At 44.6% G+C, this 458,403-nt stretch overlaps 2 protein-coding genes and 1 long non-coding RNA gene across 6 annotated transcripts; 2 read left to right on the forward strand and 1 right to left on the reverse strand.

Annotated features, from left to right (window-relative positions):
* Positions 1 to 22,867: 22,867 nt before the first annotated feature.
* On the reverse strand, positions 22,868 to 338,692 carry NDC80 (NDC80 kinetochore complex component). 4 transcript variants are annotated; one of them, XM_033940389.1, is made up of 17 exons: positions 338,674 to 338,692; positions 319,148 to 319,232; positions 312,881 to 312,967; positions 294,718 to 294,841; positions 269,625 to 269,797; positions 258,523 to 258,625; positions 246,295 to 246,381; positions 234,559 to 234,652; positions 220,388 to 220,494; positions 184,629 to 184,773; positions 176,060 to 176,265; positions 148,109 to 148,261; positions 135,921 to 136,010; positions 115,897 to 115,989; positions 55,272 to 55,402; positions 23,565 to 23,667; positions 22,868 to 23,311 (listed from the first exon to the last, which is right to left on the reverse strand). In XM_033940389.1, exons 2-17 carry the CDS (start codon positions 319,228 to 319,230, stop codon positions 23,174 to 23,176), a joined length of 1,917 nt encoding a protein of 638 aa, XP_033796280.1. In that variant the 5' UTR covers positions 319,231 to 319,232; positions 338,674 to 338,692; the 3' UTR covers positions 22,868 to 23,173. The 4 variants fall into 4 exon arrangements, with proteins under 4 accessions (XP_033796280.1, XP_033796278.1, XP_033796277.1 ...); XM_033940387.1 differs by lacking the exon at positions 338,674 to 338,692 and adding an exon at positions 338,162 to 338,392; XM_033940386.1 differs by lacking the exon at positions 338,674 to 338,692 and adding an exon at positions 338,162 to 338,392 and having other exon boundaries at positions 319,148 to 319,253.
* On the forward strand, positions 77,671 to 108,655 carry LOC117358764. Its single transcript, XR_004539085.1, has 2 exons — positions 77,671 to 77,900; positions 106,883 to 108,655. It is a non-coding gene; the product is annotated as an uncharacterized LOC117358764 (long non-coding RNA).
* On the forward strand, positions 338,594 to 417,984 carry TAF13 (TATA-box binding protein associated factor 13). The gene is made up of 4 exons (XM_033940390.1): positions 338,594 to 338,779; positions 367,981 to 368,059; positions 394,630 to 394,727; positions 416,747 to 417,984. The coding sequence occupies exons 1-4, from the start codon at positions 338,753 to 338,755 to the stop codon at positions 416,915 to 416,917; spliced, it is 375 nt and encodes a 124-aa protein (XP_033796281.1). The 5' UTR covers positions 338,594 to 338,752; the 3' UTR covers positions 416,918 to 417,984.
* Positions 417,985 to 458,403: the final 40,419 nt, after the last annotated feature.

Raw genomic sequence — 458,403 nt, forward strand, 5'->3', positions numbered from 1 at the left:
ATGAGTGAAGATTGAGTGAAAACTTCCCCCGATGTAGCATTATTAAAGATACGAAACAGGAGTTTTTTCTGGTGGGAGAAAACCGGAGTGGCAGGCTTATGAAAGAACCAATTGAAATGGACAGCCACAAACAGATAATGTTCCTATAAGTGTTTTTTACGCTTCAATATGTGAAAAAGTTTTTTTTTATATATTTCTGTCTCCTTTTGCTCTGTATTAAACTGTAGCCACTGATATGTTTTTTTTTTGCAATGGAGTTGTAACTTTCATCCTACTTGGAAAAAGCATTTTTTAAAATAAGAGTTCACTGAATGTGTGAGAGACTTACAAAATATTTGTGTGGAGTTTTTTTCAGACCAGTGAAGATACAGATGGCTTAGGGTACAGTGTTGTCCCAGCTGTCTGTGTATGAGGTCAGTTCTTCTCCACATTTTTTGTATGTTTATTATATTCTGTTAATTTTGAATTTTTTGACTGGATGATTGTGAACACCTGCAAAACATAGTTACAATGAATTGGTACCAAACCTCGATGTAAGCAAACAACACAAAGTATAGAAGGATCAGTAATGAGCAGAATTCATAGGAACATAGAACATGACGGCAGAAAAGGGCCACGGCCCATCCAGTCTGCTCACACTAATGGCCCACCCCCTAATTACCTCCATGAAGAGATCCCACATGCCAATCCCATCTTTTCTTAAAATCTGGCACGCTGCTAGCCTCAATTACCTGTTGTGGAAGATTATTCCAGCGATCAACCACCCTTTCGGTGAATAAATATTTTCTGGTGTCGCCATGAAATTTCCCATCCCTGATTTTCAATGGATGCCCTCTTGTTGCCGTGGGTCCTTAAGGAAAAAGAGATCCTCTTCCACCTCGATATAGTCTGTGACATATTTGAACATCTCGATCATGTCTCCCCTCTCTCTACGTTCCTCAAGTGAGTACAGCTGCAACTTACCCAGTCGTTCCTCATACGGGAGATCCTTGAGTCCTGAGACCATCCTGGTGGCCATTCGCTGAACCAACTCAACTCTCCGCCCATCTTTTTGATAATGCGGCCTCCAGAATTGTACACAGTATTCCAGATGGGGTCTCACCATGGATCTGTACAACGGCATTATAACCTCAGGCTTACGGCTGACCAAACTTCTACAGATACAGCCCATGATTTGTCTAGCCCTGGATGAAGCTTTCTCCACTTGATTGGCAGTCTTCATGTCTTCGCTAATGATCACCCCCAAGTCACGTTCTGCTACAATCCTTGCTAGGATCTCACCATTTAGGGTGTAAGTCCTGCATGGATTTTTGCTGCCAAGGTGCATGACCTTGCATTTTTTGGCATTGAAAATTAGTTGCCGAGTCTTTGACCAATGCTCCAGCAGGAGTAGGTCCTGCAAAATACTGTCGGGCATTGAGCTTTTGTCAGGCACTGTGCTTTCATCTGTTGTACGGTTGCCTACTATGTTGCATAGTTTTGGCGTCATCGGCGAATAATGTAATTTTACCTCGAAGCCCCTCAGCCAAGTCTCTTACGAAGATGTTAAATAGGATCGGGCCCAAGACCGAGCCCTGCGGCACTCCGCTGATCACCTCCATCGTATCAGAGAGGGTACCGTTTACCACTACCCTCTGAAGTCTACCTCTAAGCCAGTCCCTAACCCATGCGATTAATGTTTCACCCAGTCCCATCGAACCCATCTTGCTCAATAACCTACGGTGTGGGACGCTATCCAATGTTTTGCTGAAGTCCAAGTACATGACGTCCAGGGACTCACCTATATCCAGCTTTCTTGTTACCCAGTCAAAGAAACTAATCAGATTTGATTGGCAGGACCTTCCCTTCGTAAAACCATGTTGATGGGGATCTTGTAGATTCTCCTCGTTCAGGATCGTATCCAATTAGCGTTTGATTAGTGTTTCCATAAGTTTATTCACTATTGATGTGAGACTCACTGGTCTATAATTCTCAGCCTCCATCCTGCATTCCTTTTTGTGGAGTGGAATGACGTTAGCCATTTTTCAATCCAACGGGACTCTTCTTGTACTTAGGGAAAGATTGAAGAGCGTGGATAACGGTTCCGCCAGGACTTCACTCAACTCCCTGAATACCCTGGGGTGTAGTTTGTCCGGTCCCATAGTTTTGTTCACCTTGAGTCTTGATAGCTCCTCGTAGACTCTGCTGGGCGTAAACTCAAAATTTCAAAAAGGCTCTTCCGAGTTTTCCCTCGTCGGCAGCTGAGGGCCGGATCCCAGCGCCTCGCAAGTGAAGACCGAGCAGAAGTATTCATTTAAAAGTTTGGCTTTGTCGGAGTCCGATTCTACATAGTTCCCATCGGGTTTCCTAAGGCGTACTATCCCATCTGTGTTTCTTTTTCTGTCACTAATATACCGGAAGAAGGATTTGTCGCCCTTCTTTATGTTTTTCGCAAGGTTCTCCTCCATTCGGAGTTTGACCTCCCTGACTGCCGTTTTGATTGCTTTTGACTTGGCCAGATAGACTTCCTTGGATTCTCGCTTCCCTGATTGTATGTAGAGGATGAACGCTCTTTTCTTCTTTTTTATGAGGTCTGAGATCTCCGCAGAGAACCACTGTGGTCTATTGTTTCTTCGCCGTTTACTTACTGATTTGACGTAGCAGTTGGTTGCTTCATGTAAGGTTGATTTCAGTGTTGACCACATTACCTCTACATTATCTGTTTCGGCATGGTTTTGCAGTGCCCGATGGACGAAATCTCCCATGCTTTCGAAGTTTGTGCCCTTAAAGTTTAGGACCTTGGTTGATGTGCTTGACTTAGTGAAACCTTTCCTGAGGTTGAACCATATCATGTTGTGGTCACTGGAGGCCAATGTATCGCGCCTACCGAGACCTCTGTGACACTTTCTCCGTTGGTGAGTATTAGGTCTAGTATCGCCCGATCCCCTGTGTGCTATAGCATGCGGTACACGGTTGCTGATCCAGTGCCAATCCAACACAATCACTGCACATATCCATCAGATTAGGGGCTGGGGAGTCCATCCAAAAAGCACAGTACTTACCGTAACAGTTGTTATCCAGGGACAGCAGGCAGCTATTCTCACATATGGGTGACGTCATCGACGGAGCCCGGATGAGGAAGCCTCACAAGCAGACTTGCTTGTAGAAACTTAGAAGTTTTGAGACAGCCACACCGCACATGCGCTAGTGCCTTTCCGCCAGCGCAGGGCGAGTCTCCTCAGTTCAGATAGCTATCAGAGAAGCCAACCAGGGGAGGTGGATGGGTTGTGAGAATAGCTACCTGCTGTCCCTGGATAACAACTGTTACGGTAAGTAACTGTGATTTATCCCAGGACAAGCAGGCAGCCTATTCTCACATATGGGTGACCTCTAAGCTAACTAGAATGGGATGGTGGGAGCGTTGGCAACTTAGGATAATAAATTTTGTAATACTCTCAGGCCAAAATGGCCATCCCGTCTGGAAAAAACATGCATACAATAGTGAGAAGTGAAAGTATGAACCGAGGACCAAGTAGCAGCTTTGCAAATGTCCTCAATAGGTGTAGATCTGAGGAAAGCTACTGAAGCTGCCATTGCTCTGATTTTATGGGCTGTGACTCGACTCTGTAGTTGTAATCCAGCCTGGGCATAGCAGAAAGAGATATAAGCAGCCATCCAGTTGGAGATGGTACGCTTAGAGATTGGATGTCCCAACTTGCTTGGATCGAAGGAGCAGTTCTGTGTGGGTTGGTGCGTTCCAAGTAGAAGTCCAAAGCACACTTACAGTCCAGAGTATGAAGAGCTGATTCTCCAGGGTGAGAATGACGCCTTGGGAAAAACACTGGAAGAACAATGGATTGGTTGAGATGAAATTCTGAAACTACTTTAGGTAGGAATTAAGGACCACCTTGTCATGATGGAACACAGTGAAAGGTGGATCAGCAACTAAAGCAGATGTGAGGGCAATGAGAAACACCACTTTCCAAGTGAGATACTTCAGATGAGCCGTAGACATTGGTTCAAATGGAGGCTTCATCAATTTAGCAAGAACAACATTGAGATCCAAAACCACTGGAGGTGGTTTGAGAGGAGGTTTGACATTGAAAAGTCCTTTCATGAATCTGGAAACCACTGGATGAGCAGATAAGGGTTTCCCTTTAATAGGCTGATAGAAAGCAGCAATTGCACTGAGGTGGACTCGAATCAATGTAGACTTGAGGCCAGAGGTAGACTTGAGGCCAATGTAGACTTGAGGATTTTAAAGCATTTGAGGCTTGTGCAGACGAGGACGGAGCATGCAGGAATGGGGCAGGGGCAGGAAAAGAAGTCACAAGGCCGGGATGGGAAAATGAGTTAATGTAGACTTGAGGCCAATGTAGACTTGAGGCCAAATGCAAAAGATAATCTAGCACAGAAGATAAGGAGGAATGTTGAGGCTCCTTATCGCGAGAGATGCACCATGTAGAAAATGTAGTCCATTTTTGGTGGTAGCATTGTCTAGTGGTAGGCTTCCTAGAAGCCTCTAAAATGTCTCTTACAGGTTGAGAAAACTGAAGAGGAGTTATGTTGAGGTACCAAGCTGTCAGGTGTAGAGACTGCAGGTTGGGATGAAGCAGAGATCCCTGACTCTGTGTAAGCAGAGACTGAAAGACTGGCAGAAGATATGGCTCCCTGCTCCTGAGTTGAAGAAGAAGGGGCTAGAAGCTGTAGATCGAAGCTCAGAAGGCTTGGTGGAGGAATCTCGAGGCACTCCCAAAGACTCTGCTCCTTGTATGGAGTGTGAGGATTCCTGTTGAGGCACTTGCAAAGAATCTACTCCTTGCTTAGAGTGCATAGATGCCAAACCAGACACTCGCAAAGACTCTGCTCCCTGCATAGAGTGTGCAAGGAAGTTTTTTTTCACCCAAAGGGTCGTGGACACTTGGAATGCGCTACCGGAGGAAGTGATCAGGCAGAGTACGGTACAAGGATTCAAACAGGGATTGGATGGATTCCTGAGAGATAAAGGGATCGTGGGATACTGAGGGAAAAGGAGATAGAGGGGTATAGATAGAGGATTACTGCGCAGGTCCTGGACCTGTTGGGCCGCCGCGTGAGCGGACTGCTGGGCACGATGGACCTCAGGTCTGACCCAGTGGAGGCATTGCTTATGTTCTTATGTTCTTATGTAAATCTCAGCCTGAGGCATAGGAAGAGGCTTGACCTCGCGGGAGTCTGCAGAATTCCCAGGCTGGATTAGAGTAGCTAGCTTCGGTCCCATTTTGGTTAGGAACTGAATAAATTGCTGCTCTAACATGGTCTGGAAGGAAGCTGGCAAGGATGGATCCGCGTCTGAAACCGGACCTCCTGCAATGACTGGAGGTTCCAAAGAAGCAGTGGAAATGTGCTTCAACTTAGAAGTCTTAGCAAGCTTGAGGACCACCGCTGGAACTTTCTGCTGAGCTGTCTGACCTGAGAAACCAGGGGAAGATACAGCTGGTGTACTCGAAACAAGCGCTGCCGCAAATGAGGAATGCTTGATGATGCTCGAGTTCGGAGTCGTGGAGGCAGGAGGACCCACGGTAGAAGGTGAACCCGAGGCCGCTTTAGAAGGCGAGGGTGTGACTGAAGAGTCCATCCCGAAAAACTTCTCCACTAAAATTTGACGACATTTACGGGCACGAGGTTGAAGAGTAGCACAGCGCTCGCACAACTTCGGTTGATGGCCCAGCCCAAGGCAGTTGAGGCACCGACGGTGTGGGTCCATGAGGGAAATCGCACACTGGCACTGGCTACACTTCTTGAAGCCCGTTGCTGGCCGGGACATAGGAAGAAAAATAGCCGCTGCAAAGTCGAAGCCCCTGGGCTGCGGTGAGCGGCCTACTCCTCCAGTCGACTGGAAGAAAATAAATTTTTTTTTTAAACTAGAAATAAAAGAAAGCAGCGATTCGTGAAGAAAATAACACAAACCGCAGTGAGAGAAGGCACGAAGTAACAAAGTTGAATGCAGAGAGTCAAAGACGGACTTCTCGGCTCCACTGAGGAGACTCGTCCTGCGGTGGGCTAGAAGGCACTTGTGCATGCGCAGTGCGGCTGTCTCGAAATTTCTAAGTTTCTGCAAGCAAGTCTGCTTGTGAGGCTTCCGCATCTGGGCTCTGTCGATGATGTCACCTATATGTGAGAATAGGCTGCCTGCTTGTCCTGGAATAATGATTTTTAGGCAAACCGAGAGGTTTTGAGATAGAAATAAAACTTTGAAAAAAAGATCAATAAAAATCCAAGATAGTAACATAGTAAATGACGGCATATAAAAACCTGAATGGTCCATCCAGCCTGCCCAAACATACACTCTCTATATCAGGGGTGCCCAAAAGGTTGATCGCGATCGACCAGTAGATCGCAAAGCATGTCGATCGCAGAGCCCATTCTGAGTTCTGCAATAGACTTGCATTGCCTGTTCTCCCTGCTTCCCCGATGCCAGGCCAGGTGTATATAAGCACCGGGCCTACAGCCTTCCCTTCCCCCCAACGTCAATTCTGGCCGGAACTTCCTCTCTGGGGGGAAAGGCTTGTGGACCTGGTGCTTCTATGCGCCTTGCCTGGTGTCAGGGAAGCAGTGAGAAATCAGCGGTGGTGGCTTGGGGGGGAGGGAGAGAAAAAGAAAAAGTTGGACTCATGGAGGAACAGAGAGAGATGTTGGTTGGGGAATAGAATGAAGTCTGGAGGAGAGGAAGCATGCAGGAGGCAGAAAGAAATATTGGATTTACAGTCAGAAGGAAGTGTAACCAGAGACTCATGAAATCACCAGACAGCAAAGGTAGGAAAAATGATTTTATTTTAAGTTTGTGATCAAAATGTGTCCAAATTTATATCTGTCTATATTTTGCACTATGGCTCCCTTTTACTAAACCGTGATAGAAATTGTAACTGGATATATGTTTACTAGCTCTCAGGCTAAGGGGGTGGTGCATGTGTTCAGAAAGTTGTGGATTTCTGCAACTCTTGGATTGTAGGTTGGGACTGAACACCTAGCATATGGAATCCGGAAGGGACGTAACAGAGAACCTATTATAACCTAACTCCTTAAAAATGTATTTCCTTTTACTAGTATTAATTTTCTTCACATTCTAGACGTCAGTGAATCCAATATTTTTTTTGTCCTCATTCCCCTCCTCTTCCCAACACTAATCAAGTAATTTCTCCTCTATTGCCCCGTTGTATTCTGCCAAATACCCCTCCAGATCCTCATCCAGAGGAATGTTTGCCTGGGAAAAAGCTATTCCTCACCCTACACGCATCCCTGCTTTTAGCCCCACCTATCTCTTATTCCAGGCCCTTAATTATACATCTACCTTTTAGGCTCAGCCCCATCTCACATCACCACACCAACAACCTCCTACCCGGTAAACCTCTTAATCCCATTTTCATTATTCATACAGCCATTCCTATCTTGCAGCCTTCCAACAGCTCTGTTTCCCACTTCCAAAAAATTCTGTATCAGTGTTGTTCTTTACAGGGGCACATGCATGCAAGATTTTTTTTAATGCTTCCAACTCTCTCCATACTTTCTTGTAGTGCCATTAATAATAAAAGCTATCCCAAAAGGGAAGAGTCACCTATATTTTAATGTTTCTCTTCAAAATCTGTCATCCCTCATCTCTTCTTTCCTGCAAAGTGATCTACTACAAGGTATTTGGTGCTCATATTCAAAGAACTTAGACTTAGAAAGTTACATAGTAACATATAAAACTTTGTGCTTTGAAAATGAGCTTCTATTAGAGGATCCTATATACCAGGGTTGTCTTGTGTTCTTGACAAGCACATCTTTCATCCTGATCTATTATTGCTCTGCAAAGTTTTGTATAATCAGAGGCATACTAATGATGGTCCTCTTTCAGGACTACTGTTCCCTGATAAAGAACAGACCACATGAAAAAAAGAGAGGACTTAACGCATAACATTAACAGCTCTTCCACCATATTTTGTGACTGCAGCTCCTTCTTCACTTCTTTCCTGTTCATCTCATCCCCAGCTCCTAAAGTTTCACCCCAATCTCTGCTATATCTTCTCTCAGACTGACCACTGTCAGTTTATTGTCATCCCAGATCAGAGCCTTGCTGGCCACAATGGCTTGTTTTTTTTTGTTTTTTTTTAATAATTCCTCCCCCTCCTGTTCATGACTCTTATTTATCTGTCCTTGCACTCTGAGTCTCAGTCAAATTGCCCAGTTTGCTACACTGCTAGTTGCCACATGGGCTGTTCTTTCAACTTCATCAAAAAAATCTCTAACCTCTTGTACATAATCACTATTACTTAAAAGTTCCAAAAGATACATTTGGGACCTCTCCCTCACAGAATGTTGGGTATGTTTTTTTTAAACATGTCACTCCTGGAGCACTTTTATAGTATTACCATCTTCAACAGTCACTTCTCCTTTCCATATTTTATTTAGGGCCATGCTTTTTACAATGCTCCCATGAATTCACTTATCTTTGCTGAAAGATTGATGCAACAGTGATAAGTCATCTCATGCCCTGGCAGATGAGATTCTTTATTCCAATTCTCAAAAATTACACTACATTAGGGATTTCTATTCCGCCATTACCTTGCGGTTCAAGGCAGATTACAAATGGATTGTCAGGACATTAGTAGTATTTAGGGAGTAGTTTGTACATTTCTTTGAGTTGCTAAGGATTACATCTGAATTATCATGGTATTAGAAGTACATATGGAGTAGTTGCAGGTGATGCTTGGGACATTTCTGATTGAGTTAGTTCGGTTTTATGTGTTTTTTGAATAGAAGGGTTTTTATTTCTTTTTTGAAGGTTTTGTAGTCTGTGGTCGAGGTCAATAGGTTGTAGAGTTGGATGTCGAGTGTTGCAGCTCAAGTGGCTAGGAGGTTGTCGTACAGCTTTTTTCTTTTGATGTTTTTGGTTGGTTGATGTCTGGTTTAGGTGGATTGAATTAGTCAATTGTTCCAATAGGCTGGGCTGTCTCCGTTTATTGCTTTAAATAGTAGGCAGTAAAATTTGAAGTGTACTCTCGCTTGTATTGGGAGCTAATGTGAGTCGTGGTATGCCTGTGATGTGGTTGAATTTCTTCAGTGAATAGACCAGTCTTAGGGCTATGTTTTGTATTGTTTGTAGTTGTTTTATCATGGCTGCTGTGCAGGGGAGATATAGTATGTTGCAGTAGTCTATTAGACCTAGGATTAGGGATTGTACCAAGAGTTGGAATTGTTTTCTGTTGAAGAATTTTCTGACTTGCCTCAGGTTTCTCATGATTGTGAATGATTTTTTTATTGTTTTGTTGATTTATGGCTGCATTGTACACAGGGCAGGATTAATTCATCGAGGGCCCCTAGGCACACAAGTACACTGAGCCCCCTGCCCTGCCCCACGCCCAGGCGTAAACAGGAAGCTGTGTCAGAGGGAAGCTTTGGGCAAGCAGCACCGCTTGCACAATTACAGTTCCCGTTGCCTTTCTTACCAGTGTTGCTTGCTTGTCTTACTTTCCGTTGATGGGGGGGGGTGGGGGGGGTGCAGGGCCCAAGTTGCCAATCGATGCTGGAGGGGCCCATTGCCATTTGGAAAAAACAATTTTGATGCCCTCCTTCATCGGGCTCCCCTGACCATTTCGGGCCCTAGGCTCGTGCCTACTTGGCTTATTGGTTAATCCTGCCCTGATTGTACAGTCTCTGTCTATTAGCACTCCCAGGAGTTTTAAAGTGGGTTGGATGTGGAATATTGTAGAGTTTATGACAAGGCTTGTTACGGTTGGTGTTTTGTATTTTCGAATAGGATGAAGTTTGTTTTGTCCAGATTTAGTTTTAGTTTGTGGTCTTTCATCCATGTTGCTACTGTTTCAAGTGTTCTGTGTATTGTGCCTGCTATGGATGGTGCTGGTTGATTGAAAGGAAGGAGAATGGTAATGTCGTCTGCATAACTGTAGGAGGTTAGACCTTGTTTGTCTAGGAAGGAGCCGAGGGAGGCAATGTATAGGTTGAAGAGTGTGGGAGAAAGAGGTGATCCTTGAGGTACTCCGCAAGGGTTAGACCATGGCTCAGATTTTTCTTTGTTTGGTTTAACTCTGTATGTTATGGATTGTAGGAATCCTTTAAACCATGATAGTACCTTACCACTGATTCCTATTGAGTCCAGTATCTGTAGAAGGATGTTATGATCTACCAGGTCAAAGGCTAAGGAGAGATCTAGTTGGATAATTAGCATTTTTTTGCCTGTGCTGAGGTGTTGTCTGGTGATGTCCATGAGTGAGCCTAGTAGGATTTCAGTGCTTTGGTTGGTTCTGAAGCCTGATTGTGTTGGGTGGAGTAGGTTGTGGTTTTCTAGGTATGAGTTTAGGACTTTGGCTATGAGGCCTTCCATTAGCTTGACATAAAGTGGTATTGAGGCTATGGGTCTGTAGTTGGATGGCTGGTCTATTTCTCCTTTGGGGGTCTTTCAGGATTGGAGTGATAATGATTTCGCTGAGGTCTTGTGGGAAAAGGCCGTCAGTGAGTAGAGTACATCCATTGCAAGAATAGGATGCAAAATAGTGTACTGGAGGCTTTCAATAGGTATGGGGAGGCAGTGGTTGAGGTCGCAAGTTGCATGGCTGTAATTGTTGTAGAGTTTGTTGAAGTCTGACCATTGTATTGGTGAGAAGTGGGATCATGTTTCTTCTTCGATGGAGGGTGTTGTGATCTCTTCTAGGTGTGTAGGTGTTCCATAGAAGGTGGATCTTATAGTTGCGATTTTGTTTTTGAAGAATGTTGTTAAGAGGGTGGCTGTGGGGGCATTGTTGCTTGTCTGGTAGTGTTTGGTGTCTGTGAGTTCTTTTAGTAGTTGGAATAGTTTTTTTTGTGTCTTGGGATTCTTCTCCTATTTGCTTTGTGTAGTATGTTTTTTGTTTTTCATTTGTATTTTTGGTTCAGTCTTGACTGTTTTTCCTCCATTTTCTTTCTAGTTGTTTGCATTGTCTTTTTAGTAGGAGTAGTTAGTTCATTGTCGAACCATTTGTCAGATTTTCTATGGATTCTGGTTTTGGTCTGTTCTGGAGCTAGCTCATCTAGGGTTGCTGCACTTAGCTGGCTTCATTGTGAGATTAAGTTTTGGGGGTTATAATCTTGGATTATGGCACCTGTTTTCATCCAGAATTTGGTGGGGTTGATGTGCTTACGTAAGATGTAGGTTATTTTTTGTGTGTTTGGTTTGCGTCTCTCCCCTTCTGTTCAATGCTCACTGGTTAGCAGTGGAACATAGAATTAGCTATAAAATTCTACTTTTAACATTTACAACAAAAATAAATAATCAACCAGATTTTATTAACAGACTTCTAATTCCACATAATACATCAAGATCTCTCCGTTCAACTTCTCAGAATCTCATACCCTCTTTAAAATTGATAAATACACTGCGTTCCAATAACTTTGTTCCCACTCTATGGAATTCGCTGCCTAACCACCTGCGCTATGAATCCGATATAAAACAATTTAAATCAAAACTAAAGACATTTTTGTTCCAAGACACCTTTGGTTAATAACTGTCCTTTTAAGGGCAAAGTTAAAATTTTTTTAAAAAAAATTTAAATCAATTGTCATTTCTATCCTAACCTATTGTTTTATCCTTTAATGTTTTACCTTTCCTATAACAATTATAGTTCTCCCCTACTATCCTATTGTTTTATTTCGTATGTTTTTGATCAAAGCTGTTTGTATGTTAGGACGTTAGTCTGTAGCCCCCATTTTTGTGCTTAATTGCTATTTTATAACTTGATTTTATGTAATTTTACATTGTCAACCGCTTAGAAACTCGAATAAGTGGTCTAAAATTTTTTTTAATAAACTTGAAACTTTTGTTGTTGGTCCAGTTGATATTGAAGGAGTATGTATAGCGATCTGACCAGAGGGAGCAATACATTTCTTCCATAGTCACATGATAAGAACAGATAAGGACCATGCAGGCCATTTGGTTTGCCAATTTTTATTTATTGTGCATCATCATATATCTCCAGTTGAACTATAGCTTAACTTTCATACCTTTACAACTAGGTGCTACTGCAATAGGTAGAGTAGATAGAACTTATGTGGAACAAAGGATGATTACAAAATGGAGAAAAGCTGTGGATTACTATTATAACAATAACAGCCAGTTCCAGTTGAGCTAGCTGCTAGGAGCTCAAAGGAGCAGGAAAAAACTGCTTGAAGTTAAATATATAAGCACACAAAACAGCAGGGATAGCTTTATTTAGAAAATGTTCAATGTAAGATACAGTATTGTCATACAAGATCTAACAATTTTATTAAACAATCCCTTTTATGGGGAAAAAGTGGTGTCTCATCTGACTATATATGTTTTCACTTAAGTAAAATGGATGAAATCAAATAGGTACTACATATGTACAGTTGGACATTTATATATATTTTTCAACATCTCAAATCTAGATATTAATACTGAACAGAAAATGAAACCAATGTACATATTACAGGATACAGACCAATTCTGAATCATTTTTCTCTTCCCAAAATATTTTACCTTATTCACTACTGCAAGATATTTTTATACTTAATAATTGTAATTAACACTATATTTACAATATATTAATAAGATTAATTAACACTATATTTACAATATAGCAACATGTTGAGACAGAAGTCAGATATAGTACATAGATGAATATTCTGGCCAAGAAACTTCTTTTCTGAGAATTTAAATATTTTACAGGAAATTCTATCACTTAGGTGCCTGCATTTACATGCCCCGTTTACACAAATATATAAAATATTAGTATGTATATAAGTATACACTTACCTGCAAATGTGCCAAATTTACTCACCTATGGCTGGGGTAATTGTGGGTGTGTAAATGTTAGGTGTGTCCTTATTGAGATATACTTTTTTTCAGTAATAGAATTTGGGTATCTAGACACTATTATAGAATATGCTCTGATCGCATGTGTCAGCATAGCTATTGCTAGCAATCAGCAGTTTGGGTTGCCATAACCAATGTCAGCAAAGGCCTATGGGAAATTATATCAATCTGACTCTGGAATGTTGATGCAGAATTCTGTGCTCCTGCACTGAATTCACATACATTAATCATCCAGCCAGACTGGATTGTTTATCAAGAAGATAGGCTGCTTGAATGGGACAAAGAAGCCAGAGACTAATCCCATCTACCATGCCTGCAAGTATCACACCCTCCTTATCAATTAAACTAACCATTGTTTCAAACAGTTGACAAATTATAAATAGAAAGATATTGGGAAATACAACAGTTTCTGTATTCAGAATAAGATTCCAAGCTATAAAAGCCTCCTCTATGCAGCACACTTCTATCTCTTTCTCTGTCTATCCTTCTCTTTATCTATGGAACCCGAAGCTTAGTCTCAGTCTCTCTCTGGATCTCCCTGGAACTTCACGCTTCTATGTCTCTCTTTTCCTCTGAACTAAGGGAGCTCAGAGAGGTTCTGGCGAGTCCTATTAAAGACTTGTTCAACAAATCTCTGGAGACGGGAGTGATTCCTGGGGATTGGAGGAGAGCGGATGTGGTCCCTAGTCATAAAAGTGGTCACAGGGATGAAGCAGGAAACTACAGCCCTGTGAGCCTCACTTCAGTTGTTGGAAAAATAATGGAAGTTTTGCTGAAAGAAAGGATTGTGTACTTCCTTGAATCTAATGGGTTACAGGATCCGAGGCAACATGGCTTTACAAAAGGTAAATCGTGCCAAATGAACCTGATTGAATTTTTTGATTGGGTGACCAGAGAGTTGGATCGAGGACATATGCTAGATGTAATTTACTTGGATTTCAGCAAAGCCTTTGATACAGTTCCTCATAGGAGGCTGTTGAACAAACTTGAAGGACTGAAGTTAGGACCCAAAGTGGTGAACTGGGTCAGAAACTGGCTGTCGGACAGACGTCAAAGGGTAGTGGTTAATGGAAGTCGTTCGAAGGAAGGAAAGGTGAGTAGTGGAGTCCCTCAGGGATCAGTGCTGGGGCCAATCCTGTTCAATATGTTTGTGAGTGACATTGCTGAAGGGATAGAAGGAAAAGTGTGCCTATTTGCAGATGATACCAAGATTTGTAACAGAGTAGACACCGAAGAGGGAGTGGAAAAGATGAAAGAGGATCTGCAAAAGTTAGAGGAATGGTCTAATGTCTGGCAACTAAAATTCAATGCAAAGAAATGCAGAGTAATGCATTTGGGGATTAATAATAGGAAGGAACCGTATATGCTGGGAGGAGAGAAGCTGATATGCACGGACGGGGAGAGGGACCTTGGGGTGATAGTGTCCGAAGATCTAAAGGCGAAAAAACAGTGTGACAAGGCAGTGGCTGCTGCCAGAAGGATGCTGGGCTGTATAAAGAGAGGCATAGTCAGTAGAAGGAAGAAGGTGTTGATGCCCCTGTACAGGTCATTGGTAAGGCCCCACTTGGAATATTGTGTTCAATTTTGGAGACCGTATCTGGCGAAGGACGTAAGAAGACTTGAGGCGGTCCAGAGGAGGGCGACGAAAATGATAGGAGGCTTGCACCAGAAGACGTATGAGGAGAGACTGGAAGCCCTGAATATGTATACCCTAGAGGAAAGGAAAGACAGGGGAGATATGATTCAGACGTTCAAATACTTGAAGGGTATTAACGTAGAACAAAATATTTTTCAGAGAAAGGAAAATGGTAAAACCAGAGGACATAATTTGAGGTTGAGGGGTGGTAGATTCAAGAACAATGTTAGGAAATTCTACTTTACGGAGAGGGTGGTGGATGCCTGGAATGCGCTCCCGAGAGAGGTGGTGGAGAGTAAAACTGTGACTGAGTTCAAAGAAGCGTGGGATAAACACAAAGAGTCTAGAATCAAAAAATAAGATTAAATATTGAACTAAGGCCAGTACTTGGGCAGACTTGAACGGTTTGTGTCTGTATATGGCCGTTTGGTGGAGGATGGGCTGGGGAGGGCTTCAATGGCTGGGAGGGTATAGATGGGCTGGAGTAAGTCTTAACAGAGATTTCGGCAGTTGGAACCCAAGCACAGTACCGGGTAAAGCTTTGGATTCTTGCCCAGAAATAGCTAAGAAGAAAAAATTAAAAAATTTAAATTGAATCAGGTTGGGCAGACTGGATGGACCATTCGGGTCTTTATCTGCCGTCATCTACTATGTTACTATGTAACTCTGTAAGGCAGGGAAACTGCTTTGCTCTCTCATTAATTGTAATGTTTATGAATATTGTTTTTCTGTAAGCCTATTTCTATAATATATTCTTTATGCAATCACCTCTGGCTGAGTTTATTTGATTCTACTCCTGGTGAATCTTCTGTGAGGGAACTGAACTTGGGACCTGGCGTTTGTAAGGGCGCCTCTCACGTAACCCCCTACCACCTCACCTTGTGGGGGACCTGACCTTCAAACCTTACATTTTGGGGGCTCGTCTCGGTCCTTCCTGATGATTTCATTTGGGTAAGTAGAATTCAATTTTTTTCCTTGTATGCACTGTGCAATAGGATTCTTGGCTGCAAAAGACAAGGTGAGAGATGGTATTTTCCACTCAAAAGACCTTGTGCAGAATAGACAGAGTGAGATAGAAATCAAAACCCTTAGAGTGATTGTACTTTAGACTGGATGACACACTGGTGAAAAGTTCCAGTAATATTGTGGGGTTTTATACTTGGTGAGATTTTACTTATCAATAGACTGTATTTTTGATTGAGATAGAAATCAAAAGACCTTCTGGAACTATTAAATTGTTTTAGACTGGATGACACATTTGGGTTTTATATTTATATTTTGGGTTTTATATTTGGTGAGATTTTACTATCGAAAGTCTTTGTAGTTTACCTGTGCCAGTTTGCATTTTATGCTTTGCTATGATAGGCTTGCTAGAGGGTGTTGCATGTAAGAATATTTGAGCTGCTCTGAAGAAAATCATGGTCCAAAATTAAAACAGTCACTCAATTAAGACACGCCACATCTGTATTAATAACTTTTACTTTTTTACCTTGTGCTTTTAATTCTATTTTCTGTCAGTCTCTGCCCTGGTGAAAAGCCCAATGCGGACTGGAGCTGGCATCTCTCCTCTTCTAACAGACTTCTTATATTTTTTTTCTGCTAAACTTCTGCCTGTAAATTTCAGGTAGTAACCTTTGCATTTAAAGTGTGGGCAAGTGTGGGCATAAGTGTATTATTTATGCCAATGACTCTTGCCTAAGACGCTTTACCTCATTTTGTCTACCTATTAACTAAAGTCTCCCTCCTTCATCAGTGGGAGCATTTCAATCTCAAAGGCTACACACAGACAGGGATGAGCAAGGACCATGTACCAAGGCAGACTGCAGCCTCAAATATGAACCCTTTTGATTTTCAAGAACTCACAGATATTGTACACAAATATTTTGACAAGAAAGGGGGTCCATATGAGGGTAATTTTCCAGAACACACATGGCACGATATTCAGAAACAAATGGTTAATCATTCTCAGGAGTTTAGAAAGAAAACAAATAAACAAAAGTGTCTTTTCAGTCAAGGCCTCTGTAGAGGAATTATTAGCATAAGACAAGAAAATACTGACTTGAACACTCAGTGCCATCAGCTGTCCAAAGACTTAGATGAGGCACAAATTAATATATCTATGCTAAGAACTCAAATTGTTCAAGCTACAAATTCCTTTTTAGCTGTAAATGAACAATTAGAAGAGGCCAAGGCAGAATTAAAGTATTTAAAGTCAAAATGTGCCTCACAGGGACAGGTTAATGCTGTCTCCTCACAGATTCTCCCGTCTGCACCAGTGCCACCTTCACCATATAATCCATGTAGTCAGTTTATAGAGAAACAGAACACCGTTTTTGTAGCAGGCCAGTGAAAAGGTAAACTAGCTAAAGATGTAGAACAGGAAGAAGAACCGACAAATGAAGATGAGGAAAATTCATTACCAGGCCAGAGCAACACCAATAGTACCCCTATAAGTGACACAGCTCCAGTAACTGTAGTGCTGCAGGGACATATGAAGGACAGTGACATTGAAAGAATAGTACAAAAAGTGGGACCTATGCCTTTTTACATAAATGAATGGTGCAAATGGGCTACTGACATACTGATTCACTGGGGTCTAGGGAAATACAAAAGGAACACTGCAGATTTTGATAAGTTTATGCACCTAGCCCTGGGTCCACATTATTATAAATTTGGATCTCTTGTTCATCCATACCAATTTGTAAAGATGGGCATCGAACAACTATTTTGCTGCACCTCTTTGCAAGTACTTAGAACTCTTTCACCCCTGCCAACCGATACACTAGAGCAGTTTGCATATAGAGTGTGGGTAATCAACGTGGTACTTAACAAACATGAACATTGGCCCATTTCTTCAGATTATGGTCAGAGAAAACAAAGAATTTCTATTAGAATTATTATCCCCCGAGATTACTAAACACCTTCTGTTGTTTTCGGAGGACCCTAAAACTACCCCTTTTGACACTTTACTGCTCAGGATTGGGTCTGTGTGGAAGACTCAGCCAGCTCAAATTATTTCAGTATCAGAAGCTAGAAGGTGGCATGCTGAGGGAGCACCCCTATACAAGAAAACACTACACACAGGAAATAGAGGGCATGGCAGAGGTAGTTACAGAAACTCCTCCACTTACATTCCTTTCCATGAACTCAAAGACCAAAAGGAAAGATTAGAAAAAGAGAAAATTAAATGGGAACAGGATCGACATACAATGCAGATAGAATTGGACAGAGTAAAAAGTGATTTAGTAGCCAGGAAAAACAGTGTTAGTGCAAGGGCTGTCCTGACTCTCTGTGTCCAAATACCAAGGTGACTCAAACCTTCACAGCCATGCTGGACTCCTATCACTTACCTGTGGACTCACTTCTGGAGACGCAGGATAAGGGAAAGAAGTCAGACTCAGAATTCAGCTTGAGGTATGTGGCACCTTTGATATTGGACACTTGCGGCTGCCCCAATATTAATACTACCATAGAGGGTCAGGATAAATTAACTTTAATTGATACAGGGGCCAGAATCAGTTTTAAAGATAGAGTGCCTCCTACTGGAGATCAGAAAAATGTGGAAATTTGTGAGATTCAGGGTCTAAATGACAAAGCTTCAAAGTGTGTGTTTATCCCACAAAAGGAACAAATGAAAGACATTATAGAAACTACTGCCAGCACGAGTGAGAATACAGGCAAAGAAATAGTTGAGGTGACTGTTCTTGCATTAGGTACAGGAATTCCAAATGCTTCTAAACTTTTGGTTCATGAGGTTATTCCTGTGCAGTTAGCCATACAGTGTTGCCTGCCAGTGCAGCAGCATGATCATAGTGTAACTCACTCAGAGGCTGCAGATCTTTCAGTTTGGGCACAAGATTGTGGGAAAAGGTACACTGAAATTTTGTTTGAGGCCAAAGATCCTCAACCACAAACTTCCTCCAGCAACAGAACTGGTGCCTAAGATGGAGGAGAGGGGTCTGAGTGGACCTATCTCTTTAGCATATGGTTCTCCAGCTTGGTCAGATACTAAACCAGAGGGCTCCGTTAGACTCACTATAGACTCTCGGGCCCTAACTAAGGTTTCAAAGCCTGTAGTACCAGTGGCAGCCTCTTACTCTGACATTACTGTGAAATTTAACCCTAAATGTGCATTTTTCTCTTTCCTAGACATGACTAATGATTTTCAGAATGTGCCCCTTGCCTCTGAATGCCAGGACACGACAGTGCAGACAAAAGACGACAAATCTAGCCTGCACCTGACTTCTGCACCGCAGTGCCCACTCCTCAGAGTGCAGTGGGACCCAGGTGGCAGACATGTGGTCCAGGTCGGCCTGAATGGAACATGGATGAAGTTTGCTTTAAGTGACCTTGCTGCTAATTTAAAATGTTTTTTTTCTTAGCAGCAGTTCGGATATATACATAGCCATCCCAGACCAGTTTTGGCACAAAGAGATTTCTAATGTATTCCAAGGATCTTCTTTATCACTGCAGAGATAGAGACGCTCCAAAGAGACATTAGCTTTATGCCTTTTCTGAATGAGATGGTTATGATATGCATTATTTGTACATATACTTTACTCATGTGTTCATCTTTGCTGTGTTTTTCTATGACAATGTGTTTATTTACAGAGTTAAATTCAGCCCTGCACACTTGACAGATGGAAGAATAGCTTCACGCCTCAAACTTTGTGTTTTATGTTTTGTCTGTGCCCATGTTGTCTGTGTTTTGTCTACTTGTTTTAGTTTAGGGGGTACCCCAGGATACAGAACATTGGCCATTTCTAGAGCTCTTTTCCCATTTTTTTTTTTTTAATTAGCCCAATTTCGCAATGTTCTTTTAAGATATAGTTTTCATACCTTAGGTGTAGCTTAGTTAGAGGTTATATTTTTAAGAAAAGGTTTTACTCTATACAGTGTTTATTCCGTGATGCTCACTAGATATGATACATTCAGTATACATTTCCGAATACATTCAGTACATAATTATGGTCTTTCTGAAGTGCCATATTTGGGTGCAGCACACAAAAACATATATTTTTGGAATGTCCGATTAAGAACCTTAACTAACTGAATATTGTCTCTCTTTTGCCATAACTATACCAAGTAAATGCATTAATATTGTCACATGTTGCCACATTCAGTACAGGCAACCTGGTCTCTCTCTCTCTCTCCATTCAGTACAGGCAACATGGTTTCTCTCTCTTTTTCTATCTTTTTTTTGGATCACACTGGAGTACAGCTGCTGAATGATATCTGGACTCTTTTCAAGTTGGTGTATCCCTCCCTGTATGTACAGACATAATTTCATCCCAAGGGTGAATACCACCAGTTTCAAGTGACTGACAGATCCTGTGCCGACATCATTTCATCCCAAGTGTGCATCTCAACAGTTTAAAGAGACTGTCGGTTCCTGCTGGACTAATCAGCTTCCTGCACCCTGACTACAAAGACTTCTCTACCTTCTCACACATGCTGTACACAATGTTTCCTGTTCGTTGTATCTATGGATTCAGGACAGCCACCTTCCTAAGAACGCTCTGCTGTACAGTTCAACCTATTTACTGAACAATAGAACCTACTGCACATCTCTGGTAACTAACGATTTCATATGCTGTGCATCCACTACCTCTAGACATTTCACAAGCTGCTGAACTCCACATTGAACAACTTAAGAAAACCTCCAAAGAAGTGAATCATACTATCACTTTTGAAAATGGACAGATTGCACAAACTGTAGAAAATTTGCTATGAGACGCTCATGTCTCAGTTTGGGAACTTTTCTTTGAGTATTCGCCCACTGCACACCACGTATTTAATGTTTTAATTCACCCTATCATTATCTTAATTATTCTACAAATTTTGCTATGTATTGTTATGATTCTCCTTTGCTGTAAAGTGAAACACATATACATTTCTTTATCTCACAACCTTACTTCTAGCTTTTAAGGCAGTTATACATGAATTTCCAGTATCTTCTCTGACACTTGCTAATTTGGTTCTAATTTGGTTAATTTGGCATGGCCTATTGCATTGCATACCAGGGTCAGACATAATATTATCTCATATCCCATACTCTATGACATCTTGGTACTTTTATGCCTGAACCTCCTGAGAAAGCTTCCTGCAACCCTTATGCACTGTTCATTCGCTCAACGACGGGTAAGATATAAGCATACTGGGTTCCCCGCCCAGATGACGGACTGTACAACCTAAGACAGAGGTTTGAACTCATAATGGGAACTGTTTATCTTCATAGCTTGGAGATTCTGCAGGACAGGGGACATGCTGATATAATGTTGGAGGTAAGAGAGGCTGGCTGGTTATAGAAGGGCACCGCAAGCTTGCCTTCATTTTAAAGAATAAAAATTAAAATTAAAAAAAAGTATGGGCGATGTCAGCATAGCTATTGCTAGCAATCAGCAGTTTGGGTTGCCATAACCAATGTCAGCAAAGGCCTATGGGAAATTATATCAATCTGATTCTGGAATGTTGATGCAGAATTCTGTGCTCCTGCACAGAATTCACATACATTAACCATCCAGCCAGACTGGATTGTTTATCAAGAAGATAGGCTGCTTGAATGGGACAAAGAAGCCAGAGATTAATCCCATCTACCATGCCTGCAAGTATCACACCCTCCTTATCAATTAAACTAACCATTGTTTCAAACAGTTTACAAATTATAAATGGAAAGATACTGGGAAATACAACAGTTTCTGTATTCAGAATAAGATTCCAAGCTATAAAAGCCTCCTCTCTGCAACACACTTCTATCTCTTTCTGTCTATTGTGACAGGGAAGCTCCTGTCACAGTGAAAACTACTGCTAAAACTCCCCAGAATGCAGCACAGGGCTCTGTAAAACCCGGCCTGGAGCCAGGACAGCTGAAGAGCCAGTTAGGGAAGGCTCTGAAAACCACTAATTTCCCCTATCACTCCTTTCCCCAAGTCAGGGAGAAACCTGAGACCAATTTGGAGAGGGGTGGAGTCAGACCCTGGAGTTTGCCTTATAGGCAAAGTCAGTTGGGGTGGAGAAGGGAAGACACAGATGACTGAGGAGAGAAGCCAAACCACTCACGGAGATTCCAGGTCACAGAGGATGCCTAAACCCCAGCATGATCGTATGGCAGGAAGCCAGCTCCTAAGGAAAGGTGGTACAACACTTGGGAGGTACAGTGACTGGCAGCTTAAACCCCAGAGAGAAGGGCTTGGAAATTATCCCCAGGGAAAGGCTGCAGGCATTTTGGCAGACCTGCAGAAAGGGGGATGGGATGTACAGCCTGGGAGGAATGAGGAAATGCTAAGCCAGAGTTCCCATGAGGGTGAATGGGAAATGTGCAGAGTCCCGAGTGATAATGTAAGTGAAGAGGACATGGACCTGGGAGTATACAGTATGTGAAAGTCCTCAGCTAATCTCATGAAGAAAGTTCTCCAATTGTTTCTTTGTTTCACCCGGAAGCCAGAGCATTGCTGGCAGAGCTAATTAGGTGAGAAAAGCTTGTCTGAAGATAAAGAGAGCTGAGAGGTGAAAAGGGTTGACACAAGCCGTGCTCAGCTATAAATCCAGAAGTTGTTGGGGCCCAGAGAGACCAGTAAATCCCAGTGGGGATATGAGCCGATGAAGGCATTGAACTGATGCAATATTTTGAGTTTATAGTATTTTTCTTTTGATAAAGAGGGGCAATCCAGCTCCTCAGTAAAAACCCCTAAGACTCACCTGGACTGTGATATAGTAGCGTGCAGGATGCACCCAAAGGACTCTTAACAAACCAATGTGAATGTTTTCTTTTGTTTTCTTTTCTTTTTACTTTGGTATCCGGGTCTTCCTTTCACCACCATATAAAAGGCGTCCTAAAATTCTTGCTTGTGGTCCGAGCCTGAGTTTCCCACCTACTCGGGGACGGGCCCGGCCACACTATCCTTCTCTTTATCTATGGAACCCGAAGCTTAGACCATCACCCCATCCCCCTTTCTCAATCTCTCTCTGGATCTCCCTGGAACTTCACGCTTCTATGTCTCTCTTTTCCTCTGAACTCTGTAAGGCAGGAAAACCGCTTTGCTCTCTCATTAATTGTAATGCTTATGAATATTGCTTTTCTGTAAGCTTATTTCTATAATATATTCTTTATGCAATCACCTCTGGCTGTGTTTCTTATTTGATTCTACTCCTGGTGAATCTTCTGTGAGGGAACTGAACCTGGGATCTGGCGTTTGTAAGGGCGCCTCTTACGTAACACCCTACCACCTCACCTTGTGGGGGACCTGACCTTCAAACCTTACAGCATGGTTTTGGGCCATCTAAATTGAGACATTCTGGTTAGGAGGAGCAATGATGGGATGGGAGTTGGTTTGAGATACTAAACAAAGAAACCTAAACTGCTGTTGTGATTTGTGGGTTTATATTTTCAAATAAAGAGAATTTAATATAATTGCTTCCTTTATTTTCATATAAAAACATTATATCTGAAACACATCTTGACCAAAAATTAGATCTTCTGACAACAGAAAATGCTTTCTGTGACCAATCCCAACTGAGTGGTTAATTAAAGTTCTTCAAGTACACGAAGCTCTCCTACAGGACAGTAGGTAGGCAGTCCCACAAAATTTTGCATTCAACCCAATAATGCTACCTTTTGTTAAGTCAACCTTTGTGTACTATAGTTTCTAATCTATAGTGCAGCAATGGATCAGTTTCCAGAAGAAACTCAGCTGTGGTATAAACCTTTTCTTTCATGGCTCCTGAAAATTTAGAGTCTTCTCTTTCTCTCTATATTTCTCCAGAACTTCTCTCAGGGTCACCAATAAATTGTCATTTTTAAGTTCTTCAAAGTCTTTGTTAACCTTGATGCATTGCTGGGTCAGTTGAGCCTAAGAAAAATAAAATGTTTATTTTATAATTATATATATAACCATAAATTATTTTCAGTTTATGGCTTGAAAAAACAAACAAACAAAAAAAAAAACAAAACAATGACTTTCTAAATATAAATAGTAAAGCATGGTCATCAAGAATAGGCAAATATTTTGATCCACATTCCTTAGAATGAGGCAAATTCATTTTCCCGAAAGAAGTGAGGCTCACAGATTTCCAGATCTTCTGTAAGAGGAGATGAAAATTTACCTCTATGGATTCTACATGAAAAGTAGCAGATTCCATGATCTGATTTAACTCCTTTATTAACTGCCTTCCTTCTTCACCTGTTTGCTGTGCAGTTAGTTGGTATCTGCAAAACAGAATTTCTTTATTTAAAAGTAATAACAAAAAGGAAAAACCATAGTTCCTAATACTTTAAAAAAAAAATTATTTATAAGGTTTTCACATTATTATCAAGCATATCATCTTGTACAGAAAGTGTAATCAAGAAAACATAATATTTAAATTACTTTCAATCCTGAAAATAAATTAAACTATAAAAAGAAGCACATCTAACTTAATCACATGCTAGTCCTCAAATTTAGGATCCAAGACTTAAAGATAAGAGTAATTTGAATTAAACATAACAAGCAAACAAAATCACTTAATCTGCTGCTGAGAGCTAATTATTACTTAGGTACAGATGTTTCTTCATTCTCAAGACGTTTCAGAGAAAGGAAAGAAGTCAAATGAGCCAGTTCTACGAACACATATTTTAAGGAATGGTATCTAATGACACATTTGCAAAGGTATCTAAGAAAGAAAAGACCCCCTATCCGAGTCACCCCTGGTTTCAACATTAGACAATTCCCTTCTTCTCTTCTGGGTATCTCTCAAGACATCAGGAAATATCTGAATATGGAAGCCCAGGAAGTCCTTAGATCTAATTTTTTTGTTGTTTAATAAGTTTATTGGATTTTAATAAAAGGAAAATACAAAAATAGAACAGAAAAGTACAAATAACTGAAACATTTTCACAGTCTTGCAGGATAATACAAAAGAAGCATTCAGTATACAAAGTGTTACACATTTATGAGTAAATAAGTAGTGAGCACTAAACAGAAACCATAAGCTAATAGTGTTCAATTGTTAGAGTAGATTTAATTATGAGTACTAATAGCATATGCTAGGACTTTAGACTACAACTTAGTAAAAGGGAATCCAGTAGATTTGTTATTATCTGCAATTGATTTTTCATATCTGGCATATAAACAGTGTTCCACCATTCATTATAACTAAGGGAAGAGAAGTCTTTCCAATGAGACAGTATGATTTTCAGAGCAATCAACAGAAAACAGTTCAGAAGTTTCAAACTATATTTATCAAATGATGATACCAAAACATAGCCACCTGTGATTATTATAGGATAGGTGATATTGTCATTGATAGGTAATATATCACATACTGTAGCCCAAATATCTGACCAAAACGACTTCAATAGAACACAATGAAACAGCATGTGATCTAATGAACCTATTTGAGTATTACAAGACCAACTTAGGTTAGATACTTCTGAAGAGACTTTAGAAAGTTTGTGAGGAGTCCAGTATGCTCTATGGTAGAGGAAGAGTACTAGTTGTTTAATCGCCGCTGCTTGTAGTGAGCCAAAGGCCGAAAGCCATATGCTTTCCCAATTTGTAGAAGTTAGAGATAGTGATAGATCTTGGGCCCAATTGTCGTACAGCGACCCTGGATATTTAAATTTGTGCTTCTTCAGTAATTTATACCATGCCGATGCTTCACCCCTCTTATCACAAAGAACTGTGTACCAATTGAGAATAGTCGGTATTTCATGTGCTATTGATTCTGTTTTCAAGAGTGCTTGGGTACAATGTTGTAGTTGTAACCAGTCGGAGGAAGCTCATACAATACGGATAAAGTAGCAAAATCAATGATCTTCTTATCTCTTAACAGTTGTGAGAACGACCAGATTCCAGCTTTAATCCAAGATTTCCATTCAATGTGTTGCCCTTGAATTTTTACTATACGGTTAAGCCATATAGATGAGTGGGTAGTGGAATTCCACCTGATGTCCGCTAGGGCATCTAGTTCATGGATAGCCGAAGCTGTGGATTTCAGAATTGGATTTCTGGTATAGTATGAGGAGACTGTATGAAGGAGTAAAGTCTCAAACAGTTTTTATTATACAATTTACCTTCCAATTGCAACCATGTAGGAGCATTCCGATGTTCGGTATCTATTAACCACTTGAAACCTTGCCTTTCTAAAAAAGCAATATGATAGTCATACATGCTAGGGAAGTTCACACCTCCGTTATTCTTTGTACATTTCAATTTTTTCAGTGCAATACGTGGTACTTTATGATTCCACAGGAAGTCTGTCATCATTGATTCAATGTTTGCATAAGTGTGGGGAAGTAATAGAAATGGTAGCATGGAAAGAATATATGTAATTTTAGGAGATAAGGCCATTTTGATAGAATCCAATCTACTCCACCATGTAAGGTTCAGGGAAAACCATTGAGCCATAATGTGTTTGACAAAATTTAGGATGTTTTCTTCATTGTAGGATCTAGTTTCTTCAATAGTAGTGCCAAAGTAGACTCCCAGATATTTCAATCTTCATGGTGAATACTAGAGAATGACATGGTGGCGGTTTAGCCGCGGATAACCCGCCAAAAACTGGGAATGAAAATTAGCAGCCTCTGTGGGGACGGGGACAAGGCCATCACCGCCCTGTGGAGCGGTGAATGGTCTTGTCACCGCAGTGAGGCATAAAGGATTGTGCAGTCCCCGCAGCCCCCACCCGCACGTCGGCTCGATCGTTTAACCAGCTTCCTCTCTCCACCTCACCTTAGTTTGCCGGCTTTCTTTTTCGGCGACCGGAACGCTTTCAAAAGAGCCGCGCATGCGCGGCTGCTCAGTATTCAATCTTCTGCTCTGACCCAACCGGAAACAGGAAGTTGCAGCAGAGCAGAAGATTGAACTTTGAGCAGCCGCGTGTGCGCGGCTCTTTGAAAGCGTGCCGGTCGCCGAAAAAGAAAACCAGCAAACTAAGGAAAGCTGGAGAGCAGTAGCGTACCAAGGGGGGGGGGGGGGGGTGGGAGGGGCAAAAAATGTAATGGCGCCAGGCCTTGGAGCACCGAGGCAGACCGCTTCTCCCCCCTCCCAGCTGAACCCCCGCTGACCCTCCTATCTCCCCCCCAAGTGAACCTTTCCGACCCTCCCAGCGGGGGTTCGGCTGGGAGGGGGGAGAAGCGGTCTGCCTCGGTGCTCCATTACCTTCTTCGGGCAGCAGCAGCGTTTACAATTCGCTGCTGTTGCCGGCTTCAGGCCTTGTTCTCTGCCGGGTCCTGCCTACTTCCTGTTTTCATGAAGACAGGACCCGACAGAGAGGAAGGCCTGAAGCGGGCAACAGCAGTGAATTGTGAATGCTGCTGCTGCCCGATGAAGTCCAGGACATCAGGACATCGGGGAAGGAGCAGGGAGAAATCGGCTACTGGCTTAGGGGTGAGGGTAGGGAAAGAATCGTGGAAGTGGAGAAATTGGCACGATGGCTTTGTGGGGGCTAGGGGGAGAGAGAAAGAAAGGAAAAAATAAAGAGGGGGGGCCAAGGGGAGAGAGAAATAAAGGCAGAAAGAAAGAGGGGGTCAAGAGGGAGAGAAAAAGGCAGAAAGAAAGAGGAGGGCCAGGGGGAGAGAGAAATAAAGAGGGAGGCCAGGGGGAGAGAGAAAGAAAGGCAGAAATAAAGAGGGGGGCCATGGGGAGAGAGAAAGAAAGGCAGAAATAAAGAGGGGAGCCAGGGGGAGAGAGAAAGAAAGAGGGGGGGGGGAGGAGAAGAAAGAAGAAGGATCAGAAGGACCAGAGACTCATGAAATCACCAGACAAAAAGGTAGGAAAAATGATTTTATTTTCAACTTGAGAATTTATATCTGCTGTCTATATTTTGCACTATGGCCCCCTTTTACTAAAACGCAATAGCGGTTTTTAGCGCAGGGAGCCTATGAGCGTCGAGAGCAGCGTAGGGCATTCAGCGCAGCTCCCTGCGCTAAAAACCGCTATCGCAGTTTAGTAAAAAGGGAGGGGGAATATTTGTCTATTTTTGTATAGTTGTTACTGAGGTGACATTGCATAACGTCATCTGCCTTGACCTCTTTGAAAACCCGCGGAATATAAATGATAATTAACATTTTCTCTGCGTACAGCGTGCTTTGTATTTTTAAAATTTTATTGTTGGTAGATCATTTTGACTTGGCCACAAAGGTAAGGGGGAGGGAGGGAGGGGAGCTGCTGAAAGACATCTAGGAATCCTTGCAGGCTTGACTGTGCAGGGAATTATTTTTGTAAAATCATGTTTTGTTATGTGACTGGCATTATCTAGACTTTAATTTCTATGAATGAATAGAATGAAAATTATATAAAATTACTTGCTTGTGGGGACCGCGTGTTCCGGCTCACACAAGGAAGGAGGGGGTGAAAGGGAAAAAGTTTTTCTTCCTTGGAAATAGATTCTGAAGTGACCTCATCAAAGAAGACCAGCACCAAATGTACAAGAAATCCCTTAAACAATATCAAAGAGCCCAAAATAGAAAACTGCTACTGCCTTGAGACTTCATTATTGAAGGAATCAACTTGAAATCACAGAAGAGACAGGAAAAGGTTAAATGCCTCATAGAATCCTCAGGTACAAAACACAAACCAAATTGTGAATGAAATCAGAGCAGACAGTAAGAATTATAAAATTGATGTCATTATCCATCTGGAAAAAAAGGCGTACTAGAAATAATGCCTCAGCAATACAATTTTCAGAAGTTCTATTTGCTCATGGTAAGGGAGAAGAGAGACTGCTAGTGATGGTGGGGGGACTGATAGAAGATATGAAAGAAGGGTGGTAGAAAGGAACAGATGGTAAAGGAGGGAGGGAAAGGTGGTGGTGGAAAGGAATAGAACAGACATTGAAAGAGGGTAGAGAGGAACAGACCCTGAAAGGAAATGTGGAAGGCAGAGTGGGGAGAAGACGCTGGAAGGGAAGAAGACAGATGCCAGACTATGGGGGAGCGGAGGGAAGAAGATGGGTGCTAGACGGGGACGGTGACGGGGTGGTGAATGGGATGGCAGTGGCGGTGACGGGGTGGTGAAAGGGATGGCGGTGACGGGGCGGTGAAGGGAACGGCGGTGACAGGGCGGTGCAGAGGATGGTGGGCCGGGGACGGTGCAGTTCAATAATGTCAGGATTGGAACAAATAGCAATTTGTAGCGGTTCCAGTGCTATATTAAATAACAAAGGTGATAACGGACAACCTTGTCTAGTCCCTCTAGTCGGGTGGAAAGTTTCAGATATTGTATCATTGATGCGGAGTTTAGTAGACAGATTGGAATATAAGACGCGCACCATTTTGATAAAATTCTCCGGGAATCCAAACCATTGCATAAAACTTTAAAAAGGAAGGACCGCTGATCCAAGATGGCTGCCGCTATCTGATTGCTGGCAGGACGCTGGAGAGTGTCTCTCTTACCGCTTAGAAATGCCAAAAAGAAGGGGTAAGAGCGTTGGTGGAGCCTCCCAGCGCTCGGGACCCGTGGTTCTTACAGTCGATGACATCTTCCGACGTCTCCAAAGTGAGCAGAGCCGTTCGGGGATTTGCCCGTTGGGAGCGCCGGCTGAGAGGAGTGGTACGGCGGATACCCCCGGACTAGACGTCACACTGAGCACCGACGTCAGGACGCTTCCCCTACAGCCGTTGCCGCTGGAAGCCAGCTCTCCGCAAAAGGAGAGTATGTCCGAAGAGGCAGTATTCTCTTCCCGAGAGGCCAGTGAACTGGAGGGCTCGTTACAGGGAACAACACAAAAGAAATTTTTCCTTTTGAAAGAACCAGCGTCCGGGACAACTGTGCTTAAGGGGCAACAAGGCACAGGGGAGGTAAATCATTCAACTGAGCAAATTAGTATTGCACAAATATCTTCTTTTGCTCCTGTTAAGCCCCCAGAGGTTACACTGGATTCGCTTTGGGATTTAGTTTCTACTTTGGGAAATTCCCTCAACCCTCAAATAAAGAATTTAGAAAAGGAACTAGAAATCCAGAAAGAAGAAATTAAAATTTTGAAACAAGACATTGTAGTAATAAAAACTGAAATTCAGGAAGAAAAGAAGGACTTAAAAATGGTTAAGAGTAACCAAGATTTAATTGTGAAAGATAACCTGACTATGAGAAGAAAATTGGAAGCACTTGAAAATAATAGTCGGTTTAACAATTTGCGTTTGATTAATTTTCCAAAGGTCTTGTCAATTTCTCCAGGAGATATGATAAAACGTTACTTTCTGGATTTCTGGAAATCCTAAAAATTCCTGAGAACTCTTTGCCACCACTGTCAAGAGTGTATTATTTGCCTAAAAAGAATCAGGACTCTCAAAAAAAAAGATGAGGATGGAAAACCACAGGAAAGTTCTTTGGATGTTACAGCTTTATTGGAACAATCTGATAGAGAGGTGGCTAGTCCAGCCACTCTCTTATTGACTGTGACTGTGGCTTTGAATCAAAGACAAAACTACTCTGGCTCGGCCCAAAGTTAGCACACCTGCCCACCCTCTTCACTCTACCCACAGGTCCCGCTCTTCGCCTTGAGTTCTCAAGCAAGGTCCTCGGCATCATTATCGATTCCTCCCTCTCCCTAAACGATCACCTGAACTCCTTGGCAAAATCATGTTTTTTCAGCCTTCACATGCTGAGGAAAGTTAGATCCTATTTCCACCAAAAACACTTTACCGTCCTGGTACAATCCATCATCTTATCCAAACTCGATTACTGTAATGCCATTTACCTGTGCCTAACAAAAAAAAGTCTTCACAGACTCCAGCTCATCCAGAATACTGCGGCCAAATTGATTTTTGCTAAACGCAAATTTGATCACGTCTCCCCCTTACTTACCAATCTTCACTGGCTCCCTGTACTTTCCAGAATTCACTTCAAATGCTCCTGTCTAGCTTTCAAGATAATTCATGGCATCCTTCCGCCACTAATCCCCCTATCCTTCCTCACCCAAACGCCTGCTACAACCAGATCCGCCCACAGACATAAACTATCCTTCCCCTCTCTACGTGGCATCCCCCACGCAGGCAAACTGGGAAGATCCCTCCTCTCCAAAATCACGGGCCTTTGGAACGATCTCACTATCCCGCTGCGGAACCTGGGCTCCCTCCAACTGTTCCGGAAACAACTGAAAACCTGGCTTTTCTCTAATATATAACATCTCCTTCTTACTTCCCCTCTTTTCATATGCCCTTGTAAACTCTCTCTCCCCTCTCTTCTTGTATTTTTAAGCTTTGTAAACCGTGTCGAGCTCCGCTTCCGTGGAGATGATGCGGTATATAAACTTAAGGCTTAGTTTAGTTTAGTTAGTTTGGCTCTAGACAGAGATTGGATCCTTATACTTTTCTTTAAAAAAAGATCTAGAGATTTCCTTGGCTTCCATATCCAAATTTTTCCTGATGTTTCGAGAGAAACCCAAAAGAGAAGGAGGGAATTATTATTATAACCAGGTGTGACCCAGATAGGGGGTTTATTTTTTCTTAGATATCTCTGTAAGTGTGTAATTAGATATAGCACTTTTAAATATATTTTCTTTGAACCGGCTCATTTGATGGCTTTCCTCTCTATGAAGTGCCTTGAAAAAGGAGAAACATCTGTGTCTCAATAATTAATTTAAGCTCTCTTTCAGCAACAGATAATGTGATTTGGTTTAATTGTTATTGTATTGTTCTCACTCCTACTTCTTTAATCTTGGATCTAATTTTGAGGACTAGTGTGGGATTAAGTTGAAGACCTTATTACCTTTTTTAATGTAGTTCTGGTTTATTTTCAAGTTTGGAAATAATTAATGATATGTTTTCTTGATCGCACTTTTCTGTACAAGATTATATGCTTGTTAAATAATTTGAAAAATTTATAAATAAATAAAATAAATAAAAATTAAAAGGAAGGACCATTCTACTCGATCAAATGCCTTTTCGGCATCTAAGGCTATGGCCATTATTGGTTTGGACTCACTCTGAACTTGTGTGAGAACGTGGGCAAATAATCTCGTATTGTCACTTGAAATTCTGTTTTTCATGAAACCATTTTGATCCGCAGGTATGATTTTGGTTAAAACAGGATTCAAACGTGTGGCAAGTAGTTTTGCATATATTTTTGCATCTACGTTTGAGTGACAATGGTCTATAATTTTGTACTTGTAAAGGGTCTTTTTCTGGTTTGGGAAGAACGATGATCAGAGCTTCAGTAAATGTTCCCATTGCTATTACAGAATCCGAGAGATGACAAAAGTATTGTGTTAGAAAAGGGAGAATGCAATCTTGAAATGCTACATAAAATTCTACAGATAATCCATCAGGTCCCGGTGACTTGTTCTTTGCCATAGTATGAAGAGTTAGTTCAACTTGTGTTAGAGAAATCTGATCTGTCATTTTCTCACTGTCCTCATCTGTGAGTACAGGATGGGGAAGGTTCTGTAGAAAAGGTTCAAACAAGCCCAGGAAGTCCTAAGATCTATTTTTAAAGAAAAGTTTAAGGATCCAATCCTTGTCTGGAGCCAAAGCTACAGACAATAAGAGAGTGGCTTAAATAGCCACTTTTCTCTATCTGATTGTTCCAATAAAGCGGAAACATCCAAGAGATCTTCCTGTGGTTTTCCATCATCTTCTTTCTTTTGAACATCCTGAGTTTTTATAGGTAAATAATACGCCCTTGTAAGAGGTGGTAAAGAGTTCTCAGGTATTTTAAGAATTTCCAGAAAGTAACGCTTTATCATATCTCGAAGAGAGATATTGATAAGATTTTAGGAAAGTTAATTAAGTGCAAATTGTTAGCCCAACTATTGTTCTCAAGAGCTTTCAATTTTCTCCTCATGATTAAATTATCTTTGACAAGTAAGTCTTGATTACCTTGACTATTTTTAAGTCCTTATTTTCTTCCTGAATATCAGACTTCAGCAATACAATATCTTGCTTTAAAGATTTAATTTCTTCTTTCTGGTTTTTCGTTTCTTTATCCAAATTTTTTATTCGAGGATTGAGGGAATTTCCCAAATTAGACACTAAATCCCAAAGAGAGTCTAAAGTGATTTCTGGGGGTTTAACAAGAAAAAAAGAAATTGCTTGTGCAATTAGAGATTGTTCAATCGGCTGGTTTACCTCCCTGAAGTCTTGATCCTCTTTAGCTAGAGTTGTCCTAGTCGCTGGTTCTTTCAAGAGGAGTAAATCACTCTGAGCTGTTTCAAGTAGCGAGCCCTCCAATGCACTGGCCTCTTGAGAAGAGAATATTTCCTCCTCGGGCGTGCTCTCCTTTCGCGGTGAGCTGGCTCCCAGCGGCTGAAGGGAAGGCATCCTTACATCAGAGATCAGTGTAACATCTAGCCCAAGGGTATTTGCTGCAGCACTACTCTTCGCCGACGCTCCCAACGGGCGATTCCCTGACGAAACCTGCTCACTTTGAAGGCATCTGAAAAGGTCATCTACTGTAAGCAACGGGGCTCTCGAGCTCCGGAAGGCACCACCAATGCTTCTGCCCCTTCTTTTCGGCATTCCATGAACAGGTAAGAGAGACAATCAAAGACGTCTTCTCAGCAGTCAGATAGTGGCAGCCATCTTGGATCTCCCAGCAGTCCCATAGTTCCTAATACTTATCTCATAGTACTACATTCATAATTCAGAACATTTTCTTTTTGGACTCCTGTTCGTTTACAGAAATTGGATAGTTCTAAGTCTAATAGATGCTGGCACTGTCATCTTGATATAGGGACATTGAATCATCTACTATTCTATTGTCCCTTGATACTTAGATTTTGGAGATCCATTTGGGGGTCAAGTGAATGAAGTATTGGAAAATCCTGTGGCATTGACGTACGATACCGTGCTATTTGGCACATTAATGAGGGCTAAAAGTCAAATATCTTCCCATAATAATAAACTTTTCTTTATTATGATAGGGGTTGTCATACAACTTATTTTGAGGAACTGGAAAAACTGGGATCGGTTAAATTACACTTTCTGGTGGGAATCTCTATGCCACATTTTTAAAATGGAATGTATGATGGCCATACAACAGGGACATTATAGGAAATTTATGGATGTTTGGGAGCCATTGACAAAATTTTGTAAGGAGTGATTGTTGATTTTGCCCTTAGATCATACATGTCTAGGGTGGGTGGGTGGGGAGATACTTTTAATTTGAGTGCAATTGCTGGATATTTAAAAAGGGGGGGATGACATATGTATTTGTCATAAAATATAATTTGATAGAATTTAAGTGCTGTTAAAGTGTAAAATGTATAATATGTTGCACTTATTTTTGGCTTTAAAATGAATAAAGATATTTTAAAAAACAAAAAGAGAACATTTTCAGGTCTCAATGATGCTTCCCTTTGAAGGCATGCAAGAAATCTTCTATACTTCTCTTTGTCAGATGTATTCCAGCTATTTGGCATGTTAAACAACAAAAACAGCATCATTTTGTGAGAGCTATTAGCTCTGTAAATTTTACATAATAAAATGGCTGGAGGAAGTCTGTCAGAGAAATAGGTGTTAACAAGTCTCCTACAAACCACACAGGATGTAATTCTAAATTGGATGCTAACATCTATGCACCAATTACATGCATTAACATTTAGAATCGAAAGATTAGGTTTTACCTTTACTAATCTTCTTTCTTGAAAATTCACATTTTATTCCAGGACCAGTGGGTTATTTCTGTCTACCTGCCAGGATTTTGTAGGAATCTTCAAACTTCAGAGGCTTAAACCCCTCCCCCTCTTACCTCATCACAGTCCCTGTGAACACCAGTTAGTCTTAAAGCAGCTAGGAACTTCTGTAGAGGATAAGAACAAGAGAGAAAGGGAGACGGGGACACTTCCTGACAAATAAGTCAATTCTACTCATATCAACAAATGCAACAATGAAAAAAAAAACCTGAGAGAATAGGTCATAAAACATTAGAAACCTGAAAAACAGTGCTTTAACGAGACACAGCCTGCACTGTCAGAAGGGGGCACCTAAACTAGGGACCCCCAAAACTAAGTGCTAAACCCATTCTGATGGCACTCTTATAAAGGCTGGTCAGAAAATAGAAATTCAGTTTACCAGAATATGTAAAGGCAGACAATTGGCAAGTTAGCAAGGTATAGGGTAGGTTCCCGGAATAAAGTGAGGAGTTACAAAAAAGATTAGCAAAAGTAAGAACCTAATCTTTCTGTCTTGTACAATCCCACTATTCCGGGACCAGTGAGACTTAACAGAGCAGTCCCAAAAATTCAGGATGGAACTGATGAGCCCACTGCCAAAAGAGAGGCACCAAAAGCTGCATCCTGCTTGGCTGCCACATCGATATGGTAAAACTTGGTGAATATATGCAAGAAGGACCAGGTAGAATGAGGCTGCACTTCAAGGGGGGAGCTTCTTTCCAGCCGCCACGTAAATGGTCATATGGATCCACTTGGAAATGGTGGCCTTAGAAACTGGCCTACCCACGCGGGCAGGACAAGCCAGAACAAACACATGGTCAGAGGCGCAAAACTTCTTGATGACCTCCAGGTACTGCAATAATATCCTGCACATGTCCAAGGACCGCAACACCCAGTCCTACTCCCTTGAACTAGAGGAAGCAAAAGCAGAAGGTGGACTTCCTGATTCACATGGAAAGTGGAAACCACACTGGAATCCAAAAATGGATCCCAGCAGGAAAGAGTCTGAAGCTCCGAAACCCTATGGGCTGAGGTAATAGCCACCAAGAAGACCATCTTGATTGTGAGATCCATAAGGGTCGCCTGCTCCAGAGGCTCATACGGTGGATGAGCCAAAGAACAGAGAACCAGATTAAGATTCCAAGTCAGACAGGGAAGTCGCAACGGAAGCCTAAGCCACAGAGCACCCTGCAGAAAAAGAGCCACATCTGGATGAGTTGCCAAGGCACCCCTCGGAGAAGGAGGGCCCATACACAAATGACTGGCAATCTATACCTGGAGCGAAGCTACCACTAGGCCCTTCCTTCAGGCCATCCTGCAGGAATTCCAGGACCTGAGGGACCAACAGAGCAGCCGGGTCCAATTGTTTCAGGCCGCATCAGGCCTGATAACATCTCCAAGCCTTTTGCTGTGTTACAACGTGGCAATCACAGCCGAAGCACAATCATGGCTAGTTAAGGCCGCTCACTCAAGAGCCATGCCATAAGACCAAAGTGGTCCAGATCCTGCATCATGATCGGACCCTGCATGAGGGGGCGAGAATAACAAGGTAGCTGGAGTCCCCGATCCTGCTGAAGCCAAACCAAGTCTACAAACCACAACTGGAACTCTGTGGACTGCTGTCTGTCTCAACAGACACCCTATCATGGGCCACAGAGGGAAGGCACATAGTAGACCTTCTCGTGGCCAGAGCTGCACCAGTGCATCCAGGCCTTCGCTGCTGATCTCATAACGGCAACTTAAAAACCAATCTGCTTTATTGTTGGCCACAGTCGCCATGAGATTGAATGTGGGATGCCCCCACTGATCTACTATGTAATTGAATGCTCTTTGAAAGAGACCACTCTCCAGGATCCAGAGTCTGACGACTGAAAAAATCCGCTTAAACATTGTCCACTCCTGCCATATGCACCACTGACAGCACCATAAGATGTCTCTCTGTTTACCAAAAGAAAAGCTTTGCCTCCACACTCAGAAAGGGACTCCTTGTGTCCCCCCTGTCGATTGACATACGCCAGCGCCATGGCATTGTCTGAGAAGATGCAGACAGCTTGATGACAGAGACAACTCTAGAAGTGGAGAAAAGACAGGTAAATCGCCCGAAGCTCCAAGTGATTGATGGACCACTAGAGCTCTAAAGGCACAGCATGATTTTTTATCAGGCATAATAAATAGCAATTATAGTTAAAATGACGATTGGAATTCTTAATGAGTGCATAGATACATATTTTTTCTGATACAATCAAAGTCAAACATTTTAGTGTCATTTTGAGATATCACTTGTTCTCAACAAGTTATTAAGAAAGTTAAACATTCCAATGTTCCTCCTAGACGTTAAAAAGTTAATATCTAACAATATTACAGTTTTTATATTCATTGTATGGTCATTGATTTACATCTCAGCAGTGTCTGTTCAGGAGATCGCTGCTATCCCTTTAAAGAATTTAATACAAAGAGTGCAGCAGTAAGTTGTCAGGCACGAAATATGGCAGTCTGGCATAAACAAATATATTATTTTTAATCTCATTAACACTAAACATTGCAGTGATTATTTTAGGAGGTATGTACCCTCAATAAGCCATTAAGAGTCTTTCATGTTGTAATTAAAATTAAATTTTATAGTGACGCTAAAAAATGAATATTCAATAGCATTTCAGTTTTTGTAACTACCATGCTGCATTGGCTAAAATAGTGACAGCATTTGTTCAAAAGACTGCAGCCATCTTTTTTAAAATATGAAATGGCGGTGGTGCTGTAGTAAGCAGCCAAACATACAATGCGGTAGTCAGGTAAAATACCCTCTGTTAAGAGTAATTTTGTAGTTTTTAAACCACAGTTTTCGGCTCAGGCAATGTCATTCTTTAATTAACTGCACTTTCAAATTAAAGGAAGATCTTGCTTGACAAACTTGCTGCACTTCGAGGGAGTTAACAGGCAGATAAAGGTGACCCGGTCACCATTGTATATCTGGATATTCAGGAGGCGTTTGACAAGGTCCCGCATGAACGACTACTTTGAAAATTGCGAGCCATGGGATTGAGGGTGAAATACTCACGTGGATCAAAAACTGGTTGGCAGATAGAAAACAGAGAGTGGGGGTAAATGGACAATACTCGAACTGGAAAAGCGTCATCAGTGGAGTGCTGCAGGGTTCGGTGCTTGGGCCTGTGCTCTTCAACATATTTATAAATGACCTGGAAATTGGAACAACGAGCGAGGTGATTAAATTTGCAGATGATACGAAGTTATTCAGAGTAGTGAAGACGCAGGAGGATTGCGAAGACTTGCAACAGGACATAAACACGCTCGCGAAATGGGCCACGACATGGCAAATGAAGTTTAATGTGGATAAGTGTAAGAGTCGGTAACCAAAATCTTGTACACGAATACAGGATGTCTGGTGCAGTACTCGGAGAGACCCCCCAGGAAAGAGACTTGGGAATACTGGTTGACAAGTTGATGAAGCCGTCTGCGCAATGCACGGTGGCGGCGAAAGGGTGAACAGAATGCTTGGAATGATTAAGAAGGGGATCACGAACAGATCGGAGAAGGTTATCATGCTGCTGTACCAGGCTATGGTGCGACCCAACTGGAATACTGCATCCAGCACTGGTCGCCGTACTTGAAGGACATGGTACTACTCGAACGGGTCCAGAAGAGCGACTAAAATGGTTAAGGGGCTGGAGGAGTTGTCGTACAGCGAGAGATAAGAGAAACTGGGCTTCTTCTCCCTTGAAAAGAGGAGGCTGAGAGGGGACATGATTGAAACATTCAAGATAATGAAGGGAATAGACTTAGTAGATAAAGACATCTCCAAGGTAGGGAGAGGGCACTCTCTAAAGTTAAGAGAATACATTCCGTACAAATGTAAGGAAGTTTTTTTCACCCAGAGAATGGTGGAAAACAACTCTTCCAGAGGCTGTCATAGGGGAAAACACCCTCCAGTGATTCAAGACAAAGTTAGACAAGTTCCTGCTAGACCAGAATGTACGCAGGTAAGGCTAGACCCAGTTAGGTCTCAGGTCCTTGACCTAGGGGCCACCGTGGGGAATGAACTGCTGGGCATGATGGACCACTGGTCTGACCCAGCAGTGGCAATTCTTATGTTCCTATATAATATAGTAGCGATCCTTTTGTAACGTTGTGAGATAAATATCTAACACTGCTGTGGTTCTTTCACTCATTCTTTCACATTAGTTCACACAATGCCTGCATTTATCTAGAAGTTTGCTGCCGTTCTTTTCACAACTTTTCAGCAGCAGGCTGTTGGACAGAAAAAATAACAATCAAGCAAACATTGTGAGTAACTCATTTCAGCCCAACAGCTCACACTTTCAAGTCATTATTTTTCTAGCTAGGCATTGTAGTTTTTTATTAGTTTTACATACATAATAAGAAATGTAATTTTATTTCTATTGAATGAAAGAGTGATTTGTCAGGCCGCTAGTAACTATAAACATATCCTTAGTTTTTGGATAGGTATGAATAACATAGTATTAATCACTATTTTATTTTACCACATAAAAAGTGCAAGTTCCTGCAGCATCAGTCCTGTCTTAGAAATTTTCTGTTTTTCACTTTTCTTTTAACAGAGATTTAATAGAAGTCATTCAGAATTTCAAACAAGGGGGAAGTTTTATTAATAGGTGATTTTAACATGCAGGATGTTGCCTGGGGTATCTCTATTGAGGGGTCTTCTAGACGTAGGGATATCCTGGATTCTCTATAAGGAGAACTGTTCCAGCAGTTAGTAATGAAACCTACACAGGATGGGGTCATACTGGATTTATTGCTTACAAACAGGGAAAGAGATTCTGATGTTACAATGAGTGATCATCTGGCATCCAGTGATCACTGCATGGTACGGTTTAATATTAAGATGGTTATAGAGAGGGATCATTCATAAGTGAAGGTTCTAGACTTAAAAAAAACAAACAAAAAAAAAAACCCTAACTTTGTTCGGATGGGGGGTTACGTTAAGGGATTGTTGTCTGGATGGGAACGTCTGGAAGGAGTAGAAATGCAGTGGGCAAAACTGAGAGGAGTTATTATAAGCGCGACAGACATTTTTGTGAGGCAAGTAAGTAAAACTAAGAGAAAAAGGCAGCTGCTTTGGTTCTCAAAAGTAGTAGTAGCCGAGAAAGTAAGGAACATGAGATTAGCTTTCATAAGCTAAGAACATAAGAAATGCCTCTGCTGGGTCAGACCCGAGGTCCATCGTACCCAGCAGTCCGCTCACGCGGTGGCCCAACAGGTCCAGGACCTGTGCAGTAATCTATCTATACCCCTCTATCCCCTTTTCCAGTAGGAAATTGTCTAATCCTTTCTTAAACCCCAGTACCGTACTCTGCCCCATCACGTCCTCTGGAAGCGCATTCCAGGTGTTCACCACACGTTGGGTAAAAAAGAACTTCCTAGTATTCGTTTTGAATCTGTCAGGATCCTATCAACTTTTCCGAGTGCCCTCTTGTTCTTTTATTATTCAAAAGTTTGAAGAATCTGTCCCTCTCTACTCTTTCTATGCCCTTCATGATCTTTCAAGTCTCTATCATATCCCTAAGTCTCCTCTTCTCCAGGGAAAAGAGACCACAGTTTCTCAAATCTCTCACGTATGACAGGTTTTCCATACCTTTTACCAGACGTGTCGCTCTCCTCTGAACCCTTTCGAGTAACGCCTTATCCTTCTTAAGGTACGGCAACCAATATTGAACGCAGTACTCCAAATGCGGGCACACCATTGTCCGATACAATGGCAGGATAACTTCTTTCGTTCTGGCTGTAATACCCTTTTTGATTATACCAAGCATAAAATTCTGTTGGAGAGGGTAGAGGCGAGCCACGAAACTAGTCAAAGGCATGGAGAATTTAAGCTACATGGAACGCCTCGGAAAACTGGGACTGTTCACCCTCGAAAAGAGAAGACTGCTTGGGGATCTAATAGAGACTTTTAAAATATTAAAGGGATTTGATCAAATTGACCAGGAAGCAGCATTACTGACATTTTCAGATGTGACGCGGACAAGAGGTCATAGCCTAAAACTGAATGGCAGCAGGTTCAGGACAAATGTCAGGAAGTTCTGTTTCACACAAAGAGTGGTGGGCGCTTGGAATGCTCTACCAGAGGAGGTGGTGGCAGAAAATACTGTGCTGGGTTTCAAACGCATGTTAGATGCACACCTTCTTGCAGATCATATTGAGGGATACGGGAAAACCAGGTCTCCAAAAAGGAGCACCTAAATGGGCCTCCGCATGTGCGGATCGCCGGACTAGATGGACCTTGGTCTGATCCGGTGAAGGCGTTTCTTATGTTCTTATGTTTTATTCACTCTCTTAGTGTCAATGCACACTGTGCCGTCGGCTTCATTGTCATGTCCACCATTACCCCCAAGTCCCTTTCCTGGGTACTCTTATTCAATAACATCCCTCCCATTGTATAGTTGTACCTTGAGTTTCTGCTCCCCACATGTAATACCTTACATTTCTCAATGTTGAAGACAGGCAAAAATATCTGGAAAAGTTAGGAGAGGCTGATTGAGTACTCAGGAAAGCAAAGACATGGTCAAATGGGAAGACAAAACATTTTTTAGATATAGGAAGTGCAAAAGTGGCACTGTGAAACTCAAAGGTGAAGGGGAGAAATATGTAGAAGCTAATAAAGAAAAGGCCGAATTGCTTAACAAATATTTCTGTTCTGTGTTCATGGCTCAAGCGCTGGGAGTGGGACTGCAGATGACAAATGCGAATAGGGATGGAGGAGTGGTGGACCCTGATCGATTTTCAGATGGTTGTGTTTGTGAGGAGCTAGCTAAATTAAAGGTAGGCAAAGCAATGGAGCTGGATGGTGTACATCTGAGGGTGCTGAAGAAACGTAGGGAAGTTCTGTTGGCTCTGATGACTGACCTTTTCAATGCTTCTCTAGAGTCGGGAGTGGTACCGGAGGACTGGAGAAGGCCAGATGTGTTCCCTCTCCACAAAAGTGGAAGTAAAGAAGAAGTAGGGAATTACAGGCCGGTAAGTCTGACTTCTGTAGTAAACAAATTAATGGAAATGCTTTTAAAACAGAGAATGGTGAAGTTTCTGGAATCCAGTGGATTATAGGAGCGGAGGCAACATGGATTCACTAGAGGAAGGTCTTGCCAGACAAATCTGATCAATTTCTTTGAATGGATGACCAGAAAATTGGATAGAGGGAGTGTATTAGATACGGTGCATTTTGATTTAAGCAAAGCCTTTGACAGTGTTTCACACAGGCATCTAATAAATAAACTGAGTGCCCTCAGGATGGGCTCTAAAGTGATGGGCTGGGTCAGAAACTGGTTGAGTGGAAGGCAACAGAGTGTAGTGGTCAATGAAGACTGCTGAGGAAAGAGGTGTTACCAATGGTGTGCCTCAAGGTTTTGTTCTTGGGCCTGTTCTTTTTAACACTTTTATAAGCAATATTGCTGAAGGGCTGACTGGTAAGATTTGCCTCTTTGTGGATAATACCAAATCTGCAATACAGTAGACACACTGGATGGTGTGAATAATATGAAGAAAGACCTTGTTAATCTTGAAGAATGGTCTGAAATTTGGCAGCTAAAATTTAATGCTAAGAAATGCAAGGCCATGCATTTGGGCTGCAAAAACCCGAGGGATTGGTACAGTTTAGGGGGTGAAGAACTTGTGTGCATGACAAAAGAGTGGGACTTGGGTGTGACTGTATGTGATGATCTTAAACTAGCCAAACAGGTTGAAAAAGTGATGGCGAAAGCTAGAAGGATGCTAGGATGCATAGGGAGAGGTATGGCCAATAGGAAGGAGGTATTAATGCCTCTGGTGAGACCTCATTTAGAAAACTGTGTGCAATTCTGGAGACTGCACTTTCAAAAAGATATAAAATAATATGTAGTTGATCAAGAGGAAGGCTACTAAAATGGTGCGTGGTCTTCGTCATAAGGCATATGGGGACAGACTTAAAAGATCTCAACATGTATACTTTGGAGGAAAGATGGGAAAGGGGAGATATGATAGAGACGTTTAAATACCTACTTGGCGTAAATGCGCATGAGTCGAGTTTCCTTCATTTGAAAGGAATCTCTGGAATGAGAGGGCATAGGATGAAGTTAAGAGGTGATAGGCTCCAGAGTAATCTAAGGAAATACTTTTTTACAGAAAGGATTGTAGATGCATGGAACAGTCTCCCAGAAGAGGTGGTGGAGACAGACTGTGTCTGAATTCAAGAAAGCGTGGGTCAGGCAGTGGGATCTTTTAGAGAGAGGAAGAAATAATGGTTACTGCAGATGGGCAGACTGGATGGGCTATTTGGCCTTTATCTGCCATCATGTCTCTACATTTCTCTGCTTGCTGCTATGACTGATGCCATCAGGTTGAACAATCCTGTTGAATGCTACTTGGGACAAGAACCACTCTCCCAGATCAAAAGTCTTTCATCTGGGAAAGTTGGCCTGAACATTGCTCATTCCTGCTACATACACTGCCCAGATGGCTAGCAGGTGGTTCTCTGCCCAGTGAAACATCAGCTGGGCCTCTAATTTTAATGGCGCACTCTTGATGCTCCCTTGCCTGTTGATATACGCCACTGCTATGGCACTGTCTAAGAAAACTCTGACCACTTTCACTTCCAGGGTCTCCTGGAAGACTCGTTAACACTATTCAATTGGCTTTCAGCTCTGATCTGTTGATGGACCATGTTCTCTACGAAGGCTCCCAGAGTCTCTGAGCTTGCTGAGCTTCGCAATAACCTCCCCAGCCATAAAGGCTAGCATCGTAGTCAGGATCACTCATGTTGCTATGCATAGAGACAATCCTTTGGACAGTGTTTCTGGCCTTAGCCATCATTGCAAACCGTGATGGGCTCCCACTGTCCACTCCAAGGGCATCTGAAGGGAGTCCGTCTGTGGTGATCAGCAGGATAATAATGCACTTGGAAGAGGTCGAAGGTGAACTTTTGGCCACAGTATCACCTCTATTGTCACCACCATCGACAGTCATAGCTTCTTTGCTGGATTTTCTCCTTAGGTTATTTAGTCAGGGGCCAAAATGTTAATGATTTTACAACTTGATTTAAGTAGTGTGTTTGACCTGGTAGATCATGCTATCTTAACTGACTGTTTAGAATCTATAGGAATTTCGGGAAATGTCCTGAACTGGTTAAGAGGTTTTTTGGGTAGTAGATCGTATCAAGTGTTTAAGGAAGATAAATTTTCCTCTCATTGTGTAAACTCATGCAGGGTTCCTCAAGGCTCACCTTTATCTCCAATTCTGTTTAATATTTACCTAGCTTCATTGGGTAACCTTTTGCAAAGCTTAAATCTTAGGTTCTATATATATGCTGATTATATCACTATAGTCGTTCCGTTTACATGTCTGATAGTAGAGTTAACAAATTCTATAGCAACCATCTTAAAAAAAATCGAATTTTGGATGATTGATTTCAAATTTTAGTCCTACTGACAAGATTAAAAAATCAATGATACATTTTAATAGCCTGGACTATCCTATAGAACAGTGCATAAAAATACTAGGAGTGACTTTAGATCGACATCTTATTTTAGAACAGCATACAGATTGTTACTTAGGAAATGTTTCTTAGCTCTCTGGAAACTACGAACAATTGAGAAATATTTTGATACAGTTTCCTTTCGTCTTTTGGTTCAGTCATCGATATTGAGCATTCTTGACTATTGCAATATAATATAATGCCTATAAGAAAATTTTCAAAACACTAAGAGTGGTTCAAAACACTGCTGTTTGATTGATTTTTGGTTTGAAAAAAATGGGAACATGTTACTTCCTATTACCAAAAATTACATTGCTTACCGATAGAGGCCAGAGTTTTATTCACATTTTCATGTATCTGCTTAAAATCAATTTTTGAATAATATAAACCTTAGAAGAAAAATTTAAATTTTAGAGAATATGTCACGCAGTAATAATTTAAGGTTAATAAACTTTCCTAGGGTCACAATGGTGGCCCCCGAGAGAAATGATTAAAAGATATTTTCAAGAGGTTTTGGGTATATCTGAGGAACTTTTACTGCCACTTTCTCATGTTTATTACCTACCTTCAAGAGATCAATCCCAAAACCAAGGACAAACAAATCAAGAAGCTATGGATGTCTCAGCTCTTTTGGAGAAGCCAGATAAAGAAATTGCTACTCCAGCGACTTTGATAATTACTGTAGCTCTTCAAACAGATAAGATGTGGATTTTGAGATTCTTTAAAAATAGACAGAAACAATTCCTGGGTTATAAGATACAGATATATCCAGATTTATCACGCGAGATGCAGAAGCATATGCGTGAATTTCTTCTACTTAAATCAGGAGTCTTAGCTTTGGGGGCTACCTTTTATTTGCGTTATCCCTATAAGTGCATTGTGCATTACCAAACAAATAAGTATGTTTTCTTTGAACCATGGCAATTAACTTTCTTCTTGTCACTCACCCGACTGGGTAAAGAAAAATCTTAAGCTCGTTAAAAGATTTATGTATTACATTTTGCTTCAGTTTCAAGTTCTTGTTTCTTTTAGTAATTTTCTTTACTTCTCGCCGATAGTAAATCTTGGATCAAAGTGGACTTGAGTAAAATTGAACTTTAATGTTAATTGCTTTATTTTTGTTGGCTTGTAGCCATTTGTTTTTTCTCTTTTTGAATATGATCTAAGTTCAATTTCTTTCTGTACAAGTTTTGTATGCTTGATAAATAATTTGAAATTTATAAATAAATAAATAAAAAAAGAAATCAATTTTTGGTATGTCTCCAGGTTACCTTGTTTCCCATTTCTCCTTAAATTATTCAAACAAGCCTACACGTAAAGCCCAGTTATTTACATACCCTCGTGTCAAATTATGTCGTTTTAAGATATTTTTAAAGAGAACTCGCTTTTCAGGCAGCTAAATTGAATACCTGGTTTGGCAAAATTATGCTAGAAGTTCCATCTACTACAATAAAATGCTAAGCACGCATGCACACTCTTACCGCTGGGTTCCCTGATCTGTAGTTCCGTGGTCGGCAGAGTGTGCATGCGCGCTTACCATGCATCTCTCTCTCTCTCTCAGCGGGCTTGCCGGCTCCGGAACACTCCCAATTAACTGACAAAGTTCATTTTTTAGTTCAGAGCTGCCACAGCGTTTCGACTCCGCCATCATCGCCCCCTTCCCCGGCGCACATGAACCCCCATTGACCCTCCCACCGCGAGACGCACAAACCTTCTGGCTCCAGCAGTGGCCGCATCACACTAAAGACGCTGCTTTGCGGCCTTCCCACGCTCTGATTTCCTCTGCCGCGTCTCTGATGACATCATCAGAGACGCCGGCAGAGGAAATGGTAAATGTATGTGGCACTGTTGCTAGTCTAAATGTCTCTCCAGCACAAAGAATCAGAGAAACCTTCTATGAGCCAGAAAAACAGGGATATGCAAGTAAGCCTCTGTCAGATCCAGAAAGGCTAGATATGCTCCCAGAGCAACTAAGGCAATAATTGATCTCACTGTCTCCATATAGAACTTGGGCACTTTTAAGGCTGCATTGACCGACTTGAGATCCAGAATCAGGCTCCAGTCGTCTGAATCTTTCTTTGGCAGGATTCAGCATCCAAGACTTCTTCCACTGCTCAGATCTGTAGCAGCTGTTTCACTGCTGCTCGTACTCTGGCTGCTTTCTCTGGCCTCCCTGCTGGGGAGTCTATGAGTAAATCTCAAAGCAGCTGAAAAAAATTCAAGCTTGTACCCCTCTTGAATTATATTCAGCACCCACTGGTCTGTGTAAATCCATTCCTGGGCCCCATGTTACTCCACCAGCTTCCCCCCCTATACAGGGAAGATTGGCGAGTGATTTGGAGTCATTGGAACATTTTGGAGTTGGATACTAAATGGTTACTTGATGTGGAGTTTTTGCCAGAGGCACCAAACCTTTGCCTAGACCCTTGAAATGACCTCTGCAAAGAGAAGTTTGCCAAAGAAAGTCAATATTGTGTGTAGCCTCAAAAGAAACCACGACTTGCCCCTCAAGGCACACATGGTTTGCTATCCAGGAGAAACTTTGGATGCCTGACCATCAAAAAAGTCATGTGGTCCTCTAGCCCTTTGCCAAAAAGCATCTGCCCCTTAAAGGGAAGTTTGCTCAACATGACTTTAGAAGCCGAATCTCACACCCAGTGTCTGATCCAAAGCATCCTGTGGGAAGAAAGTACACAGACATTTTTCTCATGACTCGAAACACAACATAATCCACCCCCGACAGAATTATCTAGAAATAGGTGCTCACCTCCGTAACTGGAGCCTGGTGAAGCATTTCCTGGCAGGCGATTATCACGATGGAAGCTACTGCCACAAGACCCAAAGCCAAGGCCTCAAACTGCCTTTTGAGAATCAGATCCAGCCTCCGGTCCTAAGCATCCCTTCAGGACACCACTACCTTCACTGGGAAGATAAGTAGGCTTTGTAACCTGTGCCACCAAGGAATCTACCTTAGGTGGTATAAACAGTTGCTGGAAATTGGGAGTCATTGCCTTAGCTCCTCTGGCGTTTCCCAGTGCTCCATTAGAATCATATTGAGCTCAGGATGTGACAGAAAAAATGTTCACTGTTCAGCAGTGAATGCTGTGTTGAGACAGCTTGTGTAACCTCTAAATCTAGTTCCTGTAGAGACTGCAGTGATCTCATTTAAGTTGACTGGCTTAAAGAGCCTGCACAATGTTGAGACCTCTCCCTGGTCCAGGGCTGCTACAGTTTCCTGGCTGTACTCGCCCCCATGAGAACCTGCTTCTCCTACAGAGGAAGTACTTCTGGAGAGAAGGGGCATAGATTCGGATCCCCAATCATCCCAGTCCTTCTCCGACTGGACCTCAGGATCCTATTCTTGTAAAGGAGTCAGACTGCAGAGTTAAACCCTCCTGGGTGCTTACTGGCATAGCCTCAGCTGGACCTGGGAACTGCTTGCACTTCACACAGGCATCAAATATGAGAGCCACCAAATCAACATCAAAAACCTGATCTGATTCCCTGGGGGGTTCCTTTTAGGACTCCTTCAAGGGACTTCCCTGACACAGTGGCATCAGTGCATTTTCTCTTTGCTGGCAATGCCAGATCGCCAGTGGAGAAGAGGAGCGATCTATGTCCCACTTCTTGAGCCTTATGTACCTCTGGAGGATCCTGCGTGGGTGGGTGGGACTAAGCCCAATGTTCCACCCTCCTCTCACGTGCCATGGCACATGGCGCATGGGCGCTCCTCAGACTCCCATCCAGTGCAAAATTGACATGATACAGTAGTTAAACCACTTATGGAGTTCATTCTGACTGTTCAGACACAAATGAGGCAAGAAGAGGCTTTTAAAATAAAATCAGGAAATCTATGATGGCTGCTGCGCCAAGGATTTTGGAGCCAAAAATGGTCCTGGGAGCTACAAAAATGGAGAAAATGTTCAAAAACAGGATTTTAGAGGAGAGGGGACCTTCAAGGAAGCCCCAGAAACTCTTAAAACCCCCAAAATCAACTCCACCCTGATGTCTCTCATAGACTATAATGGGCTATATTCACAGTGCTGACATGTGCTGTGTCTGCATCAGTTCTATCCCACCAGTCTCACATGATTCTTTAGGAGGGGTGGGGTGGAGGTGGAAACACAGTTAGCACCTGGAAGGTCTCCAACCAGTGCAGAGCCCAAATAGCACTTACCGTAACAGGTGTTATCCAGGGACAGCAGGCAGCTATTCTCACATATGGGTGACGTCATCAATGGAGTCCGGATGCGGACGCCTCACAAGCAGACTTGCTTGCAGAAACTCGAAGTTTTGAGTCGCCCGCACTGCGCATGCGCAAGTACCTTCCCGCCCAGCACAGGGCTCATCTCCTCAGTTCAAATAGCTAGCAGAGAAGCCAACCAGGTGAGGTGGGTGGGTTGTGAGAATAGCTGCCTGCTGTCCCTAGATAACACCTGTTACGGTAAGTAACTGTGCTTTATCCCAGGACAAGCAGGCAGGTATTCTCACATATGGGTGACCTCCAAGCTAACCAGAATGGGATGGTGGGAGTGTTGGCAATTTAGGAGAATAAATTTTGTAATGCTGTTTGGCCAAACTGTCCATCCCGTCTGGAGAAAGTATCCAGACAATAGTGAGAAGTGAAGGTATGAACCGAGGACCAAGTAGCAGCTCTGCAAATTTCCTCAATAGGTGTAGATCTGAGGAAAGCTACTGAAGCTGCCATTGCTCTGACTTTATGGGCTGTGACTTTACTGTGAAGGGGTAATCCAGCCTGGGCATTGCAGAATGAGATACAAGCAGCCATCCAGTTGGAGATGGTACGCTTAGAAATAGGATGTCCCAACTTATTTGGATCGAAGGAGACAAAAAGTTGAGGAGCAGTTCTGTGTGGTTTGGTGCGTTCCAAATAAAAGATCAAAGCACGTTTACAGTCCAGAGTATGAAGAGCTGATTCTCTAGGATAAGAATGAGGCTTTGGAAAAAACACTGGAAGAACGATGGATTGGTTGAGATGAAATTCTGAGATCACCTTAGGTGGGAATTTTGGATGAGTACGAAGAAACACCTTGTCATGATGGTGAATGGTGGGTCAGTAACTAAAGCTTGCAGCTCACTGACTCGTTGTGCAGAAGTGAGGGCAATGAGAAACACCACTTTCCAAGTGAGATACTTCAGATGAGCCTTATCAATTGGTTCAAATGGAGGCTTCATGAGTTGAGTAAGGACAACATTGAGGTCCCAAACCACTGGAGGCCTTTTGAGAGGAGGTTTGACATTGAAAAGTCCTTTCATGAATCTGGAAACCACCGGATGAGCAGAGAGGGGTTTCCCTTCAATAGGCTGATGGAAAGCCGCAATTGCATTGAGATGGACTCTGATAGATGTAGACTTGAGGCCAGAATTGGATAAGTGCAAAAAATAGTCCAAAACAGAAGATAAGGAGGAATGCTGAGGCTCCTTATGATGAGAAAAACACCATGTAGAAAATCTAGTCCATTTTTGGTGATAGCATTGTCTAGTTGTAAGCTTTCTAGAAGCTTCTAAAACGTCTCTTACAGATTGAGAAAACTGAAGAGGGGTTATGTTGAGAGGTATCAAGCTGTCAGATGTAGAGACTGCAGGTTGGGATGAAGCAGAGATCCTTGACTCTGTGTAAGCAGAGAAGGAAAAACTGGTAGAAGGTATGGCTCCCTGGAGCTGAGTTGAAATAGAAGGGAGTACCAAGGTTGTCTTGGCCACCGAGGAGTGATTAGAATCATGGTGGCATGATCGTTCTTCAATTTGACCAGAGTCTTGAGATTGAGAGGGAATGGAGGAAATGTGTAGAGGAAAAGATTCGTCCATTCCAGAAGAAAAACATCTGCCTTGAGGCAGTGAGGAGCAGAACTGAGGCAATTTGTAGTTGTGGGGAGCTGCAAAGAGGTCTATCTGTGGCGTTCTACACTGTGAAAAAATGTGGCGAAGAGGCGAGGAATGGAGAGTCCATTCGTGAGGTTGCAGCAGACGACTCAAGTTGTCCGCTAAGCAATTCTTTGTCCCTTGAATGTAGACAGCTTTGAGGAAGGTGGTGTTGTGGTGGATTGCCCAGTCCCAAACCTCCAGAGCTTCTTGACAAAGGGAGGCAGACCCTGTCCCTCCTTCTTTGTTGACATATGATACATGGCGACTTGGTTGTCCGTCCGAATGAGGACTACTGTGTCGTGAAGCAGATGTTGAAAAGCATGGAGAGCTTTGAGGATCGCTCTGAGTTCCAACTGATTGATATGACACTGACGATCCGTACTGGTCCAGAGGCCTTGAGTACGGAGATCATCGAGATGAGCGCCCCAAGTGTAGGTTGAAGAGTCTGTCGTGAGGGCCTTCTGATGAGAGGGCGTTTGAAAAAGCAAGCCTCTGGAAAGATTGGAAGAGAGCATTCACCAACGGAGAGACTTCTTCAAGGAAGGAGTGACTGAAATGTGTCGAGAAGGAGGGTCGCAAACTTGCATCCATTGAGATGCCAGGGTCCACTGAGGAATTCTGAGGTGAAGTCTGGCAAAAGGAGTCACGTGTACTGTGGAGGCTATATGATCCAGAAGTACCATCATGTGTCTCGCTGAGATGGAAGAGCAGGAAGACACTGTGTGACAGAGTTGAAGAGCATCCAGATGTTGTTGTGGAAGGAATGCTCTGAGTTGGACAGTGTCCAGAACAGCTCCAATGAATTGTAGGTTCTGAGAGGGCTGAAGTTGAGATTTGGGAAAGTTGATTTTGAATCCCAAACTTTGTAGGAACCAGGTAGTCCATTGGGTCGCTACAATAACCCCTTAAGATGTGAAATCTTTGATGAGCCAGTCATCCAGGTAGGGAAATTTCTGAAGACCATGGTTCCTTAGAGCTGCTGCTACCACTACCAGGCACTTGGTAAACACTCTGGGAGACGAGGCCAGGCCGAAGGGTAGTACTCTATTGATAATGCAGATTCCCCACCCGAAATCTGAGATATTGACGGGAGGCCGGATGAATGGGGATATGAGTGTAGGCCTCCTTAAGATCTAGAGAGCATAACCAGTCGTTTTGCTCAAGAAGGGGATAAAGGGATGCCAGGGACAACATTCAATACTTTTCTTTGACTAGGAATTTGTTTAGACCACCTCAACTCCTTGGCAACATCATGCTTTCTCAGCCTTCACATGCTGAGGAAAGCTAGATCCTATTTCAGCCAACAACACTTTGCCATCCTTGTCCAATCCATCATCCTCTCCAAACTAGATTACTGCAACGCCATCTACTTAAATCTATCAAAATCTATCAGTATTCTAAGACTCCAGCTAATCCAGAATACTGCAGCCAAACTGATCTTCTCAAAACGCAAGTCTGACCATGCCTCCCCACTCCTTGCCAAACTTCATTGGCTCCCAATAATCTCCAGAATCAATTTCAAATGTTCCTGCCTGGCTTTCAAGATCATTCACAGAATCCTGCCTCCTCTTATCCCACTGTCTTTCAACTCCTCCAGTCCCGACTCCTCCAGAACTGCCCAAAGGCTTAAGCTAGCCTTCCCCTCTCCACGCGGCATCCACTATTCAGGCAAACTGGGAAAATCCCTTCTCTTCAAAATCACAGGTCTTTGGAACGACCTCACCACCCCGCTGCGGAACCTGAGCACCCTTCAGTTATTCCGCAAACAACTGAAAACCTGGCTTTTCAGCAAATTGTAGCTCTATCCTTCCCCCCTTTCTCTTCCCCCTTCTACACATAAGTTCATGTAATCTTTTTTCTTCTCTACCCACTATTTTAAGTTCTTGTAAACTGTGTCGAGCTCCATTCTCATGGAGATGATGCGGTATATAAACTTAAGGTTTAGATTAGATTAGAGCCCTGAGATCCAGAATGGGTCACAGATCGCCCGTCTTCTTCAGAACAAGGAAGTAACGGGAGTAAAACCCTCTGTTCTGCTGTTCCAAGGGAACTGGTTCGATGGCATGGAGACGAAGCAGAGCTTGAGCTTCCTGAAGAAGGACGGTCTGGGATGGACTGGAAGGATACTCTCTTGGAGGAAGCTCTGGTGGAACCTGAGTGAAATGAAGAGAGTATCCTTCCATGATGATGGTAAGCACCCAGAGGTCGGATGTAATTATTGTCCCATCAGTTGTAAAAATGATGGAGACGTCCTCCTATAGGGGGAAAAAGAGTCAGAGACAGAACGGTGGAGGTTATGCTCTGTTGTAAACAGTCAAAAAGGCTGAGAAGCCTTAGGTGCAGCAGAAGGTTGGGGTTTCTGTTGCTTCTGAGGTTGTTGTTTTTTTAAAGGAGGGCGAGTATAAGGAGCTGGCTTTGGAGCAAAACGCCTCTAATAGGTAAGAGGATGGCATGCAGGCTTGGCAGGAGCTGGCTTTGGTTTAGGTCTGACTATAGAAGCAAATGATTTTTCATGGTCAAATAATTTCTTGGTGGCTGCCTCGATGGATTCATCAAAGAGGTCGTTGCCCTCACAAGGACGGTGTTGAAGGTTAGAGTCCATGTCAATGGTACGAAGCCAGGCAAGATGACGCATAGCTACAGAGCAAGCAGCCGCTCGGGCATACAACTCGAAGGCATCGTAAGATGATTGGAGGAGATGCAGACGTAATTGAGAAAAAGAAAGCAATGACTTCCTGAAACTCAAAATGCATTTGGTTATCCAAATAAGCTAAAAACTTTGGTAGAAGAGAAAGAAGAAATTAAAAATAAGTGATGAAATAAAAATTATAATTGAGGACTTTAGAGGACATCATAGCATTCTGGTAGATGCGACATCCAAATTTGTCCATAGTTTTCTCCTCCCTTCCAGGAGGAACTGTGGCATAGACCTTGGAAGGGTGGGATCTCTTCAAGGGGGATTCAACAAGCAGGGATTGATGAGATAACTGTGAGTTGTCAAACCTAGAGTCCAGTTTTCCTGGAACAGCTGGTATGGAAAAAGGTGTCTCCATGCATCTAGCAAAAGTCTGATTCAAAAGCTTATGAAGTGGAAGCTTAAGACACTCTGCCGGAGGTTGAGGAAGATGCATGACTTCTAGATATTCCTTAGAATACTTGGAGCCAATATCCAATTGAACATCCAAATCTACAGCCATCTGTCACAGGAAAGACAAGAAAGATAGCTGATCTGCAAATGCTTTGCCTCGAGAAGGACTCAAGTCGTCGAGGCAGCCTGTGTCGAAGAAGCAGCTTAGACATGGAAAAAGGCATCAAAGGAACCTGGTGACTTGGACGAGGCAATCGAGACCGGAACATCCTCGAGGTCCAGCATCGGAGACCTCGAACGAGGAGTCGGTGGTCTGGTCGAGGTTGGAGTAGATCGAGGCTTCGAGGAAGATGGTCTGTCCTGAGAAGAAGAACGATGCCCGGAAGGATGCCTCAATGAAGGCCTCGAATGTCGGTGAGAACTGTGTCTGGAACCAGATTTCGATGATCAAGGAGATTTCGCCTCGGAGACGTAGGCAGCCGATGCATGAATAGGATTAGAGGCTGTAGATCGAAGCTCCAGAGGCTTGGTGGTGGAACCTTGATGCACACTCAAGGACTCTGCTCCTTGTTTAGAGTGTGAGGATTCTTGCTGAGGCACTCGCAAAGAATCTGCTCCTTGCTTTTCGTGCTTGGATGGCAGACCAGACACTCGCAGAGACTCTGCTCCCTGCAAAGAGTGTGGAAGTTCAGACTGGGGCAAAGGAAGTGAAGTGGCTCGACCTCGTGGGAGTCTGCTGAATGCCCAGCTGGATAAGAGGAAGCAGTTTAGGTCCCATGTTAGTAAAGAACTGAATAAACTGCTTCTCTAACATGGTCTGTAAAGAAGCCGGCAAGGATGGATCCGCATCTGAAACCGGACCACCTGCTTTGGCTGGAAGTTCCTTTGAGATAGGGCGAGTGTGTTTCGACTTAGGAGTCTTGGACACTTTAATCACCACCGGCGGAACCGACTGCTGAGCTATCTGACCATAGGAAACAGGGGAAGATACAGCAGATGACGTCGAACCAAGAGCCGCTGCAAATGACGAAGGTCTGATGAGGCTCGAGGTGGAAGCAGTAGGTGCAGAAGGAGCCTCAATGGAAGTCGAGGCCGAAGATGCCTTCGAAGTCGAGGGTCAGTAGGAGACTCCATCTCGAAAAGCTCGTCCACCAGGATGCAATGACGCTTGAAAGCACGAGGCTAAAGTGTTTGGCAAGGCAGGCACGACCTAGGATGATGTTTCGGCCCAAGGCACTTGAGGCAGCATCCGTGAGGGTCCATAAGAGAGATCTCACGCTGACACTTGCTACACCTCTTAAAGCCTGTAAGCAGGCCGGGACATAGACGGAAAAATAGTCGCCGCAAAGTCGAAGCCCTCGGGCTGTGGCCGAGCGGCCTGTCCCGGAAAACGAACGGAAGAAGAAAATTAAAAAAAAAACAAACTAAAATAAGAGAAAATAAAACAGCGATTCATGAAGAAAAAAAACCCACAAACCATGGTTGAGAGAAGGCACAAAGTGAACGAAGTTAAACACACAGAGAGTCAAAGACAGACTTCTCGGCTCCGCAGAAAACTGAGGAAATGCGCCCTGTGCTGGGCGGGAAGGCACTTGCGCATGCGCGGTGCGGGCGACTTGAAACTTCGAGCTACATCAAGCAAGCCTGCTTGTGAGGCGTCCGCATCCGGGCTCCGTTGATGACGTCACACATATGTGAGAATACCTGCCTGCTTGTCCTGGGATAAACAGCCTATGCTCATGTGCTTTGGTTAAAACCTGGTGAGCAGACTTCCGCGGGCCAAACCCTGAACCGATCCAAGTGTTAGACAGGCTGGCCAGACAGATGCCCTCAAAACACGGAGTCTGCAGCTTCTCCCAGGTAGAGCAGTTCCAGGATTACTGATAACTTCTACAGCAACCAAAGCCTCTAAGAAAAACATTGGATAATATCCAAAAATAAGACATTTATCAGAGTGGACCTTTTCAACTTGCTTGCAAAAGGAAAAAAAAATGAGGAGAGAAGGCAGTACAGGGAGGCGAAGTAGAAAACATAGATGATGCCTTCTGCATACTTTGCAGGTGAAGATGCACTACCTACATGTTCAGAACTCATGTGCTTTTTGCACTGGAAATTTTTATAGAATATGAAAAACTGGACTTTTGCCAGTAATGGCATTTTCTAACAAACACTTATTCAATATATACAGTAGTACTGTTACAATTTAATGGCCCAAAAACTATAACATCTTGGTCATTATTTCCAGGCACAGCTTGTCTTAGATCTTTGAGTCAAACTTTCCCTTGAGACTTTTCAGGGTGTGCTATATTTTAAAGGATCAACATAAAAGATGATACAGCTCCTGAGCTTCTGAAACATCTGTTTTTGTTGGTTTTTTGAAAGAATTATCTCTAGGATCAAGGTAGCTATATTGATCCTAGTAGCTATACTAGTATCTCTACTGAAGATCTTTGCCCACTAACATCCATACTTAAAGGAAGACAGTGATTTGGTAATAATGGTCTCTTATATTCCTTGTCAAATTAATTCACTGTATGACTTTTCTATACCTTTCTATACATAGTCTGCCTTTCAACGACAGTGTCCTGTAAGGAGAATGTGAAATTCTGCTGTCCAAGATGTTACTAGTAAGAAAGGCCAAGTTGATAGTATTGTACACACAATATGTATTTCTGAATATGAAATTAGACAAACTTCACAGCATTTCTAAGTCTATAATCAATAGAAGATAGTAATATGCAACACTCACTGTGCCTGAGCTTCCTGCAACTCTTTCAACACTTCATCAAGGCCTTTATTAACTCCCGACTCAAGTAGATATCTGTGTTTCTCTAGATGTTCAAACTCAGCTTCCCATTTTTTTTCTTCTTCTTCAGCTTCCTGTAAATGGTGCATGCTATTAATGAACACTTTATTCATTTCATCTTAATTTTCCTCTAGATGCTAGTGACCAATTATCACCTGTGACTGTCACCTTCAAGAAATTAACGATACAATTGTTTGTTGATGTTTATATGTAGTATATCACAGGGGAAAACTCAGATGCTGTATTGGGTATTCAGGTAGAGAATGATTGTGTAATGTTTATGTGCTGTCTTGGTTTTATTTTATGAATGTTTGGAAACTGCTGAGATTCTAGGTGGTATATAAATTTTTAAAAATTAATCAATCATATATAGCTTCAGAATTAAGCTTATGTTTATGTAATAATGGCATATAAGTTTTCCATTATACATCTTTGCCTACTTTTATTTTAAGGACTATTGTAGTGGCAATTTGAATAACAAGGACACATTGATTATTTTGTTTCTATAATTTGTTCCTATAATTTGCCTGTAATATTAGATGGTACATTTGATCTATTGTAAAAGTAGTGGCTAATTTAACAATGACGACACACACTGGTTGTTCTATTTCTATATGGTCCATTATCATGATAACTACATACTGGTAACTTTCTAATTGTGCATTGAGATGCAATCAGGATGCTTCTACATATTTAGTCAGTCACCTATTAGGCATTGCTAAATGGTGGAGCAACATTTTTTATTTGCACTTATTTCCTTTGTATGGTAAGTTATCATTCATCCTTGCACTGTGTTGCACTTAGCATGTTTTTTTGTTTAAATTTTATTTTTCTGACATTTCAAATTTACAATCACTTCAATTTATCCATGATAAAGAAATTTCAGTAATATAAGAAAAATAAATCAAAATATCAAGGAAAAAAAAGATCATATACAGTCCACAATTAATTGGAAATAGGATCCAAGATATATAGAAATAATGTATGGGATATCAATTGCTTGGATTCATTTCAATATGGGTTTTGTAAGGCTCATAGTATAGAGCTGCTACTACTTTCAGTGGTGGATACTTTGAAGGAAGGTATGGATAGGCATCACTCTTATTGTGTGGTCTCACTTGATGTATCTGGGGCCTTTGACTTGAATCTTGAAATACTGCTTTCTAAATTGAAGAATTTAGGAATGAAGGAGACTGTTTGATTGGTTTTCATTTTATTTGGTGGGCAGGTCCTTTTGTGTGAGAGAGGAATGGAAGATCTTGGATAGAAAGACAATCAGTAGAGGGGCCCCCCAGGGATCTGCCCTGTCCGCAATGTTAATATTTATGTCATTTCTTGGGTGGGTTTCTAAAAATCTGGGGGCCCAATATAGAATCTATGCAGATATACTCTTCTTTTTTCCAACTGATGGTTATCAGAGAGGCTGAGTTGTGAATGAACCAATACACGACAAAAGTATGTGTATGGATAACCCAGCACGGTCTTAAGCTGAATATGAACAAACAGAGCTGATGATTGTAAGGAGAGACAGTGAGTTGGATGTGATGTTGAGTATGGCTATTATGGGCGAGTTGATACAGGTAAAGAAGAAAATCACTGTTTTGGGAGTTTGCTTAGATATGTCAACAAGTTCTGAATATGGTTCAAAAGGGTTATACCCAACTTCGTCTATTATATAGACTGAAACCTCTATGATTTCAGAACGGTGGTACAATCGCTGTTTGGCTAAATTACTGTAATTCGTTGTACTGGGATTAGCGAAGGCTGAGCTAAAAGCATTACAGATTATGATTAACTCAGCAGCTAGACTGATTAGTGGGATAACAAGAACATCTCATATTACCCCTGTATTGAAAAGTCTTCACTGGTACCAATTGAACAAAGAATTCACTTTAAAGTGCTATCATTGGTGCATCAAATCTTGCATCGATCAGTACCATATTGGTTCTAGAGTCTCTGGGAGGTGTACAGACCTGGTAGAGCTCTACGAACAGTTGGTATTATGAAGGCAGTATGTCAATCAATTATAATTATAAGATATGTGGCTACAAAAAATGAAAATGTTTACGACTGCTGGGATGTTTTTGTGGAATCCCCTCACCTGTCAATTAAGATTATGTGTGGAAGATAGTAGCTTTAAGAAATTGCTTAAAACTAAACTATTCATTGATGCCTACTTGTGATATGTAATGTGAATTACTCCACTGAAATTGCGCTGTTTTTCCCTGTTATGTAGTTGATGAATAATGAACATAAGAACACAAGAATTGCTGCTGCTGGGAAATAAAATCGTGCCCAGCAGTCCGCTCATGCGGTCGCCCTCAGGTCAAAGACCATCGCCCTAACTGAGACTAGCCCTACCTGTGTGCATTCTGGTTCAGCATGGACTTGTCTAACTGTCTTAAATCCCTGGAGGGTGTTTTCCTCTATGACAGACTCCGGAAGTTTTCTACCATTCTCTGGGTGAAGAAGAACTTCCTTATGTTCATACAGAATCTATCCCCTTTCAATTTTAGAGTGCGCCCTCTCGTTCTCCCTACCTTGAAGAGGGCAAACAACCTGTCCTTATCTACTAAGTCTATTCCCTTCAGTACCTTGAATGTTTCGATCATGTCCCCTCTCAATCTCATCTGTTTGAGGGAGAAGAAACCCAGTTTCTCTAATCTTTTGCTGTACGACAACTCCTCCAGCCCCTTAACCATCTTAGTTGCTTTTCTCTGGACCCTTTCGAGTAGTACCGTGATCTTCTTCAAGTATGGTGACCAATGCTGGACGCAGTACTCCAAGTGAGGGCGCACATGATAACCTTCTCCGATCTGTTTGTGATCCTCTTCTTTATCATTCCTAGTATTCTGTTCGCTCTTTTTCCGCTGCCGCACATTGTGCGGACGGCTTCATTGACTTGTTGATCAGAACTCCCAAGTCTCTTTCCTGGGAAGTCTCTCTAAGTACTGCCCAGACATCCTGTATTCTTGCATGAGATTTTTACCTACATGCATCACTTTACACTTCTCCACGTTGAAATTACCTCAAGGTGTACAATTGCTATGTTGTTAAGACATGTGTATGATGATTTTATTGGGTTTTTGTATGTGAATATTTGTGTGTGTTACTTTGGAAACCGCTGAGATTCCTAGCGGTATATAAATTTTTTTAAAATAAATAATAAATCAATAAGGAAAAAAAGAAAACATTCTCTGGAGGCTTCCCCACATCATTGTCTCAGCCCGATCACGGCATTCCCTCCCCATTGGAGAGTCACAGAGACACCTTAATCTCCTCTTTAGCTACAAGAAAATCCAAAAGCTATGTAGGGTCATAGAAGGTAAAAGTTAAACCCTCAAACAAAACAATACAAATACAAGGAAACTTTAGAACAAAATTGTCCCCAAAAACAATCACTCTGTCTATAAGTCAAGAATGACTGGCGCCTCTTTTGTGTGTTTTTAGATAAACCATGAAAATCCGAATGTGTGAATCCATAAACTGCTGATTAATAATACGGAAATACAAACGCAAAACATTATTGCGATCTAGCTGCAACGCAAATGTTACAATTAGGGTCAGTCTCTGGGTTACTATTTCAAGAGATTATTCCAGAAAATCAGTTAAATTCACCATCGGATCTGATCTCTCCAAGGTACCAACACCTCCCATTTCTTTCCCAGAAACATACTGAGCTTTAACAATCAGTGAAAGTGTTTCATCTGGTATCTTAATGACCTCCTTCAAATATCGTCTCACCCTGATATCAAAGGGAACTTGGGAAAATTTAAATCTCTCAGATTATTCCTTTTAGCCGATTTTCCAAACATTCAATCTTTCATTGGGTTAAGGTCTTATCTTTCACCAAAGCTACTCCCAGATTCTGTACCTCCTTCACTTTCTGCTCCAAAGATGTTACTTTCTCCAATTGTTGGACTGAGCCTTGGGACTGAGAGACAATTTGTTCGGAAACATTTTTCCTTTCACCCTCTATTTTGTCCACTCTTCTCAAAAAAGAGGAATTTAAGTCCTTTATAGGTTATAATGGCTGGCTTCTTATCTTTTACACCTTCAGAATTTTCAGAAGGATCTTTCCCCCCACATGTTCCACTCAGTTTCAGCTGGCTCCAAGGTCTGTAGAGTGGATACCCTCACCAACACGCCTTGCTGCAGGAAGGAATACTCTATTGGGGAGAAGTTCTCAAGACAGCAATAGGAAAGTTTGAGTTCCCTCCAAAGTTCCACACTGATACTCTCTATCCAGTAGATTCATTCCAGGGTGCAGAAGGACTGTTCTATTCTCGGGACTCAACAAGATCCCATTGCCGCTAGTGTAACTTTTGTAGTGTGTTTTGTGCGTATTGCTCTTGCTCAGAAGAGACAACCAACATGGGTCCGGTCAGGATTCTGTAATCCTCCAAGGTAGTTTGTTTCCTTGGCTTGTGGCTTTGTTTCCTTGTGGTACTTGGCTAACCGATGGAACTCAGAGTTTTGCAGTTTCCCTTTCTCTTGCCCATTTTCCGGGCAAGAGAACTGACATGCTCACACTACAGAGCTCCAAAAAGCCAACCTCTCCAGCCTCTCAGCAAGATGACATCTTGGATTACCAGCTCACTTAGCTTGTTTCAGTCCTTTTGGGCATTCTTTTCACAAAATACATTTGTTTACATAGCCCCTCACTTGATATATCCGCAATAATGTTTTCCTAGCATATATTCCAAACTTATTGCTTTATAAGTCACTAGACAATTATCTGAATGTTAATCCTTTAATATACTTCTCATAAAATTAGTCTTTTATGTATTTGTTTCTACATATTAGAATGTCACATCATTAATTTTATTTTAAACTAGCTGATGCCCCAGCGTTGCACGGGTATTTAATTATAGCAATAACACTGTAAATGGATTCAAATAAAGATACTTTATAGTGGTGAATGAAATTATTTTTTTACAGCTTAATAAAAAGTACAATATTCAAATTATGTTAAATATTTGACAAAATGAATACAATACAACTAATGCAAAACGTGATTATAAACAACATTTTTAGTTTCACCTCCTGGAGCAAGAACACATAAATTCTTGGGTGAACCCACCCTTGAGCAAGCAACATAGAGTTGTGGGCCGCGAGACCCCCAGAACATATCACCCCAGGTAGTGAGGGATCTGCATACCAAGTTTCGTTCAAATTGGTCAAGCCGTTTTTGAATTACAGTGAGAAAGGCAGCTTTTTACATTTTTTCCATTGACATGAATGGGTGAAATCTGATTTTCTGTTTGTAGCTCCGCCCACGTGTGCATGTGGGCCGCGAGACCCCCAGAACATATCACCCCAGGTAGTGAGGGATCTGCATACCAAGTTTCGTTCAAATCGGTCAAGCCGTTTTTGAATTACTGTGAGAAAGGCAGCTTTTTACATTTTTTCCATTGACATGAATGGGTGAAATCTGATTTTCTGTTTGTAGCTCCGCCCACGTGTGCAGGTGGGCCGCGAGACCCCCAGAACATATCACCCCAGGTAGTGAGGGATCTGCATACCAAGTTTCGTTCAAATCGGTCAAGCCGTTTTTGCGTGATCGCGGCACATACACACACACATATATACCTCCGATTTTATATATATAGTTAGATGTACACAAGGGGTGTTCAATAATTTATCTACCTCAGTACGACAAGAGTTTGCAAAAATATTTTTCAATATAGTCCCCTGATAACTCCATACACTTCATCCACTTTTCCTGCAATGACTTTAACTCCTTTGAAAAGAATTCTTCTGTTTGACTTTCAGACCAGGACATCACAGCTTCTTTAATGTCTTCATCACTTGAAAACTACTGTACACAGAGAGATTTCCTCAAAACTCGGAACAAAGAGCCAAGTCAGAAATGTAGGGTGGATGGTTTAGTTGCTGAAACCCACGTTCTCAGATGGCAGCCTGTGATTGTTGCGCATGTGCACCAGTGCATTGTTGTGAATAAGCAGAACACCTGCTGTGAGTTTTCCTTGTCTTTTCTCCTTGTTTGACTGCTACAAAGCAATCATTGTGATGGTGTAACTCTCCCCAATTATGGTTGTTTTGTGTGGCATGAACTCCAGAAGCAAACATTCTTCATCATCCCAGATGAGTTGCCATGACTTTGCTTGCAGTTTTTCTGTCTTGACATTTTTTGGGGTGGGGGATGACAAGTGCTTCCACTGCATTGACTCAATTTTGGACTCAGGATCTCTGTGATAGACCCAAGCCTCATCTCCAATCACCAAATGATGAAAAAATTTCACTTCACGGAGTATCTCCAAGTTCTCCCACTGGAGTCTCGTGGCCTTCCGACATGGTGTCAACATTCCTGGAACTCTCTTGCACTAACCTTGGACATACCCAACTTTTCTTGAATTATTTTCCAAACTGTACCTGCCGAGATGCCCACTTTTTTTTTTAAAATTTTTTTTATATATTTATTCAATTTATAGATATACAATAATAATATCTATATAAAGGAAAAAAAAAAAGAGAGATTACATATAGTTAAACAGGAAAATAAAATAAAGTATATTCCTTAGGGATTAAACAATCTCTCTAAAAGTAAGTCCACAATTTGGGAGAAGCAAAACACATACCATCATGGGATCTGATAGTTCATCAAAAAAATATAAAAATTAACCATATAATAGTGCAGTGTACATCTTCTAAATTATTAAGGACTAAGTCCGCGTGGAGGTACTGGGAGGGATTACTCCTTTACCCTCAAGGAAAAACCGTAATTAGGAAGGGTCAAAAAAAGTATAAGAATGTTGATTCAAAAGGATCAAACATTTACAAGGGTATTTAAGTTGAAATTTAGCACCCAAAGACAGTACGGATTGTCTCAATTGCAGGAACTCTTTCCTTCTAGTCTTGGTAATCTTTGAAACATCTGGAAACATAAATCTTTGAATTCATAAAGGTTACCTCTTTAAGCCTAAAAAAAGCATAAGAAGTGCCTCTATCTTTTTGGAAAACAAAAGTCACCAGAAGTGTAGAATATGAGATGGCTTCATCCACTGAGGTTTCCAATATTCTTGTTAAGTCCATTGCACTCATCGAATCAGGAAATGCCTCTGGTTGTGAAGCCTTCTTAGATATTGGAAGGAAATATATCTTATGTAGAGGTGGAAGTCCAGACTCAGGATATTTAAACATTTCCTTTAAAAATTTATTAAATAGATCTCTTGGAGACACTGCCAGTACCTTAGGAAAGTTAAGAATTCTTAAATTGAGCATTTTAGTATAATTTTCCATATTTTCAACTTTCTGTACTAGCAATAGTCTGTCCTACATTAAGGTAACTTGATTTTTGTATCCCTTGAACCTGTTGGTCCAAGGAGTCCACTCTTACCCCCTGTGTCTTCATTCCTTCCTGTAGTTCTTCAATCTTTTTTCCATAATCCTTGACTAGGGGTAGAGTTCTTATACAGAGCTGGTACAAGGAGTCTAAAGCCTTCCAGATAGACTCCAACGTGAACACTGCTGTCCTCCCTCTGGGATTGGCTTGTCTGCCCTCTCCTCTATCTCTTCAGCTGCCAGGTGTACATCCAGGGACACCGGTAAGCCCTCCAGCTCAAGAAGGGAAGTAGTTTCCTGTCCCTTCTGAGCCGCCGTAGTTCCCCCTTCTTGTGGCTGCTGGGGAGGGACAGGTCCTGCTGGGCTGAGTGATACCTTGCTCCTGAGTGCCGAGACCTCCCTTCGACTCGGCATAGCCGGTTCGCTCCGGGGCGAAGACGTTAGGAAGCAGTCTATTGTCCCCCGTTGTTGCGAGGAGAGTTCGGGTTGCCGGGCTGTGGCAGCCGCTCTCCCCCTCCTTTTCAGCATCGGGGAAATCCTCGTTCAAAGGTAAAAATAGTTTTCAGCAGGAGGACAGAAAGTCGGTGTCCTCACTTCACCTCCGAGATGGCGATTTCTTCAGCTATTTGGGAAACCTTAATTTGTTTGTCTGACAAAATTAAATCCTTGACTTTCTTACACATTTCTGTGACACTTACTTCCACAGGCCGTCCAGTGTGAAGGTCATCTTCAATGGACTCTCTACTCCATTTAAACTGCCTGTTCCAAAATTTTACTTTGTAGGATGATGGGGCAGACTTACCATAAACTGCAGTCATGCTTTCATGGATCTCCTTCGGCTTTTTCCCTTGTCTTGTGAGAAATTTTATCACTGAACGGTGCTCCAAATCTAGCAGTTTATTACATGAGGACTCTCCTGACATCCTGTCTCTTGGAAAGACTTGCACTGAACCACAACTGTACATGAGTAATCTTGAGACATGTCACAACATGCACGGAATTATTTCAACACATTTGCTACTTTTATTTCATACTCAGGTAGATAAATTAGGAACGCTTCTTGTATTTTATATTATTCTCCCATGTGAGTGATATCATCCATGGAATAATCTGGTATAGATACTGCCAAAGTGCACTGTCACTTTAAATTTTTTTTTACATTGCCCATACTGCACATGTGTGCTGGTACCTTCCTGCCCAACAGTAGCTCATGAGACCATCAGTTCTTAGTTTTCCATGGAGTTGAGAAGCTCTCTCTGGTTTCTCCTCAACATGATATCTTTTTGTACCTTACTGGTTTAATTTTAATGTATTTCTCTTCATAATTCTTCATTTTCTTATTTTTTTAGTTATTCCCTTGAATTTCGTTAAATTTTCTTCATTTTTGATTCTTTGGTCTTCGCATCACTTTGAAATCTTTGTCCCTCCAGGGAGTGTTGACTGTTTTCAGTATACTTTTCACTTGAGCTCCATGGGCCAATGAGCCCCCTTGACTTCGCATTGGCCATTTTTCCCTCTATGTCAAAGGACATGCCTACTGCCATCAAGATATGTACTTGATGTAATCGGGCCATTTCAACTTGCTTTGTACCACATAAATGGTGTGTTCACTGTCTAGTTCCTGACCATTGGGATATTTGCTGTGATATCTGTCTGCATATGCAAAAGAGAACATTTAAATCCTGACAACTTCAGCATGAAAGGCTTTTTGGTTTGGCATTGACATTGAGTGTGGTAGGAGATTTGGGACCCGACACACAGCCTGCATCAACACTGGCATCAGTATCAACATCATGTGCACAAATGCTGTATAAAGAAATGGTCCAGTAAAAAATCGTACATGAAGAGGTCTAACAGAAATGTAGTGACGATTGAAAACAAAATCGTCAACGTACGAACCATGCACAAAGAAATGAGGATCCAGGCAAGACCGGAACAAAGAAAGGCAAGAAAACCATCCTATAAAGGATATAGTGGCCTCATCCTCTCTTACAGCCACTCCCAAACCTCCAAATCCCCTAGATCAGGGGTGTCAAAGTCCCTCCTTGAGGGCCGAAATCCAGTCGGGTTTTCAGGATTTCCCCAATGAATATGCATAAAGCTTAAGCATGTTTTTTTTTCCCCCCAGTTAGTTAAATAGCTGCCTATTGGATAACTCCAAAGACTTCAGCAGATCCAGAACACTGCAGCTAGGTTGATCTTCACAAAAAGCAAATTTAATCATGTTTCCCTGCTTCTGTCAAAATTTCACTAGCTTCCGGTGATTTCTAGGATTCACTTTAAATGTACCTGCCTAATTTTCAAGATCCTACATGGTATTCTTCCTCCCCTAATCCCACTATCCTGGAATTCTTCGAGACCTGACACTACCAGATCCGCCCACATATTTAAACTATCTTTCCCCTCGTTAAAAAGGTAATAATAATAATTTATTGTTTATATACCGCCAAAGCCAAAGTAGTTCGAGGCGGTTTACAATAAAGAAGAGCTGGACATTCAGCGAAAAAACATTGAAGTCTTTGAGTACATGAATATTTGTACAGAGTAAGGTTACATTGTAGGGGCAGGTTTACAATAAGAAATAGGTTGAGGCGGTTTGCAATAAGAAGGGCTGGTCATATAGCGTGGGATAAGTAGTGAATAATTTAGGAATTCTTGGTCACAAATCAGTTGAACAGGTTGGTTTTACCTAGTTTTCTGAAATTAAAGTAGGATGAGGAGAGCTTGATGATGCTGCTTAGCCAGTCGTTCTGTAGACTTGCTTGGAACGCAAGCGTTCTGTCAAGGAATCTTTTGTATCGGCAGGTTTTTATTGTAGGGTGGCTAAACATACGTATTCTGTATGTAGGCCTGGTGGAGCAGTCTAGTTTAAAGTGGGAAACCAGGTATAGAGGGACCAAACTGAGAATGGATTTGAAACAGAGGCAGGCGAATTTGAACAATACTCTTGCCTCCAGGGGCAACCAGTAGAGTTTTTGGTAGTAGGGGGTTATGTGATCCCATTTTTTAATGCCAAAAATCATGTATGCAGGTAAATTAGGGAAATCCCTTTTCTTCATATTCACTGAGCTTTGGAATAACCTCCCTGCCCTGCTGCAGAACCTAGGCTTATTCCAATTATTCCGAAAGCATCTGAAAACCTGGCTTTTCTCCAAAACGTAAAGCTATGTATTTAAAATGTAAAGCTAGCTATCCTCTTCATAACCTCTAATTTCTTATTATGTCCTTCCCTCATTTATTGAATTACCTGTAAACCGTGCCGAGCTCTATCTTTATGGAGATGATGCGGTATACAAACTTAAAGTTTAGTTTAGTAAAGGGAAATAACCCTATGGTCTAGAACAGGGGGTGCCCACATTTTTTGGGCTTGCGAGCCACTTTTAAAATGACCAAGTCAGAATAATCTACCAACAATAAATTTTTTTAAAAAACACAAAGCACATTGTATGCAGGGAAAATGTTAATTATCATTTATATTCAGTGTTCCCTCTAAGCGGGCGGGTGTTGTGAGCAAACTTTTTTCACTGTGAGCTAAAAATATCGGGCGCCAGCAAGTTATGAGCCAAATAAATATGTTGCTTTCTACCACAGAACTTCCTTACGTTTGTATGGAATCTATCCCCTTTCAACTTTAGAGAGTGCCCTCTCGTTCTCCCTGCCTTAGCTACTAAGTCTATTCCCTTCAGTACCTTGAATGTTTCTATCATGTCCCCTCTCAATCTCCTCTGCTCAAGGGAGAAGAGGCCCAGTTTCTCTAATCTTTCGCTGTACGGCAACTCCTCCAGCCCCTTAACCATTTTAGTTGCTCTTCTCTGGATCCTTTCGAGTAGTACCGTGTCCTTCTTAAAGTACCAGTGCTGGACGCAGTACTCCAGGTGAGGGCGTACCATGGCCCGGTACAGCAGCATGATAACCTTCTCTGTCTCTTCAGTCCAGCATCTGCCCCTTCCATTCACTGTCTGTCTTTCCCTGCCATCTCTCCTCCTGCCCCCCCCCACCCCCCAATTTGGTCTAGCATCCATCATCTTCCTTCTGTTCCCCTCATGGTCTGGCATCTCTATCCTTCCCTCCCCCCTGTGGTTTTTAGCATATCTCTCTTCTCATTTCCTCCACTCAGATCTGATCATTCTCTGCTCTCTCTTCCCTTTTCTTCTCTGGTCTTCCTTCTCTATTTTCTGCCTCCATCTAAATTATATTCTTTCTTACTATTTAGTCCCGTTTCCCTCTTTTCACTGTGTCTACACACAGCTTGTCACCCCTTTCCCTCACCCCTCCATTATCTTACTATTTTCTTCCCCCTTTATTTATCTCCTCCTTCCATCCAGTATGTGTTCTTTCCCCACTTCCATTCAGCATCTGCTCTCCCTTCTCAACTGACATCCATCTGCCTTCTGCTCTCTCTCCCTTCTTCTCACTTCCATCATCTGTCCCCTTCTCTCTCTCTCTCATCTCCTCCATTCCATCATCTGCCCCTTCTCTCTCTCTCTCTCTCTCCCCCCCCCAACTTCCATCATCTGCCCCCCTTCCCCTCACCTTTGTGGGTCACTTTCTTTCCCCTGAGGGTGGCTCATGTCACAGGGGAAGCTTTGGCCGAGCAGAACCGCTTGATTGACAGTGGAACTTACTTGATTGATGTCGATGCTGGGGCCCGTTGCCGTTTGAAGGAAAAAAAAAAAGGTGGAAAAAAGGAACCTGTAAAGGCGAGAGGAAGGGAAACCTCCAGGACAGCTGCTTTTTGCCCTCCTTCAGCGGCCCAAGAGTTCAGACCAGCAGCGGCAGCTCTGTATGCTTTTAACTTCGGCACAGAGCTGCCCCTAATCAATAGTTTAGCGCGGTTTCATGAGGCAGCCTCGGGGCCTTTGATAGCCGGCCCGCTTCGATGATGCGATGTGGGCCGGCCTAGCAAAGGCCCCGAGGCTGCCTTATGAAACCGCGCTAAACTATTGATTAGGGGCAGCTCTGTGCCGAAGTTAAAAGCATACACAGCTGCCGCTGCTGGTCTGGAGGTGCGGAGACAAGGCAGGAGGCAAACGCGGTGGAAGGCAGGAGTCCCGGCGAAGGCAGGAGTCCCGGCACAGCGACTGCAACAGGAAGTTGCAAGTCAGCTGACGCCGGCCTTTCGTTGCGGCGGGGACCGAATCCTTCGCGGACCGGCAAGATTTTGTTTGCGGACCGGCGGTTGAAGAACTGTGCTCTACACTGTGTGCGCTGTGACGAGAAACTTGTGCGCTGCGAGGTAATATTTTGTGCGCCAGCGCACCCCAGCGCAGCTTAGCGGGAACACTATATTCCAGGGTTTTTTCAAAGAAGTCAAGGCAGATGACTCTATTCAATGTCACCTCAGTAACAACCATACAAAAATAGACAAATATACCACTTCCCATTTTACTAAACTGCGATAGCAGTTTTTAGTGCCCTTCCCTCATTTATTAAAATTACCTGTAAACCATATTGAGCTCTATCTTTATGGAGATGATACGTATACAAACTTAAGGTTTAGTTTAACTCAAATTCTTAAAACCAGCTATTAAATATTTAATACAAACAAGTATTATCTGAATCATTTAAATTTTAATCTTATCTCCCACAGTTCATTTCATTACAGTACTTTTACAACTTACCAATACTTAATTTATTAATAAATATCAAAATAATTTAGTCAGTGAACCTAATCCCCATCACTCACACTCACTTCCCAATTTTCACACACATACTGCAGTCATTGTGATTACTTTTATCCAAAACTGGATCTTGGTTAGTTCATGAGTTCATTAGTCCATGATCATCTAGTCAGAGAGGCTTCAAACTGAGAGTTGCACAACAGTCTAGCACATCAAAATCACAGTTTCTTAAACACAATTGGCAGGCCTCTTTGTCCTCATGATGGTCCTGTTCTTCAATTCATAAAGCATTCAACTCAACATAGGACTGTGTTTCGCCACCTGGCATCTTCAGGAGCTGTGTTTGCAAGGCTCACCAACATCACAATTTCACCAGTAAACTAAGCATGACTTGAGCAGGGGCAGTTTGATTTCCTGGTAGACAGTGTGTTTCCTGCTTGTCAGCTGATCCCGGCTTGTGCCAAACCCTGGGTCCCAGTTCCTGAAGATGCCAGGTGGCGAAACAGTCTTGTGTTGAGCTGAATGCTTTATGAATTATGATTTATGGATTATACCCAATACCTCCCCTAATGTGACTGGTTCATTGAGCTGTGCTTGGTCATCAGGGGATAGTATAGGTAAAAAGACCTTGTCCAAAAAGCTGTTCACCTCCCCAGCTCCCCCTTCCCCTCCAGCACTGTACAGGTGATGATAGTAATCCAAAAAGGATTTACCAATGTCCATAACCTGCAAAGTCCCGCTCCTATCTCAAACTGCTGTAATAGAATTTCTCACCTGCTTAATTTTGATATAGCGAGCCAGCTGAGCACTACACTTATTACTATGCTCATAAAGACAAGACTGAAACCGCTTGCGCACATGATTGTACTCTTCTATTTTGAGCTGACTTAACCCTCCCTTTACCATGCGTAACTGTGCCATCATCTGAGAGTCCTGGGATCACATAAGAACCAATTCTAGAGAAATCAATCTTTCACGTAGGTGTAACTGAGCTCAAGTTCTACGTTGCTTAAATCTGGCTCCCCACTTAATAAAGACTCCCCGCAGTACTGATTTCAAAACGTCCCATAAATTCCATCGGACACCTCCCCTGTATCATTAAACTTCAAAGGACCTCTGCCTCCACCTCAGGCACATTAAGCAGCGAGTCATTAAGTCTCCAGTAGCGGGTACCTCCTCCCGACACCACTCCTGCACAATCCACCGATACCGGAGCGTTATCTGAGACTTGAATGCCTACAATTTCAGCTTCCCTTATCTTACCCCATTGATTCCTATGAACCCAGAGCCTGTCTATCCTGGTGTAAGTATGTTGACCATGAGAATAATGGGTTTAGTTACGCTGAGTCCCATGCAGAAGGCGCCAGCAGTCTATCAGCCCCAAGGTTTGCATGAATACCCGAAAAGCCCATGTATTCCCCCCGGGAGAGCCCCTACCTCCCTTGGAATGGTCCAGCCACCTGTCTGGGATCACATTAAAATCCCCCCCCCAAAAAAATCCCCTCCCCCCAAATGAACGGCAACAGCTCATCCTGCAATTTACGATAAAACTCTGGCTGATCTACATTGGGACCATATATGTTCACTATCGTCACTATCTGTCCTGTAAATTCCCTCTCAACGCTAGATATCTCCCAAGAGGATCCCTATATACTTGATCAATGGCCAATCCCAGACCCCTTTTCACCAAGACCGAAATCCCACACTTTTTTGGGGTAATGTTTTGTCCCTGATGTACCCAAACATGTTCAAATGCAGGATTCTGCAAGAAAGCAGCATCCCTGGGCCGCAGGTGTGTCTCCTGTAACATGTATATATCCCAACGCATTCTCTTCAATTCCCGGAAAATAATACTCCTCTTTCCCGGACTGTTCAACCCATTGACATTCCATGACCCGATCCTAAGTAAATCCTGTTCTGTCCCTGTCCCTGTTTTCCCCACACCAGAATCCACTTGTTTCCCCGTAACCCCCTCACTCCCCATACGTGCTGATCTAGTAGCTTCCAGACCAACCAATGAGAAAAGATGAAGTCTCCCCCAAAAGGTATCTGACTCCCCCCCACTTCCCAACCATTCAAAAACACGCAACATTTATTCAAGTATCTCCCGAGCAATAGTTCTAGAACACTAACCCATCTTCCACCCCCCTGCACTCTTACATCCCAGCCCCAGCTCAGGCCCCATATATCTCATCATGTCCCCCACGCAATCTGGTTTCAGATCCAACTTCAGCACAGAGACATTACTAGGCTCCCTCATTGACACAGCCAGACAACACCTCAGCACAGGAAAAAAAATGCTTCTCATACAACTAGACCTTACCGCAGCATTTGACCTGGTAGACCATAACATCCTACTGCTAATTTTGGATGCAATAGGCATCTCAGACAAAGTACACTCTTGGTTTGAATCCAGAACATACAGAGTAAAATCCAGAACATACAGAGTAAAATCAGATAAAGAAAAATCTGAACCTTGGTCCAACCCTTGCGGTGTACCACAAGGATCCCCACTATCCCCTACTCTCTTCAACCTATACACTGCATCTCTCAGAACATACCTAGATAATCTAGGCATCACCACCTACAGTTATGCAGATGACATTACCATTCTCATACCTTTTGATCAACCAAAGACCGCCATGACAAACACACTACACCGAACACTAGAAACAGTAGCAACCTGGATGAAAGATCACAAACTGAAACTCAACATAGACAAAACTAAATTTATCCTCCTCGAAAACGTCAAAGTCCCAACCATAACCAATATAGAAATTAACACAATCAACTATCCCATTCAAATTACCATAAAACTACTAGGAATGACTATAGACCGATGCTGCACCATGCAACTGCAAAAAAAATAAAAAAAATACAGAAATCCTTCGCAGTGATGAGAAACCTAATACAAGTCAGGAAATTCTTCAAAAAAACACAATTCCAGCTTATAGTACAATCCCTAATCTTAAATCTACTAGATTACTGCAACATCCTCTACCTCCCCTGCCCTGTTACAATGACTAAACAACTACAAATAATCCAAAATACAGCTCTGAGCCTCATCTACTCATTCAGAAAACACGACCATATTACAGAAGCATACATCAACTCACATTGGCTACCAATTCAAGAAAGAATACTATTTAAATTCTACTGTATGTTATTTAAAGCCTTAAACGGAGACAGCCCAACCTACCTGAACAACCGCCTCTTCCAAACCACCTCAATCAGACATAGAAAAACACACACCCCATTCACACACCCCTCGATCAAAGAAGTAAAATGGAATAAACTATACGATAGCCTCCTGGCCACTCAAGCAGCTAAACTAGACAACCAAATCTCTAATCTACTGATAACGACACCAGACTACATTCAGAAAAGAAATAAAAACTATACTCTTCAAGAAATTCCTGAAACAGCCATAACTTCAGAAAAGAAATAAAAACTACTTTCTTCAAGAAATTCCTGAAAGAGCCCCAACTTCAAACTTACCATCCTTCCCACCTCCCGCCACACAGAAACTACATAACCTACTCTTTACCTCTCTAGAAAGGACAAATGTTCTTCCATTGTAACCCTCCGTTTTTTATCTCTTTTGTAATCCGCCTTGAACTGCAAGGTAATGGAATAGAAATCTCTAATGTAATCTCATCATGTCTTCCAAAATCCCCCATCCCAGGGTATCTTCCTCCAACACAACTCATGCCACACAACCACACATTCACCCTGTCTTCATTCACATACCCCTTATATCATCCCTTATAGATCAGTGAGCCTTCCCCATTAATACTCCCTCCATCACACCAAATACTGCACAACAAAGTCCCCAGGCACAAAAGTCCTCAAGGAGGAATTGAGACATCCCAGTCCTCTCCACCAGGATCTGCAAAGTCTGCCACCCTGGTGTGCCACCACTCAGGTCTCCATTGGGGTCGGCTTTTTAGTAGATCAGGTAACAGTGCGCCAGGCCCCCCTCTGATCTTCCCACATTCGTTGGTGTTGCCACGGCTGAAACAGTAGGTAAATTACTACAAACCAAGTCTTTCAAGGCCATCCAAGCATCTCCCACGGTATCCACTTTGCGCAACTTGCCATTCACAGACATCCATATGCCAAATGGGAACAACCACCGGTAGCGATGTCCCTCTGCACATAACACTTGAGTCACCTCTCAGAAAGCCCGTCGCTTCTGTAGTGTCGCTAGAGCCAAATCTTGAAATACTCCCACTATAATCCCATTCCATTGGAATTATAGTCGTCACCTGGCTGCCTGGAGAATTTTTTCTTTAAACAGTCCCCAAAACATGCTATAATGTTTTTTTGGGGTGCCCGGTCGGCCAGCTCTCAGACTGCGATGGGCCCTCAAGATAATAATAGAAGCAGAGTCTATCTGCTCTACAGGCCCCAGCAGCTGACTACAGAAGGCCTGCACCACTTCCTTGCAATCTTTAAGTCAATCATTCTCTGGGATCCCTTTGAACCGCAGATTACTTCTGCGGGACCTGTTTTCCAGGTGCTCGATTTGTGCCTGTAGATCTGCAAGCTCCTTCACCTGCTGAGCCATTGCCGACTTAGTTTTCTCCACCACCTTGTCCAATCGGGATACATGTTGTTCTGAGGCCTCGACCCGACCACCTAAATCACCAACTTCTGCCTGAAGCTCCGCCAGCGCTGTTTTAACATCCTCCCGGATACCCTTCATCTCAGCTTTTAAATCCTGGAACCAGGCTTCAAAAGTCATGTTCAATGCGGAAGCACTATCCTCGGGCAAGACCCGAGACCAGCGACTGCTGAGACTGTCCCGGTGACTGTGCCATCTTTGATTTCACAGCAGGTGACGCCAGCCCTTTCACTGTCCGTTTTCCACTCGCAGGTTCGCTGAAACAAAACTTCTCCAACTGCCTGCGGCTCGCCATTCACTCAGATTGCCAAGTTACCCTTAATAGGGAGCAATACTGCTCGCGGGGGAAGTTTTTTTAATCGCAAGCCCCATCGGAGCTCAAAAAGTACCCTGCCATTCGGTAGAATGATGTCACTTCCTCTCCGGGAGGATTAATTTTAAGAAAATGTTGAAAACATAACTATTTGTTAACGCCTTTCTCTGGTAATACCTCATTGTAATTGATAATGCTTTCTTGGAATTTATGATTTAATTTTTAAGAAAATTTTGAAAATGGACATGGCTTCTAATGTTTTCCTGCTTTAATCTTGTGGAAACTTGATCTGCTATTGTTTGCTCATGTTTTCCTGGAATTTTAAGATACAGTATGGGGAGGATGAAGTCCAAGAATACGCTAAAAATGTGTCGGTTTATTATTGTCTCCCTGGTTATACTTTTTTTTTTTACTTATTTCTATAGTTTGTACATGGATTTTGTATGTAATTTGTAAAACGCACAGTTTATATGCGATATATAAATTTTTAAATACATAAATAAAGCATTGAGTGAGCCCACCCTTAAATTTGGCAACAGGATCCCAAAACAGCAAGAAACACCACCTAGAGGCCAAACAGCGCAGCAGAATGGTGAAAGAGATGTGGCAAAGGTGAAGCATAAGAAAATGTGCAAAGTGTATCTCAGAGAAGAACACTCATATCAAAGAATCCACACAAAGCTCCAAATATGCCAGTATGAAGAACTGAGACCATAAAAACAGGAAGCAGAGGTGAGATATATAAAAGAAATGTTGTTGTGGCTTTTTTTTATTTTTAACCAGAAACCAAGAAAAATATTCTCTATGTTTTTGCTTTTCTTCTTTTTTTTAATGAATAAAGGAACCCTCCATAAAATTAAAAAGGATCACAGAACACAGGTCCCAAAAAGTCAATCATGATGCAAAAATGGAAGAATCAAGTTGTAAGGAAAGAAGAACAGCAGCTGTACTGTCAAGCCTTATCGGAAGAGGTGACAGAAAAAACTGAAAAACTGCTATGGAGCAGAGAAATAATTCCAGTGTAACCCCTATGGGGTTGGTTGCCGAAGAAGAGGTCCAGTGATGTGAAGAATCTCGTCTAGAAGACCTCTCCTAGGAAGGAAGCTTAGATACTGGTTTGTTTAGAGCAGCCCAAGTCTACGCATGTTGAGCTAATTTCTGTGCAGCCACTTCCACAGCATCCCCAAAAAGCTTGTGTCTCAGACATGGAATTTTGGCCAATCTATTCTGGATGATGACATCCATGTTAGAAAGTCTGAGCCAAGTGAGGTGTCTCATAGCAACAGATAGAGCAGACAGTCTAGATGACAATTGAAAGGCATCAGAGACTAACCTCTGGAGATACCTTGCAGTTTGTGAGAGGTTATGAATAGTTTGTTGATAATCTAGAAGTTGGTGAGGGGGAAGATGTTGTACAAAAGATGACAAGCATTACACATGATGCTGGAGAGGTTAAGGCATATAAAAAGTATAATTAAGGACTCTGTTCAAAAGCATAGGGTTTTTATAAAGGCGACAACCAAAAGTGTCCAAAGTATGGCCTTCATGAATTGGAGATACTGAAGCGTAGACCCTGGAATCTTAAATATTTCTTCAGTGTAGATTCCACCAGCAATGAGTGATGAGGACGCTGAGGGTCAGTAAAGTGTGGTGTAGAAAGAATTTATAAAGAGAGTCCAGATGCTTTGGAGTACTGGTGGTGGACAAAGGCATCTCCCAATTCTGAAAAAGGACCTGTTGGAACAGGTCATGCAAAGGTAGGATAGGAAATTCCTTGGGAGGTTCTTTAAAGTGGAAAATATCTCGAAATGGAGAAGTATCAGTCCCCACAGGAACAGAGAGGTCATTACAAAGTTGAGTAATATTGGATAAGAAAGCAAGATCCTCAGACTGAGATGCAGTGGAAAAAAGTGCTGGATTAAAAGATTCAGGATCAATAAAAGAAAAGACCACAGTCTGAATCTGACCCCCTAAAACAGACATGTCAAACTCTGGCCTGTGGTTTGCTGAAATTTGGCCCGCCAGACAATTTCAAATTTTCCCTAAAGCTGGCCCGCTGGTACAAGCGATGCTCATCTGTAGGTCCCATATGTCAGCGAGACCGCACCAGAGGGAATGTGCAGCTGAGGCTATGGCGGCCTGCTAGGATCGCTACAGCCGACCAGAAATCATCTGCAGGCCGTGTAAACCTACAGATGATGCGGCGTAAGCCTACCTGGAAGAATGTAAAGCCCACAGAACAGGCATGAAATACACTACTCGCTGCCAAATGTAATCTAACAGAATAAATTACATAACACATTTTCAAAAAAATACTTTGTTAAGAACATAAGAAATGGCTTCGCCGGATCAGACTCTAGGTCCATCCAGTCCGGCAACCCGCACCCGCGGAGGCCAAGCTAGGTGTTCTCTGCTGAGAAACCTTGTTTACTCGTATCCCCCAAAGTGATTTGCAAGAAGGTGTGCATCCAACTTGCTCTTGAATCCCAGAATGTTGGTCTCCATCACGACCTCCTCAGGGAGAGCGTTCCAAGCGTCCACCACTCGTTGTGCGAAACAGAACTTCCTAATATTTGTCCTGGGCCTTGTGCCCTTCAGTTTCAGCCCATGACCTCTTGTCCGGGTCACATTTGACAATTTGAATAACGATGTTTCTTGCTCTATTTTGTCAAATCCTTTTATTATTTTAAGTCTCTATCATGTCTCCTCGCAGTGAAACTCAATCAACAAACACTTTAATGAATATCTAATTAGAGGATTGTGCTCAGAGACATGGAGGAAAAAGGGAGTGTGTTCCCACAAAAACATCACCACCCAATCATTGCTATACCCTCAAAATATAATGAAATACTGTTGTGCAAAAGCATCAAAAAATCAAACAAGAACTTATCTGTTGAGCAATGACCATTGACGTCGCTTCGAGGTCTGCATCGAGGAACTCAATGCTGTAGAGACTGTCGATGCTCTCTGGGAAGTAGAAACTAACTTCCCCGAAGAGAAGAGATCCCTCGATTTGATACTGGAGGTATATATGATGCTTGCTCCAACAATTTGTCGATATCCATGCCAAATAACCTCTCCTGCTGAAGGTGACAGGATTTGATGGAGCGCTTCTTCAGAGTGGAACAGCGAAGACAGGATTCAACCCTGTGCTCAGAACCCAGACATTGTCAACACTAGCTTTGTGGGTCTGTGATGGAAATGGGTCACTGGCATCTGCAGCACTTTTTGAAGCCTGTCATGGGTTTTGACATGGGAAAAGTTTTGTCCGCTAAATTAAATTCAATTGTGAAAGAAAATCCAGAAAAGCCGAAAGGCTAAAGACAAAAAAGAACGCGAAATAGGAAGGCAGCGCCGACTGAAAACAAAATTCATCAAAAGAAATAGACTTCTTTGCTTCGTGGAAAACAAAAAACTTAAGTACCACAAGCCTCTTCAGGCGGGAAGGCAGTCGCACATGCGCGGTGCAGGTAGTCGCAAAGCTCTAAAAATTTTAAAGTGATAGTTCACTTTTTATTTATTATTTAAACATTTATATACCGAATATAACTATGTGGTTTGCATATTACGAGTCATACATAATATCCTGAGCTCCCTACGATCACCACACAAGTAACAGACTTAACTGGACAAATGATTTTTTTTCTAACATCCCCCATGGTAGATGTCAAAATACTAAGTCACCCATATATGAGAATATGCTGCCTGCTTGTCCTAGGATAATTGAGTCAATGCAGTGGAAGCACAAGTCATCCTCCACCCCAAAAAAGTTCAAGACAGAAAAATCTGCAGGCAAAGTCATGGCAACTGTTTTCTGGGATGATGGACTTTTGCTTCTGGACTTTTGTCTGCCACACAAGACAACCACAACTGGGGAGAGTTATGCCAACACAATGATCACTTTGCGGGAATTAATTAAGGAGAAAAGACGAGGCAAGCTCACAGCAGGCATGCTGCTTCTTCATATCAGTACACCAGTGCATATATCACAAAAATCACAGGCTGCCATCCAAGAATGTGGGTTTCAGCAGCTGAACCATCCATCCTACATTCCTGACCTGGTTCCCTCAGATTATTTTCTGTTCTGAGTTTTGAAGAAATCTCTCTGTGGACAGTGGTTTTCAAGCTCTCCTAGCTTTGTTGCAGAAGTAACTAGGAAGAGCAGTAAGCCCCTATGCAGGAGAGCTGACCAGGTTGGCTCTGCTGAGTGTGATAGCGCTGACCTCACTTGCACCAACATTGATGAGACAGACACTGACTGCCAGGAAGAGTTCAGTCCAGTTTCAGGTTACTCTCCCAAGCCTGCTATTGGAGCTCAAAGGAACTCAGGAGCTAGGAAACTACAGCTCCCAGAATGCCAGAGAACTAGCAGGAAGCTGTCAGCTAGGCAGGCACAGCTGCAGAGAGAGTTTTCTCCCTTCCCCCTTTTCAGAGCAGGGAGGGGCGAATTGGAGCCGGTTAAAACAGGGCAGCTGAGACCCAGAGAGAGGGAGAAGCCAAGGGGGCTGCAATGTGAGCTTGAGAGACAGCACAACTCAGCTCCCCAGCTGAATGCTGACGAGCTGGCAAGAGACTGCGAGATGGTGGACATTTCAGAGGTATCTGATCCCACCGTTGAGAGGCAGCTGGAAAGCTGGGATCCGATAGATATTGGTGTGCCAAGTATTTCCAGTTAGAGATTGGAAGCAATGGACACAAGCTAAAAGGTTGGAAGTGTTTTGCTAATTTGTGATTCTTACCTGTTTTGCTAATTTGTGATTCTTACCTGTTTCATGAAAGTTTTGGGACTAAGTGTGCTGTGTGTTCAGAAGTGCTTAAACTGCCCAGAGCTAGGCTCTGAAGAATGCTTTCACATAGGTTGTTGCCTTGAACTGCCTAAACATTTGCAAGCTATGCAGCGTTTTGTTTTCCTCCTCTTCACACAGCTGGAGGCTAATTAGCAGCTTCGTTTGTGAGTTCCCTAGCTGCAGGCAGCCTGTGGAAAGATTCCAGGTTTAGCAGTTTACTTTCTTTTGGTTTGGAAAAGTTTTATTTTTTTCATGCAGCAAGTATTTTGTGTGCTTCTCCCTACTGCACCTTCATAGAAGAGAGCATTGCTAAAACTACCTTTACCATTTAAGGCTGGTGAAGAAGACTACGTTAATGAGATAGAAGTCCAGCCATAATTCTGGGTTTTGTGTTTTCCTTTATTGTTTCTGATTTTTGATAGAACATTCATTCTTATACTGGTGAAGCCAGTGTGGCCAGGTTGGCTCGATTTTTGCATCCTTTGTTTCTGAACAAATGTACTGAAAAATGCTATAACCTACTGATAACACCAGATCAGCCTGACCTAGAATCAGAAATAAAAGTATATCCTTATTTTGGACCTTCCAGAATGTGTGTGATGTTCCTTGCCTGTTTTCACTGAGGTCATTTGTCCTATGGCTTTTACCCTAGGCAGTTGCCTATATTGCCTGAAGGATTCCCTAGTTGAAGGGAACATGCTGGGAGCAGTTACGGTCGTGGTGAACCCGGCTCACTGCGATGATCAGGAGCCTGCGGGTTGCGACAGTGGATAACACAGTACAGGCCAGAAAAACATTTTCAAACAGAGGAAAAAGCCTCAGACAGGAGCCCACCCACCTCCACAATGGTGGAATAACGGTGGTGGATCGTTCACTTCACTGGCTAAAAAACTTCCTTTAAATGAACCAAGCATTGTGCTGTGTTAAACTTGACTTGGAAGATATTATAAAATAGATGAAAAAATGAATTCAACTTATCTTCCATTGATCAGTACACCAACAGTGGCCAGCGTTTTGCAATTTGGCTGCCTCAGGGTGTAACATGTCCAATCAAGCTTTAGTTCGGTGCTTCAAGGTAAAATAACACTATTTGCCGACGACGCCAAATTATGTAACGTAGTGAGCAGCTCCAATTTACACGATAGTATGACACAGGACCTGTTTTTGTTGGAACATTGGTCTGCGACCTGGCAGCTAGGCTTCAACGCCAAGAAATGCAAGGTCATGCACCTCGGCAGTAGAAACCCGTGCAGAACTTACACCTTAAATGGTGAGACCTTAGCTAGGACTGTGACAGAATGAGATTTGGGAGTGACTATCAGTGCAGACATGAAAGCTGCCAATCAAATGGAGAAGGCTTCATCTAAGGCAAGACAAATGTTGGGTTGCATCCGCAGAAGTTTCGTCAGCCGAAAGCCTGAGGTCATCATGCAGTTGTACAGAACCATGGTGAGACCACATCTGGAATACTGTGAGCAATTCTGGAGGCCACATTACCGTAAAGATGTGCTAAGAGCAGAGTCGGTTCAGCAGATGGCCACCAGGATGGTCTCGGGGCTCAAGGATCTCTCTTACGAAGAGAGGCTGAACAAATTGCGGCTCTACTCTCTCGAGGAACGCAGAGAGAGGGGAGACATGATTGAGACGTTCAAATATCGAAGTGGAAGAAGATATTTTCCTTCTCCAGGGACCTTCAGCCACAAGAGGGCATCCGCTTAAACTCAGGGGCGGGAAATTTCATGGTGACACCAGAAAGTATTTTTTCACTGAAAGAGTAGTTGAACATTGGAACAAGCTTCCGATGCAGGTGATCGAGGCCAACAGCGTGCCAGATTTTAAGGGTAAATGGGATGCCCATGTAGGATCCCTGAGAGGGTGAATGTAAGGATGGGTCATTTGGAGCAGGGGCTCTAGAGCAGACTTAGGGGGTGGGTCTGTGGAGTGGGCAGACTTGATGGGCTATAGCCCTTATCTGCCGTCATTTTTCTATGTTTCTATGTTGCACCATTATAACATTCTTAGTCTTGTTAACCATCCCATTTCTAATAATTCTTAGAATCATGTTTGCTTTTTTGGCCGCCACCAAACATTGGGCGATAAGTTTCATCATATTGCCTACGATAGCCAGACCTTTTCTGGGGCACTAACCCCCAAGGTGGACTCTAGCATTCGGTAACTGAGATTCAGGTTATTCTTCCCAACGTGCATCACTTTGGGAAGAATATTACATTTAATCTACCACTTGGATGCCGTCTTCCAGTTTCCTAAGGTCTGCCTGCAATTTTTCACAATCTACATGCATTTCAACAACTTTGAACAGTTTAGTGTCAGCTACAAATATAATTACCTCACTTGTGGCACAAATCCCAGTGGCACTCCACTATGCAACCTTCTCCGTTAAGAAAAATGGCCATTTAATCCTACCCTCTGTTTTCTATCCGATAACCAATTCCTAATCCACAACTGAACATTGCCTCCTATCTTTAATTTTCTCTGGAGGCTCTCCTGAAGAATTTTGTCAAAGCTTTCTGAAAATCTAGATACACTACATCAACTGGCTCACCTCTGTCCACATGTTTATTCACACCTTCAAAGAAGGAGGGTCACGAGCGGTGTTCCATAGGGGTCGGTGCTCGGACCGCTGCTGTTCAATGTATTTATAAATGACCTGGAAACGGGGACGAAGTGTGAAGTTAAAAAGTTATAAAATTTGCGGATGACACCAAGCTCTGTAGCAGGGTTAGAACCGTGGAAGAATGTGAAGACCTTCAAAGGGACCTAAACCAACTGGAGGAGTGGGCAAATAAATGGCAAATGAACTTTAATATAGAGAAATGCAAGGTCATGCATATAGGGTAAAAAGAACCTGATGTTCAGCTACAAAATGGGGGGGATCAGTGCTGGGGGAAAGTAACCTTGAAAAAGACTTGGGTGTGCTGGTGGATACAACAATGAAATCAATGGCACAATGTGCAGCAGCCTCAAAGAAAGCAAACCGAATGTTGGGTATTAAGAAGGGTATTACAACAAGGACGAAGGAAGTCATCATGCCGCTGTATCGCGCGATGGTGCGCCCGCATCTGGAGTCCAATATTGGTCACCGTACCTCAAGAAGGACATGGCGATACTTGAGAGGGTTCAGAGAATAGCGACGAAATTGATAAAAGGTATGGAGAACCTTTCATACGCAGACAGGTTAGAAAGGCTGGGGCTCTTCTCCCTGGAAAAGCAGAGACTCAGAGGAGACATGATAGAGACTTTCAAGATTATGAAAGGCATAGAGAAGGTAGAAAGGGACAGATTCTTCAGCCTATTGGGAACCACAAGAACAAGGGGCCACTCAGAGAAATTGAAAGGGGACAGGTTTAGAACCAATGCTAGGAAATTCTTTTTCTCTCAGAGGGTGGTGGATACCTGGATGCGCTTCCGGAGGTTGTGATAGGACAGAGTACACTACCGGGTTTCAAAGAAGGATTGGTTAAATTCCTGAAGGATACGGGGATTGAGGGATATAGATAGGCTATGAAAGGGTACAGATAGAAGGACAAGGGGGATTAAAGGGTTTAGATAGGGATCACCTTACAGGTCATGGACCTGATGGGCCGCTGCGGGAGCAGACTGCTGGGCGCGATGGGCCTCTGGTCTGACCCAGCAGAGGCAACTTCGTATGTTCTTATGTAAGTCAAGCAAATTGGAGAGGCAAGATCTCCCTCGGTTGAACCCATGCTGACTCTGTCCTATTAAATTGTATTTGTCTACGTGTTCCACAATTTTATTTTTTTTTTAAATCAATAAATGTTTATTGAAAAGTTTTGGAAATATACAAACCATACCATGAATATCATGGACAACAGAACATACAGCCATCAGTCAGAGAGCACAGCAATAAATCTACAAATCACAGAAGTACCCCCAACTATACAATCAAGCCCCTGATACCCAGCAGCAACCAGAACTCCACAAATCCCTCCCCCACCCCCAAGCTCCACCTCCAGCAAAGAGGGCCCCCAGTTGGTTCTTCAGGAGAGCCCCCTCAGTCCTCACCCCCCCCCACAGAAATAAGCTCAAGACAAAGATATAATTTTATCAAGGATTCGTGTCCAAGTCCGGGTATAAGTATAATAATAGCCATGACGGTTTGCTATAGACAGTTCCATATTACAAATAAACTGAAGTTTAACAGTCCAGTCCAATGAGCTGCTATCAAGCATTTAGCCGCCGCCAGGCCCCAACGTCGGATCTTAGTTTGCCAGGAATATAAACATACATTGTAAAGGCCTAGCAAGCACCCCTGTGGAGAAAAAGGCAATAATATTTGTAACAATTGTGATAAACACCCCACCACCTGCCTCCAGAAAGGCTGTAGGATGGGGCAGGCCCACCAGATATGCAAAAATGTCCCCAAGGCCATCCCACATCTCCAACACAAAGCTGAAACACCGGGATACATACGGTGCAGACGTTCCGGCGTATAATACCACCTCAGTACCACTTTGTAGGCATTTTCCTTAATGAGTGCACACGAGGTGGCCTTACCGACTTCAGTAGTGATCAGAGCCCACTCCTGAACAGAAAATGTACAGTTTAAATCCATCTCCCAAGCTCGCTGATAAAGAGACGGAAAGGAATATATTGGTAAAGAACAGAGATAGGCTTAGGAAGGCTCTTAAGAGTGAACCACATGTGAGCAAAGGGATCATTAGACTGAAAGGACCCCCGATCCCACTCCCGAGAATGAAGAAAATGACGTATTTGAGAATAGGCTAGAAAATCTCCTCTGGGCAAGGCAGCACTAAGCCGGAAGGTCTCAAAAGACATCAGGACCCCCTTTTGAAGCACATCCCGAAAAGTATGTAACCCTAATTGTACCCACCGCACAAATGCAGAACTCTCCCCTCCAGCGGGGAACAGGGGCTCCTCCCGCACCGCCTCCAAAATCGACGGAACCCCCCCCCCCCCCAACGGCGACGGGTATCACACCACACTTTCAAAAGATGTTCCAGAAACGGATTTCCCGGAACCACGAACCTCCTAGTACCAATGGAAGAAGACCAAAGCAAATACTTCAAACAGGGGCGCCCCACAAAGTGTTGTTCCAGACGGACCACCAACTTATACTCTGCAATCTCCCAATCCAATAAAAGTCGCAATTGAGCTGCTCGAAAATACCAAAATAAATTCGGCACCGCACGCCCCCCACTGGCCCTGGCCGCCCACAGAGCGGCCCTAGAAATACAAGAAGGCCTCCCCTGCCAAATAAAGCGAAAAAACAGAGTATGCAACTGTTTCAAAACTAGAGTAGGGACCGAAATCGGTAATGTTTGGAAAAGAAAAAGCAAGCGGGGTAAAACATTCATTTTAAGAACTGCTATGCGACCCCACCATGACAACCAAAACCCATTCCAGCGTTGAATATCATTCCTGATCTGTTGAATAAGCCGCGCATAGTTAACAGTAAACAATTGGGATAAGTCCGCAGGTAAACGAATCCCCAAGTAACGGATAACCCCAGGCGCCCAACGGAAAGGAAACCGGACAGCCAAACGACGTTGGTCTTCGTCTCCCAAGGTAACACTCAACAGTTCAGATTTATCCATATTCACCGTAAATCCCGAAACCCTCCCATACTCCAAAAAAAGGTCAACAAGAATCGGCAATGAAACCTCCGGGTCCCGAACATACAACAACACATCATCGGCAAACAGTGCTAAACGATGTTCAAAATCTCCCACCTTCACCCCCAATAAATCCCCATGTTCCCGAATACGAATGGCTAAGGGTTCCATAGAGAGAGCAAACAACAAGGGAGATAAAGGACAGCCCTGTCGAGTGCCTCTCCCTATGGAAAAAAATTCGCTATAAATCCCATTAATACGCACAGTAGCCTTAGGAGCCCTATAAAAGGCTTGCACCCAAGCCAAAAAGAAAGAGCCCAGCCCCATCCGATGCAACACCTGCCATAAAAATTCCCATGCCACTTGATCGAAAGCCTTCTCTGCATCAATCGCCAAAAAGGCAACTTTTGCAGAAGTCCGCTGTGCAGCCCACAAGAGATGCAACGTTCGTCTAATATTATCACAAACCTGCCGCTTTTGAATAAAACCAGATTGATCCAAATGTACCAGTGAGGGCAGTACCTTTCCCAAACGAAGAGCCAAAACTTTCGCTAGAATTTTTGCATCAGTATTCAACAACGAAATCGGTCTATACGACCCACACCCAATAGGATCTCTGTCCGGCTTAAGCAAGACCGAAATCCCTGCCTCCCCCATTGAATTGGGCAACGGGGAACCTCCCCGTACTCCATTCGCTACGCGGACCAATAATGGAGCCAGAATCTCACGAAAAAGTTTATAAAATTGATTAGTATACCCATCTAGCCCAGGCGATTTATCCAACTTCAAATTAGCAATGACTTCCAGCACTTCCCCTAATTCAATAGGCTCATTAAGCAAATCTCTATCAGTGTCCGAAAGCTGCGGCAGCCGCAATGCAGAAAGGTACCCCTCAATGGCAGTGGAATCTTGCCCCACCAATGGCCGATACAAGTCTGAATAAAAATCGAGGAAAACGGAGCTAATAGCCGAATCGGTACAATGCACAGTGCCCGCAGTATCCCGAATCTTTGTAATAGTCGCTCTCACCTGCTTCAGCTTTATAAGTCGAGCTAAGCGAGATCCAGGTGTGTTATTATACTCAAACAGTTTGGCGTAGGCGCAACCGCAAGAACTCATACTCCTCCATCTGTAGTAAGGAGAGTTCCGCACGAACCTTAACAAGATGTTCATATACTAAGGGTCCTGATGTCTCTGATGCAACTTCGTCAATCGCTCCAGTTGTTCATGAAGTGCTAAAGAACGCTGTGCCCGCAAACGTTTTTGGCGAGCACCCCATTTAATAAAAACGCCCCATACCACCACCTTCAGTGCATCCCACAGAGTCGCATCAGTGACCGTATTGTTATCATTATGTTGAAGGTACTGAGCCACGGTCGCACCCACCTCTCGAATTACAGCTGGATCTTTTAATAAAGACTCATTAAGTCTCCAAAAACAACGTCCCACCCCCTCCCAATAACCTGCACAGGCTACCCACACTGGCGCGTGGTCAGAAATTTGGATAGCACCAATTTCGGCCTGTCGAATCCCGCCCCAGGAATTACGATGAACCCATACCCCATCAATTCGCGCATACGATCTATGTGCATGAGAGTAGTGAGTGTAAGAGCGCTGCACTGGATGAGACAACCTCCAACTGTCTACCAAGCCCAGAGAAGAAAACAAAGAAAGAAGAGCCTTTCTAGTGGCCCTAGTCGGAGAACGAGTCCCTCCCACAGAGTGATCCAGATGAACATCCGGGGTAACATTAAAATCTCCACCCAGATAAACAGAGCCTTTCACAAAACCCACCAATTCAGTTCTAAGGGACCCAAAATATTTTGCTTGACCAGTGTTGGGACCATACAGATTTATAATAGTGATGGGACGGCCCTGTAAGGTAGACACTATAGCCAAACATCTCCCTGCCCCATCCCGAAAGACTTGTTGAACCACTAGACCCAGTCCTTTTCTAACCAATATGGCCACCCCTCCCACCCTCTTCCCCGGCACCGACTCCTGGTGGGTCCAGATTTGATCAAAATAGGGAGATTGTAGGACTGCTACATCTCGAGGCCTTAAATGTGTTTCCTGGAGTAAACAAACATCCCATTGCAAGCGTACCAACTCTTTAATTACAATACTGCGCTTACCCGGACTATTAAGTCCATTAACATTCCACGAACCTATAATGAAGAGCTTATCCCCCTCCTTCCCTGTCCCGCCCCCCACCCTAACCCCCCCAGATCCCACCCCCCTCCCCCCTCCCCTGCGCTGTTTCAAATCCCGAGCCTCAGGATTCGCCAGCGTGTAGAAAGTGCAATCCTCCCCCAAAGGCAATCATCACTCATCCATAAAGTCAATGAAACTTCCAACAAATGAATTCCCCCACAGTCACAATATGCCACTCCACCCCTCTTTATCCTGCACTCATCTTCCAAGCACTCCCCCAACCCCTCACACCCCATACTTGCAAACACTGAACCTACCAGATCCCAAACCCCAACAACCAGAGAACCATACAACCTCAAACTTACACCATGAGAACAGTATGTAATAAACCAAAAAGCCCCATTCAAAGGGAGCAGTTTCAAACCAATGTCTCCAAGTCTCCCAGGCAGTTCCAAGGGCCTGCGCTCAACAGGCCCAGTCAAAGCCCAGCAGCGAGGCAGATCAAAATAGTTTTACCAGTGTCCAAACACGTTCAGGTCTGGGATTTCGCAGATTTCTTGCCAGAGCGCAACGCTGTACTCCAAGGCTCACTTTGCGCAGAAGTGGATGCTACTGCCGGAGGTCTGTCCCCTTCCATCGGAGTCCCGCAGCCCAGAGCTCTCATCTCCGCCCAAGCTTCCGACACTGTGGTCACTTGCCGAGATGTTCCATTAATGGTCATCCATATGCCAAAGGGGAATAGCCACCGATATTTATGGCCCCCAGAGCGCAGCACTTGCGTGACATCTTTAAACGCTCTGCGCTTCTGCAAAGTAGACCACGCCAAATCCTGGAAAACTCCCACGGCCAGATCTTTCCATCAGAGAGCTGCTTGTGTGCGGCCAGCTAATAAAATACGTTCCTTCAGTGTAAACTCCCCAAAGCAGGCTATTTTATCTCGTGTGCCCTGGGAGCTCCCAGACTGCGGTGGGCCCGCACCAAAACGATAGACTCAGGGACTTCAGCTCCATCAGCCCTCAGTAGATGTGCACAAAAGGCTCTTACCACCTCTTTACTGTCCGGAAAGCTTCCGTTTCAGGGATGCCTTTAAACCGCAGGTTGCATCTCCGAGAGCGGTTCTCCAAGTCTTCAACTTGTGCCTGTAGTTCCCAGAGCTCAGTCGATAGGCGACCCGTAACATCGGAGGTAGTGGATACTGTGGTATTAAGAGCAGCCACGTGGTCCTCAGAAGCTGAAACACGAGCTCCCAGCTCGCTGACCTCTGTACGGAGCTCTACAATCGCCGCCCGCACATCTCCCCTCACTCCAATTATTTCAGCTTTCAGCTCCGTAAACCAGGCAGCCATTGATTTTTTCGGTGCCTCTCCAGCCTCCCCCCGCTGATCGGAGATGCCTTCGTCTTCTGACTCAGACTGAATCGCCGGCCCGGCCGCCATCTTTTTTTTCTCGCCCATGCCACTCACCACCTCCGGGCCTGATTTTTCTGGCGGGTCGCCGAAAAATTTAAATTTGTCCAGTCGTTTACGAGTCGCCATTAGCAGGGGGACCCCGGCAGCCGAAAATAGTGGTAAAGAAACAACGCTGTTGAAGCGCCACTTGCAAATTTTCACAAAAGCCCGACGGAGCTTCTGCTTCACGCTGCCATTCAGCGAGGTGACGTCACTTCCTCTTCCACAATTTTATTTTTTATAATTGTTTCCACTCTTTTGCCTGGCACTGAAATCAGGCTTACTGGTCTGTAATAGTGCTGCCTGATTCAGGAAAAAAAAAATTTGATTCGATTCAGCCTATTGAATTGATTTTCGATTCGATTTTCCTGCCCAATTGGGTGTTTTTTTAAAACATCATGGTGGGTTTATTTTATAACCTCTTCACCCCTTTGCCCTCTCCTACCCACAAATAAACAAAAAAGACTTTTCCTCTCTCTGTTAAATCCTAGCTCACATGCGTGGTCTAACACCAGCTATGGCAGGATACACATTTCAAATCTGACATTGTAATTACAAAACAGAAAATAAAATTATTTTTTCTACCTTTTGTTGTTACTGCTACCGGGAGCTGCCCCAATGAAAGACTGACCTTTCGCTGCAGGGGAAAGAGATCAGGCCAGCGTGGGAGACCAGCTTCGCCTCCCGACCACCCCCTGCGGCTCTACTTTTAACTCTTCAGGGCAGCTCCACTGCTACCGGGAGCTGCCCCAACGAAAGACTGACCTTCCGCTGCAGGGCAAGGAGTCTCTTAAGGGGGTAGGGTTGGTACTAATAGGCCTAAGGGCTATCGACAAAACCTAGAGTAATAATAATAATAATAATAATAGCAATAAAAACCAGAAGGAGCCTTATAAAGCTCAAGCCAAAGTTAAGACTAAGCACAGGACAGCAGAAATTTCTCCCACAGTGCATAATAGTCCTTCCAAGGATCCTGTGGTCTTCGAGAATATGTCTGTAACGCATAATATGCCAGAGTGTTCATGCGAGATTTCCAAACAGGAAAGGAGGGCGCCTCTGTAGATGCTCAGTGTTGCAGCATAAGTTTCTTACCCAGTAAGATAGCATGAAGAACAAATTTCTGTGACGACATGGAGAGGTGTTGTTGAGTTAGTCCTGCACATCTCCCAGCAGAAGAGCAGGAGGGTTCCATTGCAAGGTGCAACCCAGTGTAGAGTCAAGACAGTGGCGCACCAGTTCCCAAAAAGAGAGTGCCGAACACTCAAAGAAGGAATGGAGATAAGTTCCCGGAGAAAGATGACATTTAATGCAGGTATCATCAGGCCACAAACCAATAGTGAAGCCTCTCGACCTAGTTAGGTAAGCACGATGTAACACTTTAAACTGAGTTTCCTGTAGAGAAACAGTCTTAATAAACATATAAATATTTTGAAAGAAAAGTTGCATATCACAGATGGAGACTTCCAATCCCAGTTCCCGCGACTACTCATTCACAGTAATCTGAAGACACTGTTCCCCTTGAAAATCCCTGCCCTCTCTGTACTAAGTAGCAATCTTGTTCAAGTGTGGAGGGGTAGCAAGGGCTTCCTCATCCAAGGTGCCGTATCCCCAGGTGTTAGCATAAGTAGTGGTTAAAGAGTCATAATAACGTTTTATCTGGAGATAAAGATAAGTATGTGTGGAAGGGAGCCCTCAGTGAGTACATAACGATGGAAAGGAGGGAAATTGGCCACCACCCAATTATAACAAATCCCCTATGGTAGCAGCCCGCTCCTCCCTGCCCCACAAACCAGGCAGACCCAGGAGGCCTGGGATGAAACATGGATTTCCAATGAAGGACTAAAAGGGAGACGGGTGCGGCACTTTATGTTGAAGTCCCCTCCACCAAGCCCAAGCCTTGCGAAAGGCAAGAAGGAAAACCAATGTGGGATAAATCAAGGATGCAGTGGTGCCTGGGATCCTATGCACAAATGAAACGAAAGACAAAGGGGTGCAGCAGCTGGAGGAGAATAACGCCGGTGTGATGTCAAACATTTGTGAATCCAGCGGAAGATGGATGCAATATTATAGAGTCGAATGTCCGGAAGGCCAAGGCCTCCCTGTGACTTAGCTTGAAACAGTTTGTGGAGACTAATTCATGCTCTTTTGGCATTCCAGATAAAAGTACGAATAATAAAGTTAAAGTGACGCTTGTCCTCCTGACTGATCAAGAAAGAAATCGACTGGACTGCGTACAAAAGTTTAGGAAAAAGAACCATTTTCATCAATGCCACCCACCCCATCAGAGATAATGGGAGAGAGCGCCATCTACGACAGAGGGATTTAATCCAGCCGATGGCTGCCGAGATATTTGCATCATAAAGCTGTTGCAGGTTATGATGAAGGAAAATCCCCAAATACTTTAGTTTCCCTGGCGCTATCCCCACTCCCAGGCGTTTGAATCAAGGATCTCCTGGCGACTCATGTAACAAAAGGGCCTCAGTCTTATCATAGTTAATTTTAACCCGGAAAATAGGCCAAAGAAATTAATAATATGCATCAAGTGGGGAAGATGGACATCAGCATGCCGAACATAAAGAAGCATATTGTCAGCGAATAGACTAATTTGGAATTCATGTCCACCTATACCCAAGCCCAGTAAGTTTGGGTCCTGGCGGATCCGGATAGCCAAGGGTTCAAGGGAAAGAAGGAAGAGCAGGGGAGATAACGGGCACCCTTGCCGCGGCCAAAAGGAAAGGGCTCAGAGACCCCCTCCCCCGGATGATCAACAACTGGGACGTAGGGCAGTGGTACAGAGCGGACACCCAGGCAACAAAATCCCCCCAAATGCCGTATTGGGCTAGAACCCAAAAAAGATGCTGCCAGGATACCATATCGAATGCCTTTTCTACATCTAGGCTGGTTATCAATGCTCTATCCGAAGCAGTATACGGGAGTTGCAAAACTGTGAGCACTTTGAGTAAGTTCATAGAAGTGTGACGACCAGGGACAAAACCCACCTGGTCCTCATATATCAGACCAGGAAGGAGAGTATTGAGATGGGCCGCCAAAATCCCAGCTAGAAGTTTGATATCTTGATTCAAGAGAGAGATGGGGTGATAAGAGCCCAATTGGTCCTCAGGTCTACCCGGTTTCGGCAAGATGATAACGTGAGCCCGGTTATGAGTGTTTCCCAGATGGAGTTTCTGACCTCAACCCCATAAAGTAAGCCTGTAAGCAGTGCAATGCGATTGGCGGCAAAAGCTTATAAAACTCCGAGCTGAAACCATCAGGCCCGGGCATTTTTGCCAGTTTAAGTTTACGTATGGCCACCTGTAATTCCTCCTCACTTATCGGTTGGTTAAGTATATTCCGTTGAGTTTCAGAGACCTCCGGCAGCTGCAAAGAGTGGAAAAAGTCAGTCCGAGCCAGATCATCGGACGGTTGGTTGTTCAGCATATAAATTTTGGTATAAGTGAATAAATTGTTCCTGTATGGTCTGTTGATGAGTATGAATAAGCCCCCGCCTGTCTTTTATACATGTGATCACATGCTTAACTCTCAGAGGGCGTATTAAATTGGCAAGCAAATGACCTGTTTTGTTCCCCCAGACGTGTAGTTTATATTTATGGTCAAATATATTTTATTGAGCAATCAAAACACAACAGGGTAACACAAAATACAAAACCTGCTCAAAATTTTGAAATATTCCCCAAAAGAACCACCCCCCCCAAATCCCACCCAACCCCCCTTCCCCACCATACCCACCCCTGGGTCCTCCTTCAAAACACAAATCAACAAAATCTGAATAACAAATTATACAAAAGAGACACAAAATGGGAAGTACAAACAAAAGCTTCAATTAAGTATCCGGCTACGAGCCAGAGGGATTAAAGTATTCCAGAAAGGTTCCCAAGTGGTCTGGAAAAGACGACCTGGGCGAGAAGACAAGTCAGTCACATCCCTTCGCTCCCACATCAAAAGAGCGATCATGCGGCTCCTCCAAAGGGAATAGTCCGGAGCCTCAGCCTCAAGCCATTTTAACAGGATACATTTCAATGCAACCAGGATAGACCACTTGAGGAAAGCTGCAACTCCTTTGGAACGAGGAAAGTAGTGAGGAACAGTCCCAAATAAAAGCAAAGGGGAACTGCAAACAGTAACTCGCCAAATAGTCTCCACAAAAGCAAATATAGAAGTCCAAAAAAGTTGTATCTGAGGACAAGTCCAAAACATGTGGCCTAAGCTGGCTTCCGGAGCCTGACAACGAAGGCAGGCTGCATGGGGACGGAAGTGAGCCAAATATGCCCTTTTAGGAGAAATATATAAACGAAAAATCAATTTAAAATGTTGCTCCCAAAAGGTAGTGTATTTACGCAAAGCGGGCAGTCGACGGACAGCCTGAAGGAGGATATCAGAAGGCAAATCAACAGCTAGATCACCGGACCAAGCATCACGCAGCTTAGAATAGTCAAACAAAGGGCATTCATCCTTCAAGTGGCGGTGATGAAACGTGAGAGGGACCGGTTGTTGAGAACCAAGGGTAAAGGCCGTAGACAAAGTCTCATGACAGGCGGCCTGCAAGGAAGTAGAAGGTAAGGAAGAGATGTAATGATGGATTTGCATGTAAGCAAAATAGTCAGTAGGAGGGAGACCAAATTCAACTCGTAACTGAGCAAAAGTTTTAGGGGCGCCTTCATCAGTAACCAAATGAAATAGATAATGAATGCCCTTTGTTTCCCACCGAGCAAAACTCGGCCCATCAATCCCAGGTAAGAAAGAACCATTGAAACGAATAGGAAGGAAGGGAGAGACAGAAGAAGAAAGAGTGTGAAACTTACAGACCCAACGCCAAACCTTCCGTAAGGGTCGATGCAATACTTTCATAGAAAGAGACTCAGGTGCAAAAGAAGGAATAGAATGAAGATAGGCACTGAAATGAGTAGAAGAAAAGCAAGAAAGTTCCAGAGTCGAGTTAGTAAATGCTGAAGTACCCCTAAAGAGATCGTTAATATGCCTCATGCCACAACCAACTGTCAAATAGCGAAGATTCAATAGTTCCAAGCCACCCCTATACCAGGGAGTCGCCGCCCGCTTATAAGGCAAGCGAGGCCTCTTCCCCGCCCAAAGAAATTTCTGGACCAGGCGTTCCAATCGGCGCTCGTCACGAAACGTCAAATAAAGGGGAAGGACCTGAAAAACATAAAGCCAACAGGGGACCAAAAGCATGTTATACAGGTGTACTCGACCCAAAAGTGAGAAAGGAAGAGACTCCCAAAGGTGCAACCTATTCTGTAACGTCTGAAACAACGGGGCTACATTCAACCGGTACAAACTAGACAAGTCTAGCAAAGTACCGCAAAGAAGAATCAGCCCAACGAAGAGGGAAAACACCCCTCCACGAAGTACGTAAATCTGGTGGAAAAGGTAAGGCCAAGGATTTGTCTAAGTTAAGAGACAGCCCTGAATAAAAACCAAATTCAGAGATGAGATCCAGAGCCGCCGGGAGAGAATCTTCAGGTCGGGTAAGAATTAAAAACATATCATCCGCGTACGCCAGAGTCTTAAGCTCGAAGTCACCGACTGAAAGACCTCGGACCTCCGCGAACCCCCGAAGAGTGCACAACAACGGTTCCAAAGAAAGAAGAAACAAAAGAGGGGAGAGAGGGCATCCCTGTCGGGTTCCACGAAGAATAGGGAAAGAGTCAGTACAAGTCCCATTAACAAGCAATGATGCCAAGGGATTGGAATAGAGGGAACGCACAGCGTCTAGAAAGAACCCCCCGAGCCCCACATACTCCAAGGTACGAAACAAGAAGGACCAGTGAATGCTATCAAACGCTTTAGAAGCATCCAAGCTAACAAACAAGGTCGGAATCCGGAAAGATTGACACTGAGCAAGAGCAAGAAGTACCTTGCGGACATTATGGACAGACTGTCGGCCCCGAACAAAACCTACCTGATCCTCATGGATAAGCAGCGGTAAATGAGGAGCAAGACGATCAGCCAACATACGAGCAAAAAGTTTAAGGTCCATATTGATCAAGGAAATGGGACGATAAGATTCCGGCAAATCAGCAGCCCTACCAGGCTTCAAGAGTAAGGTAATAAGGGCCTCATTTGCAAAACGTGGAAAAGAACCACGAACCGTAGCTGCATCAAAATAAGCCAATAAAGGTCCATAAAGTGTCGGAGAAAGGAGCCGATAGAAGTCACCCGAGAACCCATCCGGGCCCGGAGCCCGGTCAGAACGGAGCGATTTAATAGCAGACTCCAATTCAACCGCCCGAAACGGACTATTAAGAGAGGAAATCGCAGCCGCTGACAAACGAGGCAACCCGGAAGAGTGAAGATAGTCCGATATCATGTCCAAAGAAGCATCATCCGGAGCTTCATATAACCGACTAAAGAAATCAAATAAGACCCCAGAGATCTCAGAAGTCCGAGACACCACCCCTCCGCCCCGGGTACGCAGAGATAAAATCGGCTTCCTACCAGTCGTAGCGTTAACCAAACGAGCCATAAGGCGGCCGGGTTTGTTACCGTAACGAAGGAAACGATGATGATAAAAGGCTTTGCATTTTTGGGAACGAGAATGGAGAAGGGAGTTCAAGGCCACCTGAGTAGACAAATAGCAGTCTCGAGTCTCCGGAGAAGGGTGGAGAGAAAAGGACCGCTTTGCCAAACGTAAAGCCCGTTCCAGAGTAACGATCCCCTGATTAATACGCTTATGACGAGCATATAGAAATGAAATGATATGTCCTCTAATCACCGTCTTCCCAGCCTCCCAAAACAAGATAGGATCATCCATGTGGGGAGCATTATTTGTCGAATAATCGTCCCATTGGGTCTGCAAAAAAGCACGAAATTCCTCGTCCTGAGCAAGATAAAAGGGAAACCGCCAAGACGGTGCGCGGAGGTACGTAGGATCCAGGACAACATCAACCCAAATCGGGGCATGATCCGAGATAGACAGAGGTCCAAGCTTCGCCGAGTGAACAGAAGGAAACATAGAGGTAGACAAGAAAATATAATCGAGACGGGACCAAGTACCATGGGCACGAGAGAGATGGGTATAGTCACGAACTTCAGGGTGTAGAAGACGCCACGGGTCTACAACCGAAAGTGAGTCACAGAAGTCGGAAAGGAGATGACTCTTAGAACCCAAAGAAGAGGCAGAAGAGCTAGACTTATCCTGATCGGGATGCATCACCAAGTTAAAATCTCCCAAAAGAAGCAGCGGGTCATCAGGAAAGCGAGAACGAAGATGAAGCAATCGCTGTAAAAAGGCTGATTCTCCAGAATTAGGGCCATATACCACTAGGAAAAGATAAGAAAGACCTCCCAAAGTAAGGCGAAGAAGCAAGAAGCGACCGTCAGACGACTTATCAAGAACCTGGACACCTATTGGCGAAGACTTACGGACCAGCACTGCTATGCCCCCATGACGACCCGAAGAGGAAGCAAAAAACACTTCCCCCACCCAGGATAGACGTAACTTAAGATGTTCTGCATCAGTCAATCTAGTTTCCTGTAGACAAGCAATGTCAGACCGGTAGCGTTGTAGAGCAACAAGTATTTTGGATCTCTTGACAGGCGACGTGATCCCCCCAACATTCCAAGAGGCAATTCTAAAAGGGGTACTCATAGCGGAAAAGCAGGAAGGAAGCAATGCCAGTGAAGGAAAAGCAGGTGAAAACTACCCCAAGGGCCCAGCCTCCCCCAGAGCAGCAGAAATCGCCAAAAGTATAGGGAACAGAGAACAATAATGAAACATTTCAAACTTAAAAAGTAAATATATAGAAGGAGGACCCCCCATCCCCCAAAACCCACCCCACCCATTCCCAATCCGCCCATCCCAACCTCCCTCGTCTACCCCAACCCCCTCCCACCCCCCAGGAACAAACCCTCCAAAAACCCAATCAGAAGGAAAACCCCGTCCCACATCGTGGAACAGAGATGGAGGCACAGAAGATGTAGTCAGGGCCCCAAATCCCTCAGCCCCATACACACCACAAACTCTCAAAATACCTCATCCATACATCACACCCCCCGGGAGAAGTCATAGGGGAGCGAAGCTAATAAGCAAACTAACCCGAAACACAGAAAGTAACATAGCCCAATAGCCAGTGTACCTGAAATAGTCACCAAAGGACCCCGGAAAGGAACATGTAAGTAAAGCATAGATAATATAATCAGTCCCACCAGGACAGAGGAGAGAAACCAACAATCACCCACGCACAACCACACCAGGACTCCCCCTAACACCCACTCCCATCCATACACACCCAGTCCATACCCCAAAGGAGAACTCAACCCCACTAACATACTCTAACCCACCCAAATGAGACAAACCCCAGAACCAGATGGTGACTCGAGCTCGGTCACGATCATCCATACGCCGTCCCAGGCGGTGAGCGCGGTCAAGCTTCAAGGGCCCAACCCCCGCTGGAAGCGGCAACTCCTGCTGAAGCCAAGACTCCGCGAGGGAAAGAAGGCGAGAGTCAGGAACTGATTCAGGCAGGCCAATCAGTCGGATATTATCTCTCCTCGAGCGGTTTTCCAGATCTTCGATCTTTTCCGCTTGTCTTTGGAGCTGTGTGCACAGAGAGGCCAGATCCGCCGCCGAGGAGGAGCACGTGTCTTCAACCCCCGATACGCGGCTCTCTAGCTCTCCCGTCCGCCGAGTCGTTTCCCCCAAAAGAGATTCTAGAGAAGTAAGCTGGCTGGAGAGGAGGTCGAATCGAGAGTCCAGCGCCCGCACCACTGAAGCCGACAATGCCGCAATGTGGGCCTCCGACAGGGGAAGCGCGGAACCCAAGTCTCCCGCCGCCATCTTGGGCTCGGGTCGCGCCGATCTAGTCTCCCTGTCTTTTCCCGCACGGCTCGATTTCGTGCTCATTACCGGGCTGGGCGTCTGTAAGAAACGGTCCATAAACCTCCTCGAAGGTTTAGTGCAGGGCTAGGGCTGGCCAAAAAGGAGCAGAACGGTGCAGAGGGATTCAGGGCCCCGGAGCACGAGTGAAGCACGCCTCACCCCGCTCAACACATCACGTGTCTCCGTAGTTTATATTTATAAAAATAGATATTCCTAGTAGTGTGCTGGGTCAGAATAGAGTTAATTTGACATTTAACGGTTTGAAGCCTATTCCGCAGATCCGTCATTAAGCTAGCGATGTGAGATCTCCGCGGTCAGGGATAACAACTCTTTCACGTTTCTTTTTAGCGGCATCCGAGTACACCAACACATGGCCCTTCATGACCACCTTTGCCACTTCCCAGTAAGTAACTGGGCCTACGTCGTCCACACTGTTAGTTAAGGAGAATTCCATCCACTTCTGCCCCAGACAGTCACGGAATATGGGGTCTAAGTTCAGTTGGGGAGACATTCGCCAGGCCCGACCCCCAGAAGCCGGTGTAAATTGCAGTGTGGTGCCCAGGACAGCGTGATCAGACAAAAGGGGGTAGCCATGGTAGCCTGCGTCAATTTCGGGAACAGCGCCTCAGAGATAAGTATGTAATCGAATCTGGTGTATACATTATGAGGGTGTGAGTAAAAGGAAAAGTCCCAGTCGTCCGGGCAAAGAGTTCTCCAGGTGTCTAACAACCCCAATTCTTGAAGGAGAAATGGAATCCCTCTGTCATAATGACCTCTAGCTGCTGATCTAGCAGATCTACGGTCTATGAGAGGTTCTGCCACTACATTAAAGTCACCCCCGAGGATCAGTTGGTGAGCAGAGTAAGGCATTAAAATCCCCACCAGCGAGGAGAAAAAATCGTGGGAGTAAATGTTCCCAACACCAGATGCTGACCCCACAATTCCCCAATCAAAAATAGATATCTACTCTCTGGATCCTTGATTTCTTTTTGTATACAGAAGGGAATGTTTTTATGGATCAAGATTGCTACCCCCCGCTTCCTAGAAGAGAAAGCAGAGAAACCCACCTGTCCCACCCAATCCCGCTTAAGTTTGAGATGTTTAGTGGTGGACAGGTGGGTCTCCTGAAGAAACGCAATATCACTCCGCTCCCTCTTCAAATAGGCGAGAATTTTGGTATGTTTCACAGGGGAGTGGAAGCCATCAATATTTAATGAGGTGACATTCAAATTAGCCAGGGTAATAGTGGTAATATAGAAGAAACAGAAAAAGTAAGGGGAAGTTCCAGCTAAATTCCCCCCCCCTCCATAGACAGCAAGGCGAAGCTGCCCTCCCAACAGCCACCAGGTCAACACAAAAGTCTCTCTCCAATACAGAAGAAGCCCAAATAACACATACACTCCAGCAAACCACATAGTCATCCCTAACCCTCCCCCTACCTCCATCCCCACCCCAGATTATACAGTCTACCCCATCTCAGTATAACAGCTCAGATACAGCAGCTCCGGGCCACTCCTAACATCCTATCAATCAGAACAGTATCACAGTAATAACCCTCGAAATAAACAAGACAAGCAATGAAAAATGCAAGGTAATGATGAACTGTAACCACAAAAACAATAAGGAAATGCAGCAAAATGAGCAATAGCAGTGCCCCTCAAAAAGAGCACCTGCCAAGCAGCCTCAGCAGGCAACTAGGGGAACAAGGTAGAGGGAACCCCAGACGCTCCACCAGTACTCAGGGACTAACAAAGGTTCCCAAAAAGCCAGCAGGCTCAATCCGGGAAGGTCCGTAGTCTGTGCAAAGACGGCAGAATAGGAAGAAGCAGCTCAAGATCCTCATGTAGATAGCAAGAGCATCCCAAGGCACAGCAGGGCACTAGGCTACATAGTCAACAAAGCCCAAAGCAGAAAACAGCTGGTAAACCAAACAAGATCCGTCTCCTCAATGCTCACTCACCCACCTGATTATGTTCCAGCACGGGGGGGGGGGGGGGGGGAGGGGGTAAGCTTTTGGATGAAATGCTCCAGAGCCTGTGGGGTGTCCAGATAGGAGACTGTATTGTTGTAAAAAACACAAGCAGGATACAGAAGAGTAACACGAATATGCCTCTTGAAGAGCTCGTTGCAGAATGGAGCCATAGCACACCTTTGGTAGGAGACCTGAGGGGAAAAATCTTGAAAAAGGAGAATCTTATGCCTATCAAAATGAAGCTCCTTCCCCTTATGGTACAGAAATAAAATCCACTCCTTCAGTGTAATTGAGGAACTGCGCGATGACAGGGTGCGGGCGCTGTTCGTCTTCTCTGCGGAGCCCTACCCATGTGCCCTCTCAATTAGCACCGGAGACGGAGGGGCCTGAATGTTGAAGACCATAGGAAGCCAGGCCTCGAGTCGAGCGCAGAGATCCACATCCCAAACTGCTGCAGGGATCCCGAGAAATCGCAGGTTGTTTCTCCTACCACGATTTTCCTGATCCTCAGCATGCTCCTTTAGCGTTTTGTTGGAGGATTCTAGGGTTCGAAGTTGCTCTTCAAAATTATCCGTGCGCGCCTCTTGCTGAGCAATACGGTTCGATTGAGATTCCAAACGCTCACTCATTTCTTCCATGAAAGATTGGATTTTAGTAAGTTTGTCTTCCATAACGAGCGTTAAGGAACGCATAAGCTCCTGAACCGCCGCTTCTTGTAAAGTGAACATAGGCACTTTGTGCATTTCCGCCATTTTGAGCTCCGGCGCTTTTGCTTTGTCTTTCACTCCCTGCTGGGATTTAGTTGACATAGCATCAAAGTATCAGTTAGGGGAACGCTGAGTGATGCTCCACACTCGAAGCCACCTATTCGAATAAGCTGGTGGTCACACTGGTGATTATGAGGGTCTAAAACAAAGTTTCAAAACGGAGTGGCCCGGAGCTGTAGAGAGGCACGTCCATTTAGGTCTCCAGCATCACGTGACCCCCACTTATTTTTTTACCTTAATCTGGACTCGTCTAAAATCCAAAACACATCCAAGGATGCAAAAAAAAAAATCATCTCACATATCAACCCAGAAGAATATTGGTCACAATACGAATTACGTTGATTTCTGGGATCACTGGATGAAAACAAGCGAATCCATTTTAGATGAAATTGCCCCCAAATGAGATAGTAAAAGCTGCTCAAATAAATATAATAAATGGTTTGACACTGAACTCTTAAAAATGAAACAAGCAGTAAGACGATTGGAAAGGATCTGGAAAAAAATGGGAAAATTGTCAGACCGGAACAACTGGAGATCCAACATAAAAATCTACAAACAATTGATAAAAGAAAAACGTAAAGCTTTTTACTCATCCAAAGTTGACTCATCCAATACTAGCTCGAAAGGAATCAATACAAAAGAACTGTTCAACCTAGTCACAAACTTATTTGACACCACATGCTACACTCAACCCATGCATAATATTAAGCTACATTCTGCAAATGATCTAGCACAGCATTTTGATTCAAAAATTAAAAACCTAAGAAATAACTGTTCGACAAATGACATACATGATCAAATAGTTAACGTACAAAGAAATAAAATACCAGCTGACATGATTTGGAACTCCTTTCAAGATTTAGAATCGAATAATTATATCAAATTATATAACAAGTACACTAAATTATTCTGCATCTTGGACTCCTGTCCCCCAGAAATTATGAAAACAGCCCCTCTAGACTTTAAACTAACTTTGTTGAATTATTTGTCCAATAATTTAAAAAATAGAAAATTCCTTGCTAATAATGACCACATCATAAAAACCCCAATTCCAAAAAATCGCAAAGAATCACTAGCATCCGTTCCATTTTTTGTAAAAATCATGGAAGGACTGGTACATTCCCAATTGATGGAATATCTTGATCAGTTCTCTTTTTTACATGAAACTCAATCTGGTTTCAGACCTCTATTCAGCACTGAGACAGTAATCGCGGCCATCCTGGATAATTTACATTCATTGTTTAGTAGAGGCCTTAATGCCCTGATTATGCAATTTGATATGAGCTCCGCCTTTGACTTAGTGAACTATGGGAAACTGTTACAATGCTTAGCTGCAATTGGTATCAGAGGCGAGGTGTTAGACTGGTTCCGAGGTTTCCTCACGTCCAGCACCTATCATGTACGCTTTAACCACAATCTCTCTGACACTTGGAGTAATCCATCTGGCGTTCCCATTTGCTTTTCAATGTTTAAATATCATTACTAGGTGCGCAATTGTACCAACTAGGGATAAAATTTTTCAGTTACGCAGACAACTTCATGATCATTATCCCATTCACTACCTCTCTCTCCGAAGTCACTCCTATGGCAACAGAAGTGCTAAATGTGATGGAAGAATGGATGGCTGAATTTAGACTGAAGCTTAACTCAGAAAAAAACCCAAAATTATTCGTAGCCTCGCCACACCCACTTGACACAAAAAACGTCTCTACGCATCAACAAACTTAAGTTACCCTATCCAATCTATTATGAAGGTACTGGGAGTAATACTAGACCAGAGCCTAACCATGAAAGACCAGGTGGACTCTTTGGTCAGAAAGGGTTTTTTTACTCTCTGGAAGCTTCGGTCCATTAAATCATATTTTGATGCTTCATCATTCAGAATTATGGTACAATCCCTTATACTAAGCCAACTTGACTATTGTAATATCGCCTATCTGGCAATTACCCAAAAGAACTTGCAGTGACTACAACTGGTACAAAATGCGGCGGTCAGGCTGATTTTTGGACTGAAGAAGTTCGATCATGTAGCTCCTTCCTACCGACTCCTACATTGGCTGCCGGTGGAGGCACTTCTGAAGTTTAAGTTTAGATGTTTCTGCTTTAAGGTACTCTTCGACCTAGCCCCCAGACTTTTTCTCTTTCTGAACCAATCAACACATGAGATGCTCAAACTTGAATTTTGTTTCCCCACCGGTCAGAGGATGTAAATTTAAAAGATATCTTCAACATCTCTTCTCATATCAGGCAGCATTATGGGGTAAAGATCTGAAACAATTACTCATGCTTGTGAATACTTATGGGGAATTTAGGAAACACCTAAAAACATATCTGTTCCTAAAGTACGTAGGCAGCTGCACTGCACAATCTCTCCCCACAATAACTGACCGCTAAATTTTAGCTCTGTTAGTACTACTAAATCTAATATTTCTTAACCATTGTAAACCGAATAGAACTTCACGGTCCAGGGGAGAGTACAAACTGTTAAAATGATGATTTTACCTGTAGTTTGTTACCAAATGGGTATGATACCTATTTTTTTTCTGGGATCTTTTTATAAAAAAATAAATAGGGTCCTAACCAATTTTATTTGGCTGGGAAAAATTCCTAGAATTGCTTTAGTGTCTTTGCAAAGGCCTATTGTGGAGGGTGGGGTAAATTTTCCAAATTTTTATAGGTACCATCAGGCCTATATTTTGCGACAAGGTATGTATTGGATCCTCCCAGAGCCCATTGACGATATTCCAGATTGGTTCTGGTTAGAGTGGAGACTTATGTTTCCATTGCGTCTTGGTCACGTTGTTAGTATCAAAATGCCAAGGTTATATAAAGATCATAAAATATTTGTTGATACCTGGAAAACTTTAAGGTATATAAGTAGTCTGACTCCTATTCCAATAAATAAATCAACAATTCAAACAATTTGGTTAAACCCCAAGATCAAAATAGGCGGTTTTAAAATCATTTGGAAGCATTGGATGTTGGCAGGGATACGTACTTTAGAGCAGTGTTTTTCAACCGCTGTTCCGCGGCACACTAGTGTGCTGCGAGATGTTGCCTGGTGTGCCGTACGGTCAGGGCCGCCATCAGGGCAGTACCACCATTCAGGGGCCCCGGGCTCCCCCAGGGTCCTAGGCCACAGTCTAGGGAGAGGGGCGATCCGCCCCACGTGGACAGGAGAGAGCTGGACGGGGGACCCGCGGAGTTCAATACATCTCGAGCCGCGAGGCTCGTCTTCTGTTCCTGCCTGCCCTGCAGCTAACATATAGCCGATCGCAAGCGTTCCCCGATGTCAGCGCTGACGTCGGAGGGAGGGCTTAAGCAAAGCCTGCCCTCCGACGTCAGCGCTGACGTCGGAGAATACTTCCGTTCGGCTATTTGTGCGCGGCAGGGCAGGCAGGAAGCAGAAGACAAGCCTCGCGGCTTGAGCTTCGTTTTGCTGAGAAAGTTGCAAACACAAAAGGGGGGAGGGAGTGCGTTTTGGACACAAGGCATGAACTTGGGAGAGAGGAAGGGAGGGAAAGAGATGCTGAGGTGGGGGAGGGAATGGGTTTTTGGACACAGAAGAAATGGACTTGGGAGAGAGGAAGGGAGGGAAAGAGATGCTGAGGTGGGGGAGGGAATGAGTGTTTGGACACAGAAGGCATGGACTTTGGAGAGAGGAAGGGAGGGAAAGAGATGGTTGTGTACACGGGGAATAGAAGAAAGGAGAATTTTTGGTCATAGGGAGGGAGTGAGGTACAGATAGTGGCATACCAGGGTGGGGGGGGCGGTCTGCCCCACCCCGGGTTTACGTCCCAAGGGGGTGCACAGCTGGCCACCCACCAGTGTTGTCCCTAGGCCGGCAAACTGCGGCTCTTTAGCCACTTGAGTGCCACCGCCGCCATCGGGAACAGGCCGGCGCCAAGTTCTCCCTGCTTTTCCCTGTGGGGCCGGCCAACTCTCGCCACTCACGTCAATTCTGACGTCTGAGAAGACGTTCTGGGCCAGCCAATCGCTGCCTGGCTGGCCTAGAACGTCCTCTCCGACGTTAGAATTGACGACGGGTGGCGAGAGTTGGTCGGCCCCGCGGGGAAGAGAAGCAGGGAGAACTTGGCGACGGCCTGTTCCCGATGGCGGTGGTGGCACTCAAGTGAATTACTTTATATATAGTCAATATAGGCACAGAGTTAAATATTTTAACATTTTCTAATGGTGGTGTGCCTCGTGATTTTTTTCATGAAACAAGTGTTCCTTTGCCCAAAAAAGGTTGAAAAACACTGCTTTAGAGGATGTAATAACTAATGGTAAACTGCTTGACTTTTCACAATTGCAACATAAATTTGGTTAAAATAAATCACAATATTTTAGATGGTTGCAATTGAAGCAGGCCATTCAGGCGGGGTTCCCTGAATGGAAAAATCTTAACAATTATCATAGCCTAGAATTCTTATGCTTTCAGGTGGCTTCTACTGGTCACCAGGTCGCAATGTGGTATAAATTAATAGCTGGATTTGTAAATAAAAAACCAAAACATGGTCTTAGAGACATTTGGAGCATTGAGATTAAGCATCAAATTAATGCATCTCAATGGCCACGACTTTGGCCTTGGAGGATAAGATGTACAGTATCAGCATCTATGAGACAAACATGTTTTTTTCTTTTGCATAGAGCTTTTTGGACCCCTGTTCGTTTACAAAAATTAGATAGCTCTAAGTCTAATAAATGTTGGCACTGTCATCTTGAGGCTGGGACATTAGATCATCTTTTATTCTATTGTCCATATATATTATTATTTTGGAAATCAATTTGGCCTCAAATAAATAGGATGATGGACAATCCAGTAGCCTTGACTAATGAAACTATTTTATTTGGTACAACAATGAGAGCAAAAAGTCAAATTTAGTCACATAATAATAAACTTTTATTCATATTAACTGGAGTAGCAATTCAACAAATAACATGTAACTGGAAAAATTATGACAGATTAAGTTATAACTTTTGGTGGAATTCGGTATGCCATATATATAAAATGGAGAGCACAATAGCAACACAGAAAGGTTATTTTGGTAAATTTCTGAAGATTTGGAGACCATTAGCAGATTTTTGTAATGATTAATAACATTTTCCCATAATAAGAGATTTGGTAAGTGGGGATGTGGGTGGGTATTATTTTATTTACCTTACAATATGTATGAATTAATTAATGTATTTTTAAGTAAAGGTTAGAGTTTCTGAAATACGAAGGAAGGGAGGGCTTGGGGGGGGGGTTATTTTATTTATATTTGTCATACATATTAAATGATTTACATATTATCTAAAACATTATAAAATATGAATATAAATATGATATATTGTACTTAAAGTATTCATGAAGGAAAATCAAGTGTGTGTTTATAAGATTACCGTATTTTCGCGGATATAATGCGCGCGTTTATGCGTTTTTACGTACCGCGCATACCCTTCGCGCGTTATATGCCTGAGCGCGGTATACAATTTTTTTTTTACATATTTCACACCCCGCCCGACGCCCGATTCATCATCCGGAAGGTCGCTCGCACCCCCACCGCTCGCACCCCCACCCCGAAGGACCGCCGACTCCCCGACAATATCGGGCCAGGAGGGAGCCCAAACCCTCCTGGCCACGGCGACCCCCTACCCCCACCTCGCACTACATTACGGGCAGGAGGGATCCTAGGCCCTCCTGCCCTCGACGCAAACCCCCCTCCCCCCAACGACCGCCCCCCCCAAGAACCTCCGACCGCCCCCCCCAGCCGACCCGCGATCCCCCTAGCGACCCCCACGACCCCCCCACCCCCCTTCCCCGTACCTTTGGTAGTTGGCCGGACAGACGGGAGCCAAACCCGCCTGTCCGGCAGCCAGCCAGCGAAGGAATGAGGCCGGATTGGCCCATCCATCCTAAAGCTCCGCCTACTGGTGGGGCCTAAGGCGCGTGGGCCAATCAGAATAGGCCCTGGAGCCTTAGGTCCCACCTGGGGGCGCGGCCTGAGGCACATGGGCCCAACCCGACCATGTGCCTCAGGCCACGCCCCCAGGTGAGACCTAAGGCTCCAGGGCCTATTCTGATTGGCCCACGCGCCTTAGGCCCCACCAGTAGGCGGAGCTTTAGGATGGATGGGCCAATCCGGCCTCATTCCTTCGTTGGCTGCCTGCCGGATAGGTGGGTTTGGCTCCCGTCTGTCCGGCCAACTACCAAAGGTACGGGGAAGGGGGGTGGGGGGATCGCGGGTCGGCTGGGGGAGCGGTCGGAGGTTCTTGGGGGGGGCGGTCGTTGGGGGGGAGGGGGGTTTGCGTCGAGGGCAGGAGGGCCTGGGATCCCTCCTGCCCGTAATGTAGTGTCGGGACAGCGCACGGAGAGGCGGGGCAGTGCACGGAAAATCAGGGCAGGTGAACGGAGAGTCGGGACAGCGCACGGAGAGGCAGGGCAGTGCACCGAAAGTCAGGGCGGGTGAACGGTGAGTCGGGGCAACCAGAGGAGAGTCGGGGAGGGCGAAAGGAGAGTCGGGGTGGCCAGAGGAGAGTCGGGCAGCATGCGCGGTATACCCATGAGCGCTGTATACAAAAGTTTCCATACATACAAGTGTGGTTTCTGCGCGCTATACCCGTGTGCGCGTTTTACACGGGTGCGCGTTATATCCGCGAAAATACGGTATATGTATTTTTCTGATACACTTGTTGTAATATGAAAAAATGAATAAAGAAATGAACTTCACGGTCCTGCGGTCTATAAACTGTTATTATTATTATTATAGCAGTGCCAGTCATTGGAGGGAGGTGGGAGACAGCAGTGCCAGTCATCAGAGGGGGAAGACAGTGTTGGTCATCGAAGGGGGTGGAGGATAGTAGTGCCGGACATTGGGGGTGGGGTGCGGTAGAAAATAGCAGTGTTGGTATTCAGGTGGGGAGGGGAAGAAAAAAGCACCATCATCAAATATAAATCGAGGCCCCCATTTTAGGTGTTTATTTTGGTCCAAAAATCTCAGTTTATATTAGAGTATATATGTCATGTATCCTTTATTTATGTGGACACCTTCAAGTTTAAAACAGCAGATATTTGAACATGGATCTTGATTTTTTCAGGTATTCTCAAATCACTCACTTACAAGATTATTATTTTGAAATAGATGAGCTATTTCTGTTAAACATACTAGAGACAAAGATTGTATCTGAATTAAAGACACATGGGATCTTTTAGGGAGAAGAGATAGTGGATGCTGCAGATGGGCCGACTGGATGGGCCATTTGGCCTTTATCTGCCATCATGTTTCTATGTTTTTTCTAAATTGGAAGAACACATCAACTATGCTTCAGTAGAGGAACACTGTCTTTTTAATAAATACAAAAGGTTGTGAGGGTGAAGATACATAGAAGCAATGATTGCAGTAATTGCTGTTCTAAACTGGATTTGAGGAATGTAGAAATAACACAAGAATAGCCATACAAGCTCCTTCTAAGGATTGGCTGGGCGAGTGCAAATGTTTTTCTCATATGAGCGACAAGTTCTAAAAAAATTATTTGTGTGAGCAACAAGTTCTATAAACAACAATTTTCCAGATTTGCAAGTATTTTTGTGAGTGACCACGTAAAATCTGTGAGCGGCACTACTAGAATTTATGAGTGATTGCTCATGTGCTCAGCTTAGAGGGAACATAGCATACAAGATCAGGTCAATCTAGCCCAGTATCCCTTTTCCAACGGTGGCACAAATACCTTGCAAAAACCCACATAGTAGAAACATTCTGTGCCACCAATCCTAGGACAAGCAGTGGCTTCCCCATATCTGTCTCAATAGCAGACTATGGCTTTAACCGCTGTTACCACATCCTTTGGAAACGAGTTCTAGAGCTTAACTATTGGTTGAATGAAAATATATTTCCTCCTATTTGTTGTAAAGGTATTTCCATGTAACTTCATTGAATGTCAGAAAATTTCAGAATGTTTGGGAGCCTTTAACAAAGTATTCTAATGAATACCTTTTTTTTCCCTTTAATTATGCATGTCCAAGGTTGGGGATGGGTACATTTTTGTCTTTGATAATTGTAAGGAATATGGGGATGGAAATTATTATATGTTTTTCTGTGTTCAAAGATTGTTATGGATGGGGCGTGGCTTGGACGCGAATGATGATGGTCGGGTGAAGGCGAAGCTCCGTACAAACAAGCTTATTTTACGAAATTTACTACAAAAAAATTTATTTCCCATGATCTTGATGGTGATATAAATTGAAATCTGCATCCTCAACAGAGACGGAGAGACGTTTGAAGACGAAAAAATCAAAGTGAAAGTGCCGTTTTTAAAGTCTGAGAAGTAAGGAGTAAAAAGCAGGAGACTGACGAAATTTGATACTGCTGGTGAGCTACCTAACAACAAGCTTGAAAATTTCTTCTTTATAAATAATAAATGAGGAGGTTGTGCCTGTCGTGCTGTGGAGATAAGCTGTTTTAAAATAGCTCTCCTCTGCCGGAGATGAAGTAAAGTTAGCTATAAAACTTGACAACGGTTTTTTTTTAAAATCTATTTCCTTGCTGCCAAATTCAAAAAAAATTGTGAATGACTAATATAATATAATGTCATCTCCTCTCCTCTTCTGATATAAAAGATTGTTTGTTTTTTCTTGGGCTGTGAGAAAGATGACAGTATAAAAAACCAACGGTTTTTAACCTAAAAAAAATAATATCGAAGAATGAGAGGCGCTGGAAACTGATAAAAATATATACTTATACATATATTTCAAAAATACTGAAAGGATTACTGCTCTCCTTAGTAAGGGCTGCGATTGGGCTCATAAGAGGAAAGCAAGAAAAAAGGATTACTGAATTTTCAGCGCTGATGCAAAGTGTCAACAAAAAAAAAAGTGACTAACAGATTTAACAAAATAAATCTGTAAAAGATTAAACAGCAATATCTAAAAATTAAGGAAAGAAAGGTTGCTAATTTGAATATTATTGCCTTCATAAAAAGCTGAGACAAGGCTTGAAGGAAGAGAAACAGAGAGAAGAACTACTGACATTTTTTTTTTACTCACAGCAATAGAACTTGAGACAAATAACTGACAGTTGCTCTAAGAATATTGAAATAAAAGTTTTGAGTCTGTTCTAATAAAAGATTGAGACAGATAATTAAGAAAGGAGAAAAGAAGGAAAAAAAAAAAGGAAAAAGGCTGGAAAAAGAAAAATTTTAAAAAATATAGAAACAAATCCTGAAAGAAATCCACTCATCATAAATAGAATACTCAAAACAAAAAAGATAAGAGACAAAATATTGAAACTGATACCAAGAGACAGTGAAGATAAGCTGTAATAAAGAGAAGAAAAGAATAAAAGAAGATGACATCTAAAAAACAAAACAAAAATGATGCAGAAGCAAGTGGTTCCGGTATTGGTAGCAGCAATAAAAGATCAAAACCAGAGCCAAATAACACACCCTCAAAAGTTCCGTTGCCATCAGATGAAAGCCCCGACGTCATGGAAGAATTGAGACAAATTAAAGAAATAGTATTAGACAGCAATAAAAAACTAAAAAAAGCAATTGAAGATGCTGCAATTCTCACCAAAAGAGTTGATATAGTTGAAAATAAAATAAATGATCTAGAAAACAATACAGAACAACTAAATACAGACATGAGAAAATCTAAAATAATATGGAAAGAAGTTGAAGAAATTAAAAGAGACTTGGAAGACAGCCGAAATAGAGAAAGAAGGAATAATTTAAGGATCATCGGAATTCCGGAAGGGGTAGAAAAAAATGACCCTATAACATTCCTGGAACAATTTCTACCTAAAATACTACCTTTAAAATTCAAATCTGCATTAGAAATAGAAAGAGCGCACAGAATACCAACACAGAATAAAAACCTTCAATCAAGACCAAGAACTTTAATATTTAAACTTTTGAGACACCAACAAGCAGTAGAAATCTGCCAGCTAGCAAAGGAAAACAAAAACCTAAAATGTCAGGATGCAAGAATCCACATTGTTCCTGACTTTGCAAAAGAGACTGCACTACGAAGAAAACAATTCCTGGACATGAGACCCCAACTGCGAGCTCTAGGGGCTAGATATGGCCTTCTGTATCCAGCAGTAATGAAAATTACCATTGCTAACAAGACTCAAAATTTTTCAGATCCTACAAAACTTCAAGATTTCCTTGATCAATATGAACAGCCAATGTCCTCTTAAACAAGAACTTATTATCGAATAATATATTTGTGTTTATATTTATAATTATGTTTAAATTAATAAAACATAAAGATTAAATTGGAATACAAATGTAAAGTTCGATACAGAAACAGAAACAGATCTTTCAAATCCAACTGAAAGGAAATAGAAGAACATAGAACTGTGATTTAAACTACAGGAATATTCTAAACAACGAAATTGATTCTATGTCAAAAGGATCCAACATGCAATCTTGCCATGCTGATGAGAGATAAGATATGAACGAACATGAGACAAACGAAGGATTGGATTAAAGACAAAGAAATGAAATGGATATAGATTGAAAATTGAATGAAATAACAATAGACAAGAAAAACTTGAGACGCAAAATAAGACAGGAGGATTGTGAAAACTGAGAATAATTTCCTGATATTACCGGAATGTCATTTGTTTGTTAAACCCTTTTTACAAAACCAAGATACGATTTGTGACGACGACCAAGACAGTAACAGACACTCAGAGATGTTATTGCCACAGCTTGCTCTGAAAAGAAAAGAAAAGGAATGCTCTTCTGGACATAATAGTTTCCTACTCTTTGATTTGATATTCTAAAATGTAACTAATGACTATTTTGAAGGGAAAAAGTTAAAGGTAATCTCCTGAAGGTTGGACTGAGGAGAAATCTGTTCATCCTTTGTGACTGCCTTCAAACATATACCTAAGCCTTAAAAATATAAGTTATAATATTTCAATTACAACTATATATCATTTTGAATTAATTCATATATAACTGAATTAGTGGTATACATTGTTGTCATATGCAATAATTTCCTTAAAGAAAAGGGAAATAATATAAATTATACTTATTATTTAAAAATGAAAACATTTCTTGAAACCACTTAGAACTTACTGTTAGAAAACAATTATTTTATTATACAATACAAACCAAAACAACAAAAAAAAAAAAAAAAAAAAAAAAAAATTATACATTGGGAATTTATAATGAAATAAAATAAATTAAAACATCTCTAAATGGAGAAATATAATTAAAAAAAAAAAAAAATAAAATAAAATAAAATAAATTAAATAATAATAGTAGTAAATAAATTTATATATTTTAATAGCTTGTAGGAGTTATATACACCTAACCTCAAAATGCGTATCCAAGTGGTCATACTAAAATGGGGAGGGAAGGGAGGGAAGGGAGGGAAGGGAATGGGAAAATATAATGGAAAATGGGAAAAAAAAGAAAAAGTGTACATTCTAAAATATTTTAAATACTGGGGGAAAAAATTAAGAAAAACAATTCACATAATTTTAAGGAAAATATATCAAAAATACATAAATGGATCTTAAAATAATATCCTTAAATGTTAATGGTCTAAATCATATGATAAAAAGGAAAAAAGCTCTACTATTTTTAAAAAGGCAAAATGCGGATTTATGCTTTATACAAGAGACCCACCTCTCAAATATTGAATCTAGTAAACTACAAGGAGGTTGGGTCAAACATTGTTTTTTCTCACCAGCTACAAGGAAAAAAGCAGGTGTTGCTATTCTGGTAAATAAAAAATGTACTGCTACATTCAAATTAAAGGCAACAGATATTAATGGAAGATGGATAATTGTGGAAATGAATCTGGGAAATACTACCATGACGTTGATTAATATATACGCCCCTAATTCGAACCAAAATGAATTTTTTAAAACTCTTCAACAACTGATATTGCCACTGGCTACTTCAAATCTAATAGTAGCTGGGGATTTTAATGCTGTTATGGATCCTCTATTGGACAAAAACCCAAGTAGATATATGAAATCAATGGGATTAGATAATTTAATACAAACTTGTGATTTAATAGATATTTGGCGAATACTTCATTTTAATGGACGGGAATTTTCATTCTGTTCTCATGTTCACAATTCCTTTTCAAGAATAGATTATATTTTTATATCAAAACACCTAGCACATCAAGTAACAAAAGCTGCCATTGATCCAATTATTTTATCTGATCATGGTGGGGTATGGATTGAAATTAAGATCACAGATCAAAATACAAATAGACCAATATGGAAGTTTGATAATACATTGCTTGCTGATCCAATATTTTGTGAAAATTTTCAAATAAAAATGAAAGATTTTTTTCAAGTAAATGATAAAGATGAGATCTCTAGAGAAATATTATGGGATGCATTTAAAGCATCAATAAGAGGACAAATCATTTCTTATTCGGCTTATCTTAACAAACAAAATAAAAAACAATACTCTAATTTAGAAAAAGAAATTAAAAATTTAGAATTAAAACTAATAAAAAAATGGGAATATTCTATACAACAAGAACTGTTAAAACTCAAATGTAAATACAATGAAATATCATCAAAAATGATAAGAAAAGATTTATTTGCACAGCAGGCACTGTATTATGGAAACTCAAATAAGTCGGGAAGAATACTGGCAAATTATCTAAAAGTGAAAAAAAAGAAAACAAAAATAATTGCTATAAAAGATGAAAATGGTGAAACACTTACACAAATTGATCCAATCTTAAAACAATTTCTAAAATTCTATAAATCTCTTTATTCTTCCGAGACTTATTTAAATAAAGAAAAGGAAGGTTTAGAATTCTTAAATTTATTAGAGGGTCCAAAAGTTCCTGAACATATAAAACGAAGTATGGAAGAACCAATATCACTAAAAGAATTAGAAACAGCTTTGAAATCCCTTAGAGTTGGATCCGCTCCAGGTGGTGATGGTTATACAATTGAATTTTATAAAACATTTCAAAACTTTTTATTACCCTATTTATTAAATCTTATTCAATATCAACTTAATAAAGGTTGTACAAATGGCACTATGGCAGAATCATTAACAATAGTTTTGCCAAAGCCAAATAAAGATCCCACTTTGGTATCAAACTATAGACCAATCTCTTTAATAAATGTAGATGGAAAATTATTAGCAAAAATCCTTGCGTTAAGATTGGCTAAAGCTCTCCCACATATTATAAGTATGTCTCAAACAGGATTTGTTGCTCAAAGACATTCATCTCATAACACTAGACTAGCATTCCATATGTTATACTTAACAAAGAAAATGAACGAGCCCACTTTTGCTGTATCTTTAGATGCAGAAAAGGCTTTTGATAGAATAGAATGGACATTTATGTATCAAGCAATGGAATGGTTTGGTATAGGTCCTGGATTCTCACAAATGATACAAACATTATATAGCTCCCCTTCTGCTAGATTATACATTAATAATATGTTTTCAGAAAAATTCAATCTACAAAGAGGAGTTAGACAAGGTTGTCCTTTGTCTCCTTTACTGTTTGATATAGTTTTAGAACCCTTAATATTAGCAATCCAACAAGTAAAGGAGATACAAGGTATACCTCATTCAGATAAAGAATATAAAATATCAGCTTATGCTGATGATTTATTATTATATTTGAGGAACCCAGAATCTACCATTCCACATTTACTTGAACTAATTGAAAAATTTGGAAAATTTTCAGGATATAAAATAAATTGGAACAAATCAGAAGTACTTCCATTAAATATACATTGTACAAAAGGTTTATTTAAATCATTCTCTTTTGTTTGGAAGGAGGATGCTATTAAATATCTTGGAATTTGGATTACAAAAAATATAGATGACACAATGAAAATTAATGAAAAAAATTTATTACAAAAAATAACAGAGATGTGTGAGCAATGGAACCCTTTACACTTATCTTGGTGGGGAAGAATACAAACTGTTAAAATGATGATATTACCTGTAGTCTGTTACCAAATGGGAATGATACCAATTTTCTTCCAAAATTCTTTTTATAAAAAATTAAATAAAATATTGACAAAGTTTATTTGGCTTGGGAAAAATCCCAGAGTTGCTTTAGTGTCACTACAAAGACCAATTGCGGAGGGAGGGGTAAACTTTCCCAACTTCTATAGGTATCATCAAGCCTATATTTTACGTCAAGGTATGTATTGGACCCTCCCAGAGCCCAATGTAAATATCCCAGAATGGTTTTGGCTAGAATGGAGACTTATGTTTCCATTACGTCTTAGTCATGTAGTTAGTATCAAAATGCCAAGGCTATACAAAGAACATAAAATATTCATGGATACATGGAAAACTTTAAGATATATAAGTAATCTAACTCCTATTCCAATTAGTAAATCAACAACTCAAACAATTTGGTTAAACCCCAAGATCAAAATAGGCGGTTTCAAAATAATCTGGAAAAACTGGATGACAGCAGGTATTCGTATTCTAGACGATATAATAAAAAATGGTAAAATGCTGGAGTTTTCACAATTGCAACATAAATTTGATCTTAATAAAACACAATATTTTAGATGGTTGCAATTGAAGCAATCCATTCAAGAAGGGTTCCCTGAATGGAAAAATCTTACTAATTATCACAGCTTGGAATTCTTGTGTTTCCAGATAAATTCAATAGGACATGAAGCTGCACAGTGGTATAAATTAATATCTGGATATATAAATAAAAAACCAAAAAATGGTCTTAGAGACATTTGGAGCATTGAGATAAAGCACCAAATTAGTGCATCTCAATGGCCACGACTTTGGTCTTGGAGGTTAAAATGTACGTTGTCAGCATCTATGAGACAAACTTGGTTTTTTCTTTTACATAGAGCTTTATGGACCCCTACACGTTTACATAGAATTGATAGCTCTAAATCTAATAGATGCTGGCACTGTCATATTGAAATTGGGACATTAGACCATCTTCTATTCTTTTGTCCATTCATCTTAACATTCTGGAAATCAATTTGGCCTCAAATTAATAGGATGTTAGAAAACCCAGTAGCCTTGACATATGATACTATATTATTTGGAACAACAATGAGAACAAAAAGTCAAATAACATCAAATAATAACAAATTATTATACATTTTAACTGGAATAGCAGTACAACAAATCACATTGAATTGGAAAAATCATGACAGATTAAATTACACTTTCTGGTGGAATTCTGTTTGTCATATATATAAAATGGAACTTACCATAGCAACACAAAAAGGATATATTAATAAATTTCAAAAGATATGGAGACCATTAACAGAATTTTATAATGAATGATTAACTTTTCCCAAGATAAAAATTGATTAGAGGGAAATGAGATGGGATTTTATTTCTGATTTACACACTATATCAATGTTGAATGAATTTACAATAAAGTTGTTTTGAAATATTATTGATTGAATGGGAGGGAGGGAGGGAGGGGGAATACTACATTCAAAAGAAATTATATAAATCTAGATTTACTGCATAATATTATAAAACTTGTATAAAATTAATTTTCTAAAAAAATGTTAAACTTGAAGATGATAAGTATGTATATCAAGTGTATATATTTAAGTATCTAATAAGTTTATATGAAACACTTGTTGTAACAAAAGAAAATGAATAAAGATTATAAAAAAAAAAAAAGATTGTTATGGAATTGGGGGGGGGGGACGGGGGAGATAACTTCTTAACTGGATTATTGCAGAATATTAAGTGTTGTATCTAAGTTAAAAATGTTTTTATTTGCTGAAACACTTATAAGTTTTAAAAATGAATAAGATTTTTTTTTTTTTTTTAAAAAAAGAATGTCCCTTAGACTTTGTAATTTTTAAAAGTAAAACTGATTTACTTTTACCTGTCCTACACCACTCAGGATTTTGTAGACCTCAATCATATTCTCTTTTCAGCTGTCTCTTTTTCAAGCTGAAGAGCCCTAACCTCTTAGCTTTCCCTCATATGAAAGGCGTTCTAGACCTCAATCATATTCTCTCCTCAGCTGTCTCTTTTTCAAGCTGAAGAGCCCTAACCTCTTAGCTTTCCCTCATATGAAAGGCATTCTATCTTCTTTCATTTTGGTCACTCTTCTTGAACCTTTTCTAATTCTACTGTATCTTTTGTGAAATATGGCAACCAGAACCTTTTGCAGTACTCAAGGTGAGGTTGGACTGTGCTGTGATACAGAGGCATAATAATATTCTTGGACTTATTTTCCATTCCTGTTCTAATAATTTTTAGCATTCTGTTTATGTTTTTGTCTGCTGTTACACACTGGGCAGAAGACTTCAGTGTACTGTCTATAATGACATCTAAACCTTTTTCTTGGGTGCTGACTCCTAGGGTGGACCCTAGCACTGGTAACTATATTTGTTTTGGACGCCACACCTCTGATGCCAATGTTTGTGGTGGTGTTCATAAACTGTTGAAAGATATTAATAAAGAGATTGGAAAAAAAAATCCATAGCCTTCATCCAAGACACTCTGTTGGGTAATGCAAAAATTACTTTGTCACCCCCTTGGAGAAAGTCTGGCCTATTATATTTTTTTGAGTTGCCCAGGAGAATGGGATGGTAGAAAAGAAGGGGGGATGAACTGGCTTCCTCCAAGTATTTTCCAAGTGAACAGGCAGAGGAAACCTGAAGCCCTCCTGCCTGCTCAGTTTCTACTGGGTGACCAGTTCTCCAACCAGGCCAGGAGTCACAACCAGCCAATGTATAGAGAGTGCTACATAGTTTAGACCTGTCCACCATTTACTGAAAGTAGAGAATACTGAGGTTTTAGTGGCTGCATGGTGCACAATATAGGACAGGCATTCATTGTGACAAGGGGTTCTCAACCTAGTCCTTGGGACATACCCAACCAATCAGATTTTAAGAATATCCACAATGAATATGCATGAAATAAATTTGCATGTACTACCTCCACTGTATGTAAATCTCTTGCATATTCATTGTAGTCATCTTGAAAACCTAACAGGGTAGATAGATGTGTTTTGAAGACTGAGTTGAGAACCAATACACCAGACTAGTAGAGGGACATAAAACTTATGTATTCTATATGGATCTGCTAGATGAAAAATTCTGAATTCACTAGAACTTCAGTCATTATTATTCTAGCCATTTCACAATTCTTACCTCTAGCTTCTGCTGGTAAAGTTCATCTAGCTTTTGGGCTTCTTCTTTGAGTACTTTTACATCTTTTCTCTTCTCTGTTAATATTAAATTCACCTTTTAAGAAAAATATTTTTGTGAAAACTTGCATAAAATTTAGCTTATTTTCTACAGTTCCCATGCATCTTTAGAACTGAATAGAAGGTATCTCATAAATCATTTAAACCAGGCATATCAAAACTGTTTTAATCCAGCATTATAGGGAACTACTATTGTACAGTGTGGGACAAAAATGGCACCTAGGTATAAAGTTAGAGAGATTAGGTTCTTAATTTGCTAATATCTTTTCTAGTAGATAGCTGTGACATTCTGGATGAGCAGGTTATATCCCACTGCTTGCAAACCTTGCAGAGAGAACCCACTGTAGATTTTTTCTGAATCTCTATTACTTCACAGAGGGCTCTGCTGCCCCCTATAGTTAGTTCCAAAGCAGGCAAGCATCCTTTTAAGAACAGACGTGAAAGCAGGGGTACGGGGAAACTTCCTGAAGAACAAGTCTGTTCTGCTCTGAAATTATAACAAACATGTTAAAAACCATTCAACAATCATTAATGGAGCTCAAGTAAATACCCCAAAGTATCCTAGCAAAAGACTACTTGTCATACCCTTAAGGTCCAACTGACATCCAACTTGCAGGTTTGGATAAGAACATTCTGAGAGAGACAGAAGCAGGCGCAGGAAATAAATGACAAGGCAGGGGTCCTGAATAACACTATCTGCTAGAAAAGATATTAGCAAGGTAAGAACCTAATCTCTTTGCCCCCTTCTTCCCCGAACAGCCACCTTCTCTTCTAGCCCTTAAACGGCTCTGACCCAACATGTGGCCATCTTTCTCGCCAGCACAGTGAGAGTAAGGGAAGCCAATCATCCCCTTCTCTACACAGAGAACAGCCTGCTCCACTTCCCTTCGATCGGTAGGTTTTAGTTTCATTCCCTTTAAACCTTTCTTTTTAATCTCAGGGCCAACATGACCGATTTTACAGGAAAGTTTACAGCATTTCTCCTTCTCTACTTGCTAGTGTCACAACCCCAGCCCTAAAGCTCGGCTTGTGGCAGGTAAGGCTCTTGCTAAACCTAGCCTTGCCATCAAAAGAGCTGATCATTGTGATAGGCTAGAGTCAAAGAATAGGGAAAGCCCAGTATGGCCCTTTAAAACCCAGATTTCTGATCCCTGGGGAGGGGAGGATTATGAGAGTAAGAGCCTGGAACAGCCATAGAATCCTTCTACTCCTCCTCCTGTCAGCTCCCAGTTGCAGGAGCTGATTAGAAGTTCTGGTAAAGCTAGGCAGAAACTGCAGATTGCCCTTCCCACTCTAAGAACAGGGCGTGGCCGCCTTAATGCATTAGAAGCTGCTCTGAGAAGGAAGCAGGCAGTCTGCCCTGGGCCAGCCCGGGAAGGAGGTGTGCAGGACCCGTGCTCCTGAACCTCAACTCCCTCAAGACATTGAGATGGGAGATCCAGCCACTGACCCTGAAGCTAACCAGCCAGCAGAACCGGAGCCTATGGAATGCCTTGAAACTGCCAGCATGACTGAAGTCAGTCCTATGGAAGAAAGTTAAGTTTCAATGCTGGGTGGGTTTTGTTTGTATGCTCGGGTTAGCCATTGTTTAGGTTCCTTTTAGGGGAACTGTTTGCACCTGAGTCAGGATAGGGAGCAGTGCTAAGCTTCTTATTAGGTGCCTGAAAGTAAAAACCTTGGGTTTTGGGTTGAAGTGTGCTGAACTGTTTAAGTTTACATTTTTGGTTTGTTTTTTTTTTTGAATGCAAGAAAGACTGGGTTTTGAATTATGGGCTGGAGGAGGTAGCTTGTTGGGGAAGAATCCACATGTCATCCTAGGTTGGGACTGCGGGGCCATTTGTGGCATTCTGTTTTTACAGAGAAAGTTTGTGGATTCGGCTACTTCCCTTCCCCCACCAACTCCCATTAAGTTGGCTGGGGCCAAGCCGCTCATTAACAAAGGCTTGGACACCGCATTGTTTTGCATTATGGAAGAAGTGTAACTGTTGTGGACTGCCTGCTTGCCAAGGGCGGAAACATTTAAGATTGCACACTTCTACTTACCTGAAGTACCTGCAAGAAAGGTGTGAGGTGCAGGAGTCTTGTTTGCAACTCACCTTTTTGTGTTTGTGATATTTACTTATGGTTTTGGGAAAACATGAACTGAAGCCTGTTCCAGTTTCATTGCCACAATAAAGTGGGACTTGATTTATATTGGAAACTGACTCTTTTGAATCTTTTATTTTCACATTGAATGGTGTGACCAGCAGGACTTCCAACTTTCTTTGGAAGCACGTCGGACTTGGGCTATTCTGGACGCTGACCGGAGCCAAGCGTATCCACGGTTCCGGTAGCGTCACACTAGGTACGAGAAGTTGGGTTTCAAGAGCCTTAGCATTCGAACCAATCCCAACCTACTTTACATGGGATAGAATCACTGGGCCTGAAAAATCACTTCGCCCCCCTCGTGTCCTTCATGACTGCATGGAAACAGGTTCTTTCCCAATCTCTGTGGTTAATGCCACCCACCACTCCTCTAGACCATCACACAAAAGAAAACAATTCCTAAAAAACTTACAATGTGCTGAGTCCTCAACTCCTTCGGAACAGCATATTATTTCTGGAGCATACCTGAACATTCGTTCGGTTAGGAACAAAGTTCAATTAGTCAAAGACTGGCTGGATGAAACCCACCTAGACATTTTACTTTTAACCGAAACATGGCTAATTTCTGATCAGAATGCTATCATAGGTGATATACTACCTTTAGATTACAAAATTATTCCTCCATCAAGAAACTCAACAAGAGGAGGTGGGTTTAGCAATAATTCTATGAGATCATTTTGAGTTTCAAGTACTAGACTCTAAACTAGAGAATGACACGGGGAAAAAATCTGTCCCCGTCACCGGCCCACCATCCTCTGCACCGCCCCGTCACCGCCGTTCCCTTCACCGCCCCGTCACCGTCACCGCCATCCCTTTCACCGCCCCGTCACCGCCACTGCCATCCCATTCACCGCCCCGTCACCGTCCCCGCTGCATCCATATAAGCCTTAGTACTGTAATATTTAGCTTATTCCTTTCTTATAAATCAAAGTTCCTGCTGCTGAACTAGAGAAAGAGATGTTCAGCTGGCAGGGCTTTGTTTATAAATTTTTATCAACACAACTAAAGCAAAAAATAAATAGAATTTTTTTTCTACCTTTGTTGTCTGGTTTCTGCTTTCCACATCTTCTCATTCAATTCCTTCCATCCACTGTGTGTCTTCTCTCTGCGTCTTCCATTTGCTGTTACTGTGCTTCTCCCTTCACTCCCCCCCCCAATTGGTCTAGCACCCATCTTCTTCCCTCCGCTCCCCCATAGTCTGGCATCTGTCTTCTTCCCATTCTGTCTTCCACATTTCCCTTCAGGGTCTGTTCCTCTCCACCCTCCTTCAATGTCTGTCCTATTCCTTTCCACCACCACCCTTCCCTCCCTCCTTTACCATCTGTTCCTTTCTACCACCCTTCAGCTCCTCTCGCGTGGCCTATCTATTTACCTTCCTCCCTCTTATTTTCATGGCACGTTACAATGTAATTTGTGCAAGCCACTGGAGCCTGCGAGCTCGGTCCCTGTCCCATCCCCACAAACCATCTCGCTTCTGTGCTCCTATTTTCCCCATTTCTAATATCTCCCCTATGTATCTGCCATTGCCCCCCCCCCTGTGTCCATATACCATCCCCATGGCATGTCCCCTTTATGTCTCTGTCCCTATGCCCCATGCACATAATTTCCCCTTTCTGTTACCTTCCTGTGTCCAGATTTCCCCTATCTTCCTCTTCCATACCAGTGTGTCTCTTCTTTTCAACCCCATCTAGCTTTTTTCCCTCTTTCTCCCCCCCCCCCCTGCTTCTAGCATCTGGCTCACCTGCCTGTCCTTCCCTTTCTTTCCTGCTGTGGATTTTTCTTCCATTTTCATCCCCTTGGCCCAGAATCCTTTTCCCTTTCACTCCCTCCTTCCAATTTGAGCCGGGAACACTAGCGATCGCACGGTCCCCGCAGCCACTACCTGCCTGCCCAATCGATCCTAGTGTTTAGCCAGCTCTCTCCCTTCTCCTCACCTTAGTTTATAGGTTTTCTTTTTCGGCGACCCGCACGCGCGGCTGCTCAGTGTTCAATCTTCTGCTCTGCTGCAACTTCCTGTTTCCGGTTGCGTCAGAGCAGAAGATTGAACACTGAGCAGCCGCGCGTGCGCGGCTCTCTGATAGCGTGCGGGTCGCCGAAAAAGAAAATCTACAAACTAAGGTGAGGAGATGGGAGAGAGCTGGCTAAACACTAGAATCGATTGGGCAGGCGGGTGTGAGCTGCGGGGACTGCGCGATCCTTCATGCCTCACTGCGGCATCCTTCAGTCCCCGTAGCGACTGCTAGTTTTCTTCCCCGTTTTCGGCGGGTGACCCGCAGCTAAAATGCGGTGGCCGCGGGTAAACCGCCACCGTGTCATTCTCTACTCTAAACTAACCAATGATCTGGAAATTCTCACTTGCAAAATATCCAGAGGACTGTAAAGATAGTTTGATCGTTATGATATTTTATATGCCCCCTAATAAATGGATCCTAGCAAAAGAAGACCTCTATGAATTCCTCCTTACAAACTTGGTAGCCGGCGCCTACAATCTTTTAGCCGGTGATGTTAATTTACACCTCGAGCAGGAAGAGAATTCCAACATAGCAGATCTACTTTCCTTCCTCCAACTCAAACCCATAGGAAAGGTCACCACTTAGATTTGATTACATTTCTTTCCAATGTTCCAACTATCCCCAGTGTAAGTTTTAAAGGTGAAACCTGGGCTAACATCCCGTGGTCTGACCACCTTCTATGTAATTTTAAATTATGCTGGACCAAAACACAACCCAAAAGGAAGCCTAGGATCAATCTCAAAGAGAAAACGATTTGGACAAGAGGACAATTGAGCCCAGTAGAATTTTGGTCACACTATAGCTTAAAATCCAACTCTGACTTAGATCCAAATTTCATCCTAGGATGGAAACATTTCAGTGATCAGGTTTTAAACGATATTGCACCATTGAAAGAATGTGTAAAAAAAAAAAAAAAAAAGACATTGTTCATCAGACAGCTGGTATGATGCTGATCAATTAGTTTTAAAACGAGAAGTACGTAAATCAGAAATAATTTGGTGTAAATCAGGGAAAGATAAGGACAGATTCATTTGTCGACTAAAAGTTAAAGAGTATATAAGAATGATTAAAGAAAAACGTTGTAAACATTATTCCCAAACAATTAATTCTCTTTCGCTGAATAGCAAAGAACTTTTCAGAATAGTCAATTTACATAAATGTTATAACACCCTCCCACCCTCTGCTGCAAATCTAGCCAACTACTTTGCCGCAAAAATTCATAATTTGAAATCCTCTCTTATAGCTACAAGCACAGACCTATCAATCAATCAATCTGCATTAGAAAATGAAGGTTCAACTGCTGACATGATCTGGAATCATTTTGAAAATCCAGATTGGAAGCAATTTCTCAAGCTTTACTCTAAATATGCAAAATCCAATTGCCTATTAGACAACTGCCCACCGACAATCATGTAATCAGCCCCCTTCCCATTCAAAGCAGAACTTTTCAACTGGGTTTCTCCGTTTGTCTACTGGCTACTTTCCGGTGGAACTCGGCCACATCCTTTTGACTCCTATTATTAAAAACTCCAAGGAGCTAGTCTCTTCGGCTGCCAACTACAGACCCATTGCCAACATACCACTTTTCCTTAAACTAATGGAAGGTCTAGTTAACACTGATCTCGTGAAATATTTAGAGAAGTTAAACATTCTACATGACTCTCAGTCTGGTTTTCGCACACATTACAGTACAAAAACAGTCTTAGCTTCACTGACTGATTACCTCTTCCATTTGTTTTCCCTGGGAAAAAGTGCACTGGTACTTCAGTTTGACTTGAGCAGTGCCTTTGACCTTGTTGACCATGACATTCTGCTTAGATGCCTCGATTTTATTGGCATTTTGGACAGGTACTAAACTGGTTTACAGGCTTCTTAAAAAACCGCACTTACCAGGTTCACAGTGATGGAACCTTTTCACAATCCTAGTGTAATCCCTGTAGAGTTCCACAGGGCTCCCCTCTCTCCTCTTCTCTATTCAACGTCTACATGGCATCATTGGGACATATGCTATCTGACTTAAAATTGAAATTGTATATATACACAGATGACATTACAATTATTCTCATAACCTCACTGACGCAAGAGACAGAACAATTAACCTCAACTGTTCTCACTAAGGTAGAACAATGGACTACACAATTCAAATTAAAACTGAACCCAGAAAAAACCAAGATTTTCTTGGCAATTCCTAACTACAAGTTAACGAATACCTCTTTGAAATTAAATGGGTTAAATTACCCAATTAATTCTACTATCAAAATCCTTGCCCGACTGTTGAAGACCATACTAATGCTCAGGTTAAAAAATGCTTTTGCACCCTTTGGAAACTTCGTACAAACACTATTTTGACTTCCTCTCTTTTCGACTGCTGGTTCAATCTCTAATCTTAAGCAAATCTTAGATTACTGCAATATTATATCAAGTTTCAAGTTTTATTGTATTTAATATAATGACCATCAACATGTATCTGGCCAGTTAAGAAAATATAAAATAAAAGGTAAAATAGTAATTGTATATATATGAGGGGGGCGTGAATATTGAAGAGACAAACAAGAACATAGAACATAGAAACATAGAAAAAGACGGCAGATAAAGGCTGCGGCCCATCTAGTCTGCCCACCCCAATGACCCTCCCCTATTTAACTCTGTGCAGAGATCCCACATGACAATCCAATTTCTTCTTAAAATCAGGCACGCTGCTTGCCTCAATCACCTGAAGTGGAAGTCTATTCCAGCGATCAACCACTCTTTCGGTGAAAAAGTATTTCCTGGTGTCGCCGTGCAACTTTCCCCCCCTGATTTTCCATGGCTGTCCTCTTGTTGCCGTCGGACCTTTGAAAAAATAGAAATCCTCTTCTACCTCGATATGGCCCGTGAGGTACTTGAACGTCTCGATCATATCTCCCCTCTCTCTGCGTTCCTCGAGTGAGTATAGCCGCAATTTATCTAGCCGTTCCTCGTACGGGAGATCCTTGAGTCCCGAGACCATCCGAATGGCCATTCGCTGGACTGACTCAAGCCTCAGTACATCCTTGCGGTAATGAGGCCTCCAGAATTGCACGCAATATTCCAGATGGGGCCTCACCATGGATCTATACAACGGCATAATGACTTCAGGCTTATGGCTGACGAAACTCCTATGTATACATCCTATGATCTGCCTAGCCTTAGATGAAGCCCGCTCCACTTGATTGGCAGTCTTCACGTCTTCACTGATGATCACCCCCAAGTCCCATTCTGCAACAGTCCTTGCTAGGATCTCGCCATTTAGGGTATAAGTCTCGCATGGATTTTGACTGCCGAGGTGCATGACTCTGCATTTCTTGGCATTGAAACTCAGTTGCTAGGTCCTTGACCATTGCTCCAATAGGAGTAGGTCGTGTTTCATATTGTTCGTTGTGCTCTTGCTTGTTATATTACATAGTTTGGCGTCATCGGCGAATAACGTTATTTTACCACGAAGCCCCTCAGCCAAGTCCCTTATAAAGATATTGAAAAGGATCGGGCCTAAGACCGAGCCCTGTGGCACTCCGCTGATCACTGCCGTCGTTACGGAGGGGGTGCCGTTCACCACCACCCTCTGAAGCCTATCACTACTGTATTTTCACGTAGATAACGCGTATACCGCGCATGCTGCCCGACTCTCCTTTCGCCCGCCCCGACTCTCCTCTCCCCCTTGAAGTCCTGTCCCCACCCTGAAAGCCTGATGCCCCCCCCCCGACGTCCGATTCACCCCCCCGCTGGACCGCTCGCACCCCCACCCCGAAGGACCACTCGCACGCACTCCCACCCGCACCCGCCCCCCCACCCTGAAGGACCGCTCGCACCCCCACAGCCTCCCGACCCCCCCCATCATGGAGAAGCTCCTACCGGTGTCCTGCTGCTTTCTCTTGGCGGTCCCGGCCCTTCCGTGAGCCCTGCGCCTGCGCTGCTTCCTCTTCCAGCGGTTCGCCCTTTCTCTAACGTCAATCCCTCTTGCCCCGCCGACTCCCCGACACGATCGGGGCAAGAGGGAGCTCAAGCCCTCTTGCCGCAGCCAACCGCGGCACCCCCGACACGATCGGGGCAAGAGGGAGCTCAAGACCTCTTGCCCCCCTGACACGATCGGGCCAGGAGGGAGCCCAAGCCCTCCTGGCCACGGCGACCCCTACCCCCACCCCGCACTACATTACGGCAGGAGGGATCCCAGGCCCTCCTGCCCTCGACGCAAACCCCCCTCCCCCCAACGACCGCCCCCCCAGCCGACCCGCAACCCCCTTGGCCGACCCCCATGACACCCCCACCCCCTTCCCTTTGTGTAGTTGGCCGGACAGACGGGAGCCAAACCCGCCTGTCCGGCAGGCAGCCAACGACGGAATGAGGCCGGATTGGCCCATCCGTCCCAAAGCTCCGCCTATTGGTGGGGCCTAAGGCGCCTGGGCCAATCAGAATAGGCCCGGGAGCCTTAGGTCCCTCCTGGGGGCGGGGCCTGAGGCACATGGGTCCGCCCTTCTTGATGTTCTTTGCTAAAGTTTCCTCCATTCGGAATTTGGCCTCTCTAACCGCTGTTTTGACAGCTCTTGCCCTAGCCAAATAGACTTCTCTAGAGTCCTGAGATCCTGTATGTTTGTAGGAGATGAACGCTTTTTTCTTCTCTTTTATGAGGTCCAAGATCTCCGCAGAGAACCATTGTGGCTTATTGTTCCATGAATTTGAGGGTAATAAGGGAAAGGAAGGATCCATAAGTACATTATTAAAACAAAATTTAAAAGAAAGGGAGGAGGGGGGATATGACATCGGGATAGGGTCGCTTCGTAAAAGCGGATGAGATGATATACTTGGGATCCTTTAAGAAAACCAAACGATTGAGAGTCATTCAGAATGCTGCCGTCCGTCTCATTTATGGTCTCAAAAAGTCAGATCATGTAAGCCCCTATTAGAGAAAACTACACTGACTGCCGATGGAGGCAAGGGTCATCTTCAAGTTTGCCTGCCTCTGCTTCAAAACCATAACAGGTTCATCCCCAATCTACTTGTCGCACCATTTTGAATTTCCAGGCACCACTTGCACACGTAATGCCTATCTATTTGCCTTCCCATCCTTGAAGGGCTGTATCTACAAGAGATTCCCTGATAAATCACTGTCATTCCAAGCAGGCAAATGGAATAAATGTCTAACCACCCTCATCTCAACCTTCACGAAATCAATTAAAACCTCTCCGACTCATTTCCTGCCTTGTTGTATCTCTGAAATTCTTCAGGATATGCCTGACTACTCTTGGCTTGCTAATGTAATTTGAAAGTCTTTTTCTGTAACATCGCTGTCTGTGTACAGTCTCTTGGACCAGTGATCTTTAACATTTTTATAAACGATCTGGACATAGGTACGACAAGCGAGGTGATTAAATTTGCGGACGATACGAAGTTATTCAGAGTAGTGAAGATGCAGGGGGATTGCAAAAATCTGCAACGTGACATAATCAGGCTCGAGGAATGGGCATCGACATGGCAGATGAGGTTCAATGTGGATAAGTGTAAAGTGATGCATGTCAGTAACAAAAATCTCATGCACAAGTTTCAAGTTTAATAAGGATTTGATTAATCACTTAATTAGAATTCTAAGTGATGTACATATCAATAAAATTACAAAATTTAGGGAACAATACAACAAATGACAAAAACTAAGTCTTGCAAGACTAAATTATAAACTAACATTACAAACTCATTAAAACACAAGGAGAGGTAGGGAAAGGAAATACAAGTTGTTTGATAGTAAGTAAGACATTCAAGGGAAAAACAAAAGGAAAGGAAAGGTCAATTTACTTCAGAGAAGCTATAAAGTGCAGTTAAAATAAGGCCACTAGACTGGCTTACTAATTATCGAATGCATCCTTAAAAAGAAAGCACGAATACAGGATGTCCAGGGCGGTACTTGGAGAGACCTCACAGGAAAGGGACTTGGGAGTTCTGATCGACAAGTCGATGAAGCCGTCCACACAATGTGCGGTGGCAGCAAAAAGGGCAAACAGAATGCTAAGAATGATAAAGAAGGGGATCACGAACAGATCAGAGAAGGTTATCATGCCACTATATCGGGCCATGGTGCGCCCTCATCTGGAGTACTGCGTCCATCACTGGTCGCCGTACATGAAGAAGGACATGGTACTACTCGAAAGGGTCCAGAGAAGAGCAACTAAGATGGTTAAGGGATTGGAGGAGCTGCCGTACAGCGAAAGATTAGAGAAACTGGGCCTCTTCTCCCTCGAACAGAGGAGATTGAGATGGGACATGATCGAAACATTCAAGGTACTGAAAGGGATAGACTTAGTAGATAAGGACAGGTTGTTCACCCTCTCCAAGGTAGGGAGAACGAGAGGGCACTCTCTAAAGTTGAAAGGGGATAGATTCTGTACAAACGTAAGGAAGTTCTTCTTCACCCAAACTAAACTAAACTAAACTAAGCCTTAGGTTTATATACCGCATCTTCTCCACTGAAGTGGAGCTCGACCAAAGAATGGTAGAAAGCTGAAACGCTCTACTGGAGGCTGTTATAGGAGAAAACACCCTCCAGGGATTCAAGACAAAGTTAGGCAAGTTCCTGCTGAACAAGAATGTGCGCTGGTAGGGCTAGTCTCGGTTAGAGTGCTGGTTTTGGCCAGAGGGCTGCCGCGTGAACAGACTGCTGGGCATGATGGACCACTGGTCTGACCCAACAGCGGCAATTCTTATGTTCTTAACCACTCTGAACTGCTTGTGGTATTGCGGTATACAAAAATAAAGTTATTATTAGTACAATTTGTGTGTCATTCTGGACAAGCAGTCCCGAAAATCTAGGGCAGGACCACAGCGCCAGCTCGTAACACTGAGGATACAAGAGTCCTCCCTTGCCACCACATCCACTCTGTAAAACTTGGTAAATGTTTGTAGAGAGAACCAAGTTGCCACCCTACAAATCTCCTCAGCTTTGACCCACAATGAAGCCACATTTCTAGACAAATGTGCCTTCACGGAAACAGGAAACTGTTTCCCGCAGACAATGTATGCTGATAAAATGGCTGTACGAATCCATCTGTTAATCGTTGCCTTGGAAGTCGGTGAACCATAACTAGCTGGATTTGTGGGAGAAAAAAATGATCAGATAGGCTGAACTTGTTGGTGAAATTGAGTTATACCAGGCTATAATCTGTTCAGGAAATACAGGGTAGGAAGAAAAGGAAGAGGAGTAGCGTTATATGTTAAAGTCACACAATTGCAAGATTTGCAGGGCATGGAAGAGGCACTGTGGATCAATTTGGAAAGAGGGAATGATGAGTATATTTACATTGGTGCGATATACAGGCCTCCTTTAGAAGGGAAGGCCCTCCTGTCCTCCAATTCCACCGGAAATGCGATTGCTGCATCTGGGGCACCTAAATCGAGTGCGGAGGGTGCTTACGCGAAACGCATATGCAGTTCTGGGGAAAAGTCTCATGAGTCTGCTAAGCATTCCAAATCTGTGACACGCAGAGCGGCTCTTGCCGCCAGTGACTACTTTCCCCTGGAATTTGTGGATATGATGTATCAGGCTTTTATACGTAAATGATCTATGTCTGTTTCCTCCATTCAGAATACAGTGCAGCAGATGGGGGGGGGGTCTACCCTTCTGCCAAGGAATAATTACGTCAAGGAATAATTATTGTATGGATGGGAACATCTAGGAGTGGAAATGCGGTGGGCAAAACTGAAAGGAGTGATTGTAAGGACCACAAACTTTTTTGTGAGGCAACTAAGAGAAAAAGGAGGCCGCTTTGGTTCTCAAAAGTAGTAGCTGAGAAGGTAAGGAATAAGAGGTTAGCTTTCATAAACTACAAAAGATTGCAGAAAGAGAAAGACAGGCAAAAATATCTGGAAAAGTTAAGAGAGGCTGGTCATGTAGTCAGGAAACCAAAGATGCAAATAGAAGAAAAAATAGCTCACATTGTAAAATGGGGAGATAAGACATTTTTTAGATATATTAGTGATAGGAAAAAGTGCAAAAGTGGCATTGTGAGACTCAAAGGTGAAGGGGAGGAATATGTAGAAGCTGATAAAGAAAACGCCAAATTGCTTAACAAATATTTCTGTTCTGTGTTCACGGCTGAAGTGCCGGGAGTGGGACCACAGAAGACAAACATGAATAGGGATGGAGGAGTAATAGACCCTGATCGATTTTCAGAGGGTTGTGTTCATGAGGAGTTAGCTAAAATAAAGGTAGACAAAGCGATGGGGCCAGATGGTGTACAATTTAGGATGCTGAAGGAACTTAAGGAAGTTCTGGTAGCTCTACTGACTGACCTTTTCAACAAGTCTCTAGATTCAGGAGTGGTACCGGAGGACTGGAGAACGGCAGATGTGGTCCCTCTCCCCAGAAGTGGAAGTAAGGAAGAAATAGGGAATTATAGGCTGGTAAGTCTCTGACTTCTGTGATAAGCAAATTAATGGAAACGCTTAAATCAGAGAATGGTCATAAGAACATAAGAATTGCCGCTGCTGGGTCAGACTGCTGGGTCCATCGTACCCAGCAGTCCGCTCACGCGGCAGCCCTTAGGTCAAAGACCAATGCCCTATTTGAGTCTAGCCTTACTTACGTATGTTCTGTTTCAGTAGGAACTTATCCAACCTTGTCTTGAATCCCTGAAGGGTGCTTTCCCCTATAACAGCCTCCAGGAGAGCATTCCAGACCTCCACCACTCACTGGGTGAAGAAGAACTTCCTTACGTTTGTACGGAATCTTTTCCTTTCTAACTTTAGCGAGTGCCCTCTCGGTCTCTTCACCTTGGAGAGGGTGAACAATCTCTTTGTCTCTACTAAGTCAATTCCCTTCAATATCTTGACTGTTTCAATCATGTCCCCTCAAAGTCTTCTCTTTTCAAGGGAGAAGAGGCCCAGTTTCTCTAGCCTCTCGTACAGCAACTCCCCCAACTTAACCATTTTTGTAGCTCTTCTGGAATCCTGTGGATTACAGGACTGGAGGCAACATGGATTCACTAGAGGAAGGTCTTGCCAGACAAACCTGATCAATTTCTTTGACTGGGTGATCAGAGAATTGGATAGAGGATATGTGCTAGATGTGGTGTATTTAGATTTTAGCAAAGCCTTTGACAGTGTTCCACACAGACATCTAATCCTCCATAGTCCCAGGTACGTTAGATAGATTGTGAGCCCACCGGGACAGATAGGGAAAATGCTTGAGTACCTGATTGTAAAACCGCTTAGAAAACCTTGATAGGCGGTATATAAAATCCTAATAAACTTAAACTTAATAAATAAACTGAGTGCCCTTGGGATGGGTCCAAAAGTGACGGGCTATGTCAAGAACTGGTTGAGTGGAAGACAACAGAGGATAGTGATTAATGGAGATCGCTCTGAGGAAAGGGATGTTACATAGTAACATAGTAGATGACGACAGATAAAGACCTGAAAGGTCCAGTCTGCCCAACCTGATTCAATTAAAATTTTTTTAATTTTTTCTTCTTAGCTATTTCTGGGCAAGAATCCAAAGCTTTACCCTGTACTGTGCTTGGGTTCCAACTAACAAAATCTCTGTTAAGACTTACTCCAGCCCATCTACACCCTCCAAGGCCATTGAAGCCCTCCCCAGCCCATCCTCCACCAAACGGCCATATACAGACACAGACCGTGCAAGTCTGCCCAGTACTGGCCTTAGTTCAATATTTAATATTATTTTCTGATTGTAAATCCTCTGTGTTCATCCCACGCTTCTTTGAACTCAGTCACAGTTTTACTCTCCACCACCTCTCTCGGGAGCGCATTCCAGGCATCCACTACCCTCTCCGTAAAGTAGAATTTCCTAACATTGCCCCTGAATCTACCACCCCTCAACCTCAAATTATGTCCTCTGGTTTTACCATTTTCCTTTCTCTGGAAAAGATTTTGTTCTACGTTAATACCCTTCAAGTATTTGAACGTCTGAATCATATCTCCCCTGTCTCTCCTTTCCTCTAGGGTATATATATTCAGGGCTTCCTGTCTCTCCTCATACATCTTCTGGCGCAAGCATCCTATCATTTTCGTCACCCTCCTCTGAACCGCCTCAAGTCTTCTTACGTCCTTCGCCAGATACAGTCTCCAAAACTGAACACAATGCTCCAAGTGGGGCCTTACCAATGACCTGTACAGGGGCATCAACACCTTCTTCCTTCTACTGACTATGCCTCTCTTTATACAGCCCAGCATCCTTCTGGCAGCAGCCACTGCCTTGTCACACTGTTTTTTCGCCTTTAGATCTTCGGACACTATAACCCCAAGGTCCCTCTCCCCGTCCGTGCATATCAGCTTCTCTCCTCCTAACATATACGGTTCCTTCCTATTATTAATCCCCAAATGCATTACTCTGCATTTCTTTGCATTGAATTTTAGTTGCCAGGCATTAGACCATTCCTCTAACTTTTGCAGATTCTTTTTCATATTTTCCAATCCCTCTTCGGTGTCTACTCTGTTACAAATCTTGGTATCATCTGCAAAAAGGCACACTTTTCCTTCTAACCCTTCAGCAATGTCACTCACAAACATAATGAACAGGATTGGCCCTAGCACCGATCCCTGAGGGACTCCACTACTCACCTTTCCTTCCTTCGAGCGACTTCCATTAACCACCACCCTCTGGCGTCTGTCCGACAGCCAGTTTCTGACCCAGTTCACCACTTTGGGTCCTAACTTCAGCCCTTCAAGTTTGTTCAACAGCCTCCTATGAGCAACTGTATCAAAGACTTTGCTGAAATCCAAGTAAATTACATCTAGCATATTACATCGATCCAGCACTTTGCTCACCCAATCAAAAAAATTCAATCAGGTTCGTTTGGCACGATTTACCTTTTGTAAAGCCATGTTGCCTTGGATCCTGTAACCCATTAGATTCAAGGAAGTACACTATCCTTTCTTTCAGCAACACTTCCATTATTTTACCAACAACTGAAGTGAGGCCTACCGGCCTGTAGTTTCCTGCTTCATCCCTGTGACCACTTTTATGAATAGGGACTACATCCGCTCTCCTCCAATCCCCTGGAATCACTCTCGTCTCCAGAGATTTATTGAACAAGTCTTTAATAGGACTCGCCAGAACCTCTCTGAGTTCCCTTAGTATCCTGGGATGGATCCCGTCTGGTCCCATCGCTTTGTCCACCTTCAGTTTTTCAAGTTGCTCATAAACACCCTCCTCTGTGAATGGCACAGAATCTACTCCATTTTCTCGTGTAACTTTGCCAGACAATCTCGGTCCTTCTCCAGGATTTTCTTCTGTGAACACAGAACAGAAGTATTTGTTTAGCACATTTGCTTTCTCCTCATCACTCTCCACATATTGATTCCCAGCATCTTTTAGCCTAGCAATTCCATTTTTCATCTTCCTCCTTTCACTAATATATCTGAAAAAAATTTTGTCTCCCTTTTTTACATTTTTAGCCATTTGTTCTTCCGCCGGTGCTTTCGCCAGATGTATCTCTCTCTTGGCTTCTTTCAGTTTCACCCTGTAGTCCTTTCTGCTCTCCTTTTCTTGTTTTTTTTTATATTTCACTAATGCCCAACTCTTTCGCCTTTATTTTCTCAGCCACTAGGTTGGAGAACCCTATCGGCTTCCTTTTTCTCTTGTTTTTATTGATTTTCTTCACATAAAGGTCTGTAGCCATTTTTATCGCTCCTTTCAGCTTAGACCACTGTCTTTCCACTTCTCTTATGTCCTCCCATCCTAACAACTCTTTCTTCAGGTACTCTCCCATTGCATTAAAGTCCGTACTTTTGAAATCTAGGACTTTAAGTATTGTGCGGCCTCTCTCCACTTTAGTCGTTATATCAAACCAAACCGTTTGATGATCGCTACTTCCCAGGTGAGCACCCACTCGAGCATTAGAGATAATCTCTCCATTTGTGAGGACCAGATCCAGTATCGCTTTTTCCCTTGTGGGTTCCGTCACCATTTGTCTGAGCAGAGCCTCTTGAAAGGCATCCACAATCTCCCTACTTCTTTCCGATTCTGCAGACGGAACATTCCAGTCCGCATCCGGCAGATTGAAATCTCCCAACAGCAGAACCTCCTCTTTCCTTCCAAGCTTTTGGATATCCACAATCATATCCTTATCAATTTGCTGTGATTGAGTCGGAGGTCTGTAGACTACACCCACATAGATAGAAGTTCCACCTTCTCTTTTCAGAGCAATCCATATCGCTTCTTCCTCTCCCCAGGTCCCTTGCATTTCGGTCGCTTGGATATTGATCTTTACATAGAGAGCTACTCCTCCACCTTTTTGACCATCTCTGTCTTCCTAAAAAGATTATATCCTGGTATGTTTGCATCCCATCCATGTGATTCACTGAACCATGTCTCTGTGATAGCGACAATATCTAGATCTGCCTCTAACATCAGGGCTTGCAGATCATGAACTTTGTTGTTTAGACTGCGAGCATTTGTGGTCATCGCTTTCCAGCTATTTTTCAGCGATAATCTCCTTTTTTGTATGGATTTTTGTTTCGTTTCACTTTACGTTGCAATACTAAGAAATGAGTTGCTGATATTGCTTATGTTGCAGTCTTTACTACCTTCACATCTTTTCTTTTGCCGGGGGTGGTCTCTATAATTGTCCTTCGTACATACACCACCCCCACCTTCTAGTTTAAATGCCTAGAAAAATATTGTCTAAATTTCTCTGCAACATTTCTTTTTCCTGCTGTAGTAATATGTAGCCCATCAGTGCAATATAGCTTCTTGTCCTTCCATGTATTTCCCCATGTATTTCCCCATCCTCCTATGTACCTGAAGCCTTCTTGATGACATCAGGCTTTGAGCCATCTATTAAAGTCATCTGTGTTTTTCACTCTTTGCTCTCCCTTTCCATATGCGGCAGTATTTCAGAAAAGGCTAAAGTCTTTACAAAAGGTTTCACGCCCTCACCAAGCTCCCGAAAAGCTTTCTGTGCTGAAAGTGTGGAGTTGTTGGCCAGGTCATTTGTTCCCAGATGGATAACAACATCAGTGTTAAAATCCTTAGTTTCTTCCTTAATTGTAGTCTGTATTTGCCTGGAACTCCTGGAAGACATTTCACTATTTGGGTCTCCTCGCCTTGTGTTCCAAGGTTAATGCCTCTGATGATGGAATCCCCCAACAGTAATAGTTTTCTGTTTTTGGTTTTCTTATTTGTGCTTAGGGTGCGCTTGTTCTCTTGAGTTACCAGTGGTGTGCCTGAAGGTTCTGTTCTTGGGCCTGTTCTTTTTAACATTTTTATAAACGATAATGCTGAAGGGTTGTTGCATAAGATTTGCCTCTTTGCGGATGATACCAAAATATGCAATAGAATAGACATGCCGGATGGTGTGAACAACATGAAGAAAGACCTGGTGAAGCTTGAAGAATGGTCTGAAATTTGGTAGCTAAAATTTAATACTAAGAAATGCAAGGTCATGCACTGGGGCTGCAAAAACCCGAGGGAACGATAGTTTAGGGGGTGAAGAACTAGGGTGAACCACTAATATCAACCAATAATGGCTCGAAACCTCAATTCTTTGACAAGACAATAAGGTGAACAAACAGGTTGAAAAGGTGACGGCCAAAGCTAGAAGGACTGATCATACCATATTCTACTCCTAGATTACTCCACTTCACCAATCAATGCCTCTTAATTGTTCCCTCTTTACGTATCTTTGTCTATGATACCACTCATAAATCTATTTTCTCCATTGTTTTTCCTACTCTATGGAATGCTCTGCCTATTCACCTCAGATCTCTGTTTTACAGAATCATTCTCGCCCGTTATCAGAAATCTTTTGTAAATCATAGTTGGTTCCCTGAAGCAGGAACAAAACGTGGCACCTGCAAGCTATAAGATAAGTTTGCTGTTCTTTTCCGACTAGATGTACACAAGTGAATAAGTTTAGCCCTAGTGGCACGTTATAAGTTTATATATTTGAAATCTTTTTCACTTTTGAATAAGCGATGATTGGGCGGTGAGGCTGTAGTGTCGGGGTTTTCCCCAGTTATTGCTTCCAAGATTCTGAGTTTAAAATTTAGTAACAGTTTATGAACTATTGATACAACATTTACAAATATCATCAAGAGTGATTTTTTCTGCATCTTCAATACTCTTCTTTATCACTCGACTTTCGAATGATTTGAGTGCATTTCCCCTATCTGTGTGTATTTGATGAAGTATTCACCTCAGACAGCAAGATTCTTTTTCAAAATTTAGATCGGAATTAAAAACATTTTTATTTACAGATGTTTGGTTGTTGGGACTCAGCAGGGCCTTGATTTGAAGGGGTTTTTTTTTGTCCCCTCCTGTTATATTCCCTTTCCCCCACTTTCCTTTCCATAGATTGTATTTCTCCCCCTTCCCCTTTTGTCTCTGTAAATAGTGTTTCTATGTATTTAATATGTCCACTTAGAAACATAGAAACATAGAATATGACGGCAGAAAAGGGCCTACGGCCCAACAAGTCTGCCCACTCAAATAACCCTCCCCTCTAAGTTCCTCTTTGAAGTGAGCCCACGTGTTGATCCCATTTGATCTTAAAATCAGTCACGTTACTGGCCTCAACTACCTGAAGTGGAAGATTATTCTAACGGTCGACCACTCTTTCGGTGAAGAAGTACTTCCTAGTGTCACTTGTACTGTTAAATTATTTTTAGGCGGTCTATCAAAACCTAATAAAACTTGAAACTTGAAATTTGCTAGGGTGCATAGGAAGAGGTATGACCAGTAGGAAAAAGAAGGTATTGATGCCCCTTTATAAGACTCTGGTGAGACCTCATTTAGAATATTGTGTACAATTCTGAAAACTGCACCTTCAAAAAGATATAAAAAGGATGGAGTCGGTCCAGAGGAAGGTTATTAAAATGATGTGTGATCGTCACCATAAGGTATATGGGGACAGACTTAAAGATCTCAATATGTATATTTTAGAGTAGAGAGGGGAGATATGAGAGACGTTTAAATACCTGCATAGCGTAAATACGCATAATTCGAGTCTCTCATTTGAAAGAAAGCTCTGGAATGAGAGGGCATAGGATGAAGTTAAGAGGTGACAAGTTCAGGAGTAATCTGAGGAAATACTGTTTTTACAGAAAGGGTAGTAGATGCATGGCATACTCTCCTGGAAGAGGTGTTGGAGACAGAGTCTGACTGAATTAAAAAAAGTGTGGGATAGTCACGTGGGATCTCTTAGAGAGAGGAAGAGATAATGGTTACTGTGCTTGGGTAGACTGGATGGGCCATTTGGTCTTTATCTGCCATCATGTTTCTATTATTTCTTATATACCATTTATATATTAAACGGTTTACACTGAATAGTAATCAGGTAGGCTCAGAATATAATAAAACAGTAAAGAAACTCAATCTAAGAATTTTTTATAATAGGTCTTGGAACCCTCACATTTCTCTAACCCCTCAAAATCCTCTCTATGAGACTAGAATAATATTTTCGCATTCCCTTTGCTCCCAAGCTATGCCTAAGTAATGGCCTCATGTTTAAGAAGGTTTTTACTAGTAATGAGCAATCCAACTCTTCAAAAAAAACCAAAAAAACAAACCTCTAAAACATTTAGAACTTTCTAAACATCTGTAAATGTTACATAAAAATAAAAAATAAAATAAAAAAAATCATATCTATGAATTTGCTTTCTAAACACAACTATAATCTGCTTCAGCAAGAACTTTCATAAGATCTTATACATATAGAACCCCCCATACTGTAGAATCATAGCAATTTAAAATTGTAGCATGAAAATTCCTTTTCTAAATCCAGTCAATACTAACTAGCTGTTACTCCCAGAATGCATTAAGGAATTAAATTGGGTTCAAAAGACTCACCTGTTCTTTCCTATCCTCTAAAGCTATTTTCTTGTTTGTTGCTTTAGTGATTTCCTCTTCGGATTTGTTAATGAGCTCTATCAGTGGAACCTAAAATACATGTAACATATGCACATTTATATTAAAGGTCTTTTCCAGGTTTTAGTTTCTCAAATCTCTAAAGTCTATAAAACACATTCAATGGTCAAATCCTACCATGCCTTTATAACCTACTGAAGAGGGCTTTAAACAAAGCCCCCAAGTAATAAAAATCCCTCAGGCAAGTAACACACCTAATACCTTTACGGAAACAGGAAAAAAAGGGTATTAACTGGAAAGCTTTATATATCAATACCCCCTAGTATGGGGAACAAGTTTCTGAATCTACAGAATGTGATGGAAGAAGCTGACATGGATTTAATAGCAGTCACAGAAACATGGTTGAAGAAGAACCCACAGGACTCTGCCCCTTGAGTCCTAAAGCTCCTTTTTTTTTTCTCAATGAAATGTGATAGACCAAGTTTGGCTAAAATCAAGAAAGAAATGAAAATAAAAAAATAACACGTATGTTCAATATTATTATTTATTAATTTTAATCTTACATTCTTGTCTCAGGAAACGTGTGTGTGTGATGGTGTGAAATTTGCACCTCTCCTGATGGTCTCTCAGAGTCTATACTGGTGCGTTCCTTTTATACTTTCTCACTGACCAGTATGACTCATCAACCAATCAGCCAACAAAGGCTTCCTTAAGTATGAACAAGCTTTTTTTTTAAATCATATTTTTGTTAACATTAATTTCTGAATATGCATAAAACATTCTAATATACCCAAAGAACACTTTGTCATTTTTTCCAAAGCAAGTTTTCATCTGACACAGACAAGCTGTTTGATTTAAACTTTTTGAGAATGACAGTTTCACTGACACAGACTCAGAACACCCAGACCCCCTTCCTATGCTGGAGGTCAAACTAGCTGACCTTTCCTGCTCTGGGCCTCTCAAAGACTGTTTTTTTCATGGTAATAATATCTTTGGCTTAACTTAACCATTTCCAGATATTGCCTCTAAGGCTTCCTTAAAGTTTCTTGAATCTTATATATGTAAAATATTTGAAATTAAATTCAAATCATTCTATCACACATATTCTCACACATTCTAACATACATAGGGATCCCTTCACTCATACCCACACACAACACTCATATTTCATTCCTAATCAATACTATATTCAAAGGCTATTCATGAAAGATTTTTTCCTATACCCCGTATTGGAATGTCTGAACCATCTGTTAATACTTAAGCCATGAGGTTTCTCCTATTCCCCCTGGGCATGGCAGTCCACACAAAGAACACTAGAATCACAGGCCTTTTATAGGTAGGAAAATTTCACTCTGTCTTAAAGAAAGACAGAACCCAAGATGGAGGAAGATTATACAAAATTGAGTCATTAATACAAGATAGAATCATTAATACCTCTATGTATTATGTATATCTATACCTGATTTTCATATGGTCCTGCCCCACCTAACACTTCACACAAATAGTGAATTCCCCTTTTCCTATGCTATATATCGGTTTCCTGGTCTTTTGTTTATTATCCTGACTTTTTCAAAGTTTTAAATGTGTTTGCATGTATATAGGACCCTCTGATCGGGACTAGAAAGGTCTCTGTCACATCCTGCTAATGCTTCTGCGCAGTTTGTGCCAAAACAGGCCTTCTTCATCGCGGATCCCATCCAGGGCTCCGTGATAGACTTGTGTTGTTGTCTTGATCTACCGGGCCGATCAGCCTTCCTCTCCCCAATGCCCCCTTCACCCTCCCTGCAGAAGCATCGGATCGACCAGCATTCCACTCCCTGTTGTCAATTCTGACATCAGAGAGGAAATTCTGGGCCAGCCAATCGCTGCCTGGCTGGCCCGGAACTCCTCTCCGACATCAGAATTGACATCGGGGAGCAGAATGCTGGTCAGCGCGATGCTTCTACAGGGAGAGCTTGGGGCGGTGGTGGCTTGAAGGTCTGTTTCCCGATGGCAGCGGCAGCAAATCTAGTGGCTTGGTGGAGGGCAGGGAGATAGAAAGAAGGGGGGCAAGGAGACAAAGAAAGAAGGGAAACAGAAAGAAAGACGGGGGCAAGGAGAAGGAGAAAAAGAAAATGTTGAGAGAGAGAATGAGGTCTTGAAAAAAGGAAGCATACAGAGGCTGAAAGAAGGGAAGAAATATTGGATGCACAATCAGAAGAAGAACATGCAACCAGAAACTCATGAAATCACCAGACAACAAAGGTAGGAAAAATGATTTTATTTTCAATTTAGTGATCAAAATGTGTCCGTTTTGAGAATTTATATCTGCTGTCTATATTTTGCAATATGGCCCCCTTTTACTAAACTGCAATAGCGTTTTTTAGCACAGGGAGCTTATGAGTGTCAACAGCAGTGCGGGGCATTCAGCGCAGCTCCCTGCACTAAAAACTGCTATCGCAGTTTAGTAAAATGGGAAGTGGTATATTTGTCTATTTTTGTATGGTTGTTACTGAGGTGACATTGAATAGAGTCATCTGCCTTGACTTCTTTGAAAAAACCCTGGAATATAAATGATAATTAACATTTTCCCTGCATACAATGTGCTTTGTGTTTTTTAAAAAATTTATTGTTGGTAGATTATTCTGACTTGGTCATTTTAAAAGTGGCTCGCAAGCCCAAAAAATGTGGGCACCCCCTGTTCTAGACCATAGGGTTATTTCCCTTTACTAAACTAAACTTTAAGTTTGTATACCGCATCATCTCCATAAAGATAGAGCTCGGCACGGTTTACAGGTAATTCAATAAATGAGGGAAGGACATAATAAGAAATTAGAGGTTATGAAGAGGATAGCTAGCTTTACATTTTAAATAGATAGCTTTACATTTTGGAGAAAAGCCAGGTTTTCAGATGCTTTCTAAATAATTAGAATGAGCCTAGGTTCCGCAGCGGGGCAGGGAGGTTATTCCAAAGCTCAGTGAATTTGAAGAAAAGGGATTTCCCTAATTAACATGCATACATGACACCTTTTAACGAGGGGAAAGATAGTTTAAGTATGTGGGCGGATCTGGTAGTGTCAGGTCTCAAAGAATTCCAGAATAGTGGGATTAGGGGAGGAAAAATGCCATGTAGGATCTTGAAAATTAGGCAGGTACATTTAAAGTGAATCTTAGAAATCACTGGACACTGGACAGTGAAGTTTTGACAGAAGCGGGGAAACATGATCGAATTTGCTTTTTGCGAAGATCAACCTAGCTGCAGTGTTCTGAATCTGCTGAAGTCTTTGAAGATTTTTCTTGGTTAGACTTAGATAGATGGAATAGCACAGTTACTTACCGTAACAAGTGTTATCCAGGGACAGCAGGCAGCTATTCTTACATGTGGGTGATGTCATCAACGAAGCCCGGATGCAGACGCCTCACAAGCAGACTTGCTTGAAGAAACCAGAAGTTTCGACTTGATCGCATCGCACATGCGCGAGTGCCTTCCTGCCCAGCGTAGGGCGCGTTTCCTCAGTTCAGATAGCTAGCAGAGAAGCCAACCAGGGGAGCTGGGTGGGTTGTGAGAATAGCTGCCTGCTGTCCATGAATAACACCTGTTACGGTAAGTAACTGTGCTTTATCCCAGGACAAGCAGGCAGCCTATTCTCACATGTGGGTGACCTCCAAGCTAACCAGAATGGGATAGTGGGAGTGTTGGCAATTTAGGAGAATAAATTTTTTTAATACTGTTTGGCCAAACTGTCTATCCTGCCTGGAGAAAATATCCAGACAGTAGTGAGAAGTGAAGGTATGAACCGAGGACCAAGTAGCAGCCTTACAAATTTCCTCAATAGGAGTAGATCTGAGGAAAGCAATTAAAGCTGCCATAGCTCTAACTTTATGGGCTGTGACTCTACTGTGTAGGGGTAATCCAGCCTGGGCATTGCAGAATGAGATACAAGCAGCCATCCAGTTGGAGATGGTACGCTTAGAAATAGGATGTCCCAACTTATTTGGATCGAAGGAGACAAAAAGTTGAGGAGCAGTTCTGTGTGGTTTGGTGCGTTCCAAATAAAAGATCAAAGCACGTTTACAGTCCAGAGTATGAAGAGCTACTTCTCAAGGATGAGAATGAGACTTTGGAAAAAACACTGGAAGAACATTGGATTGGTTGAGATGAAATTCCGAGACCACTTTATGGAGGAATTTAGGATGAGTACAAAGAACCACCTTGTCATGATGGAACACCGTGAAAGGTGGATCAGCAACTAAAGTTTGCGCCCCCACATCCAACCAGTAATGCTGAGAGAAAGCACTCATGGAAGACCAAGTAGCCATGAAACAAAACTCCTCAAAGGAAAAATCCTTTGGACCGAGTCCAACAAGTAGCCATCATTCTGGTGGAATGGTCATGAAGTTCCTTCGCCAACCGCTTTCCTACCATCAAGCAAGCGTAAAGAATGTCCTCCTGGATCCATCGAGCGATGGAGGCTTTGGACACCACCATACATTTGAGGCGTCCTGTGAAGAATACAAAAAGGTGATCTAAACAACTAAAAGTCGTTAGAAACCTAGCTTGTTGAGAACGCTACGCACTTTCAAAAAAATGCAGTGAATAAAAGCACGTCTCCCCATTTCTCCTTCCAGGAAAAAGGAAGGAAAAGTGAGAGTGTCATAAAAGAAAGGATGACACCGAAATTGTGGTACCGTCCAAACTGACACCCCAGATTTTGTAAATCAGAAATAGGAATCCCCGCCAAACAAGGCCTGCAACTCAAAAAACCGCCGAGCTGAAGCTATGGCCACAAGAAACCCGGTGTTCAACGGCACAGCCCTTTAGAGTCTCAAAAGACAAGGATGAAATGAAGCCTTCGGTAAACTGCGAAGTACCTTAAGACTGTACTCTGGACAGGGCTTTCTAAGAGGTGTCCGAATATACTGTACTCTGTTTAGGAACTGAACTACATGAAGCTGAGAAGTAATTGAAGAGCAATATACCTTGTAACAAGCTAAGAATGGCACTTGAAGCTGAAGGGAATTGAACGCTAAGCCCTTGGCAATACACTTGTGCCAAAAAAGAACTCTGGAAGGGTGCAAATGTTGAGAAATACCCAAGAAAGGAAAAACCTCCAAAAGGAAGCAGAAGCCACAGGTGAAGACGTCTATCGCCTGGATAAGAGAAGAAACCACCTGCTTCGCATAACCTTTACACGTCAGCCATGACTTTTCAAAAGCTAGGTCACAATACCAAAGTAGTACGAATATCCATATTGATCGGACCCTAGGTGAGCAAATCCAGAGATACCAGGAAACTCAAGAGTCCGGCTGTCGAAAGACTCATCAGATCTGCATAGCAAGGATGGTGCAGCCAATCCAGAGATTCTACAAAAACTGTGCCCTGAAAGCAAGCTTGAGATGGCAAATCCAAGCCCATCATCAGCCAGGGGAAAACACTGAAAAAAGAGAAACCAGAGGCGAGAAAGAAGCCATGCTGCTACCCCCTCTGACTCCCACTTCTTGTGCCCACCGAAGAAGCTAGGAAGCTTAGAATTTTGAGATGAGGCCATGAGGTCTAGTTCCAGGAGATCTCACTTCCATAAAAAGAGCTGGAACGCCTGAGCCAAAATTCTCAATATCCAGGATGTAGAGGATTTCACTAGTACTAACATTTATCCTTTCTAGAGCGTACACAGCGCTGTACACTGTTACATACAATAAATGGGCCATGCACAGATTTCGTGGAGAGAAAGTCTATCCAAACTCTTTTCCTCACCCATAAAATGATCTGCCAACAGAAGAGGAAGATGAGGGTCCACCCATTGAAGTAGAACCACAACTTTACCTGCCAACTGAGCACATCACCTACTGCCCAGGCTGTAGAGAAATACCCCCATCATAATACTGACTGAAAAGACCTTCAGCGTCATTCCAGAAGAATGGTCTGAAGCTCCAGAAACGGTAGCCTGACCATGCTCCAGAATAGAAGAATGAACAAGTACTGAGTCGCCTCTTAAGACCAGACTCCTGGAGCTGAGAATGGAAGGCACCGAGCCCCCCAACCCGACAGCCCGGGATTATTGGTGGCCATGAGCTAGTCCAGCAAAGACCGAGGCATGCCTTTGAAAAGAGAAATCTCGCTCAGCCACCAAATCATACAGAGCGATGCTTGAGGAGCCTACCAAATAATTGGAGCCCTGAGATACTGGGAACCACCGGAACCAAAGTGACTGCTGTAGCGTTATAATGGGAAAGCAAGCCTAAGTTCCCAGTGAAGTCAGCAACATGGATCCTAGAACCTGTACAGAATCCCATACTCTTGGTCATGGTGAATAAAGAAGAATGCAAACCTGAGACTGTGACTCTAGTCTCTGGGAAGAAACACATTTCTCTCCTATATGAATAAAAACATCTCCCCGATATACCTATAAATAGTACAGGAGAAAAGAGCGCTGTGCAAATTCGAAGATTCACATCCAAAGAACTGAGGAAAAAACCACCCTTTTCGTGTCAGTCAAATGGCCCGACTGAAGACGTCCGAATCAAGCAGTCAGTCAAGAAGAAATTAGGTGAATCGCCTGGTAGCGCCAAAGGTACCACTGCCCACATTTTCAAAAATGTTCATGAAGCCTTGGGTAGGTGAAATGGCATGTGCCAAAACCGAAAGTGCTGCTCCAAGAGAGACAAGCAAACCTAGTGCAGATTCGGAGTCCATAGTGAAAATGTAAATATTCTCCCAGTTTTTCTGCAGAAATGTGTAACCCTGAGAAACTAATTCAGCAGAATGGGATCCAGCCTGCCCAATGCCCCCGTCTTGGGCACCATGCAGTAAGTGGAACAACGTCCCTTAGTTCCTGAAGAACTACAATCTAATCTAAACCTGAAGTTTATATACCTCATCATCTCCACGAATATGAAGCTCGACACGGTTTACAATAACTTAAAAATATAAGTAGAGAAGGAAAAGGTTTACATGAACTTATATGTAGAAGGGAAACTACAAGAACTGCCCTGAGGACCAGTAACACTTAAAAGGGAAACAAAAAACAGAGACTCCAAGAACAAAATGGAAACCTGAGGAGGATGCAAAGTTGCAAGCATCCTGAAAAAAGTTCACAGCCCCCTGACCTGACATTATAGCGTCTTCTTCCTCATGATAAAGCCTGAAGAGTCATTGGAAGAAGTCAAGATCCCCTCAGAATGAAGTGCAGAAGGTCAGGGAACGGCAGGATGAGAACTGTAGGATCTGTAAGAAGAAAGAAATTCTCCTACGAAAAAATCAAGTTTCGCAATGTAAAGAGGAGTATACTGGAACCATTGAAAGCTTGGCTGGCTCAATGGTTGAGTGCTAGGTTAGTAACAGGGAGCTGAGGGTTCAAGCCTCAGCTAAGGAGGGTTCAAGCCTCAGCTAAGGAGTAGGGTTGATACTGTGTTTTTTTGGAGGAAATTAACAGTGGATGTAAATCGGAAATGTAACAATCATGGGGGACTTCAACTTTCCGGGGATAGACTGGAAACTGGGAACTTCAGTCTGCGGCAGGGAGACAAAATTCCTGGAGATGATAGGAGATTGCTTCCTTGAACAAATGGTGGGAGAACCGACAAGAGGAAACGCAATTCTGGATTTGGTTATAAATGGCATTACTGGAAGGACAGCAGATGTAGAGGTTAAGGCCCCGCTGGGGACAAGTGATCACAACATGATCAATTTTACCATTGGTATCGGAAAGGGGAAACCAATCAAGACTAAAGCCACAACCTTTAACTTCAAAAGAGGGAATTACGACAGCATGAGAACCATAGTTAGAAAACGGCTCAAGAAGGGCAAAGCAGAAATCCAAACAGTTGATCAAGCATGGTCCCTACTGAAAAACACCATCATTGAAGCACAGAATCTTTACATACCGAGGATATCAAAAGGAAGGCGGAAAAAGAGCAAAGATGAACCAGCTTGGCTATCCAAAGAGGTGAAGGTTGCAGTAAAGGAAAAGAGGAACTCGTTTAAACAGAGGGAAAAAACGATGGAGGCCTGGAACTGTCACAAAATCGACCAGAAAGTGTCATAAAGCGGTAAGAGAAGCCAAAAAAGTCTATGAAGAAATGATAGCGCAAGAAAACAAAAACTTTAAGCCCTTTTTTAGATATATAAAAGGAAAGAAATCAGCAAGAGAAACAGTGGGCCCTCTCAATGACCAAGGAAAGATAGGGTCAATAAAAGAAGACAAACAGGTTGCCGATAGGTTAAATTCATTCTTTGCCTCTGTCTTCACAAACGAGGACACTACAACAATGCCAGACACTGGGAGGGTATTCACCGGAGGCATAGAGGAGAGCCTAACAACAATAAATGTGGAGTTGGACATGATTTACTTTCAGATTGACAGACTAAAAAGTGATAAATCCCCTGGACCGGATGGAATCCACCCGAGAGTATTGAAGGAACTTAAGATAGAAATTGGGGAACTATTACAATCCTTAGCTAACATGTCAATTAGAACCGGGCAAATACCAGAAGACTGGAGGATAGCAAATGTCATCCCAATCTTCAAAAAAGGATCAAGAGGTGAACCAGGAAACTACAGACCGGTGAGTCTCACATCGGTTCCTGGGAAGATAATCGAAGCACTAATTAAAGATTGCATTGTACAACACTTGGATAAGCACAACCTAATAAGAGCTAGTCAATATGGCTTCAGGAAAGGGAGGCCATGCTTGACAAATTTACTTCAATTCTTTGAGAAGGTGAACAAGCAAATAGATAGTGGAGATCCAGTGGACATAATTTACTTGGACTTCCAAAAAGCGTTTGACAAGGTTCCACACGCAAGGCTTATGAGTAAACTACTAAGTCATGGAATAGGAGGAGAAGTGCAAGTATGGATTGGAAATTGGCTAGAGAACAGAACGCAGAGGGTAACCATAAATGGGAAATTCTCGGACTGGGAAAAGGTGACCAGCGGCGTGCCCCAGGGCTCGGTTCTTGGGCCCATCTTGTTCAATATTTTTATAAATGACCTGGAACAGGAAACATCATGCAATATAATCAAGTTTGCAGATGATACAAAACTATGTCGGGTAGTTGGCTCTCAAAGGGACTGTGAGGATCTTCAGAAGGATCTAAACGAGCTGGAAACGTGGGCGATTAAATGGCAGATGAATTTTAACATAGACAAATGCAAGGTGATGCATCTGGGAAAGAAAAACAAAGAACATGATTACAAGATGTCTGGGGTGACTTTAGCCAAATGCGAACAAGAAAGGGATTTGGGGGTGCTGATAAACAGAACCCTAAAGCCATTGGCTCAATGTGCGGCGGCAGCGAAGAAAGCAAATAGGATGTTAGGCATAATCAAGAAGGGGATCACGAGTAGGTCGGAAGATGTTATGCCACTTTATAGAACAATGGTCAGACTACACTTGGAATACTGTGTCCAACACTGGTCTCCATACCTTAAGGATAAAATTCTGCTGGAGAGGGTGCAGAGGCGAGCCACGAAACTGGTCAAAGGCATGGAGAATTTAAGCTACAAGGAACGCCTCGGGAAACTGGGACTGTTCACCCTCGAAAAGAGAAGATTGCGTGGGGATCTGATAGAGACTTAAAATATTAAAAGGATTTGACCAAATTGACCAGGAAGCAGCATTACTGACATTTTCAGATGTGACAAGGACAAGAGGTCATAGCCTGAAACTGAGTGGCAGCAGGTTCAGGACAAATGTCAGGAAGTTCTGTTTCACACAACGAGTGGTGGGCACTTGGAATGCTCTCCCGGAGGAGGTGGTGGCAGAGGCTACTGTTCTGGGTTTCAAACGCAAGTTGGATGCACACCTTCTTGCAAAACATATTGAGGGATACGGGAAATCCGGGTCTCCAACAAGGAGCACCTAAATGGGCCTCCGCTTGTGCGGATCGCCGGACTAGATGGACCTCGGTCTGTTCCGGTGAAGGCGTTTCTTATGTTCATGAAAACAGTACTAACTCCATGCTATGTAAGCGAAATACGTATGTCCTATAAAGTGAATACGTACTAGATGCAATCAAGGTGCTGCCTCTACCGCCCCATGGAAAACAACAGTATCCTAACAGGTATCAGACAAAGCTCACATCGCTAATGAGAGCTTCAGGGATGAGGCTAACCGCCACATAGCGTGCGCTCCTCCACGCGTTTGATAGAATAGGTAACTGGCTCCTGGTTAGAAGGAGCTGCACAGCCCTTCCTGTCTGGTCGGGGGGTCTGTCTAGCATGTGCCATGAGAAGATGGCGACAGGAGAAACCAGCGTGATAAGCATGGAAATCTGAAGTCTAGGCCCCCTCAGAAACAGAGAAAGAAAGTCCTGGCCGCAGAAAGATGCAAAGTGTCATTATGCCCATAGAGACAGCCTGAACTTGGAAACTGTTAGTACGACCTTTAGGCATATATATCCTATGCCACTACTAGACATATGCAGCGCAGCACAGAGGCCCAAATAAGAAGGACAGTTACCAACAGACAAAGGCTCAATCTGCAGGGACCCCAAGAGAGACAATGAGATACCTGTGTTATATACAGGGCACTATCTTACTGCTGATCTCACTGTGCCGTGAGTTGCCATATGTTGACCCAGTCCGGAGACAAACCGAAACTGGGTGACCTAGCATAGGTCAGAGTCTCTCTGGTAATTCCCTTGAGTGCTAACCCCAGAGCCCGATTAAACTAGCAGCTTCCTTCAAGGGAATACAGCAGGAACAGACAGACAGACATATAAATCTGCCCAAGCTTGTCCCAAAGCTGGTGAAACACGTAACTCTCTGAACCAGAAAGGAGAGAAGCCGCGGCATACCCTGACCAAAGTCAGCTGTAAATAAACTACTGGAACGCTGCAGCTCTCCTGCCATCGCCGGAGACCCAAGCGCATGCCTGATTCTCGCTGACACGTGGCCGCCGCACCAACGCTCCTAGAAATATAGTCGGATTCAAGCCCCGCAAAATTTACCCTGCTGCGGCCTACATAGAAAGAAAGACTCAGGGAATAACCAGAAGAACGGTGCAATGCTTCCCATAGTGCCGGAAAAAACATGTCCCATCTCATGCGCGCTGCTATAAACCGGCACCTGCACAATCAGCTGCACATGGCTGTGACAAACACTGACGAAAGAGAGCCTCGGAATAAACAGGACTACTACTGCTGCACTGAAACCCAATGAGGAGAACAAGTGCGAGCATGAAATTGCACCGCTACTGCCGCGCTGTAACCAACATGGAAACCAAGCGCATGCATGCAAAGGGTGGGAAAGTCCCGGCTCTCTCAACAGATTTCTAGTCACAAAACATCCATGCCTTAAACATACGTTGACCGAACCCACAGTACTAAGATTCCCAAACAGAATCTGAAGTTCAAACAACAGTAAAAAACATACATACTCACAAGCTTGTTGTTGGGGCGGTTGAAGCCAGTTAGAGCTGGATGTGCAGCACTAACAGAGCAGAATGTAGCAACTGTGGTCTCCTTTTATTTATTTATTTTTTTAACAGAGAAAGGAAAGAAGAAAAAAATCGAGACCCAGTCAGATCCTCTAGCAATGGAGGGAGGGTGAGGCAGGGACCTGGGGGGGCCCAGGTGTAACCCCTAAAGCTGGCACCGTTCAACCGGACACCCCTGTCTCACTGAAGAGAAAATCTCAACAGGAAAAATAGCATTGCCAGCTCACTGAAGAGAAACCTCAACAGGAGAAACAGAATGGCAGTCTCACTGAAGAGAAACCTAAACAGGAGAAAATAAAGTTCCAGTCACAGCCAGAATCCAGGAGCTATTCGAATAGCGACTATCACCTGCTAGGAGATAGAGCATACTGGAGATACAGAAGGAGTGCCAGCCAATAGGACCACCTGTTAATCAGTTTATCTATCTCCGCCTGATAGTAGATGCGTACTATCCCATTGGTCTCTGGATTCATCTGCTGCTGTTGCTAAGGAATGAGGTCTTTAGGGATTTCTATTTCTTGGAAATGTATTATAGGTTATTACATATTTTTAATTTATCAGCCACTTTAGCTAGATTGTGAGCCTTCGGGACAGGGTAGTTTTTCTCAAGTACCTAATTTCATTTTAGTTTGATACTTTGTAAACCTGCTTAGGTCAGTAAAATGCAGGAGCGGTATATCAAATCTTAAATAAACAGACTAGTGTTCTGAAGTCTGACAGACCACATGCTTTTTGTTTGAAATACTTACATTAATTTGAGTTCTCAGATGGGTTAAAGAAGCTTCATCACCATCAGGATTGAACCAGATTCGAAAGTCATGGCCTTTAGCATTCTCTGCAGTTGGTGGAATAAGTTTTAGTTTCCGAGCCAGTTTATGATATTCTGCTATGTTGGCTTCAATCTGGAAAAGGAAAGAAAATTAACACCTTAACATGATTAAAATCTTTTCTTATGGAACAGAAATATAACAAAATGTTAATACAATTTGATAACAGGATTAGATCAATCAATCTAGGTTTCAAGTGAAGGCATACATCATTAATGAAATACTGTTCTCTATTGTTTTACATAGGGTATGGGAGGAGGGTTCTCTTACTACAGCTTTACCCATCATCATGATGGGTTAGAAATAACTAGAAGACTATATTGCACTGTTATGATTTTATTAGTGGAAAGAGCCAGAGCCATCTCTTCTGAAAATATACCTATTATGGGAAACTAAAAGATTCTCTCAAAGAACCATGTTCCTTCACCAAAATTAAAACTTACAGGCATATTACATTTAGACTTATGGCATTCAAATAGTTACTTGTCAAATATATTATGTCTACCTCATTCAGGAAAGTTTATCAGGGCTCCTAATAGTGAAATAGCTAGTGTAGGCCCAGCAAGTCTATAAATTCTCAACTGATAATGAAGGTGAAACTTCTGAACTCAGAAGAAGCAAGAACTGAATTAAACTCTGAAAAGAAACCTCATAGAATTCTCTTTCATCTATCAGTGAAATTTGTTAATACATTTGATATTAATTCTTAATTAAATGCAAACTGAAAAGAATTAAACATCCTCTTGATATTACTGACCATTCAAAAATCTGTTACACTATGTTATCTCACGCAGATGAATCCACTATACAAGTCAAAGAGGGAGGGTATAATTCTTACCATTGGCCTGGGACACAGAAAAGGCTGAGGTTATGAACATTTTGCAATACTGAGGGACTGAGCAGAAGTTGTCTGAACAAAACAGCGAAGCCTGCAAGGGACAAGAGATTACAGGCTGAACTGTAAAATTCCTGTGTCTTAGTACACTTGATTGCCTTTATAGCAGGGGTGTTAAAGTCCCTCCTCGAGGGCCGCAATCCAGTCGGGTTTTCAGGATGTCCCCAATGAATATGCATGAGATTTATTAGCATACAATGAAAGCAGTGCATGCAAATAGATCTCATGCATATTCATTGGGGAAATCCTGAAAACCAGACTGGATTGTGGCCCTCGAGGAGGGGTTTTGACACCTCTACTTTAGAGGCTTTAAAAATCTTACCAACCACCCAGGCATATTCTTAACACTAAGGAACATTTTCACAACTGTTAATTTAGAATGTAGAAAAAGGAATATGTTTGCACTAACAAATTAATAGCAGTCCTCTTGCAAATCACTGAGAAGTCATCATTGCGGGGTCTTCTAGAAGTAGGGAGATCCTGGATTCTTTACAAGGAGAACTGTTCCCACAGTTGGTAATGGAACCCAAGCGAGATGGGGCCATACTGGACTTAGTGCTTACAAACAGGGAAAGTGTTTCTGATGTTACAGCGAGTGATCGAAACATTCAAAATACTGAAGGGAATAGACTTAGCAGATAAAGACAGTTTGTTCACCCTCTCCAAGGTAGGGAGAACGAGAGGGCACTCTCTAAAGTTGAAAGGGGATAGATTCCGTACAAACGTAAGGAAGTTCTTCTTCATCCAGAGAGTGGTAGAAAACTGGAATGCTCTTCCGGAGTATGTTATAAGGAAAAACGCCCTCCAGGGATTCAAGACAAAGTTGGACAAGTTCCTGCTAAACTGGAATGTATGCAGGTGAGGCTGGACTCATTTAGAGCACTGGTCTTTGACCTGGGAGCCGCCACGTGAGCGGACTGCTGGGCACGATGGACCACTGGTCTGACCCAGCAGCGACAATTCTTATGTTCTTATGATCATCTGGCATCCAGTGATCACCGCATGGTTTATGGTTTACAGTCAAACCTTGGTTTGAGAACAAATTGTTTCAAAAGCATGCTTGTAATCCAAAGCGCTTGTATATCAAAGTGAATTTCCCCATAGGAAATAATGGAAACTCTGACGATTCGTTCCACAACCCAAAAACTTTAATAGAAAATACAGGCCAAAGGGGAGATGTTAACCCGTGCAGACTTGCAGGTTGTGGTGGAAGATACATGGGGAGTGCAGTTTGCATGTTTTCAAGTGCAGCATTATGTGAGATCCCTCGACAAAGCACAATTGGGCAAACATTTGGGGGACAGGCTGTGGGAGTTTTTCTCCTGGGAGGAGGTGACTTCCCTCTCACTGTCCAGCCTACATGCTAGTTTGCAAGATTTACAGTCGGCTAAGGACTATCAATTTGTACGGGGTAAATGGGAGATGGAATTGCAGATCAATTTGGGACAATGGGATGTTGCCTGTACTCTGATGGCGACACCTGGGGTGACCCCGAGTACTTGGTTGTGGGAAATGTATTACAGGGTGACCTTACGAGCTTGAGATTCCAGGCTGGAACCAAAGGACACACTGGAGGCTGCAGCAATTTTGCCATTCTCAAGAATTGAAGCACATCCGGAGAAGAGGCCAAACACCGACCATGCAACAAATCGCAAAAAGGAAGTGCAGGGAACTTCTGAAAAAACTGATTGCTAAAAATCCAAGATGGCTGACATCAAATAGTTTAAAAAATGGCAAATTTAGGATTTTTCAGGTAGGGGAACAGAGAAACATGCAGAAATCTTCAAAAACCTGTTTTTTCAGAATCCCCTCCCCACCCCAATTTACTTCATAGGCTGTAACAGTCTTATAGTGAGCTGTGCTGGCAATTTATGCTGCAGGCTGCCTCAGCTCTTTACAGTAGATAGAAAGAAGAATCACTGTCATATGCTGATCTTCAGGCTGCCAGTCAGACACGGTGTCTGACCATGCCCCCACAGACCCTGCTCTGCCAGAAGGTGAGGTGATAAAATGAGGCAGGTACCCTGTGAGACACAACTGAGCCTTCTATGGATAACTAACAGCATGTGCTCAAACCCCTGTTAAGGTGAGGTATTAAAAGTGAGGATGGCCCTGAACTCCAAAAATATTTGTGTGCAGGCTCGCTAACAGGTACCACTAGGGATCAGCCTGTCAGCAGCAGACCTCAGTCTGCTTCTTCTCTACGCAGATAGAGCTGGAGCCAAGGTGAAAGCTCCAAGCACTGAAAACACCAAAAAAGTCAAACACACTGAATAAAATAAGAAAGAGAGCAGAACAAACACTCCTTCCAGCTCACATAAAAAAGTAAATAACTGTAGGTAGGAGCAGAGCTCCCAGTGAAGTAGGAAGATCACAGAAAAAATCTGAAGTGGATTCCTTCTGAATATGGCTCGTGGCCCTGGAGAGATAGCTTGTCCAGAATGATACACCAATTGCACTGGAAATAGGGATTTGAACAGTATGCAGAGGCAGATAGAGAGCCAGTGAAGTGATTTGAGAAAAGGGGTTAAGGTGAGTGTAGCAAGGTTAGCAGAAGATAAATTGTTTGATAGATTCAGTCAGGGTTTTGAGGTGTTTATGTCTTATCTTTTGGAATAGAGCAGAAACGGTGGGGTATTGTGTGGCTTGGCTGTGCATAATGGATTTTTTTTGTATGTGAGGGGTGGAAGCTGGCATTGTGGAGGTAGCTGCATCTGTCTGTAGGTTTCCTGTATATAGATGTTTATATACAGCCATTATTAATGGAAACCGTAGTGTCTAGAAAGTTGACTTTTCTGAGGAGAATTCAATTTTGAATTTGATATTTGATTGTAGGGTGATATGTATTGAAAGTATTGTAAATTTGAGAGTCTCTTCTCCTTCAGTCCAAATCATAAAAATGCCATCAATATACTGGTAGTATTTTATCGGTTTAGTCGTGTCTCTTCCAGTTCTGCCATGAAGCGGTTTGTATATTTTGGTGCCATCCTGGTGCCCTTAGCACTGCCCATGATTTGCAGATGGATATCATTGTTAAAACAGAAATAGTTGTGAGTTAGAATGAATTTAAGAACATAAGAAGTTGCCTCCGCTGGGGCAGACCAGAGGTCCATCTCGCCCAGCGGTCCGCTCCCGCGGCAGCCCATCAGGCCCACTGCCTGAACAGTGGTTTCCGACTAATTTTATAAATTACCTCTAATCCTATCCCTATAACCTTATCTCTACTCTTATCTGTACCCCTCTATCCCTTTGTCCTCCAGGTACCTGTCCAGACCTTCTTTGAAGCCCTGTAGCGTTCTTCTGCTTATCACATCCTCCGGTAGCGCGTTCCATGTATCCACCACCCTCTGGGTGAAAAAGAATTTCCTGGCGTTTGTTCTAAACCTCTCCCCTTTCAATTTCTCTGAGTGTCCCCTTGTGAGGGGAGAGGTTTAGAACAAACGCCAGGAAATTCTTTTTCACCCAGAGTATTGGTGGTCCAGGGTAGATGATTTTAGCAATTTTTCACATGCAGCTATGCCATCTGAATGGTGGTAGCTGCTTGATGGGTTTTTAAAAAATTTGTCCAGGAAGTCTGTGGTGTCTTGTGCACTAAGGGTTTAATAATCCCCTCTATACATTCAGATATTTCTTGCAAGTGCACCTATACCACATATGATTGGTCTGCCAGGGTTGCCAGCATGTAGGTAGCATGTAGAATTTGTCCACAGAAGGACGGTTTGCTTTGAGTTTCTTTAAATTTGGCTGTACTTGCTTTGGAAGTTTTTTGATAAGGTTTTTAAAAAAAAACTGTTTTGTATAATCTTGCGTGGGTTCTTCAGTCAGTTTCCTATAATATGTATGGTCTGAGAGAGCTAACTGTGTCCTCCTTCAATGTATTTTTTGTGTCTATAATCACTACAGAACCTCCTTTATCTGCAGGTTTGATGACAATGTTTTGATTTTGTAAGTTTTTTACGGCAACTCGATCAGATGGAGAAAAGTTTATAAAATTTTATTTTGTTTGCTGGAAAATTATGATTTCACCCTATGTCTGAAACTTTCTATTTAGTTGTCTAGTTTATTGTTTTGTTCATTGTGTGGGGTAAAATATGCATTTCTCTCTTTTAGTCCCTCCAGACTGGCACAGAAATGGACAGGTTTACATTCCTTAGCCAGCAGATGGAGACAGACACTGACTTTTGGCTGTAGTATAAGTGGGCTGTGCAAACCCAAGTACAATCAGTCTGACGAATAGCCAAGCAGAACTAATAACTGAACTATAAACACCAACATCATTTCCAGAAAGAGAATAGCAACATATAATCCAAAATGGACAGGGAAGCACTATTGGATATTGATTAGAAGAACCTTCAAAAATGTTCCCACAGCTCACCAGCTATGCCAGACAAACCAATGAATTCCCCCAACAACCCAGACAAAAAGAAACCGCCCCCAAAAAACACACACTGAGAAAAAGGGTGGGGGTCTGTGCCGGCCTGGAGAGACTAAAAGAAAGAAAATTATCAAGTAATAACCTAATTTCTCCTTCTCTATTGTCCCTCCAAATCGGCACAGAAACGGATGGAATGTACCAAAGCAGTACCCATCATGGGTGGGACCCCAAAGGGCCGCCACAAGCACACACTCACCAAACACTGCATCCTGACGCGCCTGAATGTCCACGAAGTAGTGATAACAAAGGAATGGAGAGAAGACCAACCTGAAGCCTTATAGATATCCACTAGAGGCACCAGAGAAGACTCAGTCCAAGAAGCGGAACTCCTGGGTCCACAGAATGCGTGAAGGGCCCTATAGACATCTAATTTGTGCAACTGTCTCTGTTCCAAAGAGCCTTCCCGACTACCTAAGACCGGGAGGATAACGAACTGGCTGACATGAAAAGGTGAAACCACCTTCTGCAGAAAGGAGGGAACTGGCTGCAGCACAACCCACTCCCTAGAGCACAGGTGTCAAACTCAAGGCCCGCGCAGAAAATCTGGCCTGCCTTGTCATTTTATGCAGCCCGCGGTCTGATGCTCCCAGTGTTACCTTGTGGCCAGCTCCCTCCTCCTCAAAGCCGTAGTGTGCACGGAGCCGCGTACAGTGGCTCCTCGCGTGTCCCAAACCTCATCCAGAAGCATTCCCTCTGACGTCAGAGAGAAGGCTTCCGGTGCACGAGGGAGGCAACAAAAGGTAGGGGGAATTATTTTATTTTCAAGTTAGTGTTTGAATTGTGTCAATTTTGAGCATTTTAATCTGCTGTCTATCTTTTGCATTGCTCAGGAAGAAATACATTTGTTTCTTTTTCTCTGAGGGTTGTATTGCATGCAGAATCTTGAATTTTAGGGTGCTTTAAAAAATATACTAGTTCTTTTAGTTTTTGGTCCCGTATTTGCATAGGGGTTATCTGTGTTCTGGTAGGAATGAATGTTGAGAAGCATACAGTGTGTTTTGTGTAGTTTAATTTTGTGGTTAACCATTACCATTATGTGTAATATGATTATATTGTGTGTGTGTGTGTGTGTGTATATATGAAAAATGAATGGGGAAAAATGGTAGAAATCAAACAAAAATACCGCTAATAGCAGACAATACACATCAGTATTGTTAGCCCGACAAACTGAATTTCTCTTTAAAGACAAGTCAGCAACAAGATAAGTCTATTTTGGTCTATGTTTTTCAAATCCTGGCTTGCACTTACACAAAGTATCCCTGAAAAAGTTTCTCAAGTTCAGGGTTTAGTCTTAGCTCTATTGAAATGCTTTAGAAAACTATTTAAAAAAATTTATACACCGGCCAATGATTGGAGCAGGAGCTGTATTACTACGTGGATTATCCTCAGTCTGTGATTTTCTCTGCTGTGTGTAGGCTCCAATTCTGAGGCCATAGCCCTTCAAGTTTGTCAGGCTAACAATACTGATGTGTATTGTCTGCTATTAGCGGTATTTTTGTTTGATTTCTACTATATTACTGTATACTGCTGGGGTGATTAGTTTTGGGGAAAAATGGTGTCATAATTAGTATTATTATGGGGGTGGGGTCTGGGATGGAGATTGGGTGGGGTCTGAACCGTGACTAAGCCTATGTTTTGAATTTCGGCCCCTTAATGTGATTGAATTTGACAGCCCTGCCCTAGGAAGGAAGGTCAAAACTAAAAAGCCTGCAGTTCAGAAACACTTCACACAGATGTTATGGCCACCAGGAACACTGCCTTAAGAGTAAGGTCCTTCAACGTGCAGGATCAGAGGGGCAAGAAAGAAGGACAAACGAGCACTGAGAGAACTAGATTGAGATCCCAGGATGCAACTGAAGGACACACTGGAGGCTGCAGCGATTTTGCCATTCTCAAGAATTGAAGCACATCTGGAGAAGAGGTCAAACGCCGACCATGCATCAAACCGCAAAAAGGAAGATAAAGCTGCAATCTGAACCCTGAGGGAGGACCAGGCCAGGCTCCATAAGAACTTCAAGATGTGAGGCAAAGAAGTACAAAGGGGAACCATACCACGTGCGGAACACCCAGTGTTCTCCCCAGAAATTTTTTCCAGCCGGGTGGCATAAAAAAGTAGCCGGGTGGGGTGAGACAGGGAAATTTGGTGGTGGGGAAAATTAAGAGCTCTTTTTACTAACCTGCAATAGCGTTTTTAGTGCGTGCAGAATTGCCGTGCTACACGGCTAGAACTAACTCCAGCTCAATGCTGTCATTAGCATCTAGCACGTATGGCAATTCTGCACGAGCTAAGCGCACGGTAAAACCGCTCTCGCAGCTTAGTAAAAGGAGCCCTAAATGTGTACTATTTGTATTAGTTAATTATTATTAGTTATTTTCCAATGCTCAATATGACTGCCTTTCTTAAGGTTTGACACTTGTTCCATAATATTTTTATTAAATTTAATAAATTTAATAATAATATTTTTATTAAATTTCCCTTTTATATCATGTTTGTCACTAAGCCACATGTATAAAGAAACTCTCTTAGCACTTTGACTTTTTACTTGTGTCTTAATAACATTTGTTGTCTAACATATTGTTTTAAAATTTGTTTGTATCCCTATATTTTGTTTTAATATTGTTCATCGCTTAGAATGTTTTAAATAGGCGATTTATCAAATAAACTTGAACTTGAACTTAAGTATCCAATTCTAGAAGTGAATAATTAGATATTTGCCCTCTTTCAAATGGTATAGAGCAGCGTCTCTCAAACTTTAACTCCGGCACACTAAACGGAGCAAATGTTTTTTGTGGAACACTAAATACAGCAAATGTTTTTCATGGCTGGGAAAAATTTCTGGGGAGAATACTGTTGCCGTTAGTTTTCAAGGTCCAATCATGTCAAAGAATGATGCTTATCTGGGCAGTTGTATAATAAAAAAAATGGGTAAGATAACATGAGAAGTGAAATTGTCATGAATCAGAGGGATACATACCCTGTAGGTCCTAAAAGCAGGATTGTGGATTAGATATAAACTATGAAGGCAGTGGTGTACCTAGCATATGTGACACCCGAGGCCCATCATTTTTTGATACTCCCCAAGCTGTATGAAAAACATGATTTTTAGTAACAATCCACACATCACACAAGAGTGTACCTAGGAAAAGGCAACATCTTACATATTGCAGTGAGCAGTACATCAATACACCCATTGTAAAACTAACCAAGCCAGACTAGTACAATCCTACACAGTCAATCCTAACTGAAAACCATGTCTATGGAACACACAGAACACAGAAAACACCTTCGCCTAGTATGGAATATGTAATCACAAACTAACCCCTCTCCCTTTTACAAAACTGTAATGTGGTTTTTAGTCATGGTGGTAACAGCAAAGACTCTCATAGAATTCTGAGCAATTACTACCATGGCCGATGCTAAAAAAACTCTCTATAGTTTTGTGAAAAGGGGGATAAAATAGAAAAACATAGACAAAGGTTAAATTGAACCACCAAGAAGCTGGACTCTGCATACAATGCAACACCACAGAAACAGTGATGCATCTTACCTAAAGCAAAAAAAAAAAATATATATATATAATTTTTTTCTACATTGTCTTCTCTGGTTTCTGCTTTCCTCATAATCTTGTCACTCTCTTCCTTTCATCCACCGTCTACCCTCTCTCTGCCCCTTCTATATGGCATCTTCTCTCCTTGTATTCCCCTTCCATCTCTCCCTTTACCCCTATTATTCTGGCATCCATCTTCTTCCCTTCCCTCCTCCAATGGTCTGGCATCTCTCTCCTCTTCTTCCCTTCCCTCTCCCACACCCCCATGGTTTGGCATTTCACTCTCTCCTCTCCCTTCTCCCCACTTCCATCAGCATCAGCCCCCTTTCTTTCCATCCAACCCAATTCCATCCAGTATCCTTCCCCCTTATGTTTCTCTCTCCTTTCCCTGCACACCAGTTCCATCAGCATCTGCCCCCTTTCTCTCCCTCCACCACCCTTCTATGCTCCTCTCTCCCTCCAAACCAGCAAGGTCCCATGATGACTGCTTCTGTAAAATGTAAGTGACATTGGAGGGAGTGGGCCGGCAGACGCAGGGAGTTGCGGCAAGGTTCCGCAATGACTGCAGCTGCTGGTCCACCCCTTCCGACGTCACTTACGTCTTCTGGAGGCAGAGGAAGCAAATGCAGTCATCACAGAACCTTCCTGCACTTCAGTGCGGCTGCCGACTCTGCTTTGGTATGGCAGCCGCGAGGTGCAGGTGCCATTTAGAGCAGCTCGGAAGGTTCTGGATCCAGCCGGCTGTGTACCCCCCTAGGGCTGGCACCCGGAGCGGTCTGCCACTGTATGAGGGAACAAAAAATAATAAAAGAATGGTTAACTTAACCGATTTAGACATGTCATACAATTATAACCACAAAAATATGTCATAAAATGTAATTCTAAACTCAAAAGTCTCCAGACGAAAAGCAGACTATAGAAAGGAAACCTGAAAAGACCAAACCATAGTACTAAGATTCAAATGCTAAAATCGGACATGTCCATTATGAAGAGACGTGTGGATCACCGCTAATTATGAGTGTGTTTTTAAAATATGAGACGGTAATGGATAGCCAGACCTGGTGAACGGAAGTGATAAATACTGGAGCCAAAACCAGAGCACTGTGATGAAACTTGGAAATGGAAATATGGATACCTATTTATACTTTTGAGTAAAATTGCGATGCGAACATGTCATAGAAAAGAATAAATAATGTGTAAACTAAAAACCAAGAACAACATTGTAACGCTGAACTCAGAATTAATGAAATAACATGCTAAAAGAACTTAACCCCCTCCCCTAAAATAGGGCATATACATACTTAAAATGATGGCTGGTTACAAACAGTATGCTTAGACTATATAGATCTAAATAGGGCAAAAGTAAACGTATGGGAAATGAACAGCTGATAATACAGAGTATATCTTGAAAACATAAGCCAATAGTAGCTCAAAGACAAGCCGACTGGGTAGATGAAAAGTGAAACCTGGGAAAGATCTAAATTATTATTCAAATGAGCTTCTATTAAAACCAAAGAATAAAACCACAGCACTCGGGAAAGTAAAAAAGGAAGAGTAAAATGAACTTACTGAAAAGGTCTCTGCACTGATGAGATAAACTCGTACGCAGAATAAATGTGAACACGCGACAGTGGAGCTATGATATTTGACCCGTTGAAAGAGGCGCCAAAAAAGTATCGGCGGTGGATTGAATGCACACTGATAGAGGAGGGGCATCGAGCTATTAAAAAAGGCTGCTTTAATAAATAAATGAAAATACTGGTGAAAAACTAAATAAAAAAACCAAAACCATGATAAAATGCCAAACCTGACTGCAAGTGATAGTGAAAGTAGCATAAGGCACCCGTAGTACTGTTAGTGTCAGAGCTGCTTAGAATAAAGAACCGTGCTGTACATGAGGAGAAAAAAGAAAGAATGAGGTGATAAGATGTAAAGTGCTGGCCCCTCACTGCATCACTAGATAAAACTAAGGAACGATGTTCTAGAGCAGGGGTGCCCACACTTTTTGGGCTTGCGAGCTACTTTTAAAATGACCAAGTCAAAATGATCTACCAACAATAAAATTTTTTAAAAACACAAAGCACACTGTACACAGAGAAAATGTTAATTATCATTCCTATTCCGGGGGTTTTTCAAAGAGGTTAAAGCAGATGACTCTATGCACTGTCACCTCAGTAACAACCATACAAAAATAGACAAATATACCCCCTCCCTTTTTATTAAACCACGACAGCAGTTTTTAGTGCAGGGAGCTGCGCTGAATGCCCAGCGCTGCTCTCAACACTCATAGGCTCCATGCGCTAAAAACTGCTATTGCGGTTTAGTAAAAGGGGACCATAGTGTAAAATATAGACTGCAGATATAAATTCAAGACACATTTTGATCACTAAATTTAAAATAAAATCATTTTTCCTACCTTGTTGTCTGGTGATTTCTTGAGTCTCTGGTTGCACTTTCTTCTTCTGACTGTGCATCCAATCTTTCTTCCCTTCTTTCAGCCTGTAAGCTTCCTCTCCTCCAGACCTCATTCCCTCCCCCAACTTTTTCTTCCTCTCTCCCTGCCCTTTCTTTCTCTCTTCACGCCCCCTTTCTTTTTTTTCTGTTTCTCTTCTTTCCTTCTGTCTCCCTGCCTGCCCTCTTTCTTTCTCCCTGCCCTCCCCCAAGCCACTTCCACTGCCGCTGCCATCAGGGAACAGGCCCCCAAACCACCGCCATCGGATAACAAGCCCCAAAGCCGCCGCCCCAAGCTCTCCCTGCTTAGGGCCGACCAGCATTCCTCTTCCCAACATCAATTCTGCCGTTGAAGAGGAAGTTCCGGCCCAGCCAGGCAGCGATTTGATGGCCAGAACTTCCTCTCCGATGGCAGAATTGACGTCGGGGAGTGGAAGGCTGAATGGCCCACGATCGCGATCAACCTATTGGGAGAAATGCTGCCGGGTCCTGCCTTCACGGAAACAGAAAGTAGGCAGGAACCGGCAGAAAGAACATCAAATTGTAAGCTTCACTGACCTGTCTCCCGCCTTAGCCTGTAGCGAACGTATGCTTCGGGGCTTTAACGTGTGCGTGCCAGCTTCCCTTCTCCACCCCCCTGGACATAACTTCCGGTTTTGGAGGGAAGGGAAGGGAAGCCAGCACGCACACGTTAGAGCCCCGGAGCATAAGCTTGCTACAGGCTAAAGTGTGAAATCTCCAAGCCGTTTATTTTTTTTGTGTGTTGAGCAGCAGCAGCGGCAGCCGCAGAATTTACAGTGGATGATAGCCGGGCGGTCATCTAAATTAGGCAGGCGGAGTGCCCGGCTAAAAGGCCTAGGGAGAACAATGAACACCATTCCCCAAAGAGACGCCAACTTTGCACTTAAGCTCAAGAGGTGGAAAGTCTCCAAGAACCTATGAGGGTGAAGATCATCTTATCTGAAAAAAATTTTTTTACTTAGGCGTTCCCTTTCAAGAGCCAAGCGGTAAGATAAAATGAGACCCTGAGCCAGAAGGTCGGGAGAGGGGCAGTGGAAGAGGATATGCCATGAGAAGATGAACCAGATCCATGTACTATGGGCGCCTGGGCCAATCTGGAGCCACCAAGATCACATGGCCTTCGTGTTGAGCAATGTGACGAACATAACATAAAATCAGTTTCTAGACCGCATAACCTTTTATGTGACAGACTAAAATTAAATTACAACAAATAAAGTGGCAAAATGAAGATTGTCTAGAAACTTTTAAAACAATAAGTTTTCAAATGTCTCTTAAATTCTAAATAAGATGAAACAAATATCTGCTTAAAATCCTTATCCAAAATTGCTGCCCGATACGAAAGCATATGTTCATGGTACCTTTTAAATTTACAACTAGAGAATGACATGGGGAAAAAAATCTGTCCCCATCACTGCTCTGTCACTGGACCACCGTCCTCTTCACCACCCCATCCCCGCCGTCCCTTTCACTGCCCCGTCCCCGTAGTATCTACCCTTCCCTCTCGTCACCTCACTGCCCTTCGGCACCCCTCGTGCGGTCCGTGCATCTCACTCCTCCCCCTTACCTTTGCGGTGCGTTTTAAGGTTTGAGTAGCTTGTTGAAAGCCGCTGGAGTGTTCGTGCAGTTGCGTGCGTGTGTGGGTGGAAGCTTCTCCTCTGATGCAACCGATTGGACTAATAGCTTAAATGCCGAGATATCAAAATAAGCTTTGAGAGTGCATAGTTTCCATAAGATATGGAAGCCTTTATGAACTACCTATCCACTTACTTTGCATGGTCAAGTTCTGGTCAAGAATAACTTCTAAAAAATTTTTTTTTTTATAATTAAAAGCTTTTATTGAACAAGTACATACACTGTCAAATACAACCAAGTGGAATACAAAATGTTAACAGACACAATAGGTGTATACTGACTAAACTGAAAGCAAAAGTAACAGATAGATAACAGATAAAAAGTAACAGATAAAAAGCTAAAATCTGAATTCTGACCAAACAGAAGAATTACTAGCAGATAGACTAAACAGAATCACTATTAGCAGATAGACCATACTAGTCCAGCACCTGAACCCCATAATAGGATCAACTACCTGTTACTATCTGACTACCTACCTTATATTATCAGATAAAATGGCAATTTTTAACAAATTCCAACTGATACTAGGGGTACTGTATCTAATCTGCTTCAGATGCTGGTGCAACGATGAAAAGCCCCCTCAACCAATACCTACTCACCTCTCCTGGCACAGGCCAACTAAGCTGATCAAATCAACAGATTCCCACCGATTTTTGCAAGATTGTCTAGAACAAGGCCAACAACAAATCCCTGTGGTAAACACCACCTGTAAACCCTTCAAACCATACAGAAACAATGCCAAAAACAGAAACCTAAAAAAGCTAGAATCTACTGAAACTCCCACCCCAACCAGTTACGAAAACTTTAAGGGATTCTACCTAAATACCTGTTCCGTAAGAAATAAAGCACAAATAATATATGATTGGATAGTGCAAATGAATCCTGACTTCCTGATTCTGACAGAAACATGGATGGTCTCCGACACCGACATTATCATGAAAGAAATCCTACCACAGGGATACAAAATACTTCCACTATCAAGAAGCTGGAAAAAAGGGGGTGGTCTAGCGATTATTTTAAAAGAATCTTTTGATTACAACAAGATAAATTTCAAAATTATGGAAAACCTGGAAATACTAACTTGTAAGATCACCAATGCCCAATTAGAAGAGTCATTGATTGCAACATTATTCTATATCCCTCCCAAGAAATGGATGAACGCCGGAGAAGAATTCTTCTACTTTCTCACTGTAAACACCCTAAAAGGATCGTACAACCTGTTATTGGGCGACAAACATACAATTAGAACAAATGGGAAAACCAGAAGAAGTGACTGAAATCGACACCTTATCATCGCTCGATTTCTCATTGCCAGACGCAGAGGTAATACATGAGAAGGGACATCAACTAGACATAATTACTTTTTCACAAAAGGAAACTCCCGACCCAAAGATTCAATACTGTACAGGAACCTGGGAAAAATGCATTTGATCAGACCATTATATTGGCAAGTTCGACCTACGATGGCAAAAGAAACCATCTCAACCTAAATACAGTAGCAAAAACAATTACCAGTCGTGGCATTGTAAACCAAATGAATTCTGGGCCCATTACGAATTACAACCCAAAACTGAGGAAATACAGGACTTCCCAACAAGATGGGAAAAGTTCAGTAAGGAAGTATTAGACCAACTAGCACAGTGGTCTCAAACTCAAACCCTTTGCAGGGCCACATTTTGGATTTGTAGGTACTTGGAGGGCCGCAGAAAAAATAGTTAATGTCTTATTAAAGAAATGACAATTTTGCATGAGAGAGACAGGGGAGATATGATTCAGACGTTCAAATACTTGAAGGATATTAACGTAGAACAAAATCTTTTTCAGAGAAAGGAAAATGGTAAAACCAGAGGACATAATTTGAGGTTGAGGGGTGGTAGATTCAAAGGCAATGTTAGGAAATTCTACTTTACGGAGAGGGTGGTGGATGCCTGGAATGCGCTCCCGAGAGAGGTGGTGGAGAGTAAAACTGTGACTTGAGTTCAAAGAAGCGTGGGATGAACACAAAGGATCTAGAATCAGAAAATAAGATTAAATATTGAACTAAGGCCAGTACTGGGCAGACTTGCATGGTCTGTGTCTGTATATGGCCGTTTGGTGGAGGATGGGCTAGAGTAAGTCTTAACAGAAATTTCGTTAGTTGGAACCAAAGCACAGTACAGGGTAAAGCTTTGGATTCTTGCCCAGAAATAGCTAAGAAGAAAAAATAAAAAATTTAAATTGAATCAGGTTGGGCAGATTAGATGGACCATTCAGGTCTTTATCTGCTGTCATCTACTATGTTACTATGTAAAACTCTTCATAGTTTATAAATCTTTCCTTTTGGCCAAGTCTTAATAATAATATTGTCATTTATAGCTAAAGAGAGATATGATCAAGAAAGTGTTTTATTTTACTTTTGTGATTATGATAAACATACAGAGGGCCTCAAAATAGTACCTGGCGGGCCGTATGTGGCCCCCGGGCCGCGAGTTTGAGACCACTGAACTATCACCATATCAAACATACAAAAAGAAAGAAAGAATGTTAAACGAGTGGTTCGATTTAGAACTATTAGTTTGCAAACAGGAACTAAGAAAATTGGAGAGAATATGGAATAAAACAAACAAACAAGACAAGACAAACTGGGAACAAAAAATGAAAAAATACAAAACTCTAAGTCAAAGAAAAACGCTCGAAACACTACGCACAAAAAATAGGTACATCAAAAATAAATAGTAAAGAACTGTTTAATCTGGTAAAAACAATAACAGATACCACTCGGATCCTGAAAAAGGACGAAAGCACTCCTTCTGCCCAAACCCTAGCCAATTTCTTCAAAAATAAAATTACTGACCTAAGAGCAAGAATACCTTCGCCCATAACCAATACAGAATTCTATTTTGGACCCCACGAACAGGAGTCCAGAGCAGACATGCTCTGGGACTACTTCGAGTTTCCAAACTGGCATAAATTTTTAACTTTGTTTAATACACCAGTCAAACTGTTTACTGGACGAATGTCCCTCTAAGATCATGAAAGTTGCTCCACTCGACTTTAAAAAGGAGCTATTCACTTGGTTAACAACTAGTTTCAAGTTTATTAGGATTTTATATACCGCCTATCAAGGTTATCTAAGCGGTTTTTACAATCAGATACTCAAGTATTTTCCCTATCTGTCCCAGTGGGCTCACAATCTATCTAACATACCTGGGGCTACGGAGGACTGAGTGACTTGCCCAAGGTCACAAGGAGCAGCGCATCTTAAACGACAGAATGGGAAACATAGAAATAGACAGCAGAAAAGGGCCACGGCCCATCTAGTCTGCCCACCCCAATGACATACTGATCACACCTTTCCCCAAAGACCAGAAAAACTCAATAGCCCTGATATCCAATTATAGGTCCATAGCGAGCATCCCCCTATTCACTAAGCTACAGGAAGGATTGGTCAACTTGGAACTAGTGAACTACTTAGACAAATTTAACATCCTTAGTGAACATCAATCAGGATTTAGAAAAGGTTACAGCACGGAAACAGTTATAGCTTCCATCCTTAACCATCTTTATGGTCTTTTCAGCAATGGCACAAGCGCTCTGATTCTACAACTAGATTTTAGTAGTGCGTTCGATCTAGTAGACAACGAAATAATGCTACTATGCGTAGACACAATAGGGCTCTCGGGAAAAGTTAAGAAATGGTTCCAGGACTTCCTAAAAACAGATCATACCGAGTGGCCAGCGATGGGAATTACTCTAGCCCATGGAAAACCCCCTCAGGGGTTCCCCAAGGCTCCCCCACTATCACCCACACTATTCAACATTTACATATCATCTTTAGGACATCTATTACAAAAGTTAAACTTAAACTATTACATATATGCAGATGATATTTCTATCTTAATTCCTTTAAATAACATAACAAATGAAATTCTAGATCACATCTCTCATATATGACTGAATCAACTTCAAACTGAAACTAAATACAGACAAGACGAAAATCTTCTTGGCAAGACCCAAGGACAAAATTGCCAGAACATCGCTAAAATTAAATGGCCATGAATACATAAGAACATAAGCAATGACTCTGCTGGGTCAGACCTGAGGTCCATCTTGCCCAGCAGTCCGCTCACGCAGCGGCCCAACAGGTCCAGGACCTGAGCAGTAATCCTCTATTTATACCCTTCTATTCCCTTTTCCAGCAGAAAAATGTCCAATCCTCTCTTAAATCCCAGTACTGTATTCTGCCCTATAACGTCCTCTGGAAGCGCATTCCAAGTTTCCACCACACGTTGGGTAAAGAAGAACTTCCTGGCATTTGTATTGAATCTGTCCCCTTTCAACTTTTCCGAATGGCTTCTTGTTCTTTTATTTTTTGAAAGTTTGAAGAATCTGTCCCTCTCTACTCTCTCTATGCCCCTCATGATCTTATAAGTCTCTATCATATCCCCTCTAAGTCTCCTCTTCTCCAGGGAAAAGAGACCCAGTTTCTCCAATCTCTCAGCGTATGAAAGGTTTTCCATCCCTTTTATCAGACGTGTCGCTCTTCTCTGAACTCTCTCGAGTAACGCCATATCCTTCTTAAGGTATGGCGACCAAAACTGGACACAGTATTCCAGGTGTGGGTGCACCATCGCCCGATACAGCGGCAGGATAACTTATTTCGTCCTGGCTGTAATACCCTTCTTGATTATACCTAGCATTCTATTCACTCTCTTAGCGGCCGCTGCGCACTGTGCAGTCGGCTTCATTGACCTGTCCACCATTACCCCCAAGTCCCTCTCTTGGGTACTCTCATTCAATGACATCCCTCCCATCGTATAGTTGTACCTCGGGTTTCTGCTTCCCACATGCAATACTTTACATTTCTCAACGTTGAACTTCATTTGCCATTTTGTCGCCCATTCTCCTAGTTTGTTCAAGTCCCTTTGCAATTCCTCACAGTCCTCTTTAGTCCGAGCTTCCCTAAATAGTTTGGTGTCATCTGCAAATTTTATTATCTCACACTTCGTCCCTGTTTCTAGATCATTTATGAATATATTAAATAACAGCGGCCCGAGCACCGAGCCCTGCGGAACACCACTCGTGACCCTCCTCCAGTCAGAGTAGTGTCCCTTCAACCCTACCCTTTGTTTCCTACCTGCCAACCAGTTTCTGATCCATCTATGTACGTCTCCGTCCACCCCATGGTTCTTCAGTTTCCGGAGTAATCGTTCATGGGGCACCTTGTCAAAGGCTTTTTGGAAATCAAGGTATATGATGTCTATGGGGGTCACCTCTGTCCATCTGTTTGTTAATTCCTTCGAAGAAGTGTAGTAAGTTGGTTAGGCACGATCTCCCCCTGCAGAAACCATGTTGGCTGGTTATAAGAAGTTTGTTTCTTTCCAAGTGATCATCGATGCTTTCTTTTATCAGTGCTTCCGCCATTTTTCCGGGAACCGAGGTCAGACTCACTGGTCTGTAGTTTCCCGGGTCACCTCTTGATCCCTTTTTAAAGATGGGCGTGATGTTGGCCGTCTTCCAATCCTCCGGGATCACGCCTGTTTTCAGGGATAGATTGCATATTTGCTGCAGTAGTTCTGCTATCTCCTCCTTTAGTTCCTTCAGAACCCTTGGATGGATTCTGTCCGGACCTGGAGATTTGCCTATTTTTAGTTTATCTATCTGCCTGCGCACATCTTCAAGGCTCACTTCCATAAATGTTAATTTTTCTGCTTGATTTCCATTGAAGAATTGCTCAGGTTGTTGGTTGTGTCTTCGTTTGTAAATACAGACGAAAAGAACATGTTCAGTCTTTCCGCGACTTCTTTCTCCTCCTTCACTACTCCCTTCCTGACTCCATCATTCAGCGGTCCAACCTCCTCCCTAGCTGGCTGTTTCCCTTTAACATATCTGAAGAACGGTTTGAAATTACGAGTCTCCCTGGCTAACTTCTCTTCATACTCTCTTTTAGCTTTTCGAACCACACGGTGACATTCTTTTTGATACTTCCTGTGCTCTATCCAGTTTCCTTCAGTTTTGTCCTTTTTCCATCTCCTGAATGAATTTTTCTTATTACTTATCGCTTCCTTCACTATTTTAGTCATCCATATCGGGTCCTTTATTCGACTCTTTTTGCTCCCCTTTCTGAATCTGGGGATGTAAAGATTTTGCGCCTCGCTCACCATGTCCTTGAAAAAAGACCAGGCCTGTTCTACCATCCTCCATTTCTTGGAAGTGTTCCTAAGTTTATTCCTTTCCATTTTCCTCATTGCTTCATAGTTTCCTTTTCTGAAGTTGAAAGTTGTCGCCATGGTTCTCTTTCCTTTTGGTATTCCTGCTTCAACCTTGAACTTGATCATGTTATGGTCACTGTTTCCCAACGGTCCCACTACTTCCACTTCCTTTGCTGGTCCCATTAACCCATTTAGGATTAGATCCAAAGTGGCATTTCCTCTCGTCGGTTCTCTAACAAGCTGCTCCATGAAGCAATCTTGTGTAGCCTCCAGGAATTCTGTTTCCCTAGCGCATTTTGAGTTTCCAAGACTCCAATCTATCCCGGGGTAGTTGAAATCTCCCATAATAACTGTGCAACCGTTTTTGCATTCTTGTTTCATCTCGGCTTCCATTTCCTTATCGATATCTCCGGTTTGCCTGGGTGGGCGATAGTATAGGCCCATTTTTATTTCATGTCCCTTTCTTCCTGGTATTTTAACCCATAGCGATTCCAGCTTGTTGGTCATCTCCGCTGTGTCTATTCTTGTCGATTGTATGGTTTCTTTTATGTATAGGGCTATTCCACCTCCTTTCTGTCCTGACCTGTCCTGGCGATAGAGCTTAAATCCCAGCAGTGCTGTATCCCATTTGCTTTCCTCATTCCACCATGTTTCAGAGATTCCAATGATGTCTAAGTCTTCTGCATTGGCCACGACTTCTAATTCCCCCATTTTGTTTCCTAGGCTCCTTGCATTAGTATATATGCAGTTTAGATCCTGGCATTTAAGTGTCTTCATTTCCTTTCCCTGTGTTTCGGTCTTTAGTGTCTTCTCTTTTGGTACACTCCTTCTAACCACTTCTTCTGGGTTAGTCGACTCCTGTAATTTGTCCTTTGTTTCTTCCGAGCCTTGCATTCCCTTAGTATCATCACGTGATACCTTCTTCCGAATCATCGACGCTAGGTCGACTGTCGGCTTTCCCCTTCCTCTTAGTTTAAAGCCTGTTCTATTCCTCTCTTGACGTTGTTTGATAGAAGTCTTGTTCCCGCCGTGCTCAGGTGCAGTCCATCTCTCCTGTACCCACTTTCTTAAACTATAAAAATACTGGGAATGACACTAGACACTCATCTAACCATGGCTGACCACACGAACTTAGTGCTTATGCATACTGTGGAAACTAAGGACCATTAAAAAATACTTTGACGCTACATCCTTTAGATTACTGGTGCAGTCCCTGATCCTATCAATACTGGACAACTGCAATATCGTTTATCTAGGTATCCCAAAGAAAACAGTACAAAAATTAAGAATAGTGCAAACACTGCAGTTCGCTTGATCTTCAGAAAGAGGAAAAACGACCACATTAGCCCCTACTACAGAAGGTTGCACTGGTTGCCAATGGAGGTGCGAATAATGTTCAAGTTTGCCTGTATTTGTTTCAAGCAGGTCTGGGGACTAGCGCCTTCTTACCTACTACCACATTTCGTACTACACAACCCCACACGGTCAACCAGAAACCATAACATATTTACATACCCAAGGATCACCGGCTGCAAATACAAGTCCTTTTTGGACAGGTCCTTCATGTTCCAAGCAAGCAAACAGCAATCCTGGCTTGGTAATTTCATCAATGGAACCAGGCTGACCTACGGTGCCTTTCGGAGAGAAATTAAAACTGTACTGTTTGACAGATTCATTTCCTAAACAGAATCCTCACTAAACTTCCTAAGTTTTATTTTCCCTCTGTCTATTTCTTGCGCAATATGTTGTTCTCTCATTTTCCACATTCTGCAACTCGTTGATTGTCCAGCTTCTATTCCCTGGGTTGCATACATGAGATCTATATTTCTTACTTAAGTTTCATATTTTCCTTTTATCTATTTCTTGTGTAATAAGCTGTACCCTCACTTCTTGCATTCTGTAATTCGCTGATTGTCCAGCCCTCTTCGATGTGAACCGCCTAGAAGTCATCTAACTGTGGTGGTATAGAATAAAGTTATTCTTATTATACATAAGACATGTTCCCCCCTCCCCAAACACGAGCAAGAAAACCAACCCAAAGCAAAACAATCCACCAAGGGAGACACAATCTCACAAAGACAAAAAAAACTTTTCAAACCCCCACCCCCACCCCCCTTGACAGATCCCAGAGTCTACTACACCCAAGTCTAAAAAACAACCCCCAAAAAGCAAAACCCCACATGAGCAACCACAGTAATTGCCCCACCCCCGGAGATTCAAACCCTCTCAACGTAGTAAGAACTATACAAAGTTAAGTGTGCAGACGGAAATTTCGCCAAATATGTGCGTAGTCATGACGTCTATCATGCTGGATAGCAGCTAGGCGATACATAAGCTGCCACTGTTGCAATTTCTGCACCACCAACTGTCATGAGGGGGACACCGGTTGATTCCATTGGGAAGCCAACACCACTCATGCAGCCGTAATTGCCAATGTACAAAAGATAGCTTCCCCCCTTTCCAAATCCAGCTCATGCCAAAATAACAAAGCATGATGCCTATCAGCAGATACCCTCTTGCTCAAAAGAATAACTCCTAAAATTTTAACAGAAGATTGAATCGGATACTGCCCACCAGTGCCACAAGGAAAAATATACAACAGGACGTCTGTTGGCCAAGGCTGCACCAGGGCATCCAGCCCCTTAGACTGGTAATCCCTGCACCTGGTGTTGACACTCGTGGCCATCAGGTCCATGACCGCCAGCCCCAGGCCTGCACAATCAACTGGAAAGCTTCTAGATCAAGACACTACTCTCCAGGATCCAGCACATGATGACTGAGGAAGTCCGCCAGGATATTCTCCACTCTCGCTATGTGGGAAGCTGAGATGTCCAGAAGATGAGTCTCTGCCCAATCCATAAGAAGAGATGCCTACTGCACCACAAGACGACTCTTGGTTCCCCTCTGACGACTGACATAAGCCACCATCTGAGAACTTCCTTTTCCTCTCCAAGCAACCAACCGCTTTAACAAAGCGACCCTACCCTATACGTTTTATCCCATTCCCACTTTCTCCTTTTCTTCTCAAATATGTAACTTTTCCCCTCCCCTCCCTTTTACCCTCACTTTCAAGTTTGTCTTGTTGATATTTATGTTCACACCATTTATTTTAAAACGCCAATTATTTTATTTTTTTATCCTTCTTACCTTTTAAATTTTATTGTTAACCGGCCAGATATTTGTTGATGGTCGGTATATTAAAAACTAATAAACTTGAAACCCACTCTACTGACTGAGCAAGGGACATCGACGCCTCTTGAAAGCTCAAGGTTTGAAAAATAATAAAACATGCAAAATGACACCAGCGCAAGGTTTTAAAAATTATAATTAAGATTTATTGAGTTATTGTTTCTATTTTTCCATTATGAGATCAAAAGAATAAAGCATAATTGCTTGCATTAACAGTTGCGCTAATGGGAGATCGTTATAGTTACCAAATGCTGGCCTTCTGATAACGAGCTCAGCTTAATATCTCAAGTCACTCTATTATATACTTTTGGCTCAGTGACATCATCAGGTTTGACAACCAATATCAATTCACAAAGGAGGTGGTTAAAAGTTAGACAAAGAAATTCCTCTACGGTTAATAGTTAGACAAGGTTTCAGAAAATTACTTTTGATTTCTTATATTCATAACATTTCCAATATTCCTTTATCATTCTTAAAACTTATTTCAGAGAATTTACAATTATTAACAGGGTGCTGAAAATTGTTCAGCTTGCTTGTCAGCTAAATTTCATCCACACACAGTGCTGAAAAGTTGTCAGCCTGAAGGAGGGGTTGTCTTCCCCTGAGCTGACAGCTTCACACACAGTGTCTGACTCTAATTTGTTCCAGATGTTGCTTTAGGATTTCTTTAGGTTGCAAATATATATCATATTATGTTCTTCTACCAATTCTTTTGTTCAATACACAGCCATACACACACATATTTCAGTCATATTTGCTTGATTCATACTTGCTTGGCCAAGCCTTCCATACATTCATTCATAACTATATTTAATTCCTGTTATATCTTAGTTTGGGACACGCCATCTTCCTAACTAGACTAAAGCAAGCACATGTGGTATTAATTAACCCCAAGATGCTGAGAACAAAGACTTGGAAACAAAATGGATTCCAAAGACTGAGAAAATATAGAAAAGACAGAGAACCCAAAATGGATTCCTCTGGTTTCCTTTATGATTTCCTCCATGATCTAGCCTAACAGCAAAGTATATAAACAGATATTATGCTTTCCCTTATATTAATCTGTAGTGTGTTTTTCTGGCTTTAGCTTCATTTATATTCAGATTTTTTATTCACCAGTTTTCGTACGCTTCTATTGGGCGTGGCCTTAACTAACACATATGCTTGTATCTAACTAGAATTACCCAGAATCATACGAAAAACAGGCACTTTTGTAGAAAAACTCCACAAAAATACTGCACTACCATGTTCCGACATCCATTCCATTACCGTCCCATAAACATCACCCCCTACTGGCCACGAGCCACTACTCCTCACTGACCCACCCCCAAGTCTACTATCCTAGGGATCCCACTTCTGGTGACAGGTTCCCTTGGCATAATCCTCTAAGGGATCCCACATGGGCATCCCATTTGTTCTTAAATTCTTGCATGCTGTTTGCCTCGATCACCTGCACCGGGAGCTCGTTCCAAGGATCAACCACTCTCTCGGTGAAGAAATATTTCCTGGTGTCGCCATGAAATTTCCCGCCCCTGAGTTTGAACAGATGCCCTCTTGTGGCTGAGGGTCCTTTGTGAAAGAGAATCTCTTCTTCCATCTCGATACGGCCGGTAATATACTTAAACGTCTCGATCATGTCTCCTCTCTCCCTACGTTCCTCGAGTGAGTACAGCCACAAATTTTTCAGCCTTTCCTCATACGATAGATCCTTGAGCCTCGAGACCATCCGGGTGGCCATACGTTGCACCGACTCTACTCTCAGCACATCTTTTCGGTAGTGTGACCTCCAGAATTGCACACAGTACTCCAAATGAGGTCTCACCATGGTTCTGTATAATGGCATTATGACTTCAGGCTTCTGGCTGACGAAACTCCTGTGGATGCAACCTAACAACTGTCTTGCCTTAGATGAAGCCTTCTCCCCATGATCAGCAGTTTTCATGTCTGCACTGATAATCACTCCCAAATCTCATTCTGTTGAAGTTCTAGTTAAGGTCTCACCATTCAAGGTGTAAGTTCTGCACGGATTTCTGCTGCCAAGGTGCATGATCTTACATTTCTAAGCGTTGAAGCCCAGCTGCCAGGTAGAAGACCAAAGCTCCAACAAATGTACGTCCTGTGTCATACTATTGGGTGAATTACCGTCTCTCAGTAGAACGGAGAGAGCTGCAGATACAGGTGGAGGGAGATGGTCAGCGTGTGCGAGCAAGATCCTGGGGAGCCTTCACTATGGCTGTCTCCCTCCCACCAGCTCTCCTACTTGCCAGGGCAGTGATTTACCGGCAACTTCCTGCAGGCAAGTACTGACAGCTGCTGGAATGGGGAGGAAGCCACTTTAGGAGGCTGGGAAGCTGCTGGATAAAGGGGGAGCTGTTAATGGACTTGGAGGGAGTTAGAAGAAGAGATGCTGCAGGGAGGGGAGGAGGGAAAGGGATGGGAAGAGAGTTAATGTTGGATAGAGGGAGGAGGGAAGGGAAAAGGAAAAAAGGAAGGAGGGAAGGGAGAAAGAAAAAAGAAAGGAAACAGCTGGCAGGGAGATTACAGGAGGGGAAGGGGGTCAGGGTGGAATGGAGAGATCAGATGAGGGAAAGGGGAGAGAGAAGAATGAGAAAGTAGAGAGACATTGATGCTGGAAAGGGGGTCAGCAGAGAAATGAGAGAGGGATAAAGATGCTAGATCTGGTGTAGGAGAGATAAAAATGAAGAAGGCAGTGAAGCTGGAATGAATGATGTAAAAAGGAGAGAGGAGGCACAGGCTGGATGGACAGGGGAGAGGGGCATAGAAAGAAGTCAGATACATATGGAAGGGGGAGAGGGCAAACATTGGATGGAACGCGCAGATGCTGGATTGAAGAGACAGAGCAGACACTGAAAGGAAAAGAAGATGAAAGCAGAAACCAGAGACAACAGAAGGTAGAAAAAAATAATTATAATTCTATTTTGTCATTAGAATATATCAGATTTGAAATATATATCCTGCTAGAGACATAACTGGGGACTGCAGTATTCTGTTAGCATGATATTTCTATGTAGCATTCTATAATAACTTGGCTTGTTCAGTTTTCTTGATAGTAGAGGGGATATATGTGAAGGGAGGGGAGACACGGGTTTTGTTGGTCCGTGCTTTGTATATTTGTATTTATAAAATCACAATTGTTCATAAAATCATAACTGCGGCTTGTGCAGATGGGATCAGATGGTTTGAGGGGACCGAGCTTGCGGAGATGGGGCGTAAACGGGGTTTTTAAATTTTAGTCCTAGTAGTTTGCTGGTCCACAAAATAATTCTTTTATTTCTGCCGGTCCACGGGTGTAAAAAGGTTGAAAAACACTGTTATAGAGGTTTATATAAAATGCCTACTGTACTTGAATGGGCACAGCTTCAATATCTTTTTGGTTTATGTGCAGTATACAATAAGTTACATAAAATATAATTAGGAGTAGAACGAGTTAAGAAAAATTGGTTGTTTGATCTATCTAAAAATATGAAAGTAATTTATTGGAGTGTCTTCTAAGTAGCACTTTTAAACCAACACAGATTGTAACCCCTATCCATTCGGTCTCTTACGTAATATTAATGTGCAGATTAGCTGGTCCTCAAAAAGCACAGCTGGGATTACAGCCATGAATTTTGTTAACTCTCAGCTTATAGTCTTTGCTCTCTTCAGCTCTCCAAATTTACTGCTTACCAAATCTTAACATTCACCCTCCACTTTCTGAGAATTTGTGATTTTTTCACAGTTTAAGCAGTATGCTTAAATCTTTTTATTAACAAGAGCCACAAAACAAGGGCAAAATACAAACAAATACATACAATCGGATCTAGCTACCATAGAGGACTGTACTCTGATATCCTCTATGCCTCTAACAGAATCCCCCCATTCCTCCCACCGGAAAGCTTGACCCAGTTCACCCCTCCCCAATACCAACAAAGCAAGAATGAACTAAGGTTAGACAGGTGGTTTGATGAAGTCTATTCAGAATGCGACTTGACTCCTTGAAGATAAAATGTTCAAGTAAGGAGTCCAAACAGTGACAAAGTCTCTACTTCTTCTGCGAGAGAAGTATGCCATCCGGGCCTCCCAGCCCATCAGTTCATGCAGTTTGTTTCTCCACTACCAAAAGGAGGGAGATTCCTCCGCCAACCAATAATTCAAAATACATTTTCCCCCCAAAATGTAACATTTACTGTATTTTTCGCTCCATAAGACGCACTCTAGATTTAGAGTAGGAAAACCAGAAAAAAAAAAAAATTCTGAACCAAATTGTGTACTAATATATACCACCTTGTCTCCCCTTCCCTGCCAGGCTGTCCATTTCATTTTTCATATACACATAATACACACAGCAGATATAAATGATCAAAACTGACACATTTTGATCACTAAATTGAAAAATAAAATAATTTTTCCTACTTTTGTTGTCTCGTGATTTCATGAGTCTCCTTCCTTCCTTTCTTCACTCAAGCCCAAGAATTGTCCCTTTCTATTCCCTCCCTCCCATGTCCCAAGTTCGTGCCTCCTTGCCCTCACTGCCTTCCAGCCTTTGTCCTCCCTCCTGTGCCGGAAACTGCCTTTCTCCTCCCCTGCGCGCTGAAACCTGCCTACCCTCCGTTGATTCCTCCTCCTCTGGCCCCGGTCCGCTGCTGCTGTGCCAGAAACTGCCTTCCTCCCTCCCTGCATACTGAAACCTGCCTACCCTCCGCCTATTCCCAACTCCTCTGGCTCCGGTCCGCCGCCGCTGCAACTCAAAGAAGGGAAGGGCCAGCGTGCAGCGATTGCATGTCGCTGGCCCACAAGCCTACGCCAGACGTCAAAACTGTCGTTAGTTCTGACATCGTAAGAAGGCTTGTGGGCCGGCAACGTGCAATCGTTACACGCTGGCCCTTCCCTTACCTTCTTTGAGTTGCGGTGGTCAGCAGGGAGCAGCGGCGGTGAGCAGGGAGCAGGAGCAGCGGCGGGCAGCAGTAAGCCCGCATACCCCCAACGAGTGGGTCATTGTAAAAAGGTACACCGGGGTGGGTGGGGGTGTTTAAAAAAAAAAAAAAAAAATTACCTTCGCTTCATAAGACGCACTGAAATTTCCACCCAATTTTGGTTGGGAAAAAGGTGCGTCTTATGAAGCGAAAAATACGGTACTTAAAAACTGTTTTTCAGCTGAAGTATACACAGAAAACAGGGAAAACTGAGCAAACATGTGGAGTGCAGAGATAGGGACAGGAACATGCAACAGCTGTTGCAGGAAAGATGCCAATGCCCCCCAAAAGCCTTGAATACCCTCACAGAGCCAGAGGCCATGAAAATAAGAGTTCACTTCAGTAATGCACTTTTTACACGCGATATGCCTGACTTTGGGAAACATACGCTCTCAAAAAGGTTATATGATGGCATTCCTTAAGCTCCGCACTATGAACAAGCACAGGAATGCGCCACTCAAATGCTGTTTACATGTCTTCCTTTGTTTTTTTTGTTGTTGCTTCCCCAGAACTAGGTTGTGCTAATTAATCTACCTACCGACTCTTTGACTTTGGCAAATTTAAGTTCTTCATTCCATAATTGTTGCTTGTCTTCATCCAGTTCCTTGGTCAGCTTGTAAATTGTTTGCTGCAATTCGTTTTCCTCATACTTTATCCTCTCAATGTCTGCCACAGAATACTTCTGGTTATCTAAGATGTTTTTAAGACGGGAATTCTCCTCTTTCACTGCTTCAAATTCAAGTTCTGAATTTAAAAAAAAAAAACAAAAAAAAAACCCCAACATATAAATGAAGAAAGTGCCAACAGGAAACCATCATACAAAACAGAGGAACAATTCCATTGCAGAAGAACCAAACAACCAGTAGTGACCCCAAAACTCTTTATTAAACTTTGGCACACTTGACACAAATTCTGTTTCATTTTCAAAAGCCTGCCTCAGGAGTCTAAAGCTTGTTTCCCAAAAAAGAATCAACAAAGAAGAAGTATGTCTCTGCATATACCATACAAGATCTAGCTGCAAAACAGTTCTTAAAGCACGTAATGCATTGCTATTTGGTTCAGCATTATGTACTTTGATTATGGATTGTTTTGTAGTGAGATCTTATATGGTATATGCAGAGACATACTTTCTCTGCTAATTCTTTACCAGGACAGAAGCTTTAGATTACTGAGCCACGCTTTTTAAGTTGAAACATGATTTATGTCAAGTGTACCAAAGTATAAAAATAGATTATGCACTTACCCTGGTAAGCTCTTTTCCAGAAGATAGGTAAGACATTCTAGACCAGTGTCCAGCCAACATTTTTACTTGATGGCACAGTAAATTCTGTGCTGTGCCTGTAGGGCATCCAGAAATGTCTAGACTTCAATGTGATGACGTCTGTGCAAGCGGAAAGGCCCTCCAGACGGGGCCCTGAGTTGTCAATGTGGGATGCTGGAGCAAGAGAGGCATGGAGAAGAGGAGAAGCATCGGTGAGAAGAGGCACGGGTGCCAGCTGTCTACAGGATGTGCTTCTTGCCGCGAGAGGCATGTCCTGTAGGCAGTCATCTGGCATTAGCACCTCTCCTCCTTGCCAGTGTCTCACGGCAGACCCGGAATGTCGCCGCAGCACACAGTTTGCGATACACTGTTCTAGACAGATGAGTAATATCCCTATAGTTGCGAGCATGTGCAGAAGGAATCCACTCTGGATTTTTCACTTTGTCTCTGCTGAACTTCACTGGGCTCCTTAGCTCCAGCTATAGTTAGTACCCAAGCATTGAGAGCCACCCAATACACATTAAGTAGAGGCAACTTTATCAACAGGCTTAGCAACAAACTGCTCTGCTCAAGAAGTAAATCTGACAGTAATGTCAACATCCAACAAAGGCTTCAAAGAAGCACAGAACTACTCCATATAAAACTGGTATACAGTATTCCTCTCAGCCCCCAAGGACTGAAAGACATCCAAGAATCAACTTGGAGAAGCATAAACCATTGAAACAGTAGACAGGCGCAGGAAGGACTGGACGGAAGTCTAGAATCTCACCCATCTACTGGAAAAGAGTTTACCAGGGTAAGTACATAATTTTTCCATTGCAATAGGCGAGACATTCTAGTCAGATAGGATGTATAAAAGCAGTCCCCAAAAAGCTAGGGTGGGTTTGCTGCATCAACCCACCCTTAAGACTGAGGACCCTGAAGCAGAGTCCTGTCTTGTCACCACAGCCACTCTGTAAAACTTGACAAACGTGTGAAAACAAGACCACGTTGCCGCCCCGCAAATCACTGCAGGGGAAACAGCTCTAGTTGTAGCTAATGAAAAAGCCCCATTCCTGGGAAGAACGCACCTTGACAGAAACAGGGGGCTGTTTCCCAGAAAGAATGTAGGCTGCCGAAATGGCCCTACGGATCCATCTGGAAAACGTGGCCTTAGAAGTGGGAGTCAGCACAAACAAAAGGTCAGAGAGACAAAACTTGTTAGGGACCTCCAAACAATACAGTAGTACTCTGCGCACATCCAGTTTCTTCAACAGGTGATCTTGAGTCCTGGAACCAGTAGGCTTAAAGGTAGGCAAACACACATGAAAGCCAAAACCATCTTTGGCAAGAAGGAAGGAAGCGTCCGAAGGTAAACCCTGGTCTCCGAAATGAGGAGGAATGGTTCTCTGCAAGACAGAGCCTGAAGTTCTGACACATGCCGTGCCAAAGTAATGGCAACCAGAAAAACGGTCTTGAGCGTCAAGTACAAGGGAAGCACCTTGAAGGGGCTCAAAAGGAGCCTTGATAAGGCTAGACAGTGGTAGGTAAAGTTCCCAGGAAGGTGGTCTGACACAAAGAGGCCACCTTTAGAAATCTAGTGACATCAGGACGAGACACCAAGGATCGATGCTCCTGGAGTACAAAACAAGACAGCCCAGCCACATGAACATGAAGAAATGCCAGTGTTAGGCTTTTATCCAGGCCAACTTGAAGAAAAGTGAGAATTAGCGAGATCGGAGTAGAGAGTTGCGCGGGGACAGAAATCCCACCCGTCCCCGTGAGGAATCCCACCCGTCCCCGTGAGGAATCTCTCCGTCCCCACCCGTCCCCGCCTGTCCCTATAAACTTCAGAAATAGTTATTTCATTTAATTATGCTACTGAATTAAAGGCTCTGGTAGAAACCCATTTACAAATAAGCAAAAAGACTTTATTAATTTGAAAATATTAATTGGGAAGAATACATACTTTGTAAACGGGTTTCTACCAGAGCCTCTAATGTTTATAAATTTTTATCAACACAACTAATATACTACTTTATCCTGAAGCAAAAAAAAAAAAAAGAAATAGAATTCTTTTCCTACCTTTGTTGCCTGGTTTCTGCTTTCCTCATGTTCTCATTCAGTTCCTTCCATCCACTATCTCTCTTCTCTCTGCGTCTTCCATTTGCTCTGTTACTGTGCCTCCCCCTTTCTCCTCCCTTCCAAATTGGTCTGGCACCCATCTTCTTCTCTCCGCTCCCCCCATAGTCTGGCATCTCTGTCTTCTTCCCTGCCAGCGTCTTCTCCCCACTCTCTCTTCCCCATTTTCTTTCAGCGTCCTTCTCCCCCCTCTGTCTTCCACATGTGCTTTCAGTGTCCTTCTCCCCCCCCTCTGCTTCCCCATGTCCTTTCAGCGTCCTTCTCCACCCCCCGTCTTTCCCATGTCCTTTCAGCGTCCTTCACCATCCTGTCTTCCTCAAGTGCTTTCAGAGTCCTTCTCCACCCCTTTGTCTTCCCCATGTCCTTTCAGCGTCCTTCTCCACCCTGTCTTCCACAAGTGCTTTCAGAGTCCTTCCCCCCCCCTGCCCGTCTTCCCCATGGCTTTTCAGCATCCTTCTCCACCCCTTCATCTTCAGTGCTTTCAGCGTCCTTTTCCCCCCTCCTTCTCTACCGCCCCGGGTGCAGCACAGCCGGCCAGGTCCCCTTACTTTTGTGGCGCTTCCCCAGACCGACCAACCGACAACAGCCCCGGTCCTACAAACCTTCCTGCCCTTAACCGCGAATCTAAATTACCTTCTTACAGCTGCTGTAAGAAGGTAATTTAGATTCGCGGCTACAGGGCAGGGAGGATTGTCGGACCGGGGCTGTTGTCGGTCGGTCGGGGAAGTGCCACAAAAGTAAGGGGACCTGACCGGCTGTGCTGCAACCAGGGCGGATCGCCCCCCTCCCTTGGTAGCCACTCACTCGGACCGCGAGGCTACTCTCCTTCTCCTTACTTGCCCTGCCTGCAGCACAGAGCCGAACGGAAGTCTTCCCGACGTCAGCGCCGTCGGAGGGAGGGAGGGCTTTGTTTAAGCCCTCCCTCCCCTCCGACGTTAGCGCTGACGTCGGGAAGACTTCCGTTCGGCTCTGTGCTGCAGGCAGAGCAGGTAGAGAGAAGAAGAGCCGCGCGACTGAGTACATCCAGCCCCGCAGGAACCCCACGACCCTCAAATGCTTCCCCAAGGGATTCCCGCGACCCTAGGGGGCGTCCCCACGGGATCCCCGTGACCTGAAGGGGGAACCCACGGGATGCCCGTGGGTCCCGCGGGATTCCCGTCGTCCCCGTGCAGCTCTCTAGATCGGAGCCAATAAAGGATCCACCTGTTCCTGGGTGCACCAATATTGGAAGGCTTTCCACGCCTTAGCGTAAACAAAAAACGTGGACAACTTCTCAAGACTTGAGAAGAGTAGCAATAGCAATAACCAGAGGGCTCTAAGGCTGCATACTCAAGATCCATGCCTTAAGACCCCCGGATCCTCCATGGAGACAGGACCCTGCATGAGGAGGTCTGGATAGGTTCTCAGCCAAAGGCTGCAACTCCTGCATAGACGCATCATCTGTGAGGCCAATCTGGAGCCACCAGAAGGACACAGCCCAGATGGACTGCGAGCCACCGAATGACCCGGCCTATCATAGGCCAAGGAGGAAAGACATAGGAGAATCTCCTGAGGCCACGGCTACACCTGAGGGTTTCCAGGCTCGAATCTTCGACTGAAGAAAGATCCATTTTTTTTGTTTCTTGCGGTGGCCATGAGGTTGAAGCGTGGCGAACCCCATCACCGCACTATGGCTCGGAACGCCACTGTGGACAGAATCCATTCACCTTAGGAAATCTGCCTGAACATTATCAAACCCCTGCTACAGGCGCTGCTGTCAGCGTTAGGAGGTGATATTCCACTCAAAGAAAAGAAGGCAGGCTTCCTGAGCCAGAGAAGTGCTTTTGGTCCCTCCTGGTGATTGACATAGGCTACTGTCGTCGCTTTGTCGAAGAAGACCCTGAGCACTTAGTCCTCCAGAGTATTCCGAAATCACATCAGAGCTCCAACCGATTGACTGAACATTTCCGCTGAGGGGGCGTCCCAACACCCCTGAACAGGAACAACGATTGCAGTGAGTTCCCCAGCCCCGAAGTCTGGCATCTGTCATCACCATGATCCAGGAGACAATGTGTAGTGGTACACCTCTGCGGAGTGATTGCAGGAGAAGCCACTAGTCCATGCTTGCCTGAGCTTCCAAAATCCAAAGAAGACAGCTCTGTAGGCATCCCTGTGTGGAGCCTAGCGATAGAGCAAAGCTGTTGAAGAGAATAAATGAGCGACCTCGTCTAAGGAATCACATCCAACGTGGCAACCATGGATTCCAGAACTTGAAGACAGTCTTATGCTGAAGGAGCTGGCTGCTCTAGAAGGGAAGAAATCTGGCACACAGTTTCTGCCAGTGGGCTTTTGATAGATAGACACAGCCCGCAGCCGTGTCAAAGAGGATTCCCAGATATTCCAGCAATTGCATGGGCATCAGATTGCTCTTTCTGAAGTTGCCAAAACTCGCACAAGGTCAAATCTATCCAACCAAAATAAGTTAGGGAGGAGGATCCACATCCTCACTCTCCAGAGTGTGCGCAATCGAGAGAGATAGACGCAAGCAATATTTGACATTGACGAAGCAGCTTTGATGCCTAAAGCAGATGACCAAACAGTTTTCAGAAGACTTCAGCCACACGGCGGACCTGCACAGCCATTAGCACCACACTACCTTCACAGGGGAGAGAAGGGCATTTAGACACCTGCGCAAACAAATAATCCACCCTGTGCTAACCTAAAAGCTGCCGACACCCCTGTGCCACAGAATACAAGCATAACATAGCTCTAGCAATGTTAAGAGCACCCTCTGGAGAGTCAAACTGCTCATATCAGTGTGCCAGGGAAAGAAAGCAGACAGAGCGCAAACCACAAAACCAGGAGAAAAAAGTAGACAGAGCCATTTGAGTGACCAAATGTAACTCCTGCAGAGATTCAGAAATAAGGTCCAGCAAAGCCACAAACCTAAATAATCGCGGGACTGTGGGATCACTCTCAGGATCTAAAACCCCAGAAAGATCCACAGATCCATAAGAACATAAAATAGCCTTACTGGGTTAGACCAAGTCCAGTAGCCCGTTCTCACAGTGGTCAATCCAGGTCACTAGTACCAGGCCAACCCCTAAGGATTAGCAACATTCCATGCTACTGATCCAGAGCAAGCAGAGGCTTCCCCCACATCTTTCTCAATAACAGACAATGGACTTTTCCTCCAGGAAATTGTCCAAGCCTTTCTTAAAACCAGCTACACTATCCGCTCTGACCACAACCTCTGGCAATGCGTTCCAGAGCTTAACTATTCTCCGAGTGAAAAAATATTTCCTCCTATTGGTTTTAAAAGTATTTCTTTGTAACTTCGAGTGTCCCCTAGTCTTTGTAATTTTTGATGGATCCAGCACAAAGTTCCTGATTTCCCATCCCAGAAGCACTGCACCTGCAAATAAGGGGTCAGCAAGTGAAGCATCCACATCAGGATCTCTCAGATCAGGGTGAAAACAGTGGCAGGATTAGTCAAGAATGGGTCCAAAGGAGCAACGCCACAGATGCCACGGAAGCGGAGTGTGACTATGAAGGGGGAGAAAAAGTTGCTTACCTGTAACAGGTGTTCTCCATAGACAGCAGGGGAATGCAGCCACACTTGAAAGGTGAAGTCCTCTGACTGAGCCTTAGTGGTGGAGCTCTCCCTAGCTAGGTAAACTTTCAAAACTTACTGGGCATGTGCAGGAGACCTACACTCACAGCCCCTCCCCTTAGCCTGAAAGTTTTGTCTCGCAATAAAAGAAGTAGAGACAAGGGGAAGGAGGGCAGGCAAATGTGGCTGCATTCCTGTGCTGTCTACAAAAAAAAAATCAGTTAACTTACCGTAACAGGTGTTACCCAGGGACAGGAGGCAGATATTCTCACATGGGTGAAGTCATCCATGGATCCCCGGTACTGCCAGCTTTAAAAGTGCATTGCCACTTTAAGAATTTGAGAAAGTTTGCGAACTGCCCACACAGTTCATGCGCCAGTGCCTTCCCGCCTGATGTAGGCTCGCAGTAAATCAATTCGGTAAGCAAGCTAAAAAGCCAACCAGGGGAGGTGGGTGGGCTGTGAGAATATCTGCCTGCTGTTTCTGAATAATACCTGTTATGGTAAATAACTGTGCTTTATCCAAGGACAAGCATGCAGCATACTCTCGCATGCAGCATATTCTCACATTCTCCCTAGCTTCCTAGAAATGGGATGGAGGGAGTGTTGGCCATTAAGAAAATAAATTTTGCAATACTGCTTGGCCGAAGTGACCATCCCGTCTGGAATAAGATTCCAGACTGTAGTGAGATGTGAATGTATGAACTAAGGTTCAAGTAGCAGCTTTACATATTCCATCAATAGGAGTGGAACGTAAAAAAGCAACTGAAGCTGCCATAGCTTGGACCTTGTGGACTGTGACACGACTCCCCAGTTATAGCCCAGCCTGAGCTGCACTATCCACTTGTAGCAGTATACTTGACCGATATCCCAATCTTCTACTTGCAGATGCCCCCCGACTAAATGACAAATCTCTTAAACAATCTTCTTCCTCAAGGCCAACTACCATCCCAAATGGGGCTAATTGCTCTCACGCCGATCCCTAAGCCCAGAATGTAGACCTCTCTAATCCCTTAAAATACTAACCAAACTTCTTGAAACACACATTAGCAAACTGCTCTCTGCCTACTCAATTTAGATTGTGCTCAAATCACAGAACAGAGATCCTGTTATTGACATTAACCAACAATGCTCAGTCAAGTTAATCAGGGTCTTAGGCTCCTCTCTCTGGATCCCATGATACAAATGGAGGAGCCTAAGGCCCTGATAGGTTCAAGGACCTTAGGCATCTGAGCCAAACAGTGCATTAGGCTCCTTCCCATGCATCACATGATAAATCGTGGAAAGAAAGGCCCACTATTTTGGACTGGCAGGCCTCAGAGCAGGAGGGACCAGGGACTAGCTTCCTTCTTGCTCTCAACTTCAGACAAAGGTATGGCGGGGGTGGGGGGGAGCATTCAGTGGCATCGGGGGGAAGGGAGGGGAGGGGATGGTTTGCAGGGGGGCATCTGTTGGCAGGAAGAGGTGGGCATCACTCCTACCATTTTTGCTGCTTTAGGTTGAGTGGGCATCCTCCTGTCTCTTGCAGGAGCGGCCGTCATTGTCGGGAAGGGGGGATTGTCTGGGGGGGAAGCATGACTTTTTTTTTTTAAATGAGGGACAGATATTGTGTGTGGGTAACATGCCCAACATGTGTGTTCATTTAAAATAAAAATAGGATTCCTGGCCAAAACAGCTGAGTGACAGGACGCTGCTTCAGAGCTTCCCTTGACAGCTCTGCATGTGTGAAAGTCGCTCTCACGGTGATCCATCGGACGTCAGAGACAGGGATTATGGCAAACCTCAATGTAGCATGCAAAATTGTTTGTGCATCTATTGCTCTTTTGGAATCTGACATAAATCTGATCTCAGCAGACCCCTTGCAGTATTAGTGACCTTTTTAATGCATCCAGCTCACAGAGCAGTTTTCTTCAAAGCACAGAGCATCTTTATAAAATGTTGAATGGTTTTGATTCACTGACTATAAAACAAATCTATAATCCCAATTTCCCCTTCTTATAAGACTTCTTCTACAAAGTCAACTGAAAGAGTGTCGCATATCAAGACTGACCTAGCTGTTAGATAGGGATACTTCAGTGATACCCCTGAACAGTTATTTCATTGGGAAAGCTGACCCCTCAGAATCATATCTAACCTATTGCCTCCAGCTCATCTGAGATATGTTGATGCCTTTGTTCAACAAGCACTGCATGCGATTCCACTTCTGTCAAATAATTTTGATATTTTTGAGCATCTGTCTCCAGTGAAGCTTTGAATTTTTTCAAGGATGCCAATCTATCCTGCAAGGAAGAAAAATAAAAATAAAATATTCTTCTCGAGTCTTAAATATTGTGATGACTGTCTAAAATATATAGATATTGCTGTGCTACTGCAATTCCTAAAAATACAAAATATCTATGAGAAACTGATTAATTATATTATAGTGTAAATGATTTAAGGTACTGTCACTTATAAAGTTTTAATCAAAGCCCTCTTGGTCACTGATGTGATGGAAGATGCCGAGTTGAATTTAGTGGCTATCACAGAAAGGTGATTCACAGAGAACCATGACTAGGATATAGTTATACTGGGCTATAATCTGTTCAGGAAAGACAGGGTAGGAAGAAAAGGAGATGGAGTGGCATTAAATGTTAAAGATCATATTAAATCCACATGACTGCAGGATAAGGAAGAAGCACTGTGGGTCAATCTGGAAAGAGGGAATGGAAAATGTATTTACATTGGTGTGACATATAGGCCTCCTTCACAGGCAGAAGTAGACAGAGATTTAATAGAAGATATTCAGAATATAGCTGTAAAAGGGAAAGTATTATTAATAGGTGATTTTTAAATGCCAGATGTTGATTGGGGTATCCCTATTGTGGATTCGCTACAAGGAGAACTGTTCCAGCAGTTGGTAATGGAAACCACACAGGATGGGATCATACTGGACTTAGTCATTACAAATAGAGAAAGTGTTTCTGATGGGTGATCATCTGGCATCCAGTAATCACCGCATGGTGTGGTTTAATACAATATATACATATTTTTATAATTCTTTATTAATTTTCAATTCAAGAACAAAGTTTATCATAAACAGCACTTACATTCGATCAATAACAATATAAAATATATTTCCCCCCCACTCCCTTCCTACATCCATCAAGGAGTAATACAAGATATATTTCACCCCCTCCCTCCCTGGATGTGTGTGTAAATTAAATAGGAAATAAAGGCATTATACAACTAATCAGAGTTAACAAATTTGTCAATGGACCCCATGTTATTTTAAATAGTTCATTATGACCCAATATTTCTGAATTCGTTTTTTCATATCTATACCATAGACAAAGTTTCCCACTAAAAGGAAAAATTAAGCCTGTCCCAGTTTTTCCAATTCTTGGTAATCATTTACATGACAATCCCTGTCATAATGATAAAGAGTCTGCTTTTAAATCTGTCTAATGGAGGTTTAGTTTTCATCAATGTCTCTCAGATGACCACATTATAGGACAATGGAATCGTTGTTTCCAGTATCATATTAATTTGTCCCCCATATAGACTTCCAAAAGTTGAGTATCAAGGGACAATAAAACAACAGGTGATCCAGTGTCCCTATTTCAAGATGACAGTGCCAGCATCTATTAGACTTTGAACTATCCAACCTTTGCAAATGAACTGGGGTCCAAAAAACTCTATGTAACAAAAAGAACCATGTTTGTCTCAGACGATGACGCTGTACATTTCATCCTCCAAGTCCAAATTCGTTGCCACTGAGTAGCAGAAATCGGCTGCTTTATCTCAATGCTCCAAATGTCTTTTAGACTAGTTTTAGGCTTCTTATTCAAATATTAATTTATACCGCTTGGCGGCCTGATGCCCTAGCAAATCTGTCTAGAAGCATAGGCCTGGCAAGCTATACTGATTTTTTAAAATTTGCCAATCAGGGAACCATTTCTGAATGGCCTGCTTCAACTGCAACCATTTATAAGCTTGAGACTTTGAGATGCAGAATGATTGTTGCAGTTGTAATAAATTTAGCATTTTCCCATTTGAGATCACATCATCTAAAGTAGGTATACTTGTCTGCAGCCAATGTTTCCAGAGGATTTTAAACTCGCTGATTTGTATCTTGGAGTTTAACCATAGAGACTGACTTGTGGATTGTTGTATTGCAGTAGGTATTAAATTGTTAATAAATTTTAATGTATTCCAGGTGGAAAAAGAATACTATTGTCCTTGTATATTCTAGGTCAGTGTTCTTCAACCACCGGTCCATGGACCAGTGCCGGTCCACAGAAATTTCCTGCCGGTCCACAGGGCCAGCATGTGCATCAGGCCCAAAACAGTGTTCTTCAACCGCTGGTCCACGGTGTGATCAATGCGGCATTATCTTCGAGCCAGCTCCCTCTTCCTAACTGATTCAGTGCACAAAGCAACAGGCAGTGGCTCCTACAGGCATCCTGCGCCTGAACCGAAAGCCTTCTCTCTGATGTTGCAACATCAGAGGGAAGGCTTCCAGATGAGGCACGGGACGTACAAGGTGCAATTAGTACTATTATGGGGGGTGGGGTCTGGGGTGGAGATTGGGTAGAGATGGGTGTGGCCTGGCCCACAACTTAGCCCAGTTTTCTTCAACCGCCGGTCCACAGAATAATTCTTTTATTTCTGCCGGTCCATAGGTGTAAAAAGGTTGAAAAACACTGTTCTAGGTAACTTGATACTCAAGATATGGCTCAAAAGTAATGTGGACAAGAGATGACTCTCTAATATCAGCCAATCCGAAAGATGTTCCGTGAGTTCAGGAAGGATTCAATACATACCCTGATGCAAAATGAAGGCTTGATGATATTATAAAAATTTGGAAAAATTTACCCTCCTCCCCCCTGCCGATTGTATTTTTGCAAAGATACTAAAGCTATTCTAGCAGTTTTACCCAGCCAAATAAATTTCGTAAGAATCCCATTTAATCTCTTGTAAAATGAACTTTGAAAATAAACTGGTAATATACTCATTTGGTAAAAAACCACAGGCAAAATCATTTTAATGGTTTGGACTCTCCCCCACCAAGAAAGATGCAGTGGGTTCCAATGCTCACACATTTCTTTGATTTTCATCAATAAAGACTTTTCATTTACTGTCATTGTGTCTTCCAAATTTCTTTGAATCATAATACCCAAATATTTTATTCCTTCTTCCTTCCAAAGGAATGGGAATAGATCAATTAAACCTTTTACACAATGCACAACTTAAGGAACTAATAAAAATTACAATAAAATAGAACAGAACACAATAATGAAAATGACTTATGTTTAGAAACTTAACCATATCAGAAACTCAATGAGCACCCTTAGAGAATACTTTACCATTATAGGAGACACAAGGAAAAGAAAAAAAAAGTGTAGACCCAGTTAACAGTATGTCAAATAAGACATGAATTCCACCCCCTCAAGTTCAGCCTAGATCCCGCTGTGAAGGAATGTTGCTTGAGAACTCTGTTTCAGACACTGTAGCTTCAGCTCACTTCCGCTATTAGACCGCTGCAGACACTGCCGCTTCAGACCATTCAGCTTTCTTTGCCAAGATGTCTATCTTCCGCAGCATCCTCTTCATTTGCAGATCTTCCTCATCTGTGAACTTGGAGAGAAGTGGCTCCAGATGTCCAGTCTGAAGATTTGGCACCAATAATAGTTTGGAGATCTTGGTCTGTTCCAACCCAAGAGATTCACAGGTTCCCCCCAGTGAACCAGTGTTGGCTCTCCGCCTTACTCACAATGCCCAAACTCTCTAGGCTCTCCTGTAACTTCTCCATTTCCAGTCTTATGTCCACTGCTGCCAGTCCTGCCTTTCCCTGCTGTGTTGCTAGTTGACGAAAGAACCTCTGCCACTTGATCAGAAACTCAGAAAACTGCAGCAGAAATTGGGGCCCTCTCAGGGCTGTGAGCTTGATGACAGAACATCATCGGAACTGCCTCCTATTTGCTCTCTCTCGTCTTCTGCAGTGCAAGACGCCACATCTTTCTTCTCTTCTTCCTCCTGTGTCAAGTCCTTCTCCACACTGTAGTCAAGAATCAATCCCACTCCAAAGGCCTGTTCCTTCTAATGACAGGTTTGATAGACTCCTGGTTCTCTCCAACCACAAACTGTCTATAAAATGTCAACTTCAACAACTCCTTGAACAGCTGCTGTAAAGAATGGCTCTGCAGAGACTCATCAGCTGCTCGTTTCGGTTCACCAGATTGTAGGAACAGAGGTGGAACACGAGCAGGCTCCAAAGCAGCTTCCAGGTGGTCTTGCTACAGAATGCCTCCTGAGGATCTCGGAAACAGATGTCGGGGGTGGAAGGCTCATTCGCATCCTCTGCCTGCTGCATGTGCTCCACTTATGTCTGCAGCGATCATCACTTCAGCGGCCCCGGTTCCATCTCCGAGACAGCAGAGCGCAATGCCTGCGAGGTGACAGAAGACGGCGATAGATGGGCACCAGAGCCCAGGACATTAACAGGCTGCACATCGATCACCCGGACGCTACCAGATTAACAATCACCATCTTCCGGGAAATTCGTCAGCAAGCTCGATGTCGGGTCAATGGGCGGGCCTAACCTGTCGCATAAGAATCCTGTTCTTCAGGCAAGCTGGACGGGTCTGTATAGCAACACTCTCCACTGACGAGGTTAGAAGCAGAAATTCAATGGAACATGAAGTCATCAGAAGATTTACTTTTAAAACCCGCAAGGAATGAGAATCCAAACAAACCATAAGTTCAACTGTCTCATAGATTTAAAAAAACAACCACCAACCGACAGTCCATCCGTTTTTGTTTTTTTTTCTTCTCAGTCCATTTGGGGTTTTTTTTTTTCCTCTTCCTCTTTCCCCCATGCAAGTTCATCCATAATAGCCTATTGTATCCAAAGTATATTAGACCAGATTCCCAAACAAATGCCACAATACTCTAACTGTACTTAGTAATTTACAGCAAAAATAAACAGAAAACCAATTATTAATAGTCACATATAAATTTTAAATGTTTACAAATAAACAGTCACTCAGTTCGTTTGATCATCCATATGGGTAATGAAGTCTCGAAGGTCTTTTGGATCCTCATAGTTTTATTTGTATAAGTTACCAGCATTATAGCCGGGTACAGTAACCCATATTTGGCACCTGTCTGAGCTGTGGCCAGAGAAGTAGGAATTGTTTCCTCTGGAAAGCTGTATGTTTAGCGAAGTCTGGAGCATTGTAATTTTATTTTCTTAAGAAAACAAAAACAAAGGAGGTACTAAATCAAAAACAAGGATGCTCAATAAAGAATAAAAAAAGATTACAAAAGAGAATCCATAATAAAACGTAATTCCTAATATATATTTTATTCAACAAATCTTTAAAGTCATAATCTTAAATAAACACAAACACAAACATACATATATGAAATCCAGAAGGAAGTTCAAAACAGCTAGAGGTAAAATCGTATCAGTCTTGAAAATACTGGAAAACCACACAATCGGCACGCTGATAATTCAAATAGATAAAGCATAGACTTATCTGAAGCCAATCCCAATCAACAGGATCGCCAATATCCAGAACTGAAGACAAGGAGGTAAATTGAGGCTCCTTGTGATGAAGTGTACACCAAGTAGAAAACCTAGTCCATTTATGGTTATAACATTGCCTAGTGGGAGGCTTCCTGGAAGCTTCTAAAAATGTCCTTGACAGATTGAGAGAACTGGAAATTGGCACCTACGTTGAAAGGTACCAAGCGGGGGGGTCACGTGATGCGGCCTACCTGAATGGTTGTGGGAGAGGAGAGCTCTGTCCCGACCCCACTGAAATCTGCTCTTTTCTCTGCAATTTCCCTCACCTCAGCTCTGAGACTTCTTTGGAGAGCAGTGCTACGAGTCCCGCTCTGTTCCTGCTACAGTCAGGCGTGTGTTACCATTGGGCATGCCCTTCCGAGCCGCGAAATCATCTCAGGATCGGCCTCCTTCTCCCGCAGGCAAAATGGCAGCGGAGCCAGCTTCCTTTACCATCCCTACGGGCGATTGGATCCAGGAAATCACCCGCTCCGTGACGGCTGCTCTAGCGGACCGCCTCAACAAGCTGCAATTGGCGGTAGATGAAGTTCACGATAAATTTGATGCACAGCACCAACGACTCGCTGCAGTAGAGCAGCGCATGTCAGGCAAGGAAGACACGTGCGCTGCCTTGGAGGCGCAGATGTCAGTGCTCCGCAAACAAAATGCCAAATGCAGGATCAGCTTGAGGAGCTTGAGAACCGCAGCCGGCGCAACAACCTTCGGCTGGTCGGCCTGCCCGAGTCGGCTGGGGATGCGATCTGTACCGGATTTTCAGCACCTGGTTGCCAGAGAAATTGGGCTTGTCTGGGTCGGGCCTGCAGTTTGAGTGCGAACGAGCCCATCGTATTCGCCCCAAAGCAGGGGAAAGCAGGCGGGCGCGCATAGCTATAGCACATTATTGCAATTGGAGAGGCAAGGAGGCAATCCTAAGGGCCTATCGCAAGGCGGGTGCCCTGGAGTTTGAGGGGGTGAAAGTGCTTGTCTTTAACGATTACTCGGTGCGTGTTGCCGCTCAACGCAAGCTGATGTCGCCTTTTTGCACCGAGCTCCACAATAAAGGCGTCCAGTTTGCTCTGGTTTTCCCTGCTAAATTGCAGGTCTGGAGGAATGGTGCGTCGGTGACTCTAGCCACGGTGGAGGAGGCTCGCACGTATGTGGGCAATCTGGCAGCTTGATATCTTCTCTAAACTTTGCCTACAGAGTCTTCTGTTCGCCATGTACATCTGGGCCCTTGTTAAGTCTCAGCTGCTGGACTGCTGTGGGCACTCTGAGGATCTGATCCACGGCATGTGGCCGGCTCCGGGGAAGCAGCCCGTCTCTGTTCTGCTTGTTCCTGACGGTGCACCGTTTAAGACTCCTGCCTGGACTTGGGGATCGGCTTGGGATGATTCTACCCATCTTACTTTTGACTGTCCTTGGACCCGAGCCCTTTGTTGCTAGGGCTCTTGCACTGCTTTCAGGCATGACTTTGTTTTGATTTTGCACAGTTCCAGCCAGATAGTTTCTTTCTGGTTGCTATGGCTGTCTTTTGGGGTTGATTGCTGGTGGGAAGGGGTGGGAGTGGGCAGGGTTGCCCGTTATCTCCTCTGCTGTTTCTGTTGGCTATTGAGCCTTTGGCCATTAAGATATGCCAGGCCCCTAGTGTTCAGGGTATCAGGGTGGGGGGTCAGGAATGTAAAATTAGTATGTTTGCGGATGACATTTTACTTTATTTGGATCAGGCTCCTATCCATTTGGAGGCCGCATTGGCGATTCTTCGGGAATTCGGAGAGTTATCGGGCCTGATGGTTAACTGTAGTAAATCTGAACTCTTGCTTTTGGTAGGCAGCCCTGTGGAATCGTGGCATGCTTTACTTCCTATCCCGCCTTCGCCTAATCCGGTCCGCTACCTGGGTATTTATTTGAGCACAAACTCGGACACGTTTTACTCCATGAATGACCTCCGTCACCTTGATGCCATTGGGAAGTTGTGTCAACAGTAGCAGGATCTTCCTTTGGGTTTACTGGGCAGGGTGGCCTTGGTGAAAATGGTCCTACTTCCTAAATTACTTTACCCACTCCAAACGGTGCCGCTTTGGCTCCGTCACCAGGATGTTCTCCGCTTTCATTCCCTGTTTTCTCGGTTTATTTGGCGGTCCAAGGCTCCTCATATAGCTTTGGCGAAGTTGATGTTGGCCAGGGGAGAGGGAGGCTTAAATGTTCCTGATTTATGTTTGTACAATGTTGCGGCCCTCCTACGTTGGATCCATGAGGGTCATACAGGTTCTGTGCATTACTTCCCCCAGGGATGGGCTGAGCACTGGAGTCGGCCTTTTCAGTTTTTTAATTTACTTCACTATCAACCGGATCATGCTGTTCGGTCGGGGGGAGGGGGGGGTCGCTCCGCTTTCCCCTTTCGGAGGGCTTGGCAGTAGTGGCGGCGCCAACAGGTTCTTCTGGTCGCGGTTTCTCCCTTCATGACATTTGAGGGCAACTAGGGATTTCTACCTGGTTGGGGGCGGGTGACGTTCCGAGAATGGGCGCGATGCGGCTGCCGCACTATGTCACCTATTGGCCTTATCGGAGAGCTCCTGTCCCTCGTTCTAACAGGTCTAGACAAAATGGGCTTTCCCTTATAGATTTCTGTTTTCCTTTCTTCAACTCCGTCATTATTGGGCTCATGCACGGGGCTGGGATGTGGGGACTATGGACCAGATTTTCGAAGCTACTCTGCCTGCGCTCAATCGGCTGTCCCACTGGTATGGTGCTTTGCGGCTCTCTACTCAAGTTTCTGGGATGAGTGCCCTACGGGAGAGCTGGGAGGGGGATTTGGGTCGGAGTATTTCTGGGCCCCAGTTCCTGGATTGCTTCCGGACTCTATATCTTTTTTCTAAATCGGCTGATTATCAGGAAATGCAGTATAAAATTTTGCAAAGAGCCTATATTACTAGGCAGAGGGGGGCCCAGACAGGGCTTTGGGCTAGCGATTTATGTAGTAAGTGTAAATGCAAACTTGGTACATATCTTCACTCTTTTCTTGAGTGCACAGGACTTACCATTTGGATGGGGCTTTTGGGTCTTCGACGCTGTTCTTTGTAACTCTGTCGAGTGGGATTACAGTACCCTCCTTCTGGGCTTTCAGGGGTCCCTACATGAACAGGGTTTCTCTCCTCCACTATACAGATTCCTTTATAATGCCACTCTGGTGGCAAAAAACCCGATTTTGACCTATTGGGTTTCCGAGGACATCCCCCCGACAGCCCAATGGCGGGCCAAGCTGAGAGAGATGGCACAATTTGAGATACGATGTTATGCTAACTCTAGTAGACCGGACCTGAGGCACTATGTCGCTCTGTGGGAGGGTATGCTGGAGCTTCTCACACACTAATTCTCCTTCTCTGCGGGCTACACTTTGTCTACCTGCAACTCTGGGGTTCTCTAATTCTGTTGCTGTCCTCTTTTTACTTACCTACTTCCTGCTTGCATTCCAAGGGGGGGATGGGCATGGCGAGGTAGGTGTGACTGGTTAGATCGTAGGTGTGGCAGTTGGGTGTTTGTTGTGCGGGTTGGAATGTCTGGTATGCGGTTTGGGTGCCTGTGTTTGTGGTAGTTTCTACATTTCAAAAATTTATGGCCGTGGGTCTAGTCGGGCTTTGTATTCCTTGTGGGCATTGGGAGAGGGGACTGCTTGGTTTCTGTTTTTCCTCATCTTGAGCGATGCCCTGCCTCTTGTTGGTCTTTCTCGTAATGGGGAGGCTTGTTACTGCTTGTTTTTTACTACTCTCCTCCTTCTTTGTGTTCCTCTTGTATTGCGAGTGTTATTTTGCTGATTGTACTTGTTTGTCTGGACCGTTTGCCATTTTCAATAAACAAATATTAAAAAAAAAAAAAAAAAGGTACCAAGCTGTCAGGTGCAGAAACTGCAGGTTGGGATTAAGCAGAGACCCCTGACTCTGTGTAAGCAGAGATGGAAAAACTGGTAAAAGGAGAGGCTTCCCTGCTGCTGAGTTGAAGCAGAAGGGAGAGCCAAGATTGTCTGGGCCACCGAGAAGCTATCATAATCATGATGGCATGTTTGTGTTTGAGTTTGACAAGGGTCTTGAGAATGAGAGGAAATGGATACAGAAACTGGTTTGTTCATTCCAGAAGAAAAGCATCTGCTTCGAGGCGATGAGGAGAGTATATCCTGGAGCAAAACCGAGACAGTTTGTTGTTGTGGGGAGATGCAAAGAGATCTATTTGTGGAGTTCCTCACAGAGAAAAAAATGTGATGGAGAGGCGACAAATTGAATGTCCATTCGTGAGGCTGTAGAAGACGACTCAATTTGTCCGCTAAAAAGTTTTTCTCTCCTTGAATGTAGATGGCTTTCAGAAAGATTTTGTGAAGAATTGCCCAATTCCAAACCTTCTGAGCCTCCTGGCAAAGGGGAAGAGATCCTGTTCCTCCCTGCTTGTTGACATAGTACATGGCTACTTTATTGTCTGTACGAATGAGGACTACTTGATCGTGATGAAGATACTGAAAAGCTTTGAGAACATTGAAAATCGCTCCGAGTTTCAACAGATTTATGTGACACCGATGATCTGTGCTGGACCAATGCCATTGAGTACGGAGACCATCGAGATGAGCCCCTCAAGCGTAAGTCGAGGAATCTGTCATGAGGACCTTCTGATGAGGGGCCATTTGAAACAGTAAACCTCTGGAGTAATTGGAAGAAAGCATCCACCAGTGGAGAAACTGTCTCAACAAAGGAGTCACTGTAATGTGCTGAGAAAGTGGGTCGAAAGCCTGTGTCCACTGAGATACCAGGGTCCACTTAGGAATTCTGAGGTGAAGTCTGGCAAAACTGTAGAGGACATGTGACATAGTAGAACCATCATGTGCCTAGCTGAGAGTGAAGTGAGGAATGATACTTTATGACAAAGTTGAATGAGAGCATCCTGACGTTGATGAAGGAATGCTCTGAGTTGGACAGTGTCCAGCATAGCTCCAATGAACTGCAGAGTCTGAGAGGGCTGTAGCTGGGATTTTGGGAAATTTATTTTGAACCCCAAACTTTGGAGGAACTAAATAGTCTGTTGGGTCGCTATAATAACCCCCTGATATGTTGAATCTTTGATGAGTCTGTCATCCAGGTACGGGAAAACCTGAAGACCATGGCTGTGCAGAGCTGCTGCTGCTACTACTACCAGGCACTTGGTGAAAACTCTGGGAGATGATGCCAGGCCGAAGGGTAGCACTCTGTATTGAAAATTATGGTTTCCCACCCGAAATCTGAGAAACTTGCGAGAGGCAGGGTGAATGGGGATGTGAGTGCAAGCCTCTGAGATCTAGAGAGCATAACCAATTGTTGTGATCGAGAAGGGGATACAAGGATGCTAGACACAGCATCCAAAATTTTTCTCTGACAAGAAATTTGTTTAGAGCTCTTGAGGTCCAAAATAGGTCGTAGATTCCCCAACTTCTTTGGAACAAGGAAGTAACGGGAGTAAAATCCCGTGCTCTGCTGTTCCAAAGGAACTGTCTCGATGGCATGGAGACGAAGCAGAGCTTGAGATTCCTGAAGAAGGGTGGTCTATGACAGACTGGAAGGATACTCTCTTGGGGGAAGATCTGGTAGAACCTGGATGAAGTGAAGAGAGTAACCTTCAATGATGATGGTGAGGACCCAGAGGTCAGATATAATGATCTCCCTTCGATGTTAAAAATGATGGACATGACCACCATGGGGAAAAGAGAGAACAAAGGCAGAATGATTGAAGTTATGCTCTGTGTTACATGGTTAAAAAGACTGGGAGGCCTTGGGTGCAGCAGGAGTCTGAGGTTTACGCTGCTGTTGCTGCTGCTTGTTTTTTCAGAGGTGGCCTTGAATAAGGTGATTACTTTTGAGGATAATGCCTCTGGTAAGATGGTGGAGACCTATAACCCTTAGCGGTGGAAGGCTTTGGCTTGACTGTGGAAGCAAACGACTTAAGTTTATTATTAGGATTTTATATACCGCCTATCAAGGTTTTCTAAGCGGTTTTACAATCAGGTACTCAAGCATTTTCCCTATCTGTCCCAGTGGGCTCACAATCTATCTAATGACTTCTCATGCTCAGATAAATGCTTTGTAGCTGCCTCAATAGAGTCATCAAACAACTCATTGCATGGGATGTTGGCCAGTCGATCTTGAAGATTCGGGTCCATATCCACGGTACAGAGCCAGGCAAGATGGCGCATCGCCACTGAGAACGCAGTGACTCTATAGGACATTTCAAATGCATCATATGCAGCTTGAACCATATGCATGCGAAGCTAACCCAGAGTGTGATGCATGTGTTAAAACTCTGGAAGACAATGCTGAGGAAGATACTTGAAAAAACAAACCAAAAAAAAACAGACATGGCGTTGACCAAATGCAGATAAGAAGTGAAGACAAAGATATAGTTCAAAATTAGGTTTGTCATCATCGAATTTTGATACAGTCGACGACCAACCTTGTCCATAGTTCTTCCCTCTCGACCAGGAGGGACTGTTGCATAAACTGTGGCAGGGTTAGATCATTTCAAAGAGAATTCAACAAGAAGAGATTGATATGATAGTTAACACTTCTCAAATCCTTTACAATGCACCATCCGGTATTGAGATTCCATTTTTGCTGGTACGGCAGGAACGGAGTATGGTGTATCAAGATTCCTTCTGAAAGTTTGAGAAAGAATGCCAATTCATGGGTATTGTTTATTCAGATTTTTGATTAAACGCTTTTTCGAAACTACAAAGCGTTGTACAAGGTTTAAAATAACATTTAAACAAAAATATAACAATTAAAACATACATTTCTATGAAAACTACAAGACAGACAGCAATTACATACTAGGTAAATACAGACTAACAGGCCCCTAGACACAAATAGGGAGAGGGGGGGAAATACAATTGATATAGAAAAATGTGAGAAACATTTAAGGTAAATACAAAAGGGACTGGGAAAATAAATGTAAAAAAACAAGAATAGGTTAATCTCTAAAATACAATTGATCAATTAAAAGCATCTTTAAAAATAAAGCACTTTAAATTGCTTTTAAAATTTTTAAAGTTTTTTTCCATTTTTAAGTATAAAGGAAGAGTATTCCAGATTTTTAAAGTTTTTTTCCATTTTTAAGTATAAAGGAAGAGTATTCCAGATCATAGGGGCTGTCACAAAAAAAATGGAGGTGCGACGTGTACCAATTATTTTTAAAGATGGAATGTTAAGATTGTATTGAGAAATAGATCTTAAAGCTCTCGGAGGGTCATATGGAATCAAAAGTCTGTCTATAAATGCTGGTGTATTGGTCTGCAAAGTTTTGAATGTCAGAAGGGCGATTTTATAAGTTACCCTGTGTGGGACAGGCAACCAGTGGGCATTTTGAAGCAAAGGGGTAACATGATCAAATTTCTTTGCGCCCGAGATTATCTTAATGGCCGTGTTTTGAATAAGCTGCAAGCGTTTTAAGTCTTTATGATAGATCCCTTTTAATAATGAGTTACAATAGTCCATTTTTTATATTACAAGTGCATGGATCAGAACATTCAGGGAACTAATATCAAGAAGAGGGGCCAATGATCGAATCATCCTTAATTTATAAAAACAATTTTTTAACCAATGCACTAATTTGTGGTCGAAATGTTAGCTTATTGTCTATAAGGACACCTAAGATTTTAGTAGTTGTGATTGGTGGAAGTGGAATGTTTTCAATGATGACTGGAGAAATTAATTGTGCTCCCTCTTTCCCGGGGAAGAGGAAAGTATTAGTTTTTGAAATGTTTAGAGAAAACTTATTAGTATTTAACCAGTCATGAACTTTACTTAATTTGTGATTAATTGATTGGATCTCAGTTTGGCTATTGGGATCAATGGGGTGCAATAATTGAAGATCATCGGCGTAGGCGTAAACAGTAAACCCTATTGATTGGCAAAGGGTCAGAAGAGGGGCCAAATAGATATTAAATAAAAGAGGTGATAAAATGGAGCCTTGTGGAATACCAAAGTTAGAATGATAGGATTTTGAAACTGAGTTATTGAAATGTACTGTAGAGGCTCTGTCAAGAAAATAAGAGCAAAACCATTCAAGGGCTTGATCGGCTACACCTATAGAAGAAAGACGTTGCAATAAGAGATGATGATCGATGGTGTCAAACGCTGCAGCAAGATCTAAGGAGATTAATAGAACGGATTTATGTTGGTCAAGATAGTAATTTATAGATGTAGTGAGACCAAGTAAAGAGTATTCTGTAGAATGGTAATTTGAGACACTCCATAAAAGGATGAGACATACCCAGTTCTTCAAAATACTCAGAGTATTTTGAGTCAGATTCAAAAGTGATGTTAAGATCTTTACTCATTTGGCATAGAAATTTGGTAAAGGACACCGGATATGAAGAGGTATGATCTTGTTGAGAAGGTGTATGAGAACCCTTCGAGGTACCTTTCTGGAATATTGATACCTGAGAACTGAATCCAAAGGCAAAGATAGACAAACGCCCACTTCTGGAATATGTCGAGGAAGCATAACATTGTTGTTTTGAAGAAGCAGCTGGTGAGGAAACCTCGCAGGAGAAGAACTCGACTGATGAGAATGGTGAGGATCCACAAAAGATCTCCTTGACAAAGGAGTTGGTGGTCTCAAAGGTTCTCGATGCTTCGATAAATGAGGCCTGTCTCAAGAAGGAGACCTGGGCCTTGATGAATGTATAGAGGTAGAACTGGAAGTCGAAGAATGATGTCGAGACACTGAAAAGGACTGAACTCCTTGTGCAGAGATATCTCGAAACACTCTGAAGGACTCAACTTCTCGTTTAGAGTGTGGAGAATGATCTCGAGGCACTCACAAGGACTCGACTCCTTGAATAGAGTGACTAGGTTGAGCTAGAGGCACTGCCAAGGACTCGACTCCTTGTAAGACTGCTGAGTGCTCAGGCTGAACTGCTGGAAGCAGGGTCAAGGCAGGAGTCAATTTGGCAAGCATGTTACCAAATTCCTGATGCAGAATAGTTTACAACATATTCTGCAAAGCCGGCACCGAGACCACTGGATCTGGTACAATTGGTGTGGCTATGTACTCTGGGGAAGACGACCTCGAGGAAGAGTGTTGCCTCGATTTTGAGACACGTTTCTTGGATAGCCTCGGACCCACCGGTTCTAAAGGTGGCATGTCCGGAGGGGTTGGCTTATCTATCTTACCTGAGGGAGACACTGAGGATAACGGCGCCTCAAGAGAAGATTTAGCTGATTTCCCCATCGAGGAAGGTTTGAGCGAGGTCGAGGTTAAAGGTTTTGGCCCGTAGAAGACTTAAATGGAGTCGCGGTAGGGGCCAGAGTCGTGGGTCGAGATCTTAGTTGAAGACAGATCCATTCCCATGGGGATTTTCTCAATCTTTACTCGATAACGTTTAAGGGCTCGATTTTGAAGTGTAGCACAGCGGGCATATGACTCTGGACGATGGTCGGGTCCTAAACACTGTACATAACACTTATGTAGGTCAGTGATGGAAATAATACGTTGACACCAGCTACACTTCTTGAACCCTGTGACCAGCCGGGACATGGAATGAACACGGCTATGGCTAAATTGAAGCCCACAGGCTGAGGCCGCAGAGTAGGCCCCACCGTGCCATAAATCAAAAAAAACAATAAAAAAAAAAAAACCACACAGATAAACACAGCAACCCTGTAAAGAAAATACACGAGCTGCGGTGAGAGAAGGCACGAGCAGAACTAACTCTCGCGTAGAGCCTTGAAACAAGTGCTTCTCAGCTCTGCGGAAAAAACTTAGAACTGAGGAGACGCGCGCCCTATGTTAGGCGAGAAGATACTTGTGCATGTGTGGTGCGGCAGTCGCAAATTTTCTGAAGTTCTTCAAGCAAGTTTGCTTGTGAGGCTGTCCGTATCGGGGCTCCGTGGATCACGTCACCCTTATGTGAGAATATGTTGCCTGCTTGTCCTGGGATAATAGGTGTTATCCAGGGACAGCAGGCAGATATTCTCATGTATGGGTGACATCACCGATGGAGCCCTGGTACGGACCACTTTAAAAGTGCATAGCCAGTTTAAGTCTTTAGAAAGTTCGCCATAGCCTGAACCCTGAATGCTTTCCTGCCCGAAGGGCGCGCAGACCCTCAGTTAAGATAAGCCAGCTAAGATGACAACCTGGGGAGATGGATGGGTTGTGAGAATATCTGCCTGCTGTCCCTGGATAACACCTGTTACGGTAAGTAATTGTGCTTTATCCCAGGACAAGCAGGCAGCATATTCTCAAATATGGGTGACCTCCAAGCTAACAAATGGGATGGTGGGAGTGTTGGCCTTCAGGAAAATAAATTTTGTAAAACAGATTGGCCAAAGTGCCCATCCCGTCTGGAGAAGGACTCCAGACAGTAGTGAGAAGTGAATGTATGAACTGAGGACCATGTGTCAGCTTTACAGATTTCCTCAATGGGAGTAGATCTGAGGAAAGCAACAGAAGCTACCATAGCTCTAATTTTGTGGGCTGTGACATGAATCTCCAGTTCCAGTCCAGTCTGAGCATAACAGAACGAGATAGAGGCGGCCAGCCAGATAGAAATCGTTCTCTTGGAAACAGGATGCCCCAGCTTGTTTGGATCAAAAGAGATGAACAGTTGGGGAGATGTTCGATGTGGCTTTATCCGGTCAATAGGCTAAAGCCCGTTTACAGTCCAAAGTATGCAAAGCGATTTCTCCTGGATGAGAATGAGGCTTAGGTAAAAAACATTGGCAGTACAATCGATTGATTGAAATGAAACTGAGACAACCTTTGGTGGAAAATTTGGATGTGCGCACAGAACCACTTTGTCATGATGAAAAACTATGAAGGGTGGACCTGCCACCAACACTTGTAACTCGCTGACCCTTCTGGCAGAGGTGAGAGCAATAAGGAAGACAGCTTTCCAGGTGAGAAACTTGAGATGAGCTGTGGCCATAGGTTCAAATGGTGGCTTCAACAAACTGGAAAGAACCACACATTAAGGTCACAGAAGATAGGCGGAGGCTTGAGAGGTGGTTTTACATTGAAAAGTCCTTTCATGAATCTGGAGATCAAAGGATGATCAGTAAGGGGTTTTCCCTCGATTGGCATGTGAAAAGCTGTAATAGCACTGTTAATGGACTGACAGATGTAGATTTGAGGCCAGAATCAGATAAATGAAGTAGATAATCTAACACCAGTTCTACCGACAAGGAAGTTGGATCGTGATGAAGACACCATGATGAAAACCTAGTCTACTTTTGTTGATAACATTGTTGAGTTCCTGAATGCATTAAGAATTTGTCTAACAGGCTGAGAGAGATGCAAGTCAGATGGATTCAGCCCGAGAGAAAGCAAGCTGTCAGGTGCAGTGATTGCAGGTTGGGATGTAGAAGAGATTCCTGATTCTGAGTAAGCAGAGTAGGAAATACTGGAAGAGGTATTGGTTCCCTGGCACTGAGTTGTAGAACGGAGAACCAATGTTGTCTGGGCCACTGTGGAGCAAAGACAATCATGGTGGCTGCTTCTCTGTTGAGTTTGAACATAGTCCTCAACATGAGAGGAATTGGATGGAATGCATATAGAAACAGACCCGTCCAATCCAGGAGAAAGGCATCTACTTCCAGACAAAGAAGAGAGTAAAGCCTGGAGCAAAAATGCGGCAACTGGTGATTGGGAGGAGCCGCAAACAAGTCCACTTTTGGAGTACCCCATTGAGCAAAGATAGACTGGAGAGTTGCAGAGTTGAGAGTCCATTCGTGAGGCTGAAGAATTCTGCTGAGGTTGTCTGCTAGGGAATTCTTCTCCCCATGAATGTAGACAGCCTTTAGGAAAAGGTTGCGAGCCGTTGCCCAAGTCCAGATTTGTTGGGCTTCCTGGCATAACAGGAGAGAGCACCTGCCTCCTTGCTTATGTAGTACAGTGCTCCCCCGCGAATTTGCAGTCCACAGTCCCGGTCATTCGTGGTATTTTCCGACCGTGGAGGGGAGGCAGGAGAGGGCAGCTGGAGAGGCAGAAGGCAGCCGGTGCACCGGCGAATGAAGGAAATCACTTGCTGTATGCTCTGACCGCCTCTTCCTGTACTAAAGTCGGGCCTCACCAATCAGGAGATGCTTTGACATGCAGCTCCTGATTGGTGAGGCCCGACTTTAGTACAGGAAGAGGCAATCGGAGCATACAGCGAGTGATTTCCTTCACTCGCCGGTGCTCCAGCTGCTTCTCCAGCTGCCCTCTCCTGTCTCCCCTGCCTAAAAAACGTATTTGCAGTTTTTTGATATTCGCATGGGTTCTTAAAATGGAACCCCCACAAATATCGGGGGAGTAGTGTACATAGCTGCTTGATTGTCCGTGCGAAGGAGGACTTGGGGGCAGAGAAGATGATGGAAGGCTTTGAATAATAATAATAACTATTTTTCTACACTGCCATAGTCAGACGACTTCTAGGCGGTTCACATCGAAGAAGGCTAGACATTCAGCGAATTACAAATGCATGAGGGGAATGTTACAGAAGAAAAAGGGTTGTAAGGGGAGGGAATGTAAGAGGGGGATAAGGGGAGGGAAAGTGAGAGGGGTAGGAATTGCATGAGAGATTGCTTCAGGTTTGTAGGGGGAAAATGCATAGTGAGCGCAGATCGGTCTGTTTAGGTGATGAATTTGTCAAACAGAGTGGTTTTGATTGATTTTCGGAACGCGTTGTAGGTCTGTCTGGTTTTATTTATGTAGTTTCCCAGCCAGGATTGTTGTCTGTTAGCTTGGAACATGAAGGTTCTGTCAAGGAAGGATTTGTAATTTGCAGCCAGTGATTTTACGATAGGCGAAGATGTTTTTGTTTCTGGTTGTTCATATGGACTTGAAGAGTGAAGTGTGATTGCAGGTAGGAAGGTGCTAGTCCGCAGATTTGTTTGAAGCAGATGCATGCAAATTTGAACTGTATCCGCGCTTCCACTGGTAGCCAGTGCAGTTTTTTGTAGTATGGGCTAATGTGGTCTTGTTTTCTCAGTCCGAAGATTAAGCGAACTGCAGTGCTTTGTACTAATCTCAGTTTCTTTATTGTTTTTTTGTGGGATACCCAGATAGACGATGTTGCAGTAGTCCAGGGTGGATAGGATCAGCGATTGCATCAGTAACCTGAAGGATGTTGTATCAAAGTATTTTTTAATAGTCCTTAGCTTCCATAGCGTATAAAAGCATTTCTTCACTGTTAAGTTTGTGTGGTCAGCCATGGTCAAGTGCTTGTCTAGTGTGATACCCAGAATTTTTATGGTTTTGGAAATTGAATATTTGTGGTCATTTATCTTTAATGATGTTCTCGTTATTTTGTCATTGGGGCTTGCCAAGACGACTTTTTACATTACATTTTATTAGAGATTCCTATTCCGCCATTACCTTGCGGTTCAAGGCGGATTACAAAAGAATTATAAATGGGGGGTTACAATGGAAGTTCATTGGAGATTTGTGGAGGAGGTAAGGATTAGGATAGGTAAAATCTATGAAATAGGGAATAAGTGGGAGGAAAGGGAGGTAACTGATATTAAGACTGTTTCAGGGATTTCTTGAAGAGTTAGTTTTTATTTCTTTTCTGAACATCTTGTAGTCTGGAGTGGTTATCAGTAGGTTGGAGATTTGGTTATCTAATTTTGCTGCTTGAGTGGCTAGTAGGCCATCATATAGTTTTTTCTGTTTGGTTTCTTTGATTGGAGGGTGTGTGAATGGGGTGTGTGTTTTTCTGTGTCTGGATGAGGTTTGTTTGGATAAGGCGGTCGTTAAGGTAGGTTGGGCCGTCTCCTTTTAAAGACTTAAATAGTAGGCAGTAGAATTTAAATAGTATTCTTTCTTGAATCAGTAGCCAGTGTGAGTTGTAAGCTTCTGTGATATGGTCGTGTTTTCTTAATAAGTAGATGAGTCTTAGAGCTGTATTTTGGATTGTCTGTAGTTGTTTAGTCATTGTTGCAGGGCAAGGGAGGTATAGGATGTTGCAGTAATCCAGAAGGCCTAGGATTAGGGATTGAACTATGAGTTGGAGTTGGGTTCTTTCAAATAATTTTCGGACTTGTCTTAGGTTTCTCATAACAGCAAAAGATTTCTATATTGTTTTGTTTATTTGTGGTTGCATGGTGCAGCATCTGTCTATGGTCATTCCCAGTAGTTTTAGGGTGGTTTGAATGGGGTAGTTGATCGAGTTGATTTCTATATTGGTAATGGTTGGGACTTTTGCTATTTCCAGGAGGATGAATTTTGTTTTATCTGGGTTGAGTTTCAGTTTGTAATCTTTCATCCAGGTAGCTATTGCCTCTAGTATTCGGTGTAGTGTATTTTTCATGATGGTCTTTGGATAGGTCAAAAGGTATGAGAATGGTAATGTCATCTGTGTAACTGTAAGAGGTTACGCCTAGATTGTTCAGGTATGTCCCAAGAGAGGCAGTATATAGGTTGAAGAGGGTTGGGGATAGTGAGGATCCTTGTGGTACTCCGCAGGGGTTGGACCAAGGTTCGGATTTTACATTGTCTGATTTTACTCTGTATGTTCTAAATTTTAGGAAGCCTTAAACCAGGAGTATACTTTGTCTGAGATACCTATTGCGTCTAGAATTTGCAGTAGGATGTTATGGTCTACTAGGTCAAATACTGCGGTTATGTCCAGTTATATGAGCAGCATTTTTTTCCCTGTGCTGAGATGTCTGGTTGTGTCCATAAGGAGCTTATTAATGTTTCTGTGCTGAAGTTGGTTCTGAAGCCTGATTGCGTTGGGTGAAGTATGTTATGGTCTTCTAGATAGTTGGTTAGGAGTTTGGCGACTAGTCCTTCTGTTAGTTTGACATATCGGGGTATTGAAGCAATGGGTCTGTAGTTGGATGGTTGGTCTGTTGGTCCTTTTGGGTCTTTTAGGATCGGGGTGATGATGATTTCACTGAGGTCAGTTAGGAAAAGGCCGTCTGTGAGCATGGTTTGTATCCATTGTAGAAGTAGAGTTCGGAACATTGCGCTGGAGGTTGTTAGGAGATATGGTGGGCAGTAGTTGAGGTCACAGGATGCGTGGCTGTATTTTTTGTAGAGTTTGAGTTTCAGACCATTGTATGTTGGGGAATCGAGACCATATTCTGTCTGCTGCAGTTGATTCTTTTTCTGTGGGATGAATTGTGAGTTCGTTTAGGTGGGATGAGGTACAATTGAGGGTGGTTCTAGCAATTGTGATTTTGTTCTTGAAGTGTTCTGCTAAGAGAGTGGCTGAGGGGGAGTGGTGTGGTGTTGGTGGTGGTGTAGGGTTTGGTGTCTGTTAGATCTTTTAATATTCGGAATAGTTTTTTTGGTGTCTTGGGTTTCTGTACCTATTAGGTTGGTGTAATATTTTTCTCTTATTCTTTAGTTGTAGTTTGTATTGTTTGTTGGTTTTTTTCCAGGCGGTTTTCGTGAGTTCTAGGTTAGATTTTCTCAATTTTTTTTTCTAGTTGGTCTGCATTGTCTTTTGAGAAGGAGTAGTTCATTGTCATACCATTGGTCTGATCGTCTGCTGGTTCTAGTTCTGGTTTGTAGTGGGGCTAGTTCATCAAGGATGTTGGTGATCAGATTTCTCCAATGTGAGATGATGTCCTTGGGGTCGCAGTGCTGGACTGCTTCAACTATTCATAGAAACATAGAAGATGATGACAGATAAGGGCCATAGCCCATCAGGTCTGCCCACTCTACTGACCCACCCCCAAGTCTACTATCCTAGGGATCCCACTCCTGGTGACAGGTTCCCTTGGCTTAACCCTCTAAGGGATCCCACATGGGCATCCCATTTGCTCTTAAATTCTTGCACGCTGTTTGCCTCGATCACCTGCACCGGGAGCTCGTTCCAAGAATCAACCACTCTCTCGGTGAAGAAATATTTCCTGGTGTCGCCATGAAATTTTCCGCCCCTGAGTTTGAGCGGATGCCCTCTTGTGGCTGAGGGTCCTTTGAGAAAGAGAATCTTTTCTTCCATCTCGATATGGCCGGTAATATACTTAAACGTCTCGATCATGTCTCCTCTCTTCCTACGTTCCTCGAGTGAGTACAGCCGCAAATTTTTCAGCCTTTCCTCGTACGATAGATCCTTGAGCCCCGAGACCATCCTGGTGGCCATCCGTTGCACTGACTACTCTCAGCACATCTTTTCGGTAGCGTGGCCTCTAGAATTGCACACAGTATTCCAAATGAGGCCTCACCATGGTTCTGTATAATGGCATTATGACTTCAGGCTTCCGGCTGACGAAACTCCTGCGGATGCAACCTAACAACTGTCTTGCCTTAGATGAAGCCTTCTCCACATGATCAGCAGTTTTCATGTCTGCACTGATGATCACTCCCAAGTCTCGTTCTGTTGAAGTTCTAGCTATGGTCTCACCATTCAAGGTGTAAGTTCTGCACGGATTTCTGCTGCCAAAGGTGCATGATCTTGCATTTCTTAGCGTTGAAGCCCAGCTGCCAGGTCGAGGACCAAAGCTCCAACAAATGTAGGTCCTGTGTCATACTATCGGGTGAATTGCCATCTCTCACTATATTGCATAGTTTGGCGTCGTCAGCTAATAATGTTACCTTACCTTGAAGCCCCTGAGTTAGGTCACCTATGAATATGTTGAAAAGGAACAGGCCCAAGACTGAGCCCTGTGGTACTCCACTGGTCACCTCTGATGTTTTAGAGAGGGTACCGTTAACTACCACCCTCTGAAGTCTGCCACTCAGCCAGTCATTGACCCATGTGGTTAGTGTTTCTCCTAGCCCCATTGATTTCATCTTGCTCAATAGCCTGCGATGCGGGACACTATCGAAAGCTTTGCTGAAGTCTAGGTATATGACGTCCACGGATTCTCCCAAGTCTAACTGTTTTGTTACCCAGTCAAAGAAGCTGATGAGATTGGATTGGCAGGACCTACCCTTGGTGAATCCGTGTTGACTGGGATCCCGTAGATTCTCCTCATCCAAGATTGCGTCTAATTTACCTTTGATTAGTGTTTCCATGAGTTTGCATACTATTGATGTGAAACTCACTGGTCTGTAGTTTGCAGCCTCTGCCCTGCAACCCTTTTTGTGCAGTGGAACGACGTTAGCTGTTTTCCAGTCTATGGGGACTCTCCCTGAACTTAGGGAGAGATTGAAGAGTCCTGATAGCGGATCTGCCAGGACATCACGCAGCTCACTGAGCACCCTGGGGTGTATATTGTCCGGGCCCATGGCTTTGTTCACCTTGAGTCTTGCCAGTTTGTAGTAGACGTCGCCAGGTGTGAACTCGAAATTCTGAAACGGGTCTTCCACGCTGGGCCTTGCCTGCAACTGCGGACTGTGCCCCGGTGCCTCGCAGGTGAAGACCGAGCAGAAGTATTCATTCAGTAGTTCTGCTTTATCGGAATCTGATTCTGCGCAGTTCCCATCTGGTTTTCTAAGGCGTACTATCCCGTCTGTGTTCTTTTTCCTATCACTAATATACCTAAAGAAGGATTTGTCCCCTTTCTTCATGTTCTTTGCCAGAGTCTCTTCCACTCGAAGTTTCGCCTCCCTGACTGCCATTTTGACCGCAGCAGACCTCACCCTATGTTCTAGTTTAGCTTCCCTAGTCTCCGTTAGTTTGTAGGAAATAAATGCTTTTTTCTTCTCCTTGACGAGGTGCGAGATTTCTGCGGAGAACCATTGGGGTTTGTTGTTTCTCTGCCGTTTGTGTACTGATTTAATGTAGAGGCTTGTCGCTTCATGTATGGTAGATTTCAGGGATGACCACATAGCTTCCACATCATTGGTCGTAGCTTGGTTCTGCAGTGTCCGGTGGACGAAATCTCCCATGCGTTTGAAGTCAGTGCCTCGGAAGTTGAGTACTTTTGTTTTCGTGTTTAATCTAGGGAAATCTTTCCTGAGGTAGAACCACACCATGTTGTGGTCGCTGGAGGCTAGCGCATCTCCTACCGAGACCTTAGAGACGCTATCCCCGTTGGTGAGTACCAGGTCCAGGATCGCCTGGGCCCTAGTGGGTTCCAATACCATTTGTTTGAGTCGTGCTCCCTTTATGGATGTTAACAGTCTCCTGCTGCCGCTGGTTGTTGCTGAGTATGAGTTCCAATCTGCGTCAGGCATGTTGAAGTCCCCTAGCAGAACAGCGTCTCCCGTAGAGTGATATTCTCTATGTCTTCAATTAATTCGGAGTCTTTGTCTTCCAGTTGTCTTGGAGGTCTATATACTACACCAAGATACAGGCATTTTCCCCTGCCTCTGGCCAGGTTCACCCAGAGGGATTCCCCGGTGTATTTGACATCTGTGATTCTGGTAGTTTTGATGTCTTCTTTAATATATAGTGCCACCCCTCCCCCTGACTTTCCCTCTCTGTCCTGACAAAATAAGTTGTATCCCGGTATAGCCATATCCCACCCATGAGAGTCTGTGAACCAAGTTTCGGATATTGCCACCACGTCAAGGTCGGCATTCATTATTTCGGTCTCTAATTCTAGAATCTTATTGCCTAAACTGTGTGCATTAACATACATAGCCCTCCATACCCCGTGATTGCTAAGTCCCTGTGGGGAGTTTCCCCACCTTGGGTAGTGTGACTCCTAGAGAATTGTTTGCAATGGGGGCACTTACTTTGGACTTAGAATCGGAGTTTCGACTCACCTCATCAGGATCTTTCCTTACTGTACTTGTATCTGAGTGGGTACCCTCCCCCAACTTACCTAGTTTAAAGCCCTATGAAGCAGGCGGGCTAGTCGGTGTCCAAAGACGTGCTTACCGCTGCTGGTCAGATGGAGTCCGTCTGGTCCCTGAAGTCCTTGCAACGCCTCTCCATGGTTCAGGAATCTGAAGTTCATTTCCCGGCACCATCCTTGAAGCCACTCGTTAGTCCTCAGTATACGCTCATCCCTGGCACTTCCTTTGCCTCTAACTGGGAGGATCGAAGAGAAGACCAGCTGCACTCCTGTCTGCTTCAGCCTCTCACCCAGGGCTCGTGTCCAGAATTTGGTTGGTTCGATGTGTTTTCGTGAGGTGTAAGTTACTTTTTTGGATTTTGTTGCAGTTTTGTTTTTGGTCCAGTTGAGGTTAAAGTGATTTGACCATAGTGAAGGGGACCAGTTCCCATTTGATGTTTGTATTTCTGGGGTAGATAGTTGAGGGGTCATGAAGGCTGCAATGTCAAGTTGGTGTCCTTTCTCATGAGTAGTTTGTAGGTTTAGAATTTGGAAGGATAATGCATTGAGGAATGTTAGGCAGTTATCTGCTGGTTTGGATGCTTGGTCTTCAAGATGTAGGTTTACATCTCCTAGGATAAGGTTGTATTTTGCTGTTAATGAGTTTTGGTATATGAAGTTTTTGAATTCAGATCTTACTATGTTCCAGTTTCCCTGGTGTTATGTAGCTGAGCATGCAGTTTAGTGAGTTTTTTAGTGTGGTGCTTGAGAGAATACAGGCAAGGAGGTCCATTTGTGGGGTAGATGTTTTTTCAAGTATTTTTAGGGTTAGGGAATCTTTAATTAAGATTGCTAGTCCTCCTCCTCTTTCTTTCTCTGTAGGACACTGTTATTTTGTATCCCTGCGGGCACACTTCCGTTATTCTGGGATCTGTGTCTGTTAGCCAGGTTTCTGTGAGGAAGAGGCAATCTAGATTTTCATTTTTTATCCAGTTTATTATGTGTTCTGTTTTTGGGCCTAGGGCTCTGATGTTTAGGTAGGCGCATGTTAGAGTGGTGAATTCTGTTTGATAACTGATTCATTTCAGGGTAGATGAGTGATTTGGGAGAAGATTGAGGTTTGGTCTTGGAGTGTGTTGATCTTCTTCTCCATGCTAGAGTGATGGGATGTTGGATGCTGGTTTGAGCTTCTAGTTGTTGGGATTCTCCTGTTATGGTGGTGGGTTTTGTTTGCGATTCTGCTAGTGTGTGTAATATGTTGTTTGCTACTGCCTTCCAGCTGGTAATAATAAGAAGCAGTAGTAGGATGATTTGGATGTGTGTGTGTGGGATTAGTTTTATTTTTGGTAGTGGGGGAGAATTGGTGGATGAGCGACAAAAGTGGGGACGCAGAAAGAAGCCCTGAAGGAGAATCACGCAGTAGACTCATTCCCGTTGAGCCTTTTGTTTTCTCTGTTTTTGCTCTGAGCTCCAGGAAATTGATATGAAATTTCCGCTCTTTGGCAGTCCACAGACCCTGAGTCTAGAGATTGTCCATATGAGCCCCCCCAAAGGGGATGCTTACGTCGTGATGAGAGGGGTAAGTGAAAAAGATGACCTTTGGATAGATTTGAAGAGATCATCCACCATCGAAGCGACTGCAGAAGAGATGCGACAGATATATGTTGTGAGAGATGATCCGTCGCTTGAGACCACTGAAAGGCATGGGTCCACTGAGGATTGCGAAGGTGTAGTCTTGCCAGTGGTGTCACATGGACAGTGGAAGCCATGTAGCCGAGCAGAACCATCATGTGCCTTGCCGAGATGGATTGAAGAGGAAGCAGTTGCTGACAAAGGCGGGTAAGAGACTGGAGGCGATCTTGAGGAAGAAACGCTCTCATGAGAGTGGTGTCTAGGATTGCTCCAATGAACGGCAGACTTTGAGTTGGAAGAAGATGTGATTTGGGGAAGTTGACTTCGAATCCTAGAACCTGAAGAAAATAAATGGTCTGAGATATTGCTTGGACTACTTCCTGAGAGGATACAGCCTTGATTAACCAGTCGTCTAGATAAGGGAAGACTTAAAGGCCGTGTGATCGTAGAGATGCGGCTACTACAATGAGGCACTTTGTGAAGACTATGGAAGAAGATGCCAGGTCGAAGGGAAGAACTTTGTACTGGTAATGACATCGATTGATTTGAAAACGGAGGTACTTCCTGGAAGCCGGATGAATAGGAATATGTGTGTAGGCTTCCTTGAGATTCAGAGAGCATAGTCAATCGTTCTGATTGAGGAGGATAAAGCAAGGCAAGGGAGAGCATCCTGAATTTCTCCTTGACTAGAAATTTGTTGAGAGCTCTGAGATCCAGGATGGGTCTCGGTCCTCCCGTCTTCTTGGGAACTAAGAACAGGAGTAGAATCCCTGCTTCTGCTGATTGAGGGGAACTTCCTTGATAGCATTCAGTGGGAGAAGGGATTGAATCTCTTGGAGAAGGGAGGATTGTGCAGGGTCCAAAACAGACTCTTTTGGAGGGTGGTCTGGAGGCAGGGTGTGAAAATTGAGAGTGTAACCCTCACGAATGATGGTGAGGTGAGGACCCAGAAGTCTGATGTTATGAGCTCTTAGCGAGCAATGAAAAATTGGAGATGGCCTTCGATGGGTTGAGACAAAGTCTGTAGAATGTTGACTTTGGTTATGCTCTGAAAAAGCACGTCAAAAACATTGTGCTGGTTTTTGAGGGGCAGCCTGAGGATTTTGCTGTTGTGGTTGCTGTTGCCTCTGTCTCCTGGGTTGAGACTGAGCAGGAGTCGCAGGTTTTGCAGCAAACCTTCTTTCATAGGAAGAAGCTGGTCTGAAGGGACGAGAAAGTAGAGGCTTAACAGAGTAAGTCTTAACAGAGATTTCAGCAGTTGGAACCCAAGCACAGTACCGGGTAAAGCTTTGGATTCTTCCCCAGAAATAGCTAAAAAGAAAAAAATTAAAAATTTAAATTGAATCAGGTTGGGCAGACTGGATGGACCATTCAGGTCTTTATCTGCTGTCATCTACTATGTTACTATGCTTCTTTTTTGGCTTGACCATCTGGTCTCATGAGCAGACAACTTCTGGGTAGCCGTGTCCATAGAGGGACCAAAACGTTCGTCCCCTAGACAAGGTGCATTCGCTAAACTTTCTTGATGGTTGACATCGAGCTCAGAGACCCGAAGCCATGCCAGGCGCCTCATGGCCACCGACATTGCTGTAGCACATGAAGTGAGCTCAAAGGTATCATAGGTGGAACAAACCATATACTTCCTAAGCTGGAACAGGTCAGAATAAAGTGCTGGAAAGCAGGAAGCTTACATTCTGGAAGATATTTCTGGAAAGTACCAACTTGTTTGACTAAATGCTTCATGTAGAAGTGAAAATTGTAATTGCAAGACCGGTTGTCCAACATAGGATTTTGGTAGAGTCATTTACCAACCGATCCATGGCCATGCCTTCTCTGCCAGGAGGTACAGAGGCATACACACTAGCCCCCATGGACTTCTTCAAGGTAGATTCTACCAGTAGAGACTCATGTGGAAGTTGGGGTTTGTCAAGCCCAGAAATAGGTACCACCCTAAATAAAGAATCCAACTTACGAGGAGCCACAGGAATAGTGAGGCGTCTCCAAATTTTTGTAAAACGTTTCTCACAAGATATCATGAAGTGGAAGCTTAAGGAGTTCCTTGGGTGGTTGATCATAATCCAAGGCATCCAGGAACTGTTTAGATCTTTTAGAATCAGCTTCCAAAGGGATGGACAAAGTCTCAGACATCTCCCGAAGAAACTTGGAGAAAGAAGATTTCTCAGACATTAGAGGAGCCTCTTGAGAAGAGTGGCAAAGGGATTAATCATCCGAAGAACCCGCTTTTTCAGACAGGACAGGATCTTATTCAGTCTCCCCATAGGTATGAATCCTGAACAGTCCAGGATCGGTGACGGGCACTCGGTGTTGAAGGCTCAAGATGTTTCAATTTCTGCAGTGCCTTTCCAAACTGCACCGATGTTGACTCAGGTGATTTCTGAGTCGAAGATGACTGGTGTTGGCGAATCATTGGTGTTAATTCCTTCACAAGAAGTGGCGGCATTAATGGAGACAATATTGCAGGTGCAACCAGTATTGAGGGTCAGACCGGAATGGCACTGGAGTTGGTGTCGACTTGGCCAGAGGTTGGGTCAGCACCAGCATTTGTAATTGCTCACACAATTCCTCTCTTAGCAAATCTTGGATTTGTTGCTTGAAGGTAAGCACTGATACCGCTGGCTTCTTTGCTGGTACCTTTGGTGCGGCTCTACGTTCTGGCGATGAGGAGGCCACTGTCGAGGCACTCACAGAGATCAGAGCGGAGCGCTTCTTGAGCTTCTTCAAGGTTGGCAGGTCTTGGCTCACTGCTACTTTGACCCGAGGCCCAGAGGAGGTGGGGGAAGGGCTGGCTTAGCCACTGAAGTATGCAACACCGAAGATGGTTTCACCAGTGTCGAAGGGTGTGGTGTCAATTTGTCCAGCGTCACCTACGTCAGCAGCGGTGTCGAGACTCCTTCCATTGCGACACCAAAAAGGAGGCGCTGCTGAATAAGTCGGTTATTGAGAGTTTCCTTCTGCAGAAAAGAACAGCAGGAACAGGTTTCAGGACGGTGCTCAAGCTCCGAGCACTGGAGACACCTGCAATGTGGATCAGTCACAGAGATAGGGCGAGCACAACGTCCACACTTTTTGAAACCCGTCTGCGGGCAGAACATTGAAGGAAAGACAGCCTCGGCAAAATCAAAATCTGAGGCCAAGATGGTCGAACAGGCCCCACTGGGTCGAACCCGCGAAAGGGAAAACACAAAAAATTATTACATTTAAAAAAAACAAACAAACCTGAAAGTGACCGAAAAGTCAAAGGTCCATGAGAGTGGGAAGGCAGTGGAGAAAAAGTTTCAAAGACCGTTGAAAAAACACATCTTCTTAGCTCCGCAGAAACTAAGGGACCATGCGCCCTATGTCGGGCGGAAGGTACTCGCGCTTGCGTGGTTCGGCTATCGCAAACTTTCTAAAGACTTAAAGTGGCGATGCATTTTTAAAATGTCCTTACTGGGGCTCAGACGGTGATGTCACCTATACGTGAGAATATACTGCCTGCTTGTCCTGGGATAATTATTTTTATTTTCTAAAATACCTAGAGGCACTTCTCCTTCACTTAGCTTCATAGCTGCTCCTTTATGCAATAGCTATTGGTCCTGCCTCTCCCTCCATCTTCCTCAGCTTTGAGGCAGCTGTGGCAGACACATTTTGTTGATAAATTATTTGCTGCTGCCCCCCAAAATTTGCTAGCTGAGGTGGTTATCTCACTACAATGATAGAGCTGCCCCTGCCCTTAGGTACTTGTGATTTGCTGGGCTTGGACTTTTAGGCTGAATTAGAAAAGCACATCTTATATTCTTACATCCTTTTAAAAGAAAAGAAACTAAAGAATAAAAGGGTCACAGCATAAGGATAAAGAGGGATAGTCAATCCAGCGGTTCTTAAAAACTGTTTTGGGGGACTCCCAATCAGTCATGTTTTCAAGAGATCCCTAATAAATATGCATGAAGCAGATCTGCATTCCCATAAAGCACAGTTACTTACCGTAACAGGTGTTATCCAGGGACAGCAGGCATATATTCTCACATGTGGGTGACGTCATCTACGGAGCCCCAGCGCGGACAGCTTTTCAAGCAAACTTGATTGAAGTTTCAAGTTTGCTATACTGCACCACGCATGTGCATGCCTTCTTGCCCACTAGATGGCGCATCCCCACCTCGTGGTCCTCAGTTCCATAACCAGCAAAGAAGCCATCCCCGGGGAGGAGGGCGGGTTGTGAGAATATATGCCTGCTGTCCCTGGATAACACCTGTTACGGTAAGTAACTGTGCTTTATCCCAGGACAAGCAGGCATGATATTCTCACATGTGGGTGACCTCCAAGCCAACCAAAAAAGGGCAGGTGGGAGGATGGCAATTTAGGAAAACAGGTTACGTAACACCGACTGGCCAAACCGGCTGTCGCTTCTGGACAAAGTGTCCACACAGTAGTGGGAGGTGAACGTATGAACCGAAGACCAAGTGGCAGCTTTACATATGTCTTCCACAGGAGTAGACCGGAGGAAAGCAACAGAAGCTGCCATCGCCCGGACCTTATGCCCCGTGACTCGACCATGGAGTGTGAGGCCAGCCTGAGCGTAGCAAAAAGAAATACAAGCAGCTAGCCAGTTGGACAAGGTGCGCTTGGAAATAGGATGTCCCAGCCGATTAGGATCAAAGGACAAAAACAATTGAGGAACCTTCTGATGAGACTTGGTACGTTGGAGATAAAAGGCCAACGCCCTCTTACAGTCAAGCGTGTGAAGCGCCGCCATCGACCCCAAGACTTGGAGGAAATCTCGCGCCCGAGGACACCGGGACGCCAAAAGCAGGCGAATCTGAGATTGCAATTTGCTCACCCGGGCCCCTGGAAGGAAGACCTTTCCCAAGGAGGTGTCGAACAGAACCCCAAGGTACTCTAGACGCTGAGCCGGGACCAACAGACTCTTGGAAAGGTTGACCACCCAGCCCAGCGACCGGAGAAACTCCACCACCCGAGCCGTAACCCGGGAGCTCTCCTGCAACGACTTTGCTCGAATCAACCAGTCATCCAGGTAGGGGTGCACCAGAATGCCCTCCGAGCGCAAGGCCGCCGCGACGACCACCATCACCTTGGTGAACGTCCGGGGAGCCGTGGCCAGACCAAAGGGAAGCGCACAGAACTGATAGTGCCAACCCAAGATCGCAAAGCGAAGGAAGCGCTGATGAGAGGCCCGAATGGGAACATGCAAGTAGGCCTTCGTCAGATCGAGAGAAGTGAGAAACTCCCCCGGCTGAACCGCCAGAATGACCGACCGCAGAGTTTCCATGCGAAAAGAGGGAATCTTGAGAGCCCTGTTGACCCCCTTCAAATCCAGGATGGGCCGAAAAGTCCCCTCCTTCTTGGGCACCACAAAGTAAATGGAGTACCTGTTGGTGCCCCACTCCGGAGGGGGCACTGGAACAACTGCCTTGAGATCTAGCAAGCGCTGAAGGGTCTGGTGAAAAGCCTGCGTCTTCCAAGGAGTCTGACATGGAGAGGCTAGGAAAAGGTCCGGCAAAGAGCGGGTGACCTCCAGGGCATAACCGTCCCGCACCACCTCCAGGACCCACTGATCGGACGTGATCTCGGCCCATTTGGGGAAAAAGTCACGCAGCCGGGCCCCCACCGGAACTAAAGGGGGCGCCGGCAAGGAGTCATTGTGCAGGACGGGAAGTGGGGGAACTGGCGGAGGGATTCCCTGCCCCCCGACGGGCCCCCCGAAAGGGCTGCATGCGCTGGAAGAACTGACCCCGGGAAAACCCTGGAGCTGGGAAAGAAGCAGCCTCACGCCCAGGGCGATACGTGCGAAACTCCCGCAAACGCCCCCGGGCAGTGCCACCCCGAGACGCAGGGCGGGCACGGTCCTCAGGCAGACGGGGCACCTTTGAGTCCGTCAGAGTCTGAAGCAACTTATCTAATTACTCCCCAAACAAAAAAGACCCCCGGAAGGGAAATTTAGTAAGCTTAGCTTCGGATGCAGCATCCACCGACCAAGCGCGCGGCCACGCCAAAGGCCATAGACTTAGCCGAGATCCGCATCAAGTCATAAAGAACATCTGAGAGGAACGAGGCAGCCATCTCAATCTTCGCCACCTCCTGATCCACCAAAGACCAGTCATCAGATTCCCGATCCAGGACACGCTCAGCCCACCGAAACACGGCGCGAGCCACCAGCCCCCCACAAATAGCCGCCTGAACCCCAAAGGCGGCGACCTGAAAATTTTGCTTAAGAATGTTCTCCAACTTGCGCTCCTCAGTCCCGCAAGGCAGAACCGTCCTCAACAGGCATGGTATGCCACTTAGAAATCGCCGAGACCACCGCGTCTACGACTGGCGATGTTAAAGTAGCCCGATCCCCCTCTGGAATGGGATACAAACGAGCCATGACGCGCGCCAAACGAAACGGCGCCTCCGGCGTTTTCCACTGTTCCAGTACAATATCCCGAATATCCTGATGCATGGGAAAAGAGCGGGAAATGGTACGGATCCCCCGAAGCAGAGGGTCCCCCACACGCGGAGTCTCCGGCGGCGCATCCTCAAAACGCAACACCGAAGAAACCTGTTGAATCAGGTCTGGTAGCTCATGTCTCTGAAAAAGGCGCACCACGGACGCCTCTTCACCGGAGGACGGGAAACCCGACAACCCGCCGCCAGCGGCCGTCCCCTCGAGAGGGTCCTGGAAATCCTCAAAAGGGTCCAGGTCCTCATCCAAACCGACACGCTCCTCAGACCATAAATCCTCGTCCCAAGACACCCGCGGACGCTTGGACAAGGGAGGAGGAGGAGGGGATGCCACAACAGACGAGAGAGGCAAAGCCGCAGGGAGCGCGGAGGAAACCCCACTCCCCGAAACCCCCTGGGTGCATCCGGGACCCCCAGCCGCCTGAAAATAGGCTCTGCACAAAGAAAAAAGAAATCAGGGGAACCCCCCCCCCCCCGAGGGTCCCAAGGGACTCCCTGCCACAGCAGGGGACCCAGCAGAAACCTGCCCCTGTTTTTCCAATACAGGGGGAAGGTCACCTGAGGTGTAAGACAAAATGGAGGGGCCAGACTGTGAAAATGGCGACTTTCTCGCCAAAAATGCTCCCTCCATAGCCTGTAGCGGCTGAGAAGCCTGAACAGTCCCAGCCGCTAAAACAGGCAAGTCGGCATCAGCTGTCAAAAAATCAGCTGAGAGGGAATCCTTCGGGGAATCCCTCCGTGGGCGGTTGGGGAAGACCGGGCTTCCCCACTGCTCCCAGCCGAGTTGCAAGGCACCATCAGCGGGGAGCTCTGGGCGCCTGCAGCTGCTGCCGACGGAGCTCCACCACATCACCGGGCCAAACTACAGAGTTCAGTCCGGCCGCGAGTGCCTCGCGGCTGGACCTAATTGTGTCCCACTCCCCCGGAGAAGGGCACAATTGCTCCATATGCGACCTAGCTATAAAAAAGTGCCGGTTAGATGAAAAAATACAGTAAAATACAGTTTTCTTAAAGGGAAACAACCCTCCAGACCAGCACTACCTCAGGATTTTTGTTTTTTTTTTTTACAGAACAGACTCCACAGGCTCTCGAAGCAATATGCCTTGCTTGATTTAGGGGGCAAGGCTTACTGCTGAGGCTCCTCTAAAAAAAATGTGGGGAGGTGGAGGAAGTGGGGGGAGGGACCCTGCTCGAAACCCACTGGGTTTGACACCCCCGAGGTCGGACGGACCCCCAAACAGGGCCCGCCCAAGCTCAGTCCGTCCAAAAACAGGGACTAGAAACCCCCTAAACAAATTCCAACAGCCCTACCAAGGGAGATGGGTACAGATCACTCAACACCTGCTGGAGACTGAAAGAAGACTGAGGTAAATAGAGAAGGGAGTATATTATATACTGTCCCACAGTTTTGTTTTCAGTCTCCACCTGCTGGTCATGATTGGATATATACCCATTTGTAAAGATTAACCTCTACTGGTCTGGAGAGTGCTAAAGAAAAAGATTTTCTGCCTCAGAAACTGTTCCAAATGACCAAACTGGAAGATCTTCGGACTGCCAGTTGGAAGGACACATACTGTAACCTCCACCTCCACTGAAACTCTCCATATGACTGGGGGCAGGAAACGCAGCCTGAGCCTTGAAACCCGGAAGGAAATTAAACACCCAACAGGATCAGAGGGCAAGCGAACTTCCCGGGGAATGGACCCCAAATCTCAGAAGGGAGGCACAAGCAGGCTGGCTCCACAGATCCACCGAACCTTCTCTGTGAAGCAGCAGTCCGGCTCCATGGGACTATTTCTGGCACTTAAGCCACCGAGAAAAAAAAGAACTTTATTATTATTATTTTTTTTTTAATTGTCTTTATTAGCAATTGCAAAGGGAACATACAACCAGGATCAAAACAAGCATAAAAACATAGCCAGCAGAGAAAACTGCACTGGAAAACTATGACAGCAAATGTGGACAGCAAATATTACACAATACAGGAACGTTTGGTACTTCAAAAATGTCAAAAAAAGAACTTTAAGTGAAAAAATAAGAAAAAGATGCACAGCATATCCAAAAGACTTCTGCAGAAATTGAAAACTACCCTTTCTCTAAGGCAGGAGGAGCATGTGTTCTTTGGATTTCTGCAACAACCAGATTGCAGGAGGAGATGAACACCTAGTGCACTGAATCCAGGAGGGATGTAACAGAATTCCAGATATAGTGTGAAAAATCGAAGCGAGTGAGAGAGAAAAGGTGATACTATGACATAATGTGGCAAAGCATTGTATGACAAAACATGGAATGGTCAGACATAGTATATAGTAAATGGTACAGTGGGATCTTGCACAGTGGAGGCTATACATTATACCACTGGAGGTGACTTGGTAGCAATATACGATGAGCAATATAAAGTGTGACAGTACATAGTACGGTGGGATCTTGCACAGTGGAGGCTATACATTATAGCATTATACAAGGGCAATATAAATTCCAACGGTACAGTCAAACCTCGGTTTTCAAGTACCGCGGTTTATGAGTGTTTTGCAAGTTGAGCAAAACATTTGTAAAATTTGTGACTAGTAAACCGAGCTTGACTCGCTATACGAGCATGTCTCAAAGTAAAACATCCCGCATCCCCCTCTCCATACCTTGCAATGCACGCTTTCTGATGCTTTCACTTCAGTTTTGCCTTTTAGGGTGTCCAACCTACTATCTCGTGCGGCCCGCTCGAGAGCAATGTGTTTATTCTGTCTGCCGCCCCTGGATGATTGCCTTCTTGTCGGCTCCCTCTTCCTTGCTGTGCTCGCTCTGGGCCGTGGCGGCAGCTCCTGCATGCCTCCTGCGGCTGGCCCTGAGACGTTCCCTCTGATGTTGCGACATCAGAGGGAGGGCTTCCGGGTCAGCTGCGGGGGGCACGTGGGAACTGCTGCCCGCCGCTTTGAACGAGCACTGCGGCAAGAAGGAGAAAGCCGGCATGAAGGTAGGCACCGCAGCACAGGGAGGGCTTCCGGTCGGCCGTGGGGGGGAACATGGGAACTGTTCCCTGCAGCTTGGAACGAGCACTGCGGCATGAAGGTAGGCACCACGGCACAGTGAGGGCTTCCGGGTCGGCCGTGGGGGGGAACATGGGAACTGTTGCCCGCAGCTTGAAACGAGCACTGCGGCATGAAGGAGGAGAAAGCCAGCATGAATGTAAGCACTGAACGAAAAAGAAGTTAAAGATGCAAGGCCCCAGTGAGATTGGTTAGCTGTGGAAAGAGCCCCAGTGCCCCAGTTCTGTTATGTTTATTTCGGTCGCTGGCAGCAGTAGCAATGAATTGTCCGAGTCCCCATTATATCCTATGGGGAACTCTGCTTTGATAAACGAGCGTTTTGGTTTACGAGCATGCTCCTGGAACGGATCATGCTCGTAAACCAAGGTACCACTGTACATGGTATGGTGGGTGAGACAGAGGAGGGTCGGTGTTCTTATACGAGATCTATTTGTCTGCACTGCCTCCATTGCATGCAAACATATCTCTTTCAAATCCACTGGGGAAATTGAGGACCTTTATTGACCACCTCTATTATAGATGATCAGTCTAGATAGACTGTATGGCCTTTTTCTGCTGTTTCTCTTAATTTGGAAAGGAAATTTATGGCACTTACAGGTTCACTCTCTTTCTCCTTCTCCAGCTTTTCAATCTCCTCATTCAGCCTTTTGTTTTCTGTTTTCAAAGATTCTACCTGAGATTCATCCACCTTATACAGCTCCTCTAGAAAATAATGAAAATCAAATTCCTGTTCAGTCTAATAGGTTTGATAATGCAGTGGTACAATATGCTCAATCATTATGGTTTAGATTTTCTTAAAAGTAAATATGTAGGTGGCAGTGTCTCCAAATTGGTATTTTTGCACATAAAAATAAGGATAACAATACTTCAAAAACATCACTAGAAAAATTGTTAGTGTGTTTAATGAAGGGCATATCACTTGAGACTCTAAGTCAAACAAATCAAGGTGGAGAAAGCGCCTCAAAACCACATGACAACACTATCGGCCTCTTTTACAAAGCCATGCTAGCGGCTGTCGCACAGCAACAGCCCCAAAGCCCTTTAAATCTCTATGGGCTTTGGGGCCGTATACATGTGGAGCGGCATAATAAAAAAAATGTCTAAGTCTGTTTTGGGCCAAAAACCAACTCAGGGAATATAACATAAATGCTAGGTAGATCCAATGGTGGAAAGTAACCTATATACTACCGATCCCTCCCTTATCCCTTTTTTTTTTTTTTGTATCAATGTTTTAATCTCTGAACTACCTTAGAAGTGCTCAGAACCCTTAGGTAGAGGACCCAAAACGGGGACAATCCCCTAGATGCGGACCCCCTTGGTCAATCACAGCATTTCAACCGCTAATAATAAAACTTTTTTACTTTTCTGTGCCTATATTCAAAGTGCTTAATGCTCCAACATGCGGTCAGCTTCAAAACTATTTTTAAATCTATTACTGAAAGTCCAAATATTGGTGAAACAAAGAAGTATTTAAAAATTTTTTAAAAAAAGAAGTATTCTTTGATGGTACTGCTAGGTTCTGATGCGTTTTGCCACCTTGGGCTGCCTCAGAGAACCCACCACTCCTTGCTACGACCGAGATGACACCTCTTTGCCTACAATAAATATATAATACTACTTGCTATTAGCTGTTAAAGTAGCTTCAATGGCGCTACTGGAGGGTACCTTCCGTTCTTCAGAATTGCATTTCCTGTTTGTTACATCACTCCTCACCATGCCTATTAAATTCCTGAAGCTAATGAAAAAACACCCACCACTTGACCTCAAACTGAGGCCGAGGGGGGTTACTGTCTGCCAACAGAAAATCCATGCTTATTCCTTCTTCCAAAGGAAAGCCTGTACATTGCCACCCACTGAAACTTTGGGCATTCCAGTACCACATATTTCAATTCATCCACTGTATGTTGCTTCTCCTGCCAATGAGCTGTTAGAGGAGCAGCCGGATCCCGCCGCCATATTTGTATATGCATATTTGTACACCACTTAGACACACAAATTATAAAAACAAAACATCATAAAATACTACAATAAATTCAAATCAATCTTTTCCAATCTCCTAAAACCAAAACCACTGAAACCTGAACAATCAAAAGCCCACTAAACTTAGAGAAAGGCATCTACAAATTATTGTGTTTTTAATAATTTCTTAAATAAGATAAGATCTTTACATAATCACATAATTCCCGGAATGGAATTAAAAAGATTTTTCCCAGCAATGGAAAAAATAGCTGTTCTAGATTTCACATAGCGGATCCCTTCTTCCTTTAGACTAGTTAGTGTCATTCTTCCCGCAGATCTCAAACTTCTCGCTGGTTGATAAAACTTCCCACAAGTCATAAAAACAAGTGGGAGCAGACTAATACAAAATTTGGTGAACCACTGACAAAACTTTATAGCATATCCACTGCTGTATAGGTAACTAGTTTAAAGATTTTAGAACTGGAGTGATGTGGTCAATCCTAGGGATTTCCAATATTAATCTAGCTGCTGAATTCATTGGAAGCTGTAACAGATGTTATCCAGGGACATGTGGGTGATCTCATCCACGGAGTCCCAGTACGGACACTTTAAAATTGCATCGCCACTTTAAGAAATTTTAAAACTTCACAAAAGTCAGCACTGAGGAGCCGCGTGCCTAAGAAGCCCACCAGGAGAGGTGGGTGGGTTGTGAGAATATCTGCCTGCTGTCCCTGAATAAAGCACAGTTACTTACTGTAACAGTTGTTATCCAGGGACAGCAGGCAGATATTCTCACAAGTGGGTGACGTGATCCAATGGAGCCCCCATGCGGACGCCTTACAAGCAGACTTGCTTGAAGAAACTCGACGTTTCGATTCGCCCACACTGCGCATGCACGAGTGCCTTCTCGCCCAGCGCAGGGCGCGTTTCCTCAGTTCAGATAGCTAGCAGAGAAGCCAACCAAGGGAGGTGGGTTGGATGTGAGAATAGCTGCCTGCTGTCCCTGGATAACAACTGTTACGGTAAGTAACTGTGCTTTATCCCAGGACAAGCAGGCAGGTATTCTCACAAGTGGGTGACCTCCAAGCTAACCAAAGTGGGATGGTGGGAGAGTTGGCAACTTAGGAGAATAAATTTTGTAATGCTGTTTGGCCAAACTGTCCATCCCGTCTGGAGAAAGTATCCAGACAATAATGAGAAGTGAAGGTATGAACCGAGGACCAAGTAGCAGCTCTACAAATTTCCTCAATAGGTGTAGATCTGAGGAAAGCCACAGAAGCTGCCATTGCTCTGACCTTATGGGCTGTGACTTTACTGTGAAGAGGTAATCCAGCCTGGGCATAGCAGAATGAGATATAAGCCGCCATTCAATTAGAGATAGGGCGTTCCAACTTGTTCGGATCAAAGGAGACAAAAAGTTGAGGAGCAGTTCTGTGTGGTTTGGTGCGTTCCAAATAGAAAGCCAAAGCACGTTTACAGTCCAGAGTATGAAGAGCTGATTCTCCAGGATGAGAATGAGGCTTTGGAAAAAACACTGGAAGAACAATGGATTGGTTGAGATGAAACTCCAAGACTACTTTAGGAAGGAATGTCGGATGAGTGCCAAGAACCATTTTGTCATGATGGAACATTGTAAAAGGTGGATCCACAACCAACGCTTGAAGCTCACTGACTCGTCGAGCAGAAGTGAGGCCAATGAGAAACACCACTTTCCAAGTGAGATACTTCAGATGAGCCTTGACAATTGGTTCAAATGGAGGCTTCATCAGCTGAGTAAGAACAATATTGAGATCCCAAACCACCGGAGGCGGTTTGAAAGGAGGCCTGATATTGAAAAGTCCTTTCATGAATTTGGAAACCAAAGGATGAGCAGAGAGTGGTTTCCCTTCAACAGGCTGATGGAAAGCAGCAATTGCACTAAGATGGACTCGGATCGCTGTAGACTTGAGATCAGAATTACATTACATTACATTACATTAGGGACTTCTATTCCGCCTATACCTGAGAAAGGTGCAACAGATAGTCCAAAACTGAAGATAAGGAGGAATGTTTAGGCTCCTTATGATGAGAAAAACACCACGTAGAAAATCTAGTCCATTTTTGGTGATAGCATTGTCTAGTAGTAGGCTTCCGTGAAGCTTCCAAAACATCCCTCACAGATTGAGAAAACTGTAGTTGAGCTATGTTGAGAGGAACCAAGCTGTCAGGTGTAGAGACTGCAAGTTGGGATGAAGCAGAGGTCCCTGATGCTGCGTAAGCAGAGAGGGAAAAACTGGTAGAAGGTAGGGCTCCCTGCTGCTGAGTTGAAGTAGAAGGGAGACCAAGGTTGTCTGAGTCACCGAGAAGCAACCGTAATTATGGTGGCATGGTCGGACTTCAGCTTGACCAGCGTCTTTTGAATGAGAGGAAACGGAGGAAACTCATATAGAAAGAAATTCGTCCAGTCCAGAAGAAAAGCATCTGCCTCGAGGCGATGGAGAGTAGATCCTGGAGCAGAACTGAGGCAGCTTGAAGTTGTGGGGAGCTGCAAAGAGATCTATCTGAGGCGTTCCCCACTGAGAGAAGATGTGATGAAGGGGCGTGGAACGTGAGGCTGTAGAAGACTCCTCAAGTTGTCTGCTAAGGCATTGTCCGCCCCCTGAATGCAGACAGCTTTGAGGAAGGTGTTGTGGCGAATTGCCCAATCCCAAACTTTCAGAGCTTCCTGAATGCAGTTTACAGAATTATATGGCGCAGGACCTGCTTGGTCCTCAACCTGGCAGCTAGGCTTTAATGCTAAAAAATGTAAGGTCATGCACCTCGGAAGCAGAAATCCATGCAGGATGTACTTCTTGAACGGAGAAACTTTAACTAGGACTTCATCAGCAGAACGAGATTTAGGAGTAATCATCAGTGCAGACATGAAAACTGCCAATCAAGTGGAGAAGGCTTCATCCAAGGCAAGGCAGATATTGGGTTGTATCAATAGAAGTTTTGTCAGCCGAAAGCCTGAAGTCATAATGCCGTTGTACAGGGCCATGGTGAGACCTCATCTGGAGTACTGTGTGCAATTCTGGAGGCCACATTACAGTAAAGATGTGTGCAAAATTGAATCGGTTCAGCGGACGGCCACCAGGATGATCTCGGGGCTCAAGGGTTTCTCGTACGAAGAGAGACTGAACAAATTGCAGCTCTACACTCTCGAGGAACGTAGGGAGAGGGGAGACATGATCGAAACATTTAAGTACCTCACGGGATGTGTCGAAGTGGAAGATGATATTTTCTTTCTCAAGGGACCCTCGGCCACAAGAGGGCACCCGCTCAAACTCAGGGGCGGAAAATTTTATGGCGACACCAGAAAGTATTTCTTCACAGAGAGAGTGGTTGATCATTGGAACAAGCTTCCAGTGCAGGTGATCGAGACAGACAGTTTGCCAGATTTTAAGAATAAATGTGATACCCATGTGGGATCCCTACGAGGGTCAAGATAAGGAAATTGGGTCATTAGGGCATAGACAGGGGGTGGGTAAGCAGAGTGGGCAGACTTGATGGGTTGTAGCCCTTTTCTACCGTCATCTTCTATGTTTCTATATTGACATAATACATTGAGACTTGATTGTCCGTGCGAATGAGGACTACACGGTCGTGAAGCAGATGCTGAAAAGCATTGAGAGCATTGAAAATTGCCCTGAGTTCCAGGAGATTGATTCGACACTGATGATCCGCACTGATCCAATAGCCTTGAGTACAGAGACCATCTAGATGAGCCCCCCCCCCCAAGCGCAAGTTGAAAAATCAGTCGTGAGAACCTTCTGATGGGGCATGTGAGAAAAAGTAAGCCTCTGGATAGATTGGAAGAGAGCATCCACCAGCGAAGAGACTGTCAGAGCAGAAGTGACCTGGATGTGTCGAGTCAGAGGGTCGGAAACCTGTGTCCATTGAGATGCCAGGGTCCACTGAGGAATTCTGAGGTGAAGTTTGGCAAAAGGAGTCACGTGTACTGTAGAAGCCATGTGACCCAGAAGAACCATCATGTGTCTCGCCGAGATGGACGGGCGAGAGGAGACCGAATGACAAAGATGGAGAAGAGCTTCCAGACGTTGTTGAGGAAGGAACTCTGAGTTGGACAGTATCCAGAACAGCTCCGATAAATGGAAGAGTCTGAGAAGACTGGAGATGGGATTTTGGAAAGTTGATTTCAAATCCCAGACTCTGCAGGAACCAGATAGTCCGCTGGGTTGCGAGGACGACGCCTTGAGATGTGGAATCCTTGATGAGCCAGTCGACCAGGTAGGGAAACACCTGCAGACCATGGTTCCTGAGCGCAGTGGCCACCACTACCAGGCACTTGGTGAAGACTCTGGGTGACGAGGCCAGGCCGAAAGGGAGCACTCTGTATTGATAATGAAGATTTCCCACCTGAAATCTGAGGTAATGACGGGAGGCCTGATGGATGGGAATGCATGTGTAGGCCTCCTTGAGATCCAGAGAGCATAACCAGTCGTTCTGCTTGAGGAGGGGATACAGAGATGCTAGGGTCAACATGCAAAATTTTTCTCTGACCAGAAATTTGTTGAACACCCTGAGATCCAAAAAAGGACGCAGATCGCCTGTCTTCTTTGGAACAAGGAAGTACCGGGAGTAAAATCCCTTGTTCTGCTGAGCCAAAGGAACTGGTTCAATAGCCCGGAGCTGAAGCAAAGCTTGAGCTTCCTGAAGAAGGCGGTCTGGGCAGAGTTGGAAGGATACTCTCTTGGAAGATGTTCCGGAAGAACTTGATGGAACTGAAGAGAGTATCCCTCCCCGACGATGGAAAGGACCCAGAGGTTGGAGGTAACAGTCGTAAAAATGATGGAGACAACCTCCGATAGGGGGAAAAACGGGAAATGGCAGAACGACTGAGGTTATGCTTTCTATCAGACAGTCAAAAAGGCTGAGGAGCCTTGGGTACAGCAGGTGGCTGTACAGAGGATGTTGCCTCTTGACAGGCTGATGAATGGAAGGAGCCTGCTTTGGTGGAAAATGCCGTTGGTAAATCAGAGGAGGGCATATAGGGCGAAGAGGAGCCGGCTTCGGCTTCGGGCGGAGAATTGATGCAAAAGACTTCTCGTGGTCCGAAAGCTTCTTGGTGGCTACCTCAATAGACTCGTCAAAGAGGTCATTGCCAGCGCAAGGAACATTAGCCAGACGGTCCTGCAGGTTAGGATCCATGTCGATGGTACGGAGCCATGCCAGACGCCGCATGGCCACCGAGCAAGCAGTAGCTCGAGCAGACAGCTCAAAAGCATCATAGGAGGACTGAAGAAGCTGCAGCCGAAGTTGGGACAAGGATGCAAGTGGTAGATGCGACGACCAAATCTGTCCATCGTTTTGCCTTCCCTGCCTGGAGGAACAGTGGCATACACCTGAGAAGGATGAGAACGTTTCAAAGAAGATTCAACCAGAAGGGATTGGTGAGACAATTGAACATTGTCAAATCCCTTGTGATGTACAGTCTTGTATCTGGAATCCAATTTGCCTGGAACAGCTGGAATGGAATAAGGAGTTTCCAGACAGCGGACAAAGGTTTGATCCAAAAGCTTGTGAAGAGGAAGCTTGAGGGATTAAGCAGGAGGTTGAGGAAGATGCATGGTCTCGAGATACTCCTTGGGAAACTTAGATCCAGTGTCAAGTTGAATATCCAAATAAGCTGCCATCTGATGCAGAAAAGAAGAAAAAGACAGCTGATCTGCCAAAGCCTGGCCTCGAGAGGGATTCGAGGATGTCGAGGCAGCTTGCTCCAATGAAGAAGGAGATCTGGATGGAGAAAAAGAACCCACCGGGTCTCCGAGATCCGGAAGCGGAAGGATCGAAGCAGTCGGTGGGGAATATTGAAGAAAAGTCTGCTTCCAAAGAGGCGAGGCATGCCTGGATGAATGCTTCGAAGAATGCCTCGGTCTATGATGCGAGCTGTGCCTCGAAGCAGGCCTCAACAATTGAGAAGAGCGTGTCCCCGCCGAAGCCCCAGAGAATGGATAGGGCTGGAGGCTGTGGAACGAAGCAGAGGCAGTTGAGTGGAAGAACCTCGAGGCACTCGCAAAGACTGCTCCTTGTATTGAGTGTACGAGTTCCAATGGAGGCATGGGCAAAGACTCTGCTCCTTGCGATGTATGCTGAGATGCCAGAACAGACACTCGCAGAGACTCTGCTCCCTGCAGAGAGTGTGCGTACGACTGAGGCACAGGAGGCGGCTCAACCTCGCGGAAGACCTCCACATGCCCAGGTTGGATTTATGAGAGAAGCTTCGGCCCCATGGTAGTAAAGAGCCGAATGAATTGCTTCTCCAATAAGGTCTGGAACGAAGCCGGCAAGGATGGATCCGCGTCTCCAACGGGACCACCTGAACAGGCTTTGTGCTCCCTCGAGGCAGTGTGAGAGTGCTTGGACTTAGAAGCCTTGGGCACTTTAAGCACCACTGGGGGAATGGGCTGCTGAGCTATCTGATCTGAAGAGACAGAGGAAGGCACTGCAGCAGGCGTCGAAGACATAGCCGGTACAAACGAGGCAGGTTTGATGAAGCTCGGAGCAGAAGCTGTGGAAGCCTGGAGAGTATCGGATGATGTCGAGGGCAAAGCACCCTTCGAGGATGAAAGCTCCATCGAAGACTCCATGCTGAAAAGCTGCTTCCACAGGATGCAATGACGCTTGAAAGCATGAGACTTAAGTGTTGAGCAAGGCCGGCATGATTTTGGGAGATGTTGAGGCCCGAGACACTGAAGACAGCGTTGATGAGGGTCCGTCAGGGAAATCGCGCGCTGGCACTTGGAACACTTTTTAAAGCTTGTTGCAGGCTTGGGACATAGGCCGAAAAATCTCCTCCGCAAGATCTGAAAACAACGAATAAAAACAGCGATTCTGAGTAAAAATAACACAAAACCGCGGACAAAAGGCGGCACAAGTGAAAACACTTCACGCAGAGAGTTGAAGACGGACTTCTCGGCTCCGCGGAAAAGTAAGAAATGAGGAGACGCGCCCTTTGCTGGGCGGGAAGGCACCCGCGCATGCACTGTGCGGGCGACTCGAAACTTCGAGTTTCTTCAAGCAAATCTGCTTGTGAGGCATCCGCATCGGGGCTCCGTTGGATCACGTCACCCACTTGTGAGAATACCTGCCTGCTTGTCCTTGGATAACACCAGTTATGGTAAGTAACTGTGCTTTATCCCAGGACAAGCAGGCAGCATATTCTCAAATATGGGTGACCTCCAAGCTAATGGGATGATGAGTGTTGGCCTTTTATGAAAATAAATTTTGTAACTAGCCGAAGTGCCCATCCTATCTTTTTTTCCTGCTGCAGCCTGTTTGGTGAAGAATGACGTAAATGACTGGAGCGATGTCCAGAAGAATGAAGCGTCTGAGGCTGATGCTTTGGAGAAGGAGAATGGTGTCTTGAAAAGCGGTGCTTTGGAAGAGAATGATGCTTTGAAGAGCGATGCTTCGAAGGAGAACAGTGCCTTGAAGAGCGATGTCTGGAGACATGGATCAATGATAATGATTGGTGCTGAGAATGACACGGTACCAATGAAGCAGTGGTGGTACCTGCACCTTGCATGGAGTGACACTCAGGTTAGGAGGAGCCGACATGGGGGTAACCAGTTGGAACATGTCCCCAAATTCCAATTGAAAGAAAGCATTGAGCGTCTCCTTAAAAGCTTGCACCAACATCTGTGGCTTGGACGCCGGTATCAATGGGGTAGCGCCTCGCTCTGGAGAGGATGACATGGATAAATATGCACTCTGGAAGTTGAAGCGAGCTGCATCAATGGTCTCCGTTTGCTGGTACAACTAGACTCAATACCTTAATGGCCTGAAACACCGTCTGGGAAGCTAGGAGATAGTCTGCGACACAGACATGGAAGCAGATACCTCAAGATGATGGCGATGCCTTCGACGTCAGTGGCTTGGACAGTGTTGATGGTACCTGTGAGCCATCCATGGTACCAAAAAGTAATATTTGTTGAATAAGGCAGCTTTTGATAGATTGCTTCTGCAGCGAACAGCACATACAAGACTCTACACGATGGTCGGGGACAAGGCACTGAATACACCATTTGTGCGGGCCTGTTAACAAAATAGTGCACTGGCACCTGCCGCACTTTTTAAAACTATGGTCGGGGACAAGGTACTGAATACACCATTTGTGCGGGCCTGTTAACAAAATAGTGCACTGGCACCTGCCAAAAACTTTCAAAATTTCATAGAGTGCGTCTGCCAAATAATTCACTCCAGAAACCAGGAAGTCGAGATCCCGAAGGACAACCTATTCAGGATCCTGACGAAGTTTAGTATGACATGCTCGGGCCACAAAGGAAGTGGCCGCTGCAGCTCACATTCCTGTCGCTGTGGAATCAAAAGGACGCTTCGTGATAAAATCTAGTCTTCGGTCCTGGACATCCTTCAGGACAATCCCTCCATCAGAGGGCAAAGAGGTATGATTAGTGACCTGAGCCACTGCCGAATTCACCCTTGGCGGAACTAGGTGCTTGGAAAATTCTGATATACAATTTAGCCATGGCCGTAGCGCACTTCAGGGGACACTCTGTGGCCTCCCAAACCTCCAAGAGCATTTCCACCAGATCCTCATGATCCAGAAATGCAGTGGAAAGCGGGGGCTTAGAACTCTTGATGGAACACTGTCAAACACTCCTCAGAGCGGAGCTCAACTGTGATGAAACTTATGCTCTGGCATGTCCCCTATGACCAGGGGTAACTTCAGGACTTTTGGTTGGCCCTAGGAAACTGCCTAGGTCCAGGAGAACACAAGATAAGTACTGGCTTCAAATCACCACACCTCAGACAGAGTTCTTCAAGAAAGAATAATGGATTTTATTCTGACCTTGGTGGTCCAAAAAGGTGTAACACAAAGGTGTAACACAAAGGCAAATATCTGCAGCATTTCACAAATTCAGCTTCAAAACAAAATAAAGGTACTAAAGAAAACCCAATACAGTTTGTCTTGCTTAGGTTCTTGCACTTGGTTCAGTAATGAATTTATACTGGTATTCAAAAACAAAACCCAAACTTCCTCTCAGCAGTATTCGTCTCCGAGGTATGAAAGATAGCTTTCTAGCAGACATATAAAGTCCAGATTATTCTTAAAGCAGCAAAAGTTATGTACCTAGGCAGCAAGCCACAGCACAGCTTTGCCCAGAGAGATTACTTTCATTGCAGCTACCTTTTGGAAGGCAGCCACAGCTGTGGGAAATCAGGTGATTACCCTACCAGGAAAACGGTAGCCACAGTAAGGTTTCAAAACAAAACACATTCATTCAGTTCCCAAGTTCTTCAGCTCCAAACTTTACTTTAGGAAAGACAGTTATCAGCATTCAGGTAAGTATACTTCTCACACCACAAATACTGATTAACTCCAAGACAGGCAGCAAATTCTTAAGACATTTCTTGGTCAGAAAGAGAGAAAGGAAAAAACACCAGCTGCTTCTCAGCTACTCGCTGTCTTTCAGTTAGTGTCCATGAGTTCTATCTGGCTCTCTAGCATAGGGCCAGCGTCTTGCACTTCCATACCTTCCACACATTCAGGGATCTGGAAGTCTGACTTGGGGAGGCTTTCTTCCACCTCCTGCATTGGCCAATCTGGAACCTCTGTCCTTCCTTCCTGGCTCCAAAGCTCTTGCGCTGCTGGAGTGACTCACCCTCATCACTCTCTCCTCCCCTGCTGTTTGCTTCAGCCTGCTTTTAATCAGTCCACAGCCAATCCCTTACAGCCTGTAGAGGGGGATGGGCTTTGGTGCTACTGATTTCCACCATGGAGAAGCTGCAGGTACAAAAATGAGCATGACAGGAAACTCCCGGGCAGGTAGCCCAAAGGGGAAGATGAAGTTTTAGTAGTCTTGAGGTAGAAGCTACCAGACATACAAGAACCCTCGAATTCAGCCTCTAGAGGGATTGTACAAGAATGTATCATTTTATTAGGATTTATTAGCACCTTTTTAAAGATATTCATGTAAGATGGCATCTGGACAAAGGCAATAGACAATATCAAAAGAAAAAAATATTTAAACATAGAACATATTATAGCATAGTATGCTACTTACAATGTCAACACACACAAAAAAACATCTTAATAGACAGCATAGGGCAGGGGTGCCCAAAAGGTCGATTGCGATCGACCAGTAGATCGCAAAGGCAACGCAAGTTGATCACGGAGCCCATCCCAGGCTCCGTGATAGACTCGCTTTGCCTTCGCGTTCTACATGCTTCCCGATGCCTCATGGACACAGAAAGAAAGGGGGGCAGGGAGAGACACAAAGAAAGGGGGGCAGGGAGAGACACAAAAAGAAAGGGGGGTAGGGAGAGACACAACGACAGGCAGAAAGAAAGAAAGAAGGGGCAGGGAGAAAAAGAAAGGAGAGGGGGCAGGGAGAGAGGAAGAAAAAGTTGGGGGAGGGAATAAGGTCTGGAGGAGAGGACGCATACAGGAGGCTGAAAGAAGGGAAGAAAAATTGGATGCACAGTCAGAAGAAAGTTCAACCAGAGACTCATGAAATCACCAGACAACAAAAGTTGGAAAAATGATTTTATTTTCAATTTAGTGATCAAAATGTGTCCGTTTTGAGAATTTATATCTGCTGTCTATATTTTGCACTAAGGCCCCTTTTTAGTAAACCGCAATAGCAGTTTTTTAGTGCAGGGAGCCTATGAGTATCGAGAGCAGTGCAGGGCATTCAGCGCAGCTCCCTGCGCTAAAAACTGCTATAGCAGTTTAGTAAAAAGGAAGAGGGTATATGTCTCTGTTTTTGTATAGTTGTTACTGAGGTGATATTGCATAAAGTCAACTGCCTTGACCTCTTTGAAAAAACCCCGGAATATAAATGATATTTAACATTTTCTTTTTTTTTTATACTTTCTTTATTGAGTTTAAATTATATGATAACACAATCATAATGAATAAAACAGTATCCACCTTACAGTACATAACATAAAAGAATAAGGAAAATTTTAACATTCTTTCTACTGTTAATTAGTCCACAAATAATGAGGGAGAAGTATCACAAATCGGAGACTAATTAATTAATCCAGCAAATAAGAAATTTAGGCTGACTGAAGTGGTCCCAATTAACTAACTTGGAACATTTTCTTGGTTACAAATAGGGGTACTTGCAAACATCACCTCCTTATCTAATATAAACCTCGATAACTGTGCAGATTCAAAAAAGATATATTTAGCTCCCCTATAATTAACTAAACATTTACAGGGGTATCTCAAAATAAATGTAGCTCCAATTTTTAACACCTGTGGTCTCAAGAGCAAAAACTGTTTCCTTTTTTTTTTGAGTTATCCTAGAAACATCTGGATACATTCTTATTTTTTGATTCAAAAACAAAACATCTTTATATTTAAAAAACAACTTCAAAAGCCATTCTCTATCTGAATCTAATGCTAATTGTACAAAAAGTGTGGCAACCATTAATTCCTCTGATTCTGACTTCTAATAGGTTTGTTAAGTCCAATACATCTATTACTGGTTCTTGCTTGTCCTCCGGAGTCTTCTTCTTTCCCAAGGGAATATAATATATTTTTGAAATTGGTGGAAAGGAACTCTGTGGGACTTTTAGAATTTCCGAAAGATACCGTTTAAACATAACAGCTGTAATGGATATTAACTTTGGAAAATTAATCAGTCTCAAATTTTGTCTCCGTACTACATTTTCAAGAACCTCCATCTTGAAATTTATATTATCATTATCCCTCATAAGGAGCTGATTTTGTGCTCCCAATATTTCCAACTTTTTTTCCTGCTCAAGTGATTTTTTCTCAATGTTCACCATAACTTCCAATTTTCTTTCATGTTCTAATGATTTTTCTTCCAATTTGCCCACTTTTTTTTGCAATTTTAAAGTCTCAGAAAGTATCCCTGCAGAATGAGTAGACAGAGTTTGCAATTGATTTCCCAGGGAAATCTGTAATGTTGAGATTGCCTCCCAAATTGAATTTAAAACCACCACTGAAGGCTTTTCTAGAGGAGCTAGGAAACATTTAATATCCAAATCTTTAAGCTGCTCAGTACCTGTTTGAGAATTTAAAGGTAATGGTGATTCTTGCCGTTCCTCCATTATCCCCAAGACCTCCTGCGTTGGAAATGCTGTAGACATTCTCCGGGTTGCCAGTTCTTCATTTTCCTCCTCCTCACAGCTCCCGGAAGTTACCGCCACGCTCTCTTCACTCTCCTCACCCTGCAAACACAGTCGAGGGAGTGGCTGCGCCGGCGTGTCTCGTTCCTCCGGAGAGAAGCTGACCGCCTCAAAAGAGGTGGAAGGGCTCTCCGAAACACCCCCACCTTGCGCCGAGGACTCTCACCGGATTTCGTTGGGCCCAGCGTTCGAACGCGTCCATAGGGCCAGGTAACTGCTGTGACTCGGGTTCAATAGGAAAAACCCGAGTTTTGGACTTGCGCTTCACCATTACTAGGAAGATAGGCTCAGGAGCGTTTAGCCAAACGACTTCAGTCCGCCATCTTCAATTGACTCCCTATTTAACATTTTCTCTGTGTTCAATGTGCTTTGTTTTTTAAATTGTATTGTTGGTAGATCATTTTGACTTGGTCATTTTAAAAATAGCTTGCAAGCCTAAAAAGTGTGGGCACCCCTGGCATAGGGTGTAACTGAAGGTGGACCATATAGACAAAGAAGATAGTAACAGGAGCTACAGAATAAAGGGACTAACAAAGACAGCTGCAGGGGGAGACGGAAAGGTGCATGGAAATGATCTCATTGTATCAGTTTCTAGATCTGCCATATCCTAACTCTCACTCCAAGAAAATAAAAAGATCATACTTAGCTTTGAGCACAACTCCATGTCAACTTCATCAAAAACATCTTCACCACTCATGTAATGGTCATAACACTTTGATGTATATGCAGTGAATAGCTGAAAAATTATTTTGATTTATTACAAAAACATATACTGGAAAATTAAACGAAAAATTACTAGGTGCTATATTATTTCTGAGGGAATACTTCATGTACACACAAAATCTGTGTCAATAAATTAAAGCACAGTTACTTAACGTAACAGGTGTTATCCAGGGACAGCAGGCAGATATTCTCACTGATGGGTGACGGCACTGACGGAGCCCCAGTACGGACATTTTAGAGTGAATTGCACTCTTAAGAACTTAGAAAGTTCTGGCTAGCCCGCACCGCACATGCGCGAGTGCCTTCCCGCCCGACGTAGGTGTGCGGTCCCATAAGCCAGCTAAGAAGCCAACCCGGGGAGGAGGGTGGGTTGTGAGAATATCTGCCTGCTGTCCCTGGATAACACCTGTTACAATAAGTAACTGTGCTTTATCCCAGGACAAGCAGGCAGCATATTCTCACTGATGGGTGACCTCCAAACTAACAGAATGGGATGGTGGGAAAGTTGGCCATTAGGAAAATAAATTTTGTAATACAGATTAGCCGAAGTGCCCATCCCGCCTGGAGAAAGACTCCAGATAGTAGTGAGAAGTGAAGGTATAAACTGAGGACTAGGTGGCAGCTTTACAGATTTCCTCAATAGGAGTAGATCTGAGGAAAGCCACAGAAGCTGCCATAGCTCTAACTTTATGGGCTGTGACACGGCTCTCCAGTGCCAGTCCGGTCTGAGCATAGCAGAACGAGATGCAGGTGGCAAGCCTGTTGGAAACAGGATGCCCCAACTTGTTTGGATCGAAAGAGATGAAGAGTTGGAGAGATGTTCAATGAGGCCAATGTAATAGGCCAAAGCTCGTTTACAGTCCAAAGTATGCAAGGCCGCTTCTCCAGGATGAGAATGAGGCTTAGGGAAAAAAACTGGTAAGACAATTGACTGATTGAGATGAAAGTCAAGAGACAACTTTTGGCAGAAACTTTGGATGTGCGCGCAGAACCACCTTATCATGATGGAAAACTGTGACAGATGGATCTGCTATTAGTGCTTGTAACTCACTGACCCTCCTGGCAGAGGTGAGAGCAATAAGAAAGACCACTTTCCAGGTAAGAAACTTGAAATGAGCTGTGGCCGTTGGTTCAAACGGTGGCTTCATCAAACTGGAAAGAACCACATTAAGTTGCCAGACTACAGGTGGAGGCTTGAGAGGTGTTTTCACATTGAAAAGCCCCTTTTATGAATCTCTATGATGAGCAGTAAGAGATTTTTCCCTGCACTGGTTCATGAAAAGCAGTAATAGCACTGAGATGGACTCTAATGAATGTAGATTTAAGATGAGAATCAGACAGAGAAAGGAGATAATCCAACACTAATTCCACTGCCAAGGAAGTTGGATCATGATGATGAAGAAAACACCAGGAAGAAAACCGAGTCCACTTCTGTTGGAAACATTGCTTTGTGGCCGGTTTCCTGGAGGCATCAATAATTTGATGGACAGGCTGAGAGAGGATAAACTGAGAGGAACTTAGCCCGAGAGAAACCAAATTGTCAGGTGTAGAGACTGCAGGTTGGGATGTAGAAGCAATTCCTGATTCTGAGTAAGTAGAGTAGGAAATATTGGTAGAAGTATGGGTTCCCTGCAACTGAGTTGAAGTAGAAGGGAGAACCAATGTTGTCTAGGCCACCGTGGAGCAATGAAAATCATGGTGGCTGCTTCCCTTTTGAGCTTGAACAGAGTTCTCAACATGAGAGGAAGTGGAGGGAAGGCATATAGAAACAGACCTGTCCAATCCAGAAGAAAAGCATCCGCCGCCAGAGGGAGAGGAGAGTAAAGTCTGGAGCAAAACTAGGGCAACAGGTGATTGTGAGGGGCTGCAAATAAGTCCACCTGTGGAGTGCCCCATTGAGCAAATACGGACTGGAAAGTTACAGAGTTGAGAGTCCATTTGTGAGGTTGAAGGATTCTGCCGAGATTGTCTGCTAGTGAATTCTTCTCTCCTTGAATGTAGGCAGCCTTCAAAAACAGGTTGTGAGCTGTCACCCAAGTCCAAATTTTTTGGGCCTCCTGATACAACAGGAGAGAACCCGTGCCTCCTTGCCTGTTGATGTAGTACATTGCTACTTGATTGTCCATGCAAAGGAGGAGGACTTGAGGACAGAGAAGATGCTGAAATGCCTTGAGGGCATAAAACATCGCTCTGAGTTCTAGGAAATTGATGTGAAATTTTCGCTCCCTGGCAGTCCAAAGACCCCGAGTCTGCAGATCATCTATGTGTGCCCACCATGCATAAGGAGACGCATCTGTCGTGATGATTTTGTGATGAGGAGGCAAATGAAAAAGAAGACCTCTGAAAAGATTGGACATCAACCATCATTGAAGCGACTGCAGAAGAGACAATGTCAGATATGTCCTGTGAAAGACGATCCGTCGCCTGAGACCACTGAGAAGCCAGAGTCCACTAAGGAGTATGCAGATGGAGTCCTGCCAATGGCGTGACATGAACTGTGGAAACCATGTGGCCTAGAAGAACCATGTGTCTGGCAGAAATGGTCTGAAGTGGAAGCACTTGTTGACAGAGACGGATGAGAGTCTGAAGATGATCCGGTGAGAGGAACGCTCTTATGAGTGGTGTCCAGGATTGCCCCAATGAACTGAAAATGCTGAGTTGGAATGAGATGTAAATTGGGGAAACTTGATCTCGAATACCAGAAGCTGAAGGAAAGAAATTATTATAGCGCTCTATTATATGCTGGTGATTCCCCAATGGGTTTATGTACTGCAATTGTTGCCTTTGCTGTTGCACGGAGTCATCTGTTTTTATTGCAGAGGTCTTTAATTACTTATTTGTTGGAGGGTAAACATTCTCGTATTCCCTTGGCCATATTGTTTTTGCCTAGAGACCAGGGGGGGGATGGGGCTATTACATTTAAGACAATTTAATTTGCTTGCCAATTGAGACATCTGACTGACTGGTTTTGTATTACTACTTGTTTCTCTGTGACGACTGTGGAATGTATGGCGTTCTTTCCCTATCATTTTAGCTATTTACTTCAAGTTAAAAAATTGCCGGAGCGTTCTTTTAGAGATATATTTTTGTTTCCAGCAAGGAAAACTTGGAAATGTCTTTGTAAATTGTTAAGCTTAGCCCGTATGTGACTCCGTGCCTGTCTATACGGGGTAATGGTGATTTTCTTCCAGGGATGGGCAAGGGGTCTTTTTTACAATGGACTTCTAAAAGAATACTGTATTTGTCCCAGGTGTTACAGTCTGATGCCAAGCTTCAAGAATTCCAACAACTGCGGGTTTCATTTTGGGCTCCATGACTGGTTTTCTTATAGACAATTATTATATCATTTCACTGCCTCGTACTGCCTTGCTGGAAGAGATACAGGAGAAACTCTTGGAATCTCTTTGTTTGACTGCCCAAGATGCTACTCCACTCCGGTTTCATCATCGGTTCCTGCAAGATTTGGCAGGAGACTTGGACTATACAACGGTGGCAGCTCTGTGGACTGCAGATTTGCAGGTCCCGATCTCAGCGGAGGTTATAAAACGTAGTTTGAAACTGGGCCCTAGAGTGCTGCAATCTGCAGTAGAATCGAAAAGGTATTATAAGTTTGTGTTGCGGGCCTTCTTTGCTCCGGTCCAAGTGTATCGGGCCCACCTCTGCTCTTCGAACCGTTATCCTTGCTGTGGGGCAGCCCGAGCTACTTTGGGCCATATGTTTTGGTCCTGTCCTGGCATAAAGGCCTATTGGCAAAGAATGGGCAATCAGATTGCCTTGATGTGGAATTGTTCATGGAGGCCAGTTAATACCTCTCTCTTTACTTTGAAACTATCCTTGTTTCCGGTGAAAAGGGGAAGCACGACATTTGTACAAAAATCGATACTTATGGGCATTAAGTCTATATTACAATGCTGGTTATCGCCGTCAAGTTCTTCTCAACTTACACTCTAAACGGGGCATTTTGTTTCTCCAGTGTTGGTTACCATTTGCTGCGACATTGAGCCCGCATGCCAGAAGTAGACTGCTGAATTGATACACATCACTCCTTGTTTGGACTGGGTTGGGTGGCTGTTCCCTGGATGGGTGGGTGGGTGGGAAGGGAGGAGGGATTTTTCTTTTTTGTGAATGTTTTTGTATGCTGTTTTGGTGCTGTGTTGTATTGGTATTTTACTTGAAATAATAAAAATGATTTAACAATAAAGTAATGTCCTGCGAGTTCTTTGTTTCCTCAAGTAATGATCCTTCTAAAGTAATTACTTTGAGAGTTACCCCAAAAACTACTTGATTCTCTGAGGAAAGTAACTTACAGAACTTACAGGAGCCGCTTCGGCACCCATTTCACGGGATAATGGAGGGGGAAGAGGAGGAGTCCTATCTAAGGGGCTGAGAGATGCCCCAGAGATGGAGTCGGCTACTCAAATTGGAGCCGGGACCTTAGAAATAGGACGATCCATAGGACCTCCCACTGAAGGGGTAGAGCTAAGTGGTTTAATTTTCCGTTTTCCCATAATAAGGAAAAAGAGATAAACCAAACTTATAAAACTAAGAAGAAAAAAAGAAAGAAAAACACAAATAAACTTCAAACAGTCACTTAGCTCTTGTTGCGGCAGCGGTGGCTCCTAGTGGCTCCCAAGGGGCATGGTGTGCCCCTCTGGCCACACCCGCAGCCACAGCATCCTTTTGGATGGTATTGGAAAGACCATGGTGACATGCGTCTGTTCAGCGTTGTGCCCGCGATACCGTAGCACAACAAGAAAATTCAGCCCAAAAGAGTAAGTCCATGGGGGTCCCGGGGGTAGGTCAAAGTCCCTCTTTCACCTCAGATTATTGAATTAGCACTCAGTTAACCTCAGTCGCAGCGTCCTTTGGATGATATTGGAAGGACCCTAGTGACATCACGTGTCTGTTCAGCATTGTGCCCGTGATACCGTGGCACAGCAGGAAAATTCAGTCCAAAAGGGGGCTCCTTTTACAAAGGTGCACTAGCGTTTAGTGCATGCACAAGATTAACGCGTGCTATAGTGCGCGCTAGCCAAAAAATTACCGCCTGCTTAAAAGGAGGCTTTAGCGGCTAGCATGCGCTAAAACTACTAGTGCACCTTTGTAAAATGAGCACTAAGTCTGCGGGGGCCCCAGAGGTAGGTCACAGTCCCTCTTTCACCTTAGAGAGTCGAATTAGCCCTCCAACATTGAAAAGACTTTTCATGAATCTGGAGACCAAAGGATGAGCAGTTAGAGGTTTACCCTCAACTGGTTGGTGAAAAGCTGTAATAGCGCTGAGATGGACTCTAATAGATGTAGACTTGAGTCCCGAGTCCAACAAATGAAGGAGGTAATCCAAGACTAGTGAAACTGAACTGGATGTTGGACCATAATGATGAAGAAGACACCAGGCAGAAAAACGAATCTACTTCTGCTGATAGCATTGCTGAGTGGTAGGTTTCCTGGAGGCTTCCAGAATAAGTCGAACAGGCTGAAAAAGGTGAACATCAGTTGGATTTAGCCCAAGAGATACCAAGCTGTCAGGTGTAACGACTGAAGGTTGGGATATAGAAGTGCAGCTTGACTTGGTGTAAGAAGAGATGGAAAAATCAGCAGAGGCATTGGATCCTTGGCACTGAGCAAGTAGAAAGGAGAACCAAGGCTACCTGGGCCACCAAGGAGCTATGAGAATCATGGTGGCGGCCTCCTGCTTGACTTTGACAAGAGTCTAGCATGAGAGTAGGTAGAAACGCGTAGAGAAACTTGCGTGTCCAATCCAGCAGAAAGGCATCCACCTCCAGACGGTGAGGTGAGTAAAGTCTGGAACAGAACTGGGGTAATGCAAACAAGTCCACTTGAGGCGTGCCCCACTGAGCAAAGATGGGATGGAGAGATGTACAGTTGAGCGTCAATTCATGAGGCTGAAGAATTCTGCTGAGCTTGTCTGCTAAGTAATTCTGTTCCCCCTGAATGTAGACTGCTGAGATAGATGTTCCGAGCAATTGCCCAAAGCCAAATCTTTTGAGCTTCCTGGCAAAGGAAAGATCCTGTGCCTCCTTGCTTTTTAATATAGTACATCGCTACTCGGTTATCCGTGTAAAGCAAGAGGACATGATTGTTGATGAGATGCTGGAAAGCTTTGAGAGCATAATAAATTGCTCTGAGCTCCAGAAGATTGATATGGAACTTCTGCTCTCTGGTGGACCAATGATGAGTCTGAAGACCATCCATATGTGCTCCCCAGGTGTAAGTAGACACATCAGTGGCCAACACTTTTTGATGAGGAGTCATGTGAAAAATAAGATCCCTAGAAATATTGGATGAAATCATCCACCACAGAAGCGACTGAAGAGACGAGGTTACAGAAATGTGTTGAGAGGACTGGTCGCCCGAGACCACTGCGAGGCCAGAGTCCATTACAACATTCTGAGATGTAGCTTCACCAGATGAGTGATGTGAACCGTGGAAGAACCTTCATTCGTCTGGCTGAAATGGACTTGACCTGATCCACCTGATGACAAAGTTGAAGTAGTGTTCTGACGATCCTGCGGAAGGAACACCCTCATCTGAGGGGTATCGAGAAGAGCTTCAATGAACTGAAGCCTTCGAGATGGAAGAAGGTGTGACTTCGAAAAGTTGATCTTGAAACTCAAGTTCAGAAGAACTAAGATAGTGTGATTTGTCACAAGTATGACATCTTGACCTGAAGGGTCTTTTATGAGCCAGTCATCCAGATAGAGGAAAACTTGAAGACTGTGAGACCTCAACACCGCTTCCACCACAACCAGGCCCCTTGGTGAAGACTCTGGGAGAAGATGCAAGGCCGAATGGTAGGACCTTGTATTGGTAGTAGTGATGTGCCACTCAAAATCTGAGGAATTTTCTGGAAGCCGGGTGAATTGGGATGTGTAGGTTTCCTTGAGATCCAGAGAGCATAGCCAATTGTTTTGAGCTAGGAGAGGATATAGAGTGGCTAGAGACAGCATGCAAAACGTCTCTGACCAAAAACTTGAGGGCTCCGAGATCTAAAATCAGATGGAGACCTCCCGTCTTCTTTGCTACTAGAAAATAGTGGGAGTAAAATCCCTGGTTTTTTTGAGCTACGGGGACTTCTTCGATGGCATTGAGAAGAAGGGAATGAACCTCCTAAAGAAGAAGAGAGGACTGGTGAGGGTTGGAAGTAGACTCTTGGAGGATGATCTGGAGAGATGATGATGAAATGTAGAGAGGAACCCACCCGGATGATTTGTAGAACCCAGAGATTGGATGTGATGAGCTCCCAATGATGGAAATAAGAGTTGAAGGTGACTCCGACTGGCTGAGAGAGAGAGGTTGAAGCAGAAGAATTGGAACTATGCTCTCGATCAGCAGGTCAAAAAAGACTGAGTTGACTTGGAAGGAGCAGCATGTTGGGCCTTGGAAGGACGCTGCTGCTTTTGTTTTTTCTGCTGAGGCCTTGCTGGAGCCGAGGCTTTGGCTGAAAAGCACCTCTGATAAGAAGCAGGCCTGAAAGGTTTCAATGATGAGGGTTTGGAATTAGGTTTAACTAAGGTGTTCCATCAAGTCTCATGAGCTGAGAGTTTTTGGGTTGCCGTATCTGCAGAGACCCCAAAAAGCTCATCCTCTAAGCAAGGGACGTTGGCTAGTCTGTCCTGCAGGTTGACATCCAGAGACTCAGCCACGCTAGCCTCCTCATGACCACAAACTTAGAAGAGGCTATGGACGCGAGTTCAAAGATGTCATAAGCTGAACAAACGAGATATTTCCTCAATTGTAGGACAGTACTGATGAGATTTTGAAAACCTTTCAACTTACAAAAGGGAATATATTTTTGATATGCAGGAAACTTTCAAGTAGCATGAGAAGTAGAAATTGTAGTTGACAGATCTATTAGTCAACATGGAATTTTGGTAGAACCTTTGACTAAATCTGTCCATAGTACGGCCATACCTACCAGGAGGAACTGCTGCATAAAGTTTTGATGGAGTAGATTTATTCAAAGTAGACTCTACTATGAGGGATTGATGAGGGAGTTGAGGTTTATCAAATCCTGGGAGAGAGAGATTATCTTGTATAGAGAATCCAACTTTTTGGGTACCATCGGTACCGAGAGAGGCGAATCCAATTTTTGTAGAGTCTCTCTCAAAATCCCATGCAAATTAAGCTTAAGCATGTCCTTAGGGGAGTGATCATACTCCAAAGTTTAGAGAAACTCCTCACTGTATTTGGAATTAGCCTCCAATTTTTTCCCATTTGTCTAATAAATCGAGTAAAGGAAAGCTTTACAGTCAGAGAAGCAGCTCTAGCAGGAGAATGTCTCGGAGACTTAGAAGCAGGAGAATCATCAGCATCGGTAGAAGGTGACGGATCGGAGTCATCCTGTAAATCAGAGTCTTGCGATAGAGAATGAGAACGGTGCTTTGACCGTTGCTGGTCTGGTGTCTCCGAATGTTTTCGTTTTTGGGACACTTTCCCGGACTTCATGGAGCTCCTGTCAGTGTCTGGAAGAGGACGAATGACAGTGAGCAGATGGGGACCAGTGCTTGGAAGAACGATGCTTCGATGCCAGAGTTCCTGGCAATGATAGGCTCAGACTGGACCGGTACTAGAGGAGTCAGTGTCAGAAGCAACTAAAATTGGTCCCCGAGCTTCTCTCGAAGCAAAGCATCGAGCTTCTGCCTCAAAGTAAGCACCGAATATGGGGCTTTTGTCGCCGGTACCACAGGTGCTGCGAAACGTTCCGGAAAGGATGACTCAAGATGACAAAGCACCCCTTGACAATGGAACCAGTCGCTGGAACTTGCGCTTGGTTGGCATGAATTGGCTCGATGCCTTTGTGATCTCCGTCCCTGGAAGGGAAGGAGATGGCTTCTTAGCCGGCTTACTCGAGGACAAGATGTGCTGCAACACTGGTGTTGATGCTGGTGCCTCTGGTGGTGTCGATGTCTTCGATGCCAGTGACTTCGACGTAGGACTCAGGGGTGTCCAACCTGCAGCTCGAGGGCCGCATGCGTGAAGTATTTTGTGTGGCCCCGGTCGAGGGCGATGGTGTTTTCCTCTGCTGCCCCCGGGTATTTACTGTCTTGCTGGCTCCCTCCTCTGTCTTGCTGCAGCGTTTGGGCTTTTGTGCAGCCCCGGAAAATTTTTTGAGGCCAATGCGGCCCAGGGAAGCCAAAAGGTTGGACACTCCTGATCGTAGATGGTGTCGTTGGTGCATCTCCCTCCATGCCAATACTGAAGTTTCTCTTGTTGGAGAATACCATTCTTTATAGTACGCTTCTGCAGCAAAGAGCAGCATTTACAAGATTGTACAAAGTGTTCGGGACCCAAACATTGCAGGCACCAGCTATGAGGTCAATATAGTGCGAGAACACAGACTGCACTTTTTAAATCCTGTCAGCGGACGTGACATCGATGGGAAAACCATCTCAGCCAAATTAAACTCTATGGCTGAGGTGTGAATGAGGCCCTGCCGAGGAGAAATCCTGCGGATGGCGAAAAAAGAAAAAATATAAATGATTAATTTTTTTTAACTTTTAGATAAACTAGAAAAGAAATATAAGGAACAAGACAAAAAAGAACGTGAGAGCGAGAAGGCAAGCGATTTTTAACGAATACCGGTGAAGAATGCGACTTCAATGCTTGGTGGAAAAAACGGAACTGAGGAGCCGTGCACCTATGTCGGGTGGTAAGGCACTCGTACATGCATGGTGTGGGCTATCGCAAACTTTCTGAAATCTTAAAGTGGTGATGCACTTTTAAAGTGTCCGTACTGGGGCTATGTGGATGGCGTCACCCACATGTAAGAATATGCTGCCTGCTTGTCCTGGGATAACTAATAGTACTAGCATATAAATATTATCACATACATAATGCTTGAGCTTTATTAGATGAGAAATAAACATAATCACTGTACTTTAAGGAAGTAATGCTACCAGTGAAATCAGTGCTAAAGTTTATATTGTCATATATATATATATATATATATATATATATATATATATATATATATATATATATATATATATATATATATATATAACACTTGAACTTCATTAGATGAGGTATATATTAATAAGAACATAAGAAGTTGCCTCCACTGGGTCAGACCAGAGTTCCATCGTGCCCAGCAGTCCGCTCCCGCGGCAGCCCATCAGGCCTATGACCTGTGAAGTGGTCCCTGACTATTCCTATAACCTACCGCTACTTCTATCTGTACCCCTCAATCCCCTTATCCTTTAGGAACCTATCTAAACCTTCCTTGAACCCCTGTAGTGTGCTCTGGCCTATCACAACCTCCGGAAGCACGTTCCATGTGTCCCCAACCCTCTGGGTAAAAAATAACTTCCTAGCGTTTGTTCTAAACCTGTCCCCTTTCAATTTTTCCGAGTGCCCTCTTGTACTTGTTGTTCCCCACAGTCTGAATAATCTACCTTCTCTATGCCCTTCAGGATTTTGAAGGTTTCTATCATGTCTCCTCTAAGTCTCCGCTTTTCCAGGGAGAATAGCCCCAGTATTTCCAACCTGTCAGCGTATGAAAAGTTTTCCATACCTTTTATCAGTTTAGTCGCTCTTCTCTGAACTTCCTCAAGTACTGCCATGTCCTTCTTGAGGTACAGCGACCAGTACTGGACACAGTACTCCAGATGTGGGCGCACCATTGCACGATACAGCGGCATGATGACTTCCTTCGTCCTGGTCGTGATACCCTTTTTAATGATACCCAACATTCTGTTCGCTTTCTTTGAGGCTGTCGCACACTGTGCTGATGCTTTCAATGTTATGTCCACCATCACCCCCCAGGTCTCTTTCAAGGTTGCTTACCCCTAGCAATGATCCCCCCATTTTGTAGCTGAACATCGGGTTCTTTTTCCCTACATGCATGACCTTGCATTTCTCTATGTTAAAGCTCATTTGCCACTTTTTTGCCCACTGTTCCAGACTCGTTAGGTCCCTTTGCAGGTCTTCGCAGTCTTCCGCAGTTCTAACCCTGCTGCAGAGTTTGGTGTCATCCGCCAATTTAATAACCTCATATTTTGTTCCCGCCTCCAGGTCGTTAATAAATATATTAAACAGGAGCGGTCCCAGCCCGTTCTTTAAAAATAACACCATTAGTGAAATTTAACAAATGCTATGAAATGATGATACAAGGGAGCTTTTTTTAATATAAATATTTATAAAGGAAAAAGTAATGATAGATCATTTTGATTGACAAATGGGTTGATAAGCGATTTTGTATTTAAAGGTCTAAATTAACACCAGGATTACTTTTAGAAATAATTTGTATGACGGACATCTTAAGAGGTAAACAAATTCAGAATTTATAATTATTTTAATAAGAAAAAGTTTGATGGTAAGACATATTGGAAACCGGATATTGGTCTTGATGGACCTACAGACTGTCCCAGTATGGCAGTTATGTTCTTATATTTCCTGTGGCCAGTTAAGATTGGAATGTGGCTGTATGCTTCCTTGAGTTCTAAAGAGAAGAGCTAATTGTTCTCCAATAATGGTAAGAAACTTTTCCTTCATCAAGTATTTGTTGAGAGCACAGAGGTCTAGAATTGGGCAGAGACCACCAGTCTTTCAATATTATGAAATACTTTTGAGTATAACCCTCACACCTCTCCTGCAGAGGAACTTGTTCTATTACTGAAGTGTGTCTTAATATACCTTGTTGTGTTCAATGACATCTACACTCTCATCTTCACAAGATATGTCTTCGTATGCTTTGATATTTTTCTGAATTTCATCATGTACCTACATAAGAGAAAAATAATAAATGGTGAGGAATAGAATGATGACTAATTTAATGACAACTTAGCAACTCTTATTCTATTTTCAAGTCTTACTTTGAACCCTGTTTTGTGGTCTTATCACTCTAGTTCTATTGTTCCATCTTCAACTACCTTATCTACCTCAGCCCAATATACCTTCAGGATCATCTGGGAATTTACACCATGTTGACCTCAACTTGTACCTCACTTTTCTCTTTCATAATGATTCCTCTACTCTTACTATAGATGAGCAAGTATGTTGAAATTTGTCCCCAACAAAGTCGTTTAATAAACCATGATATCATCCAGGTCTCAAATTCCTTAAAATGGCAGGTTAGGAGTGCCAAGCACCAATGAAGACAACGGAGATCTTCAGAAGCTTTGTAAATTAACAGAAAATCTATAGAGCTCAGTTGAGAAATGCATGTAGATTTTATTACGATCATTTATCAAAACTTCTATGAAACCAATGCATTCTATTTATTCTTTGGTTTCTCAATTAACTTCACCTCTTCCTAAGACAGAAAAGTTCATTCAATACTTTCAACAAAAGGTTGAAACATCTAATCTAATCTTTGTGTGTCGCGCAAACCTAAATAGACTCAAGGAGACTTGAAGAAGGCAAGGGGAGCGAGGGTAAAGAGGGAGGATGGAAGAGGAAGGGAGACAGAAAAAGAAGATCACAGTTGTAAGAAAAAGAAGAGGACAGTTGTATATGGTGTGACCAATCAGGTTCTGTACCTGCCTTGGTCCCTGTGGTTTTCCTATTGTCCACCAGGGGAGCAAGAGAGAAGCAGGAACTGAAAGCAAGCCAAGGTCCTATTATCTAGGTCACCACCGGGGGAGTCAAAGAGAGGAGCAGATCCCTGCTGACTCAGGTAGATCAGGGCGTGTCCCTCCCCTTGAAAGGCCATAAGTCCTCAACAAACTGTTAGGCAGGATAGGGAGGAAGCTGAGGGCTCTCTCCCAGGAGGACCTGCCTGGCTCAAGCAGGGGTAATGGCTCTGTCCCCATGGAGGTGGAGGAAGCTGAACCTCCAGAATTACTAGGAGATAATGAAGAAACTCCCATGGAATTACAATGAGAGTTGCCTGCTGAGGAGCTGTGTGTGATTCCAGAATCGATGGATGTGGGAGTGGCGATCAGCTCAGGATGAGCAAAGACTGAGTGTTTGTTCCTGTTTTTGTGGCTGGGTTCTTTTTACTGCTCCCAGTCATTTCTTGCAAGGACTTTCTGAACTGTGCAGTTGTGAGTAGAGCTAAGAGTGAGTGGGGGAGAAAGCAATGTTACTTACCATAACACTTGTTATCCAGGGACAGCAGGCAGCTATTCTCACTAGTGGGTGATGTCATCCGACAGAGCCCCGGTGCGGACGTCTCACAAGCATACTTGCTTGAAGAAACTTCAGAAGTTTTGAGATGCCCGCACCGTGCATGCGCGAGTGCCTTCCCGCCCATTGCACCGGGTGTGTCTCCTCAGTTCAGATAGCTAGCAGAGAAGCCAACCCAGGGGAGGTGGGTGGGACATGAGAATAGCTGCCTGCTGTCCCTGGATAACAACTGTTACGGTAAGTAACATTGCTTTATCCCAGGACAAGCAGGCAGGTATTCTCACTAGTGGGTGACCACCAAGCTAACCCCAATGGGATGGTGGGAGAGTTGGCAACTTAGGAGAATAAATTTTGCAATACTGTTTGGCCAAACTGTCCATCCCGTCTGGAGAAAATATCCAGACAATAATGAGAAGTGAAGGTATGAACCGAAGACCAAGTGGCAGCCTTACAAATCTCCTCAATCGGTGTCGATCTGAGGAAAGCTACAGAGGCCGCCATTGCTCTGACCTTATGGGCTGTGAATTTACAGGGAAGGGGTAATCCAGCCTGGGCATAGCAGAAAGAGATACAAGCCGCCATCCAGTTGGAGATGGCACGCTTTGAGACAGGGCGTCCCAACTTGTTCGGATCAAAGGAGACGAAAAGTTGAGGAGCAGTTCTGTGCAGTTTGGTGCGATCCAGGTAGAAAGCCAAAGCACGTTTACAGTCCAGAGTGTGAAGAGCTGATTCTCCAGGATGAGAATGAGGCTTTGGAAAAAACACAGGAAGAACTATGGATTGGTTGAGATGAAATTCAGAGACCACTTTAGGCAGGAATTTCGGATGAGTGCGGAGGACCACCTTGTCATGATGGACTACTGTGAAAGGCGGATCCGCCACTAAGGCCTGAAGCTCACTGACTCGGCGAGCAGAAGTGAGGGCAACAAGAAAAACCACTTTCCAAGTGAGAAACTTCAGCGGAGCCTTGTTGAGAGGCTCAAAAGGAGGCTTCATAAGGTACAAAAGGACAACATTGAGGTTTGGGAGGAGGATTGACATGGAAAAGTCCTTTCATAAATCTGGAAACCACAGGATGAGCAGAGAGAGGTTTCCCTTGCAGAGACTGATGGAAAGCCGCAATTGCACTCAGATGGACTCGTATTGATGTAGACTTGAGGCCAGAATGAGATAGGTGCAGAAGATAGTCCAACACCGAAGATAGGGAGGCTCGTTGAGGCTCCTTACGATTAGAAACACACCAGGTAGAAAATCTAGTCCATTTTTGGGAGTAGCATTGTCTAGTAGAAGACTTCCGGGAAGCCTCCAACACATCCCTCACCGCTCTGGAAAACTGGAGAGGAGTTACGTTGAGAGGAACCAAGCTGTCAGGTGGAGAGACGGCAGGTTGGGATGGAGCAGAGATCCTTGATGCTGAGTAAGCAGTGAAAGAAACACTGGAAGAAGGAATGGCTCCCTACTGCTGAGTTGAAGTAGAAGGGAGTACCAAGGCTGTCTGGGCCACCAAGGAGCTATCAGAATCATGGTGGCATGGTCGGACTTCAGCTTGACCAGAGTCTTTTGAATGAGAGGAAACGGAGGAAACGCATATAGAAAGAGATTCCTCCAGTCCAGAAGAAAGGCATCTGCCTCGAGGCGATGAGGAGTGTAGATCCTGGAGCAGAACTGAGGCAGTTTGAAGTTGTGGGGAGCAGCAAAGAGGTCTATCTGAGGCGTCCCCCACTGAGAGAAGATCTGATGAAGAGGCTTGGAATGGAGGGTCCATTCATGAGGCTGGAGGAGACGACTTAAGTTGTCCGCCAAGGCATTGTCTGCTCCCTGAATGTAGACAGCTTTGAGGAAGGTGTTGTGGCGAATCGCCCAATCCCAGACTCTGAGAGCTTCCTGGCAGAGGGAGGCCGATCCCATGCCCCCCTGCTTGTTGACATAATACATGGCGACCTGATTGTCCGTGCGAATGAGGACCACCAGGTCGTGAAGCAGATGTTGAAAAGCTTGAAGAGCATTGAAAATCGCCCTGAGTTCCAGAAGATTGATGTGGTCTAGAATGGGACGCAGGTCGCCCGTCTTCTTCGGAACAAGGAAGTACCGGGAGTACAGCCCCCGGTTGTGTTGGAGTAGAACCCCCGGTTGTATTGGTCCACAGGGACCAACTCGATGGCCCGAAGCCGGAGCAAAGCCTGAACTTCCTGAAGAAGGGCGGTCTGGGTCAAGTTGGAAGGATACTCTCTTGGAGGATGGTCCGGGGGGGACCCGAAGGAACTGAAGAGAATATCCTTCCCTGATGATGGTATGGACCCAAAGATCGGTGGTTATAGCCATCCATCGATGGTAAAAATGATGGAGGCGACCCCCAATTGGAAAGACAGGGGATAGCAGAAAGGTGTTGGTTATGCACCCGACAAGAGAGTCAAAAAGGCTGAGGAGCCTTGGGAACAGCAGAAGGCTGAGGTTTTTGTTGAGACTTCTGCGGAGGCTGTCTCTTCGCCAGTTGCCTCGCAGCAGGAGCCTGCCTGGGAGTGTAACGCCGTTGGTATATCAAGGGTGGTCGAGAAGGTCTAGACTGAGTAGGTTTAGGCTTCGGACGAAGGATGGACTGGAAAGACTTCTCAGGGTCCGACAGCTTCTTCATCACCGTCTTGATGGACTCAAACAAATCCGCACCTGCACACGGGACGTTGGCAAGCCTGTCCTGGAGGTTCGTGTCCATATCAATAGTCCGAAGCCATGCCAAGCGACGCATGGCCACGGAACAGGCGGCAGCTCGTGCCGAGAGCTCAAACGCATCATATGAGGATTGCATCAATTGAAGACGCAGCTGGGACAGTGAGGCGATGACCTCCTCGTATTTTAAACGAGCTTGAGAGTCGATGTAAGGTATAAACTTCTGAAGCACTGGAAGGAAGAACTCCAAATAGGTGGCAAAGTGGAAGGTGTAATTGAGAACTCGGGAAGCCATCATCGAGTTCTGGTAGATGCGCCTCCCGAACTTATCCATGGTCCTCCCCTCTCGGCCCGGGGGCACCGAAGCATACACCTGGGACGGAAGAGATCGCTTGAGAGAGGACTCGACCAACAGTGACTGATGGGAGAGCTGGGAGCCCTCAAACCCCTTATGGTGCACTGTGCGATACCTGGCATCCAGTTTGCCAGGAATGGAGTATGGTGTTTCAAATCAGCGCATGAACGTCTGTTCGAGGAGCTTGTGTAGAGGCAGGCGAAGAGACTCAGCAGGAGGATGAGGCAGATGCATGGTATCAAGGTACTCCTTGAAGTAGCGGGAACCCGAGTCCAAGGTGATGTCGAGATCATCCGCCATCTGCTGCAGAAAAGATGAAAAAGACAGCTGGTCCGCCAACACAGGACGCTGAGACGGACTCGATGAAGTCGAGGCCTCCTGATCCAAGGAGACATGGGATCTACAAGGAGAGAACGACCTGATGGTATCCTCGAACTCCGGGCCCGGAGGAGGCGAGACATCTGAAGATGAATACACCATACGAGGAAGCTTCTTCTGAGGCGAGACGGTAGAATGTCTGGACGAATGCCTTGAAGAATGCCTGGAGCGGCGCCCCTCACTCCGTCTCGAAGGAGATCTGGAACGACGATGCTAAGATGGCTCCACAGAGGCCTCCAACGAGTAGATGGGGCTGGAGGCTGTAGAGTGAAGAGGAGGATGGGTCGACGCCTCTCGAGCAGCATTCTACGGGTCGAGAGACGGCTTGGCAGGCAAGGGACTCCCGAAGAAATCCTCCTGATGACGCACAGGGCTTCGGCTACTCGGAGGCAAATCCCAATTGTCTCCGTCCGAGGCGGGGATGGGTTCCAGAGGAGGCATCTCACCAAGCGAAGCGCACCTCGATGAACTGGCAGCCAAACGCCGAGCCTCCTCGCCTAGCAGTGAGAGCGAGCGGCGAGGCGGCGGCTCGACCTCACGAGGGGGTTCCGCATGCCCATGCTGGATTGTGGAAAGCCACTTGGGGACCATGGTAGTCATGAGCTCGAGGAAGTGGGCTTCCATGAGCGACCGCATCAAAGCCGACAAGGGGGAGCCGCATCTGAAGTGGGACCCCCTGCACGGTCTTCACGGTCCCGTGTGGTCAAGTGCTTGGCCTTAGAAGCCTTAGGCACTTTAAGAACCACCGGGGGAACGGTCTGCTGAGTTATCTAACCTGAGGAGACCGAAGAAGGCACCGGAGCAGGAGGTGGGGTCGAAACCGGAACGAAGGAAGCCGGTTTCAAAAGACCCGATGCAGCAGGAGCAGATGCCGATGTCTAAGGCGAAGGTGAAGGGCTGGTCGAAGCTGAAGGTTCCTTGGAAGCCTCCATAGCGAACATCGACTCCCACAGGAAACAGCGACGCTTGAAAGCACGTGCTGTTAAAGTGGAACAAGGCTGGCATGATTTCGGAAGATGTTGAGGCCCGAGACACTAAACAGCGTCGATGCGGGTCCGTCAACGAAATTGCGCACTGGCACTTGATACACTTTTTAAAACCGGTAATAGGCCGGGACATAGGCCGAAAAAGCTCCGCCGCTAGATCGAAGCTGTGGGGCCCCAGCCACGTGGCCGATCCGGTCGAATCTGTGGAAAAATTTTTTTTATTTTAAAAACAAGAAAACGACAGAATAGAACACACGATAAGAGAAAAACTCAAAACCACGAGCACTAGAAGGCAAGAACAAGGGTTCACTTAGCACAGAGAGTTGAAGCAAAACTTCTCAGCTCCGCGGAAAGAAAAGAACTGAGGAGACACGCCCTGTGCATCGGGCGGGAAGGCACTCGCGCATGCGCGGTGCAGGCATCTTGAAACTTCTGAAGTTTCTTCAAGCAAGTATGCTTGTGAGACGTCCGCATCGGGGCTCTGTCGGATGACATCATCCACTAGTGAGAATACCTGCCTGCTTGTCCTGGGATAAAAAGTTATTCAGAGTAGTGAAGACACAGGGGGATTGCGAAGATCTGCAACGTGACATAATCAGGCTCGAGGAATGGGCATCAACATAATAGATGAGGTTCAACATGGATAAATGTAAAGTGATGCATGTCGGTAACAAAAATCTCATGCACGAATACAGGATGTCCGGGGCGGTAATTGGAGAGACCTCCCAGGAAAGAGACTTGAGAGTTCTGATCGACAAGTCGATGAAGCCGTCCGCGCAATACGCAGCGGCGGTGAAAAGGGCGAACAGAATGCTAAGAATGATAAAGGGGATCACAAACAAGAGATGCTGTGGGGTGATTTGAAATGGGCTGTACATGCAAAAAAAACTCCTCATACATATCACAGCTGAAAGAATTCTGCATTGAGGAGTGGGCCAAACTTTCCTCAGACCTATGTCAGAGCCTAGTAGATGGCTACAAGAAGTGTCTCACTGCAGTTATTTCAGCCAAAGGGAGTAACACTAGCTATTAGGGTGTATGGTGTCCTAATTTATTCCTCAGTTAGAATACACCTTTTTGTGGATATCTTTTGTTTCATGAGTAAATCAAGGAAAATTTTTGTTGTTTACTTGCAATTACATCACTTTCTTTTCCATAGATAAATAAATAAATAATTTGGCATTGATATGAACATTTCTTAAGAAAGAACTGAATATTTCATGGGGTGTCCTAATTTTTTCACATGACTGTATACTTATAGCACAGTTCTTCAACTGCTGGTCTGTAGAAAATTCCTGCCGGTCGGCACAGGACCGGCGAGATCAACATCTTCAATTTCCTGCCGGTCCGCGCAGGATGGCAAGATCGAGGAGCTGTAGTTCGCGCAGGGCCGGAGAGATAATGGGGAGCCTCAGAGAGTGTGCTTTCTCCCTTCCCAGCGGTTCTCCTTACTTACAAGCGCAGCGATTCAGGAAGCCTTGGAGCTTTTGCTGAGTCGGGCCGCCTCTGATGACGCTTTTCTCAGAGGCGGTGCGACCCAACAAAGGACCCGAGGCTGCCTTAATGAATCGCAGCACTGGCAAGTAAGGAGAGTTCTGGGAGGGGAGAAAGCTGCTGATTATGGTGAAAAAAAAAAGGGATAGCTGCTACTGGACCTGGAGAGGGAGAAGGAGAGATGCTGCTGGGAGGGGAGGAGGGAAAGGAGTCTGGGAAGCTGCTGGGCAAGGGGAAAAAGGGACAGCTGCTACTGGACCTGGATTGGGATAAGGAGAGATGCTGCTGGGAAGGGAGGAAGGAAAGGAGTCTGGGAAGCTGTTGGGCAAGGGGAAAAAGGGACAGCTGCTACTGGACCTGGATTGGTATAAGGAGAGATGCTGCTGGGAGGGAAGGAGTCTGGGAAGCTGCTGGGCAAAGGGAAAAAGGGACAGCTGCTACTGGACCTGGATTGGGATAAGGAGAGATGCTGCTGGGAAGGGAGGAAGGAAAGGAGTCTGGGAAGCTGTTGGGCAAGGGGAAAAAGGGACAGCTGCTACTGGACCTGGATTGGTATAAGGAGAGATGCTGCTGGGAGGGAAGGAGTCTGGGAAGCTGCTGGGCAAAGGGAAAAAGGGACAGCTGCTACTGGACCTGGATTGGGATAAGGAGAGATGCTGCTGGGAAGGGAGGAAGGAAAGGAGTCTGGGAAGCTGTTGGGCAAGGGGAAAAAGGGACAGCTGCTACTGGACCTGGAGAGGGATAAGGAGAGATGCTGCTGGGAGGGGAGAAGAGAAAGGAGTCTGGGAAGCTGCTGGGCAAGGGGAAAAAGGGACAGCTGCTACTAGACCTGGATTGGGATAAGGAGAGATGCTGCTGGGAAGGGAGGAAGGAAAGGAGTCTGGGAAGCTGTTGGGCAAGGGGAAAAAGGGACAGCTGCTACTGGACCTGGAGAGGGATAAGGAGAGATGCTGCTGGGAGGGGAGGAGGGAAAGGAAAGGGAAGAGAGTTACTGCTGGATAGGGGGAGGAGGGAAGGGAGAAGATAAAAGGAAGGAAACAGCTGGCAGGGATATTAGAGGAGGGGAAGGGGGTCAGCAGAGAAATTGAGGGACAAAGATGCTAGATCTGGTGTAGGAGAGATAAAATGAAGAGAGCAGTGAAGCTGGAATGAATCGTTTAAAAAGGAGAGAGGGGCATAGGCTGGATGGAAAGGGGAGAGGGGCATAGAAAGAAGACAAATACCATATGGAAGGGGGAGAGGTCAGACAGTAGATGGAAGGGTCAGATGCTGAATTGAAGAGACAGAGAGGGCAGACGCTGGAAGGAAGAGAGTGAAAAGAAGATGAAAGCAGAAACCAGAGTCAACAAAAAGTTAACAAATAATTTTATTTCTATTTTGTGATTAGAATATATCAGATTTGAAATATATATCCTGCTAGAGATGGTGTTAGACATATCTGGGGACTGCAAAGTCCAGGCAGTGGCTTAAGGCTCTCTCTGACTAGGGGGGCAGTTGCCCTAGTTACACTCCCCTAACCCTATTCCTGCTATGTGTGACTGCGGTATTCTGTCAGCATGATATTTCTGTGTAGCATTCTGTAATAATTTGGCTTATTCCGTTTTCTTGATAGTAGAGGGGATATATTGAAGGGGAGGGGAGACAGGGGTTTTGTTGATCCTTGCTCTGTATTTGCATTTATAAAAATGACAATTGTACAGAATATTGTTTCTTTTTATACTTTAATAAAATACGTTCAGTATAAAATCATAACTGTGCGGATGGGATCAGATGGTTTGCGAGGACCGAGCTCGCGGAGACGGGGTGGAAGCAAGGTTTTTAAATTTCGGTCCTAGTAGTTTGCTGGTCCACAAAATAATTTTTTTTTCCGCCGGTCCACAGGTGTAAAAAGGTTGAAGAACACTGCTATATATTACTGTATATATAAACTCCATAGCTGCAGGGCAGAATACTTTAGTGGACCACCAGGTCACATTCATGACTGTCAGCCTGGATCAATGATAATCACTAGGGCTAATGTCCCAGCATTTCAGCACTGTGCAATTTACTCTTGTACAGCATCTTGGTACTCAAACTTGGAAATGCTGTTTAAAAATACAGCAGTAGCTGAACAATAATCCAGTCGAGGATTATTTATAGATGTATACACTGCTGGATAGGACCCGACAATGTCTAAAATGGAGGTAACATTACCATCTTGTATAGTACTATAGCAGTGGTCTCAAACACGCGGCCCGTGGGGCACATGCGGCCCCCCAGGGACAATTTTGCGGCCTGCGATCTGTTCTCTCCACTTCACAAGTTTTCCGATGGTGGAGAGGACACTCGCGTACAGATTGCGACTGCTGTAATTGGACTTGAATAAGTCTCTCTGGAAGGAATGTCGGCAAATGGCTCGCCTAAAGCAGGGGTCCCCAATCTGCTTCCCTTCCCTTCCCCAAGCCACTGCAATCGGGGAACATGCCAGCACTGAGGTCTTAGCTCTCCCTGCTTATCTTCCCCAGCTCGGAGCCAACCAATTCTCACCACCCGACATCAATTCTAACGTCGGGGAGGAAGTTCTGGGCCAGCCAATCGCTGCCTGGCTGGCCCGGAACTTCCTCTCCGACATTAGAATTGACGTCGGGTGACGAGAATTGGTCGGCTCCGCGCTGGGGAAGATAAGCAGGGATAGCTAAGACCTCAGCGCTGGCCTGTTCCCCAATAGTGGTGGCTTGGGGGAGGGCAGGGAGAAATAAAGAAAGAAAGGGGGGGACAGGGAGACAGAAAGAAAGAAGGGAGACAGGACACAGACAGAAAGGGGCATGGAGAGAGAAAGACAGAAAGAAAGAGTGGGCATGGAGAAAGAAAAAAAGAAAGAAAGGGGGCATGGAGAGAGTTAAAGAAAGAAGGGGGCAGTGTGAAAGAAATAAAAAGTTGGGGTAGGGGGGAGGGAAGGAGACAGATGCCAGACCAGGGGAAAGGAAGGAGGGAGGGAGAAAAATAGGGACAGAAGAAGGAAGAGATAGAAGGGAAGGTTAAGACATGGAAATGTAGATTTTGAAAAGAAAGCACAAAAATTGAATATTAAGTTAATGCCAAAGATGGATGCAAGGCAGAAAGTGAAGACGGAGAGAAAACCAGTCAAAGGACAAGAAGACCCTGGAAATATAGTTAAAAGCACAGAAAAATAAAGTCACCAGCCAACAAAGGTAGGGAAAATGATTTTATTTTCAATATAGTGATTGAAATGTGTCAGTTTTGAGAAAGGAAAGATATTAAACTTTAAATGTGAGGGCTGAAAAAATAGTTAATCACAATTTTGCATAATGTAAAACTCTTTAGTTTATAAATCTTTCCTTTAACTGTTAAAGGAAAGATTTATAAACTATAAAGAGTTTTACCTCATGCAAAGTTGTCATTTCTTTAATAAGACATTAACTATTTTTTCTGCGGCCCTCCAAGTACCTACAAATCCAAAATGTGGCCCCACTAAGGGTTTGAGTTTGAGACCACTGTACTATAGTTAGCACTGTTCCCTCTAAGCTGCATGTATCTCCAAATTTGGAATAATAATATATTCATCTTTAAAAAACACAAGACATAAGCCTTTAAAACCTGCTTCAAGACAGGTATGTGTGTTATCAACCAACTATTCTTTTGGAGCTAAGTTTTGCATGTGTGATTGAAGGAGCAAAATTCAAAAAGACTCAGCTCAATAAATGGCTCTACCTGGACATCAAGTTTTATAAAATCTGGTACTTGCACACAGTTATAAAATTAGTAACTACAAGTTTAAAAGCATGAGCAATGTATTTTTTAAAACAAAATGGCTCTCTGGTGTACATGTTGCATACCACATCTGTATTTCCATATCTCCTTATAAGTATTTTACAACAGGTTTGTCAAATGCAGAAATTCCAAATTGAACTTCCCATTTTTTACCTAGATGCTTTATGTAAAGATCAGCACAAAAATAACTCCTCAAAAAGGTTGCCAAAAGATACTTAAAAAGATACACAAGAGGCAAAAAAGTCTGAGGATTCAGAGAGTGTAAGTTGCTAACCAGTCACCCCTAGAGTAATAAATAAATATAATGTAAGTAAATAAATTTAGAGAAAGGGGCAATCTCAGTGTGGAGGGTCAGCGAAGGGAGAAGAACTCCAGCGCTTACACGCAAGACAAAGGTGATTCACCTCTGCCTGCACACCATCATGGATTGCCCCATGTGTGCAAAATCAAAATGCAAATCAGTGCTAAACCACAATAAAGTATAAGAGACACTGAGAGTGAAAAAGTAGCAAAAAACTCTCCCCAGCCTACTCCAAGAAAGAAAAAGGCCACAGCTGACTTAGCTTGAATAAGCCTGGAAAATGCAGGTAATAAGACGCAATATTGTGTATCTTTTTATGTAAAAATCAGGCTGCACACCAAGGTTTTAAGAAATCCCTAAAAGGAATCCAAAGAAACAGGTTAATAATACAAGGCATCTGGAACAAAGACAATATTAATGTTCAGCAGTCCTGAGCCTTTATGAAGAGATTCACACAAGACGATATACTTCTGACTATATGTATAATGTGATATGATAACTTATGTAGCATATGTGGCTCTATACAGCATTCTATGTAACAATGAGCTGCTTGTAACTCGCCTAAAACGCTAAAGAATGAGGATTTAGTGGGATATAAGATTGCACATAACAAAGACCAATGCTTCTTCAAGCATTTCCTTGGGGAACACCAGCCAATCAGGTTTTCAGGATATTCACAATGAATATACAGCAGATAAAATTGTACACACTGCAGCCATATGATTCATATTCATTCCAGATATCCTGATAACCTGACTGATTTGTGCTCACCCAGGACAAAATTGAAAACCACTAAAGGCAACACAATACATTTCTTCCAGTATTCTATACAAATTATACCATACCTTCACACAGCCTGTTAACCAAATCAAGGCTGCTACAATGTGAGGCCAAGTATGCGGTGCTCCCACTGTGAACATGGAGCTTTTTGATATTGGGAATGGATACCTACAAAGGGAGGAAAAAACCCCAACTATCAAAGACATGATACTATGAATAAGGCACCAAATGGGAATTTGAGAAATTGCTCTGGGTATCAGCTCCCTGCAGTTTAAACCTATAGGAGGGAAAAAGGGTTGAAAATGAACTAGAATTACACACTTTTAATAGGTGTTCTCTGTGCACAACAGGATCTAAGAACAACATATGTGTTGAAGTCACCAACTGATAGAGCTGAACCAGTCCTTTGTTTCATAGAAACTTAGAAAAATGAAGATAGAGAAAGACCATATGGTCTTTCTATTCTGTCTAAAAGACTCAGATATAGTGAAAAGTCAGCAATATTAACAAAAAGCACAGTTACTTACCGTAACAGGTGTTATCCAGGGACAGCAGGCAGATATTCTTAACGCATGGGTGAAGTCACCGACGGAGCCCCAGTACGGACACTTTAACTAGAAAGTTCTAGTTGGCCGCACCGCGCATGCGCGAGTGCCTTCCCGCCCGACGGAGTAGTGCGTGGTCCCCAGTTAAGATAAGCAAGCAAAGAAGCCAACCCGGGGAGGTGGGTGGGACGTAAGAATATCTGCCTGCTGTCCCTGGATAACACCTGTTACGGTAAGTAACTGTGCTTTATCCCAGGACAAGCAGGCAGCATATTCTTAACGTATGGGTGACCTCCAAGCTAACTGAGAGGGAGGAGGGATGGTTGGCCATTAGGAAAATAAATTTTGTAACACAGATTGGCCGAAGTGTCCATCCCGTCTGGAGAAGGCATCCAGACAGTAGTGAGTAGTGAACGTGTGAACTGAGGACCATGTGGCAGCCTTGCAGATTTCCTCGATGGGCGTGGAACGGAGGAAAGCCACAGAAGCAGCCATAGCTCTGACCCTGTGGGCCGTGACAGCACCTTCCAGTGAGAGACCGGCCCGAGCATAACAGAACGCAATACAGGCAGCAAGCCAATTGGAAAGCGTCTGTTTAGAGACAGGACGACCTAGACGGTTAGGATCGAAGGTCAGAAAGAGCTGAGGGGACGAGCGGTGAGCCCTGGTACGGTCAAGGTAGTATGCAAGGGCACGCTTACAATCCAGCGTGTGTAACGCCTGTTCCCCAGGATGAGAATGGGGTTTTGGGAAAAAGACAGGCAACACAATGGACTGGTTGAGGTGAAAAGCCGAGACCACCTTGGGAAGGAATTTAGGATGGGTACGCAGAACCACCTTGTCATGGTGAAAAACAGTGAACGGTGGATCGGCGACCAGTGCATGCATCTCACTAACCCTCCTGGCAGAGGTGATGGCAATGAGGAAAAGCACCTTCCATGTTAGAAGTTTGAGCGAAGTTGTGGCAAGAGGCTCAAAAGGGGGTTTCATGAGGACTGATAAAACCACATTCAGGTCTCAGACGACAGGAGGAGGCTTCAGAGGTGGTTTGACATTGAAGAGGCCTCTCATGAACCGGGAAACCAGTGGATGAGCCATGAGAGGTTTTCCGAGGATAGGCTCATGAAACGCAGTGATGGCACTGAGGTGGACTCTGATTGAGGTAGACTTGAGGCCAGCGTCTGACAGAGAGAGCAAATAGTCCAGTACAGTTTCCACCGCTAATGAGGTGGGATCGTGATGACGCAGTAGACACCAAGAGGAGAACCTGGTCCACTTCTGATGGTAACATTGGAGGGTGGCCGGTTTCCTGGAGGCATCCAAAATGTGACGGACAGGCTGAGACAGATTATCTGGAGAGGTCAGCCCGAGAGAAACCAAGCTGTCAGGTGGAGCGAGGACAGGTTGGGATGTAGTAGAGACTGATGCTGCTGTGTAAGTAGAGTAGGAAACACAGGAAGAGGAATGGGCTCCCTGGAGCTGAGCTGGAGCAGGAGGGAGAACCAGTGTTGGCGAGGCCACCGAGGAGCGATGAGAATCATGGTGGCTCTGTCCCTGCGGAGTTTGAATAACGTCCGCAACATTAGAGGCAGTGGAGGAAAGGCATAGAGGAACCGATCCGTCCAGTCGAGCAGGAATGCATCTGGGGCCAGACGATGAGGAGAGTAGAGTCTGGAGCAGAACTGGGGCAGCTGATGGTTGTGAGGAGCTGCAAAGAGGTCCACCTGAGGAGTGCCCCAGAGAGTAAAGATGGAGTGGAGTGTGGGAGGATCCACGGTCCACTCGTGAGGTTGAAGGATGCGGCTGAGATTGTCAGCCAGGGAGTTCTGTTCGCCCTGGATATAGACGGCCTTGAGGAAGAGACTGCGGGCCGTGACCCAGGACCAGATGCGGATGGCCTCCTGACAGAGGAGGGGAGATCCGGTGCCGCCTTGCTTGTTTATGTAATACATGGCGACTTGGTTGTCTGTGCACAGGAGAAGAACCTGAGGGTAGAGAAGGTGCTGGAAGGCCTTGAGAGCATAGAACATGGCTCTCAGTTCCAGGAAATTGATGTGATGTAGACGCTCCTGAGGGGTCCAGAGACCCTGGGTGCGCAGATCTCCCAGGTGAGCTCCCCACGCATAGGGGGAGGCATCCGTGGTGATGATCCTGGAGTGAGGGGGCAGATGAAAGAGGAGACCCCTGGAAAGATTGGAGGAGGGTGATGATCCTGGAGTGAGGGGGCAGATGAAAGAGGAGACCCCTGGAAAGATTGGAGGAGTTCAACCACAATTGAAGAGATTGCTGAAGAGACAATGTCACAGAGATGGGATGAGAAAGAGGATCCGTGGTCTGTGACCATTGGTTGGCCAGAGTCCATTGAGGTGTCCGGAGGTGGAGTCGTGCCAGAGGAAGCACATGGACCGTGGAGGCCATGTGGCCCAGGAGGATCATCATTTGCCGAGCTGGAATAGAGCGGCAAAGGAGCACCTGACGGCAGAGATGGAGCAGGGTCCGTTGGCGGTCGGAGGGAAGAAACGCCCTCATCAGAGTGGTGTCGAGAACTGCTCCAATGAACTGAAGTCGCTGTGTGGGAAGCAGATGCGACTTGGGGTAGTTGATCTCGAATCCCAGGAGATGGAGGAAAGAGATGGTGTGTTGAGTGGCTTGTAGCACAAGCGGAGACGTAGGTGCTTTCACCAACCAATCGTCCAAGTAGGGGAACACCTGGAGGTTGTGAGACCTGAGGAAGGCCGCCACCACAATAAGGCACTTGGTGAACACCCTGGGCGATGATGTGAGGCCAAAGGGTAGCACTTTGTACTGATAGTGGCGGTGCTGTACCTGAAATCGGAGGTAGCGACTTGAAGTCAGATGGATTGGAATGAGAGTGTAGGCCTCTTTGAGGTCTAGGGAACATAGCCAGTCGTGTTGAGAGAGAAGAGGGTAAAGCGTGGCCAGGGAGAGCATCCTGAACTTTTCCTTGATCAGACACTTGTTGAGGTCCCTGAGATCGAGGAGGGGACGGAGGTCTCCCGTCTTCTTGGGTACCAGGAAGTAGCGGGAGTAGAATCCCTGACCCCTTTGGCCTGGGGGAACTTCTTCGATGGCATTGAGAAGAAGGAGGGATTGGATCTGCCGTAGGAGGAGTGGAGTTTGGGAGGAATGAGAAGCAGACTCTACGGGAGGATTGTCTGGTGGAAGAGTCTGGAAGTTGAGGGAGTAGCCGTGGCGAATGATGTTGAGTACCCACTGGTCTGATGTGATGACCTCCCAACGGTTGAGAAAAATTGTGAGGCGGCCTCCGATAGGTTGAGGAAGAGGCACCGAGGATTGGAGACTGGCTATGCCCTGGAGAAAAGAGTCAAAAGGGTCGAGATGGTTTTGACTGCGGGAGAGGCTTGGTCGGTTGGTGAGACTGTGAACGTGCTTGAGATTGTTGCTGCTGACGAGGTCGACGAGGCTGTTGATGCTGAGGCGGGTTGAGGGGTCTTGCCGAAAACCTGCGTTGGTAGGAAGACTGCTGTTTGTAGGGGCGAGCAGGTGGAGTCTTCTTTCTGGGTTTGATCAGGGTATCCCACCTGGTCTCGTGTGCCGAGAGTTTCTGGGTAGTTGAGTCCAGAGACTCCCCAAAGAGTTCATCACCAAGACAAGGTGCGTTGGCTAGGCGGTCTTGGTGATTGATATCAAGGTCAGAAACCCTCAGCCAGGCCAAGCGCCTCATGGCGACAGCCATGGCAGAGGCTCGAGAGGTCAGTTCAAAAGAGTCGTAAATGGATCTCACCATAAATTTCCGGAGTTGGAGTAAGCTGGAAATTTGCTGTTGAAAAATCGGGATCTTACGCTCAGGGATGTACTTTTGGATAGAGGAGAGTTGTTGCACCAAATGCTTCAGATAGAAGGAGAAGTGGAAGGTGTAATTATTAGCTCTGTTGGCAAGCATGGAATTTTGATAAAGGCGCTTGACAAATTTATCCATCGTTCTGCCTTCTCTGCCAGGAGGTGTGGAGGCATAGAAACTTGAACCCTGGGTTTTCTTTAAGGTGGATTCCACAAGAAGGGATTCATGGGGCAGTTGAGGTTTATCGAACCCCGGGATAGGAATGACCTTGTACAAACTATCCAGTTTTCGAGGGGCACCCGGTACCGTGAGGGGGTTTTCCCCAATTCTTGTAAAAAGTTTCCCGTAAGATGTCGTGTACGGGTAACTTTAAAAATTCCTTGGGAGGTTGTTCGAAGTCCAGGGCGTCAAGGAAAGCCTGGGATTTCTTAGAGTCGGACTCTAAAGGGATAGATAGAGCTGCCGACATTTCCCTTAGAAATTTTGTGAACGAGGACTGTTCAGGTTTGGAACTGGTATCGACCATCGAGGGTTCCTCGTCTGTTGATGAAGCCTCATCATCGGTACCGGGTGGGGATTCCTCCCATAAGTCCGGGTTCCTGACGTCTGTGTGCACGGGATGGGACGGTGGTGCGGACGGCTCAGTGTGGCGAATCTTAGAGAGAGATTTGCCAGAGCGCATCGAGACGGTACCGGGGGAAGAAGACCGGTGCCGGTCTTGGTCACGGGGGGACTGTTGTCGGTCTCGATGTCGGGGAGGGTCTGCATCAGAGCGGGGTTGCACCGGAGGATGAAGTGGTTCAGCCGCGAGTACGGCATGGAGGTGTTCAACGGTACCGATGGTGTCGACACCGGTGGTATGGTGCGAGGCTCGGGCCGGTCCGGTACCGGAAGGAGCGGGGCCAATATTGCTGGCAACAAGTGCTGGAGTTGCTGTTGAAGTTGTTTCTGCAATTGGCTATGGAGTATGGCCGCAATGCGGTCGTCCAGAGGAGGCACCGGTACCGCTTTTTTCTTTTTCGGTTCCATAGGTGCTGCTCCACGCCCCGGCGATGAGGAGGCCGATGACGAGGCACTCACCGAGATCGGGGCGGAGCGTTTGCGGGGTCGGCGTGAGGCCGGGAGAACCGGCGTCGCCACTGTGGCAGGGGGGCGCTCAAGGGAGGTGGAAGGCTTCTTAGCCGGCTTACCTGGTGCCAGCAACCCCGAGGAAGGATCGGGCGTCGAAGTGGTCGGTGCCGTCTTTTGCGGTACCGTCGACGTCGCGGTAGTTTCCATAGCAGATCCGGTACCGAAAAGGATGTTCTGCTGGATCTGCCGATTTTTTAAGGTGCGTTTCTTAAGAGTGGCATAGCGGGTGCAGGTGTCAGCCCAATGCTCTGGACCCAAACACTGTAGGCACCAATTGTGTGGGTCAGTGAGAGAGATCGGGCGTGCACACCGCTGGCACTTCTTAAAGCCCGGTTGAGGGGGCATGAAGGGAAACACGGCCTCCGCAAAATCAAAGCCGGAGGCTTGTATGATGGCAACAGGCCCCGCTGGGGCCGGCTTGAAAAATAAAGAAAAAAACAAAGTTGTTTTTTTTTTTTTTTTTTTACTAGTTAGAACGGAAAAGAAACCCGAAGGGAAAAAGAGAAAAAACAAGAAAAATAACGCGAGCGGGAAGGCAAAAAGGAAGTTTTCAACGGCCGTTGAAACCACATGCGTCTTCTTCACTCCGCGGAAACGAAGAAACTGGGGACCACGCACTCCTCCGTCAGGCGGGAAGGCACTCGCGCATGCGCGGTGCGGCCAACTAGAACTTTCTAGTTAAAGTGTCCGTACCGGGGCTCCGTCGGTGACGTCACCCATACGTTAAGAATATGCTACCTGCTTGTCCTGGGATAACACTTTCACTAAGAAAGATGCACAATATTAAATGATATATTAACAACACAGTTCAGGCTAAATGACAATCTAAAAATGGAGGAAAAAGCCTCAGACAAGGGTCCTCCCATCTCCACAATGGTGGAATAACGGTGGTTAAGCATTCACCTCATTGGCAAAAAACCTCCTTAAAATGAAACAATCTAGTGTGTTATGCTTTGCTTATAGAAGATATTAAAAGATAGATGAAAGTATTTATCAACTTATCTTCTGTTGATCGGTACACCAATGATGGTCAGCGTTTCACAAATCTGCTGCCTCAGTTTTGTTTTGGTTCCGATCAAGCAGGAATCAAAACAAAACCTTAAAGTTAAAATTGAACCAGTGTATATATATATCTTCATAAAACTTCGATAAAAATCAGCAAGACATAACTTTAAATGGGACGCTTAATGCACCTCCTACATCCAAAGATGGCTCCACAAAGTTCGCACTGGATTTGAATACTCCCAGGATGCTGTCGTCATAACCAGAAGTGACAATGCATCAGTAATCAGACGCTGTTGCAAGCGCGTGATTCGCTGCACAAATTGACTAACAGATGATAAAGGTGATTTAAATCGTAGTGACAAACTGAAAACATACTACTTAAACATACAGCACAGTGTTTATAAGAATGTGAAAATATATAAAAAAGGGGGGAAGTGTAAAAAAATACATAAAAAAGAAAAGAAAAAGGAAAATTAATCTCTTTATAATCTTATCAATTTTTATTTTTACTTTACTTAAAAAAAAGTTCTCTCCCATTTTTATTTGTAATTTAAAATTTTTTTTTTTGTTTTGCTAAATTCTAGTTATCTTACCTTTTTTTAAAAATATATATATCTCTTCATTTCTTTCTAATGTAAACATAATCATGATCCTTCAGTAAAAGACACTCCAGTCTAATTTTAAATTCAAACCCTCCAGTTCCTCACTGTTTAATTTGTGAATACAAAACTGCTCCGCTTGAACAAGACGCTGAGATCTGTTGGTATGGCCCTCTCCGATATGGTCAATCACACAGCAGTGTAAATCTGTGAACTTATTATACTCCAAACAGTGCATAACTAGAGGAGCTTGCAGTCTATTGTTCCTTATGCAACTCTTAAGTTCTGTGACTCATATTTTAAAAGGGCGTATGGTTTGGCCCATGTAGATTTTAAGACATGGGCATATAAATACATAAACCACAAACATGGATATGCACAAAGTAACATGTGTAAGATTAAAGATTTGACCCATGCAAGGATGTACAAAGTTATCCGTTAGCTCCAAAGTCACTTTGCATGTCAAACACTCACCACATTTGTGATGACCTAGATAGTTTGGAATTCCCGTGTCAACTTACATTGGAAGGACTTAAAAGTTCTTTAAAGTTCTTTTGTCTCGTGAAGGCAATCCGGAAATGAGTATCGGTGAATGTAGGATGTAACTCCATGATCTACAAATGTCGCCTCAGTATCCTTGTGATGTCATTTATTCTAGGTGAATACTGTAGAATACACGTGACAGTGTCTTCAGCAATACTCTTATCCCTTGGAACAAATAGGAGATCCCTATTGAGAAATTTAGCCCTTTTATATAAGCTTTATTCAATACTGGCGTTGAATAGCCTCTATTCTTTAATCGAGTATATAGTTTACTCTTGGATTTATAATCCATGGTGTCTGAACATAAACGACAATACCGAAAGAATTGAGAGGTAGGCAGGCTGTGCTTCAAAGAGCTAGGATGATTGCTGGGAAAAAAACCAAAACAATAAAAAAACAACAACCAAGAAATGTATTTCTGTCAGTGGCTTTCCTAAATACTGTAGTTTCAAATTCATCCTCTTTTGTGCCTAAAACATCTAAAAAGGAAATTTGATGGGTATGACACGTTATACTAAATTCCACATCAGGATATCTCAAGTTCAACCACATATGAAGAGTCAAGTTCTTCTCTCGTGCCTCTCCAAATGACAAAAATGTTGTCAATGCAACATAGCTAGGTAAGAATTGAATCTGAAAAAGGGTTATTGATGATCCACATTAGAGAATGACACGGTGACGGTTTACCCGCGGCCACCGCATTTAAGCCGCGGGTCACCGCCGAAAACGGGGAAGAAAACTAGCAGTCGCTGCGGTGACGGGGACAAGGCCATTCACCGACCGCGGAAACGGTGAACAGGTTTGTCCCCGCGGGCCAATGTACCCCCTTCTAGGAACCGCTATTTACCGTATTTTCACGCATGGTATACAAAAGTTTTAAAACATAGTTCCCACCCCGCCCGACGCCCGATTCACCCCCCCAGCAGGACCGCTCGCACCCCCACCCCGAACGACCGCTCGCACGCGCTCCCACCCGCACCCGCGATCGGAGCAAGAGGGAGCCCAAGCCCTCTTGCCCGGCCGACTCCCCGACGTCCGATACATCCCCCCCCCCCGGCAGGACCACTCGCACCCCCACCCCGAAGGACCGCCGACTTCCCGACAATATCGGGCCAGAAGGGAGCCCAAACCCTCCTGGCCACGGCGACCCCCTAACCCCACCACACACTACATTACGGGCAGGAGGGATCCCAGTCCCTCCTGCCCTCGACGCAAACCCCCCTCCCCCCCCAACGACCGCCCCCCCAAGAACCTCCGACCGCCCCCCCAGCCGACCCGCGATCCCCCTGGCGACCCCCCCACCCCCCTTCCCCGTACCTTTGGTAGTTGGCCAGACAGACGGGAGCCAAACCCGCCTGTCCGGCAGGCAGCCAACGAAGGAATGAGGCCGGATTGGCCCATCCATCCTAAAGCTCCGCCTACTGGTGGGGCCTAAGGCGCGTGGGCCAATCAGAATAGGCCCTGGAGCCTTAGGTCCCACCTGGGGGCGCGGCCTGAGGCACATGGGCCCAACCCGACCATGTGCCTCAGGCCGCGCCCCCAGGTGGGACCTAAGGCTCCAGGGCCTATTCTGATTGGCCCACGCGCCTTAGGCCCCACCAGTAGGCGGAGCTTTAGGATGGATGGGCCAATCCGGCCTCATTCCTTCGTTGGCTGCCTGCCGGACAGGCGGGTTTGGCTCCCGTCTGTCCGGCCAACTACCAAAGGTATGGGGAAGGGGGGTGGGGGGGTCGTGGGGGTCGCCAGGGGGATCGCGGGTCGGCTGGGGGGGCGGTCGGAGGTTCTTGGGGGGGGGCGGTCGTTGGGGGGAGGGGGGTTTGCGTCGAGGGCAGGAGGGCCTGGGATCCCTCCTGCCCGTAATGTAGTGCGGGGTGGGGTTAGGGGGTCGCCGTGGCCAGGAGGATTTGGGCTCCCTCCTGGCCCGATATTGTTGGGGAGTCGGCGGTCCTTCGGGGGGAGGGATGTATCGGACGTCGGGGGGGGGGGGGGGGCATCAGGCTTTCAGGATGGGGACAGACCTTCAAGGGGGGACAGTGCAGGGAAGTCAGGGAATTTATATTAATTAATTTTTTCTCTGCGTGTTTTGTTTTTGTATAGTTATTAACTAATATTTAACTAAGTTTTAAAGTTTTAAAGAATGTTTCCTTTATACGTAAATAAAGAAAAGTGAATGGGATTGCAGTGGCGGTGACGGGGCGGTGAATGGGGTGGCAGTGGCGGTGACGGGGCGGTGAAGAGGATGGTGAGACGGGGACGGGGCGGTGACGGGGATGGTGAGACGGGGACGGGGCGGTGACGGGGATGGTGAGACGGGGACGGGGCGGTGACGGGGACCAATTTTTTCACCGTGTCATTCTCTAATCCACATGTCTTCAAACTTTTGCATGAATAAATTGGCTATCGAGGGGGCCATAGTCACCCCCATGGCTACCCCTGAGATCTGCAGAAATAATTTATTCAAAAATCTGAAATAATTCCTTCGCATAGCAAGGGACATAAGTTCTATCACAAAATCAATGGGAATTCTACTACTAGACATATTGTTCTGAAGAAATTCATTGATAATATTTTATTAAAAATTGAGAAGAGTCTCGTAAGTATGAAAAACCTTTTGATACTATGTGGTGTAGAAACACATCAACAAAAGTGGACAAGGGCTCAAGTATGGAACCCTTACTTGATATGATGGGCCGTCCAGGGGGATTTAGTGGATCCTTGTGAATCTTCGGTAAAACGTTGGAACTTTTGGATCCGGAGTATTCAAATAATCAAACTCTTTGTTGGTCAGAAAGCCGCATTCTAAAGCTGAATAAGTTAACTGCTTAATTTCCAATGCTAATTGAGGGGTAGGATCTTCTTCAAGTTCACGATAATCAGTAGGTGTATTTAATAGCCTGACCACTTCTGCCTTATATTTGTTCATATCCAGGAATACCACCCTCCACCTTTACAAATCCGTATCTATTATTTCTTAAATTTGTCAAAGCAATAAATTCATCTCTGGAAAGATTGTATGGTTGATACATTTTTCTTTTTTTGTTAATGTCCCTAGTAACTAGCTCCTTATATAACAATAAATGTGGAATTGGAGGAGTCCAAGTAGATTTCCTATGGATGACCGAATCATCTCTACTGTCAAAAGAAATGTTGAGCAAAATATTCCTTAAGATGAAGTTTCCTAAAGAATTTCTCAACATCTACCCTCAATTTGAACGTTTGTAAAGATTGGACAGTGACAAACGTGAGGCCGCATGACAAAACAGAAACTTCAGTTTGACTTAACACATAAGAAGATAAATTAAACACTACTTGTTCTTCAAAGTTGAAGTAGGAATGTGTCATATCTACTAAAGTAGCCAAGTAGCTCACCTAAAAGGTTGGATTTTCACAAGAGTCCAATGTAATATAAATACTGCTCTAGCAATATATCGGAAGACTTCAATGCACATATGTATGGATGCTTCAATATAAAAGTAAGTTCTTATATAAACAGTGAAACTGATTAACATTCCAGAACATACCCCAGTTCTTTAAAAATTCTTGGGATTTCCTCCTCAAACTTGGAATCTGGTATTTCATAAGATGGATGAAGAAAACTATATATAAATGCAAAGATCTTTATAAAGTCCTTTGTAGAGGGGCTCTGGAGGGTCTTCACAGAGATGTTATGAGCATAGCCATTCTCTACAAGAAACTAAGGAAAAAGAACAAGTGTTACTAGTTTGCCAAACTTGCGCCAACTATTACCAGTTCTAAACAGGAACTATTTGAAAGTGCCTACATTTCTTGAACTCAAACGCATCTTGAAGTACTGATTTTGATTCCGCTTCTGCGGCCATTGATTCAGGCAGCCACCTCCCCAGCCTCCTAGAGCATAGCCAAACAACTTCCCCTTCCATGACAAGCTAGGAGTGAGGTAATGATACTGGGAAGCTACTTACAATCAAAGAAACTGACATACTAAACTGTGCTGAACTTAGGCTTGGATGCACTAAAGATACTGACTGGATCGCTGTTGGCCAATTCTCTGGCTGATCGTGGACCAGTGGTCGATGCGCTACCAAGTTTGCATGCAAATGATTTGCTCAGATGTCAGACTTTAGGCCCTTCCCTGTGCATCACATGGTGCACCAGGGAGGGGAAGGCCCATCATTTTCGATGGGCGAGCCTTGGACCTGGAAGGACCGTGCTTATCTCCAAATTCCAACGTCTACCAAAGGTATGGGGGGGGGTGTTTCGAGGGAGCATCCAGTAGAAAGAGGAAGGGAGAAGGATAGGGAATGGTTTGGGGAGGGGGGGGGGTGCTCTCCGTTAGCAGGAGGGAGTGAACAATCCTCCGGCCAATTTTCTCTCGTTGTGGTTATGGTGGATTCCCAGTGCCACATTCGTCAGGGGTCACTGGGGAGGGCAGTCTATCGCCAGTGGGGGACTTTATCATTCTTTTTTTTATGGGACAGATATTTTGCATGTGTAACACACGCAAAATCTGTGCCATTGAAATAAAATGAAAGAAACCAGGCAGACATGTCAGTAACACAGTTATCAGATAATATGAACAGATCAACTTCTACGTTATCCAACCCACAAATAAATAACATTGGAAAAAGGGGGTTATAAAGGATAATTTCTATGAAATTTGTTTAACAATTCATCTGCACAACAGTGTCTGCCTTCTTTTAAATAATTTGGTGTCTCTCTTCTATTTACCTATTGTTTTTATCATTCATACGATACTTTATTTTACTACGAACTCACTTCCAAGCAAATATATGCAGAGGTTAAAGTATCATAAATAGTGCATAGTTTTCAGTAAAGAGACCTCTTATAACCTGGATGTTATTTCTCAAGTCTTCATCCTGAATGCATACGATGTAATCATTTACTTCAAAACCTCCTTCCTAACCATAAGTTTAAATATTTATTTAGTTAATATAAAGATTTAAAACTAAGAGTTCAACTTTATTATTAATTTTAAAAAGTCTTCTTTAATTTCATGATGGTATTAAAATTTAAAAACAATTCAATTCAATCTATATTTTTGTTTTGGTTTTTTTTTTTAATTTCTTTATTAATTTTAAAGCCATGATTAAGTTCAGGATATAATACAATCAAATAACTCTATAAAAGCACTTAAATAAATTTACAATTATAATTTATGACAAATAGAAATATCACCCCTCCCAATTATATTTAAAAAAATACACTCAAATTGAGAAATTGAAAAATACATTCTAACCCGCCCTACCACCCACCCACCCTTGACGTGTATGACCAAAGGGCATAATCACTAATCACTCTTTGCAAAATTTTGTCAATGGCTCCCAAATCTTCAGAAACTTCTTATATTGTCCCTGATATATAGCCATACTTCGTTCCATCTTAAAAATATGACATATAGACTACCACCAAAAGGTATAGTTCAGTCTATCCCAGATTTTCCAATTCCTTAAAATAAGCTGAATGGCAACCCCTGTCATAATAAATAGAAGTTTATTATTGTGAGATGATATTTGGCTTTTAGCTCTCATCATAGTGCCAAATAGCACCGTGTCATATGTAAGTGCCAGTGGATTTTCCATTACTTTGTTTATCTGATCCCAAATGGATCTCCAAAATTGAATTATAAAAGGGACAATAAAATAATAAATGATCTAATGTCCCAGGTTCAAGATGACAGGGCCAACACCTATTAGACTTGGAACTATCTAATTTCTGTAACCGGACTGGGGTCCAAACTGCTCTATGTAACAAAAAAGCACAGTTACTTACCGTTAACAGTTGTTATCCAGGGACAGCAGGCAGATATTCTCACACATGGGTGACGTCAACGACGGAGCCCCGCAGCGGACAGCCTTGAAAGCAAACTTGCTTGAAGATCGAGCTTTCAAGTGCTGCACCATGCATGCGCGTGTGCCTTCCCGCCCGATCTAAGGGTCGCATCTCCTGTGAGGATCCTCAGTTCAGATACCTAGCCAAGAAGTCAACCAGGGGAGGTGGGAGGGCTGTGAGAATATCTGCCTGCTGTCCCTGGATAACAACTGTTAAGGTAAGTAACTGTGCTTTATCCCAGGACAAGCAGGCAGCATATTCTCACACATGGGTGACCTCCAAGCTAAGCAAAAAGGGGATGGAGGGAAAGTTGGCAATTCAAGAGAAAAGATTCTGCAACACAGATTGGCCAAAATGGCCATCCCTCCTGGTTAAAGTATCCAGACAGTAATGAGGTGAAAGTATGAACCGAGGACCAAGTGGCAGCCTTGCAGATTTCCTCAATAAAAGTTGACCTGAAGAAAGCTACAGACGCCGCCATAGCTCGAACTTTGTGGCCCATCACTCGACCTTGCAGAGGAAGACCAGCCTGAGCATAGCAGAAAGAGATGCAAGCAGCCATCCAGTTGGAGATGGTACGCTTCAAGATAGGTCGTCCCAACCTATTTGGATCAAAGAGATGAAGAGTTGAGGAGATGTTCTGTGAGGTTGAGTGCGTTGGAGGTAGAAAGCCAAGGCACGTTTGCAGTCCAAAATATGAAGTGCCGCCTCTCCAGGATGAGAATGCAGCTTTGGAAAAAATACTGGTAGAACAATAGATTGGTTGATGTGAAATTCTGAAACAACTTTAGGCAAGAATTTAGGATGTGTACGAAGGACCACCTTATCATGGTGAAAGATCGTGAAAGGTGGGTCCGAAACCAACACTTGCAGCTCACTGACCCATCAAGCAGAAGTGAAGGCAATCAAGAATACAGTTTCCCAAGTGAGGTACTTGAGGTGAGCCTTGTCAAGAGGTTCAAATGGAGGTTTTCATCAGTTGAGCCAAAACAACATTAAGATCCCAAACCACAGGAGGCGGTTTAAGAGGTGGATGAAGATTAAAAAGCCCTTTCATAAAGCTGGAAACCATGGGATGTGCAGAGAGAGGTTTCCCATCTAGAGGCTGATGAAAAGCAGCAATAGCACTGAGATGGACTCGAATAGATGTAGATTGAAGGCCCGATTGGGACAAGTGAAGCAAATAGTCCAGAACCGATGCTAAGGAGGAAGACATCTGATGAAGCTGACGAGTGGAACATCAAGCAGAAAACCTAGTCCACTTCTGGCCATAACAATGACGAGTGGACGGCTTCCTGGAAGCAAGGAAAACATCTTGAACAGACCGAGAAAATTGAGAAGGGTCTGTTATGCAGAAAGGTACCAAGCTGTCAAGTGTAGAGATTGCAGATTGGAATGGAGCAAGGACCCTTGACTCTGAGTGAGCAGAGAAGGAATAACTGGCAGAAGTAGAGGCTCCCTGATGCTGAGTTAAAGTAGAAGGGAGTACCACGGTTGTCTGGGCCACCAAGGAGCTATCAGAATCATGGTGGCATGTTCCAACTTCAGCTTGACAAGAGTCTTGAGAATCAGAGGAAATGGAGGGAAGGCATAAAGAAACTGATTCCTCCAGTCCAGAAGAAAAGCATCTGCCTCGAGAAGGTGAGGCGAGAAAATGCAGGAGCAAAACAGAGGCAGTTTGAAGTTGCTGGGGACGCAAAAAGGTCTATCTGAGGGGTCCCCAACCGAGCAAACACTTGACAAAGCGTGGGGGAATTGAGTATCCATTCGTGAGGTTGCAGTAGATGACTCAATTTGTCTGCTAGACAGTTGTGTTGACCCTGTATATAGACAGCACTGAGAAAGATGTTGTGAGAAATCGCCCACTGCCACAACTGGAGAGCTTCCTGACAAAGGGAGTGAGATCCTGTCCCTCCCTGTTTGTTCACATAATACATGGCCACTTGATTGTCTGTTCGAACAAGTACCACCTAGTCGTGAAGAAGATGATGAAAAGCTTTGAGAGCAAAGAAAATCGCTCTGAGTTCCAACAGATTGATATGACACCGACAGTCTGTGGAAGTCCACAACCCTTGCGTACGGAGACCATCCATGTGAGCTCCCCACGCGTAGGTGGACGAATCGGTCGTGAGCACCTTCTGAGGAGGAAGATCGTGAAAACGCAAACCTCTGGAAAGATTGGAAGAGAGCATCCACCAGCGGAGAGAATTCTTCAATAAAGGAGTCACCGTTATCCGGCGAGAAGGCGGGTCCAGTGCTTGTTGCCATTGAGACGCCAGGGTCCACTGAGGGATGCGAAGGTGAAGTCTGGCAAGGGGGGGTCACATGAACCGTAGAAGCCATGTGATTGAGTAGAACCATCATCTGTCGGGCAGAGAGGGTCAGAAGACAAGACACCTGCTAACAGAGCCGAAGGAGGGTCGCCCGACGATTCAATTGAAGGTACGCCCTCATGCTGACAGAATCCAGAGTTGCGCCAATAAACTGCAGAGACTGGGCTGGGACCAATTGAGATTTGGTAAAGTTGATATGGAACCCCAGACTTTGAAGAAATGTAATAGTCTGATGGGTCGCTGCAATAACCTCTGGAAGAGAAGGGGCCTTGATAAGCCAATCGTCGAGGTAGGGAAACACCTGAAGACCTCGAGAGCGCAGAGCCGCAGCCACTACAACTAAACATTTGGTGAACACTCATGGGGAGGCTTCCAGGCCGAAGGGAAGAACCCTGTATTGGAGATGCAGATTCCCCACCTTGAATCTGAGATACTTGCGAAAGTCCAGATGAACAGAGATACGAGTATAAGCCTCTTTGAGATCCAGTGAGCACATTCATTCCCCCCGATCCATGAGGTTGGTAACGAGAGCATGCAAAACTTCTCTTTGACTAGAAATTTGTTGAGGGCTCGAAGACCCAGAATGGGTCGCAAATCCCACGTCTTCTTGGGCACCAGGAAGTATCTGGAGTAAAACCCCAGATTGCGTTGGGAAGGAGGAATCTCCTCCACCGCTCGAAGGCGAAGGAGCGCCTGAGCCTCCTGAAGAAGAAGGGGGAGTTGCGAGGAACTGGAATAATACTCTTGGAGGGTGATCTGGGGGTACCTGAATCAGGCGCAGAGAGTATCCCTTGCGGATAGTTGTCAGCACCCAGAGGTCCGATGTGATATTTTCCCAACGGGAAGAAAACAGGGAAAGGCGACCGCCAATGGGCAGAGGAGAATTTTGCAGGGAGGATGGAATGCTCAAGACCAGAACGTCAAAAATTTGGAGCTGGTTTGGCGGCAGCAGGCACCTGAGGCTTCTAAAGACGTTGATGCTGTTGAGGACGTCGGGGAGGAGGCCTAGAAAAAGCAGGAGCCGTCTTCATGGGATAACGACGAGCCGGTGGTTTATAAGCCCGGGCAGTAGACGGCTTGGGCTTCGACCTGAGCAGAGAAGCAAAAGAGCACTCATGTTCAGATAGTCTCTTGGTGGCAGCTTTAATCAAGTCATCAAACAACTCATTCCCCTGACAAGGCAAGTTGGCAAGTCGGTCCTGCAAGTTAGGGTCCATGTCGACTATGTGGAGCCAGGCAAGGCGACGCATGGCGACCGCAAAAGCCGACACCCTCGAAGAAAGCTCAAAGGCATCATAAGATGCTTGCAACATAAGCCGCAACTGCAAAAGAGTTTAAAGGATTTGTTTATATTCAGACATACGGTTCTTAGACAGGTCTGGATAGAAGAATGGCAACATCTTCAAAAAATGGTTGAAGTAGGACGTAAAAACATAGTTGTAGTTCAATATCCTGTTAGCCATCATCGAATTTTGATATAATCAATTGCCAAATTTGTCCATGGTGTGACCTTCGCGACCAGGGGGAACAGTTGCAGAAATCTTAGATGGATGAGCTTTCTTGAGGGAGGACTCAAACACTAAAGATTGGTGGGAGAGTTGAAACTTTGATGCCCTTACAGGGGACAGTGTGATATCTTGACTCCAATTTTGATGGAATAGCCGTGACAGAGTAAGGAGTTTCCATATTTCTCAGGAAGGTCTGCTTAAAGACCTGAGTCATGGGCAACCTCAAAGTCTCCTTTGGAGGATGTGAAAGTTCCATGTCTACCAAGTATTCCGGGGTGTATTTGGAATCTGAGTGCAAGTCCAAATGAAGAGCCTGCCCCATGTCGAAGACAAACGAGGACGATTTTGAGGATGAAGCCCCTTCAGAAGAGGCAGACCGGGAACGAGGAGCCACCGAATAAGATGGAGAAGCCTCACGGGAGTACTGAGACACCGGCTCCGACTCCAAACGCACTGTCCCTGAAGAAGCACCACTTCCAGTTTGTGGCGAAGTGAAGGAATGCTTCCTCTTCAGACTCCTCGACGACGACGTCCTCGGAGTTGAGGTGTGGAATGCCTTGAAGCTGGAGGAGACGAATCTCGAAGCAAAGACCTCGAGGGAGGAGTCCTCAACCTCGAATGCCTCGACGATAAAGGAGATGAGGCGACCCTAACTTCAGAATGAGGAAGTTGCCTCGAAGAAAACTCCTGATGCTTCAAGCTCCTTGAAGAAAGGTGCTTCGACTGCCTCGACCGATGCTTCGGACGAGGCAAAGAGGGTCTCGAAGGAAGATCCAGGGAGGAGTTTTAAGAAGAAACCCTCTTGCGAGACCTGCCCATGGATGCTGTACCAGGGTCTCGGGCTGCTGCTCAGGCTGGCCCACCGGAGGCAAAGTCGAAGACGGGACCAACTGAGCTACAATTGAAGAAATTTGGGTGGTCAAGATGGACTTGAGCATATCTTCAAACATGGGCACCGAGACCAAAGGATTCAGTCTCGTAGGTGCTCCTGTGCGCTCCAAGGAGGGTGACCTCGATTGAGAGTATTCCCTAGACTTGGAGGCACGTTTAGCAGAAGGCCTCGTGGATAGAGTCCCACCCGGAGCCCCGGGTTGCATGGACAGGGACTCTGGAGGCTTCTTGGACAAGGTACCTGAAAAGGAAGCAGGAGACTTACTCCCAGCAGGCTTCGATGACGGGACCGAGGAGGCCTTCGAGGCCAAGGACCCGGAGGTCTTCGAGGGCGAAGTCTTAACGCCCGAGGCCACCCCCGATGTCAAGAACTTAAGTCCGGAAGGCATCGATACAGTCGAGGCCGAGGTCTTCTCAGGTTCCATGGAGAGAAAAGTTGCAAAAAAAAGGTCACAGCGGCGGCGAAAGGCACGAGGTGAAGCGTAAGACAACGTACACAATCCTCGGGGTTGTGAGTGGCACCCAAACAGATCATACACTGACTATGAGGGTCGGTGATAGAAATAGTCCTGCTGCACTGGTAGCAACGTTTGAACCTGGTCAAGGGCCGGGACATAGAAAAAACAAAGTCCGTTCCGAGAGAAAAGAGACTGGGCCTAAGCCCCGAGTCTCCGCACCCGGCGCACGAAAGAAAAAATAAAACTACAGGTTTAATTTTTTTTTTGTAGAAGAAAAGAAAACGAACAAGTAATTATATGCACAGCGACTAAATAAATATCCAGCCACGGTGAGAGAAGGCACAACGCTGCGGAGCGAGATGAACAAGTCTTCTCGGATCCGCGGAAAACGTTGAACTGAGGATCCTCACAGGAGATGCGCCCCCTAGTTCGGGCGGGAAGGCATGCGCGCATGCGCGGTGCAGCATTCGAAAGCTCGAAATCTTCAAGCAAGTTTGCTTTTGAGGCTATATGCTGCGAGGCTCCGTCGGTGACGTCACCCATATGTGAGAATATGCTGCCTGCTTGTCCTGGGATAAAAACAAGTTTGTCTCATAGATGCAGACACCATACATCTCATCCTCCAAGTCCAGATTCGTGGCCAATGAGACACAGTAATCTGATGCTTTATCTCAATGTTCCAAATGTCATGAAGACCATTTTTTGGTTTCTTATTAAAAAATACAGATATTAATTCATACCACTGAGCAGTCTGGTGACCCAGGAAATCCGCCTGGAAGCACAGGAACAGCAAAACTACATTGATTTTTAAGATTTTTCCAGTCAGGGAACCCCTCCTGAATGGCTTGCTTCAACTGCAACCACCTACTTCGGAAACTGAAGAACCATGGGGTGGAAGGATACATACACAGATGGATCAGAAATTGGTTGGCGGGTAGGAAGCAGAGGGTAGGAGTGAAGGGCCTCTAGTCAGACTGGAGGAGGGTCACGAGTGGTGCTCCGCAGGGGTTGGTGCTTGGACCGCTGCTATTCAATGTATTTATAAATGAACTAGAAACAGGGACGAAGTGTGAAGTAATAAAATTCGCAGACACCAGTGGGGCTAAGACCAAACAGGACTGCGAAGATTTACAAAGGGACCTGAACAGACTAGGGGAGTAGGTGACGAGATGGCAGCTGAAGTTCAATGTAGAGAAATGTAAAGTCTTGCACATAGGAAACAGAAACCTGAGGTACAGCTACACGATGGGAGGGCTGTTATTGAGTGAGAGTACCCAAGAAAGGGACTTGGGGGTAATAGTGGACAAGACAATGAAGCCATCGGCACAGTCGCAGCAGCCATTCAGAAAGCGAATAGAATACTAGGTATAGTCAAGAAGGGCATTACAATCAGAATGAAAGAAGTTATCCTGCCGTTGTATCGGGCAATGGTACGCCCGCATCTGGAGTACTGCGTCCAACATTGGTCGCCGTACCTAAAGAAGGATATGGCAATACTCGAGAGGGTTCAGAAGAGAGCGACATGTTTGATAAAAGGTATGGAAAACCTTTCATACGCTGAAATATTGGAGAAACTCTTTTCCCTGGAGAAGCGCAGACTTAGAGGGAATATGATAAAGACTTATAAGATCATGAAGGACATAGAGAAAGTGGAGAGGGACAGATTCTTCAAACTTTCAAAAACTACAAGAACGAGAGGGCATTCGGAAAAACTAAAAGGGGACAGATTCAGAGCCAACGCTAGGAAGTTCTTCACCCAATGAGTGGTGGACACCTGGAATGTGCTTCCAGAGGACATGATAGGACAGGCTACGGTATTGGAGTTCAAGAAGGGATTGGACAATTTTCTGAAGTAAGAGAGGATAGAAGGGTAGAGATAGAGGATTACTATACAGGTCCTGGACCTGATAGGCTGCCGCGTGAGCGGACTGCGGGGCATGATGGACCTCTGGTCTGACCCAGCAGAGGCACTGCTTATGTTCTTATGTCACCCATCCATTCAGCTGTATCTCCAAGTTCCGGAATCAATCTATATTTTTGAAAAAAGGAACAGCAACACTTATCTTAGTGGCTTTCCAACCAAAATCCCCCGATGAAGACTAGTTGATAGCTGAAACGCTCCAAAGCAAGTTGAGCATCAGGTAGTTCATGGCTCTCCAACGTTGGTTTTGGCTAGAAAGCTACTAAGTGTTGCTGTTCCTTTTTACAAAAATATAGATTGATGAATTGAATTGATTTTAGGTTTTAATACCATCATGAGATTAAAGAAGTGACTTTTAAAATTAATAATAAAGTTGAACCTTAGTTAGTTTTAAATCTTTATATTAACTAAATAAATATTTAAACTTATGGTTAGGAAGAAGGTTTTGAAGTAAATGATTACATTGTATGCATTCAGGATGAAGACCTGAAATAACATCCAGGTTATAAAACTATGCATTATTTATGATACTTCAACCTCCGCATATATTTGCTTGGGAGTGAGTTCGTAGTCAAATAGGGTTTCATTTGAATGATAAAAACAATGGGTAAATAGAAGTGATACACCAAATTATTTAAAAAGAAGGCAGACAGTTGTGCAGATGAATTGTGAAACAAATTTCATAGAAATTATCCTTTATAATCCCCTTTTTCCAGTAACAGTTATCGACAGGTCTAGACCAGTCTTTTTTCCAATAGCTAAAACCCCTGGTTTTTTTTTGCATAGCCAAGCGATGTTAGCGCATCAATCACTTGGCTACTTTGCATGGCCAGATCAGAAAATGGGTAATCAAGGGAAAATGTAGGCGGCTGCTCGAGCCACACTTCTCATTTAAAAATTCCTCATGGACCTTTATAATAAAAGAATTTCATAATGGAACTCAAGCGCTCACAGTTACAATGCCGTTAATGTATTTCTGGGCATATAATTTTAATGTGAGCTATCATCGGTCCTTTTATTATTTTATTATTAATTACTTAAAATTTTATTTTTATTTTAACTATTAACTGTAGCCATTTACTACAAAAGTTTTCTTATATCGTTATGTATAATAAATGTTTCGCTAAAAGTGCTGGTAAGATTAACCATAGCGCTCCTGAAGCAGCTCTGTTCTACAGTGAGAGCGCGAAACGGAGATCTTCCGTCGTTTGATGGCTGTGTAGTATTCACAAGCTAAGTACTACTACAATAACGATATAAGAAAACTTTTGTAGTAAATGGCTACAGTTAATAGTTAAAATAAAAATAAAATTTTAAGTAATTAGTAATAACAAAAGAATAAAAGGACCGATAACTCACATTAAAGTTATATGCCCAGAAATACTTTAAAGGCATTGTAACTGTGAGCGCTTGAGTTCCATTATGAAATTCTTTTATTATAAAGGTTCATGAGGAATTTTTAAAAGAGAAGTGTGGCTCGAGCAGCAGCCTACATATACAGTGGTGTTTAAGTGCGGAGCACAAGTTATATTTGAACGAATTATCAATCAAGGGAAAAAAACATGCGGTGAGCCATTTTCTGCAACAGGTCAGTAAACACGATCATCGCTAAAGTTGTGAAAACAGGTTTAGCAACGATCGCTGACTTTAGTGCATCTAGCCCTTAGTGTATGCTATGTCACCATTGGGATTTCTATGCAAACAAACCTGATAAAAACAAAATTTAGAATAAAAGCTATTCACAAAAATTAGCTATTTTTTTATTGAAATGCAGCTTCTTACCATAACAGGTGTTATCCATGGACAGCAAGCAGATATTCTCACATGTGGGTGATGTCATCCACGGAGCCCCAGTACGGAAGGTCCCAAGTGCATCGCCACTTTAAGAACTTTAGAAAGTTTGTGATCGACCATACTGCACATGCGTGAATGCCTTCCCACCTGACGTAGGCACACGGCTCCTCAGTTCAGTTAGCCGGCTAAGAAGCCAACCAGGGGAGGTATGTGGGTTGTGATAATATCTGCCTGCTGTCCCTAGATAACACCTGTTACAGTAAGTAACTGTGCTTTATCCCAGGACAAGCAGGCAGCATATTCTCACATGTGGGTGACCTCCAAGCTAACCAGAATGGGATGGTGGGAGTGTTGGCCTTTTAGGAAAATAAATTTTGTAATACAGTTTAGCCAAAGCGCCTATCCCATCTGGAAAAAGATTCTAGACAGTAATGTGAGGTGAAAATATGAACTGAGGACCAGGTAGCAGCTTTGCAGATTTCACAAATAGGAGTAAAGAAAAGCTATAGAAGCTGCCATAGCCTGAACTTTAAGTGCTGTGACCCGAATTTGCAGGTGCAGCCCAGCTTGAGTGTAACAGAACGATATGCAGGAAGCCAACCAGTTGGAAATCATTCTCTTCAAAATAGGATGCCCCAAATTGTTAGGATCAAAAGATAAAGTTGAGATCGGTGAAATTTAGTCCTTTGTAAATAAGGTAAAGCTCGTTTGCAGTCCAGAGTATGAAGAGCTGTTTCTCCTGGATGAGAATGAAGCTTGGGAAAAAATACTGGAAGCACAATCAACTGATTGAGATAAAATTCAGTGACAACCTTTGGTAAGAACTTTGGATGAGTGCAAAGCACAACCTTGTCATGATGAAACATTGTGAACGGTGGATCCACCACCAACTCTTGAAATTCACTCACCCTTCTGGCAGAAGTGACAGAAATGAGGAAAACAACTTTCCAAGTAAGGTATTTTAAGTTGAGCCGTAGACATTGGTTTAAATGGAGGCTTCATCAATTGAGCTAGAACCATATTAAGATCCCATAACACTGGAGGTAGTTTGACATTGAAAAGACCTTTTATGAACCTGGAAATGAGAGGATGGGCAGTGAGAGGTTTACCATCCACTGACTGATGAAAGGCTGTGATTGCACCAAAATAAACTCTAAAAGATGTAGATTTGAGTCCAGAATCAGACAAATGGAGAAGATAATCCAAGATTCGAGAAACACATATGGATTTTGGTTGTTCTTGATTAAGAAGACACCACGAAGAGAACCTTGTCCACTTTTGATGATAATATTGTTGAGTGGACAGTTTTTTGGAAGCTTCTAAGATTAGTCGAACAGGCTGAGAGAGGTGAAAATCAGCAGAACTCAACCCGAGAGGTACCAAGCTGTCAGGTGTAGAGACTGTAGTTTGGGATGCAGGAGACCCTTGACTGTGTGAGAAGAGATTGGTTCCTTGATACTGAGTTGAAGTAGAAGGGAAAACCACTGTTGTCTGGGCCACTGAGGAGCTATCAGAATCATGGTGGCAGACTCCTGCTTGAGCTTGACAAATGTACTGAGAACAAGAGGGAAAGGTGGAAATGCATACAGGAATTTGTTCGTCCAATCCAGAAGAAAAGCGTCCGCTTCTAGGCGATGAGGTTAATAGAGCAGGAAACAGAAGCGGGGTAGCTTGTGATTGTGAAGAGATGCAAATAGATCTACTTGAGGTGTCCCCCATGGAGAGAAAATGGAGTGAAGAGTTGCTGAATTCAGAGTCCATTCGTGTGGTTGAAGAACGCCTGAGAGTGTTTTCCTTACCTCTTTGGAAATGCCGAAAAGAAGGGGCAAGAGTGTTGGTGGTGCCTCCCAGCGCTCAGGACCCACGGTTCCTACAATTGAAGACATCTTCAGACGCCTTCAAAACGAGCAAGTCGGTTCGGGGAATCGCCCGATGGAAGCGTCGGCAGAGAGGAGTGCTTCGACGACATCCCATGGGCTAGATGCGACTGAGCTCCGACGTTAGGACGCCTCCCCTCCAGCCGTTGCCGCTGGGAGCTAGCTCACCGCGAGAGGAGAGCACGTCAGACGAGTGTGTTCTCCCCTCGAGAGGCCAGCACGTCGGAGGGCTTGCAGCAGGAGACAACTCAGAGGGACTCGCTCCCTTTGGAGAAACCAGCGACTGGGACAACTCGTGCTATGGAGGAACAGGGCACTGAAAAGGTAGACCAGACATCTGAACTATCTTTGCCTACACTAACAATTCCTTTTGTTCCAGTTAAACCCCCAGAAGTCACTTTAGACTCGCTCTGGGAGTTAGTTGTGGCTTTGGGTAATTCTCCGACTCCTCAAATTAAAAACTTAGATAAAGAATTTAAAGATCAGAAAGAAGTTAAGAATTTGAAAGAAGACATAGAAATATTGAAATCTGATACCCAAGAAGATAAGGACATAAAAATGATAAAAAGTAATCATGACTTATTGGTAAAAGATAACTTGATAATGAGGAGAAAATTGGAAGCACTTGAAAACAATTCCCGGATTATTAATTTGCGTTTAATTAATTTTCCAAAGGTCTCTTCAATTTCCCCAAGAGACATGATAAAGCGTTACTTTCTGGAACATAAGTACATAAACAGTGCCTCTGCCGGGTCAGACCACAGGTCCATCCTGCCCAGCAGTCCGCTCCCGCGGCGGCCCAAACAGGTCACGACCTGTCTGTATCACCAGAAGGGGCTCCCTTGCCACCTTGGTTTCTCATTTAAGTCCTATCTTCCTATCGAAGTCCTAACCCTCCGGTCTTGCACATGCACGACCTGGTTTGGTTTCTATACTCATTACCTGGTTAGCTTTCTATACTTGTGTTACATCCCAGCTCCTCCCTCAGTATCCCATGATCCCTTTATCCTTCAGGAATCCGTCCAATCCCTGTTTGAATCCCTGTACCGTACTCTGCCTGATCACTTCCTCCGGTAGCGCATTCCAAGTGTCCACCTCCATTGATAAGAGTATATTATTTACCTATAAAGACTCAGGATGCTCAGAAGAAAGACGTAATTGGAAAATCCCAGGAAAGTTCTATGGATGTATCTGCTTTATTAGAGCAGTCGGACAGAGAAGTGGCTATTCCAGCCACTCTCCTACTGACTGTAGTTCTGGCTCCAGATAAAGACTGGATCCTTAAACTTTTCTTTAAAAATAGAACCACAGACTTCCTGGGTTTTCATAATCAAATTTTTCCGGATGTCTCTAAGGAGACTCAAAAGAGAAGAAGGGAATTTCTAATGTTGAAACCTGGTGTGACCCAGATTGGGGGTTTATTTTTCCTTAGATATCCTTGTAAATGTGTAGTAAGGTATCATACTTTGAAATATGTGTTCTTTGAACCAGCTCATTTGACAGCCTTCCTCTCCACGAAGCGCCTTGGGAATGAAGGAAAATCAGCGTCCAAGGAATAATTAGCTCCTTCTCAGTATCAGATAATGTGATTTCCTTTAGTTGTTATTTTGTATCCTTAAATCACTCCGTTTCTTAAGTCTTGGATCCTAATTTTGAGGACTAGTGTGCGATTAAGTTGAGTTATTTCTTCTTTTTTGGATAGAAAGTATTTTTAATGTTGTGTTTAATATTATGTTTTCTTAATTGCACTTTCTGTACAAGATGATATGCTTGTTAAATAATGCAAAAATTTCTAAAATAAATAATTAAAAAAAAAAAGCCTCAATTGGGAAAGAGTTTGAAGGATTTGTTTAAACTTAGACAGACGGTGCTTGGACAAGTCTGGATAAAAGGATGGGAACAATTTCAAAAAATGATTAAAATAGGATGTAAAGACATAATTGTAATTCAAGATCCTGTTCACCATCATAGAATTTTGGTACCCTCTACGACCAAATTTGTCCATAGTACGTCCTTCACGACCAGGAGGGACAGTTGCAGAAACCTTAGAAGGGTGAGCTTTCTTGAGAGGATTCCACCACCAAGGAATGATGGGAAAGTTGTGATTTCTCAAATCCCTTACAGGGTACAGTACGGTAGCGTGATTCCAGCTTTGATGGAACAGCTGTAACCGAATAAGATGTCTCCATATTTCGGATGAAGGTCTGTTTGAGCACTGGTGTCATGGGTAGCCTCAAAGTCTCTTTAGGAGGATGTGGAAGCTCCATGTCTGCCAAATATTCCGGGGTATACTTGGAATCTGAATGTAAATCTAAATGAAGAGCTTGCCCCATGTCATAGACAAACTTAGCAAAGGAAGATGATTTGGAAGAAGCAGCTTCCTCAGGAGATTCAGACCTGGAGCAAGGATCTACAGAATAAGAAGGTGAAGCCTCACGTGAATATTGGGACACCGGCTCTGATTCCACCCGTACTGTCACCGAAGAAGCCCCACTACCAGTTTGTGGCGGAGTAAAGGAATGTTTCCTTTTCAGGCTCCTCGATGGAGATGTTCTCGGAGTCCAAGGAGTGGAATGTCTCGAAGGCAGCGGAGAAACATCTCGAAGTAAAGACCTCGATGGAGGTGTCCTCGACCTCGAAGAGCTAGAAGAGGGAAGCTTCGGGTCAGAGCGAGGAAGGTGCCTCGAAGAAACATCTGAAGTCCCCGACTTAGAAGGAAGGTGTCTCGACGGCCTTGACCTCTGTTCCTGACGAGGCAAAGAGGATCTCGAAGCAAGATCCGGTGATGAATCATATGAAGAGACTCTTACGAGACCTGCCCTGTGAACGGTGTAACAGGGTCTCAGTCTGCTGCTCAGGCTGGTCTACTCGAGGCAAGGTCGAAGAAGGCACCAACTGAGCCACAATAGAAGAAATCTGCGTAGTCAAGATGGACTTTAGCATATCTTTAAACATTGGCACCGAGACCAAAGGATTATGTGGTACAGGTGCTGCCGTGTGCTCCAAGGAGGGCGACCTCGATTTAGAGTATTCCCGAGACTTGGAGGCACGCTTTGCAGAAGGTCTCGAGGATAGAGAGGCACCCAGAGCCCTGGGTAGCGTCGAGAGAAACTCTGGCGGCTTCTTGGACATGGTACCAGGAAAGAAAGCAGGAGACTTACCCCCAGAAGCAGACTTCGAGGACGAGAGCACCGGGGCCTTCGAGGCCGAGGACCCGGAGGTCTTCGAGGCCGAGGCAGGTGTCGAGGCTGAGGTTGTCCCAGAAGACGAGGCCTTAGGTCCCACAGGTATCGAGACAGTCGAGGCCGAGGCTTTTTCAGGCTCCATGTTGAATAGCTGAAGAAACCTGTCACAGCGGCGGCGAAAAGCCCGAGGCTGAAGGGTCAGACAGCGATCACAGTCCTCTGGACGATGAGTGCGACCCAAACAGACCATACACCTACTATGAGGGTCGGCGATAGAAATCGTCCTGCCGCACGAACAACAACGTTTAAACCTGGTAAGGGGCCGGGACATAGAAAAGATAAATTCCGTGCCGAACAAAGTGAGCTGTTGGGCCTAGGCCCAAGGCTCACCGGCCGCACAAACACACAAATTTTATTTTATTTTTTAACAAAAAGAAAGAAAACGACTGAGCACAGCGACCGAACTTTTAAAAGAAAAAGCAGCCACGGTGAAGAGAAGTCAGAAATTTCGCTGTGAAGCTGAGGAAAACGTGTCTTCCTGGCTCTGCAGAAAAAACAAACTGAGGATCCTCACAGGAGATGTGCCCCCCTAGTTCAGGTGGGAAGGCACGCGCGCATGCACGGTGCAGCACTCGAAAGCTCGAGATCTTCAAGCAAGTTTGTTTGAGGCTGTCCGCTGCGGAGCTCCGTCGGTGATGTCACCCATGTGTGGGAATATGCTGCTTGCTTGTCCTGGGATAAAGATTTTCCCAAAGCCATGTAATTGTGAAGAAGAAAGATTTTCCCAATTTTCCCCACATAGGATATCTTTTAGTGAGAGGAAGGAAAGTTTAAGTTTTTGGGTGGGCCTGATATTGTCGGGACTCAGGGAGTTCCAAGATAGAGGGATTAGAGGAGGGAGGATGCCGTAAAGGATTTTAAAAGATAGGCAGGAACATTTAAAATGAACTCTGGCGATTATTGGGAGCCAGTGGAGTTTGGACAAAAGTGGGGAGACATGGTCAAATTTACTTTTTTCGAAGATCAACTTGGCCGCAGTGTTCTGAATAAGTTGAAGTCTATGAAGACTCTTTTTGGTTAGACTAAGGTAGATGGAATTGCAGTAATCTAGTTTGGAAAGGATGATGGATTGAACAAGGATGGCAAAATGTTGTTGGCGGAAGCAGGATCTCATTTTCCTCAGCATGTGGAGGCTGAAAAAGCATGATTTTACCAGGGAGTTGAGGTGGTCATTGAAGGAAAGAGAAGAATCGATGATGATGCCTAGAACTTTGCTTGAGAACTCAAGCTGCAGCGTAGCGCCAGAGGGCAGTGCGAAGAGGGTGGGCAACTGTTCTAATTTTAGACCAAGCCAGAGAAGTTTCATTTTGGACTGGTTCAGTTTCAATTGAACAGAGAGGGACCAGGATTGGAGTTTAGTTATACAGGTTGTTATGTTCTCAGAGAGGTTGGTAAGGTTCGAGTCTGTCTCGAGAAAGACAAGGATGTTGTCAGCATAAGTGTAGATTGTTTCAAGGGAAGATTTTCAGGGAAGACATGTAGATATTGAAAGAGAATAGGGGTGATCCCTGTGGGACTCCATAGATCGATTTCCAAGGAACATGATGACATTTGTGTTGACAGTGTAGGAACGGGAATGTAAGAAGTTCGAGAACCATTCTAAGACTGTGGAGTCGATGCCTATCTCAGAAAGTTGATAAAATTAGAATATCGTGGTGGACGACATCGAAAGCTGCAGAAAAATCGAATTGTAATAGGACAGCAAACTTATTGCGAGAGTGTAATTGTTGCACCTTTGAAATTAATGAGACCAGGAGGGATTCGGTGCTGAAGTTGGGTTTGAAGCCATATTGGTAAGGTAAGAGAATGGAGAATCTCTCTAGGTAGGATGAGAGCTGGGTGGAAATGATGGCCTCTAACATTTTAGTCAGGAGAGGGATGTTTGCTATGGGACGGTAGTTAGAAGGAGAGGAAGGGTCAAGATCGGCTTTTTTCAGTAATGGGACAACGCAATATGTCCCATTTCTGTGGAGAATAGGCCCGATGTAAAGCGGAGTTTATAAGTCCGGTAAGGGATGAGATGGCCTGTACGGGAATATTCTTGTACAAGTAGGAAGGGAATGAATCTAGGGTACATTTGCAGGATTTCAGTTTGAGGTAGAGATTGGCGATCTGGTGTTCAGATACAAGTTCGAAAGAAATCCAGGATCTGTCTGCTGGGATAGGGTTAGAGTCATTGGGGGCCAGAGAGTTGAAGAAGACTGATGGTGGGAAGGAGCTTCTTATGGTAGTGATCTTTTTGTTGAAGAATTTTGCTAGGTCGTTTGCTGATGGGGAGGAGGGGGGAATGGTGGAGTTGTTTTCGGAAGTTAGAGCGCCAGATGTTAGAAGACTGGAGATGACTAGAGATGAAGATCAGAGTCTACTGCTGTTGATTGAGACCGATGCCTTTTGCGTCCCCGGTACCGATCTTGGAAAGGAGAAGGGGACCGATGCTTCTCTGAATGTTTAGCAGAGACATGCTTGGACTTGGGAGAAGGCTTACTCGAATGAGAGCATCAAGAAGGTTTGGAAGAGCTGCAGCTAGAGACAGGAGTCTTAGAACAATGCCTGGATGATGGACAGTGCCTAAGTCCAGGAGACGGCACCAAAGACTGAGTACTGGTACAGGCATCCCTGGTGTTGATATGCTCAAGCTGGGCTGGTACCGGCATAGCTGATGCCAGGGTCAAAAGATTAAATATATGACCATATTTTGCACAAAGGAACTGTTCATATTGTTCTTTCAAAGTAGCTACCAGTACCTGTGGCATTGTCGCTGGTACCATCGGTACCACTACTTGCTCCACAGATGGCACTGGTACCCGTGGCTTTGAAACTGGTACCATCAGTGCCGCAACCCTCTCTGAAGAGGATGACTCCAAAGAGGAGAAACCCCTAGATTTTGGAGTGAGTTGCAAAGGGGTCATCTAAAGAAAGAAATAAGAAGAAATGTTACGCGAGTGTGAAGGCTAGCACAAAATACAAACCAACGTTCAATGATGCGACTGAACAGCTCCGCGGAAAACATTTAAGTGAGGAGCCACATGCCTACATTGGGTGGGAAGACACTCGCACATGCGCAGTGCGGTCGTGAACTTTCTAAATATCTTAACATGGCGATTCTGTATCGGGTCTCCATGGATGACGTCACTCACATGCGAGAATATGCTGCCTGCTTGTCCTAGAATAATGCAATATACCCAGGAGTCCGTATGTTAGCTATTGACTTCTTCAGCTGGTACCAAAGGAATTAAACTTCACCAAAACAGAAGAGAAGGAGGTTGCATGGGAAGCTTCCCCAGCAACAAACATTCTGTTCTGCTCTGTAACTTATGAAAAAGAGCAATGATAAACATTTAACAAGTAAACATTGACCAACAAAGTACGCACATGAGTAGCTAGGAACCAATCTAAGTGCAACTAGTAGGGGCTCTATAGGGGAAAGCTAATAGGGGCCCTCGTGTTCTTCTAGCATTGCCTCTGCTTAATCTGAGATACAGTAGAAGAGGTCCCAAAACAGGCACTGGCTACATCCAAGGCAGAAATCAGGTGAATCAAAAGTCTGCACAGGGTGGGCTATATGGACTCACTTGTATATTAACAGAAACAAGATTACCCAAGTAAGAACTTAATCTTTCATTCTGGTACACATACACAGGAGACCATATGTTAACTGACATACCATAGCAGTGCCCACAGAACCAAAGACCCAAAAGCCACCACATCCACTCTTTAGTAACTCGTAAAAGAGTTAAGAGTAGACCAAGTATCTGCTCTACAAAATTTCATCAGGTAAAACAGCCTGGGACTCCACCCAGGAAGCCATTACACCTCTTGTCAAATGTACTGCGATAGAGATGGGGAATGTTTCCAGCAGGCAATGTAGGAAGATGAGAAAGCCATGTAAATCCATCCAGAAATCTAACCACTGGAAGATAGCTTGCCTTGTCTCAATGACTGGTCAGCACAAAAACATGATCAAAGCATGGAATCATTTGCCTTCTCTAAATAGATAAGTAGGGCTCTATACATCCAACCTCTGCAAAATCCTGTCCTGTTTTGCCAAACCCGTAGAGTGAAAGACAGGTAAACAAATCTGCTGATTGACATGGAAGCCAGAAGAAATGAAGGTACTGTCTGCAGAGAACACACTTGACTCCGTAAACTGGAGGAAGGGCTCTCTACAAGAGAGGGCCTGTAACTCCAAGATCCTTCAAGCTGAGACTATGGCAACCAAACACACTGTTTTAAACCCAAGATCCAACAGGTAAGCTTCTGTCACGAGGTTCATAAGGAGCACAGGACAGACCCTTCAGAACCACTCTGAGGTCCCAAGATGGGAACAGTCTGCGCAATGGGAGCCACAATCTGAGCGCTAAGATTGGAGCAGAGAAAGGCTTCTCCTTAATGCACCAGTGCTAGAAAGTTTCCCATGCCTTAGGCATAAGCAGACACCATGGTAGGCTTTTTGAATCTGAGCAGAGTAGAGTAGCAATGACTACCTCCGAATAACCTTTGTCATGTGCTTAAGATCTGGATCTTCTATGATCACTGGTCCCTGAGAAATAAAGTCCAGCTGTACTCAGTCTTGAGACTTGCGCTTTTCTGAAGACGCACTAGGTCTGCGTGGCCAATCTGGAGCCATGAGTGACTGTTTCCTGATGGCTTGCAATCTTGTGGAGAATTCAGCCTATCATGGGCCACGGAGGAAACATGTGTAAAAACTCACTCTTTGGCAAGGATGGACCAAAGCATCCAGACATGCGCTTCCAGGCTTGGATCTTCAACTGAAGAATCTGTCTGCCTTCTTGTTTGTTGCCGTTATCAAATCAAACGTTGGGTTACCCCTGCAATAAACAATGGCTTGGAAGGCTGCTGCAGACAGCCTTACCAAAATCCAGTGTCTATCTGCTGAGGAAATCGGTTTGGACATTGTCCATTCCCGCTACATGAGCCTTTAATGTAGAGCAGAGGTGTCAAAGTCCCTCCTCGAGGGCTGCAATCCAGTCGTGTTTTCAGGATTTCCCCAATGACTATGCATGAGATGTATTTGCATGCACTGCTTTCATTTTATGCTAATAGATCTCATGCATATTCATTGGGGAAATCCTGAAAACCCGACTGGATTGTGGCCCTCGAGGAGCGACTTTGACACCCATGATGTAGAGTGTCTATTAATAGTCAACATTAAAATTAAACAAAATTAATGAACACTTGAAAAACTAATTAAATATGAACATTTTGAAAATAAATTAAGGTGGACACTAAACTAACCAGAGAAGGAGGTTTTTCTGCCTATGAGGCTTCTTCCTGAGTAATAACCTATCCAAATACATAAGTTGCAGTGGGTTGGAATCTGAGGCTTTTCATCCTCTTTTGAACAAACAAAAAAAAAAGTTGGTTTGTGTACATGCAAGTTAGGTTACTGAAAAACCCTCTTAGAATCTATGATTTTTTTTTTTTTTAAAGGGGGGGGGGGGGTTTGTTGCGACTATCAGAATTTTTCCACTTTGCCATCATACAGAAAAAAGCCTCAGGGAAAATGCTTCAGGGGCCCATGAACCCTTCTAGTAATGGTTCCCCCTCAATAGGGTCTGCAGCCATGGGCTTGAGCATGAAGAGAGCCCTTGTCACCAGGACAAGATAACTCCTCTCTACAAAAGAAAGATCACATAAGACCGCTCTTCCACAGCCCTTCAGGACCTGAATCTACAGGGGAGTGATCTCCAAACGGTTATCTGAGGCCTCCTATGAGGGCAAGGCACCTCTGGAACATTCAAATCAGCCCTGCGCCTCCTGAATCCCAAAGCGAGGCCCTTGAAATCCACTTGGTGCTCCTGCCAGAGGGGAAGATCCACTGTCCATCTGCAGTGACTTCTTAACCAATTGGTCCAGGCTCTGGAGCTAAAGGCCACCTGGAGCTCCAGGAGCCCTACTGGGTCTCACCCCACAGTTGGGCCCATGAGGAGAAGGGAGGAAGACACCCCTACTCCAATCTCTAAGGGAGATGGAGAACCTTCCTACCACTGAAAACAGCAGCAGGAGAAATACCAGTCTTACCTAAAATGGCCATTGTTCCTGCTGAAAGGATCGGAAGAAGTAAAGTCGGACCCGCCAGTCCCTGCTTCTTCCTCTCCCTGGAAGTTTCCAAATTCAGAAAGAACCCATCGCACTGCTCTTGCAAGATCCACAGGGCCTTCTGGCCAGCATGCCCAACCTTGTGGCAGGTATGCACAAGCTTACCCGGCCGTCTGGGCTTGCCTCAGCTCAGAGCCCTGGTATCTCCACTGTTCCCAGCTCTCTAAGGATACAATTAAAGGGAAATCTTATATGCTATTAAAAGGGAGGGATTTCCTTATCTGTGCTTCTTTTTTCTCTCTAAGTTCTTAAACCTAGAATAGCAGCTTAAATAAACCTATTGCCTTAAACAGGGAATAAGACTAGCCAGGTCAAATCAAAACTAAATTTTTGAACCTGGGAGCTGCAGGGGAGCTACACCCAAACAGGGTGTATGGAGAAAAGGGGTGGAGGAGATGGGGACTTGCAACCCTGGGTCAAAGCTTCATCTAATGGCATGAAGAACCGAGATTGTGGGCTGCATTGTCAAGCTCTGTTCTCAACCAAGTGTGGTCCTGAAGCCGTGAATCAGGGAGCGGCAGGTACAATTGACCTCGTTGTGCGGGCGCAGCCAGAGCAGGAGCTAGGCCAGAGACAGAAGCACCTTACAGCACAACCTACCCATGCTGAAGATAAGAGAAAAATGCAGGATTGATCCAGGGAGCTTCTTTTGGATTATAATCACCCACTAAGGCATCCTCTAACTGTTGGTATCAACAAGCATGCTCCTGACATGAAGTCACAGCAAAGCACCACTTGGTAAACCAAGGGTGACACTTCAAAGACTTCTCTAAGAAATCTAAGCTTTTCCATCTCTGGGACCAGTGGATATAACTTATTCTTAGCTCATCCTACACAGAGTCTAATCTCAGGCATCTGCCATTCCATCAATATCATGGCCTGCAACATTTGATTGGACTGGAAAGACCACAGTAGGTTTGCAGATACCCTCCAAATTTCGATCTCCTATAGACCCGAACTCCTTGTTTCCAAAATACACAAAGCCTCCAGAACACGGAGTTACCATCCCAGCAAGCTCTTCTTTCTGGAAAAGCCTAACCAAAGGGGGGGGGGGGGGGGGGGTCACACAATCCTCCATATGGAGTTCTCCCTCTACTGGGATATCTACTATGGAAGATCAATTTGCCAACTCCCCAAAATATCTGATCATCTCTGAACACCCACAAACACCCATTAAAGCCAGGTAATTGCCCAATCTTCCCAATGGGCCCCTCAAACCTGGAAGAACTATAGGCCACAGGTTCTGTCTTGCCTTTTGGAAAAAAAAAAAAAAAAGCCTTATGGAGAAATACAAACTCCTTGGGAAAACCCTCCAAATTTGTGTCCTTGCACCCTGCTTCCAGGCACTGGACCCAGACTACCCAGGCAAACTTAGAATAGATCTCCTAAATCACCCACTGCAAAGAGCACAGAGGGAAAGAGAGGCAGGCATGAGATCCTCTGAATCAATCAGAGAGAAAATGTTAATCTCTCCTGCATTTTTCTCTCTAGCCATATGTAGCAGACATTCCCAGCTCCCTGGATTTCCCTAGTCATGGCTTACTCAAACAAAAGCTGGGCTGATTGACCCTGACAAGCATTACAAACTCCTCCTGTATCACAGCATCTCCCACACTAGGAGCACCATTTGACCCATGAGCTTCCATGAGTGATTTCTTGCCTTACACAGAGCTGCCTCCAGGACCAAGTAACTCAACCAGATACTGCATGTCCCACAGTAGTTTTATCAAGCAGGCCTCTTGTGGATCTCCAGGTGTTCATGCTATATCACTCCTGGTATGCCTATACCCAAAGTCGGAAAGGGACTGCCATCCCCTACCCTTCCCAAGCACAAAGTCAGACATGATACTCCCTCCTGCTGCTCCCAGCACACTATCAGCTGAACCTAAGGCTTCAAAGAAGTTAAACCCTTTTTGTTTTACCTGGTAGAAAATGGAAGAGAAAAAAGAAAAGGTGAAAGATGGAGACACCAGCACCTCCCTGTAAAAATCTAACAAAGGGAAGGACTCCTTCCTTTAAGCATTCCCCGCATAGGATCCACAGCCAGACCTGGAACCCTTCTTCGGCTCCATTGGGTCAATGAACATTAACTAGACCAGGGGTAGGCAATTCTGGTCCTCGAGAGCCATGTTCAATGAATATGTATGAGATGGATTTGCATCTCAAAGGGGCAGTGCATGCAAATCTATCTCGTATATATTCATTGTGGATATCTTGAAAACCTGACCTGCTTGTGGCTCTCGAGGACCGGAATTGCCTACCCCTGCACTAGACCCCTGCATTAGAATATCGTGGTGGACGATAATCGAAAGCTGCAGAAAAATTGAATTGTAATAGGATAGCAAACTTATTGCGAGAGTGTAATTGTTGCACCTTTGAAATTAGCAGCATGGATTGTCCTCACCATCAGCTGACATTAGAGAATACTGAGCTGAGGGGATTGCACAGTATCTTTTAAAGGGCTGAGCTCCCAGCTCATTAATCTGTCTCCCTTTACTGGCGGGATCACATAACCCATCAGTTCTGGACTGATCTGCTGGACTAAAAGGAAGAGAGAATGCAAAACTGACATTGTGCAGAAACTAAAATTTTGTACTGTATAAGGGATGGAATATCAATAATGGAAGCAACAGAATACCTCACAAAGCTGTCGAATGCACTGCTGGATAAAAGTTTTGTCTTGAAGAGGTCGAGGATCCTTCATCTTCTCTGTAGATCCAAATGCGCCATATTGACTAGTTCGTACGGTTCCAGCACTTGACCTGAAAAAAATAATTGAACCCTCAGAGAAAATAAAATTTGAGACAGGCTTATTTATATATGAGATTTTTGGTATGCATATTGAAAATGGAAATAAAAATGGAAGTTCATATGTTCTATTTAGATGCCTGAGGTATTTTGATTACACTGGACAACAAAGTTTTTGTTTCTTCAACACTTTCAGGGGTATCTTACAGATTTTTGGCTGCTGATCACAAAAATCACATTTAAAATTACCTATCATGTACCATTTTAACAAAAAAATTACATTTTTACAATTTCTTGTTACACTTTCAGGCTAATACAATTAATAATTAATAACTGATGCCAAGATTAAGGAAGGCATTTTTGTCAATCCACAGATCAGACACATCAATGACGAGAAATTTGAAGATCTGTTAGTTGGGCCAAAGAAAAAATCAACTGGAAAGCATTCAAGGATGTCACTGAGAATTTTCTTGGCAGTTACAAAGCACCAAACTATATTCAACTGGTTGACAAACTACACTTACAAAACCATGAAGTGCAACATGTTACCGAAGAGGCACTTCCTACATTCACACTTGGACTTCTTCCCCGCAAATCTTGGTGCAGTCGGCAATGAACATGGCAAAAGGTTTCACCAGGACATTGCCACTATGGGGAAGAAAAAAAAAAAGAAGGATATCAAGGCATTGGAATCCATCAATGCTGGCTGACTATTGTTGGACACTGCAACGAGATGCACCGGACACCGAGAACAAACAAAAATCAGCAGGAAAACACTTTTAGCCACACGGTCCATCCAGTCTGCCCATTATTTATATCCATTACAAATACATGATTAAATTAACTTGTCTCTTTGATATTTCAGGGTCATAGACTGTAAAATCCACCTATTGTCCTAGGTTCCAAATGCTGAAGTTGCTGTCCAAGCTCACTCAAGCTTATCCAACCACCCTGTTTGCAGGATATCTACTATAAAGTCTGGCCAGTAACATCCTCATGTTCCAAGTTAGTAGAGTTCCCAATGATGCCCTCCCCAGCCCACCCCACACCAAATCACCACATATAGGACACAGACCGTGCAAGTCTGTCTAGCACCAGCCTTAGTTCTTTAATTTACATCCTTTGTTTTCTAATTAGAGATCCTCTGTTTATCCCACGCTTTTCTTAATTCCATCACCATTTTCCTCTCCACTACTTCCTTCAGGCATCTACAACCCTCTCCGTGCAAAAATTTCCTAACATTGCTCCCGACTCTTCTTCCCTGCAACCTCAAATTATGCCCTCTAGTTTTACCATTTTATATCCTCTGGAATAGATTTGGTACCTTTCAAATATTTAAAGATCTGTATCATAACTCCCCTGTCTCATTGAGAGTTCAGAGGTCGAAAATGGGATGAAGACCTCCTATCTTCTTTGGAATTATGAAATATTTAGAGTAGAGCCCCAGATTTTTTTTGGGAAGGGGATACTGACTACGGCATTTAGTTGAAGAAGAAATTCAATTTCCTGAAGGGATGTCTCTCTTGGAGGATTGTCTGGAGGAATGGTGATAAAATGAAGAGAGCAACCCTCCCATATGACTTTGAGGACCCAAGTGTCTGTGGTAATGAGAATCCATGATATAAAAGAAGTCTGCCTCTCCGATGGGGTATTGCGGCTATACTCTAGAAGCATGTCAAAAAGATTGAGCTGGTTTTTGAGAAGCTGAAGTTTGAGGTTTCTGTGAGTTCTGCCTCTTCTGTGGTGGGGGTTTGGAAGAGGATAAGGTGGTTGGATAACGCCTTTTATAGGAACAGGAAGCAGGCCTTTGGGAAAACTTAGAAGGCTGTGTCTAACCCTTGGAGCATGTTAAAGTATTCCAGCTTTGTTCATGTAACGTAAGTCTTGGGTGGCATCCTCGACTTTGTCCCCAGAGTTCTTCACCAAGAAAGGGAATATTTGCTAGACGATCTTCAATGTTAATGTCCATGTCAGAGACTCATAACTAGAGAATGACACAGGGAAAAATTATGTCCCCGTCACTGCCCCGTCCCCGGACCACCATCCCCTTCATCGCCCTGCCCCCTCCCCGCAGCATCCATACAAGCCTCAGTACTGCAATATTTAGCTTATTCCTTCCTTCTAAATCAAAGTTCTGGCTGCTGAACTAGAGAAAGAGATGTTAAGCTGTCAGGGCTTTGTTTATAAATTTTTCACAACACAACTAATATACTACTGCTTTCCTCATCTTCTCATTCAATTCCTTCCATCTACTGTCTGTCTTCTCTCAGCATCTTCCATTTGCTCTGTTACTGTGTCTCTCCCTTCACCTCCCCCAATTGGTCTGGCACCCATCTACTTTCCTCTGCTCCCCCCATAGTCTGGCATCTGTCTCCTCCCCATTCTGTCTTCCCCATTTCCCTTCTAGCGTCTTCTCCCCTCTCTCTTCCATTTCCCAGCATCTTCTCCCCCAGTTCCCTTCAGGCTGCTTCAGCGTCTTCTCTCCATCCCCCCCAGCATCCTTCGCGCGGTCCAGAAGCTCTCTCCCGCCGGCCAGCCATGCATCTCCCTCCCTCTTCCTCTTACCTTCTCTTTGTGGCGATTTCTATAAGGCTATCCGTTGTACTGCAGCCGGAACCTTGAAACATAGAACATGACGGCAGAAAAGGGCCACGGCCCATCTAGTCTGCCCACACTAATGGCTCACCCCCTAATTACCTCCATGAAGAGATCCCACATGCCAATCCCATCTTTTCTTAAAATCTGGCACGCTACTGGCCTCAATTACCTGTTGTGGAAGATTATTCCAGCGATCAACCACTCTTTCTGTTAAGAAATATTTTCTGGTGTCACCATGAAATTTCCCACCCCTGATTTTCTTGTTGCCGTGGGTCCTTTAAGGAAAAAGAGATCCTCTTCCATCTCGATACGGCCTGTGACATATTTGAATGTCTCGATCATGTCTCCCCTCTCTCTGCGTTCGAGTGAGTACAACTGCAACTTACCCAGTTGTTCCTCATACGGGAGATCCTTGAGTCCCGAGACATCCTGGTGGCCATTTGCTGAACCGACTCAACTCTCCGCACATCTTTTTGATAATGCGGCCTCCAGAATTGTACACAGTATTCCAGATGGGGTCACCATGGATCTGTACAATAGCATTATGACCTTGGGCTTACGGCTGATGAAACTTCTATGGATACAGCCCATGATTTGTCTAACCCTGGATAAAGCTTTCTCCACTTGATTGGCAGTCTTCATGTCTTCGCTAATGGTCACCCCCAAGTCACGTTCTGCTACAGTCCTTGCTAGGATCTCACCATTTAGGGTGTAAGTCCTGCATGGATTTTTGCCGCCAAGGTGCATGACCTTGCATTTTTTGGCATTGAAACTTAGTTGCCAAGTCTTTGACTAATGCTCCAGCAGGAGTAGGTCCTGCGTCATACTGTCGGGCATTGAGCTTTTGTCGGGCACTGTGCTTTCATCTATTGTGCGGTTGCCTACCATGTTGCATAGTTTGGTGTCATCGGCGAATAATGTAATTTTACCTCGAAGCCCCTCAGCCAAGTCTTACGAAGATGTTAAATTGGATCGGGCTCAAGACAGAGCCCTGCGGCACTCCGCTGATCACCTCCGTCGTATCAGAGAGGGTACCGTTTACCACTACCCTCTGAAGTCTACCTCTAAGCCAGTCCCTAACCCATGCAGTTAATGTTTCACCCAGTCCCAAACCCACCTTGCTCAATAACCTGCAGTGTGGGATGCTATCAAACGCTTTGCTGAAGTCCACGTACATAACGTCCAGGGACTCCCCTATATCCAGCTTTCTTGTTACCCAGTCAAAGAAGCTGATCAGATTTGATTGGCAGGACCTTCCCTTCGTAAAACCATGTTGATGGGTATCTCGTAGATTCTCCTCGTTCAGGATCATATCTAATTGGCGTTTGATTAGTGTTTCTATAAATTTACTCACTATTGATGCGAGACTCACCAGTCTATAATTCTCAGCCTCCGTCTTGCATCCCTTTTTGTGGAGTGGAATGACGTTAGCCATTTTCCAATCCAACGGGACTCTTCCTATACTTAGGGAAAGATTGAAGAGCGTGGATAACGGTTCTTCCAGGACGTCATTCAACTCCCTGAGCACCCTGGGGTGTAGTTTGTCCGGTCCCATAGCTTTGTTCACCTTGAGTCTTGATAGCTTCTCGTAGACACTGCTAGGCGTAAACTCGAAATTTCGAAACCGGTCTTCCGAGTTTTCCCTCGTCGGCAGCTGAGGGCCGGATCCTGGCGCTTCGCAAGTGAAGACCGAGCAGAAGTAGTCATTTTGTCTCTTCCATATGGCATGTTTTATTTCTATGCCTCTACCAGAAACTCTCCGCCTCTCCCTACCATCTCTCCCTTCCTCATCCCATTGGTCTGGCACCCATCTTCTTCCCTTCCATCTCTCACTCCCTCTCCCAGATGGTTTTTAGCATCTCCTCCTTTCTGCCCCTCAGATCTTGTATCTGTCTCGCCAATCCAGCATGAGCCTATTTTCCTTTATCCCCTCCTTCCATTCAGTATGTGCTCCCCTCTCTCTCTCATACCCACTTCAGCATCTGTTCCACTCTCTCCCCTCTTCCATCCAATGTCTGTTCCTCCTTCTCCATTGCCCTTCAGAATCTGTTCTTCTCTCCCCACTTTCCTTCAGCGCCATTCGCATGGTCCAGCAGCCCCCTCCTGATCGCCACAGTCCTGGCATCTTCTCTTCCTCTCATCGGGGCATCTCTCTCCCTTCCCTTCACTCCACAGGGCAGTAAATGGCCTTGTTCCCGTACCCGCGGCAACCAGTTATTTTTTCTCCCTGTTCAGGTGGGTTACCCGCAGGTAACGGTCACAATGTCACTCTTTAGGTTAAAAGATCAGAATCAGTGTTTCGTACAGAAAGGTTGTACATCTGCTACTCCAGATTATCTATAGGAAAGAGAAAGATACTTCCTAGTCTGAAGAGTTCGATGACTGTGAAAGCATGAAGAACTTCTTCGATGACATTGGTACCTAACTGATGAAGATAACGATGAAGATCAATGTCGAGAATGTCTAGATTAGAGACTGACACGATGGCTGTTACCCACGGCTAACCTGCTGAAACGGTGACAAAAAAAAACAAAACAGTCACCTCGAGTACGGGGTTAAGGCCATTCACCGCCCCATGGAGCAGTGAATGGTCTTGTTTCTGCAGAAGGAGTGAGCACATGTGATGAATGAACATGCAGTCCAGCAGCCCCCTCTCTCCTGCCAGCTGGCAGGCCGTGCATCTCCCTCCCTACCTTACCTTCTCTTTGTGGCGATTTCTGTAAGGTTATGCGTTGTATTGCAGTCAAAGCCTTGAAGTTGCATCGTGTGTGGCTGCTGGAAAAGTCTCCTCCGATGCAACCGGAAACCGAAGTTGCATCAGACTTTTCCAGCAGCCACATGCGATGCGACTTCAAGGCTCTGGCTGCAATACAAGGTATAGCCTTACAGAAATCACCACGAAGAGAAGAGATGCATGGCTGGCCGGCGGGAGGGAGCTGATGGACAGGCAAAGGGTGCTGGGGATGGGGAGATGGAGAGGAGAAGACGCTGAAGCAGCCTGAAGGGAACTGGGGAAGACAGAGTGGGGAGAAGAAGCTGAAAGGGAAGAATACAGATGCCAGACTATGAGGCGCGGAGGGAAGAAGATGGGTGCCAGACGAATTGGAGGGGGGGGGGGGGGGTGAAGGGAGAGGCACAGTAACAGAGCAAATGGAAGGCGCAGAGAGAAGACAGACAGTGGATGGAAGGAATTGAATGAGACAAAAGGTAGAAAAAAATTATATTTATTTCCTTTTTTCCCCTTTAGGATAAGATAGTATATTAATTTTGTTTATAAAAGTTTATAAACAAAGCTCTGCCAGCTGAACGTCTTTCTCTAGTTCAGCAGCCAGAACTTTGATTTATAAGGAAAGAATAAGCTAAATATTGCAATACTGAGGCTTGTATGGATGCTGTGGGGATGGGGCAGGGACAGTGGTCACGGGGAGGGGGGCGAGGACAGGGACAAATTTTTTCCGTGTCATTCTCTAGTCTAGATCTTGATTTATGTCAAGTTGAACGTGAATCGGTCCCGTGCAATGCTCATTTGGATGTAGAGGAGCAAGCATTGGTACTGTGGGATCTCTATGTCAAATTTGTCCACGTCCCCACAGGAACTCAATTTCCCTGTCCCGTCCCCACGAGTTTTGTCACTGCCTATGTCTCATTCCTGTAAGGTCTACCTTAACCACACAAGCCTCGAACACTTATGATTTTAAAGTTTTTGAGGCTTGTGCAGATGAGGACACAGCTTGCAGGAATAGGATAGGGACAGAAAAAGAACTGCTTGAGACAGAAGGAGAAAATCACTTCCAATAGGGATGGGGAAAAATTTACTCCAGTGTCATTCTCTACCGTTGATGCTTTGATGGAGAGCTGGATTCAGTACCCTTGACCCTCGATATGCCATGCTCAGGCTGGGCCGGTACTGAGGGAGTCAATGCAAGCATCAGTGCTTTAGTCAGCTTAAAGAGGTCACCGAGCTCCCTTCAAAAGAACTCCTTCAGTTGGTCCTGGAAGGACTGCACCAGTACTGTGCGCTCAACAGCCTGTACCATCAGTGCTGCAGGGTGTCAAGGGATGTGTGACCTGAAAGGAAGCACGCACTAAATGAGACACAACCTGCACAGAAGAAGATCGATGGTGTTGACACTTGGCATGCATCGAGGGACTTGATGCGGATGATGCCTGTGATGCTTATTGTGAAGAGGATGGTTTTTTAGCAAGTTTATTTGATGCAGGAATGACGTCCAACATCAAGGGAGACATCGAATCCGATACTGTCGGTACCAATGGCTTCAATTTATCTCCAGAGGCCATGGTCATGCCCTTATGAGAATGTTTTTGTAAAGTAGAACAGTGGATGCAAGTGTCTACTCCAGGGGTGCCCACACTTTTTGGGCTTGCGAGCTACTTTTAAAATGACCAAGTCAAAATGATCTACCAACAATAAAATTTAAAAAAAACACAACGCACACTGTATGCATAGAAAATGTTAATTATCATTCCTATTCCAGGGTTTTTCAAAGAGGTCAAAGCAGATGACTCTATGCACTATCACCTCAGTAACAACCATACAAAAATAGACAAATATATCCCCCTCCCTTTTTACTAAACCACGATAGCAGTTTTTAGAGCGCAGGGAGCTGCGCTGAATGCCCAGCGCTGCTCTCGACGCTCATAGGCTCTCTGCGCTAAAAAACTCTATTGCGGTTTAGTAAAAGGGGACCTTAGTGTAAAATATAGACAGCAGATATAAATTCAGACACATTTTGATCACTAAATTTAAAATAAAATAATTTTTCCTACCTTGTCTAGTGATTTCATGTCTCTGGTTGCACTTTCTTCTTCTGACTGTGCATCCAATCTTTCTTCCCTTCTTTTAGCCTATATGCTTCCTCTCCTCCAGACCTCATTCCCTCCCCCAACTTTTCCTTCCTCTCTCCCTGCCCTTTCTTTCTCTCTGCCTCCCTTTCATTTTTTTCTGTTTCTCTTCTTTCCTTCTGTCTCCCTGCCTGCCCTTTTTCTTTCTTTCTCCCTGCCCTCCCCCAAGCCACTGCCATCAGGGACCAGGACCCAAACCGCCACCAATAACAGGCCCCAAACCGCCACCAATAACAGGCCCGAAAGCCGCCGCCACCCCAAGCTCTCCCTGCTTCGGCCTACCAGCATTCCTCTCCCCGAAAGCTGATTGGTCCAAGATCGCGATCGACCTATTGGGGGAAATGCTGCCGGGTCCTGCCTTCGCGGAAACAGAAAGTAGGCAGGACCCGGCAGCAAGAAGAGAAAATGCTTCACTAACCTGTCTCCCGCCTTAGCCCATAGCGAACGTTTGCTTCAGGGTTCTCAACATGTGCGTGCTGGCTTCCCTTCTCCCTCCCCCCCCCCCCGGACATAACTTCCGGTTTCGGAGGGAAGAGAAGAGAAGCCAGCACGCACACCTTTGAGCCACGGAGCATAAGTTCGCTACGGGCTGAAATCTCCAAGCCGGTTTTTTTTGTTTTTTTTTTTAATGTTCAGCAGCGGCGGCAGCAGCAGATGAGAGCTGGGCGGACCGCCCAGCTAAAAGGCCCTAGAGAAAACACTGGAGAGGAAGGCTGATCGGCCCGGAAGATCAGGACGGCAACACGAGTCTATCATGGAGCCCGGGATGGGCTCCGCGATCAACTCGAGTTGCCTTCCTGAGCTACTGGTCGATCGCGATCGACGTGTTGGGCACCCCTGGTCTACTCGATGCTCTGGCTCCAGATACTGAATTCACCAGCTATGCAGGTCAGTGATGGAGATGGGCCATTGGTAACGCGTGCACTTTTTGAACCTACTAGAAGGCCTTGACATGTGAAGAAAAATCTTGGATTAGTGTATGCAATGATTTTTCATTAAAATAGTGTTTGATTGGAGCTATGTGACCTAATTCAGAACCTATAGCAGCCTCAGATGGATCTCTAAAATCGCCCACTACTTCAAAATCGCAATTTACAATATTGCCTAAAGTGATTTTTTTTTTTTAATTCTTTATTCAATTTTCCAAATTTTCAAACAAGCACATTAATACTTGTATACAGATATGCAATAAAAAAAATATCAAAGAAAATTAATAAACCTAACACTACTCACAACAGTAATGTAAGGAAATTAGAAAAAAAAATACATTATTAAGTCCACAAAATTAAGAAGTAAAGATCCAAGCATTAGAATAAGTATGAAGAAATATACATAAGTATACTAAGCATCAATTGATGGAGCAGCCCAGGAGACTATGATTTACAACCCCCAACAGCCTGTACTTTAAACTGTAGGAGTAGCTAACGGACCAATCACCACTTCCCCCACTTCCTTGGCCAAAATAAATTCCAACAATTGCTTTGGTTTGAAAAATAGAAAAAGTTTCCCCCAAGTGATACACAATTATTTTTGCCTCTTCTGTCACTTGAGCCAAAAGTGATTTCTATATCAGAGGATAATGGTGGTGAGCAGAGTCCACCTGAGGAACCTAAGGACATTACTTTGAAGGATTTATGGCAAGTAAATATGAGACTGGAGGGATTAAGATCAGCGATTAATCAATCTTCAGATTTTTCATCAGATGTTGTAAAAAAAATTTGAGAAGGAAAAATTATGTTCTTACCTGTTAATTTTCTTTCCTTTAGACGCAGCAGATGAATCCAGAGACCAATGGGATAGCCCACATCTACCAGCAGGCGGAGATAGAGAAACTGATTAACAGGTGGTCCTATTGGCTGGCACTCCTCCTGTATCTCCAGTATAGCTCCTTGCCCAAGCATCCATAACCATCAATAGGCATAGCATGTAAAATACTTATTTCCCATAACAAATCTCAAAAGGCAATAATACAGAATACAACCATCAATAATAACAAACTTCGAAAGTTGGAAAAGAAAAAAACGACAGACAATATCCAGAAAGGGTGGGGTTCTGGATTCATCTGCTGCCTCTAAAGGAAAGAAAATTAATAGGCAAGAACATAATTTTTCTTTCCCTAGCAACAGCAGCAGATGAATCCAGAGACCAATGGGATGTAGCAAAGCAATCCTCAATCTGGGTGGGAAGCAAATGCTGCCTCCGCAACGAACCGAAGCACTAAACGCATTTACCGCATGCGCCCCCACATCCAACCAGTAATGCTGAGAGAAAGCACTCTTGGAAGACCAAGTAGCCACGAAACAAAACTCCTCTAAGGAAAAATCCTCTGGACAGAGTCCAACAAGTAGCCATCGTTCTGGTGGAATGGTCATGAAGTTCCTTCGCCAACCGTTTCCCTGCCATCAAGCAAGCGTAAATAATGTCCTCCTGGACCCTTTGAGCGATGGAGGCTGTGGACGCCACCATACGTTTGAGGCGTCCTGTGAAGAATACAAAAAGTGATCTAAACAACTAAAAGTTGTTGGAAACCTAGCTCGTGGAGAACGCTACGCACTTAAAAAAAAAAATGCAGTGAATAAAAGCACGTCTCCCCATTTCTCCTCCCAGGAAGAAGGAAGGAAAAGTGAGAGTGTCATAAAAGAAAGGATGACACCGAAATTATGGTACCATCCAAACTGACACCCCAGATTTTGTAAATCAGAAATAGGAATCACCGCCAAACAAGGCCTGCAACTCAGAGAGCCGCCGGGCTGAAGTCATGACCACAAGAAACCCGGTGTTCAACGGCACAGCCCTTTAGAGTCTCAAAAGACAAGGATGAAATGAAGCCTTCGGTAAACTGCGAAGTACCTTAAGACTGTACTCCGGACAGGGCTTTCTAAGAGGTGTACGAATATACCGTACTTTGTTTAGGAACTGAACTGAACTACATGAAGCTGAGAAGCAATCGAAGAGCAATATACCTTGTAACAAGCTAAGAATGGCACTTGAAGCTGAAAGGAATTGAACGCTAAACCTTTGGCAATACACTTGGGCCAAAAAAGAACTCTGGAAGGGTGCAAATTTTGAGAAGTACCCAAGAAAGGAAAAACCTCCAAAAGGAAGCAGAAGCCACAAGTGAAGATGTCTATCGCCTGGATAAGAGAAGAAACAACCTGCTTCGCACAACCCTTACATGTCAGCCATGACTTTTCAAAAGCTAGGTCGCAATACCAAAGTAGTACGAATATCCATGTTGATCGGACCCTAGGTGAGCAAATCCATAGATACCAGGAAACTCAACAATCCGGCTGTTGAAAGACTCATCAGATCCGTATAGCAAGGATGGTGCAGCCAATCCAGAGATCCTACAAAAACTGTGCCCTGAAAGCAAGCTTGAGATGGCAAATCCAAGCCATCATCAGCCAGGGGAAAACACTGAAAAAAGAGAAAAACCAGAGGTGAGAAAGAAGCCACGCTGCTACCCTCTCTGACTCCCACTCCCTGTGCCCACCAAAGAAGCTAGGAAGCTTAGAATTTTGAGACGAGGCCATGAGGTCTAGTTCCAGGAGATCTCACTTCCATAAAAAGAGCTGGAACGCCTGAGCCAAAATTCTCAATATCCAGAAGATTTCACTAGTACTAACATTTACACTTTCTAGAGCGTACACAGCGCTGTACACTGTTACATACAATAAATGGGCCATGCACAGATTTTGTGGAGAGAAAGTCTATCCAAACTCTTTTCCTGACCCATAAAATGATCTGCCAACAGAAGAGGAAGATGAGGATCCACCCATTGAAGTAGAACCACAACTTTACCTGCCAACTGAGCACATCACCTACTGCCCAGGCTATAGAGAAATACCCCCATCCTAATACTGACTGAAAAGACCTTCAGCATCATTCCAGAAGAATGGTCTAAAGCTCCAGAAACGGTAGCCTGACCATGCTCCAGAGTAGAAGAATGAACAAGTACCGAGTCGCCTCTTAAGACCAGACTCCTGGAGCTGAGGATGGAAGGCACTGAGCCCGGGATTATTGGTGGCCATGAGTTAGTCCAGCAAAGACCGAGGCATGCCTTTGAAAAGAGAAATCTCAATGAGCCACCAAATCATACAGAGCGATGCTTGAGGAGCCTATCACAAAATTGGAGCCTGAGATACCGGGAACCACCAGAACAAAAGCGACTGCTGTAGCGATATAATGGGAAAGCAAGCCGAAGTTCTCAGCAACATGGATCCTAGAACCTGTACAGAATCCCATACTCTTGGTCATGGTAACCAAAGAAGAATGCAAACCTGAGACTGAGACCCATCGCTCTAGTCTCTGGGAAGAAACGCATTTCACTCCTATATGAATAAAAACATCTCCTCGATATACCTATAAATAGTACAGGAGAAAAGAATGCTGTGCCAATTCAAAGATTCCCGTCCAAAGAACTGAGGAAAAGAAACCACCCTTTTCGTGTCAGTCAAATGGCCCGACTGAAGACGTCCGAATCAAGCAATCAGTCAAGAAGAAATTAGGTGAATCGCCTGGTAGCGCCAAAACGGTACCACTGCCCACATTTTCTAAAATGTTCATGAAGCCTTGGGTAGGCGAAATGGCATGTGCCAAAACCAAAAGTGCTGCTCCAAGAGAGGCAAGCAAACCTAGTGCAGATTCGGAGTCCATAGTGAAAATGTAAATATTCTCCCAGTTTTTCTGCAGAAATGTGTAACCCTGAAAAACTAATTCAGCAGAATGGGATCCAGCCTGCCCAATGCCCCTGTCTTGGGCACCATGCATTAAGTGGAACAACGTCCCTTAGTTCCTGAAGAACTACAAGAACTGCCCTGAGGACCAGTAACACTTAAAAGGGAAACACAAAACAGAGACTCCAAGAACTAACCGGAAACCTGAGGAGGATGCAAAGTTGCAAGCATCCTGAAAAAAGTTCACAGCCCCCTGACCTGACATTATAGCGTCTTCTCCCTCATGAGAAAGCCTGAAGAGTCATTGGAAGAAGTCTAGATCCCCTCAGAATGAAGTGCAGAAGGTCAGGGAACGGCAGGATGAGAACTGAAGGATCTGTAAGAAGAAAGAAATTCTCCTACGAAAAATCAAGTTTCGCAATGTAAAGAGGCGTATATTGGAACCATGATAACAGTACTAACTCCATGCAACGTGAGCGAAATATGTATGTCCTTTAAAGTGAATACATACTAGACGCAATCAAGATGCTGCCTCTACCGCCCCGTGGAAAACAACAGCATCCTAACAGGTATCAGACAAAGCTCACATCGCTAATGAGAGCTTCAGGGATGAGGCTAACCGCCACACAGCGTGCGTTCCTCCGCGCGTTTGATAGAACAGGTAACTGGCTCCTGGTTAGAAGGAGCTGTACAGCCCTTCCTGTCTGGTCATGGGGTCCGTCTAGCATGTGCCATGAGAAGATGGTGACAGGAGAAACCAGCGTGATAAGCATGGAAATCTGAAGTCCAGGCCCCCTCAGAAATAGAGAAAGAATCCTGGCTGCAGAAAGATGCGAAGTGTCATTATGCCCATAGAGACAGCCTGAACTTGGAAATTGTTAATACTACCTTTAGGCATATATATCCTATGCCACTACTAAACACATGCAGCGCAGCACAGAGGCCCAAATAAGAAGGACAGTTACCAACAGACAAAGGACCCCAATCTGCAGGGACCCCAAGAGAGACAATGAGATACTCGTGTGAAATACAGGGCACTATCTTACTGCTGATCTTACTGTGCTGTGAGTTACCGTATGTCGGCTCAGTCCGGAGACAAACTGAGACTGGGTGACCTAGCACAGGTCAGAGTCTCTCTGGTAATCCCCTCGAGTGCTATCCCCAGAGTCCGATTAAAGTAGCAGCTTCCTTCAAGGTAATACAGCAGGAACACAGACATAGACATAAAATCTGCCCAAGCTTGTCCCAAAGTTGGTGAAACACGTACAACTTGTCTGAACCGGAAAGGAAAGAAGCTGTGGCATACCCTGACCAAAGTCAGCTGCAAATAAACTACTGGAACGCTGCAGCTCTCCTGCCATCGCAGGAGACCCAAGTGCATGCCTGATTCTCACTGACATATGGCCGCCACATCAACGCTCCTAGAAACAGTCGGATTCAAGCCCCGGAAAATTTACCCTGCTGCGGCATACATAGAAAGAAAGACTCTGGGAATAACTAGAAGAACGGTGGGGTGCTTCCCACAGCGCCGGAAAAAACATGTCCCATCTCATGCGTGCTGCTATAAACTGGCACCTGCACAATCAGCTGCACATGGCTGTGACAAACACCGACAAAAGAGAGCCTTGGAATAAACAGGACTACTACTGCTGCACTGAAACTCAACAAGGAGTACAAGTGCAAGCATGAAATCGCACCGCTACTGTCACGCTGTAACCAACAAGGAAACCAAGCATGCAAAGGGCGGGAAAGTCCCGGCCCCCTCAACAGATTTCTAGATATAAAACTTAGCCTCAATAAAATATCCATTCCTTAAATGTATATTGACCGAACCCACAGTACTAAGACTCCCAAACAGAACCTGAAGTTCAAACAGTAAAAAACAGATACACTCACAAGCTTGTTGTTAGGGCCGGTTGAAGCCAGTTAGAGCTGGATGAGCATCACTAACAGAGCAGAATATAGCAACTGTTGTCTCCTTTTTTATTTAAACAGAGAAGGGAAAGAAGAAAAAAAAAAAAATCGAGACCCAGTCAGACCCTCTAGCAATGGAGGGAGGGTGAGGCAGGGACCTGGGGGGGGCCCAGGTGTAACCCCAAAAGCCGGCACCATTCAGCCAGACACCCCTGTCTCACTGAAGAGAAAATCTCAACAGGAGAAACAGAATGGCAGTCTCACTGAAGAGAAACCTAAACAGGAGAAAATAATTTTCCAGTCACAGCCAGAATTCAGGAGCTAGTTAAATAGCGACCATTTCCTGCTGGGAGATAGAGAATACTGGAGATACAGGAGGAGTGCCAGCCAATAGGACCACCTGTTAATCAGTTTCTCTATCTCCGCCTGCTGGAAGATGTGTGCTATCCCATTGGTCTCTGGATTCATCTGCTGCTGTTGCTAAGGAATGTTGATTCTAATTTACTGTTATTGGATAATAGAACAATGATAATGGAGTCACAGGTTTCTACACTGCAGAAAGTTTCTATATCTGCAGTTAAAGACTCATGTATTATCTATTCAAAGAATGAACAAATGGAAAATACAACTCGATCAAAAAATCTCCGCTTTGTTAATTTTCCTAAGACCCATTTGATGTCAGCTGAAATTTTGCTTACAAAATACTTTAAAGAGGTATTAGGATTTTTTTTAATTTTAAAGTCTTTATTCATTTTTAAAACTTTCAATAAGTGTAACATAAGATACAATCATTTTTACTTTAACATCGCTTAATATACCATCAAAGTATAACTCACATCAAATATCCCCCTCCCTTATAATCAACAACTGTTCTTAGGCAATCTTCTTAAGCAAACATATGTTCTTAAGAAATCATAAAGTATTCCCTCCCCTCTCTCCACCCTAAGGTATTAGGATTAACAAATGCGGAGTCCTTACAAATATTGAATTGTTATTTTATACCTCACAAAAAGAGGGTAACATCTGATCAAAGGACAGACCTATTAGTATCTACAGAGTTTGATTTAACAAATTTCTTGGAGGATTCCCATGATACTATATTAACTAGGTCTACTCTTGATCACTTGTTTAAGTGAAATGGATAAAAATTTAATAATGAGATTATATTTTAAGAACAAAACAATTAAATTTTGTGGTGATCCTGTATCAATATTTCCTGAAGTTGCTAGAGCAACACAGTATCAAAGAAAATAATTTCTTAAGTTAAAATCTCAGGTATTAGCTTTGAATGCTGTATTTTTCTTAAAGTTCCCTTGCAAGTGCATTATTAAATTGCAACAAAAATAGTTTATATTTTGGGATCCTTTGCACTTGCAACAATTCTTAAGTAAGCAAGAACAAAGTAAGGATAAGGAGGCTGAAAAATAAATGCTGATCTTTATTAGGAGTTACAACACATAAGAAGACTTAGCTCAGATTTATTCTGAGTGAAATATTTTCTTTGTAATATGTAAAAAAAAATTTGAGTAACTCCTCCATTATGGTGGGCTAGAAATATTATATTGCGAGGAAAGGGTTTGTTTATTTGAATGTTATGATTTTGTTATCTTTATTCTTTACTGTTCCGCTTGAACTGTAATATGAAAAAATTATAAATAAAAAAAATTAAAGCGTTTGATTGATCATAGCAATCTCAATGCTCTAAAGCCCTCAAATTTGGTCAGAAAATGTAAATTGTGAGTCCACCCATACCCCCAGGTATTTGAATTTACTCACTATAGGAAAAGATTCACCTATAATAATGGGCAGAATACCAGGTTGCAGTAATTGACCAGTTAATATAAAAACATAAGAGTTGCTATACTGAGACAGACTGAAGGTCTGCCAAGCCCAGTATCCTGTTTCCAACTAACCCAGGTCACAAGTACCTAGCAAGATCTCAAAGACAAACAGATTTTATGCTGCTTATCCTAGGAATAAACGTAGATTTCCCCACATCCATCTTAATGGCTTATAGATTTCTCTTTTAGGAAGTTATCTAAACTTTTTTTTAAAACATGCTAAGCTAACTACTGTGCACAACATTCAAATTTCAGAGTTTAATTACACACTGAGGGCCTGATTCTCTAAAAGTGCGTCCCGATTTTAGGCAGCTGTAGGCGTCCTACAGCTGTCTAATCAGCCAATCGGGATGCACGTTTTAAAAAAAAAAAAAAATGCTTCCCAGGCAGGCCTGAAGGCGCCTTCGGGAGCCTAGGGAGACCCGCAAGATGCCTAAGCTCGTCTAAGGGCCTTAGGCGGGCCTTAGGCTGAACCTAGGTGGCCCTACGCGTCTCCCTAGTAGATGAGAAGCTTAAAAATGTAGGCCAGCAAAATGCTGGTCTACATTGTAAGTAGACGCGGCCGCTATACTTATCGCGGCAAGAGATCTCTCTGCCGCTATAAGTATAGCGGGCCGCGGCCTGTCCGATCGCTGGGAGGAGGGTGCCCAATCCCTCCTGCCCGAAGACGCACCCTCCTGACACTACCGACCGCCCCCCCCCCCGACAATATCAGTCGCTGGCAGGAGGGTGCCCAATCCCTCCTGCCCGAAGACGCACCCCCCCCGGCGCTAACAACCCCCACTCCACCAAACCTGTTCTTACAGATGGGTCTTGCACATCGAGCAAGCAGGCACGCCTCATCGAAATGAGGCGGGCCCGCCCCTTCCCGCCGAAGCCTAAGGCCTGATTGGCCCAGGCTCTAGAAGCCTGGAACAATCAGGCCTTAGGCATAGCGGGTCCGCCCATCCCCACTTAATCTAAGGCCTGATTGTCGGGGGTGGGTGGGGGGCGGTCGGTAGTGTCGGGGGGGGGCGGTCGGTAGTGTCAGGGAGGGGGATGCGTCTTCGGGCAGGAGGTTTGGGCACCCTCCTGCCAGCGATCGGTCAGGGGGCCACGGCCCGCTATACTTATAGCGGCAGAGAGATCCCTTGCCGCGATAAGTGCAGCGGGCCTTGTCTAGTTTAGGCCAATTCTGAATAGGACGCCTCTCCCGGGCGTTCTATACAGAATCAGGGCCTAGGTGTCTTGCGGGCCTCGCCTTCAATATAGGCCTGGGGAGCATTTTTTTTTTTAAAAACGTGCATCCCGATTGGCTGATTAGACAGCTGTAGGACGCCTACAGCTGCCTAAAATCGGGACGCACTTTTAAGGAATCAGGCCCTGAGAGCAGAAATATTTTCTCCTGTTTGTTTTAAACCTACTGTTTAGTAGCTTCAATACATGCCACCAAGTACAATACTAGCATTTAGTATATAAGTGACTCGCATCTACCCATTCAACTCTATCCAGTACATCTATCATATCTCTCCTGAGCTGTCTCTTCTCCAAGCTGAAGAGCACTATCTGTACCTTTTCTAATTCTGCTATATCTTTTTTGAGATGCGGCGACCAGAATTGTACACTATATTCGAGTTGTGGTCACATCATAGATGAAAATGTTATGCCTTTGTATCACTAACTTCTATTTGTTTTCTTTGTTTCTGCTGCTGTACACTGAGCAGAGGGTTTCATTGTATCTTCAATGACGACATCTAGGTCCTTTTCCTGGGCAGCGATTCCTAACATGGAACCCTGCATCATGTAGCTATAGTTTGGGTTCCTCTTCCCACATGCATCACTTTGCACTTGCTCACATTAAACATCATCTGCCATTTTGATGCCCAGTCCTCCAGTCTTGTAAGGTCCCCTTGCAATTTTTCACAATCCTCTTGCGATTTAACAACTGTGAGCAACTTTGTGTCATCAGCAAATTTAATTATCTCACTAGTTATTTCCATCTCTAGGCATTGATATATATGTTAAAAAGCAGCGGTCCCAGCACTGACCCCTGAGGAACTCACAACCTCAGGGTGCTGAGACAGCAGCTTTAACTACTAGGCCATTCTTATTGTTTTGTCAAAGGGAACAAATGGAAGAAATCTATTGAAACAGTACAGTACATATGCCAAAAGATACCTACCGGTTCCCAAAGAAGTTGGTCTTTCTTTCAGATGATACAGAAGCTGGTTTAGTCATAGAAAGATTCCTACTGTTCTGAGTGCGCTTGCTGTAAGGAAAAAAGATTTAAGCCACATAGTATATTATTTGCATAACATTCTATATCTCAAATTCACACATTAGGACCAGATGCACTAAACAGTACAACTTTTGGGTTTTGCCCGTTCTCTCTCAGTATTTTTGTATACAGTTCGCTGGAAGTTAGAAACATAGAAACATGATGGCAGATAAAGGCCAAATGGCCCATCTAGTCTGCCCTTCCACAGTAACCATTATCTTTTTCTCTCTCCGAGAGATCCCACATGCCTATCCCAGGCCCTCTTGAATTCAGACAGTTTGTTTCCACTGCCTCTTCTGGGAGACTGTTCCACGCACCTACCACCCTTTCTATAAAAAAAAGTATTTCCTCAGATTACTCCAGAGCCTATCACCTCTTAACTTCAACCTATGCCCTCTCATTGCAGAGTTTCTTTTCAAATGAAAGAGACTGACTCTTGCACATTTATATTACGTAGGTATTTAAACGTCTATCATATCTCCCCTCTCCGCCTTTCCTCCAAAGTATAAAGATTTAGATCTTTAAGTATGTCCCCATACTCCTTATCACAAAGACCGCATTAGAGAGTTGCGCAGGGACAGAAATCCCACCTGTCCCCGTCAAAATCCCACCCGTCCCCACGAGGAATCCTTCCATCCTTACCTATCCCTGTGAGGAATCTCCTCCGTCCCCCCCTAAAAGATACCTGTCCCCATAAAAAGCAGCAATTACTTCAGAAAGTTTTTGACTTTAAGCCTTAGTTTATTTAAACCAACAATAAATACAATCATTTTTTTTAACACCCCCCCTCCTTTTTCTAATACCTCCCTCCTCTCTATAAAACATATTTTTTGTAATAATCCATGTGCTGCACCGATTCCAATAGGTAGAATCAGAGATTACAAATCTCACACTGCTTAAGGATGTAAGTGCTAAACCAGACCTGGCTATAAAGCCTCCAGCCTTAAACTGGATAACTTGGCATCTCTATTACAACTTTCTTTTCCTTCACTTCCCCTTCAATAGGCTCACGGTTACTACTTTAATCCGTGCCAACCAAAGAAGTTGATCCCCTCCTGGTTTTACCAATGGCATCAGTTATACCGCTCTGATTTTTACCATGCAAGCCAGGAAGACAAAACCATGTTTTTTAAAAAACCTGACTCCTGCCGAGCACCTTCACCACTTTGCCCGCTAAAGGACCTATTTTACACCATTATGAGCTGCTAAGGGGGAGAGAATACGGTCAGTCTGAGATCAATGCGACAACTGCTGCCCTCCCATAACGGAAGCAGCATTCCAACCCTTCCCCTGCACAGGACTCACCTGGCCAAGAACGCTGGTGCTGCAAAAAGACACAGAAGCAAGCAGCGTTCCAGTCTGGAGCTCATCACATAGGCAGTAAGCTCAGCACAGGCATACATTGGTTCAGCTGCAGCACAATGGGCCAATCACAAATGACCTTATAGCTCTGATTTCATTTGTGATTGGCCTATTGTGCTGCAGCTGAACCAATGTGTGCCTGTACTGAGCTTACTGCCTACGTGATGAGCTCCATCATGCCTACATGACATGCTGTTGATTCTTTGGGACTTGGATGGAGCTCAGCGCAGCGCCGGACTGGAAATAAGATAGGCCTCGAGTCTGGAAGATAGGAATCCCCAGTTCCATCCCTTTGGGAGTCCCGTGGGCCTTGGAGGGATCCCTGTGGGAGTCCTGTGGGCCTAGGGGGGATCCCCGCTGGACCCGCAGGATTCCCGTTCAGATTTTGACCATACACTATTTTAGTAGCCTTCCTCTGCACCGACTCTATCCTTTTTATATCTTTTTGAAGGCGCGGCCTCCAGAATTGTACACAATATTCTAAATGAAGTCTTACCCGAGTCTTATACAGAGGCATCAATACCTCCTTTTTCCAATGGCCATACTTCTTCCTATGCAACCTGACATCCTTCTAGCTTTCGCCGTCACTTTTTCAACTTGTTTGGCCACTTTAAGATTATCACATACAATCACACCCAAGTCCCGCTCTTCCGTTGTGCACATAAGTTCTTCACCCCCTAAACTGTACTGTTCCCTCTGGTTTTTGCAGCCCAAATGCATGACTTTGCATTTCTTAGCATTAAATTTTAGATGCCAAATTTCAGACCATTCTAAAAGCTTCGCCAGGTCTTTCTTCATGTTATTCACACCATCTGGCGTTGTCTACTCTATTGCAGATTTTTGTGTCATCTGCAAAGAGGCAAATCTTACCCGACAACCCTTCAGCAATACAGGCCCAATTTCATGATTTATGCTGCAGTGGATTTAAGTTGATATGTGGCAAGGTGTTGCTACTTCTACTATGGAGATTTCTAGACAGCACCTGTCCTTATAACACATGATATCACTGGAAAAGTTCAGTATCTCTACCTCTATCTTGAGAAATGCTGGACCTGGGGAAGACAGGCAGGCAGGGGGAGAGATGGGATGGGGGCAGTTGGAAAGAGAAAGGGAGAGAAGTTTGATTTGGGAATGGGAGGGAGAAATATTAGGCCTGAGGATGGAAGGCAGAGATGCAGCATCTCTTTTCCCCTCCATTTCATTGTTCAGGATCAAGGGGGGGGGGGGGGAGGAAGAAAAACAGAAAAGAGAGGGAGCAAAATGTTGGACCATGGGGCATAGAGGAGTAGAGATAGACCCATAGGAGGGCAGGAGGAAAGAGAGCTGGGATAAGAAGATTCTAGGAGATGGAAAGAAAAGGACAAGGAATTATAGCCTGACCAGAGGAGAGATGGAGGGGGATTCTTAAAGTGGTGAGCCAGATGGATGACGTCAAAAGGGAGATGACAAGATGAGCGACAGAGCAGTGAATATAGTGGTAAAAATGTGGTAATGGAAGAGTAGACAGCAGGAAATAGGAGGCTGGGAAAGGAGTGAGATGGGAAATGGGAGAAGATGGAGTATTAAGAGGTAGCTGAACATTTAAAAAGAAGAAGGGTGAGAAAGAAGGCAAGATTTGAGAGAATAGAGGCAAAAAAAAAAAATAAAAAGTTAAGAAAGCTGAAAAGGAAAAATCAATACATTGGAGACAGGCATAAGAAGGAAATGGAATGAGAGAAGAGGAGAAAAAAAATGGACAGCAGACACTGGAAGGAGAATTAGTTGAAGACAGACAAAAAGCAGAAAGAAACTGGGACCAAGATGATGGGAAAACAAAACATCCAGACAACAAGGTAGAAAAAAAATTGTTTTATTTTGAATTTATTAACTGGAATGTGTTAGCTTTGGGATATGTGCATCAAAATTATTTTTGTATTCAGTGGCGTAGTCATATACAGCTGATTTGGGGGAGGGACTGGAGCCCATAATTAGTGGATGGGCACCAAAGTTTCTCCCTGCCTGAGTTCTATTTATAAATACTTGAGCTAGTGGGGATTCCCAAACCCTGTCAACTAAAGACATTTTCCTCCAGTCTTGCAACCCCAAATCTCCAAGCTTTACAACCAATGGCAATATCCTCAAGCTGCCACTGCTTTCATGCATGCAAAAATGCCATGGGGGAGGGCAGGGAAGGCAGCCACTCTGCAATATTACTGCCAGCTGCAGAACTTGGGAAGTTGGAGGGGGAGGAGGTGGCCGTCAGTTGGTGAGGCTTGGGGATCCCTACTAGCTACAGCAGGGGAGATATTCATTTTGAGGGAGCCTAAGCTCAAAGTGGGAGGCCCAAAAAAGCAGTAATATTTACCCTGATTAAACGATCCTCCATGTGCGCTGACAGCTGATTACCGTATTTTCACGCATATAACACGCGCGTTATACGCGTTTTTACCTACCGCGCATACCCCTCGCGCGTTATATGCGTGAGCGCGGTATACAAAAGTTTTAAAACATAGTTCCCACCCCGCCCGACGCCCGATTCACCCCCCCCAGCAGGACCGCTCGCACCCCCACCCCGAACGACCGCTCGCACGCGATCCCACCCGCACCCGCATCCACGATCGGAGCAAGAGGGAGCCCAAGCCCTCTTGCCCGTTCGACTCCCCGACGTCCGATACATCCCCCCCCCCCCCCCCGGCAGGACCGCCGACTTCCCGACAATATCGGGCCAGAAGGGAGCCCAAACCCTCCTGGCCACGGCGACCCCCTAACCCCACCCCGCACTACATTACGGGCAGGAGGGATCCCAGGCCCTCCTGCCCTCGACGCAAACCCCCCTCCCCCCCAACGACCGCCCCCCCCCCAAGAACCTCCGACCGCCCCCCAGCCGACCCGCGATCCCCCTGGCGACCCCCACGACCCCCCCACCCCCCTTCCCCGTACCTTTGGTAGTTGGCCGGACAGACGGGAGCCAAACCCGCCTGTCCGGCAGGCAGCCAACGAAGGAATGAGGCCGGATTGGCCCATCCATCCTAAAGCTCCGCCTACTGGTGGGGCCTAAGGCGCGTGGGCCAATCAGAATAGGCCCTGGAGCCTTAGGTCCCACCTGGGGGCGCGGCCTGAGGCACATGGTCGGGGTTGGGCCCATGTGCCTCAGGCCGCGCCCCCAGGTGGGACCTAAGGCTCCAGGGCCTATTCTGATTGGCCCACGCGCCTTAGGCCCCACCAGTAGGCGGAGCTTTAGGATGGATGGGCCAATCCGGCCTCATTCCTTCGTTGGCTGCCTGCCGGACAGGCGGGTTTGACTCCCGTCTGTCCGGCCAACTACCAAAGGTACGGGGAAGGGGGGTGGGGGGGTCGCCAGGGGGGTCGCGGGTCGGCTGGGGGGGCGGTCGGAGGTTCTTGGGGGGGACGGTCGTTGGGGGGGAGGGGGTTTGCGTCGAGGGCAGGAGGGCCTGGGATCCCTCCTGCCCGTAATGTAGTGCGGGGTGGGGTTAGGGGGTCGCCGTGGCCAGGAGGGTTTGGCTCCCTTCTGGCCCAACTACCAAAGGTACGGGGAAGGGGGGTGGGGGGGTCGCCAGGGGGGTCGCGGGTCGGCTGGGGGGGCGGTCGGAGGTTCTTGAGGGGGGGGCGGTCGTTGGGGGGAGGGGGGTTTGCGTCGAGGGCAGGAGGGCCTGGGATCCCTCCTGCCCGTAATGTAGTGCGGGGTGGGGTTAGGGGGTCGCCGTGGCCAGGAGGATTTGGGCTCCCTCCTGGCCCGATATTGTTGGGGAGTCGGCGGTCCTTCGGGGGGGAGGGATGTATCGGACGTCGGGGGGGGGGGCATCAGGCTTTCAGGATGGGGACAGACCTTCAAGGGGGGACAGTGCACGGAAGTCAGGGGGGGTGAACGGAGAGTCGGGACAGCGCACGGAAAGTCAGGGCGGGCGAAAGGAGCGTCGGGCAGCATGCGCGGTATACCCGTGAGCGCGGTATACCAAAGTTTTTGTACATATCATCGTGATTTCTGCGCGCTATACCCGTGTGCGCGTTTTATACGGGTGCGCGTTATTTGCGTGAAAATACGGTAAGCAACCCCGCTCTCATGAGGCTCACCGTAGCTGTAATAGAAGTGAATGGGAGAACCAGGAGCATGCATCCCTGTTCATCAGAATGGGGATGCAAAAGCCTGTGGCTGCTCCCACTGTCAGTGGTACATGTGGAGGGATCACTCAGTCAGGGTAAGTATTACTGCTTTTTTGGGCTCCTCTCCACAGTGTCCCTTTAATGAAGGTTTATTATTAGATACGTATATCTTCTATATTAGTGATTGCAAATTTGGGACCTGCTCAACCTTTTTTTTGCTCATCGGCTAGTGTTAGTGCGGCCCCAGAAAAAAAATTTTTCTGCCAATGTGACTCAAGGAAACCAAAAGGTTGGACACCCCTGGTCTAGAATGTCTCACCTATTGCACTGGAATATAAAATTACCCTACAGAACAGAAAATATTCCTGAAAATCAGTTCATCATCCTCCATGTACAGCACCAGTACTGGCACTTAACTTTATGCAGTTTGCAGTTGCTTTCAGTAACGTGCCCATATGGAATAAATTGTTTTAACCTTGCTTACCCCCTTTATTTATCAAGCTGTGCTACTGAGCAGCACAAGCTAAATGCTGAACCTCCCATTCTATTCCTATAGGCAGCTTGGCATTTAGCTTGAACTGCTCAGCAGCGCAACTTGATAAAGGTGGGGGGTATTAATCAATTTGTATCTTTAAAGGAGCCATCACTTATTTCTCCAGAAACAGAACAAACCTACATGTTAACAAAGGAGCATCTGCCAGAACATACTTTTGAGGTGTGGTAAGCGCAGTCCGGACATCTGGCACTCTGAGAGCTTGGAACGACTGCCTGCTATTTGAACTTCGTCTCATTTCTTGAAGTACAAGTCAAATTCCAGCATGAAAGGAAACAACAACAACACAATATTAAAAAAGATGTCAAAATTATGATAAAATATACAACAAAAAGTCTTTCAAAAATGTATGAACTGCTGTTTACATCATCATCCGACAGCTAATAGCTTAGACTAGTGAGCCTAGAGCAGTGGTCTCAAACTCAAATCCTTTGCGGGGGCCACATTTTGGATTTGTAGGTACTTGGAGGGCCGCAGAAAAAATAGTTAATGTCTTATTAAAGAAATGACAATTTTGCATGAGGTAAAACTTTAGTTTATAAAACTTTCCTTTAACAGTTAAAAGGAAAGCTACATAAACTATAAAGAGTTTTACCTCATGCAAAATTGTCATTTCTTTAATAAGACATTAACAATTTTTCCTGCGGCCCTCCAAGTACTCTTTTTTTCTGTAGCACTCACATTTAAAGTTCAATATCTTTTCTTTCTCAAAACTGGCACATTTCAATCACTAAATTGAAAATAAAATCATGTTCCTACCTTTGTTTGGTAATTTCATCAGTCACTTTATTCTTCTGACTGTGCATCCTATACTTCTTCCCTTCTTTCAGCCTCAAGTATGCTTCCTCTCCTCCAGACCTCATTCCCTCCCCCAACTTTTTCTTTTTTTCTCTGTCTGTCTTTCTCTGATTCCGTGCCCCATTTTTTGCTTTGTTTCTGGTTCCTTGTCTCCCCTCCTTCTTTCTTCCTTCCTCCATGCCACATTTTTTGCTTTTTTTTCTGGCTCCCTGTTCCCACCCCACCTTCTTTCTTTCTTCCTGCCCTCCCCCATGCCACCGCTGCCGCAGAATAGGCTGCTGCTGCTGCCGCTATCGGGAACAGGCCATCTCCCTGCTTCTCTTCTGCACCAGGCCGACCAACTCTCGCCGCCCGACGTCAATTCTAACGTCGGAAAGGACGTTCCGGGCAGCCAGGCAGCGATTGGCTAGCCAGAACGTCCTCTCGACGTCAGAATTGACGTCGGGCCGCGAGAGTTGGTCAGCCCCGCAGGGAAGAGAAGCAGGGAGATCAAAGAACACGGTGCAGGCCTGATCCCCCGATAGCAGCAGTGAGAAGGGAAGGGAAGCAGGTTCGGCACCGCTACTCTAGAGAGAACAGTGGACTGCTCCCCCCTTGGTACGCCACTGGAGCAGCAGCGTTGTCTGGCCGGCTCGTTCATTCAAAGCCGCGGGTGGCGGCTCCTTGCGAGATCCGTGCCTGCGTCTGAAGCCTCTCTGATGTTGTGACATCAGAGAGGCTTCCGATGCAGGAGTGGATAGCGCAAGGAGCCGCCAACCCGCGGCTTTGAACGAACGAGCCGGCTGCTGCTCCAAAAGGAAGAGAATGATGCCTCCAGACCGCGAGCCGCAAATAAAACCTGGAGAGCCACATGCGGCCCGTGGGCCGCGTGTTTGAGACCGCTGGCCTAGAGGGACACAAAATAAGATGGGAAATGAAACGCAGCAAATCTGCACTCTATGGGTGTAGTTTTATAAACACCACTCCTCTTTCTACATATAAAGGGTTGTTTTGTTAAACACACATAAGAGGGCTTTTATACATACATACATGGTTTGCACAATTTTGTATTTAAATAATTTTTTCAAAAGAATTTCAACAAACATAGGGTTACCATATGGAACCAGAAAAAGGATGGCTTGAGACATTCAGGTTTTATTTCCATTGAAAGCAATGAAAGTAAGTAGGACACAGAGACATGGGAGTGTGTGGTATAGTGGTTACAGCTTCAGCCCCAGCACCCTGGGGTTGTGGGTTCAAATCCTGCACAGCAACTTGTGACCCCGGGCAAGTCACTTAATCCCCTAGTGCCCCAGGTACATTAGATAAGAGTGTGAGCCCGCCAGGACAGATAGGGAAAAATGCTTCACTACCTTAATAATTTGTAATCCACATAGAATTGTAGGATATGCAGAAAAAGCACAGTTACTTAACATAACAGATGTTATCCAGGGACAGCAGGCAGATATTCTCTACATGTGGGTGACGTCACCAACAGAGCCCCCTAGCGGATGTTTTTGCAAGCAGACTTGCTTGAAGACCTTCAGGCTTGTGATTGGCCCACGCCTTCATGCGTGCCCCTCCCGCCCTGCCTAGGGCATGCGTCTTCTCAGCTTGTCCTCAGTTCAGATAGCAAGCAAAGAAGCCAACCACGGGGAGGTGGGTGGGTTGTGAGAATATCTGCCAGCTGTCCCTGGATACAGCACAGTTACTTACCATAACAGGTGTTATCCAGGGACAGCAGGCAGCTATTCTCACATATGGGTGACGTCAATGACGGAACCCGGATGCGGACGCCTCACAAGCAGACTTGCTTGAAGAAACTCGAAGTTTCGAATCGCCCGCACCGTGCATGCGCGAGTGCCTTCCGGCCCAGCACAGGGCGCGTCTCCTCAGTTCAGATAGCAAGCAAAGAAGCCCACCAGGGGAGGTGGGTGGGTTGTGAGAATAGCTGCCTGCTGTCCCTGGATAACACCTGTTACGGTAAGTAACTGTGCTTTATCCCAGGACAAGCAGGCAGGTATTCTAACATATGGGTGACCTCCAAGCTAACCAGAATGGGATGGTGGGAGAGTTGGCTATTTAGGAGAATAAATTTTGTAATACTGTTTGGCCAAACTGTCCACCCTGTCTGGAGAAAGTATCCAGACAATAGTGAGAAGTGAAGGTATGAACCGAGGACCAAGTAGCAGCTCTACAAATTTCCTCAATAGGCGTAGATCTGAGGAAAGCTACTGAAGCTGCCATTGCTCTGACTTTATGGGCTGTGACTTTACTGTGAAGGGGTAATGCATCCTGGGCATAGCAAAAAGAGATACAAGCCGCCATCCAGTTGGAGATGGTACACTTAGAAATAGGATGGCCCAACTTATTTGGATTAAAGGAAACAAAAAGTTGAGGAGCAGTTCTGTGTGGTTTGGTGCGTTCCAAGTAGAAGGCCAAAGCACATTTACAGTCCAGAGTATGAAGAGCTGATTCTCCAGAGTGAGAATGAGGCTTTGGAAAAAACACTAGAAGTACGATGGATTGGTTGAGATGAAATTCTGAGATCACTTTAGGTAGGAATTTTGGATGAGTACAAAGAACAACTTTGTCATGATGGAACACCATGAATGGTGGGTCAGTAACTAAAGCTTGCAGCCCACTGACTCATTGAGCAGAAGTGAGGGCAATGAGAAACACCACTTTCCAAGTGAGATACTTCAGATGAGCCTTATCAATTGGTTCAAATGGAGGCTTCATGAGATGAGTAAGGACAACATTGAGGTCCCAAACCACAGGAGGCGGTTAGAGAGGAGGTTTGACATTGAAAAGTCCTTTCGTGAATCTGGAAACCACCGGATGAGCAGAGAGGGGTTTCCCTTCAATAGGCTGATGGAAAGCAGCAATTGCATTGAGATGGACTCTGATAGATGTAGACTTGAGGCCAGAATTGGATAAGTGCAAAAAATAGTCCAAAACAGATAAGGAGGAATGCTGAGGTTCCTTATGATGAGAAAAACACCATGTAGAAAATCTAGTCCATTTTTGGTGATAGCATTGTCTAGTTGTAAGCTTTCTAGAAGCTTCTAAAATGTCTCTTACAGATTGAGAAAACTGAAGAGGGGTTATGTTGAGAGGTACCCGGCTTTCAGGTGTAGAGACTGCAGGTTGGGATGAAGCAGAGATCCTTGACTCTATGTAAGCAGAGAAGGAAAAACTGGTAGAAGGTATGGTTCCCTGCTACTGAGTTGAAGTAGAAGGGAGTACCAGGGTTGTCTCGGCCACCAAAGAGCGATTAGAATCATGATAGCATGATCGTTCTTCAATTTGACCAGAGTCTTGAGAATGAGAGGGAATGGAGGAAATGCGTAGAGGAAAAGATTTGTCCATTCCAGAAGAAAAGCATCTGCTTCAAGGCGGTGAGGAGAGTATATCCTGGAGCAGAACTGAGGCAGCTTGTAGTTGTGGGGAGCTGCAAAGAAGTCTATCCGTGGCGTTCCACACTGTGAAAAAAATGTGGCAAAGAGGCGAGGAATGGAGAGTCCATTTGTGAGGTTGCAGTAGATGACTCAAGTTGTCCGCCAAGCAATTTTTTGTCCCTTGAATGTAGACAGCTTTGAGGAAGGTGTTGTGGCAGATTGCCCAGTCCCAAACCTCCAGAGCTTCTTGTCAAAGGGAGGCAGATCCTGTCCCTCCTTGTTTGTTGACATAATAAATGGCGACTTGGTTGTTTGTCCGAACGAGGACTACTGTGTGGTGAAGCAGATGTTGAAAAGCATGAAGAGCTTTGAGGATCGCTCTGAGTTCCAACTGATTGATATGACACTGACGATACGTACTGGTCCAGAGGCCTTGAGTACAGAGACCATTGAGATGAGCGCTCCAAGCGTAGGTTGAAGAGTGTCGTGAGGACCTTCTGAGGGGGCATTTGAAAAAGCAAGCCTCTGGAAAGATTAGAAGAGAGCATCCACCAACGGAGAGACTTCAAGGAAGGAGTGACTGAAATGTGTCGAGAAGGAGGGTCGCAAACTTGCATCCATTGAGATGCCAGGGTCCACTGAGGAATTCTGAGGTGAAGTCTAGCAAAAGGAGTCATGTGTACTGTGGAGGCAATGTGACCCAGAAGTACCATCATGTGTCTCGCTGAGATGGAAGAGCGAGAAGACACTGTGTGACAGAGTTGAAGAAGAGCTTCCAGACGTTGTTGTGGAAGGAATGCTCTGAGTTAGGCAGTGTCCAGAACAGCTCCAATGAACTGTAGATTCCGAGAGGGCTGAAGTTGAGATTTGGGAAAGTTGATTTTGAATCCCAAACTTTGTAGGAACCTGGTAGTCCGATGGGTCGCTACAATAACCCCTTGAGATGTGGAATCTTTGATGAGCCAGTCGTCGAAGAAGGGAAATACCTGAAGACCATGATTCCTTAGAGCTGCTGCTACCACTACCAGGCACTTGGTGAACACTCTGGGAGATGAGGCCAGACCGTACCGATAGTGCAGATTTCCACTTGGCTCCACCATACCAGGAACCCTGCCAACCTCACCCCATCCTATCCTCCCTACCAGCCCCTACCAGCAATACTCTCAAATTTGCACTCATCAATGCAAGATTAGTTAACAAAAAGACCTTCCTAATCCATGACCTCATCTGTGACAACACTAGGGACTGAAACCTGGCTCCAAGACAATGATGGGATTGCACTAGGCTACCAGGCCCTAATCTGCTCATGCACCTCTGGGAAAGGAGGTGGAGTGACCATCGTCAAGACCTCAACCACACTGAATCTGATAAGCTCTATCAACATTCCCATCCTAGAGACTCTAGCCTTCACCATGGGCCACAAACACAAAATCACCTTCATACTACTTTACAGAGCCCCCAACTCCCCAGCAGAAGCCCTAGAGTCCCTCCTCAAATTCATCACTGAACTATCCATCTCCCACAAACACGTGACCATCCTGGGAGACTTCAACTTCGACTACCCCAACACCTCAGGACAGAGTGACAGCTTCTCCCTCACCGACCTGGGATTTCACCAAACTGTAACCACCCCTACTCACTTGGCAGGCAACATTTTAGGCTTAATTTTCACCCTTAGATACCCGACTGCAGAGCCTCAACAACCAATCTACAGCACTACATCTGTCCCATGGTCATACTACCACCTCATTTAATTCCAGCTCCCATCTGAAACTATACCAGCCCCACGGAAAGACCCTTACCCACCCATCCAACGTCAACTACCTAATTCAGTCAACCCTTCAGTCATGGCTGCAGGCATTCACAATTTAAACAAAACCTGCACCCATCATCCCCGCTCCAGCAGCCTCTACCTGGCACTCCAACAACCAATCCCTCTATAATAGCATCACTCAGACAAAAACAACACGAATAACCACTAACAAAACACCTGCTCCCTGGTTAACCAGCAACCTCTGATCCATAAAAAGATCAGAGGAAAGCAGAAAGAAACTGGATCAAACACCCAAATTCAGAAACCATAGCTCACTGGGAAAATGCATCTGTCACCTACAAAGCTGCCATCCTAGAAGCGAAGAAAGCCTACTACTCTCACATCCTACAGATAGTCCCGGCTAGATCCAAACAACTGTTCATCCTTACAAACCAACTCTTCGTCAACACCCAAGGAAAAAGCCACAACAACCCAACAGAACTTGATAGCGAGACTCTCTCCGACTTCTTCCAGTCGGAGATACAAACCATCCACAATAATCTTGATACCACCACCAGCATCAACCCCCCACCAGCATACCCCCACTCTAACCCAAGTACCCCATCCTCTACCACTCTCCCCCAACATCATATGGCCACCCATGCTGAGGTTCTCGAAATCCTGAAAGTACTCAAGCCCTCCAGCACCATCCTTGACCCCTGCCCATCCAGCCTCCTACTGTCCACAGAAGACGCCATGGCAGAATCTATCCTCTCCATCATTAACTCCTCCCTCTCCATGGGGACAGTACCTCTCAGCTGGAAGTCAGCTATTATCAAACCCACTCTCAAAAAGCCCACTCTCGACCTTAATGAACCCAGCAGCTACCGCCCAGTCTACAACCTCCCATTTGTCTCCAAACTCTTAGAACAAATAGTGCTCCGCCCAATTACACCCTTTCATTGAAGAACAAGCTGCCCTGTCCCCTGCACAATCTGGCTTCCGAACAGGCCACAGCACAGAGTCAGTACTCCTGGATATCACTGATGACAGCTGGTCGATACTCGACAAAGGAAGTGATACCCTACTAGTCCTACTTGACCTCAGCGCTGCCTTTGACACTGTCGACCACCACCTCCTCTTATCCAGACTATGACCTTGGAATCAAGGACTCTGCCCTCCAATGGTTCACCTCCTTCTTTCACCAAAGAACCCAAACAGTCCTACTAGGGCCGCACAAATCTAACCCCAAACCTATCAAATATGGCTTTCCCCAAGGCGCCCTTCTATCCCCCCCTCCTATTTAACCTCTACATCAGATCCATCATTGATATAGGCCAGAAGTACAACACTAAAATCCACTCCTACGCTGATGACATCTAGCTGCTCCTGCCACTAGGCAAAAACCAATCATCCCAAATCGCCAACCTCCAACACTGCCTCTCTTGACATGAAAACCTGGATGACAAACAACAAACTACAGCTGAATGCCTCCAAGACCAAACTTTTATGGATCAGGAAAAAAAGTACCAAATACACACGCCCAATACTATCATGGGACTCCACCTTACTGACAGCAGCAGATCAGGTAGGCAGCCTAGGAGTAACATTAGACGGCCACCTGTCCACCCACATATCTCAAGTAATCTCCACCTCCTACTACCTCCGCCAACTGAGAAGGATCAAACCTTACATCTCCACACCTGACCTAGCCCAACTTCTCTACGCCTATGTCCTCTCCAGGATGGATTACTGCAACTCCTTATTTAATGGAATAGCCAAAAAAGATGTCAAGCGCCTCCAGCAGGTACAAAACACAGCAATCCGCCTCCTACACAGCCTCAACTACCACAACCCCATCTCCCCAGGCCTCCACACAGAGAACTGCTTCCGATTAACCAGCGCTGCTCATTCAAGGCCCTGGTAACAGCGCATAAAAAAATTTACACCACCACTCCAGCCTACATAGAATCCAAACTAACCCTGTACACCCCCACCCCCACCCACCCCCCTCCCCTCGGAAATGGAGAAATATTTATGCATCTCCCCAGGAAAGTCTCTCCTATCAGAAACCGCCTGCAAATGCTCCTACAGCCACTTCATCCCCATCCCCAATCAGCCAATTCCCCCTGCAAATCAGATTACTGAACTCATTGATGACCTTCTGGAAAGCAGTAAAGACGCTCTTCTTCAACTAAAATTACAACTGCAATCTACTCCCTCACCCCCCTTAAATTTCCACTGCCTTCTACCCTCTCTTCTGTATAGTCTTCTGTACTTAAATTGCTGTATAGTCCTTGTACTGTCCAAATGTACTCCACTGTGAATGTTTGCTTGTAGGCTGTTCTGAGCTACTAAAGGACGGGATAAAAATTGAAATAAATAAAACACACTTTCCATTGGTTCAAAAGGAGGCTTCATCAATTGAGCAAGACATTGAGATCCCAAACCACTAGAGGAGGTTTGACATTGAAAGTCTGTTCATAAAGCTGGAAACCACAGGATGACCAAAGGGGTTTCCCTGCAATCGGCTGATGAAAGGCAGCAATTGCACAGAGATGGAAAGAGTTGAGGCCTGAGGCAGAGAAGTGGAAGAGATAATCCAAAAGTGAACACAAGGAGTTAGACTGAAGCTTCTTGTGAAGAGAGGTAGATCAAACAGAAAGCAAGTGCATTTCTGACGGTAGGATATTCAAGGGCATAGACTGCAAGTATTGAAGGCAAGGCCCTTGATTCTGTGAAAACAGAGAGGAAAAAACAGGTAGAAAAGACTCCTGCTACTGAGTTGAAGGAGAAGGGAGAACCAAAGGTACCTGGGCCACCGAGGAGCTATTAGAAAGAGGGTGGCACGTTCCTGGTTGAATGCGACAAATGTCATAAGGAACGGAGGAAACGCATAAAGGAACTGAAGCATCCATTCCCGCAAGAAAGTATCAGCCTACAGTTGGTGAGGAGAGTATATCTCGGAGCAGAACTGAGGCAGTGGTAGTGGGAAGACGCATAGAAATCCATCAGAAGAGTCTCCCACTGAGAAAAAATATATGAAGGAGCCGCCAGACAATTTTGCACTACATAACTGTAGATAGCTGTCAGGAAGATGTTGTGAAGGTCACTTAATCCCCTCATTGCCCCAGGTACATTAGATAGATTGTGAGCCCGCTGGGACAGACAGGGAAAACTGCTTGAGTACCTGAATAAAACACATGTAAACCATTCTGAGCTCCTCTGGGAGAATGGTATAAAAAATTAAATAAATAAAAATAAAAAATTCTGAGGAAAAACAAAAACTTCTGGTAGGTCTGAAAGCCATAGAAGGTTTTGAACAATGTAGAAGGAAGCAATTGCTCATGCTCAAATAAGCAATGGTAGCTGCTGTGAGAAAACTGTGAAGGATTCGACCAGATACTTTGGTAGAAGCTGGTTCATGACTAAAAACGGAGCCCGGCAAGACACCACATCGCCACTGAGAAGGCAATGACTCGAGAGGAGAGAGGCAAGGCATAATATGCAACTTAGGATAAAGAGAGCAAAGAAAAGTGGGCAAATTGCGGCGCGACATCAGTAACTTGTGATTAAGATGATGGGTCACAATTGTCCAAGGATTTGCCCCCGCTGCCAGGAGGGACTGTGGCAAAAACATCAGCCGAACTAGATCTGATCAAAGAAGAGGCCACAGAAAAAGATTTCCCAAAGGGCTTACAATGGATCATCCTGGATTGAGATTCTGAATGCGCCTGCCCAGCAGGAATGGAATATGGTGACTCAAAATACCCGTGGAATGTGTGAGGAAGAAGACCAGAAATGGACAATATGAAACTCCTCGAGAGGAAACATATGAGTCGTCCAAATACACTTTAGAGCAGGAATCTCAAAGTCCCTCCTTTAAGGCCGCAATCCAGTCGGGTTTTCAGGATTTCCCCAATGAATTAGCATTGAAAGCAGTGCATGCACATATCTCATGCATATTCATTGAGGAAATCCAGAAAACCCAACTGGATTATGGCCCTCAAGGAGGGACTTTGAGATCTCTGCTTTAGAGTGTTTGGAATCAGACTGCAACAAGATGTCCAGATCCTGAAGAATAGGAGTCTGGTCTGAAGAAGGAGGAGCTCGTGACTTCGAGCCGTTGTGCCTCGCTGAAAGCGAGGAAGCCTCTGTGGAGTACTGATACCTGAGATCTGAATCAGGAAAAGAATGTACAGAATGCCTCGCAGGCACAACAGATACCCTCGACAAAAAAGAGCCTCAAAGAGCCTCCATGCCTGGAGAATCGAGACCTCGTCTCGAGAGGAGGACCTGGGGCTCGATGTGTACCTCAACAGAAAATGCAGAGTGCAGGAGACCTGACTAGTCGAGACCAGGATTGAAGTTGGGGTAAGGGCCTTATGGAAAGGCATAGTCCAAGTTGCTGTACAGAAACTCAACGTCCAGAGAAAAGGCAGGATGGACTTGGGGGTGATCATTAGCGAAGACATGAAGACTGCCAATCAAGTGGAGAAAGCTTCATCCAGGGCTAGACAAATCATGGGCTGTATCCGTAGAAGTTTTGTCAGCCGTAAGCCCGAGGTCATAATGCCGTTGTACAGATCCATGGTGAAACCCCATCTGGAAAACTGTGTACAATTCTGGAGGCCACATTATCAAAAAGATGTGCGGAGAGTTGAGTCGGTTCAGCGAATAGCCACCAGGATGGTCTCAGGACTCAAGGATCTCCCGTATGAGGAACGACTGGGTAAGTTGCAGCTGTACTCTCTCGAGGAACGCAGAGAGAGGGGAGACATGATCGAGACATTCAAATATGTCACAGGCCGTATCGAGGTGGAAGAGGATCTCTTTTTCCTTAAAGGACCCACGGCAACAAGAGGGCATCCGTTGAAAATCAGGGGTGGGAAATTTCATGGCGACACCAGAAAATATTTCTTCACCGAAAGAGTGGTTGATCGCTGGAATAATCTTCCACAACAGGTAATTGAGGCCAGCAGCGTGCCAGATTTTAAGAAAAGATGGGATTGGCATTTGGGATCTCTTCATGGAGGTAGTTAGGGGATGGGCCATTAGTGTGAGCAGACTAGATGGGCCGTGGCCCTTTACTGCCGTCATGTTCTATGTTTCTATGAGCCCCAGACTAGAAAAGGCCGCAATGCAAACGAGCCCGCAGGCTGAGATTGCATTGTATTTATTTTATTTTTTTTTAATAAAACGCACAAGAAACACAGCGACCCTGAAGAAAATAAAACACAAGCCGTGGTGAGAGAAGACATGAAGTAGAACTGAGTCTAGCACAGAGCGTCAAAACATGTCTTCTCAGCTCCGCGGAAAACTGAGAACAGAGGAGATGCGCGCCCTGCACTGGGTGGGAAGGCACTCTCGCATGCGCGGTGCGGAAGTCACAACTTTTTCAAGTTCTTCAAGCAAGTCTGCTTGTGAGGCTGTCCACATTGGGACTCCGTGGATGACGTCACCCACATGTTGAGAATAGCTGCCTGCTTGCTTGTCCTGAGATAATAACTATACTGGTTTAGCTGGCAACACAGAAATGATAATTAACATTTTTCTCTGCATACAGTGTGCTTTGTGGGTTTTTAAAAAAAATTTTGTGGTTACCATTATGATTAATAAGATTATATTGTGTGTATATGAAAAATGGATGGAAGAAATTGCATTAAAATTAGTATTATTATGGGGGTGGAGTCTGGGGCAGAGTTTGGGCAGGGGTTGGTATTTGTTAGGTTTAGGGGGTACTTGGCTTGAAAAGGTTGAGAAAGCACAGTTACTTACCGTAACAGGTGTTATCCAGGGACAACAGGCAGATATTCTCACATGTGGGCGACGTCATCTACGGAGCCCTGACGCGGACAGCTTTTCAAGCAAACTTGATTGTAGATTCAAGTTTGCTGTGCTGCACCATGCATGCGTGACTTCCTTCTCCACTAGAGGGCGCATCCCCTCCTCATGGTCTCCAGTTCATATAACCAGCTAAGAAGCCAACCTCGGGGAGGCGGGAGGGTTGCGAGAATATCTGCCTGCTGTCCCTGGATAACACCTGTTACGGTAAGTAACTGTGCTTTATTCCAGGACAAGCAGGCAGCATATTCTCACATGTGGGTGACCTCCAAACTAACCAAAAAGGGACGGAGGGAAGTTGGCAATTTAAGAAAACAGATTACGCAAAACCGACTGGCCAAACCGGCCGTCGCTCCTGGACAAAGAATCCAGGCAGTAGTGGGAGGTGAAAGTGTGAACCGAAGACCAAGTGGCAGCTTTGCAGATCTCCTCGATAGGTGTTGACCTGAGGAAAGCGACAGAAGCCGCCATTGCTCGGACTTTATGTCCCGTGACCCGACCATGCAGCGCGAGACCAGCCTGAGCGTTGCAAAAGGAAATACAAACCGCTAACCAGTTGGACAAGATACGTTTGGGATACAGGACGCCCCAACCGGTCCGATGAGACTTGAGTGCGTTGAAGATAAAAAGCCAACGCCCTCTTACAGTCAAGAGTGTGAAGCGCCACCTCGCCAGGATGAAAGTGGGGCTTCGGAAAAAACACCGGAAGAACAATGGACTGATTGAGATGGAAATCAGACACCACCTTAGGCAAAAACTTAGGGTGAGTGCGGAGAACCACCTTATCATGATGGAATACAGTAAAAGGCGGATCCGCTACCAATGCTTGCAGCTCATTAATTCTTCGAGCAGAAGTGAGCGCAAGTAGGAAGATCACCTTCCAAGTGAGGAACTTGAGATGAGACTTATCCATAGGCTCAAATGGAGGTTTCATAAGTTGAGCCAAAACTACATTGAGATCCCAAACCACTGGGGGAGGCTTGAGAGGAGGATGGACATTCAAGAGACCCCTCATGAAACGAGAAACCAAAGGATGAAGAGAAAGGGACTTCCCATCAAGCTGCCGATGAAAAGCAGCAATCGCACTAAGATGCAATCGAATAGAATTTGTCTTAAGACCAGACTGAGACAAATACTCCAGAACCGAGGACACCGGAACTGACAAAGGATCCAGATGATGAGATGAACACCAGGAAGAGAATCTAGTCCACTTCTGAGAATAGCAGAGCCTAGTCGAGACCTTACGAGAAGCCTCCAAAACCTCCCTGACTGACTGCGACAAGGGAAGAGAATTCAGGTGGAAAGGAACCAAGCTGTCAGATGTAGAGACCGCAGATTGGGATGCAACAGCGAACCCCGACTCTGAGACAGCAGAGATGGAAAAATAGGCAGAAGCAGAGGCTCCCTGACACTGAGTTGAAGAAGCAGAGAGAACCAAGGCTGGCGAGGCCACCGAGGAGCAACCAGGATCAGAGTGGCATGCGTAGACTTGAGATGCACCAGAGTCCACAAAATTAGGGGAAAAGGCGGAAACGCGTAAAGGAACTTCCCCTCCCAAGCGAGGAGGAAGGCATTGGCCTCGAGACGATCCAGGGAGTACATCCGGGAACAGAAGAGAGGCAGCTTGTGATTGAGGGGGGAGGCGAACAGATCTATCTGAGGGGTCCCCCACCGCTCAAACACCTGGCGTAAGACCTGAGAGTGAAGAGACCACTCGTGCGACTGTAGGAGGCGGCTCAGCTTGTCCGCTAGACAGTTCCGTTCTCCTTGAATGTAGACTGCATGAAGAAAGATGTTTTGGGAAATCGCCCAATCCCAGAGACAAAGAGCTTCCTGACACAGGGACCAGGATCCCGTTCCCCCTTGCTTGTTTACATAATACATCGCCACCTGATTGTCCATACGGACTAGAACCACACGATCGTGAAGCAGGTGGCGGAAGGCCACAGCGGCCAGATAAATGGCCTGAAGCTCCAAGACGTTGATGTGGCAGCGACGGTCCTCCGCTGACCACAGCCCCTGAGTGCACAGCCCGTCCAGATGAGCCTCCCAAGCATACTCCGAAGAGTCCGTGGTGAGGACCTTGTGGTGCAGACGGGCGAGACAGAGCAAACCCCTGGAAAGATTGGAAGAGTTGGTCCACCAACGGAGCGAGCGTCTCAAAGAAGGAGTCACTGTCACGGGACTGGAGATTGGGTCCCGGTCCTGACGCCAGTGAGAGGCCAACGTCCACTGAGGGATCCGCAGGTGCAATCTAGCAAATGGTGTGACATGGACGGTGGAAGCCATATGACCCAGAAGAATCATCATGTGTTTCACCGAGACTGAGGGTAGCAGCGAGACTTGCTGGCTCAGACGGATGAGCGCCTCCAGCCGAGGAGGAGGAAGAAACGAACGCAGGCAAACCGTGTCCAGCACGGCCCCGATGAACTGTAAGGATTGAGAGGGGCACAGCTGAGATTTGGGAAAATTCACCTCGAACCCCAAACCATGAAGAAATATAATAGTCTGTCGGGTCGCTGAGATAACCCCCTCACTCGACGGTGCTTTGATCAACCAGTCGTCCAGGTAAGGAAACACCTGGAGACCCTGGGACCGCAATGCCCCCGCGACCACCACGAGACACTTCGTGAAGACTCGAGGGGATGAGGCCAGACCAAAGGGGAGGACTTGATATTGGAGGTGCAACTCTCCCACCTGAAAGCCCAGAAAACGGCGAAAAGCGGGATGCACCGGAACATGGGTGTAGGCCTCCTTCAGATCGAGGGAGCACATCCAGTCCCCTTCATCCAGGAGTGGATACAAAACTGGGAAGGAAAGCATCTGGAAATTTTCCCGCACCAGAAACTTGTTGAGACGTCTTAAATCCAGAATCGGGCGCAGATCCCCCGTCTTCTTTGGAACTAAGAAGTAACGGAAGTAAAACACCCGCCCCTGTTGACAAGGGGGGACCACTTCCACCGCCCTTAAGCAGAGGAGAGCCCGAGCTTCCGAGAGAAGAAGGGGCAGCTGCGCCCGATTAGAACGACACTCGCTTGGTGGGCTGTTGGGAGGAACCTCCCGGAAGTTCAGAGTGTACCCGTTGGCAATCACGCTTAAGACCCAAGCGTCCGATGCGACGGTGGTCCAGTGATGGTAGAACTGTATCAAACGGCCCCCGATCGGAGTGGGATCTGACTGCAAAGTGGAGAGGGCCTGCCCCCATCCGCTCATCCCGTCAAAAAGACAGAGAAGGCTTAGCAACTGCAGGTGGCTGGGACTTGGATAAGGCCCTAGGATGCGCCTGTTGACGTCTGGGCGGCGGTCAAGAGAACGCCGGGGTAGATTTGTGTGGATAACGCCGCGGGGGGGGGGGGGGGGGCCGAAAGGGCCGCGACGTGGATGGCTTCGGCTTCGGCCTGACGAGCGAAGCAAACGACTTCTCATGCTCCGAGAGGCGCTTCGTAGCCGCCTCAATGGTTTCATCAAACAATTCCTTGCCCACGCAGGGGAGGTTAGCCAACCTATCCTCAAGATTCGGATCAATGTCGACCAGGCGTAGCCAAGCCAGACGGTGCATGGCCACCGCAAAAGCCGAGACCCTGGATGAAAGTTCAAACCCATCATATGCCGCATGGAACAGATGAAGTCGTAAGTTGGAGAAATCCTCGAAGAGCAGGCCAAACGCCCCCTGGCGTGAGGCCGGTAAGTCCGCCTGAAAGGCCGTCAACGAGCCAATCAGGTGTTTTAGATAGGACGTGAAGGTGAAGGAATAATTCAGCACCCTAGAGGCCATCATAGAATTTTGGTAGAGCCTGCGGCCAAATTTATCAAGGGTCCTGCCCTCCCGACCCGGCGGGACCGCCGCCGAGACACGGGACGGGTGAGACTTCTTAAGGGACGACTCCACCAGTAACGACTGGTGAGAAAATTGCGGATGCTCGAATCCCGGGCAGGGGACCGTACGGTATTTGGACTCCATCTTCGAGGGGACCGCCGTCACCATATAAGGAGTCTCAAGGTTCCTAATGAATGTTTGCCGGAGCACAGGGTTCAACGGCAGCCGGAGGTCCAGGTTAAGCGCCCGACCCATGTCCTGCACGAACCTCGTGAAGGACGGGCGGTACGCTCCTCTGGCCTCGGGAGGTGACGCCGAACGAGACCACCCCGGCGCCGAAAAGGAAGGGGAAGCCTTCCTAGAGTAGCGAGGTTCCCGCTCCGTGGCGCACTCCGAACCCCAGGAAGCACTCAAGGAGCGCGCTGGGGTCGAGGACCTGCGGCGTCTCAAGGAGCCCCTCGGAGACGACCCCGGGGTATGGGGCACCGACCGATGACGGGTCGGAGACCTGACCCCGGACCGAGGGGGAGTGAGCAACAACCAGAGACAACTCCGAAACCCTCAGCGGTCCTACAGCATAGGAAGTCTGTGAGCGACCTCGCCTCAGAGGAGAACCTCGGGCCCTCTTAGAACCCCTCCGGACCGAGGCCTCAGCGTGCTTCGAGCGACACTTCGCCCCACAGAGCCCCGCGGGGGAAGACCGCCTCGAGGCCCGGGACGAGGAGTCCGAGGATGAAGAAAGACGTCGGGATCGGCGCACGTTGGTCTCCGGCGCCCCGATGCGTGACTCAGGCTGGTCCGGCGCACGCGAGGTTGAGGCCAGTTGAAGATGGGCCAGTGCGGCGGACAGCTCCGATGAAATCGCCCGGAGCATGTCCTGAAAAACCGGCATGGGCATCATTGAGGGCATGTCTGGTGCCATAGTGCACTCCACCGAGGGCGACCTCGATGCAGAGTATTCCCTGGTAGTGGAGGCACGACCCGAGGGCTTGGAGGACTTCGCCGAAGCAGCGGGCAGGGAACTCCCCCCATGCCCTGCTGGCGTCCCCGAGGAAGGCTTCTTCGCCGGTGTAGAAACTGCGGGAGGAAGAGGGGACTTACCCGGAGCCGAGGTCTTGGATGACACTGAGGTCTTCAGGGTCGAGTCCCGAGGCGGGGCCGAAGCACTCGAGGCCGAGGTCAAGGCCGGGGCCGAGGGCTGGTCGACCGCAAAAAGATCCGCCATACGGGCCTTACGTCGATGAAGGGCCCGATGCTGAAACGTGGCACACCGGGGGGCAGGACTCGGTAGGATGATCGGCCCCTAAGCAGAGAATGCACCAGTGATGCGGGTCTGTGATGGACAAAAGACGATCGCACCTGGTGCACTTTTTAAACCTGGTCAAGGGCCGGGACATAAGAAAAAAAGAGGCCGCGGCCGACGAGGCCACATAGCCCCGACAACCCGGGAGCCCCCGGGCTGTAAAAAAGACCACGAACAACAAACTTGCAGAAAAAAGAGCAACTACACGCGCACAGCGACTCTCCCAGAAAAAACAAGAAAAGCCGCGGTGCTAAAAGGCACTTTCGGGCAGAGACCAAAAACAGGACTTCTTGGCTCTGCGGAAACAAAAGAACTGGAGACCACGAGGAGGGGATGCGCCCTCTAGTGGAGCAGGAAGGCACGCATGCATGGTGCAGCACAGCAAACTTGAATCTTCAATCAAGTTTGCTTGAAAAGCTGTCCACGTCAGGGCTCCGTAGATGACGTCACCCACATGTGAGAATATACTGCCTGCTTGTCCTGGGATAAACACTGTTATATATAAAACACACATATAATGCAGGTAATTTTATAAAGAATTTTCAACATATAAAAGGTATTTTATAAAAGTATCCAACAATTTACACAAGTATAGACATCAATAAGATGGTGCATTCTTGCATGCAAATCTCCACATAGGCATTCCAGAGAATAAAACTGGGCAGAACTGAAGTGTACCCACCTATTTTATAAAATACATATACACACACCTGCTTCAAAGCAGGTTTAAAGGGATGCGTTGCATTTAAATACACAGTTGGGTACTTGTTTCAGACAGGTCTTGACCTGTTTGGGCCGCCACGGGAGCGGACTGCTGGGCAGGATGGACCTGTGGTCTGACCCGGCAGAGGCACTGCTTATGTTCTTATGTAAAAGTACCTATATTGCCTTTACGTTCAATCTGGTGCCTCTTTTGGACTTCATATAAATATAAGGCCCAGTGAGACAATTAGTAAAACTCATTCACCCAGGTGCTATTTGAAGATTGACTGCTCTCCCTTTCAGTAGGATAATGGTTTTCATTAATTTTTAACTTGGGCCACTATGGATCCAAACAAACTGAAGGAGAGCAACCAAATATGTTCCTATACAAGGCCATGACACTGTTTTATTTATTTGTTTTAGTATTTCTATACCACTTATTACCTAAGAAGTTTACATCCAGACACTCAAGCATTTCTCCCTATCTGTCCTGGTGGGCTCACATTCTATCTAATGCAGGGATCTCAAAGTCCCTCCTTGAGGGCCGCAATCCAGTCGGGTTTTCAGGATTTCCTCAATGAATAGGCATTGAAAGCAGTGCATGCACATAGATCTCATGCATATTCATTGGGGAAATCTTTAAAACCCAACCGGATTGCGGCCCTCAAGGAGGGACTTTGAGATTCCTGATCTAATGTACCTGGGGCAAAGGGGGGGATTAAGTGATTTGCCCAGGGTCACAAGGAGCAGCATGGGATTTGAACCCACAACCTCACTCCCACTCCCTGATCAGCATGTGTCACTGATATTTAGTCCACCTTCAAATGTTTCATTTGGGGGGGGATATCTTCAAGAGGCGTTTCCAAATCCATTCTCTTCGCATTATCCTTCCAGCTTTCCCCCAATCCACTCCACCTTTTCTGTCACAAGCTGCCTTAGGTAGAGAGGCAGAGTAACAAAAAAAGAATGACAATGGGGAGTCCACCACAAAGTTCTCCATGGGCTGCCAGGGCATTGAAGAACACTGACGTAAGAGGTAAAGTCATGGCTTTCCGAGAATGTATGGCTGTCAATCTGGTGTATTGGTCTGGTTAGCTCTTTGTGGAAGTTACTGCCTTAGGCCGCGGCTTACTGTGCCTAAAGAACGTTTAAGTCCCTGCAGCACCCACAGCTGTCCCAACCATACGAATCTATACTACTACGTTTAACTTATTGTGTATAAAATGTGCTGGACAACTAGAAGAAGAAAAAAAAAAAAGTCTGCCAAATTCATTTTAAGTCTTGAAAAGCAATGCAGCGACAACACGTAAGAAAAGCCGAGCTTCTTTTAAAGCTCCTCCGACTATCCAAGCAAAGAAACAGAAGCGCTAAGATTCCGAAGTGTACCAAATTCACATTACATTACTCTCTTAACAAGATTGTAGCCACTACTCTCCATTATCCTCGTCCACTACTTTGATTGTTCATTAAAGCTTCTTTTCATTCCCAGTTAATAAAAATGTTAACCCGAATAATATCCTCTAATAAAGAATACTGGATTCCAAACGATAAACACCGTTGGTTAGTACTTACTGTATTTCACGATCTCCAGAAAAGGTAGTTCTCAAAACGTCTGAGCTCCAGCAATAACTGTCTCCCAGCTAACTAGCCGTGCCCTGTACTAAGTGTATGGGCGTGGCCACAAAGTTGAATTTAGATATCTTTAACCAATAAGCGTTTTAATAACTAACTGACACGGATTTAATTAGGTCCCTTTTTTTTTCAGTAGTTCCTTTCTGAGCTCGCAAGGTTTTCTGCCCGAATCAAATATGGCAGTTAAGGATATTTTGACTATATGAATATAGTCAAGATTTCGTCATATTTAGTTCTTTTTACACCAACTTCAATTTATGAGCTGGAAGCCCGAATCTAAAATGGCTACCGTGTGCCTTCGCTTGTAATGAGACAGAGTAGAATGAACTTTAAAAGCGTATGGGTCAAAAGAGAAAATATATTTTTTTAAAACCCCAAATGTTAAAAAGTCAATCGTTTTCCAATGAGAAATACTAAAATAGAAGATTCTACTAATATGCTGTTAGCTTTACCATTGCTCACGTTAGGGGAAGTGATGTTGCCGGATATGTAAACTCCCAAGCTGCCGCTGTAAACGTGAAAAAGTCGGGAATGGCTGATGAAGATGAAGATCCTACTGTGAGTTAAACTCTATAACGAGTGATAGGCATATCAGGTATAGATAGCGAAATTGGATGGGTTATGGCTCAAACAACATGTTGCTTCTTACTGCATCAATCATAACATTCAGAGAGCATCTTTTTCTAAGGGTTGTTGTTTATTTTTTACCATCAGCTTCAGTGCTTATAAGGAACATCTTACATAAGTGTGCTTTACATTGATCGTTGTTCATACTGGGCTCAAAGCAGAGGTTTTTGTTTGGTTTTACTATCTACTTCAGTTTTGTGCCTGAACTATGCTTATATGGGCCATCTTACCTAATTGCTTTGTACTGATTGCTATGTTTGCAGGGTTTAAAATAGAGCACCTTTTCTGATGTTTTTTGCTCCTTTGCACGCCCCTTAACACACACTTTGTATGCAGTTTTATGTGCTATGTATTAGTAATTTGTATGTTGTTGTTTTTTTTTTTTTTTTTTACTCAGTATATAATTTATTTAATTTAATGAAGGAATGGTTATGGATTGTAATATGTTATCTGAGTTGGTATGGCAGTTGTGGGGAGTTATAGTAACATACTTGGGAGGCTATCCCAGTGCATGCCACTATTAGAAAGGGAAATGTAGGTTTTGAACCTTCTCCACAATTTAGATCTCTGGTGGACTGCACCGTGATAGCCCCACTAATATATATTTTTTTAATTTTAGTCTTAGGGCCTGTTTTACAAAGCTGCGCTGAAAGGTCACTTTGGTCAGCCACAAAACTTAGAGACTTGAAGAAAGCACAGGTGTTTTATTCAACATATGCAGACTCCTGAGCCTCCAAGCTGGCAGCTTCAGAAGTGCCAAAAACAGGAAATTACAGTGATATTTATGCATTTTCTGGCTGGACAACTGAATAGATTCAATTTCTGATTTGTTACTTTTGCTACATTTTCTTAACAATCATTGGTCCTAAGCTCACACCTATTATTGGTTCAGGGGTTAACCTTATAGTCCTATAGGGAACAGGTCACTTATCTAAGCCCTGCAGTCTTTCTGTTACATGTCCAGGAGGGCGAAATACAATATGATTAACATAGTAACGTAGTAGATGACAGCAGATAAAGACTCAAATGGTCCATCCAGTCTGCCAAACCTAATTCAATTTAAAAAATTTTTCTTCTTAGCTATTTCTGGGCAAGAATCCAAAGCTCTACCCGGTACTGTGCTTGGGTTCCAACTGCCGAAATCTCAGTTAAAACCTACTCCAGCCCATCTAAACCCTCCCAGCCATTGAAGCCCTCTCCAGCCCATCCTCCCCCAAATGGCCATATACAGACACAGACCGTGAAAGTCTGCCCAGTACTGGCCTTAGTTCCATATTTAATATTATTTTCTGATTCTAGATCCTCTGTGTTCATCTTCATCCCACGTTTCTTTGAACTCAGTCACCGTTTCCCTCTCCACTACCTCTCTCGGGAGCGCATTCCAGGCATCCACCACCTTCTCCGTAAAGTAGAATTTTCTAACATTGCTTTTGAATTCCACCCCTCAACCTCAAATTATGGCCTCTGGTTTTACCATTTTCCTTTCTCTGGAAAAGATTTTTGGTTCTACGTTAATACCCTTCAAGTATTTGAACATCTGAATCATATCTCCCCTGTCCCTTCTTTCCTCTAGGATATACATATTTAGGGCTTCCAGTCTCTCCTCATACATCTTCTGGCACAAGCCTCCTATCATTTTTGTCACCCTCCTCTGGACCGCTTCAAGTCTTCTTACGTCCTTCGCCAGATACGTTTTCCAAAACTGAACACAATACTCCAAGTGGGGCTTCACCAATGACCTGTACAGGGGCATCAGCACCATCTTCCTTCTACTGGCTACGCCTCTCTTTATACAGACCAACATCCTTCTGGCAGCAGCCACCAACTTGTCACACTGTTTTTTTCGCCTTTAGATCTTCGGACACTATCACCCCAAGGTCCCTCTCCCTGTCTGTGCATATCAGCTTCTCACTTCCTAGCATATACGGTTCCTTCCTATTATTAATCCCCAAATGCATTACTCTGCATTTTTTTGCATTGAATTTTAGTTGACAGGCATTAGACCATTCCTCTAACTTTTGCAGATCCTTTTTCATATTTTCCACTCCTTCGGTGTCTACTCTGTTTCAAATCTTGGTATCATCTGCAAAAAGGCACACTTTTCCTTCTAACCCTTCAGCAATGTCACTCACAAACATATTGAACAGGATCGGCCCCAGCACCGAACCCTGAGGGAATCCACTACTTTCCTTCCTCCGAGCGACTTCCATTAACCACCACCATCTGGCATCTCAACATACACAGTAAGAAGCTAACACCCAAGCTACAACACCCAGTGTAGGCAGGCTAGAACAAGAGAAGTCAGGTCTGCAATTAAACATAATTCAGCATTTTTATTCAGGAGAAAGCTTAGTTCAAGACTCAGGAAAACCAGTCCCAGACTCCTTCAGTCCCCCCCCCCTTTCAGGCTAGTCGAATGAAGGAGGAGACGAGCCTGACAAAGTTCAAGAAGGAGGAATGTCAGAATCAGTTGTAGGGACTGGTTGATACTGGGAGAGTGCAAGGGCCATAGCAGCAGTGGAACGGTCAACAGCAGAGTCAACAGTTTGGTGGAGCATGGAGTTTATGGCTATGGGGACCACACAGGGCAGGCAGCAAAGGAGCAGAGAAGACAGGGCGGCAACCAGCAAGATGGTCTTCATTGCTGAGCCAGAGGGCAACCAGGAGCCAAAGGTGCCAGAGAGCCAGTCTGCAGTGAGGCCACGCCAGGTCTGGACAGGAACACGAGCCAGTTTGATGATATGATCCACAACTTCCTCGATCACTTTACCATCGTCATCAAGTTCAAGGCAGCAGTTGGAGAGATTGAATTTGCCACAGACACCACCTTCTGCCGCCAGCAAGTAGTCTAGAGCTAGGCGGTTCTGATAGATAGCAGTGTGCATTTTAGCATTGGCCTTGCCAATGGTAGCCAATGCATGAGCTGTTTCATTGGTAATGAGTTCAAGAACAACCTGCAAGCGAATGATGCGGTTAAGCATATAGATAGGGGTCTGATAACCATAGCATCCGTCTTCGGCCCAAGTAGCAGGTCCATAAGCAGCAATGATATGGTCTGCAGGCCAGTCATCACCCCATTCATCTATTTTAAGGGAATTAGTGGAAGTAGACCACTTTTGGCGACCTCTGACGTCTAATACAGGGCTCCCAGGCATTCACCATCGGTAACAGGAAGAAGCTGGGATGGATCATGCCGAGTACACATGTACCAATCCAGTTAGCAGGCAACCAAGAGTAAGCAAACAGACCGCAGAGCCAATATTGACCATCAGGAGCTGGCCATTGTTCATAGGAAGTTCCATTGAGCAGTTTCTGAAGGGGTTGACCTGGCAAATTGGAGGTGTTGTTGGCAGGTCAGGGGTCCCAGGCAACAGTGAAGGTGTTAAAAGACCAGAGAGATGAACACTTGAGGTGTCCAACCTGGACGTTGAAGGGACCCCCGATTCGCTGAAGGCAGTGGGAAGCAACAATGGAGGTTCACAAGGCCCATCGTGGAGGTCGTGGACCTGACGTGAAAGTGAGGTTCTGTGAAGTCAGGTTTAACATGTCCAGCTGCTTTGCCTCCCATGGCCACTGTTCTCTCATACCAATCCCTCCGCATACAAAACAATTGCTAACATTAAGAGTCTGGCCTATAGTTTCAGCAAACTGTATAATCAGATTACAGGAATATCAACATCTACTTTCATATTTTTCATAAAACTGGGGAAACACCACAAAGTGGTGAACAAGGGCACGAAAGTGGGACCCAATATGGACATATACAACAGTGCCTGGATCTAGTCCTTTACCATCAATGTAGAATCCCATTCGGTTTTTAGCATACTGGACCTGGGCATTGGCATTCCAGGTGTGAGGGTTAGTGATAGTGAACACCATGGCATTACAGTGGCTTGCAGTACACATGGGACCGGGGTTAGGGCCTACTGCGAGTGTGGCAGAGGGGGTATTGGCTGGGTATTTATGAGGGTTCTTGTAGGTGGCCCATGAGACACATTCCCACTCAGGACAGGCTCCACCATTAGTGAAGGTTTCCTCATAGGGGCATTTCGTAAAGGGCATTAGGTTGTAAAGGCACGCATACTTAGCACATGAGGTGTAATAGCACTGCCATGCTAGGGAGCCACATAGGATTGTATTAGGGGCGATACCATGACTCTGGGCAAAAATAACACACATGCATCAAAATACAAAGACACCGGGTGAATGGGGTCTACAATAAGAGTCTGGTTGATAAGTGGACCATCAACATTATCAATGCGGATCTCCGCCCACTTTTCAACTTCACCACCAGTAGGTTGGAAACAGATAATACCCTCTGATGTTTGACACTTTCTGTACTTAACTCCTTCTGTACTTAACTCCATCATGCAAACAAACATCAGGCAAAGGGGCCGAGGGACACTTAAATTGGGTACGGTATAGGAGGGCCAATTCTTCCTTATCTCCATTACGGACCTGAGAAAGGCACGGTTTACAGGGAGTAAGGGATTGTGACTGATCCCCTAATACAATAGGGAAGAAATACAGAAGAAAGAAACATAAGATAGTAAGGGCAAAACAAAAGTCACATATATAACACAGAAGGCGCCGACAATGCTAGCACAAGTAGCTCATTTTGTCAGGAACAACTTAGAAAACCTCAAACAGTTATACTCAAGGCACTTGCTAGAGGCAGTGGTGAACCACAGGCAGTCAGTTAAACTCAAATACTTTGTGAAAAGGTTATATTCAGAACACCTGCTAAGTAATAATAATAATAATAATAACTTTATTTTTATATACCGCCAACAATCTTGCGACTTCTAGGCGGTTTACAATAAAAGAAACTGTTTACAATAAAAGAAACTGTAAATACAATAAAAATAAAGAGAAACTTTACGTACAGCGAATTGAAGAGTATAGCAGTGAATATCTCGTACAACGAATTAAAGAGTATAGCAGTGTACATCTGATAACATTAATAATGTTAACGTCAGTTTGTGTGTTGCAAGGCCAGGCAGTGCCAAGTTGTTTACACAGAAGTAGAAATGTTCCGTAAGTTGAATAGAGTGTTCATATTTAGTGATTGGGGGTTGGGTTAACAGTTTGCAAGTTCAGGTATGTGGTGATGTTACGAGGGGGGTTGATGTTCCGGTTCGTTACCTAGGTATTTCAGGAATAGGTAGGTTTTTAGGTGTTTCCTGAATTACAGTACAGGGGTATATGTTCAAAGCAATTTTGAGGTTTTAGAGATCTTCATCTGGAGATCTGTTTTGCCTGGGCTAGCTTGCCACATGGCAGCTGGCTTGACTCTGCTGTAGTGAAACCAGATTTCATGTCCAGACACCTTGACAGCTGTGGGGGAAGAAATGAGGACAGTGAAAGGGCCTATCCACCTAGGTTTCAGGGGGTCTGACTTCCAAGTTTTCAGCCATCCCGTATCCCCAGGAATGTATCCATGGACTTGTGTAGCTATCGGTAATGGGGCCTGCAAAGGTTCTGGTCCCAATACTGCCTCACACGCTCTGTAGTTTGTAAGTCAGATGCTTCTGGGGACAGTCTCTTTAGGAAGAAAGGGCGCACAGACTTAGGTTTGTCCCAAAGAAATTGTCCATTTATTATGAGTCCTACATCCATTTATATAGCATTATACATGGGTTAGTTTTTTCAGCATATGACTGTAGGAAAGACCATATTTGGTAACAGGATACATAAAAGCAACATGACTGTAGGAAAGACCATATTTGGTAACAGGATACATTAGAAAGAGGTAGCAAACATAAGGGGGGGTTTTAGGTGGAAGTTTCCATCTAAGGTCTAGCAATGTTTCTTATCTCTCTAAAGCACAAGATGTAAGACACAGAGCTCAGAACACAAAGAGAAAATGGCCTTGTGATTTCTTGACACATACAACCTGTTTTCAGCAGTTCAAATTGAAAACTTACAAGAAATATATGTGCCCCTTCAATCCCTTCTTACGTCATGAAAATGGCGTCATAAGTGCACAGCATTAGGTTGGAGGGAGAGATAGTCCAGATATATCTCTCGAGGACGGGGCTTAGGAGCAGTAATACGAGCACTAGAACACATAAGCAGTCTAAAAATGACATAAGCAACATGGGTACAAATAATAAGAGATTATAACACTAACCGTTTAATCCATCCTTGCATCCAGCTATAAGCAACATGGGTACAAATAATAAGAGATTATAACACTAACCGTTTAATCCATCCTTGCATCCAGCTAAAGTTCTGGTCCCAAGGATTAAATAAACCAGAGTTACGTTTGAGCTCAGCAGAGAGGTCCTCTGATTTCTGAATGGCCACAGTAACCTTACCCGTAGGAACTGTATTGTCAGGAATAAAGGTGCAACAGGATAAAGTACTGGGGAGAATTTTACAGACTCCCCCCTACTCAGCAAGGATCATATCCAGGGCCAGGCGGCTAAGCAGAGATTTACCATTTTGGTCCACTTTTTTGAGCACTTTCCGGTTTATAAGCCCAAGCAGTGCCAGTGTTCCACCCTACCACTCCCCAGGACGCACACTTATCCCCCCAATGTGAGTCAGTAACACATATGTATATGTCTTTAGTTTTAGGAATATCAAGGAACCAGTCACACTGCCATGCGGCATCAATTGTTGAGCAGTCCCTAATGTCACAATAGTCAAAGGAGAAGGTGGCCACGTGCACACTGCTGGAATTATACCAAAAGGTGGTATGCTGTCTATCTTTCTGGATTCCAATTGAGGGGCAGCCCCCCCCTTTGGGAAGAAAAGTTCCAATTTGATGTCGCATTTGTCCTTGATAGTCCAGTAGCTAAGTCTTTGCATACTCTGGCAGTGAAAGCAGGACTATTATCTGAGGTAATATGTGTGGGGCATCCCCACCTAGGGATGATTTCGCGAAGTAAGATATTCACCACAGTCTGAGCTGTTTCATTTGTGGTGGGAAAAACTTCAGGCCATCGAGAAAACATGTCAACAATAACAAGGGCATAATCCTGTCGGGTCCCAGTGGCATAAGGAATATGAGTAAAATCAATCTGTAAGTGTGCAAAAAGGAGAAGTGGGACAAGTAAGGTGCTGGTGTGGTGCTTTATGGGGTATGTTGGGATTAGCACGGAGACAGGTTATACATCGAGCTATATATGTCTGTATCAGGGAACGAAGGTCAAGAATGAAAAAAATCACTGGCAAGAAGTTGAAATGTAAAGGAGAGCTAGCGACTGGTATATGGGGTTTCCCCTCTTGGCACCAATGTCCGTCCAAAGGGCGGCTTTGGGCACCGGCCAGGTTCTAGGCGTCAAGTTCAGAAGGGGAAACAAAGGATTGGAGTTGGGGGGAAAAAAAGGAAGGGGGAAAAGCAGGAGGGGAAAGAAGAGGAAGGAGAACAGGGGAGGGAGGGGGGTCCAAAGACCAAGATCAGAGGAGTGACCATCTCTACCTCCATAGCACATGCAGCCAGGGCTCTCAAGCAGGCAGGTATGCCCTGTACTTGAACAGGAGGGACTGTTAGAAAAAAAGCAACAGGGTGTAAGTTACCACCATGATCTTGTGCCAGGACTCCCGCCATGGTTTTACAATTATCTCAAGCAAATAGGTAAAACATTTGATTATAATCAGGAAAACCCTGGCCCGGGCTAAAAACCAAAGCACATTTCAAATATCCAAAAGCATCCAACATTTCTTTAGTCCATCTGATAAGATCAGTCATTTCGTCTGTCTCAGAATCTGGTCATAGAAGGAACAATCAGGGATCCATTGGCGGTAGTAACCAATCATACCAAGAAAAATATGCAAGTCTTTCTTGGTAGCTGGGCATGGCAGACCCAGGACAGCAGCAATGCGAGAAGTGCTAATTTTCCTCTGACCATGAGACAGGACAAAACCCAGGTATTCCACTTCAGATTTACACCAGTGCAGTTTCTTTCGTGACACCTTGTGACCACACACAGACAACCATTGTAAAAAGGAATATATACAAGGATTATATGTGCCCATCAGGGCCCTTTCCAGGACCCATTTGTGGAGCTCTTGGAGGGCCTTAGCTAAGGATTGGACCTGACTCTGGAGGATATCCGATCCCAGAGTAGCAAAGGAACCAGGATCTGGGTTCACAATGGGTGGTGGCCGGCCGAACATGAGCTCAAACGGGGACAATCTAGTGGGTTTGAATGGGGTGCATCTAATCTGAAATAGGACAGAGGGCAGTAGAACAGGTCAGGACAGATTAGTTTCTTCAATTTGTTTCGTAAGAAGGGTCTTAAGAGTTCTATTCATTCTTTCAACCTGTCCAGAGCTCTCAGGATGGTAAGCAGCATGTAACTTCCATTCAATTTGGAGGGCCTGAGCAGTTTGTTGGACAACTTTAGCAATGAAGGCGGGGCTGATGTTGCTGCTTATGGAAATGAAGCACGGAATTATTTTGTTCAAGAGGTGCGTTCAGTGCGAGCAGGGAAGGCTTCGACCCATCTAGTCAGGGTATCTGAAGACTAGGAGGTGACTGAGGGAATGGGAAGTGGGCATGTGGGTGAAGTCTACAGACAGAAACTGCATCAGATATGTTCCAATGGGTTGGTGTCCAGGAGGTGGCTGTCGTCTGGTTGGAGGATTTGTTCTAGAACAGACAACACAATGTCGGACCATATTCTGGACTAGCTGGTCAAGGTGATTGATAAAGAAATATCTGTTGAGGGTCATTTTCATAGCGGGTTCTCCAGAGTGTGCCAGGTCATGGCATCTTTTCACAATCGTGAGGGCCAGGTGTTGAGGAATGAATATGAGGGTACCCGCTGTGCTCACCTTTGAAGTATCTGTGGGTCTGGATTGGAACTTGGATTGGTGCATATTTGTATCCACCCCCTTTCAGGACAAACTGGCCCAAGAGAGGGTGGGCCCAAGTCTGTTCCTGAGAAGTATACTGGGGTGTAAGGGTGTCCAGAAAAGGAATGATTGTGTACAGAGGAGCCGAAGGAGGAGGGCAGAGGCTGGCAGCTTGGGCTGTGCGGTCGGCAAGGGCATTGCCATGGGAGTCAAATTCAGTGACACGATGGTGGGCTCGACAGTGAATAACCGCGACACGGGAGGGCAAATTGACAGCCTTGAGGAGGTCAAGGTTGAGGGGAGCATGATGGATCAGGCGACCAGAGGCTGTAATGAAACCTCAATGTTTCCAGATGGCCCCATGGGTGTGCAAGGTAAGGAAAGCATATTTGGAGTCAGTGTATATGTTGCAGGACTAAGAGGCAGAATGGCACAGGGCAGAAGTGAGGGCATAGAAACATAGAAATAGACGGCAGATAAGGGCCACGGCCCATCTAGTCTGCCCACTCCAATGACCCTCCCCTACCTTTCTCTGTGAATAGATCCCACGTGTCTATCCCATTTGGCCTTAAAATCAGGCACGCTGCTGGCCTCAATAACCTGAAGTGGAAGACTATTCCAGCGATCAACCACCCTTTCAGTGAAAAAGAATTTTGTGGTGTCCCCGTGCAGTTTCCCGCCCCTGATTTTCCACGGATGCCCCGTTGTTGCTGCGGAACCCTTGAAAAAGAAGATATCTTCTTCCACCTCGATGGGGCCCGTGAGATACTTGAATGTCTCGATCATGTCACCCCCTCTCTCTGCGTTCCTCGAGTGAGTACAGCTGCAACTTATCCAGCCGTTCCTCATACGGGAGATCCTTGAGTCCCGAGACCATCCGGGTGGCCATTCTCTGGACCGACTCCAGTCTCAGCACATCCTTACGGTAATGCGGCCTCCAGAATTGCACACAGTATTCCAGGTGGAGCCTCACCATGGATCTATACAATGGCATGATGACTTCAGGCTTATGGCTTTAAAAATAACCCCACTCTATTCAGCACCGCCCTTGCTTCAGACCTTGCCAATTTCTCCCCTTCATCTTCAGGCATACAGCTCAGCTTCTTGGGTGGAAATGCCAGAGGGCAGAGGGCCCATGAGTAAAGGGGAAGTGGCAGAGACTACTGCGTGGCCAGCGATACGGGTACCAGAAGGGGTGACAGACGAGCTGCCATCTGTGAAAAGAATGAAATCAGGGTCCCGGAGTAGTCCCAGAGTGAGATCAGGACGGGAAGAATAAATTAAGTCAACGGTGTCAAGGCAGTTGTGCACGACCAGCTGGGAGGAGACGGGGAGGAGAGTGGAGGGGTCAAGGAGTGAAGAAATAAGACGAGAGACCTGAGGGTTTTCACAAAGAAGGTCTTGGTATTTAAGGAGGCACTTGTTCGTGAGCCACAGGGAGCCTTTATGCTCTAGAAGAGAGGTTACACAGTGTGAGACAAAGAGGTCAAGATGTTGGCCGAAAGTGAGTGTGTTAGTGTGCTGTAAGAGATCTGAGACGGCACCAATGGCCCGAAGGCAGGGAGGCCACCCGGCAGCAACAGAATCCAATTGTCGAGAGAGATAGGTGATGGGCATACGCCTGGAGCCAAGGAACTGGGTAAGGACCCCGGCTGCAATACCAGAGTTTTTATGAACATAGAGCTGGAAAGGTTTGGAAGGGTTAGGAAGGCCAAGGGCAGAAACCTGAGTCAAATTTTTGGAGGTAGCGGAAAGACTGGGTCCAGACGAAAGGGGCTGAATCAGTGCCTTTGGTGGAATCATACAGGGGACGGGCAATGGTAGAGAAATCAGGGATCCAGATGCGACAGTATCCGGTGATACTGAGGAAGGCGTGCAGGGCTTTGCGATTGTCAGGAACAGGGAGACTACAGACAGCCTGGACACGGATGTGGGAAATATGAAACCCAAGGTAGGTGACACAAGGAAGGCTCAATTGGGCCTTCCAGAGAGATACATGGTAACCGCAATGGAGAAGAAACTGGAGGAGAGAGCGAGTGTCTTCCTGACAGGCAGAGGTAGATAGAGAGCAGAGGAGAAGATCATCAACATACTGCAAGACTTGGGAATAAGATGAAGGGGAAAAATTGGCAAGGTCTGAAGCAAGGGCGGTGCTGAATAGAGTGGGGTTATTTTTAAAGCCCTGGGGTAGACGGGTCGGGGTTACTTGGGAGGTTTGTCCAGTGGAAGGGTTTTCCCATTGGAATGTAAAAATTGGCTGACTGGAAGGGGCTAACCGACAGCAAAAGAATGCATCCTTGAGATCCAAAACAGTGAAGTGGGTAGCTCCAGAGGGAACCAGTCCCAACAGAGTGTAAGGATTGGGGACAGTAGGATGAATGTCCTCTACAAGACGGTTGACAGCACGGATGTCCTGGACAGGGGGGGTGTGCGGGTCACCAGGTTTTAAAACTGGAAGGAGAGGGGTATTCCAGGGTGACTTACAAGGAAACAAAAACCCACAATCTAGCAAATGAGACAAGTGGATGTGTATTCCCTGGATGTTGGACTGGGCTATGCGGTACTGCTTGATAGATACCAGGTTGGTAGAAGCCTTCAGGGTAACGACAAAGGGTTTGATGTTATGTGCTACTCCGGGGGACCCAGACTCAGCCCAAACAGCCAAATCAAGGTCCTCAAGAAAATCAGGTACAAAAAGTGGGGGTTTGCTTGCCATGGGTCCCGACAATAGGGAACAAAGGAGGCTTGGTGAGGGGGCAGCGGAGCGGTAAGGAATGGGGGTGAGGTTTGAAGAAGGGAGGTCTATAGTCAGACCGTGAGAGGACAGACGAATAGTGGCTCCCAAGCGCTGGAGAAGGTCCCAACCAAGCAAGGGGACAGGACAAGAGGGCATGTACACAAAGAAATGTGGTATGGAATGGCCACCAATGCAGACCGAAACAGGTTCAAGGATAGAGACAGAATCAGAGGAGCCAGTTGCAACCCTAATGGAGATAGATTTGGAAGAACGCTTACTGAGAGGGCGGGTCAGAACTGAGTGCTGGGTACCAGTATCAACTTAAACTGAAATTCCCTAGTGGGAAAATTTCACTAAATCATATATATCAAACACTTCCCACTTTTATGAAAAAGTGCAATTTGGCCTTGATGCAATGGTTTTGAACTGTCATCCACGAAACGCTGGCCACGTTGTCTCTTTTCGAAATACAAGCACTGACTAAAGCTAAGTAACTTTCTAGCAGCATACAAATATGATTCGCTGAAGGCAAATGAAAATATGTATAGATTAAGAAGAGTAGTTTCAGTGTAGTCTCATGAAGATGAACTAGTGCAAAGAAGTAAACAAAGATAAGCTGAAAGAAAATATAAATTAGAGGAAGATATGGTATTATTGAATTTTAGAAAAAATTAGAATAAGTTATTAGATACCTTTCACAAATAAAACGGGTTGGATTAAGTGGTTTAGAATAAGAGATAGTGGAGTATGGTCGATGATTGGAGACTAAGGAGCTAAACAACTATGCTGAATATCTCAGTCATTGAATACGACTAGGCGTAGGCTTCATTACTGAGGCCTCCTCCTGGATGTAGATTAGATTTTGCACTTTTTCATAAAAGTGGGAAGTGTTTGATATATATGATTTAGTGCCAGTATCAACCAGCATAGAGATGGAGTCACCTATGTGGACATATCAAGGTCTGAGTTGGCTAAATGCTCGATGTCGGAGACAGCTCGGCACCGTTCTTCCCAAACATCTCCAGAGACGATGTCGGTCAAATTGGGTAAGGCTTTGAGGAAGATGAAACATCCAGTGCTCGACACCGCATTCCACCCACTCGAGACTCGAACCTCTGGGGTGATTCTGAAGAGTCTGTTCTGTCTGATGAAGATGTCTTTTCAGATGAAGACTTTCAACTTCCATCTTCTCAAGACCTTTCTCAACAAATGGATAAGTCTTCTTTTTCAAAATTTTTGAAAGACATGGCACAGACACTTTCTATACCTCTTGAAGCTGACAAAAAAAATCTAAACAACTTTTGGATGCATTAGATTATGAACAGCCACCTAAGGAGTTTCTTCGGCTTCCCCTTCATGACATCTTGCAGGAGATCTTTTACAAGAACTTAGAAACTCCTTTGACCATCCCTGTGGCTCCTTGCCAGCTAGACTCGCTATATAGGGTGGTACCCCTTCCGGGCTTTAAAAAGTCTCAGCTCCCCCATGAGACTATCCTGGTGGATTCCGCACTTAAAAAATCTGCTGGAGCTTCTTTACCTCCTGGCAGAGAGGGTAAGGCAATGGACCGTTTTGGCAAACGTTTATATCAGAATGCCATGCTTGCCAACCGGTCTGGTAACTGTGCTTTCCATTTCTCTTTCTATCAAGCATTTAGTTACCCAAGTGGCCACTTTTCAGAAGTACTTACCTGATCGCAAATTACCTGTTTTTCAAAATTACATTTCTGACTTGCTACAGCAGTGCAAATACATGGTACGCTCTATCTATGACACTTTTGAGCTAACATCTTGTACTGCGGCTATGTCTGTGGCAATGCGACGCCTAGCCTGGCTCAGAGTCTTGGAACTTGATGTTAACTATCAAAATCATTTTGCTAATGCTCCTTGTTTGGGCAATGAACTTTTTGGAGCTTCCTTAGATACAATCACCCAAAAGTCAGCTCACAAAACCAGGTGGGATACTTTGGTTAAATACAAGAAAAAGCCTCCACCTGTTCGCCCTTTCAGACAACAGTCTTCATATCAGCGTTGTTTTGCTGCAAAGCCTATGCCGCCACCTCAGTCTCAACCTCGCAGGCAGAGGCAGCAACCCCGTCAGCCCCAGCAAAAACAGCAGGCTGTTCCACCTAAATATACAGTTTTTTTGACATGTTTTTCAGGAGCATAGCCAATCTCAGCATTTCTCAACCTTTGCCTCAGCCCATTGGAGGTCGTCTTCAGCTTTTCATCAATTGTTGGGAACTCATCACATCGGACCTATGGGTCCTCAACATCATTTGTCAGGTTTATTCTCTCCATTTTCAGACTTTTCCACCAGACAATCCTCCAAGAGAGTCTGCTTTGGACCCTGCACAGTCCTCCCTTCTGCAGGAGGTGCAAGCCCTTCTGCTGAATGCCATGGAGGAAGTTCCCCTCGATCAGCAGGCCCAGGGATTCTACTCCCGTTACTTCTTAGTCCCCAAGAAGACAGGAGGACTGAGACCACTGTTCCCTCTAAGATGAACAGAAGTCCTCCAACTGCATGGCTGCCACTGGGTGGTGCTAGTGCTTAAGTATTGTGTTTTCAGTCTCTAGGGCAATGTCCTGCAAACCTTTTGATGCTGCGGCACACTAAACTCGGGGCTGCAGCTAGAGGGCATCCGGAAATGCGTGGGTGTCGATGCGACAACATCACGCGCGTGTGTGATGTCATCGCATTGATATCCGTGCATGTGCCCTCCAGATGGGGCTCTGAGCCTGCTATTACTAAGCTGGGGGGGAGTGCTGGAGGAGGAGAGGCACCGGCGAGGAACAGAGGAACCGGCTGACTGCCAGAGTCCGTGCCAGCGCTGGTACCTCTCCTTCTCGCCGGCGTCTTGTGGCGCGCAGTTTGCAATATACTGCTCTAGGGACAGGCAGGTGCTCTGGAGTTCTGCAGAGCTTTCCTGTCTCTCACTTTTGAAAATGTGAAAGTGAAACAGCACCCCCTACTGGCAGGACTATAGGCGGAGGACTCCTGCTCAGCTTACAGGGAACAATGACTGAGACCCATCCTGGATCTCAGAGATCTCAACAAATTTCTAGTCAAGGAGAAATTCAGGATGTTGTCAATCACCCTGCTTTATCCTCTCCTCAATTAAAACAACTGGCTATGCTTCCTCGACCTCAAAGAAGCCTACACACATATCCCGATTCATCCGGCTTCTAGGAAGTACCTCTGTTTTCATATCAATCGCTGTCATTACCAATACAAGCCCTTTGGCCTGGCATCTTCTCCCAGAGTCTTCACGAAGTGCCTAATTGTGGTGGTCTCCTCTCTCCGATCACACTGCCTTCAAGTCTTTCCTTATCTGGACGATCAAGGCTGTCTCATCTCAGGAAGTGGTCCAAGCAACATCTCAGACCATCTCTTTCTTTTTCCAGATTCTAGGATTCAAAGTCAACTTCCATAAATCACATCTCATTCAGACCCAAAGTCTGCAATTCAATGAGGCAATCCTAGTCACCAGTCTCATAAGAGTGTTTAATAATAATAATAATAATAATAACTTAATTTTTGTATACTGCCATACCCAGGGAGTTCTAGGCGGTTCACATCAATTAAATAGATTTACAAGAATTACAATTATTCAGATTTACAAGCAACGAAGTCGTTGAGGTAAGCATGAAGGGGTTGTACAAGACATTGGGGTTAGGTAGGGATATGAAAATAAGAAGGAGTAAAGGGAGAGTTCAGATCGTTGGTGGGAGGAGTGGGAGAAGGGGGATTAGGGATTCTGTCCGTGGAATAAATGAGTTTTGAGAAGTTTTCTGAAATCGAGGTAGGTGGGGGCCTCGAGCATAATTTGGGCTAGCCATGGGTTCTGTTTGGCTGCCTGGAAGGCGAAGGTTTTGTTGAAGAACCTTTTGAGGTGACATAGTTTTGGGGAGGAGAAGGCAAATAGATTGATTCTGTGGGAGTTCTTTTTGTTGCAGTTCAGTTTGAAATGCGGGATGAGGTAGCTTGGAGATAGGCCAAATAAAGTTTTGTAGCAAAAGCACGCAAACTTGAATAGGATTCTAGATTCAAAAGGTAGCCAGTGTAGTTTGTGGTAGAAAGGAGTGATGTGTTCCCATTTGTTCAAGCCAAATATAAGGCGGACGGCGGTGTTCTGGATCAGTTTCAGTCTTCTGATGGTTTTCTTCGTGGAGCCCAAGTAAATGATATTGCAGTAGTCAAGGATGCTGAGAATGGGGGATTGTACCAGAAGGTGGAATGAGGTGTCGTCGAAGTATTTTTTTATGGTGTGTAATTTCCAGAGCACCGAGATACATTTCCTGACTGTATGTTTATCAAGGGATAGAGATGTTTGTCTCCCAGTACTTTTAAGGATTGTTCGAGGGGGAAGCCGTTCCTTTCACTTGTATTGTAGTGTCTTTGATTTTGTCGTTGGGGGTAGCCAGGAAAAATTTGGTTTTGTCAGGGTTTAATTTTAGTCTGTAGGATAGCATCCAGAGGTCAATCTGAGTGAGTGAGCTTGAAAGAGAGGTGAGCAACTCTGGTGTGAAACTGGTTAGTGGGATGACTATTGTAATGTCATCTACGTAGATGAAGAATTTGAGCTTGAGGCTTTGCAGGAAGTTTCCAAGGGAGGCGAGGTAGATGTTAAACAGGGTGGGGGAGAGGGAGGAGCCTTGCGGAACACCACAGGCATTATCCCAGCTGTATGAGAAAGAGTCGTTCTTGAATACCCTGTATGATCTATTTTTTAGGAACCGTGGAGCCAGTTGAGGACATGGCCAGAGATACTGATGTAAGCAAGGCAGTCTAGGAGGATGGAGAGGTCGACAAGGTCGAAGGCACTGCTCAGGTCAAGTTGTACGATCAGGGCACTAGTGCCCTGGCTGAAGAGTGAGTGCAGGTGGTCGAGTAGGGAGGCTATAATGGTTTCGGTGCTGTGGTCCGGGCAGAAGCCTGATTGGTTATCGTTTAAGATATTGAATTTTTCTAGGTATGTGATGAGTTCGGCATTTACCACTCCTTCTGCTATTTTGGTGAACAGCAGGATGCTCGCGATAGGTCTGTAGTTAGACGGGGTGTTAAGTGGTTCTTTAGTGTTTTATATGATAGGAGTTATCATAATATGGCCTTGTTCTGCCAGGAAATTTCCTGTGGATAGTAAAAGGTTTACCCATGCCAACATATTGGCTTTGAAGTGAGTTGGTGCGATTTTCAAGATGTTTGGAGGGCAGGTGTCCAGTCTGCAGAAGGAGTTGGTATATTTGTTGTAATATTTGCTGAAGGTTTGCCAGTTGATGGTTTTGAAGTGGTTCCAGCTTAGGTTCGTTCTGGACCCAGAGTCAGGTTTAGATGTGTCGGAGTCTATGAGACTAGGAAAGAACCCGTGGGGTTTGGCTGAGGCTGTTATCGATGATCTTAGTTTTTGCATTTTGGAGATAAAGAAATCTGCTAGGATGTTGGCAGATAGCGTGGGTTCTTCATGGTTGTCAATGAGTGTCTCAAGGTTGTAGAGGTCGTTGACCAGTTTAAAAAGGTTTCTACTGTTGGTAGAGACGTTACCGATTTTGTGAGCATAGAAGTTAAATTTTGTTTTTCTTTGGTGAGGTTTTTGTATTTTTTGAGTTTTAGTCTCCAGTTTTTCTTCCTCCAGATCAACTTCAGACTCTCATCTGTCTCTGTCAGCAATTGCTTCCTCTTCAAACCATCTCTGCCAGACACATGATGGCTTCAACTGTCCATGTCACACCACTGGCAAGACTACATCTTCGCACTCCTCAGTGGACTCTGGCTTCCTAGTGGTCTCAAGCGATGGATCGTCTCTCACAACATATATCTATGACATCATCTCTTCTGCGGTCGCTTCAATGGTGAATGACCTCCTCAAAGCTATCCAAAGGTCTTCTTTTTCATTTACCCCCTCATCACAAGATCATCACAACAGATGCATCCCCTTATGCCTTGGATGCTCATATGGATGATCTGCAGACTCAGGGGTTTTGGACCGCCAGGGAGTGGAAATTTCAAATCAATTTCTTAGAACTCAGAGTGATGTTTTATGCCCTCAAGGCTTTTCATCATCTTCTTTGCCCTCAGGTCCTCCTCCTTTGCACGGACAATCAAGTAGCGATCTACTACATAAACAAGCAAGGAGGCACGGGCTCTCTCCTCTTGTGTCAGGAAGCCCAGAAAATCTGGACTTCGGCGACAGCTCGCAATCTGTTCTTGAAGGCAGTCTACATTCAAGGGGAGAAGAATTCCCTACCAGACAACCTCAGCAGAATTCTTCAACCTCGACTCTGCAACTCTCCAGTCCATCTTTGCTCAATGGGGCACTCCTTAAGTGGACTTGTTTGCGACTCCTCACAATCTCAAGTTTCCCCAGTTTTGTTCCAGACTTTACTCTCCTCTCCGTCTGGCAGCAGATGCCTTTCTCCTGTATTGGACGGATCTGTTTCTATATGCATTCCCTCCACTTCCTCTCATGTTGCAAACCTTTTTCAAGGTCAAGAGGGAAGCAGCCATCATGATTCTCATTGCTCCCAAGGTGGCCCAGACAATATTGGTTCTCTCTTCTCCTTCAACTCAGCTCCAGGGAGCCCATGCTTTCTCCACTATTTCCTACTCTGCTTACTCAGAATTAGGAATCACTTCTACATCCCAACCTGCAATCTCTAAACCTGACAGCTTGGTTTCTCTCGGGCTGAATTCATCTGTCTTACGTCTTTTTCAGCCTGTTCATCAAATTCTTGATGCATCCAGGAAACCAGCCACTCAGCAATGTTACCAACAAAAGTGGACTAGATTTTCTTCCTGATGTCTTCTTCATCATCACGATCCAACATCCTTGGCAGTAGAATTGGTGTTGGATTGTCTTCTTCATCTGTCTGACTCTATTCTCAAGTCTACATCTATCAGAGTCCACCTCATTGCTATTACTGCTTTTCACATGCCAGTCGAGGGAAAACCTCTCACTGCTCATCCTTTGGTTTCTTGGTTCATGAAAGGGCTTTTCAATGTTAAACCACCTCTCAAGCCTCCACCTATCATCTGGGACCTTAATGTGGTACTTTCCAGTTTGAAAAAACCACCATTTGAACCAATGGTCACAGCTCATGTCAAGTTTCTTACCTGGAAAGTGGTCTTCCTTATTGCTCTCACCTCTTCCAGGAGGATCAGTGAGTTACAAGCATTAGGATCCAAGATAGCCACGACCTAGGTGATCGGGTAGAAGCCCCCGATTGAAGTGCTTCTTGCTTTATGATTTTTGGCTGGAGACCGCTGTTTCCGGCCTGGACCTACCTGTTTTTGCGGTGCAATGCCGAAGAGAGGCAGGAGCGCTGCTGGTGCCTCGCGGCACTCCGAGGTGCCGTCCCTCGGCAACACTGAAGAACTTCTTCGGAGGATGCATGGAGCTGCTCCAGTGAATCCGGTTCCCAGCCCGCTGAGGATCCCGGGTGTTAGTGAGACCGACGGGACTCCTCTTGGGCCTGACATCATCCTTGGCCCGGATGTTAGGGCACCGCCTCCTTCACCACAGATGGCCAGCTCACCCAGGGGTCAGGAAACACCGGAGGAAGGGGTATTACTTTACCCAGAGGCAGACAATTTAACTTCGGGGAGTCTGGAAATGGAGATCCTGGTTCGGGTAACCTCCAAGGAAGATTCTGTGGGGTCCATAACAGCTGGAGGAGGACTGAACCAGAAGGAACAGAAACCAGAACATCCAAAGGAAGGTGAAAGACTCTGTACTACAATACAAGCTACTTTTTGGCATAGACCTGCTGAGGTGACCTTAGAAGCCCTATGGGATCTGGTAGCAAATTTTGCGAAGGTAATTAGTCCCAATTTCCAACAGATTGAAAATAAACTTATCCACCATTCAGAAGAATTAGGAAAATTAAAATTGGATATGACTTCTAATAACTTAATTCAAAAGACTCAGCAGGATATGGTTTCAATAAAACAACTTCAGGAAATTATAATTGAAGACAACTTAAATCTTAGAAGAAAAGTGGAGTCATTAGAGAATCAAGCACGTAGCAATAACTTGAGATTGATAAACTTTCCAAGGATAACTACGGTAACTCCTAGAGACATGCTTAAGAGATATTTATTAGAAATTTTGGAAGTACCAGAAGGTAATCTTCCAACATTTGCTCAAGTTTATTATCTCCCCAGTAAAACTTTGCATTAACAGCAATCTGAGCCTACTGAACGACAACTATTGAATATTACTGAGATTTTGGAGAAGTCAGATAAGGAAGTGGTAATACCTGCAACATTAGTAGCTACTTTGGCTCTCTATATTGATAAATCTTGGTTACTGAGACTATTTCTAAAGAATAAACAAAAGGAATTTCTTGGTTGTAAAATTCAAATGTTCCCTAATGTTACAAGGGAAATGCAAAAACGTAGATATGATTTCCTTCTTTTGAAACCGGGAGTCATCTCATTAGGGGCTACATTTTATTTGAGACACCCCTGTAAGTGCATTGTCTGTTACCATTCAATTAAATATATTCTTTGAACCCCAACATTTGACTAATTTTCTGGCGATGTCCCATCTGGACAAGGAAAAAATTAAAGGTTGAGCTCTAAAGAAAATAGTAAATTCCTTCCCGATCTATAGGAACAGCATTACTTCTTTGATTGTTTTCTTTATGTTTTCTCACAATTAATTTCTTGGACCCAATGAGGAATTGAGCTAAATTTAACATAATAGTTTCTCTTGTAAACTGCTTAACATTGTTAAGTATGGATTTATATGATTATAATATGTTGTGGTTAAATTTGCTTTCTGTTCAAGTTTACGTGATATAATATTGAAATCAATAAAAATACTTAAATAACAAGCATTAGTAGCAGGTCCACCTTTCACAGTTTTTCATCATGACAAGGTGATTCTGCATACACATCCAAAAGTTCCTTCCAAAATTGTCACTGAATTTCATCTCAATCAGTTAATTGTTCTACCAGTGTTTTTTCCCTAAACCTCATTCTCATGCTGGAGAAACTGCTTTGCATACTTTGGACTGTAAGCGGGCTTTGGCCTACTACATTGACCGGACAAAGCCACAACAAACATCTCCCCAACTTTTGATCTCTTTTGATCCAAACAAGTTGGGGCATCCTGTATCCAAGAGAACGATTTCCAACTGGCTGGCTGCCTGCATTTCGTTCTGCTATGCTCAGACTGGACTGGCAATGGAGAGTCGTGTCGCAGCCCACAAAGTTAGAGCTATAGTAGCTTCTGTGGCTTTCCTTAGATCTACTCCCATTGAGGAAATCTGTAAAGCTGCCACCTGGTCCTTAGTTCATACATTCACTTCTCACTATTATCTGGAATCTTTCTCCAGATGGGATAGGCATTTTGGCCAATCTGTATTACAAAATTTATTTTCTTAGGACAACACTCCTACTATCCCATCTCTGTTAGCTTGGAGATCACACATTCGTGAGAATATGCTGTCTGCTTGTCCTGGGATAAAGCACAGTTACTTACCGTAACAGGTGTTATCCAGGGACAGCAGGCAGATACATCCCACCCACCTCCCCGGGTTGGCTTCTTAGCTGGCTTATCTTAACTGAGGGACCGCACGCCCTATGTCGGGTGGGAAGGCACTCACGCATGTGTGGTTCGGGCTATCACGAATTTTCTAAAGACTTAAAGGGGCGATGCACTTTTAAAGTGGTCTGTACCAGGGCTCCATCGGTGATATCACCCATTTATGAGAATATCTGCCTTCTGTCCCTGGATAACACCTATTACAGTAAGTAACTGCTTTATTGACGCCTCCAGGAAACCAGCCACTCAACAATGTTATCAACAAAAGTGGACTCGGTTTTCTTCCTGCTATCTTCTTCATCATCACATTACATTACATTACAGATTTCTATTCCGCCTATACCTTGCAGTTCAAGGCGGATTACAAAAGATTTGGCTGGACATTTTCCAGTGAAGATACATTTTTTTTTTTTTTTTAACAACAGAGGAGATATAGCTGGAAAGATTCCGAGGGGATTTACAAGTTGGATAGCAAATTGACAGTGCAGAACTGTGTGATATAAACAAATAGATTACATTTGGAGTAGGTAAGATTACAATACATTTCAGGGATCTGTTTACTTGGTAGGTGATTTGGTGAGGATTTTATAGGGGAGAATTATTTGGAGGTAGGTGAAGAGGGGTTAAGATATTTGGATGAATTTTTTGAAAAGCAGGGTTTTGATTTCTTTTCTTCCTTGTCAGTGGAATTGGTGTTGGACTCTGGACTCAAATCTACATCTATTAGAGTCCATCTCGGTGCTATTATAGCTTTTCACATGCCAGTCGAGAAAAACCTCTTACTGCTCATCCTTTGGTCTCTAGATTCATGAAAGGACTTTTCAATGTGAAACCACCTCTCAAACCTTCTCCTGTAGTCTGGGACCTTAATGTGGTTCTTTCCAGATTAATGAAGCCTCCATTTCAACCAATGGCCACAGATCATTTCAAGTTTCTCACCTGTAAAGTTGTCTTTCTCATTTCTTTCACTTCTGTCAGGAGGGTCAGTGAGTTGCAAGCATTGGTTGCAGATCCACCCTTCAGAATTTTTCACCATGATAAAGTAGTTCTACGCATGCATCCTAAGTTTCTACTGAAAGTTGTCATCTCAATCAGTTGATTGTTCTTCCAGTTTTTTTCCCCTAAGCCTCATTCTCATGCTGGAGAAATGGCGCTGTACACTCTGGACTGTAAAGGTGCTTTGGCCTATTACATCGACAGGACAAAGCCACATAGAACATCTCCCCAACTGTATTTTATGTACTTGCCCAGTTGTTGTGAACTGCCTAGAACTCTTTTGGTATGGCGGAATATAAGAATAAATTATTATTATTATTATTACTAGTCTTTAAGCCCGTTATATTAACGGGTGCTAGAATATATATATGTCTGTCTTTCTTTCTTTCTTTCTCTCTCCCTGTTCTTATGTCTTTCTTCTTTTCTTTTTGTTTCCCTCCCTCCTACTATTTGTCTTTCTTTCTATCTGTCTCTCTTCCTGCCCCCTATGCAGCATTTATTCCCCCTTTCCACTTTCCTGTACAGTAGCCATATCAGCATTCCCTCCCCCTCCATTTGCCTGTGCAGCAGTATTTCCACACTTCCCTATGCAGCATTTTCCTCCCTCCCCACTTCCCTGTGCAGCAGCTAGTAAAGCCTCCTTCCCTCACATGTCCCCTATTTTCAGCCCCAGCTCCAAACCCATTTTTACGCCCCTCCCTCCCACCACGGTCCAACAGCACCTCTTCCCTGCTCCCCCGGTCAGCTGCACCTCTTTCCTGCTCCCCCGGCTCCTCTTCCCTGCTTCCCCGGTCAGCAGCACCTCTTCCCTGCTCCCCCCGGTCAGCAGCATATCTTCCCTGCTCCCCCGGTCCCTCTTCCCTGCTCCCCCGGTCCCCTTCCTATGTCCTTAGTGCCCCCAGTGCCTCCTTCCAATGCCCCCCTCAATGCCTTTTAGACTTTATTCCACCCACACCCTCCCCCCGAAGCCAGCCTGCCTGTCTCCCATCCCCCTGTGCAGTAGAACCTTTAATTTCTACCCCCCCCCCATTCTCCCTTACAGTAGAATTCGGCATTTGCAGCATGTTTCTATGTACCCCCCGCCCCCCTCCCCCCCGCCACTACCGCTGCCATGCAGCCGACCCCACTGACCCTCCCATCGTGAGACAAACACAAACCTCTGGCCTGCAGCAGCTCCACAGCACTCTAAACATTCTGCTTCACGGCCTTCTACTGTCCTGATTTCCTTGGCAGTGAAAATCAAGACAGTAGAAGGCTGAGAAGCAGAATATTTAGAGTACTGTGGAGCTGCTGCAGGCCGGAGGTTTGTGTTCATCTCGCGGTAGGAGGGTTGGATGGTAGGCTCAACCCGCCGGCCCTGGGGGTCCGCCTGCAGGCACGATTGGTGGCCTTGTAGCCATCTCATTGGGCAGCAAGGGTTGGACGCGTACCGCCACGCGCAAGGGGCTCTCGTCGACCCAGGGCTTTGGCGCCATCAACAGAGGGAAAGAGCGCAGTCAAAGAAAGCGCAGCCGCTTCATCTCGTTTGTTCGGCGGTGGCGGCCGCCGCCCCCTCCCCCGGACTCATGGCTGCGATACATCTGAGGTGGGGGAACCAACATCAACCCTGGATTCAGTGTCAGCATTAGGGTTTCGCTGGCCACCAGCGCTCAGCCGCACCGTGAGAGCCGGGTGAGGAAGGCCGCCGAAACCTTGCAGCTTCCCCCCAGCCTCGCGGCTTCCCCTTCTAACAACTTCATTTTTAAGTTCAAAGCCGCCGCCGCAGCTCCTCTCTCGATCCCTGCCTGGTGCGAGAGAGGAGCCGTGCAGGCGGCTTGAGCATAAGCCTGATGCGCAGACCTCGGCTGGCTGCAGCGGTGGTAAGCCCGATGCGTGTAAGCACGCATGCGCACTCTCATGGCCACGACGGATCAGGGAACACGGCTTTAGAGTGCGCATGCGCGACTAATATTTTATTATTATAGATTTTTGTCTCACTTGATCCAAACAAGGTGGGGCATCCTATTTCCAAGAGAACGATTTCTAATTGGGTAGCTGCCTGTATATCGTTCTACTATGCTCAGACTTGACTACACCTGGAGAGTTGTGTCACAGCTCACAAAGTCCGAGCTATGACAGCTTCTGTAGGTTTTCTTAGATCTACTCCTATTGATGAAATTTGTAAAGCTGCCACCTTGTCCTCAGTTCATACATTCACCTCGCATTATTGTCTGGAGTCTTTCTCCAGACAGAATGGGCACTTTGGCCAGTCAGTATTACAAAATTTATTTTCTTAAATGACAATACTCCCATCATCCCTTTCTGGTTAGCTTGGAGGTCACCCATGTGTGAGAATATGCTGCTTGCTTGTCCTGGGATAAAGCACAGTTACTTACTGTAACAGATGTTATCCAGGGACAGCAGGCAGATATTCTCACAACCCACCCACCTCCCCTGGTTGGCTTCTTAGCTGGCTTATCTTAACTGAGAGACTGCGTGCCTATGTCAGGCGGGAATGCACTCATGCATTTACGGTGTGGGCTGATCGCAAACTTTCTAAACTTTAAAGTTGCGATTCACTTTTCAAGGGTCTGTACCGGGGCTCCGTCGGTGACGTTGCCCATGTTTGAGAATATCTGCCTGCTGTCCCTAGATAACGCCTGTTACGATAAGTAATTGTGCTTTACGCCCCGCCCTGTCAGAGCATGATTCAGCCTACTTTAAATAGTAGTCTGGGTTGAATTTTCAGTGGCTTGGCTCATGGCAGCCAATAAAGAAGAAAATAAAATTATTGTAAGGCGGTGAGTTTAGAGTCCCACCACTTTCTGTACGCTGCTTGCACAGAGTTATAGTAGTGTTAGTACTGGTTACACACAGGTAGATGGTAAGTTTGTTCCACCTTTAGTTTTGCAATTGCAATGATTTTTACTGGTTTTTTGTTTGTTTTTTGTTCCTATTTCAGAGCAAAATTAACATTGGGAACTTCCCCAAACCTCTCCTTGTTATCATTTTCTCTTATAGGGGTTATTAACCTGCTTTGGTACAGATTGAAGAGATTGGGCACTGTCCAGGGAGACAAGGAGGCAGAGCTGAAAAATGATTGATGCCTTCTATAATCGAACTCGTGAGCTGGAGTACACAACCCATCTGTAAGGTTTCATATGCTGTTCTACAGGAAAGAGAACTATTTAGGTAAGAACCTAATCCTTCCTTTTCCCTGTTCTCTGTTTAGTTCTATGATTAAAAATGTCTTAAATTAAAGCACTATGGGGCCCTTTTACGAAAGCTTAGTACATCCTATTTTATACCTATGGGCCACATGGCACTTAGTGCATGCAGACACTTATTAAGGTAATGTAAGTGCTGCAAAACCTCCATCGATCATTGACCTCACACGACAACCCAATTAGCTGTATATTGTATGTATTTATTAGTAATCAATAACAGTCAGCTTACAAAGGATAAGTCTCAGACAATTGAGTTAACAGAACATATACAGAATGCCAACCTTCTGTATACCTGGTATCTGTTCTGCCTATACATTGGTAACACTGACCTTTTATACATTCTTAACAACCTAGGACCATGTTAGTACAATCTACGTCCTTGATTTCTATTGGATATTCAAAATTATCATTTCATTAATTGGTCAACACATATACTGTCTGAGTCATTTTGAAGCATGATGTCTTATTGCCAAACCTGGCTTTCCTAATTTCCCTGACATATGCTCTTTTAATATCAAGGTCACTAATTTCCGAGCAAGGCCCACCCTTATTCCTGAACTTAATTGCACAGTTATCAAATTTTATCCTTGTGGTTGATATTATTTCTGGTAAGTCAACTTGTCCTGGAGTTATGTGTTAATTTCCTTTTCATGACCTAAGCCTTTTTCTCGGAAAGTCCAATGTTGTCATTGTCATAAGTTGTGTACCAGCTTCTAGGGCAAAGATGATCTTCTTACAGAAACTACTTATGCTGGCAGAGAGAGAAAAGCAGAGAGAAATATGATTTTCTTGTAGTTTGTTTAGTGCTTTTAGGCTTAACGTATCATTACCATGTCTCTGTCAATCTGAGGGTTCACAGGGATCTATCTTCACCTCCAGTTTCTTGGAGGACTTAGGTTCTTCATCTGTACAGGTCTTTTTTCCATCTTTTCCCTTTAATTATTCCTCATTCCCCTCTTTGAAGCCTGCGAAGGGATAAATTAACAAAACTCTTCTCTTCAAGTTATATTATTTTCATGCCTTTCCAAAATAGCTCCGATCAGTGCAGACTCGGTTGGGTCCAAATATTACCAGGTTATGCTCACAGGTCAAGGTGGAAGTCCAGACAAACACATTAAATCTTCTTGCACTATCATGTTCTGTTTTGCACTTCATAATTCAGCAATCTTCATCCCTGGATTAGAAAAGGTGTTTGAGGTAAAGTCATGAGGCCGTATCACAACAGTGGTGGTATCGTTACTATTCCTTCACTGCACTTCATTTCATCCTAGCAGCAAGAAAGGGGGTGGAAAGAATCTGTTGAAGTGGAAAATAATTACAGTGCAGTTACGGGAGTCAAATAGGATGAAAATGCATAAACGATGCAATCAGGCAAAGCACATGAATCTTACAATAGGCCTGTTGCTATCGTATTATTGCAAACACATGGTAATATACATAAATTAATACTTCATAAGTCCATAAAAAGGTTAAAGTGCAAATCAACAAATCCATAATTGTGGGAAAGCAAAAAGAAGCTGTAGAAGTTCAAGGTCATAAAGGTCATTCTGTCGTTAGTAGCAACCACCTTGAAATAAATGATAAGGTGGTATATCAAAATTTTATTAAACTTGAAACTTGGTAAGTTTTCAGGATTCCCAGGCACTTATCAGATTCCTTCTCTGGTAGCATTGTCCTTCCAATGGGGGGCTCATCCATCATCTGAATCTTATACAAATAGAAGTCTTCAATGGGTATTAGACATATGGTACCTTGAATAGAATCTTCAGTAACTAGCCTCAGTCCATAACTGTGCAAATAAATTATTAGTAGCAGAATTGCAACACTGGAAGTCCAACTATAACACCACAAAAAACTTACATCCAAAAGGTGTAAACGTAGATTTACACTAGAGAATGACACGGGGAGCGATCCCCGCAGGGAGCTGCGGCGTGGCTGCGGTTTGGCTGCGGGTTATGGAGACTCCAAAGCCAAATCGCCGCAGACACGGGGACAAAAGTTTTCACCGCCCGCAAAAACGGTGAAAAGATTTGTCCCCGCAGGCCAATGTACCCCCTTCTAGGAACCGCTATTTACCTGTGTTTCACCGTGTTCGTGACCGGGTGTTTGACTCCGCCCCCCAATATACTGGCTCCTCATTTGTCAGATCAACCCTTCCTGCCAATAGAACCCGCCCCCCCCCCCGACGATCGCCGGCAGGAAGGTGCTCAGCCCTTCATGCCGACAGAACCAGCCCTCCCCAACGATCGCGGCAGGAGGGTACCCATCCCCTCCTGCCTACCCCAACAGCCCCCCCGACGATCGCAGCAGGAGGATATCCAACCCCTCCTGCCAGCTCCCCAACAGCCCCCCTATGATCACTGGTAGGAGGGTGCCCAACCCCTCCTGCCGGCCCCCCCAACGGCCCCCTATATCGCCAATAGGAGGGTGCCCAACCCCTCCTGCCGGACCCTCCCCCAACAAACCCCGCCATCCCGAAACACCACCCTTAGTCTTACTTTCCAAGTTGGACCGGACAGCTCCTCGCTCGTCTGGCCAGCAGGCCTGCCTCCGTCCAAATGAGGCGGGCCCGCCCCTCCCCTCCCCTGCCTAACCCACAGGATCCTAGGGCCTGATTGGCCCAAGCACCTAAGGCCCCTCCTATAGCGGGAGTGGCTTTAGGTGCCTAGACCAATCAGGCCCTAGGATCCTGTGGGTTGGGCAGGGTAGGGGCGGGCCCGCCTCATTTGGACGGAGGCAAGCCTGCTGGCCATACGTGTGAGGAGCCGTCCGGTCCTACTTGGAAAGTAAGACTAAGGGGGTTCCGGGGTGGGAGGGTTCGTTGGGGGGGGTCCAGCAGGAGGGGTTGGGTACCCTCCTGCCGGCGATCTTAGGGGAGGCCATTGGGAGGACCGGCAGGAGGGGTTGGGTACCCTTCTGCTGCGATTGTCGGGAGGGCCGTTGGGGGGGGTCTACAGGAGGGGTTGGGTGCCCTCCTGCCGTGATCGCTGGGGGGAGGGGAGACTTGCAGCCGTAGCCGCGGTCACTATGCTAATCACGGCAGGGAGATCTTTGCCGCGATTAGGTACAGCGGCCGCGTCTACTTACCATGTAGGCTAACATTGTAAGCATTAAAAGTACATGTCGTGTTTGTTTTTGTATATTTATTAACTAATATTTAACTAAGTTTTAAAGTTTTAAAGAATGTTTCCTTTATACGTAAATAAAGAAAAGTATATAAAATCGTACCCGTTTGAGGCTTTTATGTATGCAGCGGTGACGGTGACGGGGCGGTGAATGGGGTTGCAGTGGCGGTGACGGGGCGGTGAATGGGGTGGCAGTGGCGGTGACGGGGCGGTGAAGGGAATGGCGGTGACGGGGCGGTGCAGAGGATGGTGAGACGGGGACGGGGCGGTGACGGGGACCAATTTTTTCACCGTGTCATTCTCTAATTTACACTTAGCAAACAGCGTCATCTGATATGGCAAATGTCTTTATGAAGTGATCCACGATTAAAAAGGAAGAAATATCTGTAATATATAATTTAGTTTGTTTCCAGCAATGCTTGAGTAATATCACTAACAGAATAGGTACAGCATTAAAAAGTGAATGCAAAAGAAGGAAAAAAAGTTAAACTTATCTGCTTCAATTCAAATAAGCTAAGTTCTAATATATTGGCTGAATTATATTTGACAATCTAAAGAAATTGTGGCTACAGTGGCATATGATTTAAAAAGAACAGAAACTAATATTCAAACTCTATTTAATTATTCCTCAGTACACTAAGCTTTAGCAAATGGGGCCTCTATGTAAGTAGTATAATGAATTTGTCTTCACTTCTGGCTTTTTGTTGGGTTAGTTTGAAGAAGACACTGAAGAGACTGGCATCGGTGCAGAAGGTGGGCATGGAAAAAGAAAGAGACTTTTCTCCAAAGAATGTAAGTTTTTGGAAACTAAGAGTAATTATATTATGCATTTTCTGCATGTAAACCCTGTTTTATTTGTGAAGAGGGACTCTTACAAAATTTTGAAGGGATATAAGTATGCATGTTGCATAATTTATGCATGCATGCATAAGTTATGAAAGGGTAAAGGGGATTGAACTTGACAGACTGCCTTTTCTATGTGGTTACAATGAAAATGGTTTACATATTTTAAACAGGAACTTATTTTGTACTTAGGTCAATGAAGTGTTAAGTGACTTGCCCAGGTACGTTAGGTAAATTGTGAGCCTGTTGGGACAGATAAAAGGAAGAAAAAAGCTTAAATACTTGAATGGAGGGTTGGGGGCGGGAGAATGGAATGCTATATCTCTGGTTTTGTGTTTTACTCATTCAGTACAAGTCTGCTTTCTAACAGGAGTATTGTTACTAAGCTGTGGTAGAATGTGCTATTTTACTACAGCAAAATTTAGAGCTCAGTTCACTAACCTTAGTGAGGAAAAACTTCAACTTTTATGGTAGCAGGATCTTTCTATGAATTACCTCTTAGACCAGGGGTGCCCAAATAGTCTATCGCAATCGACCAGTAGATCGCAAAGGCAACGCGAGTCAATCGCATTGCCTTTGCAATCTTTGTTCTTCCTGCCTCCTCGAGCCAGGCCAGGCACGTACAAGCGCCGGACCCACAAACTTTCACCTCCAACGTCGATTCTGACATCGGAGAGGAAGTTCTGGGCCAGTCAATCGCTGCCTGGCTGACCTGGAACTTCCTCTCTGACATCATAATTGACGTTGGAGGTGGGGGTGGGGAAGGCTTGTGGGCCCGGCACTTGTACGCGCCAGGCCTGGCTAGGGGAAGCAGGGAGAAATCGGCGTGCTGGCTTGGGGGGGGCAGGGAAAGAGAAAGAATCAGGGAAGTGGAGAAATCAGCGCAATGGCTGGGGGGGACAAGGGGGAAAGAGAAAGAAAGACAGAAATAAAGAAGGGGTCTTTGCCTTCTTTGATGGAGAGCTTCCACAAATATGGAGATTTCTCAGGGTTTCAGTTGAATCTGGATAAATCGTTGGCCTTGGCGACGATGTCTGAGGTTAAGGAGCGGTGGCAGGGGTGCTTCCCGCTCCGGTGGGCCACGACTTCTTTTCGATATTTGGGCATTCTTCTTCCCATGAGTACGTCCCAGTTGTATAGCAGTAACGTTGGCCCGCTGCTTCGTTATACAGAAGATTGGTCCCCTTTACCTATTTTGCTCCATGTTAGGGTTCAGCTCTTTGGCATGATTCTTTTTCCCAAGTGGCTTTATTTGTTACAACAACTGCATTTGTGGCTTCTGAAAAGGGATATCCGGAAACTGTACACTTCTCCCTCCGTATTCGCAGTTTCTGCACTCGTGGTTTCGCTTATTCACTATTTTTCTCATGCTGACTCCACCCCGATAAAAAAGTTTAGCGCTTACCAACATTCAGTCTGAAAATCGCTGCTTCCAGGTTTTCTCCCACAAAATCGCTGCTTCAAATCTTTCACTCTGAAAATCGCTGCTTCTCAGTGTGCACAGAGAAAAACGCTGCTTCCCAGCATCCATAGAAAGAAACGCTGCTTCCCAGCATGCATGAAGAAAATCGCTACTACCCTGGGAATCGCTGCTTGCCTGGTATAAGCCCTAAAATCTCTGAAAATCGCTGCTTGACTGCTATAAGCCCTAAAATAGCTGGGAATTGCTGAGAATCGCTGCTTGCATGCTATAAGCCCTAAAATCACTGGGAATCGCTGCTTGCCTGCTCTAAGCCCGAAAATCGCTGGAATATTGCCTCTCCTTCAGGAACAGGTCAGGTCTCCCACCATGGCTAAAAAGCGCAAAAGTTAAAGTGCTACAGAAAGTGCTCCCAAAAGGGGAAAAAAGTGAAAACCGTACAAGAAAAGGTAGAATTATTGGATATTCTTCAGAGACTAAAATCATCCTCCGCTGTTGCTCGACATTATGGCATTAATGAGTCAACCGTTAGGTATATAAAAAAGAATGAAAAACAAATCCGTGAAGTTGTTGCGTCAGCTGCGCCAGCAGGAGCGAAGACATTACATGTTGTGCATTATGCCAATCTCTCTCAATATTTCTGTGGGTGCAGGATTGCTACAAAAAGAGAATCCCACTATACTCTGTGATGCTAAGAGGAAAGGCAAAGTCTTTGCATGTTAACTTGAAGAGCAGGGAAGGTGGAAAGTCGCAATCCACCAACTTTCTGGCCAGTAAAAGGTGGTTTGATAAATTCTGTCACAGGTATGGCCTGCGTAATGTGAGAGTGACAGGAGAAGCAGCATCTGCCAACCAAGAGGCAGCTAGAGAGTTCCCTGCTACCTTTAAGAAAATTATTGAAGAGAAGGGATAGGAACCTGAACAGGCATTCAGTGCCAATGAAACTGCTCTGTTTTGGAAGAAAATGCCACAGAGGACTTTCATTAGCAAAGAGGATAAGCGAGCACCAGGTTTTAAGGGTGCAAGGGATAGATTAACAGTGCTGCTTTGTGCAAATACAGTAGGCCATATGATAAAGCCAGCACTGATTTTATAAAGCCGCAAACTCCTGAGCCTTGAAGGGAAAAGATAAGTTCAGGCGGCCTGTTTACTGGATGAGCAAAAAGAAGGCTTGGACAACCAGAGCTCTGTTCCTAGAGTGGTTTCATCAGTGTTTTGTGCCAGAAGTAGGAAAATACCTGCCCAATAAAGGAATGGAATTTAAGGTTCTGTTGGTATTGGACAATGCCCCTGGACACCCAGACACACATGAGTTCCACATTGAGGGTGTTGAGGTCGTGTACATGCCCCCAACACATCATCTCTAAGTTTAATCCAGCCTCTCGACCAGGGGGTAATAAGGACCTTCAAAGCACACTACACATGGTATTCATTAGAGAGGATTGTCCATGCTATGGATGAAGGCCCCAAGGTGGAGAACATCATGAAAAATCAGAAGGAATTCATTATTGCTGATGCCATCAATATTATTGAAAAAGTGGTGAAAGCTGTCAAGCCAGAGACAGTGAACTTGTGCTAGAATAATCTTCGGCCTGAATGTGTAAAGGTATTCGCAGTTTCAATTAGAGAGTTGCGCGGGGACAGAAATCCCACCCGTCCCCACGAGGAATCCCCTCCGTCCCCACCCGTCCCCGCGAAGAATCCCCTACGTCCCAGCCCATCCCTATAAACTACAGAAATAGTTATTTCATTTAATTATGCTACTGAATTAAAGGCTCTGGTAGAAACCCATTTAAAAATAAGCAAAAAGACTTTATTAATTTGGAAATATTAATTGGGAAGAATACATACTTTGTAAACGGGTTTCTACCAGAACCTCTAATGTTTATAAATTTTTATCAACACAACTAATATACTACTTTATCCTGAAGCAAAAAAAAAAAAAAAGAATTTTTTTTCCTACCTTTGTTGCCTGGTTTCTGCTTTCTTCATGTTCTCATTCAATTCCTTCCATCCACTGTCTCTCTTCTCTCTGTGTCTTCCATTTGCTCTGTTACTGTGCCTCTCCCTTTCTCCCCCCTCCCAAATTGGTCTGGCACCCATCTTCTTCCCTCCGCTCCCCCCATAGTCTGGCATCTCTGTCTTCTTCCCTGCCAGCGTCATCTCCCCACTCTCTCTTCCCCATTTCCTTTCAGCGTCCTTCTCCCTCCCCATCTTCCCCATGTCCTGTCAGGCAGCATCCTTCCCCCCCCTCTGCCTTCCCCATGTCCTTTCAGCGTCCTTCTCCCTCCTCTGTCTTCCCCATGTGCTTTTCAGTGTCCTTCTCCCTCCTCTGTCTTCCCCATGTGCTTTTCAGTGTCCTTCTCCCTCCTCTGTCTTCCCCATGTGCTTTTCAGTGTCCTTCTCCCTCCTCTGTCTTCCCCATGTGCTTTCAGCGTCCTTCTCCCCCCCTCTGTCTTCCCCATGTGCTTTCAGCATCCTTCCCCCCCCTGTCTTCCCCATGTCCTTTCAGCGTCCTTCTCCACCCCTTTGTCTTCTCCATATCCTTTCAGGGTCCTTCTCCCCCCCTCTGTCTTCCCCATGTTCTTTCAGCGTCCTTCTCCCCCCCTGTCTTCCCCATGCCCTTTCAGCGTCCTTCTCCCCCCATCTTCCCATGTCCTTTCAGCGTCCTTCCCCCCCCTCTGTCTTCCCCAGTGCTTTCAACGGCCTTCTCCCCCCTCAGTTTTACCCATTTCCCTAAAGCGTCTTTTCTTCTCCACTCCACCTTTCCTCCCTTTCTCCCTCCCTGCCCCTTACCTTTGTGGCGCTTCTCCACCCGACCGACAACAGAACAGGCCCGGTCGGACAAACCTCCCTGCCCTGTAGCCGCGAATCTAAATTACCTTCTTACAGCAGCTGGAGTATTGAAGCTGCTGTAAGAGGTAATTTAGATTATCCCAGGACAAGCAGGCATGATATTCTCACATGTGGGTGACGTCATCTACGGAGCCCCAGCGCGGACAGCTTTTCAAGCAAACTTGCTAGAAGTTTCACGTTTGCACACTGCACCACGCATGTGCTAGCCTTCTTGCCCACTAGAGGGCGCATCCCCACCTCGTGGTCCTCAGTTCATTTTCATCCGCGGAGCCAGAAGCCCTGTGGAGAATTTGTGCTAATTGTGCCTTCTGTCGCCGCGGCTGTGTAGGGATTTTCGCACGGTCGCTGCGTTTTTTTGTCTTCTTCTTTCTTTATTTTCTTCTTTTCCAAAAAAAAAAAAAAAAAAAAAAACCTTTTTCGTTCCGTTGCTACCGGGGGCTCCCGGTAGCCGTGGCCGAGGAACCTCGCTTGTTCCCGGCTCTCTTTTGGGCCCATGTCCCGGCCCGTAACGGGCTTTAAAAAGTGCGGGCGCTGTGAACGGCTTCTTTCAATTACTGACCCGCACGGGTGCTGCTTGCGGTGTTTGGGGCCCCAACACCCGACGGCGTCCTGCGAGCAGTGTGCCACTTTCCAGAAGCGGGCACTTAAACGCCGCAAAGCCCGCATGGCAGAACTTTTTTCTGTCGAGTCCCCTCCGGGGAAGGCCTCGAGTTCGGCCCCGGCCTTGACCTCGGCCTCGACGTTGGCATCGACCTCAGCTTCGGCACCCTCGGCTTCGCCTCGGGCCTCGATGCCTTCGAAACAGCTGGCCTCTTCCAAGGCCTCGGGTAAGTCTCCGCTTCCCTCCTCAGCTCCAGGATCGTCCAAAAAGCCATCCTCGGGCTCGTCGGCGGGTGGGTCCGCCTCTGTTAAACCCAAGTTGCCCGCGTCCGCTGCCCCGAGGGAATACTCGAGACCGAGGTCGCCCTCCGAGGAGCAGCGGCAGGTCTTGCCACAGGGAATGTCAATCCCTGTGTTCCAAGAATTGCTCCGGGCGTTGATCGCCTCGGAGCTCACCGGGGCCATTGACCAGCTGCAGCAGGCTTCGGCCTCGGCGGCTTCGGCCCCGGAGGCTTCGGCCTCGGTGGCCCCGCAGTTGGCGACCTCGGCCTCGGGTACCAGGGCTTCGGCTCCCGAGGCGCCCACGGCCTCGACCTCGGCGGTACCCTCGGACCCGGCTTCGCGGGATCCGCCTGAGCGTAGCGTGCGCCCGAAGGACAAGGTGCGCCGGGTGCGAAGAATCTCATCTTCGTCCTCGGGGTCCTCGCGAGGTTCATCGCCCTCGGGCCGGTCTCGAGCGAGGCGCAAGCCGAAGAAGGCCAAGCGGTCTCGGACCTCGCCTCGGCGGCGTGGTCGCTCGTCGCCGGCCGGGGCCGATGCCTTGCAGGTGCGGGACCTGCGTGTCGATAACCCCATTTTGTTCCGGTCTCCGGCCAGGGAGAGCTCTCGGGCTTCCTCGCCGGGGCCGAAGGGTCGGGCTTCGGTGCCTCGGACCCCGGGGGGATCCCCGAGGGGTTCCTTCCGACGCACCCGGTCTCCGACTCCGTCGAGGTCGCAGGACTGTGCCTCGTTGGGGTCGGGGTCGGGGAGGGAGCCCAGATACTCTCACGAGGCCTCTCCCTTCGGCTCCGCCGGGAAGTCGCGGTCTCCCTCTCCTCCTGCTAAACCCTCATCCTTTACCAGGTTTGTGCAGGATATGGCGGCGGCTTTGGGTGTTGACTTGTCTGAAGGGTCCACTCACACCAAGGAGTTCTTGGAGGAGCAGGATCTTCCTGCCCCTCCTAGGGAGTCCCCGCGCCTTCCGATTAACAAGGTCCTCTGCCAGACCTTCCTGCGGAATCTTGAGGCTCCTTTGACGGTCGCGGTGGTCCCCTCCAAAATGGAGTCTAAGTATCGCACCCTCCCCATCAAAGGGTTTGAGAAGGGCCAACTTTCCCATACTTCGCTCCTAGTGGAATCGGCGGTCAAGAAATCGCAACCCTCCAGGGTCTCGGCGACGGTCCCACCGAGTAGGGAGGGCCGGACCCTTGACAAATTTGGCCGTCGTCTCTATGCGAACTCTCTGATGGCTGCAAGGGTCCTGAACTATGCATTTTCGTACTCTTCCTTCCTCCGTACGATGGTGAAGGACCTCCCCTCTTTTCGTGAGGTGATGCCGGAGTCGCATAGGGACCGGTTCGCCACCTTTAGTTCGAATCTGACCCAGTTGCGCCTGTATTTATTCCACGCAGTTTATGATGCGTTTGAACTCGCCTCGAGGGTGTCCGCCTGTGCAGTGGCCATGCGCCGGCTGGCGTGGCTTCGGACCCTCGAGATGGAGTCAAATTTGCAGGAACGCCTGGCAAACTTGCCTTGTGTTGGGGTGGAATTATTTGATGACTCTTTGGATGCGGCGACGGAGCGACTGTCTAAACAGGAACGCTCCCTGGCCTCTCTGGTGCGGCCGAAGCCTAAGGCTCCTGCCCAGCGTCCCTTCCGGCAGCCCCCGAGGAGGTACCCTCAGAAGTCCACACCGGCCTTCTCCAGACCGCCCCCTCGGAGACAGCCCCAGCAGAGCAGGGGTGGCCCCTCTAAACCTGCCGCGCAGGGGGCCGCCAAGGCCGCGCCGTCCTTTTGACGGGATAGGCGGTTGGGGGCGGGCCCTCACCGCAATATCGCGCCACCCCCCTCCCCATCGGGGGTCGGCTGACGGCTTTTGCCGGGGCCTGGTCGGCGATCACGTCGGACGCATGGGTGCTCCGGATAATCTCAGACGGCTATTCGCTAAACTTCTCCTGTCCGCCTCCGGACTTGCCCCCCGGGGCTTGCCCTCCCAATCGGAACCAGCTGGCCCTTCTCCTGGAGGAAGCCAGGGCCTTGTTGAGTCTCAGGGCGGTCGAGGTGGTACCTCGCGATCAGATGGGCCAGGGGTTTTACTCCCGTTACTTTTTGGTCCCAAAAAAGACCGGGGACTTGCGCCCCATTTTGGACCTCCGGAAGCTCAACAAGTTCCTGGTCCGGGAGAAGTTCCGTATGTTATCGCTCCCGGTTCTCTATCCACTTTTGGACGAGGGAGATTGGATGTGCTCCCTGGACTTGAAGGAAGCTTACACCCATGTTCCGGTGCATCCCGCTTGCCGCAAGTTCTTGCGTTTTCAGGTCGGGGATTTGCACCTGCAGTATCGGGTTCTTCCCTTCGGGCTGTCATCTTCCCCTCGGGTATTCACCAAGTGTATGGTGGTGGTGGCGGCGGCCCTGCGCTCGCGGGGTCTGCAGGTCTTTCCCTATCTGGACGATTGGCTGATCAAGGCCCCGTCCAGGGAGGGGGTTATCTTAGCGACCCGACAGACTATCAGTCTTTTGCAGGACCTGGGGTTCGAAGTGAATTTCCCCAAGTCTCAGTTGCGTCCGGCGCAGTCTCTCCAGTTCATTGGAGCCGTGCTGGACACGGTTCGCCTCCGCGCTTTTCTCCCCCCGCCTCGACGGGAGACTCTGCTTCGGTGGAGTCGCCATTGTCAAGGGCAATCGCAGATGTCGGCCCAGCACATGATGGTTTTGCTGGGCCACATGGCGTCGACGGTTCACGTTACGCCGTTCGCTCGCTTGCACTTGAGAATCCCGCAATGGACTCTGGCGTCCCAGTGGCGACAGGATCGCGATCCGGTGTCTTCCCGGATAGCAGTGACTCCTTGTTTACGTCGATCGCTCCGTTGGTGGACCGTCTCTTCCAATTTGTCAGGGGGTTTGCTGTTTCTCGTTCCTCCTCACACCAAGGTCTTGACGACGGACTCCTCCGAGTATGCGTGGGGAGCGCACCTGGACGGTCTGAGGACGCAAGGTCTGTGGTCTGCCGAGGATCGTCGGAGCCACATCAATGTGCTGGAGCTTCGCGCCATTTTTCTAGCTGCGCGAGCTTTTGTCCACCTACTACGCGACCAGTTGGTACTCGTGCGGACGGACAACCAGGTAGCGATGTACTATGTAAACAAACAGGGGGGTACGGGCTCTTGGCCCCTGTGTCAAGAGGCCCTCCGCCTTTGGGACTGGGCGATCTCCCAGAACATATTCCTGCGGGCGGTGTACATTCAGGGAGAGCAGAACCAGCTGGCAGACAAACTCAGTCGTCTTCTCCAGCCGCACGAATGGTCTCTGAACTCCCGAGTACTTCGCGAGGTTTTCGACCGCTGGGGTACTCCTCAGGTGGATCTGTTTGCCTCTCCGGAGACTCGCAAGCTGCCCCTCTATTGCTCTCGGATTTACTCTCCGGATCGTCTCGAGGCGGATGCCTTCCTCCTCGAATGGGAGGGGAGGTTCCTTTCTGCGTTTCCGCCGTTTCCTCTGATTTTGAGAACGCTGGTTCATCTCAGATCGACCGGAGCCTCCATGATCCTCATTGCGCCTCGTTGGGCCAGACAGCCCTGGTTCTCCCTACTTCTTCAACTCAGTACCAGGGAACCTCTGCTTCTGCCGGTGTTTCCCTCTCTGCTGTCTCAGAGTCGGGGTTCGCTGTTGCATCCCAATCTTCAGTCTTTACATCTGACTGCTTGGTTTCTCTCCCCCTGACTTCGATTCCGGTGTCTCGGGCCGTGAGGGACGTTTTGGAGGCCTCGCGTAAGGTCTCGACTCGGCTGTGCTATACTCAGAAATGGACCAGGTTTACATCCTGGTGTTCTTTGAATAGTCTGGAACCAGATTCGGTGCCTGTGGCTTCGGTTCTGGAATATCTTTTGCATTTGTCTGAGTCTGGCCTGAAAACGACTTCCATTCGGGTACATCTCAGTGCCATTGCAGCATTCCATCGGCATCTTGAGGGTCGTTCTCTCTCTCTTCATCCTCTGGTGACGCGTTTCATGAAGGGGCTAGTGAATATCCATCCTCCTCTGAAACCTCCTCCGGTGGTGTGGGATCTTAATGTGGTCTTGGCTCAGCTTATGAAGCCTCCCTTTGAGCCCATCGACAAGTCGCACCTTAAGTTTCTTACTTGGAAAGTAGTCTTTTTGATTGCACTCACGTCTGCTCGTCGAATTAGTGAACTACAGTCTTTGGTGGCGGATCCTCCTTTCACGGTGTTTCATCATGATAAGGTGGTTCTCCGCACCCATCCCAAATTTTTACCTAAAGTTGTGTCTGATTTCCACCTCAATCAGTCTATTGTCCTTCCGGTGTTTTTTCCGAAGCCCCATTCTCATCCTGGTGAGGCGGCGCTTCATACCCTTGACTGTAAGAGGGCGTTGGCATTTTATCTCCAACGTACCAAGTCTCATCGGAAGGTTACTCAATTATTTTTGTCCTTTGATCCTAATCGTTTGGGACACCCGGTTTCAAAGCGCACCTTGTCCAACTGGTTAGCTGCTTGTATTTCTTTTTGCTACGCTCAGGCTGGTCTCCCGCTTGCGGGTCGTGTTACGGGTCATAAAGTCCGGGCGATGGCAGCTTCTGTGGCTTTCCTCCGATCTACGCCTATGGAGGACATTTGTAAAGCTGCCACTTGGTCTTCGGTTCATACGTTCACCTCCCACTACTGTCTGGACACTTTGTCCAGAAGCGACGGCCGGTTTGGCCAGTCGGTGTTACGTAATCTGTTTTCATAATTTGCCATCCTCCCACCTGCCCTTTTTTGGTTGGCTTGGAGGTCACCCACATGTGAGAATATCATGCCTGCTTGTCCTGGGATAAAGCACAGTTACTTACCGTAACAGGTGTTATCCAGGGACAGCAGGCATATATTCTCACAACCCGCCCACCTCCCCGGGGATGGCTTTCTTTGCTATGATATGGAACTGAGGACCACGAGGTGGGGATGCGCCCTCTAGTGGGCAAGAAGGCTAGCACATGCGTGGTGCAGTGTGCAAACGTGAAACTTCTAGCAAGTTTGCTTGAAAAGCTGTCCGCGCTGGGGCTCCGTAGATGACGTCACCCACATGTGAGAATATATGCCTGCTGTCCCTGGATAACACCTGTTACGGTAAGTAACTGTGCTTTCGCGGCTACAGGGCACGGAGGTTTGTCGGCCGGGCCTGTTGTCGGTCGATCGGGGGACCTGACCGGCTGTGCACATTCCCCGGGGTGAACCGCCCCCCCCCCCCTCTTTCGTACGTCATTGCCTTCTCCCTACCTGCCCTGCCGCACACAGCCGACCGGAAGTCTTCCCGATGTCAGCACTGACGTCAGAGGAAGGGAGGGCTTTGCTTAAGCCCTCCCTCCGACGTCAGCGCTGACATCGGGAAGACTTCCGGTTGGCTGTGTGCTGCGGCAGGGCAGGTAAGGAGAAGGAGACTACCCTTGAGGCTCGAGTCGTGCACTGCGATCCAACCCTGCAGGATCCCCGCGACCCTAGGGGGCATCCCCACGGGATCCCTGCGACCCTAAGGGGCGTCCCCACGGGATCCCCGCGACCCTAGGGGGCGTCTCCACAGGATCCCCGTGACCCAAAGGGGGAACCCGCAGGATTCCCGTCATCCCCGTTCCAGTGCAGCTCTCTAGTTTCAATAGTAAAAAAGCTGACTTTTACAAAAAAACACTAATAACATATAAAAAGTAATTTGTAGTTTTTCCATATTCATGGCTATGTTCCACCCGCATCCACCATGAATACGGAGGGAGAAGTGTACTCACTCTTATCTCGTTTTCTGTGGCAAGGGAAGAAACCTAAACTATCCTTAAATTTATGTTGGGAACCTAGGCTCAAGGGGGCCGGGAATTCCTAATATACGGTCTTACAATTTAGCCTGTTTAACCTGGCACTTGGGGGAGTGGTGCTCGGACCATCAGAACTTTACCCCCCCAAAGCACTAGACCAAGCCTTTTTTTGGCATGTTTTCTCCCTTCTACAGCTTCCTCCACATTTGAAGAGAAGCTTTCTTCTCTCGTCCCTGCATACGGTTTGGAAGGTTTTATTGAAGTTGTGGGGTGATAATCCCAGAGTTACTCAATATTTGCCTATTTCTGGGAATTTTCCATTTTCACAGCAAAAGTCAACCTCACTCGTTAGGGATTGATTGTAGAATGGCCTGAGAACTTATCTTGCTATGTCTTAGAATATAGTTCTAACTGACCATGGAATGGTAGCAAAAAATGCTGACTCTATATGTTGATGTGTTACTTTTTTAAATTAAACTGTTGATCTAGTACAAAATAAAAAATAACAACAATTTGTAAATATTTTTACTTATCCTATATTGCAGTGTCATTTGCATGCCCTGATGGGACCCGTTTCGCCTAAACAGGCTTTCTCAAGGGTTCAAACAAGGAGCACTGCACAATACAAAGAATTATAACATATCTCATTAGCATCCCTGAAACTGTGTTCTAACTTTTAAATAAATGAATATAAACATAATCTACATATATAAATGATCAAAATACAATATCCTAACATAATTAAAAAATTTTTATAATTCAAGAATTTTTATATATTAAGAATTTATATGTTCTCTATCTACTCTAGTAATTAATCCATATATTATGTAATAGTAACCTTCCATCTGTTCAATTCATACACTTCCATTCATTCATTCTACGTAAATTACTACTACTGAATAAATCGACAAATGTATAAAATCTATAAATATAACTGTTAGTACATTAGTCAACATCTCTATCTACTTTCATAATTAATCCAGATATTATGTAATGATAACTTTTCATGTAATCAATTCATAATTTAGATTCATTAATTATATATGTTACTACCACTGAATAAATAGACAAATGTATAGTTAAATATAAAATCTCTACATAAGACTATTAATACATTAATTGTCATCATTATCCTAAATGTTACAAAGCTTAGAAACAAGATACATATATTTAAAACTCACTTACAAAAATATTTCATTGAAACTTTCATTCTGCTATCAGCTGTCATTGATATTACTGATACAAAATTTACTACATTTCATTTAATTAGTTGATAAGCAGGACATTTAGTTGAAAATTTAAGATTAAATCCAACAATAAATGTCTTTCAATTCTACTCATCTAAATTTCCAAAACCAGAGATAGCCAACCAGCCCCGAGCATTATTCAATAGTTATATGTTCAAATATCTCTATAAAGTTTATGAGAGGTCAATTGAATTCAATTCTATTTAAAACCATAATCATTGGTAATTAATTAACGGAGCCTGATCTTCATGAGGAACCATTACTAAGCTGTTTAAAAACATAACTCAAACAAATTTTGATTTAATTGAAAATCTAAACTAACAAAACTAGTGAAAAATCAAGTGTAATTCATTATTTATATGTTAAAACATTTAATAATTTGTGCACTCGATGAAACTTACTAAAGAATCAAACGGAATTCAATTCCCATTAAAAACCGTTTAAAAAATAATCATTAGAAATCAACAGGATCTAACCTATATAGGAAGCCATTCAAAATGGCTGTATGACTATTAGATAACACGTTAATTATGGGTTTCAGTTGAATTAAATAACACGCTAATTATAGGTTTCAGTTAAATTAAAATAAAACCAAACTTACCTTAAATTTATAAAAATTACAAAAAGACTAGTTCAGCAGACTCATTGTTTTAAACTACAATTAAACGCTACTTTATTTACCATCACCAATAATATCCATTGTAGAGACTGACCAAAATACCCAAGGTTAATTTTATACAAAATATTTAGCAAGCTAGCTAAGAGAAGTCCTTACTATCACAAATTAGTCCACAATCTACCAACCTTATTTCGGCATCCTCTTTGTTTGGGGGCTAGAGCTGCTCTGCGAAATTCCCAAATCATTCATTGTTATTTATAGATGTTAGCGCATGCACCTTGAAATGACCAAATCGTCACTTGTAAATGTTAGCGCATGCGCCTTAAATTAATCATATGCACGATTTATAAATAACCAACGAAAACGTATATTACTGGAATCAATACACTTAAATGTTTCTTTTATTACTAAGCTAGCTATTACTTTTATACAGAGCAGACAAAAGCTAAAACTGCTATACCTGTTTACTAAATCATTTAACTTTATGGAAATTGGCGCTTGCGCATTAACAACCTATAGCGTCACCAATAAATGTGAGCACATGCGTATAAAATTAATCAAATACACAATTTGTGAGCAGCTGATAAAAACAGATCCAACTGAAAACAATTCATTTAAATGATTCTATTGTGTACCCAACTATAAAACCAAAATGAACTAAAGTGCTAATGTCTTCATTGATACGTGTACAGAAATCACAACACTTTCCTTAATGATTTCAATTCATATGATAAAAAATAACTTATATATATTTTATATTTAAATACTAAACTACTATAATACTATAAATTGTGTTTGCTCATATCAGTTAAAATTCATAAATCCTATCCATTAAAAAACTGACATCCTTTTCAGTAATTATATGGACATATCTCACTTAAATCCTGTCAATATCTGATTGAAAATTTTAAATAAATCACACAATTGTCTTGATAATATGTCTGATTAAAACCTAAAAATATATTATATGTCTTATTATGAAATCTCAATCCAACCTACTGATCAGGGATAAATACAATAAAAATATCACATAACTCTAATACAACTTATTGTCCATAAATAAATGTACCCATCCAATATTTCAAATAGCCTTGAACAAAAAAAATCATATGAATGGTTTCCAATCAATGTATCCATTCAGTCCATTTGGTTCTACTGAATTCAACATAAATGTCCATTTTATTTCTTTCTGTAGTAACTTATTTCTCCTATTTCCTCCTCTTTTCTCTGATGTTACACGATCCACTGCCAGATATTTCAGATCCTCAAACTTGTGCTGGTACTGAATGCAATGTTCCACCAAGGGTTCTGAAGTTTTAGAGCATTTTATATTAAATTTATGTTCTAACAACCTAACTTTAAAAGCTCTGGTGGTCTTCCGACATATAACTTCTTACAAGGGCAGATGACTATATATATTATGAATGTGGATTTGCAATTCAATAAATGAATTATTTTATATTCTTTATTGTCAATTGGATTCCTAAATGATTTTGTTTGCAAACATATATCACATATATTGCATGTGAGGCATTTATAAAAGCCAAGGGGTAAACCATGTTTCTTTTCACTGTGCTGATTTTCACCCGTTTTTAAGATTTCTTTCAAATTCTTTTCTCTTGAAAAGGCTATTCTTAAATTCAGATCTTTCATTTCCGGGTGTATGGTGATGATATCCCAGTATTTATGTAAAGTAGTGGCTATTAATTTACTCAATCCATTGTATCTGATGACACAAGATATAGTATCTTCATTGACTTTTTCTTTAGTTGTTTTCAATAATAACCAATCTCTATTACAATATTTAGCTCTTTTAAATGCTTTTCTAATTATATTCCTAGGATATCCTCTTTCAAGTAATCTTTTCTCCAAAATCTTTCCTTTCTTGAATTTGTCGTCATCAGAACAATTCCTCTTCAGTCTAATAAATTGTGAATAAGGAAGACTGTTTTTTAATTTACCAGGATGATTACTCTCATAAGATAAGAGTGTTTCTATCTGTTTCCTTAATATAAACATCCGTTTTAAAGATATTGTGTTCTTGTTGAATTTCTAAATCTAAGAAATTTAATTTAGTTGCAGAATAAATCATCGTGAATTTCAAGTTTTCATCACAAGAGTTCAACCAGTTTAAAAAACTCTTCAATGCATTTTCTGGGCCCTTCCATAACATTATGATATCATCTATAAATCTACGCCACAGATAAATGTATTGTGAAAATGGAGAATTTTTTACCCATTCTAACTCAAATTTTGTCATGTATAAATTTGCTATTGAGGGAGCAAAGGTAGCTCCAATAGCTACTCCTCTTTTTTGTATATAATAGTTTTCTTTATAAAGAAAATAATTCTCCTTCATTGCTATCGATGTTAATTGCATTAAAAAATCGGTAAGAATAAGATGAGGTCTCTCTCTTTTGTCTAAAGAATCTTTCACTATCTCAATAGCTTCATTTTGTGGTATCAATGTATAAAGAGATGCCACATCAAATGAAACCATAATAAATGGAAAATCTTCTGGTATTTCAGATAGCAAATTTAATACATGACTGGTGTCTCTAATGTATGAAGGGCTATTCTCAACCATTGGATTAAGGAAATAATTAACAAAACAAGATAGAGGTTCTAACACTGATCCTTTAGATGACATAATAGGACGTCCTGCTGGTTTCTCCTTGTTTTTATGAATCTTAGGAAGGGTATAGAATATTGGTGTGATTGGATGCTCATTCAATAGATATCTCTTATCTCTTTCTGTTAGAAAACCTTTTCTGTCTCCTGTTATGATTTTTAAAATCTTACTCATATGGCGTTTAGTAGAATCTAAACTAGTAGCATGGTAAACATTCTTATCTGTTAACTGATTTTCAATTTCTTTATGATAATCTATTTTATTTTGAACAACTATTGCCCCTCCTTTATCTGCTTTACGTACAATAATGTCTGAATCCTGACTTAAATTCAACAATGCTGATCTTTCTTCTCTATTCAAATTTTGATATCTTTGAAAACTCTTAGATTTGTATTGCTCAATTTCTTTAATTACACATTCTTTAAAGATTTTAATATTTTCATCCAATGGAGTTGGAGGATACCATTTAGATTTAAAATGGTATGATCTTCTTGATTTTCTTTGCCAAAGAAGAATATTCTTAAATGTAATTTTCTGATAAATTTTTCCAGATCAATATTGAATTGGAAAGCATTAAACGGTTTAATAGGAACAAAGGAGAGGCCCCTTGAAATGAGTGATATTTCTGCTGATGTCAAATTTTTGTTAGAAATATTAATTACCACCCCACTTGTTTGGTCTGTGATCTGGACATAGGTCTTGACTTGTTTTGACCTTTTCCTCTCTTTCCTCTGTTTCTGCCTCTGTTCTGCCATAAAAAAATTTTGTTGCTTGAAGAAAAACTCCCTGAGGATAAAGAACTAGAACTCCCTGATGTGGTTATGCTGATAACTGAAGCACTGGTGTTTTGCGATTGATCATCTGTCTGGATTTTGGCTTTCTTATTAGACCAATTATACACACTGTTGTTCACATAGTCCCATTCATCTTTTTTAAATTTTCTGATTTTATTCCTTTTAATGGACTCTCGATATGTATCTAATTTTATGTTGATCTCTTTCATTTGTAATTCAAACTGTTCAAGAGACATTGAATCTTTAAAAATCTTTAATTCTTGATCTAATTTAATCTTCTGTTCATTTAACATAACATTACTTCTCTCAATTATCAGGAGCATTAGGTCCAAGGAGCATTTGTTCAAAATCATCCTCCATTTCTCTACAAAATGCTTCATCATCTTTAAAAATCTGAGGTTCTTTAAGAATCCTGAGACCTCGAGGGATTCTTTCAACTTTACAATATTCTGCTAATATTGAACTGTTCAATTCCATATTGATCACGTTCTCAGGCCATTCTACAATCAATGTTTTCCTATTTACCTCACTTTCCGTCTTCATTTTTTGCTTTAATTTGCAATTTTCCTCAGGCTCGGATAATGCCAGTTTCTGTAGAATGTTAGCCCAGGATTTCATTCTCTTGACTCATGTGTTACGGGAGGATGGTGGTCTGATGCCATGGGCCTTTCTTCAAAACAACTGTGGTTTGTTGTTGTGCGATTTCTTGGCTTACAAACAACTCCAACATTATGTTGGGTTCCTGCCCCATGCTGCACTGCAGTTTCTGATTGAAGCTAAATTACAGGAAGTTTTAGAACCTTTTCTAGAGGATGGTTTTCACAGTTTCGGGCCTATAACAGACTTTTCATCAACTTTTAGGACAGGGATGCGTTGCGTTTTCAATGGAGCCAAGATTTGGGGATGCCCTCCCTCCCCTCCTCCGATTCCATCAATCTCCTTGCTTTAATTAAAGGGATTCCTGAGATTTCTGTTAGTGCCGACTTGCGGGAATGCCAATTCTGTACTCTGTATTGAGCCTATTTTACATAGGAGCAGCTTTTTTATGCAGATCATGCACCTACCTCTCTTTGTCAAAAATGCTCATTGCAGGCCCATACCTTTTTCACGCATTTTGGTCCTGCCAGACAGTGTAGCTTTTCAGACTGGGCTTCAAAGATTTGCTGAACATCTGTTTCATTGCTTCTTACCCCTTTCTGCAATCGGTTTGCTGTTGGATAAATATGAGGTGTTTCGTCTTCCTGCATGGGGTTCCCGACAGTTCATACGCAAGTTGGGAGTGTTAGGGCGGAAGGAGATTCTGTCGGTTTGGATGACAGGGGTTGTAACCTCCTATTGGAGTTGGAGGAATCGCTTACGCTCTTTAATGCTCTTGGAGAGTAACTCGGCATGAGATAGCCATAAGAGCAAGAAGCGCTTCCTCCAGATCTGGAACTCCTATACACTTCCCCCTCCGTATTCGCAAATTCCATATCTACGGATTCGGTTATTCGTGATTTGTGACAAAAAAATACATTTTAATTTTTCGGGCTTTTTTTAGCCCTGTAAGCCCCTCATTTGTCTTACCTGGTGATCTAGCGGTTTTTCAGGCAGGAGCAATCTTCCCACGGTCCTGCTCCGTGCAGATCACTCACAGGAAATGGCTCGAGAGACTATGGGAACTCAAGGCAGCCATTTCCTGTGAGCGATCTGCATGGGGCAGGAGTGTGGGAAGATTGCTCCTGCCTGAAAACCCCCTAGACCAGTGTTTTTCAACCTTTTTACACCTATGGACCGGCAGAAATAAAAGAATTATTCTGTGGACCGGCATCGGTCTGTGGACCGGCGGTTGAAGAACACTGGGCTGTCGTGGGCCAGACCCCGCCCATCTCTACCCAATCTCCACTCCAGACCCTGCCCCCATAATAGCACTAATTGCACCTTGCACGTCCCGTGCCTCATCTGAAAGCCTTCCCTCTGACGTTGCAATGTCAGAGAGAAGGCTTCCAGTTCAGGCGCAGGATGCCCGTAGAAGCCACTACCTGTGGCTTTGTGCACTGAATTAGTGAGGAAGAGGGAGCTGACTCAAAGATAATGCCGCATCGATCGCACTGTGGACCAGCGGTTGAAGAACACTGTTTTGGGCCTGATGCACGTGCTGGCCCTGTGGACCGGCAGGAAATTTCTGTGGACCGGTACTGGTCCATGGACCGGTGGTTGAAGAACACTGCCCTAGACCACAAGGTAATGCTTAAGGGAGGGTTTCGGGGCTAAAAATAGCCGTGGGAAGCCGGGGATAAAGGCAGAACCGGCCCGAATATTATTCGCAGATTTTCCATATTCACAGGACGGCTCTGCCCCTAACCCCCGCGAATATGGAGGGGGAAGTCTATACAGGTTTTGGCACTTCGTCCACATAGTGAGATTCTGAATTCCTTCTGATTTTAAGGAGACGTTTGGTGTTCCCCCTTTTGGGGGCAGAGTGGTGTTGGTATGCTTCTCTTCTTTTTTTTTTTTTTTTCTTTTTTCCTCTTCCGTTCTTTCTTTCTTTTTTTGCTTTACTTTTGTTTTTTCTGTCTACACTTTTTTTGGGGGGTTCGGAAGGGTTAGAAAGGCCTTTGTCCTGTGCTGCACGCTGCTAGTTGTGTGCGGTTGGTACTATTTCCTTTTTTTTTGGGGGGGGGGTATTCTGTGATTACCACATACTGTTTCCTCCTTTCAATACTATGCTGGACAGAATACATAATGCTGAATTGTAGCTTCTAGTTGTTGTCATTGGGACTTGCTGTTTGGGAGAAGTTTAGGGGGAGGGAGGGGTTTCTGCCTTTTTTCAGTTATCTGTTACTACACAGGAAATATTTTGATGACATAGTCTATACTTACTTTGGATTATTCTTGTATGTTGATATCTTTTATATTGGCTTGTTTTGGCTATGTTGTTGTTATCAATAAAAAAATTGTTTCAGCATAAAGAAGGAGGGCAGGGGGAGAGAGAAATAAAAACAGAAATAGAGGGGGGGCAGGGGGAGAGAGAAAGACAGGCAGGCGGGGGAGATAAAGAAAGACAGAAATAAAGAGGGGGGCAAGGGGAGAGAGAAAGAAAGAAAAGGGAGGGGGCAGAAAGAAAGAAAGGCAGAAATGAATAAATATTGGATTTACAGTCAGAAGAAGGATGTACAACCAATAATAATAATAACTTTATTTTGTATACCGCAATACCAGAAGCAGTTCAGAGTGGTTTACATAGAAAGAGACTACACAGACAGCAATGTTACAGAGAATATTGTCAGTTACATTGGTAGAGTAGTCAGAAATGCAATAAGTGTGTCGGAGAGGAATCAGAGAAATTTGTCAAAGAGGAATCAGATAAATTTGGGAGGAATTAGAGAAATTTGTCAAAGGGGAGGAATCAGAGAAATTTGGGAGGAATCAGAGAAATTTGTCAAAGGGGAGGAATCAGAGAAATTTGTCAAAGAGAGGTTTTGATTGATTTCTTGAAGGCTTGGTAGGAGGATGTGTTAGAAATGAGGGTGGTTAGACATTTATTCCATTTGCCAGCTTGGAATGACAGTGTTCTATCAAGGAATCTCTTGTAGATACAGCTCTTCAAGGAGGGGAAGGCAAACAGGTAGGTGTAAATCACCAGACAAAAAGGTAGGAAAAACGATTTTATTTTCAATTTAGTGATCAAAATATGTCTGAAAATTTATGTCTGCTGTCTATATTTTGCACTGTGGCCCCCTTTTACTAAACTGCAATAGTGGCTTTTAGCGCAGGGAGCCTATGAGCGTCGAGAGCAGCATGGGGCATTCAGCGCAGCTTCCTGCGCTAAAAACCGGTATCGCAGTTTAATAAAAGGGGAGGGGGTATATTTGGCTATTTTTGTATGGTTGTTACTGAGGTGACATTGCATATTTTAAAGTCACCTGTCTTGATCTCTGAAAAAAACCCCAAATACAAATGATAATTAACATTCTCTCTGCGTACAGTGTGCTTTGTGTGTTTTTAAATTTTATTGTTGGTAGATTATTTTGACTTGGTCATTTTAAAAGTAATTCACAAGGGGCGTGGCCGTGCGGAGAACGGGAGAGACGTACTTTCCCTGAGCTCCGCGGTTTCTCTCCTGTCTGGCCTCCCTGCGCTAAAATCTGCACCTATATTTCAGCCCGGATTCACCCTCAGAGTTGCTGTCGGCGTATGGACAAGTTTGTCCAAAAAGGCAGCACGGAGATGGCCTCAAAATCGGGGAAGAAGGAGCGAGGCACGCTGAAACCTGGGCCCACTAGCGAGGGAAAGATGGCGGGTGCGGCTGACGCGGCGGATTCTGTGAGCGAGGAGACGCTCACGCGGCTAACAGAGGCGGTGGTGGCTGCGCTGGGCACCCGCCTCGACAAGGTACATGATACCCTGGCAACTCTCACCACGACTGTGGCAGAGTTTAATGGAAGGGTACAGGAAGTGGAGCATCGAGTTAGCTCTGCAGAGGATACCCTGGCATCGGTTCAGGAGGAGCTTAAACGCCTGCAAAATAAAATGATCCACTGTGAGGAAAAGCTGGATGACCTGGAGAATCGCTCCAGGCGGAATAACCTCCGTTTAGTGGGCATTCCAGAATCGGTGCTGGATGTGGACTTACTGGCTACCTTGGAAAAATGGCTGGCGACAGAGCTGCTCGTGGCACATGGTCTGGGCCCTTTGCGTATTGAGCGCGCACATCGTCTTGGCAGGAAGCAGGACGGAGTGACCAGGCCGCGGGTAGTGATCATCAGGATTCTTAATTTCGCTCTGAAAGACCTACTGCTGAAAAACTATAGACACAAACAGGATCTTCGGTTTCAAAACCAGCGAATCTTATTGTTCCAGGACTATTCGGCTCCAGTAGCTTCCTTACGTAGGAGTTTCTCCACCGTCTGCAAGCTTCTATCGGAGAAAAAGATGAGATTCACGCTTCAGTTTCCAGCTAAGCTTCGGGTGCTGCATAATGGCCAACCTTTCCTGTTCGATACCTGTGAGGCAGCACGGGCGCAAGTATATCTTTGGTTTCCTGATCTAGCACCCAGCACTTGAAGAGTGCTGACATCTCTTGGAGGTTGCCCTTCTGCTTGTGCGAGGGTCCCTGAGGCGGGTGGACTATCTGCACGAAGAGACGCCTCGGAATGTTATTACTTGTTATTCTTATTGTGCTGGAGTAGGTCCCTCTTTGGGGGCCTCTTCAGCCGTAAGTGTTTCTTGATATTTTGTTCCATATTCAGTGCCCCGTTTGCTCTCCTGATGGGGGGTGACGGATCTGCTGCAAGTGGTTCTGTTCTTTGATAATATTTCTGCTGGGGGATGAGATAGCGGGCCCCTGTTTATGTCTCTGTTCCCGACTACGCATAATATCCCCAGCATTTTTGCTCAGATTGCTGTTCTTGTTGTACTCACTGCTATTGTGGTTATTTTTCGCTATTATCTTCTTCCTACTTATTCTTCTAGGAACGGGTGTGGGCTTGCTATGTGGGAGGTTGGGGAGGGGGGGACTTGGGTCTTTTGGGTCCCTTTCCTGGAGAGGTGGTATTTGAAGTATGGGGGGGTCAGGGCAGGGGGGGGCTGGGGGGGAGGTGCGGGAAGGGGGAGGGGGGATACGTATGGTGGTGGAATGGAAGTGGGAATTAGAGGGTTGGATGAGTGGTTGCTGGAGGGTGGGCTGGGACTCCAGGCAACGGTTTACTTTACTCTTGTTCAGAGGGTCTACATGATCACTGTTTGGGATGCCACCTAAATGGGGTATGCGCTGTGTGACATGGAATGTGTCGGGCATTAATTCCCCTATTAAGAGGACTAAGATTTTACAACACCTAGCACGACATCAGGCGGACATTGTGGGGCTGCAGGAGACCAAACTTAATGAAAAGGAGCATGGTAAACTGAAACGGTCCTGGGTTGGCCAGTGTTATTCTGCTTCTTCTCCTAAGGCGAAGGCCGGGGTGGCCTTGTTGATTCATAAATCGGTCCCCTTTGTACATTCACGAGTCACTTCTGACCCGGAGGGTCATTATGTAATAGTTCAGGGTATGTTGTCTCAACGTCCAATTATTTTGATATCAGTGTATGCTCCCAATAGTGCTCAAAGGGCTTTTTATAAGAAGCTTTTGGGGGTTATAATGTCTTTACCACAGAAGCTGGGGGTTCCTTTGATACTCCTGGGAGATTTCAATTCAATTCTGGATCCTGTATTGGATTCTACTAGGGGGGAACTATGTTCGTCGGGAAGATCAGATAATGGGCTACATGCGTGGATGAATGCTTTAGATCTGGTGGATGTCTGGAGAACTTTGCATCCGGGTGAAAAAGATTTCACGCATACTTCTAGAGCACATGATTCCTCATCTAGAATTGATTTTATTTTTCTCTCCCGTTTCTCTTTTTCGGAGGTCCACAACTCCGAGATAGGTGCACTGGTCATTTCCGATCACACTCCGGTGTGGATGGATGTGAACCTGGCGGGGGGCACGCGGGGTGGAGGGGGACGGTGGCGGTTTCCGGTGTCCTTGTATTCGGACCCTGATTTTAAAGTGTACCTTGAGAAGCAGTGGCAGGAGTACGTAGAGTTTAATGGTGGGCATGTAGAGGAGGGGTGTCTATTCTGGGAGACCGCAAAGGCGGTGCTCCGAGGTGCTGTACTGGCCTATTGTGCTCGCCGAAAAAAACTAATGGCAGTCAAGATTCTGGCCCTTGAGCGTAGGGTTCGGGAGAGTAGGCATATGGCCCTTAATTCCCCCACGGGGTCCAATAAGCGGGAATTTCAGATGGCACAGTCAGCGCTCCATGCCCTTTTACATGAACGAGCCCAAAAATCTCTTTTTTACTACAAGTATAGATTGCACCGTTTTGGCAACAAGCCGGGCAGAATGTTGGCTCAGTTGACGAGGGCGCGGAGGGGATCCTCCTCCATTACCTCCCTTAAAGATTCAGGGGGGCGACTGGTCACAGATCAATCTCATTTGGAAAGGCTTTTTGTCTCCTTTTACAGTTCTCTCTACTCGGCGGAGGTGGTGGATAGGGATGTCTCGATTCAGGACTACCTAGACTCTCTCCCCTTACCTCGACTCTCAGAGATGGACAGCGAGACCCTGGCCTCCCCTATCACCCGGGAGGAGGTTTTGGGGGTAATAAAGACTCTCCCTCTTTGTAAATCCCCGGGTCCGGACGGCTATAGCGGAGAGTTCTATCGTCTTTTGCAGGGTTATGTGGCTGAGCCGCTGAGAAGGTATTTTCAGCAGTCTGTGGAGGGAGGACATTTTCCTGATGGATCCAATCGGGCATTGATTACGGTTCTGCCCAAACCGGGTAAGGACCCTCTTATGGTGGAGTCGTATCGCCCTATCTCGCTCATCAATGTTGACTTGAAGATATTAGCACGGATTTTGGCAACCCGATTGGCCCCGTTGGTTCCTTCATTGGTAGGGGTGGATCAAGCGGGCTTTGTGAAGGGGCGACAGGCGGGCCATAATGTTCGTAAGCTCTTGATTGCTTTGGCCCATTGCGATTCTAGGAAGAAGCCGGCCCTGGCTATTAGTTTTGACTCCGAAAAGGCCTTTGATCGGGTGGAGTGGGCCTTTCTTTTCCCGTTGTTACATAGATATGGGGTGGATGGGTTCTTTATGGGGGCTATTCGTACCTTGTATTCCAGTCCAGAGGCGGCCGTGCTGGTTAATGGGCGGACTTCTCCGGTTTTTCCCTTACAGCGGGGCACCAGGCAGGGCTGCCCCTTGTCCCCCCTGCTTTATATTTTATTTCTGGAACCCCTACTGTTGTGTATTCGTACTCATCCCTTGCTTATGGGTGTGGAGGTCGGGGGTTCTTCCCTGCGATGCATGGCCTTCGCGGATGATATCATGGTTCTTCTTGCGGATCCGGTCTCGCACCTCTCTCTCTTGTTGGACTTGTTTAGTAAATTTGGGGAGCTCTCGGGCCTTAAACTTAATGTATCTAAATCTGAAGCATTGCCTATCCACCTACATATTTCCCATCTTTGGTCGGACTTCCCCTTAAAAGAGGCCTCCTTACAGGTGAAATATTTGGGTGTCCTCATACCCTTTTCTTTATCGTGCCTTTATGAGATAAATGTCAGGCCTATGTTACGGCGGTCCATTGAGAGCCTCCGCCTGTGGGGTGACCTCCCAGTTTCGTTGGCTGGTCGAATCTTTTTATATAATATGATGGTGGTACCTAGGTGGCTATATCTGTTGCAGACATTACCAATCTGGCTGCGCAGGGCGGACCTGGAGGAATTATATAGGGCCCTGAGGCTGTTTTTGTGGCGAGGGCGACGGCCTCGACTACCCTTGCGTGTCTTGATGCTACCGGAGGCGCAGGGGGGGTTCGGTCTGCTAGACCTAAGAGCATACAATCTGGCGTGTGGTATGAGATTAATTCGAGATTGGTGTTTGGAGAGCTCCTCCTTTTTGACGTATTCAGTGGAAAGGGATTTTCTGTATCCGGTTTCGGGATTGTTTCTGTTGCACGCACCCTCGGCCCAGTTGGATCTTTCTCAGCGGGGACATGTTGTCTGGGCCTATATGAGACTCATCTGGAAAGTGCTTTGTAAACATCTAGGGATTAATTACGGGGCTTCTCCTATGTTGCCCTTAATGGGGAATCTTCATTTTAGCCCGGGTAGTGATAACCGAGTTTTTCGGCTTTGGCATGCCCGGGGAATGCGCAGGGTGGGGGATGTTCTTGACGATCATGGGGCCCCTCTCTCCTCTACAGGATTGGCGTCACTGTATGGGCTAGACCAAGTGGATGCCTTTAGCTATATGCAACTTCGCCATTATGTGCTTAGTCTTGGGGGAACTGTACGGCGTGCCTTGGTGGCGAAGAGCTTGGGGCAAAGCCTGGCCTTGTGGGAGGATCCAGCTCCGCGCCTGCGATACTATGTCACTGAGCTGCAGATGCCGTTGTCGAATGAGCGGGCTGATCTACTGGCTGGGGCGTGGAGTGCTGACTTGGGGAGCGCTATTCCATCACTTTTACTTTCTCATTGTTTTACTCTCTTGCGCACTCTCTCCTGTAATATGCTACACAGGGAACAGGATTATAAATTTCTTCAGAGAATGTTTATCTCTCCTCAGAGGGCTTATCGTGCAGGCTTTGCGGAGAGTGCACGCTGCCCCAAATGCCTTGCGAGCCCAGCTACCTTGGGACACATGTTTTGGCATTGCCCTCTAATACAGGTTTTTTGGAGGCGAGTGTGGACTTCCCTGTCCTCACTGTCTCTCCTCCTGCCTGCGTGTACCCCGGATATTGCTCTTTTCTATGCTGGAGAGGCTCTCTCCGGATGTACTGGTGGGCAGAAGCTGTTGGTGTTCAAGTCACTGCTCTTGGCCAAGAAGGCCATTTTGATATTCTGGCGGGCCCCCCATGCACCCTCTTTTTCTCAGTGGCAAATGTCTCTTTACGAGTTAGCGCTTGTAGAGCGTAGGATGGTGGGGACACGTGATGAGAGTAGGTGGAACAAATTTCAGGAGGTATGGGAGGGCTACTGGTTGTCCCTTTCACATAAGGAGCGGAGTATGCTGTTGAATAGCTGATCATTTGGGCTGTGCTGACACGGAATGGGGGACCGTATGCTGCTCTCCTAGCATAGGGTGTGCTTGGTCTCTTGTAGCAGTGTCTTCCCTACTATATCTTACTCTTTTTCTTTTGTCTTTGTCTCTCTCTTTTTCTCCTTCTACTTTTTCTTATATCTCCTTGGGAAGGTTTACACATCATACGGGTTGGGGTAGGGAAGTGGGAGCTGGGGGGGTCGGGTGAGGAAGGCGGGTTGGATGGGGGGTTATGCATAGGGGGATGGTGGGGGTTATTGAAAAACACTGTATTGGGCATTGTAGACTTCAACTCCTCAGCATGTGTGGGTACCTAAGCTGTACTTGCTTTTTGGTATTACGGACTTGTACCTGTTGTGTATTGTACTACTTTGGTTGCCTTTGCCCAATAAAGAAATATTATATTAAAAAAAAAAAAAGTAATTCACAAGCCAAAAAAGTGTGGGCACCCTTGTCTTCTTAGACAATCTCCATTGATAGGTGGTATATAAAAAACGAATAAACTTGGAAACTTGGATATAATAGTATGATAACTACTACTAAATAACCCCCTTAGTGTTTGCTTTCACATTTTGTTTATACCTGTTAAGAGTATTTTCTGTTTTGTTTTTCCAACAACCCTCTTAAAAGAAGAATTGGAAGAGAATTTTAATAACCTTAGCAGTTCTTGTGGACTGATGCAAAGAAAGCAATCTAACAAATTGTTTTGTTTTCTCTTTCCTTAGTAAGGTGCATGATGTATGGGTTTGGAGATGATCAAAATCCCTACACTGAATCAGTGGATATTCTGGAGGACCTTGTCATAGAATTCATAACTGAAATGGTAAATTCTAATATTCTTATTCCTGTTCTTAAGAATGCTCATTCTTGAAAGTGCTCCTGTCGGGACCTATTGCATCACACTGCAGGGGTCTTAACTAAAAGATTTTTGCCATTGGTAGATAATGGGAGAAAATGTTTTTGGAAATAAGATGCTATAAGCCAGATTCATTAGTAAGTCTCTCTTATCTGTACCCTTCTCCTGTACGGTCAGCTCCAGACTCCATCCCTTCTACTTTGCTGTAATTTATGCCTGGAATAAACTGTGTGACTTGGTACGTCAAGCTCTGTCTCTGACAATATTCAAATCCAGGTTCAAAGCCCACTTTTTTGATGCTGCTTTCAATTCCAAATTCCAGCCCACCTTCTAAGCACCAATATCTGTCATGCCTTCTGTAATTCCCCCTACCTGAGCACTGTGTACATATAGATGCACCTTCTTGTCCAGTTTCTGTCTTGACTAGATTGTAAGCTCTTTGGAGCAGGAACTGTATCTTCTATGATTTGATGTACTGCGTATGACTAGTAGTGCTATAGAAATGATTAATAGTAGTATGTTCTAAGAGTTTTATGGAGGGGTGGGGGCTGGAGAATGGAATGCTATATCTCTGGTTTTGTGTTTTGTTCATTCAGTATAAGTCTGCTTTCTAACAATATTGTTACTAAGCTGTGGTAGAATGTGCTATTTTTCTACAGCAAAATTTAGAGCTCAGTTCACTAACCTCAGTGAGGAAAAACTTCAACTTTTATGGTAGCAGGATCTTTCCATGAATTAACACAATTTGTAAGTTTCAACACAGTCAGTGGGAGAGGAGGAGGTATGGATCCTGGACTGCAAGTAGAGGGGTGGGTGGGAGAGGAGGAGATATGGATCCTGGACTGCAAGTATAGGGGGGGGGAAGTGAGGGGACATGAATGCTGGACCTTTAAATAGAGGGGAAAGGGGGTGAGAAAGAAGAGATGCTTGACCGTAGAGTGGGAGAGATGCCAGACCTTGGGGAGTAGTGAAGGGATTCAGGGTGCAAGCGAGAGAAATGATGGGTGAGGTGTGTGGACATGGATGCTGGACCTGCAAGTGTGTGTGGGAGGGGTGTTGGCAGAGAGGAAGAGAGAATGACCAAGACCAGAAAGGGAATGGGAAGGTAGGAAGAGATTCTTAGCCAATGGCGAGAGATAGAGAGATGCCAGACTATGGGAGCCTAGGAGGGCATTCAGGGTGCAAGTGAGAGAAGGGTGAGATATAGAGGGAGACTGGAGTGAGAGTGGGAACTGAGGAGGCTGAAACCTGAGAAAGGAAACAGCAGAAAGGAATTTCAGGCATCAGGAGAATTCTATGCAAAACACTATAAATAAACTTTGCAGAATTTTGAAATATGCATAGAATTTTCAAAAATTTGCGTAGAATTACACCAGGAGTAATATATGATTCTGACGTTGATTGTAAATAGATATAAGATGCTTTTATAAAATTGATATAAATAGATATAAGATGCTTATAAATAGACTAGTATTTTAGCCCGTTACATTAACGGGTGCTAGAATATATGTCTATCTGTCTTTATTTATGTCTCTCTCTCACTCCCGCTATCTTTCTTTCTGTCTGTCTCTGTCCCTGGCCCCCTTTGTCTGTCTGTCTTTCTATGTATCTCCCTGTCCTTGTGTCTTTCTTCTTTTCTTTCTGTCTCCCTTCCTCCCGCTGTCTGTCTGTCTGTCTTTCTATCTATCTGTCTCTCTCCCTGCCTCCTATGCAGCAGCATTTCTCTCCCACCACTTCCCTGTGCAGCAGCCAAAGCAGCATTCCCTCCCCCTCCATTTCCCTCCCCCCACACCACTTCCCTGTGCAGCAACAGTAGCGTTTCCTCTATCCCCCTTTCCCTTCCCGCGGTCTGTCTGGCTCCCTTAGTCCCTTACTGCCCCCCCTTCCCTTCCCGCAGTCCTGACTAAGAACCTGGCGATTCCAGCAGCGTGTGCAGCAGTATTCACAAGCTGCTTCAGGTCCTTCTACTACCCTGATTTACTCTGGCCCATCCCTGATGACATCATCAGAGACGCGGCAGAGCAAATCAGGGCAGTAGAAGGGCCCGAAGTAGCGTGTGAAGACTTCTGCACATGCTGCTGGAATCGCCAGGTTCGTAGTTGGGACCGCGGGAAAGGAAGGGAAGGGGAACGGCAAAGGACTCGGGTCCCGGGCGGCGGGGTCAGCGCAAGAGCCGGGGTGGAAAATTGCTGGGCTCCTCGGGTCTGTCGCGGAGGCTGGGCCGGCTCCATTTCTCGGTTCGTCCCAGGGAGGGGGGGGGGGCAAGAGGCACTCTTTGTGCCCCAGCCCTTCGGAGGGTGCGTATGAGTAGCCGGGAGGCCTAGGCGGTGACAGGGGCTGTGGCGGCCGTCTCCGAGTGACACCAACTCTCACTTCTCCTTTTCTGTCACTCCCGGACCGCTGCCCCGCGCCCTCTGAGGACTATGTACACTTTTATTTTCCCTCTCTGTGGCTGCCTCTAAATGTCCTGCCGCGAACGCGCCTGTCGCATCTCTAGCGCACCTTCGGATACGTAGTAAGCGCGCATGCGCACTCTTGCCAGCACATCCCGACAGATCAGATCTCAGGGACACGCGGTGAAAGTGCACATGCGCGCTTAGCGTTTTATTATTAGAGATATAAAATGCTTTTATAAAATCATCCCTCCAAGGATTCAAGACAAAGTTAGATAAGTTCCTGCTGAACCAGAAAGTACGCAGGTAAGGCTAGACTCAGGGCACTGGTCTTTGACCTATGGGCCGCCGCAGGAGCAGACTGCTGGGCACGATGGACCACTGGTCTGACCCAGCAGTGGCAGTTCTTATGTTATTAAGTATTAAATCTTTGCTGAAGCAATCTACTACATTTCTTTGAAGGGGTGGATAAAGGTAAGCCGGACAATATTGTGCATCTGAATTTTCAAAAGACGTTTCAAAAGTACCTCACGAAATTAGAAAGTCATGATATAGGAGGTAATATCCTATTATGGATTAAGAACTGGTTAACAGATAGAAAACAGCTTATGATTTGGCTGAGGCAGTTTTCCCTCCCATGTCCCGCTCATTAACTGGCTTTAAGTGCAACAGATGCCAGTGCACTATTTCCCTAACTGATCCCCATAAGTGGTGTATCCAGTGCCTGGGCCCAGACCAGCGCGTAGAGTCTTTTACACACTGCTAGATGCTTCAGAAGCGTTCTATAAAAAGCCACATTTTGCAACAAAGACTTCTCTTTGGTACCATGGATTCATCACAGGTATCTTCGACACTGTCCAAGCCATCAACGTTGAAAGCATTACAATCGTATGTGATACCTGCTTCCATGTAGGTGTCGCAGGCTATAGCGCCATCAGGTAAGCCAGCTATGAAGTCACCAGCTTCTCAGACTGTTTCTCAGTCCACTAAGGTATTGAGTCTAGTCGTACCTGCCAAACAGAGACCTTTGATGCGGCTCACTTCAACTTCAAGGGGTGCATCTTAATCTATGTCATCCTCTCCGGAGCGAGCCGGAACACCTTTGATACCGGCGTCCAAGCCACAGGTGTCGATGCAGGCCTTATAAGAGAAGCTCGATGCTCTCTTTCAATTGGAGTTTGGGGATATGTTTCATCTAGTCACCTCCATGTTGGCTCCTCCAGTACCTGCCCAGTCTGAGAGTCGCCCCATGCGAGATGCAGGTACCACCACTGCCTCATCGGTACCGTCTCATTCTCAGCACCGATCATCATCGGGCCATGCTTCCAGACACCGTTCTTCAAACAACCGCTCTCCTTCTCCGAAGCATCACTGCTCTCTCTAGTATCACTGTACCTCCTACTGGATCAAGACGATTGGTTTGCTCTCTAGATCTCATGGAGGCTTACACTCACATTCCCATTCATCCAGCCTCTCGCAAGTTCCTCAGATTTCAGGTGGGAAATCATCATTACTAATACAAGGTTTTGCCTTTCGGTCTCGCATCATCTCCCAGAGTTTTCACCGATTGCCTTGTGGTGGTGGCAGCAGCCTTACGAAATTACGGTTTCCAAGTTTTTCCTTATCTGTACGATTGGCTCATCAAAGATCTTTCATCTCAAGGTGTTTACTGTAGTGACACAACAGACTATATTGTTCCTGCAAACTTTGGGATTCAAAATCAACATTCCCAAATCTCAATTGCAGTCTTCTCAGACTCTTCAGTTTATCAGAGCCCTCCTAGATACTGTTCAACTCAGAGAATTCCTTCCTCAGCAACGTCAAGATACTTTGATACAACTTTGCCATCAAGTGTCCCTCCTTCCTTCACTCTCAGCGAGGCACATGATGGTTCTTCTAGGTTACATGGCCTCTACAGTTCACATGACTCTTTTTGCCAGATTTAACCTAAAGATCCTTCAGTGGTCACTGGCTTCTCTGGTCGCAGGCTCTCGATCCACAGTAACATCTTCTCTACGGCAATCTCTTCAGTGGTGGATGCTCTCTTCCAATCTTTCAAGAGGTTTGCTGTTTCAAATGCCCCCTAACCAGAAGGTTTTCACGACAGATTTGTCAGCCTATGCTTTGAGAGCTCACCTAGATGGTTTCTGTACTCAAGGTCACAGGTCCACCACAGATCATTGCCATCACATAAATATGTTGAAATTCAGAGCGATTTTCAATGCTCTCAAGGCTTTTCATCATCTTCTTCAAAATCAGGTCATTCTCATTCATACAGACAAGTAGCTATGTACTATGTAAACAAGCAAAGAAGAACAAGATCTCCTCTCTTTTGCCAAGAAGCTCAAAAGATTTGGAATTGGGCAATTCCTCACAGCATTTTTCTGAAAGCTGTTTACATTCAGGTAGAGAAAAATTCACTGGCGGACAAATTAAGCCGCATTCTGCAACCTCATGAATGGACGCTGAACTCAGCAGCTCTCCATCAAATTTTTTTCTCAATGGGGAACCCCTCAAGTAAACCTTTTTGCATCTCCCCACAACAACAAACTGCCCCAGTTCTGTTCCAGATTGTACTCTCCTGATCATCTGGAGGCAGATGCTTTCCTCCTGGACTGGACAAACAAGTTCTTCTATGCATTCCCTCCATTTCCTCTTATTCTCAAGACTTTGTCAAACTCAAACAGGAATCTGCCACCATGATTCTGATAGCTCCTCATTGGCCCAGGCAATCTTGGTTCTCCCTTCTGCTTCAACTCAGCATCAAGGAGCCACTTCTACCAAATTTTCCATCTCTTCCTACACAGAGTCAAGGTTCTCTTCTTCATCCCAACCTGACAGCTTGGTATCTCTTGGGGTACTTCGCCTGATCTTCACTTTTCTCAACTTGTTAGACATTTTGAATGCTTCCAGAAAACCAGCCACAAGACAATGTTATACTCAAAATAGGACTCTGTTTTCTGCTTGGTGCAATCTTCATGATCAGGAGCCACAATCCACCTCCTTGACTTCAATTCTGGATTATCTTCTCCATTTATCTCAATCTGGTCTCAAATCCACCTCCATTAGTGTCCATCTAAATGTAATTGCTGCTTTTCATCAATTATTAGATGGATGATGGAAAACCTCTCTCTGCTCATCCTGTGGTAACCAGATTTATGAAAGGACTTTTAAGTGTCAAACCATCTCCAGTAGTTTGGGATCTTAATGTTGTACTGGCTACACTGATGAAGCCTCCATTTGAATCAATATCTTCAGCTCATCTTAAATATCTCACTTAGAAAGTAGGCTTCCTCATTTCTCTCACGTCTGCGTGCAGAGTCAGTGAATTTCAAGCTTTGATAGCGGATCCACCATTTACAGTATTCCATCATGATAGAGTGGTACTCCGCAACCATCCAAAATTCTTACCCAAAGTTGTTACTGACTTTCATCTCAATCAATCGATTGTTCTACCAGTGTTTTTTCCCAAGCCTCATTCTCATCCTGGAGAAACAGCTCTTCATATTCTGAATGGCAAATGAGCATTGGCATACTATTTGCAACGGACTAAATTGCATAGATCTTCTCTGCAACTTTTTGTCTCCTTTGATCCAAACAATTTAGGGCATCCTGTTTCCAAGAAGACAATTTCCAACTGGTTGGCTGCTTGCATCTCATTTTGTTATGCTCAGACTGGGCTACAACTGAAGGGTCGAGTCATAGCCCACAAGGTTTGAGCTATGGTAGCTTCAGCAGCTTTTCTACGTTCTACTCCTGTAGATTAAATATATAAAGCTGCTACTTGGTCCTCGGTTCATACCTTCACTTCTCATTACTGTCTGGAATCCTATTCCATACGGGATGGGCATTTCAGCCAAGCAACATTACAAAATTTATTTTCACAATAGCCAATTCTCCCACCATCTCATTTCTGATTAGCTTGGAGGTCACCCACATATGAGAATATGCTGCCTGCTTGTCCTGGGATAAGGCACAGTTACTTACCGTAACAAGTGTTATCCAGGGACAGCAGACATATATTCTCACAAACCACCCACCTCCCCTGGTTGGCTTCTTAGCTGGCTATCTGAACTGAGGAGCATGCGTCTACATCGGTTGGGAAGGCATGCACGGTGCAGTCTGTTGCAAACTTTTTTAAGTTCTTAAAGTGCAAGAGTGCTTTAGCAGTTGTCCGTACCGGGGCTCCATGGATGACGTCACCCACATGTGAGAATATCTGCCTGCCTGCTGTCCCTGGATAACACCTGTTACGGTAAGTAACTGTGCTGTCGCCGCATCTAAAAACAAACAAACCAGAATTAGAAAATGTACGGAGAAGTGTGATAAAATGATAAGGATGAGACATCTTTCCTATGAGGAAAGGCTGCTAATCATGACCCCAGACTACAAAATTTCAGAAAAGAAATAAAAATCTTGCTATTCAAAAAATCCATGAAAACTAACACCGAATTAAACATTTCAATCCTCTGAAGCAACCCGCTCTGCTCTGTAACACCTCTAGACATGTCCAGAAATCCTCTTCTGTAATCCACCTTGAACCGCAAGGTAATGGCGGAATAAAAATCACTAATATAATGTAATGTAATATGATAGAGGTCTATAAAATACCAAATGGAGTGGAATGGATAGATGTGAATCACTTTTTAAGGATTGTTAGTGGCCCCCACAATGTATGGTTGTAGGGGTTATGTGAGAGGCGCCCTTACAAACGCCAGGTCCCAGGTTCAGTTCCCTCACAGAAGATTCACCAGGAGTAGAATCAAATAAGAAACACAGCCAGAGGTGATTGCATAAAGAATATATTATAGAAATAGGCTTACAGAAAAGCAATATTTATAAGCATTACAATTAAGCATTACAATTAATGAGAGAGCAAAGCAGTTTCCCTGCCTTACAGAGTTCAGAGGAAAAGAGAGACAGAGAGTCTGAAGCTCCTGGGAGATCAAGAGAGAGAGAGAGAAAGGGGGATGGGGTGATGGTCTAAGTTTCGAGTTCCATAGATAAAGAGAAGGATAGACAGAGAGATAGACAGAGAAAGAGCGATAGAAGTGTGTTGTAGAGAGGAGACTTTTATAGCTTGGAAGCTTATTCTAAATCAGTGGTCTCAAACTTGCGGCCCGGGGGCCACATGCGGCCCACCAGGTACTATTTTGAGGCCCTCGGTATGTTTATCATAATCACAAAAGTAAAATAAAAGTTTCTTGATCATATGTTTCTTTAGCTATAAATTACAATATTATTATTAAGACTTAGCCAAAAGGAAAGATTTATAAACTATAAAGAGTTTACCTCATGCAAAATTGTCATTTCTTTAAAAAGACATTAACTATTTTTTCTGCGGCCCTCCGAGTACCGACAAATCCAAAATGTGGCCTTGCAAAGGGTTTGAGTTTGAGACCACTGTTCTAAATATAGAATCTATTGAGCTTCAATAGAAGTTAAACTTCCCCCTTCCTTCGTAAACTTGTGCTAGACAGACGAATAATAGGCTGAAGTCATATATGTATTTCCAGTATGTCTCTGACAATAGTTTCTGATTAACTTTAGTTATCTGTGCACCTGGACCCATTGTCCTAAGCACCCTCTTAATCAGACATTAACACATTAACACCTTTTAGCTAATCATGATTTAATCAGGGCTACTTGAAACAGTCTCCCTGCCCTCAGGGTCTATCTGCATTCACATGCCAGAGTCAGATTGATATAATTTCCCATAGGCCTTTGCTGACATTAGTTATGCCAACTGAAAATGCTGAATGCTAGCAATAGCTATGCTGACACACTTGTTTATGCTTTCTGAAAATACTAGGGACTAGGGTAGGGGTAGGCAATTCCGGTCCTCGAGCTAGGTCAGGTTTTCAGGATCTCCACAATGAATATGTATGAGATGGATTTGCATGCATATTTATTGTGGATATCCTGAAAACCTGACCTAGCTCCGGCTCTCGAGGACTGGAGTTGCCTACCCCTGGACTAGGGGAATACAATGAAGTTACTAAATGGTAGAGTTAAAACAAAACAGAAAAAATATTTTTTCACTCATGTAATTAAACTCTGGAATTCATTGCCAAAGAATTTTGTAAAAGCAGTTAGAAGGATTTTAAAAAAGTTTGGATAACTTACTAAAAGTCCTTAAGTCATATTAAGTTAGACTTGGGGACATTCACTATTTATTCCTAGGATAAGCAACATAAAATCTGTTTTACTCTTTGGGATATTGTCAGGTACACTACTTGTGACTTGATTGGCCACTGAAAACAGGATACCTTCGGTCTGTCCCAGTATGGCAGCTCTCTTATGTTCTAGCTATTTACCAATTATTAATGATAAGCAAAAATAACTAATAATTTCCATCTATCATCTGAGTGTTAGGTTTTCACAAACACAGTCTGAAATTGTAAAACTACATTTGGATAAGAATGGTAAGATCTTTAGAAAAAATCAAAACACCTTTAAAAAGTTTGTACTACTAAACCAAAAATTTATAAAAAGAAACACAAACACACACATTTTGTCCAAATTAGATTTTCTCCTTTTTTTCCACTTTAGCTTAAGAAATATAATTTTGATGTGTACCATATTTTATGAGATAATGTCTCCAGATAGGCTAATGTTGTGCATAGCATGGCAGAAATGAACCTCTCTCCTATTGAAGAGAATCTTAGTTTCTCAGATCATTGCTAATGTTCACAACATTTACTACTACTACTATCATTTCTGTACCACTGATAGATGTACACAGTGCTGTACATTAAACACATAAAGCTCAGTAGTGCTTACAATCTAATCAAAACAGACAAACAGGATAAATAAAGGATTAGGGGGAATGATTAAAACAGACATGAGTACTTTTACAAGTGTGGTGTGCACAAGCATCATACCAAAATGTACTTGGAAATTGTTTTAATCAAGATATAACGCTCAGTACAATTGGAATAATTTTTATATCTTTCCACCACATGTTCCTAATCTCTGATTACATTTGTCGGTACCTGTGGTTCTTTCTGTATGTATAGCATGAAATAGTCATGTGGCACTGAAACTTTTATTAATAGCGATGTTCATGTATTTTTTTGCCTTTACAACAGAGTTCAGTTTTCTTTCATGAAGTTTTTTATCTATGAATATAGGAATGACTAAGTTGTGAATACCTGGGACATTCTCCACAATTCTATATAAGGTGTGATCCTTCTATTTTTTTCTGACACAGCAATGTTAGTGTTTTATAGTTTGCAGTAGATCAGGGGTGTCAATCCAGTCGGATTTTCAGGATTTTCCCAATGAATATGCATGAGATCTATTAGCATACAAATAGATCTCATGCATATTCATTGGGGAAATCCTGAAAACCCAACTGGATTTCAGCCCTCAAGGAGGGACTTTGACATCCCTGCAGTAGATGAAACATGCTGCCGCCTTATGCCTTTATACAGTTTTCTGACATGCTGATGTCAGAAAACGGTATATTGGCATAAAAAGGCAGCACAATTTAATGTCTATACAGTTTTTAGACATCAGCATATCACACCCAGTAATAAGATGTCTAACCATTTTCAGTTTATTGCAATGCTGGATGTAAGCCATCTTGTGTGTAGTTTGTAATCCTGTGCTATAATTACCAGTCTCTCATCCTTAGATTTAAATTTGCCCTTCTATAAAATATTTTGGTGATTTTGTTTAAGAAAAAATTCCTAAGTCTGTAAAATTCTTGGTATTTTATATAGGTCATGGTTTTACAGTTTGGTTGCCAACACAAATCTCCAACCTAGCAGTATACTCAGATAATGGTTAGGATTTGTTTACACCCTACTTGGAGACAAAAAACACCCATAAAGTTAGTGTTCATAATGTTTTAAGTGTGTGTATCCAAGTATACCCCAGCTAATTATTGACTATGATCGGAGCGATTACTGCATCAGGAGATCACAGCCAATGAGGGAGGAAATATTAGTAGCAGATCATACCCCCCACCTCTCTTTTTACAAAGCTGAGGTAGCAGCTGTTATGTGGCAAATGCTTTGATGCCCATTAAATCCATATGAATATAGAAGTGATTATTCCAACTGCAGCAGCAGCCGCTATTGCGGCTTTGTAAAAGAAGCCCATAGTGTTGGAGGAGAATTCATGGTTTGGTAGGTTACAAAAAGGTTTCTGTTATGCAACACCAGTACAGTTGAAAGGATTTAATGAGGCTTTAGCAGACAAATGTTTGGAGAAGCTGCTTGGACAAAGTAGTTTTTTAGTCCTATGTAGAGGAAAATCTGGACTTTATCCCAGGACAAGCAGGCAGGTATTCTCACTAGTGGGTGATGTCATCCGACAGAGCCCCGATACGGACATCTTGCAAGCATGTCTTGCTTGAAGAAACTCAGAAGTTTCGAGATGCCCGCACCGTGCATGCGCCAGTGCCTTCCCGCCCGATGCTCCGGGCGTGTCTCCTCAGTTCTTTTTCTTCCGCAGAGCTGAGAAGTCTATCTTCAATTTGCGCCCATTGAATCTTTTCTTTTTGCCTTCTATTTTGCCGTGGGTTGAGTTCTTTGGCTCTCCTGTGCATCTATTTCTTTCTTTGATTTCTTTAAAAAAAAAAAAAAATTTTTCCTTCCGATACCGGGTCGGCCGCGTGGCTGGGGCCCCGCGCCTTCGACCTTGCGGTGGAGCTTTTCCGGCCTATGTCCCGGCCGATTACCGGTTTTAAAAAGTGTAGCAAGTGCCAGCGCGCGATTTCATTCACGGACACTCATCGACGCTGCTTACAGTGTCTGGGACCGGATCACTTCCCGAAATCGTGCCGGCCTTTCTCCACTTTGACGGCGAGAGCGTTTAAGCGCTGCTGTCTGCTGTGGGAGTCTATGTTCAAGATGGAAGCTTCATCGGATCCTGCAGCTTCGACATCGACATTGACGGGTGCTTCGACTCCTTCCGCGAAGCCCTCTGCCTCCCCGGCTGCTTCGGGCCTCCTGAAACCGGCATCGTTCACACCGGTTTCGGCCCCGGCTTCGGCGCCGGTGCCTTCCTCCATCTCCTCGGAGCAGGTATCGACCCCGACAGTTCCACCGGTGGTGCTCAAGGTGCCGAAGACTGGCAAGCAGAAGCACGCAGCACCGAAGGAGCGTGGAGACCGTGCGGAAGGGCCCCTTTTGGTGCGGATCCCTCCATATCGGCTTCGTTGCGGTCCCTTCTGGAGGCTCAGTTTGTGGAGCTCATGCAGACCATGGGGCCTCGGCTGATTGCCACCATCCAGGGTGACCTTCCAGCTTCGGCTTCGAGGGGCGGACCGCCCCCTCCTCGCCGCACGACCTCGTTGCTCGGCGAGGAGGAGCGGTGAGCGGTGTCCGGGTCCTCGAGGAGGTCCTCCGTTAGCGCTGTACCTCCTTTGGAACCGATTCCCTCGAGGAGGGCCTCCATTAGTGATATGCCTCCCTTGGAGCCCATCCCCTCGAGGAAAGCCTCGTTTAGTGACCTGCCTCCCTTGGAACCGATTACTCCGCCCCATGACTCAGTTTGGCGTCCACCTTCGGGGCCACCCAGCCCTGGGCATAGCAGGAAGCAGGACGAGTTCTTCCGAACCCCCTATCAAACCTGGGCGTCGTCGGGGGGGGGCGCCGACTCTTCCGCCTCTGCGATCGACGGCATCGAGTCCAATCTGCTCCTTGGAGGCGTCTGAACCAGTTTCTCACAGACGGCCTCGATCCCCTTCCAGGCATTGGGAGGGGCATCGATCCAGACATTCTTCGAAGCATTCCTCCCGGCACTCGACCGTCTCGCCTCAGAAGAAATTGCCTCGGTTGGGGTATGCTGCTTCGACTGGGTCTCCTCCTCCGGGCCCGGAGTTCGAGGACCCTGAGGTTTTCTACTCGTCCTGTTGCTCGCAGGCCTCTCTGGAGCCTGAAGCCTCTTCTTTTTCTAGTCCGTCTCGCAGACCGGCGACGGCGGACCAACTGTCCTTTTCATCGTTCCTCAGGCAGATGGCAGATGACATGGACATTACTCTCGATGCTGGGTCTCGATACTCCAAGGAATACCTCGATACCATGCACTTGCCTCGTCCTCCGGCGGAGTCCTTGCGGCTTCCCCTGCACAAGCTCCTCGACCAGACCTTCATGCGATGCTTCGAGTCTCCTTACTCTATCCCTGTGGTCCCTGGCAAATTGGATGCGCGGTACCGCACGGTGCATCATAAGGACTTCGAGGGTCCTCAGCTTTCTTACCAGTCCCTCCTGGTCGAATCCTCGCTCAAGCGGTCTCATCCTGGCCAGGTCTATGCTTCAGTGCCTCCGGGCCGCGAGGGCAGAACCATGGATAAGTTTGGTCGACGCATCTATCAGAATTCGATGATGGCGTCTCGAGTCCTGAATTACAATTTCCACTTTGCAGCCTACTTGGAATTTTTTCTACCTGTGCTTCGGAAGTTCACACCGTACATCGAGTCCCAGGCTAGGTTTGAGTTTGAGGAAGTGGTTGCTTCGCTGTCCCAACTTCGGCTTCAGTTAATGCAGTCTGCCTATGATGCGTTCGAGCTCTCAGCCCGAGCGGCGGCCTGCTCGGTGGTGATGCGACGGTTGGCCTGGTTGCGGACCATTGATATGGACCTGAATCTTCAGGACCGCCTGGCGAACGTCCCGTGTGCTGGGGCGGATCTTTTTGATGAATCCATCGAGACTGTTACGAAGAAGTTGTCTGACCACGAAAAGTCCTTCCAATCTATCCTTAGGCCGAAGCTTAAGCCTCAGCAATCTCGACCTTCTCGTCCGCCGTTGATTTATCAGCGGCGTTATCAGCCGAGGCAAACTCCACCTGCGAGGCAACCGGCGAAGCGCCAGCCTCCCCAGAAGGGTCAGCCTAAGTCTCAGTCGCCTGCTGTCCCTAAGACCACTCAGCCTTTTTGACTGTCTCGTCGAGGGCATAACCAACCTCGTTCTGCCTCCCCCTGTTTTTCCCATCGGAGGGCGCCTCCATCACTTTTATCATCGCTGGGAGGCCATGACAACCGACCTCTGGGTCCTTACTATCATCAAGGAAGGATACTCTCTTCATTTCCATCTGGTCCCTCCGGACCACCCTCCAAGAGAGTATCCTTCCAACTTGACTCAGACCGCCCTTCTTCTCCAGGAAGCTCAGGCTTTGCTCCGGCTTCGTGCCGTGGAGCCGGTCCCGACGGACCAACTGGACCAGGGGTTTTACTCCCGGTACTTCCTTGTTCCAAAGAAGACGGGCGACCTGCGACCCATTTTGGACTTCAGGGCCCTCAACAAATTCCTAGTCAAGGAGAGGTTTCGCATGCTGACTCTTGCTTCTCTCTACCCTCTCCTCGAGCAGAACGACTGGTTGTGCTCTCTGGATCTCAAGGAGGCCTACACTCACATTCCCATTCATCCGGCCTCCCGCAAGTTCCTCAGATTTCGGGTGGGACATCTACATCTACAGTATCGAGTGCTTCCATTCGGCCTGTCCTCGTCTACCAGAGTCTTCACGAAGTGTCTGGTGGTGGTGGCCGCTGCACTCCGGAACAGGGGTCTTCAGGTATTTCCATACCTCGACGACTGGCTCATCAAGGCCCCGTCAGCTCCAAAGGTCATTTCGGCGACCTTGACCACGATCTGCTTCCTGCAGAGCCTAGGCTTCGAGATCAATTTTCCCAAATCTCATCTGCAGCCTACCCAGTCCCTTCCCTTAATCGGGGCGGTACTGGACACCATTCAGCTTTGAGCATTCCTTCCTCCTCAGCGCATGGATGCTCTTCTTCGTCTCTGCCAGTCTGTATCTTCTCGCCAGTCCATCTCAGCGAGACACATGATGGTCCTCCTGGGCCACATGGCCTCTACAGTTCATGTGACACCCTTTGCCAGGCTCCATCTCAGAATTCCTCAGTGGATCCTAGCTTCTCAATGGACTCAAGTGTCAGACCCGTTGACTCGACACATCGTAGTCACTCCTGCTCTTCGGCAGTCTCTACTTTGGTGGATGACCTCTTCGAATCTATCCAGAGGTTTGCTGTTTCACACTCCTCCTCATCAGAAGGTTCTCACAACCGATTCCTCGGCCTATGCCTGGGGGGCTCATCTGGATGGGCTTCGCACTCAGGGATTCTGGACCTGTGCGGATCGACTCCATCAAATCAATCTGCTGGAGCTCAGAGCCATCTTCAATGCTCTTCAAGCTTTTCAACATCCGCTTCACGACATGGTGGTCCTCATTCGCACCGACAATCAGGTCGCCATGTATTATGTCAACAAGCAAGGGGGCACGGGCTCGGCCTCCCTCTGCCAGGAAGCTCTCAGAGTCTGGGATTGGGCGGTTCGCCACAACACCTTCCTCAAAGCTGTCTACATTCAGGGGAGGGACAATGTCTTGGTGGACAAACTGAGTCTTCTCCAACCTCACGAATGGACACTCCACTCCAAGCCCCTTCATCAGATCTTTGCTCAGTGGGGAACGCCTCAGATAGACCTCTTTGCGGCTCCCCACAATTTCAAACTGCCTCAGTTTTGCTCCAGGATCTACGCTCCTCATCGCCTCGAGGCAGATGCTTTTCTGCTAGATTGGGGGAATCGCTTTCTGTATGCGTTTCCGCCATTCCCTCTCATTCAAAAGACTCTAGTCAAACTGAAGTCCGAACATGCCACCATGATTCTGATAGCTCCTCGGTGGCCCAGGCAACCTTGGTTCTCCCTTCTACTGCAACTCAGCAGCAGGGAACCGTACCTACTTCCAGTGTTTCCTTCACTGCTTACTCAGCATCAGGGGTCTCTGCTTCATCCCAACCTGCAGTCTCTCCACCAGTTTTCCCAGGCGGTGAGGGATGTCTTGGAGGCTTCCAGGAAGCCTGCTACTCGTCAATGCTACTCCCAAAAATGGACTAGATTTTCTTCATGGTGTATTTCCAATTCTAAGGAGCCTCAGCGAGCCTCCCTATCCTCTGTTTTGGACTATCTTTTACATCTGTCTCAGTCTGGTCTCAAGTCAACATCTATACGAGTCCACCTGAGTGCTATTGCGGCTTTCTATCAGCCTCTACAAGGGAAACCTCTCTCTTCTCATCCTGTGGTTTCCAGATTTATGAAAGGACTTTTTCATGTCAATCCTCCTCTCAAACCGCCTCCAGTGGTTTGGGATCTAAATGTTGTCCTTTCTCAGCTTATGAAACCTCCTTTTGAGCCTCTGAGCAAGGCTCCACTAAAGTTTCTCACTTGGAAAGTGGTTTTTCTGGTGGCCCTCACATCTGCTCGCAGGGTCAGTGAGCTTCAGGCCTTGGTGGCGGACCCACCTTTCACAGTATTCCATCATGACAAGGTGGTCCTCCGCACTCACCCGAAATTCCTGCCTAAAGTGGTCTCTGAATTTCACCTCAACCAATCCATTGTGCTTCCAGTGTTCTTTCCAAAGCCTCATTCTCATCCTGGAGAATCAGCTCTTCACACTCTGGACTGTAAACGTGCTTTGGCTTTCTACTTGGATCGCACCAAACCACACAGAACTGCTCCTCAACTTTTCGTCTCCTTTGATCCAAACAAGTTGGGACGACCTGTATCGAAGCGCACCATCTCCAACTGGATGGCGGCTTGTATCTCTTTCTGCTATGCCCAGGCTGGATTACCCCTTCCCTGTAAGGTCACAGCACATAGGGTCAGAGCAATGGCAGCCTCTGTAGCCTTCCTCAGATCGACGCCGATTGAGGAGATTTGTGGGGCTGCCACTTGGTCCTCGGTTCATACGTTCACCTTAGAGAATGACACGGTGAAAAAATTGGTCCCCGTCACCGCCCCGTCCCCGTCTCACCATCCCCGTCACCGCCCCGTCCCCGTCTCACCATCCTCTTCACCGCCCCGTCACCGCCACTGCCACCCCATTCACCGCCCCGTCACCGCCACTGCAATCCCATTCACTTTTCTTTATTTACGTATAAAGGAAACATTCTTTAAAACTTTAAAACTTAGTTAAATATTAGTTAATAACTATACAAAAACAAAACACGCAGAGAAAAAATTAATTAATATAAATTCTCAAAACTGACACATTTTGATCACTAAATTTAAAATAGTTATTTTTCATACAGTTTTTCAATCACTAATCTTCCACCACCCCTGGGGCTAGCAATGCAAAAACAAACACGACATGTACTTTAAATGCTTACAATGTTAGCCTATATGGTAATTAGACGCGGCCGCTGTACCTAATCGCGGCAAAGATCTCCCTGCCGTGATTAGCATAGTGACCGCGGCTACGGCTGCAAGTCTCCCCTCCCCCCAGCGATCACGGCAGGAGGGCACCCAACCCCTCCTGTAGACCCCCCCAACGGCCCTCCCGACAATCGCAGCAGAAGGGTACCCAACCCCTCCTGCCGGTCCTCCCAATGGCCTCCCCTAAGATCGCCGGCAGGAGGGTACCCAACCCCTCCTGCTGGACCCCCCCCCAACGAACCCTCCCACCCCGGAACCCCCTTAGTCTTACTTTCCAAGTTGGACCGGACAGCTCCTCGCTCGTCTGGCCAGCAGGCCTGCCTCCGTCCAAATGAGGCGGGCCCGCCCCTCCCCTCCCCTGCCTAACCCACAGGATCCTAGGGCCTGATTGGCCCAAGCACCTAAGGCCCCTCCTATAGTGGGAGTGGCTTTAGGTGCCTAGACCAATCAGGCCCTAGGATCCTGTGGATTGGGCAGGGTAGGGGCGGGCCCGCCTCATTTGGACGGAGGCAAGCCTGCTGGCCATACGTGTGAGGAGCCGTCCGGTCCAACTTGGAAAGTAAGACTAAGGGGGTTCCGGGGGGGGAGGGTTCGTTGGGGGGGGGTCCAGCAGGAGGGGTTGGGTACCCTCCTGCCGGCGATCTTAGGGGAGGCCATTGGGAGGACCGGCAGGAGGGGTTGGGTACCCTTCTGCTGCGATTGGCAGGAAGGGTTGATCTGACAAATGAGGAGCACGGTGAAACACAGGTAAATAGCGGTTCCTAGAAGGGGGTACATTGGCCCGCGGGGACAAACCTGTTCACCGTTTCCGCGGTCGGTGAATGGCCTTGTCCCCGTCACCGCAGCGACTGCTAGTTTTCTTCCCCGTTTTCGGCGGTGACCCGCGGCTTAAATGCGGTGGCCGCGGGTAAACCGTCACCGTGTCATTCTCTAGTTCACCTCTCATTATTGTCTGGATACTTTCTCCAGACGGGATGGGCAGTTTGGCCAAACTGTGTTACAATATTTGTTCTCATAAGTTGCCAACTCTCCCTCCATCCCATTGAGGTTAGCTTGGAGGTCACCCACTAGTGAGAATACCTGCCTGCTTGTCCTGGGATAAAGCAATGTTACTTACCGTAACAGTTGTTATCCAGGGACAGCAGGCAGCTATTCTCACGTCCCACCCACCTCCCCTGGGTTGGCTTCTCTGCTAGCTACCTGAACTGAGGAGACACGCCCGGAGCATCAGGCGGGAAGGCACTGGCGCATGCGCGGTGCGGGCATCTCGAAACTTCTGAGTTTCTTCAAGCAAGACATGCTTGCAAGATGTCCGTATCGGGGCTCTGTCGGATGACATCACCCACTAGTGAGAATAGCTGCCTGCTGTCCCTGGATAACAACTGTTACGGTAAGTAACATTGCTTTATCACAGGACAAGCAGGCAGGTATTCTCACAAGTGGGTGACGTGATCCAACGGAGCCCCAATGCGGACGCTCCACAAGCAGTCTTGCTTGAAGAAACTCTAAGTTTCGAGTCGCCCGCACCGCGCATGCGCGAGTGTCTTCCCGCCCAGCGTAGGGCGTGTCTCCTCAGTTCTTACTTTTCCGCGCAGCCAAGAAGTCCATCTTCGACTCTCTGCGTGAAGTATTTTCACTTGTGCCTTCTTAAGTCCGCGGTTTTGGGTTATTTTTCTCAGAATCGCTGATTCTCGTCATGCTTTTCTTGTTTTTCCCCAAAAAAAAAAATTTCTTCCATCCGTTCGACCAGACCCGCGGCTTCGATCTTGCGGCGGAACTTTTTCGGCCTATGTCCCGGCCTGCAACCGGTTTTAAAAAGTGTTCCAAGTGCCAGCACGCGATTTCCCTGACGGACCCTCATCGATGCTGTCTTCGGTGTTTTGGGCCTCGACACCTTCCGAAATCGTGCCGGCCTTGCTCAATACTTAAAGCCCGTACTTTCAAGCGTTGTTGTATCTTGTGGGAACAGCTTTACAGCATGGAGTCTTCGATGGAGCTGTCGTCATCGAAGGGTGCTTCACCATCGACCTCATCCGAAGCTCTCCAGGCTTCCACAGCTTCTGCTCCGAGCCTCATCAAACCTGCTTCGTTTGTACCGGCTCTACCTTTGACGCCGGCTGCAGTGCCTTCCTCTGTCTTTTCAGGTCATATAGCACAGCAGCCCATTCCCCCGGTAGTGCTTAAAGTGCCCAAGGCTTCTAAGTCCAAGCACTCTTACACTGCCTCGAGGGAGCATGAAGCCGTGCAGGTGGTCCCGTTGGTGACATGGATCCATCCTTGCCAGCTTCGTTCCAGACCTTACTTGAGAAGCAATTCATTCAGCTCTTTACCACGATGGGGTCGAAGCTTCTCTCTCAAATCCAGCCTGGGTATGCGGAGATCTCTCGTGAGGTCGAGCTGCCTCCTGTGCCTCAGTCGTACGCACACTCTCTACAGGGAGCAGAGTCTCTGTGAGTGTCTGGTCTGGCATCGATGCATGCATCGCAAGGAGCAGAGTCTTTGCCCATGCCTCCATTGGAACCGATACACTCGATGCAAGGAGTAGGGTCTTTGCGAGTGCCTCCATTGGAACCTATGCACTTGATGCAAGGACTCGAGTCTTTGCGAGTGCCTCGTGGTTCTTCCAACCAACCACCTCTGCTTCGATCCACTGCCTCTAGCCCCATCCATTCTCTGGGGGCCTCAACGAACACACATTCGTCTCGTTTGTTGAGGCCTGCTTCGAGTCACAGCTCGCATCATCGATCGAGACATTCTTCGAAGCACTCGTCTAGGCATGCCTCGCCTCATCGGAAGCAGCCTTTTCTTCAGTATTCAACTCCGGCTTTTTTGACTCTGCCAGATCTCGAGGACACGGTGGGGTCCTTTTCTCCATCGAGATCCCCGTCTTCATTGGATCAAGCGGCCTCGACGGCCTCGAGTCCCTCTCGAGGCCAGGCTTTGGCTGATCAGCTGTCTTTTTTTCTCTTTCCTGCGTCAGATGGCAGCTGATTTGGACATTCAATTGGACACTGGGTCCAAATTTTCAAAGGAGTATCTCGAGACCATGCATCTCCCTCAACCTCCTGCTGAATCCCTCAAGCTTCCTCTTCATAAGCTGTTGGATCAAACCTTTGTCCACTGTCTGGAAACTCCCTATTCCATTCCAGCTGTTCCGGGGAAGTTGGATTCCAGATACCGGACGGTCCATCACAAGGGGTTTGACAGTGCACAATTATCCCATCAATTCCTTCTGGTGGAGTCTTAGTTGAAGCGTTCTCATCCTTCTCGTGTATATGCCACTGTCCCTCCGGGCAGGGAGGGCAAGACGATGGATAGATTTGGTCGTCGCATTTACCAGAACTCTATGATGACCTCCAGAGTCCTCAACTATAATTTTCATTTAATTACCTGTTTTAAGTTTTTTCTGTCCATCTTTCCCAAGTTCATGTCCTTCTTGGATCTTCGGGCCCATTGTGAATACCAGGAAGTTCTGGCATCATTGTCCCAACTTCGGCTGCAACTACTTCAGTCTTTGTGCTGTCTGCTTGGGCTACTGCTTGCTCGGTGGCCATGCGACGCCTGGCGTGGCTCAGGACCATCGACATGGACCACAATCTACAGGATAGGCTGGCTAATGTCCCTTGTGCTGGCACTGACCTCTTCGATGAGTCCATAGAGGCAGCAACCAAGAAGCTTTCGGACCACGAGAAATCTTTCTAATCTATTCTGCATCCTAAGCCAAAGCCAGCTCCTCCTCGTCCTTCACACCCGCCTCTGATTTACCAATGGCATTTTCTACCAAAACAGGCTCCTACCAGTCAGCCTGTCAAGAGGCAACATCCTCAGAAGCAGCAGAAGCCTCAGCCACCTGCTGTGCCCAGGGCTCCTCAGCCTTTTTGACTGTCTCCTCAAGAGCATAACTTCAGTCGTTCTACCCTTTCCCGTTTTTCCCCCTATCGGAGGTCGTCTCCATTATTTTTACCACCATTGGATGACTATTACCACCGACCTCTGGGTCCTTTCCATCATACGGGAGGGATACTCTCTTCAGTTCCATCAAGTTCCTCTAGAACATCCTCCAAGAGAGTATCTTGCCTCCTCTGCCCAGCCCGCCCTTCTTCTTCAGGAAGCTCAAGCTTTGCTGCAGCTCCGAGCTATCGAGCCGGTTCCTGTGGCTCAACAGAACAAGGGATTTTATTCCCGGTACTTCCATGTTCCGATGAAGACGGGCGATCTGCGTCCTATTTTGGATCTCAGGGTGCTCATCATGTTTCTGTGGGCCAGAGCCAGACAGCATCACTTCCAGGAGGCTCTGTTGTCCTGATGGAATCTGCAATGGGACCCATTGCTTGCTCTCCTGCCTTGGATGTAAGCAGTGCACAGCAACATTATGTGGTGGTTGCGTCCCCTATCACTGGCCAGGGGCCTTCTACTTCAGATTTTGGATTGGGTGACTCTGTCAACGGAAGTGAGTCTTTCGGGATGGGGAGCAGTCTGTATGTCTGTTTCCCTATCTCGCTTGTTTATTATCTTCTGTAGATGTTCCTGGCTGCTTGAAGACTGACTGGTGTCCAAGGGTCATGCTCCAGGATATGCTAGCAGAGGGAGGAGTTAAGACTTCAATCATCTGAAGCTTCCTACAGTGCCTGGCGGCAAGGGATGCATAAACCCATTGGTCCCAGAATAAAGGGAAGATTTACAAGAAAGATGATTAGCAAAGGTAAGAACCTAATCTTTCATTCTACATCAAAGGTAGGCGCCAGAATTGTAAGCTTTTAAAACCTTGTCCTACATTTCTGGTGTCTACCTTATACACCGGCCGCGATTCTAAAAATAGCACCATAATCTGAGTGACATGTGACTGACTCCATTTTTTTAGGTGCCTGTCGATTACGCCGCCGCTTTTAGAATTCGTGTCTAGGTAAATAATAATCAAAATGTGGGACTGATATCAGATATTTAACTAAATAAAATACAGATTGAAAAAAGGTAGTGGGCTTTTGTCTCCATCTGCTTGCAGATTGGGATAAAAACTATGTTTCCGGACTGGTCTAACAGTATTCATGAAACAAAATTTAACGGGTAAGACTTTCCACATATATAAAAAGAGGGGTTCCCCCAATTGAGCTGGGTTTTGCAAAAACTAAATAAATGGCTATATCAAGGGTCAGCAGATGTTTAACTTTAAAAAAAATGACAATCTTCTGCTAATTGGATAAGTGGGTTTTTTTAAAGCTCATTGAGATTTTGGTTTGGAGACTAACATTTATTTCTTAATATCCCAACTTGAATTATAAATTATGTAACAACAGGAAAATGTTCATCTTGGTAATAACTGTAGATGGCTTACAATTGCAGTCACAAAGGAGCAAGATTATTCAGCTGAGTATTTTGGTTTCTTTTTTTTGTTTGTTTGTTTGCTTGCTTTAAGACACACAAGGCAATGTCTATTGGGCGACAAGGCCGAGTACAAGTAGAAGACATTGTTTTCTTGATCCGGAAGGACCCTCGCAAGTTTGCCAGAGTTAAGGATCTGCTGACTATGAATGAAGAGTTAAAACGAGCCAGGAAGGCCTTTGATGAAGCAAATTATGGATCCTGATACTTTTGTCTATGAGTATGAATAGTATTGTAAAATGCATTGATTATTCTTACATAGTATTAAATGTTTCTTTTCTAAATTTGATTCCTGTAACTTAAATCTCTAATAGAATCATTGATGCTGCACAAAATTCTATAAACAGTGCCTAACTTTGACACGTGATAAGTTCAATTTGCCTAGGTGCCTACCAATTTAAACGCTGTTTATAGAATCAAGCCCTAAGGGCTCATGTATTAATCCTGCACTAATCAGTACGTAGAAATGTAGATGCACTAACTGATTAGCACAAAAACACTTACTTCTGTCCCCCCAAACATACCCTCTCCCAGAAAAATATAAACACTTGTTTTTACCATGCAGTTTGCATTCACACATTGAGAACATATCATGAGATACCTTGGTGCGCTCCACAGTAAACCCTTTTTGAACAGCAGTACATATGCACAAGTGCTTAGTAAAAGGAACCTGTCGCGCATCGTATATAGTATAAATTAAGTCTGCTTACCTTCAAGTCTCTGTTATATAAAACTCCAGCTTTCATTTACAAGTCATTGATTCCTTATACCCCAACCAGGTCACTGAGGTCTATCGATCAACATTTATTAGTTACGCCCTCACTTAAAGTTATTAATACACGGCCGCATTTTATTTTTTCTGTCACAGCTCCTCAAACATGGAACTCCCTCCCTTAAGAAAACAACTTAGATAAATTTAAAAGCAAACTAAAAAGCTTTCTTTTTCAAAGATACTTTTGATACTTAAAAAAAGAAAACCTCGACTAGGAGTTCCAGTTTATTTCCATAAACTCTTTGAGGTTATCGTTTATTCCCCCCTATTGTTTTTTACCATAATTGTCTTCTTTTCTATTAGCAATTTGTATTTCTCTACCCATTCTTTCCTCTCGTTTTTACAGTTTATACTGTTAGCCAATAATTTGTTATGTTTGTTTAGCGTCTATTTGTTTTTGCTGTCCCCTTTATTATTTGTAATTTTAAAGATATGTACATTGCTTAGAAATTTGAGTAAGCAATTAATCAAATATACAATAAACTTGACTTGAAACTATTTTTTTATACCATCCGGTTTCGATATGTTTTTTAACAAATTAAAGAATTTCGGTAATAATACTGTAATAATCATTTTAAAAAACTAACTTGGTTTAAAGTAAGCTTTGTTATCTGTACCTTACTTGAATTTATAAAATATTTATTTTCCATATAAAAAATCAGGTACCCACTTAGTGAATGCAGATCACAAGCTGTCTGTAATTCAGCTTAGGTAGGGTCTTTTTAAAACTTCATATTTTTTGTTAAGTAATTCTAACAGAATCTCTTGTGCTGTATCATACATAAATCATTTATACCTTCGCAGTATGCCACCTACTTTCAAAAGAGTAAACAGTTTGTAGCTTAAAATCAATTAAGAGTATAATTTAAAAAATCAGAAATAAATTTTTGCATTAATTCCTGATAAGGCCAGAATGTACAAAATGGATTAATTCTTTGCCTCAGAGAGCTAACAGTGAGCTGTTTCAAAAGTGAATAAGGTTCCTTAGATAACCCCTCCCTCCTTTTATTAAACCGCGATAGTGGATATTAGTGCAGGGAGTAGCACGGAGCATTCAGCGCGGCTCCCTGTGCTAATAGCTGCTATCGTGGTCTAGTAAAAGGAGGGGGGGGAAATTAGATTTGTAAAAGCACAGTAGTCTTACTGTATTGTGAGTACACTGGACAGTAATTTTTGGGTTAATGTGAGTATATTCTTCATAATACATGAAAAACCTTGACTTTACCTTCTGTTCCTCAAATTTTTAAGTCCTATGCTAATATTTGTTTTGGTTGGTGATGTGTTAAAATGTTATTCCAGTTCAATAGGTGAGACATTCTAGACAAGTGGATAGTGTCCCCATGGCCGCATGCCATCTGCAGAAGGAATCCAGTTTGGATTTTTCTCTCTGCCTCTTCTATACTTCACTGATCTCCTTAGCTCCACCTACAGTTTATCCCTTCGTTCATTGTGGTCTCCACATTTTATTATTTTATTCAATGTTTTTAGTCCTTTTTTCTTCAGGATTCTTGTGTTCAGCACATTTGTTTCGCTTTGCCTGCATTGAGATCACACAGACTTCTGTCTGAAGCTGACAGGCCAATCCCAGTGGGTATCTGTTAACCAGCCTGTTTAGTGTCTGGAACTTGGGTCATCCCTGAAGTTGTCTCACCTACTGTTAAGCAAGGGTCGAGCGCAGGCTGTTAGGTACCCTTAGGAGGCTCGGCGGTGTCGTGCAGGGTGCCAGCTGCGTCTTCTTGCCTCCACCCATCCTGGTGCACGTCAGTCGGTCCGCAGGGGTGGAGGTGTAGTCAGGCATGGGGTCTGACTGGCAGCCCAAAGATCAGCTTTGCAGAGCCATTCCCAGCATGAGGCAGTGATTCTCTAATCCATCTACTGTAAGAGAGTTGAGGCAGGCTGCAGCACAGATCCACAAACAGGCCATAGTAAGTATAGTCTATTACAGCCTGTGAGATGGATCGGGGCTGGTCTGAAAAGTGGGGTTTTCAAAACTTTTCCATGTCCCCCTGTGTTCCTCCACCTGAAGAATCCTAAAATCACCATTTTTTAAACTTAAGTATGACAAATGTAATTTTGACTTGAATTTCAGTGGTGGCCATCTTGGATTTTTTGCAATCTTTTTTTTCAAAAACTCCCTGCTTCTCCAAAACTGCAATTTTTGCCTCAAATCTTGTTGGGATGGGGTCCTTTTGCCTCAAATCTTGTTGGGATGGAGTCCTTAGGCTCTCCTAATATGAACTCTTGCCAGGATTATGCACATTAGGCGCTTCAGGAGTGTTCTTGCACCATGTGCTGCATGGCGCAGCCAGGAGGGGCAGCAGCACAAAGCTCAGCCTCTTCCCTGGTCAAGCAGCTAACAAAACACTCGGCTAGCTCGGTGGGGCAGCCTTCTTTATTTTTGGGGCTCAGCATGGCTTATAGTTCCTTGTACACAGCTGCAGTCCTCTGCAGCCTCTGAAACACATAGTTAAGTCATCAGAGGTTGACTCTGTGCCCCAGGAGCCAGAGACTTTCTCAGAGTTTCTAAAACAGTTTAATAAAAAAACCAAACCCAAAAAATCTTTTCAAAGCAGTCCCCTGCGCAGTCTCGCTCCGCATCCGCTGCATCTCCTAATACTGTTGCTTCTCTAGACATGTCCTTGTTTCAGTCATCATTCCTGATCTGCCTAATCTTAGTCTTTATGCTGATGTCCAGCTTGCTGACCCCTTATTTCAAGGTGTAGCATTTCCAAGGATGGGGGACCAGGGAGTGTATGCTGGATCTTTGGATTCTTCAGGGGCTGTAGGACCTGGGAATGAACCCACAGTTAGGCGCTTATTTCAGTCTGCGGTTGCTGAATCTTATTTCTGAGTCTTTGCAAGAACTGCATTTGGTCACTCAGCCGACTCCGTCCTCCTTTTCCTCCTGGCTTTCTGGTGTACGCTCGCAGTCTTCCACCCTTCCCTGGCACCCTGATAGTTATATTGTGTTGATATTAAAATGGTCATATCAGGAAGGTGCTCTTATGTTAACGAGTACCATGTCTCGCTTGTACCCTCTAGCACTGGAGTGCCCACAGGTTTTGGATCAGCCTAGAGTGGATTCTTTGGTTATGCAGGTGCCTGACTACACCTCTCTACCCAGGGAAAGTGCTGTGATGCTTACAGATATGCAGGATAGTCATGTGGCTGTTGTTCTCCGGAGGCTTTTTGATGCAGCTGCTTTGGGTTTTCAGGCTGTTTTAGTGGCATCTGTTGTCGCATGCACATATCTGTCTCGTCTACACACCCTGGAGAGTGAGGCTGTAGATTTTCCTCCTCAACTTCTTTTGGCTGTGTCAGCTTATATGACTGCCACATTATATGCCTTATGCGGATTTTGGCATTTTCCATTTCTGCCCACAGAATGCTCTGGATTAGACAATGGGCTGGTGATTCTACTTCCAAAGGTTTCTTTGGCGAGACTTCCTTTCAGGGCAGTTGTTGTTTGGCAAGGACTCATGAATTCTGTGGTGGTTAGTCGCCCTAAGATCCTGTATGATAGCAGACCTCAAGAGGTTCTGGTCACTCTTAATTTTCATGATTCCAGGCATTCCATTTGTATTCCAGTGCCACATCTCAGACCAAAGCTCCAGGCAGCGGTACTCCGGCTACAACTGTGCCGATTAATAACAGAGGGATAAATTTTTTCCTTTCCCATCCCAGCAAGTTCTTTTCCTGTCCCTTTCCTGAAAGCTCTGTCCTCATCTGCACAAGCCTCAAACACTTTATAATCATATGTTCGAGGCTTGTGCGGTTAAGGCAGAGCTTACAGGAATAGGGACAGAGACAAATTTGTCCCAGTGTCATTCTCTAATCCCATCCTGCGCCCCTTGTCAAGAAGGTGCATTGTACCAGGCTGGGGGGCTCCCCTCTATTCATAGGGGGCAGGCTGTCAGCATTCCTGCTGGCTTGGGTTTGCATCACATCCGACTTGTGGGTTTTGGACTTTATTTGGTCGGGCTGCAATTGGAATTCGACCAGCCTCTGACCAGTTGGTTCGTAGAATCTACCACAGGGCACCCGGACAAGGCGCTAGTGCAGCCACTGTACAGCGCTTGCTGGATATTCAAGTTCTAGAGCGGGTGCGGCCCGCAAGACTGCATAGATAAAATACAAGGCAAATTGAACTCAAAGGTATAATCATTTTAGTTTTTACATATATATTTTTTAGAAATCAGTTTTTACATATTTATGTTTGTCATTTTAGTTTTTAAGCATTGTCGGTTTTATTTTATCTTATGATATTTTACTTTATGCTGTTTTATTTCATGCTATTTTATTGATCTATTGATGTTTATATATTTTTTTATTTATATACCTTTGAGTTCAATTTGCCTTGTATTTTATCTATGCAGTCTTGCATTTTTTCATCTAAAGTGTATTTTTTTTAGACCCATAAACACACCTCTGAGGCAGGCCTCCACCTGGAGGCCAAAACACGGACTATGTCAGGTCATCTATTGGATCTTTCCACCATAGGGCATTTTAATTATGGGACTTTTTATCTATGTGGTTTTATATGTATTATAATATGAGAAAATAAAGATTGTTTGTCTCAAGGTGGACGTGTTCTATCCCACTCCCCACTTGTTTTTCTTTCAATTGCCAGGGAGGTGTCAGCAGCAATTCTCTGGCTCAGGAGACCCACCTTCTATTTCTGTGGCCGCAAAGCTGCCTCCGGGTGCTCTTAGCAGTGTTTGTGGCGGGAGTTGACATTGTTCAGGCCAGTTTCCTCAGCAGACAGCCCATAGTGCAGGGCAAATAGGCGCTGGCCCTGGCAGCGGTGTGTCAAGCCCTTGTGCGGGGCTGGGATTAGACCCGCTTCAACCTCATGGACCTGGCATGCAAGCAGCTCAATTCTTCAGGTGAATGTCTGAGCTCAGAAGCGAGGGTTTCGATGCTCTGGTGTAGTTGTGGCCTCAGGAAATCCTCATATAAGTTGTTCCTCCCTGGCCCATGATAAGCCGAGTCTTTCGGTGGATCGAGGTCCATCCAGGCTCCAGACTGGCCACTCAGGCCATCGTATACAGCTCTGCTGCATAAGAACATAACATAAGAACATAAGCAATGCCTCCGCTGGGTCAGACCTGTGGTCCATCGCGCCCAGCTCACGCAGCGGCCCAACAGGTCCAGAACCTGTGCAGTAATCCTCTATCTATACCCTTCTATCCCCTTTTCCAGCAGGAAATTGTTCAATTCTTTCTTAAACCCCAGTACTGTACTCTGCCCTATTACGTCCTCTGGAAGCGCATTCCAGGTGTCCACCACACATTGGGTAAAGAAGAACTTCCTGGCATTTGTTTTGAATCTGTCCCCTTTCAACTTTTCCAAATGCCCTCTTGTTCTTATATTTTTTGAAAGTTTGAAGAATCTGTCCCTCTCTATTCTCTCTATGCCCTTCATGATTTTGTATGTCTTTATCATATCCCCTCTGAGTCTCCTCTTCTCCAGAGAAAAGAGACCCAGTTTCTTCAATCTCTCAGCGTATGAAAGGTTTTCCATCCCTTTTATCAAGTTTCAAGTTTATTAAAAATTTGTTTGACCGCTTAATCCAACTTCTAAGCGGTTAACATAATAAAATTACACAAAAACAGATTAAACATATTAAAACAGGGAAGACAAATGACTTACTCAAACATACGGCAACAAAAGGGCAGGTGGTGAGGAACTACAATAATTATAGGATAGATAAGTCATAAAGGCTAAAACAGTAGGTTAGGTAAAAAATTATCAAAAAAGGAAAAGAAAGAAAGTGGCCATTTAACTAAAAGCGTCTCGGAATAGAAATGTTTTTAGTGCTATTTTAAATTGTTTTATATCTAATTCGTTACGGAGATTTATAGGCAGTAAATTCCAAAGTGAAGGGGCAGTGACAGCAAAGTTGTTGGTGCGTAAAGTATTTATTGATTTTAATGATGGTATAACTAAAAGATTTTGAGAAGTGGAACGAAGGGATTTTGTTGTTACATACGGAATTAAAAGACTGTTAATAAAATCAGGTTGGTTATTCATTTTAGTTGTAAATGTTAAAAGTAAAATTTTATAATTCTGTATTCGATTGGTAGCCAATGAGCGTCGACTAAAAGAGGGGTGACGTGATCATATTTCTTTGCCCCGCTAATGATTTTAATAGCGGTATTTTGAATGATCTGTAATCGTCTGATCTCCTTTTTTGTGATACCCTTATAGAGGGCATTACAATAATCTAAACACGAAATAACCAATGAGTGAATTAAAGTTTTCAATGCGGCAGCTTCCAGTAACTTAGAATGGGAACGAATCATTCTTAATCTATAGAAACATTTCTGGACGACTGTGCTGATATGAGAATGATATGAAAATTTACTGTCAAGAGTAACGCCTAAAAGTTTTAAAGTTGAAACAATTTTAATGGGAGTAGATTCAAATTTCAATGGAGCCTGAAGTGTTGTACTTTCTTTTAACGGAAAGATCATTAATTTGGTTTTATTGATATTCAATGAAAGTTTATTGACGTCCAACCATGATTTAATTTTTTCCAATTTGTGATTAATGAGAGCTAATTCTTCCTTATTATTTAAATCGATAGAATGGAGAAGTTGGACATCGTCCGCGTAAGCAAATGTAGTGAAACTGATAGATTGTGAGACCGTCAGAAGAGGCGATAAAAAAAATATTGAAAAGTAGAGGAGCTAGTATCGATCCTTGCGGGATTCCGTATTTGCATGTCATGTATTCAGATGAGGTGTTGTTGAAAACTACTTTAGAAGATCTATCTTTGAAATAAGATGTAAACCAATTCAAAACCTGATCAGAAATACCAATTTCCTGGAGCCTTTTTAAAAGTAGGCAGTGATCTATGGTGTCAAATGCTGATGAAAGGTCCAAAGAGATGAGTAAAATAGATGGATGATGGTCGAGATGGTAGAGTATTTTGGTGGTAAGTCCTAACAGGGAATATTCAGTTGAATGACAATGACGAAAGCCAGTCTGATTAGGGTGAAGAACATTGGTTTTCTCAACGAAGTCCGAAAGTTGTCGGAAGACGATTTTTTCTGTTAGTTTGGCCATGAATGGTATATTTGCTATGGGGCGATAATTGGAAAGATCTAGCGTACTAAGTTCAAATTCAAGTTTATTTGTTCTTAATGAATCGCCTATTTTAAATTACTAGGCGATGTACAATACCATAAAAAATACAAATAAAACACTGGTGTAAACATATAAACTAACTTTTGTTATGCGATAAAAGTTATCATACAAAAATACATACATATAAGAAAATATTAGTTATGGGTGAAAACATACAAGAGTGGTGAGGACAAATAGGGGGAAAATTACAATCTTTATACAGGAAAGAAAGAGAAACATAAAAGGGAAGAACACATAGGAGGGAAGTCTAAGTTTATCAGTTAAAAAACAATTATTAAAATATTAAGAATCATAAGCATCTTTAAAACAGATTTATCTTTAATAATTGGATGAATAATTGATTGTTTCCAGGTTTTGGGTAAAGATCCGGAGGACAGACTTGAGTTAACTAACTCCTTGATAAATGGACCAAAGATAGAATAAAATTTTTTAATAGGAAGGGAGGAATTACTTCAATACTAGTTCCTTTCATATTAAGTGTGTTAATACATTTTTGTATTTCCTTCAAGCTAGGAAGGGTGAAATGTGAACATCTAGAAAAGGACAAAATAGTTGTTCTAGTAGGGTCTATACTGTCATTTATCAGATGTGTCGCTCTCCTCTGAACCCTCTCAATGTAACGCTATATCGTTCTTAAGGTACAGCGACCAATATTGGACGCAGTACTCCAAATGCGGACGCACCATCGCCCGATACAATGGCAGGATAACTTCTTTCGTTCTGGTAGTAATACCCTTCTTGATTATAAGTAGCATTCTATTCGCTCTTTAAGCGGCCGCTGCGCACTGTGCCGTCAGCTTCATTGTCATGTCCACCATTACCCCCAAGTCCCTTTCTTGGGTACTCTCATTCAATAACATCCCTCCCATCGTATAGTTGTACCTCAGGTTTCTGCTTCCCACATGCAATACTTTACATTTTCAACGTTGAACTTCATCTGTCATCTCGTCGCCCATTCCCCTTAGTTTGTTCAAGTCTCTTTGCAATTCTTCGCAGTCCTCCTTAGTCCGAGCTCCACTAAATAGTTTGGTGTCGTCCGCAAATTTTATTATCTCGCACTTCGTCCCTGTTTCTAGATCATTTATGAATATATTAAATAGCAGCAGCCCGAGCACTGAGCCCTGCGGAACACCACTCGTGACCCTCCTCCAGTCTGAATAGTGGCCCTTCACCCCTACCCTCTGTTTCCTACCCACCAACCAGTTTCTGATCCATCTGTGTACGTCTCCATCCACCCCATGGTTCTTCAGTTTCCGGAATAGACGTTCATGAGGCACCTTGTCAAAGGCTTTTTGGAAATCTAGGTATATGATGTCTATGGGGTCTCCTTGGTCCATCTGTTTGTTAATTCCTTCGAAAAGTATCGGTGTTTGCTTGTGCGTCCCTCCTGGCCTACTTAAGCAGGGTCCGGACTGCATGGAGGACCCCAGTTGTTTTGTTCTTCTGGCTTGACTTGAGCATGTAGCCTTAGTCTGAAAGGGCTTTTCTGATGTGGTCCTTGGCACTCTGCTCATGTCTATACAGTTATCTGCTATATCTGTTTATGCTACAGCGTGGGAGACTTCCAGCATTGGTGCGCTCAGGACCACATGGATGCATATTCCAATCCACTTTCAGTGGTGCTGACTTTGCTCCAGGTTGGTCTTGATCATGGCCTCTTTGCAGCGTCCCTTTGGGTCCAAGGGGCTGGGCTCTCTTGTTTTCATGCCTAGGGTTGCCCTTTGTCTTTGGCCTGAAGTTGTCAGATTTTTGACAGGGTCTCTTCACGTTGGACCACCGATTTCTCTACCATTCCTTTTCTGGGACCTGAGATGCGGATTTGTGTCGCGTCTCAACATACAGGGTATTTCATGCTGGTAAATCATACACAGATGTAATTTAATCAAAATAATATTTATTCAATTTATAAAATCAGAATTAAAATTAAATTACCAATTAATTATATTCTTTACACAAATTGTTAATTCTTTCAAACATTCTGTGTGTGAGGGGGGTCGGTCTCTCCCAAGGCTAACTGGCACATATGGAGAGAGAGGAATCTCCCCCCTGATCAAAAGCTGGTGCCTGCTTATGTACGGTACTCTCACAATGACCAGTAATGTCATTTCCATCTTCCAGTGTTCAATTAACACATCATTGTACAAGGTTGAACAAAGGGATTCCTAAGCACCACTGTTGACAATTTATTAACAATTTGCAAACTTGCTTTTTCTAGGAAGAAAGAATATATTTTTACCAGTATTCTTCTTATGTCTTAAAGAATGAATCAAATATAGCCCTCTGACTAACTTTAGCTGTGTTTCCAAAACTGACATCCTGGGCTGTTTGTGTGTCTGACTTATGAGAATAGTTAATGTTCTCCTATACTGGGCCCAAAAGCCACCCCCCCCCCCCTTCGCATCTAGGAAGGCAAGCAGGCCTCTTGGAATGTCACAGACTTTCGAGAGTTTCCATGGTAACCTAGCTTAAAGGTCACCAAGATTAATTTCTAAAGTTTTATAGTACAGTCAAACCTCGGTTTACGAGTGCACCAGTTTGCGAGTGTTTTGCAAGATGAGCAAAACATTCGCAAAATCGGTGCCTCGGAAACTGCGTTTGACTCAGTTTACGAGCGCCACTCCCCTGTGATCTGGCATCCCCCCCAGCGATCTTACATCCCCCCCGAGCACCGCAACGACATCACTTACCCCGATTGGGCACCGGCACCAGCACCAATGCACAGGAGGTGCCGGTGCCGAAGATCCTCCCTCTTCTGGCCTGGGCTGGGCTGGGCGGTGCGACGGAGATCCTCCCTCTTCCCTGTGCTGGGCTGGACTGGGCTTTGAGCATTTGCGCATGCTCAAAGCCTTCTGGTCTCGCTCTCTCCGAGATTCTCAGATTCAGAATCTCGGAGAGAGCGAGACCAGAAGGCTTTGAGCATGCGCAAATGCTCAAAGCCCAGTCCAGCCCAGCACAGGGAAGAGGGAGGATCTCCGTTGCAACGCCCAGCCCAGGCCAGAAGAGGGAGGATCTTCGGGCACCGGCACCTCTTGTGCATTGGTGCTGGTGCCGGTGCCCAATCGGGGTAAGCGATGTTGTTGCGGTGCCCCCGGGGGGGGGATGTAGGATCGCGGGGGGGACGCGAGTGGGGGGGGATGGCGGATCGCTGGGGGGGTATGGAGCAGCGTCGGTCGCCTCAAGTGGGAGGGGATGGAGCAGCGCCGGTAGCCTTGGGGGGGAAGGAGGAGGTGGAACGAATCAAAGTGAGTTTCCCTTCCTATGGGGAAACTCACTTTGATATACGAGCAATTTGGTTTACGAGCATACTTCTGGAATGAATTATGCTCATAAACCAAGGTTCCACTGTATTTGTAATTTCATGTTTAGTATAAATCATGTTTTATTGGCACACCATCAGTAAATACACAATACAGCACGACAATACAACACGGTCGCGAACACCAAACGTACCATCAAACACATTTTCACCCCAACCAAAGAATCCCCCCAATCCCCACCCACTCCAAAACCCAAACCCCCACCCCATCCCAAACCCACACCATGAGACCCAATCCATACCCAAAAACCCCCCAGCAAGAAAGGAGTATGCTGAGCAAGCTGTGTAATTTCATGTTTAAATATATACACACACACAGTCTGGGGCCCCAAGCATTCACTCAAACGCCACACTCATATCTATCACATATTCAATAATTATCATCAAAGTACATATATTTAGATACAGACTGTCTTGCTCAGGAATATGATATCCTATATCTCTTCCTTACCACTGCCAGTCTAAGAACCATCTGGGATTAATTAAACCATGAGGGGTTTAAGCGCGAAACTTAGACAAAGAAAAGGAGAATAAAGAATCCTTATAATTTTCCCTTCACCTCTATAAATATTTTATATATTTAGTTTCCCTAAGTCCAGTTTAACCAGCAAATTACATAAATAGCATATTATTATGCCCTTCTCTCACTATAATTTCCTGATCTTTTATTAATTATCCTGACAAATTAAATGTGTTCGCTTATAACACACTCTGTCCAGACTTCTTTTATGCCCTGCTATTTGTTTTGCGCTGTTTCCGCAAGACAACGCCTTGCTCAGACCTCACTCTGGTGCTATATAGTCTATCCAAGACTCTCTGTGCACCTTTTTGGGATGCTTCCCTCTTGGCCAGGGCTGTCCAAGTCCCGTCCTCGAGATCTACTGGCAGGCCAGGTTTTCAGGATATCCACAATGAATATGTATGAAAAAGATTTGCCTTCACTGCCTTCTTGGTATGCAAATCTCTCTCATGTATGTTCATTGTGGATATCCTGAAAACCTGGCCTGCCCGTAGATCTCGATGACTGGACTTGGGCAGCCCTGCTCTTGGCCTTAATGCTCCAGACAGTTTTTCTCATCGCTGTTCCATCAGTGAGCCGTATCTCCGGACCCCAGGTTCTTTCTTGCAATGAACCATTCCCAGTCTCCAAGATTCGCGGAGGATTTCCTTGTACACAGTTTCATTCTTTCTGCTAAAGATGGTTTTGGCTTTCCATGTTGATCAGGAAGTACATTTGCCTGTTTTTCAGCCTGCTGGTTCAAAGACACAGGATCGTGTTTTGAAGAAACTAGATGTGCACAGAGTGCTTCTTCGCTATCTGGATGTCACAAATGAGTTTGTCTTTCTGACCATTTGTTTGGGTTGACTTATTCTGTCTAGCGCAGGGGTGGGCAAACTTTTTGACTCGGCCACAATGTATTCTTAAATTTGACAGCAGAATCCTTGCCCAGCTTCTATCCTTTCCTCCCTCATGCAGCAGAATCCTTGCCCAGCTTTCTTCCTCTCCCTCGCTCCATCCCTTGTACAGCAGAACCCTTGAGCACCCGCCTCCACCACACAACCAAACCCCTGTTGACCTTCCATTCTTCTTTCCCATCCAAATCCCACCAACCGCGAGCTCTACATACCTCCCTTCAGAGCAGTGTTGGGCCAGCAGCACTCTAAACAGGCTGCTTCGCGGCCTTCTCTCGTTGGGGCCTTCCGTATGCCGCGTTACTGATGACATAATCAGTGATGCGGCTGAGGGAATTCCCCAACGAGAGAAGGCCGCGAAGCTGCCTGTTTAGAGTGCTGCTGGCCTGACGCTGCTCTGGAAGGAGGTATGTAGTAGTGCTGCCCAATTCAGGAGAAAATTTTGATTTGATTCAGCCTATTCAATCAATTTTTCAATTTGATTTTGCTGCTCAATTGGGTGTTTGGTTTTTTGGTTGGGTTTTTTTTTGTTTTTTTTTCAAACATCCTGGTGGGTATATTTTATAGCCTCTTCACCCCCTTTGCCCTCTCCTTCCCACACTGGCACTGTGGTGTAAACCAAATAAACAAAAAAGACTTTTCTTCTCTCTGTTAAATCCTAGCTCACGTTCACAGCTCTGGCAGGATACACATTTCAAATCTGACATATTGTAATCATAAAACAAAATAAAATTATTTTTTCTATCTTTTGTTGTCTGGTCATTATTCAAATCATGTTGGTCCCAGGTTCTGGTTGTCTTCTGATAATTCACTTGCCAGGGTCTCCTCATTTGTCGTTTCCTTCTTTCTCCGTACTAAACATCTATCGTCCATCTCTGTCCTTCCCTTCCATTTCCCTTCCTTCCCCCAGAGGTCTGGCATCATTTCATCTCCATCCCCGCAGCTGCAGCGATGGACCCCACCATCCCCAGATCTACCAGCTTTCCTTTTCTCAACTACCCTTTCATCCAACTTCTCTCCCTCCTTCCCCACCACCCCAGAGTCCACCAGCTCTCCCTTTCTCTTCCCAATTACCCTCCTATCCAGTATCTTTATCCCCCACACCCCTCCACACCATCCCTTGTGTCCAACTTCTCTCCCTTTCTGTTTCTTCCCTCTCTAAATTCCATTGACCACCATCTCTCTCCCTCTCCTCTGTTTTTAGACCCATTATTTCTTCCCTCGCCCAGGTTCAGTATATGCACGTCTCTTTAAACCCTCCTTCCCTCCCTCTGTGTACATCTACACCAGGGCTTCCCTCCCCCGAAGGCCTGCCCCACCCCCTTCTTTGCAGCATCCTCTGGCTTCCCCCCTGGCCTCTCTTACCTTCAGATAATACGTTAGCCCACAGAGATGATTGCCAGTGCTGTAGCGATCCTTACAAGCTGCCGTCGTCCTCAGCAGCACGTTCCCTCTGCTGCGATCCTGCCCCTCCTCTGATGTTAGGAGCAGGATCGCGGCAGAAGGAACGTGCTGCTGAGGATGACGGCAGCCTGTAAGGATCACTACAGCACCGGCTTTATGGGGGACTGCTTTTGTATGTCCCACTTGTCTAGAATGTCTGACCTATTGCACTGGAAAAAAGAGATTATGTACTTATCCTGGTAAGCTCTTTTCCAGTAGATAGGTGAAACATTCTAGACTCCTGCCCTGGCCTTCCTGGGCCTATTATCTCAGTTTGTTTCATGTGTCTCCAAGTTGCACCTTAGATAACAGTCAGCCCTTGGGGGCTGGTGAGTATACTGTACCTACATTCCTATTTTAGGCGGGAGTAGTTTTCTGAGCACCCTTGAGGTTTTGCCGGCTGTTTGCAGCTGATATTCTCATGTTACTTCTTTGAGCAGAATGGTTATGATTTTGATTGATACGGGTGTCTCTACTTCACGTTGGTTTGGTGGCCCCTTATGCTTGGGTACAAACTGTAGGTGGAGCTTTGGAGCTCAGTAAAGTACAGAAGAGGCACAAAGAAAAATCCAAACTGGATTCCTTCTGCAGTTGGCACGTGGCCATGGGGACATTACCCACTTGTCTAGAATGTCTCACCTATCTACTGGAAAAGAGCTTATCAGGGTAAGTACATAATCTCTTTTTAAATTACATTGAGCTGGAGTGCTTGTTGCTCTTCTGTACCTCCAAAAACAGTCTACTCTTTTCTTACCTATTCATTGTTCACCACAAGGCATCTTTTCTCACTGTCTCAACTGAATTTACATTTGAAGCCTGAGGAGTCTCTCTTCTAGTCTCTCTGTCCCTTTCACTTTGAGGATAAATCTTTCATATACAGATACATATGTAGTGGTGTTTCTAGGTGTGGAATTCATATCTAGGTCCTGCCTGAGTGTCTGTTATGGGAGAGTACTCCAAGCCTATAGTGACTCATCAGGTCTCGGCAGCAGTTCATGTACTACATTTCAGCTAGGACTCAACACTTGATTTTTATCCTCTCATCAAATATTTCAGATTATCAACTTTCTCCTTTTTTCCCTAAAGGCTGCTAAAAGAGCAAATCTTTAATGGGATTTTAAGCAAGCCACAATTTCTACCATCTAAGTTCTGCAAAACATTCTCTTGGTCCTTTAGTTCAATAACAGTGGTAAATCACTGTGTTGCCTTTCCCTAGTTAAAAATTCACGGGGAAACACTTCCTAAGTAGTCTTTCAAAAAAAAAAAAAAAGTATCAGAACATTTTTCTGAACACTTGTTAGAAAAGTTTTTTCCCCTGCAGCTACCTAGTCTTGTCCTTGCTGGTCACAGTTGCAGTAATGAAAACAGGTCCTGCAAAAAGAAATATTAAAAGGCTGAATACAGATTTAGTCCTCAAAACTTCATTCACAGAATCCACCTAAGCAGAGGTAGAGCTAGGTGCACAAGGGGAACAGCAACAGATTTTGGATGAAATGGCACCTATGTGGCTCAACTCTTCAGCCTTGCACTGGCACTTATTCTACAAAACCTGGCTATTCTTTTGTACTTCAGCCTGACTTGTTCACTTCCTCAGAGTCTTCTGGAGATAGGAGGATTCAAGGAAAAGAAATGATCAGGTAAGGGTAAAATGTCTTCTCATGGGCAGCCCACTAGATGTTACTGTAAGAGTATTATTGGAGTTTGTTAATGTCTTGACACCTCCATGCAACACTTGAGTATTGCAAGCTGCTGAAACTGAGAATTGAACTACTTATCTGACCCTCAAACAGCAACTGTTTAGAATCTGATCTTTTCAGTTTAGCAGTCCTAATTCTCACATTTCTTCACATATGTATCATTTATGGTATGTGATCCAGTGTTAAATTAATTTACCAGTTATCCTATGCCATCTGAGAAATAACACAATTTCATTTTCTTAATGTAATGTAATGTAATTTATTTCTTATATACCGCTACATCCGTTAGGTTCTAAGCGGTTTGAAGAAAATATACATTAAGATTATAAATGAGAAGTAAGAAGGTACTTAAAAAATTCCCTTACTGTCCCGAAGGCTCACAATCTAACTAAAGTACCTGGAAATTAATAAAGAAGAGAAAATAAAGATGGTTGAAAAAAGAAAAATTCTATGTGAACTTATAGGATGGAAATTAAACTGACAATGTAAGAACTTGTGCTATGTGTTGGTTCAAGTTCCCTGTGTCTAATATTCCACTTTGAAGATCAGAACCATTCAGTATGATATACTGTATATGCAATAATAGGGGAAATCAGGAGGGGGGTATCTTTTCCACATCACTGCATATTTTAGAACTTTGCATATAGTAGTAGTAGTTGTTGTTGGAAGTACCATAAAAGTATCCATCTTTTTATTGTATCCATACTCGGTACTAAAAGGCCCAAAACAACTGATACTAACCCCAAAGTTATAAGGAGACAATCTCAATTTATTTCTGTCCCAGATAAAGATGGAATAGAAGTAGTGCATTTTATGCTGTTTTCTGTATATTGAAAGAGAAACTATGTCCTTTAAAGGAACAATTGCTGGCTTTTACAAAGCTGCAATAGAGGTTTCTACCACAGGCCGGCGAGATAAATGTTCTGATGCTCATAGAATTCCTATAAGCGTCTGAGCATTTACCTCACCAGCCCACAGTAGAAGCCTCTACTGCAGCTTTGTAAAAGGAGCCCAAAGTTTTCTAGCATCCATATCACCCATATAAAAAACTGTCCCCTTAGTTACTTGGTCAACTAATTTACCACATTTAATTGATAATTAGATTTAGATGTTGAGTGTAACATAGTAGATGACGGCAGATAAAGACCCAAATGGTCCATCTTGTCTGCCCAACCTGATTCAATCTAAAAATTTGTTGTTGTTTTTTTTTCTTCTTCTTAGCTATTTCTTGGCAAGAATCTAAAGCTCTGCCCTGTTCTTAGGTTCCAACTACTGAAGTCTCCATCAAAGCTCACTCCAGTCTACACCCTCCCAGCCATTGAAGCCCTCCCCAGCTCAACCTCCCCCAAATGGCCATATACAAACAGACCATGCAAGTCTGCCCAGTACTGGCCTTAGTTCTTCAATATTTACTATTATTTTGTGATTCTAGATCCTCTGTGTTCATCCCATGCTTTTTTGAACTCCGTCACTGTTTTCCTCTCCACCACCTCTCTCGGGAGCGCATTCCAGGCATCCACTACCCTCTCCGTCAAGAAGAATTTCCTTACATTGCTCTTGAGTCTCCTACCTCTCAACCTCAAATTATGTTCTCTGGTTTTACCATTTTCCCTTTTCTGGAAAAAATTTTGTTCTATGTTAATACCTTTCAAGTATTTGAACGTCTGAATCATATCTCCCCTGTCCCTCCTTTCCTATAAGGTATACGTATTCAGGGCTTCCAGTCTCTCCTCGTACGTCTTTTGTTGCAAACCTATCATTTTCGTCGCCCTCCTCTGGACCGCTTCAAGCCTTTTTGTGTCCTTCACTAGATACGGTCTCCAAAACTGAACACAATAATACTCCAAGTGGGGCCTCACCAACGACTTGTACAGGGGCATCAACTGGGCATGATTACAACCAGTTCTGTTGAATCTAAATCTCATTATATGCTAAACCTTATCATAAGATTGAAGTAGTTGGTCTCAAATTTTCAAGAGAATGCTATGCCACGATCAAAGGAAATTCCAGAACAGTTGAAAAATAAAAGTTGTTGAAATATCAATCTGGAAAAAGTTACAAGGCCATTTCTAAAGCTCTGGGACTCCACTGAACCACAGTGAGAGCCATTATCTTCCTTCCAAAATTACTCCAAGGGTTCAGCGACAACTCATCTGGGAAGCTGCAAAACATCCCAGAACACCAAAGACCTGTAGGTCTCTCTAGCCTTAGCTAAGATCAGTATTCATGACTCCACAATAAGAAAGAGACTGGGCAAAAAATATAATTCACAGGGGAGTAGCAAGGTAGAAACTGCTGCTATTCAGAGTTACACAGAAAACAAGCTTTGTATGGTTTTTAGTATGTATATTTTGTTTTAAAAAAATTGAGGGAGAGAGACAGAAAGAAAGAAAGGAAGAAAGAGACTGGCCAAGAAAAAAGAAAAAAATAGATGGGGTGGGGAGAGAGAAAGAATAAAAGAGATGGGGTAGGGAGAGAGAAAGAAAGGTAGATGGGGCAGGGAGAGAAAAAAAAAGATTTACGGGGCAGGGAGAGAGAAAGAAAGATGAGGCAGGGAGAGAAAAAGATAGGGCAGGGAGAAAGAAAAAAAGATAGAGAGACAGAAAGAAAGATAGACATCTATTCTAGCACCAGTTAATGTAACGGGCTTAAACACTAGTTATATATAATTATAAACGTTATCATGCATTTATAGGATAAATGTATAAGGAAGGTTAATGACAGTTGTCTTTATTTTTTTACAGATATTATTTACGCCCGCAGGGGTCCCCAAAGTCCCTCCTTGAGGGCTGAATCCAGTCGGGTTTTCAGGATTTCCCCAATGAATATGCATGAGATCTATGTGCATGCACTGTTTTCAATGCATATTCATTGGGGAAATCCTGAAAATCCAACTGGATTCAGCCCTCAAGGAGGGACTTTGGGGACCCCTGATTTACAGTGATTAATATCAGTCTTTATCATGCCAAGACATTGTACTGATCATCCAAGTAGTTTCTGTTACGTCTGTGGTTCATTCACGATGAAAGCATAACATCGCCCAATTACTGTAGATCTGGAGAAGGTATACAAATTGTATTTTAGTTGTCCACTGGGTGACCAGGATAAGTCTTGGGCTACACAATATCATCTGTACCAGTCATTCCAATGGACTTCATGACTGGCTCAGTCTATGAATAGTAGCGATGTCATTTGCAATCCCAATGACATGGAGGGAACTGCGAGACCTCATTAAAGATAGCTTCTTTTGCCTTGTGAACACAAGTGGATTCTCAGCTAAAACTAAGCACAAAATTATATATTCTACTCTAGATTCTGCAATTAGGCCTGTTTCTCATGATGATTTACTGCCTGTCCCTGTCCCTCCACAAGATGGACTTGCTTCTATGGAACATGATAAGGAATGTGATGATGATGCTGGTCGCAATCCAGAATTATCTGATCCTGATTATGTGAATGATGAAGATTCAGAGACCTTTACACAAGCTGAGCTCAATGATCTTATTCGTGATCTAAATCTTTCAAAAGAAAAAGCAGAACTTCTTGCTCACAAAAGATGCTAATATAACTAATTACAGAAAAAGGAATCATCTACTATAATAAAACGCTAAGCACGCATGCGCACTCCTACCTGCGTGTTCTGTGATCCATATGTCTGTGGCCAGCAGGAGTTTGCATGCGCGCATACAACGGTCCTCTCGCAGGTGATGTGCAGTCTTGCCGGCTCTGTCTCCCTTACACTTCACAGTCGATGTTTATTTTTAAGTTCAAAGCCGCCGCCGCAGCAACTCCTCTCTCAAGCTGCACCTGCATCAGAGAAGGTTTCCGATGTAGGGGGGGGTCGAGAGAGGAGCCTCCGCCGCAGCTTTGAACTTAAAAATAAACTTTGCTAAAGAACCAAGTAAGCCTTATGCTTCAACGGTATAAAAGTCACCGCTGAACAGGGAAGCATCTGCTGAGGTGGCCCAAGGGGAAGGGGAGCGACAGAGAGGGCCGGTAGCAAAATCTCGATTACTCGACGGAGGGGTCAGGAAAGGGGAAGATGGTAAAAGGAGGACTAGAGCAGGAACAGTGTTTCAAAAAATTGGAGCGTGAGAGCCACGGAAGGTGAAGCGGGGTTGTGACTGTTTGGGTATGTGCTCTGGTACTTCCATTTGGCTTGAGAGTAATAATATTAGCTGTAATAATTTGTAGACTAAAGGCTGAGTGAGGCCCTGCAGGGGAAGAGGTGCCTTGTCTCTATAGATCAATATAAATGGCAATAATTTTCAATCCAGTCTGATCATTCAACTTCTGTACAATATCAAAGATACTGGATTAATTGAATGTTAGTGCATCTCTTGTAAATTCAAAAAGACGCCTCAGCCCCACCACTCCTCCACTGTAATAGTTTTATACCGTGGGAAGCATGTTGTGGTGTTTCATCATTGGCTGTCGATTTGATATCTTTTTTTCAATAGTTTTTCATTTTATAATGTTTAAATGTAGTTTATTTAGTATTTTTTCAATAAATAAGTATAAAATGTATTTAAATACTTATCTCAGCCAAACCCGGGAGTCAGACCCGACATGTTTCGCACGTAAAGGTGCTTTATCAAGGGTCTCCCAAGGTCGCCGCTGTCATCCGACTCCAGCTAAGTTGTGAGCAAACTTAGCTGGAGTCGGATGACAGCGGCGACCTTGGGAGACCCTTGATAAAGCACCTTTACGTGCGAAACATGTCGGGTCTGACTCCCGGGTTTGGCTGAGATAAGTATTTAAATACATTTTATACTTATTTATTGAAAAAATACTAAATAAACTACATTTAAACATTATAAAATGAAAAACTATTGAAAAAAAGATATCAAATCGACAGCCAATGATGAAGCACCACAACATGCTTCCCACGGTATAAAACTATTACAGTGGAGGAGTGGTGGGGCTGAGGCGTCTTTTTGAATTTACAAGAGATGCACTAACATTCAATTAATCCAGTATCTTTGATATTGTCTCTATAGATAGCAGCTTTCAAACAAGGATGTTATGTAGATTAAATAGAGTAGCTGTTTAGAGGTGGTCCAAAGAGTAAAGAGAAAGGGAGGGAGTGGGAGAAGGGAGAGATGTTGGAGTCAAATGAGGAAAGGGGAGAGAGATTCATGGATGGTGTATGGGAGGGAGAGATGTCAGATTTGGGAGATGGATGAGAAGGACAGAGGGGCTACAAGGGGGACAGGGAGAGATAGACTAGGGAGCATGGAGGGAGCAGGAGAGAGAGAGATGGCCTTGGGGAACGACGGAGGGGACAGGAAAGGGAAAGATGGCAAAAGGGGTACAACAGGGTCAGAGAGAGATGGTAGAGGGTGTGAAAGGGGGAAAGGGAGAGATGGAAATGGTAGGACCACTGCTGCTTTGGGGCACTGAGGGAGGAGAGGTTGGTACATCATACACCCAGTGAGCATGGGGCATTGACGCCATTTGTGAAAGCTTCAGGTTTGAAAATAATTCTACATGCAAAATGACACCAGCGCAAGGTTTTAAAATTATAACCAGGATTTATTGAATTATTGGTTCTATTTTCCCATTATTAGATCAAAAGAACAGCATAATTGCTTACGTTGCGCTCATGGGAGATCATCATCGTGGCCAAAGACTGGCCTTCTCACAATGGTCTCGTCTTTCTATCTCATTACAGTCTATTATATAACTTTTGGTTTAGTGACATCATCAAGTTTGACGACCAATAACATTTCTATGGGTGGTCTCAAAGTTTAGACAAAGAAACATTCCTCCATGTTTAAAAGTTAGTCAAAGTTTCAGATGATTTCTGAATTAACATTAACATTCAAAAGAATTCACAATTATTAACATGGTAAATTCTCAGTCCTTCCATGCTGACAAGTTCTGAGCCTTAAAGGAAAAAAACTCCTAAGCTGACAGATTCAAATTGCACAGCCTTACACAGAAATCTTACTCAGGAGAAAAAAGGGGGGGTTAAATCCCCCTCTCCTCTTCCTGAAGCGTGGGCTTCCAATGCCCCCCTTCTCCCTATTCTTGAGACTGACTCTAATCACTTCCAGATGTTGTGCTCAGGATTTTTTCTTAATGTTTCTGCTTATAAAACCATTTATATTTCCACATATCACATCCATGGGCCCCAAACATTCATAATTTCATTCATATCTTGGCCATTCATACTTCATACATTTTATATCTCAGTTTGGAATATGGAATCTAATATGCTTTTTCCTAACTGGCCTGAGCACATCTGTTTTCAATTAGAACCACGAGGCTAAAGGCGGGAAGCTGAACAAAGAACAGAAACTATTCACTGGCACAAGATGCTGGCCTAAGACAGGACAGTTATAGCACATACAAAAGAACCTCCATGTAATCATGTAATCATGATTTCCACCATGATTTAGCTCAACAGCAAAGTACACAAGAAAACACCATTCTTTCCCTTATATTAATCTTTAGTGTGTTTTTTCTTCTGGCCTTAGCTACATTATATTTAAATGTTTTATTCACCTATTTTTCGTACGCTTCTATTTGGGCGCGGTCCTTAACTAACACAGATGTTTGTCTAACTAGAATTACCCAGAATCATACGAAAAACTGGCGCTACAAAAATACTGCACTATCATGCTTCTGACATCCATCTCAATATCGTCCCATAACGAGCACGCTAGCCACGATTCACCAGTCACACTCAAACCTATCCATAAACAGGTTCGCAACAGCGGGGGCCATCGTTATCCCCATAGCAATACCAGATTTCTGATGAAAGAGCTGGCCCTCAAACATGAAAAAGCTCTCACATAACACTATTTTAGCTAAAGAACAAATAAACTTAGTTGGAACTGCAAAATATAATCTTTTTTCTAAAGTGTCATGAATGATTTGAAGTGCTTCAGTTTGGGGTATAATTGTATAGAGAGAGCAGACATCTATAGTTACAAAGATAGAGTCAGGAGCAGGTTTAATTACATCCAATTTTTTTAAAAACTGGGTAGTGTCCTGAGTGAAGGCAAAGTTTTGACACACAAACTATTTTACTATATCCCCATGTTAGGTCCACCTATATTGGGGCATGGTCTGCCCAACTAGTTTCCTCTATTTTTGCATCTATTGCATTTATCCACCCAAACCATATCAATACAGGAGTGCACTTTATGTGGGGAAGAATAGTAAGTATAATTTATTCCTCCATCCATCTAATAAATTTAACACTTCCATAAATCTTTTTAGTTGTTTCCTATCTTTTTTTGGTTCTATCACTTTTAGAACTCGTAGTATCCCAACGAGGGTCTGAGACCAAATTAAAATCCCCTCCTACTACTAATCATTCCTGATTTTTTAAAGATTATATTCAAAAATATCTTCAAAAATTTCCCTTGATTAAGATTAGGCGCATAAAGGTTCACCAAGGTCACCTTTACTCCGTTCAAATCCCCCACCCAAATAATCCATCTCCCTTCATCATCCCTCCATTCATCTTTTGTCAGGACTTTCAGTTTTTTTTCCAAATAGTATTCCCATCACTGTTTTCTTTTTCTCCAAATAGTATTCCCATCCCTGTTTTCTTTTTCTCCTTTTTATTAGAAGTCCAAACTCTCACCGGATAGTCTTTAAAATGGATCATCTTTTCTCCCAATTTTTGTAAATGCGTTTCTTGTACATAGCATATATCAAATTTCAACCTTTTCATCTCGTTTAAAAACAACTGGCGTTTTTGAGGTATATTAAGTCCATTCACATTTAGAGTTCCTAGTCTTATCTTACTTTCATACATTCTTTCAAACTTCAATTTTTTTCTGGCTTTCCTAGCTTTACAGATCTTTATAATTTTTTTTCCCCCAGGTCACCTTGTCTCCCCCAGTACCCCCCTTACCCTAACTCCATCCAATCATTCCTGTAGCTGGGCAAGTGTGTGCGAGCAGCTGGCCACAGCTGGATTGAGGAAAGGGCAAGGGATCCTTTAGCTGGCACAGCTGGAATGGCTTCAGTGAGGGTCTGGGCAGGGACAGAAAGAAAGACAGCAGGAGAGAGAGAAAATGAAAGAAAGATAGATGGGGCAGGGAGAGAGACAAAGAAAGAAAGAATGAAAGAAAAATAGACGGGGCAGGGAGAAAAATAGAAAAAAAGAAAGACAGACAGACATCTACTCTAGCACCCATTAATGTTAACAGGCTTAAACACTAGTTTACAATAGTTCCTCGCAGAGAGGTAATAACTGAGTCTCAACTAATGATAGTAATCAGCTGTTCCAGACACATACACTAGATTCTTGGAATGATGACTCTTTTATCACAGGCTATTCTCACCTCTCCATTCAGCTCTCATAAGAACATAAGAACATAAGAAATGCCATCTCCGGATCAGACCTTCGGTCCATCAAGTCCGGCGATCCGCACACGCGGAGGCCCCGCCAGGTGTACACCTGGCGTAATTTATAGTCCACCATATCCTTACATGCCTCTCTTAAGGAGATATGCATCTAGTTTGCTCTTGAAGCCTAGGACGGTCGATTCCGCAATAATCTCATCTGGGAGGGCATTCCAGGTGTCAACCACTCTCTGAGTGAAGCAGAACTTCCTGACATTAGTCCTGAACCTGTCCCCCCTTAGCTTCATTTCATGTCCTCTAGTCCGTGTCAAATTGGACAATGTAAATAATCTTCTCTGCTCTATTTTGTCGATTCCTTTCAGTATTTTGAAGGTCTCGATCATATCCCCACGCAGTCTCCTTTTCTCAAGGGAGAACAATCCTAGTGTTATAAGTCTGTCCTCGTATTCCAGTTTCTCCATACCCTTCACCAGTTTTGTTGCTCGTCTCTGCACCCTCTCCAGCAGTTTTATATCCTTCTTTAGGTAGGGAGACCAATGTTGGACGCAGTATTCCAAGTGTGGTCTGACCATTGCCCTATAAAGCGGCATTATAACTTTCTCCGATCTACTCGAGATTCCTTTCTTTATCATGCCCAACATTCTATTTGCCTTCTTTGCCGCTGCCGCGCATTGTGCCGACGGCTTCAGGGTCCTATCTATCATTACACCCAGGTCCTTTTCTTGTTCACTCTTCCCCAGAGTTGCACCTGACATTGTATACTCGTATTCCTTATTCTTATTGCCTAAATGCATTACCTTGCATTTCTCCACATTGAACTTCATCTGCCATTTCTCCGCCCATGTTTCTAACCGACACAAGTCGCTCTGGAGTTTCTCTCTATCCTCCTGCGATCTGATCGCCCGGCATAGTTTTGTATCGTCTGCAAACTTGATGATCTCACTGGATGTTCCTTCCTCCAGGTCATTGATATAAATATTAAAAAGGATCGGCCCAAGTACCGAGCCCTGGGGTACACCACTAGTCACTTTCTCCCAGTCGGAGAACTTCCCATTTATGCCCACTCTCTGCTTTCGGTTTTCCAGCCATTTGCCTATCCATCTTTGTATATCCCCCTCTATGCCATGGCTTTGTAGTTTCCTGAGAAGTCTTTCGTGTGGAACTTTGTCGAACGCTTTCTGGAAGTCCAAGTATATTATGTCCACCGGCTTCCCACTATCAATTTGCTCGTTCACGGTCTCAAAAAATTGGAGTAAATTCGTCAAACATGATTTCCCTTTCCTGAATCCATGTTGACTGGGTTTCATCAAGTCGTGTGCGTCCAAGTGCCGGACCATGCTATCCTTGATCAGTGCTTCAACCATCTTGCCGGGGACAGACGTAAGACTCACAGGTCTATAGTTGCCCGGTTCCCCTCTCGATCCTTTTTTGAAAATTGGGGTGACGTTCGCTATCCTCCAGTCATCCGGTATCTGTCCAGTTCTGATTGTCAGGTTTGCAAGTTTTTGCAATAACTCTCCGATTTCAACCTTCAATTCCTTTAAGACTCTCGGGTGAATTCCATCATATAATAGAAAGTTCATCCCTTCGGCTCCTTACCAGCAGCACAGTCCTGTTGGCACTCTCCCTGGATAGCACAGTCAATCGGGGCAAAATAAATCACCACGCTGCAAGGCAATGTCCCAGCGTCTCCTCTTGTGCATACGGACAAGCTCCCGATCAAAGTGGACTCCCCACCAATACACCAGGCTCAGTTCCTCAATTTCGCCTGACAGGTCCCCTCCAAGGCTGAAATTTCGCTTGTAACCAGAAATAATCAGCTCTCCAGAAGCACACCAAACTCCACACCCAAACTTTGCTTCTCAGGTCTCTCTACTCCCACAGGCGAGGCCAGCCAGCTTGCTACAGGAAAGCCAGCTGATGGCCTCCTCTGCTATCCGTGCCGTCAGGGCAGGTCGCCAATCTTGGATCTTTTCCACAGCAGTACGCCACCCCTCACAGCGGCAGATAGAACTCGCCACAATCCAGAGCTGGCACTGGCTCCCTCTCAAGGGTGCTCGCACTTGGTCCGCCGTTCGAAAGAATCAAACCACGCCTCCACTCCTGCACTCCTCTTGTCCCGGCAAAGACCGCTGATGTCTGTCAGCAGGATAGTATTCCCCTCTGCAGCTCCTCCACAGTGGTTCACAGTCCACAGGAGAAATAGAAGTCTCGCTTCACTCCACCACCAACAGTTGCCAACAATTCAGCTCTCAATGGGGTAAATAGCCAGGTTTCTCCTCTAAGTGTGGAGACCAGGTCAGCTCACATACTACTCGGCCACCATCTTGACACCAATTTTCCAAGACAGCACAACTGGATCTGTCTTTCCATTGTCCAGGGAATTGCCTGGCTATTCAGTTACCATAGTCCCTGTTGCTGTCAGTGTACCTTAGTACCTCCGCAGGATGACGCTTTTGATGATTCTCCCCCCCCCAGCCTAGTGTCTCATTGCAATTACTGATCATATTCTCACTTACCTATACTCTCACCTTTGACATTCTGACACCGCCTTGTCCCTGCTGCTACTCCACCACGACTGCCCCCCCCTCCCCCCCGGTACTCCCTGCATCTTCCAAACCAAAACTGGTTCAGAGATTACACATACCCTGATGTACCACAGGCATTATATATGCAACTCCACTTCCATTGAGTCTGAACACAATGGTGTCATCTACCATGTGTCCATCTCAACCCAAGGAGGCAGCTGTCTACTTTGACCCACAAACAACACCAGCCTATGAATGGTATATACGCTCCTGTGATAATACTCAGGAGGATGGATTCCATTGCAGATATACCAAAACAATCAAGGTCAAACGACCACGTCTTTTTTTAATTCCCCCTCCAGCATCATTTTTGATGCTTGTTGGCTCATAGGCTGACAAAAAATTGGTGATCACAAATGTATCAAATACACACCCAGATACCTCATGATTGAACAAATACATTTGCCCACAACATTCAAACAACAAAACTTTTTATTGGTGTGGCTCTTGGAATGATGCTGCTGCAACCTGGGACTCCACATATAATGGGAATCCAAAAATAAGACTCACTCAAGAACCCCCATCCACCAAGTGCCAACAAAATCCACTGCAACTGTATAACCCAGTCAAATTTTGCATGCTGAATCCCAAATCTTTCCTTACCCCACACCGTTACGAGATTGGCATTGAAGACACTGGAAAAGATCCGTATGGATACTTTGAGATAGGAGTTAGAATTATACATTCTATCACTACCCACCAACTGTCCCACACTGAAGAAATTGAACAATCATTGACTATGGCCCCGCAGCAACCAACCTTTTTATCACATTAGCTGAAACCATTGCCCAGACACTGAATGTTACTGATTGTTACGTTTGTGGAGGAATCCACATGAGGGAGCATTGGAAAAGAAGTTGATTTGACCGATTCCTCTTCCTTTATAGAAAACTTTACTATGACCTCTTTATCTGTAGGTTCCCCATGGGTGCTGAAAGCCCCTATTCTCCCTACTCACTGTATTGTTAGACCACTACCTGGCAATTTCATTGCAGGCTGGTCCAGTTGTTTGCATACTTACACCTGGGACAGCAAGAATTCTCACTGGACAACTTGGCCCAATGGAACCAAAAATTTCCATGATGTGTTTCTTAAACTCCTGAGAAAACCAAAAAAAAAACCCCTCCTGAGTCATGACCCAGTATTCTAAACTGCTTGATGACCCCTTAAGTCAGAAAAATAGGCCTGCTCCAGATGGCCTGTATTGGATATGTGGAACTTGAGCCTATACCTGGCTCCCCAAAGATTAGACAGTGTCATGTACCCTTGGAGTAATCAGACCTAGCTTTTTCTTACTTCCCCTTGATCATGGAGAGGCCTTAGAATTCAAGGTATACAAGTCTAGAGACAGGAGTAAGCGGGAGGTGAATGTTGGACAAGGAGTTAAAATAGGAGAATGGAAGGAAAATGATTGGCCTCCTGAGTGAATTATTAAGTACTATGGCCCTGCTACTTGGGCTGAGGATGGCATGTGGGGATATAGAACTCCCATATACATATTGAATCGGGTAATCAGATTACAAGCAGTAGTTGAAATTACTAATGCAACCTCTTTAGCCCTTAATGTACTAGCAAAACAAAATGATCAGTTCCATAATGCCATCTATCGGTACCATTTAGCTCTTGACTATCTCCTGGCCTCTGATGGAGGAGTCTGTGGTAAATTTAATCTGTCAAATTGTCACATACACGAGATTGGTAAAGTTGTTAAAGACATTACAGATGGTATGAAAGAGGTTGCACACGTTACAGTGCAAACCTTGAATGGTATAAAACCAGGTTGGTTCAGTTCCTGGTTCCCAGATATTGGAGCCCTTCACCCCATTCTTATTTTTATTGTGGTTATCTGTCTGGTCTTGTGTATCTCTTGTTTTCTATCTTGTTGTGTCAAACTCATTAAATCCACATCAGAACAGGAAACCCATCAGCTTTTAGCTTCTCATGCATACTATCCCATCTGAGTATCGCATTATGCTTCCCCATAGATATACTAATGCGCATTCCTTACCAGAATTGGAATCTGAAGCTGATGCATGTAAAGATACTCGGTGTAATCTTTGATCTATTACCAATTCTTTTATTTATTCTACATTATTGAATTATTATAAGCAATTAATTAATTTTTACCTACATACACATATTTGATTTTGGTAATTTTTGATTTATTACAAACTCTTTCATTTACTCCATACTATTGAATTGTAATTTTTATTATTTATTTATTTAGCCCGTCCTCTCAAAGGAGCCTAGAACGGGTTACAAGATTACATTCACAGTATAAGTAAGACAAACTTTGGTGGGAAAAACAAACTTGGTGTACATAGAGGTATAAATTTCAGCTTTTACAACATAATCATGACATACAGATTTGGAGATACAGACAGTGGACATAGGGTGTTTTAAAAATTGCAGTATGTTCCGAGAAAATATAGTCTATGGTGGTTTAAATTACATCATTTACCATATGGACGTAGCCTAACATAGGTAAAATAGCTTTGTAGGTTTGTATGTCATTGAAGTGTGGTGGGTTTTTGGTCCAGTGGTCCGACGTAAAGGTCAGTCAGGGATGCAGATGTAAGCTAAGGAGATGGGTTTGTAAAGAGGAAGGTTTTCACGGCCTTCCTGAAGTTCCATAGACTTTAAAGATCTGACAGATGAGGGGATGGTGTGCCATAATCTAGGAATTAAATGGGAATAAGAGCATTTCCGGGCTGTTTCAGATGTGAGTGAGCGACCGGGTGTAATGGCTAGCCGTTTTTCTGCTTGGGATCTCAGTGATCGGTTGGGGACATAAATTTGTAGTTTTGATGCTATTTAGCTTGGTGTCATCTTGTGGAATGTCTTGAAAGCTAGAACCAGGACTTTAAAGATGCATTGTTTTCGGATAGGCAGCTAGTGCATGGATCTTAGTGCAGGGTTGACGTGGTCGTGGAAGCCCAGATTTTTCAGGAGTCAGATTGCAGCGTTTTACATGCCTTGGAGACGGGAGATGGTTTTTGTGGGTAAGCCTACTAGTAGCATGTTGCAATAGTCTAAGCGGGATAACACAAACGCATATAGTAGCTGGGCAAAATCAATCTCTGAGAAGTAAACATGGATGCACTTTAGCTGGCGTGGGTAATAGAAACAAAGACACTAATTTTGATACATGATCTGAAAGCGACAGATTAGAGTCAAGAATCACTCCCAGGCTGCGGATGTTGTCTTTGGTTGTAAGAGTATCATTTCCTCAGGTGAGGGATGAGCGAGGGTTATGTGCAGGAATCCTTCTGTATCCAAAGAAGTTCGGTTTTTGAAGCGTTGTGCAGTCATTCAGTTCTTTATTTCAGTTAGGCAGCAATTAAGTTTTTTTTATTTGTGCTTCTCAATGTTGACCTAGGGGGAGGTAGAGCTGTATGTCATCTGCATAAGAGTGGATCTTGATTTGATATTTTTTTGCGATGTCGAATACTGGTTTGACGTACAGGTTGAAGAGGAGTGGGGATAGCAATGCACCCTGGGGTACTCCATAGCAGAAAGGTTTTGGTTCTGATAAGGAGGGTCCTAGTAGTACTTTCTGAAATCTTTCTTTTAAGAAGGAGGAGAACCATGCTAGTGTGACATCACGGATTTTGACAGAGTGTAGTCTGGATAGGAGAAGTGAGTGATCAATAGTATCGAAGGCAGCACTCAGGTCTAGTAGTACCAGCAATGCATCTTTACCCTCATCAAGGATTTTCCAGCTGTCATCTACAATGTCTAGAAGTACTGTTTCTGTGCTGTGGTACTTCCTGAATCCTGATTGGAAATTTGAGAGGGTGGTGTTAGTTTCCATGAAGTCTCACAGCTGTGCGAGTACAACCTTTTCTAGTACTTTTGAGACAAATTGGAGGTTTGAGACTGGTCTATAGCTGCTTGGATTGTCCGGATCCATGTTGGTTTTTTTCAGGAGTGGTCTTACTATGGCAGATTTCCAGCTCTGAGGTATTATGCCCGATTATAGGGATTCATTAATTAGGGGTAAAATGGAGTTCAGGAATGAGTCATTGGTAGCTAGCAGTGTGGTGGATGGGCACGGGTCCAAGATTGAGGTTATGGGGTGTAGGGAGACTATTGTACATTAAGGTCATCAAAGGGTACTGGTTTGAAGCCATTTAGAGCAGGGCTGCCCAAGTCCGGTCCTCAAGATCTACTGGCAGGCCAGGTTTTCAGGATATCCACAATGAATATGCATGAGAGAGATTTGCCTGCACTGCTTTCTTGGTATGCAAACCTCTCTCATGCATATTCATTGTGGATATCCTGAAAATCTGGCCTGCCAGTAGATTTCGAGGACCGGACTTGGACAGCCCTGATTTAGAGTATCTAACTTGCATGGGTTGTTATGTTGTGTAGTTTTTGGAATGTTTGGCAGGGCTTTGGCTTCTAAATCTAGGGTTTCTCGTATCTTGGATATCTTGTGGAAGAAGTTTGAGAGGGATTTACTGGCTAAGCTTGTTTTTTAGTTGTGTGATCCTTGGGAGGAGGAGAACAGGTTTTTGGACAGTGAGAAGATGGCCTTTGATCTGCTTGGGATCTTGGATATTAGGTTTGTGAAGTGTGCCTTTTTTGTTTCGAGTGTCCCTAGTTTGTATTCTTTCAAAAGGGTTTTCCAGGTAGCTTTATCCTCAGCACTGTGTGTTTTGCACCAGGTTTTTTTCATCTTTCCTGACTTTCTGTTTTTATTCTCTCAGGTGTTCTGTGAACCAGGATGATGAGAAAGATCTTGTGTTTGTTTTGACTTTAGCTAATTTTTCATAGAGTGAATTTGATATAGATTGTAACCATTAAAGAACTCTCCTATTGTTCCCATATCGTATTTAGAAATTAATATTTTATTTTGGTTGTTGTTTGTTTTCGAAATATTGTATGTTTATGTAATTTTCTATGTTTTTAAACATTTGTACTATTTTGTACATCGCCTAGAATGTAGATTAGGCGATTAATCAAACTATTTAATAAACTTGGACTATTTAATAAACTTGGAAACTTATGCCAGAGTGCCACACTTGTGCCTTTTCCTCAAGCGAATTGGTCGTGGGGCCTGTGTTTAGGTCCAGTAAGGAGATGCCAATCAATAAATCATGAAGGTTGACCGACTTTTGGTCGAGTGTGGTTGTTTTGTGTGATGTAGTGTTTTCTGCAGGCCCTTTGGTCTTAGTGTGTATGTTAAATGAGATTATGTGGTGGTCAGTCCAGGGGACCTGAAAGTTAGTCAGTGGGGTTGGTTTGTTGTCGAGTAGCAGGCCTTTTGGGATGAAGATCAGGTCTAGAGTGTTGCCAGAGGAGTGAGTGGGGGAATGGACTTGTTGGATGAAACCGAGGTCAGACAGTGTCATTGTGAATTCCTTGGTGTACTGGTGACGTCTGGGTATTCTACAAAGTTAAAGTCTCATACGATGATAATTTGTTTGTAGTTGACTGAAAGTTTGCTTATCAAAGTTAATAGTTCATCGAGCACTGATATTGGGGAGGAGGGGGTTCTGCAGATTAATATGAATATGGTTTTACTGTCGTGGCCTATTGAGAGAATGAGGCCGTCCAGGCCTTCTAGTGAGATAGAATTTATATGTCGTGGGTGATGGCTGCCACCCCACCCCCTTTTTTAATACACAAATTTTGATTTTCTATGATTTGCTGTGATTTTATGAGTCCTAATGAAGCTGGTACACTATTAGATTGGGGGGTGGCAATGACATTTGTCTTCTTAAATGTCCTAAGCTTGATTCTTGATTAGCGAACCCCCTTTTCTCTTCTCCCCCTGGACGTGGATGGATTCTTTGGAACAACAATGGACTATCTATACTATGTTCCTGATTGGTGAAGCCTCTTTAGGCTTCAAGAGGGGAATGAGGAAGAAGACCTTCATGAGAATGACGGTGAAGACCCTCATTGGACCCCCCAGAAGAGACATTTAAGAGAGACATTGTGCTACTGAATTAAACTTACCCAAGCCTTTTATGAACAGTGCAAAAATCATATCTTTCTCTGTCAGCACAAACAACATGTTTTTGAGAACATTTCATCTTTGCCCTAGAAGCTGGAAAATATCTGCTGACTGTGACAAGTGTTCGATATTCTGAGACTTTCCAAGAAATGCTTGGGTTACATAAAGAAAACCAAATCACATAACTCCAGGTCAGGACAACTTACCAAAAGTCATATTAAGCGCAGGTGAAAATAGCTGACAAATCTACAATCAAGCCTAAGAGGGAGGGGGTCCACTCTCAGGAATTATTGACCTTAGTATTAAGAATGCATTGTCATGGGAAACAGAGAAGTCATATTTGACACCAAGTGACACCATGCTTCATTATGACTCAATTGCCAGAATGTATACCATCCAATCAACAAAAATTACAAATGTGACAATCCAATAGAAACTATATATGTAATTTGTAACCCTTAATTTCTTAACCCTAGGCTACAAAACTAGTGTATAAAAGTAGCATACCGGCTGACTTAAGCTTTAGGACGGATCGCACATAACATTGGCCTAACTTGCTGTGAGTTTATTACATGTAAGCTGACTTTTGTTTATTCCTAATAAACCTACATTATATACATCGATTGGGTTGTCAGTGCGAGGTCATTTATTTTACTTTGGAGGGGCTTGCAGGGACCTTCACCAGGTTCAACTTATTTGTGTGAATCTGCATTTTCCCATCTGAAAATGACAGAGTACATAACGTTCCAACTTGACAGATGAACATCTCCAGGATTCCCTGAGACTGGCCCTCACGTAATATTCACCCAACTTCAAAAAGCTGGTGGATGAAATGCAGGCTCAGATGTCTCACTAATGAGCAAGAGCAAGAGCAAAATATTAAAGATTGTGCAAGATCAGCCTGGATCAATACTCGACCTAAATTTAACAAATTACTCAATAAAAGTTAAAGAAAGTTATTACTCAATAAAACTAAGAAAAAAGTATTTTCCATTTCCCCTCGCAATTCTTACTGGATCTTCGTCTCTCTGTTTTGTTTTTGCTTAATTTGCTTAATAGCTGTTCACATTCAAGTAAATGACAGAAGGTTCATTAAAAAGGGGGGGGGGCAATCCTCCAACTTTATTGGTTTAAAATTTAATTTGAAACTTAATTTTCATAGTGGTATATCACCAGCACTTTTGGCCAGAAAAAGTAGATCACGACCTGTTCGAAGTTGGACATGCGTAGTCTAGAAGATGCACCAAACATATGCCTGTTACTAATGTACAGAAAGATAATTTGTTATAGAGCAGCCTCTGTTTTTGAGAACAAGAAAGAAGACGGGTTTTCATTTGTGTCTCTGAATAGATGAGATGTGTAGGTATTGTGTAGGGGAAGAGAGGGGACAGAGAGAGACATAAGCAAAAGTCCAGAGAAAGAGGGGTGGTCAAGAGAGGAGGCTTTTATAGGTTGGAATCTTTTTCTAAAATGGCATAGCATCTATTGTTGTTAATTATATCTTTTTCCAGCAACTTTCTGTTCTTACTTTGGGAAACTGTCAATTGATAAGAAAGGTGTGACACAGGAATGGTAGATGAAATTAGTCTGGCTTCTTTGTTCCTTTCAAATAACATATCTTCTAGATAAATAGTTCAGTCAGGCTGGATACGTAAGGTATGTAGATTCTGTGCATGAGCTTTTAGGGGCTATCTGCATCAACATTCCAGAGTCAGATCGATGTAATGTCCTATAGGCCATTGCTGATATTGGTTAGGCCAGGCTGACAACCAGCATTCAACAATGCAAGGCTGACATCTCCCATACATTTTTAAAATTATTTTAAATTAAGGCAAGCTTGTGGTACCATTCTATATAGCATGCACTGCGGCAATTGTTTTGTAAACAGCCAGTTTGCCCTTCTGTGATGCCTCTCTTACCTCCAATATTACATCAGCAAGTTCCCTTATCCTGCACAGATAAACAGTTCCCATTATGAGCCCAAACCTCTGTCTTAGGTTTGGAAATGGCTACCGGGCAGGCAAACCCAATTATGCTACCTCTTTCCTGTCTTTGAGAGAATGAACAGTACATAAGGGATGCAGGAAATTTCTCAGGACGTTTAGACTTAAACGTACCAGGATGCCATGGAGTATGAGGGGGTAGAAAGAGAGCATATACTATGTCTGACCGTAGTGTGCAATGCAATAGCACATGCCAGATTTAGTCATACTAGCAAGTGTCAGAGAAAAATACTGGAAAATCATGTGTAACTATTTTAAAAGGTAGGGAGAATCTTGTGGTATATGCTTTGTAGAGATATACATGTGTTTCACATTGCAGCATAGGAAAATCATAATACATAATAAAATTTGTACAACAATTAAGATGATAGGGAATCAAAACATTCAAGACATGATAGGTAAATAACCAAATAAAAGTTCCCAGAGATATGAGCGTCCTGTAGCAAATTTTCAACACTTTGTGCAATCTGTCCATTTTCAAAAGCAATGGTATGATTCACTTCTTTGGAGGTTCTCTTAAGTTGTTTGTTTTAGGCATGGAGTTTTGTAAAATTCAGCAGCTTGTGAAATGTCTTGTTCACCATACCAAGAGGGTGTGGATGCACAGCATATGAAATAGTCATTGTTACCAGAAGTGTGGAATAGGTCATCCCATTAATGGTGATGGAGGTCAGTGGTATATTCAGTAAATAGTTTGAACTGTATAGCAAAGTGTTCTTAGGAAGCTGGCTGTCATATACCCAGGGTTCCAGCAAACAGGAAACATTTTATGGAAAGAACAGGTGGAAAAGTGTCCTGCTCTGAGATAACACAAAACTGTGAGACAGTTGTAGAGTTTGGGATTAACTAGTCTAGCAGGAGCTATCTGTCTCTTTAAACTGGTGAGGTTCACACTTGGAATTAAATTATGTCTGCTCAACAGAGGAGGAATCTACCAGCTTGAAAAAAGGCCAGGTATCATTCAGCGACTGTACCCATGTGAGGTGATCCAAAGGACAGAAAGACCGACCGACTGACCATGTTGCCTGTACCGAGTGTGGCAACATTGGACAATAGTAATGTATATTGTAATGTAAATTGTATATATTTGACAAAAGAAAGATAATATTCATGTATATAATATACTTAATGAAAGATTAGGTTTCTTACCTCTGCTAATCTTCCTTCTTGTAAATCTCCTCTGGAGGCTGAACTCGAGGGTTCTTGTATGTCTGGTAGCTTCTGTTGCAGAGCTACTAAAACTTCATCCCTCCCCTTTGGGCTACCTGCCCAGGAGTTTCCTGTCATGCTCAGTTAGTAGAAAATCCAGGTAGATCTATGACAACAAGAAACAGAAGAAAAGAAAGAGAGGGTGTGGGAACTCCCGCTACCAGTCAATTCTGCTCAAGAAATTATTATATTAAAAACTACAGCCAAAGAAGGCCAACTGTAATCAAACACATAATGTAAACATTATAAAACTGCAAAACATAGGAAATTTATGGAACGTAGACACAGCCTGAAGATCAGAAGGGGTGTTCTCCCAGCAACCCTTCAACCTTATAAAGGGGAATACGCATGTAATTCTTAGTGAGGCAGAAATGCAGCTTACCAGTTACTGAAGGGGCGACCTGTGAATCGAACAAAACAGAATGGATGGGCGGGAGTGCAGCCTCCAGAGGAGATTTACATGAAGGAAGATTAGCAACCTAATCTTTCATTCTTGTACAATCCCGCTGGAGGCTGAACTCGAGGGACGTATCAAAGCAGTCCAAAATCTTGGAGGTCCAATGAGCCTGCCGTAAGTGCCAAAGGCCGTATCACTCTTAGCTGCCACATCAAGCCTGTAAAACCTAGAAAAGGGAAGGGAAGCCCACGTGGTCACCCAATAAATCTCCTCAGGCAAGATCGCATGAGATTCATCCCACGAGGAAGCCATTCCTCTGGTAGAGTGAGCCTTCACCCCAAGGGGAGGCTTCATCCCCGCTGCCACATAGGCTGTGGAAATGGCCACACATATCCAACGCGAAATGGTAGCCTTGGAAGCAGGCCAATCCCGACGTGCGGGGTCCGCCAGGACAACAGATGATCCAACAGACAGAAGTTGTTAGTGGCCTCTAGGTATCTCAAAATGAAACGCCGAACATGCAGAGACTGCAAAACATGGTCCTGAGACGTGGAACCCGAAGGAACAAAGGCTGGCAAACAAACTTCCTGGTTGATGTGGAAAGTGGAAACCACTTTCGGAAGAAAAGAAGGCATAGTCCTCAAAATCACTGCAGACTCCTTGATGCGAAGAACAGGATCACTGCACGACAAAGCCTGAAGCTCTGACACTCACTGTGCCGATGTGACTGCCACCAGGAAGACAGTCTTAATGGTAAGATCTTACAGAGAGATCCCATCAAGGAATTCATAGGGTGGATTACTCAGGGAGTGTAGGACCAAATTCAGGTTCCATGAAGGGCAAGGCAGTCGCAAGGGAGGCCTCGGTCTCCTGGCCCCCCTCAAGAACCGGACAACATCCGGGTGAGAAGCGAGAACCCCTGAACGAAGAGGGACCTAAACAGGAGAGTCCCACAATCTGAACAGGTAGAGAAGAGACCGCCAGACCCTTCCTGAAGCCAGTCTGCAGGAAGTCCAGAACATGAGCCACTGACGGTACCGAAGGGTCCACCTGAATCCCCGCACACCAAGCCTGAAAACACCTCCAGGCTTTCGCGTAGGCCAATACAGTCAATTTCCGTAGCTCTATAGGAGCGTGGTGATAATAGCAGAGGAAGAACCCCAGGCCATCAAGGCTGCTCGCTCAAGCGCCAGGCCGTAAGACCAAAGTGGTCTGGATCTTGAAGTGCAATCAGCCCCTGTGTGAGCAAACTCCGATGGCAAGGAAGATGCAGACCCCTCTCTAAGAACAACCTCACAAGGTCTGCGTACCAAGGTCTCCTGGACCAGTCCAGCACCACAAGGATCACCGGACCCCTGTGAAAGGACACCCGGCTTAGCACTCGCCCTATCATAGGCTATGGGGGAAAGACATACTGAAGTTCCCTTTTGGGCCAAGGTTGAACCAGAGCATCGAGTCCTTTGCTGCCGACCTCCCGTTATCGGCTGAAAAATCTGTCGGCCTTCCTGTTCTGAGAAGACGCCATCAGATCGAAGGTACGACGACCCCAGCAGTGCACTATGCTCTCAAACACCAGCCCGGACAGGGATCATTCTCCCTGGTCCAGAGTCTGACGACTGAGAAAGTCTGCTTGAATGTTGTCTACGCTGGCCATATGAGCTACAGACAAGGCCAACAGATGCCATTCCACCCAAGCAAAGAGTAACTGAGCCTTCAAGCCCAGCAGGGGACTCCTTGCACTCCCTTGATGGTTGACATAGGCAACAGCCGTCACATTGTTTGAGAACACATAGACAGCCTTCTGGCAGAGACACCCTGGAAATCAGAGCTAACCGGATCGCTCGTACCTCCAGTTGATTGATGGGCCATCTACTCTCCTGCGCTGTCCAGCGGCCCTGGACTGGGACCAACATTTAAACTGCACCCCATCCAGAGAGACTCACCATCCATGGTCAGGATCACCCAGTCCAAGACCCGCAGAGGGAGCCCTTTGTTCAGAGTGACCGGATTCAACCACCATAACATACTGCTGCGCGCCACTGCCAACAAGGCAGCTTCAATCCCAGCGCATCTCTCTGGGGATTCCACCACATCAGAAGTGAAAACTTAAGAGGATGCAGGCGAGCTCTCACCCACGGAATCACATCTATAGTTGCCACCATGAGACCCAACACCTGTAGGTACTGCTAGGCTGTCGGGGCCAAGACCGCTAACATGTCCCGAATCGCACTCCTAAGTTTGATTTTTCTGGATTCTGGAAGAAATACCTGGTTCAGACCCATTTGGAACCGGATTCCCAGGTACTCCCAAGTCCTGGGTCAGCTGGAGACGGCTCTTCTTCAGATTGATCACCCATCCGAGACTTTCCAGCAAAGATACCACTTGGCGAACCACCAAGCGGCCCTGCACCCTCGAGGGAAGTCTGATCAGCCAGTCATCGAAGTACAGGTGTACTAGCACACCTAGTGAACTCAGATGGGCCGTCACCACCATTATGACCTTGGTGAAAGATCTGGGCACTGATGCCAAACCAAAAGGTAGCGCCGCGAACTGGAAATACATCCCGAGAACATGAAACCTCAGGAACCTCCAATGATCTGGGAATATCGGGATGTGGAGATACGCTTCTATGAGATCCAAGGAAGCTGAAAACTCCCCAGGTGCCACCGCTGCTATAACAGAACGCACCATTTACATCTGGAAATGCGGAACTTGCAAGAATGCGTTCACTGCTTGTAGGTCCAGAACTGGTCTGCGATCATCGGAGTCCTTCTTTGGCACGATAAAGTAAATCGAGTATTTCCCGGAGCCCAAGTCGTCCCTTGGGACCGGCTCTATGGCTGCCAGATCCAGTAACCAGCGCACCGTAGCGCAGATCTTACAGGCCCTGTCCGGATTTCCCTTGGGAGAGGACAGGAAGAAGTCTGTGACGGCCAGAAGAACTGCAGTTGAAGACCGTCCCAGAGTACCTCTAAGACCCACTAGTCCGAGGTTATCTTTAGCCATTCTGGAAGGAGGGCCGAATGCTGCCCCCAGTTGGGGGGGGGGGGGCTTGCCAGAGGCCTGGTGTCACAATTTTCTCTTGGAAGGGACAGAAGGTTGAGAGTCGGAAGGCTCTTGGTGCATTGCATCTCCAAAGCAAGGTCTGTAGGACGCTCTGAAACGCTGTTCCGCCACAGGGGGTCCGGTGTACTGTGAAGGTTCTCCAGAAGAGACAAAAATTTGGCCGTCCTGTTCCCCTGGTCGGATGAGGTCTAGAGCCAGGAAGCGCCTTAGGCTCTCGGTCCTGTACACTTGCTATCAGGTCATCCAAACCCTGGCCAAACAAAAGCAAACCTTTAAAAGGCAATTTGCTCAGTGTAGCCTTGGATGAAGAATTACCTGACCACTGGTGAATCCATAACATTCTCCTAGCAGAAACTGAATAAGCTCCCAGCTTAGCAAAAACTTTCAAAATATCTTAGAGTGCGACTGACAAATAGTTCACTCAAGAAACTTGGAAGTCGAGATCCCGAAGGACAACCTCCTCAGGATCCTGATGAAGTTTAGTATGACATGCCCGAGCCAAAAAGGAAGTGACCGCTGCAACTCGCACTCTCGTTGCAGCGGAATCAAAAAGACGCTTCATGACAAAATCTAGTCTTTGGTCCTGGACATCCTTCAGGACAACCCCTCCATCAGAGGACAAAAAGGTACATTTAGTGACCTAAGCTCTTGGAAAATTCCGATGTCTTGGTATTGTCAAATATATTTTATTGAGCATCAAGAAAAACAGCAAAGACAGATACCCAAAACACAGCAAGACCCACTCAACATTTGCCCCAGGTATGACCCATCCCACCCTCCAAATGTCTTCCCACCAGTCCATACCCAGAAAGGCGCCCAAAAAATCTACCAAGAACTACGCAAGGCAGAAGTACAAGGGACTAAACCCAAGATACAGAGAAATCAAGTCTAACAATTCAATATTCGGCCCCCGGCAGCCGGTGTCATCGTATTCCAAAAGGGTTCCAGGTCCTTTGAAAAGCCCGTCCAAGCAGGGAGGAAATGTCCTGTACTCCTCTGCGCTTCCACATCAGAAGCGGGATCAGATGACATCGCCAAAGGGAGTAGTCTGGAGCCTCTACGTCCATCCACTTAATCAGGATACACTTAATAAATGTCAGAATAGCCCACCGTAGAAAAGCAGCCACTCCAGGTCTACGAGGATGAAAATGAGGAGAAACACCAAACGACACTAGGGGAGAACGCTGAACAGTAATGTTCCAGGTACAGTCAATGAAAAGAAATATAGAGTCCCAGAAGGATTGGACAGAAGGACAAGTCCAGAACATGTGGCCCAAGCTAGCTTCAAGAGCGTTGCAACGAGGACAAGAAGCAGAGGGACAAAGCCCTGCCAAATGAGCTCACTTGGGAGAAATATACAAACGGAGAAACAATTTATAATGCTGTTCCCAAAATACAGTGTATTTACCAAAAACAGGCAGCCTTTTGATTACTTTCAATATCAGGCAGGGCACATGAAGATTGCGGGCCCAATCATCATGCAAACGGACATAGTCAAGCAGGGGGGACTCATCTTTAAGATGCCTAAGATGAAATTTCAGGGGCACAGGCAGCTGTGAGCCAAATGTAAAAGCAGTAGACAACAGCTCCTTACAGGAAGCCGTGAGGCAAAAATGAAATATAATGATGAATTTGCATATAAGCAAAGCCATCTATAGGCGGGAGAGTATATTCCTCACATAAATGGGCAAAGGATTTAATGCATCCCTTGTCATCCACTAAATGAAACAAATAGTGAATCCCCCCTGCTTCCCACCTCACAAAACTGATCCCATCGACCCCAGACTGAAAGTTCTTATTAAGTCGTAAAGGCAAAAAGGGAGAGATAGATGGGTTAAGCGAATGAAATTTACAGACCCAATGCCGGGCCTTGCAACAGGGCACTAGAGAGGCCCCCATTGAGAAAGTAGAGCAGAATGAAGAAAAGCACTAAAGTGAGTGGTAGTAAAACAGGAAAGCTCTAAGGAGGTATTAGTAAAAGTGGAGGTACCACAAAAAAGATCATTAATATGGCGCATACCACAAACAATTGTTAGGAAGCGAAGTTTCAACAATCCCAATCCCCCCTTATACCAAGGGGAGGCCGCCCACTGGTACGGTATATAAGCACATTTGCCCACCCAAAGAAACCGTTGAACCAATCTTTCAAGCCGCTTTTCGTCCTTGAGAGACAAATAGAGAGGAAGGACCTGAAAAACGTACAATTAGCGCAGGACAACAAGCATGTTATAGAGACTCCAATGTCTTGGTATACAATTTAGCCATGGCCCTAGAGCACTTCAGGGGACCCTCCTGGGCCTCCCAACCCTCAAAGAGTATTTCCGCCAGATCTGCGTGATCCG

The sequence above is a fragment of the Geotrypetes seraphini genome, chromosome 4, assembly GCF_902459505.1.
Source record: "Geotrypetes seraphini chromosome 4, aGeoSer1.1, whole genome shotgun sequence".
Lineage (NCBI taxonomy): Eukaryota > Metazoa > Chordata > Amphibia > Gymnophiona > Dermophiidae > Geotrypetes > Geotrypetes seraphini.

Excerpts from the sequence above, each read along its gene's own strand:
- NDC80 (XM_033940389.1), bottom strand. The coding sequence starts at position 319,230 with ATGAGACGAAGTTCAAATAGCAGGCAGTCGTTCCAAGCTCTCAGAGTG. Across the intron at positions 269,798-294,717 it reads GCATTCGACAGCTTTGTGAG|TTTCTTGTAGAGAATGGCTA; the intron begins GTATTCTGTTGC and ends CTTTTTCCTTAG. Across the intron at positions 220,495-234,558 it reads GGAGTTGTGCTCAAAGCTAA|AGGAGCTGTATAAGGTGGAT; the intron begins GTATGATCTTTT and ends ATTATTTTCTAG.
- TAF13 (XM_033940390.1), top strand. The coding sequence starts at position 338,753 with ATGGCTGATGAAGATGAAGATCCTACT. Across the intron at positions 338,780-367,980 it reads ATGAAGATGAAGATCCTACT|TTTGAAGAAGACACTGAAGA; the intron begins GTGAGTTAAACT and ends TTGTTGGGTTAG. Across the intron at positions 394,728-416,746 it reads TAGAATTCATAACTGAAATG|ACACACAAGGCAATGTCTAT; the intron begins GTAAATTCTAAT and ends GCTTGCTTTAAG.